The 576,716-nt window shown below is 41.7% G+C and overlaps 2 protein-coding genes and 1 long non-coding RNA gene across 11 annotated transcripts; 1 reads left to right on the top strand and 2 right to left on the bottom strand.

Moving 5' to 3' along the window:
- The first annotated feature begins 275,178 nt into the window (after positions 1-275,178).
- PIEZO2 (piezo type mechanosensitive ion channel component 2) lies at positions 275,179-516,488 on the top strand. Of its 9 annotated transcripts, XM_072152256.1 has the most exons (56): positions 275,179-275,575; positions 361,906-362,001; positions 385,115-385,240; positions 399,579-399,621; positions 410,470-410,632; positions 417,059-417,266; positions 418,265-418,478; positions 422,399-422,561; positions 428,249-428,377; positions 430,974-431,012; positions 431,488-431,626; positions 433,578-433,720; positions 434,685-434,918; positions 435,226-435,340; positions 438,102-438,307; positions 439,368-439,516; positions 442,481-442,654; positions 443,811-443,852; positions 445,920-445,952; positions 446,260-446,483; positions 447,810-447,970; positions 451,479-451,655; positions 452,397-452,525; positions 455,835-456,035; positions 456,696-456,900; positions 457,020-457,121; positions 457,929-458,094; positions 458,856-459,099; positions 461,198-461,294; positions 463,317-463,476; positions 465,060-465,149; positions 465,765-465,886; positions 467,731-467,802; positions 471,941-472,044; positions 473,111-473,209; positions 478,254-478,350; positions 479,352-479,417; positions 481,896-482,062; positions 482,869-483,062; positions 488,153-488,320; positions 490,567-490,950; positions 491,611-491,869; positions 494,784-494,966; positions 496,383-496,635; positions 497,159-497,291; positions 499,578-499,725; positions 501,494-501,708; positions 501,798-501,956; positions 504,648-504,795; positions 505,829-506,017; positions 508,373-508,465; positions 509,146-509,318; positions 510,225-510,341; positions 513,558-513,637; positions 513,751-513,928; positions 514,368-516,487. In XM_072152256.1, the coding sequence occupies exons 1-56, from the start codon at positions 275,512-275,514 to the stop codon at positions 514,618-514,620; spliced, it is 8,490 nt and encodes a 2,829-aa protein (XP_072008357.1). In that variant the 5' UTR covers positions 275,179-275,511; the 3' UTR covers positions 514,621-516,487. The 9 variants fall into 9 exon arrangements, with proteins under 9 accessions (XP_072008357.1, XP_072008351.1, XP_072008348.1 ...); XM_072152250.1 differs by lacking the exon at positions 445,920-445,952 and having other exon boundaries at positions 438,105-438,307; positions 514,368-516,488; XM_072152247.1 differs by lacking the exon at positions 445,920-445,952.
- LOC140134035 (uncharacterized) lies at positions 314,848-341,921 on the bottom strand. The gene is made up of 3 exons (XR_011856032.1): positions 341,788-341,921; positions 316,083-316,146; positions 314,848-314,976 (listed from the first exon to the last, which is right to left on the bottom strand). It is a non-coding gene; the product is annotated as an uncharacterized lncRNA (long non-coding RNA).
- Positions 516,489-534,320: 17,832 nt separating the features above from the next.
- Positions 534,321-550,515, bottom strand: NAPG (NSF attachment protein gamma). The gene is made up of 12 exons (XM_072152246.1): positions 550,363-550,515; positions 547,271-547,338; positions 545,128-545,212; positions 544,686-544,703; positions 543,224-543,254; positions 543,019-543,128; positions 542,860-542,926; positions 542,098-542,168; positions 540,305-540,383; positions 538,431-538,510; positions 536,547-536,676; positions 534,321-534,833 (listed from the first exon to the last, which is right to left on the bottom strand). Exons 1-12 carry the CDS (start codon positions 550,416-550,418, stop codon positions 534,684-534,686), a joined length of 945 nt encoding a protein of 314 aa, XP_072008347.1. The 5' UTR covers positions 550,419-550,515; the 3' UTR covers positions 534,321-534,683.
- Positions 550,516-576,716: the final 26,201 nt, after the last annotated feature.

Here is a 576,716-nt window from a genome sequence, read left to right as displayed (position 1 = left end):
TAAACAATACATTTTAGCACAATACAACATGAATATAAGTAGACGGTCATATGACTTAATTACGCGACAGCAAACAGTGGGACGTCTAGCAAAAACACAGACAAGAACATAGCAAATGCCTGATATAGTGGGGGTAAATCTCGTTATAGGAATACACTAAGGTCATTTCTGTCATTGAGTCCCATATTCCCCAATGCGTTATATCTCAGTATTAGTCTGGCTTCAAGACTTAACAAATTTTTTGATCGGTCTCCCCCACGGGGATCTGTTTCTACCTTAGCAAGACCAGCAAAGTACATTGACTGGCTTCTACGCCCTCTGTTAAAAGACATCCCTTCGTATTTGAAGGATACTAACACCTTCCTCACAGCTCTTGACACAGTCAGTTGGCAGGAAAATTACAGTTTAGCCTCGATTGATGTCGAGAGCCTATACACCCGCATTCCCCTACTACACGCAGTTTGTTTGTGAAGGTCTAGACCTAATTCTCAGACACAATGCCTTTATGTTCGACGGTCGATGGTTTGTGCAAAACACCGGAACAGCCATGGGCACACCAGTAGCCTGCACTTTCGCTAATATTTTTTTAGCCGTCTTTGAAAACAGATATATTTTTACCACGTAAACCCTTTTGTTAAACACATTCTCACACTTTTTCGCTATGTGGATGATATTTTTCTAGTTTGGGGAGGTACTGAAACAGAGTTCTTTAACTTTGTGTCTTTCCTGAATAGTAATACAATGAACATGCGTTTCACTGCTGTTTTCGGGGGTAAGAACCTCAAATTCTTGGATGTAAAAATAGAAGTTAGGGACAATCAACTCATCACCACTGCATACAGGAAACCCACGGCCACAAACACCCTTCTTCATTACCACAGTTTCCACCCCCATCACACAAAAGAAGGGTTACCCTTCAGTGAATTTCTTCGTTTGAAAAGACTTAATAGTAATGCAGATAACTTCAAAACTCAGGCAGCAGATCTAAAACAGAGGTTAATGCATCGGGGTTACCCCACCCCACTCTTAGACAAAGCTCTGACTAGAGCACGTAACACCCCTACAGATAGATACACATCAGGCCGTAGAAATAGACACAGCAGCAGACAGCAACAAGATAAGAGTGAGGAGCGCATGGCCTTCTCCTTTGGATTCAGCCCCCATGAGCGAGCCATCCGTAATGCTATCCATAAAAATTGGAAGATCTTAGAGCGAGATGAACAATTGACCGACATCACAAAACACAGACCACTTATTACTTTCAGACGCAGTCCATCTATCCGTACACACTTAGTTTCAAGTAGTTTTTCTACAACAAATCCCAATTGGATTCGGAAATGCATCCCCACAGGCAATTTTACATGTGGGTCCTGTAACTTTTGTCGGTTTAATTTACAAAAAGACATGATAAAACTGGGGGGAACAAATCATAAAATGAATTCATTCATTAACTGTCGGTCCTCATTCGTGGTGTATGTCATTCTTTGCCCTTGTGGTTTCTTCTACATTGGCAAGACCATTAGAACCTTGTTTACTAGGTTCCGTGAACACTATAATTCCATTAACACTGGTAAAGGGTGTCCCCGCCTCATCAATCACGTCAGAGAATACCACGGAGGCGATCCCGAAATGTTAAAATTCGCTGGTCTTGCTAAGGTAGAAACAGATCCCCGTGGGGGAGACCGATCAAAAAATTTGTTATGTCTTGAAGCCAGACTAATACTGAGATATAACGCATTGGGGAATATGGGACTCAATGACAGAAATGATCTTAGTGTATTCCTATAACGAGATTTACCCCCACTATATCAGGCATTTGCTATGTTCTTGTCTGTGTTTTTGCTAGACGTCCCACTGTTTGCTGTCGCGTAATTAAGTCATATGACCGTCTACTTATATTCATGTTGTATTGTGCTAAAATGTATTGTTTACCGCTGCCAAGGTAACGCGTGCTCAGAGCGGATATATGACGTCAGCTCTGAGCTCTCGCGTTGTCTGAGGCTTGAGAAAGCGCCCAGTGCGTGAAACGGCCCGTCGCCTAGCCGTGGCGTGCATCCCCCCTGTCCTGGATTTGTTTACACAATAAAGTACCCCGCTTTTACTCCGGTGAGTGCTACTTCGCTTTTCTAAAGTTTTAAACTATTACTGTGCCTGGACATCTTGTGTGCACCCCGGGAACGAGCGGTTCTATTAATCGGTGGATCGTGGAGCCGTGAGTGATCAAAAGAACGCTGGAAAAAGTGTTACACTATATGGCTGGTGCCGGTCATCTGTTTTCCCTTTTTATCTGAACATTTCCTTATAAATAGAGTTGGGACCATCAGTTGTGTTGTGCAGAAGTCAGTTGGATACACAGCTAATAGTCCTACTGAATAGACTTTTAGAATTTTTATTATGGCTAGAAAAAAGCAGCTAAGTAAAGAAAAACAAGTGGCCATGATTACTTTAAGAAATAATGTCCGTCAGTCTGAAAAATTGGGAAAAAATTGAAAGTGCCCCCAAGTGCAGTTGCAAAAAACATTAACGCTACAAAGAAACTGGCTTACATAAGGACCACCCCAGGAAAAGAAGACCAAGAGTCACCTGTGCTGCGGAGGATAAGTCTATCCAAGTCACCAGCCTCAGAAATTGCAGGTTAACAGCAGATCAGATTAGAGACCAAGTCAATGCCACACAGAATTATAGCAGCAGACACATCTCTACAACAACTAAGAGGAGACTGTGTGGAGTAGGCCTTCACAGTAAAATAGCTGCTAGGAAACCACTACTAAGGACAGGCAACAAGCAGAAGAGACTTGTTTGGGCTAAAGAACACAAGGAATCGTCATTAGACCAGTGGAAATCTGTGCTTTGGTCTGAAGAGTCCAAATTTGAGATCTTTGGTTCCAAAAAGGTAAAGAAATAGACTCTACATGCCTGGTTCCACAGCATCTTGCAGCGGCATACTATTCCATCCAGTTTGCATTTAGTTGGACCATCATTTATTTTTCATCAGGACAATGACACCTCCAGGCTGTGTAAGGGCTATTTGACCAAGAAGGAGAGTGATGGGGTGCTACGACAGATGGCCTGGGCTCCAAAGTCACCAGACCTGAACCCAATCAAGATGGTTTGGGGTGAGCTGGACCGCAAAGTGAAGGCAAAAGGCCCAACAAGTGCTAAGCATCTCTGGGAACTACTTCAATACTGTTGAAAGACTATTTCAGGTGACTACCTCTTGAAGCTCATCAAGAGAATGCCAAGAGTGTGCAAAGCAGTAATCAAAGCAAAAAGTGACTTTGAAGAACCTAGAATAAAAAACGTATTTTCAGTATTTTCACACCTTTCTTGTTAAGTATATAATTCCACATTTGTTAATTCGTATTTTTGATGTCTTTCGTGTGAATTTTACAATTTTTTAAATCATGAATTTACAGTTCATTGTACTGTAAGTAAATATTGGTTTTGCCTTCATACAGAAACCTAAATGCATTGTTTTGTTGCTAGGAGACTCTATCAGTTACCATATTTTTAGCTATTGTCACATCCATTCATAATATGTATTAGTTTGCCAGTGCAAATAGCCCTCTGTTTTACCTGACTAGAACAGGACTGGGAAGCTGGTCTGCAGAATGAAGTATCATTGTTAAAATCTTGCTTCCGGCAAAATACAAGAAACTAATTATAAAATTCTAACTGTAAGAATTATAAAATTCTTACAGGACTCCGGTCCGCCTACATATTATGTTCCCATCTGTATCACCAATATGCTGGCTGCCACTCTGCCCTGGGAACCATGCGCCACGTTTGGTGGGACTGTAAAGTTATAGCCTCCATCTGGTGGGCCATCTGGGACCTATGCAGGAGCATATGTGGACCCCCTGGCCTTCGTGCCATTAAGAAGGGCATCCTGAGACACTTGATGTGGGTTGAGGAGGTGGAGAAACTCAGACTTGCTCAATAACTGGTAACCCCTAATGCCCATCGTACTCTCTCTTTCCCGCTTGAACTAGACTTACCTTCACAACGACTCCGCAGAGCCACGACTCCTCATCAAAAACTGATATTCACCCGCGTTTAAATTTGTTGAACCAATATTTAACTGTGGTCATAGATGGCGAAGTGTCCCCATAAACAGCATCCAACTTTGCTTTTATCTCCTCGCATTTTTTCCCATCCAAAAACCAAAAGCGAATTACCGAACAATACTGCTCTTTTTCCATCTTAGCAAAAATCACGAAACACGTCTTACTCAAATGGCTGCCAAATCCAAACTAACCTATCAATCAGTCTACAATTTGTTTTGATAGATGGCAGCACACGATGATAACACCAACTTCCCTCAGGAACGCCCTCTGTCGTCAAACACGGGTACTTATTGAACCGCCCTCGTATAGGGGGATATTGATCAGGGCCTCTGCACCACGTCAGTGTCATAGAAGCCTTGAAATAATCCCAAATGCTACCTTATTGCTAGCACTTGCTATTATTTTCCACAATCTACCACCTTCACTCCAGTGGGGTGTGAAGGGGAGGGGCGAGCAGTTGAGCGGCGGGGAGTGGGTCAGCGCGGGCCATTACTGTCTGCGTGCCTGTGCACTCTCTGCAGACGGCGAATTTTCACATGTGAAAAGTCGCCGGTTGTGTTTGTATTTCTATGCTAGGCAAGGTGGTGCGCAGGACCCCGCCGGATAAAAGCCTCTTGATGTATCGGGCTGCGCCAGAGCAGCGGTGGGGCTATCATATATATCACACAATTGCCGGAGTATGATAAATAACCCCCATAGATTTCATGTAAAAATAAGGGCATTAAGGCTACCTGAACACACAGCTGATAGAGGCCTGAAAAATTAAAGTAGTAGTATATAGTAGTAAAATAGGTTAATTTATACACCACAGCATAGCATTAACATATAATTTTATTGGTACAGTGACGTTTTTGTTGCTACAATACTTTGATAAAGGTATTTTGGATGCTGAAATTAACAAACTTTAATATACATGTTCTAGTATCCAAAGTAAAGATCTACCCACCACTCTATTTAGAATTTGAAGAAAAAAGGAATTTGCATCTAGGTTGAAAGTCAAACCCTTGTATGGAATACACTAATTATAATGTATTAATAATATATGACTTGCATTAGAATGTTGTTGACAAAACTGCACAACTCGCACATTAAAACTGGAGTCATGCTGTCTTTAATGCAAATGCTGATATTACTTCACTGAAAACCAAGCATTGAGCTGTATGTGCATCTCACCGCAATATGCATTTTTTAATGAAAGTTTTTGGGAAAAATATGTCAAATGTTGTCTTTCTTTTCATGGAACAATCCTAATATGTCTCCTGGTTGCTACATTGTCCTTTCTGGTAGCAATAATATGTAGAATATCACTGTGAAGAGATAACACTCTGGATCAAAGAAGTTAACTCTTTAATTGACCACAGCATCTAAAGAGCTTTAAAACATTGTCATCTCCTGCCCCAAAAGAAATTTCTATCCTCAATGAGTGCTTGTTAAATCAAAACAGATTTTATAGTATTACTTATTTATCAATAAATCCAAAATAAATACCCTCAAAGTCCAGAATTCATTAAAATTAATAGTTTAAAAAAATTCCTCAAGATCAAAAATACCAATAAAGTAAATTAACAGTGAACCCACATCCTTCTGCATAATCCTGCTTCAGATGCTGCTTAATAAAGTGGACTTCAAGAAGAGAATATGAAGTTAAGCATTGGAGGAACAGACTTGATGCTTGTTTCACAATTACTTTCTCAGGACTGTCTGTAGAGTCAAAATGCTCACTTGCTCCTTGATTAATAACTTGGGTGTAGTTTTGAAAATGGGGTCACTTCTTACACATTTATATTCTTATTTCACTAAAGAGTCTCTGTAGTAGTCCGCACTTTCCAGACCTAGCTCCCGCTGCTGGGGAGCGCGCGCCGACTTCTCAGGATTTAAAGGGCCAGCGTCCTTCTAATTGGCGCAGGCTAATCTGGTTCCACCTTATAATCCAGCACCTCCACTCCCTTCTTCTCCTAGGATCTTCTATGGTTTCCATACCAGGCTTCCCTAAGCCATTCCTGAGGAACAGAAAGCCATCCTACGCTTCCTAGGTGTCTCCAGCGTTCGCATACGCTTCTGGTGTCTCCTGTGTCTCCAGCGTTCCCATACGCTCCTGGTGTTCCTGTCTCCAGCGCTTAACTAACTATATACAGTTCCCCTATTATAACTAATTACACAACACCTCCTATAATAACTAAGTATATAGCCCCCATAATAACTATATGCACCCCCCTATTATAACTATATACACAACAGCTCCAATAATAACTAACTATATACCCCACCAATAATAACTATATACAGTTATATACAGTTTATTTTATAAAGAAAATTGTACATCACCTTCCTCCGTTCCCCCGATGCGCGCCGTCCTTGTCTTCCCACCGCCCGGTTATCTTCGGAGGTGTACCAAGATGGCGGCGCCCAGCTAGCAGCCAGCGCATTGACATCACACACAGCGCTGGCGCCGTGACGTCTCACACGGCGTCGGCGCTGCGAACACAGGGTGCCGCCATCTTGGTTTCAATGGATCGTCAAATGGCAGAGCAGGGAACTTATTGTTCCCTGGCTCGGCCATAGCATTAAGCATTTCTGTGCCCCGTGTGCGCTAGTTACAGCGGTCAGCCTGGATCCAAATAAACAGCATGCGGATCGGGCAGTCATGCGACCGCTCGAGTCGCCCCCATATTGGGTGGGGGCCCCTTAAAGGGCAAAGTGGTGGGGGCCCCCCCTATGATCCGGCCCTGCTCCTCTGGTGTCTCCAGCGTCCCTATGCTTCTGTGTCGTGCATCCTACCTTGATTGCCACAGCAGGACTAGTCGCACGATCTGGTGGCCCCTGCCGCAGCACGTCAATCCCACTTTGTAGCGGGCTCTGGTGAAGACCAGGGTGCCACTTAGACACAGATTGTGTCTAGCATCAACTCCCGTGGGGGTCTAGGGGGTCCACAGACTCTTCCCAAAGAGACTTTTCCCTTACAAACTTGTCCCTACAAGTGAGCTCCCTGACATATAGAAACACAATATCATAGTACCATAATTTATATGGTTAAAAAAAGACACATGTCCATCAAGTTTAGCCAAGGAAGGGAAGGGATTGGATGGAAAGAATTCTATATAACATGGCCATCAATGTTATTTAGGTGTAATAAGGCATCTAGGCCCTTTGTGAAGGTCTCTGCTGTCCCTTCTGTGCGCAACGCCTGAGGCAGGCTATTCCAGAGATTGACAGTTCTCATAGTAAAAAAGCCCTGTCGCCTCTGGTGATTAAACCTTGTTTTCTCCAGTCAGAGACAGTGCCCCCTTGTCTTTTGATTTGATTTAATCAGGAACGGCTTTCCACCATATTTTTTGTATGGACCATTCATATATTTATATAAAATTAATCATGTCCCCTCTCAATCGTCTCTTTTCCAGGCTAAATAAATCTAGTTGTTTTTTCTTTCCTCATAACTGAGACCCTCCATACTCCTTATCATTTTTGCGGCTTTTAGTTGTCCCCTTTCCAGCTCCAGGGCATTCTTTTTATTGACTAGTGCACAGCATACTCCAGGTGAGGCCGGACCAATGCCTTGTACAGTGGTAATATTACATCCTTATCCCGAGAGTCCATTCGACTTTTGATGCATGACAAGATCTTGCTGGCTTTAGAGGCAGCTAATTGACATTGCACGCTATTATTTCATTTATGATATACTAGTACGCCCAGGTCCTTCTCAACAAGGGACTCTCCAAGATTTACTCCCCCTAGGACATATGTTCCCTTTGGATTACTTGCCCCCAGGTGCATAACCTTATATCTATCCACATTGAATCTCATTTGCCTAGTGGATGACCAAACTCTCAGTTAGTCCAAGTCACACTTCAGCCTATGGACATCCTCCATAGACTGTATTACACTACACAGCTTGGTGTCATCTGTAAAAATAAACACAGTGCTATTAATTCCTACCTTTATATCATTAATAAATATATTACATAATAGTGGGCCATAACATACATAATAAAAAATGTATCCACATTAATAGTTTCTGACCACATGTATCCAATAATTTCTGACCACGTTGCTATATTCAGAAAACAGTGCAATAAACTGGGCATTTTTTAAAAATTAACATGTCTGGGCTAAAGCCATCTTTTATTGGCAAATGGAATGCAAAAACTGCAGAATTCAAAGGCTCAAAAATGATGCTTCCAAAACAGGACCAGTCTTGGTAAACTTTCACTATTCTGGTATCTGAGGGGCTTTTCTCAAATTGAGAATATTACAGTAAAATCTCTATGGAAACTCAAAAACCCTTCTTTTATTCTATGCCCCATAAAACATTCACATGTGGGAATGTTTCTTACCCAATTTCTCCCGAGTATGCCAATACTCCATACTTGGTGATAAACTAGATAAACTATGGTACACACCATGGCATTGAATGGAAAGAGTGCCATTGTTTCTTTTTACTTGTAAATTTGACATATAAGGGCTTTATTTGCGGGATGAGATGTATTTTACAAATACATTATTTTAGGGCTTCTTTAGCCAATTGATGAGATTTTATTTAGTCTAGTGTTTGGAGGAAAAGAAAATCAATTTTCTGCATTTATCGGGAGGTTCACTGTACAAGCCGACATGATTTTAAGCCGAGACCCCTAATTTTACGACCAAAATCTGTGAATACAGCCAGCCAGCCCCCATTAGTATACAGCCAGCCAGCCCCATGTAATATACAGCCAGTCATCCCCAAGTGGTATACAGCCAGCCCGCAGTTTGCCAAGCACATTCTCAGTGGGTCCTATTCGGTCTTCTCTATGCTGTTTGGCTGGCGCACACTGTGATGTCATCAGCGGTGACAGATGAGACTTATAGAGCAAAAAGCAAAGTGGTGTGCCACTGTAGAATTGTTACAAAAACATAAATTTTATTAGAACACACAACCGATTCACAGACAATACCATAAAAACAATTAAAAATAGTACCAAAGTACGTACAATGTAATATCGTGTTATTAGTACTCTGATTTCTGATTTCTCATAAATGTAGCCATGTTGTCCCTTAGAAACTTCCTCAGATACGGCCACCTCTACTGGAGAGATTGCACAAAGAAACAAAAAGTTTTTGTATAGGAAATGTCCGGGAGTTACTGCATGTCCCGCAGCCGTCCTGTGGTAATGATTGCTGAATCCTGGTGGTCCGGCAGGACTCTATAGCGCAAGTCTGGCCACCGCTGCCAGAGAGTGACGTGGTCGTATCCGAGGAAGCTATCTGGTTTCTAAGGGATAACACGGCTGCATTTATAGGAAATTATATTCACACAGGAACATTTTTTTTATTAACATCCAATTGAAGAAATGTTTACATATGGCAAATGAATTTAATTAAAGGGAACCTACCACCCCGATTCTACCTATAAAGGTAGAAGGGGTGGTAGGTGGATGAATGGGACGTGAGGCTAGCCCTTTTTTGAGCTAATCCTCACGTCCCGGGTGTCTTTTAGAAAACTTTATTGGAGGCATATGTAAATTTTTTTATGCGGCGTGGAGTAGCCGGCCATGAGGCTACTAGTCGCGGCTACTCCACACCCCAGTAGCCACGTTACTCCGCCTATCATTTAATCTTCGGCGCGCAGCTACGAGCAGCTGCGCGCCGAAGATTAAATGATAGGCGGAGTAACGTCCTGGTCCCCTGCGTTCTGCGCATGTGCAGAATGCAGGCCTTCGGCTGCGCGGCTCCGGGGTGGGAGCTACTGCGCATGCGCAGAAGGCCGCAGATGTCGGGGGACGAGGATGAGGATCAGGGGTAAAGATCTTTACTTTTTTAATTATTTACATTTTTTTAAACTATTTTTCAGACCCCCGTGGGTACTTTAACCCTAGGTTGTCTGATTGATCTGCAGACTGCACTATGGCAGTATATGGGGATTTCGCACTTGATCTATTACAATGTGCAATCGGACATTGTAATTAATTAACATGGCAGCTTCAGGCCTTTGTGTGACCCAAGCCCGTCATAACAATGGATCGGCGCTCTCCGATGATGTCACGGGGAGCGACGATCCGAGCCAAGATGGTGGCGCCCTCGGGCAACCGGGTCGTTAATGCCGGCGGCAGCTTTGCCGGCGGCGATCAAAGGGCTGCGAGTGTTAGCGACGGGTGGTTGCTCATCCGTGAGCCTGCTTCATGCTCCCCCCTCCACTACTCTTGTCTTTAACCCCTATAAGCCATTACTTCTTTATTTTTCTGTGTACAGAGCTGTAAGAGGGCTTGTTGGACTGTTTTTACGGCCTTCACTGTGCGCTGCTACTGATACCAATCCTTTGTTCTCTTGGTCTGTATGATCACCGAGATACCAAATGTATATTTAGATTATTATTTTGGTAGATATTGGCCCACATTCTGCACTATGTGTAGTGTGTAGAGGGTGCCACATTAATGAACTTTGGCGTCCGTTCTTTATGAATTTGGCACTCCCTGCAATGCCCTGCCAGAGTGGATCATCTTTTTTGGGGGGTGTGGGACACACATCAGTTCGACTTTGCCTGTTAAACGTGACGCACAGTCCGACTGTGCGACGGAACACCCATTTCATTGATGAAATTTGTGTTGTGTGAAGAATACTGCAGTCCCGACGCCTATGTGGCCTGTGCACTTCTTGAATACATGTGCAAGCAGGTAGCACAAGAAAGAATGTGCAAAGTCCGACAGTTGACTGGCGCAAGGACCTTAGTAAATGTGCCCCATTATGTTTTGGTAGAATAAAAAAAAAATCTCTTTGCAAGTCACAGAATTATCATATTCAATATTACAGATGTGTATAGACTGAACTTCTGATCTCTCCATAGTTAGTTCAATATATTTCTCTGCTTGCTCTGCTATCAATCACATGATGTTTCTACTTCGTTGGGGCTCATTTACTAAGGGTCACGCTGCTCACTTTCATCAGACTGTGTACCTTTTTCGGAGATTACACGGCTTGCACAGGTATTTAACAAGTGTCTGCGCTGGGATTTTGTTGCACATGATCCTTTTTTGGCGCAGCTGCACTGGCTCCCATGCGACACAATTTAGGGGGCATGTTGTTGGATGATCCAACTGATTCGGACTGAGCGGTCCGCTAGTAGGCCCAAGCACTTACATGCACCACTAAAAAGATGGTGAACTCTGTCGGACCTGAGCAGGGAAGCGACACATGCAGGATATCGGGTGCACAATCTTAGTCTGAGCGGGAATGTAAATAAATCTGCCTCATTCATTATTATATAAGATAGTCCAAAGGCCAGGAGAATCCAGCTCTGACTTCAGTCCTGGAGCTTGTCTCTGAGAGAGCAGAGCCTCTGTTCTAGCTTTCCAAATGTGAGTATTAATGCAGGACCTCTAGTGATGACAGAAGCATAAATGGATATAGCAAAGCTGTGCATGACTAGGTGGATGTAGCAGGGCTGTGTGTATGAATGTAGCAGAGCTGCGTATTAGTGAATAGATGTGGCAGAGCTGTGTGTGCTGTGCTTCTATGAGACCAACAGGGATTATTTTAATTGGTGCCAAATATATTTTTTGGGGTGAATCTTAGAGTAAAATGGATGGATCTTAGACTGTATTCACACTGCCGTTGGCAGCACATGGGGAGAGGATAGGGATATACGGCACGTGTGTTGCACAATGCCGCTCCCGCAGGGCACCGTGCGCCCATTGCCGTCTATGGGGGACGTATATCGGCCGTTTATACGTCGGCCATATAAGAATACGTCGACTATGCGGCAGTGTGAATGTAGCCTTATGGTCATAAAAATACTGTATATTGGTGGGATATGGACAAGATAAAAGAAAAAAATCCAGCAGGTTTCTTTAAGTGATGCTTATCTATTCTATGCATTAAATGTTCTTCTAATCCATGTGGTTTTTCCTTCCTTTCCCATTGTTTTGGTTATATGGAGTTTACGGAAAGCTTCGTTTTATTTACATAACATTCAGTTGTGCTATTTATTTACTGTAAATTTGTTTCCTACAGAAAACTGATTATTAAAATGAGATGGCAATGGTGAAGTCAATTTAATATTCCCGAAAATGAAGCATGCAGCATGATGTTCGAGATATATTGTAAAGAAAGACAATATTGCATTGTGCTCCTCTGTGTGTTTAGGCTGCTACTTTCATCTAATTGTCTGTTATGTATAAATAGATGAGTAAGCATGCATGTTTTTAGTAGAAGTATATTCTTAACAACTTTTACACGTGTTATATATTTATAGTACATGAAGAATATAAAATAATCACAGAAAGATAATTCTAAACGTGTAGAAGAAAAGAAACAGATTGATGCGGGTAGGTATGAGATTATCCTACTCTTGTTTCTTATTTGCCTATTAAAGGGCATCTGCCATCAGGATGAAGGATTGAAAACCAAGCAGACTTGCATTTGTGTCCTGGTCAGGATCTACTCTTTATTAAACTTCTTATTTTCCTTGCTTATATGAAAAATTGGCTCAATTGCTTAAATTTTAAAGCTTTTTTTTTTCTAAAAACAAGGGCATAAGAAGCTAAAGGAAGTGGGAATCCTGTCATAGAGGGCAGACACCAGCATGTAAGTATGCTTGTTTTACAATCCTTTATCATGGTGGTAGGTTTCCTTTAATGAGAGCTGTGGGTTTTTATATACCGTATATACTCGAGTATAAGACGACCCAAATATAAGCCGAGGCCCCTTATTTTAACACAAAAACCTAGGAAAAACTATTGACTCCAGTATAAGCCGAGGGTGGCAAATGCATTGGTCACAGCCCCCCCAGTATATAGCCTGCAAGCTCATGCCCCCAGTATATAGCCAGCAGCCCCTGTCCCCCAGCTCCATCTTGGAAATTTTCTCCTCAATATATATGACCATATGCTTTAAGCGAAATCATTAATCTGAAATTTTTCAAATTACAATTGCCTAAATCGCGCAACCCATGCTCTTTGGTCCTCCAGTAAACTAACATAACTTTCCTCCTTAATTTTAACCTCCCACTCCTGTCTCCAGGACTTTGCCCAAGCTGCACCTATTCTCTGGAATGCAGTACCTCAGGCTAATACCTAATTACCAAACTTTCAAATGTGCCCCGAAAACCCATATTTTCAGGCAGGCCTATAACCTTCCAAAAGTACATGTAACTTTCACTTTTTTCTATAATCCTTCACTGTTTTCTCCACCTGTCTATGTAATCCCTTATTACTTGACACCATTAAAGTTTTTTTTTGCAGACTGATGCACCCTGGTTTCTGTAAATATATGGAAGTGGAATCCAGTAAGTCTATGTAATCCCTTATTACTTGACACCATTAAAGTTTTTTTTTGCAGACTGATGCACCCTGGTTTCTGTAAATATATGGAAGTGGAATCCAGTAAGTGCAATCTGTCTTTTTTTATTTTGAATGATGAGCTATATAGATAAAGCTTTGTTATTGTTAATTAGCTTCATATTCAAAATGTTTTCATGAGTCCTTCTGAAAAAGTACATCCTTCCTGTGCAGCCAGTGACTATGAGGTAGATCTAGTGAGGGTCCTCTGACCCCTCATAAAAGGGGAAGAGGGTACTATAACATCCAATTTTTACTTGATATTCCTAGTGTGAACTATGGTTTATGTTGATCCTAAATGAACCACTTCCACATCCTCTGCAACTCTGCTCCTGTCCATCAGTAGTTAATCTAGCTTTCATCCATTCATCTATTGCTATACCTCTGTACTTCTAATTTTCTGAGTTTTTGCTATTGATCTGTGACTATCCCTTGTGTATGCAATTCTGTACCTTATGTGTTTTATTAGTTGTGACTGATTGTTTACCACTTTTATTGTTTTTATCTGTTTGTTTGTATTATTTTGTGTCAGCACTTTGGCAAAGGGAGGGACTGTCTTTGTGGTTGCCCTGATATGGCTATTTTTTTAACTTTGAATCTTACAGTCGCATATTATATTATACTAGTGATTAAATTTGTCTAACCCTATGTGCAATAATGCTAATAATGGTGAGGGGTTGTTCTTCATGCCTATAACTGTAAAGATTCAATTGAAAATTTGTATCCAAAAATGTTGGAATTTGGGGCATCAAACTAAATACTTTCCCCCTCCAGCACGACCATTTTAAAATTAGTATGCTATCAATAACTTTTTTTCCTGACCTTTACCTTCTACAAATATCTCTAAAGTCCTTGATTGTCCCTTCCTTCTTTGTCTATCTTTAGTTTTCCCCAGAGTGCTTTGGATCTGTAGATATTGGAAAAAGTTTCCTTTGGTAAACCTTCTCTTTGCAACTCTAGAAAGGACTATATAGTTTGATCTTTCATTCTAGAGTCTAAGGGGTTATTTATCATTTACTTTTTTTGGGGTAAAAAAAGCGTAAAATTATTGCTAAGGGTTTTTTTTGTTTAGAGTAAAAAATTGCAAGGTTTTTTTCTCTTCCACTCCTGCCAGAAATAGTGGCTTAAGGGTAATTCCGGGAATAGGAACGTCTAATACAAAAACCCACAATGCTGTAAATAAATTAATATAACCAAACTCAATGTCATTAGTCACCAAATGACGCTTAAATAGTTTGACTTTATGATTCACAAAATATTATGGCCTCTCTAAGGTATACAGAGTTATCACCAAGATGGCCGCCAGTAGAAACTACAACTACAAGAAACTACAAGTCCTCCTACTTCTTATACTCTGTTCCCAGTGATGATCTAACAGACCTTCTTGCTCTGTTACCATAGTTATGATGTGTAACTGCCATCTCTGAACATTGCCCCCACTGAGATGACGTCTTACAACAACACTGGCCATATTGGATGCACTGCAACCAACCGACTACAGCCCAGGCAGGTGCAGGACACATGATATGGACATTTGACCAGCGGCCATCTTCTTTCTTGTGTCTGCTCCGCATAGAGAAAATCAATGGACTGATTGAAGGGCTAGTAGCATTTTAACCGCTTTGCGCTCTTCATCTGATATATCGGACGCTGAGCGCAGTGACTTAGCGCTCAGCATCCGATATATCGGACGCAGAGCCGATGGTGGCTCAGCTCAAGATCTGAGCCGAACCGGCATCGGGAAACATGGGGTGCTCGCTATAACTAATAGCCGACACCCAAGTGTAACACCTGCGGTCGGAGTGGGCTCCGATCGTGGGTGTTTAACCAGTTAAAAGCCGCGATCAGAGCGACCGCGGAATTTAACATGCCTATGGGGGGTCTTTCCCCCACGATCACTTCCCCCTCCGAGGCAACTCTGGGGTCCGATCTGGGGTCCGTTGCCTGTAAGAACTGCCTGTAAGATGGCGTCTCTGACATAATCTTACAGGCACAGTGTCAGCCTATGCATGTGGATAGGCTGACACTGCTAATACCCTGAAATACATGAGTATTGCAGGGTATTATCATGAACAAGCAATCAGATGAATAAAACGACGCAAGTGAGGATCCAAAAAATTGGGCTGAGCCTTAAAGGGGTATTCTCATTTGGGCATTCACATTCAGTTTCACTAATCTTCCTATGTGAAGATAATTTCTCATAAATGTAGTCATTCTGTCCCTTAGAAACGAGATAGCTTCCTCGGATACGACCACGTCACACTCTGGCAGCGGTGGCCAGACTTGGGCTATAGAGTCCTGCCTGACCTCCTGGATTTAGTGTTCATTACCACAGGATGGCTGTGAGATATGCAGTAAATCCCGGACATTTCTTATACAAAACCTTTTTGTTTATTTGTGCAATCTCTCAGGCAGAGGTGGCCGTATCCAGAGGAAGATTTCTCGTTTCTAAGGGACAAAATGACTACATTTATGAGAAATTATCTTCACACAGGAACATTTTTTTTAATAACATCTAATTGAAGAAATGTTTTTATATGGCAGATTCATCAAACTGAATGTGAATGCCCAGACGAGAATACCCCTTTAAGCTATAAAATGGCTCCGTCCTTAAAGGGTTAATTCTCCATTACAGTGTATGTCAACAACACTTCTCTGCTAAGGGGAGCCACATTTTAAACAACAACTAATTACATATTAGCTTATGTTTCAAGTACCCATTTGTATATGAATTATGCTGATTCCTGGAATACCCCTTCAAACATAGAACCACTGCTAATGCAACACCGAGTAAAGGCAAATTTCTGACTTGCAATTTTTTAAAAAAATAATTGGAAAATAAATGTTCAGGTCGCTCCACTTCCCTCCTGTCATATGTGATGCTTTTAAAAACTAAAATAAAAAATTGCAGACACATTAATCTGAAGGGCAGTCATAGAACTATCCCAAGGAGCCCGCATAATGATAAATAAACCCTTATATGTTTACCCTATAATCTTTGACTTCCCAGTTATCCAATTTTATAATGGGCGACTCAAAATCCAAGCTTTTTAAAGGGTTTTCCCACAAAAGAAAATTCTCACATTTCTATCCCCTAGTGATGTTAAAACAACTAAGATAATTTTAACCCTTTACTTTACAATTCTACTCAGTTTCATTGCTGTTTTAGCTCCTATCACTCTCAAAGCTGCTCAGTGTTAAATCCCAGGGTGTGGGTGAGGACTGTCTAAGCAGACACATAATAATCCATCTAGTTCTGTGGGGGACACTGTGGTTAGATTATCAGGGTACTAGGTGTATATGCACTTTAATCTGGCTTCTGACATTGTACTAACACACTGACACATAGAAAGAGAGATGAGACTGATCAGAGATGCATGAGATGATTACACAGAGGTTGATAGACCATTACACTGTTACACTGTGGGCTCTGTGTTACATCTCACAGATATGTGCCTGCCTCCCCCTTCCCCCGAATCACGTATCTCCCTGTAGCTTGTAGTTTGCAACCTCTCTCACTGCTCACCATGTGCTGACGGGATGTGATCAGTCAGTGTCTCTGAGCTCTGTGCAGGGGGCGTGGCTACAGCCACACAGCATAGACAGACAGAAATCTCTGCAGGATCTCATCCAAGATGGCAAATCCGACCCCAAATCAGAAGTTACTGTGTTGTGTCTAGGGGCAACTGAAATTTTGTACAGCAGGACTGTAGAGACAAGGTTGGACTTATATCTGTGAAATGCTGCATTTTTGTTAATAACAGTGAATTAGAGAATGTGTTATTTTGTTATCCGGAGTACATATAAGAAACTTGTCTTTGTGGGAATACTCCTTTAATGATATTAAGTTTAGAGGTACTCTAGTATTTTTTTTTTTCTCAATTCAATCGATATACTATAACAAATAGAAACCTTATTGAGATAAGATTTCTTTTAGCTGGGTAACATAGGTTTAAAGGGGTATTCCAGGAATAAGCATAATTCATATGCAAATGGGTACTCAAAATATAAGCTAATGTGTAACTAGTTGTTATTTAAAGTTTTGCTCCCCTTAGCAGAAAATGCTGCTGATATACAATGTAAGAATTAAAATGCTACTGGCGCTTTAATCAGTCCATTAATTTCCTCCGCGTGGTCCGTCTCAGAACAGAAGATGGCCGCTGGTCACATGTCCACATCACATGTCCTGCACCTGCCTGGGCAGGTCATGTGATCACCACTAAGTTTGGCTGTATGTTACCACAAAAAAATGGAGTTACAACGTTCTTATAAAATCAATACATATAAACCTTTGGCTGTAGTTGGTTGGTTGCAGTGCATCCAGTATGGCCGGTGTTTTAGTGATGCCAGTTACACATCATTACTATGGTAGCAGAGCAAGAAAACCTGTTACATCATCACTGGAAGCAGAGCATAAGAGGGAGGAGGAGTTACTGAGAACTAAAGGATCATGGGACTTGTATTTTCCAGTGGCGGCCATCTTGGTGATAACTCCACCTACTTTAGAGAGGCCATAAATTTTGTAAATCATAACATCAAACTATTTAAGCTCCATTTTGTGATTGATGACATTGAGTATTGTTGTATTCATTTATTGATATCATCATGGGTTTTTGTGTCAGACATTCATATTCCCGGAATACCCCTTTAATCTTTGTCCTTCTTGCAGTGATCTTCATTACAAGGTTTGTGTTCCAAATGCCATCTGCTGGTAAGGTACTAGAATGAAAATATATCTCTCCCCTACACTCAACTGCATGGACCTGTAAGAGGATTTTTTAACAAATTGTACTTCCTAGTGACAATATTATTCCATGCAATGTACAGGGAAGCTGTAAAAAAATTCGAAACATGGCAAAATTGACAAAAACGCATTTGTGACAAACTTTTTTGGGCCCTGTTTTTATGGCTTTCCAAGTGCCCTCCAATTAAGTTTTAATAGATATTAAAAAATTAAAAATGTTTGTTAAAAAAAAAAAAAATTCATTCTGCCATATTCTGATGCTAATAACTTTTTCATACTTTGGAGTACAGACCTGTGTAAGAAGTATTTTTTTTCCAAAGCAAGCGGACGTTTATTTGCTACCATTCTGGGGACTGTGCAACCATTTGCTAACTTTTTATTCCAATTTTTATCATTTGCAAAAAAGTGGTGATTTGGACATTTGGGCGTTATTTTCCTTTACATGCTTAGTAACTGTTTTTATATTTTTTTAGATCAGGACTTTTTGGGACGTGACAATACCTAACAACATGACCTGCTAGTGCCCAAACTGCTAAGCAAAACCTAATATCTATTGCAATGAAACAACACGGTAAGACCGCTTCTGTCCTCTACCAGACTCCTCTGTCCTCCGTCAGACCTCCTCTGTCCTCTTTAGGACCCTTCTGTCCTCCAAAAGACCCCCTCTGTCCTCCTACACACTCCCTCTGTTCTCCTCCAGACCTCCTCTGGCCTTCTATAGTCCTCTGTCTTCGGACAGTCCTCCCAAACACCCTTTTTTGCCTCTCTAGACTCTGACCTCGGTCAGGATGCTCTATCCTCCTCCAGACTGCTCTGTTCTCCTTCAGATTCCTCTGTCCTCCTCCTCCTCCAGACACCTTCTGTCCTTTAGAACACAAATGTACTCCTCCAGGCCCCTCTGTCCTCCATCTTCTTTGCCCTCCTCCAGACCCCTATTGTCCACCTTCAGATTTCCTATTTTCCTCTCCAGACCCCTCTGTCCTTCCCCTCAAGACTCCTTTGTCTTCCGGCCGTGTTGCCTAACAACTCAGATGCCATTGATAGCTGTCTCTTCAGTAATAGTACTCAAGCAGTCACTGCCAACGGTGGGCCTGGATAAACCTGGTCTGTAGGTTTCCATATGTACTAGTTCTTTTCTCCATCATCAAATCTGAACCCTACGCTTCCTAAACATCTTCTCCATAACCTCCAATACAGCCCAAATGGGAAGTCATCTGTCCCTGGGGATGCATCCCTTAAACAAGAACTCATTGTCAGGCTGTGTACCACATTTAACATGCAGAGTCCAACAAAAGTGTGTTGCATACCCCATGTTAAAGGTGCACCAAAAGAAAAGTTGGTGCTTTCTGTTGGGACAGTGACAGATTCATGCAGAATAGGCAGCACAATTCCTGAATCTGGCATACCCTGCATACTTCACAGGCAAACTGCACATAGTTTTTAGTAAATGTGGGCCACTGTCTCTTCCAATTCCATGAATATAACTAGTGCGTCAAGAATGTCTTTCTCTTCTTAGTGAGATCTGTGGAAAGTCAATCCTGCTTGAACCCATGAAAGAAAATTCTCAAATTTCATTTCCCTAGTGAAGTCTACAAAATAAAAAAACATTTTTAACCTTTTACTTACAATTTTACTCAGATTTATTGCTGTTTTAGCTCATGTCACACCCTAGACTGGTCAGTGTAAAATTCCAGAGAGTGGATGGGGACTCTCTAAGCAGACACTTCATAATACCTTTAGTATTAGTACAGCCCCCAGTAATCACTATATACTGTTGTGAGGGAATAGAATCCATTTTCTATTGTGTTCACATACCATGTGTTTTACTATACTCAAGTACCACCCCCCGTGTACACAGATCATTTTACACTGATACCTCCTTTTGATGGCTATTGGAATGTGGACATGCTCAGTAGGTTCCTTTGTCCCAAGAACCTATAAAAACTGTCTGCTACCTAAATAAATTGGAATTCTCTCAAACATGTGAAGGTCTGAGTGATTCGCCGAGCAGCTCATACTATACAATAATTTGGACCCACACATCACAGAGATGGGGATATTTCCCTAACAAAATTGACGCCTAAACAGGGACATGGGTTTGCGTGACGCCTATCGGACAACTTAGGGATCATCCTTTCAGGACAGACAAACCATGCAGCTGCACAAAAAGGTAAGAAGCTTTTTCTTACAATTTGCTCTGTCTCTCCTTGTTTGGATTATCCCACGTCCGGTGAGTTGCATGCCTTTATTGCCCAGTCCAAAGAATCTTGTTATTGTTATTTGAAAACTCCATGTGATGTGTGGTAGTGTATATGGGTATTGTGTGAGTTTGAACATGTGTGTTTGATAGCGCTTTGTTGTGATACTGTACTGTACTGGTTTTAAGAAAGTAACATCCTAGAATAGCCCCTACCTAAAGAGTCAGCCTTGAAGAGCAGTTGGTGGATCGTATTTCGCTTGAGACAAAGGAGACTGAGTTTGGACAGTCAGACTTTATAAATTTTTTTTGTGTGGTAGGATCCAAATCTGCTTGAAGGAAGGGGACTACAGTCATTTCTTGACAGGCAAACGGTTTAGGAAAAAATAAATATAAAATAAAAGTGGTTAAAACTGCCCTAGGGAAGAGTGACTGCGAGTGTGTGCCGGCACTAGAGATATATAGAAAATTATGGAAAAATTGCTAGGTAGGATGAGAGGCAATTCGGAGGGAAACCAGCAGTACAGATCGTGAAAGCGAGAGGGAAAATAGGCTGTAAAAGGATGTCAGGGAATGTTGGAAAAGGACAAGTATATCAAAAGATGGTAAATCTGCCCCAATATCTTTCATGGGCTATGCAAAAGAAAGCTGTGACAGTGTGTGCACTGTACTATGTCTAATAGCACTTAGGGGTTGGTAGGGTGACATGTATAAGGATATAGACCAATAGGATTTAGAGATTCTGCCCTTTACAATGGAATTACATGAATTGTGTTGTGATGTAATGTTCAGAATGCTCAGGAGGGAAGTAGGTGAAGTGTTAGATAAGTCCTGGATGTGTGATTAGCGCATGTCAATGTATCATCTGAGCAGTACCTGAAATGTTTCACAAAAGGGAGGAATTGTGAGGGAATAGAATCCATTTTCTATTGTGTTCACATACCATGTGTTTTACTATACTCAAGTACCATCCCCCCGTGTACACAGAGCATTTTACACTGATACCTCCTTTTGATGGCTATTGGAATGTGGACATGCTCAGTAGGTTCCTTTGTCCCAAGAACCTCAGTGATTCACCGAGCAGCTCGTACTATACAATAATTTGGACCGACACATCACAGAGATGGGGATATTTCCCTAACACTCTGCCCAGCAATCACTGTATACAGCTCCCCCAGCAATCACTGTGTACAGCCCCCCAGCAATCACTATATACAGCCCCCCAATCTCTATATTAAGCTTCCCCAGCAATGACTGTTGTAAGGCAGTCGCTGGAAAATTCATCAATGGCATCTATATTCCAGGTAGGTTTTTCACCTATGCTTGGTAAAGGGATGGCCTTTGATGATTAATCCAGGTTCTGGGGCAGCTCGTTAGCCCGCACCTGGACCAGGGCTTTATAAATTTTAGCTGCACCATGGGAGGGTGTCTCTGATCAGAGCTAGAGGTGATGCTGTGAGTGAAGCAAGCATGGAGGTAAAGACTACCATTGCGTTAGTTCTGTATCATTATCTAGAGAGGGAAAAACCAATTGGGGCTCATCAACACTCACATGCACCGGGAAGAAGCAGATGAACTCCAGCAGACCTCGGCGCAGCAGTGACACCTGGTGGCTATCGGGCATACGGACCTTAGTGAATCCCGGCAGACCCAAATCAGCGTTGGACAACGCGCTGCGAGATCACGACTGGACCGGGTAAGTAAATGAGCCCCATTGTGTTAGCTAGTGCACGGACGGGCAGGCTTTTTGTTTTTGTATTTTGTTTCAGATTGTTATGAGCTTGTACATGTTGGGCATGTAACCACAACTGATAATAAAGACTGGAAGTCAAATCAGTTTTTGGAACTAAAAGTCTGACTCAGTGTCTCTGTGAACTGTCTTGGCCCTCACTACTGAGCTAAACCCCTACACTATATACTGCTCCCCCAGCAATCACTGAATACAACTCCCCCCCCCCCAGCAATCACTGTATACAGCTCCCCTCCCAGCAATCACTGTATACAGCTCCCCCAGCAATCACTGTATACAGCTCCCCCAGCAATCACTGAATACAACTCCCCTCCCAGCAATCACTGTATACAGCTCCCCTCCCAGCAATCACTGTATACAGCTTCCCCAGCAATTACTATATACAGCCCCCCTAGAACTATATACACCCTCCTATAAAAACTGTATACACCCCCTATAATAAACAACTATATACAGACTATTATAAATATATACAGTCCTAGGTACAGTCCTAGGTAAAATAATAAAATTGTACTCACTTTCTATCGTTCCCCTGAGGCGCGCTGGCGTGGGGTGAGAGGCAAGGGTGAGCCCGCGACCCGAGATATGGGTCTCGGGACCACCCGTGACAGTACCCCCCCTGCAGCCTCCCCCTCTTGTGGGCTGAAGGAATTTCTGCAAGAGGTCCTGGTCCAGGATATTGTCCTCAGGTTCCCAAGATCTCTCCTCCGGCCTGAACCCCTTCCAGTCAACCAAGAAGAACCGCTTACCCCTCACTGTCTTCATATCCAGGATTTCCTTAACCTCATAGATGTCAGAGGAGTCGGCCACAGGAGCAGGAGGAGAAAGTTGTCGGGAGAAACGGTTCAAGATGACAGGCTTGAGAAGAGAGACATGAAAGGAGTTCGGGATTCGCATGGTGGGAGGAAGGCGCAACTTGTAGGAGACTGGATTGATGCGATTCAGCACCTCGAAGGGACCCAGAAAACGAGGACCAAGCTTGTAGCCAGGAATCTTAAGTTGGACATACTTAGAGGACAACCAGACTTTGTCACCAGGATTGAAGACAGGGGGAGGTCTGCGTCTTTTATCGGCCTGAGACTTGGTTCGGGCCGAAGCCTGACGTAATGAAAGACGAGTCTGTTTCCAAATGCTCTTAAAGTCCCGTACCAATTCCTCAACAGCAGGGACTTCCGATGGCACGGGCATAAGTAGAAGAGGGCGGTGATGCAATCCATAATTAACAAAAAATGGGGCGGACCCTGCGGATGTAGAGTCCAAGGAGTTATAAGAGAACTCTGCCCATGGTAACAGAGTGAACCAATCGTCTTGACGAGCAGAAACAAAATGGCGTAGATAACAGCCCAGCGTCTGATTAACACTTTCCATTAGACTGGGGGTGATAAGCGGAAGAGAAGTCCAATTTCACCTGAAGTTGTTTGCAGAGAGAACACCAGAATTTAGAAACAAACTTAACCCCACGGTCCGAGACGATGTGCTGGGGAAGTCCATGGAGGCTGAAGATGTGATGGAAGAACTGGCTGGCAAGACGTGGAGCAGATGGTAAACTTGGCAGAGGGACAAAATGGGACATCTTTGAAAAATGGTCAGTCACCACCCAGATGACGGTATTGCCTGATGAAGGGGGTAGGTCTGTAATAAAGTCCATGGCAATATGAGTCCAAAGACAGCTGGGTATTGGCAACGGCAGGAGAAGACCAGCAGGTTTGAGATGTGATGGCTTATTCCGGGCACAGGAAGCACAGGAACCCACAAAGTCCCGAACGTCCTTGGCCAGATCTGGCCACCAGTAGAACCGGGAAATGAGGGCGATAGAATGCTGCACCCCAGGATGCCCAGCCACACGTGAGCAATGTCTCCAAGACAGAATCCTCCTCCGTAGAGCAGGTTGTACGTATGTCTTGCCAGGAGGTAGTTGACGAAGATCTACAGGCGCAGCCAGTACCAGTCGGTCAGGAGGGATGACATACTGAGGAGCCGGTTCCTCCCCAATGACATCCGAGGCACGAGAGAGGGCGTCAGCCTTGATGTTCTTCTCGGCTGGGCGGAAATTAATAAGGAAATCGAACCGGGCAAAGAAGAGTGACCACCGGCTTGATGTGGATTGAGTCGATGAGCAGTTTGGAGGTAGAGGAGGTTCTTGTGGTCCGTATAGATGTTGACCGGAAACCAAGCTCCCTCCATGAGGTAACGCCACTCTTTTAAGGCGAGCTTAATTGCCAACAGTTCTCTGTCTCCTATAGAATAATTCCTCTCCGCGGAGGAGAAAGTCTTGGAGAAAAATCCACAGGTGACAGTTCGACCTTTGGAACCCTTCTGCATGAGCACAGCACCAGCCCCTACTGAGGAGGCACCTACTTCCAGATGGAAAGGACTCTCTGTGTGGGGACGTACTGGGGCTGAGGTGAACTTGGACTTTAAGTTCGTGAAGGCCTCCTCAGCTGACGAAGGCCAGAGTCGGAGGTTAGCACCCTTCTTGGTGAGCGCCACAATAGGAGACACCAGCGAGGAGAAGTGTGGGATGAACTGCCTGTAGTAATTCGCAAAGTCCAGAAACCGCTGTATAGCGTGTAGTCCTACTGGACGGGGCCACTGAAGAACCGCAGACAGCTTTGTAGGATCGATCTGGAGGCCTCGGTCACAGATGATATAACCAAGAAATGGAATACTCCGCTGATGGAATTGACACTTTTTAAGTTTGGCGTAGAGGCGATTGGCCCTTAAACGACTGAGGACTTGCCGTATGTGAACTTGGTGGGTCTCAAGGTCCGGAGAGAATACCAGTATATCGTCCAAATAGACCACAACACAAACATAAAGCAAGTCTCTAAAAATGTCGTTAACGAATTCCTGGAAGACGGCTGGTGCATTACAATGTCCAAACGACATTACCAGGTACTCAAAGTGTCCATCACGGGTATTAAAAGCGGTCTTCCACTCATCCCCCTGGCGAATGCGAATGAGATTGTGGGCCCCTCGAAGGTCCAATTTGGAGGAGATCTTGGCTCCATGAAGACTGTCAAACAACTCCGTGATCAGCGGTAATGGAGAGCGGTTCTTAACTGTGACCTTGTTAAGACGACGATAGTCTATGCAAGGACGGAGTGACCCGTCTTTCTTGGTCACGAAGAAAAAACCTGCACCAGCCGGAGAAGAGGACTTGCGTATGATTCCCTTTTGCAGGTTTTCCTTGATATAGTCAGACATGGCTACAGTTTCAGGTACTGAGAGCAGGTACACACGACCCCGCGGAGGAGATGTACCCGGCAGCAGATCCACGGGACAGTCGTAGGGACGGTGAGGTGGCAATGTCTCGGCTTGCTTCTTAGAAAGGACGTCAGAAAAGTCCTGATAGCAAGCAGGAAGGCCCTCCAGGGCCTTGGGAGCCACAGAAGAAACCAGGACTGGTACTGGAAGAGACTTCTTCATACAGCGAGACTGACAATCAGGTCCCCACCGAAGGATCTCCCCCGTCTTCCGGTGAAGAACAGGTGTGTGGAGCTGCAACCATGGTAGACCCAACAGGATGGAGGACGTGGACCGCGGAAGTACATAAAAATACAAACTTTTCCTGTGCAGCACACCGACTTGTATGCACAGAGGCTTGGTGCAGTACTGGACTGGGTCAGAGAGGATTTGGCCACTGACAGACGAGATTACCAAAGGCTTTTTAAGACAAACCACGAGGATGTGATGCCGGGAGACCAGGGCGGCATCCACGAAGTTCCCTGCAGAACCGGAGTCCAAGAAAGTTGAAACCTGGATCTGGGTGCGGGTACCAACACTGAGAAGAACGGGAATCATCAGACGTGGAGAAGCTTTGCTTACACCTAGGGACGCTTCTCCCAAGTAGCCTAGGTGCTGGTGTTTCCCGGACACTGGGGACGGATGGGACAAGCCCCAAGGAAGTGCTCAGGGCTGGTACAATACAGGCAAAGGTTACCCTGACATCTTCTAATACGTTCCTGAGAAGAGAGTCTGGCCCTGTCCACCTCCATAGGCTCCTCTGCAGAAAGTGCTACAGTTTGTGCATCTGATGTAAAGGTCATGTTGGTGGCTCTAGTGATCATGTGCTGTTTAGGATTTTGTAGCAGCATGTGAGGTGTGTGCCAGGACTAAGGTGCCCTGAAAGGTACCAGAGGGACTCCTGGACCCATATTTCAATGGATTCTCTGACTCTCACCAAATTCGCTTTAAACAACAGGATTAACATGTTTACTGAAATGTTTCTGTTCTTCTGTAATTATGGGTTTAACTCCAAATTCTCGTCTTGTAGGGACTTTGGCAAACCTGGCTAAAGCCCAAGACAGTCAATGATGTCAAGCCAAGAAAAGACGGACTCCTGGTCCTGAGTATGTTTTGGGGGAACGAGTGTGGTTATCTACCAAGAATCTGTGTCTTAAAGTTCTAAGAAATGTGCTCCTTGATAAACATTGGACAATTTGCTATTAGCAAAAATCATTAGAGGGGTATTTTCATCAGGGCATTCGCCTTTAAATTAATTAATCTACCATATACATACATTTTTTAAATTGGATGTCATAAAAAATGGACATGCTTCCATATAATTTCTCATAAATGTAGCCATTTTAATGACCGTATTGTGCAACGTATCGCATCTGTCCGTGGATAGAACCACCCCCGCAACCTGGCAGCGTTAGCCAGGCATCCATTATTGATTTCTGTCCAGCTTTCATTACTACAGGACGGCTGTGGGACATTTAGTAACTCCCATTTCCTATGTAAAAACAACTTTGTTTCTTTGTGCAATAACTCCAACAGAGGTAGTTGTATCCAAGGACAGTGTCCTCCTATTCTAATGGACAACTTAACTACATTTATGGGAAAACATTGTAATGAACCTATCGAGCAAGCAGCGTAACCATAACCAGACTTGGCGCAAGCTGTTAGACTGGATAAGTGGTGGCAAACTAACCCTGCGCGCTAAGGCCCTGCCCACAGCAGACAATACCGCTCTCCGGAATCTAACAGACCCTGAGTGACCCTGTGAGGTGACAGGAAAACCTTACTTTGTCTGGCAGCTGCTGGATGGTGGAGTTGACAGGTAGATAAGTCATAGATATGTCAGGCAATAACCAAACATAAGTATGAGTCAGGGAAAACAGGGTCACACCAGGAGAGACAAGACACAAAGGGACAATAACATAGGTAATAGCAAAGTCAGATAAAACCGGGTAAAATCCAAGATGGCAGCTAGGTACAGAATAGTTTAGTGATAGAATAGTGGATTAAATGTAGCTGAAGCCGGATACACAGAATAGCAAAGAAATCAATAGCACTAGATATAGCAAAGAGAAAACTGAAAATAACCAGAACTCTATGAAGGTACTGGGCAGAATATCCAGGAAGTAATGGGCACTGACTAGTCCAGCCGTCCATCACACAGCTGGGATGTGCTTTTAAATGTATGATCTTTTTTGTAACATTTGAATCTATTTAATAAAATTCATTTTTTGGTACAAATGGTCCTGTACTCATAGCCGTTTACATACCATTCCCCACTTTTTCTTTTCTCTTTATCTATTTACGTTTTGGGATTGGTGGCTAACAATAGTCCATGACTATTTCTAACAAGCCACAGCTGCACACTAAATTAGCTCAATCTCACATACAGCTTTCCCCAAGTGAAAAATCTTGAAAGGGAGTTGTCAATCACAGCTTTGGATGTGGTTTTCAGGCAAGAAGCCTGAAGCATGATCCAATTCAGAGCAATTCAGATACAAACATGCAATTAAAAAAGTGTGTGTATGGCAGATGAATTAAATGTGAATTCTGAGGAATACCCCTTTAAGCCTATGTATTTCTGCTTACACAACTATGTCTTTCAGGTTACATTAATACGTTTTGTATTCATAATGTTTTCCTCAAGTCTGAAAAAATATGTGCCTACTGTGCTACCTGTGACTAAATCTCTAGCTCTTGTCGGGGTCCAGAAGATGTCTACAAATCGCAATGCAGAAAGTCACTTAATGAATACTTGATACTTTTTATTGCTCTATCAGTAATAAAATACATGTTTCATTTTGTGGGTGTAACATTTATAAATTAGTAAATCTTCAAGGGACAAAATTACCTTGGCAACCCACAGTATATACAGTGTCACCAATATAATTTGTAATAATACAGTGCTAATAATACATGTGCTTCTCAAAAAATTACAATATTAGCAAAAACTTTTTCAGGTGTTATGGAAGCTCAGGTTACCTTGACAGTAGTCTTCAGCTCATCTGCATTGTTGGGTCTGTTGTCTCTCATCTTCCTCTTGACAATACCCCTTTGATTCCCATTGGGATTAAGGTCAGTTGAGTTTGCTGGCCAATCAAGTACAGCAATATTGTGGTTGTTATGCCAGGTATTAGTACTTTTGGCAGTGTGGATGCAAAACACAGGGGGACATTAATCATAGTGGGTCTCAGGTTCGCCTATTTTTGCGCCTGGTTTGTTCTCTTTTTTGGCTTGTGATCTATGATGGATCTAGTTCTGCCTTAGTAAATGTACTTTGGAATCGTCGCATGTCCGATTCATTTGCGCCTAAATTTGCGCCAAATTTGTCTCAAATTATTAGATCTCATTTGTGACCAATAATGAAGGAGACTGAGAAAATGTGAGAGAACGTTCAGGGCTTCATCAGCACAAAAAAACAACCATTGGGATGTAACTGCAGGGACTAAAAGTTAGAGCTATGTAAAAATAAAAAATTCTTGCTGAAATGAGTTTTTGCCTTTTTTATGAAAATGGAGTTTGATAATATTCTCAGATCTGTACAATAAGAAATTAATCACTCAAGTTGTTACTTGAGAAATTTTACATTTTAAAACTGAGCAGAAGTATTTTCCATGTTGCAAAGAGGTTATTCTTCATTTGGCAAACGAATATCTATGTTTTTAGTAATGAAAAGTGAATATTTTTGGAAGTGCACCTGCTCCGAGTAGTGATAGATGCCGTGCAAACATCTGTATAGGAGGCACTCACTATGTCAGATAAGGCGCAGGAAATCAAAACCACTAAATGCCAGACTTTGCTGTGCGCCAGATAATGGCGGAAAAATGTGCCAAATTAATGAGATGTGCCAGATTTTTGCGCAATAAAACGCTCAAGTCTAGCAGACTATGATTAATGTCCCCTAAGTGTTTCAAAAACACATCCTCCTTCACATCCTTTCTCTGAACCTGTTCAATTAAGGAGTCCTCCAGTGCCTGGAAATGGTAATGCAGCTGGTAAATATCTGCCTGAGAAGGACTGCCTAATTATGTAACTAATGAGATGCATATGTTATTATTATAATGTAAAGAAAGTGATGGTTGGATAATAAGCTTGCCACCTCAATGCGAGTTTATAAAACCCCTTGTCGCTATAAAGTTACAAGTCAGAGTAAGGTGGTCAGTCCAAGACATCTATTGAGAGACCTTTATGGAAGAAAAAGTGTCAGTGGCATGCTGCCCAGACACACTTGGCCTGTGTGAAGACTAGGCCCCAAGCAGACATCCACCTTCAGGAGTCTGCCTATCTTGCTGCTGAAGCAGCCAACTATCCTCTCCAGCCTGAAGCTACCTTTACCAGGCTGTGAGCATCTCCTGTAGAATTACATCCAACCAGTCTATTTTGCCACAGGTCATTAATATGAGCTCTGAACTTTGATTGGTTACTATAGAAAATTGTCACGGGTGGTCCCGCTACCCATATCGTGGGCCGCGGAGTCACCAGTGCCTCTCACCCCTTGCCAGCGCGCCGCCAGTGCGACTCACGGGTCCCGGCTCCTGCCCTTGCTCCTGCGCTCCTCGCCACGGCTGCTCCATCATCTTCGGCCGCGCGCGTCCCTGAATCCTAGGACGCGCACGCACTGACTTCTGCAGAGCGCGCCACTAATTAGAGCTGGCCATTCCGGGTAATCTATTTAATCCTGCCTCTTCCTTTGATCCCTGCCGGATCTTTGTGCTTAGTGCCCTAGAGAAAGCTTTGTTTATGCCGTGTGCTGTTTCTGTGTATTCCCGTTGTGACCCTGGTTCTGCCTTTGACTTCTCTCCTTTGCCACCTGCCTTGACATATTGCTACGTCTCTGACTCTGATCCTGTGCTGCCTGTCCTGACCTCCTGCCTGTCCCCGATTACGACATTGCCTGCCTTTTTTGTACCTTAACCTTGGCTGCCATTGCGGACAAGTTACGCCTGTGGAACGACCTGATGGTATCACGCTGCAACAAGACCTTCCTGCTTTGCGGCGGGCTCTGGTGAAAACCGGGTACCACTTAGACTCCGGTCGCAGATTGTGGCTTGTGTCATCATCCGCAGTGGTCCAGAGGATCCACAACCTCGAAGCCTGACAGTAAGATCCGGCCATGGTTCCAGACGAAGTTCCGCTTGCCACCCGGCCGACTCTGGCTACCATTGTAGTCCAGCAATCCTGGGAGATTGCCGCCCAACGCAAACAACTGGAACAGGCTACCATCATGCTGCAGCAGCTGCTAGCCAACCAGCAACAACAACAGGTTCCTGTGGCTGCTCCCGCTACCCCTGCTAGCCTTCCCGCTGTTGAACCCAGGCTAAAGTTGTCTATGCCCGGCGAGTATGATGGTGATCCTAAGATGTGCATGAGCTTTATAACCCAGTGCTCCCTGCAGATAGAATTCATGCCATCTCAATTCATCACGGAGCAATCCAAGGTGGCATTCTTCATCAGCCTCCTCTGTACTCCCTGGAGTAGTCCCTGGAAAGTCCTGGCCTGGGCTACTCCTCTTTGGGACAGAGACAACCCGGTCACAGCTGATCTGACAGCATTTCTGGCGGAGTTCCGGTTCGTCTTTGAAAAACCAGCATGGGCCTCTTCTGCTGAGATGGCACTGGGAGAATACGCTATCCAGTTCCGTACCCTGGCTTCAGAACTTTCCTGGAATGATGCAGCCCTGTCCGCAGCTTTTAAAAAGGGACTTTCCTCTCACGTTAAGGATGCTCTGGCCGCTCGAGATCTGCCGCTTACCCTGAGTGGTCTCATCACCTTGGCCACCCGAATTGATGTGCGATTTAGGGAGTGTGCCGAAGAGTTACGTTTTGAACAACCCCAACTCCGCCCACAATGTCTTCCCCGCCTGGCACCTACTTTCCACAGTCCGCTCCAATCTCCTGTAGCACCATCCGCAGAGGAGCCTATGGAGGTGGACAGGGCCAGACTCTCTTCTCAGGAACGTATTAGAAGACATCAGGGCAACCTCTGCCTGTATTGTGCCAGCCCTGAGCACTTCCTTGGGGCTTGTCCCATCCGTCCCCAGCGTCCGGGAAACGTCAGCACCTAGGGTTCTTGGGAGAAGTGTCCCTAGGTGTAAGCAAAGCTTCTCCACGGCTGATGATTCCCGTTCTTCTCAGTGTTGGTACCCGCACCCAGATCCAGTTTTCAGCTTTCTTGGACTCCGGTTCTGCAGGGAACTTCGTGGATACCGCCCTGGTCTCCCGGCATCACATCCCTGTGGTTCGTCTTGAAAAGCATTTGGCCAAATCCTCTCTGACTCGGTCCATTACTGCACCAAGCCTCTGTCCATACAAGTCGGTGTGCTGCACAAGGAAAATTTGTCTTTTTATGTGCTTCCACGGTCCACGTCCTCCATCCTGTTTCATCTACCATGGTTGCTGCTCCCCGCACCCGTTCTTGACTGGAAGACGGGGGAGATCCTTCGGTGGGGACCTGATTGCCAGTCTCGCTGTATGAAGAAGTCTCTTCCAGTACCAGTCCTGGTTTCTTCTGTGGCTCCCAAGGCCCTGGAGGGCCTTCCTGCTTGCTATCGGGACTTTTCTGACATCTTTTCAAGGAAGCAAGCCGAGACGTTGCCGCCTCACCATCCCTACGACTGTCCCGTGGATCTGCTGCCGGGTACGTCTCCTCGGCGGGGTCGTGTGTACCTGCTCTCAGTACCTGAAACTGTCTGACTTTATCAAGGAAAACCTGCAGAAGGGATTCATACGCAAGTCCTCTTCTCCGGCTGGTGCAGGTTTTTTCTTCGTGACCAAGAAAGACGGGTCACTCCGTCCATGCATACACTATTGCGGTCTTAACAAGGTCACAGTTAAGAACCGCTCTCCATTACCGCTGATCACGGAGTTGTTTGACCGTCTTCATGGAGCCAAGATCTCCTCCAAATTGGACCTACAAGGGGCTTAGAATCTCATTTGCATCCGCCAGGGGGATGAGTGGAAGACAGCTTTTAATACCTGTGATGGACACTTTGAGTACCTGGTGATGCAGTTTGGACTTTGTAACATACCGGCCGTCTTCCAGGAATTCATTAACAACATTTTTAGAGACTTGCTTTATGTCTGTGTTGTGGTCTATTTGGACGATATCCTGGTATTCTCTCCGGACCTTGAGACCCATCAAGTCCACGTACGGCAAGTCCTCAGTCGTTTAAGGGCCAATCGCCTCTACGCCAAACTTGAAAAGTGTCAATTCCATCAGCGGAGTATTCCATTTCTTGGTTATATCATCTGTGACCGAGGCCTCCAGATGGATCCTACAAAGCTGTCTGTGGTTCTTCATTGGCCCCGTCCAGAAACAGCGGTTTCTGGGCTTCGCGAACTATTACCGGCAGTTCATCCCACACTTCTCCTCGCTGGTGTCTCCTATTGTGGCGCTCACCAAGAAGGGTGGTAATCCCCGACTCTGGCCTTCATTAGCTGAGGAGGCCTTCATGAACTTAAAGTCCAAGTTCGCTTCAGCCCCAGTACTGGTACGTCCTGACACAGAGAGGCCTTTTCATCTGGAAGTAGATGCCTCCTCGGTAGGGGCCGGTGCTGTGCTCACGCAGAAGGGTTCCAAAAGTTTAACTGTAACCTGTGGATTTTTCTCCAGGACTTTCTCCTCGGCAGAGAGGAATTATTGTCAGGTTCGCTAGGGAGAATGCTGGGACTTCTGGTTCTTCTGGTGGTGCCAGCAGCGTTCTCCTAGCCCCGGCGCGTATCCGCGCAGACTCCATCTCTCATCCCGGGCAGCGGCTGCTAAGATCTCGTGCTGTCTAGGAGTTGTGTTCGGAACTGCTGGGACTTGTGGTACCTCTGCATGCTGCCTGGTTGTTCTGCACCATGAGGGGTTAATTCACAGAAGCTGTTCAGCTTCTATCAGGTTCTGGAGGTGGAGTTCTGGTTGCATAAATTGCAGCTTCACTAGTCACCTGTGCCAGTGTTTGAAATCCCTTCATCACTCGCTTGCTGCATTAGGTTGTCTTGCTCAGTATCTGTATCTGTATTGTTGTGACCTCGGCTAGTTTTTGACATTGACGTTTTGCCTTCTGACTTTGTTCTTTGTTGCCGCCTCACCGTCCCTACAACTGTCCCGTGGATCTGCTGCCGGGTATGTCTCCTCGGCGGGGTCGTGTGTACCTGCTCTCAGTACCCAAGTTCTTCGTGACCAAGAAAGACGGGTCACTCCGTCCATGCATACACTATCGCGGTCTTAACAAGGTCTGGAGGTGGAGTTCTGGTTGCATAAATTGCAGCTTCACTAGTCACCTGTGCCAGTGTTTGAAATCCCTTCATCACTCGCTTGCTGCATTAGGTTGTCTTGCTCAGTATCTGTATTGTTGTTACCTCGGCTAGTTTTTGACATTAACGTTTTGCCTTCTGACTTTGTTCTTGACGTACCCTCTCGTTGTGACCCTGGCTAGTTTACCATTCTTTTGTGTTTTATATTTGTCAGTCTGTTTGTGCTTCCCTTCCCACACTTATCCAGTGTATTTCGAGTCTTCAAGTAGTCGCCTCACGGTTTAGCGTGGGGGGGCTATAAGAAGGGACAGAGGTTGGGGCAAGCTCAGGACACACTATCCCCTGTCTTCTGTGTTACCCAACCCTAACAATTATTCTAAAGGAGACAAAGAACTGTTGGCGATTAAGCTCGCCTTAGAAGAGTGGCGCTACCTCCTGGAGGGAGCTCGGTTTCCGGTCAGCATTTATACGGACCACAAGAACCTTCTCTACCTCCAAACTGCTCAGCAACTCAAACCACGTCAAGCTCGCTGGTCACTCTTCATTGCCCGGTTCGATTTTCTCATTCATTTCTGCCCAGCCGAGAAGAACATCAAGGCTGACGCCCTTTCTCATGTCTCGGATGTCATTGAGGAGGAACCGGCTCCTCGGCATGTCATCCCTCCTGACCGACTGGTACTGGCTGCGCCTGTGGATCTTCGTCAACTACCTCCTGGCTAGACGTACGTACAACCTGCTCTACGGAGGAGGATTCTGTCTTGGGGACATTGCTCACGTGTGGCTGGGCATCCTGGGGTGCAGCGTTCTGTCGCCCTCATTCCCCGGTTCTACTGGTGGCCAGATCTGGCCGAGGATGTTCGGGACTTTGTGGGTTCCTGTGCTTCCTGTGCCCGGAATAAGCCGTCACGTCTCCAGCCTGCTGGTCTTCTTCTGCTGTTGCCGATACCCAGCTGTCCTTGGACTCATATTGCCATGGACTTCATTACAGACCTACTGCCTTCATCGGGCAATACCGTCATTTGGCTGGTGACTGACCGAAGATGTTCCATTTTGTCCCTCTGCCAGGTTTACATCTTCAGACTCCATGGACTTCCCCAGCACATCGTCTCGGACCGTGTGGTTCAGTTTGTCGCTAAATTCTGGCGTTCTCTCTGCAACCAACTTCAGCTGAAATTGGACTTCTCTTCTGCTTATCACCCCAAGTCTAATGGACAAGTGGAAAAAGTTAATCAGACCCTGGGCTGCTATCTACGCCATTTTGTTTTAGCCCGTCAAGATGATTGGTCCACTCTGTTACCATGGGCAGAGTTCTCATAACTCCTTGGACTCTACAACTGCGGGTTCCGCCCCATTTTTTGTTAATTATGGATCCCCGCACTCATTTACCCATGCCCGTGCCATCGGAAGTCCCTGCTGTGGAGGAATGGGTACTGGACTTTAAGACCATTTGGAAACAGACTCGTCTTTCCTTACTACAGGCTTCGGCTCGAACCAAGTCTCATGCTGATAAAAGACGCAGACCTCCCCCTGTCTTCAATCCTTAAGATTCCTGGCTACAAGCTTGGTCCTCATTTCCCGGGTCCCTTCGAGGTGCTGAATCGCATCAATCCAGTCTCCTACAAGCTGCGAACTCGTCCCACCATGCGCATCCCGAACTCCGGAGGAGAGATCTTGAGAACCCAAGGACTTGCTGCGGCGAGTAACCACCAGGTCGTTCCACAGGTGCGACTAGCCCACGGTGACTGCCAAGGTAGTAACACAGGAGACAGTCTGTACCCGGAGTGACGGCAGGAGAATAGCACAGGAAGGCACACAGGACTCACGTCAGGAATCGCAGGAGCTGGCACGGAGGTATGCAGGACCACTGGAACGGACTGGCACACAGGAACACAGAACCACAGGAACGGACTGGCACACAGGAACGCAGGACCACAGGAACGGACTGGCACACAGGAACGCAGGAACGGGCTGGCACACAGGAATGCAGGAAACACAGGAGCCTTCTCTTCAGGGAAGTTTGAAGATCTGGCAAGAACAATAGGAAGGGGCTGGAATTTAAATCAGACCAGCGCCAATTATAGGCGTGTTGGCCGTATAAATCTTAGCGAGCCTGCGCGCGCGCGCCCTAGGAGTCGGGGACACGCGCCGAGCCGCGGAAGCAGCGGAGGATGCCGCTGGAGCCGGGGAGGTGAGAGGAGCTGGGCACCAGACCCTGAGGCGGCACGGGTGCTACCGCGATCTGAGACAGGGATCGTGGGAGCACCCGTGACAGTATCCCTCCCCCCTTCGGCCTTCACCTCTTCTTCTTGGTCCCAAGAAATCTCTGGAGGAGAGTCATATCCAAAATGTTCTCTTCGGGCTCCCAAGAACTCTCCTCAGGCCCGAACCCCTTCCAGTCTACAAGAAAGAACCGCTTACCCGTTATGGTCTTCATGTCCAGATCCTCCTTGAATTCATAGACATCTGACGGGCTGAAACGAAGTGACGGAGGTAACAGCCTAAAGTCTGGCTCACCCTTTCCACTTGACCATTAGACTGCGGATGGTAGGCAGAGGAAAAATCAAGGTTGACCTGCAGTTGACTACATACGGAACGCCAGAATTTTGATACAAACTGTACTCCTCGATCAGACGCGATGTGTAGCGGAAGACCATGCAGTCGGAAGATGTGCTTGAAGAATAGACTGGCAAGCTGTGGAGAAAACGGAAGACCTGGAAGGGGAATAAAATGGGACATCTTTGAAAACCGGTCCTTCACCAACCAGATGACATTACTGCCCGAGGAGACAGGCAGATCGGTGACAAAGTCCATTGCCACATGGGACCATGGGCGACTGGGTATCGGTAACGGCAGTAACAGTCCAGCCGGTTTAAGACGGGAGGCTTTGTTACAGGCACAGGAGGAGCAGGATCCCACAAACTCCCGAACATCTTGGACCAGGTCTGGCCACCAGTAGTAGAGGGAGATGAGGGCCACGGTGTGTTGCACCCCAGGATGCCCAGCCACACGGGAAGAATGTCCCCAAGATAAAATCCTCTACCGGAGAGCGGGTTCAACATACATCTTGCCGGGAGGTAGCTGCCGAAGATCCACTGGAGCTGCAACAACAAGCTGGTCCGGAGAAATTATGTGTCGAGGAGCCGGTTCTTCTCCGACAACATCCGAAGCCCGGGACAGGGCATCAGCCTTGACATTCTTGTCCGCCGGACGAAAATGGATCAGTAGGTGGAAACGGGAAAAGAACAAAGACCACCGGGCTTGCCTGGGATTCAGGCGCTGGGCTGTCTGGAGGTATAACAAGTTTTTGTGATCAGTGTACACACTCACAGGATGGAGAGCACCTTCCAGAAGATAGCGCCATTCTTCTAGCACAAGCTTGATGGCTAACAGCTCCCTGTCTCCAATCGAATAATTTCTTTCAGCTGGGGAAAAGATCTTGGAAAAGAAGCCGCATGTAGAAGTTCAGCCCTTAGGCCCTTTCTGGGAGAGCACTGTTCCAGTTCCTATGGAGGATGCATCCACCTCAAGATAAAAAGGCTTGTTGGTATCAGGCCTAGAGAGGACTGGTGCCGAGGCAAATGCGGACTTCAACTTGGAGAAGGCCTCTTCAGCAGTAGGAGACCAGGCACGTGGATTGACACCCTTCTTAGTGAATGCTACGATGGGAGCCACGACAGTGGAGAAGTGGGGAATGAACTGTTGATAATAATTCGCAAACCCCAGGAATCTCTGTATGGCTCGGAGACCTTCTGGGCGTGGCCATTGAAGAACAGCAGACAGTTTTGCGGGATCCATCTGTAGGCCTCTATCGGAAATTATGTAACCCAGCAATGGAAGTCTTTGCTGGTGAAACTGGCATTTCTCCAGTTTGGCGTATAGATGGTTGGCACAAAGTCGACAGAGAACTTGACGTACGTGTCTCTGATGGGATTCAAGGTCTGGAGAGTATACCAAAATGTCATCCAGGTAGACCACGACACACATATAGAAAAGATCCCGGAAAATGTTGTTCACAAATTCTTGAAAAATGGCAGGGGCGTTACACAGTCCGAAGGGCATTACTAAGTATTCAAAATGCCTGTCACGGGTATTAAACACCGTCTTCCACTCTTCACCTTTGCGGATCCGTATGAGATTGTATGCACCCCGAAGATCTAGCTTGGAGAACACCTTGGAACCACGTAGGTGATCAAAAAGTTCTGCAATCAACAGCAGAGGGTAGCGATTTTTAACTGTAATCTTGTTAAGCCCTCGATAGTCTATACAGGGATGTAAGGAGCCGTCTTTCTTGGTGACAAAGAAAAAACCTGCACCAGCCGGAGAGGAGGACTTGCGTATGAATCCCCTTGGCAGGTTCTCCTTGATGTATTCAGACATGGCAGCCATCTCTGGAACCGAAAGTGTATAGACTCGACCTCTGGGAGGGGTAGTGCCAGGCAGGAGATCCACTGGGCAATCATAGGGACGATGTGGTGGCAAGGTCTATGCTTGCTTCTTAGAAAAAACGTCAGAAAAGTCCCTGGTAACAAGCTGGCAGTCTTCCAATTGAGAATCGGGGCATGTAGCTGGAGCCAGGGAAGACCCAGAAGAAGAGCTGATGTGGAGCGAGGCAAGACATAGAAGACCAAATCTTCTTGATGTAAGGCTCCAGCATGAAGTCGGATAGGTTCCGTGCGGTACTGGACGGGATCGGAAAGAAGATGTCCGCTTACAGAAGAAATTACGAGAAGAGACTTGAGAGGAACCACCGGAATGTGATGCCGGGAAACGAGAGCAACGGTGCCAATACTGAGAAGAACCGGAATAATCAGAGGTGGAGAAGCTGAATTTACACTTAGGGACGCCTCTCCCAATAGCCCTAAGTGCTGCTGTTTCCCTGATGTTGGGGACGCATTGGACAAGTCCCGATGAGGTGCTTGGGACTGGCACAGTATAGACAAAGGCGTTCTTGGAAACGTCTGGATCGTTCCCCAGGTGTAAGTCTAGCTCTATCAACCTGCATAGGTTCACCAGCAGACTGAGTAACGGGAGGCTGTAAGGGCTTCTGGAAAACCGAAGCCAACCGTGGCAGACATGGGAGCTGGACTAGAGTTCGCTCGTGCCGCAATTCTTCAGCTCTTTCCAGGAACAGCACATCAATCCGGGTGGCCAAGGTGATAAGACCACTCAGAGTAGTCGAAAGATCCCGAGCAGCCAAAGCATCCTTAACCCGTGAGGACAGGCCTTTCTTAAAGGTTGCACATAAGGCCGCCTCGTTCCAACTGAGTTCAGACGCCAAGGTGCGGAACTGGACAGCGTATTCACCCACGGTGGAGTCTCCTTGGCGTAGGTTCAGTAATGCTGTTTCCGCAGATGAGGATCGTTCTGGTCCTCAAACATGGACCAGAACTCTGCCAGGAAATTGGTAAGGGTGGCCGTAACTGGATCGTTCCTGTCCCACAGAGGAGTAGCCCAGGCCAAAGCCTTCCCGGTGAGGAGGCTTATGATGAAGGCCACCTTGGAATGTTCGCTGACCAACTGAGATGACATTAGTTCAATATGCAGCGAGCACAAGGTGATGAATCCTCTGCATTGTTTGGGATCGCCATCATATTTGTTAGGCATAGAGAGACTCATCCTAGGCTCTGGTGCCGGGGAACAAGCCGGGATGACAGGCGAAGTCGCAGGAGTAGTCGAAGAAACTGCTGCAGGAGTAATCACCGGAACTTGATGCTGAGGCCTGGAGTCAAGCAGCTGTTGTAGAGTGGAAGCGACTTGGCCTAAAAGTTCTCCTTGGGCAGCAATCTGCTGCAACTGCCGGGCGACAACACTGGAAAGTTCAGCCAGTATCTGACGTGGCTCCTTGGCAGGGTCCATGGCCGGATCTTACTGTCACAACTAGGAGTCTGTGGACCCTTTGGACCACCGTGGGAGGTGGTACTAGCCGACCTGGGACCGGAGCCTAAGTGGAACCCGGTGTTCGCCAGAGCCCGCCACAAAGCAGGATGGACTTGCTGCGGCGAGTAACCACCAGGTCGTTCTACAGGTGCGACTAGCCCACGGTGGCTGCCAAGGTAGTAACACAGGAGACAGTCTGTACCCGGAGTGACGGCAGGAGAATAGCACAGGAAGGCACACAGGACTCACGTCAGGAATCGCAGGAGCTGGCAGGGAGGTATGGAGGTCCTGGCACACAGGAACGCAGGACCACAGGAACGGACTGACACACAGGACCACAGGAACGGACTGGGACACAGGAACGCAGGACCACAGGAACGGACTGGGACACAGGAACGCAGGACCACAGGAACGGACTGGCACACAGGAATGCAGGACCACAGGAATGGACTGGCACACAGGAACGCAGGACCACAGGAACGGACTGGCACACAGGAACGCAGGAGCTTTCTCTTCAGGGAAGTTTGAAGATCAGGCAAGAACAATAGGAAGGGGCTGGAATTTAAATCAGACCAGCGCCCTAGGAGACGGGGACGCACGCGCCGAGCCGCGGAAGCTACGGAGGACTCCACTGGATCCGAGGGAGATGAGAGGAGCCGGGCACCGGACTCTGAGGCGGCACGGGTGCTACCGCGATCCGAGACAGGGATCGTGGGAGCACCCGTGACACTTATGTTGACTACATCTGGATGACCTCTCTCTCATTTTAGGGGCTAAGAAGAATTTCAGAAGAACACTCCAAAATCTATCTTGTCATTAAGACCCACAGGTCCCATAGCATTTGTACGGAGGATCCATTTACTTTCTGCCTGCATTAGCAGGCGTTGTCTGTCCCCTCCTTTTTTAGGAGGGACAATCTCTATGCCTGCAAATTTAAGGGCTTCTATATTGCCCCCATGGGCTTCCCTCACGTGCTCAATAAGTCTAGGTGCTCCTGTACTTGTCTTTATGGAACTAAGGTGTTCTCTTATTCTTATGTATAGGTTCCTAATTGTCTTCCCGATATAGAATCTGTTACAGGTGCAGATCAGAACATATACTACGAAAGTGGTCTTACAATTGATGAAGCTTTTCACCTCTATCTCTACACCACCAAGCCGTGTTCCCCCCTAAGTTGTGAGGGCAGCATCTGCAGCTGCCACACTTAAAGTTCCCTCGTAGGGGATTATTCTCAAGCCAGTTCTTATTTTTAGTGGACATAAAGGAGCTGTGTACTAATTCCGATCTCAGTGTTTTACCCCTCCTGAAGCTAATAAGGGGGCCTCCTTCCGCTATCTTTGACAGATCCCTGTCGCTCTCTATAATGTACCAATTATCCCTTATAGCTTTCTTTACCACTTCTGCCATTGGGGAGAAGTCGAAGGTGAATGAGAATCTCTCTTTTTCCCTTTTTCTGTCTCTGCCACTCAGGAGCTCCTTTTGGCTCTTAGTTCTTACCCTATCATAGGCCTGTGTTATTACTTCTGAAAAATAATAAAAATAAAAAAAGTAAAAAAAAAAATGATAAAAAAACATAAAAATTAAAATCAGCCCCCTTTCCCTAGAACTGATATAAATATAAATAAACAGTAAAAATCATAAACACATTGACGCATCCAAAAATACCTGATCTATAAATATAAAAAAATATATAAAAACCGCTTTTCACTGCGTGTAACCCTGTAATGGTCGAAAATTGAACTTTTTTGCCATTTTAAATAATACTATAAAAAATGATCAAAAGGTTGTACAGTCCTAAAAATGATAACATTGTAAACGTCATCATAAGTCACAAAAAACGACACCTCAATGCTCCGTATACCAAATTATAAAAAGTTATTAGCGCCAGAAGATGGCAAAATCCACAATTTTTTTTTGTACAGGAGGTTTTAATTTTTGTAAATATATGAAAACATTATAAAACATATACAAATGTGGTATCCCCGTAATCGTACTGATGCAGAGAATAAAGTAGACATGTCATTTGTGGCGTACAGTGAAATCCGTAAAATCCAAGCCCACAAGAATACGGCGCAAATGCATTTTTCACCAATTTCACTGCATTTGGAATTTTATTTCCCGTGTCCCAGTATATGGCATGGAATATTAAATACCACGATTTTGAAGTGTAATTTGTTACGCAGAAAATAAGCCATAACACAGCTCTGTACATGGAAAAATAAAAAAGTTATAGATTTTTGAAGGTAAGGAGTTAAATATGAAAACACAAAAATGAAAAAGGGAGGGTGTTCTTAAGCAGGTCACTGCCAGTATTGTGTTTTAAAATGCAATGTAAAAGCCGCCTGTGAATGCAATATTAGGTCTTCAATAATTCGTACCATGATCACCCATAAAGGTGGTTTCACATTGGTGTTGTTTTTCACATCAGTGATTTTTCACTGAACCCATTCTGCCTTATGGACACTTACAGATTGTTTTTTGCTTCCTGACTTCAGTGATTTTTCAGTGATGCCTTACTGAATCATTCTTTTCAATGGGCTTTTTCACACTTCAGTTTTTCAATAATAAAATGTTGTCAGTGAACACAAAAAGAATAGGTTCTAAACTGACCACTGATCAGTGAAAAAAAACTGTCCATTGAAAAGAATGTTTCAGTAAGGCATCACTGAAAAATCACTGAAGCCAGTAAGTGAAAACTTGAAAATTTGTCCATAAGCCATAATGGGGTCAGTGAAAAATCACTGCTGTGGAAAAAAAAATGCCAATGTGTGTCTAACCTGACGCAAATAACTGAAGACCTAACAGAGATATGAACTAGGCTTAAAGGAAATCTACCATTTGTTTTTGTGCATTGTGAACCAAACATACCTTGAGAATGCTGTAGCTACACTGATGCAGAAACATATCTTGTTTAATCCCTGAAGCAAGTGGTTTTACTCAAAAAACAATTATAAAATTCAGGACATGGGAAAGATGCGTGCAGACTGGTTGCCATACATAAAAGAGCTGCCTGAACTGTCCAGACAGGACCAATCATCCTGAGCTGGATACACAGCAGCTGGGGGAGGGTGTAGCGATTGATTACTTCTGCCTGTCAGGGACAATGCAGTGATTAAGTATTCCCGGCTTATGCTGGGCAGGACAAGGCTGGCACAGTGCATTATTAGGGTAGAGGAGAGCGTCGGGGCAGCCAGAGTAGCCTCAGAGCCTCATTATCATACTTTTATAATGGTCTTTTCAGAAAAACCACTCAGTTCAGGGATTAAACAAGATATGTTTCTGCAACAGTGTAGCTACAGCATCCTCAAGGTATGTTTTCATCATAATGCATAAAAACCAATGGTAGACTTCCTTCAAGATAGAAATAATATTTATCCTATCTGGAATGTGCCATACACAAACTGATCTCAAATTAATCTCCTATCCTATCCTGAATAATATAGTAGATCAATTAATAAAAAAAGGGAAACTGTTAACTATTGCATCTTATGAGATAAAGGATAGTTCCTGATTTATTTTTAGTGAAGACGGAACCTTGATTGTCCACAAGATGGAGCATGTGTCTTGTTTTTCTTAGGGAAATATGCAGGAATCTCTTTAGGGCAGTCACATGTACACATTTGCATTATTCTGCTACATTATCTATAAATAATGTAAATGCCATTAGATCATGGATAGAAACAGTGCCAGATGGACCCCATATACTTGAGTAGCATGCTTCAGTATTTTGTCAGTTTTTTTTAATATTCATATGCCCTTTTTAAACTTATCAATGTCCTAGAGCCCTGTTCAGTTCCGTTATTATCAGCCTGTAGCATCTGCTGGTGATAATAGCTGATCAGTGATGGATTTAGCTGCCAATCTATGCCAATTTAAAGGAAGTTTACAAGCAGTCTGAACCAATATACCTCAAAACTTTTGTGACTGATAAAGGGAGACATAGGATGTTGTGTTGCTATGCTCTATGCATCACCCAATATTCCGACACTGTATAATTCCTACCTTAATGGCCCCAACACTTTATTTTGCCCCTTCCTATGACCCACTCGTACTGTAAAATGCCCCTCACCATGTATAATGCCTCCTCTCCTGCAGCTATCTCTCCAAACTGTTTGCCCCTCCGTAGACCCCATATATCATTACCCTTAATGTAACCCAGTAACATATAATGTCCCCTTCTTGTAACATCTTCAAATTTAATTGTCCCTCTTTATTTTAGCCCTGTGACCCATCTCCCGGGTCGCAGGTGCACCTGTGCCCCTTTCGGCTGCTCCGGCCCCCCCCCCCGCGATTCACTCACTTCACCGCGATCCAGTGCTGACTCAATGGCATAGGCTCAAGGATCCAGCAGCGGACACAGGAAGGGGCTGGAAATTAACTGGCCATTCTAATTAAATTATAGCCCTTTCCTGTGTCCCCTGCTGGATTTTTGAGCCTTCTCCATTGAGAAAGCTCCCCTGCGATATTCTTGAGTGTTCCTGCATTCCTGTGATCTTGTTCCCATGTGTTATTGTTCCCATGTTCCTGCATTCCTGTTCCCGTACTCCTGTGTGTTCCTGTCCGATCCTGTGTTCCCGTGCACATCTGTCTGGACCTCCCGTTGCTGACCCCAGATTGCACTTGACCTTGCATCTCTGCCGCCTGACCTTGACCACGAGACTGTCTCCTGCAAAGGTACCTCGACCTTGGCTGCCACCGCGGGCTGCTCGCACCTATAGAACAACCTGGTGGTACCCCGCCACAGCAAAGCCATCCTTCTTTGTGGCGGGCTCTGGTGAAGACCAGGTGCCACTTAAATTCCAGTCCCAGGTGTCGGCTAGTATCACGTCCCGCGGTGGTCCAGAGGATCCACTGATCCCGAATCCTGTTCAGTGATGAATCCCGCCGAGGTTCCGCTACCTGAAATGGCTGACTTTATCACCATAGTGGTCCAGCAGTCGCAACAGATGGATGCGTAAGGACAGCAACTTGCACAACTCACCACCACATTGCAGCAATTGTTGGCCACCCAGCACTTGCGTACTGCAGTAACTCCTATTTCTACGGCTGCATCATCTACTGCTGAGCCCAGGCTGCGACTATCCATGCCCTCCAAATATGATGGTGAGGCTAAGTTATGCAGGGGCTTCTTTATTCTATGGTCCCTACATATCGAGCTGATGCCTTCACAGTTTGCCACAGAATGGGCTAAGGTGGCGTTCGTGATCAGCCTTCTCTCCGGGAAAGCCATGGCATGGGCTACTTCCCTCTGGGACAGAAAGGACCTGGTTACCGCTGACATCACCTCCTTCTTTGCTGAGTCCGGTCTGTCTTTGAGGAACCTGCAAAAGCGTCTTCAGCTGGGACTGTACTCCTAAACCTGCGTCAAGGAGACTCATCTGTTGGGGACTATGCAGTCAAGTTCCGTACCTTAGCCTCCAAGCTGGATTGGATTGAGGCAGCCTTGCTTGCGACTTTTAAAAAGGGACTGTTGGGTCAGATCAAAGACGCCCTGTCTGCGCGGGACCTTCCGTCTAAGCTGAGTAAACTAATCTCTCTAGCTATCTCTCAGACATCCGGTTTTCTGAGCAACGTCTGGAACCCGGAGCAAGTCAGGACCCGTCATCTGCCCTGTCTAGCTCCAGTCTTCCAAAGACCGCTTCAGCCACCTGCAGTGACAGTTCCAGAGGAAATAAGGCAGGTGGACAGAGCTCGGCTGTCTTCCCAGGAACGTTCCGTGCAACTTCAGGAGAACCTCTGTCTTTATTGTGCCAGCCCGGAACACTTCCTTCAGTCCTGTCCACTCTGTCCTCAGCGTCCGGGAAAACTCACACACCTAGGGTTCTTGGGAGAAGCGTCCCTAGGTGAGAACAAAGCTTCTCCATGTCTGAACATTCCTGTCTTACTCAGCTCCAGGATGGGTGAACCATTTCCAGCCTCTGCCTTCCTGGATTCCAGTTTGGAGGGAAACTTAGTGTATGCTGCCTTGGTCTCTCAGAACCGTCTTCCTGTTTTCCGCCTCGAGAAGCCGCTGGTTATCTCATCAGTCAGTGGACATATTTTACAAGAACCGATCCGATACTGCACTGAACCCCCTATGCCTACAAGTGGGGCTCTTGCACAAAGAGAGACTTTCCTTTTACGTGCTAACCCGATGCACATCTTCAGTTCTTCTGGGCCTTCTATGGTTGCAGCACCATGCACCAGTGCTTGACTGGCAGAGGGGTGAAGTTCTCCGCTGGGGACCAGAATGCCAATCACGTTGTTTGGAACTGCCTTGTCCCGTTTCCACCGTCTCGCTTTTGAAGTCCTCCAAGCCTCTGGTGGGTCTCCCTGCCCCATATGTGGACTTTGCTGATGTCTTTTCAGAGAAGCAAGCGGATACTCTGCCGCCACACCCACCCAAGTCTACTGACTGTCCATGGGGTCGAGTGTATGCCCTATCTGTTCCTGAAACTGCGGCCATGTCGGCATATGTGATGGAGTACCTTCAGAAGGGCTTTATACGAAAGTCCTCATCCCCTGCCGGTGCGGGATTCTTCTTCGTGGCCAAGAAGGAGGGTTCTCTCTGTCCGTGCATCGATTACCGCAGTCTCAATAAGGTCATGGTGAAAAACCACTACCCTGATCACAGAACTGTTTGATTGTCTACATGGTGCCAAAGTTTTCACCAAGTTGGACCTGCAGGGGGCATACAACCTCATCCGCATACAAGAAGGTGATGAATGGAAATACTCGAGATGGCCACTTCAAGTACCTTGTTATGCCCTTTGGACTCAGGAGTTTGTCAACAACATATTCAGGGACTTGCTTTATACCTGTATTGTGGTCTATCTAGACAATATCCTCGTGTTTTCCGCAGACATTCAGTCCCATTGAGTCCCATTGTACGGCAAGTTATCAGGCGGTTAAGGGCCAAGCTCGAGAAGTGCCAGTTCCATCAGAACCCCAGAAAGGGGGTAATGGGTCAAGTTAAGAAAAGTTGTCAGAGGCAGATTTAAAGTTTATAGCAGAACATAGTACTTAAAGCACAAAACTTACATCAGGATTGATGCAAGGTACAAGATGACCATAACGTTTAGGTAAATGTCCCTTTCTCCCTATTCTACCGTACCTTTTCTTAATACACATAAATATGTTTTTGGTGCATATTACCAGAAAGAAAAATCAATATCAAGGCATCCATTACCCATGCCCAGATATCTCCATACAAGGTAGCATCAGCCCGAGATGCTTGCTTCTGCTGTTAATCCAGTTTAAAATCATATTTTTTAATTGGAATGAAAGGTTTTAACTAATGGAAGCATATATAAATGGATGTTAGACCTACTTCTTGAAGTGCATTTAGTTCCCTACGTCCAACCATCCATGCTTCATTTGTATAACAATTTAAGGAATATTCCACAAATGTTTTTGCAACATCTGAAGCATCAATGTCAATGTAGTTATGAGTTGAGTTATGCCTAATAAAAAATGAATATTAAAAAAAACATCAATAGAGTTGTCTGTGCCGCTTGTTTGTGCTCAATTTTTTTACCTTGTTGACAGTTGTCTTCATTTTAGGTGCTCTAAAGTGCCATTTGTGTGTTGAAGCAGTTTGGCAATGGAGATTAAAAATGGCTTCCCCAGGAGAAAAGATTCAAGTTTGCTGCAACAAGAATAAAACGAGGCTAACTTGCATAATACAGAACACTGCATGTGTCATAGTTGAGCTCCTTGGAAACTGGGACCATGACATCATAAAGGGCCAGGTTCTGCTGGCAGCTGGGACAGTCTCACTGCTCATTCAAGCTTTGGAGCTCTTCAAAGAAGCATCAGGGGTTTGTGCTGCCCCTGTTATCTGAGGGTTCACGGAATCCACAGGAGAGGTAGTGGGTAAGGTCAAGAAAGGAAGCCAGAGGCAGATTTAGAGCTTATAGCAGAACATAGTACTAAAAGTACAAAACTTACATAAAGCTCAATGCAAAGTACAAGATGACCATAATGTTTAGGTAAATGTCGCTTTCCCTTTACCCTATCCCCTTTCATACTACACATACATATGTATTTGGTGCATATTACCAGAAGGACTAATTAATATCAAGACATCCATTACCCATGCCCAGATATCTACATACAAAGTAGCATCAGCCCGAGATGCTTGCTTCTGCTACTAAACACCGATCATTAGTAATCCAAATAAAAGTCATACTTTTTCAATGGAATGAAAGTCCTACATCTAATGGAAGCATATATACCTGGATTTAAGACTTCCTATATGAAATGCATTTTCTAACTGTGGGGAATTGCTCTGGTAGTTGACTGGTAGCAGTGCAGGAAGCAGTGACACACGCAGGTTTAAAAGTCCAACTTAAGTGTTTATTCACACTTGCAAAACAGAACACAAATTCAGCCTTGGCTTAGGCACATGCAAAAACATTATAAAAGTAATTCCTGCCCGGCTAGGCGCTGTCTAATACATTTGGGGGACCCTAGCTATCCGGGTACCAGGCTGCCTGGCACACGCTCTTGGCCAGCAGCAAGACAGGAGACCCTCAGTTACCTTTGCTGTGAGAATGCAATCTCACTTTCAGCTCTCCAGGTAGGGCCTCTCCTACTGCTTCTGGCCTGCAGACTAAATCAGGCCCTAACGAGGCCTGTGACCCGCACCTGTGGGCTATACAAAAGTCCAGGACCGAAGCCCGGGTGGAGTAGGAGTCCCACTACCAGCCTACCCCTACTCCATAATAAGCAGGCCCAGTACGGACATTACAAATGTGTCTGTGTTAGCTAGGCCAACACAGACAAAACAGACTATTCCTGCTTATCATGTCTGCATTAACTCTTGGGTTACTGCAAACAAACCCAGGGCTTTTACCACATGCATTTCATCTGCCTGTAGGACAGATAGCGGTTTTCCCACACAACACCTCTCACTTTCTCACATACCCTCCCCCTCAGTTCAGACCCACCGGGGCGAACTCCTGACATTAAGCAATGCGTTCGGGACAAGGCATCCGCATTGCCCTGTAGCTTCCCGGCTCTGTGCTCCACCATGAAACTGAAATTTTGGAGGGACAAGAACCACCTAGTGACCCTGGCATTCTTCTCCTTAGTTCTACTCATCCACGTGAGAGGAGAGTGGTCAGTTATGAGACGGAACTGTCGTCCCAGCAAGTAGTACCGTAGGGACTCTAATGCCCACTTTATCGCCAGACATTCCTTCTCTACGATACTGTAATTTTTTTCAGCTGGCGTGAGCTTCCTGCTCAGGTAAGTAATGGGGTGTTCCTCGCCATTCACCTCCTGAGACAGGACAGCTCCCAGTCCTACATCTGACGCATCCGTCTGCACAATAAACTCTTTCTTGAAGTTTGGCACAATGAGGATGGGAGATCCACACAACGCAGACTTCAATGCCTGAAAAGCACCTTCTGCTTGTTCATTCCACCGCACCATGACCGGCCTTTTACCCTTCAGCAGGTCTGTCAGGGGAGCGGACATGGTGGCAAAGTTTGGTATAAACCGTCTGTAGTACCCTACAATGCCCAGGAATGCCCTGACTTGCTTTGTGCTCACTGGTTGAGGCCAACCCTGTATAGCGTCAATCTTGTTGATCTGAGGTTTAATTATACCTCGACCGATCACATACCCCAAATAGTGTGTCTCCTCCATTCCTAGCGCACACTTCTTGGGGTTTGCGGTCAGGCCCGCTGCCCTTAGCGAGTTCACTACGGCCTGTACCTTGGCCAAGTGACTCGCCCAGTCTTGGCTGTAGATGATAATGTCATCTAGATAGGCGGAGGCGTATCTCCTATGTGGCTTTAACACTATGTCCATTAACCGTTGAAAGGTAGCGGGGGCCCCATGAAGCCCAAACGGTAATACAACATAGTGGAAAAGGCCCTCAGGGGTAACAAAGGCTGTCTTTTCTTTAGCCCTAGCTGTCAGGGGTACCTGCCAATATCCTTTAGTTAGATCCAGGGCGGTGAAGTACCGAGCACCCCCTAGTCTCTCAATAAGCTCGTCCACCCGGGGCATGGGATAGGCATCAAACTTAGACACCTCATTCAATTTTCTAAAATCGTTGCAAAATCGCAACGTCCCATCCGGTTTGGGAATTAGAACAATTGGACTGGCCCACTCACTTTTGGACTCCTCAATAACCCCTAGCTTCAGCATCTTCTGAACTTCTTCTGATATGGCTTGTCTACGAGCTTCAGGGACTCGGTACGGCCTTAATCTTACCTTTACCCCTGGCTCAGTGACAATATCATGTTTAATTACAGATGTGTAGCCTGGCAACTCTGAGAACACATCTGTATTTCTTGCTACAAACTCTCAAGCCTCTCGCTGTTGCTCTTTGGTAAGGGTATCGGCTATTCGCAGTTCTGCCTCCGGCACAGGCTTATCTGCAGCCTGTGAGGGTATCGCAGGAGGTGGACTAGCCAGGACCATCTCTGTATGCAGACTCTCTCTGTCTTTCCAGGCCTTCAACAGATTTACATGATAAGTCTGCTCGGGTTTTCTCCGTCCGGGCTGACGTATCCTGTAGTTCACCTCTCCTATTTTCTCTATAACCTCATACGATCCTTGCCATTTAGCGAGAAACTTACTTTCTACAGTGGGGACTAGCACCAACACACGATCACCGGGACTAAAGCTCCTTACTTTTGCTGACCTGTTATAAACCCGGCTTTGAGTCCTTTGTGCCTCCTCCATATGCTCTTTGACAATGGGCATGACGGCTGCCACCCAGTCCTGCATATCTGCGATATGGTCTATTACACTTTTGTGGGGGGTGGGCTCTTGTTCCCATGTCTCCTTGGCTATGTCCAGGAGACCCCTGGGATGTCTGCCATACACTAACTCAAACGGTGAGAACCCAGTAGAGGCTTGTGGGACCTCTCGGATGGCGAACATTAAATATGGCAATAGTACATCCCAGTCCTTCCCATCCTTGTTTACCACCTTTTTTAGCATACTCTTTAAAGTTTTGTTGAACCGTTCTACCAATCCATCCGTCTGAGGATGGTACACAGAGGTGCGTAACTGTTTAATATTAAAGAGCCGACATAGCTCCTTGGTGACTTTTGACATAAAAGGAGTCCCCTGATCTGTGAGGATCTCCTTGGGAAGTCCCACCCGGCAGAACATGGCAAACAACTCTTTAGCAATTAGTTTCGCAGAGGTGTGCCGCAGTGGGATGGCCTCAGGATATCGGGTAGCATAGTCCATGACTACCAGGATATGCTGATGCCCCCGAGCAGATTTAACTAAAGGACCGACCAAATCCATGGCGACCCTTTCAAAGGGTACCTCAATAATGGGCAGAGGTACCAACGGACTTCGAAAGTGTACCATGGGAGCATGCAATTGACAATCAGGGCAAGTTTCACAATACCTTTTAACCCTATCATATACTCCTGGCCAGTAAAAACGCTGCAAGATGCGTTCCAGAGTTTTTGTGGTACCTAGGTGCCCTCCCATCACATGCTTATGTGCAAGGTCTAACACCATCTGACGATATGGCTGAGGCACCATTAACTGCTCCCTGGTTTCACCGTGGACCTTATCAATGCGGTACAATAACTCCTGATTTACCACCACACAAGGGAACAACTTATCCGCACCTGGGTGCTGAGGTACGCCATTAATTTCTACCACATTTTCTCTGGCGCGGACCAGAGTGGGGTCCTGGAGTTGGGCAGTACCAAAGTTGTCACGGGATACCTCCAAATCAGACAACTGCGGTCCTGTCACTACCTCCTCAGTTTCGCCTGCCATAACATCTAGGGGAAACATTACACTTCCATCTTCTGTGGCGGTCACCCCTACGGCAGGAACTCCAGAGTCTGGGTCATCAGGCTCGGCTTCAGAGATCTGACCAGACAACACAGGAGAACAACCCCCCAACTCTTGGTTTCCCCGCCATAGAGTCCAGAACATGGGGAAGTCCCGTCCCAAGATAAGGTCATGGGGCAAGTTCTTGACAACCGCTGCCTCATGTAGTGTCTCTCCACAAGAGGTCTGGAAGTTAATAACTGTGGTGGGGTAGTCCTTTACGTCCCCATGGATGCACAGGACTCCAATTGTGCGCCCTGTGACCGCCTTGGGGTCTGTGAGGGACCCATTAATCAAGGTCACCCGACTGCCTGAGTCCAGCAGGGCCAACGCTGGATGCCCTGCCACAGTCACCCGGCACAGGTGGCGCTCATCAGCAGAGTCGGGGCTAGTAGCTGTGTAGACAGGGGCAGCATAGAGAGAAACCCTTCTGGCAGAACTGCAGTCCATGGGCTCTGAGGAATTGGGGCAATGGGCTGCAATATGACCTGGCTCATGGCAGGTCCAACAGGTGGGAGCCTCCCCCCTCCTCCTCCCCTGGGGTACTTCCCGGACATTGGGCGTTGTCCTGCCCCGGGAATTTGTGGGTGACAAGACCTTCCGTGCCTTAAGGCCTGTCTTGGTATAAGGGGCTTTCTTTGTTAGGGCCTGAGTGGCACAAAACCTCTCCACCAACCCCACCAGCGCATCGGCATCAGACGGGTCCCCGTGTCCCACCCATTGTTGGATCTCACCCGGCAAGGCCCTCAGGAAACGGTCCAAAACAACCTTCTCGTCCATCTGGGCTGGGGTTGATGTCTCCGGCTGAAGCCACTTGCGGACCAAGTGAACAAGTTGGTGCATCTGCCCCCTCGGTGGTAGCGCCTCCTGGTATCTCCAGCTATTCACTCTTTGAGCGCGTAGATGCTGATCCACTCCTAGTCGGGCCAAGATCTCTGCCTTTACCTTGGAGTAGTCCCGGGCATACTCCTCGCTCAGGTCGTAGTATGCCTGCTGGGGATCAGCGACGAGGAAGGGGGCCAACACCTCTGCCCAGTGTTGCTGTGGCAACCTCTCTCGGGTGGCCACCCTCTCAAAGCCTGTCAGATAGGCCTCCACATCATCCTCGGCGGTCATCTTGGTCATAGCTTTGCCGACCTCTTTCCTGGCGTCCTTCACCGTCATTGCTGGGACAGTCCTTTGCTGAGCAGCGGTCAGGGCTGTTATCTGCTGGAGCAGCAATCTGTTTGTCTCTTGCTGCTGCACGTTAGACTGGACAAGCTGCTTGATTAACTCCTCCATGGCTGTGGCTTGCAGCTTCAGTGCTGTCAACTTCCAGGACATGCACTAGTGTATACTTCACTGCACTTTGCCCGCATCCTCCACCATATGTGGGGAATTGCTCTGGTAGTTGACTGGTAGCAGTGCAGGAAGCAGTGACACACGCAGGTTTAAAAGTCCAACTTAAGTGTTTATTCACACTTGCAAAACAGAACACAAATTCAGCCTTGGCTTAGGCACATGCAAAAACATTATAAAAGTAATTCCTGCCCGGCTAGGCGCTGTCTAATACATTTGGGGGACCCTAGCTATCCGGGTACCAGGCTGCCTGGCACACGCTCTTGGCCAGCAGCAAGACAGGAGACCCTCAGTTACCTTTGCTGTGAGAATGCAATCTCACTTTCAGCTCTCCAGGTAGGGCCTCTCCTACTGCTTCTGGCCTGCAGACTAAATCAGGCCCTAACGAGGCCTGTGACCTGCACCTGTGGGCTATACAAAAGCCCAGGACCGAAGCCCGGGTGGAGTAGGAGTCCCACTACCAGCCTACCCCTACTCCATAATAAGCAGGCCCAGTACGGACATTACAAATGTGTCTGTGTTAGCTAGGCCAACACAGACAAAACAGACTATTCCTGCTTATCATGTCTGCATTAACTCTTGGGTTACTGCAAACAAACCCAGGGCTTTTACCACATGCATTTCATCTGCCTGTAGGACAGATAGCGGTTTTCCCACACAACACCTCTCACTTTCTCACATAACCTACAGCCAACCAATTGTGTCATTATCCTCTTTTGCTCTAAGTTAAATTAGGGTTTTCCATGCTTCATTTTTATAACATTTTAGGAAAATTCCGCAAGTTTTTTTGCAATATCTGAAGCATCAATTTCATTGTAGTTATGAGTTATGCAAACTGAAAAATGAGTACTAAAAAGCACTAATAGAGATATCCGTGCTCCTGGTTTGTGCTTAAAGGACACCTGTCATCAGGTCTGTGTCACTTGTCCTGTCACTACTACCTGTTGGAGCAGTTCACAAGGATCCCATCCCAGTCTTTATCTAGTTTTTTCATACATTATTCATTGTAAAATCATCTATTTTTTATCATGTAAATGAGGCTGGTCACATGGTCAGAGGCAGTGATGTCACCCCTGTTCCCCCTCTCCTCTCTCTGCTCATGTCTGTGTGTAATGCATAGTAAAGCATTGCTAGTGTGTGTGCTGCATCTTCTGACATGGTGCATCCTCCTAATACACATGTGAGAGACACAGACATCAGCTACACATGAATTTGACATGTTCTGCTGTAACATGGCTGCCTGGAGCTGCTGTATCTCTCCTAAACACACACACATGCACACACAGGCTGCAGGGGGTGTGGCCACCAGCACCAGGAAGCACATCATTATACAGCTTCACATCATTATACAGGCTGTCAGTCATGCACTGGGGGTGTGGCTGTGCCTCCCACTCATGAATAAGGTGGACAGCTTGAATATGCTAATGCTTCATTGGACATTTCACAGGTCATTTGCATACAGCTTTAGGACCTCATTGCTTAGGTTTACAGGCATGTAGAGGGACAATGAAGGGATAGAGGCAATGCTCTCTAATGGCAGTTTATGAAAATATATTTAATTTAGGGAGGTTATTTTGCATGACGGGTTCTCTTCAATCTTTTCACCTTGTAGGCAGTTGTCTTCATTTTAAATGCTTGCACGAGCGTTAGCGATGTTTGGCAATGGAGATTGAAAATTGGCTTCTCCAGAGGATATGATTCAAGTGGGCTGCCACAAGAAGAAACTGTGAGGCTAACTTGGATAAAACAGAACACTTTGGGGGTCATTTACTAAGGGCCCGATTCGCGTTTTCCTGACGTGTTACCCGAATATTTCCGATTTGCGGCGATTTCCCCTGAATAGCCCCGGGATTTTGGCACACGCGATCGGATTGTGGCGCATCGGCGCTGGCATGCACGCGATGGAAATCGGGAGGCGTGGCCGAACGAAAACCCGACAGATTCGGAAAAACCGCCGCATTTTTTAAAAAAAATGTGTCGCAGAGCTTGCACTTACTTTTACTAGGAATAGGCCGGTGAACTTGAGTGCGTTCCGATGCTCTTCAGCGGAGCAGCGCCACCTGGTGGACATCAGAGGAACTGCCTTAATGAATCCCGGCCGGACCCGAATCCACCGCAGAGAACACGCCGCTGGATCGCGAATGGACCGGGTAACTAAATCTGCCCCTTTGTGTGTCATAGGAACCTGTCACCAGGAGACCCATTTTAAGCACTCCCCCAGTCCCCACAGAGCATAGTACATATACTGCCAAAGTGTTTTTGTATAAAAAATAGGTTGTACAGAAAAAAAGATATGTTATATTGTACCTTTCATTAGCATCTGCTGTGTGACTAGGCAGTTGGGAAACATGTGACCTTTTCAAATATATGAATAACTCCCCTCACTCGGGATTGGCTGTAGAGGAGCAGGGGGCGTCGCTAAGCCAAGTGATGGGTGTATTCATATATTTGAAAAGGTCACATGGAGTAACTGTTCCCCAAGGGTGGGGGGAACTGCTCCTTTCCAGATGCTCTCACATTTGGCAACTGCCTAGTCACACAGCACATGCTAATGAAAGGTACAAAATAACATATCTTTTTTTCTGTAAAACCAATTTTTAATACAAAAACACTAAGCTCCTTGGAAACTGGGACCATAACATCATAAAGGGCCAGATTCTACCGGCAGCTGGGACAGTCTCACTGCTCATTCAGCTTTGGAGCTCTTCAAGGAAGCATCAGAAGATGCTTTGTGCTACTCCTGTTATCTGAGGGTTCATGGAACCCCCAGGAGGGGTAATGGGTCATGTCAAGAAAGGCAGTCAGAGGCAGATTTAAAGCTTATAGCAGAACATAGTACTAAATGCACAAAACTTACATCAAGCTTAATGCAAGGTACAAGATGACCATAAGGTAGAGGTAAGTAAGTGTCCCTTTCCGCCTAACCTATCCCCTTTCTTACTGCACATAAATATGTTTTTGACTAACCAAGACATGCACTCCCCATGCTCAGATATCCCAATGCAAAATAGTATCAGCCCAAGATGCTTGCTTCCGCTGCTAAACAATGATCTACACTCACCGGCCACTTTATTAGGTACACCATGCTAGTAACGGGTTGGACCCCCTTTTGCCTTCAGAACTGCCTCAATTCTTCGTGGCATAGATTCAACAAGGTGCTGGAAGCATTCCTCAGAGATTTTGGTCCATATTGACATGATGGCATCACACAGTTGCCGCAGATTTGTCGGCTGCACATCCATGATGCGAATCTCCCGTTCCACCACATCCCAAAGATGCTCTATTGGATTGAGATCTGGTGACTGTGGCGGCCATTTGAGTACAGTGAACTCATTGTCATGTTCAAGAAACCAGTCTGAGATGATTCCAGCTTTATGACATGGCGCATTATCCTGCTGAAAGTAGCCATCAGATGTTGGGTACATTATGGTCATAAAGGGATGGACATGGTCAGCAACAATACTCAGGTAGGCTGTGGCGTTGCAACGATGCTCAATTGATACCAAGGGGCCCAAAGAGTGCCAAGAAAATATTCCCCACACCATGACACCACCACCACCAGCCTGAACCAGCCTGAAATACTCAGACCAGCCCTTCTGGTACCAACAACCATGCCACGTTCATAGGCACTCAAATCACCTTTCTTCCCCATACTGATTCTTCGGTTTGAACTGCAGGAGATTGTCTTGACCATGTCTACATGCCTAAATGCACTGAGTTGCCGCCATGTGATTGGCTGATTAGAAATTAAGTGTTAACGAGCAGTTGGACAGGTGTACCTAATAAAGTGGCCGGTGAGTGTATATTAATCCAATTAAAAGTCATTCTTTTTCATTGGAATGAAAGCAGTACATCTAATGGAGGCATGTATACCTGAATGTTAGACCTCCTTCATGAAGTGCATTTACTTACCTACATCCAACAAACTGGGGGTCATTTACTAAGGGCCCGATTCACGTTTTCCCGACGTGTTACCCGAATATTTCCGATTTGCGCCGATTGTACCTGAATTGGGCCGGGATTTTGGTGCACGCGATCAGATTGTGGCGCATCGGCATGCACGCGACGGAAATCAGGGGGGGGGGGCGTGGCCAAACGATAACCCGACAGATTTGGAAAAACCGCTGCATTTAAAAAAGGAAATTGTGTCGCGGACCTTGCACTCACCTTCATCCAGGATAGGATTGTGAACTTCAGTGCATTTCAGAGAACTTCAGCGCAGCAGCGCCACCTGGTGGACGTCGGAGGAACTGTCTTGATGATTCCCGGCCACCGCAGAGCACGCGCCGCTAGATCGCGAACGGTAAGTAAATCTGCACCACTGTGTCATTTTGTTCTAAGTTTAATCCTTTTAATCAGGCTTATCCATGCTTCATTTTTAAAACATTTTAGGAAAATTCCACACAATTTTTGCAACATCTGAATCATCAATGTCAATGTAGTTATGAGTTATGCAAACTAAAAAATAATATTAAAAAAACATTAATACAGTTGCCTGTACTGCTGGTTTGTGCTTACAAAAGAAAAAGTGTTTTTGTGATGCACACTATCCCCTATAGGAGCTGCCAAACAGTCACAGATGGATCCCACATCTAGAAATTAGTAAAAAAAAACCAGTCTGACCGGAGCTCCTTGTATATCCTTTGATAAATCGACGATTTCACTCCTTTCCCAACTATGTTCCAAATTCTTCAGTACACTTCCACACAAACGGTATTTGGATGGGAATAGATCGCTATTCAGACAGTTTTAAGCTGCGTTTTCTTGCATTCTGTAGCCAAATAGTGTACAGCTACTATAGAGGAGATTAAGCAGCAGATAGGGTAGTATGTTCAAATATATGGAATTTATGTTCTTAAAACATACTCACAAAATAGAATAAAATCATGCGCATATAAAATCCACCATGTAGACGCCAGACTCGCTAGTTCGCCCCAACTTCAGTGCATTTCTGAGAACTTCAGCGCAGCAGCGCCACCTGGTGGACGTCGGAGGAACTGCCTTGATGAATCCCAGCCGGACCCGAATCCACCTCAGAGAACGCGCCGCTGGATCGCGAACGCACCGGGTAAGTAAATCTGCCCCACTGTGTCATTTTGTTCTAAGTTTAATCCTTTTAATCAGGCTTATCCATGCTTCATTTTTAAAACATTTTAGGAAAATTCCACACAATTTTTGCAACATCTGAATCATCAATGTCAATGTAGTTATGAGTTATGCAAACTAAAAAATAATATTAAAAAAACATTAATACAGTTGCCTGTACTGCTGGTTTGTGCTTAATCTCTTTACGTTGTAGACAGTTGTCTTCATTTTAGGTTTTTGCAAGTGCCATTTGAGTGTCAGAGAAGTTTGGCAATGGAAATTGAAAATGGCTTCCACAGAGGAAAAGATTCAAGTTGGGTGCCACAAGAAGAAACTGAGGCTAACTTGCATAAAACCTAACACTGCACGTGTCATAGTTAAGCTTCTTGGAAACTGAGACCATGACATCATAAAGAGCCAGGTTCTGCTGGCAGCTGGGATAGGCTCACTGCCCATTCAAGCTTTGGAGCTTTTCAAGGAACCATCAGAAGATGGTTTGCACTACTGTCATCTTAGGGTTCATGGAAACCCCAGAAAGGGGGGTAATGGGTCAGGTAAAGATGGAATGGAAGTCTCCCTTTCCTAGGATATATTATCTCGGACAAGGGACTATAGATTGATCCTGCAAAGTTGTCTGCAGTACTTCAGTGGCCGCGTCCAGTGGGGCTTCGAGCTATCCAGAGATTCCTGGGCTTCGACAATTATTACCAACAGTTTATCCCAAATTTCTTCTCTCTGGTATCTCCCATTGGGGATCTGACCAAGAAGAACACCAATCCTAAGCTCTGGCCTCAGGCGGCTGAAGAAGCTTTTACTAAGCTGAAGTCTGCCTTTTCATCTGCTCCCGTTCTCACCCGGCCTGATACTGAGAAACTGTTCCTGCTAGAGGTCGATGCCTCATCCGTTGGTGTTGGAGCCGTTCTTACCGAGAAGGGGCCCAAAGGCCTAACTCTCACATGTGGGTTCTTCTCCAAGACCATTTCTGCCTCAGAAAGGAACTATTCTATTGGTGATCAGGAGCTTCTGGCTATTAAGCTTGCTTTGGAAGAATGGCGTTATCTTCTGGAGGGATCTCATCATCCAGTCAGTTTCTATACTGACCACAAAGGCCTCCTGTACCTGCAGACTGCCTAACATCTCAATCTCAAAGACAGGCTCGTTGGTCTCTTTTCTTCTCCCAGTTCAATTTCCTAATACATTTCCATCCTGCAGAGAAGAATTTTAAGGCAGACGCTCTCTCTTGTGCCTCGGATGTTGTTGGGGAGGATCCTGCTCCTAGACATGTCGTTCCTCCTGAACAACTGCTTCTTACTGCTCCAGTGGACCTTCGGCAACTTCCTCCTGGTAAGACTTATGTCTGACCTGCCCTTCGGAAAAGGATACTAACTTGGGGAAATTGTTCTTGTGTGGCTGAGCACCTTGGGGTGCAATGCTCTGTCACCCTCATTTCCCGTTTCTACTGGTGGCCGGATCTGGTCAAGGAAGTATGGGATTTTGCGGGCTCCTGCACTTCCTGTGCCCGAAACAAGCCATCTCGTCTTAAACCTGCTGGCCTTCTTCTGTCATTACCATTACCCAGCTGCCTGTGGACTCATGTGGCAATGGACTTTATCACCGATCTTCCATCTTCCTCGGGTAATTCTGTAATCTGGGTGGTAACCAACCGGTTCTCAAAGTTGTCTCACTTTGTCTCTCTGCCAGGTCTGCCGTTAGCTCCACGCCTTGTTCTTCCTGCACATCTTCTGGCTTCATGGAGTTCCCTTGCACATTGTCTCGGACCGTGGGGTCCAGTTTGTTTCCCTTTTTTGACGATCCCTGTGAAGTCAAATGCAAGTGCAGCTTGACTTCTCATCTGCATATCATTCGCAGTCCAATGGACAAGCTGAGAGGGTTAATCAGACCCTGGGCTGCTATCTCCACCATTTTGTCTCCGCCCGACAGGACGACTGGTCCACCCTGCTACCTTTGGCGGATTCTCTTACAACTCACTGGACGCTGAATCAGCCGCCTCGCTCCATTTATTATTGTATATGGACTACATCCTCGTTATCCTCTTTCACTTGCTGAGAGGTCTGATGTTCCTACCGTGGAGTAATTGGTCCAAGATCTCAGATCCATCTGGGAGCAAACAAATCAATCTTTACTTTGGGCATCCACCCGCAAATGCAGGTGGACAAAATGCAGGTGGACAAGCAGCGCTGGCCGGCTGCTCTAGTTAAATTCCAGCCCCTTCCAGTGTCTCCTGCCAGATATTTGGGCCTATGCCATTGAGAAAGCTCCCCTGTGATATTCCTGAATGTTCCTGCGTTCCTTTGTCCCGTGTTCCTGTTCTTATGCTCCTGTGTGTTCTTGTCCGTTTCTGTGTTCCTGTTCCCATCTGCCTGGAGTTCCGTTGCTGACCCCGGATTGGACTTGACCTTGCATCTCTGCCGCCTGAACTTGACCACGAGACTGTCTCCTGCAAAGGTACCTCGACCTTGGCTACCACTGCGGGCTGGTCGCACGTGTGGAAAGACCTGGTGGTACCCTGCCACAGCAAGACTTAAGACCAGGTGCCACTTAGATTCCGCCCCCAGGTGTCGGCTAGTATCACCTCCCGCGCAGAGGATAAACTGATCCTTAACCCTGACAAGCCCCCACTTATAATGCCCCCCCTTTCTTTCCCCCCATGTCATATGTTCTGTAGCCCCCCCCTCTCCATAATATACCCTTTTTAGTTTACCCTGATAGGTAGCTCTTTTATTCCCCCCTTCTTCTTCTTCTTATAATGCCCATTCCCCTCATATTTTCCCCTTATTTTTCCCACTTATTATAGCCACCATCATATGTGCCCATTTCCCATCATTGGATTCAAAGATGTGTACACAGAAATCAGTGATGGGTCGGTATGTCTCGATCATCTTGCTAAGGTAATTAAAGGACAGCAAACTAGGAATATTATCAGGACAATAAGGGCTAGAAGAGGCAATTTAGTGTCCTCACAAGAAGAAATAAGAGAAGAGTTTAGGGCATATTTTGAGATGTTGTATATCTCTGAGGTCAAGGCGCATGCAAGTGATATAAAAACTGTTCTTTCTGCTATTAACATTCCAAATTCCAACCCCTAAATTTAGAAGAGCTATTAGACAGCAGAAAATATAGAGCAGCACCGTGCATCAAAGAAAAAACGGGTGCAGATCTAATGTAGCGCAGTCAACGATATTAGATATGATGTAATATTATAGGATCTCTAATGCACTTTGTACATATTAATTACAGTTTTTAAAATATTGCATCATTTAAATCTTTTGTATTGTGAAAAAAGTTAATAAAGACTTATAGATACCATATGTACTCATGTATAAGCTTGGCGCAGCTCCTCTTCTGTCTTCTCCGCAATGCTCTGCTCCCCGCAGCTCCTCTTCTGTCTGCTGTAACAGCCGGCAGAGACGGCCATGCATTCTGCCAGCCAGCACTTGCTATGACGTCATCAGTGGCAGCATCATAGTATGCGCCGACCGGCAGAGGGCATGGGGACAGCTCTGCTGGCTGTTACAGCAGACAGAAGAGTAGCCGCGGGACCGGAGCATCATGGAGAGGACATAAGAGGAGCCATGCCGAGCATCGGGGAGCGGTGTTGAACATCGGGACCACAGGAAGGTGAGTATGTTACTTTATTTTTTTTTTTAATGCTGAGCAAACTGGGGGCTGACTGTATACTTAAGGGGGCTGGATGGCTGTATACTACAGGAGGATGGCTGTATACCAAAGGGGGTTTGCTGGCTATATACTGAGAGGCTGTGACCAATGCATTCCCACCCTTGGCTTATACTCGGGTCAATAGGTTTTTCCAGTTTTTGGTGGTAAAATTAGGGGCCTCGGTTTATACTTGGGTCGGCTTTTCCTCTAGTATAAACAGTACTTGTTGCTGTTACTCACCTTTCCCTACTCTCCCACTGCATTCGTACTGCTACCTCTACCTTCTCTACTGAGTTTCAATGTTGCTTGGGGTAAATTTTAATCATTTTGTCCCTTTGTTACATTACAATGTTTATTCGTGACATGGCAATGCCCTTCTATGACATAACAGAGTCCCCTTATGATATCACCATGCCCCATTGTGACATCACAATACCAATTACGACATCTCAATACCCCACTGTGGCATCACATGCCCTCAATGTGACATCACATTGCCCCATTGAAACATTGCCCTGACCCTCACACCATCATCTCAATAAATTTGCCAGGCAACCCTTTATAATGCACCAGGAACTGAACCAAAAGTAATATCTAATAACAACTAATCACATTTGGAAGACAGTTTTCTCTTCCGGCCATAACTTATCAGTACAGAATTTTCCCTCAGATGTCTTTCTGCAACATATTTGCATATTACACTCCTCAAAAAAGACACAGTCTCTTACAGTTTAACGTAACCTTAATACCAATTATTTAGGACAACAAGAGTCAGGGCGAATCCCTATTCTATGGAGTAAACAAGGTGTCTTGTACACTCTATGCAGAAAGTGGACCTGGGATTACCGCTGGGCTTCTGACGGAGACAGCAACAGTATCCCTTCCAGGATAGCCTACCACTGGGAATCTGAAATTTCCCTTGACTCCGCTTCCATACAGGATGTATATGGTGACCAGCCTGGCAGCTTCCATCACATGGAGGAGCAGGGAACATATAATAAGTGTAGACATCATTAGTAAATGAAGTCTATGCCTGTGCCGTGTGAGCACTAATGGTTAAAAGCTCCTCTGCACAAAGCTGATACTGCTGATGACAAGGTGGGGAGGGGAGCAGCATAAGGTGCAAAGACATAGACAGCTACTTAGAATCACAGACTGGGATGGAGGGACTGATAGGGAACATGGGAGATCATGGGAGATCTTGTACCTCACTATTCTGTGCAGGAGACATTTGTATTCACTGTCTTGAACACATCTTGCTCTGCTACATACACTGTCACATGGCCTCCTCTTCTGTGAGCTGGGAGCAGCAGCTCTTCCCCTCCCATAAAACAAACTCAGAAAAAAAGGGTAAACAAAGTACGGACTCCAGGTCTTATCAGCACATGGAGAGGAAGCAGCTATTGCAGCACTGAGGTAATCTGAGGGCTGTAGCAAAGATACTACTGAATATAGGTAACAAAGATAATAGGCAAGTGGTTTTACATCCCAAGAGCTATTGATTTGTGGAAAAAAAAAACATTACACTTACTCTTTAAGATATAGTGGTTCAAAGTCTGAATGCCATAGAAATGCAAACATTTCTAAAACTGGTAAGTAGGCCGAAGGAAGGCCAAAGCTTTCCTGCAATTGAGCAAAAGACTTAAAACATGTCTCGTCCAGGCAGAGTTTTAGACACCTTTAAAGCAGGCTCCTTTAACGTGAAAGGCCTACATAGCCCTGAAAAGCTTTCTATCCTTTTTAACCTACTCAAGCGCAAGCAAATTCAAGTTGCCTTTGTTCGGGAAACGCATCTTACCACAACGAGACCATTTAATCTAAAAAACAGGGGGCTCCAACACTCCTACCACAGTCATACTGACGATCCTAGGTCTAGGGGCACTTCTATTCTAATAGCAAACACAATCCCATGGACCTTTGTGGACTCTCGCAGCGATGATGAGGGCCGTGTAATTATGGTAAAGGGTGAGATAGCCGGCAGTCTTTATACCTTTGCTTCAATATATCTTCCAAACACAAGACAGGCTTTGAGTAACTTCTTAGACTTGATAGATGAATTTGCCGAAGGCATAGTGGTAGTCGGTGGAGACTTCAATGTAGCAATGGATCCAGTGATGGACACATCCACAGGAGCGTCAGCACTAACGCATGCAAGCTTACGTAGAATGAGAAGTCTATTGCATGAACACCAACTGGTTGATACCTGGAGGTTAATTCACCCTTCAGATAAAGACTACACATTCTACTCAGCCACACATGACAATTACTCCAGGATAGACTTCTTATACTTACGTCATAGAGATCTAGGACTGCTCCATAGAGCAACTATAGACAACATCACCTTTTCTGACCATGCTCTAATCTCAATGACCATATCGCTACCAAACCCAGCAGCAATCCAGTGGCAGTGGAAGCTTAACGCTTCCCTCCTGGAAGACCCGTTAGTGTTGGAAGACATCAAACAGTCGATTTCAACCCATTTTGAGAGGACTATGGCAGAAAACATCGACCCTTGCATAGCATGGGAGGGACACAAATTTAATGTCAGAAGCATCCTCATATCGCATAGCAGTTGCCGTAAAAAAGAAAGAGCTCAAGCAGTCTCCAACCTTTTAGATTGGATCAAAACATTAGAGCTCACACATAAGAGAACACCTACCTCTGACGTTAGAACTTCCCTAATCTCAGCCAGAGAAGCCCTGCGTACTCTACTAATTGACAAAGCCAAAGGTACTTTAGCAAAGTGCAGGAGACACTTCTATGAGTATAGTAATAAATGCGGTAGGACTTTAGCTAGAGCACTGCGAAATCAGAGAGCACACACATATATCCCTAAAATCATATCTCCACAAGGTGAGACTCTACATCTCAATCAAGAGATAACAGCTACTTTTAGAGACTATTATCAGACTCTTTATAACCTGGAACAACAAACTTCCCCCCAAATTAGGACAGAATGTAGACGCAAGATCCAAGACTATATAGCTGATTCTGGATTGCCCACACTGACAGATGAGGAAGCAGAAGTGTTAGAATCCCCTATAACGAGTTTAGAATTTAAAGCTGCATTACAAGCGACACAAACAGGCAAAGCCCCGGGGCCGGGCGGCTTTTCCCTCCCTTATTATAAAACATTTGCAAATTTGCTTGAACCTCATTGGACGAAGGCCTATAATGCGGTGGCTGCCCGCTCACTTCTCCCGCAGGAGGCTCTACAAGCCACCATCACAGTTTTAGCTAAACCAGGGAAAGATGCAACTCAATGTGCTAGCTACAGACCAATTTCATTATTGAACCAGGATCTCAAGCTCTTCTCAAAGGTCTTAGCGATGAGACTGGCTCCCTTGCTAAAAAGATACATTCACCCAGACCAGGCGGGGTTTATATTAGGGAGAGAGGCCAGAGACAATACCACTAAAGCGATTAACCTTATTCACAAAGCGCGAATGGAAAAGATGCCTCTCATGCTTCTCTCTACGGATGCTGAGAAGGCATTTGATAGAGTCAGCTGGCCATTCATGTCTGAAACACTTAGACACTTTGGACTGCGTAACCGCATGTTGTGATGGGTGTTGTCTCTGTATTCCTCCCCCTCTGCCTCGGTTCGGGTGAATGGTTTATTGTCGGAAAGTTTCAACATTCGGAATGGCACGAGACAGGGCTGTCCTCTGTCTCCGTTACTTTTCGTACTTTCCCTGGAACCCTTTCTACGCAGAGTCCGAGCTAATCAAGATATCTCCGGCATTCCGACTCCAGGCTCCCCCCATAAAATAGCAGCATATGCTGATGACCTACTCTTCTTTGTGGGCAACCCACAGATTTCATTATTCAATCTCATGCAGGAACTACGTTTCTTCTCATCTTTATCCAATTTCCGGGTTAACTGGTCTAAGTCGGAAGCGTTAAACATATCTCTAGCTGAACCTCTAAAAGAGACGCTCCAAATATCCCTTAGATTCAAATGGGCTACAGCTTGTATTAAATACCTTGGAATATACCTCCCGGTAGACTTATCTAAACTATATGCGTTGAATTTCCCCCCGATTCTTCAAAACATTCAGAGAGACTGTGCTAAATGGTCCAAAGGACTCTTTTCATGGTTTGGGAAATGTGCCATTTTTAAAATAAATATCCTATCCCTTTTACTATACCTATTCCAAGCAATTCCCACTCGCATACCTGCAGCCTTTTTCCTATCATTGAATGCCAAACAACACAGCTTCGTATGGGCGGGGAAACCGGCTAGAATTAGCCGAAACACTCCAGGCCTAAAAGATCTGGAGGGATAGGTCTTGCCGATATCAAGACTTACTATAATGCAACACACATGGCCAGAGTCTTGGACTGGTGTTGCAACCAGAAAGAGATGCCATGGGTTCACCTCGAGCAATCTTTCACTCAAATACCATTACAGATCCTGCCTTGGTTGGAACCCTCCAAAATGGCTCCCTTAAAGAAACACCCAACAGTAGGCCCCACTTTGGCTATATGCCAATCTCAAATTGTTCGAATAAGACTCATCCCATTGGAATCTCCTCTCACTCCTATTCTTGGCAACCCGGATTTTGCCTCCTGGTTGTGAAGACCAGATTTTCAAGAAGTGGAGGGGAGCAGGTAAGTTTAGGGTGGAACATTTCATCAAAGACTCAAATTGGATGACGAGTCAGGAGATGACTCAGGGATGACTCAGGGATGACAGACCCCTGTCCTCTTGGGGTGTGGAGGGTCGGTCAGCTGCGGCATTATTTGGCCTCATTGTCCCATTGTCAGCAATTCAACAAAGAGAAAACCACTTTCGAATGCTTATGTGGTAACACAAATGGCTTGCGACACACCTTATCCCTAACATACTCATGTTTGCTATCTATTCCAAATGATCCGGGCCCCACTTACCTCAACCAGTGGGAAGAAGACCTACATATATCTCTGACCCCTGAACAAAAAGAGAGAATTTTTGAACCTTGCCACAGTGCGACAATCAGTTCACGCTATCAGGAAGCAAGCTACAAATTGTTAGCAAGATGGTACAGGGTCCCAACCAGACTTCATGCCATTTTCCCGCAAGTCTCGGACATGTGCTGGTCCTGCAATGTACTCATGCCATTTTGTCGAGAGCTGGGGAGAGTCATCTCCACATTGTGTGGAGGCTCATTTAATTTGGAACCTTCCCTGCTCCTCTTCCATCACTGTTATATGTCCACACGAGGCTATAAGAGATCTCTGTTGCATTTCCTGGTCATCGCTGCGAGATCCTGTATCCCTTTGCTGTGGAAACAAACTGCCCTCCGACAATGACAATGTGGGTCACAAGGGTCAATGACCTGATGCACATGGAGGACCTTACCTCCTCTGTTCATGGAACCCATGAAAAATTCTACAAAACGTGGCAACCCTGGATTCAGTTTAAACAGTCTCCTGAGTACGGAAGGCTGCTATAAAACCATAACAGTATCACAACAGTATCTCTCTGGACAAGACTCACGACCAGGATCCCCCTCCTATGTTACCCCACCCCATTTCTCCCTCTTATTTCTCTTTTTCTTCTCTAACTCAAATCTGTTATGTTTTGGGTTCAGCATGAGTGCTGTGGTACTTTTTTGAGGTCCATAGACCGGCTGAACGAGTTTTGTTATATATGTAAAACAGACAGACAAGTGAGTCAGGCGGGAATGTAGACTTTATTTTCTTACAATTAGATCACATGGACATAAAAGACAAAGGTTTTTTGACAATACTTTGTTATGTTGTAACACCCACAGAACTCGACCTTCATTGTATGTAAAGTCACGAAAGATGTTTTATAATTACTTGCTTTCCTGTACCTTGACCTATTGTTTGTCAACAATAAACGGAATTATAAAAAAAAAAGACTTAAAACCATAACCACCCAACAGTTGAGGGGGAATCCAAATACCCTTACTCTCCCCTGGTGAAAAGCCCTCCAATCTAAACATTTTTCGAAGCTATGGATTGTACCAGATGGGGAAAAACTCACTATAACCCTGAACACCCATTGGGCCCTGCAATTTAGACCAGACCTTTGCCATTAAGGATAACGTTGGACATCACACATTGCTAGACAACACTCTTCTACCTATTTCTACAGCGGTAATAGGTGGTCATTCCAGTCATTGAGGATAAAAATCAGAACCTGCTTGATTAGGACCTGATTCTCCGTTAGGACCTGATCCTCCAATGGAGCTAATCCTCCATTAATTTTGGCCCTTTGCAGTGTCTAAATTTTAATTATTGGATGCACCATCTTCCATAAGACTTTACAAAACATACTCTGTATACTATAAAACAAACGGAATGGTATCCGTATAGGTGAAAAATATATATTAACCCCTTCATCCATCAGCGAGCTATGAAGGATATATGAAGAGGGCTCAAGGGATGAACCATCTTCATACAGACATGGGGTTTAATGCATATTGCAGAAAACACTCATTGCTAACACCTGTGATTGGTGCGAGCACCGATCGCGGGTGTTAACCCCTTGATTTCTGCCAGCTGCATTTAAAAGACGCCAGTGCATGGGCGCCGCCATCTTTGCTGAGATTGACGCTCTCTGTGATGTCATCGAGGAATGGCAATCGGTTTCCATGAGAGACTGAGGTTTTCGTTAGACCCGAGGCTGCATGATATCTGAAGATTCGTTATAATGAAGCAATGGCTCATTGTAATGTATCTTAAGTAAAAACGCCAAATACTGCAATACAGTATTATTGCAGTACATGGTAGGAACCATCAGACCGTCGATATTTAAAGTGCCCTGGAAGGTCTAAAAAACTAGTAAAAAAAAAAGTAAAAAAAAAAAATAGTAATAAAATAAAATATTAAAAATTGTAATCACGCCTAGATATAAAACTAAATAAACACTAGAAATCCCAAACATGTTAGTTATTGCCGCATCCCAAAATGCTAGATCTACCAAAATATAAAACCGTTTATTGCCAGCGGTGAACAACATAATGGAAAATAGCGCCCAAATGTCCAAAACGCGACTTTTACATGATTATGAATACAGGTGGTCCTCTACTTAAGAACACCCGATTTACAGACAACCCCTAGTTACAAATGGACGCCTGGTAATTGGTAATTTACTGTACTTTAGTCCCAGGCTGAAATAAACAGCTATAACAGTTATTAAAGGTGTCTGTAATTAAGCTTTATTGTTCATTCTGGTTCTTATGACAATCCTACATTTTTAAAATCCAATTGTAATAGAGACCAAAAAAAATTTGTCTGGAGTTACAATTATAAAATATACAGTTCCGAACAACATACAAATTCAACTTAAGAACAAACCTACAGAACCTTATACTTATATGTAACCCGGGGACTGCCTGTATATTATATGACATGATAATATGTAATAATAGTAATAATAGTATTACAACCTTGTCTGAACAAAATGCAGTAACTAAAACATCGACTTTCTAAATCTAAAGGTATCTTAAAGTGTATGTTGAATGCCAAATGTAAAGATGCATTGTTTACTCACTCATACACACTGGAGGGCAGTCTACTCTCAGGGAATATATACTACACAAGCTATGTTATGTTGTCAGCTGCGACTGCCACTTCTATTATTTCTTGCTTTCAGAGCCAGTGACGTAACTAGAGTCCACTGGGCCCCAGGACAAAACCTGGAACGGGGCCCCCCTCCTATTATACCTGATATAAAAACAATTATTCCCAATGATAAAACCTGTAACAGAAAATAGTGCCCAAATAAATTGCACTTTTTTGCCATTTTGCTATTTAAATTTAAATTAAAGAAGTGATCAACATGGCATAAAGTCCGAAAAGGTTAAAAATAAAAATGTCACGTCCTGCAAAAATTACACACTATAAATAGGTCCACACGTCAAATTTTTACCGTACTTTTCGGACTATAAGACGCTTCTTACTATAGGAAGCACCCCAGATTTAGGCTTCCAAAAAAAGGAAAAACATATTTTACAACAATTAAAATATCCCTGTTGGTCGCACTAAAGCACAGCACTCACAGACATACATTTGCACACACAGCTCAGCTACACACACAGAACCACACACACAGCTCAGCTAAACACACAGAACCACACACACAGCTCAGCTACACACACAGAACCACACACACAGCTCAGCTACACACACAGCACCACACACACACAACCACAGATACACATCCCCCATTCCGTTTCTTTATACCCTGTCCCAACGCAGCATGACAGTATCAGACCTGTGGTGATGTAAGAAGCATGTGATCAGTCACATGATTCTGACATCACCGCAGGTCCTGTACCTGTAGGAAGAGAGCAGTATGGAGGCTCCTCTCTTGGAGATCGGGTGCAGCTCTATATTAGGGCATCACCCGATCTCCATTACAGGGTCAGGAGGGTCTGGCAGTGCTGTATCCTCCTGACCTTCAGTCTATAAGACGCAGGCTCTTTTTAGCAAGATTTTTTCTTGCTAAAAAGTGTGTCTTATAGTCCAAAAAATACGGTAATTTTTTAAAGATCTATTATAAATGAATAAAACCTATATACATTTTGTATACTTATGATGGTACCAACCAAGAGAATAAAGGAGCAGTGTCATTTAGAGTGCACATGGCAAGATGTAAAAACAGAGCCGTCAAATTCACTACATTTAAATTTTTTTTCCCATTTTCTTCTTTAACTATTTATATCTTTAGATCTCTGTGAGCTACGTATATGCTGATGCTAATCTCATTTTAAAAATGAGAATCTTCTCTTTAAAATGCAATCAAAACATTTGAAAATTTATGACCACATTCACAATAGATTCAGAGTGAAATACTGTTATACCTACTGTCTGGAGAGCAATTATGCAATTTCACACTGACAGGGCTCACAATAACAGCTTATAACTGGGGATCTCTTTGTGCAGGAAACCTGAATCAGATCTCATTTTAAAGAACAGATTCTCATCTTTAACATACCTCCCAACTTTTGGACGAAAGAAAGAGGGACAAAAGCCCCTCCCTCTTTTCTAAACCACGCCCATTGTTCCACCCACAAGCATAGTATAATATCGACCTTGACAGTCCCCACATAGTACAATGCCCCTTACTTTGGCCACCCCCCTATGGACCCGTTTAATACCCCCTAATGCAAATCTGCAACATATAAAACCCCTCTTTAATTTTATCCTCCCTTTACATTTGGTTTTCCACTGACTCGCGGAGAGGGCATGGCCAGCTGGGGGCGGAGCTACCTCCTCACATGACTTGGGCGGATATCAAGTGAGGAGGTAGCAGGGGCTGGTCCCGCCTCCTCCTGGCCCCCATATCTTGGCTGCTCTGCAGCCCTGTACTACGGCGTCTGAAGGAGGTGGGGCAAAGCGGGAAAAGTGGGCGGAGCCCAGAACATTCTCCCGGCCGCCCGTGGCAGCGTGACAGAGCCCAAAAAACGGGACTGTCATGCTAAAACTGGGACGGTTTGTAGGTATGTCTTTAAAATGAGCTCAAACATGTGCTCCTACAGCATATAGAACATGAGCTATTCCCCTCAATACTAAGGCCACTCTGCCAGGATATATGAGATAGGTCCTTGGCAGGGAATAGGTTAAGGGATGAAGATAAATTCTGCTGCCTCATAATCTCAGGGTGTGAGGCAGGGATCCCCCCCTGTGTTCTAATGCTAGTACAGTGCAGGAGGAAGAGAGGGGAGGGGCTACAAGAAGCCTCATGTTACTTGTAATGGTCAAAGGCCATTGACTTCTGCCGAGCTCCAGGAAGAGAGTGAGCATTAACCCCAGACTGCCCAGCACAGCGATCTCCAGCCCCAGCCAGTCTGCCCCTGCCCATCCCTATCGTTTGGACACAGATAGGAATGAGTGGGGAAAGCTCCCTGCACAGCAGGACCTGCTCATCTGGGGACATCCAGGACTTCCCTGCTTTTGGCTGTATCAGACAAGAGCTCCGATACAGCTGAAAGCTGAAATAGGTAGACACTGCCAGAGCGGTTGCACAGATTGCGATCTGTAACAGCTGCAGGTGGCGGGCTTTCCCCCAGTAGCATACTCCTGACCAGTGGCGTAACAACCACCGTAGCAGCCATAGCGCTTGCTACGGGGCCCGGGCGCAGGGGGCCCGTGATGTATGGGGAAAGTATACCTTTATTAAGTTGCTTCCCGCCCCTGGCAGGAAGCCAAAACGGTGATTTAATGAACGGTAGAATTATACTGTATTAATGACATGCCTCTGGGCCCATCCCATTACCGCCCCTGACTGCAGGCCTCATATGAGGTAGGCGGAGAGATAGTGGGATGGGCCCGGGGGCACATCATTAGCAAAGTATAATTCCCTGCTTGTCCCTGTACCTCCCCTGATTGTTGCTTCAGAAGATCGGCTGGCCGGCCCCGCCCACTTCACTTCCCGCGCACGCCTCACGTGCTGCCTAGTCCAGTCCAGCCCGCGCGCCTCACCCGCTGCCCTGTCTGGCCCAGCCCGCGCCTCACCCGCTGCCCTGTCTGGCCCAGCCCGCGCCTCACCCGCTGCCCTGTCTGGCCCGGCCCGGCCTGCACTTCAACCGCTGCCCTTTCTGGCCCGGCCCGCGCCTCGCCCGCTGCCCTGCCTGGCCCGGCCCACGCCTCGCCCGCTGCCTAGTCCGGTCCGGCCTGCGCCTCGCCCGCTGCCCTGTCTGGCCTGGCCCGCGCCTGGCCCGCTGCCTAGTCCGGTCCGGCCTGCGAATGCATCACCTTGCTGCCTGCTCCGGCCCACGCGTCTGACAGACCTGTCCATCCTTCCCGACTGAGTGACATCTGAGCTGAAGACGGGTGAGTAAACACATGTAATTGCATGCATATGTGTTTGTGTGTGTATATGTGTGTATGTTGTGTATATACTGGATGTGTGTGTATATATGTGTGTATGTTGTGTATATACTCAGTGGCGTAACTAGGAGAGTCAGGGCCCCATAGCAGATCTCTTCATGGGGCCCCCCTCCCCCTTAGAGTGCGGTCACACGTTGCAGTTCAAACTGCATCGCAATCAAATTTGAGGTGGTTTTAGGTGCAGTTTTGTTAATTTAACAGGTAAAAGACATGAACTGAATGATTTAATTTTAAATGGGAAAATTGTTTCACAAATGCTTTTCACTTGTTAAATTAACAAAACTGCACCTAAAACCACCTCAAAACTGACTGTGATGCAGTTTGAACTCACCGCACCGTGAAAAATATTCATACATACACACACGTTTATATAATCACACACATTTATACACTTAAATACACACACAGAAGATTCTACACTCACTTTTATATACTCGTACACACATACATACGCATACACATATGCACACATTTATGTACTCATACATACATTTATACACTAATACATACAGTATATACAAACTCATACTGTATATACATAAAGTATATATGCATCAAAGTTGTATATACAGTATACTGTTTATATACATACATATAGCATACAAACATATTCTTTTACATACGGTATACATCCAATGTGTATACACATGCATGCAGTATAAAAACACCATATACACACACACATACTGAATCTACATACAGCATATTCACACATACATACAGTATACACACATAATGCATATACATACAGCATATTCACATATATACAGTAAATACAGCAGATGCACATGGTATATACAACATTTACACACATACTGCGTATACATGCAGTATATACACACCTACATATGGTATATGGTATATACATACATACAGCAAATACACACACATACAGCATATACACATACATAAAGTATATACTGTACAGCAAATACACATACATACAGTATATACTGTACAGCATATACACACATACAGCACATACATACAGTATATACTGTACAGCATATACACATACATACAGCAAATGCACACATACAGTATATACTGTACAGCATATACAAACATACAGTATATACTGTACAGCATATACACACATACAGCACACACACACACATACATACAGTATATACACACATACATACAGTATATACTGTACAGCATATACACATACATACAGCAAATACACACATACAGCACATACACACATACATACAGTATATACTGTACAGCATATACACATACAGTATATACTGTACAGCATATACACACATACAGCACACACACACATACATACAGTATATACACACATACATACAGTATATACTGTACAGCATATACACATACATACAGCAAATACACACATACAGCACATACACACATACATACAGTATATACTGTACAGCAAATACACACAAGTACAGCAAATATACACATACAGCACATACACACATACAGCATACATTCATATAGATATACATACATATATAGGTACTTACATTTTTTGTAGACCGGCTGTTGTGGCATCATGCCAGCGGGTTTCTTCTGGCTGGTAGATGGCTGTAGCATCGCGCGGGCCTACGCGCCTGGGGAGTGACGGAAGTAGTAGGCGGCTGTGGATGGAGTGAGGTCGGACAGCCGCGGACGGAGTGGGCCGGCCGCGTACATACTGGGCTGGGCAGCCGTGGAACGGGCGCCCGCGGTTGGAGTAGGATGCCGAGTGGCCGCCGATGGAGAGTTGGTCGGCTGCCACGGACGGAGTGGGCTGGGCGGCCGCGGATGGCCTAGGCCCGGGGACGGCAGCAGTTGCAGTAGACCGAGTAGGCGGGCCCGGCAGCAGGCTCAGTTGAAATGGCCGGGCCATGCGCGCCGCTGTTGGAGCTGTCAGGGGCGGATTGGCCGCAAATGAAGAGGTGGAGTCGGGTGGCCACAGATGAGGTGGGCGGACAGGGGCGGCACAGGGGCCCGTATTCATGTCCCATTGCCCTAGTACGCAGGGAAGGATGGGCATGAGAAAATAGAGTTTAGAAATTTTGCCTTGGCTGTTCATCCCGGGCCCCTGTGCCGCCGGGCCCCGTAGCAACCGCTACGGCTGCTACGGCTATTGTTACGCCACTGTATATACTGGATGTGTGTGTATATATGTGTGTATGTTGTGTATATACTGGATGTGTGTGTGTATATACTGGATGTGTGTGTGTATATACTGGATGTGTGTATAGATGTGTGTGTGTGTGTATATATGTGTGTATATACTGGATGTGTGAGTGTATATATGTGTGTATGTTGTGTGTGTGTATATACTGGATGTGTGTGTATGTTGTGTGTGTGTGTGTATATACTGGGTGTGTGTGTTGTGTATATACTGGATGTGTGTGTGTGTTGTGTATATACTGGATGTGTGTGTATATATGTGTAGGTTGTGTATATACTGGATGTGTGTGTGTTGTGTATATACTGGATGCGTGAATATTTGCTGTATATCTGTGTATATGCTGTATATACTAGATGAGTGTGTATATATGCTGTATATGTTGTATATATGCTGTATTTCTGTGTATATGCTGTATATACTAGATGCGTGTGTGCATATATGCTGTATATATGTGTATGTGTTGTATATGCTGTATGTGTGTTTATGCTGTATATAATGTATGTGTGTATTAATGCATGAATGCGTAGACAGTTCTATGAGTGTAAAAATGATTGATTGTATAAATGTAGGGGAAGGGGGCCCCATTCAACGGTCTGCTATGGGGCCCAGCCTCTGCTAGTTACGCCCCTGCTCCTGACCCTAGGGCCCGGGCCGCAGCAGTCATAGTTTGCTATACTATCCCGTACACCCACTAGCCAGATACTGTGACAGCTGCGGCGGGCCCTTCTTTTCTGGCGGGCCAGGTCATGGTCACACCCCCTGCGACCGCGATGGTTACGCCTCTGTACAGAGCCATTCTATGTTGGAGGGTGCAACTCCTCATTTCTCATTTCCTATTCTATTAAAGTTTTTTCAAGACAACATTGAAAAATACTTTGTTTAGGGTGGTGTAATGCTGTACTCAATGTTCATCTATGGAACCTTGGGTCCAGGCATTATGTGTACATTTTTTCAGTAGGATAATACTGCATATTTGTTTGTTTTTTTCAAGAATGGTTGAGGGACATTACAAAGCATGTTGATGTGGCCACTAATTTCTAAAGTCTCTATCTGATTGTCTGTGTTATGTGCTGGAATAACATATACCATCATTGAAGGCTCCACCCTCTAATCTAAAAGACTTACAATGTTATTCACAGAATAGGGGGGAAAAGTCTGACATGTAGGTGTTTTATGAACTTTGAAGTCCTGTGGTCCCTTTGTGTGCAGAAATGAAACATACATGCACCACTTGTGTGCAGAAGTGAAACATGCATGCACCCATTTGAGAATAGGGGATAACATTCAGCTAAAATGATGCATAAAGGATCTCCTGCTAACATCTTGGTGCCAAATATCATAGGAAACTATCAGACTCTATTTCTCAGTAGATTGATGCTGCTCTGTAGAAAGTGATGCAACATATTAGGAAAGAAAGCTTTAAAAAGCAAGTTTTTCCATAGGAAATCATTGAAATGCAGAATATTCTTCCACTTCCCAAATGTATTTAGTCACGTGTAGTATGTCTAGTACATCTACATCTACTTCTTCAATATTGTGTTTAATTTAAGAGAGAGGGAAGCACAGCCCCTTAGGGGTGTGCATCATACATTATGATTGTATTATGAAATTTTGCATGAATAGCAAGTTAGTCCTCTTACACACACGCAAGTATGCAGCTATATGCTGCTCACCCATCTCCATTGAGAAGTGACTGGCTGGCGCTGTAATATGGCGAAACATAGGACGTGTCCTAAAAATTTACTGTGCATGAACGGTCCGGTGAGACAATGTGGGGAACAATATCCGGCCGCAAACTGTCCCCACTTTAATTTATATGGGGCCTTACTGTCAATGGCGGATCTTCATATAGGCGATATGGGTGAACCCAAGGGCCAACGTCTACCCATACCTGGGACCTTTTTGAAGATTTCCACGACTTTAGGTTAAAAAATGCTATACTCACCTCATTCTTCTCCTCTTCTGGCCCCTCCACATACACTATGATGTGGCTGGGTAATGGCCACGTGCTGTCATAGTGTTGCGTGTGGGCCGGGAGAGGAGAAGATGGAGCTGAAGGGAGAAGAAGCCAGAGGTGAGTAAAGAATTTTGTTTTTTCTGTAAAGCGAGGGGCCCTGCTGTGGCCATTTCATTAAAGGAGGGCTCTGATGTTGCCATTTCATTAAAAGGGGCTCTGCTGTGACCATTTTATTAAAGGGGTGCTCTTCAGTGGAATTTCACTAAAGGGGGGCCCTGCAGTGGCCATTTAATTAAAAGAGGCTCTACTGCGGACATTTGTATAAAAGGGGGCTCTGCTGTGGACATTTCTGCAAAGGGGGCTCTGTTTTTGACATTTCTGTAAAGTATGCATGTGCGGTGGATGCTGTGGGAGCCTATTCGCGTCAACAGCCCATGGACCATAGGACAATTAATCTGCCACTGCCTACTACTTTTGAGAATTCCAAACTTGTCTTGCAAAATGCTTGCAGACCAAGTTACTTTTAATCCAAGGTTCCACTGTACCTTACACATAACCTCTTGACATTCAGCAACGGATATATTTGTCACTGAGCTTGATTAATTAATGCTCAGTGACAGATATATCCGTCACTGAGCTGATTCAGGTTCAGCTCAACCCTGGAGCTGAGATTGCATCATGAAATACTGGATGTCAGCTGTAAATAACAGTCGGAGTGAGCTCTGTTTGTGGGTCTGGGATTCTCCCACCATGATGGCCCCCCCTGCACCGTTTTTGAAGGGTGACGATCATTGCAATGGCATCCCTGCGGTCCGATCAGGACCCCATAGCTGTCCGTAGTAAAACCCCGTTTGATCCTGAAGATCTCGAAGGGTTAACAATCTTCCCAAAAGCTGGTCGCGGGGTCACCAGTTCCCCTTCGTGTTCGCAGACGCGGCGCTCGTGCTGCTCAACCTCTCCGTGCTTCTGATTCACTCTCATGGGCCGTGTGTGTGCGTCCCCGTCTCCTAGGGCATGCACGCGCCGGCTTCAGGAAATTTAAAGGGCCAGCGCACCATTAATTGGCGCTGGCCATTCCCCAGAAGTCTATTTAAATCTGCCACTCCCATAACACCCTGACGGATCTTTGAGCCTATGCCATAGAGAAAGCTCCACTGCGTTATTCCTGAGTATTCCTGTGCTTCTGGTTGCTCCTGTTCCTACGTTACTGTGTGTTCCTGCTCCTAAGTTCACTTGTTCCTGCATTCCTGTTCCTGTGTTCCTGCGCTCCTGTTCCCCTGCTCTAGTGTGTTCCTGCATTCCTGTTCCTGTGTGTTCCAGTCCGTTCCTGTGTTCCCCTTCCCTTTTGCCTGGACCTCCCATTGCTGACCCTGGATTGGACTTTACCTTGCCTCTCTGCCGCCTGCTCTGACTTTGTGCCTAAACCTTACCACGAGACTGTCTCTTGCAAAGGTACATCGACCATGGCTGCCACACCGTGCTAGTCGCACTTCTGGAACGACCTGGTGGCACCCTGCCGGAGCAAGACCATCCAGCTTTGCGGCAGGCCAGGTGAAGACCAGGTGCCACTTAGATTCCGGTCCCAGGTGTCGGCTAGTACCACCTCCCATGGTGGTCCAGAGGATCCACAAATCCCAAACCCTGACATGTGGATTTGAAAATGTAGTGATATATATGAGGGGGTTCTAATATACTTTATATATACTTTAAATCTCATTTAAAACAATAATAATCCCCAAAAAAGTAAATTCTGAAATCTCCTTGAAAATACAGGAAGCTGTAAGCTGCCTGACGTTGTGATAAAATATAAAGACATTTTAAAAATTATGAAAACATAAAACAAATATATAGGTAATGTTTATTAGTAACTAATTTGGGAGGTCTGAGAGATAATTTAGATTTTTGAAAATGGCAAATTTTTCCAACTTTTTGACAAATTTTCATTTTTTAGATAAAAAAATGTGAAACACCTCAACCATCTCAAAATCACTTTGGTAAGTTAAAGTGTTCAAAAGTTCTAACCATTTAAAGCAACACATGTCAGATTACAAAAAAAAAGAGGCTGAGCCGTAACGTACAAAATGGCTGTACTAAGGGGTTAATGCATTTTGAAAGATAATAAGGAGATTCTGAGGCCAAAAGAAGAAGACCAAGTGGCTTTCAGTAGTAACGGTTGTCAACATTAGGTCATACATGTGGTAGATGATTAGTGATACTTAGTTGGAAAAAAGAACAGGTAATCAGCCTAGACAAGTTCACAAGAGGCAAAGCAATCAACAACTAATGACAGGAAGACTAGACCAAAAGGTTAACCGGCTAGACAGATGGCCTCAAGTTTCCCACACAGCAGAAGCCTTTTCACTTCAGTCTACCCTAGAAACTGAACATGTATAAAATCAGATACACCCTTGACTTGTCCTATTGTTGATATGCACTTCTTATGGGTAGATTATCTGTCCATGTAAAAGAATGTTTAGACCAGGAAGCAGGACCAGGACCAGTCAATAAGTTACTAAGAAAGCGTCACTAAGATTCACGTAGTTTGCCTTTGTATTCTCTGTACATAAAATGCCTTATTTGTCATTTTTACAATTAAAGTTTTTTTTGATAAGTAGTAACTTTTACCAAAATATGTAATAAATACATAAAGCATTATTTCATCTCCTTTTCCCAGGTTTAGCTACAGATGCAGAGAGTGCATGTACTTCTGCTAAGTGAAAGTCTCCTACAGCTTCTTCCATATACTGCCTTCAGCTGACAGGCTGGGGGGGGGGGGGCACACTTCAAACACCTATATCTCCTGAACACCTATATCTCTCTTGCACCGAGAAACACAATTATTGTGTCAACTGGAGAGTCTCCCCTTTAATATGATATATGGATTGTCTATGGATGCTTAACAGAACCGGAGATATCCACCCTTAAAGGAAACCTACCACTTGAAGTGGTAGGTGTAGGAAGGAAATACCGAGCTTATTTTTGTAAGTGTTTTAAACCGCTGTACGCGGCTACATAGGAAGTGAAGGAGATCCGCGTGCTTGGTTTGCCGAGCGCGTACCTCCGTGCGCCGAAGTAGCTTTGGCTATAAAGTTTAAAAAGTGTTTTAAACTGCGGTATGGTATTTCCTTCTTACACCTACCACTTCAAGTGGTAGGTTTCCTTTAAAGTTACAATCGGGAATAGAAAGCTGCACATAAAAATAATTTTTTGTGCAACTTTAAGGGTGAATATCTATGGGTCTGGTACATTATTAAAGGAGAGATTATGTTTCTAAGTGCCATGGTTCAGGAGATATGGCTGTTTGAAGTTGGTAACTCTCATGACGTTTATAAATGCATGGGGCATGTGCAAATAGAATGTACCAGGGGCGTAACTACAGTGGTAGCAGCCATAGCAACCGCTATGGGGCCCACAGTGTCAGGGGGCCCCGTCATCTGACCTGACACACTAAAGAGAGGAGGATGTGCATCATTATATCCATATTATGCTGCACATTGCACATCATAATACAGTATGTATATAACATATATGTGATGTATATATGCTGCATCTGTGTATACGGTGCATGGAGTCTGCATATACTGTATGTGTGTATTTATGCTGTTGGTTTGTATACGTCACTGTATGTGTGTGTTTATATGCTCCATATGAGTGTGCATAAGTGTATAAATGTGTGATTGTAACTTGCATGTGTGAGTTTACAAATGTATAATTTTTAAGTTGGAAGGGGGAATGCAAAAGCCTGCTATGGGGCCCTGCCTCTCCACTGGAACGTACATAGCCATATGGCAGTCGTAAAGGGGTAATCTTGGGGAGCGACCATTTGTATGATGGAGATACCTGGGATTCCATTGGACCGCTCGTTCTATTGATGTGTGAGGATCTCATCACTGAGACCACCATGATCAGCAAGATAGGCTTGTGGACTTTACATATCCTGTGTCGACTTCATTAAGGATAAACCATTTATGAGTTATTAGAGTGTGTGTGTGTGTGTATATAACAGCTATCTGATCCCCTGGGGGGGGGGGGGGGGATTATTACACAGGTTTAACGATACAAATACATAAATATTTTGAGAAGCGCGTTCTTATATAGCAATCCAGTACAATACAGGTTACACGAACACATTACATTAAGGTGCCTGGTTGTGGCTACCAGCAACTGGAGCAATGGGCAGCGTTCCTCCTGATTTGCAGTATGGCTCTGGTTCTGATCCCTTACATTTCATACATGTTTTCATACATTTACAAAAATTAAAACCTCCTGTACAAAAAATTTTTTGATGGTAATAACATGTGTGTGGTGTAATTTTTTGAGATGATGTTTTCAACGCTACCATTTTGAGGTCTATATGGCCTTTTCATCACTTTTTAATATATATTTTTTATTTGTTGCAAAATGGCTAAAAAATGGCATTTTTGACTTTGGGTGCTATTTTCTGCTACGTGGTAAAACTCATGGGATAACCGTCATTATATTTTGATATATTCTACATTTTGGGACGCAGAAATACCTAAGATGTTTATAATTTTTATTATTTATTTTCATATCGGTTCTAGGGAAAGGGGGAGTGATTTGTTTTATATGTTTTACTATTTTTCAGACCCCTTAGGGGACTCAAAGCTTAGGTTGTCTGATTGAACATGTAATATAATGCCACACTACAGTATGGCAGTATATGGAGATTTTACTGTCCATTTATGGCCAGAAAACAAATGGTCAAAAAACATACAGCCTCCGACCTGCATGAGGCTGTTATGGAGACAGATTGTCGCTCCCAGATTACGTCAAGAGGAGCAACAATCTCACCCAATATGGCCGCAACCATTTGCCACTGGCTTTCTACTGCCGCGATCGAAGGGTTAACACTCAACTTGTATAGAGAGGCCAAAGACAAGGGGATATTATAGGTGTGTGGAGCTATAAAAAAGGGGTAATATAGTGTTCCCTTTTTTTGTAGCCCCTTTCAGAAAAGAAAAAGTTCTGCAGCTTAAGCAGTTCAGATCTCCTACACCGGGCAATGGTTTCATGCAGTTAGGGAATGTGATTGGTTTTCCTAAATAGATGGGTTATAAGCACACTTTTGAAGTTCATCAGTAAATTATGTTTATGAACAGTACCAGGATATAGAGTATATAGAGGAGTAGGTAAGTCCAAGCAACCGGGCAAATGTTGATTTGGATGCAGGGGGACCCTAGTGGTGTAAACAGTCCAGGGCCATCACAAAGCGATCACCATCACAAAGTATGTGGTACTGTAAGTGCATATTGCAGGGAACTATATAAACCTGTAAGTATCCACTTCACAACATAACCAATGTTTTTAAATATTTGATAATTGTCAGGATTCGGGATGAGTGGATCATCTGGACCACCATGGGAGGTGGTACTAGCCGACACCTGGGACCAGAATCTAAGTGGCACCTGGTCTTCATCAGAGCCCGCCACACAGCGAGATGGTGTTGCTGCGGTGGAGTACCACCAGGTCGTTCCACGGGTGTGACTAGCACCCGGTGACAACTGAGGTCGACGTACCTTAGCAGGAGACAATCTCGTGGTCAGGTTCAGGCACAGGGTCGGGGAAGGTGGCAGAGATGCAAGGTCAAGTCCAATCCGGGGTCAGCAACAGGAACACAGGCACACGGGACACAGGAACACAGGAACGCAGGAATGCAGGAACACAGGAATGCAGGAACATAGTAACACACGGGAACACAGGAACGCAGAAACAAGGGAACATGTAAACACAGGAGCAGGAACACACAGGAACACAGAAATATCGCGGGGGAGCTTTCTCTAAGGCATAGGCACAAAGATCCGTCAGGGTTTGCAGGAAGAGGCAGGCTTATATGAAATTTTGTGAAAATGATCAGCGGCAATTAATGCCGCGCTGGCCCTATAAATCTAGAGAATCCAGCGCGTGCCCTAGGAGTCAGGGATGCACTTGAATGGTGGATGGAACCGCCGGGATGGGTAAGATGTGTGAGCGATGCGCTGGTGGGGGCATTGGGGCACGGATGAGCCCGTGTGATATGGGTCGCGGGACCAACCGTGACAGTTCCTCTCCCCTTTGGCCTCCCTCTCTTCTTGGGCTGGAGGAATCTCTGCAGGAAATCACGGTCCAGGATATTGTCCTCTGGCTCCCAAGACCTCTCTTCTGGCCCAAACCCCTTCCAGTGAACCAAGAAGAACAGCTTCTCCCTTACTGTGTTCATGTCATGGATCTCCTTTACCTCATAGGTGTTGGTGGAGTCAGCCACAGGAACGGGAGGAGGTACTTGCTGGGAGAACAGTTCGGGATGACAGGCTTGAGCAGGGAGACATGGAAGGAGTTCAGGATGTGCATGGTGGGAGGAAGACGCAGCTTGCAGGACACTGAATTGATGCGAGTAAGGAGCTAGAAAGGACCCAAGAATCGTGGACCAAGCTTGTACCCAGGAATCTTCAGCAGTCCAAAAGATGTGCGTGAAGGACAGGCTGGCAAGGCGAGTAGCAGACCTGACAGCTGGACAAAATGGGACATCTTTGAGAACCGGTCAGATAACAACCCAGATGACGGTATTCCCAGAGGAAGATGGAAGGTCCATGACAAAGTCCATGGCCACGTGAGCCCACGGGAAGCTGGGCATCCACGGCATTAGCAGACCAGCAGGTTTGAGGCGGGATGGCTTATTAAGAGCACAGGAAGTGCAGGAACCCACAAAATCCTGCACATCTTGGACCAGATCTGGCCACCAATAGTAACAGGAAGTGAGGGCTACCGACGCTGCACCTCAGGGTGCCCAGCCAAACGAGAACAATGTTTCCAAGCCAAAATCTTCTTCCGATGCGCAGGTCGGACATACGTCTTGCCCGGTGGGAGGAGTCGGAGGTCCACTGGATCGGCCACAACCAATCGTTCAGGAGGGATGAAATGCTGAGGAGTCGTTCTTTCCCACTAACATCAGAGGCACGAGAGAGAGCATCTGCCTTGATATTCTTCTCTGCAGGATGAAGGTGGATCAATGTATTGAAACATGAGAACAAGAGCGACCAATGGGCTTGCCTAGGGTTAAGACGTTGGGCTGTTTGGAGATACAAGAGATTCTTATGGTCTGTATGCATGTAGACCGGATGGCCAGCTCCACCCAAAAGGTATCTCCATTCTTCTAGGGCAAGCTTGATGGCCAGAAGTTCTCTATCTACAATAGAATAATTTCTCTCTGTGGAAGAAAAAGTCTTGGAAAAGAAGCCGCTGGTGAGTGTTCAGCCCTTAGGCCCTTGCTGGGTGAGCACCACCCCAGCTCCTACGGAAGATGCATCCACCTCTAGATGAAAGGGCTAGAGGAATATCGCTAGGGAGCTTTCTCTAAGGCGTAGGCACAAAGATCCAGCAGGGTTGGCAGGCTTATATAGAATTTGTGAAAATGACCAGCGCCAATTAATGGCACGCTGGGCCTTTAAATCTAGAGAAGCCGGCGCGCGTGTGCGTCCTAAGAGTCAGGGACGAGTGCGCATGGTGAATGGGACCGAGACAATTGCTGCCAAATCGCTGCCACAATAAAAGTCCATGGCTCGGGGTCACTGGCTGGTCGGTTGTCTGCCTATAGAGTTAAGAGGGGTGAGGAGCGCCCACCCCCCTCCTCCGGACCTTGTGCTCGCCGGAATTTGGTCCACACGGCCATCTGAATGTACCCTAAGAGAAAGAGTTGTATAAACTGGTTATTATACAGATGCATCAAACTACTTGTCCAACTACATTATAGTATCATCACAATATATAAGGTTGGAAAAAGGCAAAAGTCCATTATGTCCAACCTTTAAGAATTAAATGCAGAAAGCCTGCCCTGACCTTCTGTCTGGACTTCGACTACAAGATTGTCTGCCGACTCTGTACTTCAACCTTGGCTGCCACTGCAGACAAGTCACGCCTGAGGAACGACCTGGTGGTACCACGCCGCAGCTTGTCTAACCCGCCTTGGTACCACTTAGACTCCGGTCCCAGGTAGTGGCTTGAGTCATCGTCTGCAGTGGTCCAGAGGATCCACACCTGCAAGCCTGACAGTAAGATCCGGCCATGGATCCCGCCAAGGTTCAGTCTCCTAGCAAGCCAGATCTTGCCACTATTGTGATCCACCAATCCCGGCAGATTGCTGCTCAGGGAGATCAACTGGAGCAAGTCACCGCCATGTTATAACAACTGTTAGCTAACCAGCAACAGCAAGAGGTACCTGAGGCTGCTCTTGCGACTCCTGCTGCTCCGACTTGTCTCCCAGCTGTTGAACCTAGAATGCGGTTGTCTATGCCCAGCAAGTACGACGGTGAACCCAAGATGTGCAGGAGTTACTCAGTGCTCCCTGCACGTAGAACTTATGCCGACCCAATTCATCACTGAGCGATCCAAGGTGGCATTTATAGTCAGCCTTCTCTCTGGGAAAGCCTTGGCCTGGGCTACTCACCTTTGGGACAGGAACGACCCAGTTACGGCTTCTCTTGCAGCCTTTTTGTCCGAATTCCGGTCAGTATTTGAAGAACCGGCTCGGGCCTCCTCCGCTGAGTCAGCCTTATTGAATTTATGTCAGGGTAATCGCTCCCTGGGAGAGTATGCGGTCCGTGCAGTTCCGTACCTTAGCCTCAGAGCTTTCCTGGAATGACGCGTCCTTGTCTGCAGCCTTTAAGAAGGGTCTATCCTCTCAGGTTAAGGATGCTCTGGCTGCTCGTGATTTACCATCTTCTCTGAGTGGTCTCATCTCCCTTGCTACCTGGATCGATGTGCGCTTCAGGGAGCGTGCCGAAGAATCACATTTCAAGCAGACTCCAGTCTGTCCACGACGCCTTCCTCAACTAGCTCCTGTCTTCCAAAGACCGTTCCAGTCTCCTGTCGTACCACCTGCAGAGGAGCCTATGGAGGTGGATAGAGCCAAATTGTCTCCTCAGGAGCGTATCAGAAGACGCCAAGGAAATCTTTGCCTCTATTGCGGTAGTCCTGAGCATTTCCTAGCATCTTGTCCTATCCGACCCCAACGTCCGGGAAATACCAGCACCTAGGGTTCTTGGGAGAAGCGTCCCTAGGTGCGAACAGTGCCTCTCCACGTCTGTTGATTCCGATGCTTCTCAGTGTTGGTCCCGGCAATCAGACCCAGGTCTCTGCCTTCCTGGACTCTGGCTCCGCGGGGAATTTCATGGATGCTTCACTGTTTTCCCGGTATCGCATTCCAGTGGTCCTACTCGACAAGCCACTGGTTATTTCCTCGGTTAGTGGACAAGTTCTCTCTGATCCGGTACGATACCGCACTGGGCCCATAACTATGCAAGTCGGTGCTCTACACAAGGAGAATCTGTCCTTTCTGGTTCTGCCACGCTCTACTTCGTCCCTCCTGCTGGGTCTTCCATGGTTGCAGTGCCACTGGAAGACGGGAGAAGTTCTCCGTTGGGGTCCGGACTGTCAGACTCGTTGCCTAGAAGTTCCTCACCCAGTATCTGTCTTGCCAACTACCCGGGTTGACAAGCCTCTGAAGAATCTTCCTGCGTGCTACCGAGACTATGCCGATGTTTTTTCTGAAAAACAAGCGGAGGTTCTGCCTCCACACCGCCCCTATGACTGTCCCATTTACCTGCTGCTGGGCATGTCTCCTCCACGAGGACGAGTATACTGGCTGTCGGTGCCTGAGACCGAGGCTATGTCTGCCTACATTAAAGAGAATTTGCAAAAGGGTTTCATCCGGAAGTCTTCTTCTCCCACTGGTGCTGGCTTCTTCTTTGTATCCAAGAAGGATGGTTCCCTTCGTCCGTGCATAGATTACCGCAGTCTCAATAAAGTCACGGTAAAAAAACGCTACCCGTTACCTCTCATCACCGAACTCTTTGACCGACTACGGGGTGCCAAGGTTTTCACCAAGCTGGATCTGCGAGGGGCATACAACCTCATTCGTATTTGGGTAGGCGACGAGTGGAAGACAGCTTTTAATACCCGTGACGGGCATTTTGAGTATCTGGTAATGCCCTTTGGACTCTGCAATGCTCCAGCAGTTTTCCAAGAATTTGTTAATGACATCTTCAGAGACTTGCTCTATTCTTGTGTCATAGTCTACCTGGACGACATTTTGGTGTTTTCCCCAGACCTACAGTCTCACCAGATCCATGTCCGACAGGTCCTCAGGCACTTAAGGTCCAACCGCTTATATGCCAAACTTGAGAAATGCTTATTTCACCAGAGTAGTCTTCCGTTTCTGGGATATGTCATTTCTGATAAAGGCCTTCAAATGGATCCATCCAAGTTGGAAGCTGTACTTCAGTGGCCTCGCCCAGTGGGGTTACATGCCATACAGAGATTTTTGGGCTTTGCCAACTATTATCGACAATTCATTCCCCACTTCTCCTCCCTAGTGGCTCCTATTGTGGCATTGACTAAGAAGAATGCAAATCCGAGACAATGGCCTCCGGCTGCTGAAGATGCCTTCACTAGGTTGAAGTCTGCTTTTGCCTCTGCGCCTGTACTCTCAAGACACAGAAAAGCCTTTCCAGTTAGAAGTTGACGCTTCATCCGTTGGTGCCGGGGCTGTCCTTACCCAGAAGGGGCCCAAAGGTCGTACCTTCACCTGCGGTTTCTTCTCAAAGACGTTCACACCTGCCGAAAGGAATTATTCCATTGGAGATCGGGAACTCTTGGCCATAAAGCTAGCTTTGGAGGAATGGCGCTATCTTCTGGAAGGAGCTCGTCATCCGGTCCATATTTATACCGACCACAAGAATCTCCTGTATCTCTAGACTGCTCAGCGTCTTAATCCTCGTCAGGCTCGTTGGTCTCTTTTCTTCTCCTGATTTGATTTTCTCATGCATTTCCGCCCTGCAGAGAAGAACATTAAAGCCGACCTCCAGTGGACCTCCGGCAGCTTCCTCCAGGCAAGACGTATGTTCGACCTGCTCTACGTAGGAGAATTCTGACTTGGGATGCAACGCACTATGGCCTTCATCTCCCGCTCTACTGGTGGCCAGACTTGGTCAAAGATGTTCGGGAGTTCCTGTGTTACCTGACCTCCTCCGTGTTCCTGTGTACCAGTGTTCCTCCGTGCTGCTGTCCTGTGTGCTGTGTTCCCGTACCCTACTGCTTGGACATCCTGTTGCTGACTCTGGATCGGACTTTGACGTTGCACCTCTGCCACCTGCCCTGACCTTCTGCCTGGACTTCGACTACGAGATTGTCTGCCGACTCTGTACTTCAACCTTGGCCGCCACGGCAGACAAGTCACGCCTGAGGAACGACCTGGTGGTACCATGCCACAGCTTGTCTAACCCGCCTTGCGGCGGGCTCTCGTGAAAACCGGGTACCACTTAGACTCCGGTCCCAGGTAGTGGCTTGAGTCATCATCTGCAGTGGTCCAGAGGATCCACACCTGCAAGCCTGACACACTGCTTAGTATTAAATTTATAAACTTGACCGTGTAAAGACTCTATAAGGTCATTAATAACAATATTAAAAAGAAGGGGGTCCAATACCCCTGTGGCACTCCACTGGTATTTTCAACCTACATCCGTTGACAAAGACCTGCTGCGATTGAAACGCGCGTCGGGGTGCACGCCAGGTAATATCATGTCCTCTGTTTGGTCACATTAGCTTCCACTTAGTTTGTACTATTTATATGTGTTTATGATTTAGCTTCTTGGACCCCTGATATTTCTACAGGTTACTTGTCAGTTACATAAGGGCTCTACACCATTATTATTTGATAGCTACTTCTGTCTAGTACTGTTTACTACATTTCTGGGTCTCTTATACTGTATATTGGATATTTAGTTCATGTATCTTAGGACGTATTACCTGGCGTGCTTTCTTGTATCCACTCTGAGATGCTTCTCGGTCTATTTTATATATTTTTATTGTTGTTCACTAAATAAAGATTTTTACTTTTATGTTGTTGCATTGAAGCCTTGTCCTTTCCTCTTGTTTTCTCTTGTTTGGTATTTTATTTTCAACCTAATCTGAGAATGTGCCCATAACAATTATCTTCTGTTCTCTATCACTAAGAGAATTGCTTACTCAAATACACAGATTTTCCCTAGTCCCAGCAGGCTCATTTAATGTATCACCCTTTTATGTGTCACTGTATCAAATGCCTTGGAAAAGTCCAGATACACAACATTCACAGCCTATCTGATATCCAGACTAGAACTTACCTCTTCATAGAATCTGACAGGATCAGTCTCTCATAAAGGTTATGAGTTTACGTACGGTGAGATTATAAGGTTATGTACAGTGAGATACTCCAGGATAGCATCTCTAATAAACCCCTCAAATGCGGTCCGTGCAGTTCCGTACCTTAGCCTCAGAGCTTTCCTGGAATGACGCGTCCTTGTCTGCAGCCTTTAAGAAGGGTCTATCCTCTCAGGTTAAGGATGCTCTGGCTGCTCGTGATTTACCATCTTCTCTGAGTGGTCTCATCTCCCTTGCTACCTGGATCGATGTGCGCTTCAGGGAGCGTGCCGAAGAATCACATTTCAAGCAGACTCCAGTCTGTCCACGACGCCTTCCTCACCTAGCTCCTGTCTTCCAAAGACCGTTCCAGTCTCCTGTCGTACCACCTGCAGAGGAGCCTATGGAGGTGGATAGAGCCAAATTGTCTCCTCAGGAGCGTATCAGAAGACGCCAAGGAAATCTTTGCCTCTATTGCGGTAGTCCTGAGCATTTCCTAGCATCTTGTCCTATCCGACCCCAACGTCCGGGAAATACCAGCACCTAGGGTTCTTGGGAGAAGCGTCCCTAGGTGCGAACAGTGCCTCTCCACGTCTGTTGATTCCGGTGCTTCTCAGTGTTGGTCCCGGCAATCAGACCCAGGTCTCTGCCTTCCTGGACTCTGGCTCCGCGGGGAATTTCATGGATGCTTCACTGTTTTCCCGGTATCGCATTCCAGTGGTCCTACTCGACAAGCCACTGGTTATTTCCTCGGTTAGTGGACAAGTTCTCTCTGATCCGGTACGATACCGCACTGGGCCCATAACTATGCAAGTCGGTGCTCTACACAAGGAGAATCTGTCCTTTCTGGTTCTGCCACGCTCTACTTCGTCCCTCCTGCTGGGTCTTCCATGGTTGCAGTGCCACTGGAAGATGGGAGAAGTTCTCCGTTGGGGTCCGGACTGTCAGACTCGTTGCCTAGAAGTTCCTCACCCAGTATCTGTCTTGCCAACTACCCGGGTTGACAAGCCTCTGAAGAATCTTCCTGCGTGCTACCGAGACTATGCCGATGTTTTTTCTGAAAAACAAGCGGAGGTTCTGCCTCCACACCGCCCCTATGACTGTCCCATTTACCTGCTGCTGGGCATGTCTCCTCCACGAGGACGAGTATACTGGCTGTCGGTGCCTGAGACCGAGGCTATGTCTGCCTACATTAAAGAGAATTTGCAAAAGGGTTTCATCCGGAAGTTTTCTTCTCCCACTGGTGCTGGCTTCTTCTTTGTATCCAAGAAGGATGGTTCCCTTCGTCCGTGCATAGATTACCGCAGTCTCAATAAAGTCACGGTAAAAAAACGCTACCCGTTACCTCTCATCACCGAACTCTTTGACCGACTACGGGGTGCCAAGGTTTTCACCAAGCTGGATCTGCGAGGGGCATAAAACCTCATTCGTATTTGGGTAGGCGACGAGTGGAAGACAGCTTTTAATACCCGTGACGGGCATTTTGAGTATCTGGTAATGCCCTTTGGACTCTGCAATGCTCCAGCAGTTTTCCAAGAATTTGTTAATGACATCTTCAGAGACTTGCTCTATTCTTGTGTCATAGTCTACCTGGACGACATTTTGGTGTTTTCCCCAGACCTACAGTCTCACCAGATCCATGTCCGACAGGTCCTCAGGCGCTTAAGGTCCAACCGCTTATATGCCAAACTTGAGAAATGCTTATTTCACCAGAGTAGTCTTCCGTTTCTGGGATATGTCATTTCTGATAAAGGCCTTCAAATGGATCCATCCAAGTTGGAAGCTGTACTTCAGTGGCCTCGCCCAGTGGGGTTACATGCCATACAGAGATTTTTGGGCTTTGCCAACTATTATCGACAATTCATTCCCCACTTCTCCTCCCTAGTGGCTCCTTATTGTGGCATTGACTAAGAAGAATGCAAATCCGAGACAATGGCCTCCGGCTGCTGAAGATGCCTTCACTAGGTTGAAGTCTGCTTTTGCCTCTGCGCCTGTACTCTCAAGACACGGAAAAGCCTTTCCAGTTAGAAGTTGACGCTTCATCCGTTGGTGCCGGGGCTGTCCTTACCCAGAAGGGGCCCAAAGGTCGTACCTTCACCTGCGGTTTCTTCTCAAAGACGTTCACACCTGCCGAAAGGAATTATTCCATTGGAGATCGGGAACTCTTGGCCATAAAGCTAGCTTTGGAGGAATGGCGCTATCTTCTGGAAGGAGCTCATCATCCGGGCCATATTTATACCGACCACAAGAATCTCCTGTATCTCTAGACTGCTCAGCGTCTTAATCCTCGTCAGGCTCGTTGGTCTCTTTTCTTCTCCTGATTTGATTTTCTCATGCATTTCCGCCCTGCAGAGAAGAACATTAAAGCCGACCTCCAGTGGACCTCCGGCAGCTTCCTCCAGGCAAGACGTATGTTCGACCTGCTCTACGTAGGAGAATTCTGACTTGGGATGCAACGCACTATGGCCTTCATCTCCCGCTCTACTGGTGGCCAGACTTGGTCAAAGATGTTCGGGAGTTCCTGTGTTACCTGACCTCCTCCGTGTTCCTGTGTACCAGTGTTCCTCCGTGCTGCTGTCCTGTGTGCTGTGTTCCCGTACCCTACTGCTTGGACATCCTGTTGCTGACTCTGGATCGGACTTTGACGTTGCACCTCTGCCACCTGCCCTGACCTTCTGCCTGGACTTCGACTACGAGATTGTCTGCCGACTCTGTACTTCAACCTTGGCCGCCACGGCAGACAAGTCACGCCTGAGGAACGACCTGGTGGTACCATGCCACAGCTTGTCTAACCCGCCTTGCGGCGGGCTCTCGTGAAAACCGGGTACCACTTAGACTCCGGTCCCAGGTAGTGGCTTGAGTCATCATCTGCAGTGGTCCAGAGGATCCACACCTGCAAGCCTGACACACTGCTTAGTATTAAATTTATAAACTTGACCGTGTAAAGACTCTATAAGGTCATTAATAACAATATTAAAAAGAAGGGGGTCCAATACCCCTGTGGCACTCCACTGGTATTTTCAACCTACATCCGTTGACAAAGACCTGCTGCGATTGAAACGCGCGTCGGGGTGCACGCCAGGTAATATCATGTCCTCTGTTTGGTCACATTAGCTTCCACTTAGTTTGTACTATTTATATGTGTTTATGATTTAGCTTCTTGGACCCCTGATATTTCTACAGGTTACTTGTCAGTTACATAAGGGCTCTACACCATTATTATTTGATAGCTACTTCTGTCTAGTACTGTTTACTACATTTCTGGGTCTCTTATACTGTATATTGGATATTTAGTTCATGTATCTTAGGACGTATTACCTGGCGTGCTTTCTTGTATCCACTCTGAGATGCTTCTCGGTCTATTTTATATATTTTTATTGTTGTTCACTAAATAAAGATTTTTACTTTTATGTTGTTGCATTGAAGCCTTGTCCTTTCCTCTTGTTTTCTCTTGTTTGGTATTTTATTTTCAACCTAATCTGAGAATGTGCCCATAACAATTATCTTCTGTTCTCTATCACTAAGAGAATTGCTTACTCAAATACACAGATTTTCCCTAGTCCCAGCAGGCTCATTTTATGTATCAACCTTTTATGTGTCACTGTATCAAATGCCTTGGAAAAGTCCAGATACACAACATTCACAGCCTATCTGATATCCAGACTAGAACTTACCTCTTCATAGAATCTGACAGGATCAGTCTCTCATAAAGGTTATGAGTTTACGTACGGTGAGATTATAAGGTTATGTACAGTGAGATACTCCAGGATAGCATCTCTAATAAACCCCTCAAATATTCCCCCCCCCCCCCACAGAAGTTAATCTCACAGGTCTGTAGTTTCCAGGATTGCTTTTTGCTCCTTTATTGTATATTGGCACCAAATTTGCTATGTGTCTTTAAAGGGGTTTGCCCATGAAAGAAAGTTCTAAAGTGTGGGTGGGGACTCTAAGCAAACACTTCATGATCCCTCTAGTGCTGTGAGATGCTGTGTGCTGACAATGTGCATAGATCATCAGGGTACAAGTGTATCTGCACTTTCATTTAATTTCTGAACATTCACTAGTATACGACACAAAGAAAAAAAGAGATGAGACAGATCAGAAATGAGAGATGATGAGATCCATGAGATGGCTATAAAACACAATGACACACTCTAGCTCTGCTACATCTCAGTTGTAACACACACAGTCAGCTGTGTACAGCATTGTGCAACAGGAGAAGCTATTCATTAGAAGAATATGCTTTGCCCGACCATAATTGGCAGATTTACTGTCGGTTACCAGGGCAACCAAAATTGTGTACACCAGGACTGATAGAGACATGTTGGAATAATATCTGTGAAATGCTATATTTTTGTTAAAAACAGTGAATTAGAGAATGTGTTATTTTGTTATCCTGAGTACATTAAAAAATATTAAATATTAAAAATAATGGTCTGTCACAGTACATAGTTCATACAGTACCTAGGGGTGTATACTGGGCCATATCTCTTCCTGGGTTAAGCTGTTGACATTCAAAAGAGAATTTCCATTATTCCTCATTATGTCTTTCACCATGGGATTTTTCTTGAGTAAAGAGTTGAAAAAGCGATATTCAATATATAGCCCACCATCTCTACCAGGTTATTCCTCAGATGGCCCACACTTTACACTTTTATTTTTTATAAATTATATACTTATTATAATTTAGGATTATTTTTACTTTCCTTGGCAATATTTCTTTCATTCTCTAATTTTGCTGCCTTTATCTGTTTTTCTTTTACAGAATGTATTTTTCTCTTTATAATTCTTTAATGCCTCATCGCTACCTTGTTGTTTTAGAAACTTAAATCCCTTATCTTTATTGCTCACTTTATAGGTCTAATTAACCTCATTGGCTTTTTCTTGTTTCTCTTGTGCTTTTTCCCATATGGTATGTATTTTTCACAGAACGTTTTTGTAACGTTTGTGAATATGTTCCATTTTTGGGTGCTTTTGTTTTTGAGAACATTGTCACAATTATGCCTGTAAGGTCCTGAATTTGCTGCAAAAAATTTGCCCTCCTAAAGTTTAGATTGTTTGTTTCCCCTCTACTAACCATCTTAGTAAAGCATAATGTAAAATCAATGATATTGTGGTCAGTATTTCCCAGGTTCCCCTCTACCCTATCAGGTCTGTTGGTTAGGATAAGGTCCAGCACTGCTCCCTCTCTCACTGGCTCCAGGACTATTAGCGACAGGTAATTGTCTTTTGTTGTTGACAAAAACCGGCTACTTTTGAAGGACCTGCAGTTTTCTGTCCCCCCAGTCTATATCTGGGTAATTAAAGTCCCTCATGTGATATGCTATAGGAAACCGGCAGATTTTATGAAATATAGTTCCAATAGGTGAATAATATGAGATATATTGCCATGACATATATCATAAAATACATTTTCTGACAGTAGTCAAATAAGTACATTAAGTTATGCACTATATGTGAATAACCTGGAGGATTAATTCCTCCAGCAATAGAGTTGGACACATGTTTTTTGCATCCTAGAGAGACAGGATATAACTCTTCTATATAACTGTAAATTACCTTATATCTGCATTGAACATTTTTTTCAGCATTATAGCAGTTTTAAGTATAATTTTAATTTGGAGATGCTAATAACATACTTCATGTATTTCTATGCATGTCAGCAATTGTATGGCAAGTTATATCAAGTTATTATTATTATTATTTTTAGCGATTGTCTATTAATGATTAATATATTAATGAGTCAATTACTGTGGTTTTTGAATTAAACATAAGTCCCTATTTTTCTCTATGGGAGTACCCACTCTTTCTTACACATCTTACAACTTTGTGTATCCCAACTTTTTGTGTAAAGCTCCCCAAATTGACCCCGGGTGGGTGTTGAGCCCCTCTCATTGTGTTTACTCTTTCCAAAATCATGTACAATCAACATATGGGGGCAGATTTACTTACCTGGTCCATTCGCGATCCAACGGCGCGTTCTCTGCGCTGGATTCGGGTCCGGCCGGGATTCATTAAGGTAGTTCCTCCGCTGTCCACCAGGTGGCGCTGCTGCGCTGAAAAGAATCGGAACGCACTGGAGTTCACCGAGCCGGGCTGAATGAAGGTAAGTGCAAGCTGCGCGACAGATTTTTAAAAAAAAATGCTGCGTTTTTTTCCGAATCTGTCGGGTTTTTGTTCAGCTACGCCCCCCGATTTCCGTCGCATGCATGCCAGCGCCGAAGCGACACAATCCAATCTTGTGCGCCAAAATCCCGGGGCAATTCAGGGAAAATCCGCGCAAATCGGAAATATTCGGGTAACACGTTTGGAAAACGCAAATCGGGCCCTTAGTAAATGACCCCCATTGACTCAATTAAGGTGTAAAATCATCTTAAAGATGTTCAAGGGAAATGGGAGGATCCCAAGAGCATATTACTTTTTTTTTAAACAATAAACTTCTAGATACATTGCCACATCTTTGTTGTTCTTAAAGTCATGCCAAGTAAAGTAATGAAGTAAAATAATAAAGTAAATTGATTACTTATTATTTATGTTGAATAGATGAAATAAAGTGAATAAAAACTGTAGCAGAATTGCTTAGTTGTAAAATGATCTAATTATGTGGAGATAGGTTAAATGCAAATAAAAAAATGTGTCTTGTGCCTTTTTTCAACAGTATTAATTATGTTACTATATAACAATGACTTCTGAAATGCACAAAGGAAAAATAAATTAAACAAAAATTGTCCTAAACTCAGCAAATCTTTAAAGGTGTTTTCCCAATAAAGAAGCTAATTCCCTATCTATAGAAACAAGTGATTTATCATCAGAGGGCTGACCACTAGAAGCAATCTCAAGAATGGGAGACTGCAGTGTCCACCACTTCAATCACTTTTATGATAGGACAGTCATATAGGAGTCACACATGTGCAGAATTGCTCTATTTGCATTCGGCTTGGTAAACCCATCCAAGAAATCAAATTTTATTTGTTTTTCTTTCTAAAGATCCTTTATAGATTTACTTATCAATAACAGTCTATAATTTTATTTTCAAAAAATATTCTTTTTCTGCCTATTTATTTAGAAAACAAGTGGATGAGTTTGATTTGTTTGCATGTAGATGGCAAAAAATGTATTGATCTTGGGGGATGAGAATTCAGCCGATTGATATTTATTGACTGTTAATACAGAAGAATGTTTATGACTTGCACTGTGAATTGTGGCTGAAAAAAATTGAAATGTAAATAAGATTAATGTTAATGGCTGTAATGTATTTTAATGCCTGCAGAGATCCGGGATGCCTTTGTGAATTAGTAAAGCAGTTAACCATCTTTTACTGAATGCACCATAATGTTCCTTGGTAAAGGGAGTTTAAAAGGTTTTATGTGGTCTTCATGATTTCCAAAACATGTTGATATTTAATTGAAATTATAATTTATAATTGTGAACTAACATGAACCATTAGGAAACAATTTACATGGGCACCATAGAATATATCAGTATGCAAAAATGAGTGAACAGAACTACGGTAATAGTAGTATTAGCAAGCTACTACACACTTTTTTGTTTAATGTTTTGGCTCAGATTTTCCATCCATTTAACCCCTAACCCATTTTGCAAAATTTGGTATTTTTTTTCATTTCTTCATTTAAAATATAGAGCTTTTTAAAATTTGAAATGCCTGAACGAGGGCTTTTAGTTGTGGACAGATTGTAGTTTTAGATTAGATTAAACGTAACCCAGATAATATGTGTCTTTATTTATGAAGTATGCTTACAAAGCAGTTATTGCAATGTTAGAAACCATAATACCTCCTTAAACCATCCGCTAGCTCCTCAAGCCTACAGGCAAAAAGCCACTCCCAAGTTCCAGATCCAGCGATACCAACAAACAGTGCATGATCTAAAAAGGTGCTTGCCGGAAGTGGAATAGATGTGAACATGCGGTCATGTCCACTGCACTATGAAGTTAAGGCCGCCATCTTTTTATAGGCCAGTCATGTCCACAGCGCTGTGAAGTCATGGCGGCCATCTTTGAGTGGGACAAATAGCAACATTGAAGCTCTTATTTTATTATTTTGAAAAGGAATTGGAGACAGACTTCATGGGACAGGTTAGAGACATCAGTGACGTCAAAACTCAAAATTCCAATAGGCTATTTCAGACTACCAGGAAAATCAAGTCTATAGGTGGACACAGGGATACTCAAGAGATTATAGATCAAGATCGAGATCTAGATCAAGATATACATCTTCTGTCTCAGATGCGGAAAGTGATATGGGGCAGACGTCCTGTTCTAGACGAACCAGGTCCTTCCAAAACCAACAACTGCAAAGAAAATAGAAAGAATGCAATAATGAATCAATCTGCAGAGCAAAAATCCCAAGAAAAAATGAAGGTAATCAATTTATCTGATGTTGCCTTAACTAAAGCTCAAATATAAGTGTGGATGGGGTTATCTTTTGTTCCAGTGGCCAATTTTTATGTTTTTGGGGCGATTAAAGATGTGTATCTGTTTGGTCGCAAATTAATTCTAAAGAAATATTTTGCTGATCTTAAGTTATAAAGGTTCCCAAACAAAGAGAAGGAGGCACTCAGATGTTTGGAGGATCTTCTAACAAAACAATATATTTCAGAAATGCCAACATTTCCTCCTGATGTTAAGCGTAGGTCTATGGTAGAATAAAGGGGGGATCCTTTTCTATCTACCCTGCTGTTAAGGTTTTTGTGAAATCTGTGGTTGAAGTATACAAAATACTCAATACTGTTGCTCTACAGCAGTTGATGGGTATGAAGTTGGTTGTATTTAAACCGGCCGACAAGGGGGTAATATTGTTGGCATACTGATAAGTATGAGAGAGAGGCTTTTCGCCATTGTTTGATTGAATTAATTTTGATGTTTTTTCCGTTTAAGGATCGCTACATTTTAAAGATCCGTAGGGTGGTTATTGATTTTGGGAGCAACACCTGCCCTGCCAAGTGACGACAATGGTTGTGTCTTTTTGTTGATTTTTTTTAAATGATGACATCATGTTGATTTGGCAGGGCAAGGCGGAGAAGTTCTAATCTTTTATTTTTTCTTTGAACAATGAACAAATGAATAATCGGATTAATATCCAGATTCCACTCTCAATGGATTGATTTTTTTGGATTTGAAAATGAGGAGTTGATGGATGTGTCAATACTTAGTTTTACAAGAAGGAAATGGCTACGAATGCTCTGTTGAGTGCTAAATCATCTCATCCACCACAGGTGATTAAAGCGATACCGACTGGTCAATATTTAAGAACCAAAAGGATATACTCATCAATGGATGCATTTGAACGTCTACCCCAGGAATTAATGCAACGTTTCCAGGTTGGAGGGTATGAAAAGGAAGACATCAACTGTGGGTATATAAAAGCCAAAGAAACTGCAAGATCTAGGTTATTACCAATAAAACCGAAAAAGAAGAAAGATGATCAGGTAAGATTAATTACCAAATATCATGCAAAATGGCATGAGATGAGGGACATTTGCTGAGATTTTGGCCTTTATTACACACATACAAGGATATCGGTCACACAATTTCGAAAAATGGTGTCGTTACTCCATGCAGATCTTCCAATTTACCTAACCAATTGGTGAGAAACCAGCATGTAGAAAACACCTCAAAGTATATCTTCAACTCCAGAGTCCCCAAATGGAGTTCATGCATGTTGTCTTATGGAGAGGATTTCACAGATTCATCAGGAGATGTGGTGTACAAAATTGTCTATCATATCACATGTAGGACTTCTAATGTGATTTATTATGCTCAGTGCCCCTGTGGACCTAGAGGAAGTCAAGAAGTTGAAAACAATACCAAGACATCAGTATCCAGACAAAGTATCACAATGGTAATTGGAGACTCCAAAAATTTCAGGGCATTGATAAAATCACTTTGGGATGTCGTGGAGGGAATCTCAAAAGAGCTTTGGCTCAGCAAGAACTTAAAGGGGTTGTACAGTCAGAGACATTGCAAAGCACCTTTTAGATAATCAAGAATCACTCCCTTCACTGATGTAATGTTATTAGCAATTGTAGGGAGTTTTACAGATAATGTAATATAAAGTTATAAGGCACTAGGTGTTTATAGTCCTTCATCTCCAGAGAAACGACAGGTTCTTAGTCCCCAGCGCTGGCCACACATGCGTGGTAAACAGTCTAGGATCCACCACCACTTGCAGTCTTCACCCTCCTGCAGGGCCGCATCTACCATGAGGCGAGATGAAAATCTCGCTTCAGGCGGCAGAATGCGGGTCCCTGTAAAGGGCGGCGAAATTTGCCGCTCTAAAGTGGGCGATTCGGGCGTCCATTAACGCCCGAATCGCCCACCAGCTAAATAAATCGCGCCTGTCTCTTTAAAACACAGGCGCGATTTATATGCGGAGCAGCGGAGCGACGCAGCGCCTTTCCGGCAGCTGCGTCACTCCGTTCTAAGCAGTGACACAGGCGTCATGACGTCACGCCGCCTGTGTCACTTTGTGGAGCCGCGGCTCACAGAAGAGCCGCATGAAGACCGGAGCCGCGCGCTGAGGGAGCAGCCGCCTGCAGGTGAGTATATATTTTATTATTTTTCATGTACTTTAATTAAATGTGGGGAGGTTTCATGTTATACTGGGAGTGGGGGGGTACTATATGGTGGGGCTAGAATATTATTTGGGGCCATAATATATATATATATATATATACATCGTAGCATTGCCAGGCATCCAGGCATGCTACATTTTTGTGTGTAAGCAGGCTTTTTGTTTATTATGATTCATTTTAGGATTTTGTACTTATATTTGACAATATTTGGAGTTCTCTAGATTTTGAGTAATTAGATACCTGAGTGAAGTTGGCCCCCCCCACCTTGTTCAAATCAAACAAAATTGGTGTCAAACGTTTGTGCTTCGTTTGTGCTGCTATTGTTTCTAAGATATTAATGAGAGTTTCCAGAGGTCATCAGAGGTCAACCAGCCCCCCCACCTTGCCCAAACCAAACCAAACTGGTGCCGAACAATTCTGCTACGTTTGTGCTGGTTTGTGCTGCTCAATTTTTTTGTTTGTGCTGCTTTTGTTTTGAATAAATGAACAAAAAATTAAAGTTCAAGCAGCCCCCCCACATTACCCGAATCAAACAAAACTGGTGTCAAACGTTAGTGCTCCGTTTGTGCTGGTTTGTGCAGCAAAAATTTTCATTTGTGCCACTATCATTTTTACGGTATGTTAAGGTGTTTACATAGGTTAAAGGTGTTTAGGATGAACTGGTAAAAAACAAACTTAGTGACATTTCCCTAGTTTGATCACCAGGGGGAGCTAGCAAACACATTGTACTTTGGAAGAAATGAACTCTGATGACCTCTGGAAAAAAGTATGAATATATTAAAAATGATAGCAGCACAAACGAAAATTTTTGCTGCACAAACCAGCACAAATGGAGCACTAACGTTTGATTTGGTTAATGTGGGGGGGCTGCTTGAACTTTTGACCTTTCATTTTTTGTTCATATATTCAAAACAAAAGCAGCACAAACAAAAATTTGAGCAGCACAAACCAGCACAAACGTAGCACAAACGTTTGACACCAATTTTGTTTGATTTGAACAAGGTGGGGGGGCCAACTTCACTCAGGTAAGTTAGATTGGGTAATTTGTGAATACAATTCCTGCAGTTGTACGTCTTGGTTATTTAAAATATTAGAAACCACCCTAGATGCCACAAGTTCTATCAACTTTTGCATCTAAGGAGTTTATAAAAATTATATTAAAGGGGGTATTCTGGGAATATGAGCCTTTGATACAAAAAACAATGGGCAGCATTTATTAATGCCTTTGCGCCAGTTTTCTGTCTGACTTTGCAGTAGAAAGAACGTGCAAAGAGCTTGACAGGTATTTATAAAGTGTCCACAAAACATGCTGAATGTGACACAAATTTCTGCACATAAAGGGCGTTCTGCTGCCCAGTTGCACTATGCTCCATATTTATTACTGCAGCTCGACATTGTGTTGCACACTCATGTTAACGGTGCACCAAAAAAAGTTGGTGTACTCTGCCAGAGCATTGCAGGGGGGTGCCAGATTCATGAAGATTGTGCGCCACATTTCATGAATCTGATGCATCCTGCACTCTCCTCAGGCAGACTATACCTAGTCAAGCCTTCATCTGTGGGTTTTGCTGCGGATTGGTGATGTAACACTTTTTTGAACAAACTGATGTTTCTATGATCTTTAATCATTTAATACTATGTATGCTCACACCATATTGTGCCAGGCAAATTGTACCTGTGCTTTGGTTTCCAATGTATTTGTATTTTTTATATTCATAATACATATTGATTTTTTTTATTCTACATGATTGTTGGAGTGTGGAATTAATCTTCTTTGGTCTAAACAAATTATATTGCTGGTAGAGTAGAAAACTTTAGCATCCAGTTGCTTGGGGTTATTGGCACATAAGTCTCATTCACTGTTGACAACTCATAACCTGGTATCAAATGGATGAAGATGAGTCCCTTCTTTATGCTTTCAATCTGCAGTTTCAGGACTATTGGAGGACCACCAAAGGTCCTGAAATGGCTCTTGTGTATATGTGAATACAGAGCATGAACAGATGTACAAGGATTTCATGGGTTATGGCCCCTCTAAGTATAAAATTTGGAGGGTGGTTTGTGTGGCCATGGGCTCCATAGAAGCCTTGGGCCCAAGGTTACTGCCGAAACCACCTATATTATAATCTACTACTGGTTAGGGCTACAAAGGTAAGCTTCTGCCAATCACAGAAGCATTTAGAGATAAATGCTTGCTATACTGAATGAGCAACATGTGTTTTGCTTTTAAACAATGCAATACACACATTTCTCATTTCTAATCTAAATGCAAATGCGGGCAGGAAAAGCTCCTCCATGTTGTACTTGAATAGCATTTATAAAAGTAATTCAAACAACCTGTGAAAGCGGCCTTATGGACTCCTATAGGTCTTACTGTACAATGGCATTAGTGTTTACCTTAAGTTCTGCTATGTTGTACTGGGGGAACCCCTTTGATTTACCATGAGATATGTTAAAATAACATGTTTCAGAAATTCTGAATTTAAAAACTAAATTTAATGGGTTAGGGGTAATGGTTGGGTAGGGAGTGGGATCTCTGAATTTTGGATTTATATTTGGTAACCTGCCTTGCGAAAGTATTTAGCCCCCTTGAAGTTTTCTACCTTTTGTCACATTTCAGGCTTTAAAGCATAAAGATATAAAATTGTAAGAGTTTTAAGCTCTTTCCACAGATTCTCAATTAGATTCTGAACTAGGTCTGAACTTTGACTTGGCTTTTCTAACACCTGGATATAACCAACATTGGGAGAGAAAAGAATGGACCGCACATCCACGTACCATACAATAATCTATTGCCGCTTGCCCACTAACCACTTCACAGTGACCTCATTGTAGTGGGTCCCTGTGCTATTGTGTGCAGCATCACATGGCATCCACCACCGCTGCAACACAGCACCAGCAGTGACCAACAGGTTTTCTTCCAGAATGGCCCTGTATTTTGTTCCATCCATCTTTCCATCAATTTTAACCATCTTCCCTCTCACTACTGAAGAAAAGCACGCCCAAACCATGATGCTCCCATTACTATGTGTGACAGTGGGGACGTAGTGTTCAGGGGGATGAGTTGTGTTGCTTTTATGTCAAACATATCATTTGGCAATGTGGCCAAAAAGTTCAATTTTGGTTTCATCTGACCAGAGCACCTTCTTCCACATATTTTGTGTCTCCCAGGTGGTTCGTAGCAAACTTTAAACAAGACTTTTTATGGATTTCTTTGAAAATATCTCTTCCGAAAAGGCCAAATTTGTGCAGTACGTGACTGGTTGTTGTCCTATGGACAGACTCTCCCATCTCAGCTGTAGACTACTCTGCAGTTCATCCAAAGTAATCATGGGCTTCTTTACTGCATCTCTGATCAGTCTTCAGTGGTCTGATACTCCTTCTATTTCAATATGATCGCTTGCACAGTGCCCCTTGGGATGTTTAAAGTTTGTGAAATATTTTTATCGAACTGTGGCTTCAACCCCTTAACGACCACAACCTTTTTTGTTTTTTATTTCTATTTTTCACTCTCCACCTTCAAAAATCTATAACATTTTTACACGTAAAGATCTCTGTGAGGGCTTGTTTTCTGTGTTACAAATTTCACTTCATAGTGACGGTATTTAATATTCCATGCCATGCACTGGGAAGTGGGAAAAAAAATCCAAATGCAGTGAATATGGTGAAAAAACTTATTTGTGCCTTTTTCTTGTGAGCTTGGATTTTTTACGGCTTTCACTGTGCGCCCCAAATGACATGTCTACTTCATTTTTTAGGTCAGTGCGATCATATGCATTCCAAATTTTTATAGGTTTTATAATGTTTTCATACATTTACAAAAATTAAAACCTCCTGTACTAAAATTTGGGGGGGGGATTTTGCCTTCTAGTGCTAATAATTTTTTCATACTTTGGTGTACAGAGCTGTGGCTAGTGTAATTTTTTGTGACTTTTGATGATGTTTTCAATGCTACTATTTTTCGGATTGTACAACCATTTGATCACTTTTTATAAAATTTTTTAGATTTTTCAAAATGGCAAAAAAGTGCCATTTTCAACTTTGGGTGCTATTTTCCGTTACTGGGTTAAATGCAGTGAAAAACCGTTATTATTTTTTGATAGATAGATCATTTTCAGTCACGGCAATACCTAATGTGTTTATGATTTTTACTGTTTATATTTATATCAGTTCTAGGGAAAGGGGGATGATTTAAATTTTTAGGATTTTTTAATTATAATTTTTTTTTTAACTTTTTTTATTTTTACTTTTACTATTTTTCAGACCCCCTAGGGTTAAAGTACCTTAGGTACTACCATAGGATCCTACCAAATCACACAATGGTTAAAACGAGACAGCCTCGGATCTTCTGAAGACCCGAGGCTGTCATGGCGACCGATCGCCACTCCCTGATGACGTCACGGGGAGCGATGATCATCACCAAGATGGCGTGCTATCACTGATTGCGGATGTTAGCAGTAAATCTTACCGGCTATGGAGAGTGCGCAGCACGTGAGCCCTCTCTATGCACCCGCACCCGATGCGTGCCGTACTATTAAAGCCCATGTCGGCAAAGGGTTAAACTGCTCCACAACAGTATCAGGGAACTGCCTGATGTGTTCCTTGAATTTCATGAGGCTCTCTGAGCTTTAAACAGAACCCTGAAACGATCACAGAGCAGACTTGATATACACAGATGGATTATATTTCTCATCATCAGTCATTAAGGACAACATTACATCATTCAGAGATCCTCACTGAACTTCTGGAGTGAGTTTCCTGCACTGCAAGAATTGTGTCCCATTCATTGATTCTTCACCAAAAATTTTCTATGTTTATGTTTGAAGCCTGAAATGTGGCAAAAGGTAGAAAAGTTCTGCCAATATATGGCATAATATGTGTACATTCAGAGGTTAGAATAGGTTCTTATGGTATATTTGTAATATATCCTACTCCTTTTTATATTTGTAATATTTATTGTGTGGTATATATATATATATATTTCTAATAATGTAATTATGTGAAAAATTAATAAAGATTGATTATTAAAAAAAAATACATTTAAAGCTTCTACAAAGTTTAATATCATTAATGTGGTTAAAACATTTGTAAGTTCCCTGATGCCGCTTAAATTTCACTAGTGCAAATCCCAATAGGTTTTCTAATCCTGACACAGTTCTATTGTGAAATATTCATGCACTCAGCAAATGCATTAATGCTAGTGTGATAAATTTACAAGAGAAGTAGCTAGTTATCTCATACATTAACGTTAGACTGATGGCCTTTGGAGTATAAGGGACTGACCGTGCATCCATTATTTATACAGGCTGTTATACGTCAGCTTCAGACCCATTTTCCTTTTCATTTGAGCCAATGGGAATAGGTTAATATTGACCTTACAAAGTGAATTATTGATCTTGATGTTTTAGGTGAATTGGTCTCATAGAAATGTTCTGCAGATATACAGTAGTATGAGGATGTTTATTACTACATTGAATACCTTCTATATGCATTTTTCTCCATGAGTTTTTGCACAAATTCCTAGCTCCTACTGCTACTTTTAATATGCAATTTACCCAAACATCATTACCACATTGATGACCATAATGTCTAAGGGGTTTCCAATCCCGAGCATTAGCGTTGGTCTTCGGCTATGATAACAAAGCACCAGCTGCAGCAGGACCTCTATATCTGTCATCATTAAGAGGTGGCTTTTTAGAAGTACCCGCAACAACTGACATAAATATCAAAATCAAAGAGACTGGATGACTATTGTAATGTCTTTCCACGGGGGGCTGACCTTTGGTGGGGTGCAGCTGGATTCTCCTGGTACCTGAGTGTCTCACTTGATGCGCAGCTTAGCATTAGTGCTAGTTGTAGGTAGCTTGGTTCAAGTGAACAGGCCCGTTCCATTCTGGGCAGGGCCAGAAGAGGGGGTTGTCTCGTTGTAATGAAGGTTACTCCTGGAACAGTCCTGGTGTACATGTAATGAAGAGATCCACGGCTGGATGGTGAAGGGGAGGCTTATGATGTAAACGGGAGTCAGCTATCAAATGTGGAGACAGGGTTAATGAATATATAAATCGACATGTATAAAAATCCTTCCTGAGGGGTCCACAAGGTAGCTAATGGTTCAGTTGCAGTCTAGGTTCAGCTCACAGCCATGGTCCTGTAACTTGGGGATGGAGAATAGCTTGGGGTACTTGGGCACCAATTTAGTGCATGCTCTCTGGAGGGATGAACACAGAGCTCCTGGTCTGGAAGAGGGATAGCCCTCTTGAGGGAGACAGCAGCGGGCTGCTTGTTTCTGCAGACCTTCTCATGTATACTGGAACACAGGACTCTCCAGAACTTTTGCAGTACCTCATTGCAAGGTATGCTGGGTGACCAACCAATGGCTGACCTGCCATTGACATACCAAAAAAAAATGTATATATTTTATAAATATATATTTTATACTATGGCAGTGACAGATGGCCCAATAGAAATTATTTGTAGTTCTTTTGATCTAATTTTTTAAATATATTCAGGAGTGAGAAAATATTTTTACAATTTTTCTAGTTTACCTATTTTTCTTTTATATTTCTGACCAAATTTTTATTAATGCGGAACCAGTGTGACACTGATTAGTTAATTTTGTCATTTTGTCCTTGGAAACCAAAAAAGATAGAAGTTCAGAAGGCAGCAAGGCTAAAATGTTTCACCCTTCCTCTCATCTTAAACAGCAGGGGAAACATACAAACTCCATGTAAAAGAGGAGGCAAAATTTAAAGCAGATGAGAGTAGAGACAGGAGACACAGACAAGTCTGGAATCACTTCCGACATGGTACTAGAATAAAGCTTCTTGGGGAATGGAGAATGGCCCTTTTGCCTGCTTTCAATCTGGGGTTTCAGGACCTTTGTATAGTCTTCAATGGTCCTACAATGGCACTTGCATATTGAGAGCAGGAAGAGATGTATGAGGATTTCATGGGTGAACGTTCTTCTCAGTATAAAATATACTAAATATAAGATGTATGGTCGTTGGTTTGGGTGGCCACGGGCCCCCTTGAAGGCTGGGCTCCGAGCTACCATTTGGGCTGCATGGAGTTTGTGGGCCGCAGACTTTACAAATAGTTAAATCCATATACATAATGTAGGGGTCCGGTGCCCTGTCCTGCTTAGCATTTAATGGCTATCTCTTTATGCATGCTAACATCTTTTAATCACTGAGGAGTATCAGCTACTGGCTCTTGGGCATGTCAATTTACATAGACCCTCTTACTTTATAAAATCATTCCTTCAGATCAGATACCATGTTCAGCATAAAAAAGCTCCCACTAATTGTATAATAATTATTATAAATAGTGTCATATTGTCAGGATCTGGGTTTGCTGGGTGCTTGGCAATGACACAGTCTCAAAGGTTAGCAGTTTAAATTTTGAGGTTTATTCACTCCAACAGCAGTATGCAGCACACAAAGCATAAAATAAACACCTGCACTTCAGGGCACTAACTAAAACAGAAATTGGTTTCCTCACCTATAATAACAAACAGTTCAGACAGTCTCCAGCAGGAGCAAAGCCCTGCCGTTTTCTGCTCTAACAGCAGACTTTTTATAACTCCCTAATGAGGATAATCCCAGTTATCTGGGTTTCCTCAAGTGTGTCCACAAGGTGTGGACTGAAAGGGATGGGAAAGGAAAGTCCCACTACCGGCCTACCTGCCATTCCCTAAAAAATCCAGCCATACTCATTTGCTAAGAAACAAACAATCCGGGCTTTCTCATCTTACCCATTTGGGTGAGATATTCATCCCTTCCAGTACCTGACCGGCCGTATATTTATAATATATGTTTTTCTGCTTGACATATTGTTTTCTATATTTCACGATACTTCCACATACAAGAACAGACTATGGGGCAAATTTACTTACCTGGTCCAGTCGCGATCCCTGATTCCGACAGTCCGACGAGGATGAAGTCCGGCGCGATTCATGAAGATTGTGCGCCCGAGTTCCTGCAACCGTCACTTCCCCGCCGAGGTCCACCGGCGCATGAGCCCCTATTTCTCTTCATTCACTCTCATTCCCTCAAACTCATTTTAATGTGTGCCCCGTTGTGAAAGACAAAGATGGATCTTTTAAAGAATGTATTGGTTGAAATATACAAAATCTCATTAAAGTAATGAGGTTGCTATAAATGACTTTTTAAACACACAAAGTATCATTTTAATTTTTGAAATTTACATTTCAGTTTGAAGAATAGGAAGGAAATGCTATATTGTAGGCACGTCCAAATTGTTACACCCCTCACACTATTAAATAAATCTCACTCCCCAGAAATAGATGAAAATGTTAGCAATTTTGTAGGTAAATTGGTATACAAAAGAGGTTAGTTAGGGACATTAGCCTTTACCATTATGTATTTAGCGTAACCACTTGCCATACTATGCACAGCAAATCAGCAGCTGTTCAATGCTGCTTGCATATTTTATAAAATGCCAGTAATGTATGTCAAATTCTAATATCTGAAAAGATGAGAGTTCTCCGTTTGACTATACAAATGTACTACTTTGTATGAGGCAATGTACAGTAAGCAAAACCAATAAAATCTGATGACCGCACAGTCTTAAACTGTCACTCCGTCCTAGCCTTGTAAATCTCACAGACTACTTTGGTGGTTCATACTTGCCAAGAAGGTGGCATTCATTTCTTCCAAATAGATATTTGCATCTGATAAGTGCCAAGTCGACTGAACTACACACATTAAAACTTGATCATTTGCCAACTCTGAATAGCTTTTATCACTTTTTCTAGGGTAGTTATATTTATATACACTCTTTATCCAGTCTTTCCTTTCGCATACTTTCAAGTAAAAATTTACATAAAAAGCTAAATACTGGTTTATCAACATTTATCTCACTATAACTGCTTAGAAATTATGGAGTGGTCTTTAGGAACTCAATTCTCCAGCCTCTTTATGAAAGGTTTACCTACAGCATTAGATATTAAATATTTAATGTAAAAAGAAAAAGAAAAAGTCATTCAGGAATACTTGGAAACTGTCTGGTTTCTTATGGCAATTAAGATTTCCCTGAGCTCCCCTTAAACAAAGAGCTTTGTTCTTTTGAGGCAATTACCAGAAGTAAAAAAAAATGCCAGTAAAACTCTAAAAAGGCAGATAAAGGCAGAAGGAAATTTACGTGGATCCATAAGAAATAACTATCAGCCAGGTGTCTCTTGTGTGGAGTCTTTTCAGTATTTAATGCAAACATTTCAATTAATCTTACAAGAAGAACAGATCAAGCCACAAGAAAAGAAACCATCCATCATTGCTATGCAACAAAAAATAGAAGAAATTATGCAGTAAATGCAAGTCCATTTGTTATATACGGTAATACAATATCATCACATGTCCACGTACTTTTGACCCATAGTATATAATAGCATATCAATAATTAAAGTGGGTCTTTCCATCATGACATCTTCAGACAAATGTGAAAAAAATTAGTGTTCAGTTCCACTTGTTTGGAAGTTGGAAACCCCCTACGTATGTAATAGACACCACTGTAGTAGTCTGGTTGAAATTTTAGACAAGGTAGTCATTGGGAGTGACATTGGAAATCATCCCAAATAATTTGTCCTTGTAAGGGGGACTGTGACTCACAAAGACAAACATTTCAGTGAGCCCTAAACTAAGCCCCCAAAACTGACTCCTGCCTATCGCCTCAGCAAGTCCTAATGACCGGAAACAACTAGAAGATAATCCCTCCTTAAAGGGCACCTACCACCACAAATCTACCTATAAAGGTAGATTGGGTGGTAGGTGGATCAATGGGACGTGAGGATAGCCCTTTTAAGGGCTAATCCTCACGTCCCTGCACTTTTTTGATAACTTTTATTAGATATTTATTCAAATTTACTTATGCGGCTACTGGGGCGTGGAGTAGCCGCATATGAGATTACACGAGGCGGCTACTCCACACCCCGGTAGCCACTTTACCCCTCCTACTCACCCATCTTCGGCGCGCATGCGCAGAAGAGCAGGCCCGCGCCTGCGCGGTCACTGCTCCGAAACAGGCGCGGGCCTGCTCTTCTGCGCATGCGGAGACGGCAGGATCGCCGGACGAGGGAGCTGCACGGAGCTGCGTGGAGCTGCGCGCCAAAGATGGGTGAGTAGGAGGGGTAAAGTGGCTACCGGGGCGTGGAGTAGCCGCCTCGTGTAATCTCAGATGCGGCTACTCCATGCCCCAGTAGCCGCATAATTAAATTTGAATAAATATCTAATAAAAGTTATCAAAAAAGTGCAGGGACGTGAGGATTAGCCCTTAAAAGGGCTATCCTCACGTCCCATTGATCCACCTACCACCCAATCTACCTTTATAGGAAGATTTGTGGTGGTAGGTTCCCTTTAAGTCTCCCTACTTAGGAAAGAAGAGATAAATACAGTAATGTGCAGTAAACAAACCGGGTCAAAAACAAAAGACAAATCAGTAATACAGGCCAGAGGGGAGGTACCGAATGAAACTCAGAACAACAACTGCAAGTGTGAACAGTGCTAGACAGGGATTTGAACAGTGGTGTGTAAAGTGAGATGCAAATACTTATAGTCAGGAGAGGCTCTGCACTAGGTGCTGGGAGCAGGCAATCATAGTTACACGATATTTACTCTTGCAGAGTCAAAGGCAGAGTGAAAAGTGATGGGTGCCGGATGAGTGAATCACAGAAAAAGTCAATGGTCCACATATATCAAAAGTATGCAGTTTACCTCAACAATGTGTAGAGTGTGACATATTATTGAATACTGGAACATGGGCTTCATTAATCTGATGCACCCGGCAACACTCGGGAAGTGTGCACCATTTTTTTTGGTGCTCCTTTAACATAAAGCTTGATAAAAATTCTGTCAAGTGGCTATAATAGATGTGTGTGAATTGTCCCCTTTGGGTCCGGAAATTTGTGATGCTGTGGACAAAACTGACACAAAAACATCATAAATACCTGTGTAAGCAGTTTGTACATTCTTTTCAGTACAAAGTCAGACGGAAAACTGGTGCCAACACTTTAATACATGTGGACAATGTCTCCTCAACCTACAATCCCTGAAGACACTGACACAGACTTGACAGTACTTTTCATGTTATGCAAAGTCATTTGATAAGGGATTGAATATAATAAAAGATAAGCAACTGTAAGTGAGATTTATTAATCTTTTTGGCAGGAGACAGAGGCACAACTACTGTAGTGGCAGGAGATGGGTGGCGGGTTCAAAGTGTATCAGTACCCTTGTCAGATAAATGGGTATCTCTGATGAACTTTAAAGGACACTTGTCATCAGGACCCTGTCACTAGTCCTGTCACTACTACCTGTTGGAGCAGCTCACAAGGATTCCATCCCAGCCTTTATCTAGTCGATTCATACATTAATCGTTATAAAATCATCTTTTCTTTATTATGTAAATAAGGCTGGTCACATGGCGAGAGAAAGTGATGTCACCCCTGTTACCCCTCCCCTCTCCTACCCCTGCTCAGGTCTGTGTGTAATGTATAGTAAAGCATCTCCTATACACACCTATACACACACAGGCTGCAGGGGGTGCCAGCACCAGGAAGCTCTTGGAGGAGCCATTACATCATTTAACAGGCTGTCAGTCAAGCACTGGGGGTGTGGCTGGGCCTCCCACTCATGAATAAGCTGGATAGCTTGAATATGATAATGACTCATTGGACATCTCACAGGTCATTTGCATACAACTTTAGGACCTCAAGTTTACAGGTATGTAGAGAAACAATGAAGGGATAGGGGCAATGCTTTGTAATTGCAGTTTATGCAAATATATTTAGTTTAGGGGGTTATTTTACCTAACAGGTTCTCTTTAACCCCTTAATGCTCTGCGCCATAGCTCTACGGCGCAGAGGTACAGGAAATGTATGAAGAGGGCTCACGGGCTTAGCCCTCTTCATACAATGGTGGGGGTTGTTGCATATTGCAGCAAACCCCCACCGCTAATAACTGCGGTCGGTGCTTGTGATCAGTTGCCATGACATGGCTTCTGCAGATTCGTTACAATGAGCCAGTAGCTCATTGTAACAAATCACCTGCAAAAACGCCATATACTGCAACACAGAAGTATTGCAGTATATGGTAGGAATGATCTGACCATCTAGGGTTAATGTACCCTAGATGGTCTAAGAAATAGTGAAAAAAAAAAAAAGAAAAAAAAAAGTTTAATTAATTCATTAATTTTAATTAATTAATTAAATTAATTAAAAAATTTTATAAAATAGTAAAAATTCAAATCACCCCCTTTCTCTAGAACTGATATAAAACATAATAAACAGTAAAAATCACAAACATATTAGGTATCCTTGCGTCCCAAAATGCCCGATCTATCAAAATATAAAAACGGTTATAACCGGCGGTAACCTCCGAGACGGGAAATGGCGCCCAAATGTCCGGAATGCGACTTTTACACCATTTTACATCACATAAAAAATGGAATAAAAAGTGATTAAAATGTCGCACAGTCCTCAAAATTGACTTAGCCCACAAGAACATGACGCAGCTTCCAGCTTCCCAGTACACGGCATGTTAAAATAAATAACATTACGGGAATGTAAAATTTGTTACACACAAAATAAGCCCTCACACGGCTCTGTACACGTAAAAATGAAAAAGTTATGGATTTTTGAAGGTGAAGAGCGAGAAATGAATGAAAAAACCCTGCATCCTTAAGGGATTAAGGTAAGAGTCTGAATGTATTGTTCATGTAGCCGAGATGTGTACTGTGCACAATGAGTAACAATTAAGACTGTTGTTTTAGTAGATGTCTTTCGTACATGGTTTCGTACATCGCTTGAAATTCATTACATAAGCATATGTGTATGTAAATTAAACAAAATGTAATAACCGTTCACATAAATGTTGCTTATAAAAAGAAAAATTGAGATAAGTTGTTAAAGGGAACCTACCACCACAAATCTACCTATAAAGGTAGATTGGGTGGTAGGTGGATCAATGGGACGTGAGGATAGCCCTTTTAAGGGCTAATCCTCACGTCCCCACACTTTTTTGTTATTTTTTATTAGACTTTTATGCAAATTTACTGATGCGGCTACTGGGGCGTGGAGTAGCCGCATCTGAGGTTACACGAGGCAGCTACTCCACGCCCCGGTAGCCTCTTTTCCCCTCCTACTCACCATCTTCGGCGCAGCTCCGCGCCCTCGTCCGGCGATCCTGCCGTCTGCGCATGTGCAGAAGAGCAGGCCCGCGCCTGTTTCAGAGCAGTGACCGCGCAGGCGCGGGCCTGCTCTTCTGCGCATTTCTAGACTTGCACTTAGGTATATTTAAAGTTATGGTTACCAGGGCCGGATTAAGGATGGTGGGGGCCCCTGGGCGCAAAATCTGGTGGAGGCCCCCACTCAGTGCAGCGTGCATACACGTCCTCCTGCTCACTATCCACTATCCCCGCAGTAACACTGCTACATACAGCCGTCTCGGCCCCAGTAACACAGCTACATACAGCCGACTGGTCCCCTGTAACACAGCTACATACAGCCGCCTCACCCCCAGTAACACAGCTACATACAGCTGCCTCATCCCCAGTAACACAGCTACATACAGCAGCCTCACCCCCAGTAACACCGCTACATACAGCCGCCTCACCCCCAGTAACACCGCTACATACAGCAGCCTGGCCCCCAGTAACACAGCTACATACAGCCGCCTCATCCCCAGTAACACAGCTACATACAGCCGCTTCATCCCCAGTAACACAGCTACATACAGCCGCCTCATCCCCAGTAACACAGCTACATACAGCCGCCTCACCCCCAGTAACACAGCTACATACAGCCGCTTCATCCCCAGTAACACAGCTACATACAGCAGCCTCATCCCCAGTAACACAGCTACATACAGCCGCCTCATCCCCAGTAACACAGCTACACACAGCCGCCTGGCCCCCAGTAACACAGCTACACACAGCCGCCTGGCCCCCAGTAACACAGCTACATACAGCCGCCTCACCCCCAGTAACACCGCTACATACAGCCACCTCACACCCAGTAACACAGCTACATACAGCCACCTCACCCCCAGTAACACAGCTACATACAGCCGCCTCATCCCCAGTAACACAGCTACATACAGCCGCCTGGCCCCCAGTAACACAGCTACATACAGCCGCCTGGCCCCCAGTAACACAGCTACATACAGCCGCCTCTCCCAAAGTAACACATCTACATACAGCCGCCTCGCACCCAGTAACACAGCTACATACAGCCGCCTGGCCCCCAGTAACACAGCTACACACAGCCGCCTGGCCCCCAGTAACACAGCTACATACAGCCGCCTCATCCCCAGTAACACATCTACATACAGCCGCCTCACCCCCCGTAACACAGCTACACACAGCCGCCTCACCCCCAGTAACACAGCTATACACAGCCGCCTCACCCCCAGTAACACAGCTACATACAGCCGCCTCACCCCCAGTAACACATCTTTGTATCTACCTTCACCCCTACCAGATATGCAGTCCCATTTAACATATACCTCAGCTCGCACCAGACATGCAGCCCACAGTTTATACAATTACACACACCTTTATATACACACATAAAGTTCTACACTCGTATGCTTGCACCCATATATATACAAGTATACACACACATTTATGTACCCATATACATTTATACACTAATACACAGAGTATACACAAACTCATAAAGTATATACACACATACAGTATATATACATCACACATACGGCATACACATTATAAACAATATATATATATATATATACACACACATACAGTATACACTGACCATATATACATATACATGCAGTGTAAAAACACCATATACACACATGCTGCATATACATACAGAATATACACACATACAGCAAATACAGACACATTCAGTATATACAGCATTTTCACACACATACAGCGTATACAGACACATACGGGAAATACACACACACACACATTCAGTATACAGAGCATATACATACATACATACCATATACACAGCATATAAACATAAACATACATCATATATACATATATATATATATATGTGCATATATTTAAATGTGCACATATATATGCTTGTACAAATATATGCGTGTATAAATACAGTATATTCATCTATACACAGCATTTACATATATACACAGTAGATGCATATATACATAGTATATGCACATATACACATTAGATGCATGTATACACAGTATATACACATATACACAGTAGATGCATATATACACATATACACAGTGGGGCACATTTACTTACCCGGTCCAGTCGCGATCCAGCGGCGGGTTCTCCGCCACTGATTCGGGTTCTGCCAGGATTCACTAAGGTCCGTGCGCCGATATTCACCAGGTGTCGCTGCTGCGCCGAGGTCCGCTGAAGTTCACCTTCTTTTTTCTGGTGTATGTGAGTGCTTGATCTTGCGACACAAATGGCTTTTTAAATTCTACGGTTTGTCTGAATCCTTCGGGTTGTCCGGTGGCCACGCCCCCGATTTCTGTCGCACGAAAGTCGGCGTGATTGCGCCAAAAATCGATCGCGTGCGCCACAATCCCGTGAAATACAGCGCAAAGCAGAAATATTCGGGAAAAACCCGACGGATTTGCGGCTGTGGACCCTTAGTAAATGTGCCCCACTATATACAAATATACACTTATATACACAGTAGAATCATATATACACAGTATATACACATATAGACAGTAGATGCATATATACACAGTATATAAAAATATACAGTAGATGCATATATACACAGTATATACACATATAGACAGTAGATGCATATATACACAGTATATAAAAATATAGACAGTAGATGCATATATACACAGTATATAAAAATATAGACAGTAGATGCATATATACGCAGTATATAAAAATATACAGTAGATGCATATATACACATATAGACAGTAGATGCATATATACACAGTATATAAAAATATACAGTAGATGCATATATACACATATAGACAGTAGATGCATATATACACAGTATATACACATATAGACAGTAGATGCATATATACACAGTATATAAAAATATACAGTAGATGCATATATACACATATAGACAGTAGATGCATATATACACAGTATATAAAAATATAGACAGTAGATGCATATATACACAGTATATAAATATATACACAGTAGATGCATATATACACAGTATATAAATATATAGACAGTAGATGCATATATACACAAATACACAGTATATAAATATATACACAGTAGATGCATATATACACAGTATATAAATATATAGACAGTAGACGCATATATACACAAATACACAGTATATACATATATACACAGTATATACATATATACACACAATATACATCATATATACACACAGATAAATAAATATGTAATGTATACTTACCATTTTAGGGTGTTCGGCTGTCCCGTCAGGAGGGTGTTCGGGCGGAGGACGACTTCTTGCTCCGGCAGCGGGGGGGAGGGGGGTTGGGGCGTTCTGAGCGCCGGATGGCTGGATCTTCCAGCGGGGGAGCGTTCTGAGCGGAGGATGGCTGGATGTTCCGGCGGGGGGCGCGTGTAGCGGAGGACAGCTCGATGTTCCGGCGGGGGGGGGGGGCGTGTCGTTTTGAGCGGAGGATGGCTGGATGTTCCGTCGGGGGGGGGGGGGGGGACGGTTGGAGTCGGCGCGGGGAGCGGAGGTTGGCTTGATGTTCCATCGGGGGGGGGGGGGGGTGCATCTGAGCGGTGGATGGCTGGATCTTCCAGCGGGGGAACGTTCTGAGCGGAGGATGGCTGGATGTTCCGTCGGGGGGGGGGGGGGGGTTGGAGTCGGCGCGGGGAGCGGAGGTTGGCTTGATGTTCCATCGGGGGGGGGGGGAATGCATCTGAGCGGTGGATGGCTGGATCTTCCAGCGGGGGAACGTTCTGAGCGGAGGATGGCTGGATGTTCCGGTGGGGGGGGGGGGTGCGGCTGAATGTGGAGGATGGCTGTCTGTTCGGGCAGGAGGGGGGGTGGCGGCGTGGGGATGCAAGGTAAGGATGCTTGTTCCAGAGGGGGGGGAGCGCAAGCGGGATTCCGAGCGGGCGGGGATGCCTGGCAATGCAGCGGGGTGGGTGGGAACGTTGCGGACGGCTCGGCAATGCAGCTGAAGGGCGGGGAGGCGTAACTTGTGCCTGTGGGCGGGCAGGCCATGCAAGGGGATATGCGTGGAGGTGGTGACGGGCGGACGACTAAGGGAGGCGGCGGCTGAGGAGTCAGGGACCGGGGACGCGATCTGGTGGGGGCCCCCTGGGGGGTCAAAATGGTGGGGGCCCGCCTATAATCCGGCCCTGATGGTTACTATTAGAGATGAGCGAGCACTAAAATGCTCGGGTACTCGTTATTCGAGACGAACTTTTCCCGATGCTCGAGTGCTCGCCTCGAATATCGAGCCCCATTGAAGTCAATGGGAGACTCGAGCATTTTTCAAGGGGACCAAGGCTCTGCACAGGGAAGCTTGGCCAAACACCTGGGAACCTCAGAAAAGGATGGAAACACCACGGAAATGGACAGGAAACAGCAGGGGCAGCATGCATGGATACCTCTGAGGCTGCTTAATCGCACCATTATGCCAAAATTATGGGCAACAGCATGGCCATGACAGAGTGACCGAATGAGGCTGGATAGCATCTAAAACATACAATAATTGACCCTGACACTATAGGGGACGGCATGCAGAGGCAGCGGCAGCAGTGGCAGGCTAGAGAGTGTCATGGCGACATACCCTAAATGGACTCAGGTTTCACCAAAGGAGGTGAGCAAGAAGCGCTGAAATGATTTCCTATGTGAACAAAAGGTTGACGGTATATTTAGTCGATAACACAGCATGGTGGCGACATAATGACCAAGGCATGGCACATGTGTCAGTCTGCCGAGTTGCAGAGCCGCCACCAGGTTACGGCCGTTGTCACACACAACCATGCCTGGCTTCAGGGTCAGCGGTGCCAGCCACAGATCAATCTGCACCGTGATGCCCTGTAATAGCTCTTGGGCGGTGTGCCTTTTATCGCCTAGGCTCAGCAGTTTGACCACCGCCTGCTGTCGCTTAGCGATGGCACTGCTGCTGTGCCTAGAGCTACCGACTGATGGCGCCATGCCCACAAATGGTAATTCAGAGGAGGAGGTGGAGGAGGGGTGGGAGGAGGAGGAGGCATAGTAGGCCTTTGAGACCTGGACCGAGGTAGGCCCCGCAATCCTCGGCGTCGGCAGTATATGACCAGCCCAGGGTCAGACTCGGTCCCAGCCTCCACCAAGTTAACCCAATGTGCCGTCAGCGATATATAGTGGCCCTGCCCGGCAGCACTCGTCCACGTGTCCGTGGTCAGGTGGACCTTGTCAGAAACGGCGTTGGTCAGGGCACGGATGATGTTCTCTGATACGTGCTTGTGCAGGGCTGGGACGGCACATCAGGAAAAGTAGTGGCGGCTGGGGACCGAATACCGAGGGGCGGCCGCCACCATGAGGTTTCAAAAGGCCTCGGTCTCTACCAGCCTATAGGGCAGCATCTCCAGGCTAAGCAGTTTGGAGATGTGGACGTTGAGGGCTTGGGCGTGTGGGTGAGTTGCACTATACTTCCTTTTGCACTCCAGCGTCTGGGGTATGGAGAGCTGAACACTGGTGGATGCTGTGGAGGATCGTGGAGGCGAAGATGGGGTTTTCGCACGGGAGGTGTTTGGGCCGGGGGCCTGGGCAGGGGGCTGACTAGCAGATGACACAGGGGAAGGAGCAGTGGTGTGCCCGGCTGGAGGTGAACGGGCTTGGTGCCATTGAGTGGGGTGTTTAGCATTCATATGCCTGCGCATACTGGTGGTAGTTAAGCTAGTAGTGGTGGAACCTCTGTTGATCCTGGTTTGGCACAGGTTGCACACCACAGTCTGTCGGTCATCCGGTGTTTCTTTAAAGAACCTCCAGACTTCTGAAAATCTAGCCCTCGCCACGGGAGCTTGACTATGGAAAACATTTGGCGCTGATGCACCAGCTCTGGCCCTGCCTCTCTGTCTGGCCCCACCACTGCCTCTTCCAACCTGTTCTGCTATAGGACTCGCCTCCGTCTCAGAAGCACTGTGTTCGACCGGCCTATCAACCCAGCTTGGGTCTGTCACCTCATCATCCTCCGATCCCTCAGTCTTCTCCCCCCTCGGACTTCCTGCCCTGACAACAACTTCACCACTGTCTGACAACCGTGTCTCCTCATCCTCTGACACCTCTTTACACACTTCTTCCACTACGTCAATAATGTCATCATCACCCACAGACTGCGACTGGTGGAAAACCTGGGCATCGGAAAATAGCTCAGCAGCAACCGGACAAGTGGTTTGTGACTGTGGGAAGGGTCCAGAAAACAGTTCCTCAGAGTATGCCGGTTCAAATGCCAAATTTTGCTGGGAGGGGGCAGACTGGGGGGAAGGAGGCTGAGGTGGAGGAGCTGGAGGAGTGCTGATTTCGGTGACATGGGTGGACTGCGTGGAAGACTGACTGGTGGACAAATGGCTAGAAGCATTGTCCGCAATCCACGACATCACCTGTTTGCACTGCTCTGGCCTCAACAGTGCTCTACCACAAGTCCCAGTAACTTGAGACATGATGAACCTAGGGAGTGCAGCTCTGCGGCGTTCCCCTGCTCCCTCATCAGCAGGTGGTGTCTCACCCCGCCCAGGACCATGGCCTCTGACCCCTGCAGTAGTTGGACGCCCACGTTCACGCGCTCGTCCTCTACCCCTAGCCCTCGGGTTAAACATTTTCCAAATTAAAGTGTAAACTTTAAATTTTTTTTTTTTTGTGTTTATTTTATTTCATTTTATTTTTAAACAAAACGATGCTATCCTATTGCTATGGCTAGTTTCTAACCTACACTGACAGCACACAACTGGATTTTGTGCTGTGCCTGATGACTTTGAGTTATAAAATGAAATAAATAAAAAAAATAATAAATCAGCAGACTGTGCCTAATTCAAACCAAACCCCTAATAAATTGTCCCACTTCAGTGTTTGAGGTGGATATGTGTATCACTAAGAGCTAAACACAACGGTCGCAAGTCTCCCAGCAAATTCCTCACAATATGGTACTAGCTGCACTACTAGTGGCAGCAAGCCCAGCCACAAGCAAACAAAAAAAAAGTAAAATATAACACTATTGTAGGCCTAAGTAAGCTGTTGGGGTTCTCCTATGGCTATTTTCTAGCCTACACTGAAAGCACACTGCTTTGCCAGATTACTTTAAGTTATAAAATGAAATAAACGTAAAAAAAAAAAAATCAGCAGACTGTGCCTAATTCAAATCAAACCCCTAAAAAAGTGTCCCACTTCGGTGTTTGAGGTGGATATGTGTGTCACTAAGAACTAGACACAACGGTCGCAAGTCTCCCAGCAAATTCTTCACAATATGGTACTAGCTGCACTACTAATGCCAGCAAGCCCAGCCACAAGCAAACCAAAAAAAGTAAAATTTAACGCTATTGTAGGCCTAACTAAGCCGTTGGGGTTCTCCTATGGCTATTTTCTAGCCTACACTGAAAGCACACTGCTTTGCCAGATTACTTTGAGTTATAAAAAAAAATAAACGTAAAAAAAAATAAATCAGCAGACTGTGCCTAATTCAAATCAAACCCCTAATAAATTGTCCTACTTCGGTGTTTGAGGTGGATATGTGTATCACTAAGAGCTAAACACAACGGTCGCAAGTCTCCCAGCAAATTCCTCACAATATGGTACTAGCTGCACTTCTAGTGGCAGCAAGCCCAGCCACAAGCAAACAAAAAAAAAGGAAAATATAACGCTATTGTAGGCCTAAGTAAGCCGTCGGGGTTCTCCTATGGCTATTTTCTAGCCTACACTGAAAGCACACTGCTTTGCCAGATTACTTTGAGTTATAAAAAGAAATAAACGTAAAAAAAAATAAATCAGCAGACTATGCCTAATTCAAATCAAACCCCTAATAAATTGTCCCACTTCGGTGTTTAAGGTGGATATGTGTGTCACTAAGAGCTAAACACAACGGTAGCAAGTCTCCCTGCAAATTACTCACAATATGGTACTAGCTGCACTACTAATGGCAGCAAGCCCAGCCACAGACAAACCAAAAAAAAGTAAAATAAAACGTTATTGTAGCCCTAAGAAGGGCTGTTGGGTTCTTGTAGAATCACTCCTGCCTAACACTATTGTAATAGAACACCCTAGCGCTTTCCCTGACCAGCAGCAGCTCTCTCCCTAGCGGCATCCAGACAGAGAATGATACGAGCAGCGCGGGCAGGCACTAGTCTATTATAGGGTCACCTGATCAGGCCAGCCAACCACTGCTATCGACGTGTAAGGGTACCACGTCATGCTGGGTGGAGTGCAGAGTCTCCTGGCTTGTGATTGGCTCTGTTTCTGGCTGCCAAAAATCACAACGGCAAGAGATGCCATTTTCTCAAGCGGGCGAAGTATTCGTCCGAGCAACGAGCAGTTTCGAGTACGCTAATGCTCGGACGAGTATGTTCGCTCATCTCTAGTTACTATAATCCAGGAAGTATCTCATACATGCTTGGCCACCGAGGTGCCACCCTATGAGGGCAGGGGATACTTGCTTGGCTATTAAAGGGTTGAAATGGCACTGAGATAAGTAAAATCTGACTTCTGTGGATCTGCAGTTAGATTCCTTCCAATGCACCTTTCTACTACTTGATCCCAGGTATGCATCACTATTTATTACTATATTTGTGCATTATCACTGTTTCTGATACACTCTGATTATTTTGCACTTTATGCCTTGCACTGTGCGCTTTGTTAATAATGTATTATACGCTATTTGGTGTGTTGCCTGGCACTTATATGTTTTGCTATGAAATCACCCATGTCCGTGAATTCAATAAACAATTTACTTTTAACATCACTGATTGTCATGGCCGCACCTGCTATCCTTGGTACAGATCACGGGTACAGCCGTTTTTTTCCCGGTGGCATGGCAACCCTCCGGCTCCGACTCATCTCTCCAATGCTCCTGCTTCCCGGCTATGCCGCGCGCGTCCCCGTTCATTAGGGTGCGTGCACCGGCTCTCCTAGCCTTAAAGGGCCAGCCTCCCCCTGATTTGCGCTGGTTAATATGGCTCAGCCCTTGTAATCCGGCACCTTCCTTCTTGCCTCACCGGATCTTCAGCATTGTTTCCTGTAAGTGAACGCCCTATCTTCTGTGTCCATGGTTTCCATACCAATCTTCCCTACGCCGTGAGATAGTCTCCAGCATTCCCAGATGCTCTTGTGTCTCCAGCGTTTCCAGACGCTCCTGTGTCCTGTGTCTCCAGCGTTTCCAGATGCTCCTGTGTTCTGTGTTTCCAGCGTTTCCAGACGCTCCTGTGTCCTGTGTCTCCAGCATTTCCAGACACTCTTGTGTCCTGTGTGTCTCCAGCATTTCAGACACTCCTGGTGGCTCCTGTGTTCCCAGCATTTCCAAATGCCGCCAAGCCACCAGCTCCCCTCCGTGGGCCAGTCCATTCCTGTCTACCTGTTTGTCCTGTGCCAGCTCCTGCTTCCAAGCCATACTCCTGCTGTCACCCGCAGGGTTGGACTCTGGTCTGCATCTCCTCCTGTTCCCTGATACCTTGGCTGCCACCGCGGGCCTAGTCGGAACAACCTGGTGGCACCCTTACGCAGCAAGACCATCCCGCTTTGCAGCAGGTTCTGTCGAAGACCCGGTGCCGGTTGTCGGCTAGTACCATCATGATCTCCCATGGTGGTCCAGAGGGTCCACAGACTCTTCCCATAGAGACTCTGACAGTTCGTCCCTAAGCGAACTGCAACACAGATATTTTTCTAAATAGGTAGTATCTAAGGGGGCAGTCTGCCTGTATATATTATCTTAGGGGTATGGTCTGCCTGTATTTACTATCTATGGGTTTGGGGTGGGGCCTGCCTGTTTACACTATTTAAGGGGGTCTTCCTGTATATACTATCTATGTAGAAAGGGAGAGTTTTCCAGCATATAATCTCTAAGGAGTGTCTGTCTGTATATACTATCTATAGGGGGTCTTGAATATATATATTATTTATGGCAGGGAGGGTCCTGCCCATATATACTATCTATGGGGGCCCTGCATTTACATACTATCTATAGGACATTCAGCTTCACTCTATGGCCATCCGCTCTTCTCACAACTGCGTCCAGGACTTCTCCCATGCCTCTCCCATACTCTGGAACTCTCTACCAAAATGTGTCAGACTGCCTCAAATACCAAACCTTCAAATGTAAACTGAAAACCCACCTGTTCAGGTCCGCTAACAATCCACATTAACTGCTCTGCTCTCTCACCTTATGTCTCCATCTTACCCCCTTCATATAGATTGTGAGGCCTCACAGACAGGGTCCTCCTACTACTTTTCTCCTGGTCACTGTAGTTTTTTATTTTGTACCTAAATTTGTTCTTGTCTTAGAGTTATATATGCTAGCCCCTTGCTGATTGTACAGCACCATAGAATTAATAGTTCTCTATAAATAAATAATAATAAATAATAATATAAAGGGAGGGGGGTCCTGTCTGTAAATACTATCTGAGGGGGATGTCTGCCTGTATATACTATGTTGATGGGGATGGCCTAAATTTTTAGTTATATTGTCTGCTTTTTATAATTTTTCTTCAGGTTTATAGATTTTCCTGCAATTTTGGTGGGCCAAATATAGCAGTGGATCATGGGTGGGCTACTGTAGAAAGCTATTGTGAAGCTTTATTGACTCCAGCTCCCTACTGGACTCAATTCTTGTAAGAATTGATTTTGCCTTTTCATAAATTAGGCCCACACTGTGTGTGAAACATATTTGTTTTGATAAATGTCCTCCATGATCTTTTCATCCAAAATCAAATATAATAAACTTTCAGTGGCACATATTTACTAATGATGGTATACCAACCTCCTGGTACAATACAAAACATTTACATTACGTCTGAAGACAGGGTTAAGCCTGGTCAGAAAGTCAGCAGGCTGTACTGCAAAAGCCTCGAGAGGAAGAAAAGCCATTGCCTCTTCTCAAGGCTGCATCAAGTACTGACTAACATAGAGTGGATTCAAAATATACCTTATTTCCAAAGTACCAGAGAAACATCAGCTTTATTTTTTGAATTTTAAGCTTTAAAGGGAGTTTTGTAAATTGTCTCCTTCTGACCCTCAGAAAACCTAATTTGCTAATAATCCTATTTTACAGATAAATGCAATAAAACTCAGTAAGGTACATTTCATTACAGACATTGTCCCATTCCCTCCCAGCTATTGCCTTTTGAGAATGCTACAGACATTACACTTGCAGTGGCAGATAATCTTGCTTTGCAGTGGAGAATGGAGTCACCCTTAAATGTTTTGTAAACATCTATACCATTACAGCCATAAATCAAGATTGTAGAATATAATATAGAATGTTGACAAACCTTGATAAACCAATCACTTTTCCTTGTTTTGTTCTTCTTGTGTCATCTATTATTTAGTACCACTCATGTAACAGTACTAAAATACAATAGAGATTTTCCTTTATGATGGATTATGCATAGGTTGTTTAAATTATATATTACTTTGAAACACTAACGGATATTTAGTTTCCCTGCTACTTTCAGATATAGGAAGTGATTCTAATTCTTCTTTTCTTTTTTCACTACTTCATTTGGAGTTTTTTCAGCACCAAAATGCAATCCAAACTCATTATAGGGTCATGAAGCTGCCCTAAATAGGTTACCTTGGGTGACCCAAACCAAAGAAGCGATGAGGAGAAAGGGCTCCGGCCTTGAGCTCTTCCTTTTGCTCACAGCCAATACATGATGTACTATTACGTCACGTGTTGGTAAGGGGTTAATATAATTTTAATGTAAAAAAAATCAATTGAACAAAAACTTTAGAATACAAGAGTACAGGACTGCTCAAAAGAATCCCTTGCTGGGAACAATGATGCATATATCAGTCCAGTGACAGTCTTCCTATTAATCCAAGTTAAGGTTTCACTTGTAGCAAGAACTATCACACTTATTAGGAAAAGAAAGAAAATCTAAATAAAAATCAGGCACAATCCATGGTAAGATCACCCACGCCGGGGGTCTTGAGACAGCAGCACAATTTGCTGCATTTGTTTCCCACGCAGGGGATGGTCTTGAACATGATCTCACCTGCCCAAACATAACATCAAGGACAGGACATAAAAGAAGGGGGGTATACACATCACAGCCACATAAACAACAACACAAGATCACAAAGGGTAAGTATAAGGAAGGGACGGAAAGAAGTGAAGGGACTAATAACAAACCAGATCCTCCTATGAGTGTAAAGTGATTATTGCTGGAGCCTCATTCAGTTTGAGGCGATAGTAGAGTACAAGGGGACGGCAGCTGGACATAGTCTATCCAGGGATGCCACGTTTTATAGTAGCCTGTATGGGGGATTGTCAGGAAGGGCTTCACGTCACAAGGTTAGGTAAACGTTTATTTTTATATGTCGGGTCACAACGAGTCATAAAAACTCTTTTGTCAAGTGAAATGAGACTGCAGGGTGGGAGTTGAGAGCATGTCCCAAACGTTTTATAGTAGGACTCCCATATTGCCGAAATCTTTTCATATAGCAACATCTGTGAGACACTTGTCCTCATCTTATTTATCGACAGGGTTGATGATTTCCAGTGTGACGCAATACGGAACTAACACAGCTTATGAGTTTGGAATTTGAACTTCTGTGGTTTATCAGCCAGCAGCAGTACTTTGGGAGTGGGTTTTACAGTCACTTTCAGGGTCGTCGAAAATCAATTGTGCTATATGTTTCCAGAATACCGTCACCCTTGGACATGTCCACCAAACATGGGACATCATTCCCATTTGACCGCATCCTCTAAAGCAAAAGAGTGAGGCCTCTGGGAACAGTTTATGAATATGTTATGGAACCAAGTAGGACCTACGTAAAATCTTAATGGATGTTTCCGCTAATGTCACCTGGTGGCTTCTCCTCACAACCGCCTCACAACAATATTTCCACCTCTGTAATGACATTCAAATCCGAATTCCCCTTGCATCATGAATGTTTTTTTCTGGTCTTTAGTTGGTTGATTCCATATTGAATAGATAGAGGACGAAACACCTCTAGACATAGAGTCATTTTTACAAATGATCTCAAAGTACGTCATATTTGGAAGAGGAGTCTGGGACACAGAGAGCTAGTAAAATGAAGCAACTTCCCCAATTCAAACATGTAAGCTTGGGGATGGTCGTGATTCTCAACAAAAGTGGACATTGCAGACATCTTATACATCTAGAAAATTATGTCAAGCCCCTCTCTTTCCACCAATCAAAGGCTCATGGATAAGTCCCTATTTCAAACCCCTGGTGTGGTAGTATCAGGAACATTCTGGAGGGCTTGTTTGCGAGAGAGAAAGACCGGCACAGCCTATGCCACAATGTAAGTAAGTGAGAGGTAAAAGGTGCTACCGTGGATAGTTTAGGTGGCAGGGGCCCTGGATCTCAGAAGGTACTCAGTAGGGACAGAAGTTTCAGTAGAAAATATTCCAATGCAACCCACAAGGGAGTCTAAGGCAGCTTAGTAGTACATGACAATGTGGGCCACCAACACAAACCTGACTCCTAATTCTAAATACATCAGACGAATCTTAATCCTACCCCCCTACATGAAAGTAAAGAAAGCTTTCTGAAAATTTTGCAGGGCCTTATCAGGGACATGAATGGGGAGGCAGCAGAACAAGTACAAAAATTTAGGCAACCTATTCATCTTTGCAGAATTAATGCTCCCTACCCATGAAAGGGCAGGAGTATCTCAACTAGTGAGGTCAGATTGAAGCTGCCAAAACATAGGCTAGAAATTATCTGAGCACAGCGAATCCACTGAGGGTGTAATCTTAACTCCCAAGTATGTTATATACCTTATATACTCGAGTATAAGCCTAGTTTTTCAGCACAAAATTTGTGCTCAAAAACCCTAACTCGGCTTATAATAATCCTTGGCTTTAAAGCCAAAATTTAACCCTATAGCTTACCAGTATGGGAAGCAATATTGCAGAAGAGTGCATCAGTTTTATCAAAATTTACACATGGCCAGAGGCTCGTGCAAAGTTAGCCATCAATGCAATGAGGTTGGGCAATATTATCAATGATTTAGTTATAGTCAAAAGCAGATAATCTGCAAATTAATTAACCTTATAGTGGCTGTCTCAAAACTCAAGCCCCTCAACATTCAGGTTGGCCCTCATCAATCTAGCCAGGGACTCCATTACCAAGGCAAATAAAGCCCGACATAGGGGGCAGCCTTGTTTGGTTCCCCTTGCAATGTTAATTGAACACCTGGTAGTGGTCGGGAGCTTCAAAGCAGCTGAATGGGAGAAGTATAATCTTTCAATAAGGGAAATTAAAAGATCCTTTCTAACACAGAGAATAGATGTGGCAATGTGATGCCATTGAAGGTCTTTACAATGTCTAGGGCAAGAACAATCATAGGAGTTTTGGATACATTGAACTGGGGAATAAGGTTCAGCACCTTCCTGACATTATCCGGGGCCTGTCTGGATTGAACAAAGCCCACCTGGTCTTTGTCGATCAGGGTTGGGACAATACTGTTCAGCTTTTTAGCTAAAATACCTGTTAGCAGTTTATAATTGATATTCAATATGTATATGAGCCTGTAGTTCTAAGGGGACGTTTGGTCTTTCTGGGTTTTGGGGATTACGGAAATATGTGCTTCCTGGAAGGACTTTAGGGGGTTAGTGACCCTCAGTTAAAGCATGAAAGACTTTCTGCAAGGGCTTCAGGAGCAACTGGGGGAACTTTTTATAGTAGAGGGCTGTTCGCCCGTCCGGCCTGGAGCATTGCCTAACTTTAGTTGAGAGACAGCCAATTCTACTTCCTGTAAGGAGAAAGAGTGTTTCAATTATGGATGCCTGGGCCACGAAGGGAGAAATGGAGGAGACCGCAGCAACTGGAAACTTAGAATACAGTTTTGTGTAGTACTCAGCAAAAGTTTGTGTATTCTGGTGGGGTTCGAAGTAGTTGAGCCAGATACCGTGCCTTAAGCATGGACTGTATTAAAGGCTTGGGTATTATGCAATTTCTTGGCTAAAAATGTATCTGGTTTATTGGCTTGCTTAAATTAAAGAGCCTTTGTCCACTGGAGTGCCCGCTCTGTCCACTCTTTTAAGAGCAAGTCTAATGAAGCGTCTGCAATCAGTTTGGCTAGAGTACTAAACGGGGTGATCTGGCTAGCTATATTCAAGTTAAATAATCACTTCTCTAGTCATAACACCTGTGCTGAGTTTTTGTTGTGGTGGGCTTCAAGCTTGTTTGACCGATCCTTAATAAACATTTTATGTGTCATACAAACCCACACCGGATCTAAGTCCCGGTTGTGACGGGTGGTCCCGCGACCCATATCGTGGGTCATGGGCTCCACCGTGCTTCTCGCTCCCTGCAGGTGTAGCGCCAGCGCTTAATACATCTCCCCGCTCCCGAGTCCCGGCCTCGCTCCGTGTGCGCGTGTCCCCGTGTCTTAGGGTGCACGCGCCGTTAATTGGTGCTGGCCATTTCCCATGAGGCTATTTATATTTGCCTCTCCCATCTCACCCTGCCGGATCTTTGTGCCTCACAGCCTGAGAGAAAGCTATTCTGCGATTTGCCTACGATTCCTGTGTCTCCTGCGTTCCTGTGTCTCCTGCGTTCCTGTGTCTCCTGCGTTCCTGTGTCTCCTGCATTCCTGAGTCCCTCTGCGTTCCAGTGTTACCTGATTCTCTCCATGTTCCATGTACCAGTATTCCTCCATGCTGCTGTCCTGTGTGCTGTGTTCCCGCACCCTTCTGCTTGGACCTCCTGTTGCTGACCCCGGACCGGACTCTGATGTTGCATCTCTGCCGCCTGCCCTGACCTTGCGCCTGGACTTCGACCACGAGATTGTCTGGCGTTTCTTGGCCGCCACTGCAAACAAGTCACGCCTGAGGAACGACCTGCTGGTACCACGCCGCAGCTTGTCTAAGCCGCCCTGCGGCGGGCTCTGGTGAAAACCAGTTACCACTTAGACTCCGGTCCCAGGTAGTGGCTTGTGTCATCGTCTGCAGTGGTCCAGAGGATTCACACCTGCAAGCTTGACACTGGCGTTAGCTGCAAAGAAAGTGCTCAACTTTCCTGTTATTTGTGCCTCAACCACTGGATCTTTAAAAAAAAGTGTGGACCGGATTGTCCAGTGTGGCATAGGAATTGATCAAGACAATTTTAGAGCCTTGTAGTTCACCTGCATGGATTACAAATCTCCCATGTGGATCACTGATGACTGAGGACACTTGAAGTCATAGGGAGTTATGAAGGAGTAAAACTACTCCCTGATGATTCTAAGGGGCAGAAGAGAAGTAAAATCTTTTATATTGTGAGTGCAAGTACACTGGAGCAGAGGAGAGTGAAAATGGTATTCCTGGATACAGTGTAAAGACGGTTTGTGTTTGAAATATTGGAGAAAATCCTTCCTCCTTTTAGTGGGGTAATTAAAAGCCCTTTAATTGTGGGACAAGACTGTGAACATGGTACCTAGACTTTAATGTGAATTAAAATGGAATCATCCCTTCTGTTATAAGTAATGCTAATATCTTTTTTAAAAATGAGTACCTGAAATTGTACTCAATGCTTTAAAGAAAAAATGGTATAGAGTTTAACAGACTAGCATTGTATGCTTTAATTTAGTTTATTTTCCCAAATTATACCCATATCTTTGTCCATTATGGGCTTAAAGGATTTATATGTTGCTTCAAAATGTATATCCTTGCACTTATCAACATTAAGCCTGCCCACTTGCCTTTTATCCTGGTCATCCTGTAAGACTTCAAAATTATAGTGCGTTGTGTCCTCCTCATATATAGAAAATGTACTATTTATTCCATCTACTGTATAATTTATGAACAGTTTAAGTGATAATGGTCCACACACAGACCCCTGGGGTACTCCAATTATGACATGAATCCAGTGAGAAGGTCACCCATTAATGACTACTCTTTGCATATGGTCTTTCAGACTTTAGATTTTAGATCAAATTAGAAGTATTTCTATTTAAAACTATGAACATTGTGTAATAACTGAGGTTAATCACATTACTACTGCATATGAGGAACAGTTATTCAATGCCAATTTCTACTTCCTGCTTACTACTTCATAAAAGCTAGTAAATTTGTGTAGCATATCTAAAACAGTGGATCTCAACTTGTGGTAAATGTACCAGAGGAAGTACATCCCAGAAATGCTCAAAATAACCCAACAATGCTTCCCCTGTTCCCAATTCCCTTAGGATATCCAATACACATGTGTTTCCCCTACTATGGCTACCTACTATAGACAGCATGGCCAGCAATAAAAACATTTCAGCACTGACTCAATGTTGCCCATACCCCTACTTTTTCCAGCATAACTATCTGTAACATCCCCCACCGGGGCCTAGCTTTTCCTTGGGGCCTGGAGACAGCCGGGGCCCGCAGTACCTGAGTGGCTGGCAGTTGCAGCCTAGGCACGCTAGTGTCACGGTGCTTGGTATGGGGAACCAGAGGGCTGTCCTACAGCCTGGCAGGTCTCCAGCAGGGTAATGTTGGCAAGAAATGATGAGGGAGAGGCTGCTATAGCGGTTCTCCCTGGGGCAACCCTTTGGGGTCTGGAGTATGAGTCCCAGTGTAGTGGATAGGGTGCCCGTGATGACAGCCGTAGTAGCAGGGACCAGACGGAGGCAGACGTACAGTTCTTTATTGGAACCGACAGGAACATTAGCAACGTGCCTTGACAAAATGGTGGAATGCTGGAGATGCAGTTGGAGGGAGCCACAGGAGGTAGATCATCAGCCTGGATGCAATGGGCAGGCTGGAAGATAGCTGTGTCCTAGTAGGATGCTTCAGCTTGTCCTGGGTTGCTTCAGATATCACCCTTGAAGGTAGGGTAAATTCTTCTTTCTGTGCATATTTCTATTGTAATCTCCATTAGAACATTGGACTCCATAAGTGGCATTGCTACACAGTGTACATCCTGTGCCATGTATGCTTTCCTTGAACAGCTGTTCGAGGGGGAATACTGCTGTGTGGTATGTGTGAAAATTGCTCATCTGGAAGCCCAGATTCTGGATCTAAATTAGCAAGTTTCAAGGCTGCGGGCTATTGACAATATGGAGCGAAGTTTGCTGCTCCTGGAGCACAAACTCTCTGGAGAAGATGGGTGTGGGGAGGGAAGTATGGAGGTGCAGAATGAGGGGGCAGCTAGTTGGGTAACATGTAGAAGGCGGGGTAGAGGGAAGAGTTGTAGGGAGTCTAGTCCTGATCTGGTGCACCCCAATAAGTTTGCCAGGCTGGCGGATGAGGGGGATATCAGCTCTGGGGTAGCAATACTGCAGCAAGACATGGCCTCTAGCAACCAGGGGACTGTCTGCTCCAGTAAGAAGGGTAATGGGAGCACAGGCAAGGTCAGACAGGTGCTGGTAGTGGGAGATTCGATTATTAGGGGAACACACAGGGCAATCTGTCACAAAGACCGTGCATACCGAACAGTGTGTTGTTTGCCGGGTGCTCGGGTTCGGCATGTTGTGGATCGGGTTGACGGATTACTGGGAGGGGGTGGTGAGGAACCAGCGGTCATGGTCCACATTGGCACTAATGTCAAAGTAAGAGGTAGGTGGAAGGTCCTTAAAAATGATTTCAGGGATTTAGGCCATAAGCTCAGGGCAAGGACCTCAAAGGTAGTTTTCTCTGAAATACTGCCTGTACCACGTACCACACCAGAAAGGCAGCGGGAGATCAGGGAGGTAAATAAGTGGTTCAAAAGTTGGTGTTGGAAGGAGGGTTTTGGGTTCATGGAGAACTGGGCTGACTTTTCTGTCAGCTACAGGCTCTACAGTAGGGATGGGCTGCACCTCAATGGGGAGGGTGCAGCTGTTTTGGGGGAAAAAATGGCTAGAAGGTTGGAGGAGTGTTTAAACTAGAGATCTGGGGGGAGGGCAACTACACTTGTGCAGGGCAAATAGACAGTGTAGATAGAGAGCTGGGAAGAGTCATAGTCCATGGGGGAGGAAGGGGGGCTGGAATGAGATTGGGGAATGAGAACAAAAGGAATACGGACAGGGAAACCATATAAAGTGTATGTACACAAATGCCAGAAGCCTCACAAACAAAATGGAGGAATTGGAACTCTTGATGTTGGAGCGGAAATATGATATAGTGGGAATCACTATAGATGGTTATAGTCTTTTTTAGAAAGGATCGTATAAATAAAAAAGGGGGAGGGATTTGTTTATATGTGAATTCTTGCCTCAAGCCTGTCTTGCGAGATGACATCAGTAACGCAAATGCAAATGTGGAGTCCCTATGGGTGGAGATAAGGGGAGGGAAAAAGAATAATAAAATATTACTAGGGGTTTGTTATAAGGCTCCAAATATAATGGAGGCAGCAGAGGAAATGCTGATAAGTGAAATGGATGTGGCTTCAAAGCATGGTGAAGTACTTATCATGGGGGACTTCAATTACTCAGATATTGACTGGGGGGCAGAAACCTGCAGGTCCTTCAAAGGTAGCAGGTTCTTGTCAACAACAAAAGACAATTACCTGTCGCAGTTAGTCCTGGAGCCAACAAGAGGGGGGGCACTGCTGGACCTTATCCTAACCAACAGACCTGATAGGGTATCGAAACTACAGGTTGGGGGAACCTGGGGAATAGTGATCATAATATCATTGATTTTGTATTACGCTTTACTAAGAGCGTTAGTGAAGGGGCAACCAACACTCTAAACTTCAGGAGGGCAAATTTTCAGCAACTAAGGGAAGACCTTAAAGGCATAGACTGGGATAATGTTCTCAAAGACAAAAGCCCCCCCCCAAAAAATGGGACTTTTTCTCATATATTCTGAAAAAGTCCTGTGAGAAACACATACCTTATGGGAAAAAGCATAAAAGGAACAAGAAAAAGCCTATGTGGCTAACTAGTCTTGTAAGGAAAGCAATAAGCGAGAAAGATAAGGTGTTTAAGGTGCTAAAACGTGAAAGTAGCAATGAAGCATTACAGGATTATAGAGAGAAAAATAAATCCTGTAAAAAGCAAATAAAGGCCGCAAAAATAGAGACTGAGAGAAATATTGCTAGGTAGAGCAAAAATAATTCCAAATTATTTTTCAAGTATATAAATGAAAAGAAACTAAAAACAGAGAGTGTGGGTCCCCTTAGAAATAACATGGGGGTCATGGTGGAAAGAGATGAGGAAAGGGCCAATCTACTGAATGTCACCTTCTCAACTGTCTTTACCCAGGAAAATCCCCTGGTGGAAGACACAATGAGGAATAATGTAAATTCTTTTTGGAATGTCAACAGTTTAACCCAGGAAGAGGTACGGCACCGCCTCGCAACCACTAAGATAGTTAAATCACAGAGGGTGGTCATTAATGGCACATTCTCAGAATGGGTTGATGTTACCAGTGGAGTGCCACAGGGGTCAGTATTGGGGCCACTTCTTTTTGATATTTTTTATTAATGACCTTGTAGTGGGTTTACACAGTCAAGTTTCAATATTTGCAGATGATACTAAGCTGTGTAAGGTAATAAATACTGAGTTGATAGTTTAGCATTACAGAGGGATTTGTGGAAGCTTGAGAAGTGGGCAGAGAAATGGTTGATGAGGTTTAATGTAGATAAATGTAAAGTTATGCACTTGGGCCATGGAAACAAAAAGTATAATTATGTTCTAAACGGTCAATTACTTAGTAAAACTGGAGCTGAAAAGGGGGTATTGGTGGATGGTAAACTTAATTTTAGTGACTAGAGCCAGGCGGCTGCTGCTAAAGAAAATAAAATTATGGGATGTATCAAGAGAGGAATAGATTCTCATGATAAAGACATAGTTTTGCCCTTATACAAATCCCTGGTCAGACCACACATGGAATATTGTGTACAGTTTTGGGCACCAGTGTATAAAAAGGATATAGTAGAGCTGGAACGGGTGCAGAGGAGAGCAACCAGGATTATTAGGGGAATGGAGGGATTAGAATACACTGACAGATTACAAAATTTGGGATTATTCAGTTTAGAAAAAAGATGACTGAGGGGAGACCTCATTACAATGTACAAATACCTGAACGGACAGTACAAGGACCTCTCCAAAGATCTTTTTATACCTAGGCCTGTGACCAGGACAAGGGGGCATCCTCTACCATCAACATAGACAAAGATTCTTTACTGTACGAGCAGTGAGACTGTGGAACTCTCTGCCGCAGGAGGTTGTTATGGCAGACTCTAAGTACATGTTCAAGAGAGGCCTGGATGCCTTTCTAGAGAGAAAAAATATCACGGGTTATGGGGATAAAACATTTATTTAATTCTTAAAGGTTGGACTTGATGGACTTGCGTCTTTTTCCAGCCTTATATAATATGAAACTATACTATGATACTATTAGGGTGATATCCATTTCCTCTCACTGTCTAACTCACTACACTCAGACACGGAGCTGGGCTCACCTGCTTTGGTCTGTCTTCCTGTCTAACTAGACTAGACTGCTCTGTTCAGACTCCTGGGTCTGACTGACTTCTTCTTCTGAACTCTAGAGGTTTCCTGACAAGGGGTTTTGTTACTCCCACCGGTCAGGTGGTGGCTAATTCTCCAATTACATCTCAGCTCACCGACATACAGTATAACACATGTGATTGGTTGCCGGAATTACATCACAGAAAACAATTAACTCGTGCCTTACCAGGTAGATTCTACCACTGCAGTGCTCATCTGTGTTATCTAGTGACTATGTAGTGACATGCTGTGGGGGCTGATCAGACCCTACACAGGCTGCAAGCTACATGGTGGGACGTATTCGCAACAACCACTCTGCCTTGCATCGGCGAGGATGTTGCATATCCTTACTCCTCTATTTGTTACATCACCAGTTTTAATACTCATCCCCAGTTTCTGGTCAGTTCTACAGAACATTAGTTCAACAAAAGTGTCAAATACCACTATATAAATGATAAACATTGCAGTGCAGCATGAAACATCACCTCAAAAGCTATAAAAATATACAGCCTCTGGCCACATGTGCACAAATGCGGAGCTCACACTGCGGTGGGTGCTGGCTGTATACTTAAGGGGGCAGGCTGGGCTGGCTGTATCCTACTGGGTGCAGGCTGGGCTGGCTGTATACTACAGGGGGCAGGCTGAGCTGGCTGTTTACTACAGGGGGCAGACTGGGCTGGTTGTATACTACTGGGGGCAGGCTGGGCTGGCTGTATACTACTGGGGGCAGGCTGGGCTGGCTGTATACTACTGGGGGTAGGCTGGGCTGGCTGTATACTACTGGGGGCAAACTGGCTATATACTACTGGGGACTTGCTGGCAATATACTGGGGGGTCTGTGATCAATGCATTTCCCACCCTCGGCTTATACTCGAGTCAATAGGTTTTCCCAGTTTTTGGTGGTAAAATTAGGGGTCTCGGCTTATACTCTGGTCGGCTTATACTGGAGTATATACGGTATCTGGTCTGATGAGACAAAGATTGAATTTTTTTTAGCATCATGGTATGGGGGTGTTTTTTAGCTGCATGGCTAGGACGACTATTACAATTGGTAGGAAGACTGTTACAGTTGAAGGAAAGCATATAAAACAGTCCCTGAGCCCCATGTAAATACATCTCTCCTGTCCCTCCAGAATTTTTATCTTCCGTCCCATGTAAATCCTGACTACTAACATGCAGTTCCATTTAAATACATCCCTCCTGACTATTAACATGCAGTTCCATTTAAATACAACCCTCCTGACTACTGATGTGAACTGCCTCCCATCTCATAGATCTTTTCCGTCATGACATTCCGAAGGTTCCATTTAGGGTTAAGGTCAGGGGAAGATGGTGGCCACACCATGAGGTATTTTTGCAGCATTTGATGGTGCATTGACATGCATGAAGATGGAATTAGAAAACCTACGCCATAAAAATAAAAACAATATGGTAAACACAAAAAAACTGTGCAACCAAATATTCAGAACCAAAGACCTCCCTTTCTCAAGAAAACTGAGGTAGTTCCTAGAACAGAGAAACAACACTATACCTCCCATTCAAACAGAGGTCGTACTATTACAAATACTAAATACAGAAAACCTCTGATGAATGCTAAAAATAACCACCAAAGGATTAATCAAGACAGTAACCTCTCAAACAATAAACACCACTCAATAATACATGGTCATTCCAAACATCGACCGCAGAATCCAAATAGCGATATAACTAATACCATAGGGACAAATTTGAACACAAAAAAACAAAACCTCCACTATAACAGATAATGAGGTGAATCCCTCTATTAAACAACATATTGGAACAATACCCAAAAAAATCGCAACATTTCTGCAATGAACACTCCTTGGAACACTCTTTATTTATTCTTTCACCACAATTTCTGATCCTCATACCAAATATTACAACAGAGAGCTCCATATTAAATGTGTCCAATCTCACCATACATGTCCTATCCAATATAAGTTAAAATAGTTATTGCTAATCCACAATTCTCCATGACAGCACCAAAGGAAATATATCTTTAAACTCCTTCATTTTTGGCTAGTCAATCCCCCATTAGCACCACATCAAATGTTTATTTTTTAGAATTAGGGCCCATGAGACCATCTACACCTCTACTCAAGATCAGAGACCCGAGCCAAGACCCCCTGAACACCAGCCATAAATTCATGAATTATTTCTTCCCTCTTTTTACACCAAAACAATTGAAAATAAAAAATCCTACAGGGGAAGTAGAGTAGGTACTAGAAGATACAGAAAGAAAGAGAGAAAAAATGGAAAAAATGGAAAAACAAAATCAATAAAATTATTTAATCTCTCCTCACATAAATGGACTAAAACTGAGACCAACTTGCTATCTAAAGGACTAAATTTTTGTCCATCAAGCACAACGAACGATTTTGATCGTTTACATTGCAAAGATACTTTGCGATTAAAAACAACGGCAAAGTACCCAAAATGAATGAATAGACAGTAGAAAACAGGGACCCTGTTATATATCAAGCCGTAAGGAAGAAATCCACCTTTCATTTTTGGCTAGTCAATCCCCCATTAGCACCACATCAAATGTTTATTTTTTAGAATTAGGGCCCATGAGACCATCTACACCTCTACTCAAGATCAGAGACCCGAGCCAAGACCCCCTGAACACCAGCCATAAATTCATGAATTATTTCTTCCCTCTTTTTACACCAAAACAATTGAAAATAAAAAATCCTACAGGGGAAGTAGAGTAGGTACTAGAAGATACAGAAAGAAAGAGAGAAAAAATGGAAAAAATGGAAAAACAAAATCAATAAAATTATTTAATCTCTCCTCACATAAATGGACTAAAACTGAGACCAACTTGCTATCTAAAGGACTAAATTTTTGTCCATCAAGCACAACGAACGATTTTGATCGTTTACATTGCAAAGATACTTTGCGATTAAAAACAACGGCAAAGTACCCAAAATGAATGAATAGACAGTAGAAAACAGGGACCCTGTTATATATCAAGCCGTAAGGAAGAAATCCACCTTTAACCCAGTTGCTTATAAGGGTCCAAATATTGAAACATTTCACTACTATGATTAAAGAATTCCGGACTATAAACAGGCTAAGATTAAAAACTTAACATCTAATGAAATGACAGCACTAGGAGAGATAAAAAGAACTATAATATTATCAATTATTAAGGGAATTGGCTCCTTTACCAGAGCCCTTTTTCATTTTGTACCTGCAAGAGTTAGTCAAAAGTCTCCCCTTATACCTCTGAGACTCAAGTTCATTGATTCAGAAACTCCAAAATTTCGCTAGAGAACCAGTATACAATTTCATGACATTAGACATGTCTGCATTATACTCCAACATCACCCACTATCAAGAAATTAATGCCACAAAATGGTATCTTGAAAACCAAACCCATATGGAAACAGAACAAATAAAATTCAATTACTGATAGTCCCCTATTTATATTGGAGCATAATGTCTTTGAATTTCAGGGCCAACTGTACCAACAATTATGTGATACAGCTATGGGGACGACTCGAGCCGCCCCCACCTATGCTATCCTATTTATGGGGCGGTTCGAGTCCCTATACATTTATGACTCCGTTTTTTGGCCCAAAATATCATTATATTGCAGATTCATTGAAGATTTGATTTTCATTTGGCGTGAAAATGCTGACGAGGCTCGCACCTTTGTACAATTATCAATGTGTCAATTATCTTCCTAGATCTGGAAATTTTCAGAAAAGGGAAAAAAACGTATAAATACAAGGACACATTTTAAAAAAGTAGATGGAAATAATTATTTAAACTACAAAAACTATGCCTACTACAGAAAATGGGTTAAAAACATCCCCAACAGCCAATTCCTTAGTATTAGGAGGAATTGCACCTCTCTAACTGATTATAAAGACCAAGCCAAGACAATCCAGAAGAGATTCCTTGAGAAGGGCTATCCAAAAAGGTACTCTTAATAAAAAAAAATGGATCTACAGATTGCATACGTTGAATCTTGAAGGTCTCAATGAAACTATCAAAACTGCAGAAAACTAACTCCTGATTCTTACTTATAATAACACTTACCTGGATTCACCTGCAGCAAGATTAGGGCAGAGGAAATATAAACAAAATACCCATGCTGAAGATATTAAGGAACTAGGGAGCATCGATCCTTCGCTAGCTCCCCACAGCATTCTAGACATCCATACGAACTCAGGAGCCAATTTGAAGTACGTAACGGGTTCAATTTTCTCCCACGTCAGCTTCCGTACTCCGCTAAAACTTCTTTTGAGTATATCATAAATAGTGAATATCTCTCCTTAACATCATTAGGAGACTGCAAACTACGTTGTTCTACATGTATAAAGATTCGTTTTATTAACTTGAACAAATACTTTTAAACCTACACCGGGTTTTTTTTTTCTTCCCCTATTTCGTTCTTCCCCCATTTTTATAGATATGACCCTTATCTCCAGTTCAGGATACATTCTTTTATACATTGAGAACATATATATTCACCTACATTTGATAATCAAACTAGGAAGTCCATCCCCTTTAATACATGCAAAATGACTGACTCTTATCCATTGAGCCTTATTATTTATAATGTTTTACTCCTGTATCCTGTAATATATTTGTCACGTATTTATGCACACAAGTTTTGGAGCATTTTCTCCAACCTATGGTTGGCTATATATTTTGGGGCAGGCACAGGCTATATACTGGGGGCACTAGCTGGCTATATACTAGGGGGCACTAGCTGGCTATATACAAGGGTTGAGGGGGCTGCTGGCTATATACAAGGGGCAGGCACTGGCTATATACAAGGGGGTTACTGGCTTTATACTGGGGGACAGGGGCTGGCTATATAAAGGGGGGCTGCTGGCTATATACTGGGGCAGGCTGTGACCAATGCATTTCCCACCCTCAGCTTTTACTCTAGTCAATAGATTTTTCCAGTTTTTTGTGTTAAAATGAGGGGCCTCAGCTTATACTTGGGTTGACTTATACTGGAGTATATATGGTACTTATATACTTATTATATAATTATTATACTTCTAATATTTCTGATTTTAGGATCTTGTTTTTCACAATTCCTTTTAACTCTGATTTTGTGCCATATTTTCTATATTAGTTGTGACCTGCCACCCCCCTTTTCCCCGCTTTTGTGTTGTTTGTTTGTGACTCTTCTTTTATGTCTGCACTGTGACTTAGGGAGGGATTGCCTTCGTGGTTGTCCCGTATCACCTATGCTGAGGCAAGCAGGCAGTTGACAGTTTGGGGGGATTAGTTTAGGGCTCCCTGTCCTGTCTAAGAGTCCCCCTTAGAGTATTGCAACAAAATATTAGTGACACCAAATTATTTTTAGTTCTTTGTTTATTTGTTTATTTTTAGTTTCAATTTGTTTTCAATTTAAGTTTACATATCATAGGTGACATCTGAAATTATTCTTCTGGTCTGAATGTTTTCATGAAAAATACCTAGCAATTTATTATTTTTTTATTATTTATAACCACTGGACATTTTGAGATCTGTGGTCTTTTTATTAAGAAGTTGTGAAAGATCACACCTGGGTTTATTGCTATACAATATATTCTATACAATTTATCCTATACAAGAAAAATAATAATAATGAACAGTGCGTATTTAGATGACTGTATACACACCATAGACTTCGGGCTGCTCTTACTATTATATTGAGTGGTGATTTTAACCTATAGATCAGCTACCACAAGTGTTTAATTAACATACTTATCTTAAGCTGCATCACAAATCATTTAGAAAACAGTTCTAATTATGTGGAGGTTGATGCATCTATGACTAGGGAGTTATGAAACCTCTAACAATCTAATTGAAGTGTTATCACATTTGATGTATGTGGTTACATTAGCTCCAGCGGAGATAACTTGATTTGACCCGTCATATTTAAACTTAGAAATCTTTAAGTTGACTTTAACACAATAACCAACCTTCAAAAAATAGAAAAATTTTGCACAAACCGTTGCACAAACCATGACGTCAGCCATTTGCCGACATCATAGTTTGTGCGCCATCATCGGCACACACTATGATGTCAGCAAGTGATGGACATCATGATGTGTACGGCGGGATTGCGTGGGAGCCAAAGACGGAGCTGGAGCTGAAGACAGAAGAGGACCTGCGGGGGGCATTGGAAATGTGAGTACAGAGGCTTTTTTTTAGGCTTGGAAGAGGCCTGCTTGCTATATATATGGGGGCCGCAGGCACTACCTATATAGAGGGTAGGGTGTGCCACTGGCTTTATACCGGGGGGGGGGCAGTCACTGGCTATATAGGGGGCAGGGAGGTACCGGCTATATACTGTGAGGCAGGCACTGGCTATATACTGTGGGGCAGGCACTGGCGATATACTGTGGGGCTGCATTTTGAAAATGTTCCTGCTTCCCAGTAAAGTCATGAAAAAATAAAAACCATCATTATGGAGTGCAGTTTGTTACGCAGAAAACAAACCATCACATAGCTCTTTATTTGTAAAAAGAAAAGTTTGAGATTTTTGATTGTGGGGAGTGAAAACTTGAAATAAAAAAAACGAAAAAGGTCCGGATCCTTAAAGAGTTAAGGACGCAGAGAGTTTATGGCTTAAAGCTCAGCCCGTTTGTTGTAATATAACATTTGTCGATTTATATGGCTAGAACTTTTGAACACTTTCATTTACCAAAGGGATTTTGAGATAAAAAAATAATTTTTGTAAAAAATTATTTTTTGAGAAATTCACCTACTGTGATTTATTTATCATGTACATTTAGTTACTTGACCATTGCTGTACTTTTTCTGTGTATGTTGTCTTTTTAAATGGCTTTGTTTTAATTGATTAAATAAAGTGTTATATTATGCTTTCTACATTTTGGTTATTGTTTGCCTTTTTGTGTGGTGTTGCTGTACATAGAAGTAAACATCTACACATTTTCTTAGTTTCCATGTGCCCAGTGGGATTTTTGTCTCAACTATCAAAGTTATTGAGTAAAATTAATTCTTAGAAGTCATCTATCAATGGATAATCCATTGTTTTTAAAGCACCCACATTTTATTTATATTCATAATAATGAGCTAATTTCAATAACTTTATAGATTAGAGAAAAGCAATATGTAAAACCTGTCACTGCTTGTGTCTGGAAATGATGCATACTTTTGGCAAAGCTTGCAAACAGTGTACTGTAACAGAAACTTGTCAGATTACCAAAACCCACATAAGTAGAAGAAAATTGAATTATTGTATTTCTCTAGGGATAGAGACCATTTATCCCTTTTCACTTTACAAAATCAATAGTCTTGAATTTCAGATGGAGATTGATGTAAAAACGTACAAAATGGTGAAAGGCCTGGAATTACAACATAGCTCTAAGGCAGACAATCACCTTGTTACTCCCTGCAGTGGGTTCTCCTTCAGCGCATTTCTTAGGGTTGGTATCCCATCTAGTGCCAAACCAACTATGAGTTATTGCCATTCGAAGCCTCAATGGGTTGTACTTGTTAATGCTGATCTTTAGTTCCATAAGTTGACATACGCCTTCAGGGGCTCTCCATATTGCTTTATTATATATATACCTACCGTATATACGTGAGTATAAGCCGACCCAAGTTTAAGCCTAGGCCCCTAATTTTACCACAAAAACCCGGTAAAATCTATAATTTATTTTACTCGAATATAAGCCGAGTTTGGGGTTTCAGCGCATTTTTTTGTGCTGAAAAAACTCGGCTTATATTCGAGTATATATGATAATTCAAATAAGCGCAATGAAAGAATACATTTGCACAGATTTGAATTAGGCTCTTTAATCTATGTTCCTCTGCTATCTTTGCGATCATTTAAATTTGTGATGACAAAGCATGGAAGTCAATGTCAGATATCTCCTTGAGTTGTAACCACCGTGTTTTTAATCCTTTTAGGCCTATTTTGACCTCTAGGACTCAATTTTCAAATGTGCCCTGTGTAACTATAAGTGGTTACCTTGCCCGCATGAAAAATTTAACCCTAATTTAAACACATGAACCCCTTCAGACCTCACCCGTATTTGGCCTCAAGGACACAGACCCATTTTTCAAAACTGCCACGTGTCACTTAGACATAACCAGGGAATCTGGAGACTGTTTTCTCGTGACACATTGGGGCTCATTTACTAAGGGTCGCGGATCGCACTTTTGTCGGACTTTGCACCTTTTTCGGGGATTGCACGGCTTGGATAGGTATTTAACAGGTGTCCGCACTGGGATTATGTTGCATGCGATTGGTTTTTGTTGCAGCTGCGCTGGCTTCCATGCAACATAAGTTGGGGGGAGTGCTGTCGGACGGGCCGACTGATTCGGGTTGAAAGTTTGATTAAACTTTCAAATTGTGTTGCAAGACAATGCACTTACATGCACCAGGAAGAAAAATGTGAACTCTGTCGGACCTGAGCGGGGAAGCGACACATGCAAAACATGGGGTGCGCAATCTTAGTGAATTGCCACACAGTGCATTATCGTCAGACAATGCACTTTCTGTGAACGGGTAAGTAAATGAGCCCCATTGTGCTGCAAATTAGTTAGAAAATTAGGGTGAGATCTTTTGGTGTTTTGTTGTGGGAAAAACTGAAATTTGGCAAAATATTTTCTCAAGTTTTAAATTGTCTACTTCTCAGGAAGATAGTCATACCACCCTAATTAATTCATAACTTACATTTCTCAATTGTCTGCTTTATGTTGGCATGTTTTTTTAAGCATCCACTCATTTTTCTAGGATGTTATTAGGCTTAGAATTTGGGTGCAATTTTTCACATTTTTGGGAAAATCACCAAAACCTTTATTAAGAGGCACATGCTCTGCTTTCAAGCAACTTTGAGATGCCTAAATAATAGTAAAAGATTATGAATTACCTTTTCATATGAAAAAACACTTAAGAAGTTTGTTAATCCTTTAGGTGTTTGACAAGGGTTAAAACAAAATTGAGGTGCGATTGTTTTGGACGATACATTCATTTTGACCCAAAAATTTTATATTCACAATGGATTTAATGACAAAAATCTCAACAAAGTTTGATACCCAATCTCTCCCAAGTGTCCTGATATCCCATATGTGGTGGTAAACTGCTGTATGCGCACACGTCATACGACATCCATACGACACGGGCATAGAATGAAGGAGTGCAAATCAGAGGAGATTTGCATTGTCACATTGTACATGCTATACATTTTCTTTTTATTTTGATATACGGGGGCTTATCTTTTGTCAGATGAGAGGCAGTTTTCAGGTACAGGCAATCCCCGGGTTACATACAAGATAGGTTCTGTAGGTTTGTTCCTAAGTTGAGTTTGTATGTAAGTCGGAACTGTATATTTTATCACTGTAATCCCAGCCAGAACTTTTTTGGTCTCTGTGGCAATTGGATTTTAAAAATGTTGGGTTGTCATAAGAATCAATATTAACACTAAAGCTTCAATACAGACACATTTGATAACTGTTTTAGCTGATCATTGTAGCCTAGGACTAAAGCACAATAAATTACCAATATCCAGAGCTCTGTTTGTAACTATGGGTCGTATGTAAGTCGAGTGTTCTTAAGTAGGGGACCGCCTGTATATCATTTTGGGGTAATTAATGAGATTTGATTAACTCTTTCTGGGTGGAGGAAATGAAGATAATTTGGCCATTCACCATACCATAAAAATAATATGTGATTCCACTGGTCACCAAGTTTTCTGCAATACCTGCAGAAATTTGCAATATTAATTTATATAGCTTTTTATTTTTTCCCAATTTTACTGAATAAGAAATAATTTGGAGAAAAAAATTGAGCATTGCCATCCTTTAAGAGGCATAACCTTTTTATTTTTTGGTAGACAAATCTGGCTATTATTTTTGTGTGAAGAGTTGTTCTTTTTAGCTGTCTTTTGTTTTTTGATCACTTTTCAGAGCTATTTTTTTCATCTTTTTCAGAAAGTTTTTTTTAGTGGTGGTGGTTTACAGCGCTCACTGTGCAGGTGCAATAATGATTCTGCTTTATTATGCAGATGGTTATTGATGTGGTGATCCCATAAATGTTGTTTTTTGTGTGCTTTTCACTTTTGTTAGCTTTATTTTACTTTATTTAGACTTGGACTTGAACCAGTGACAGTTTAGAGTCATACCTGGATGTGGTCTTACTGAAGAATTAATCAGGCAGCTCTAGGGCATTTAGCAAAGGTCTGGACTGCCATGAATAGGATCAGATCCCCCAGATAAGTGCCACGGGGTTCAATCCCTAGGGGGAGGACCCTTACTTGCTGCAGTCATGTTAATACATCAGAGACATCTCCAACCATGACTGTTATAGCGGAGTGTCAGCTGTAACATACAGCTTTGCAGGAAATTCATTCCTGCATGGACATACTATTGCGTCAAGGTGCATAAGGGTTTTAAGTGATTAGTTGGTGCACACCAATTGTATAGTTGTCAAAGGTTTAGAATTTCTAAGTGGGGTACAAAGTGAAAGTCAGAGTATGTGGGAGCTAAAAATTATATTTTTGATGTAAGCTTCATTAAGCCTATGATATCCCAATCAATAGGACATTGGTTGTTTGTTTCAATTCTTTGTCCTAGTATAGAATAAATTTGAGCCAATCAGATACCTTGTTGATGCTATTGCCTAAATGTTTCAAAGGGATATGTGCTTCCTTAACTCTTTTCTTGGCTGTATAACGGTATGCTGCGTAATATATGTGTGAGATAGCAAGATTTTTTAAATAATAGTTTTGTGATATCTTATCACAAAATAATATATCAATGGGGAGTTATTACTCTTAGGCCAAAAATAACAGTGGCATGTGTGTAATTACGCCATGTATTATTTCTTTGCAGTTACTCAGTGGTTTTGTTTGGTTTTGCCAAGTAGCCAAAGATGTTGGATACCTGACCAGGATCGATGTTGGGCTACATGTGAGTATCCTACAAGAGCACTAATTTCATACAATCAAGCGCTTTTGGTATGAAAAGGGTGACATAGTGTTCCAGCAGGAAAACTAGTTGAAGTATTAATTGAGAGTGACAAAGAAATGGTTCAATGACAATGAAGTAGAGTTGCTGGATTTGCCCCCAATAGTTTCCAGACCTCAGCCCAATCAAAAACTTGTGGTCAGAGTTGAAAATAATTTTTTTTCATATCCATGTGGGTAAACCAGTATACAAAACTAAGCGCATGCTAGATAGATGGAAATCAAAAAGCCAAGATGATTGTCTATAAAATGTAGGTACACTTCACCAGCCATTGGAGACCTAATTTTCCATTTTTCCAGGTGCTTCCTAAAATAAACAAAACTGTACAGTGAAATCACCTCCTCGCACTACTTTGGCTCTTTAATTTCCATCACTTATAGTTAACGCTGTCTGTGTTTGGGAACACTCATTTGGTGTATACCACAAAATAGAAAGCTCACCAATGAGGCTGTTTTCTCAGAACAAGCTGCTGTTTTTCTTGAGCAGTATAAGAGGTTTCCACAAATTACTTATTTATGATGAGAAATTGTATATATTTAGACACATGGACTACTATTAGAGACACCACGGCTCCCCCTCTCCACCTCTGACATCCATTTACAGTTAGAACACTATTCACTCACTTCACTGTGGTGTTGGAGAAAGAGACATCAATGGAATTGAGCATAACTTAATAGGTTTGTAAACAAATGTACAGTATATATGCACATTAAGGTAATGTTATGTAACTATTTAAATATAATATAAGCAATAAAATGAAATTAAAATTTTCTGTGTATACTTATAGACTAACCTACTCCTAAATCATGTATTATAACAAGCTGTACACATATACAGCCTGTTGAAGTGGCTCATTAGCTTTTAAGTGTAGTTTATTTTTGAATGGTTTCCATTAATAATTACCATTTTTAATATCAATTGTGCCATAGTTGGCCACACATGCAAGCAGTTTTATTCCCAATATTTTCATGTTCATAGTGCATGTTTTCACAGATACTTCTAGCTTGAACCTACCTGTTCCCTCACCAACAAGTCCTCTCTATCATATCCTACACAATCTACCAGTTATAGTTTTGAAAGCAGGTTGATTGCATAACTCTTTTGTATTTTCAGACTGAATCTCAGTACTTTCTGTATTAAGTTTTGCTTGGGAAACATAATGGCCGAGCTCAGTGATAGATATAGTTGCTAGAAGATAAGTAGTTGTTCCAATGTTCCTGCAGTAAAACCCCTGCTGCCCATATCCATTTTTTCCTGTATACAGTTTATCACTTCCCTTATGAGATGGGTCTGGAGTCTCCCCTAGCACTTACAGGAGAGCTGTTGTGGAGCCTTGCATTTTCTTACGTTTTAGAATAGTTTAATCAATAGGAGAGTAAGGGAGTATATGCTAGGAAGTAGCTTAATGTATGTACACATAACCTGTCTACTTAAAAGTGCTGGTGTATAGAGGTTTAAATGACCTAACAGGGTACTGCAGAGAAGTGTTCAATCATTGAACTGATATAATTGATAAAAAAAATCAAGTAAAGTAGCTAATAAACAGTGTCATGTAAGAAGCAAAAGCAAATAATAGTAAAGTTTGAAAATGTATTAGATAAACACATAAATTATGTATTATTCATAGCAAAAAACCACTTACATGGCATAGTATGGACATTTTTATCTCCATAGAAGAAAAACATACATATTTACAGGAAATTGGAAATAGTGTTACCTTCATCTAAGAGGAATAGGGTACAGTTTAGGATATTATTGTTCAGTTAATTGTTGACCTCGGTACAATTCACATTTAGCTAAAGTGGCTCAAATTTAATGCTATTTTACTATTTGCAGAGTAGTGTTTAATGAAAATGGTATTCCCACAAAGACAAGTATCTTATATGTACTCAGCATAACAAAATAACTCATTCTCTAATTCAGTTATTAAAAAAAATACAGCATTTCACAGATATAAGTCCAACCTGTCTCTATCAGTCCTGGTGTACACAATTTCAGTTTCCCCTAGACACAACCCTGTAACTTCTGACTTAGCGTCGAGTTTATGGCATCTTGGATTGGGATCGTGCAGATGAGATTTCTGTCTGTCTCTTCTGTGTGGCTGTCATGCCCCATGCGCACAGCTCAGAGACTGAGACTGATTCACAGTATGTCACCACAGTATGTGACCAGAGAAAGAGGCTGCAAACTACAATCTACAAGGAGATAAGTGATCCAGGGAAATGGGGAGGCAGGCACATGTCTGAGATGTAGTAATGCTCACATTGTAACAGTGTAATGTTCTATCAGCCTCTGTGTAATCATCTCATGCATCTCTGATCTGTCTCCTCTCTCCTTCTATGTGTGTTAGTACAATGTCAGAAGCCAGATGAAAGTGCATATACACCTTGAACCCTGATAATCTCACCACATTGTCACCCCACAGACCTAGATGGATAATACAGGGATGTGTCTGCTTAAAGAGTCCCCGCCCACACCCTGGAATTTTACATTGAGCAGCATAGAGAGTGATAGGAGCTAAAATAGCAATAAAACTGAGTAAATTGTAAAGTAAGGGGTTAAAATGATCTTTATTGTGTTAACATCGCTAGGGGATTGAGATGTTAGAATTTTCTTTTGTGGGGAAACCCCTTCAAAGGAGTAGTACAAACTGAACATTTAATTTAATTCAACTGCTATAATAAATGTATTTCTTCAATTGGATGTTATGTAACTGTATAATGATAATTTCCCATAAATGTAGACATTGATTACTTAGAAATAAAGGAAAGCTGTCCTTGGATATAATCAAGGCTGCTGGAGTGATTGCATAAAGAAATAAATAGTTTTTACTTATAAAATGACTGGGAATAACTGAGTCTGCCACAGCCATCCTGTGGTAATGAACGCTGAATCCAAGTGTTTAGGCAGCACTTGTCACGGGTGACCCCGCGATCGATGTTGCGGATTGCAGGTACACCCGTGCTCCACCGTGTGCTGCTGCTGCCCAGCTCCCCCGGGTCAGTACTTACCTGTCCCAGCTCCTGATGGCTCCGGTCCTGCTCCTGCTCGCAGACTAGGCCCGCTCTCTAGGGTGTGCGCCCGACTCTTCAAGAATTTAAAGGGCCAGCGTATTCCTTATTGGCGCTGACATCCCCTGACGGATCTTCAGGTCATTCTGCTGAAGAGAAAGCCTCCTGAGCGTTTCCAGAAGCCTCCGTGATTCCTGAGCGTTTCGAGACGCCTCCGTGATTTTTGAGCATTTCCAGATGCCTCAGGTGTTCCTGTGGTTTTTTATTTTTTTAACTGAAAGTTTTTTTTATTTATTTTCATTTAGTACATTGTATAAATACATACAAACAGCTTTGCCATTTTAAAACAGTATAGGTTTTCAATATCAAATGACCCATCTAGTAAGCATTATATACTTGTAAGGCATAAGTAGTATTGGTACATTTTAGTATGTTATTACCATATAGAACTTATTCAAAAACCGAAAAGAAGAACAAAGACATTCCCTCCCCTTCCCACCCCTGTGCCTGTGTGCCAGATCCCCCGCCCGCCTCATTAGATCTTAAGTCCTCCCAGTCTGCCTCTGAGATCCTCTTGACAATACCATTGAGTATACTGGAAGGGAGTCATGAATTCCACTATATCCTGTCTACTACAATGATACAGTAAAAATATTTTCCATTTCCAGAAAAAAGCCTTTGTTCCCTTTTCCTTATGTCGTAAAGTATCTATCCTATCTATGTTAAACAAAAGTTTTAGTTGCTCTATCAACTCTAGGACTGTGGGAGATGAACTCTTCAACCAATGGGAGAGGATACAGTGTTTAGTTACTAGCAACACCACATGTGGAAATCGCAACTTATTCAGAACTCTTCCTTCTACTATTTTCCTTTCTCCCTCCCCTTCAACATCACTCTCCTCATTTTGATCACCAATGTCATGAAATAAACATTCTTCTGGACTCCCCGTGATGTTCGTGTCCCAATTTCTATTCATATAATCAACAACTTGGGACCAATATCCTTGAATATTTGCACATGTCCACATACCATGCCATAGATCTGGCAAAGTTGCTCCACATTTCTGGCAATCTGTAATACGATCAGGCCTGGAGGGTGAAGGAAGAATATTTAGGCCATATATCACTCCATGCATAAATTTAAAATAAGTCTCCCTCCATCTTTCGTTAACTATGACATGTCTGACTGTTGCCAAACCTTGCAAAATGAGCATGGTTGGGTCCGGCACATGCAATCTCTCCCCCCATTTTTTAAAAAGATCTGAGGTCGACTTTCCCCAAAGTTGTTGCCGCATTACTGCATATAAGAAAGATATTGTGTAATGCCCTCAAGCGATACTTAAAAGACCCTCAAAGACCTGATCAGAAAGTTCCTTTCTAATGTCTCTCACCCTTTCCCTACAGAAGGACAATATCTGAAAAATTTCAAGTTGTCGTTGAAATGACAAATTATATTTAGCTATTATATCCGAGGCCTTGAACCAGCTGTGTGTTTCTTCGTTCATCAACGCCTTTGCTTTTGCTTCAATTCCCTCCCCCCATTCCATTCGTTCCTGTGGTGTTCCTGTGGTGTTTCCGTGTTCCTATCCTGTGGCGGTCCTGTAATCCTGTGGCGGACCGGTTATCCTCTGGTGGTCCGGTATCATAGTAGTCATCCGAGGTCCTGCCAGCCGTCCATTCGAGGTCCTGCCTTTCCATGGTCCTGCCTCCCCTTGGTCCTGCCTGCCCTGTGTCCCTACCTTGGCTTCTACCGTGGGCCTAGTCACACTCGTGGAGCGACTAGGCCAAACTAAATGCAGTTTGCTTGTGTAGTGTGCAGGGTGTAGTGTACACGTTTTTTTTATGAATCTGGCACTCCATGCACTGCCCTGACAGAGCTCACCAACTTTTTTGGTGCACCTTTTGCGACACAATTCTGTTGGACTTTGCATGTTAAATCTGGCGCACAATCTGACTGAGCACTGGAACACCCCCTAAATTTTGTGTTTCATGATGCCTACTGCAGGTGCACCACAAAAGGGTCACGTACAACACAATTGTGGTAGGCACTTTTTAAATACCTGTGCAAGAAGTTTGTACCTAAAAGAGCATGCAAAGTCTGAGCATGCAAAGTCTGATGGAAAACTTTAGTAAATGTGCCCCAATGAGTTCAAACAGGTGCAATCAACACAGTTAATGAGCGCAGAGTAGGATGAGTTTCTTAAAGAAAAACAAAGTCTCAGAAAGTTAGAATTCTTGTTGGTTGGTTACTGATCAATAGTTAACTGATAACTGATCGTTATTTCATGCAATAAAATTCTATTTAATCATTTAAAAATCATAAAATGTGAATTTCTGGATTTTTTGATATTCTGTCTTTTATAGTTAAAGTAAACCTATGACAAAATTACTGACCATTCTTTGTAAGTGGGAAAACTTGCAAAATCAGTAGTGTATTACGGTCATATTTTCCCCACTGTAAGGGAATTACAGTGTCCAAAAAAATCTATCGATATACTCGAATATAAGCTTTTCAGCACAAAAAATATGCTGAAAAACCTCACCACGGGTTATACTCGAGTCAAGGAAAAAACAAACAGTGTACTCACCTACTGAAGCCCACCTTGGCAGGTCCTCTTCTATACAGCAATGCTCCGGCATTGGCTCCTTCATATAATATCAAAATATAAAAATGGTTAAACCAGGTGCACTTATTGATAGATCCAGGTGATCTTCTTACATTTGTTATCTATGGACCCCTTTACTTCTAAAATCAATTTTTAAAATTATGCTAATGTGCCAGAGGTGCGATAGTTATTTGAGCCCCTCCATGCTGTAACTGTATAGGCTGTTACATTCTGATGGAGCACTTCTCCATCCCACTGTGTGCTCACTGCTTACTGCTGTAGAGATACCAGAAAGTACTGATGGAAAGGAAGTGGGAGCTGGGCTAATATTGAGACATTCTGCTGCAGTGTAACAACAGCCTTTGAAGCCAGTGCACAAAAGACTTCTGAAACATAGCCATAGCCATCTTGGCTCATTAGCATTCTTTTAAAAGTTGACTTTAGAAGGAAGGAGGCCATGGAAAAAAAATAAGGTCACATGTCTGGATCTATTAGTAGCTATTAGTAGCTGGGGACCTGGGTTCAAGTCCCAGGGTCAACATCTGCAAAGAGTTTGCATGTTTGTATGGGTTTCCTCAGGGTCCTCTGGTTTCCTCCTACACTCAAAAGCATACTGGTAGGTTGATCAAATTGTGAGCTCCATTGGGGACAGGGACCGATTAGGCAAAATCTGCATAATATGTGTGCGCTATATAAATAAAGGAATTATTATTAACCCCTTAACACCGAAGCCACTTTTCACCTTCCTGACACGGCCCATTTTTTCAAATCTGCCCTCTGACACTATAAATGGTTATAACTTTGGAATGCTTTAACATATCCAAGTGATTTTGAAATTGTTTTCTCGTGACACTTTGTACTTCATGTTAGTTAAAAAATTTTGGTGGTATGTTTTGCATTTATCTATGAGAAAATCAGATATTTGGTGAAAATTTGGAAAAATTAGCAATTTTCGAAATTCTAAATTTTCTACTTTTTCCACACATGAGTCATAACACCTAAAAACGTAATAACTAACATTCACCGAATGTCTACTTTATACCTCCGTGGTTTTTTATGCATACTCTTATTTTTGTAAGCTGTTATGGGGCTTTGAACGTCACGTGCAAATTTTCACATTTTCATAAAAAAAGCAAAATCCTGCTATTGAGGGACCTGCTCAGGTTTCAAGTCACTATGAGAGGCCTAAATAAAGTAAAACCCCATAAATTACTCCATTATAGAAACTACACCCCTCAACGTACGTAAAACAACTTTTATGAAGTTTGTTAACCCTTTAATTGGTTTACAGGGGTTAAAACAAAATCGGATGCAATTTCAAAATTACATTTTATTTGGCTAAATGAATGTGTTTTTCATAAAATGTACAAATTCTCATTTGATAAAATTCCAAAACGCTCCTCAAAATTTGATCCCCAATCTCTCCTGCGTATAACAATACCCCATATGTGGTGGTAACCTGCTGTATGGGCACACGCCAGGGCATCGAAGGGAAGCTGCGCCATTCAGAGCAGATTATGCATTGTCACTTTTTATTGGCTATACAATCTTTATTTTTTGGCAATTTGGACATATAAGGGCTTATTTTTTGCGACATGAGATGCACTTTACAAATACTTCATTTAAGTGGGTCTGTAGCTTTTCGATGAGATTTTATTAACTCTTTAATGTATGGAGGAAAAGAAAATTGTCAATTTGGAGTTACTTTTTTTTGTATATTTTGGGGGTCGTACACCATACACTAAAAATACTATAATATGTTCATTCTATAGATCACTACGATTACGGTGATACCTCATTTATATAGTTTTTCATTTATTTTTACAATTTTACTGGAGAAAAACTAATATAGAGGAAATCTCATTTGTTTCTGCATCGCCATCTTTTCAGGAACTTAACCTTAATATTTTTTGGTTGACAGAGCTAGTTTAGGGCTTATTTTTTACGTGTTGAGTTGTTCTTTCAATTGGTACCATTTTGGGGCACATCACTTTTTTTGATCACTTTTTAGAACATTTTTGTGAAGGGATTTTATGAAAATTTATATTTTTGGCGAGTTTTTCGGGTTTTGTTTTTACGGCGTTCACCGTACGGGTCCAATAATGTGTCTGACTTATTGTACAGATTGTTACGGACGCGGCGATACCAAATATGTGGGGGGTTTTGGTGATTTTCAGGTATTTTTACTTTATTAGATGTGTATAGGGAATGTTTGTGTTTAGGGGACTTTAACTCTATTTAATTAATTATTTTTATTAAAAATTGTTTATTCAGTGTTTTTAACTATTTTTTCTTTACTTTTACAGGTTAGCTTGAACAAGTGATCCACTGATCACTTGTTCAAGCTATTCTTCACCTAATACAGTGTAATACAGATGTATTACACTGTATTATGTGACACACTGAGCATGTTGCGCATGCTCAGTGTGTCACAGCCGGGTCCTGCCAGAAGGCACGGACCCGGCAGTCCCGGAAGAAGATTGCGCAGCCCCGGGCACCGGCAGTCCCGGGGCTGCGATCAGAGCAGCGGGACCCCCCGGTAAGCGCCGCGGGGGGGTCCGAATCCAGTTAAATGCCCCTAGCACGCCGCGGTCAGCGCGACCGCGGTGTGTTAGGGGTTAACACCCGCGATCGGAGATTTCTCCGATCGCGGGTGTTAGAGGAGGGTGTCTGCTATAATATATAGCCGACACCCGCAGCTTCTGGCCCTGGCTCCATTCAGGAGCCGGGGCCAGAAGTTTGACGTACTATTACTGCATATTGCGGGAACGCACCTCCTGCCATGCAGTAATAGTACGTCAAATGTCGGGAAGGGGTTAAGTGCCCTTGGTTTATCTTGCTTGATTTTGATAGATTTCAAGTAAAGGTGGTCCCTAACTTCCCAACTTAAAGATAATGCCTAGTTACAGATGACCCTCTTGTCCAACTATGACCTCTGGTGAAGCTCTCTGGATGCTTTACTCTAGTCCCAGGCTCAAATGATCAGCTGTAAGATGTCTGTATTGAAATGTTATTGATAATATTTGGTCACATGACAGCACAGAATCTTGAAAATCTAATTGTCACTGGGACAAAATTTTGTCTGCAGTTACAATTATAAAATATATCAGTTCTGACTTACATACAAATTCAACTTAAAGGAAATCAACCACCGTAAAAACAAAAAAACCTACAAATACACAGCTCCGATCATCTTGATTCCCGCAATCTCGTGTGACATCAGCATGGGAGAGGGAGGTACAGGGGAGAGCATTATTAGCAACCAGGATTGCCGAAAATCTCGTAGCCACACTCCTGCTAATTATAAGTTTGTTTTCTACATGATCCAGGCATGTCAAGGTATGAAAGCGTAACAAAAACCATATAAATTTGGTATCTATGTCCTAGAGAAAAAAGTAAAGTAGAGTTGTCATTTGGACCACACAGTGAAAGCTACAAATACTAAACAATAAGAAAATGGCCCAATTGCATTTTATTTTCCCTCATACTGCATTTGATACGTAAAAATAAAGTTATGGCTTTTGGAAGATAACAAGTGCAAAATAGTAAATGCAAAAATGTAAAAGCACAATACATTAAAAAACATGTGGATAAACTGCTCAGTTTAACAACTTTAGTACATTTCCAAAATGATAAATATAAAACACTCACAAGAACATGCAGTATTGAGAAAAAGATGCTAAATGCTCTTCCACTGGTGGATGCCAACATGGGTCACCCAGTACATATGCTCAGCATCGGACTGGCCCACCGGAGTACCGGAGAAACCTCCGGTGGGCCCCGACGCCTGCTGTTCCCCGGCTGTTCCCCCGGGCCGGGCCTAGCTGATAGTGGGCCTGGCCTAGCTAATGCCGGCGCTGCTGCGCCTGACCAATGCTGCTGGGTCCCGATGTTCTGTGCTGCGGTGTGAGGAAATACCCCAGTCGGTGATGTGTTGGTAAGTGTAAGACCCTGTATGTGTCTGTCTATACTGGGGTATGGGGAGGCCCTGTCTCTACACTGGGGTGTGGGGGGCCCTGTCTCTATACTGGTGTGTGGGGGGCCCTGTCTCTATACTGGGGTGTGGGGGGCCCTGTCTCTATACTGGGGTGTGGGGGGGGGGTGTGTCTCTATACTGGGGTGTGGGGGGACCCTGTCTATATACTGGGTGTGGGGGGGGCCTGTCTCTATACTGGGGTGTGGGGGGGCCTGTCTCTATACTGGGGTGTGGGGGGGCCCTGTCTCTATACTGGGGTGTGTGGGGGCCCTGTCTCTATACTGGGGTGTGGGGGGCCCTGTCTCTATACTGGGGTGTGGGGCGCCCTGTCTCTATACTGGGGTGTGGGTGGAAGAAGGCCCTGTCTCTATACTGGGATGTGGGTGGGGGAAGGCCCTGTCTCTATATTGGGGTATGGGAAGGCCCTGTCTCTATACTGGGATGGGGGGGAGGCCCTGTCTCTATACACAGCCAAAATGATAAATATAAAACACTCACAAGAACATGCAGTATTGAGAAAAAGATGCTAAATGCTCTTCCACTGGTGGATGCCAACATGGGTCACCCAGTACATATGCCCAGCATCGGACTGGCCCACCGGAGTACCGGAGAAACCTCCGGTGGGCCCCGACGCCTGCTGTTCCCCGGCTGTTCCCCCGGGCCGGGCCTAGCTGATAGTGGGCCTGGCCTAGCTAATGCCGGCGCTGCTGCGCCTGACCAATGCTGCTGGGTCCCGATGTTCTGTGCTGCGGTGTGAGGAAATACCCCAGTCGGTGATGTGTTGGTAAGTGTAAGACCCTGTATGTGTCTGTCTATACTGGGGTATGGGGAGGCCCTGTCTCTACACTGGGGTGTGGGGGGCCCTGTCTCTATACTGGTGTGTGGGGGGCCCTGTCTCTATACTGGGGTGTGGGGGGCCCTGTCTCTATACTGGGGTGTGGGGGGGTGTGTCTCTATACTGGGGTGTGGGGGGACCCTGTCTATATACTGGGTGTGGGGGGGGCCTGTCTCTATACTGGGGTGTGGGGGGGCCTGTCTCTATACTGGGGTGTGGGGGGGCCCTGTCTCTATACTGGGGTGTGTGGGGGCCCTGTCTCTATACTGGGGTGTGGGGGGCCCTGTCTCTATACTGGGGTGTGGGGCGCCCTGTCTCTATACTGGGGTGTGGGTGGAAGAAGGCCCTGTCTCTATACTGGGATGTGGGTGGGGGAAGGCCCTGTCTCTATATTGGGGTATGGGAAGGCCCTGTCTCTATACTGGGATGGGGGGGAGGCCCTGTCTCTATACACAGCCATACATGGGGCTACAGACGCAGTTCACAGCCATACATTAGGCTACAGACGCAGTTCACAGCCATACATGGGGCTACAGACGCAGTACACAGCCGCACATGGGGCTACAGCCGCAGTACACAGCCGTACAAGGAGCTACAGCCACAGTACACAGCTGTACATGGAGCTACAGCCGTAGTACACAGCCGTACATGGAGCTACAGCCACAGTTCACAGCCATACATGGAGATACAACCCTTGTACACAGCCAAACATGGAGCTACAGCCCCAGTACACAGCCATACATGGAGCTACAGCCGCAGTAAACAGCCATACATGGAAGCTACAGCCGCAGTACACAGCCATACATGGAGCTACAGCCGCAGTACACAGCCATACATGGAGCTACAGCCGCAGTACACAGCCAAACATGGAACTACAGCTGCAGTACACAGCCATACATGGTGCTACAGACGCAGTACACAGCCGTACATGGGGCTACAGAGGCAGTACACAGACGTACATGGGGCTACAGAGGCAGTACACAGCCGTACATGGAGCTACAGCCGCAGTACACAGCCGTACATGGAGCTACAGCCGCAGTACACAGCCGTACATGGAGCTACAGCCACAGTACACAGCCGTACATGGAGATACAGCCCTTGTACACAGCCGTACATGGAGCTACAGCCCCAGTACACAGCCATACATGGAGCTACAGCCGCAGTACACAGCCATACATGGAGGCTACAGCTGCAGTACACAGCCATACATGGAGCTATAGCCGCAGTACACAGCCATACATGGAGCTACAGCCGCAGTACACAGCCATACATGGAGCTACAGCCGCAGTACACAGCCATACATGGAGCTACAGCTGCAGTACACAGCCATACACGGAGCTACAGCCACAGTACACAGCCATACATGGAGCTACAGCAGCAGTACACAGCCATACATGGAGCTACAGGAGCAGTACACAGCCATACATGGAGCAACAGCAGCAGTACACAGCCATACATGGAGCTACAGGAGCAGTACACAGCCATACATGGAGCTACAGCTGCAGTACACAGCCATACATGGAGCTACAGCCGCAGTACACAGCCATACATGGAGCTACAGCTGCAGTACACAGCCATACATGGAGCTACAGCCGCAGTACACAGCCGTACATGGAGCTACAGCTGCAGTACACAGCCATACACGGAGCTACAGCCACAGTACACAACCATACATGGAGCTACAGCCACAGTACACAGCCATACATGGAGCTACAGCCGCAGTACACAGCCATACATGGAGCTACAGCCGCAGTACACAGCCATACACGGAGCTACAGCCACAGTACACAACCATACATGGAGCTACAGCCACAGTACACAGCCATACATGGAGCTACAGGAGCAGTACACAGCCATACATGGAGCTACAGGAGCAGTACACAGCCATATATGGAGCTACAGCCCCAGTGCACAGCCCTACATGGAGCTACAGCCCCAGTACACAGCCCTACATGGAGCCACAGTACACAGTAATATAATGAGATGTTTTCCCAGCGATGATTAGACATAGTTAGGGTGTGAGCTTGGCCGAATGCAACAGTTATGTATGGACCTCGGTTCTGGCTCTGTATCTAATGTTTGATGCTTCTAATAAATCTGCCAGAATGTGTTTTACAATTCAGTTAGGAGAAGTCTGGTAGTATTTCTTGTTACATGAAGGGTGGGCCCCCCCAAAATTTTTCTCTGGTGGGCCAAAGTTATTCCAGTCCGACACTGCATATGCCTGCATCTGATCATCCAATCTGAACTTTAATGTGTCTGTCTAGTGTAGCACATTACAGAGGACTAGCTCAACTTGAAAAACCATTTGGAGACAGAGGCCCAGATATATTAATGTGCTTACTCCAGTTTTCTGTCTGATTATACACTTAAAACAATACACTTTTGACCTTGCACATATATTTATAAAGTGTTTGCGCCACTTTTGTGTTGCGTTTGCACTTTGTCCGAAAAGTGTGCACCAAAAAAGACACAGCCCATTTTTTCAAATCTGACGTGTCACTTTAAATGGTTCTTACTTTAGAATGCTTTAAAATATGCATGTGATTTGGGTGCTATATTTTGTTTCTATTTTTTAAAAAAAAACCCCGGCTATTTGGCAATTTTTCGAAACTAAGGATTTTCTACTTTTCTGACAAATTGCCATAAAACCAAAATAACTTTATAACTAACATTTACCGAATGTCTGCATTTTTGTAGAATGTTATGAGGCTTAGAACTTTAGGTACGATTTTTTACATTGTCATAAAAAAGGCAAAGTCGTACGCTTGAGGGACCTGCTTTCATGTCACTTTTATTTAGAGGCCTAAACCACTGAACAACTGAAAACAACTTTATTTAAACACTTTAAGTGAATAAAATACCAAAACGCTCCACAAAGTTTGAAAACCAATTTCTCCCGAGTATGCCATATGTGGTGGTAAACTACTATTGAAGGAAAGGAGTGCCATTTGTTTGCCAATTTGGACTTATGAGAGCTTATTTTCTGCAAGATTAGATGTACTTTAGCTTATTGAAGCGATTTTATTAACTCTTGAATGAAAAGAAAATCATCTATCATCAATCACTTTATTTAATCATTTATTATTTCATATTTTATTAAAAAACTGTATTCATTGTTTTTAAATTAAATCGCTTGTTCAAACATGCTTGATAAAGATTCATTGTGAATCGAAACGTCGCGCTCATCATGTTTGGATGCACTTATAAATAAACCCTTTTGAATTTTGACCTTTGGTGCTGTGGCTCCCTCCTTCAAGATAGTTAACCCCTGGTTTCCGGCATCAGAAACTTGGGCCGCGGGCACCACCACAAATTGATCCACTTCACAAGAAGGATTGCTGTCCTACCTCTCCATTGTTATCGCTTGTTCAAACTCACATTGAGCTAACACAGTGCAATATAAGTGCTCAATAAATTACATCCCTGTCCTGCGTGGAGGAAGGGCTGGCATTTAGAGGACATCGTACAGCCTGTGGCACTCGTCGGGCTTCTATTGGAAAATTGGAATTCCCTAGTAACCAGTGCAGGGGGGTCCAATCCACATCAGAAGCCCCCCATACTTGACCATGATGTCTAAGGAATTTCCTATCATGGGTGTTACAGGCAGGTGTCATCTGTATATTACAGTTGACATCCACAGCTTCTAATACAGGCTAGAGTTGGTGCCATAAGCGGTGTGTAATACTACGGCAAGAGTGGGGAAGTTGCCTCAGTCCGTGCAGTACTGTGACGTTCAGCGTCACGAAGGGGTTAAACATTGTGCACCACTATTAATTTATCTGGCACGCCCTGCACAATAGTAAGGCATACAACACTAAAGCAGTTTCCATCACTTTTTAGAAATCTGGGCCTGAGAGCACAGAACAGAGTTTTAGAAACTTTTACAGTTTGGTTTAGTGTTCCTTCAAGTTGCTTTGTAATTCTATTGATTACTTATGTTTGGTAAAATAGAACTAGATGGTATTTCTGAAATGTAAAATGAAATGTATTTCATTTTAAATAAGTAAAAGTATACACGCTGGACACTTTAAGATAAATTTTGCTTAGCTAGACAGAAAATTAGACTTTGTTGACAACACATCCACACTTTCTATATTTTGTATTATATTTATTTTTGAAATACAAGACTGCAGATGATGTGATTGTACAGAAGGAAGTGCATTATGTCCACCAACAAGGTGAATCAAACTTCATTAGTTTTGCATTAGTGTGTGGTGAGAGCTTCAGCATAGTGTAATGGTCTCTACAGGTAGACGTGATACAATGGGGCACTTTCTGCTGACTTCCCACTAATGCACTTGTTAGCTTTACATCTGTATTTGTCATGATTCTGAGGTTTCTGAAAGTGGTTATCAGAACCAGCCGGCGTGCATTAACATCACTCTAGGGTCATTGACAGTAATAACGGGAATGTTTTATAGTTTAACCTTCTGACAGTGAAAACCCCTAAAGATCAATGGAAATCCTTATGTGTTTGCAGCAAAGCATTCAATAGTACAGCTGAAGAGATTTTTTTGTGGGAATTCAATGGAAATATTTAACACTTTTAAAAAGCTTTAGGCAATTTACATTTATACGAAGGTCAAATCTGAAAATGTGTTTATGGAGAGAATCGAATCAATGTTAAAGTTGAATAACTATAAAAAAGTACAATAATAGTCACTTTTACAGAAATAATACCATTATAGTACAGTACTTATAATTTGGATAAAATACTTCCTTAGAGTTTATTCCTGTGCTGATTTGTATGCACTTGTGACTGACTCTACTGAACAGAAGAAAAGAAAAAAAAACTCTCTGTCACAACATTAAAGCCAAACATTTATACTTATCTGGAAAAGAGTCTAATTCCAAAACCTTTGCAGTGCTTCAGTGAATCAGAGAAATATTCACTGTGTATTAATATTAAGCTTAGATCTGTGTAGAAGATGGGATACATAGCACCCATTCCGCTCCATTTTATATGTGCAATATCCAAGGTTGTTGCACCCTAATTATTTAATCTTTCATTGGAAATGGGAAATGTACAGAAATCACTCATCTAGGGTACCACTGACATAGATATGGAACAATTAATGAAGTTACAGTTATAAATAGTTACAATGCATAAATAATAAAGGTAGGGTTTGTGTAGGGAGGGCCAACTATGAACGCATCTTTGTTAAGTACTTATCCAAATAACTGTTCCAACTGCTCCTTTTTAAAGTGATGTCTAAGGTAGCACATGAGTGAAATGGGGACACTTATCAGTAATTCTGTGACTGTTTATAAATTGTCTAAGGAGCTCTACTGCAGATTTATCATTGTGGCTTAGTCTGCTTGATCAATCTAGGGATTCAGGTTTGCAGTCCATCAAACCCACACTTCTGCTCATTTCTATTTGTATCTTTTTAAAAAGTTGGATATCATAAATTTAACATGGTGCTGTCTTATACTAGTTAACACATTAGTAACTATGTCTACATGGAGAAACATAGGCCAAAACCTGGTGCTATTGCTACAAATGACTCTATTTAAAATGCATTACACTGTTAGCTGGTGGATATTCTAGCAAAATTTGATATTACAGGCCTTTATCTGACCATTTGGCTTAACATCTTTCTCAATAACTACAAACATGGCAGACACAGACTGTATCAGATAGCTACATGTCTCCCCTATAACAAAAGGATGGGACAGTTGAAATCAAGCACAGGAATTTTTCTGCCATCTAGACCTATAAACACATCACATTGATGGATGGTTCCATTGAAATCAGCTTTATTTTGGGGATGAAGAAATATATTTTATGCGTACGGCCAGCTTCAATTAGTTAACCCCCTGTACTCAGAAACCTATCTAAATATGTTACCACTAGATATGAGCGAACACACTCGTCCGAGGTTGATGCTCGTTCGAGCATTAGCGTACTCGTAACTGCTCGTTGCTCGGACGAATACTTCGCCAGCTCGAGAAAATGGCATCTCCCGCCGTTTTGATTTTTGGCGGCCAGAAACAGAGCCAATCACAAGCCAGGAAACGCTCTACTCCACCCAGCATGATGTGGTACCCTTACACGTCGATAGCAGTGGTTGGCTGGCCTGATCAGGTGACCCTGGAATAGACTAGCCCCTGCCCGCGCTGCTTGCATCATTCTCTGTCTGGATGCCGTTAGGGAGAGAGCTGCTGCTGCTGCAGGGATAGCGTTGGGCTGTTATATTAGCTTACTGTTAGGCAGGAGTGAGTCTACAAGAACCCAACAGCCCTTGTTAGGGCTAGAATAGCGTTATATTTTATTTATTTTTTTGTTTACTTGTGGCTGGCCTTGCTGGCACTAGTAGTGCAGCTAGTACAATATTGTGACGAATTTGCAGGGAGACTTGCAAACGTTATATTTATGTTCAATCAACATTTATTGATGAATAACGAGTATAAACAGAATTTTCAAGACAAGAAGGGTGGTCTCGCAGGACCCCTGCAATAAGATACATATCACATCATGTCACAGAATGGCAAGGCAGCAGGCTGTACATTTATATTGGGATGGAGATCGTGAGATACCGGCTGTGGGGGTCTGCCCATCCTTTCCAGTGATAAGACGAGACAAAGATACGAACAGGGGGTAGACAGTACAAGACATAGACGAGAAGGGAATGACTGGGTGGGGAAAGGGGGAGGGGTCTGGGGATAGGGATGGCTTCCGTGTCATGTTTTGGCAGTGCACTACAGGCGTGTTGATTAATTGCAATGCAAGAGTTCTGAAAGGAACAGATTCGAGAAGAGACCGAGTTATTTTAGGCAAAAAGGTCCTGAAAGGCCGGGGTTGACTGGTAGTCTTCCCAAGGGGTCCACACAGTGGCTGTCTTACTCGGATCAGGCGTGTCCTCGGCCACCAACTCCTCCATCCTGCGTATGTAGCGAAGCTCCTGTATCCACTCCACAACCGTGGGTGGATGAGGGCTCTACCAGTGTCGAGGGATCACAGTCCTTGCCGCTGTGAGAAAGTGGCGAAGGAGTCCTTTTTTGATGGAGGAGATGGAGCCCGGTAGCACGGAAAGAAGGGCAACCTGTGGGCTGAATTGTATCGTCTTACCAGACACTCTGCTATAGGTGTCAAACACCATCCGCCAGAAGTCCTGTATGATCGAGCAACTCCACCAAATGTGAAGAATGGATCCCACCTCCACACCGCACCTCCAACAGAGCTCCGAGACTCCAGGATAGATCCTGTGGAGCGTGAGGGGGCACCTGTACCAGCGTGATAGAATCTTATAGCAAACGTTATATTTAGCTCTTAGTGACACACATATCCATCTCAAACACCGAAGTGGGACAATTTATTAGGGGTTTGATTGAATTAGGCACAGTCTGACGATTTTTTTTTTTTTTTCAAAACTTAAAGTGACTTAAAATCCAGTTGTGTGCTGTCAGTGTAGGTTAGAAACTAGCCATACAAGAATCCAAAAGGCCTTCTTAGGGCTACAATAGCGTTATATATATATATTTTTTTTAATTTGCTTGTGGCTGGCCTTGCTGGCACTGGTAGTGCAGCTAGTACCATATTGTGAGGAATTTGCAGGGAGACTTGGGAACGTTCTATTTAGCTCTTAGTGACACACATATCCATCTCAAACACCTAAGTGGGACAATTTATTAGGGGTTTCATTGAATTAGGCACAGTCTGCGAATTTTTTTTTTTACTTTAATTTTTTTTTCAAAACTAAAAGTCATCACAGGCAAAGCACAAAATCCAGTTGTGTGCTGTCAGTGTAGGTTAGAAACTAGCCATACAAGAATCCAACAGGCCTTCTTAGGGCTACAATAGCGTTATATATATATATATATTTTGTTTGCTTGTGGCTGGCCTTGCTGGCATTAGTAGTGCAGCTAGTACCATATTGTGACGAATTTGCAGGGAGACTTGGGAACGTTCTATTTAGCTCTTAGTGACACACATATCCATCTCAAACACCTAAGTGGGACAATTTATTAGGGGTTTGATTGAATTAGGCACAGTCTGACGATTATTTTTTTTTTTTTTCAAAACTTAAAGTGACTTAAAATCCAGTTGTGTGCTGTCAGTGTAGGTTAGAAACTAGCCATACAAGAATCCAAAAGGCCTTCTTAGGGCTACAATAGCGTTATATATTTTATTTATTTTTAATTTGCTTGTGGCTGGCCTTGCTGGCACTAGTAGTGCAGCTAGTACCATATTGTGAGGAATTTGCAGGGAGACTTGGGAACGTTCTATTTAGCTCTTAGTGACACACATATCCATCTCAAACACCTAAGTGGGACAATTTATTAGGGGTTTCATTGAATTAGGCACAGACTGCGAATTTTTTTTTTTACTTTAATTTTTTTTTCAAAACTAAAAGTCATCACAGGCAAAGCACAAAATCCAGTTGTGTGCTGTCAGTGTATGTTAGAAACTAGCCATACAAGAATCCAACAGGCCTTCTTAGGGTTACAATAGCGTTATATATTTTATTTTATTTTTGTTTGCTTGTGGCCGGCCTTGCTGGCACTAGTAGTGCAGCTAGTACCATATTGTGATGAATTTGCAGGAAGACTTGCGAACATTATATTTAGCTCTTAGTGACACACATATCCATCTCAAACACCTAAGTGGGACAATTTATTAGGGGTTTGATTGAATTAGGCACAGTCTGACGATTTTTTTTTTCTTTCAAAACTTAAAGTGACTTAAAATCCAGTTGTGTGCTGTCAGTGTAGGTTTGAAACTAGGCATACAAGAACCCAACAGCCCTTGTTAGGGCTAGAATAGCGTTATATTTTATTTTTTTTTTTGTTTAATTGTGGCTGGCTAGTGCAGCTAGTACCATATTGTGAGGAATTTGCAGGGAGACTTGCGAACGTTCTATTTAGCTCTTAGTGACACACATATCCATCTCAAACACCTAAGTGGGACAATTTATTAGGGGTTTCATTGAATTAGGCACAGTCTGACGATTTTTTTTTTTTCAGAACTTAAAGTGACTTAAAATCCAGTTGTGTGCTGTCAGTGTAGGTTAGAAACTAGCCATACAAGAATCCAAAAGGCCTTCTTAGGGCTACAATACCGTTATATATATATTTTTTTTTAATTTGCTTGTGGCTGGCCTTGCTGGCACTAGTAGTGCAGCTAGTACCATATTGTGAGGAATTTGCAGGGAGACTTGGGAACGTTCTATTTAGCTCTTAGTGACACACATATCCATCTCAAACACCTAAGTGGGACAATGAATTAGGCACAGTCTGACGATTTTTTTTTTTCAAAACTTAAAGTGACTTAAAATCCAGTTGTGTGCTGTCAGTGTAGGTTAGAAACTAGGCATACAAGAACCCAACCGGCTTTCTTAGGGCTACAATAGCGTTATATATATATTTTGTTGATTTGCTTGTGGCTGGCCTTGCTGGCACTAGTAGTGCAGCTAGTACCATAATGTGACGAATTTGCAGGGAGACTTGTGAACGTTATATTTAGCTCAAACACCTAAGTGGGACAATTTATTAGGGGTTTGATTGAATTAGGCACGGTCTGCTTTTTCTTTTTTTTTTTTTTACTTTTATTTTTTTTCTATAACTCAAAGTCATCAGGCACAGCACAAAATCCAGTTGTGTGCTGTCAGTGTAGGCTAGAAACTAGCCATAGCAACAGGATAGCATTGTTTTGTTAAAAAAACAAAAACACAAAAAAACACCAGAAAAACACAAAAAAAGCCACAAAAAAAAATTACAGTTTAAACTTTAATTTTGAAAATTTTGAACCCGAGGGCTAGGGGTAGAGGACGAGGGTGTGGGCGTGGGCGTCCAACTACTGCAGGGGTCAGAGGCCGTGGTCTGGGCAGGGTGAGACACCACCTGCTGATGAGGGAGCAGGGGGACGCCGCAGAGATACACTCCCTAGGTTCATGTCTCAAGTTAATGGGACTCGTGGTAGAGCACTGTTGAGGCCAGAACAGTGCGAACAGGTGATGTCGTGGATTGCCGACAATGCTTCTAGCCATTTGTCCACCAGTCAGTCTTCCACGCAGTCCACCCATGTCACCGAAATCAGCACTCCTTCAGCTCCTCCACCTCAGCCTCCTTCCCCCCAGTCTGCCATTTGGCATTTGAACCAGCATACTCTGAGGAACTGTTTTCTAGACCCTTCCCAGAGTCACAAACCACTTGTCTGGTTGCTGCTGAGCTCTTTTCCGATGCCCAGGTTTTCCACCAGTCGCAGTCTGTGGGTGATGATGACATTGTTGACATAGTGGAAGAAGTGTGTAAAGAAGTGTCGGACGATGAGGAGACACGGTTGTCAGACAGTGAGCAGACCGGGGGATCAGAGGATGATGAGGTGACAGACCCAAGCTGGGTTGATAGGCCGGGTGAACACAGTGCTTCTGAGACGGAGGCGAGTCCTCGACGAGAACAGGTTGGAAGAGGCAGTGGTGGGGCCAGACGGAGAGGCAGGGCCAGAGCTGGTGCATCAGCGCCAAATGTTTCACGTAGTGAAGCTCCCGTAGCGAGGGCTAGATTTTCGGAAGTCTGGAGGTTCTTTAAATAAACACCAGATGACCGACGGACTGTGGTGTGCAACCTGTGCCACACCAGGATCAGCAGGAGTTCCACCACTACCAGCTTAACCACCACCAGTATGCGCAGGCATATGAATGCTAAACACCCCACTCAATGGAACCAAGGCCTTTCACCTCTGGCCGGGCACACCACTGCTTCTTCCCCTGTGTCACCTGCTGCCTCTGCTAGTCAGCCCCCTGCCCAGGACCCCGGCCCAAACACCTCCATTGCGAAAACCACACCTTCACCTCCAGGATCATCCACAGCATCCACCAAGGTCTCCATGCGCAGCGTTCAGCTCTCCATACCCCAGACACTGGAGCGCAAGAGGATGTACAGTGCAACCCACCCGCACGCCCAAGCCCTCAACGTCCACATCTCCAAACTGCTTACCCTGGAGATGCTGCCCTATAGGCTGGTAGAGACCGAGGCTTTTTGCAACCTCATGGCGGCGGCCTCTACTTTTCCACTACTTTTCCCGGTGCGCCTTCCCAGCCCTGCACCAGCACGTGTCAGACAACATCCGTGCCCTGACCAACGCCATTTCTAACAAGGTCCACCTGACCACGGACACGTGGACGAGTGCTGCCGGGCAGGGCCACTATATATCGCTGACGGCACATTGGGTTAATTTGGTGGAAGCTGGGACCGAGTCTGACCCTGGGGCTGGTCATATACTGCCGACGCCGAGGATTGCAGGTCTGTCAGACCTACTATGCCTCCTCCTCCTCCCACCCCTCCTCCACCTCCGAATTACCATCCGTGGGCATGGCGCCATCAGTCGGTAGCTCTAGGCACAGCAGCAGTGCCGTCGCTAAGCGACAGCAGGCGGTGCTCAAACTGCTGAGCCTAGGCGATAAAAGGCACACCGCCCAAGATTAGAGATGAGCGAGCACTAAAATCCTCGAGTACTCGTTATTCGAGACGAACTTTTCCCGATGCTCGAGTGCTCGTCTCGAATAACGAGCCCCATTGAAGTCAATGGGAGACTCGAGCATTTTTCAAGGGGACCAAGGCTCTGCACAGGGAAGCTTGGCCAAACACCTGGAAACCTCAGAAAAGGATGGAAACACCACGGAAATGGACAGGAAACAGGAGGGGCAGCATGCATGGATGCCTCTGAGGCTGCTTAAACGCACCATTATGCCAAAATTATGGGCAACAGCATGGCCATGACAGAGTGACAGAATGAAGCTAGATAGCATCTAAAACATCCAATAATTGACCCTGACACTATAGGGGACGGCATGCAGAGGCAGCGGCAGCAGCGGCAGGCTAGAGAGTGGCATGGCGACATACCCTAAATGGACTCAGGCTTCAAACCAATGGGTGGCAGAGAGGAACCAAAGGAGGTGAGCAAGAAGCGCTCAAATAATATCGGTACATGATAAAAGTTTGTCAGTATATTTTGTGGATTACACAGCAGGGTGGCGACAAAGTTAACATGGAAGCCATGAAAACAATCCAAAATTCTGCCTGACACAGCTCGTTTGATAAGGGGACCATGTATGGAGGCAGTGAACTAGTAGTAGATTAAAGGTGCTGCAGTTAAAACTATGTTAGTTGGATCTTGGGATGGAGCTGGTGCTCCGCTGCCAGGCGAGCTTTCGCCAATCCAAGCCCCTGTCTCTAGGCTACTCCCCAAACAGCACTTCTAAGAACCTTCTGTATAAGATCAAGTGTAGTAGCGTTCTTATAAGTTTAGGATATGGCGGGTGAGGGGAATGTAAACAGATGCGCAAGAAGCGCTGAAATAATATCCGTAAATGGTAAAAGTTTGCCAGTATATTTTGTGGATTACACAGCAGGGTGGCGACAAAGTTAACATGGAAGCCATGAAAACAATCCAAAATTCTGCCTAGTACAGCTCGTTTGATAAGGGGACCATGTATGGAGGCAGTGAACTAGTAGTAGATTAAAGGTGCTGCAGTTAAAACTATGTTAGTTGGATCTTGGGATGGAGCCGGCGCTCCGCTTCCAGGCGAGCTTTCGCCAATCCAAGCCCCTGTCTCTAGGCTACTCCCCAAACAGCACTTCTAAGAACCTTTTGTATAAGATCAAGTGTAGTAGCGTTCTTATAAGTTTGGGATATGGCGGGTGAGGGGAATGTAAACAGATGCGCAAGAAGCGCTGAAATAATATCGGTAAATGATAAAAGTTTGCCAGTATATTTTGTGGATTACACAGCAGGGTGGCGACAAAGTTAACAAGTTTGATGTGGAATGCCCTGTAATAGCTCTTGGGCGGTGTGCCTTTTATCGCCTAGGCTCAGCAGTTTGAGCACCGCCTGCTGTCGCTTAGCGACGGCACTGCTGCTGTGCCTAGAGCTAGCGACTGATGGCGCCATGCCCACGGATGGTAGTTCGGAGGAGGAGGTGGAGGAGGGTTGGGAGGAGGAGGAGGCGTAGTAGGCCTGAAAGACCTGGACCGAGGTAGGCCCCGCAATCCTCGGCGTCGGCAGTATATGACCAGCCGCAGGGTCAGACTCGGTCCCAGCCTCCACCAAGTTAACCCAATGTGCCGTCAGCGATATATAGTGGCCCTGCCCGGCAGCACTCGTCCACGTGTCCGTGGTCAGGTGGACCTTGTCAGAAACGGCGTTGGTCAGGGCACGGATGATGTTGTCTGACACGTGCTGGTGCAGGGCTGGGACGGCACATCGGGAAAAGTAGTGGCGGCTGGGGACCGAATACCGAGGGGCGGCCGCCGCCATGAGGTTGCGAAAGGCCTCGGTCTCTACTAGCCTATAGGGCAGCATCTCCAGGCTAAGCAATCTGGAGATGTGGACATTAAGGGCTTGGGCGTGCGGGTGGGTTGCACTATATTTCCGTTTCCGCTCCAGCGTCTGGGGTATGGAGAGCTGAACGCTGGTGGATGCTGTGGAGGATCGTGGAGGCGACGATGGGGTTTTTGTGCCAGGGTCCTGGGCAGGGGGATGACTATCAGCTGACACAGGGGAAGGAGCAGTGGTGTGCACGGCCGGAGGTGAACGGGCTTGGTGCCACTGAGTGGGGTGTTTAGCATTCATATGCCTGCGCATACTGGTGGTAGTTAAGCTAGTAGTGGTGGAACCCCTGATGATCCTGGTTTGGCAAAGGTTGCACACCACAGTCCGTCGGTCATCCGGTGTTTCCTTAAAGAACCTCCAGACTTCTGAAAATCTAGCCCTCGCCGCAGGAGCCCTCGCCACGGGAGCTTCACTACGTGACACATTTGGCGCTGATGCACCTGCTCTGGCCCTGCCTCTCCGTCTGGCCCCACCACTGCCTCTTCCAACCTGTTCTGGTCGAGGACTCTCCTCCGTCTCAGAAGCACTGTGTTCACCCGGCCTCTCAACCCAGCTTGGGTCTGTCACCTCATCATCCTCCGATCCCTCAGTCTGCTCCCCCCTCGGACTTCCTGCCCTTACAACAACTTCACCACTGTCTGACAACCGTGTCTCCTCATCGTCGGACACCTCTTTACACACTTCTTCCACTACGTCAAGAAGGTCATCATCACCCACAGACTGCGACTGGTGGAAAACCTGGGCATCGGAAAATTGCTCAGCAGCAACCGGACAAGTGGTTTGTGACTGTGGGAAGGGTCCAGAAAACAGTTCCTCAGAGTATGCCGGTTCAAATGCCAAATTTTCCTGGGAGGGGGCAGACTGGGGGGGAGGAGGCTGAGGTGCAGGAGCTGGAGGAGTGCCGATTTCGGTGACATGGGTGGACTGCGTGGAAGACTGACTGGTGGACAAATTGCTCGAAGCATTGTCGGCAATCCACGACATCACCTGTTCGCACTGTTCTGGCCTCAACAGTGCTCTACCACGAGTCCCAGTAACTTCAGACATGAACCTAGGGAGTGTAGCTCTGCGGCGTTCCCCTGCTCCCTCATCAGCAGGTGGTGTCTCACCCTGCCCAGGACCACGGCCTCTGACCCCTGCAGTAGTTGGACGCCCACGTCCCCGCCCTCGTCCTCTACCCCTAGCCCTCGGGTTAAACATTTTGAAAATGAAAGTTATAACTTTAATTTTTTTTTAACTTTTTTTTTGTGTTTTTTTGTGTTTTTTTGTGTTTTTTAATTTTTAAAACCAAACGATGCTATCCTATTGCTATGGCTATTTTCTAGCCAAGTATGAAAGCACACTGCTATGCCAGATGAGATGACGCTGAGTTACGAAAAAATAAACGTAAAATAAAAAGTAAATGGCAGACTGTGCCTAATTGAAATCAAACCCCTAATAAATTTTCCCACTTCGGTCTTTGCGATGGATATGTGCGTCACTAAGCGCTAAACACAACGGTCGCAAGTCTCACTACAAATTCCTCACAATATGGTAGTAGATGCACTGCAGCAAGGACAGCCACCAGCAGATCAACCAGAAATAAAATATATAACGCTATTGTAGGCCTAAGTAAGCCGTTTGGATTCTCCTATGGCTATTTTCTAGCCAAGTATGAAAGCACACTGCTATGCCAGATGAGATGACGCTGAGTTATGAAAAAATAAACGTAAAATAAAAAGTAAATGGCAGACTGTGCCTAATTGAAATCAAACCCCTAATAAATTTTCCCACTTCGGTCTTTGCGATGGATATGTGCGTCACTAAGCGCTAAACACAACGGTTGCAAGTCTCACTACAAATTCCTCACAATATGGTAGTAGATGCACTGCAGCAAGGACAGCCACCAGCAGATCAACCAGAAATAAAATATATAACGCTATTGTAGGCCTAAGTAAGCCGTTTGGATTCTCCTATGGCTATTTTCTAGCCAAGTATGAAAGCACACTGCTATGCCAGATGAGATGACGCTGAGTTACGAAAAAATAAACGTAAAATAAAAAGTAAATGGCAGACTGTGCCTAATTGAAATCAAACCCCTAATAAATTTTCCCACTTCGGTCTTTGCGATGGATATGTGCGTCACTAAGCGCTAAACACAACGGTCGCAAGTCTCACTACAAATTCCTCACAATATGGTAGTAGATGCACTGCAGCAAGGACAGCCACCAGCAGATCAACCAGAAATAAAATATATAACGCTATTGTAGGCCTAAGTAAGCCGTTTGGATTCTCCTATGGCTATTTTCTAGCCAAGTATGAAAGCACACTGCTATGCCAGATGAGATGACGCTGAGTTACGAAAAAATAAACGTAAAATAAAAAGTAAATGGCAGACTGTGCCTAATTGAAATCAAACCCCTAATAAATTTTCCCACTTCGGTCTTTGCGATGGATATGTGCGTCACTAAGCGCTAAACACAACGGTCGCAAGTCTCACTACAAATTCCTCACAATATGGTAGTAGATGCACTGCAGCAAGGACAGCCACCAGCAGATCAACCAGAAATAAAATATATAACGCTATTGTAGGCCTAAGTAAGCCGTTTGGATTCTCCTATGGCTATTTTCTAGCCAAGTATGAAAGCACACTGCTATGTCAGATGAGATGACGCTGAGTTATGAAAAAATAAACGTAAAATAAAAAGTAAATGGCAGACTGTGCCTAATTGAAATCAAACCCCTAATAAATTTTCCCACTTCGGTCTTTGCGATGGATATGTGCGTCACTAAGCGCTAAACACAACGGTTGCAAGTCTCACTACAAATTCCTCACAATATGGTAGTAGATGCACTGCAGCAAGGACAGCCACCAGCAGATCAACCAGAAATAAAATATATAACGCTATTGTAGGCATAAGTAAGCCGTTTGGATTCTCCTATGGCTATTTTCTAGCCAAGTATGAAAGCACACTGCTATGCCAGATGAGATGACGCTGAGTTACGAAAAATAAACGTAAAATAAAAAGTAAATGGCAGACTGTGCCTAATTGAAATCAAACCCCTAATAAATTTTCCCACTTCGGTCTTTGCGATGGATATGTGCGTCACTAAGCGCTAAACACAGCGGTCGCAAGTCTCACTACAAATTCCTCACAATATGGTAGTAGATGCACTGCAGCAAGGACAGCCACCAGCAGATCAACCAGAAATAAAATATATAACGCTATTGTAGGCCTAAGTAAGCCGTTTGGATTCTCCTATGGCTATTTTCTAGCCAAGTATGAAAGCACACTGCTATGCCAGATGAGATGACGCTGAGTTACGAAAAAATAAACGTAAAATAAAAAGTAAATGGCAGACTGTGCCTAATTGAAATCAAACCCCTAATAAATTTTCCCACTTCGGTCTTTGCGATGGATATGTGCGTCACTAAGCGCTAAACACAACGGTCGCAAGTCTCACTACAAATTCCTCACAATATGGTAGTAGATGCACTGCAGCAAGGACAGCCACCAGCAGATCAACCAGAAATAAAATATATAACGTTATTGTAGGCCTAAGTAAGCCGTTTGGATTCTCCTATGGCTATTTTCTAGCCAAGTATGAAAGCACACTGCTATGCCAGATGAGATGACGCTGAGTTATGAAAAAATAAACGTAAAATAAAAAGTAAATGGCAGACTGTGCCTAATTGAAATCAAACCCCTAATAAATTTTCCCACTTTGGTGTTTGAGGTGGATATGTTTGTCACTAAGAGCTAAACACAACGGTAGCAAGTCCCCCTGCAAATTCCTCACAATATGGTACTAGCTGCAAAAAAAAAAAAAAAAAATGTATAACGTTATTGTAGCCCTAAGAAGGGCTGTTGGGTTCTTGTAGAATCACTCCTGCCTAACACTATTCTAATAGAACAGCCTAACGCTTTCCCTGACCAGCAGCAGCTCTCTCCCTAGCGGCATCCAGACACAGAATGATGCGAGCAGCGCAGGCAGGGGCTAGTCTATTCCAGGGTCACCTGATCTGGCCAGCCAACCACTGCTATCGACGTGTAAGGGTACCACGTCATGCTGGGTGGAGTGCAGAGTCTCCTGGCTTGTGATTAGCTCTGTTTCTGGCCGCCAAAAAGCAAAACGGCGGGAGCTGCCATTTTCTCAAACGGGCGAAGTATTCGTCCGAGCAACGAGCAGTTTCGAGTACGCTGATGCTCGAACGAGCATCAAGCTCGGACGAGTATGTTCGCTCATCTTTACCCAAGATCTATTACAGGGCATCACGGCGCAGACTGATCTGTGGCTGGCACCGCTGAACCTGAAGCCAGGCATGGTTGTGTGTGACAACGGCCGTAACCTGGTGGCGGCTCTGCAACTCGGCAGACTCAAGACATCGGCGGTTCCTCAAGACATACCCCAATCTGTCTGATTTGCTCACAAAGGTGCGCCGCATCTGTGCGCATTTCAGGAAGTCCAGCACAGATGCGTGCCACTCTCAGGGCAGTGCAGCGCCGCCTCCAAACTGCCCGCTCACCGACTGTTGTGCGACGTGCCCAAGAGGTGGAATGCAGTCCTTCACTGTTCAGCGTGTATGGGCAGAAGAAGAGGAGTTGGAGGAGGAGGAAATGGACAGTCAGACCAGTGAGGGGAGTGAATTCTTGCTCGTTGGGACTCTGGCGCATATGGCAGATTTTATGCAGGGCTGCCTATCCCGTGACCCTCGCATTCAAAGAATTTATTCCAGCACCGATTACTTGGTATTCACTCTCCTGGACCCACGGTACAAGCAAAATCTTTCCACTCTCATCCCTGGAGAGGAAAGGAGTGTGAGAATGCATGAATTCCAGCAGGCCCTGGTGCACAAGCTGAAACAGTATTTCCCTTCTGACAGCGCTAGCGGCAGAGGGCGTACTTCTGCGGGACAAGTAGCGAGGGAGAGTAGGCGAGCAGGCAGCTTGTCCAGCACTGGCAGGGGTACGCTTTACAAGGCCTTTGCCAGTTTTATGTCACCCCAGCAAGACACTGGCACCTGTCCCCAGTCTCGGCAGAGTATGGCTGATCTTTACAGAAAGATGATGAGGGAGTACGTAGCTGACCATACCATCGTCCTAAATGATCACACAGCTCCCTACAACTACTGGGTTTCAAAGCTGGACATGTGGCACGGACTGGCACTGTACGCCTTGGAGGTTCTTGCCTGCCCTGCCGCTAGCGTGTTGTCTGTGCGGGTTTTCAGTGCAGCTGGTGGCATCATCACCGATAAGCGTACACGCCTGTCGACTGACAGCGCTGACAGGCTGACGCTTATCAAGATGAATAAAGCCTGGATTTCTCAGGATTTCCATTCTCCACCAGGTGAAAGAAGCTCAACCTGAATAATGTATGCACTCCTCCTCCTCATTTTCCTCCTTCTCCTCCTCTTTGTACACTAAAGCAGAGGAAATTGGCTATTTTTTGGCAGGGCCAACTGGCTCTAGGTATAGTACTCTATGTATTTAATTTTTCTGGAGGGCCACCTACCTGGTCCTCTGTTTTAAACATTTTTGGGAGTGCCACATACTGGTACTCTATGTATTTAATTTTTCTGGAGGGCCACCTACCTGCTCCTCTGGTTTGAAAACTTTTCTGGACTGCCACATACAGGCACTATCCAAATTTAATTGTCTCCATAGCAGCCTCCACACGTCGTCTTTATAGCTGCCTCCACACGTCTCCATTGCTACCTCGAAACATCATCTCCATAGCTGCCTCCCAAAGTCGTCCATATAGCTGCCTCGATACATCGTCCCCTTAGCAAACGAGCTGTGTCAGGCAGAATTTTGGGTTGTTTTCATAGCTTCCACATCAAACTTGTTAACTTTGTCACCACCCTGCTGTGTTATCCACAAAATATACTGGCAAACTTTTATCATTTACCGATATTATTTCAGCGCTTCTTGCGCATCTGTTTACATTTCCCTCACCCGCCATAACCAAAACTTATAAGAACAGTACTACACTTGATCTTATCCAAAAGGTTCTTAGAAGCGCTGTTTGTAGCCCCCGCCTGCTTTGAAAATGATACTTTTTTCAAAGGAAACGCTTCTGGCCCCCAGGCCCATTTTGGGTGGGGAGGAGCCGAGAGACAGGGGCTTGGACACGCGAAAGCTCGCCTGGCAGCGGTCCGCCAGCTCCATCCCAAGATTAGGCAGCCTCAGAGACATCTATGCATACTGCCCCTGCTGTTTCCTGTCCATTTCGCCTCCACGATCCTCCACAGCATCCACCAATGTCTCCATTTGCAACTTTCAACTGTCTATACTTAAGACGCTGGAGCGCGAGAGGATATACAGCACATCATCCCCTTATCAAACGAGCTGTGTCAGGCAGAATTTTCAGGTGTTTCACCAGATACATAATGGAACTCGACCCATCTGTCGCCGCCATGCTGGAGACCTGAAGTTTCAATCATAGCAGCGTAATATGGATGCCCCATACTGTCACTCTTAATCATGGAAGTCGTCTCCATGGCTGCCTCCACATGTCGTCCCCTTATCAAACGAGCTGTGTCAGGTTCATTTTTCGGGTGTTTCACCAGATACGTTATGGAACTTGGTCACTATGTCGCCACTATGCTGTGTTATCAACTAAATATACCGTCAACATTTGTTCACATAGGAAATCCTTTCAGCGCTTCTTGCTCACCTCCTTTGGTTCCTCTCTGCCACCTTAACCAGGCGAAATACTGATACATACAGTGCTACACGTTATCCTCGCCAAAAGGAATATTTTAAATTGGTTTGAGTCCATTTGGGGTATGTCGCCATGCCACTCTCTAGCCTGCCGCTCCTGCCGCAGCATGCCGTCTTCTATAGTGTCAGGGTCAATTATTGGATGTTTTAGATGCTATCTCTCCTCACTCGGTCACTCTGTCATGGCCATGCTGTTGCCCATAATTTTGGCATAATGGTGCGATTAAGCAGCCTCAGAGGCATCCATGCATGCTGCCCCTGCTGTTTCCTGTCCATTTCCGTGGTGTTTCCATCATTTTCTGAGGTTTCAAGGTGTTCGGCCAAGTTTCCCTGTGCAGACCCTTGGTCCCCTTGAAAAATGCTTGAGTCTCCCATTGACTTCAGTGGGGTTCGTTATTCGAGACGACCACTTGAGCATCGGGAAAAGTTTGTCTCGAATAACGAGCACCCGAGCATTTTAGTGCTCGCTCATCTCTAGTTACCACTATACTAATTTATCGAACTCATATAAGTGATTAGCTTTATCTCTGCATTTTCCATGTTGTAAAAATCCAAGGAAGGTGTTTTCACTTTAAGTGAAGTTTAATTATAATATATGAAATGTGGCAACATTTTTCATTATGACAGTACTTGTATATTCTTCCATTTGAGATTTCTCAATTTTGGATAGATTTTTAAAAAGCCTGGCTTAGAATCAAGAAGCATGTGTACATTGTGAATGACAACCTGCAGGAAACTGAAATTAATGTTGGTGACCCTGAAATATTTTCCCATAACAATCTCATTACATTTTCATTTAATGGATTATTTCATTTCCATTCACAGACTACAGTCACACAGTATTGATAGTAAACAATTGTCTGGCCCAATAGTAAGTTTTCTTTTATTTATTTGAAAGGTTTATTTGCAGTGAAAGATTTAAATATTACAGAATTAAATAAATACTTCATAAAAAATATTATTAAAAAGTAAATGTAAATGTAAAATGTATCCTTTTTATGGCTGCAATGTTAAAAAACCAGCTCGTAAACTTATATGCATCTCTCCTGAGGTGAGTCCAATGAATGTTTGCTATGCCCGTGCTGGGACCCGTGTGTAGTGCACATTCGGTTGGAGAGGTGGGGGATGAGAGTTACTCACCCTTCCCCTCTCCATACGGATATATGGTTTCTAAATGCTGGCAGGAGGTGCTTCTGGAGAGATAGGGGCTTCTATTTCCTGCTCACTGTGGAAAGGTGGAGAGATAATAAAATAGATGCTTTCTACAAATCTTGCAGAAGATTGTCTCTGCAGTTTTGTGAATGCAGAAGTCACTTGCATAAAATAATGGGGCCAGAGGGTGTTTCTTGTTCTCTATCAATCAATAAAGTTTCTCTTTCTGTATCTCAAGATGTTCTTTGTCATAGCCTCTTCACTGCAGCCCATAGCCCCTGCCCTCCTGGACACTATTTGCACAGCAGGAAAGTTGCTAACTCTTAGTGCTCACACAGCACAGATCACTCTTCATGTAACTATTTCACTGCTGGTTTCTACTACTTATTCCTTTCGACATGAGATAAAAGGAGCCAAGTTAGTCACTATACGGATACATACCAACTAGTCATGCATACTTGTCTGTAATATACTATTACTGTCTATAATGTACTTACTTTGTTAAATCTCTTTGGATTTGCCTCTGAGCTCCTTTATGAGAAATTACAAGGCATCACAGGGAGTCTGAACACAATGCAATAAACTCAATTCTAGGGCAAATAGAGGAAAATGTTACTCCCTGCCCACTAATCTGCAAAGGAAACTCTGAACAGAAAAGGGTGACCAACAAAAGATTTGCATTGTTCTTTTTGTTATTTAAGGAGAAATCTGATTCTTAAAAATCATAAGGAAATTGAGTATACACTTTAAAGAATATTTCCCTTGTCTAGTGTGCCCCTAGTAAGGCTTCAGACACAACCATGCCCCTCATTGATTATTAATACTTTTATTGCCATGGTCCACACACCATGTTGTCTAAAGTGGGTTTAAGGTCAGCATAAAGGATTTTTAAGTACAGAATAATTACTGCAGAATAGCCACAATGTCAGTCTCATGAATTTGCCAAAAATTTCTTTAACATATACATACAGAATACTTACCTCAAATTTCTATAATCATAGAGGATAAAAAAAGAACGTAATATATGCAACGATTGCTAATTTTTGTTCACTATACTGTAAAAAGATGATGGACCTCAATCCCAACTTCATGGTTTACTAAACAGTTATTCATTATTTAAAAGATTTATAGATTTTGAACAGGAAATGTTAAAAGAAGAAGCAAATTAAGTAGTATAAATTATTTATGCCTTGCTGATACATACAAGCTTTGTTGTTTGTGAAAGCGATTCAAAGAAAGGGGATGAAAAAAAATGAAAAGAACACTCAAAATTCATATTTATTTTTGCTAAAAACTAAATTAAATTGAATCTTTTTCTCTTTGAATCTTTTACTCTCACACCCATATTATATATGTTTAGATATAGAGTTGGTGGCATATTGAATAACACTTTGTACATATATTATATGGTGTTCCATATATGTTAAACTACTACATTTGGTGTACAATCCCTATATACAGTAACAGTTAGTGCCAATATAGCCACAGTCGTACAACAACTAAATTAATTGCACTATTACAAATCACAAAAGTTATTACTGTCTTATCTAGTATACTATAATACTCATAGTTTTTAGTATAAATTTTCCCACTCCCTTTCCCTTGTACACACACTGTGAAGTCACCGTTAACTACATTTCTGTTCTGCCAGCTAAACAGTCCTACCTTAGTCACTTTATAAACATTGTTCTACATTTACCTAACATAAATGTAGGTTGGAGGCCACAATTACTGGCGGTTTGCAAGGGCTTGTACTCCACAAACTGGTGATTTTTCCTTCTTTTTGATCCATAAACCAGTTTTTTTGGCTTTTGGCACAATTTGGGAAGATTTCCATAGTGTTTGTACAGCTTTTGGAGACTCATAGTGAAGAATTCAGCAAAGATTTTACATATTTGAGTACTGCACGATGGCTCAGTGGTTAGCACTACAGCCTTGCAGCACTGGGTTCAAGTCCCATTGAGGTCAACAACTGCAAACAGTTTGTATGTTCTCTCCATGTTTGCATGGGGTTCCTCCGGGCCCTCCAGTTTTCTCCCACTCTCCAAAAAACATGCTGGTAAGTTGATTAGATTGTGAGCCCCATGAGGACAGTGACTGATTTTGGCAATTTGGCGCTGTGTAATCTATGTGCAATAAAAAAGAGAAAGAGAGCACTGCATGCCTGTAGGACTCATTTGTTTTCCAATGATTTTCGCAACTATCGCTTGTTCAATTCCCTCTGTACCTCTGATGCTGATATTGATAACACAGTAGTCACTGCTCTTTCTCTGTTAACCTCCAGCAACGAATTAGCTTCAGCATCACCCTCTAAATCATTACTTTCAGGTCCACTTTTACCCACTGTGTGTTAAATATTTATTAAAACCATAATATAACTTATATAAAACATATATAAAGAAGCAAAGAATGAAGGAGAGGTGTTAGTTGGGAAACATAATGAAGGCTGTAAAACAGAAACTACAAGAAAATGATGCAAATATGTCAATTTTAACCCCTAGGGGACTCAGCCTCTTTTGGCCTTAAGGACGCGGCCCTATTTTTCATATCTGGCCTGTGTCACTTTAAGTGCTTATAGCTTTGGGACGCTATAAGATATCCAGGGGATTTTGAGATAGTTTTCTCATGACACATTGTACTTCAAATTAGTTTAAAAATTTGGATGAAATCTTTTGTTTCTAATCTTTCGTTTAGTTATGAAAAAAAAACTAAATTTCTAAATTCTCTACTTTTGATGCAGATAGTCATAAATAAATTCATAACTTACATTTCCCAAATGTCTGCTTTATGTTGGCATGGTTTTTTAAGATTCCACATATTTTACTAGAATGTTATGAGGCTCAGAATTTAGGTATCATTTTTCACATTAGGTATCACCTGTATTCAGGATGAAACGGGTGAAATGGGCCCTGAAACAAGAGCCGATATTTTATCATATAAAAGCAAACTCAAATCGTTATCACACCGCAGATTGAAGCTATGGTGGAATCGGGCATTTCTAGAACAATACTTGACCAAAGGTCTAATACCGAGAGGCTTAAGAGTACAAGTCTTCCCATCCTTTGGGATAGAAGACGAGTCTATACGCACACAATGGGAAGTGGCGTGCGATCTGGCTTCAAAAAAATTCTTGGAACTTTTGATCACTCTTGGCACGCAAAACATCAATACAATGGACGCAGAGATCAATACCCAACAAGAACAGCTTAAGACACTGATATCTGGAGAGGAATTTAGAAAATTCTCAGAAGAGATGGAATCCGCTTTCAATAAATGGGAGAAAGATATTTATGATCTCAAAATACGCAAACTACATAGAGATCAAAAAGATCGGTCCGGCAATCAAATGTATAAATGGCAAAGGGGCACAGCCGGAGTTCGTTTGGAGCGATCCTCATCGATTTCTTCAATCTCTTCAATCTCATCAATGAGTAACAGGAGTGACATCTCTGGGCGATCCCAAGCTGATAAATTTAGACAGAAGCGCAAGAGAGATATGGGCATGACGAGGCAACCAAGAATGAAATACGATAGACCAAACGAACAGCATAACAGACTCAAGGTAATTAATCTTTCATCTCACAATTTGTCACCTGTTGATTTACAGGTATTATCAAAAGGCTTAACATTTGCCCCCTCTTCCCCTTTTAATTTGTTCACAGCAGTGAAGGATCTACACCTTTTCACCCGTAACCTCTTTTTCAAACGACTCTTTTTTAATCAGAGTGATGACACTCATACCACATCACAACTGACAGATACACAGGTCCAGATCTTGGATGAGCTCCTGCTAGAGCAAAATGATTCCGCACAGGTAATTTCTTCTTTCCCTGTAGAACAGCAAACTTTGACTACATCGAACATCAACAATGTCCCCACTAGCATTAGACCCAAATCAAAGAAATTCCCTTCATTTTCATCATGCCCAGTATTGGATGTTTTCGTGAATGCAGTAACACGTGAATTCGAAAACATACCACACTCAGTGTCTAACGACAATCTCTCCCCACAAGAAAGAAATAGCCTTAAAAGACTTAGATCACTGGAAGATATTCAAATTAAGCCAGCGGATAAAGGGGGAAATGTCGTATTATGGCCTACAGAGATGTATGTCAGGGAAGCTCAAAGACAACTGCGAGACACAACATGCTATAAAAAATTGACATTTAACCCCCTATCCTCTTTCAGATCCCAATTGATGAACATTCTGGAAAAAGCCATTGATGAGAACATAATTTCAAGATCTGTCGCTGAAGCTCTTTTCATGAAGGATCCGACCATTTCCACACTATATCTTCTCCCGAAGATCCATAAGAATGCCTCAAATCCTCCTGGAAGACCCATCATTTCAGGTAGAGGCAATCTTACTGATAATATATGCAAATATATTGATTCCATACTACAACCTTTGGTACTGAATCTTCCTTCCTATTTAAGAGATTCCACTGATCTCCTCCGGCGGTTAGATGGAATCCAGCTTGACCAAGATGACATCCTTGTGACATGCGACGTAGAATCGTTGTACACGTCAATTAGGCACCAGGATGGCATTGAAGCGATCGCTTACTTTCTGAGAATGACTGACTACACGGAATCTGAACAACAATTCATTCTGTCCTTACTGGACTTTGTCCTTGGTCACAACTTTTTCACATTTAATGGCTCCTTCTACCTGCAGCTCCAGGGAACAGCAATGGGGGCAGCTTGTGCCCCCTCTTATGCCAACTTGTTCCTGGGGCTGTGGGAGAGGGAGCTGTTTTTATCTGATGACGCGTCGATGTGCCGGATCCCCTTATGGATCCGGTACATCGACGACATATTATTTATATGGAGGGGCGATCAGTCAGGTTTGAAGGCTTTTATTGATGGACTAAACATCAATTCACGTAATATCAAGCTGACCTATGAGTGCAATACTGACTCAGTTAATTTTTTAGATGTATCAGTAACCAGAGATCATCACGGATTCATCCATACGAATATCTACAGAAAAGCGACTTCGGTGAATACCTACCTTCACTTCTCCTCATCCCACCCGAGACGTGTCCTCAACGCCATCCCGACCGGACAGTTCCTGAGGATCAGGAGGATCTGTTCCACAGACTCCCAATTTGAACAACAAGCATTGGACTTACAACGCAGATTTTTGGACCGAGGGTACAGTAAGCGTTCCATCAAAAGAGCCTACAGACGGGCAAGATATACTGATCGAGCAACCCTACTCCATCCACAATCATCCCAACATCAATCCGTTGTCCAACCACCACGATTCACAACCCCTTATCATGATCAATGGAAAATGATGATAAACGCCTTAGAGAAATTCTGGCCTGTCTTGAGATCTGATCCAATTCTCAGACAAATTGTTCCCAAATACCCAGCGACTGCTCCGAAAAGAGCTTCGAACCTCCGTGATCTGATGGTAAGGAGTTACCTGACCCCCACCCAGTCTCAACCACGGATCTTTGGGACTGCGCCGCCCAAATGGGGCAGCAAACCATGTGGGCGCTGTATAGCCTGCCCTAACATGGAAACAACAACGGTTTTTTCCGATCTGAAAGGTGGACGCGAGTACAAGATCAGGTGTAAAATCACATGCGATACAAGAGGTGTGATTTACTTTGCACATTGCCCATGCCCCCAGATCTACATTGGCATGACGACTCGGGAGTTAAAGACCATAATTAGGGAACATGTCAATGATATTTCCAAAGCAGCATTGGTAGATTCTTCTCAGATCGATAAATTGAAACCAGTCCCCCGCCATTTTAAAAAATATCACTCTTGCAACCCGAATCTTTTGCGGATCCGTGGTATTGACCACATCAACCTTGATATGCGTGGAGGGGCATTAAAACAGAAACTGCTACAGACAGAGTCTAGATGGATTTGGACTCTCAAGACGGTGCATCCATCAGGCTTAAACGAAAACTTTGGCTTTTCTGCGTTTTTATAATATACCAACACGATTTGCACTATATAATCGAATTTAGTATCGGCCCATTTCATTCCGCTCAGAATGTTCATGATTTCATCATGTTTCTTGTTTTTATCTCAATTTTAACTTTTTAATTTCATGTTTGATTCTGCATGATTCATGTGTGATTTGTATCACTTTGCATTGTTGACTTCCAGCCCAGGTTTTTCAAACCTTTGACTATAACCAGGTTTTGACACTTGTTAACCTTATTTTTTAGCTTTAATAGTTTTGGATACGCATATACGTCTTTGTGTTTAGACCATGTGTGGTCGTTACATGTATACAATGCTCATCCAGATATAGGTGGACCAATTCACTTTATGCAACAAAACACATGGAGCGTGTTGCTCACTCACGTGAACCTTGCTGAGCCGCAGGAAACACTAGTGTAGTCCGGTGCACGAATCCAAAGGACTTGTCGGAACGTCCCAACGTAGTAGAGAAAACGAAAATAAAGGTGAGGATCGGCACTCCAGGCTGTCTAAAACATGGTACTTCTTTATTCAAAATTCCTTAAAATCCATAAAGAGGTCATAGTGCATAGTCCATAGACCTACGCGTTTCGAACATTAACATTAGTTCTTACTCATGGTCTGAGAAACATTGGCAAGGACTTGCATTTAAAAAGAGGATACAACAGGTGGAACTAACTACGTTGATTAGCACATGCGCGAAGTGGAATAGCCGAGTGTGTTAACTCCCCGTGGAGTATTACGTCACCAGTCCCTCTCACCCTCACTTGTTCACCCTGAGCTTTGCACCGTTTTTGCACGTCATCTCACCTGTGTTTTCACACCTTCACCTCCCTTTTTATGGTCTCATCTACCAGCACTTTTCCCCTTGGTCCCTCTAACGCCCCGTGCACATCACCAGCTACACAGCTCTCAGTATCACAATCATGCATTCATTATCACATCCCCCTCTCTCACGTCTTCATATCACTGTATGCACACGCATTCACTTTTCACCATTCACCCACTTTAGCACCCACTTCACATCCCCCCCTTTACCCCCTTCCTCCCCCCCCCCCTTTCCCCAGTCACATCCACACGCCATTCCATCACACATCGTGTTCACTTCGGCATTTACCTTGCACATTCACCACACAGCACCATTCCAGGCCACCAATTTCAGGTGACCCATCATCACCAGCATCATTCCTCTCTTTCCAGCCTATTAGCCATCGGCATGCATCACCTCATACATCACACCATTCATTCACACCACAACTATGCACACCCTTTTCATCCCAAGCTACAACTAATATTCCTTCATATCACTCCTATTAATCTGACACATATTTAAGCAGCATTTAGTTACTTTTCGTCCATTATACATAACTATGACTCTCATTTTTTGGGTCATGACATGCCCACTCACATTATTTATACCATCCAGTTCTATGACTAATGTAAGCAAGCACGTAATCCCGATTTTGCTTTTCTTAACACAATTCTCAGGAATCAACGGCAATTTAATTGCTTATTTATTTTAGTGATGCCACATTTTCATATAGTGGTCCGTGTCCTAACTAAGTTTTTCTTGTATTCCTGTACCCTGGTTCCGATACTCACCTAGTGCGCATGTCCGCCGGCCGCTGGTCCGCGTCTTCCGTGCCAGGAGGTGTGTCGCTGAGGTCACATGACGCGGTCACATGATCCGCCTCGGTGACGTCGGCGCCCGATCCGGCCGGCGACGCGGATACATGCCGACAGCCATGCGCCGCTGCCACAGGTGATACTCACCTCACGGCCATATCATTGGTCAGTCAGCACTTAAATACTGGGTTGGTCTTATGCAACATCACCCCTTGAGAAAGACCGGCGGGTTGAAACGCGCGTTGGGGTATTTTTAGCGACCAGGTAACTATGAGTACAGTTTTGGTATCTACAGCAGTGCCTAATGCATAGGGATAATGACATCCTACCATTGTTAACTGTTTGGGCACACACACTGCTATTATGCATTTACTGAATTGTTGTGATTAGCTCACCTGATGATGCATATGCTATTAACATTCCACCATTGCTAACCTTTTGGGCATATATACTGCTATCATGCATTTATTGAATTTTGCCATTAGGATGCCCTTTACTCTGTAGTATTCATTGTCTGTATCTCTGGCTCCTGGTCTATATGAACTTCTGTCTCCTGCAGCCATGTTTCCTGTTGTTTTTAGATATATGGTTTTATCATACACAATGTAATTAAATAAAGGTGTGCACTTTTTTCATTACCTTTTATGGCATTTTAGTCTTTATTCGGTCCCCCTTTTTTCCTCTAGTTGGTTGATCTATAAGCGTATTTAGATGGACCTGCTCAACTTCTAATTGACACTCAGAGGCCTAAATAATAGCAAGACTCATAAATTACCCCATTATGGAAACTACACCCCTCAACGTATGAAAAACCACTTTTAAGAAGTTTGTTAAGGTTAAGTTTAGGTGTTTTAAAGGGGTTAAAACAAAATGGAGGTGCAGTCTGCAAATTGTAATATATTTTCACAATACACTAATTTTGGGTGGAAAATTAAACATTTACAATGGATAAAATGAAAAAAGGCTCCACAAAGTTTGATACCCAATTCCTCCTGAGTACACTGATACCCCATATGTGGTGGTAACCTGCTGTATGGGCGCACGGCCGGGCATAGAAGGGAAGGAGTCGCCATGCAGATCAGATTTGCTATGTCACATTGTACAGGCTATCATTTTTTTTCTTTTTTAATGTGGACCCATAGGGGCTTATTTAATATACAGATTGTTACGGACGCGGAAATAACAAATATGTGCGTTTTTTTTGTGTTTTTGTGTTTTTATACTTTATTAAGTGTTTTTATGGGAAAGTGACATTTTAGGGGCTTATATTTTAATGTATTTATTTTTTATTTATTCTAATGTGTAGTGTTCAGTGTTTTTCACTTTTTTTACTTATACATACTCTTCTCTGATAGCTGGTTCAAGTTCAATACACTGCTCTACAATACTATTTTGTTGTAGAGCAGTGTAATCTGTCTGGCATGCTCGCGCATGCTCAGACAGTTTGCAGTCAAACCCGGAAGGGGTCTGACTGCCAGGGAGACTGGGCAGCTCCGGGGCACATTCCAGTCCTCGGAGCTGCCAAGAAGTGGATCAGATCCCCCGGTAAATGGTGCGGGGGATCCGATCCATAGTGCAAACACCCTTACACGCCGTGGTCATGCTTGACCGCGGCGTGTAAGGGGTTAACACCCGCGATCGGAGTCGTATATACGGAGTAGTATAACGTCATGGTGCGCCTAGGGGTTAAGCAATTTGGAATATTTTTGCAACTTCCCAGTCCTCAGCATGGAATAATAAATGTTGCCACTAGGTACCAGTACAATTTGTTGTACAGAAAACAAGGCCTTGTATGTCTATGTTGACAGCAAATAAAAATGTTATGGGATTTGAAAAAAGAAAAAGCAAAAACCAAATGCAAGATGGAAAAAGGTCATCAATGGGAAGGGCCCAAGACCTCTTAAATGCCTTTCTCAATTTTTCTCATAATGAGGCCCCATGCACACGACCACATAAGGGCTGGTGATAAAACTACTCAATTTGCAAATTGTGTGGGCTGTATCACAGCCCCATAGAGGCACCCGGGGAGGGCGGCCACACGGCTTCCTATGGAGAGAGGAGAGGTGAAGAGTGATCATCCTTACAGCCCTACATCCAAACCGAGCATACAGTCATGTGCCAATGAATTGCCAGTGTGTCAGTGTGTTTCTGACAAGACCTATAGAAAAGTTAGCGGATGACCAGCCATTGCATTATTAAATGTAACATTGGATTTGTTTATAAGATTCTGCAAGGAAATCATAATTTCAAAATGGGTCATTATTCTTTTATACATTATTTTATTGATTTCTCTGGACTACTGAATTTTTAAACGGTTCTATCACTGCCTCGTTTTAAGCTTTTTTATGCACTATTCTGTATTGGGTAAGCAAAGCCTCCTGTGTATTTCTTCCTCTATTTAGCTTGTCTACTAAAGTAACATTATGCATATAAAAGCATGCACATCACCAGTAAAATGCTATATGCCTGCAAATGTATATTTATCGTTACACTGCTGGTAAATTAGATATCTACATTTCTGCTATAGCACATAACAATACTTTTGCTAAATTTCACAGCCCATTATAGGCCATTTTTTATAGTTCAATATTTTTTCTCTTATTATTTAAGTTGGTATGTAGGAAAAAGATTGTTCTTATTTGTACAACATTGTTTAGTTTTAGAGATGAGCGAACATACTCGTCCGAGCTTGATGCTCGATCGAGCATTAGCGTACTCGTAACTGCTCGTTCCTCGGACGAGTATTTCGCCCGCTCGAGAAAATGGCAGCTCCCGCCGTTTTGCTTTTTGGCGGCCAGAAACAGAGCCAATCACAAGCCAGGAGACTCTGCACTCCACCCAGCATGACGTGGTACCCTTACACGTCGATAGCAGTGGTTGGCTGGCCAGATCAGGTGACCCTGGGATAGACTAGCCGCTGCCCGCGCTGCTCGGATCATTCTCTGTCTGGATGCCGCTAGGGAGAGAGCTGCTGCTGGTCAGGGAAAGCGTTAGGGTGTTCTATTAGCTTACTGTTAGGCAGGAGTGATTCTACAACAAACCAACAGCCCTTCTTAGGGCTACAATAACGTTATACTTTTTTTTTTTTATTTGCTTGTGGCTGGGCCTGCTGGCACTAGTAGTGCAGCTAGTACCATATTGTGAGGAATTAGCAGGGGGACTTGCTACCGTTGTGTTTAGCTCTTAGTGACACACATATCCACCTCAAACACCAAAGTGGGAAAATTTATTAGAGGTTTGATTTCAATTAGGCACAGTCTGCCAGTTTCTTTTTATTTTACGTTTATTTTTTTAATAACTCAGTGTCATCTCATCTTGCATAGTAGTGTGCTTTAATACTTGGCTAGAAAATAGCCATAGGAGAATCCAAACGGCTTACTTACGCCTACAGTAGCGTTATATATATTTGATTTCTGGTTGATCTGCTGGTGGCTGTAGTTGCTGCAGTGCATCTACTAGCAAATTGTGAGCAATTTGGAGTGAGACTTGCGACCACTGTGTTTTGCGCTTAGTGACGCACATATCCATCGCAAAGACCGAAGTGGGAAAATTTATTAGGGCCCGGGGTTGTATTTCAATTAGGCACAGTCTGCCATTTCCTTTTTTATTTTACGTTTATTTTTTTCATAACTCAGCGTCATCTCATCTGGCATAGTAGTGTGCTTTAATACTTGGCTAGAAAATAGCCATAGGAGAATCCAAACGGCTTACTTACGCCTACAGTAGCGTTATATATATTTGATTTCTGGTTGATCTGCTGGTGGCTGTAGTTGCTGCAGTGCATCTACTAGCAAATTGTGAGCAATTTGGAGTGAGACTTGCGACCACTGTGTTTTGCGCTTAGTGACGCACATATCCATCGCAAAGACCGAAGTGGGAAAATTTATTAGGGCCCGGGGCTGGATTTCAATTAGGCACAGTCTGCCAATTCCTTTTTTATTTTACGTTTATTTTTTTCATAACTCAGCGTCATCTCATCTGGCATAGTAGTGTGCTTTAATACTTGGCTAGAAAATAGCCATAGGAGAATCCAAACGGCTTACTTACGCCTACAGTAGCGTTATATATATTTGATTTCTGGTTGATCTGCTGGTGGCTGTAGTTGCTGCAGTGCATCTACTAGCAAATTGTGAGCAATTTGGAGTGAGACTTGCGACCACTGTGTTTTGCGCTTAGTGACGCACATATCCATCGCAAAGACCGAAGTGGGAAAATTTATTAGGGCCCGGGGTTGTATTTCAATTAGGCACAGTCTGCCATTTCCTTTTTTATTTTACGTTTATTTTTTTCATAACTCAGCGTCATCTCATCTGGCATAGTAGTGTGCTTTAATACTTGGCTAGAAAATAGCCATAGGAGAATCCAAACGGCTTACTTACGCCTACTGTAGCGTTATATATATTTGATTTCTGGTTGATCTGCTGGTGGCTGTAGTTGCTGCAGTGCATCTACTAGCAAATTGTGAGCAATTTGGAGTGAGACTTGCGACCACTGTGTTTTGCGCTTAGTGACGCACATATCCATCGCAAAGACCGAAGTGGGAAAATTTATTAGGGCCCGGGGTTGTATTTCAATTAGGCACAGTCTGCCATTTCCTTTTTTATTTTACGTTTATTTTTTTCATATCTCAGCGTCATCTCATCTGGCATAGTAGTGTGCTTTAATACTTGGCTAGAAAATAGCCATAGGAGAATCCAAACGGCTTACTTACGCCTACAGTAGCGTTATATATATTTGATTTCTGGTTGATCTGCTGGTGGCTGTAGTTGCTGCAGTGCATCTACTAGCAAATTGTGAGCAATTTGGAGTGAGACTTGCGACCACTGTGTTTTGCGCTTAGTGACGCACATATCCATCGCAAAGACCGAAGTGGGAAAATTTATTAGGGCCCGGGGTTGTATTTCAATTAGGCACAGTCTGCCATTTCCTTTTTTATTTTACGTTTATTTTTTTCATAACTCAGCGTCATCTCATCTGGCATAGTAGTGTGCTTTAATACTTGGCTAGAAAATAGCCATAGGAGAATCCAAACGGCTTACTTACGCCTACAGTAGCGTTATATATATTTGATTTCTGGTTGATCTGCTGGTGGCTGTAGTTGCTGCAGTGCATCTACTAGCAAATTGTGAGCAATTTGGAGTGAGACTTGCGACCACTGTGTTTTGCGCTTAGTGACGCACATATCCATCGCAAAGACCGAAGTGGGAAAATTTATTAGGGCCCGGGGTTGGATTTCAATTAGGCACAGTCTGCCATTTCCTTTTTTATTTTACGTTTATTTTTTTAATAACTCAGTGTCATCTCATCTGGCATAGCAGTGTGCTTTCATACTTGGCTAGAAAATAGCCATAACAATAGGATAGCATCGTTTGGTTTTAAAAACTAAAAAACACACACAAAAAAAAAAAACACAAAAAAAAGTTAAAAAAAAAAGTTATAACTCTCATTTTCAAAATGTTTAACCCGAGGGCTAGGGGTAGAGGACGAGGGCGGGGACGTGGGCGTCCAACTACTGCAGGGGTCAGAGGCCGTGGTCCTGGGCGGGGTGAGACACCACCTGCTTATGAGGGAGCAGGGGAACGCCGCAGAGCTACACTCCCTAGGTTCATGTCTGAAGTTACTGGGACTCGTGGTAGAGCACTGTTGAGGCCAGAACAGTGCGAACAGGTGATGTCGTGGATTGCCGACAATGCTTCGAGCAATTTGTCCACCAGTCAGTCTTCCACGCAGTCCACCCATGTCACCGAAATCGGCACTCCTCCAGCTCCTGCACCTCAGCCTCCTCCCCCCCAGTCTGCCCCCTCCCAGCAAAATTTGCCATTTGAACCGGCATACTCTGAGGAACTGTTTTCTGGACCCTTCCCACAGTCACAAACCACTTGTCCGGTTGCTGATGAGCAATTTTCCGATGCCCAGGTTTTCCACCAGTCGCAGTCTGTGGGTGATGATGACCTTGTTGACGTACTGGAAGAAGTGTGTAAAGAGGTGTCCGACGATGAGGAGACACGGTTGTCAGACAGTGGGGAAGTTGTTGTCAGGGCAGGAAGTCCGAGGGGGGAGCAGACTGAGGGATCGGAGGATGATGAGGTGACAGACCCAAGCTGGGTTGAGAGGCCGGGTGAACACAGTGCTTCTGAGACGGAGGAGAGTCCTCGACCAGAACAGGTTGGAAGAGGCAGTGGTGGGGCCAGACGGAGAGGCAGGGCCAGAGCTGGTGCATCAGCGCCAAATGTGTCAACTAGTGAAGCTCCCGTGGCGAGGGCTCCTGCGGCGAGGGCTAGATTTTCAGAAGTCTGGAGGTTCTTTAAGGAAACACCGGATGACCGACGGACTGTGGTGTGCCACAATTGCCAAACCAGGATCAGCAGGGGTTCCACCACTAATAGCTTAACTACCACCAGTATGCGCAGGCATATGAATGCTAAACACCCCACTCAGTGGCAACAAGCGCGTTCACCTCCGGCCGTGCACACCACTGCTCCTTCCCCTGTGTCAGCTGATAGTCAGCCCCCTGCCCAGGACCCTGCCACAAAAACCCCATCGTCGCCTCCACGATCCTCCACAGCATCCACCAGCGTTCAGCTCTCCATACCCCAGACGCTGGAGCGGAAACGCAAATATAGTGCAACCCACCCGCACGCCCAAGCCCTTAATGTGCACATCTCCAGATTGCTAAGCCTGGAGATGCTGCCCTATAGGCTAGTAGAGACCGAGGCCTTTCGCAGCCTCATGGCGGCGGCCGCCCCTCGGTATTCGGTCCCCAGCCGCCACTACTTTTCCCGATGTGCCGTCCCAGCCCTGCACCAGCACGTGTCAGACAACATAATCCGTGCCCTGACCAACGCCGTTTCTGACAAGGTCCACCTGACCACGGACACGTGGACGAGTGCTGCCGGGCAGGGCCACTATATATCGCTGACGGCACATTGGGTTAACTTGGTGGAGGCTGGGACCGAGTCTGACCCTGCGGCTGGTCATATACTGCCGACGCCGAGGATTGCGGGGCCTACCTCGGTCCAGGTGTTTCAGGCCTACTATGCCTCCTCCTCCTCCCACCCCTCCTCCACCTCCTCCTCCGAACGACCATCCGTGGGCATGGCGCCATCAGTCGGTAGCTCTAGGCACAGCAGCAGTGCCGTCGCTAAGCGACAGCAGGCGGTGCTCAAACTGCTGAGCCTAGGCGATAAAAGGCACACCGCCCAAGAACTATTACAGGGCATCACGGCGCAGACTGATCTGTGGCTGGCACCGCTGAACCTGAAGCCAGGCATGGTTGTGTGTGACAACGGCCGTAACCTGGTGGCGGCTCTGCAACTCGGCAGACTGACACATGTGCCATGCCTGGCCCATATGTTAAATCTGATAGTTCAGCGTTTCCTCAAGACATACCCCAATCTGTCTGATTTGCTCACGAAGGTGCGCCGCATCTGTGCGCATTTCAGGAAGTCCAGCACAGATGCTGCCACTCTCAGGGCAGCGCAGCGCCGCCTCCAACTGCCCGCTCACCGACTGTTGTGCGACGTGCCCACGAGGTGGAATTCAACACTGACCATGTTATCCAGAGTTTACCAGCAGCGCCGAGCGATTGTAGACTGCCAGATGTCAACTTCCACCAGAACTGGTAGTCAGGTCAGTCAGCTTCCTCAAGTCTACAATGAGGAGTGGACGTGGATGTCTGATATCTGTCAGGTGCTGAGTAACTTTGAGGAGTCAACACAGATGGTCAGTGGCGATGCCGCCATCATCAGCCTCACCATCCCGCTGCTTGGCCTGTTGAAAAACTCTCTGGTCAGCATGAAGTCGGAAGCTTTGCGCTCCTCACAAGAGACGGGGGAAGAATATTCCCTTGTTGATAGCCAAAGCACCCTTAGGTCTGTTTCTCAGCGCATATCGGAGGAGGTGGAGGTGGAGGAGGATGAGGAGGAAGAGGAGGAGAATGTTGGCGAGACACAAGAGGGGACCATTGTTGAGTCCTTCACTGTTGAGCGTGTATGGGCAGAAGAAGAGGAGTTGGAGGAGGAGGAAATGGACAGTCAGGCCAGTGAGGGGAGTGAATTCTTACGCGTTGGTACTCTGGCGCATATGGCAGATTTCATGCTAGGCTGCATATCCCGTGACCCTCGCGTTCAAAGAATTTATTCCAGCACCGATTATTGGGTGTTCACTCTCCTGGACCCACGGTACAAGCAAAATCTTTCCACTCTCATCCCTGGAGAGGAAAGGAGTGTGAGAATGCATGAATACTAGCAGGCCCTGGTGCACAAGCTGAAACAGTATTTCCCTTCTGACAGCGCTAGCGGCAGAGTGCGTAGTTCTGCGGGACAAGTAGCGAGGGAGAGTAGGCGAGCAGGCAGCTTGTCCAGCACTGGCAGGGGTACGCTTTACAAGGCTTTTGCCAGCTTTATGTCACCCCAGCAAGACACTGTCACCTGTCCCCAGTCTCGGCAGAGTAGGGCTGATCTTTACAGAAAGATGGTGAGGGAGTACGTAGCTGACCATACCATCGTCCTAAATGATCACACAGCTCCCTACAACTACTGGGTTTCAAAGCTGGACATGTGGCACGAACTGGCGCTGTACGCCTTGGAGGTTCTTGCCTGCCCTGCGCTAGCGTCTTGTCCGAGCGGGTTTTCAGTGCAGCTGGTGGCATCATCACCGATAAGCGTACACGCCTGTCGACTGACAGCGCTGACAGGCTGACGATTATCAAGATGAATAAAGCCTGGATTTCTCCTAATTTCCAATCTCCACCAGGTGAAGGAAGCTCAACCTGAATAATTTATCCACTCCTCCTCCTCCTCATTTTCCTCCTTCTCCTCCTCTTTGTACAGTAAAGCAGAGGAAACTGGCTATTTTTTGACAGGGCCCACTGGCTCTAGCTATAGTACTTTATGCATTTAATTTTTATGGAGGGCCACCGACCCGGTCCTCTGTTTTAAACAATTTTTGGGAGTGCCACATACAGGCACTCAATCTATTCAATTTTTCTGGAGGGCCACCTACCTGCTCCTCTGGTTTGAAAACTTTTTTGGACTGCCACATACAGGCACTCAATCTATTCAATTTTTCTGGAGGGCCACCTACCTGCTCCTCTGGTTTGAAAACTTTTTTGGACTGCCACATACAGGCACTCAATCTATTCCATTTTTCTGGAGGGCCACCTACCTGCTCCTCTGGTTTGAAAACTTTTTTGGACTGCCACATACAGGCACTCAATCTATTCCATTTTTATGGAGGGCCACCTACCTGCTCCTCTGGTTTGAAAACTTTTTTGGACTGCCACATACAGGCACTATCCAAATTGAATTGTCTCCATAGCAGCCTCCACACGTTGTCTCCATTGCTACCTCCAAAAGTCGTCCATATAGCTGCCTCCATACATCGTCCCTTTATCAAACGAGGTGTGTCAGGCAGAAATTTGGGTTGTTTTCATGGATTCCACATCAAAGTTGTTAACTTTGTCGCCACCCTGCTGTGTTATCCACAAAATACACTGGCAAACTTTTACCATTTACGGATATTATTTCAGCGCTTCTTGCGCGTCTGTTTACATTCCCCTCACCCGCCATATCCTAAACTTATAAGAACGCTACTACACTTGATCTTATACAAAAGGTTCTTAGAAGTGCTGTTTGGGGAGTAGCCTAGAGACAGGGGCTTGGACTGGCGAAAGCTCGCCTGGCAGCGGAGCGCCAGCTCCATGCCAAGAACCAACTAACATAGTTTTAACTGCAGCACCTTTAATCTACTACTAGTTCACTGCCTCCATACATGGCCGCCTTATCAAACGTGCTGTGTCAGGCAGAATTTTGGGTTGTTTTCATGGCTTCCACAACAAACTTGTTAACTTTGTCGCCACCCTGCTGTGTAATCCTCAAAATATACTGGCAAACTTTTACCATTTACGGATATTATTTCAGCGCTTCTTGCGCATCTGTTTACATTCCCCTCACCCGCCATATTCCAAACTTATAAGAACGCTACTACACTTAACTTGGTGCAGGCTGGGACCGAGTCTGACCCTGGGGCTGGTCATATACTGCCGACGCAGAGGATTGCGGGGCCTACCTCGGTCCAGGTGTTTCAGGCCTACTATGCCTCCTCCTCCTCCCACCCCTCCTCCACCTCCTCCTCCTCCGAATTACCATCCGTGGGCATGGCGCCATCAGTCGGTAGCTCTAGGCACAGCAGCAGTGCCGTCGCTAAGCGACAGCAGGCGGTGCTCAAACTGCTGAGCCTAGGTGATAAAAGGCACACCGCCCAAGAGCTATTACAGGGCATTCCACATCAAACTTGTTAACTTTGTCGCCACCGTGCTGTGTAAGCCACAAAATATACTGGAAAACTTTTTTCATTTACGGATATTATTTCAGCGCTTCTTGCGCAGATGTTTACATTCCCCTCACCCGCCATATCCCAAACTTATAAGAACGCTACTACACTTGATCTTATACAAAAGGTTCTTAGAAGTGCTGTTTGGGGAGTAGCCTAGAGACAGGGGCTTGGATTGGCGAAAGCTCGCCTGGCAGCGGAGCGCCAGCTCCATGCCAAGATCCAACTAACATAGTTTTAACTGCAGCACCTTTAATCTACTACTAGTTCACTGCCTCCATACATGGTCCCCTTATCAAACGAGCTGTGTCAGGCAGAATTTTGGATTGTTTTCATGGCTTCCATGTTAACTTTGTCGCCACCCTGCTGTGTAATCCACAAAATATACTAGCAAACTTTTATCATGTACCGATATTATTTGAGCGCTTCTTGCTCACCTCCTTTGGTTCCTCTCTGCCACCCATTGGTTTGAAGCCTGAGTCCATTTAGGGTATGTTGCCATGACACTCTCTAGCCTGCCGCTGCTGCCGCTGCCGCTGCCTCTGCATGCCGTCCCCTATAGTGTCAGGGTCAATTATTGGATGTTTTAGATGCTATCTAGCCTCATTCGGTCACTCTGTCATGGCCATGCTGTTGCCCATAATTTTGGCATAATGGTGCGATTAAGCAGCCTCAGAGGCATCCATGCATGCTGCCCCTGCTGTTTCCTGTCCATTTCCGTGGTGTTTCCATCCTTTTCTGAGGTTCCCAGGTGTTTGGCCAAGCTTCCCTGTGCAGAGCCTTGGTCCCCTTGAAAAATGCTCGAGTCTCCCATTGACTTCAATGGGGCTCGTTACTCGAAACGAGCACTCGAGCATCGGGAAAAGTTCGTCTCGAATAACGAGTACCAGAGCATTTTAGTGCTCGCTCATCTCTAGTTAGTTTAGATGATCTGTAAATACTTAAAGGGGTTGCATCATTAATTATATACTTTGGATAGTGAATAAATGTATGATTGCTGTTGACTCTCTTCTTAATAAGCAGAATGGACAGTTTGCAATTTCTCTGCATTCTGCTCCGACTTCTGTACACATACACATACCTCCATATAATGCCTGATAAATAGTTTAAAGAGAACCCATCAGGCAAATTAACCCCCAAAACTAAATATATTTTATATATATATGCCATAAGAAAGCATTGCCCCTATTCCTACATTGTCCCTCTACATGCCTGTAAACTTAAACAATCAGGTACTAAAGCTGTATACAAATGACCTGAGAGAGGTCCAATGAATCCTTATCATATTCAGCTGTCAAGCTTATTCATGAGTGGGAGGCACAGCCACACCACCCAGTGCTTGACCGCCCCTTGCAGCCTATGTGTGTATTCAACTGCTCCAGGATGCAGCCATGTTACAGCAGAACATGTCGAGGACTTGTGTAGCTGATGTCTGTCTCACACATGTTTATAGCAGAACACAGTGGGGCACCCCCCTGATTTCTGTCGCATGAAATCCGGGGCCAAAAACCGATCGCACGCGGCACAATCCCCTTCTAATTCCCTGTCCCAGCGGCACAATCCCTAAAAATGCCAGAAAACCCGCCGGCAATGCGGCCATGGGACCCTTAGTAAATAAGAACCAGTGTATGCCAGCATATAAAGCACAGACACTAGCATTGCTTTACTATACATTACACACAGACATGAGCAGGGGGGAGAGGGGAGTTGTAACAGGGGTGACATCACTTTCTTTCTCCATGTGCCCAGCATCATTTACATAATAAAGAAAATATGGTTTTAGAATGATTAATGTATGAATTGACTAGATAAAGACTTGGGATGCAATCCTTGTGAGCTGCTCCAACAGGTAGTGGTGACAGAAATAGTTACAGAGACCTGATGACAGTTCCCCCTCATTGATATACTATTAGAGTGCGGAGATTGCAAGAACTCCATGTTGTAATAGTACATCATAGAATCGATGTTGCATCAACTCCACAACCCTGGGGTCGGAACTAAGACCACAGGGCTGTCCATAGTATAAGCCTTACAGGCACCATGTTCGCCTATGAGATTGCATAGGATGACAGTGATAATACCCTGTAATGCATCAGTACTACACGGTATTAAACTGAACAGCAATTGAATAATTGTATGTTTATGTCCCATAGTTGGACAAGTAAAAAAAAAGTTAAAATGAACTAATAAATTAATTAAAAAATCCCCCAAAGCCCTTATACATATAACATTTACACATGACATAAAAAATGGAAATCCCTGTACAAACCCTAAGAAAAGAGATAAAAAAGGAGAGAGGGCCAGGGGCGCTACATGTGTAGATTATCTTCCAGTGTTTTTTTTCTTTGTAAAAACACTGTAAAATCTTCCCCTGGGTTAGAGAAGGAAACCCGGCGCGGAATGTTCCAAACAGGTTTATTTATCCATAATATCAATAAAAACAAAACGTGTTTCGGACCCGGAAATACAAACCCTACATATGAGTTATTGACTTGCCTATGATGATCCTTATAATAAAACAAAAGCTTTATTGAGCCCACACAATTAAAAAAAAACACCAAAAATTATGATTTTTCCCTATCTTGTTCCACAAAAAATACAAAAAAAGTGATCAAAAGATTTATCTATATGAAAATGTTACTGTTTTAAAGTACAACACTGCATAAAACAATCTCTCAACTGGCTATATACAATAGACCAAAAATTAAAAGTGTTATGCCACTTGGAAAATGGTGATACAAAAGGTTTTGAATTACGGTAAGTTAACATTTAACTTAATATATACGGTAAACACCAAAATAACAAGGCAAAAATTTATTACAGAATTTATGTTTTTTTACAACCCCCCCCAGAAAAGAAGTCATGAAATTTTCATTAAAAATGCATAGCCACCCCAAAAATTGTATCACTGAAAAAATCTAATCCCAAAAAAATAAGCCCACACATCACAAAAAATGCACCCACACACTAATTAAAAACCTATAAATTCTGTAGGGCAAAAGTGGCTAAGGCACCCATACTGACAAAATGAGACCATTCTAAATTTTGCTTCCACTTTGTTTTATTTACTATGAAGATCTCAAAGGGTAAACAAACTTCCTAAAACCTGTTTCCAATTTGTGGGGTGCAGATTTGAAATTGGAGTAAAATATAAGGGGTTTCTAATATTATATATTTCAAGGCTCATTAAAAACAAAAATGATCCTCAAAAAAGTTAATTCTGAAAACTCCTTGAAAATACAGAAATACAGGGGCAGATTTACTTACCTGGCCCATTCACGATCCAGCGGCGCGTCCTGTGCGGTGGATTTGGGTCTTCCGGCGATTCACTAAGGCAGTTCCTCCGACGTCCACCAGATGTCGCTGCTGCGCTGAAGTTCCCCGAGTTCCGCCGGTGAAGGTAAGAGCGTGTCCCGCGACACTTTTTTTTAAAATGCGGCGTTTTTTCCGAATCCATCGGGTTATCGTTCGGCCACGCCCCGCGATTTCCGTCGCGTGCATGCCGGCGCCGATGCGCCACAATCCAATCGCATGTGCCAAAATACCGGGGCAATACAGGGAAAATCGTCGCAAATCGGAAGTATTCGGGTAACAAGTCGGGAAAACGTGAATCGGCCTTTAGTAAATGACCCCCACAATGTTCAATTTGGAAGCCACGTGACATTAAAATAAAATATCCAGACATTTAAAAAAATTATGAAAACATAAAACAGATGTCCGCAAAATGCAGTCCTCGGCCCCAGTCCGGACGTAAGGCACGGTTGCTCCCACAATCCATGTTGCGGATCGTGGGTGCAACCGTGCTCCGCTGTGTGCTGCCGCTGTGTGCTGCCGCTGCCCTGCTCCCCCAGGTCAGTACTTACCTGTCCCGGCTCCTGATGGCTCCATCGCGGTCCTGTCCAGGCTGCAGGTCTGTCTCCTGTCTAGGCCGCGCGCTCCCGCTGCTAGGGCATGCGTGCTCCTACTCTCTAAGAATTTAAAGGGCCAGCGTCCTCCTTATTGGCGCTGGCATTCCTGGCTCAGCTATATAGCCTGGTGACTTCCAGCATCCCCCGCCGGATCTTCAGGTCATTCTGCTGAAGACAAAGTCTCCTGAGCGTTTCCAGATGCATATGTGTTTCCTGAGCGTTTCCTGACGCCTCAGAGTTTCCGTGTTCCTGTGGGGTTCCCGTGTTCCTGTGGTGTTTCTGTGGTGTTCCCGTGTTGTTCCCATGTTCCTGTGGTGTGGTGACTCTGCTCCCGGGTTGTGGCTAGCATCGTTATTCCCCGCTGTGGTCCAGGGAGTCCACTGACTTTAGTCCCAAGGGACTACTCCCATTGACTGTGACAACAGACATATGGGAAATGTTTCTAAGTAGCTAATTTGGTGGCAAAAATATCTTTCTAAGAACAAGAAAATGTAAAATTTAGAAAATGGCAAATTTCTCAAATATTTCACCATTTAAATGTTTTTTTTATTTATAAATAAATGCAAAACTTATCAACCAGAGTTTACCACTAACAAGAAAACCCATCACAAACAATGGGTATCTGAACCTTAAAGGGGTATTCCAGGAATCAGCATAATTCATATGCAAATGCATACTCAAAATATAAGCTAATGTGTAATTAGTTGTTATTTAAAATGTTGCTCCCCTTAGCAGAAAAATGCTTATGACATGGACTGTAATGAAGAATTAAAATGCTACTGGCCCACTAATCAGTCCGTTAATTTCCTTGCGCGGTCCGTCGCAGAACAGAAGATGGCCGCTGGTCACATGTCCACATCACATGTCCTGCACCTGCCTGGGCAGGTCATGTGATCACCACTATGTTTGGCTGTAGTCAGTTGGTTGCAGCGCATCCAGTATGGTCAGTGTTTTGGTGATGGCAGTTACACATCATTACTATGGTAACAGAGCAAGAAAACCTGTTACATCATCACTGGGAGCAGAGTCTGAGAGGTAGGAGGAGTTACTGAGAACTAAAGGATCATGGGACTTGTATTTTCCAGTGGCGGCCATCTTGGTGATAACTCCACCTACTTTAGAGAGGACATAAAATGTTGTGAATCATAAAATCCAACTATTTATGCTCCATTTTGTGACTAATGACATTGAGTATTGTTGTATTCATTTATTTATATCATCACAGGTTTTTGTGTCAGACGTTCATATTCCCGGAATACCCCTTTAAGCTACAAAATGGTTGCGTGCTTAAAGGGGTTATGCCACGAAACAATTGACTACAAAAAGCTGTCAAAGAGGTTAAAATATTTCAAAAATCTATTGTAATGGTTACCTGGAATTAAAGATACCTTTCTATTTGTTATTATGATGCTTGTTCAGCCTCTATTCTGCTCCACACAGAAGCAGATGTGGGAGGGGCCTAGCCAGGCACATGCACAGCACTGACAGCGGCAGTTATTGCACACCTCAGTGCTATAGAGCGCTCAGCCTTCAGAGTCTCCTTCCACCTGCTGTGCTCAAATAGTCCCTGCATTTACTGATCCAATAGAAGTCCAATTGAAATGTGTCACACGCCCCATGTTAAAAGTGCACCAAAAAAAGTTGGTGCAGTCTGTCAAAGCAGTGCAGGGGGCACCATATTCATAAAGAACGTGCGCCAGAAATCCTGAATCTGGCGCCCCCTGCACACTACACAGGACACTGCACATAGTAAACATGTACTATGTATTCTCACAGCATCATGGTCGGTCAGGCTGACATGTATGGTGGAAGTCTAGGTGGGTGCAGGGGAAGCAAACCCCACGTGTATCGTCACTCCAAAGTGACACTTACATCTCACTTCGAAGTGGGGATGTGAATGGAGTTTGCCTTCCCTGCATTTTTCTAGACCTCCGACATATTTACACTTTACTGCCTGACCGACCATAATGCTGTGAGAATACATTGTTTTGCTCTTCTTGTATGCAATGATTGTACAAAATTAGGTGCATTAACATGGACCTTTTCAGTTGTTTTTATGACTTTTACTAATAAACTTTTGTATTTTTGTATGTTACCTTGGGCCGTTAATTGCATCTCTTTCTGTGTATTTTGTAAGGAATTGCAACTAAATCACTAGATAGATAGATATTAGAGATGAGCGAGCACTAAAATGCTCGGGTACTCGTTATTCGAGACGAACTTTTCCCGATGCTCGAGTGCTCGTCTCGAATAACGAGCCCCATTGAAGTCAATGGGAGACTCGAGCATTTTTCAAGGGGACCAAGGCTCTGCACAGGGAAGCTTGGCCAAACACCTGGGAACCTCAGAAAAGGATGGAAACACCACGGAAATGGACAGGAAACAGCAGGGGCAGCATGCATGGATGCCTCTGAGGCTGCTTAATCGCACCATTATGCCAAAATTATGGGCAACAGCATGGCCATGACAGAGTGACAGAATGAAGCTAGATAGCATCTAAAACATCCAATAATTGACCCTGACACTATAGGGGACGGCATGCAGAGGCAGCGGCAGCAGCGGCAGGCTAGAGAGTGGCATGGCGACATACCCTAAATGGACTCAGGCTTCAAACCAATGGGTGGCAGAGAGGAACCAAAGGAGGTGAGCAAGAAGCGCTCAAATAATATCGGTACATGATAAAAGTTTGCCAGTATATTTTGTGGATTACACAGCAGGGTGGCGACAAAGTTAACATGGAAGCCATGAAAACAACCCAAAATTCTGCCAGACACAGCTCGTTTGATAAGGGGACCATGTATGGAGGCAGTGAACTAGTAGTAGATTAAAGGTGCTGCAGTTAAAACTATGTTAGTTGGATCTTGGCATGGAGCTGGCGCTCCGCTGCCAGGCGAGCTTTCGCCAATCCAAGCCCCTGTCTCTAGGCTACTCCCCAAACAGCACTTCTAAGAACCTTTTGTATAAGATCAAGTGTAGTAGCGTTCTTATAAGTTTGGGATATGGCGGGTGAGGGGAATGTAAACATCTGCGCAAGAAGCGCTGAAATAATATCGGTAAATGATAAAAGTTTGCCAGTATATTTTGTGGATTAAAAAGCAGGGTGGCGACAAAGTTAACAAGTTTGAGGTGGAATGCCCTGCAATAGCTCTTGGGCGGTGTGCCTTTTATCGCCTAGGCTCAGCAGTTTGAGCACCGCCTGCTGTCGCTTAGCGATGGCACTGCTGCTGTGCCTAGAGCTACCGACTGATGGCGCCATGGCCACGGATGGTAATTCGGAGGAGGAGGAGGTGCAGGAGGGGTGGGAGGAGGAGGAGGTATACTAGGCCTTTGAGGCCTGGACCGAGGTAGGCCCCGCAATCCTCTGCGTCGGCAGTATATGACCAGCCCCAGGGTCAGACTCGGTCCCAGCCTGCACCAAGTTAAGTGTAGTAGCGTTCTTATAAGTTTGGGATATGGCGGGTGAGGGGAATGTAAACAGATGCGCAAGAAGCGCATGATGCGCATGGAGCTGCCGCTCCGCTGCCAGGCGAGCTTTCGCCAATCCAAGCCCCTGTCTCTAGGCTACTCCCCAAACAGCACTTCTAAGAACCTTTTGTATAAGATCAAGTGTAGTAGCGTTCTTATAAGTTTAGGATATGGCGGGTGAGGGGAATGTAAACAGATGCGCAAGAAGCGCTGAAATAATATTGGTAAATGATAAAAGTTTGCCAGTATATTTTGTGGATAACACAGCAGGGTGGCGACAAAGTTAACAACTTTGATGTGGAATCCATGAAAACAACCCAAATTTCTGCCTGACACACCTCGTTTGATAAGGGGACGATGTATGGAGGCAGCTATATGGACGACTTTTGGAGGTAGCAATGGAGACAACGTGTGGAGGCTGCTATGGAGACAATTTAATTTGGATAGTGCCTGTATGTGGCAGTCCAAAAAAGTTTTCAAACCAGAGGAGCAGGTAGGTGGCCCTCCAGAAAAATGAAATAGATTGAGTGCCTGTATGTGGCAGTCCAAAAAAGTTTTCAAACCAGAGGAGCAGGTAGGTGGCCCTCCAGAAAAATGAAATAGATTGAGTGCCTGTATGTGGCAGTCCAAAAAAGTTTTCAAACCAGAGGAGCAGGTAGGTGGCCCTCCAGAAAAATGAAATAGATTGAGTGCCTGTATGTGGCAGTCCAAAAAAGTTTTCAAACCAGAGGAGCAGGTAGGTGGCCCTCCAGAAAAATGAAATAGATTGAGTGCCTGTATGTGGCAGTCCAAAAAAGTTTTCAAACCAGAGGAGCAGGTAGGTGGCCCTCCAGAAAAATTGAATAGATTGAGTGCCTGTATGTGGCACTCCCAAAAATTGTTTAAAACAGAGGACCGGGTAGGTGGCCCTCCAGAAAAATTAAATGCATAAAGTACTATAGCTAGAGCCAGTGGGCCCTGTCAAAAAATAGCCAGTTTCCTCTGCTTTAGTGTACAAAGAGGAGGAGAAGGAGGAAAATGAGGAGGAGGAGGAGGAGTGCATAAATTATTCAGGTTGAGCTTCCTTCACCTGGTGGAGATTGGAAATTATGAGAAATCCAGGCTTTATTCATCTTAATAAGCGTCAGCCTGTCAGCGCTGTCAGTCGACAGGCGTGTACGCTTATCGGTGATGATGCCACCAGCTGCACTGAAAACCCGCTCGGACAACACGCTAGCGGCAGGGCAGGCAAGAACCTCCAAGGCGTACAGCGCCAGTTCGTGCCACATGTCCAGCTTTGAAACCCAGTAGTTGTAGGGAGCTGTGTGATCATTTAGGACAATGGTATGGTCAGCTACGTACTCCCTCACCATCTTTCTGTAAAGATCAGCCCTACTCTGCCGAGACTGGGGACAGGTGACAGTGTCTTGCTGGGGTGACATAAAGCTGGCAAAAGCCTTGTAAAGCGTACCCTTGCCAGTGCTGGACAAGCTGCCTGCTCGCCTACTCTCCCTCGCTACTTGTCCCGCAGAACTACGCACTCTGCCGCTAGCGCTGTCAGAAGGGAAATAGTGTTTCAGCTTGTGCACCAGGGCCTGCTGGTATTCATGCATTCTCACACTCCTTTCCTCTCCAGGGATGAGAGTGGAAAGATTTTGCTTGTACCGTGGGTCCAGGAGAGTGAATACCCAGTAATCGGTGCTGGAATAAATTCTTTGAACGCGAGGGTCACGGGATAGGCAGCCTAGCATGAAATCTGCCATATGCGCCAGAGTACCAACGCGTAAGAATTCACTCCCCTCACTGGCCTGACTGTCCATTTCCTCCTCCTCCAACTCCTCCAACTCCTCTTCTTCTGCCCATACACGCTCAACAGTGAAGGACTCAACAATGGTCCCCTCTTGTGTCTCGCCAACATTCTCCTCCTCTTCCTCCTCATCCTCCTCCACCTCCACCTCCTCCGATATGCGCTGAGAAACAGACCTAAGGGTGCTTTGGCTATCAACAAGGGAATCTTCTTCCCCCGTCTCTTGTGACGAGCGCAAAGCTTCCGACTTCATGCTGATCAGAGAGTTTTTCAACAGGCCAAGCAGCGGGATGGTGAGGCTGATGATGGCGGCATCACCACTGACCATCTGTGTTGACTCCTCAAAGTTACTCAGCACCTGACAGATATCAGACATCCACGTCCACTCCTCATTGTAGACTTGAGGAAGCTGACTGACCTGACTACCAGTTCTGGTGGAAGTTGACATCTGGCAGTCTACAATCGCTCTGCGCTGCTGGTAAACTCTGGATAACATGGTTAATGTTGAATTCCACCTCGTGGGCACGTCGCACAACAGTCGGTGAGCGGGCAGTTGGAGGCGGCGCTGCGCTGCTCTGAGAGTGGCAGCATCTGTGCTGGACTTCCTGAAATGCACACAGATGCGGCGCACCTTCGTGAGCAAATCAGACAGATTGGGGTATGTCTTGAGGAAACGCTGAACTATCAGATTTAACACATGGGCCAGGCATGGCACATGTGTCAGTCTGCCGAGTTGCAGAGCCGCCAACAGGTTACGGCCGTTGTCACACACAACCATGCCTGGCTTTAGGTTCAGCGGTGCCAGCCACAGATCAGTCTGCGCCGTGATGCCCTGTAATAGCTCTTGGGCGGTGTGCCTTTTATCGCCTAGGCTCAGCAGTTTGAGCACCGCCTGCTGTCGCTTAGCGATGGCACTGCTGCTGTGCCTAGAGCTAGCGACTGATGGCGCCATGCCCACGGATGGTAGTTCGGAGGAGGAGGTGGAGGAGGGGTGGGAGGAGGAGGAGGCATAGTAGGCCTGAAAGACCTGGACCGAGGTAGGCCCCGCAATCCTCGGCGTCGGCAGTATATGACCAGCCGCAGGTTCAGACTCGGTCCCAGCCTCCACCAAGTTAACCCAATGTGCCGTCAGCGACATATAGTGGCCCTGCCCGGCAGCACTCGTCCACGTGTCCGTGGTCAGGTGGACCTTGTCAGAAACGGCGTTGGTCAGGGCACGGATGATGTTGTCTGACACGTGCTGGTGCAGGGCTGGGACGGCACATCGGGAAAAGTAGTGGCGGCTGGGGACCGAATACCGAGGGGCGGCCGCCGCCATGAGGTTGCGAAAGGCCTCGGTCTCTACTAGCCTATAGGGCAGCATCTCCAGGCTAAGCAATCTGGAGATGTGGACATTAAGGGCTTGGGCGTGCGGGTGGGTTGCACTATATTTGCGTTTCCGCTCCAGCGTCTGGGGTATGGAGAGCTGAACGCTGGTAGATGCTGTGGAGGATCGTGGAGGCGACGATGGGGTTTTTGTGCCAGGGTCCTGGGCAGGGGGCTGACTATCAGCTGAAACAGGGGAAGGAGCAGTGGTGTGCACAGCCGGAGGTGAACGGGCTTGGTGCCACTGAGTGGGGTGTTTAGCATTCATATGCCTGCGCATACTGGTGGTAGTTAAGCTAGTAGTGGTGGAACCCCTGCTGATCCTGGTTTGGCAAAGGTTGCACACCACAGTCCGTCGGTCATCCGGTGTTTCCTTAAAGAACCTCCAGACTTCTGAAAATCTAGCCCTCGCCACGGGAGCCCTCGCCACGGGAGCTTCACTACGTGACACATTTGGCGCTGATGCACCTGCTCTGGCCCTGCCTCTCCGTCTGGCCCCACCACTGCCTCTTCCAACCTGTTCTGGTCGAGGACTCTCCTCCGTCTCAGAAGCACTGTGTTCACCCGGCCTCTCAACCCAGCTTGGGTCTGTCACCTCATCATCCTCCGATCCCTCAGTCTGCTCCCCCCTCGGACTTCCTGCCCTGACAAGAACTTCACCACTGTCTGACAACCGTGTCTCCTCATCGTCGGACACCTCTTTACACACTTCTTCCACTAACTACGTCAACAAGGTCATCATCACCCACAGACTGCGACTGGTGGAAAACCTGGGCATCGGAAAATTGCTCAGCAGCAACCGGACAAGTGGTTTGTGACTGTGGGAAGGGTCCAGAAAACAGTTCCTCAGAGTATGCCGGTTCAAGTGCCAAATTTTCCTGGGAGGGGGCAGACTGGGGGGGAGGAGGCTGAGGTGCAGGAGCTGGAGGAGTGCCGATTTCGGTGACATGGGTGGACTGCGTGGAAGACTGACTGGTGGACAAATTGCTCGAAGCATTGTCGGCAATCCACAACATCACCTGTTCGCACTGTTCTGGCCTCAACAGTGCTCTACCACGAGTCCCAGTAACTTCAGACATGAACCTAGGGAGTGTAGCTCTGCGGCGTTCCCCTGCTCCCTCATCAGCAGGTGGTGTCTCACCCCGCCCAGGACCACGGCCTCTGACCCCTGCAGTAGTTGGACGCCCACGTCCCCGCCCTCGTCCTCTACCCCTAGCCCTCGGGTTAAACATTTTGAAAATGAAAGTTATAACTTTAATTTTTTTTAACGTTTTTTTTGTGGTTTTTTGTGTTTTTTTTTTTTTTTTGCGTTTTTTAGTTTTTAAAACCAAACGATGCTATCCTATTGCTATGGCTATTTTCTAGCCAAGTATGAAAGATGAGATGACGCTGAGTTATGAAAAAATAAACGTAAAATAAAAAGAAACTGCCAGACTGTGCCTAATTGAAATCCAACCCCTAATAAATTTTCCCACTTCGGTCTTTGCGATGGATATGTGCGTCACTAAGCGCTAAACACAGCGGTCGCAAGTCTCACTACAAATTCCTCACAATTGGCTAGTAGATGCACTGCAGCAAGGACAGCCACCAGCAGATCAACCAGAAATAAAATATATATAACGCTATTGTAGGCGTAAGTAAGCCGTTTGGATTCTCCTTTGGCTATTTTCTAGCCAAGTATGAAAGCACACTGATGAGATGACGCTGAGTTATGAAAAAATAAACGTAAAATAAAAAGAAACTGCCAGACTGTGCCTAATTGAAATCCAACCCCTAATAAATTTTCCCACTTCGGTCTTTGCGATGGATATGTGCGTCACTAAGCGCTAAACACAGCGGTCGCAAGTCTCACTCCAAATTCCTCACAATTGGCTAGTAGATGCACTGCAGCAAGGACAGCCACCAGCAGATCAACCAGAAATAAAATATATATAACGCTACTGTAGGCGTAAGTAAGCCGTTTGGATTCTCCTATGGCTATTTTCTAGCCAAGTATGAAAGCACACTGCTATGCCAGATGAGATGACGCTGAGTTATGAAAAAATAAATGTAAAATAAAAAGTAAATGGCAGACTGTGTCTAATTGAAATCAAACCCCTAATAAATTTTCCCACTTTGGTGTTTGAGGTGGATATGTGTGTCACTAAGAGCTAAACACAACGGTAGCAAGTCCCCCTGCAAATTCCTCACAATATGGTACTAGCTGCACTACTAGTGCCAGCAAGCCCAGCCACAAGCAAACAAAAAAAAAAAAGTATAACGTTATTGTAGTCCTAAGAAGGGCTGTTGGGTTCTTGTTGAATCACTCCTGCCTAACACTATTCTAATAGAACACCCTAACGCTTTCCCTGACCAGCAGCAGCTCTCTCCCTAGCGGCATCCAGACACAGAATGATCCGAGCAGCGCGGGCAGCGGCTAGTCTATCCCAGGGTCACCTGATCTGGCCAGCCAACCACTGCTATCGACGTGTAAGGGTACCACGTCATGCTGGGTGGAGTGCAGAGTCTCCTGGCTTGTGATTGGCTCTGTTTCTGGCCGCCAAAAAGCAAAACGGCGGGAGCTGCCATTTTCTCGAGCGGGCGAAGTATTCGTCCGAGCAACGAGCAGTTTCGAGTACGCTAATGCTCGAACGAGCATCAAGCTCGGACGAGTATGTTCGCTCATCTCTAATAGATATGTATGAGATAGATAGATAGATAGATAGATATGTGATAGCTAGATAGATATGAGATGGATGGATGGATGGATGGATAGATAGATGATAGATGACAGGTGATAGATAATAGGACTTGGATAGATAAATAGGTGACAGCTTCTCACATGTTATTGATCTTTAGCTACTTCCCTGCTAGTCAGGCACAGGGCCCCTTTGCAGGAGAGCAGGGTATCATGGAGGGACAGTGCATGGAGGAGAGTACAGGAGGAGGACTGCAGGACAGCAGTGTAACATGGAGGGACAGTGAATGGTGGAGAGTACAGGAGGAGGACTGCAGGACAGCAGTGTAACATGTAGGGACTGTGAATGGTGGAGAGTACAGGAGGACTGCAGGACAGCAGTGTAACATGGAGGGACAGTGAATGGTGGAGAGTACAGGAGGATGACTGCATCAGTAGAGGTCAGAGCTCAGCCTGTTACTTGTGTGATCTCTGCAGCCTCCTGTGTGACCTGACTAATGGTGGAGGGAGGAGAGGGCTGCTATATTGCTATGATCCATGTTGGGGGAGGACTCCTCTGTGCAGCAGATAGTCATGTCTGGCTGCAGTTACCTTGTATCTGCTGCTGTAGGCTCCTGTGGAGCTGGTAAGCAGTGGCCATCACAGCACAATCTCGGCCCCTCCTCCTCTCTCACTTCCTATTGGCTGCAGTGTGTCAGCTGATCTCTCAGTGTGGAGAGGATCTGTGAGCCAGTGGAGTGATCTGTAGTGCAGAGCAGCTGCTGACTCCTTGTGCGCAAACTCGGCCAGATCAGCTGTTGCTCAGGACGGGATACAGCTACCAGCAGGGGGCGCCAGCAACCAGGACAAAAGGAGTTATCTCAGTAAGGCTGCATATTTTGTAATAATTGTAAATGGTGAAAGTACTTGTCGCAATGCATTGGACCCAATTACAGGTATTTGCTATGGTGACAAAACCCCTTTGAGGGGTTACCAAAATGCCCACACAATACTGTAAATACTGTAATAAAAAAAATAAAGTACACCCTCATTGAATTCTCTGGTGTTACGGATCAGTACATCATAAAATATCATCCTAGAAATAAAATACAGTAGGGAAAAAAATATTTAGTCTGGCCTGTAATTGACATCATAGGTAGACCTCAACTATGAAAAAAAAGGAAAAGTTTCGCTCATCACACAAGATCATGCAATCAGTCCATTTGCCAGACAATGGTGCTTAAAACATGTGGAACGCTGGTCCGGGTACAGGAAACAATGGATGGCTGGGAAATGAAAAGATATTTCCCAAAAATAGTTCCAGCACTTGAGTAAAAGTGTAAATGTCCAGAAAAATATTGGGGGAATAGGGGGCAAGACCCCTGCCCCCCAATTTATAGCTAGCCAGCCCCTGCCTCAGAGTATATAGCTAGCCACCCCCAAGCCTACCAGTATATAGTTAGCCAGCCTCATGTCCCTCAGTACATAGCTAGCCAGCTTACTGCCCCCAGTATGTAGCCAGCCAGTATATAGCCAGCCCATGCCCCCAGTACATATTCAACCAGCCAACCATCAGTAAATAGCCAGTCTATGCCCCCACTATATAGCCCTCCCCTGCTCCATTATATAGCCAGCAAACCCCCAGTATATAGCCATCCAAACCCTGTATATAGCCAACCATCTCCCAGTATATAGCCAGTCAGCCATTGCCCAGTATATAGCCATCCTCCATCAGATAAAAAAGTCAAAACTCACCTTTCTGATTCCCCCCGCAGGTCCTCTTACTTCCGGCAGAGGCAGGTAATCATAGAGTAGGACCTGTGCCCATCCAGCGTAGGACTTGTCATTGCACACACACTGGTATCAAAGTGAGATATGATGCAATATTGGAGTGATGTGAAATGATTTTATGTGGTAGTGTCAATGATTTAAAAAGAAATCTGATTTGTTGGTAGACCCCATATAAAGAAGTGGTATTTCATGAAAATTTTACCTTATATAAAAGTTAATTTACATTTAATCAGTAATCAGATCTTGAAATGCTGGTCTTTAGTATAGTATGATCTAGTAAATGATAAGCCCACAAGCAAAAAGTATTGATTGTTTTGATGCTGAAATGTAGTATCAGCAAATATTAAGTGTCAGGCACATAAAGATTAATGTGAACCTCGCCTTCAATAAAAGACACTTATATGTCAACAGAAGTAATGATGGTTTGTAAAAGGTATAACATAACTACCCGAGCCCAGTGCAATTTGTTGTGTAAAAAAAAAAGAATGGTGGTTTCCGGCATATGAACTGGCTAAATTATTCATTTGCTTTGTGTGGAATATATAAATGCATTTTTAATTTTGATTAGAGTAGGAAATAGTCATCATACTTTGTACATATGGTTTGCATTGACCCCTTCCCACACTGTACTTTCTCTTCACTTTCTATGCCTTAATGGAGGGAAAGATTGGTGGGTTTCAATAGTTAGACGTCTGCTGTGGTATTCTGAAGATATTTATCTTCAAGTGGAAATTGATTAGTAAGCTGTTGCCATTCTATATCATCCTGTTCCATTTTTATTATATTAACACCACTATCCACTATGTACTGTATATTATGAACAAGGAGGGAATTATTATCCCTTATTTAGCACATTACATTTCAACTGTTTTTGGTTTCTATCTATCTATCTATCTATCTAAATAAAGTAAAAAGGTGTTACACACCGAAACGTCGCCACTTGTTCAATAAAGTTCACCTTTTATTTTGAAATTTTGAACCATGGAGTGCTGCCCGCTTTTTACTTTATTTATCTACAAGAGGATCAAGCCAGAACCTTTGGGGGCGCTGCACCCCTCCTTATTAGGAGTCCATAAGATTGTGCTGACTTGGATTTTACTTCTTATCTATCTATCTATCTATCTATCTATCTATCTATCTATCTATCTATCTATCTATCTATGAAAATAGAAAAAGAATCCCTTGTTGCAGCCAAATTCTTATATTTTTTTGACCAACACGTTTCTAGTGCTCCTATCATCAGGGGTCACAATCATTCACTGTCATACACTGTGATTTTTAGACAAAGCGGCTGTCGCATTGATATCAGCAGCAGCGAGTAATGAAAGACACCGGGCTTTTAAAGTAGAGTCTTTTCCCCTAGGGAGTGCCTGAAATTTCTGTGTGCCCAATCGATTAGTGCCCCATCATAGAGATCCACTCCTCAGGCCGGGACCTATCACTCACCCCCGCTAAGGCAGCCGAAGGTCCGTCCTCAACGCCTATCATGTGACTCCGGTCACGTGTCCGGGCCAGAGTCCAAGCGTTGGTGCACAGGTATTCAAGGATGGCAGCGGCTGTCCCATAAACAAGAACAACTGGGTCCTGGGGAACCACCCACTGACAGGTAGGTAAGTAAGTAAGGGGAGACCACAGACTCAGAAGGGAGCCAGACATCAGCCCCCAGGGGAAGAGGAGCTAGACCAAAACAACAGAGAGGGGGACAGAGAGGCAGAGGGAGGGGATGAAGGGGGTCATAAAAATAACACTACTCCTTTATTAGACGGGACCCCCCCATTGGCAGATACCTCCTGAGAGGAAACAAAGATTAATACCCCATTCTGATGATCTTCAATTTATCTGACCACAAGCTTAGTGGTGCCAAAATGTGTCTGCTTAGCAAGGGACTTTCCTTTGTACCTACAGTCAAATTTGACCTCTTCTCCCGGGGGAAGGACATATACGTCTCTTCGCCCGTAAATTAAAATGGATTATATTTTTTAAACAGAATGATAGGAGAAGATGTTAGGAATTGGTCCTAGATCTCAGTGACATAGAGAGCTTTGATATACTGAGTGAACTGAGTGGGGTGGGGCAAACAGGACAGATGGGGGCCAGTCACAGACCTCAAGCTTAAGAGTACCCAAACACACCAGTAGTAGACACCATACAGATTGACCTTTTTCTTGAACTAGTCACGGCTGAACTAAAGGGCCTTGATGGCTCAGGGCAGAGGAGCTTAAAGAACCTATCCTCAGAGAAACGCCAATCACTACTTGACCTAGGGAAAAACAAAAATCTGATCATTAAGCCATCGGATAAGGGCAGTAACATTGTGGTACTAAATCAGAGTGATTATGTAAAAATGTGTGAACGCATATTACAGGACCCCCAATGTTACCTCCCTCTACGCTATAATCCGACAAATACTTTTAAGAAAGAACTGGAGGATCTAGTTCAGGGAGCCCTGAGTCACAGCTTGATTGATTCGGAAGAGAAAAATTTCTGGTACCCAAGTATCCAGTATTGGCAATGTTTTATTGGTTGCCAAAAATTCATAAGGGGTATCCTCCCCTTAAAGGCAGACCGATCGTCTCAGCATCAATAATCTGACCCAGAATACAAGTATATATCTGGATCAGATCCATTGTGATGGGCCTCATATACCCAGGACACAACAGGTGCAGGTGTTCCTTTATTTTGTGGAAGCCCTAAACGTGAACAATCTGGGGCTCCACTTTATGAGTGAGATAAGCCAGGCATCACTAACTTTTTTAGATCTGGCAATCTCCATTGAGGAAGATGGTTCACTCCGAACAAATGTCCATAGGAAGGCTACTTCCACTAACAGTCTGTTGAGTAGGGAGAGCTGCCACCCTCTGCCCCTCAAACGAGGCATACCACAAGGCCAATTCATGCGCCTATGCCGGAATTGTATTAGCAAAAGAGACAACTGGGGATACCCTTTTGGCTCCAAAACCTAAATCTACGGCACCAGGAATTACGAGACTAGTAGGTACTTTTGATGCACAGAATGGTGCGGTAAACTTCTCCTAGAAAAATGTTGGTGGTTCCTCAAACATGATGAGGATATTAGGGACCACATTTCATAAACTGCCACGGTTACCTTTAGAAGGGGAGAGAACTTGCCTGGTTCACAGTCATCTGGAACCAATCCCTCTGATCTGGCTAGGTAGGCCGCACCGGGTACCTTTAGGTGTGGCAGTTGTAAGGCATGATCCTATATCACCAGGGGATCAACCTTCCAGAGCGTAAGTATGGAAATTGAATATGACATCAGGGGCCACGTTACATGTGTAACACCTGGTGTGAAATACCTCCTGATGTGTGATTGTCCTATGAATTATGTTGCCAAAATTTTTTTGCCCAATCAAAAACCGCATTAGGAAGCACATTAGGGATATCAAGAATAACAAGGATACCCCAATCTCCAAACACTTCTAGGAGAGACATAATGGAAACTATAAATCAGTACGGTTTCAGGCGATTGAGTGGGCGAAACACCCCAGAAGGGGAGGGGACTGACTGGGCCAACCTGATCTTACGCAAAGAGGCACAATGGATCTTTAGGATGGACTGTGTGTCACCTAGAGGCCTCAATGATTTTTGTCATTTACTAGTTTCATCAATAGACTTATATCACTGTATGATGATAACTGTCTCTCTTCTGATTTTTGTATAGATGCCCCAAGGGATATAGACTCCTGTCTCTGTAGTATGTCCCCAGATCCTGTCTTTGTACTATGCTCTCATCAATCTGTCCAAGTTCTGGTACTCTGCCCCTTTTGGCACTTTGAGTCTGACTGTACATATCTTTGATACATGTTTACCTGTAAAGCACCATGGACAAGTGCCCCTTATCCTGTGTCTAACCATTTAGACTCTCTATATATCCCTAGATTACCTAGCCGCCCTCCCCTGCGGATTTCCCAGGAAACTTTTGAATATCCTGGGGTTAATCACGTGCTGACTGTGGACCATGTCTGGTGGCGATTTTTGGACCCTGCTTTCCACCAGGGTTTCATGTCCTATAGATCTCATCCACTCACCCCTCTCCAACATGGGAGACACACACCATTACAGTGGTAGGATGAGGGCCTTGGTTATAGGTTTTCCTATACTCATTACTCCGCCTGCCACCTTATAACTTCTACCCCACAACTGCTGTGGGGCTACTTACCTGACAGCGGGTGGTTCCCTGCGACCCAGGTCCTGGTCTATGGGACAGCCGCCGTCATCCTTGGGTACTTCCGCATCACTGTCTGGTGGCAGTGGGGGGTTACCATGGTGATGTGACACTTGGACTCCGGCCTGATCACGTGACCTGATATGGCGTGATAGGCATTGAGGGAGGACCTTCGGCTTCCATAGCAGGGGTGAGTGATAGGTCCCGGCCTGAGGGGTGGATCTCCATGATGGAGCACTGTTCGATTGGGCACACAGACAGTTCAGGCATTCTCTAGGGGAGGAGACTCTACTTTAAAAGCCCGGTGTCTTTCATTACTTGCTGCCGCTGATATCAATGAGACAGCGTGAGCACACGCCGCTCTGTCTAAAAATCACAGTGTATGACAGTGAATGATTGTGACCCCTGATGATAGGAGCTCTAGAAACGTGTTGGTCAAGAAATATATTTGCTGGTGTAGTTAATGAGAGCAGGGACGACTAGTACAATACACTTAGTTCAGCAAGCAGTCTACAACGTATTAGTAGTCAGTCTAGGGAACTTTAAAGTGTGGGACACTCTCCATCATTCTCTCTCAGGACACCCTAACACTATCTTATCCTAGGGTTTGGTAATGATTACCACACCAATCCTGGGTTAAACTGTTTTGTTTAAAATTTAGTTTTCCGCAGATTTGTGGGAAATGACACACCATATTTAGTGGGTTGGACCACCTTTTGGTCCTCAATTTAATGCAACTGTGAATAAAAACTATATTTTAATCGTTATCCACAGCTAGAATGTTGAACTTACCCGGCACAGTGCAGGTACAGGCGGTCCCCTACTTAAGGACACCCGACTTACAGACAACCCCTAGATAAGACGGACCCCTCTGCCCACTGTGACCTTTGGTGAAGTTCTCTGGATGCTTTACTGTAGTCTGCAATTATTAGCTGTAAATTGTCTGTAATGAAGCTTTGTTAATAATCCTTGGTCCCATTACAGCAGAAAATGTTGAAACTCCAATTGTCACGGGGCAAAAAAAGATTTACCTGGAAATGCAATGATAAAATATACAGTTTCGATTTACATACAAATTCACCTCAAGAACAAACCTTTGGAACCTATCTTGTACATAACCCGGGGACTGCCTGTACATAGATTGGTGGAAAATATTGATTACGTTGGTCAGGCATACCTGAAAATCATTATAATTTGTTGAATGTTTCAAGTACATTGTTAATAAGGCTCTCTATATAAACACATTGCAGAAATGATTGACTTTTAGAATTTAAATTTTGTTTGCATATGAGTGTAAATGTCAATAAGGTCAGGATTGCTCTAATAAGGTAATAACTCCTAAAATGAGAAATAGCAAACTATAATACACACCATGCTACTACAATCAGGTCAATAAGCAGTTTTGTTAAGGAACTCATATTTGGGAAATAGATGGAAGGTACAGTAAATTTATGTTTTTATAGCAGCATTTGCAAATGCTGCAAGAATGAGCTGTTATACCATCAATTCAGGAACAGTGGGGCAATTTTATCACTGATGTTCACATGCTCTAATAGGGCAAATGGACAGAAGTTGCCTTAGTGAACCAACCCTTTTTAGACTAAACATGCCATGTGATGAGCAGATCTGAACTGAACTGAAAATAATGCATTCGCTGTATTCCAAATGTAATGCTTCTTTTAACGCTATGAGGGAAGGTTTTGTGGTTTTACCATTACTTTCTTAACCCACTATGAGAATAACTGGGTCTGAACACCCAGACTGTCTGTAACCATAATTACATTAACAGCATTTTTTTCTTATTTCTTTATCTATTTAATTTTTTATGTTATGCTATTATTTTAAATTGAATGAAGATAGAATTGTTCCAATGCAGGACTTGAGGAAAAAAGTTAAAACTGAAAAACTTGAATCCATAATGTTGAAAATTCATGTCTATCACATCCCTAACAAGCATTGCTGCTTTAAATGTCTTTTTTGCATAAAAAATTTCTCCGCACTTGGTTGAGACACCTTTTACTACAGGCTTTTTCATCAGTGACATATTGATAAATCTGCTCCTCTATTACAAATCTTAGGCATATGTTGCAGCCATTTACTAAGATTATTATTATTTTTTTTATAATACTATACATAACTAGCAACTCATTCACCTATAGTTTACAAAGTGGTATTATATACATTACTGTAATCTGTTTGACAAATATAGTACAATTTTCTGAAGATTATGGGGGACATTGACTAAGGGTCCGCGGACCGCATTTTTGTCGGGTCTCCCGACTTTTTCCGTTTTGCGCCGCATTTAACTGTGGTTTTTGGTGCATGTGAGCAGATTTTGGCGCAATCGCGCCAACTTTCATGCGACACAAATTGGGGGGCTTGGCGGTCAGACAACCCGACTGATTCTGAATAACTGCGGGATTTAACATTCACAATTGTGTCTCAAGCCATGCACTTACATGCACCGGGAAGAAGATGGTGAACTCCGGCGGACCTGAGCGGGGAAGCGAAACATGCAGGAAATTGGGCGCACGATCTTAGAGGATCGCGGCAGCTCTGAATCCTCGTCGAACAACGCACCCCGGGGATCGCGACGGGACGGGTAAGTAAATGTGCCCCTATATGTTGTTTATTTGAATTACATGTTTTTAGCCAATGTTAAATGCTTTTCAATTAATGGCTATTAGTATTTTGCTTAGTTGTGATGATCATTGCGCTCACATTGCGCTTTCCATGTGTAGCATTTATAAATAAAAAGGAACATACTTATTTATTTAAAATTTCTCTGATTTTCCAAAATATAAATATATCTGGTAAAGAGCAAAAAAAATTAAATTTTTTACTCTGTACATGAAGTGAGTTTTTATTATCTGTAACATATTGCATCTTGCATTATCATGCATAATGGGACTTTGAGACAAAACTATAAAAATTATCAGGAATAACGGAATCAATGACAGCCTGAGACGATGAAGACAAATACTTTATATGAAGGAATAGCTAAAGCAAATGATTAAGATTCTTACCATTTTCCTTCCAGGAAATTCCTTCTGACCACATTGATGTCATCATTTTGACCTTTTTTCATACGATCAGACTTGCAGGAAGTGGCTTGCTTAAAGGGGTTTTCCAGTTTTTTTATATTGGTGACCTATATTTCACACATCAACATCGGATCTGTGGGAGTTGCACAACAGACTCAGTTGAGGATGTTTCATTGCAGTAGCATCCAAATATACCAAATGATACCAAATATGGATAATGTAAAAAACATTTTTAAAGAAATAATTTGATTTTGCATTGCTACTTTTTTTTTTTTTTTTCAAATTAACTCAAAATGAATATTATTAATGAATTCTCTATTTTATTTTGGTCGTTTTGATATATAATATGTATAGTCTTGGGAAACGGGTGACTATGGCAATGTTTTCTTGTAGTATAGTGTAGTGATTTTTTAAAATGATATTGGAAAATGTGAAATTATTTTTCCGAATATTTACTTATATTTTTTGTGCGTGTTTTTTTACTTTATTTTTTTTAATTTTTACAATTTTTTTCTTTTACAATTTTTCCCATGTAACTGGGGAAAAACTTCAGTTACTGCATGTGAGACACAAAGCATTATGGGAAGTGAGGGTATCTTATAACTGACTCTACGTTAAGGCAAACTCTCCATCCACTTCACTGCCGCAGAGGAAGATTTATGACAGAAAATGTCATAACTTTGGCAAAAAAAAGTGTAACCAGCAAAATTATGGGAATCATTCTGTTTGTTTTGAATGGGGAAATAACTTATGACAATTTGAGTTATACTTTAAAATCATGTGCCAAATGTGATGTTTAACATACAGGAATGTAAGAAAAATTGGAGTAAAGTGTCTGATAAAGTGAATGATAAATATGTCATTCCAGGGAATGAAGCTAGAAACAGACAATTTTTTGTGTAAAGGTCAAGATGAATAACAGCTACCTATCACTTAAATTAATATGAACAGTAACCCAACAGTTTCAGGTAGGAGCACTATAAATGTTCACTTGCCAGGAACAGACAGTTTGAACAAGTAGGATGAAATACAACTTTTGCATCTGAAATTAAAAAGAAAAGCTAAGACATCTAAATGAGTTATGCTATGATGCAAACCACAGACTTTAAAATAGAAGCAGAGTACTCCGACTTAAAATACATTCTGGATTAAAGGAACTTTTGCTGTGGAATCTTCTACGTGAAAGAATTAATATTTCATAAAACTGCAAATGGTAGCTTTAAGTTGTTTGTCAGAGCTTATATTATTTAAGTGTCTCTTATTTAAAAATGATGCTACAGTAAAATCAATGTATAACATTTTCCTTCTTATTGATTTTTTTTTTGCCAGTCGGATTTCCATAATGGCATTTTACCTCCATCATATCTGTTCATGTTTTACAAGGTCCTCTAAAGCAGTAATGATGAAATGCGAGATGCTGCTGACGAGATGTTCATTGTCTTTTTTAGCAAGAAAGCTCATCCATTAAACAATAGCTGTTACTCAATCACTAACAAAACAAATACCTGGTGATATATTTGAGGACTTGTGACTATTTTATTTACTGTATTCATGTTTAGTAATAGCTCAATTTGACTAAGGTGAAAAAACACAGTTGTAATTCCAGAAACTGATGTTAAAGCTGCTGGAACTAATGAGTTTTCATTGTCAATTCCAGAAAAGCTGTTAATTTCTGATGATCTAAAATATTGGCAATATTATGTTTTGAGCAAAAATCCTTATTACAGTATATATTCCTATTAGAGTTTAGTAGAAAAAAAATATAATTTTCAATTTTGTTTTGTATATTTTCACCTCTACTATTCAACCAATATGGTCCTGCTTACTGAGAAGTTCTATGGTCAAATAGCATTGTCAGGCTTCTGGGGTAGTGAACCCCCTAGACCACCACAGACGAGGACACAAGCTGACACCTGGGACCGGAATCTAAGTGGCATCCGGTTTTCACCAGAGCCCGCCTCAAAGCGGCTTGAACTTTCTGTGGCGTGGTTCCACCAGGTCATTCCACCGTGGCAGCCAAGGTCGAGGTACAAAGTCAGCAGGCAAGTTCGTTGTCGGGGACAGGCTAGAGGTCAAGACAGGCAGCAAAGGTTCAGGGTTAGAGATGGAGCAGAAGGTCAGGGGCGGCACCAGAAGAAAGTAAACAGGAACAGGTCCGGGGTCACAATGGTAGGTCAATACACAGGAGTAACGCACAGGTAGTCGAAGATCCAGCGGAGAATGCTGGGAGGGGCCGGCTTTTAATAGATTCCGGGAAGTTGCCAGTGCCAATTAGCAGTGCACGGGCCCTTTAAATTTACGAGCGCGCCTGCCAAAGGAGATGGGGACGCGCCCGCTGAGAAGCCAGAACGGGAACAGAAGTGTGGAGAGGTGATTGAGGCATGTAGGTGTGGCTGCAATGGAGAGGGGCATGGGTTTGCCTGCGAACTGAGATGTGGGTGGCGGGAGCACCCGTGACAAGCATTTATCTGAAGTGTACTAATTAACCTGTTAAAAAAAAAATTGTGTAAAGAAGTATGATTTTGATATTTTAATTATTGGAGTTACAACTATCTAAAACAGGGCAGATGAATCAATCATTGGATACCAGTTTTCTGGTGTAAAAGGCATGAATAAGTCATAATTTCTGGTGTGTGCAAGAAAAAGTAGCAGTGTCAGGCAACAGGGCTGTGGAAGGTGCATTGACCAGCCAAATGTATTATAAATGCACCCAAACCTGGCATTTATAGATTAATACTGAAATCTACGGCTTACAGGAAACTGTTGATAATTCTTGCTTGCCGTGTGATGCTGCACAGATCATGATTGGCATAGAAAGCTTTTTGGTACGCCTTTTATTGCACTAATCCTGACTAGCAACATTTTAAACAAAATCTTTAATTTTTCAGTACTGCTTGCTTTGTTCAATTTCTCATTCACAATGTAAAACATGCTCTATTTATACCAAACACCTCTCAAATTTAGTAAGTTTGATCTAACAAAGTAGCCACTACATAACTATAATTACCTGGTCTTGTGATAGAGGCAGGAATATGCATGTTGTGTAAACAGTAACTGAGCTATCCAACCTTACTTGATTTCTGTGGTTTTCACGGATGTACACCAAAATACTCCACTACACACCACTTTTCTCGCAAAATGCAAGCCCTCAACAAGCAGCAAAGATAAAAAAATGCAATGCTCAAAAATGGAAAAAAATTGCAATATCCTGAAAGTCAAATTTGTCTGTGTCCTGTAAGGGTCAAAAGAAACATAAATACATAGATACTTGTGCCAAACCATATTGATTGGTGACATAGTGGGGGTCATTTACTAAGGGCCCGATTCGCGTTTTCCCGACGTGTTACCCGAATATTTCCGATTTGCGCCGCTTGTACATGAATTGCCCCGGGTTTTTGGCGCACGCGATCGGATTGTGGCGCATCGGGGCCGGCATGCGCGCGACAGAAATCGGGGGGGGCGTGGCCGAACGAAAACCCGACTTATTCGGAAAAACCGCCGCATTTAAAAACCGAAAATGTGTCGCTTGGGGAGCGCTCACCTTCACCTTCTATGGGATGGTGCATTCCGGGGCGTTAAGATTATTTTCGGCGCTGCAGCGCAACCTGGTGGACGGCGGAGGAACTACCATCTTAAATCCCAGCCGGACCCGAATCCTGTGCAGAGAACGCGCCGCTGGATCACGAATGGGCCGGGTAAGTAAATGTGCCCCAGTGTCTTACTTGCATATAGTGATACCACTCGTTTCTAGGTAAATTTAGTTCATTTGTGAGGTAGTCGAACTTTCTCAACTCTAGGGTGAAAGGGTCAACCAAGTCTGCCAAGTGGATAAAAAAATCTTTTAACTTTACTTAAAGTCATATTAAATCCCAAATTTTCATTGTTAAATGTTAAATGAAATATTAAACATTTCAGGAAATACCCATCATGTGGATGTTATCTGGTTTAGGGGCACACAGTAGGGAAGAGAAGGGAAGGAGTGCTATTTTCTTTTTTAGAGGACAGATTTGGCTGAATTCATTTTAATCCTCTTTGGCAAGCCCCAGAAGCCCCAACAAGAACCTCCATTGTTGAAACACCCTGTATAGAATCTTTTACGCTTTGCCAAAAACTATCTGTAAGTCCTTCTCCCACATTGTAACAAATATAGGATTCAGCAATGCTATAGAATCTGGATGTTATATATAAGTGACAGTGAATGTACCGTCAACTCTCTACCCATACACAAGGATTCAAATAATGTCTTATCTCTGTGAAATAACTAGGCTTCTGGTAAACTCTAAATAACATGGTATAACTGAAAAGATTTTAAAAAATCAACCTGCATGGATCTCGCCTTTGTTGAATCTCAACCAATGATATCCAGTTCCCATCTTTCATGAAAACCGTTACTTGAAAATAATGTCCCTCATGCCATTGTCAAGCTCAGAGGTTGTGGATCCTCTGAACAACTGGACGATCACACAAGCCACTACCTGGGACCAGAGTGGCACCCGGTTTTCACCAGAGCCCGCCACAAAGCGAGTTGGACTTGCTTTAGCGTGGTACCACCAGGTCATTCCACAGGCGTGACTTGTCTGCAGTGGCAGCCAAGGTCAAGGTACAGGAATGGCAGGCATTCTCGTAGTCAGGGACAGGCAGGAGGTCAGGACGGGCCGCACAGGATCAGAGTCGGAGACCTAGCAACAGGTTAGGGCAGGCAGCAAAGGAGCGAAGTCAGAAATGAAACCAGGGTCACAAGGGAATTCTCAGAGACAGAACAAGGCATAAACACAGCTTTCTCTAGGGCTCTAGGCACAAAGATCCGGCAGGGGACACAGGAAGGGGCTGGAATTTATTAGGGAAGGCATCTGGCCAGATGCAAATTATTGGCTCGTGCGCTGCAAAGCCGTCATCACGGGGATCACAGATGGAGCCAGTACGGGTGAGTAAGCAGACGCTGGGGCACCTGCGACCCGAAATATGGGTTGCAGGAGTACCGTAACAGTCCCCCCCCTCTTTGGCCTCCCCCTCTTCTTGGACTGGAGAAACCTTTGCAGAAGAGCACGAAGTGATAAGTGTCTCTTATCAGCCTTCATCCTGGTGTGGGCTAAGGTCCGAAGTAGTGACTGCTGTGTTTGCACCCAGATGGACTTGAGATCTTGAACCACATCCTCCACGGCAGAAACATCAGAAGACACAGACAGAGGAAGAGGTGGACAAGGATGTCGCCCAAAGACAAAAAAAAATGGAGCTGAGCCAGCAGATTCAGAGTCCATAGAGTTATAAAAAAATTCCTCCCAAGGCAGCAGAGTGGACCAGTCGTCCCGTCGGCCGGAAACAAAACAGTGAAGATAGCAGCCCAGGGTCTGATTAACCCTCTCAACTTGTCCATTGGATTGTGGATGGTATGACGATGAGAAGTCCAAAAAGTTCAGTGATGAGAGGCAAAGGGTAGAGATTTTTCACCATGACTTTATTGAGGCCACGGTAATCAATGCACGGACGGAGGGAACCATCCTTCTTGGCCACAAAGAAGAATCCAGCACCAGGAGGGGAAGATGACTTGCGGATGAATCCCTTCTGCAAATTCTCCTTTATGTAGGCTTACATAGCCTTGGTCTAGGGTACAGATAATGGGTATACCCGTCCTCGTGGAGGAGATGCAGCAGGTCAATGGAACAGTCATAGGGGTGGTGCAGTGGCAGAATCTCTGCTTGCTTCTCAGAGAAGACATTAGCAAAGTCTCGGTAGCAGGCTGGAAGACCCTTCAGAGACTTGTCGACCACGGAAGTGAGCATGACAGACACAGTATGACGAATTTCCAAGCGACGAGAGGCAGTCAGGTCCCCAAAGGAGAATCTTCTCCGTCTTCCAATTAAGAACAGGTGTGTGGAGCCGCAACCACGGAAGACCCAGCAGGAGGGACGAGGTACAGCATAAAGAAGGTCAGACTCTCCTTATGCAAAGCAACGACTTACATGGATATCGGCTCAGTGCGGTATCGTACCAGATCAGAGAGGATTTGCCCACTGATCTAGGAGATAAACAGGGGCTTGTCGAGAAGGACCACTGGGATATGATACCGGGAAACCAGAGCAGCATCCATGAAGTTCCCTGCGGAGCCGGAGTCCAAGAAGGCAGAAACCTGGGTCTGGGTGCCGGTGCCAATGTGGAGAAGCAACGGGATTAACAGGTGCGGAGAAGCTTTGCTTACACCCAGGGATGCTTCTCCCAAGAACCCTAGGTGCTGGTGTTTCCCGGATGCTGGGGACGGAAAGGAAAAGACCCAAGTAAGTGCTCAGGACTGGCACAATAAAGGCAGAGGTTTTGCTGCTATCCTTTGTCTTACTCCTCCCCTCCTGTACTCCAATAGGGTTAGTCTGTTACACGTCCAAAATACAAGTTGACCCAGAAAAAAACAAAATCTAAAAATTACTCTTCTCTTTTTTTCTCAGGCTTTCACCAACTCCACAAGTATAGTCTGCTAGTAAATATATGGATTCCTGTCTCCCTAACCTTCTACTCTTCATTTACCCACTTTAAGGCTCTAAACTAGCTTCATTAGGCTATTTACCATTTATGTGGAATATCATGAAAATTCTCCTTACATTTCTCATAGTGCACATGCTGCTCATAAGGTAGAAGTTCAAAAGTACATTATATGCATACAATTAATATCAATAAGGCATTAAATAATAATAAATATTCAATATACTTTTGTGCATTAACAGTTATAAAGTAGGAGAAGAAGCTTAGTTAGAGGTATGGTAAATGCACTTAAAAATTTGTTTCTTCCAGGTACAATTGTAAACATCATATCATTCTCCATATAGTAAATGCTTCTTATATATTATGCAAAAATCTACTCTATGAGTGCCAACATACTATAGACTATTAGTAATAAAACAGGCCAAAGGACAAAAAAGGAAACAAAAAAAAGGAAATGTTTCTCTTTTTCCTTCCCTCTCTCCCTTCCTCTTAACTACTACTCCCTTCCATCCACCACCCCCTATTTTTTCTTTATAGCTTTTCCAATCACTTAACGCCCTCAGCCCCTCAAGCCACCCTCGTTAATTCTGGTGCAGACAATTAACTGAGAATCTATTTGCATTTGACTCTCAATAACATTGGGACAGATTTATCAAGCTGTCTGGAAGTCAGAATATTTATAGTTGCCCATGGCAACCAATCACAGCTCCCTTTTAAAATATGTGTGAGCAGTGCTAAAATGAAAGTTGAGCTGTGATAGGTTCCCATGGGCAACTAGAAATATTCTGACTTTCAGACAGCTTGATAAGTCTTTTCTGTCCTCATCTCATTGACGTCTCCATCCCACTGACAGAATTGATAAATTCAGTAATGTACAATCTTCAATAGGCATCTCAGATGTACCCAAAAACTGAAATGCTCCCTGAAAATCTCCCATGTTAAGGACTCTATACACTCACCGTCCACTTTATTAGGTACACCTGTCCAACTGCTCGTTAACACTTAATTTCTAATCAGCCAATCACATGGCGGCAACTCAGTGCATTTAGGCATATAGACTTGGTCAAGACAATCTCCTGCAGTTCAAACCGAGCATCAGTATGGGGAAGAAAGGTGATTTGAGTGCCTTTGAACGTGGCATGGTTGTTGGTGCCAGAAGGGCTGGTCCGAGTATTTTAGAAACTGCTGATCTACTGGGATTTTCACGCACAACCATCTCTAGGGTTTACAAAGAATGGTCCGAAAAAGAAAAAACATCCAGTGAGCGGCAGTTCTGTGGGCGGAAATGCCTTGTTGATGCCAGAGGTCAGAGGAGAATGGGCAGACTGGTTCGAGCTGATAGAAAGGCAACAGTGACTCAAATCGCCACAAGTTACAACCAAGGTAGGCAGAAAAGCATCTCTGAACGCACAGTACGTTGAACTTTGAGGCAGATGGGCTACAGCAGCAAAAGACCACACCGGGTGCCACTCCTTTCAGCTAAGAACAGGAAACTGAGGCTACAATTTGCACATGCTCATCGAAATTGGACAGTAGAAGATTGGAAAAACGTTGCCTGGTCTGATGAGTCTCGATTTCTGCTGCGACATTCGGATGGTAGGGTCAGAATTTGGCATCAACAACATGAAAGCATGGATCCATCCTGCCTTGTATCAATGCTTCAGGCTGGTGGTGGTGGTGTCATGGTGTGGGGAATATTTTCTTGGCACTCTTTGGGCCCCTTGGTACCAATTGAGCATCGTTGTAACGCCACAGCCTACCTGAGTTTTGTTGCTGACCATGTCCATCCCTTTATGACCACAATGTACCCAACATCTGATGGCTACTTTCAGCAGGATAATGCGCCATGTCATAAAGCTGGAATCATCTCAGACTGGTTTCTTGAACATGACAATGAGTTCACTGTACTCAAATGGCTTCCACAGTCACCAGATCTCAATTCAATAGAGCATCTTTGGGATGTGGTGGAACGGGAGATTCGCATCATGGATGTGCAGCCGACAAATCTGCGGCAACTGTGTGATGCCATCATGTCAATATGGACCAAAATCTCTGAGGAATGCTTCCAGCACCTTGTTGAATCTATGCCACAAAGAATTGAGGCAGTTCTAAAGGCAAAAGGGGGTCCAACCCGTTACTAGCATGGAGTACCTAATAAAGTGGCCGGTGAGTGTATATTCTTCCATTTTTACTCAAAATCAGGTGAATTGGATGTCTCCATCTATAAGTTGTATCTGCTTAATGGGCTTTCACTAAAAGGGGCTTTATAATGCATCTCAACAATATACAAAATCCCTCACATGTCAAATTTTCTATATCCCAGGCCTAATGTAGGTAGCATAAAATGTTTCTGGGGTCAGACACAGTCAGCGTTCTCCCTCTGGCGGTGGCCACTCTATGAAAACAATCTATCTTGATTTGTGTATCCCCTGGTCTTTCCAAGACCTTATTAAAGATTTTTATGATTTTTATTTTATCATTTCATCAAATGATATTTGTGTCAGCCTGAGTTTGAAGTCAAATTATTCTGTGGCCATAGCTGTTCGTCAAGCTGAGACTAAATAATGCATAAAGAGTCAGTATTCTTGCTTAAAGCGGCTCTTACCTCCTCCAGCTCTTTAGTGTGCCTTTCTCCCAGCTTAGCAATCTGGCATTCCAGGTGTTTTTTGTCGGTAGGGCAAACAGAAGGTCTCTCAGGCCCACCAGCGTCAGTTTACACCTTCTTTTTTTATTATTTTTTAATCTCATTCTAGTTGTGGCTTCAAATATGCATCAAAAAATACTGTCTCAAAAAGTATTTGTGAAAGTATCTCAGTAGTGTATACTTGAATTGTTCAAAAGTGCACTATGCTGCTTATTTTAATTCATAGTTATATTACTCATACTACGTAGCTTTATTATGGCCTGATTAATTACCCCCTTAAGGACACAGGGTTTTTCGGCTCATTTCTCGCTCTCCAACTTCAAAAATCCATAACTTTTTCATTTTTACGTGTACAGACCTGTGTGAGGGCTTATTTTGTGCGTAACAAATTTTACTTTCCCATAATGTTATTTATTTTAACATGCCGTGTACTGCGAAGCTGAAAAAAAATTCCAAATGTGGAAAATTTTTTTAAAAAACGCACGTCACGTTCTTGTGGGCTCAGTTTTTACGACTTTCATTCTTCGCTCCAAATAACACACCTACTTTATTCTTTGGTTCGGTTCGATCGCGGTGATACCAAATTTGTATAGGTTTTATTGTGTTTTAATACATTTTCAAAAATTAAACGAATGTGTACAAAAAAGAAAAACATTTTTTTGCCATCTTCTAACGCTAATAACTTTTTCATACTTTGGCGCACGGAGATGTGTGAGGGGTCATTTTTTGAGAAATGAGGTGACGTTTTCATTGCTACCATTTTGAGGTCTGTGCGACATTTTGATCATTTTTTATTTCATTTTTTATGTTATGTAACAAGGTGTAAAAGTCGCATTTTGGACATTTGGGCGCCATTTCCCGCCTCGGAGGTTACCGCCGCCCGTAACCGTTTTTATATTTTGATAGATCGGGCATTTTGAGACGTGGTGATACCTAATATGTTTGTGATTTTTACTGTTTATTATGTTTTATATCCGTTCTAGGGAAAGGGGGGTGATTTGAACTTTTAATATTTTTTTTCACTATTTTTTAGACCATCTAGGGTACATTAACCCTAGATAGTCAGATCGCTCCTACCATATACTGCAATACTTCTGTATTGCAATATATGGCATTTTTGCAGCACATTCATTACAATGAGCCACTGGCTCATTGTAACGAATCTGCAGATGCCGGATAGTCTCGGGTCAAACGAAGACCCGAGGCTACCATGGCAACCGATCGCCGCCCCCCGATGACGTTCGGGGGCGCGGCGATCGTAAAAAAGATGTCGGCGCCCGCGCGCCGCCGTCTTTTAAACGCCGCCGTCGACTTTGCGTTGAAAGGGTTAATAGCCGCGATCGGTGCAAGCACCGACCGCGGTTGTTAGCGGTGGGGGTTTGCTGCAATATGCAACAACCCCCACCTCTGTATGAAGAGGACTCAGCCCGTGAGCCCTCTTCATACATCCCTTATACCTCTGCGCCGTAGAGCTACGGCGCAGAGCGTTAAGGGGTTAAGCAAATATTTTAAAGGTTGCACATAAATAAATCATATGTAGAACATTTTTTTAAAATCAAAGTTCGATTTTAGTGTTTTTCCTTGTGCCAGTTTCAACAGTTGCAAACCATTCCTTATTTCAACACATATCAACCTATACAATGAATTCATAAAATTCAGCCAATACATTAAAATGTCTAAACCAAATGTAGCTGTTATTGAGACTGCTTTGAGTCAGCAATGTCTACCATAAAAAATAATGAAGGATAATGAGAATATTGTCTGCTCCAATCTTTAGATATCTGGCACATGCACCACTCAGAGAGTAGGTGTTCTGTGCATTAGTGAAATTCTCTGACTTGCTGCCACATATTATTTTAACAGTTTCTACAGTTTTATTGTTATCAGACCAGAAAGAAAGCTATTGAGATTTTTAATTTTTATCTTCCAGTATTTCTGCTTTAATTTTTTTCTTCTCTTTCTTCCCTTTGCACAACAAATACAAAAACAGAGACGTTAAGGTCTAGGGAAAGATTCACATTTTTAATATGAATTAGTATGTAGTAGATATACCAGTGTACTGGTAGCTATTTATTTTTATATTAAGGAACTTTCCTGGGACAGCTGTATTGGAGATGTTGGGTTATTAACTAATTTTAGTCATTGTTTCAGTAATCTTGATAGCTAATTTACATCTTAAACTCGTTTGTTCTACCTTAGTACAATTCACTGGTTCTTCAGCTCTCACACATCAGGTTGTTCTGTTGTTCTAATTACCGGACATCATTAGTAAAGCATTGTTGTATACCATACACACCTCTAGTTTGGGTAAGATAAAAATGCATTAATATAGGGCCGCAGTGATTTTCTAAATTTTCCCATATTTAAATAAATTAAGCTTTTATCCATTAAAGGGCATTCCCATGAAGATAAAATTATTAAATATACTCAGGAGGGCAAAATAACAAATTCTTTAATTCTATGTTATGAACAAAAAAATGTACAAATATAAAGCTAATCTATGGTATATCTATGTTATCTATCTGTTGTATATTTTGATTGGCATTGGTCAGACAGGTCTTCCTATCTGCTTAGATTTCTCTCATATGAACACAGAACTATTGTTCTGGGAGGGAGGGAGGGAAAAGGGGGAACTTCCTGTACAGGAGCTAGAGAAGACCTGTTCTAAAGACAAGATACATGTTTTAATCCAAGCAGAGCTGAGTATGTCATTGTGTCTTGAAGTGGGCATGGAAAGTATTCAGACACCTTTAAATTTTTCACTCTTTGTTTTATTGCAGTCAATTTGTAAGATTAAAAAAGTTATTTTTTCTGCCCATTAATGTACACTCTGTACCCCATCTTGACACAAAAAAACTGAAATGTAGATATTTTTATAGTTTGTTAAACAAGAAAAACTAAAATATCTCACATTGTCATAAGTATTTAGACCCTTTGCTCAATATTTAGTGGAAGCACTGTTTGAGCTACCACAGCCATGAGTCTTCTTGGGAATGATGCAACAGATTTTTCAGACCTGAATTTAGGGAGGAGCTGCCATTCTTTCTAATAGTTCTCTCAGGTTTGATGGAGAATGTTGGTGGAAGCCCTTTTCAAGTCTCTCCAGAGATGCTCAATTGGGTTTTGGTCAGGGCTTTTGCTGGACTAGTAAAAAGTGGCCATAAAGTTGTTTCTGAAGCCACTGCTTTGTTATTTTAACTGTGTGCTTAGGGTCATTGTCTTTTGGAAGGTGAAAGGGTCATCGTCTTTTGGAAGGTGGATGTTCGGTGCAGTCTGAGGTTCAGAGCACTCTGGAAGATGTTTTCATCATGGATATCTCTGTATTTGGCCGCATTCATCTTTCCTTCAATTGCAACCAATTGTTCTGTCCCTGCAGCTGAAAAACATCCCATAGCATGATGCTGCCACCACCATATTTCACTATTTGTATTTGGCTGACTGCTTTTCCCACACATACCGCTTAGAATTAACATTAAAAAGTTCAATCTTCCTCTCATCAGTACAGAGAATCTTATTTTTCATAGTCTGGGAGTCCTTTATGTGTTTTTTTTGCAAACTGTATAAGGGCTTCCATATGTCTTGCACTGAGGAGAGGCTTCCATTTTCACACTTTGCCATAAGGTCTCTACTTCGTGGGACATTCTCCCATCTTCCTTTTGCATCTCTAGAGCTCAGCCACAGTGATCTTGGGATTCTACTTTACCTCTTTCACCAAGGCTCTTCTTCCACAATTGGTTAGTTTGGCTGGATGGCCAGGTCAAATTAGGTCGTCCAAAACTTCTTACATTTAAGGATTATGGAGGACACTGTGCTCTTAGGTGGCTAATTGCTGCATAAATTCTTTTGTTATCTTGGCCAGATCTGTGCTGTGCCACAATTCTGTCTCTGAGCTCCTTTAGCAGTGCCTTGAACCTAATGACTCTCAAGTGCTCTGACCTGCACTGACATGTTAGTTGGGAGGTTTTATATAGACATTTGTGCATTTCCTAATCAAGGCAAATGAGCTTAATTAAACACAGCTGGAGTTCAATGAAGGAGTAGAACCATAGCAGACTTCTGAATAGGGCCCCCCTTTACACTTTCAAATATGCATATTACACTATATATTATAGTGTTAGGTTGGATGACGGGGCCCCCTAACACTGCGAGCCCCATAGGAGCTGCTATGGCTGCTACCACTGTAGTTACGCCCCTGCTTATAACCATGTGATATTTCAGTTTTTCTTGTCAAACAATTAGCAAAAAAATGGGGGTGCAGAGTGTACATTAATGAACAAAACAAGAACTTTTTGGACCGTACCAATTGGCTACAATGAAACAAAGAGTGAAAAATTTAAAGTGGTCTAAATATTTTCCATACCCACTGTATATCCACCTCATAACTTTTACTAATTAGTAGAATCTAGATATTAGTAGAATCTTCAGAAGCTAAATGAAAGTTTAGTGAATCTATGTACCCTGTGAATCCAAGCACATTGTCAGCACACAGTAAGGCACATTTACTTACTCGTCTGAGTCGCAAGCCCTGATCCGGATGATGATGCACTGTGCAGCGATCCACGTAGATCGTGCGCCCAATATCCTGCATGTGTCGCTTCCCTGCTCAGGTCCGCTGGTGTTCACCATCTTCTTCCTGGTGTATGTAAGTGCATTATCTTGCGACACAATATAAAAGTTAAATCCTGCGCTTAGTCCGAATCAGTCGGATCGTCCAACGGCCCGCCCCCACCGATTTGTGTCGCATGAAAGCTATCGCAGCTGCACCAAAATCCGATTGTGTGTGACACAAACCCTTTTTAAATGCTGCGCAAATCGGAAATCATCATAATACCCGATGAAAGTGCGATCCGCGGACCCTTAGTAAATGAGCCCCAGTATCTCATGCACAAGAGTAGCTCAGTGGAATCAGGAAGTGTCTGCTCAGTTAGTGCCTGCCACACTGAGCAGCTAATAGCTAATATAGTGATAGTAGCAAATCCTCAATAAAACTGAATGAAATTGTAAAGTAAGGGGTTAAAAGTTCTCAGGTTAGCATCACTAGGGATTTGGATTTGAGAACTTTCTTTCGTAGGCAAACCTTTTTATGTGACTGAAGCTATATAAAAGCACCGTGCACCATTTGTTGTTTGGTTTGTTTTTTAATTAGAAGCATGAATTACTGGAGAGTTACTTGCTTTAGTTAAGTTGTTTCCATCTGATAATATATTTGAATAGAAATGTGCTCTGAAGGCTGCAGTTTGCTTAAAAAGATAATTACATAGAATTTTTAGATTTTATGCTTGTTAAAATTGAAGCATATCCTCCTACACAGTATTCATTCAGAACAGCTTCAGTGTCAGTAACAGTATAATAGTAGAGTTGTGATAAAGTTGCTGTGTAAGTTGGATTCTTTTCTAAAGAGACTGTATTATCTACATTATGATCTGCAACTTCAATATTAAAATATAATTTGTCATATAATTCTAAAATATTTTCTTATAGCATGGTGTATTTAATTTACAGGGTATAAGATTCACATTACACTTCCCCTTGAACTTAAAATGACTGATTTGACCTCAAAAGAACCCAATTAAAGTCAATATGGACCAGAATTTTAACACTCCAAATGGCTGTTAAATGTGGCTAGTAAGGGTGCTGAAAAGTGTGGGAATAACAAGGTAGTTGCCATGCCCACAATTGGCTAAGAAAAGTACTTAAAATAATAACATTAAAACATAAAAAAAGAAATAAAGAGAAAATCATTTACAAAAATGAATTAAAAAAAAATTATGTCAAAGTGGTGAAAGATGCTCTGGGTGTTTAGACCCAGTTATTCTCTCTGCAGTAAAGTAAGCAATGGGAAAGCCAAAAACCTTCTGCTCACTTTGGTTAAATGTGCTCTGTTTGTACAAACCGAGTTATTCTCTCTACAGTAAAAAAAAAAACAATGATAAAACCATAGACCTACTGCAGTTAAAGGTGCTCTGGGTGTTCAGACCCAGTTATTTACATAGAGTATTTAAGTGGAAATGGAAAACAGGCACCCTTCCTCTTCCTGTGTTGAAATTTTTAGTAATGCAGAAGTTCAGGAATAAAGAAAGTAAAAATTTGATTTTCAAGTTCCTGGAATGAAGAATTGAAAAATTTTAAGTTGACGCTCTGGGAATGTGGGACTTATGCAAATCTAAGTTGCATTGAACTATGTCTGGTAAATCTTAATGAATGTTAGGATGTTTACATTGGCTGTAAAGAGGTGGATCCTCTTGTTATATGGTGATGACACCACCGGCGGTGCCAACCAGAAGACAGCACATGAAAGGCATGGGGGGGCAAGTTCAGGCCATGTGTCCAATTTTTCCACCAAGAAATTGAACAGGAAGGACCTATCCTTTAGTAACAGGACATGTGTGTACAGATAATTCACCATGTGAGTCAAATTCTTTCTCCTGGTGCATCGTGTCCCATCAAATGGTGGTGGAGATTAAGATGAAGTCAACATGCCATTCCACATTGTGACCATGGTGGTCTTCCTTCAGCATTGGTGAGTTCCTCCTCCTCCTTGTGCTGCCACTGAACTCTCAATGTGTGATGCTAACTCTACTAACTACCACTACTAACACCAGTAGTGGCTAAGCCAAAGTCTAATAAAAAAGAAATATGCTGGTGCTCACTCTTGTTGATGCATGTCCTGTAGTGAAAAAGCTGTGCTGGAAATATTCAAGCGCTTGGTCTGGTTCCAAGGTGTAAATGGTACAAGCAGGAGAGTATGATAAAAAGAGTACATCTGCACTGGCAGGCAAATAAAATCCCAAAAACTTTTATTTAATCCATGTTCGTTAAAATAATGACATCACTCAAAAGGAAAATGGAGTATGCAGCGACGCGTTTCTGACAAGAGCAAATCGTAGTCCTTAGTCATTCCATAATATACTAAACTCCTAGGCACATTTCAATAGAAATGGAGGAGAACTCCACAGAAACAATAATCACAGAACGGGCGTGTAAACACAGGTAACACCTGAGTGGTCATCAGAGGTGTGTACACCATTGAATCACATGATACCGTATAGCAGTGATGTAAAATTGTAATCACCATGGTAACTCAAAATACATCATAGAAAGAATCATGTGATTGAACAAGTAATAGAAAAGCCAAGCAGGCAAAAATAGAAATCACAAGATTAGAAAAATATGTTGAAGAATTATAAACATCATGTGGAAACAGTACAGAATGCAATGACATAGTATAGATAAATATAAATAAATAAGTATAAATAAATACAGCATGTGCTGTATCACAGGATGGACTTGTGGACACAGGTACCACCTATGTGGTTAACGGAGGTGTGTGGTAGATTAGTATCCAAAGCCAAAATCCAAAAGGCTTTACGCATATGAAGTCTTCTCATGCGGTCACCGCCACTTTTATTAAAGGGAACGTGTTCAATTGCAGTGAATGGCATGTGAAGCTTCGAGCTTCAATTGACCCAGTTTTCTCCTGGGCCATTCTTTAATGGTGTTATCATTGCACACATGTTATTTTGTATTGGCAACAACTTCAAATGGATATACAGACAAGATGTAACAAGTCCTCTTCAATTAATGTTTCATAAAATATAAAATAAATAAATGAATGGTCATGTCAATCATGAACAGGCCAAATCTAGCAGTATTGGATTTGTTCTATTATAAACCTATTATAACCTGTTCTATATTAGGATTATGCATGACCAAGACAAAAATAATAATTTATAACTATAGCAGTTTTATAACTGTTATAGTTACTGTCATATTACTACAGATACCTTACATACCCTAAGAGTTGGTTTTAGACAATCATCACAATAAAACACAATGCTTTCTATATATTATAATAGGGTAAATGTTATGTAAATAACATGTAACAAATTATAGGAAAGAGGTAGGTAAAGTATAATGATGTTATGTTTTATCATCCTCCTGTAATTTATCAGATTAGATTCTTTAGAATGTATGAATTTAAAGGGGTATTCTGGGAAATACATCTGATACAAAAACCCATGCTGCTATAAATAATTGAATATAACAAAATTCAATGTCATTATACACAAAATGGAGCTTCAATAGTTTGATGTTATGATTCACAAAATGTTATGGCCTCTCTAAAGTATGCAGAGTTATGAACAAGATGGCGCCAATGGATTCTACCAGTCCCATGATCCTTTAGCTCTCAGTAACTCCTCCTCCTGCTTATGCTCTGCGTCCAGTGATGATGTAACAGACTTTCTTGCTCTGTTAACATAGTAATGATGTGTAACTGCCTTCACCTCACAACAACACTGGCCATACTGGATGCACTGCAGCCAACCGACTACAGCCAAACTTAGTGGTGATCACATGACCTGCCCTGGCAGGTACAGGACATGTGATGTGGTCATCTACTGTCCTGTGTCTGCTCCACGTGGGGGAAATCAACGGACTGATTAAAGGGCCAGAATTCTTTATTACATTGTATGTCCACAGCCTTTTTCTGCTATGGGGAGTAAAATTTTAAATAACTAATTACATATTAGCTTATATTTTAAGGACCCATTTGTATATGAATTATTCTGATTCCTGAAATACCCCTTTAAATTTTTTGTAGCGAGACAAGAATTTCTATGTTACTCCCCAAGGGCTGACATAAAATGTAACCATAAAATGTAGAAATGAAAACAAAACATTGCTTTAGCTTTCTTGTCTATCAGGCAGACAGAGCATATAGTATTTTCCAGTTAATGCCCTCATAGCATATTTGCTTCTTAGTTCTAATCATGAACACCTCCTCATTATTTTGAAAATCTTCATTATTATTTATTTTTCAGAATTACTGACATACTTACAAAAACACAATTTGGCAGATGTATTATTGTATTTGCGCCATAAAAGTGTCACATTTTTATTGGCGCATAATTGTTGCGAATCATTTATAATTGGCGCCAGAAAGAATAGTTGTTTCTGAATATTCCGACTCCTCCTGCTTTTTTGGCGCAAGTAGGTGTGGCCTATATTTTCCACATTATCCGCCACATTTATGTGGAGTTTGTTGGCATTTTTAGGTGCAAATTTTGGCGCAAAACAGACCAGGAAAAAATCGTCTGAAATCAAAAAAGGTGCAGTCCATGTACGTAAGCTTTTGGTGCATATCTCATTTGTGTCAGCATTTTTATGGCGCCCGACTGATAAGTTCCGTCTGTGCATTAATTACTTACAGCCGTGCGCTACTTTAATACATCCGTCTATACTTTCCGCAGTCTGATTTCAGATGCCGACTGTCAAGGTTGTGACAGAATTAGCAAATCCCCCTTAATGAGGCACATTTACTTACCCATCCTGCGTTACCCGTCGGCATTCTGACCAAAATGCACATCTGCCTTGCTTCACTAAGATCGTGCGCCCGATATCCTGCCTGTGTCGCTTCCCCCGCTCAGGTCCGCCGGAGTTCACCTTCTTCTTCCTGGTGTATGTAAGTGCATTGTCTTGCGACACAAATTGAATACTAAACCCTGTGCTGAGTCTGAATCAATCGGATCCTCCAACGGCCCACCCCCCAATTTCTGTCGCATGAAAGCCCACAATTTGATCACGTGTGACACAATTCCCAGTTAAATACCTGTCACAGCGCGCAAATCCCGAAAACTTCAAAAATCCAACGAAAGTGTGATCTGCGGACCCTTAGTAAATAAGCCCCAATGTTTTCATTGCCAGCTACTATAATAATTCAGTTTTATGGCCGAACACAATGAAAGTCAGTGATAAAACCTTCAACCACATTTTTGGTCTTTAACTAATTTAAATGTCTGGAATTCCTAATATTTTCAACACAAGGTTATTGTGTTTGAATCAAATCTTAGTATATGATTTATTTTATATAAGGTCACCACAAGCAGAATGCATTAAACCCTTTCCATAAGCCACAAAGCTAAAACATTATTGTTGTGTCTCTGGCTCTATGTAACTTTAATGGAGTAAAATGGCTCCTTTGTTAAAGCAACTTTTCATAATCCTAAGGGTGGAGAGATTTGTATATTGTTTAATTCATGTATTTCACTACTGGAGATGGGCAGATGGTACTCATCGCGTAAACTGTCTTGTAGTCTGTGCAGGGAAACAAAAAGCAAACCTATTTCCTAATGGCTGTGGCTGGCACAAACTGTTATTGAGACACTTGAGGCTGGCATACACAGTTCTCAAGGCACCTGTATCTCTGGCTGGCACACACTCATAGGCACCACGCAGCAGACAGCACATTATAATGGGGCACCTGTAACTGACACATGCTGTTATGTGGCACCTGTGAATGGCAAGAAATCTTATGTTGGCTAGCATAAAATAATTTTAACACTAGTAGGTGGCACCTGCTGTAATGGGGTACCTGCTCTTCTCTTTAAGAACTTCAAATTGTTAAACAAAATTCACATTTTATCAATAATGCATTAATTCCACCTTACTATACATACATTTGCAAAGGAGAAAACACATCTTAAATTTTTTTCTATTCAATTGCTCCCAGGTATGGCAACACTCCATGTGGATGTTATCAGTTGCTTGGGCAAATGGCAGGGTTCAGATAGGAAGGAGGACCTTTTGAGCTTTTGGAAGGCAATTTTGGCACATTTTTATGTGCAATGTACATTTACAGAGCTCTTAAAATAACTAAACAGCAGAACCACCCAAAGAGTGACACTCGTTTAAAAACCAGGCTGCAAAGAATTTATTATGTAATATAGTGAGTATTTTAACTGGTGTCAAAATACAGTGCTACCGTGTTTCCCCGAAAAGAAGACAATCAGGCTTATTTACTAAGGGTCTTGCGGCCGCACTTCCGTTGGGTTTTCCTATGTTTTCGTGGATCATGCCGTTGGGATAGGGATTTAGAAGGGGATTATGTTGCACGCGATCGGAATTTGGCCCCTCGGCACTGGCTTTTGTGCGACAGAAATCGGGGGATGGGCTGTCGGATGATTGCTTCGAACAGAACGCAAGATTTAACTTAAAAACTGTGTAGCAAGCCATCCACTTACATTCACCGGGAAACAGATGGTGAACTCCGGCAGATGTGAAGATTCTTCACACTTATTGTTCTTCTACTATTGCAAAGAACACCGTTCTGCACTCGTGTGTTCAGTGAAGAACACATTGCAGATCTGCTAACTTATCAGAAGACATTAATTTTCAATAAAATGACACACTAAAAAATGCCGGAGTCTCCTTTTGACTTCAATGGGGCTCGTTATTTTAAACGAGCACTCGAGCATCGGCAAAAGTTCGTCTCGAATAACCATCAGAATTTCTCATCGTAGATGCCCAAACTTACTTGGCCAATGTATTTTGTAAGATTAGAAGCCAGTATTCGTAACTTCAGGAACTGCAGGATGCGCCTACTTTTTAAGTTGAGCCTGGTTCCGCCCATTGATCCAGAGTCAAATGGTGACATTCTGCCTGGTCCTGCCCGCTGGTGATGTCATTGGCTGTGTGAGCCAAGAGGCACTCCGGTTATGTAGGCTGGTGCACTTCCTGCTCATTAGCATATGTTTAAAAGTTCATTTAAAAGCACAATCATAACTTTTAAAAGTTCATTTAAAAGTTCGTTTAAAAGCACATCCTGAAGTTATTAAAACCTGTTCCAAATACTATAAAATGAATTGGCCAAGTAAGTTTGGGTATCTATCATCATAAATTCTAATGGTAGATGTCCGTTAAGTAGCAGGTATAGAATCTTGGGCAGAGCTTTCATTTTGACAGCAGCCGCTCTTCCCAGCCATGAAATGCCATGCATGGTTGGACATGTTTTTTTATTTAATTGATATAAGAAGAGGAGGGAATTAGATTGAAAAAATATGTTTGCAGTAAAGGTTAGTTTAATACCCAAGTAAGATAGTTTGACTTCATTGATCCAAATGAAATGATACTTATGTTGTTGTAATTCTAACTGTTGATATTATTAATTACCGTATTTACTCGAGTATAAGCCGACCCAAGTATAAGCCGAGGCCCCTAATTTTAGCACAAAAACCTGGTAAAACCTATATTTTTTAACTCGAGTATATATGGTAGCTATATTCAAACAATAAAACAATAAGACTATATTTCTTTGGTATTTCAGTATTTCATTATCATTAATATTCATAATATAATGATAATGAACAGAAAATATTGTGAAGTGTAAGTTAAAAAATATGCAAATAATACAGTAAATATAATAAAGATAAATCTTTATTATGTTGCTATTAAGTCATTAATGTATAAAGCTTTTATTGACCAGTATATCAAAGTTTTCCTCAACAGTTTGCTGAGATTGCTGGGTTCATTGGTTAACAAATTGGCATGGTATGAGAAAATCTCGTTATCAAGCAAAGATAACAGTATTTGATGTATTGTCATTTGAGCAACTCAATTTGCACAAGTATCAGAGATACCTTAGAACTGTGCTGGGAACATTAAAGCAGATTTTGTGGTTTTAAAGTTTTACAGCACAGACTGCATAATCTTTTTATAATTGGCAAATGCACAAACTTGTCGTATAATTATAAAGAATACCCTCAGGATGTTTGCAACCATTGTTAAACAATCATATTTGTATTGCAAAAGCACATTAATTCAGCTACTATACTTCTTTCCCTACTGCTGTTGCCATTGTTTTTTGAATGTCTTAACTCTATAAGCAAGATAATTGTAAGTGGAGTGTTAAGATACCCATGGATCACCAGCTGTTGTTCAACACAGATGGGCTGAAAATAAAAAGGAAACATATGGTAAAATGAAAATCACCAAATATGTTAAATTCCAGAATTCTAATACAGGGGCTAATTTTTGGACACTCTCAGCATGGTGTGAGACATTTAGGATGATGAAGAAAAAAAATCTGAATGTTTGCTTACATATGGCTGATGATGGAAGTAAAAGCTGTTTCAGAATTGGGTACATATTATATACTGTGTATAAGAAAAAAACATAAAGATCTAAATACCTGTATCATTATAGCCCCTAAATGACATGATTTTCCTAAATATGATTATGTGAGTGAAGTGCTTTTGCACATAAATGTTGCACAATGAAAGGCACAGTTGTGATTCTCTCTTTGTGCAAAAGCCATTACCACATTTCTAGATAAAACAGGGCTTTCTGAGGAAGAGAGAGCTTGACTTCAGTGTTAAAATATCTGCCTCCTTGACTTCATACAACCATTTTACATCGCATTTCAAAGCTAATTTCAGTCATGAAAGAAACATGATCTGGAAGGTGGTCAGCTGCTTAACAACCTACTGGGAGTGGTTTATTAGGTCCATTTCTACTAACAGGTTCTCTTTAACCTTATTCTGTGGGTCAGTATGATTAAGGATACACTAAATTTATACAATCAATTTACTTAAAAATGAAATTTCCTTAAGTTCTCAGAAAGCAATAACAATTGGTATATACATTTCCTAGATAATATCAGAAGAGACAGGTTAATTAGCATTAATTAAACCAATTAACAATAAAAGGCTGAGCAGACCACATTGTTTTGTATGTAGCAGTGAAAACTTTATCTTAGAAGAAGAAGAAAATTTTGGTTAGAAATGTTTTGTTTTCTTGTTCCCGCATAGGAATTACTGCATAACTGGATGAATAAGGATCAGATGCCTAGATAATTGAGAAATCTGGGGAGCATTATGCTTAGCTAGTATCGAAAGGGTCCCAAACTATATTGTTTTTGTGTTATGTTATTATCCTTTTATCAGGGAACTGTTGAAATGTCTACAAATGCAAGTTATTAAGCAATATATTTTTAAACTTGTTTGTTTTATCCTATTTTATAATAATAATAATTCCTTTATTTACCATATATACTCGTGTATAAGCTGAGTTTTTCAGCACAAAATTGTGCTGAAAAATGTCACCTCGGCTTATACACGAGTCAATAGGTTTTCACAGTTTTTTGGTGGTAATCCGCTTATACTCGGGTTTGCTTATACTTGTATATACGGTATATAGCACACACAGATTATGCAGCACTACACAGATCTTGCCAATCCAGTCCTTATGTAATGTTATTGTATGAGGTATGTTTTTATGTTTTTTAATCTGATTTTGTGTAAAAGCGATGTGATGCCTAAGATTTCCCATTGGATTCTAGATATAGGAACGAAGTGGAGAGACAAGAGGAGACAGAGAGCGCTCCTAAGGTGTATTACCCTTGATAATATGAATATCAGTGTTGTGGTATTCCACTCACACTCACTTTAGCACAGTAAAAAAACATAAATATGATTACTTATCCAGCATGATTAGATTAGAGTCCTAGGACTACAAAAATGAAGCTGCCCTTGGAACTACAACTACAGAGGCCCTGACGGACCAAGTATAGATCCACTGGCATGGCTATAGCTGTACAAGGGGAGTTGGGAACTACAAATATGGGGTAGTTCTTGAAACTACAAGTAAGGTGGCCTGTCGCGATCAAAATTAGATTGCTGGATAAGTAATCATATTTATGTTTTTTACTGTGATAAATGCCATGTATTTCACCTGCTAATATTTGATTTTATTTCTAACCTATTTTAACTTGTTGTAAGTAACGGTTTGATGTCGCCACTGGCCGCTTGTCCCCATGCGATTCTGGGCTGGAAGTCTCACTGCTGGACTTCCTGTTTGTTTGTTTGTTTGTTTGTTTGTTTGTTTGTTTGATTGCTCCCTGTCCCATCTATAAATGTCAAGCAGCTAATTGTATGTCAAGGAATCTGAGAAAGCGCTAAGTCCTAGCGCGAAACGCGTTATTCCAATTTTTTATTGTAAGAACCCTTTACTGTTTTATTGCCATTTATGGCTTAAATAAAAAAAGCTTTTTTTAAGGAAAAGCTTCCGAGTAAGTCAGCGCCTGTCTCATGTCCCAAAACTTGAGGAGAACATCAACGCACCCCATTCGGATGCTTTTGAATACTAAGATTTCCCACTGGGGATTAATAAATAATCTTGTCTAAATGTTTGAATACGATTACCAACTACCGTATATTCCGGCGTATAAGACGACCTGGTGTATAAGACGACCCCCCTACTTTCCTGTTAAAATATAGAGTTTAAGATTTAAGACTACCCCTTTTCCAACGCATACAAAACACCGGTAAAAATTTAAAAAAAAACAGATTTGAATTTAACATGGTCCTTTTTTAATTTAAATTCTTATGACATGCAGGTATATAGCAGGAAAACTGTCGCTCATAAACATAAGGCATACAACAACAACATTACCATCGTCCATTTTACTGTAAATGTCACCATACTGTACCTTAAATTTTTATTTTATTAAATATTCCATGCTATGTACTCAAAAGCGGGAAAAAAAATTCCAAATGCAATGAAAATAGTGAAAAAACGCATTCGTGCCATTTTCTTGTGGGCTTGGATATTACGTCTTTTACTGAGCGCCCCAAATGACATGTCTACTTTATTCTTTGGGTCAGTACGATTAAGGGGATACCAAATTTGTATAGGTTTTATAATGTTTTCATACATTTACAAAAATGAAAACCTCCTGTACAAAAATAATTTTTTTGATTTTGCCAACTTCTGGCGCTAATAACTTTTTTATACTTTGGTGTACGGAGCTGTAGGTGGTGTAATTTTTTGTGAAATTTGATAATATTTTCAATGATATAATTTTTAGGACTGTACGACCTTTTGATCACTTTTTATAGATTTTTTTAGATTTTTCAAAATGGCAAAAAAGTGCCATTTTCGACTTTGGGCGCTATTTTCCGTTACGGGGTTAAACGCATTGAAAAACTGTTATCATATTTTGATAGATCGGGCATTTTCGGACGCGTCGATACCTGATGTGTTTATGATTTTTACTGTTTATTTATATTTATGTCAGTTTGAGGGAAAGGGGGGTGATTTGAAATTTTAGGTTTTTTTATTATATATATTTTTTTAACTTTTTTTATTTTTATTTATACTATTTTTCAGACTCCCTAGGGTACTTTAACCCTAGGTTGTCTGATCGATACTACAGTATGGCAGTATATGGGGATTTTCCTCATTCATTACAATGTGCTATCAGCACATTGTAATGAAGGGGTTAAAACGAAATAGCCGGAAGACCCAAGGCTACCATGGAGACGGATTGCCGCCCCCGATGACGTCACGGGGAGCGGCGATCCCAGGTAAGATGGCGGCGCCCATGCGCCACTATCTTTTTGAGGCTGCCGGCAGCTTTGCTGTGAAACACCCGCTAGCACCGATCGCAGGTGTTACCGGTAAGCCTTTGCTGCAATATGCAGCAAAGACTTGCCGGCTATGGAGAGGGCTCAGCCCGTGAGCCCTCTCCATGCAGCGCGACCCGACCGTGGTCGCGATTGCCGGCGTATAAGACGACCCCAGACTAGACAGAAGATTTTTCTGTCTTCAAAAGTCATCTTATACGCCGGAATATACGGTAATTTATACTTGTTTTTGTGTTCTTTTTGATTTAAGATTGTAATAATTAAAATTAGTTAGTTGGTCTAGGACAGTGATGGCAAACCTTTTAGAGCCTCAGTGCCCGAACTTCAACCAAAAGCCATGTATTTATTGCAAAGTGCCAGCACAGCAATTTAAGCAGTGATTTATTTCTTTATTTCTCCTTGTTTATTGACAACTTTCAATCCTTCAGCCTCCTAAGGGCACCAATGCAGTTGAAAGGAGGAGGGCACATTCATCTATCATTGTAGGGAGATTCTGCAGGCAGATTCTTTGAGTCCTGTCAGGTGAACTTCATTCTGGGGTGATGGCCTGGGTGCCCACAGAAAGGGCTCTGAGTGCCACCTCTGGCACCCGTGCCATAGGTTTGCCACCACTGGTCTAGGATTAAGTCATTATATTTGTGGATGTCTTGGAAGGATTAATGATGACATTCCTGTTGATCAAGGACAATTAAGTGTGTAAAGTGTTTTTATGGTTTTAAATATCCACAATAATGTAGGTTTTATTGTTAACATCCACTTGAGGGTAGTGAAGGATTTCATGGGTAAATCCCTGATGGTTTAGGGAAGTGAATATGTAAATTATACATTTTCCGATGGTCTTAGGCAGTGAGTGAGATAATATATTATTTTAAAGTGGTGTATGCAATGATGAAGTCCCAGGTGACCAAGGATAGTGAATGTTTTTACTTGAGTCCCTTGTGGTCTGGGGTAATAAAGAGGTTAAAGGAATTAATATTGCTGGCCTACAGTTGCAGTTTCCATAGAAGTAAATGCAACTGTAGTTACTGCTTCTGATCACTGTGCAGACCATGGAGCAACTGCTTCCAACTCAGTGCTCTCTGCTTATGATGGGCTGAAAAGCTGATGCATGTTGAGGCCTGATGTAAGCCTTGGGAAATTATTTCTGGACAACCCCTATAAACTAGTAATAAAGAATCAGAAAAAAAGTATAGATTTTTTTTCTATAAGATATGTTTGGCATAGAAGCTCTTCCTCAGGCTTCAAGCACACATCCATATATAAGAGAAAACTATAAAAAGACAATATTTAATAGTGTGATAATGATGGAGGTATGGCTCAAAAGAAAGTCAAACCATCATAAAAACCATACAAAAGTCACGTGAATGCCAAGCTTCTACCCAGATTTCAAGGGATCCTGATTCTTCTCAGAGGTAAGTAGCCCAACAGTACCGTTAAGTTCTTCAAATAAACAATAAACAGCTTTTTGAAACTTGACTCCTTTTTCTTCTCTATTCGCCCCATTGGTCACTGTACACACCGTCTCAGAAAAACAGTCGCGGTTTCCTGGTTTCTGTTCTAGTTGAACAGTAAGTTTGCAATAGAAAGCGTGCAAGTCCCTCTAGCTTCACAGACGTGGCGCTGGTTAGCTGAACTTGAAAAGGACCATGGTAGTGAGGCTCCAGACTTTCTCTCTGGTGTGTCTCTTTACCACCACATAGTCTCTGGGCTTCAGGTTACAGCCAAAACATACCTCAAAAGGGGACAATCCAGTCTTTCTGTTCAGGGTGGTCCTGACTGAATAGAGGGCAGCAGGAGGGCACTCGGGCAATGGTTTCCCTGTTTCTTCCATGGCCTTCTTGATCTCTAACTTAAGAGTGCCTTTCAATCTCTCAACCCTACCACTAGCGTTGGAAGGGTAAGGGGTGTTTAGGGCCTGTTCCTCACCCAGGAGGGACAAGGTTTCAGTCTATACCTGTCCAGTGAAGTGGGTTCTGTGACCGGATTCTGGGAGTCCAAACCTGCTGAAAATGTCTTTCACCAACTTCTCGGCTGCAGCTCTGGCAGGAGCCTTGGTCATGGGAAAAGCTTCTGGCCACCCTGGAAAGAGAGCAATGCACACAAGCCCGTATTGCTATGTACCACTTTTTGGTAGTTGAATAAAATCCATCTGCAGTCTCTGAAAGGGATACAGCAGCTTGTGGGGTCTTTACCACCTTATCCTGGTTGTTGTGGGCACAGACTAAACAGTCTTTCACTAGTCTAGTGACAGGAGTGGTAATGAGCAGTTTATGAGTGCTAGCATGGCCATTTTGAATGTGTGTGTGTCCATGGGCTAATTGACTTACGGTTGGCTGCAGGGCTCTGGGCAGGCACACCCTCTCTCCCAGCATCCAGGTCCCATCGGCATCTGGGCTCTAGCTTTCCTCCACACTTTCTTCTCTTCTGATGACACTAGGGTCACCAGGGACTGGAACACCTGTGGATCAAACTTTTTAGCTCAGAACTCACCGTTGAGACCACCGGACAGTCTCTGGGTTCCATCTGTGCAGCTGCCTTCACCACCCTGTCAACCACATCATTGCCCTTGGCTTGTAGTGTTTACCCAATTGTGTGTGCTTTTACTTTTATTATCCCCACCTCTTGTGGAAGTAATAGAGCATCCAGGAGCTCTTTAATCAGTGTGCCATGCTTAAAGGGGGTCCCTGCAGAGGTGAGGAAATCTCTAGCCTTCTATGTGAGTTCATAGTCGTGTTTAGACCCCAGAACTATACCTTGAGTATAGATGTTTGCCCTTTTACCTCCCGCCAGCTGTAGCGCTTCCTTGAGTGCCATCAACTCCACCTCCTGCACTGACCTGTGTGAAGGGAGAGGTTCTGCTTTTACTACCTCATGTACGCCACTGACCAATGCATATTCAGTATAAAACCGTCTGTCTTCTCCCCCAGACCTGGAGCCATCTATCTGGGTTAAGCACCATCCCCCCTTCTGAATCATGTAAAACTGGCAACAGAAAGCAGGATTCAGATCTGTGCACATGTCAGTGTGACCTTCTGGAGCATCAGGAGTGCACACTAGAGTCTGAGCTGTCTGCCATGCTCAGATGCTTGGGCTGTACTTGGGTTCAACTCACTGGCTTTGCTGAGCAGATTGCTGGCTGCAGCTGCTGACACATGGGGGGCTCCCCTCACAAATGAGTCTAACCGGGCTTAATAGTGTACCACTGGGGAGGCCACCATGTTCCTGGGTTCGGGCACCTGTTGCATGGCCGAGATACTCAGTGCAAAATAAAGCAAAACGTATGGTCCGATGGGGTGTACCTAGGGCCAGGGCAGACAGGATTGCCAGCTTAAGGCTGTGGTATCCATCAATTTCCTCCTGACTAAGGGCAAAGGGGAAGAGGCAATGCAGTCATAAAGGGGCAGCATCAGACTGGAGGCAGCAGAGCTTATCCCAGGCCTGCATTAGTTAGAAACATGTGAAGTGCCTAGGGCCTTGGGATAGGGGCATATTCTGGACTGCCAGCTTTCTTTCATCTGTCAGGTGCCTGTCTGTGGCTGAGAAGCAGTGGCCTAGGAAGATCACCTTCTCCTGGCAATACTGGAGTTTGTTTCCAGAAACTTTGCAACCCTTCTGGAACAGAAAACACATAAGGTCAATAGATGCATCCTGGCAAACCTGCAAAATGGAGGTCATCATTCAGTGATGGGACAGTCTGCCAGTCCACTCTCTGTAGGACCGTGGAGTACTGGTTGGGGTAGTTTTAATCCCCCTTGTGGGAATCGGCACCAGGTGTACTGGAATATTAAGTTGGTAAAGGCAAATAGGTACTGGCAATCTCCATGTAGGGCCACAGAGAGGAAAACATTTGTTAAATCAATAACAGTGAAGAATGTGGCATTCTCTGGGACTGCTGCCAGTGAGGTGTGTGGGTTAGGGACCACTGGTAGTAGCTTCAGTACACTCATTGGCAGCACAGAGGTCCTGGACTTTCCTACATGTATCCAGCTGTCCTTTCTTGCCTGGGAACAGGTGAATCATCACTAGTCTAACAGGGGAGGAGTCCCACATCAGTTCTACAACATCAGGAACTAACTCTGTCTTGGGGAGGGTGTGCTTGCTGACTTCCTCATCTGTAACCACCCCCCCAGTTGGAGGCATCTTGGTTTCCTAGAGCGTGGGCACTCACTTCAGTCACTTTGGTAATGTCTCAACTCGCAACAGTGACAACAGAAACATGCCCCCTTGAGCTTGGCTCTAATGAGATCGGAACTTCTGTCAGTCTCACTTTGGCAGTGGTCCGTGAAACTGCCAATCTTGGCCTCTTTTCCCCCTTCTCTAACAGTCTTGTTGGTCCCTCTGTACACCAGTCTGGCAGAGATGTCTCTAGTCCGTTAATAAAACAGCTGGCAAGAGCCTAGATGTACACTACATTGTCAGGCCATATCCCATGTGTCCAAAAGCTGTAAACAGTCCCACGTGGAACTCTTCCACTAACTGTTGAGGTCTCTGCTTCAACTCATCTCTTTAACTATCTTTAGCCCAGCGTTCTGTACTATCTATAAAGTTCTGGCCAGACGTCTCAACAAAAGTCAGGTACCCTTAAATGAAGTGTTGGTGTTTTTCAAAAAGGAAAAATAAGTCATAGGCTCCGTCATAGAGTTGGGGGCTTGTCCTTGCTAAGTCTGTTCATGAAGGACAGGGGGACATCTGCACCGTCTTAGAGTGACATTACATGGCATAAGCAGGGCGCACTGTATTCTTACATCACAAGCAGAATCCATTAAAGGGGTTGTACGGTCCCTGAACCTCCAAAACAAACTCCTGGGTGTGATAAATACACCCACTACACAATCTATTACAACAACTTCCACTTAAATTTTGTGTTTTTAGCTATTTTTGCAAAGAATTACCTCTTTATTCCTGCAGTCAGGAACCGAGGAAACAAGATGGCCGCCGCACTCTGCATTGAGACTACAAGTCCCATGATGCTTCGCTCCCACCAAGCAGAGTGTGCTCATGCACAGAATACACAGCACAGCAGCGATTGGCTGCTGGTGCTGTGGGCTTGTGCTTGTAGAGGAGGCGGGGGCGGGACTGCTGTACTGCTGCACTGACTGTGCCGTGCACTGTATACTCAGTCGGCTGCTACAAACAAGCTTTACCTCCTGTGGTGCACAGATGCGCGCACACAGGAGGAGGGAGTGTGGAACTGGCTGCAGATCACAGGCAGCTGAACACGCATGCGCGGCCAGGGAGGGTACAGTCTACATGTCGTTTCCCAGGAGATCAGGTAGTATAAACAAAAGCTAACCTTATAAGTTCAGATTTCATTATGTCTAAAAGTACCTAAAATCGCTGATAACATTGTATTTATGTATTGAGCTACTTTTGTTTGTCTGTAACCTGCAGGGCAATGTCTGCCACCTTACAACCCCTTTAAGACTACAAGGCTGTCAGCTGAGAACCCGGAAGCAGCAAGGTTGCCAGCCTGTCAGCTCTTTGAGATGAGATAACAAAACTCTTCCTTTTGTTTATTCTACAAATTCCAAAAAGCAAGTACAGGTGATAAAGAAACTACCCACTCCAAGAATTTCTCAACAGAAATCTGGAATCAGTGAAAATAGTCACCTTTTCCGGCTTTTTTTCCAGACATCTGTCAAGATTCTTCAAGGGTTTTCAGCTGCTATTATGGCTGCCAACAGAGTAGATTCATGGGCAATTTACCTCAGGGACATGAGAAAATCACACTCTCCGTGTCCTTATCAGTTGTAAGGTGACTTTCAAATAAACCCTTTTTTGCCAAAAATGTCTACCGGTAACGGGTTTAGAGCAGACACTAAGACACACCAGTCTCTGAGAAAATGCAGACTCACAATCTTTATTAGCTCGCTGCCGCATATATAAAACACAGAAAATCATCTTCATAGGGACAATGCTATAGGCCGGCTTGAATATCTCTCCATAAATTCACTTTCACTTTCCCAAAACATGCAGAAGAACTTTACATGTTATTTTTCACACAGAGCACTGTCCCCAGGGAGACAGAGAGTTTTTACTAAAAGTCCTGAGAAGAAGACTCCGATGGCTCCTCGGTGAGGCCAAAACATAAGATAAGCAGGTGCCAAAGCAAAAATCTAGGACAAGAGTCAAGGACAGAATTGTCTCTCAGCAGATTCAAACAAAATGATGTTTGAATCATGAGATGAATAGACATTTTTACAATATGCTGACAGTGGTCAGCATAACCCCCAGGCTCTGACAAAATGGTGTCCACTTGGTCCAAAATTGTGTCTGTAGAGAAATATATCTCTTACAGAGCCCAGTCGAACTTTTTCAAAAGAAAAGAGAAATAACCAATGTTTGTCTTGCAAATTAACTATTTAAAGTTGACACCAATGTTACTAGCCAATAGTAATTATAGTAAATAATAGCCAATCTGCTATGGCTCCCTTATCCCCTTCCTGCACCTTGATGTAACTCTACATCATAGGATGCGAGTAGTTCCCCACCTTTGCATAAATTTACATCAGAACTTTAAAGTGTCACCATCGCAGATAATAGTGACACAAAGTTACCATCATGGTGCAGGCCGTGTCCGGTATCATAGCAACTGGCAAGGGACCTATCAGTACAGAATGGCTAATCGGACAGCGATTTGTCAAGAAAAGGGCAGAGGAGGGCTACAAGCTCTGTTCTCCCCAGACAGTGTTGTGAAAGTGAAGAGAATAGAGCCTGTGTCCTTCTACTGTCCCCTCAGAAAGTAATACCCCAATTTTTAACCCCTTGATCACAGCTGCCCTCTGTGATCAGTCCCCATAACTTCCATACTATAAGGGAACTTTCATTTTCTTTTTTTGTCAAAAAAGAGTCAGTGTTAGTGTTAGAAGCAATCAGTGTCGGTCTGTGTCAGTCAGTGTCCACCTCGCAGGGTTAGGAGGGCCGTAAATCCAGTTTTACCTCCACCTGATAATAACTGGTTTCCCAGAGCCTCCTATGTCAACCAAGTACTTGACTTAACAGCTGCTGTAGGAGCCCAAGTGCAAACAGCAGGGTTATATGAAATTGGCCATTTCAAATTATTTTTTCACATGACCTGCTGTACTTATTTATTGATCAAACCAACTTATATGCCCAGCAATTTTTAGAAACCAACCCCAATTCCTCTTAAGGCAGGCCATATAGATGGTATCTAACCAATAGAGTAGAAATTCAAAAATATTGGGTATTGGTCCTGAATATGGGCCTTACAAACTTTAAGTAGCTATTTTGGAGGCAACCGTTAGTTCTCTTTTCTTATGAAAAATTGAGAACGGCTCTTGAGTCAGGGTGCAAGTAATGGGCTCCTGCAATTTGTCTTTAATGAAAATGAGGTCCCTGGTGACAGGTTCCCTTTAAAATAAAAAACAAAATAAGAAAAAAGTGTTTTTAAGTTATTCTTAGAAAATAATTGTTACAATATATACATAAAAATATGAACATAAAATAAATGTATTTTTATTGAATGTATGAAGAATATAAATGTTGATGTGTAATCTAGCCAGGAACATTCCCAGAAAAAGCGAAACCCAGGGTCATGCAATGATGTTTGCTGGCTACCATATGAAATTATATTATATATGCAAAACAGGGGCGTAACTTGAGTGGGTGCAGAGAGTGCGATCGCAACCGGGCCCATTAGGTGTCAGTTTCCAATATGAGAAGACTAGTATTGTAAAACATACATTGTAGTTGGGGGGGCCTGGCATAGACTAGGGCCCTTCAGCTTCAAGTTACGCCACTGATGCAAAACACTGTTTATGAATCTTTGTGAGTAAAGTAAATAATTTTAACCTCTATTTGAACTCTGTTGATCTGCATTATACATCTGTTCTTCTCAGTACAGTCTCCGGAAAGGGCTTAACCAGAACAACAAACAAGGGAACTGTAACAGTTTTTCTTTATTGTTTATTTGATGCACTTAAAAGTACTGTTGATCTACTTATGTCAGTACCTGTCCAGCAACCGCGCAACCACAACCAGGCTTGGTGATAGCTGTCAGACTAGGTAAGTGGTGGCAAACTCACCCTACAATGTCCCTGCGGGCTAAGGCCCTACCTTCAGCAGATAAACCGCCCTGACAAGGGCGAACCTAACTGACAGTCCTTGAGTGACCCTACAAGATGACAGGGGAGACTTATTTTGTCTGACTGCTGGATGATGGAGCGAACAGGTAACATGAATACTGATATAGACTAGCGTTCACACTGATGTACAGAATTCTACACAGGAAAAGCGGAATAACACCGCTAGAGACAACAACACTGAGGGACAAATAACAGATACTGACAGACAAGCAGAATCAGAGCGAACCGGTTCAAAAACAAGATGGCAGCAAAGGTACAGAATCATATAGCAAAAAGAATGGTCGGTAGGCAAAGCAGAAGTCAATACACAGAATAGCAAACAAAGATAGCAAGAGCACAAGATACACAGATAAGACTGAATAGCCAGCACCCAATCAAGGGGCTGGGCAGAAAATAAGGCAGTAATGGGCACTACCTCCAGCACTGACTGGCTCAGCCGCCCATCACCCAAACCGAGATCAGAAAGGGAGCCGTCAATCACAGGCAGCTCTGGGTGTGGTTTTAGGGCAAGAAGCCTGAAACCTGATCCCATCAGAACAATTTATGTGTGATAACTTACCTCTAAGAAGGATCCCTTGAACTTTCCACAATTGTAGAAGCTTGGTATTTACGTCACTTTACAAGTCCATATATGGCAGCTGTGACCTAGTCACAAAAATGTCAGCTAGCTCACGGCCACCATAGAGGTGAACTATGCATTCTGTTGGTCATTTTTTTTACCAAGAAACAGTAGCACCCTCTGCACAATTGCAGTTTGCACTATTATCTTCCACTGCAAGATTATTATTTCTCTGGATAGCACTTTTGTACAGTTGTGATCATCCAATAAAGCTCTCTGGATGCAGCTACTGTAACTCACATTAGCACAGGGCAGCAGTGATCTATAGACCCCAGATGACATCATTGTGAGATGTGGTGCTGAACCCTATAGAACAGTGATGGCGAACCCTTTAGAGACCGAGTGCCCAAAATGCAAACCAGACCCACTTTTTTATTGCAAAGTGCCAACACAGCAATTCTAGCATTAAGTTATTAAAATCTTCTTGCTCTGCACTATTCCACAGCTTTCACCGGTCCTGAGGACACCAATATCCGTGACAGAAGGTAGGAAAATTCAGGTTGCCATTGGAACTTCCCTGAACAGGAAGAATTGTGGGGCCAAGAGGAGGAGCTCCAATGGCTCCAATAATAATCTGACCATGCCCACACCTTCTCTTCCTGCAGTCTCAGGTATAGACCCAGATGTCCTGGGCTACCTGGGCCTGCAGGAGGATCCCTCAAGTCCTGTCTGTTGAATTCTTTGCTGGGGCAACAGCTTGAGTGCCCACTGAGAGGGCCCAGAGTGCCACCTCTGGCACCCGTGCCATAGGTTTGCCACCACTGCTATAGAACATTTCAGCCTGGTCATTTTTTCTGTTGAGTAAAACCCTATGCAGCTCCGTACACTGAAGGTTTTTGAATGTTTTTAAAGTTATTAAGACATAACCAAACTATATAAATTTGATATCTCCACAATCGTACTGACCCAAAGAGTAAAGGAGACTTGTCATCTGGACCACACATTAAAAACCACCACATTTGGAATTCTATTCCAGTTTCCCAGTACATGGCACAGAAAACTAAAATGTACAATTTGTATCTGTGTAAAAAGAAAAATCTAAAAGATATGGCCTGTGGAAAGATAGCCGTGAAAAACTGAAATTCGGCAAAGGTTTTGCTTTTCCCACCCAGGAAAACTTATATGTTATTTTCTCAGAATTCTCAACAAAACGAGCATGACCATATGCCTGCAAAAGTACAAGGAGTTTAATTCCCTTCCTGGCGTAGGCTACAAAATTATCAACATCCTTGTTACTGCAAATTTAAAAAAAATTATTTTCAAGAGTTCATACTTTTTTACTACAGTGATAAAAAAAATGTATGTATCTTTTCCAGTGAGTGATAAACATGCAGGTATGTATATGTAGCTATCTTTTCATCATGTACTACTGTGTGCACTAACTTACTTTACAATGGTAAGTACATGTCTGTTTCATTTGTTCAACCCTCCATTGTATAACATTATGTAAGTCTTTAGGAATTATTATCTTTTCCAATCAGTTATGATTTGAAAGAGATTAATATGAAAAGTAGAACACAAAATTTTTTTCCATCTTTCCAGACAGTGAGAAAGAATTGCCTGCTGTGCTTCTCTTAAACCGTTCCTTTTAATAATTCAATCATGTGAATTTGTACAGTAAAACTACAAAGTAAATGTTTCCAAACTACAGACGTAGCTACTATAGTGTACATCTTAGAAAAGATTATAATCATGCTGATGGGCATACATACCTTAAATGCCTTCAGATAACTTAAGTGCACTGCCAAGAGACCACCCTGTGAGGCTGAAAATGTGTAGCCAATAGCTTGCAGTTGTTTTGTTACTAACTAATCTATAGGGGAAGTAAGAGTTTTCCTTATGGAGACTGCCTGTTAAGGCTACCATGTAGGCGTGTGGAGACTTATAGCCATGGATGCTCCACCAGGGGATTGTACACTTGGGGGGTCTGTTACTTCTGGAATAGATAAACTAGTTTGGTTTCAATTCTGCATCATGACATAAGGCTTCTTGCAGGTCATACTTGATGTCAAGGGGGCTGCCTTAAGAGCTAAAAGAGGTGTGGTTTTCCTTATCCGATTCTTCAAAATGTATTTATCTATATCTCTAATTCTGTGAGGAATAAAGTAGAAGATGCTGTCAATTGGGTCTATGAGATATATGATGTGATACAGCATTTTATTTATTGACTTCAAGTTTAGTTGAATGTGGCATAAGGAAATTTCTATTGTTTAGATCAAATTTAAATTATGTGTTGATGTTTATTTAAATTACTATATCATGAAAAACAACATTTTTAAACAAATAATTAAAAAATGTAGTCTTAATATTATGCTGATACTTTCTGTACTGTTGCATAGTATGTGTGACTGAAGGATACTGGAGCACATTGTCACGGGTGGTCCCGCGACCCATATCGCGGGTCGCAGGCTCATCCATGCCCCTTTGCCCCCGCTGGCACGACCCCTAGGGCGTGCGCGCTGCATTATTACATTTAAAGGGCCAGTGCGTCGTTAATTGGTACTGCCCATTTTTAGAAAATATATAAGCCTGCTTCTTCCTGCCCACCCTGATCTTTGAGCCTATGATATTGAGAAAGCTCCCCTGTGATATTCCTGCGTTCCTGTGTTTTCCTGCTCCTGAGTTCCCATGTTTCTGCGTTCCTGTGTGTTCCTGCTCCTGAGTTCCCATGTTCCTGTGTTCCTGTGTTTCTGCATTTCTGTGTTCCTGCATTTCTGTGTTCCTGTGTTCCCATTCCCAACTGCCTGGACCTCCCATTGCTGACCCTGGATTGGACTTGACCTTGCATCTCTGCCGCCTGCCCTGACCCTGTGCCTGAACCTGACCACAAGACTGTCTCCTGCTAAGGTACTTCGACCTCGGCTGCCACCGCTAGTGGCACCTGTGGAATGACCTGGTGGTACCCTGCTACAGCAAGACCATCCCGCTTTGCAGCGGGCTCTGGTAGGGACCAGGTGCCACTTAGATTTCGGTTCCAGGTGTCGGCTAGTACCACCTCCCATGGTTATACACACATTTACTTTCCAGGCCGCTGGAGTTCATCCAAAGTGCATTGTCCGAAGATCATGCGCTGTGCCTCGATTCACTAAGATCGTGCGCCTGATATCCTGAATGTGTCGCATTCTCGCTTAGGACCGCCTGAGTTCACCTTCTTCTTCCTGGTGCATGTAAGTGCATTGTCTTGTGACACAAATTGAAGGTTAAATCCTGCGCTCAGTCCGAATCCGTCAGATCTTCCGATGCCACGCCCCTCAATTTCTGCCACATGAAAGCCAGCGCAGCTGTGCCACAATCCAATCACGTTCAACACAATCTCCTGCTAAATACCTGTCCCAGCGTCGCAAAGCCTGAAAACCATGAACAGTCGAATGAAAGTGCAGCCGCGGACCCTTAGTAAATAAGCCTAAAATTAAACAAATCATTGTGAAATGGGTTCTGAATTATACAATATAATGAACATCTACAATGGATGAGCACTGCTGTAAAAAATATGATTAGAAGGGCTAGATTATCATTGTATATCTGCGATTCAAAGGGAAAACAGACGGGAGATGCAGCATCTTCAATGATGATCTTGTCATGGGTTTTAGTAAATAATCACTTGCATGCGTGTCTATAAGATGTTAAGATGTGCATTCAAGTGATTCTGCAGTGGGGCATATCCGCCTCTGATGAGTAGCTTCTATAAGACGCAGGAACACAGTGACGGCATTTGGTTCCCGTGTCATCCAATTGGAGCCATGCAGGGGAAGAGCTTCGGATGCTGGAAGATGCCAACGCCAGAGGTGAGTACTTAGTTTATTGTTTTATGCTGCCTCATTTTTGGAGCTAAAATTTTAATAAAGGGGATTATTAGATATAGATTTTTGTGGAAGGGGGCCCTGTCTAATGAATTACTGGGAAATGGGGCCCTGTCCAATGGATAACTGAGAGGAGGGCTGTCTAATGTTTTACTGAGATTGGAGGCATGACTAATGGGTTACTAATATTGTCTTACTGAGAGGGGGGCCTGTCTATTGGATTACTGAGAGGTGGGCCTTTCTAATGGATTACTGTGAGGGGGGCTGTCTTATGGATTACTAAGAGGGGGCTTGTCTAATGGATTACTAAGAAGAGGGTCTGTCTAATGGATTATTCAGAGGGGAATCTATTTTATGGATTTCTGAGTGGGGTTGTGTAATGAATTATAAATGGGGTGAGGGTCCACAGACTCCCAGTCCTGACAGTAAGATCCGGCAATGGACCCCGCCAAAGAGCCAAGTCAGATACTGGCTGAACTTTCCAGTGTTGTCGCCCAGAAGTCGCAGCAGATTGCTGCCCAAGGAGAACTTTTTGGCAAAGTTGCTTCCACTCTTCAACAGCTGCTTGACTCCCGGCCTCAGCATCAAGCCCCGATGACTACTCCTGCGACTCCGCCTGTCATCCCAGCTTGTTCAGCAATCCAAGAGCCTAGGCTGAGTCTGTCTATGCCTAACAAATACGATGGCGGGCGATCCCAAACAGTGCAGAGGATTCATCACCCTGTGCTCGCTGCATTTAGAATTAATGTAATTTCAGTTGGTCAGCGAGCGCTCCAAGGTGGCCTTCATCATCAGCCTCCTCACTGGGAAGGCCCTGGCCTGGGCCACTCCTCTGTGGGGCAGGAATGATCCAGTTACGACCCCCCTTACCAACTTCCTGGCAGAGTTCCGGTCCGTGTTTGAGGAACCAGCACGAGCCGCCTCTGCGGAAACAGCACTTCTGAACCTATGCCAAGGAGACTCATCTGCAGGTGAATACACTGTCCAGTTCCGCACCTTGGCGTCTGAACTCTGTTGGAACGGGGCGGCCTTATGTGCAACTTTTAAGAAAGGTCTGTCCTCACGGGTAAAAGATGCATTGGCTGCCCGTGATCTGCCGACAACTTTGAGTGGTCTTATCACCTTGGCCACCCGGATAGACGTGCGGTTCTTAGAACGAACTGAAGAGTTGCGGCACGAGCAACCTCTAGTCCAGCTTCCACTTCTGCCTTGGTTGGCTCCTGTTTTCCAGAAGCTATTCCAACCTCCCGTCACTCAGTCTGCTGGTGAGCCTATGCAGGTTGACAGAGCTCGACTTACGCCTGGGGAACGATCCAGACGTTTCCAAGAAAACCTCTGTCTGTACTGTGCCAGTCCCAAGCACCTCATCGGGACTTGTCCAGTGCATCCCCAACGTCTGGGAAACGACAGCACTTAGGGCTTCTGGGAGAGGTGTCCCTAAGTGTGAAATCAGCTTCTCCACGTCTGACTGTTCCGGTGCTCCTCAGTGTCGGCACTGGTGCTCCCTTGCAGGTCTCGACATTCCTGGATTCCAGTTCTGCGGGGAACTTTGTGGATGCTGCTCTTGTCTCTACGGCATCACATTCCAGTGGTCCCCCTTAAGTCGCCTCTCGTAATTTCCTCTGTAAGCAAACAGCTTCTTTCCAATCCGGTCCGAACGGAACCTATCCGACTTCAGGTTGGAGCCTTACATCAAGAAAACTTGGCCTTCTATGTCCTGCCTCGCTCCACATCAGCTCTTCTTCTGGGTCTTCCTTGGCTCCAGCTCCATGCCCCAGTTCTCAATTGGAACACTGGTGAGATCCTGCGTTGGAGTCCTGAATGCCAATCCCGATGTATGGTGGCACCACTTCCGGTCTTGTCCTCTACTGTGTCTTCCAAGTCTCTGGAGGGTCTGCCAGCTTGTTACCGGGACTTTTCTGATGTCTTTTCTAAGAAACAAGTGGAGACATTGCCACCACATCGTCACTATGATTGCCCTGTGAATCTCCTGCCGGGTACCACTCCTCCCAGGGGTCGTGTCTATCTGCTTTCAGTTCCAGTGATGACTGCATTGTCTGAATACATCAAGGAGAACCTGCAGAGGGGTTTCATATGCAAGTCCTCCTCTCCGGCCGGTGCAGGTTTTTTCTTTGTCACCAAGAAGTACGGCTCCTTACACCCCTGTATAGACTTTCAAGAGCTGAACAAGATCACGGTTAAAAAACGCTACCCTCTTCCGTCGATTACGGAACTTTTTGATCGTCTACGCGGTTCCAGGGTGTTCTCCAAGCTGGATCCTCAGGGTGCTTACAATCTCATCCGGATCTGCAAAGGTGATGAGTGGAAGACAGCGTTTAATACTCGTGACGGGCATTTTGAATATTAAGTAATGCCTTTCGGACTGTGTAACACCCCTGCCGTTTTTCAAGAATTTGTGAATGACATTTTCCGGGATCTTCTCTATACATGTGTCGGGGTCTACCTGGACGACATCTTGGTATACTCTCCAGACCTTGAATCCCACCAGACACACGTACATCAAGTTCTTAGTCGACTTAGTCGCCAAACTGGAGAAATGCCAGTTTCACCCCCACAGACTTCCATTCCTCGGTTACATAATTTCTGACAGAGGCCTTCAGATGGATCCCGTGAAACTGTCTGCTGTTCTTCAATGGCCACGCCCGGGAAGGTGTCCCAGCCATACAGAGATTCCTGGGGTTTGTGAATTATTATAAACAGTTCATTCTCCATTTCTCCACTGTCGTGTCTCCCATCGTGGCACTCACTAAGAAGGGTGCCAATCCACGTGCCTGGTCTCCTACTGCTGAAGAGGCCTTCTCCAAGTTGAAGTCCACGTTTGCCTCAGCATCAGTCCTCTCTAGGCCTGATACGAACAAGCCTTTTTATCTTGAGGTGGATGCATCCTCCGTAGGAGCTGGAGCGGTGCTCTCCCAGAGAGGGCCTAAGGGACGAATTTCCACATGCGACTTCTTTTCCAAGACCTTTTCCCCAGCTGAAAGAAATGATTCGATTGGAGACAGAGAGCTGTTGGCCATCAAGCTTGCGCTAGAAGAATGGCGGTATCTTTTTGAAGGTGCTCTACATCCTACATTGAGTGTGCACACTGACCACAAAAACTTGTTATATCTCAAGACAGCCCAGCGCCTGAATCCCAGGCAAGCCTGGTGGTCTTTGTTCTTGTCCCGTTTCGACCTGCTGATCCATTTTCATCCCGCTGACAAGAATGTCAAGGCTGATGCCCTGTCTTTGGATGTTGTCGGAGCAGTGCCAGCTGCTCGACACATAATCTCTCTGGACCAGCTTGTTGTTGCAGCTCCAGTGGATCTTCGGCAGCTACCTCCCGGCAAGACGTATGTCAGACCTGCTCTCCGGAGGAAGATTTTATCTTGGGGACATTCTTCTCATCTGGCTGGGCACCCCGGGCCGCAATGCACAGTGGCCCTCATCTACCGCTACTACTGGTGGCCAGACCTGGTCAAAGATGTTTGGGAGTTTGTGGGATCCTGCTCCTCCTGTGCTGGAACAAAGCCTCCCGTCTCAAACCGGATGGACTGTTACTGCTGTTGCCAATACCCAGTCGCCCGTGGTCCCACGTGGCTATGGACTTTGTCACCAATCTGCCTGGGTGGTGACCGACCGGTTTTCAAAGATGTCCCATTTTGTTCCCCTTCTGGTTTTCCGTCTTCTCCACAGCATGCCAGTCTATTCTTCAGACACATCCCTGTCTCGGATCACGGGCGCACCCGTGCCTCTCCGTGGTCCGTTAGCCGGCTTTACTTACCTCCCCCGGCTCCAGTGGCGTCCTCCGCAGCTCCCACGGCTCAACGCGTGTGTCCCCGTCTCCTAGGGCGCGCACGCACTGGCTCGCTAAGATTTAAAGGGCCAGCGCTGGCCTGATTTAAAATCCAGCCTCTTCCTATTACTCTTGCTGGATCTTCAAACTCCCCTGAAGCGAACGCTCCTGTGATTCCTGCGTTCCTGTGATTCCTGCGTGCCAGTCCTCTCCTGTGGTCCTGTGTTCCTGTGTGCCAGTCCTCTCCTGTGGTCCTGTGTTCCTGTGTGCCAGTCCATTCCTGTGGTCCTGCGTTCCTGTGTGTCAGTCCGTCCCTGTGGTCCTGCGTTTCTATGTGCCAGCTCCTGCGATTCCTGAAGTGAGTCCTAATGTGCCTTCCTGTGCTATTCTCTTGCTGTCACTCCGGGTACAGACTGTCTCCTGTATTACTACCTTGGCAGCCACCGCGGGCTAGTCGCACCTGTGGAACGACCTGGTGGTATCCCGCCGCAACAAGCCCATGCCACCTTGCGGCGGGCTCTGGTGAACACCGGGTGCCACTTAGACTCTGGTCCCAGGTCGGCAAGTACCACCTCCCGCGGTGGTCCAGAGGGTCCACAGACTCCCAGTCCTGACAGAGGGACTGTATATTACATGGATTACAGATGAGGGGGTCTGTATATTATAGGACTACTGACAGGAGGGCTGTATATCATGTGTATTAATAACTGGGGGCTGTAGTTTAGATGAAGTACTGACTGGAGGCTGTATAACGCATGGATTACTGACTACGGGGCTATATATTACATGGATTACTGACTGGGGGCTTTATATTACATGGATTACTGACTGGGGGGCTGTATATTACATGGATTACTGACTCGGGGCTGTATATTACATGGATTACTGAGGGGTCATGTATACTATATGTAGTAGTAAATGTGTGCTGTTTTGAGGGGGTGCTGGCATTTTTATGAATCAGAGAGTAGCATATATATTAATTCTCAAGTGGGGTTCGGTGTTATATATGAATGTGAAGGTTCTGGGGCTTTACATTAAATATGGAATATAAGGAAAATTACTGGGTGCTGTATACAATCAAGGGGCTACTATATATAAATAAATGGGGGAAATGTATATAATTAGGGGGACACTTATGTTATTTAAGGTTGCCTGTATGCATTTTATATTGGGGATTAATAATGAAATAAGAATTGCTATGCAATGATTTCATGGTAAAATATACATTTATTCAGGGAATACACAATACAGCCTGCATAGTGTGGTAGGTTGTGCTGTGAGAGGATATATGTGGGGGGCACAGTGTGGTAATTGTACAATGAGGGTTATATATATTACATAGAGGTGCACAGTGTGGTCAGTTTTTGGTTAGAGTGGTATATATGATATATATTGGGGGGGGTTTAGTTTTATAGGACTATAGGACCATTTCTGTTTTATTAACTCAGAGGTGAGTTGTGTCTGGAAGATCAGATCATAGGGACCATCAGGGACGTGATCTATAAATCATTGGATTATTTTGCAGCCTCTGTGCAGGAGTGGTATCTACTACTATATGGTCACTGTATAGGTTTTCATTTAGTATGTCAGTATTATTCAGTTATTATATAATGTTAATAGTTATTGTATAGTGGTATTATTTGGGCCTTGTACTTAAGTATCATTAGTCCTTTGCATGGTGGTGTTTGTATAGTAACACAATGGCAGTTAAGATCAATAAATGGAGGTTACACAGTATTTGGGAAATTATTGGCAATACTGGTATTGTATAGAGTCTTTTGCTCATTATCATGATGGTGTTATTCTGCGTTGTGTTGTAACGATGTGTGACAATGTTGTGGGTCACAGTTTTAAGATATCATTTGGGAATTGTAGTATTATTGTTTGGAATATTGGTCTTATGGTAGTTTTATATGGTAACAATATGGTGGTTTGGTTTGTCAAAATTCAAAGTGGTTTATTGAAGGGATTAATTTATTAACTAAAAACTAAAGATACCTCTGCCACTTGTGCTTATATTCTATAAAACAGCTTATGATAATTTGTAGCGTTTAGCTATATTGTGGTGGGAGGGTGCCCCGTCTTAAATGAGGTGTTCCATATTGCTGGGATCCTTAAGCAAGTGTGTGACATGTTTTATGCATACACTCGGTTTTTGGCTGGACAACCTTCTCAACACCCAATACTTAAAGTGTGCCGTACTCTTCTATACTTATACATTATTTATTTACTTTAGCAGTAATCTTATCACAAGCAAGAGTAACATGAAAAAAACACCTTGCTACAATTATATTGATTTTGACCGTATCATGGTTAAAGATGGTGATTACAATTTATAGTCTGGCCTAAAGCAGAAATAATTTAGAGTTTCACAGTAGGCATCACTATGGTTTGCAGAGATACATGTATTGAAAATGCAATTGGTGGATTCAAAAATCAGGGATGTTTGTTTGATTGGCTAAGTTATTCAGAGTGCATGATTGGATGAAAGTGATCATGTGACGTTTTAAATGCTTCAGGCAGGAGTTTTATGTTTCTTTAGTTAAATACTTGTATAGGTGAATGTTTTTTATATTGATACATGCCTGTTTGGACGTGCTTTTGACGCGCAGAACTTGCATTGCACTCTGACTCATTGTAACCAATGGGTCTTTTCAGACTTGCATTTTTTTTAACGCGTGTTTAAATCTTGACATGCTCTACTTTTGCAAGTCACGCGCGTGAAAAACTCACCATGCAAATCTATGGAGATGCATCAAAAACGCATTGCACTCTGGGACACTTGCAAGTGCAATGCAAGTGCAATGCGTTTTTCACGCATCAATTGCCATAGAAAAGATAGCAATAGCTCAGTCCTGAGTCCATTTCTGCGTGTGAAAAACGCATTGAAATTACATTGAAAACGCACGTGAAAAACTGAGACACTGAACAAACTCTGACTGAAAACTGATTGCACTCTGATGCAAAATGTGCGTTTTTCACTGACCAAACCTTGATCACACCCTGATCAGACTCTGACGTGATCTGCAACGCAAGTGTGGAAGGGGCCTGAAGCTGAGAGTTTGAGTTTATCTCATCAAAACATGTATCAATGCAACTTGTTTCATTGCGACTGTGGATGGTATTGCAGCATCAAGACATGTGACCAATGACTTTGTGATGTCACAGATCTGTAAATAGTGCCTCATTAAATAGCTGTTTAGCAGGGATAGTCGAGTCAGACCCTTAGAGATTTCATATTGATAATCTATCCTAAGGATTATTCATTCATATTTTAACCACCTGGAAATCAAAGCATTACAAACAAAAAAGTGATACTTATTTAGAAGGAAATACATTGACAGACATCTACTGTTATCCCTTGTGTACAATATGTTTACACCCCTTACTAAATACATTATTTAAAAAAACACGTTGAAAAGGAAGAGTCAAATGGCCTTGCATCATTGCACGACTGACTTCACATGGAAGATAATCCATACTACAGAGAGTAAATATGTTGATGGTATTGGAACTGTGTAAAAACATCAATAGAAAGCTTGCAGACACTTGACATGCAAATCAATAATGATTGCTGGGGAGTGCAGTTTACACATTTATCAGTTCTCTGTAGGTCAGAGCATCTCCATGCATTACACTGAAAATTTTCTTATCAATTCTCTGTGTATACATAAGGACAGCTGACATTGACTTTAAAACAAATGATAGATATTATTTTATATTATTTACTTATAATTGTACCTGCTATTCTTATGCAATAAAGTATCTATGCCATTAAAATGTGATCACTGAACATCAATGTGAAAATACTGCTGCAGAGGATGTTTACATAAAACTAATCCAGAATGTGTTTTATAGGTGGGATATACCGTTCCATTGAGTTCCCATACACTGATTTCTGTAGCGCCAGCTATATATTTTTGGGTTTCTCTTGACTCACTCCTCAAGGCAGATATTGCAGGAATGAGGGTTCTTTTTTTCTTGCAGGAGATAACGGGGAACATTTAATATTGGCTTTATGGCATTTTTTTGTCTGCTATTTCTTTATCTTGTTGTTGCGCCATATGTCGGTGTCACAATTCAGCCTCTTTTCCAACACTCACATCTTTTTTTTTTGATCGCACAATTTTGGTGCCACTTTTGAATTGTGACTCTTTTTCCTGCACTGCTAGTTTGCCAACACCTTTTTCTGCCATAATTTGTGTTGCACATGCAAGTATACCAAGTTCTCTTATACCTTCATGAATGTGGAGACTCATTTCAGACACTTTCTGACATGCACCAAATTATTAAACCCTTGCGACACATGTGCCTCAATGCATCTGGCAGTGATTTAAATAATGTGAAACTCTATACAAAAAGGAAAAATCTCAAGATTATTCTTAGTACCGTAGGTTGCTTGGGTGCACAAAATACATTTATTTTCATCATGTAATCAGATAATTGTCTACAACTACTGTGAAATTATTCTGCTTTAAAGATGATGTCTGTGTCTGAGACTATACCCAAAGATAGCATCTGAGATAAGACTGGAATGTGACCAACCTGGAATCTTGGTCATCTTGGATCTTGGAGAGACACACAACAAACACCTATTGTTGTTTCTATATGAATTTGTATACTTCCTTGGATAAAGCTGATCTACCTAGCTCTGGACGGTGCCAAATCCACACAGAGAGGACCATACTTCTATGTTATAACAAACATAATAGAAAAACGTTTCCAGCTCACCAAGTGATAGCAGATTTTGCTGTAGATATAGTCCTTGCAGGCACGGAATAATGGTTGGGCCATTCCAAGTGAGACAGCTGGGTTTAAAGCAATTGATTCCAGCGCAGGACTCCAGGAAAAAAGAGTTTAAAATCCAAAAACTTTAATCCATATACATATTCTTCATATGCACATGAAAAAAGAGAAATGGTACTACTACTTTTTACTGCTACTACTACTGCTACTTTCTACTATTTCTCTTTTTTTATGTGCCCACGAATTTTTAAGTTTTTGGATTTTGAACTCTTTTTTTTTTCCTGGACACCTGCGCTGGAATCAATTGCTTCCTACCCATACTTCTGTGTTGGTGTTATTTCTTTGAGTTTTCTCAGTCGATTATATTAACCATTGGAAGACCGGAGGTTGTGTAAACAGAGGCAGAACTCATCACAAATCTATACTAAAAATTAATGAATGCTCCTTTCAAACAAAAACCATAGCATGAGAATGGATGTTATTCGCTGATAACCTTGTTTTTCTCACGTGGCTAATCTTTTTGCTCTTGTAATTTTAACTCCACATGCACTGACTTCCCGGAAAACATGTGTTTATGCATTCCAAAACTTTATTCAACATAAGAACTGATTATACAGACATAAAATGGTGATAATTCCTTGCAATGCACTTGTAATATAAGCTCCACGTTATGCTACACTAGGGGACTGGAGTGGTCTTGAGCCTAACTTTGCAACTTTTAAAACAGTCGAACTTAATAGATCTGTCTATGACATTGGGATTCACACAAAATTGAAAGGAATTAAAAAAATGGGTTTAGAAGAAAAAAGAAAAAAACGGTAACAGCTCACCCCTTGGAGATGTTAAAGTCCATAACAGTCAGGCGGCCAGGTGCGCGGAAATCCCCAATAACTATTGGTCCGGAAATCCAGAGAGAAGCATACTTGTGAAAAAAAACTAAAAGATTGCAAAAGCCAGGGAATCCAGCATCCAGACGGATATTGAAAAAGAAAAACTGTTAAGACATGATCAAAAATGTAATGTTCCAAGTTAAAAAGATACATATAGTAAATGAAGCATGGACACAAAAAAAACAAAAAACACGAGACAAAAAAATGTTACAGCGGTGACGCGTTTCGGGCTATTACATTATTTTAGTCCTTAGCCATACCTAACTTGCTGCTTCCCGCTACTGAGATTAAATAGTAACAGACTTAGTGTCATGTAGCAGGTTTCCGGCGTGGGATAAACACGCCCATTGAAAGGTGTGTTCTGAGATTTCTGACGTTTGTATACCAGGTGTGAACATATGATAGGAAGAGAGATCAGTACTATAGGTTTAATAAAAATACAACAGATCTTGTTTAAAGTTTGGAAATCTTGCATCCAGACTTAGGATCCAAAAGGCTTCCCTAGATAATAATAGTTTTTCCAGTCCCCACCTCTGTTCGGGCGTGAGACATGTTCCACAGCTATGACCTGCATGCCACTCATAGAGCCAGCGTGTGTCTCTTTAAAATGCTTTGATATGCCCGATAAATTGTAGCACTACAGCCTTGCAGCCCTGGTCAAAATCTGTGTTTGTGTGGGTTTTCACCGGGTCCTCCGGTTTCCTCCCATACTCCAAAAACATACTGGTAGGTTGATTAGATTGTGAGCCCCATTGGGGACAGGAACTGATTTGGCAAAACTCTGTGCAGAGCTGCGGAATCTGTGTGCGCTATATAAATAAAGGAATTATTAATTATAATTATTATGATAGAAGATAAATATGAAAGGTGATACAGACTTATAGATGCAGAACTAGAAAGTAGACTATATATACAGTAAATAGATATGAGAGATAAATACAGTAGAAGAGAAATATAAGAAAAGAAAAATTGTAATTCAGCTCACCCTTTTGTGGCCATGCATCAGGTGGCGGTGCGCGGACAAACTGAGCCGGGTCACTGCATCGTGGAATAAAGGAGACAAGGATCCAGCAGCCAGGCATAAACGTAGGATTCAGTAGGATTCAGATTCAGTAGAATCTATGACTAAGAACTCCCCGAAGTTCGAAACACGTCAGATTTTGTATTATGGTACCTTTTTAATGCCTTTTTAATAAGATGAAATAAATAGAAGTTTTACTGAATCCTATGTTTATGCCTGGCTGAATAAATAAATATCTGCTTTTAGAAATTTTAAGACAGTCCCTAAAATGCTAAAACAAAAAAACGTGACATTATTGGTTGCTATCCACAAATGTGTTTAAAACTATATAACACACAAAATAAAAAGCTCCTATTCTGTGAAAATCATATTTTTCCAGAAATCACCATGTAAACAAGAATAACTTTTAAATTCATACACACTACCTCCTTCATGCAACTTTGCAGCAAACGGCAATAAAATATGTACAAATCCAGAATACCTATAGAAAGAAAAGATACTTTCCAGCAAGATGTGAGAAGTTCATACATACCCCACATGTGTATATTCACCAAAATATGCAGCAAAGGGAATGTAAAATATTAACTGTTACAAATGCCGCCGGGAGTGATTTTTATATATGAAAATCGCACCTGAAATTCTGACTTTAAACCTGAATATCTCTGGATTCATGGCACCTAAAAACACAATTCTAGATTCATTTGAAAGAACAGATTCTCCTCTTCCAGGAGGTCCTGGGCAAATGCCCACTTTGCCTACCCATAGAGCCGGCCCTGATCTGTGCTTTAGTAAGTCTTTGACAACCATTCTGTTCTTAGACTGATATAATTTAAGACTTCTTTGGATATTTGCATCTCCTTATCTGCAAAAATATAATAGGAAATTGTGAAAACAGAGAATTTTGTCATTTATAAAGATGTTATCTGACCACTTCTCTGACAAGTACTGATTTGTGTATTATTATTTAATAATAATAATTCCTTTATTTATATAATGCACGCAGATTACGCAGAGGTTGTCAAATCTCTAACCATAAAGCTAAATCAGTATGTTAATACACCCTGAAAAGATTTAGAATTTTGACTACAATAGTCTTTTATGTAGAGTGGTAAGTAAGTATGTGGATGATACATTCCCAAGATAATTAATTCCAGACAGGAAATACTTTGCATTCTTTTAATTATGTGTTAGGACTCTTCAATATAGTGCTAGGCAAACTAATTACTGTAACAGCTATGAAATCTTCTTCTTCAGTAGCACTTACATGTTACAATACATGGTAATGCTTCTTACTTTCAGAACATCATGATGCCAATTGCATTAGCAATTTTATAAATCATTTTATAAAAAGTGATCACTTTTTATACCAGTCAAAAAGCTATTGATGATTTGTAAATAATTACATTAACATAACAAAATTAATAAAAGGAAAACCCTATGGAGGTCAGGTTTTGTACAAATATATAAAATAACAATATTTTTGGGAGGGCCAAACCTGGTCTCTTACAGTGTCTGGTCCAGCTTTTTGCTTTGGCCCCTAACTGTATATAGTGTTTGCTGGGGGGTGTATATAGTGATAGTTGGGAAAGCTGTATACAGTGATTTCTAGGGGGCTGTATATAGTGATTGGTGGGAGGATGTATTTAGTGGTTGCTGGGGAAGCTATATACATAGTGATTGCTGGGAGGCCTGTATATAGTGATTGCTGGAGGAGATGTATATAGTGGTTGCTGGGGGGGCTGTATATAGTGATTGCTGGGGAGCTGTATATAGTGTTTGCTGGGGAAGTTGTATATAGTGATTACTGGGGGCTGTATATAGTGATTGTTGGGGGAGCTGTATATAGTGATTGCTGTTCCCTGTCTGGATTACATTCAATAGGGGCCCACCAACCTTAATCTGGCTCTGTCCCTATGTTGGTATCAGACACATTACCGTTTAACAGCACATAGAAATTCAATCAGTGAAATATAAGGAAAGATGTGATATGAATGTATTATGTGACTAAATCCAAACACAGATGGATATTTCTAACACTTTCATTCATTTATTCAGGGAAATTCAGGAAGTAGATGTATTTTAACCAGTATTTAGAATATTTAGAACCAGTATTTTTAACCAGAATAGTAAAGCTGAACTACGTCATTGGTACTGTGTTAAAAGTACAAATCCTAACAAGACTTGGACTATAACTGCAGCAAAGTAAACATTGTAACTGGGTCAAATATTGGGATTACAACAGTATTTCATTCAGGAAAATCCATATTGCAATTAAAGTTGTAGTTCTCCTATTCATTCAACAGGTGGCACTGCAACAGCATGCAAGACAGCAAAATGTTAATACAACTAAACGGGATGCATTAAAGCCCACACGATCAGTCTTAGCCATAGTTTAATAGACATTTAGCATGTAGTAGTTTGACAAAGAAAATAATTACAGACCATTGCCAAATAGAAATAGGCAAGTTATGAGCGGATTATTTTATGAAGATTATTAAAAGTAACATTGCATTGACGAATGGCAATTGTCTGGCAACTACAGCACACTAGTTACCTGACCAAAATACGGATACATTACCTACATGCACACGGTTGGGCCAACAGTTCTGAGAGATGCATAAAGTCACCAAAATTCCTAAATATTATAAACTCTTTACAACTGAAGATAACAATTCTGTTAACTATAGTATGTTCTTTTTTTATATTATCAATTCTCTTTTGGTCCATTGACTGAAATTGGAAAAATGTAACCTACTATGATTTTCAATACATTCAAAATTTACAACGCTGTATCCCATCTCTATGCAAAAGGACAGTTGTTTGGCTTGTGTCAGATTAATAAAGGAAATACTCCACATGCTACTGTTGATCTTTAAAGGGTCATTTCTCCCCTATGCATGAAATGACACAAAATTCTGCACTGAAAGGGGCATTCCGGTGCACAGTCGGACCGTGCACCACATTTATCATGCAGTGTCCAACAGAATTGTGTCACACGTTCTTTGTTAAAGGTGCACCAATAAAAAGTTGGCGAACTCTGTGGGGCACTACAATTCATGAATCTGGCGCCCCTTGTACACTCCACAGGCAAACTACATCTAGTGCAGTTTGCAATGTTTTTAATAAATTAGGGCCAAAGAGTCAGGCATGCTATTACAAGCAGAAGTGTAATGGAAGCTAACTTTCCATATATTCAAGTAAATGGAGAGAGTGAGGTGAACAGAAGACCTTCTAACAGGAAACCCTAGACAGTTGTGATTTTTTGAATTTAATCCTCTATTTTAAACATTCATAATCCAAATTTTTTGGTGCAGAGGTCACTAGTGAAAGCTGTATCCAAGCAGAAAAATCCAAATTCCAGCTTCTCCCCTGGCACTGAACATCTACTATCACTTATATCTTTGGTACCAACCTTTTCCTTCACCTCTGCTATGCAAGTCCATCAGCTTCAAGCATCTTAGCTATTTTATATGCATCTTGCATGATAATACACACTAAGTTTGTTTCTCAATCTATGTAAAAGAAAAGAACAAATGTTTTTGCATTACATTTCAAATTATATATGATAGTTTAAAAAAGAATTCTTTTGTTCATTTCCAATGAACTGTCCATGTAATTATAAGCAATTTCCAATAAAAATATCATCATTTAGATATGCACATAAAACACTAGTATGTAGCTTTGTTACTGATTTCACAGTAAAATCTGCAGCATGCAGCATCACCAAAGCATCTTTCTTTTCCTTTATATTAATAACATTTACAGAAGTTGGTAAAATTATTTTCCCAGAACATCGTAACAAGGCAGGTTGTAAGCTTCTCTATGATGTGATTTTATTCAATAACATATTCCAGGAAATGTGTAACATGTGATGGAGAGAATAGAGATTTCTATGTGTAAATTGTTTTATTAAATGATTTAATGAAATGAGACTTTGAATTTATCTACTAATCTGTACAGATTATGCCTGATGCACACAGGCAGCAAATAATGGAATGTGTTTGCAGCCAACTGTTATCGGTGAGTGAGTGACGCTCGAAAATGACTGCCCAGGCCGCAAAGATGGGCAGGAATAAGACCTGTTCTTACAATTGCGGCACTGGCAGCAGTGGCGGATTAAGTGTCCCATGGGCCCCGGGATGTTCATCCGACTAGGGCCCCCAGCGTCCAAACCAACATGTGCCCGGATGTTAGGACTTAAAGGGGTATTCCGGGAATATGAACGTCTGATGCAAAAACCCATGATGCTGTCAATAAATGAATATAACAAAATCATTAGTTACAAAATGGAGCTTAAATAGTTGGATTTTATGATTCACAAAATTTTTTGGCCTCTCTAAAGTAGGTGAAGTTATAACCAAGATGGCCGCCACTGGAAACTACAAATCCCTTGATCCTTTAGCTCTCAGTAACTCCTCCTCCCTCTTATTTTCTGCCACCAGTGATGATGTAACCATAGTAATGATGTGTAACTGCCATCATAGCACATCACCAAAACACCGGCCATACTGGATGCACTGCAACCAACCGACTACAGCCAAACATAGTGATGATCACATGACCTGCCCAGACAGGTGCAGGCCATGTGATGTGGACATGTGACCAGCGGCCATCTTCTGTCCTGTAGCGGCTCCGCGCGGAGAAAAGCAATGGACTGATTAAAGGGCCAGTAGCATTTTAATTCTTTATTACAGTCTATGTCACCAGCATTTTTCTGCTAAGGGGAGCAAAATTTTAAATAACAACTAATTACATATTAGATTATATTTTACTGACTCATTTGTATATGAATTATGCTGATTCCTGGAATACGCCTTTAAGTGCTACTCTATATGCTCTATATCCTTAATCTTATACTGTTCATGAAAGTGATTTCATGGTCAACTTCAATCATGTTCTTATAACTCATCTATTTAGGAAAGCTGATTACATTCCCTAACTGCATGAAACCATCCACCCGACTACTTTTCAGACCAGATCTCCAAGACAGTGTAAGAGATGTGGATGCTGCCCCTTGATGGCTTGGCCTCTGTTCTCTGCTGCTGAACTTCCCCTCACACTGTAAATACCTACGTATAAGCTGAGGCTCCTAATTTTAACACAAAAAAAATGCAAAAAGTTATTGAATGGAGTATAGTAGTAAATGCAGCCGCTACTCTAATAAAATGAGCAGCAGCGGCACCTCATTACTGAAAAGTTCACAGCAGAGCCCCCCTGTACAGAAATGTGCACTTTAATGAAATGTCCACAGCAGATGCTCCTTTAATTATATGTCCACCCCAGATGCCCCAATTCAATGAAATGACCACCCCAGATGCCCTCTTTACTGAAATGTCCACCCCAGATGCCACCTTTAATGAAACGTCTACAGCAGATGCCCCCCTTAAATGAAATGTTCACAGCAAATGCCCCCATTTAATGAAATGTCCACCCCAAATGGCCCCCTTTTAATGAAATGTCCACAGCAGATGCCCCCCTTAAATCAAATTCCCACAGCAAATGCCCCCTTTTAGTGAAATGTCCCCAGCAGATGCCCCCTTTAATGAAATGTCCACAGCAGATGCCCCCTTTACTGAAATATCCACCCTAGATGGCCCCTGTTGATAAAATGTCCACCCCAGATGGCCCCCTTTACTGAAATGAGCACAGCCGATGCCCCATTTAACTAAATGTCCATGAATGTCCCTCCAGATGGTCCTCTTTAATAAAATGTCCACCCCAGATGGCCCCCTTTAATAAAATGTCCACCCCAGATGCCCCCTTTTAATGTAGTGTCCACAGCAGGGCACACTTGAAAGAAAAAAAAAATTTATATTCACCGTCTGGCTTCCTCTCCCCTGGCCCTGCGGCTCAGTTTTCTCTTTGAGGCTCTGTCTTCTGCTTCCTGCCCCGGCCCCGGGTATGGGCCCCCCGTAAGCCAAAGGCCCCGGGCGCCCGCCCATACCGCCTATATGAAGATTCGCCATTGGCTGGCAGCTGTGGAAATGGACACATATCTTGGTCGATTCCCAGGGACTGAACACACTGCATAGAATGGGAGTTCTTGCACCATATAGTAATGCAAGGACTCCCTGTCTGGTGACTGAACTGCAACATTGCACTGTTACACTGCATTGCAGTTGAGCCAGCAGTCAGGAAATCCTTGCATCATGTGTTCGTGTCCAGTCAGCCTAATGAAGACTGAAGATGAAATGACCCATAGCTATTGAGCCTCTAAGCTCTCTTCTGGAGCTTGGCAGGCTGCTAGATTTCAACATGCCTGATCTATTCATTTCTGGGGGATGTCAACTATTGCCTCAACTGGTGTTATTGAAGGAAAGTAATAACATGGAGCCAGCTGCTCTACAGCTGGTCCTCTCCTTCCAGCAACAAAAACTTACATTTCTTACCAGACTTTGTATGCGGCTTTCACAAGTTTTTTACTTTGTAAATCAGATAACTGGCAGACTATAGCGCAAAGCCTTCTAAAGTGGTAGCCTGTAAAGGATGAATGCAGTCGCTAACCAGTGACTGTGGAGGTTTCTTTCACTAGATGAACTAAAACAACTTTTTTCACAATTCTCTTGGGTCCCAAGTGAACTGATTAATGGATCATTCGCCACAAACTATGGTTATCCTCCACAATTTCTCATGAAATGCTTATTACTTTCCTAAACCACTTATTATTATGTTTACGTCAATGCTCTGTTAATGATTGACAGGAATAGTACTCACTGATATAATTTCCACATGTACACATCTAAAAAAGGTCTCATAGTGGTCCCCAAAAATGAGGCAACTTCTGTTATACGAGTGTTTTGGATATTTTTATCAGATGCAGTACGTCGCTGATTTTTTTGTCTGTTACTGCTGCACAAATAACCTTTTTCTAGTGGTGATGACATCATAACAGATCATTATTGGCTTTATGTGTCATTTTCTGAGAAGCACTGTAATAGAAAAAGTGTTACTAGAACTATTATGGGGCAGAGTATTTTATACTCTTTCTGAGTTCAATATCAGTGTTGCAGGGGAGCAATTATGAGGAAATGGTAAAATTAATTGTGGGAAATAAATTTGATATTGCTATGAGGTATTGAGGCTACTGTAGAAATGGTATGGCTAGCTACCCCTTTATTGTTGTGATTCTTATGATTGGGCCTCAGACTACCCAGTCCTCACATCATTAAAGTAACTACTAGTTAGCTCTGTTATAGATGTGCTATGGATGACTGTTGGAGATACTGTCACAAACAGGTTCTTGATGCTGATATTGCTATTGGATTATGGGATGAATCTCTCATAAAGATACATTGCATATTCCAGTCTTGGGGTAATTTGACCAGTGGGGTAATTTATGACACATGTTATAAAGTGTGCCGCAATGTATTTTTCCCTAATGCAATTTCCTTAAATCTACTAAGTAAATATTTATAAAGCATACATATCACTGCCATTATGTAAAAGGTAGGATATTCTAATCTGGATGACTCAATAAACCTGCTACTGTACCTATTTAGTAAGTAGCTCTAACTAGTCCATTTCCTACATTCAGCCATAAATAATTTACCATTCCTTTTAACTTAAAATCTGTGCAGATTGTTCAAATGGTTCAAGATCTATGAAATTATGGTACTTAAGTAATCTACAAATTAATGCAGTTAAACATCTATTGCAAATGCATGTATGGATACACTAAACATAAGTCAGCAGAGAGTTTTGGTGCTGATGAACAATGGAAATTCTGTATGGCTATAAAGGTGGATAAGTGGCAGATGAGCAGCAGAACCAGATGTGGATCCAGGCAGTGGGGTATATTTATTTGTCTGTTTATCCTTCTGCACAGAACTATGTAGTAATTTGCATTACATGGCTATTTTTAAAATTATGCTAATGTGCCTGCTGAAGCTTTACAGGCTGTTAAACTGTGCAAGGAGACCTTCCCCTTCCTCTGGCGCTGCGATATTATATCAGGCAGAGGGAAAAGTGAAATGTATAAGAGGGGGAGGAGGAAACATTGTAATATCTTGTGAAGCTACAGCACGGGGGCTATGGTAACAACACCCTTCCCCCGGACCCGATCTGGCAGATTTTAGAAGGAAGGAGACTGTGGATAACAAATATAAAAAGATTACCACAGTCAAGGTGGCTGGATATATGGAGGTAGCCACAGCACATGCCCCCAGTAGATAGGCAGTCACAGCAACTGTCCCCCCAGTAGATAGGAAGCCTCAGCACATTCCTCCCCAGTAGATAGGAAGCCTCAGCACATTCCTCCCCAGTAGATAGGTAGCTACAGCACATGCCCTGTAGTAGATAGGTAGCCACAGCACATGCCCCCCCCAGTAAATAGGCAGTCCCCGCACATGCACCCACAGGACATTCCATCCCAGTACATGGGCAGTCCGCACACATGCCCCCCAGTAGATAGGTAGCCACAGCACATGCCTCCCAGTAGATAGGTAGCCACAGCACATCTCCCACACTAGATAGTTAGCCATAGCACATGTCCCGCAGTAGCTAGGTAGCCACAGCACATCTCCCCTACAAGATAATTAGCCACAACACATGCCCCCAGTAGATAGGTAGCTATAGTACATGTCCCACAGAAGATAGGTAGCCACAGGACATGCCCTTCCAGTACATAGGCAGTCCCCACACATGTCACACATGCAGCCATAGCAAATGCCCCCTGTAGATAGGTAGCCACAGCACATTCCTCCAGTTGAAAGGTAGCCACAGCACATACCCCCAGTATATAGGTAGCAACAGCAAAGCAAAAAAACCCAAACTCCTCTCTATGACCCCGGCGCCATTACCTAAGCAATTACTGCAGTGACGGTGCCTAGGTTGCACAAAGGACACAGGCAGCAGTAACATCACTGCCCACATCCAGTGATATCATAGATACACATATCAACAATCGCTATTGAGGGACGAGAGTCGACGGCAGCTCGGGTCCTATATAGTGTAAGTTAGTAAGTCTGGATAAAGCCTAGTAAAACTTATACCATGAGACATCATCTGTGTTAGAGGAAGCATCTTATAGTGATCTGTCAATTATGACACAAAGAAAGCTTTTAAGTTATATAAAGTGAAAAACTATAATTTCAGATAGAGGCTTCACAATCCTGGTCCTCAATTAAATACCAATGATTTATGGAGTGTAATAATTTGTTTGAAGAATTAAACTATTGGGTGTAAATTGGAGAGAATAAAGTTTACTTTGAACATTTGCAACATTTTATTTATTATGTTTCTCTCCTTGCAACATCATCATATTGCTGACAAGGCTGATACCAAACCTTCTCTTCCTGATTGGGTAGAAGGCCTGGGTCTAAAATTCCCATTGGTTGCTAGATGTGCTAGTACAAGGCAGGGTCAGCAAAGTTTCATTGAGGTGGTGATGTGTGACACAGAGAGGAGTCGGTAAGGCTTGACAGTGCAGTGTCTTGAGGAGTGGCTCTGGCAATCCAAAAACCCAGCACAGTTACACAGTGACATTGCAGCATCCCTCAGAGCTTCTGGACCACAATGATACACAACAGCATCTAGGATGAATTATCTGACCATTTTGCCACTTAGCAGCGGGTCCTCCTGGGGATAGAAGATGGTGAACATCTGATGTCTCTGTGACTGGGGCCCCATAGCTTTTCTGGAATATAAGAAGCGCTAATGTTGCATGGACACATATAACAATAGAAATATGAATAGAGAACTACTTCTGTTATTTTACTTTGTAATGGGAAAACATGATTCCTTCTTCCAATAAGAAGAGCAAGAAAACCTTGTCAAAGCAAGAAAGGCTACAGAGGAGTGAGATCAGAGACCTTCTGCCTGGGATTTAATGTCCTGGAGATGCAAGGACACTGCTTATAGCTGGCTCCCAAGCAATGCTTAAAGGCGTTAGCTGTGCCCTTGGATGGACATAAAGGTTATGGGTATTTAGCAGCTGGCGCAGTGCTTTTTGCTTTCATTTGATCTTGCCAATAGTTTTATAAAACATCCTTGAAGTGATGGCATCGCAAGTCATGTGTGGACTCATCTTCCGATTACTTCTCCCGCTTTGCCTTGTTGTAGGTGAGTAATATGCTCTGTACCCAGAACACAACATATCTCCATGTTCGCCCAGGTTCATGTAGTCTGGTTCTTCTGAATATGTGGACTGCCCGGTATAGATGCTGAAGTGAAGTTATACATTCTGTGTTCAGCAATACGTAACTTGACTTTAATATGTAAATATATTTATCTGAGCTGAAAGTGTGCTGCTCTTAGTATTTCTGGGGGGGGGGGGGGGGGTTCGGTTCCATGCTATTTTATAGAAAAATCAACCTCTTTTACAGAAAATCACAAAGAGGCAAACAAACTCAGCGCTAGTACATCTAATGATGATAGAAAATCATGTGTATTTATCCAAAAAATGTTTAACAATAAATACTCCTTTATAAAAAACTAATTCTTAGAATGTATAGACCTCAGTTAGAAGAGGCTTCTGAGGTAACATAAGCCCACAGTAGGCTGTGTAGAGGGAGCTTTTGTACTGCTGGGGTGTAAAGTGTTAAAGTTTGGAGGTGGGGACTCTATCCCCTGACAGACTGGGAGGATAGGGTCAGGACAGCAGAGGAGAGAGGCACGGTGCGCACTCCAGCTCCTAAATCTTCCTCACAGAGCTCCTCACTGCCAGGTCGCCTGTACCCATGCTGCATGTGGCCGGGGGAGTGAGGCTGCTGCCACCCAGTGCAGTCTCCTTACTTCCACAACGCACCCAGACTGCAGGATGCTGCTGCCGGAGTGAAGCTGAGTGTGAGGAGGAGTGCGGGGGGACATGCTCCTCACTTACCCGCTGCTGAATACCCCATATGCCTTGACCGGATTGAGGGAATTAGCTGGCGCCTAGTTGTACTTCTTGCGTTTTTTTCATCCTGGTCACCTGTATGAAAACGTCCCAAAAGCAATGGCATCAGAGACGGTGTGCGGGCTCATCTTCAGGCTGTTGCTGCCAGTCTGCCTGCTTGTGGGTGAGTACAGCTTCATTACTCCCGGGTCACATTAGATTAGAGATAAACACTGCGATATTCTGCTGCGTCTATGAGGCGAGACAGACGCACCAAAAAAGTAGTGTCTAAAGTTTTTACATATGTAGACCTTAAAAACTTTTTCAAGTTCAGTCAGTCAGTTTGCGACACCCTCATAAAACATTCTAGAACGTTTTCACATAAGCAAAAGTGTCCCAAACATGCGACAACAAAGAAATGTCATCCATTGGACATATTCCTCGCACTGAGGGACGTTTTATTGAACAAGTCAAAGAATAGTAACACAGTTGTATATACATATATTTCTGCCTTGTACATCCATCATGATTAGGCTCTGTATTGTATATAATGTAGCACCACATCATTGTGAGGTAAATCTTGTCACCTAGCAGATAATGTCACTTTATTTACATGGTGCTTGTCATTGAGGTCAGATATTGAGGTTATAAGGGGAAATGCAGTTTACCGTTTCCTTAGTAGTTATCTCTCCCAAATCATCGCCTCCATTCACTACTCAAGATAAATGACTTTAGTGTTAGGTACAGAAGATATGGCTCCAGGCTGTGTCCTCACACTGTGTACTACAGTATTTCCTGCAGCACCATTCCTAAGATGACATATCTACTATGTGTATATGTGCGTTTGCATATGATGTATTTATACATTGTATAGATAGCTTATCAGCTGCTTATTTACATTGGTTTTTTGATACTACTGTATACATTGTCAATGACGCTGCCCTCGTTAAAATAAAATCACATTTCAGGCATATTTAAACCTTTTGCAATCTACTTCACCGCCATTGTTCCTCATGCCCAGCTATAAGTGGGTTCAATGTCTTAGAGTCTGGCTATGACTTCTTCCCTAATCTTACAGACTTGCAGAGTTTTGCTATGAGTCATTATAAGCAATGTAACAACTTTTACCACACTTTCCAGCAAGTAAAAACTGAATAAATGGATCCAGACAAGTGATTAGCAGTTATTCTCAGGAACATTAATATTTCACTAATGCTCTCAATGGTTTGAGGATATGCACACAGTAATGTTTCTGCACCCGGCTACACAATGGAAAGCTATGGAATATTCAGGAGAGGCTTGTGTAATTGCTTCTCTTGTTTTATAGCGCAATACCACTCATAATAATGATATGCTCAGTCATTTCCTAAATTATACAATAATGAATGAACATGTGTATATGGGGGTTCCTGTTTAACACAATCAGCTGATGGCCTGTGTATAGGATATGACTTGTTTTAATATGATTTCTTTAGGAATAGAGCTAGAAATATAGCTGTATGATAAATCATTAATTTTTATGTCAGTCCAGTTCGTACTAATGTATTCTGGTTTTCATGATCCAGAGGAACACAAAAAATAACATTTAAGTAGATGTTATGTTCACATGCAATACCTTTTGTGCAAAAATGTTCATGTCCATGGATTTCTGTCTACTGTATTCAGAAAGAAAAGGAATCACAGAAATGTATGCAATAAATATACAGTCCCATATGCAACTTTTCCCTAAGGGTTGATTTATAGTAATCCCCCCTCATCTGCAATGATAGAAATCAGTAAGACCAAGGCCAAAGCAAATTAAGGTCACATTCACACCGCAGTATTCTGATCAGTATTTTGCATCAGTGTTTCTAAGCCAAATCCAGTTAAGTGGATCTTACATTGGAGAAATACATTGGTAATATACCTGTTCTGTGTTTTGGACCAATTTCCAAATTTGGCTTCCAAATTCTGATGTTTGAATACCACTACAAATTAAGGTCACATTCACACCCCAGTATTCTGATCACTATTTTGCATCAGTGTTTCTAAGCCAAATCCGGTTAAGTGGATCTTATAGTGGAGAAATATATTGGTAATATAACTCTTTTGTGTTTTGGATCCATTTCCAAATTTGGCTTCCAAATTCTGATTTTGAATACTGCAATTTAAAACTGACCTAACCCAGAAAACCATTGTAGTACCTTATATTCATTCACCTCACTGCTACGGTATATAGGTATATAGTGTACAAGTGCAGCATTTGTGGTATATGAAATCAAAGGTTAGATTTGCTGAATGAAGCGTCTGTATGAATCTGCTATCTGTAATCATGTTGCTATTCAGATTCTCAACAGTGAGGTCTTTTTTCACATGTCTACTTTCCCTGTCCATTAACTTTATCCTATATTACATTTTTCTGACACTAGATGTGTTAGTGATTTATGAGTAACATACAATAGAGTCATGAATTGTTAATGGAGAGTACGTTTTGGTACTGGGTGTGCTATTCTTCTGTTTGTTTGCCGAGATCAACATCTGTAATGTAGCTCCAGGCTATGTGTGGTCCGGAAGGTTCTGGTTTGCATGATGTCTACAAGTTTTCTAAATTGAAGATCATGTCTACTCCCTCCATTCTTTATTTATAGCTTTATTTTTCTTGATAGTTCTTTCATCAGTATTAGGAAAATAGGTCTTGATTCCTGCATATATCAAACTACTTGTCAGAACTATTAAGTAGTAAGTTGAACTACTATAGTTTTTGGATAGAAAACTTCATCCCATTCCTGTTTTGAGTTATGACCTATTTAATCCTTTACTAATTCTTGCAGCATTCTGTAGACTGACACCTATCTGTGAAGCTTCCTGCAATGCTTGTTGCTGTAACATGGTGACAATGTTATTTTACGTAAATACAATTACTGTAGTTACTGTAAGACAATGTGGTTTTGTATATTTATATGATTTATATAGTAGTAGTTTAAGTAGATTTGTATATTTCCATCTAGATGTTTAAATGGAACATTTAAACCCCATAAAATTGGTTACAATAAGCCAAACTGACACAGTCATACGTCTTAATCATTTGATACAGCATTAATCAGGTTTACTGAGATCTCCAGCTAGAACCTGAAAATGAAGTAACAGTATGACTCCCCATCATGCTTTACTAGGGATTTGAAGTATGCACCCTGGACCCCTGTAATTGTGACTTTGAGGGAAATGCCATACAATGAGTTGAATATTTGCCATACAATGCTGACTATTTACAATGCATACACTATATATGTGTACATGTAAAAATAAAAAGAAAAAAAATCTATATATGTGTGTAGAGCTGCAACATACATCACAATAATATCAATCCTTGATTTTGTAATGTGTCTTAAAACTTGTCTTTTAACATTTTATATTTCCATGATTCCGCTATAGTCAGTCTAAAGAACTTTACACAAGCCTGCCTTAGCAATCATGCCTTATTATCCTGTCAATGAATTGCCAGACTCATTTTCACCTATATAGAGGTGTGACACCAAATGCTTATTCCAGTATTGTAAGAAGAAGATACCAACTCCCTGAAGCATCAGCTCCATGGCCTGAAATATGTGTCTGGACAATGTGCTGTGTTGGTGCCTGCAGCTGATAGTAGTGTATTTACCCCTCCCTGAGAGCTGTCTCCTCCTTCTCATCAGTCAGGGTGTAGCTTCAAGATAAGACTGCAAAGGAGTTAACTGTATGGAGACTGTTACAGTAAACAAAATATATTGTACAAAGGCTTTGTGTCTACTGTGCATCTTATAGAATTTTCTAACACTCCCTAACAGTGTGTAAGACTTGAGTACTTAATAAACAAAAAAGCTAGCCATAGATGCAGTTTTATCTTTGGTACCAAATCAGGTCTTACTGTGGAAATCCCCACCCTTGGCCAGAACATGTATTGTCCATAGTAGAAAATGTTCCAGTCCATTATGTGGGCCTAGATACGTACCCCACCATGACAAGATCTGCATGGAGTTAATATATCATCTATGTTATTTCATAGATTTTTTTTTAAAACCCTGCTAATACTATAGGTTAATAATCTTCCTATGAAGTTGGCTTTAGTGTGTATTGGAAAATTGTTTTGTGTTCCCGATTGGAGACAGGGTAATTTACTATAGGTGTATGAAGCATGCGGCAGTCACCGCTTAATAAACAGCAGCTGATTAGGTGGAGTAGGAGCAGGGGGAATGCACCCACAGCAACAGCCTGTTTTAGGCCTCTTCCACACTAGCGTTGCGTTTCACGTCAGGGTGCAATGCGTGAAAAACTGACGTTTTTGGCTGCGTTTTTGTTCCATTTTTCCTTGGAGTAATTAGCGTTTTTGCGTTTTTCACGCGCGTGTTGTTAGCGTTTTTTTTGCGTTTTCGGCGCATTTTTCACGCGCGAGTCAATGGGAGAATCGAGCATTTTTCAAAGGGACCATGGTTTGGGATTAAAATGGGTTATTTAATTAAAAAATAATGTCTTCTGATAAGTTGCAAACATCTGCGATCTATTCTTCACTGTTCCCCGTGCATATTATCTCCCGACAAGTTAGCAGATGTGAAGAACAGTGAAGAATAGAATAAAAACAGTGAACACATTGAACACAGTGAACACAGGATCATTTAAGAGAAAAACACAGTGCAGAACACAGTGCAGAATAGATTACAGATGTTCGGCACATCTGCTTACTTGTCGGGAGATACGCGCGGCAAGGTGCGCCCAAAATAGCATGTGAAGAACAATATATATGTGTGTGAAGAACAAATTGCAGATGTTTAAATACATCTGCAATGTGTTCTTCACACATATATATTGTTCTTCACATGCTATTTTGGGCGCACCGTTCCGCGCGTATCTCCCGACAAGTAAGCAGATGTGCCGAACATCTGTAATCTATTCTGCACTGTGTTCTGCACTGTGTTTTTCTCTTAAATGATCCTGTGTTCACTGTGTTCACTGTTTTTATTCTATTCTTCACTGTTCTTCATTGTGTTTTTTTAATTAAATGATCGTTCGCGAGCAGGGGAAATACTGTTATTCTGGTCACCTAGCAACCCTTACGTTTAAAACGCATTGCACTCGCATTGCACTTGCAATGTTCGCGAGTGCAATGCGTTTTTGATACGTCCCCATAGACTTGAATGGGGCATGAAAAACGCGCGTGAAACGCAAAAATAGAGCATGCTGCGATTTTGACGCGCGTGCAAACGAACGCAAGCACGCGCGTGAAAAACAACGCTAATGAAGAAAGAGCCATTGAATACAATGGGACAGAGTGCAATGCAAGTTCTGCGCGTCAAATGCACGCGCAGAACTCGCGCGTGAAAAACGCCAGTGTAGAAGGGGCTTTACGCTATAAAAGTGCATTGTCTGGCTTCTAGATTATTTATTAAAGGATTTTGGCCACTGCACAATGTGCGCCTAATTTATTATCTGTCAGCACCACAAATTAGCTTCTTTTCTGACACTAATGGCGTTATACCAAGTACCAAGTTCTATTTCACCTTTATGAATGTGGAGTCATTTCAGACATTTTCGGCCGTGCGCCAATTTATTCAGCCAGTTTGACACAATAAAGAAGTCTATTACAGCACACAAAAAAAGGACCATGCAACACAAATAATAAATGACCCCCATAGACTGGTGTGACAGAAGGCAATTTCGGTTCTGCACAGAGGAATAGGGAATTAATAAATACACAAATAAATTAAAATGCAATATTTTAGTTTGTGTTTGGTGAACAAGTTCCTATAATATTTGCCCTGAGACCTATTTGTCTAAGACTGACTAATATTGCAAGATGTTGGGCCATTTAGAAAGGGGCTTATTTCTATTGAAAGTATAAAAAAAAGTCTTATCTGTTATTTGTGTTGTATTGTTGATAGGAAACAAATTGTATAGCTAAGTTTTCAGATGCTTTGATAATGTCTGCAGTATTTATTGATCCATAGGATGTATTTCTAGTTATTTTACATCATGAGCTTTTTGCTGCAGTTACTAATTTCACAAAGTTGAATGCTGTTTTTTTTATCTCTGTTCACATGCCTTGTGAACTTAGCATACGGGATGGAGAGATTTGGTGGTAATACATATATTTTGCAAGGTCAGCTCAGGTCATGTTGCTGTATAAGTGCTTTGAAGAATTTATGTAAGTGTTAGTGATGGAATGAAATCAAGCGCCATTTACATTGTGTATGTGTCACGGTTGTGTTTCCGTTGCGTCTGCATAACGTTTGTGTTTACCATTGCGTTTACATTTACATGGCGTTTACACTGCGATTCTGTTTCCATTGCGTGTACATCACATTCACATTACAATTTGTAATATTGCGTTTTTATAAACACTGTGTAAATGCAATGTTAACTGCATATTAGCAGAATGTTAACACAATGCCCCACCTTTATTAAAGCGTCACCTAAAGGGACGTGTTAGTGCTTAGGTGGAGTTTGCGGCAAATTTATTACTGATGTGCGCCACTGTATGAACACAGCATCTAGATGAGCACAGAGAGATCACTGCCACTGATTGGACGGTATTAGAGGAGATTAGCATAACACACGCCCCCAGCTCCAGGCCCTCCTTTGACAGAGGACAGATTAAAATGGTCAGATAAAGGAACCAATCTCTCCGCAACCGTGGGGCCTAGAAAGAAAATTTAAAGAGCCCCAGAATCTATGTAGCAGCCCCCACAGAATGTTTTGCTAATCTCTACATGTTTAAGTTGTTGAAAGGTCTTCTTTAAGTAATATGAAGCCAGGTGTGCTTATTTTACAGTCTATGAGCTTTCTAAGACCTAAGAAAGAAAATATAAATCATGTCACATGTTTCCCATTTTAGAATGACTTCTCACATCATTTATTTCAATTGTAAACTTGTTCATTTCATGTTTTTTGAAAGTCAAAAGTGTTTTCTCCAAGCTGAAAACATAATATGATTTATTGCGCAGTTCTTGGAAAACAGCCCCTGATGAACAGCTGATCTGTCATTCCGCATATTTTTGCCTTTGGCTAAGTTAATATCTATGCTAAAGGTTGTAGATAGATGCACTTTTCCTGGAGTTTCTGTTGTACCCACGGGAGAGTGTCATCATCACCTTTCCAGAAACTCCAGGAAAAGTGCATCTATCTACTATTTTTGGTCGGGGTCTACACCGAAGAATACACTCCCTAGTGGCAGCGCTACAACGTATATTCTTTCATGCATATATGAGTTGTGCCATCAGCACAACTCCACAAGGTGAGCATAATAGCCCACACTCCTTATATTTAAACAACTGTAAAAAGTTAATCTGCACATAGAGCGCCCCTTGGGAGAGATTGAAATCTTTTGGGTACCATTGGGAATCCATAATGCTTTCCTTTAGGGGGCTTCAATAATTTTATCTCTCCTGTAATGGAGGAGAGCATCTAAAACCTCCAACAATGTGAGTTTGGTTTAATGGTAATCGGCTATTTCACAGTTTTCCTGTATTCCAAGTATTCTTGTTTGGATTCTGCACCTGAATCTCAGATCCACATTGTGAATAAATGCGGTATATCTATCAATTTGTATTCCGGTTTTCAGGGTCCTATAATACTACTTTTGTTGGATGAAATGTTTTACTTTGTTACTGACATAAGGGATGTCCCTGCCAGTGACATGATTCTTATAGTCATTCATGTAAGAACTATTCCTAACATGTTTGTGAGCATATGTCATAGTCATATAATTGTACAAATATGAGGATTATTATCACCTGAAGAATGTCAAAATTGCTAAATGTATGTGCATTCTTCTGTGCTCTTATGTGTATAGGCATAAGAATGTATAAAAAAGCAGGGGTCGTTCATATGAAAATGCGGGAGGGACAAAATATACAACACTGCCCCCTATCTAACAAAAATAAGCTTTCTCCCCAGTGGAGAACTAATAATGTATTTGCTTGTAGCGGAGGTGTATGGTAGGAAGCTACTTAATAGGCTTGTATTCACTATGTACTATGAAATGTGGAACCATGAAATGCAGAAACATGTAATACCCATGTCCTGCGATATATTCAGTGGGGTCTTCCATTTACATAATTTGTTAGTTGTAGCAAGTTAAATAATTGGCTATTTTTACCAAACATTGTACATTACATATGTTTGGTAAAGTGTGTGATGAGATAACAAAACATTACAAAAACATTTCATGTATGGCAGATATTGCATAGTACAGAAAAAGGAAAGCAAAACTGCTGCTAATAGCTGCCCTAATGGAGCGAAACATTGCTGAAATATCAAAACAGTTATACTTAAAAGTATAATGTAACACTGCTTCCTTCACAATCCTTCCTTCAAACAGTAAGTGTTAAACATATGAAAATTCTGACCTAGACACCAGCCCATCCCTGGCCAAAGTTTCAAGCCCACGTCAGTTCTTTCCAAACCTTACCTACGGTATATCTTCCCACTCGGTATAAAAGGAAAAACCTTTTAATTTTGATAAGAACACGATTGGCAACAGAGCAAATAATATATTCTACTAAAATTCATCAAGCCACAATATAAGAAAAATTACTTATTCCAAGCTGCAGGATCCTTGTGATAAATGGACATGGGTTCTTAAACTTGATCTTAAACTTGTAGCAACTGTATATTAAGTGGAGAGTAGCAGTAGTTATGTAACATAACAGGCCACCTAAAAGTGAGACGGGATCAAAAGCATAGTTAGCAAAAGGAAAGCATGCAAAGTCACAAAGATCTATTCATCGGTGACGCACTTAACAGCACGTCAAGGAGTCTTTTTTTGTTTGATGAAAAGAAACATTTGCCTATTTTTTTATGACTACAGTTTTTTCAAACTCCAAAATTTTGACATCATTCTGCCATGCACATACCATGGATGCCATCTCCTTAAAAAAATCATGCTGCAAAGTAGCTGTCACTGAAAGCAATTCAAGGTTGACTTTGTGTTGGTTATTTCATTACAAAGTTTCATACATTAAACCTTCTTTTATCTATCAAATGCAGTGTATTTTCCATTTTTTACAGTATGCGGTCCTTTGTTACACTGTGACACTGTTTTCTGTTCACATGACTCAATGACTCAAATGAATCCTAGAAATTTTAAAATACAATTCTGTTATAAATTCTTTTAGAATGGTTTTCTTTTTAAACATTGCAGGGAAGGACTGATTTGTTAACTGTATGCCACAGAAGGAAAAAGTGCTTGTTGAATATTTCTTTAATATTTAATGTTATTGTGTCCTTTTAAAAGGCAATAATAACAGCAAGACTTCAATGTGTCTATGTTTGTGCAGAGATCAATGAAAATAGCTTGTTTTACATGAGATTAAAAATTTGAGTTCTCTCGAAATGTACCTGCAAGTTTGAACATACAAGCTTGTGTAGCAAATACTGTATACTTTCAAGGATCAACTATAATATACATTGAGTTCATAGAAAAGAATTATTCATGGACATCACTTCTGAATAACTTTGTAGATCCCAATTTGTGTCGGGTTATACTCGAGTATATACGGTACCCACAACAGTACAGTAACACAGTGGAGGGAGGACACTCACGTTTCTTACAGCTCCAATACTGATAGTATTTATACAGAAAGTATATTGGAAAATTGTATAACTTTTCATTATACAAACAACCATAGTTTTCATAGTCTGATAAAATACTACTGTGTAACATATTGTACTACACTTTATGCATACCTCCCAACATTTGTGAAAACGAAAGAGGGACAAAATGGCGGCACGCGGCGATCCCCCTAAGCCACACCCCCAATCACTCCCAGGCCACGCCCCAAATTTTAGCCATATTAAAATAATAAAAATCATCTCAATAAAAAAAAAAAAAAATTATCCTCATTGGGATTTGAACCCAGAACCTGCAGTGTCCATGTACAATAATAACACAGCGCCTCAACCAACTGAGCTATAGCCTCAGTGATTAACAAGGTGGAGAATTTTGGTAACTAAGAACTATGACTATATACTGCCTTGGTATATAGGGAGGGATCTTCTCAGATTATTGTAATTATTGAGACTATTATTATTATTATGGAGATTATTATTATTATTATTGAGATGATTATTATTATTTTTACCATTATTAATAATCATCTCCATAATAATAAAAATAATAAAATTTATAATAATAATAGTCTCAATAATTACAATAATAACCTCTGAGAAGATCCATCTCTATATATCAGTGCATTAGTCTGTGTCACAATGTAACACTGGCAGATAACACTTCTTAGTTACCAGAAATCCTCATCTCTGTATCACTGGGCTTATAGCTCAGTTAGTTAAGCTCCTGTCTATGGTGCAGAGGGTCCCAGGTTTGATTCTCAGCCTGGGCAAAACTTTATTTAATTTAATTATATGAAGAGCTTGTGTCTGGGGAAGACCTGGAGACCATATATGGACAGATGCTGATCTGACCTGATGACGTGGTCCCTGCTCTCCTAAGCCGACACTTCTCTGAAAAGGATTCCCTGCCCGATGTCTGCTCTGGGGAATCCTCGGAGATGCAGTGACCATATATGGACAGATGCTGATCTGACCTGATGACGTGGTCCCTGCTCTCTCCGCTAAGCCCGACACTTCTCTGAAAAGGATTCCCTCCCGATGTCTGTAGAAGCCATTCTGTACTGTGAGTTCAGGCTTTCAAAGTATTTACAATGGGGACACAGCGCCGGGACACAGCGGGACCTGGGGGGAGAATCCGTGACAATATCATAGCTGCCCGTGACGCGGGGCAGAGGTACGAAAAACGGGAAAGTCCCGTCAAAGTCGGGACGGTTGCGAGCTATGCTTTATGCAGTTCATTTCTCAGAGGAAATGTATTATTTACATAATGTTATCAATAGCTATCAAAGTGTGATATAGAAAACCTACATGAATCGCTCAGCTGGCACCTCTAATGCACATAAAAACCTTGGCACTAATTCCAGCTTGATTTTAGGTACTTATTCAGATTAAAGTACATTATACTCAGTTAAAGGGGTATTCCCATTTCAGCAAATTAATGTTATTGTTTGTATAATGAAAAATTATACAATTTTCCAATATACTTTCTGCATCAATTCCTCACTGTTTTCTAGATTTCTGCTTGCTGTCAGTCTATAGCAGTGGTGGCGAACCTATGGCACGGGTGCCAGAGGCGGCACTCAGAGCCCTTTCTGTGGGAACCTGGGCCATCATCCAAGCACACCAGACAGGACTCAAAGAATCTTCCTGCAGTTCCAAGCAACTTAAAAGATGCTGCTTTCAGTCATATTTTAATACTTACTAGGCTGCTTGGGACTGTAGGAAGAATAGACAGGGTCAAATTATTTTTGGAGGAGGTCCTGCTGGCCCCATGATTCTGTATGCACAGAGGGACACTGGAAAGAGCTAAAATTATGCAAATTTTTCATCTTTCTACTGTGTTGCTGTCCTCAGGAGGCCAATATAATTGAAAGTTGATGAACAGGGAGCAATAAGTTACTGCTTTAATTTTTGGTTGGCACCTTGCGAAAATAAAGGGGGTTTTGGGTTGCAGTTTGGGCACTCGGCCTCTAAAAGGTTCGCCATCACTGGTCTATAGAAAGCTTCTATGTTTCCTTCCTGTGGACAGAAATCTGACCATGGTCACACAGGTGCTCGGCTCGTTAGTATCATAGACTGTAATCAGAGCTGTGTGCTATAATGAGCTGTGCACCTGTGTAACCATGGTCAGATTTCTGTCCACTGGATATATACAATGAAGTTTTTTATAGAATCAGAAAGTGTATAGGAAAATTGTATAATTTTTCATCATAGAAATAATAACATTTATTTGCTGATGTGGGAATACCCCTTTAAGTGTATTTCCGAGCTATACAGAAGTGTGCATCCCTGTAACACAGAACACTTTAGGCACAGAACGTCATTAATGAGACAAGGATGATGGTTTTAGCAGGTGTACCCATTAACATGCAATACTTGCTTGGTTCTACAGAAGGTACAGATGCTTGTGCTGACATCCAGAACAGGGGATTGATCTTGCTGTACTCCTTTTTTATGTTGTTATATGCTAACAAGCATCAGACAAACGTTCAGTATATAAGATGTACGTGTACTCATAATTGAAGTTCAGGAAGACTGCAATGTACATGGCTATCTTCACATGTTGATTTTTATATCATTTTGACAAACACCTCAGTAGCTTTTCTTCTTCCTCCATGCCATATTACCTCTAGGAAAATCAGAAAACTAATTACAAGTGAAGTACTGAAATATGTTTACTCAATAGTAACCAACCTGTTACATACAGATGGCCTTTTTGGATCTAAACAAGGAGATACCCAGAATCTCCTCATACAACCCAAATGAAATAAAAGCTGTACACACGGTAACTTCTTCGAAATAATGCTTCGGTATTAAATCAAATTCATATCAACAAGTAAGTTTCATAAACAGTGTCCATATATTCACCATAGAACTTACAATCAGCAAGTAAAAATGTAGCAGACGTAACTTACGCCCACTCTCGTCTCTTGCTGTGTTTCTGCAATGGATGGCTCTCCTACTGACTGATTGTAACTTATATGGACATTATATAGACACTGAAGTTTTCTTCTTGTACTGAAATGTGTTGCCCAAAGGCAAGAAACACAGATAGCAGTTAATGGATTTATTGCCTTCTTGTTTACTGTAGGACAATTGCAGCACAATAAAATGCCATGAAAGTATGTTGGTTTTGCCAAATATTTTTACATACAGCCACCATTCATAATGATAATAATTGGCCCTAATAATATGAATTTTTTATGTATACAACAAAAGCAAACCACTCAAGTAAGCATGTATGTGCTTTCAATGGAAAGGAAAGGCATATCATCACCAAGTATAAAAGATTCAGACATATTTAAATACCTTTTTTCCAACATCTTTTCTCTTTATCTTAGAGGTCACACAAATTCCTCTCTCTTTTTATAATTCATATTTTTTGAAACCAATGACAGGTTTTGGCTTCAAAATATGCAAACAAAAATTGTAGATGTTTTGCCTGGGTTTCCAAGCCAAATTTTACATTTAATTGTGTTGTAATTACAATAAAACAAATGCAAAACTGAGATAAATATAGAGAAAATGCAACAAAATATGGTGAAGCTCAAACTAAGCTCCAAATAGCAAAGCGTGAAACACCCTACTTGAATCTTCACCAATAATTAGAAACGGGCGGATTTGACATCCAATTCGTCCACCTGTCCCAACCCTTAGGGTGCGTTCACACGTTCAGTTTTTCAGATGCAGTTTTTGATGCGCAAACCAGGAGAGGAGTAAAAATGGAGGAGAAGTAGGTTCTCCCAGTGATATGTTCTCAACCAATATCATCCACACCTGCTTTTTAGTATGATGGTAGACGTGCCGTCTTGGCTGCGTTTGCAAACGCAAATGCAGACCAAGCCGCAGCCACTGGGCCGGGCCGCGGCCCAATCGCACTGGCGTTTCTATGGAAATACCTGCGATCGAGAACGAGCCGCCGGTGTTTTGCGTTAATTTAATGCAAAACATCGGCGGCTCGTTCCTGATCGCAGGCGTTTCCATAGAAACGCTGATACGATCGGGCCGCGGGCCGCCCTGATTGGTTGCGGCTTGGTCTGCATTTGCGTTTGCAAACGCAGCCAAGACGGCACGTCTGCCATCACCCTAGAGGGATCCTGTCACCAGGGTTTACCCAATTAAACTAGCAGCACCTTCAGGTAGGTATGAAACATCCTTTCCTCCCTCTTTTGCGTGAAACCTAGGCCATTAACCTATAACAAATATCCATCAGTGTCATGAGAAAATGAGCAACGAAGAGTCATATTTGCCAGACTTGAGTTAAAGGGGTATTCTCATTTTGACAAATTACAGTAATTTTTTGCATGATGAAAAATTATAAATTTTTCCAATATAGTTTCTTTATCAAATCCTTATGGTTTTGTAGATCTCTAATTGCTGTAATTTTATAGAAATCTTCTATGTTTACTTCCAGTGGACAGAAATCTGACCTAGTTACACAGGTGCACAGCTTGTTAGTATCAGAGAGTAATCAGAGCTGTGATATAACGAGCCGTGCACCTGTGTGACCATGATCAGATTTCCACTGTAAATAAACAATGAAGTTTTCTATAGAATGACAGCAAGCAGAGATCTAGAAAACTGTCAGGAATCTATACAGAAAGTATATTGGAAAATAGTATAACTTTTCATTATACCAACAATAAGATTTATTTGTTGAAATGGGAATAACCCCTTTATGTCTAGAAGCTGGAGGCGGAGCATCCCTTCAGGTGCTACAGATGCTACAAAGAACTATGCATTTGGTATACAGGAGTAAAAGACATAGCTCAGAATGTGAGCTGTAGATAACAAATCAATTCCCACCTTTTTAGGTGCCTGTATTTCCAGTTCTATAGCGGACAAACCACAAGGCAAATACCAAAAGCATCTTTGTAGGTGCTGTAGAACCCAAGATATGGGCATCTGAAGGGACAACCCCGCTGCAGCCTCTATATTTGACTCTTTTCAGGCAAATATGGCTTTTCATTATTCATTTGAATATGGCTTTTGAGGAGAAGTTTTACAGTTAAAGAGGAGAGATTTCACATAAAGGATGTAATTCTAGAAAGGCTATTTCATATCCTACCTGAGGAGGCTAGGAGTTTAGCGGTGTAAAACCTGATGTCAGGTTCCCTTTATGACTATATAAATTTAACAGGTTAATACTTCCTGCACACTAATCTGTGCTTTGTTGCGCCGCAAACAATGTATCCGCTGACTGTTGTTTGCAGCCCCTGTATCAACCGAATGTGAAGAAGATTGTCTCAGCCTCAAAAATGGGCAGGAACAGGACCTTTTGCGTCTCAGACGGATGGCTTGCACACAGGTTGATGAAAACCATGAGCTTGAGTTCATAGAAATTAATTTATCTTTGTGCCATCCATTGAATCGATGATTTGCCCTATAAAATAAGGTGGACATCATGTGGAACTGCGGCAAAAACAAAATGCAAGTCCAGGGTGGAAATCTCATGGTCTTAGGCCCCTTCCACACTTGCGTTTTTCACACGCGTTTTCTGCGCATGCTTTTGACGTGCAGAACTTGACACTCTGACCCATTGTAATCAATGGATCTTTTCAGACTTGCATTTTTTTTCACGCACACACGCGTGATTTTTTTTAACGCGCGTTTAAATCTCGACATGCTCTACTTTTGCGTGAAAAACGCACCATACAAGTCTATGGAGACGCATCAAAAACGCATCGCACTCTGAGACACTTGCAAGTGCAATGCATTTTTCACGCATCAATTGCCATAGAAAAGATAGAGCTCAGTCCTGAGTCCATTTCACGCGCATTTTCTGCATGTGAAAAACGCATTGAAATTGCATTGAAATTGCATCAAAAACGCGCATGAAAAACTGAGACACTGAACAAACTCTGACTGAAAACTGATTGCACTCTGATGCAAAATGTGCGTTTTTCACTGACCAAACCCTGATCGCACCCTGATCACACTCTAACGTGATCTGTAACGCAAGTGTGAAAGGGGCCTAAGATTCAATACTGTGACCTGATGCAAGCTTGCTCCCAATATGAAGACAGTCAATATGTGTTTTAGTTTTCTTTTTTTCAAAGGAAAATTGTGCATTGTTTTATGTTTTTCTTTTGTCATCTACATTTGGCTTTTATTATAAAAGAGTATACCTTAACATATACTTTCTTGTGAAGTCCTGATATCTTAAAAAGTGATATAACTGAAATCTTTCTAGACCTGCCATATGTATGCTGCTGTTGACATATGTTTATTCATACTGTACAGTATACATTTCAACTTGGGTCCCAATGTAATTTCTGAAGAGTTGTGGCTGGCCTTGAGGGCGCAATGGACACCAGTTATTTTTGTGTTGATAAAATGTGTCCTAGCAACTACAAAAAGGAAAAGATGAATTACCAATAATGTTTATATCTTCTAGGTATTAAATACAACATTAAAGTGCATTGTCCACCTACTCATAAACATGACATGAATTAATTAATCACCTTCTGAGACTTGATTACCTGTCATTTACATGTGACATTTCTAGAGTAAGCTACTAAGGTACTCATATGCCATTCAGCTCGGGCACCACATTTTTGAAACCTTGCCATATTCCTTGTGTTGTGTTTGGCAAACTGACTTATACTATACGAGTCAAAATATTTAAGGTCACTTTTATGGCAATTTTCTTATGAATATTTTATTTGAGTAGTGAAATTGAAGACACATAAACGAATAGGATATGACTGGATGTGAAAGTTTGTTCCTGGAGTTTGCAATATTTATTTTAAACCAAACTGGCGTTTTTAAACAATCTGCTTTTATATTCTCCTATGTGAAATTCATGAATGAATGTCAGTTTTTCAATTTTTGTAATATGTGTCAGTATTGTCCCTTCAGCAGTGAGTAAGTGTGTAATTTAGACATGGTTGACTCTGTGGCAAATCCAATTAATCATGAATGTGTTAGTTATTTAGTGAATTGAATATGTTACACTATGCCGTCCACATCATTATTACACTTTATAAAGGAAAGGTTCATTACACGTCAAAACTTTAAAAGATTTGCTTGTTTGAAGCATTATAAGATAAGCCCTGCAAGACTTATCAATTCTTTTTTTTATCATCATACACCAAAAGCCTTTAGCAACTATTTTGAGGTTTGTCAGGATTTAGGATGCGTGGATCCACTGGACCACTGCGGGAGGTGGTACTAGCCGACACCTGGGACCGGAGTCTAAGTGGCACCTGGTCTTCACCAGAGTCCGCAAAGCGGGATGGACTTGCTGCGGCAGGGTACCACCTGGTCATTCCACAGGTGTGACTAGTCTGCAGTGGCAGCCGGGGTCCAGGTACCTTAGCAGGAGACAGTCTCGGGGTCAGGTTCAAGCACAGGGTCAGGGCAGGCGGCAGAGATACAACATCAAGTCCAACCCGGGGTCAGCAACGGGAGGTCCAGGCAGATGGGAATGGGAACACAGGCACACAGGAACGCAAGACACGGAAACTCAGGAGCAGGAACGCAGGATACACTGGAACACACAGGAACGCTGGATACACTGGAACGCAGGAATATCACTGGGGAGTCTTTACTAAGGCTGTGAGGCACAAAGATCCGGCAGGGGACACAGGAAGGAGCTGGAATTTAAGTAGAGAGGCTGGACGGCCAACGCCAATTATCGGCATGCTGGTCCTTTAAATTTCTTGAAGCTGCCGCATGTGCACCCTAGGAGGCGGGGACAGGCGCGCTGCGTTGCCTGTGTATTCACTGCAGCATGGCGAGGTGAGTGGATCACCACCACCTGTGACCCTGGAGATGGGTCGCATGAGCACCCATGACAGGGTGCATACAACTAATTGTTTATTAATTTTATGAAACCTGAAAAAAACAACACATCTAAAATTATATTTTTACAACAAAATTATAGAAAATTGGAATAAAATAAAGATTTATGTATAACAGCATTTATATAGGTGGCAATGGCTGAAAATCTATTGATAGCTCATTGTTATTTCATAATGGTACCTGATATATAAAATGAAAAATATACAGACTAGGTAACTGAACAGATTATCCAATACTAAGATCACAACTCTTCAACAGTTGAAAATACCATCTTACACATCACTGTCCCTTTCTTTGTCTTGATTAATGTCTTTGTGTATCTGTGACATAACTTCACTTAAATGATGAGACACTGTATGATGAGACAGATCTTTACCCTGTTCTGTGCTAAACTGTGAGCAATTCCAGCTGCAGTGTTGAAGCGATTACCCATGGAGATTTTCTGTATAATCCTGTCAACTCTTGTATTTGTCTTTCAAGGTTGACTAGCCTTCTTGTGATGTGGTAAAGATCTAATATTCTAGAAATCACAGACATGGAATGATAGTGTTCTCTCATTTTGAGTGCTTTTCTATATCATTTACATCTAAATTCTTAGCTTTAGAATAAATACAATTAAGAAAATAATAGACATAGGACTACAAAATGACCTTGACATTTGGGACATTGTGTGGTGTTCGCTAATGTTGATCTGCAGTGTAAATGTACATTATGTATACAAGTCTGTTGTTCACAGCTGGGAAAGTACCACACATGGCCATTTTCTTTGGGTCACCTGTGAACTCTTTCTCCTTCCTTTCCTTTAAAAGTACAGTCAAGGACTGTTTCGCTGACTTATTATACTCTTAGGCCCAGATCTATTAAAGTGGCTGCTCCAGTTTTCTGTCTGACTTTGCACTAGAAAAAACATATTCTGAGCTTGCACATGTATTTAAGAAGTGTTTGCGCCAGTTTTGTGTCACGGCTGCATTGAGCTGACAAGACACCTACAGGGGTGTGATAGTGCTTATTTAGAGTTTGCGACACATTTAACTGCTTAACACTTCATGACGTACCTATACGTCATGGAGCTGTAAAAGATGTACGAAGAGGGCTCACTGGATGAGTCCTCGTTATACAGACATGGGGTTTGCTGCATATTGCAGCAAAAAAAACCCTGCTATCACCCACGATCGGTGCCCAGTATTAAATAATCTGGGGAACACTCCACGCTTGAAAGACGAACATTATTTAGTGCAGTTTGCCTCACTATTGATAATTCTGGGCCTTCGTGTACAGTTATATTGCCATGGATTCTTGATTTGTCTTGTATACAAAGAGTATGTGCGGACAGATCCCTTTTAGGATCAATTTACAGTTCTGTCGAAACATATAATAATAACACAATTATTACTATAGTGCATGGAAAGTGCAGGTGACTCTCTGGAGGGCTTTTTACTCCAACTTTATGTTTTACATTTATGTTTTACATGTGTAATATACATTTTTCACTTCACCTGTATTGACAGCATAAATGGAGGTGGGATGAGCATTGAGTTCTCCACTATGGAATGCCGAAACCTCTATATAAATTTAAAAGATATCTAAAAATAACATGACAGGAGGGATAGAAAGCAATCCAAGTAAAATATACATTTTGGCTGATCTCAATTCAAGTCCATTGACTATTATCTAGTGTATTGCTTTTTTAACCTCAAAGCAAGAGTTGTCATGTTGGAAGGATGACATCATATACCTTGGAGCAGCCTGTGAGAAATCTGATGAGAAACAGTTTCCCCTTTTCTTTCAGTTGTCTTTTCTAATCCCTCATAAACCATTTGATTTGACAGATATAATAAGGAAAAAAGAAGCTTTGTTGTCAGGTTACTCGCCAACTTTGTTAGCGTCATGTTACAGACATTTAACAAATACTATATAGCAATGTCATAATATGCAGTGCTGTACAGATCATGGGATACATACTGTATACAAATAAAATAAAACATTACAGAGTAATAAAAATTGTTAGATGAAGCAATAGGAAAGAGGACCCTGCTTACAAGAGCTCAAAATATTGGTAAATGTTTAAATTCTAATAATTAAAGAAAAAAGCATACAGTTTATATTTTTCTGCCTCTTTCCTGTACTGGTGTCTTTCTTGTGTTCATTTGCTGCCCCCTCAGACATTAACATGTCGAACATCCTTGGATGCACTGAAACTTCTTGGCTGGCTTTCATAATAGCAATGGTAATTGTGTTAACTTGAGAGATTTCTTATTATTGCAGGACTTTGGGGCCTTACCTAATTACAACCCACTATTTTATGCAGGGTTGACTAGGCTTCCTCTGTCAGAAGTCTGTTCTCCCGATTGACCTCTCAGATGCTTTGGTTGCTATTGACCATATCATCTAAGGATATGAAATGACTATTATTGAAGTTTTCAATTATAACAAACATTCGCACCAAGTGTCAGCGATGTAAAAACAGCTTGTTCGCACAGGTTCTACTTCAGAGCCAACCTCTGCTGTTCACTTTAAATATATGACAGATTTTGGTAATGAGCTAAATATTACAGGGACAGATTCACTGGGGGGTTTTACTAATTGTGGAGCAAGCAGGACTGTCGGCATCAGAGATCAGTCTCCGGAAAGCACAGCCTGATGTATTAAAGTGGCGCACGGCTTTAAGTAATTAATGGGTAGACGGAAATAATCAGTCATGCGCCATAAAAATGCTGAGATGTGTGCCAAAATCTTACATGAACTGCGCCTTAATTTTGCTCTCTGACCATTTATTTGCTGGTCTATTGTGCGCTAAAATTTGCGCCTAAAAATGCTGACAAAATACACATAAATGTGACGGATAATGTGGAAAAGTTAAGCCATGCCCACTTGCCCCCAAAAAGATGGAGGAGTCGGGATAGTCGGAAACATCTGTTCTTTCTGGCGCAAACTCATTATAAATGATCCACAACAATTCTGCGCCAAAAATACCCCAAAGATCCCGGCATATTTTAGGCGCAGATACGGTAATACATCTGCCCCACTGTGTCATCAGTCCAAAAAATTATCAAAGCACAGAAGTCTTCATGAGAAGAAACTTCTCACCTTCAATATAATAAGACGAAGCAGATTGTTTAACTATATGATTTTCTTTAGAAGTGATGAAACTTGAAAATTGTGGCAGTAGGCCAAGAAAGAAACCATACTCCACATTCTCAACATTGCTTCTAATGACAATGTTATCCAGGAGCAAGAATAAATAAAACATTTTAACAAAGCAGGACTCAATAATTATATTCCCATATGTCCAAAATGATGCTAGATATTTCTGTTCCCAAAACAAGGAAGACTGTTTTGCAGTTTTTGAACTTTAAACAGTCTTGGACCAGTGCTTTTAATTTAATAATCACTGTTTTTAGCAAAATCAAAAGAAACAAATATGAGAATCTTTGTAATGCAGTTTATTAGCTAAAATGTTTTCCCCACATTCGTCTTTCTAAATTAACTGCTTATAGAAGCATTTATTATGTGACCAATTAGAAAGTATAATTTAAATTGTCTAAATCGAAGTCACTCATTTCTGGTCATTTATGAAGGCATTACAATTCCACAAAGAAGCATCAACCCAAACACCATATGATTTTATTCCACCAAGCAGCAGGAGCATTTTACCTTTTCAATAAAGGCATTTTAAACATTTATCAAGACTTTCAGGCAATTTTTCGACCACAGTAACTTAGATGGTAATAAGTATGATTTAACAGTCTTCCAGAGTTATCATCCAGCATCAGACACAGTTATAATTCTGGTCTTCTGTGCCATACTTTGATAAATCTCCCCCAATATCTTCTGTATGGACAGGAAGTAAGGGCGCATTTACACGAACGTATGTCCGCCGGGCTGTAGCCGGGTAATTTAAGTCCCGCGGCATGGAGAGGAGGGTTGACCCTTCCCCTCTCCAAAGAGATACACAGCTCCATAACACGGGGAAAGATAGGACATGTCCTATCTTTTCCCTGTGTATGGAGCGTTACAGTGGCGCATGTGTGCTGCACCATACCACTCCTTGGGCCCATTGTCGGCCTGTGGGGGATGTATATACGGCTGAAAGCTTGAGGCCCTATATACACCCCCCAACGGTCGTGTGAATGTAGCTGAGGAGCAGAAGGAAGCAAGTAAATCAATAAAAAGAAACTTTCCTTCACCTCAAAAGAGAGAATAAACTCAGCTTAAAAATAGATCAGGTTACATGCTGTCCATAGAAGTCTATGTAGATACAGGGACAGTAGAAGTGGGGAGCAGATACAGACAGAGATGGCAGCATTACCTAGCTCTGTAACTTACCACACTAGACAGTATTGTACATTTTTTGATTTTTAATGAATCAGCTATCCTGGAGGATTTTTTTCTGTTTCTAAACAGAATACCTGCAGCAATGAAAAATGCATGAAGTGCCAGGAATTGCTGCAAAGAACAATCTGTGGTAATGTTTCTGTACATTTAGTATTGGAATAGTTTACACATTATTCAGGCTCTAATCAAAAGCCAGTGTTTAATTGTTAATGATAAGGAATATACATTTCTACACCTCCCTGACCTAAAGCACTTATCAGACTAGAAATATACACAAACCACAAGCAAGTTGCATTTGTATCTATTGCTTTCACTGCAAATGATAGCGTATTTTATCCGTAAGCAGCAGACCTAAATTGAACCTTATAGTAGACCTCTGTTTTTTGGTAGAATCTTGAACATTGTATATCTGGCTCAATGAATTTACCTTGTACAAGAGATGGTTTCAGCTAAAATGTCTGTGATGTATGTATGTACACCCAAACTTCTCCCAATCACTTTTAGCTTATCAGTTACCTATAATTCTAAGGGCATACTACTGTAATAGGAAAAAAACATAAAGAGTTAATAAACTCTTTCATCTAACGTGACTGATGTCAGGCAAAACGTAGACTCATAATCTTGCATATTGGATTTTCATAAAATGACATCAGTATTTTTTTCACATGGAATATTTAATGCATGGCTGAGAGTGGAAGAGCCAGTGGTCCGATAAACTACTCTCTGGTGACTGTTATGTATTATGGATATAATTAAAAGGTCAAATCTGGATCAGGGCAAAGGGCATTTTCTGCAGACTACAGAACCTAAATGTCAATAAGAAGTTTTGAAACTACATGAATTGGTTGTGTTTAATCAATTGCTTAAGTCTTTACTTCATGTGAGTTGTTGTCATAAATGTCTGGGGATGTCCAGTGACGTCAACAAAGTAAAGTGAAATCGTAAATGTGCATATTTTGCTTAAAAAATGCATGAGTTGTATTCAGAAAAATTGGCAATTGATGGAATTGAGTTTTATCAGGTGTTTTAAAGCATTTGGAAAAAAGCAGGGAAATCCACTGACACCACAAATAGCTTAATAGGTCTATGTAATTGTAACCAGATGTGCCTTGGTAATATAATGCTTATATTATTCGGCTTCGGCTATTATTAAGCTTCATTCATAAAATTTGTATTATACAAAAAAATCCACTGTTAAGACAGTCAGTCAACATTTAATAAAGAGTGTAATTTTATGAATTAATGCTAAAAATATTTGGTACGCTAATGTACCTTGTGTTAGTATGGTGAAGCCTTAAAACTCAAAAGTATAATGAACTCGGTTGTTGATCCTTACTAAGTATGAGAGTAGCATATACAGATTTATACTTGTATAAATAGTATTATGATAAGCATTCACTATCTGAGGATATTTTGAAGTCAATATTTTGTGGGAGTTTCTTGAGATACTGTATTTACTGGTCAAACAAAGTTCATACACCTGTACAAAATCAAATAGATGACTGGAGCTCTACATCCATGGTTGTAGCCTCTTTTCAGAAGATGTTCAAATTGAATCCACCAGAAAGACATAAAAAATCCCGACGTTTAGCTCAAGAAAGAGACTCCTGTTCAGACCCTCACAACGGTTTTACCAAAGCAGCTTCTTTTATGGCATGCTGGAATAAAACGTGCACTTCAGGTTTTCAACGCAGAATATAGATTGGATTTTATATAACTCCTATCCCTCAGGCCTCATGCACATGAGAAAGCTAGCAACAGAGATAAAAACGTTGAGCCTAAGAATAAAGTGGGTGTTACTCTTCATGACAGAGGATCAGGAATGGTGCAACTCCGCCAGTCCAACCCGTGTGTTTTGGTTATATAACGGATGATAACAAATAATGCCCATATAATAATGACCATTATGCAATAAGAAAATCAAGGAAATTATATTTAGTGATGCTTTGATACACAGAGTTTTTACTTACTTAGAGAATAAGAGAAATTCATTAAAGGGAACGGTTCTTAGGGGGATATAAAGCAGGCAGACTTATGTCTAGTCTAATAAAAAAAGACCCTATATTATGGACCTAAGTAATAGAAAGTATAAGATTCTTGGTCCTGATAGGAATATAAATTGTTTTATTAGCCACTTATTAACAAAAAACTAATCAAATTATCTTTAGTGTAAAGAACATCACAATTTTTTAAATTTACCTTCTGAAAACGCTCCTGGACCTGAAAGTAGAATTTTTAATGATATGCAGTCAAAGAAACAGGTCAGACTGCCTGTAAAAATGAATACATGTAAAAATGAAATTTCTTTTAGATCCAGCTCTTATAACCCAATTCTTAACCGGTTAAGGACCGGGCCCTTTCCTGTTTTTTCATGTCCATTTTTCACTCCCCACCTTCAAAAATCTATAACTTTTTTATTTTTACACGTAAAGAGCTGTGTGACAGCTTGATTTCTGCGTAATAAATTGCACTTCGTAGTGATGGTATTAAATATTCCATGCCATGTACTCGGAAGCGGGAAAAAAATTCCAAATGCAGTGAAAATGGTGAAAAAACGCATTTGCACCATTTTCTTGTGGGCTTGGATATTACGTCTTTCACTGAGCGCCCCAAATGACATGTCTACTTTATTCTTTGGGTCGGTACGATTAAGGGGATACCAAATTTCTATAGGTTTTATAATGTTTTCATTATTTTTTTGATTTTGCCAACTTCTGGCACTAATAACTTTTTTATACTTTGGTGTACGGAGCTGTGGGTGGTGTCATTTTTTGCGAAATTTGATAATATTTTCAATGATATAATTTTTAGGACTGTGCGACCTTTTGATCACTTTTTATAGATTTTTTTATATTTTTCAAAATGGCAAAAAAGTGCCATTTTCGACTTTGGGCGCTATTTTCCGTTACGGGGTTAAACGCATTGAAAAACTGTTATCATATTTTGATAGATCTGGCATTTTCGGACGCGTCGATACCTGATTTGTTTATGATTTTTACTGTTTATTTATGTCAGTTCTAGGGAAAGGGGGGTGATTTGAAATTTTAGGTTTTTTAATTATTATTTTTTTTTTTATTTTTATTTTTACTATTTTTCAGACTCCCTGGGGTACTTTAACCCTAGATTGCCTGATCGATCCTATCATATACTGCCATACTACAGTATGGCAGTATATGGGGATTTTGCTCCTCATTCATTACAATGTGCTATCAGCACATTGTAATGAAGGGGTTAAAACAAAATAGCCTCGGGTCTACCCGAGGCTACCATGGAGATGCCGGCAGCCATCGCAGTGATAACACCTGTGATTGGTTAAATAATGAGGGCTTAAAATATTTTATATAATACTTGCTATGAGATTGGCTTTGGTTTTATTCCGTATTTTCCATGAAAATCGAAATAGTGTGAAATAGAGTGGATATTATAGATATTTGCAGAGGGCAATATTGGCAATTATTACACAAAGTTTAATCTTAAAGAGGTTTAAGTTTTTTACTGCTGTTGCATAATTTGGCAGATTAAGCAGTCCACATGTATGAAAGCTATAGAGAAACGAGGAAAGGAAATAAAGCTTTCCCTTTTTTGCAGAAGTTCTTTTGTTCATACGCTTTTTTAAAACTTTTAAGAAATGCAAATATTTTTTTTAAAATTTTTGATAAATAGTAAATACAAAGTTCCTATGCTGGATAGATGTCAATTTATGCCCCGGAAAAAGTGCTACTGTACCAGTTAAACATAGTTTCTTCCCATTTAAGTATTTTAGTTTCCATATTGTTTGATATAAAGTTTTTACATAGAAGGAATTAACAGAAAACAACTAAAAAAAAATAGCAATTTTTAAGTATACAATTTAAATGTTCTACCTCATCATGTAATAGCATTCTATAAACAATGTAAAATCATATAGACATATTTAATATCCTCATTTTCTTAGGAATTCCTTCATTAAATGTATTATGTCAGTTACAGTGAACAGTAAATACCGTAGTTGAAAAAACATTTGAAAAATGAAATATTATATGCATTCATTTAATAATATTGGAAGATTATGTAACAAATTCATTTAATAATATTGGACGATTATGTAACAAATTCCCAAGTTTATTTTTAAATCTGTAGATGTATCCCACCCAGGTCAACATCTGCAAAGAGTTTGTATGTTCTCTCCGTGTTTGCGTGGGTTTCCTCCGGGTACTCCGGTTTCCTCCCACACTCCAAAACATACTGTTAGGTTGTTTAGATTGTGAGCCCCATGGGGACAGGGACCAATTTGACATGCTTTGTGCAGCGCTGCATAATCTGTGTGCGCTATATAAAGGAAGAATTATTATTATTGTGGAACTGAGATGCCATCTATGAGCAGTGTCAAATCAACCATTATCCTTCCTCACCAGGCTCCATCTTCTTAATAGTGCTTTCCTTAAAAAACCTTGTTTCTGCTGGATGGGCATGTATTCCTAACTCAAAGAGCTTAGAGGCCCACGTTAAAAGCTGCAGGTTACTAGCAAGACCTCCAAGAAAAGAACAGTCTGAGGCAAGGACTAGGAAGGACTAAATGAAATTAGTGCCAGCTATGTCTTAGGACTTGGCTAAATTGTGTAAGGGGAACTTTTGCATGTAGCTTTATAGTGGTAGGCTCAAAAAAATATGATATGATAATAATAGTAAGCCCTAAACAGACAAGTCTGACACTGACCGTAGGCACTTTTTTAAATTTTACGCCTTTTATGAATAGAGGATGTGGCTTTATTAAATAACTTTAGTTACAACAACCTTTGCCAAATTTACAACATAACTTTTATGTTTAAGCAAAGCCAACTAAAGGGTGGTATAAAGTTAGACAAGACAATCTAACCATCGGACAGCATGGTCTAACTTGTAAACAGTATTAGTAAATCTATCCTGTTGCAGATAACAAAGCCCAGACGTTGGATCTAAATGTGGAGCTTGCACCATTTTGGAGCATTGTAAACCTGAACTAAGATTTAGAGCATTTGATACTGTATCATGCATCAGTTTTGTAATACAACTACAGTTGCATGGACTAGGGGCCTATATGTGTATATGGGTAAACAATTCTTGATGCAAAATAAAGTGTCATTAGAAAAGTCAGCTGACTTTATTGATGAACTAGTGGATGCAATTTGCTGTTACAAAATTTAGCAGAACACTTTTATCATGTTTAATTGTGCAATATTATTGTGCAGATTTTCAGCCAGTGCATAGTAATGTTTTGCCTGTTTTGATTGGTTAGTTGGGTAAGTCAATATCTTTCTTGTTCATTTCTGATTGTTAGTGATAACAACATTTTAAAAATGCTAAATGCAATTAAGACATGAAGTAAGAGCTCCATTGTCTCAAGTTGCAGTGTGTTTCCAGGTGCTGTGCCTTGCGTGCTTGGCTGCTGAGCAGATTAAGTAAAAGAAGAAAGGTTCCCTTGGGTGGGGAGTTGGGTATATTATTGTATTTTTAACAGTGTCTGGAATACATCTGCAGACATCAGGGTGGTTTCATTCACCTTAATAATTTGTTTACACTCAAGAGGTTGTGTTTTTTAATCAGGTAAAACATTTCTCAGAATGTCTCGCTTGTTTACGAGGTGTTTTATTGGTGCCCCTAGGGTTAGGAGGAGTTCCCTCGTTTTAATAATGTTTGCATTGTACCAATATTTACTGTAACAGCACGTTCATTTTCTTCATTGAGGCTGAGTGATTGCGTGAGAAGGTGGCAAGTAAGGCTTCTTTAGATTGTAAAAGTTGCAAGTCCTTAGAAAAGCGTATGGGAAAAACCCAGAACTTGCTGGGTTTTTAAGAAACACCACTGTTACCAAAATGTTGTGTAGACTAACTGCAGTTTAAAGTAGACTTTAAAGTGACATCTGCTCAACAAGATTTTTAACCTAAATGTAAATGTATGGCTTCCTTGTAGGAGAGTAGGTTAGACATTGAATAATTAGGTACCTTTCCTTTACTGTGATAAAGAATTATAGCAGAGGAGAGTCTGAACTGGGACACATCTAATCAAACCTTTTCACATTACACGCTAATTTGTAAAAAATTTGTAAAAATAGTCTTCTGCTTGGGTAGAAATTAAGGGGTTTTCCCATTTCAGCAATATGCATCAAGTTTAAATAAAAAAAATAAATGAATGATCTTTATTTTTCTTTCAAACGTAAGTGAAAAAATGTCACACATTTTTGAGCAGTTTGCCTTTTTGCACATTTTTCTGTGACTTCTCCATATTTGCATCACAACTCCTGGTGCACAGCTTTTGGATGAATTCACTTTATTTATGTAATGAATCCAGCTGTTTAGATGAAAGTTAGTTGTATTGGTCTTCTGCGACTTTTGAAAAAGTTCCTAAAAAAACTTCGCCTTGTCTCAAGTGCCAAACTTGGCGGAAAGAAGCAGGAAAACTAACTTTGCAACTTTTTGCGTAAAAATTTGCGACTCTTTTTCTGCACCAGTCAGCAATGTTAGATTAATAGGAACATGACTAATTTAACACAATGAAAATCCAACTAAGATAAATAAGACTAAGTAATAAGACAAAAAAAGGAACTAACTGACAGGAAAACTAGAAAGAGAAAAGATAAATCTCCCCCATTGACTTATGCCGTATACTTGGTCAAGGCACTACCAAAAGTTGCTACCTACACTGTTTCTGTAACACCCCTAGAGGTTCATTGGTGCTATAGAAACATGTGTTTTTTAATTTCTGTAACTACAGTTCACTTCAATAGAAATTTTGAAAACAGCATAGTACAGCCAAATTCATCTGCTTCTGCAACTTCCTCTGCTTCTACAACCACCTTTTTTATCTCAACCCTACATGACTGATAAGGGCCAGTTCTACATAACAGCAGATAAATGCTTGCAAACACTTATAAAACCACATGTAGCCTCTATACAGCAGTCCTGCCCAGAGTGCACTTAAATCAGCCTTTCAGTGTGGATCCCTTGCTCTTCCCCAAGAGAAGGGTTGTAGGTGTTGTCACAGGGTTTTACAGATCAGACCAACAGTAACAGGTAAAGTACAGACTAGATAGAAGTATACTGCAGGTGCCAACAATCACCGTTAGCTTTTAACCCTTCTACAGTACAAATATTTCCAGACATTAAAAAATACCGGACAACAAAAAATTATATATTTTTAGCAGCATCATGCAACATTTTTGATAAATTCACTGCACATAATGGCAAGGTTGCCTCTAGCAAGGTGGACTTAAAAAATAACACATTTGATAAATTTAAAGATCAGATTTTATGAGCAAATAGAAAAGAGAACTACTATTGTAAAACAACATTTAAATGTTCAGAATAACAGTTTTACTTTTATTATATTTGTACTTTTTTTTACTCTTAACTATTTTAAGTCACGGTATTGTAAGGGCCTTATAGAAATTTTTTTGTATATTAATTTTATGTGTGAAGCACATGTCTGCATATGGCCAAGAAATTAACTTCAAATAAAATCAACCGATGGTAGATAGATTCAGTGGTTTTAACCCAAGTATACTTGCTGTCATGTACCCCCTGAAGCAGGATCCATTCTTAATTTAGCAGCTAAAATTCTTAGAGGAAAGGGTCTACCAAAAAATATGCAAATGAGTCTTATTGTCACAGGTGCTCCCGCGATCCCTGTCTCAGATCGCGGTTGCACCCGTGTTCCTCCATGTGCCCTCGCCAGACTCTCCTGTCCCGGTTCCTGCTTGCCATCGTACTGCCATACTTGCGCGCCCCCGCTTCACAGGGCGTGCGTGCCACCTGTTGCGGATTTAAAGGGCCAGCGCACCGCTGATTGGTGCGCTGGCTGAACACCTCCACCTTATAATCCGGCCTTGACCTTGCATCTCTGCTGCCTCCCCTGACCCTGAGACTGTCTCCTGTTTAGGCACCTCCACCTCGACTGCCCCTCGCGGGCTATTGGCACTAGCAGCATGACCTGGTGGTACCCTGCCACAGCAAGTCCATCCAGCCTTGCGGCGGGCTCTGGTGAAGACCAGGTGCCACTTAGACTCCGGTCCCAGGTGTCGGCTAGTACCACCGCCTGCGGTGGTCCAGTGGATCCATGCATCCCGTATCCTGACATTTATGGGCTACTCGCCACTTATGCCTCTTACCTCCCCAGCCAGAAAGATTTCAGAGCTAGCGTACACAGGGGCCCCTGAGACTTATTTGCATATTTTAAAATTCCCTTTTCTTACAAAATAATTATGCATTACTAAAAACTGAAATATCAAATCGTCATAAGTATTTAGACCCTTTGCTGACCCTTTCCTTCTGATCCTCCTTCAGATGGTTCTAATCCTTAATTGGCATCCAGCTGTGTTTAATTAAACTAATTGAACTTGATTAGGAAAGGCACACACCTGTCTATATTAGACCTCACAGTGCATGTCAGAGCACATGAGGATCATGAAGTATAAGAAACTCAGAAACATAATTGTGGCAAGGCATAGATCTGGCCAGGGTTACAAAATAATTTCTGCAGCACTCAAGGTTCCTAAGAGCTCAGTGGTCTCCATAATCCATAAAGGGGTGTTCCCATTTCAGCAAATTAATGTTATTGTTTGCATTATAAAAAGGTATACAATGTTCCAATATACTTTCTGTATCATTTCCTTACAGTTTTCTAGATCTCTGCTTGCTGACATTCTATACAAAACTTCTAGGTTTACTTCCAGTGGACAGAAGTCTGACCATAGTCACACAGGTGAATGGCTCGGTATAGCACACAGCTCTGATTACTCTCTGTGATACTAATGAGCCGAGCACCTGTGTCACCATGGTCAGATTTCTGTCCACTGGAAGTAAGTTGTATGACTTTTAATAATATAAAGAATAACATTAATTTGCTGAAACGGGAATACCCCTTTAAGTGGAAGAAGTTTGGGATGACAACCAATCTTCCTTAACCTGGACATACAGCCAAACTTAGAAATCATGGGAGAGGAACCTTGGTGAGAGAGGTAAAGAAGAAGCCCTAAATCATTGTGACTGAGCTCCAGAGATGCTGTAGGGCAATGATGGCGAACCTTTTAGAGACAGAGTGCCCAAACTACAACCAAAACCTACTTTTATATCGCAAAGTGCCCACATGACAATTTAAGCAATAAGCTTTTGATCTCTGCTGTATCACAAGTTTCAATCATATCAATCAATATCAATCAATAGAAGAGGAAGAATAAGGGGAGCCAAAGCAGTAGGTCCAACGCTAACCCATCTCTGTCCACACCTTCTCTCTCCTACTGTAGTCCTGGCAGCCAAGTAGGTGTCACATTAAAATAGCACTGAGCGTAGCGTGTCCTGGGCTGTCTTGGACTGCAGGAGGAAGCTTTGAGTCCTATCTGGTAAATTCTGTGCTGGGTGCCCACAGAAAGGGCTCCGAGTGCCACCTCTGGTACCCGTGCCATAGGTTCGCCAACACTGCTGTAGGGAGATGGTAGAAAGTTCCACAAAGACAACTATTACTGCAGCCCTCCACCAGTCAAGGCTTTACAGTAGAGTGCGCCAACGGAAGCTTCTCCGCAGAAAGACCTAGTCTGCATGCAGTTTACAAAAAAAAATAATGTAAGACTCCTAAACGATGAGAAATAAGATTCTCTGGTCTGATGAGATGAAGAGTGAACTTTTTTGCGTCAATTCTAAGCGGTACAATCCCAACAGTGACACATGGTGGTGGAAAGATCAAGCTGCAGAAACAGGACGACTGGTTGCAATTAAAGGAAAGATGAATGCGGCCAAGTACAGATATATCCTGGATGAAAACCTATTCCACAGTGCTCTATACCTCAGTCTGAACTGAAGGTTAACCTTCCAACAAGTCAATGACGCTAAGCACACAACTAAATTAACAAAGTGGTGGGCTATTACTGAACTACTCTGTGACCATTTTTAACTGGTCCGGGCAGAGCCCTGACCTAAAGCCAATTGAGCATCTCTGGAGAGACTTAAAAATGATTGTTTACCAACGTGTCCACCAACCTGAAGAAACTGGAGAGGATCTGCAAGGAAGAATGGCAGAGGATCAGTTGTGAAAAACTTGTTGCACTATTCCCTAGTAGACTTGAGTAGAAGCACCTTTTGAGCTATACACAATACTGAGCAAATGGGCTGAATACTTATGACCATTTGATATTTAAGTTTTGCTTGATTAACCCCTTCACGCTCCGTGGCGGATATATCCGCCACGGAGCGCAGTGACTTAGCGCGACCGCGGCATCTAACCTGCATCTGGGGGGTCTTTCCCCCACGATCGGCCCCCCCGAACCGTTTTCGGGGGGCGCCGATCGTTGCTATAGCAACTCTGGGGTCCGATCTGGACCCCAGAGTTACTTGCAAGAATTGCCGGTAAGATGGCGTCTGTGACGTCATCTTACTGGCACAGTGCCAGCCTATGCAAGTGTATAGGCTGACATTGATAATACTCTGCAATACATCAGTATTGCAGAATATTATCATGAAGAAGCAATCAGATGATTGCTTGTTCAAGTCCCATGGTATAAAAGTGAAAAAGTAAAAAAAAAAAAGTTATTCAATAAAAAAATAAAATCATAAATCACTAAAAATGCCCCAAACCCCCAAAACATATAAAGAGACATATAACAAAAAAAAAAGTCTAAATCATAACAAAAACCCCACATATATAGTATCACCGCGTCCGTAACAACCCGTAGAATAAAAGTAAATCATTATTGAACCCCCACGATAAACGCCGTAAAAAAAACTGTTATAAACCCTCCAAAAATTATGATTTTTACCTTTTCAATCCCACAAAAAATGCTATAAAATGCGATCAAAAAACCATATGTACTCAGACATGATACTGGTGCAAAGTACAACATGTCCCGCAAAAAAAACACGCCATCAACCAGCTCCGTAGCCAAAAAAGTAACAATGTTATGCCACTTGGAAGACGGCAATACATAAATGATAGATTTTTCCCCAAATTAGGGTTTTGTTTGACAAATTTAGTAAAACGTAAGAAAATATATTCATGTCTGGTATCCCCGTAATCGTATCAACCCATAGAATAAAGATAACATGATTATTAGTCTATACGGTGAACACCAAAAAAAATAAAAATAAAAAATCCAGTACAGAATTGATGCTTTTCTACTCCTGCCCTCAAAAAAAGTTCCTAAATTTTCAACAATAGGTGATACCAACCCCAAAATGGTAACAATGGAAAAAGCATCTCATCCCGCAAAAAAAATGCCGTCACATGGCCCCAATAACGAAAAAGCGAAAATTTTATAGCCTTCAAAAGGGGCCAATGAGGAAACTAAAATCCTAGCAGCTGCAGCACCCTCCTTCCCTTCTGCGCCTCGCTGTGCCCCCATAAAACAAGTCACAGCCACATGTGGGGGGTCTTTGTACTCAGGAGAAATTGCAGAACAAATTGTATGGTGGGTTTTCTCTTTTTATATTTTGGAAATGTGTAAATTTTAGTGCTAAATGAACGTATAAGGGAACAATATGACCATTCTAAATTTCACCTCCATTTTGATTCAATTACTATGAAGATCTCAAGGGGTTAACAATCTTCGTAAATGCTGTTTCTGATAGCTTGCGGGGTGCAAATTTGAAAATGGGTAGATTATATAGGGGGGTTTGATGCTAAATATGTAAAATTTCATTCAAAACTGTATTTATCCCCAAAATAGTCAATTCTGAAAATCCGGAAAACCGATATTCTATTTGTAAGCCGCGTGACATCAAAATAAATTATCCAGACATTTCAGAAATTATGAAAATGTAAAGTAGACAAATGGGAAATGTTATTCAGCAACTTATTTAGGTGGTAAATCTATCTGCCTGAAAACGCAATGATTTAGAATTTCGAAAATGGCAAATTTTTCAAAAAATGTATCATATTTTCTTTTTTTTTTGTAAATAAACGCAAAACTTATCAGCCAAAATTTACCACTAAAATGAAGTACAACATGTGGGGAAAAAACAATCTCAGAATCGTTTTGATAAGTAACAGTGTTCAAAAGTTATAACCATATAAAGCGAAGCAAGTCAGAATCCAAAAAATCGGGCTGAGCCTTAAGCTACAAAATGGCTGTGTCCTTAAGGGGTTAATAAATTAGCAAAAATACCTACATTTCAGTTTTTTTCTGTCAAGATGAGTGCACCCTAATGAGCAAAAAAAAGAACTTTTTTGATGTTACCGATTGATTGCAATGAAGCAAAAACTGAAAAGAATACGTTTCGTACAAACTGTAAGTAAGATTGGGTTAAAACCACTGAATGCAGCAGGTTGATTCCCTTTAAAGGGGTGTGGCAGCCAAATGTCACCATTTCAGTATGGATGCCTTGCTCTCTCGTAAGAGCAGGTTGGAAGTGTTGTTACACAGTGTCACTAGCTAGAGGTGCAATACAGGTGTCAACAATCACTGTTAGGTGTCTTTTTGCAAAGCACAAAAGATACTTTACTTTAGTAATTTCCTTTCTCTGTCATTTCTGGGCCTATTCCTGCTTGCTTAGCAGGTCATGTAACCTCCCCTGGCCATAATTATGTCACTCACACATCCATAGCCTCTATACTGATATAGAGAGAAATGGTCAAGGGCGGTGAACTGACGACATGAGTCAAGTGCTGTGGTGATTCTGTGCTATCAGATAAGAAGGGTAAACTAGCTGGGAAACCACACAGGAAGCAAATATGGGTAGAAAATGCGGTAATATACTAAGATTTGTTGCCTAGGCTGCAGTGAAGGTAAACAAGTGACTTTACTTAGAGGTCCAAGAGGAGGTCGGAGGAGATGAATACACTTGGCCTGCTTCATGAGAATTGTATACAACTGCAAGAAATAAACAATAGCCCAGATGTATTAAACGGGCCGCACCAGTTTTCTGTCTTACTTTGCACAGAAGAGATCAACTTTGGAGCTTGTACATGTACATAAGAAATGTCTGCACCAGTTTTGTGTCACAGCTGCACTGTGTCCGACAAGTCAAAAAAATGTGCACCTAAAGGGCCATGTTAGTGCTTAGTCAGAGTTTGCGACACATTTAATAAAGCGATAAAATCTAAAATAATAAAAGATGGTGCACACTTCTTAAGAAGTGCAACTTGCCTCAATATTGATAAATCCAGGCCAATGTGTGGTAGAAACTTAGGAACAGGTATATTTTTTTTCTAGAATGGGCTAAACATGTGTGTTTTGGCATGGTTCTGTGATTTTACATTTTTTTTTAATGACTCAGAAAACCCTTTTAAAATCCTGTTTACATTTTTCTCATTGTTTTTGTAGTTTTCCTTTTCTTTGCGAAGTTTAAAGGTTGAAAACGAGAGCCAATTGAACTTCAAAGTCAAGTGTTTCTAGTTATGAATTTTGGCTGCCTAATACATTGGAACTGGTAGACGAACACAGAAAAGAATACAGTGTGTTTTCTACAGTAATTCACAAAGTATGCACATACCAGTTTATTTGAGAAGAGTAAATATTGCCTTTTAACCCTAAGCTGATCAAGTAAAACATAGAAAAGCCTTTTTGGCTACCTATACTGTATTATCATATGTTTAAATTTTAGAATAGTGCCCATACCTTGTGGGTGAGCCACAGAAAAATCACACATGGCTATCCTGACGTCTGTTCAACTCTTTTGGATAACTTAAGCTAGCTATGGATAGCATTTTACTCCTACTATGGACAAATGCAGTAATTGTTACTTTCTCATACGGTAAGGTCTTTGTTCTTTCGCTTCCATCTAACTTTTCTTGTATTACCTTCTACTGCTCTGTGTGGAATCATTTGGCTCAAAATGCGTCATTAAATCTAACTGAGAAGAATAATATATTTCACACGTGAAAAGCTCAAACATCTGGCTGTATATTTTCCTTCCCTCCAACATTGTTTTTTCACCTTTGGTGTATCAGAATACTTACTTACTTGTAATACTACAAATCATGCTGTGTACCCATTACATACCATTTAACTGGAAGTTTGAGTCATCTGAACTTTTATTACCAAAAGTCGCAAATTATTATTTTACTGACATAATTTGATCAGTACAGGCGATCCCCTACTTAAGAACACTCGACTTACATATGACCCCTAGTTACAAACGGACCTCTGGATATTGGTAATTTATTGTACTTTAGTCCTAGGCTACAATAAACAGCTGTAACAGTTATCACAGGTGTCTGTAATGAAGCTTTAGTGTTAATCCTGGTTCTTATGACAACCCAACATTTTTAAAATCCAATTGTCACAGAGATCTAAAAAGTTCTGGCTGGGATTACAATGATAAAATATACAGTTCCGACTTACATACAAATTCAACTTAAGAACAAACCTACAGACCCTATCTTGTATGTAACCCGGGGACTGCCTGTACATGTATTATTTTGCGTATTTGTTGGATTTATTTATGGACTCTTTCCCCACTAAAACTACATAATCATTGTATTACATTCATGCCCTGGCCAAGAATTTATATCCCTCCCCCCACACACACATATGTATTACACTGTCCTCTTTGTTGTTGTGAATTTCTTTTAGTGGGGTGTTTTTAATGTGCTTGTAAATATACAATTTATTGGGAAGATTCGGTTGTCATTTGAGGAGGATATAAAGGTTGTCCTGACCATAATGCAGTCATCCACCCACAAAATGGTTGCAACCACTACAGCTGCAATCACATTAAAGGTGTTTTCCTATGAAAGAAAATGGTCAAATTTCAATCCCCTAGTGATGTTAACACAATAAGGATAATTTTTAACCCTTTACTTCACAATTTTACTCAGTTTTATTGCTGTTTTAGCTCCTATCACTCTCTTGTGGTCAGTGTAAAATCCCAGAGTGTGGGCTTTTCTGACCCTAGGTCAGAAGTTACAGGGGCAACTTAAATTGTGTACACCAGGACTGATAGAGACAGGTTGGACTTATATCTGTGAAATGCTGTATTTTTGTTAATAACAGTGAATTAGAGAATGTAATTTTGTTATCCTGAGTATATTTGAGAAACTTGTCTTCATGGGAATACCCCTTTAAGGCAACACAATGCTTTCTTGTTACATTATTAACCCCTTAACGGGTGAGGGTACATGGACAGGGCTCACGAGTAACACCCGCAATCAGTGCTAGCATATTGGGCACCTCCATCTTGCCAAAGATCGTCGCTCCCCGTGATGTCATTGGGGAGCGGCAATCCGTTGCTATGACAGCCTCGGGTCTTCCAAACTTATTTTAACCCATTCATTACAATGTGCATTGTACATAGTAATGAATGAGGAAGAAAATCCCCATATATTGCCATACTGTAGTACTGTAGTTCCCTAGGGAGTCTGAAAAATGGTAAAAATACATATTCAAATCAAAAAGTCGTACAGTTCTAAAAATAATAGCATTGAAAATGTCATCAAAAGTCGCAAATAATGACATCACCCATAGCTCTATGCATAAAAGTATGAAAAAACGATTATCGCCAAAAGATTGCAAAATCCTCAAAAAATTTTTTTACAGGAGGTTTTCATTTTTGTAAATGTAAGAAAACATTATAAAACCTATACAAATTTGGTATCCCTGTGATCGTACCAACCCAAAGAATAAAGAAGACATGTCATCTGGGGCGCACAGTAAAAGCCGTAAAATCCACGCCCACAAGAATACGGCACAAATGCGTTTTTTCACCATTTTCACAGCATTTGGAATTTTTTTCCCGTTTCCCAGTACGGCATGGAGTATTCAATACCATCACTATGAAGTACAATTTGTTACACAGAAAACAAGCCATCGCAGAGCTCTTTACATGTAAAAATTAAAAAGTTATAGATTTTTGAATGTGGGGAGTGAAAAATGGAAATTAAAAAACAAAAAAGGGCCCGGTCCTTAAGGGGTTAATAAAGTTTAAACAGCACCCAACTGCATTTCTCACCTTCATATATTATGGAGTTCATGACAGGTCCTACATATATTTTTTTTTGTAACCTGAATTATAACCCCCTCCCCCCCCCCCAAAAAAAAATAGCCTTAATACCAAATGGTGGCAAACATTGTAGTGATCAAAATTCCTTCTGGATATTTGAGACGCAGATGCCCAGTTATTTCCACACATATGTTATATATGAATAGTATATTGTGTCTCTTTTGCAGTCAATGTCCAAAATGTGTCGATAATATAGGATCTTGTGTTTAGGTCAGTAAAGAGTTGCCACAATATATAATCTGCTGGGTAACAGAGGCTATATTCAGTATATCTGTCAGTAGTATGGTTTTGACTCCAAGCAAACTGTTTATTTTTTTGTAGCAACCTAACAGATCCTATTGTTCAGATGACATTGTGTCATTATTTCCCTGAGCAGAAGAACACAATGGATGAATCCAGCAGCTGCATATCCTCGTAGGCCAGGCGTTTACCTAGTCTATGGAAGTGTAGGAGGTGTTGACAGCTGCAATGTGAGAGGAGAAAATTACCTGTAAGCATTCACCTGGGTGTGCAGTCTACATGCATGGAGTCATGAGTCAGAGTTCTTTAGAGATACACTTCAAAAATCTTGATTAGATTTTTATCCTAACACTTATACTGAGGTAAAAGCCGGCATAGATCAGTTTACTGTGACTATTCTGCTCTTCAGAGCAAATATATGTTATGTGTTGGAAGAAGACCTTCTTATTTCAGAACTATTTATTCATACTTTAAAGGGGAAATATAGTTTAAAAAAAATGATTATAACAAGGTAGGTGATCAATTATGGATTGATCACCTACCTTACTCCATACATGATGATCAGCTGCCCATTGCAACAGAGTGGTCACTACAGCCTTTGGCGAGTGATGACACTTTCATCAGTCACATGTCCCGTGTGCGTCTCAGTTTCATTTTAAGTGAATATGACTGATCTGTAATATCAAGCACAATTACCATACAGTGTGCCTGCTCGTTAATTAAGAGACTCTGTTTAGTCACAGACAATCCCTCTAAGTTTATTTATTAGATATTATTTATAGCGATGAAATTGCAATGTTTTATACATTAATGATAGCCTTCGAACGACATCTGATATAAAATCACAGAAGATATTGATGAAAGTATTGCACTGAGCTGTTTCCGACAAGTCTTGTATGCTTTTAGTCTAAGAAAGCTTTACTTCAGCACTGTTGTTTATGGAGGGATAAAACCACTGATTAGCAAGAGAATATTAAAATAATGTACTCGTCTCCATTGCTTCCTTCACAATATGGACTAAGGAGCCAGAACAGATTGAATCCCCAGACTACGTAGGTATGAGCAGAAAGGACAGAAACCCAATAATCTATGTGTTTTCAGAAGAGAAATAGGAAGCAGACATTCCCAGAAGCTAGATCATAGTAAGAAATCAGAATACCAAATAAAATTTTTCACATTAACATAAATTACCTACTGAAAATGTTTTAACCATTACTCCCTAGTAAAATTTGGACTAAATGCTTACAAGGTATCTTATGACTGTCTGAAAAAAATGTAGAGCAGATTTTTATGTGCATTGGAAGTTACGAGGAAGTTATGAGGGGCCTCTACAGTAGCCCTGTATGCTGGTAATGGACCCAAGATCTGCTGTACACGTATATACTGTATGTACTTGTAGATTTATGTGTTTTTTATGTTGTTAGCCCAGCTATCAGAATAGCTACAGTTTATTGGGGAACAAGTAGTTGGGTACATATCTTACATTGTTGGGTACATATCTTATTAACTTTTATTAACTCTTTCTGTAAAGGAACAGAAAAACGTCCAAAACCTAATTATGATTTTAGACCTTGAAAGCGTAAATTGAAAAATGCCTCTGCATCCTGTTTTTGCTCTTCTTTTCCTTCAGTGAGCAGTGTTTCTGAAAGTCTTCTCATGTCTGTACACAGAAGATAGATAAGGACTGTAGGATAAAAATCAGCTAATCAGAATATTTTAGTTCTGTAAGGAGATATGTCTATCCATGTTTGTAAGACACTAAATCTCTAGAAAACTTATCAGATTATTCTTATTTATCAGCTGTCTGTGTAGGGGAACCTGATTAATACATAAAACTGCTAAAAACTAAAAGAGAGGTAAGAGAAAAAAAGGAGAAAATACAGATCATTGGAAGTATTTTAAAAGGTTTACTATTATGATCTTCTCCATTGATTTATGTACTATGGCTTAAAAGTTTAGTTATGGTTTTAAATGCTGTACTCTCCATAGCTAACAAACCATGATAATTTTTTTATGACAATTACCAGTACCAATTCTATATAATTTATTTAGGTTTAAATACTTTATTCAATAGATTTTTTAACATAAATGTATATTTTATTTAGCATATCTGCTTTACAAGAGCTGTAATCCTTTTGTGTATCTATCAATGTAGTGTGTGAGGGCTTTTTTCAGAAAGATTTTTAATTTATAGACATAAAACTGCAATTCTGGCATAGATGTATGTTCCATATAACTGTGATAACATGAAAGTTATATTTCATTATGGAAATTTCCTTTTTTGGTGGTTCTATTTTGTAACAGTAGAAGCCCTTTCCTTAGATTCTACGGTCTGGTCACTATAGACAACAGCATATAAGGGGTTAACTGCTCAGGAGTGAATATTACTCTCTTCTCAGAGGGGCAACAATATTCGCAAAATCAGTTTGTCACAAATGTTTCTCTAAATCTGCACATTATGAAGGTTAAATAACTGGACTATCCGGATGTATGAAGTCCAAAGGTTGTCTTTAAGAGGTTGAAGGTTTTTCCAAATCCAAAATATTAAAATGGCCTATACTTAAGATTGGTCTTTAATGTGCGTTTAGTAGGGTTGCAAGAACCTGGCAGCCCAACGATCAGCTGATAGCAGGACTACCTGCATAGCTGCTACACACTGGGCACAGACATGAGCATAAAGTTTCATCCCTTGCTCAATGGAAGCTCCGCTCCCATTTATTTCCATGGAAGCTAAGGCTTTAGTAACCTTAAAGGAAATTTACCATTTGATTTCATACATTATGTACATACCTTGAGAATGCTGTAGGTACACTGGTGCAGGCACATATCTTGTTTAACGTCTTGTGCTGTTTTGCTGAAAAAAAATAATAACATTCAGGACCATAGGAAAGCTGGGTTGCTTCAGCCTATCGTTGATAAACACATTACACAGAGTTTTCTGAACTGTCCAGACAGTACTAATGAACCTGAGCTGGATCACTAATACACAGCAGCTGGGGGATAGTGCAGCGATTGATTACTACTGCCTGTCATGCACAACACAGTGATTATATCATTCTTTATTATACCTTATCGGAACTGCGTAAAAGTTTTAATTAAAAAACGAGGCAAATTTGAATCATTATTATGTTATTATTAAAAAATAAAAAAGTTCTGTCTTTTATAAAACTATTTAAAAAAAATAGGCATGGTTGTTAAGAGTTAAAGTAAATGTTTGTCACTGACCACGCAGCATAGAACTAAATGTATCTCCAAGGAACCTTAGAGGAAAAGATCATATCTGCCAGTATACAGTGGGTACAGAAAGCATTCAGACCCCTTTTAAATGTTTTACTCTTTGTTTCATTGCAGCCAATTGGTATTGCTCTTTTAATGTACACTCTGAATCCCATCTTGACAGAAAAAAAACTGAACTGTAGATATTTTTGCTAATTTATTTAACAAGTAAAACATATATTTTACATGAGTATTCAGACACTTTGCTGTGGCATTCATATTTAACTCACATGCTGTCCATTCCCTTCTACTCCTTCTTGAGATGTTTCTACTCCTTTATTGGAGTCTATCTGTGTTTAATTAAACTGATTGAACTTGAGTTGGAAAGGCACACACCTGTCTATATAAGACTTCACAGCTCACAGTGCATGTCAGAGCACATGAAGGAACTAAGGAACTGCCCAAGGAGCTCAGAAACAAAATTGTGGCAAGTTACAGAAATGGCCAAGGTTACAAAAGAATCTCTGCATCCTTAAATGGAAGAAGTTTGGGATGACCACAACTCTTCCTCGACCTGGCCATCCAGCAAAACTAAGCAATAGTGGGAGAAGAGCCTTGGTGAGAGAGGTAAAGAAGAAACCCAAGATCACTGTAGCTGAGTTCCAGAGATGCAGAAGGGAGAGGGGAGAAAGTTCCACAAAGTCAAAAACAGAGTGTGCCACCGGAAGCTTCTCTGCAGTGGAAGACATATGAAAGCCTGCATGCAGTTTATAAAAAAGACAAATGAAGGACACCCAGACTATGAGAAATAAGATTCTCTGGTCTTAAGAGATGAAGATTGAACTTTGTGGTGTTAATTCTAAGTGGTATCTGGAGAAGACCAGGCTCTGCTCATCACCTGCCAAATACAATGACACATGGGGGTGGCAGTATCATGCCATGGGGATATTTTTCAGCTGCAGGGACAGTTGCTTGCATTTCAAGGAAAGACGAATGTGACCAAGTACAGAGATATCCTGGATGAAGACCTCTTCCAGAGTGCTCTGGACCTCAGACTGGGCCAAGGGTCACCTTCCAACAAGACAATGGGGCACATGTATCATAGTTTGGTCTCTCTGAGGTGAATTTGGCTGCTAGTTTTTGCGCCTTATGTATGATACTGTCTTTTTACTTGTAATACATGTTCCATTTTTCCTATCCTGGCAGGCGCAAATTTCGGCTTCTTTTTGAGACTTTTTGTTGCAAATGTCTCAAATCCACATGAACAAAAGCCACATAAGGGGGTTATATACAGGATTGGACACTACTGTTAATTTTGGATTTAACATGTTTCATTTTTAACCCCTACGGGACACAGCATCTTTTGGCCTAAAGGACGCGGCCCCATTTTTCAAATCTGGCCTGTGTCACTATAAGTGGTTATAGCTTTGGAACGCTATGAGAAATCCAGGGGATTTTGAGATTGTTTTCTCGTGACACGTTGTACTTCAAATTAGTTTAAAAATTTGGATGAAATCTTTTGCGTTTAGTTATGAAAAAAAACAAAATTTGGCAAAAATTTTGAAAAATTCTTTATTTTCAACGTTCTAAATTCTCTACTTTTGATTCAGAAAGTCATAGCACCCAAATAAATTCATAACTTACATTTCCCAAATGTCTGCTTTATGTTGGCATGGTTTTTTCAGATTCCACATATTTTACTAGAATGTTATGAGGCTCAGAATTTGGGTGCCATTTTTCACATTTTTTGTAAAATCGCCAAAACCTGTATTTAGATGGACCTGCACAGTTTCTAATTGACACTGAGAGGCCTAAATAATAGCGAGACTCGTAAATTACCCCATTGTGGAAACTACACCCCTCAACGTATGAAAAACCACTTTTAAGAAGTTTGTTAACCCTTTACGTGTTTTATAGGGGTTAAAACAAAATGGAGGTGGAGTCTGCAAATTGTAATATTTTTTCACAATACACTCATTTTGGGTGGAAAATTAAACATTTGTAATGGATAAAATGAAAAAAGGCTCCACAAAGTTTGATACCCAATCTCTCCCGAGTACACCGATACCCTACATGTGGTGGTAACCTGCTGTATGGGCGCACGGCCGGGCATAGAAGGGAAGGAGGCGCCATTCAAATCAGATTTGCCATGTCACATTGTACAGGCTATAATTTTTTTCTTTTTTTTATTGTGCACCTATAGGGGCTTATTTCTTTTGCCACATGAGATGCACTTTTCTAATACATAATTTTGGGGCATCTATAGCTAATTGGTGAGATTTAATTAACTCTTTGTTGGTGGAGGAAATGAAAATCATCAATTTTTAGGAAAATTTTTATGTGTTTTTTTTTTGGCCGTTAACCATACCATGAAAATAGTATATTATTTTTATTCTTTGGGTCGCCACGTTTATGAAAATACTTCATTTATATATATTTTTTTATTTTTTCCCATTTTTACTGAATAAAAAGTAATTTGGCAAAATTGTTGTTAATTTTAGCATCACCGTCTTTCATATGCATAACTTTTTTATTTTTCACCTCAAAAATCTGTTTAAGGGCTTATTTTTTGCAAGAATGATAGCTCTTTTTAGTGGTCTTATTTTAGATTGCCTAACTTTTTAAAATCACTTTTTTAGAGCATTTTTAAAGGGCATTAATAAAAAATCATCTTTATCAGAGAGAGTTTTTTTAGGTTGTTTTTTACGGGGTTCACTTTGCGGATCTAATAACGATTCTGTTTTATTATACAGATTGTTATGGACGCAGGGATACCAAATATGTGGGGGTTTTGTGTATTTTATTCAATTGTACTGAATAAAAACTAATTTGGAGAAAATCTTATTCATTTTAGCATCACCATCTTTTTATATGCATAACTTTTTTATTTTTTGGCAGATAAATCTTGTTAGGGGCTTATTTTTTGCGAGAACAGTTGTTCTTTTTAGTGGGCTTATTTTGGAGTGCATAACATTTTTTAAATCACTTTTTAGAGCATTTTTTATAGGGTATTAATTAAAAATTATCTTTTTTCGGAATGTTTTTTGCGTTTTTTTCCTCCGGCGTTTACCGTGCGGGTCCAGTAACAATTCTGTTTTATTATGCAGATTGTTACGGACGCGGCAATACCAAATATGCGGGGTTTTTTTGTGTTTTTATGTTTTTTATACTTTATTAAGTTTTTTTATGGGAAAGTGACATTTTAGGGGCTTATATTTTTATGTATTAATTTTTTATTTATTATAATGTGTAGTGTTAAGTGTTTTTACATATTTTTACTTATACATACTTGAACTTAAACCAGTGATGCTCTGATCACTGGTTTAAGTTCAATACACTGCTCTACAATACTATTTTATTGTAGAGCAGTGTAAACTGTCTGAGCAAGCTTGCGCATGCTCAGACAGTTTACAGCCAGACCCGGAAGGGGTCTGGCTGCCATGGAGACCGGGCAGCTCCGGGGCACATGCCAGTCCTCGGAGCTGCCCGGAAGAGGATCGGATCCCCCGGTAAGCGGCACGGGGGATCCGATCCACAGCGCTAACACCCTTACACGCCGCGGTCATGTTTGACCGCGGCGTGTAAGGGGTTAACACCCGCGATCGGAGCCGGCTCCGATCGCGGGTGTTAGCGCAGGCTGTCAGCTGTACTAGACAGCTGACAGCCGCTGCTTCTGGTACCGGCTCCGTTCGTGAGCCGGTGCCAGAAGCAGGACGTTATAGAACGTCCCCGTGCGCTAAGCATCTAGCCCCGGGGACGTACTATAACGTCCTGGTGCGCCTAGGGGTTAATGCATTTGAAACTAATTACAACAGCTGAGAAGAGGTAATTTGCCTTATTTCATTAATTGCCTTTTAACATTTGAAATTAACAAAACGCATAATAAATGCAATGTTAACACATGCGTTAACGCTGCGTTTATATTGCATTTTGTAAACACAAATGTTAACAGTAATGAAATAAGGCAAATCACCTCTCCTCAGCTGTTGCAATTAGTTTCAAAATGCATTAAAAATGCAATTAAACCGCTGCGTGTGACCTCACCCTTAGAAGTAACCAATTAAAAAAAAGAAAAAAATTTAAGAATTTTGACAAAAGATTTAAAGCATGTGAAATAATTCCAATTTACATGTTAAAATTGGGTCCATGAAAAAAAAAAACTTTCTTTGCACCTGCCCTGGACCAGGTCCAGATTTGCGCCTAAAAAGTCCCTAAAAACTGAAACCTAATTGAAAAGTCACACGGAACAAATGGAAAACAAAGATACATGAGGCACACTGCACAAAGGTGCAGACAAGGCGTTCTTGAAAAAGAACACAGTTAAAAGTTGCAAAAATGGCGCAAAAACGGCAAAAGACGCTAAAATTAGACAATTTGGCTAGCTGAAACTATGATACATGAGCCCCAATGACCCTAAGCACACAGCTAAAATAATAAAGCAGAGGCTTCAGAACTACTCTTTGACCGTTCTTGACTGGCCCACACAGAGCCCTGACTTTAACCCAATTGAGCATCTCTGGAGAGACTTGAAAATGACTGTCCACCAACATTAACTATACAACCTAAGGGAATTCTCAATTCTAAAGAAAGGGTCTGAATACTTATGACCATGTGACCATTTCAGTTTTTCTTGCTTAAATAAGAGAAAAAATATCTCCATTTGTGGAGGGGGGGTTCTGTCAAGATGGGGTGCAGAGTGTATATTAACCCCTTACCAACATGTGACGTAGTATTACATCACATGCCGGGTGCGGGTGCATGGAGAGGGCTCACCGCTGAGGCCTCTCCATAGCTGGTAAGTCTTTGCTGCATATTGCAACAAAGGCTTACCGGTAACACCCGCGATTGGTGCCAGCACCAATCACGGGTGTTTTCCTGCTGATCGCGGCCGGCAAAGCTACCGGCGGCTCCAAAAAGATTGCGGCGCATGGGCGCCACCATCTTTCCCAGGATTGGCCCTCCCCATGACGTCATCGGGGAGCGTCGATCCGTTGCCATGGTAGCATCGGGTCTTCCGAAGACCCGAGGCTACTTCGGCTTAACACATGCATTACAATGTGCTATCAGCACATTGTAATGTATAAGGAGTAAAATCTCCATATACTGCCATACTGTAGTATGGCAGCATATGATAGGATCCTACAGACAACCTAGGGTTTAAGTACTCTAGGGAGTCTGAAAAATAGTAAAAATAAAAATTGAAAAAAAGGAAAAAAAAAATTATAATAAAAAAACCTAAAAATTCAGATCACCCCCTTTCCCTAGAACTGATATATATAAATAAACAGTAAAAATCATAAACACATTAGGTATCACCGCGTCCAAAAATATCCGATCTATCAAAATATAATGGTTTTTCACTGCATTTAACCCCGTAACGGAAATGGCACTTTTTTTTGCCATTTTTAAAAAAATTTTAAATTCTATAAAAAGTGATCAAAAGGTTGTACAGTCATAAAAATGATAACACTATAAACGTCATCAAAATATGCAAAAAAAAAGTATAAAAAAGTAATTAGCGCCAGAAGATGGCAAAATCCCAAAAAAAATTTGTACAGGAGGTTTTAATTTTTTTAAATGTATGAAAACATTATAAAACCTATACAAATTTGGGGCTTACAGTGAGATCTGTAAAATCCGAGCCCACAAGAATACGCCACAAATGTGTTTTTTTTACCAATTTCACTGCATTTGGAATTTTTTTCCTGCTTCCCAGTACACGGCATGGAATATTAAATACCACCATTTTGAAGTGTAATTTGTTATGCAGAAAATAAGCCATCTGTACATAAAAAATAAAAAAGTTATAGATTTTTGAAGGTGGGGAGTGAAAAATGAAAAAGCAAAAACCAAAAAGGGCTGCGACGTTAAGGGGTTAATTAGCAAAAAAACAGAACTCTTTTGATCTTGCCAATTGGCTGCATGTAAAACTTCTTCTATCTGACCAAACCAAAATAATGCTTGGTTTCACAACGGTTAAAGTTATTACCAATAGTTAGTATTTTATCATAACCTCAAAAAGGCTAAGAAGGAAGTTGCTTTTGGATGGAATTAGAGTACAGGTGTAAAAGGATTTTATGTATTTTCAATCCTCTAGTTCTGAGGCTGTAATTGAGTCTTGAATTAGACATACTAATTTTCTCCGTAATCTGATTATGTTAGATCTTAGCAACAATTGCTATGTACGTAGTGTTTCAATAACCAGAATCAATCAGTATGTGGCTTGTAGGATCTGCTTTCATTATTGCTGGTAGGATGCAAAACACATTGGAAAGTAACTCTTTAGTATTAACTGCTTGCTACCACTGCATTGCCTAATCCCATTCTAATTATCTGGTCCTATTAGGACATGAATAGGTAGGGCTAAATTCACCCCTGATCCCAATCCCATCATGAATCCTCTCCTACCAGGATAGTTCTCTTAAAGAAGTGTATAGGGAGCCAGGTAGGAGAGCAGAGCTGGCTTTTAACCCTTTAGATGATGTGGTTGTAAAATTTTTTCAATATTTTCATTTTAATATTAACATTTCAGTTTTCACTTCGATTGCTGGAGACTCAAACTATGTTGGTATTTCCTGTTCTGTAAAACACACCCTTCAAGAAATTGTTGATTCCGGGCATGTCATCTTCCACAGATTTACAGGGAGTCACAATGTTTTGTCTAGCTCTTCCAAGGATGGGTGCAGAATACCAAGCTGAAATAATAATTGGGATAATACTCGAGCGCCAAGTGCCCTGTGTGACAAACACAGGAGCGCCAGACGATCATTAGCATAATTTAAAAAAAAGAGAAACACCTCCAATCCTGGCCAATACAAGACCTGCATCTGCATAATAACACCTGTCTAAAGGTATGGTTGCCTAATAATTGGGGTTTCTAAATGGTGGATTTCTAGATCTCTAATTCTATCTATCTCTATCTTTCTCTATTGCTTTCTATCTCTATATCTATCTATACATCTATATATATATCTCTGTCTCTCTCTACTCTTGTTTCTATATCTATTGATTTATCTATCTGTATCCATATTACCTCACACATAAGCTGTCTTATACTGGTAACCATGGTGGTTAGTGGTTAGTAAGTGTTAGTTAGTAAGTGTTAGTAGTGGTTAGTATGGTGGTTAGTAAGTGTAATCTGGACATACACACAACTATATATATATATATATATATATATATATATATATATAGCTGCCTCTGTAGCACTGTTTGAGGTCTGTCCTAAAATGACCCCTGATATCATCAGTGACAGTGAAACCAAGGCCATGGAGGAAGAAGGGAGTCTGTGACTTACAGGAAGGTTTCTTAAAGCTCAACATCAAATTGAGGACAAACTCGAAGCGAGCTAAAGGTACATGAAGTAAACCAAGTGCAAAAACGAGGGTACTAAGTAGGTCAAAAAGTTGGATATTACCTTCTAACCACAGGACGACATGAGAAATAAATGTAATGGTCTGTTTGATGGCCTGAATATATTTGTTTGGGATGGGACGTTACTGTAAGGGCATTATGGCATTTTATTTAAATCACATCAACAAAACTTTCTAACATTTTGGTCTAATCTATTGATCATGTATCGACTTTTGAAGAGTTCTCCAAGGTTGACATGTCTGTGAGTCCAACTGTGAGTAAAATTTTCTGTAGTGAAATGAAGAATTCCCAAATTTCTGTATTTTTCTGAAGCAGCAACTTGAGTTAGATGTACAGAAATTAGAAAACAAAGAAAAAGAAAATCTGTTTATATTTTTATTTATATTTAAACAATTGGGCAACACTAGAGATGAGCGAGCACTAAAATGCTCGGGTGCTCGTTACTCGAGCCGAACATTTCCCAATGCTCGGGTGCTCGTTTCGAGTAACGAGCCCCATTGAAATCAATGGGAGACCCGAGCATTTTTCAGTAAAATTACAAACTGAACGAGCACTGTTCAGTGCAGATGTTTTCACTGAAAGAACACAGTGAAAGAACACTGCAGAACAGATTGCAGATGTTCGCAAACATCTGCGATCTGTTCCGGAGACACGCGTGCAGAACAGTGTTCTCCGCAATAGTATTTGAAGAACAATATGAGTAGAGAACAACTTGCAGATGTTTCCAAACATCTGCAAGTTGTTCTTCACACATATTGTTCTTCAAATACGCGCCATGGTAGGCGGCTGCATGTAAACCTTGCTCTTAGTTTCCCTGTTCCCCCCTTCTTCCCTATCCCTCAAGCCGTTCTTTTCGGCAGTTTGCCACCCCATACACCGCACACCTCTCCCGGCGGAGGGCAGTTCCAGGATCCGAGGGTCCGCATTTAGCAGTGCACGCTGAGAGTGAGACCAGGAACCCAGCGGCCGTGTGGCAGGACCCGCACTGGAGCCGTCTCGGGTTCCACCCGGCGTGCCCCCGGAGAAGGCAGGCGCCGTGCCCCCGGAGATGGCAGACGATCAAGCCAGAGGGATCCTGTCAGCAATGTCTGGCCAGCTGCACCCATTTGTCCCCGGGGCTGGGGGACACAGCCCAGCCTGCATCGGACCGGTCGTGCCGGAACAGCACCTGATTGGACCAGCGAAGTTCCTACTGCTGCTCCCTTTGTGCTTGTGCCCAGGAATCCTAGGCTGTCTCTGTTGAGTGGACCACAGCGGGCCGGCCAGCTTGGACCTAGCATCTGAGGCTGCTCCCTCTTGACGGTGACAGTGCTCCCGGGGCATCTCTTCGGGACGTACACCTGATGATATCATGACAACCACCAGCCCACAATTAAGTCCACGAGCCCTTGGTGAATTCCCAGCACGATGCTGCCCTGCTTTGGAAGAGGTACTAGTACTCAAGCCGACGATATTGGATCGCGTCGAAGCGGTGGTTGGGTGTGATAGAGCTCCGGTACCTGGCTGCACACTGCACCTAAACCAGCTGCTGAGATGTAAGTTCCCAGTACTAGCAAAAGTCCTACAGCAATCCCCCCTTCCTTTACCCTCTTACCCTAATTCTTGAACATTGTACAAGTATCCAGGCGGTTGTCTCAAATGGCTGCTTAAAGCGCCGGCACCACGGATCCGCGGACAGTGATCATGAACAGTGTTATGTATGTGTATATGTATGTTTATAACCATGTAACCAGCAAGACTTATGTACAAAGTAATTTCCCCTCACGGGGATCAATAAAGTTATCGTTATCTTTAAATACTATTGTGGAGAACACCGTTCTGCACGCGTGTCTCCGGAACAGATCGCAGAACATCTGCAATCTATTCTGCACTGTGTTCTTTCACTGTGTTCTTCAATTAAATGATTAAATTAAATGTTTTAATTGTATTTTTTTCACTTATTTCTTTAAATTAAATGCTCGTTATCGAGCAGGGCAAATACTCGTCCGAGCAACGAGCCAGTCCGAGTATGCTAATACTCGACCGAGCATCAAGCTCGGACGAGTATACTCGCTCATCTCTAAGCAACACACTTTGTAGCAAAGTTCTGTTTTAAAAGCCAGTCTAGCCTGTATATTTAGTACTTCCTCAACCATCAGTCGTTATCTTTCTTTGTGGTTCATTTACAGGAAGGTTTGACTCAAAAAATACTTTGAATACTGGAAAAGTCTGGAAAAACTCTGCCTGCAAGACCAGCTGTTACTTTTAGAAAACATATCTTATCACTTTTTTTTTCTCCACTTGTACAGAAATTCTAAATTTATTTTGTCACTTTAGAAACTCAGGGGATTGGATATACACATGTGTTATTATGGCTGGTCATTCTTCAGATCTATGTAATTACACATACCTTCTTCTAATTGACAATTCTGCCCAGTGACACTTTAGAATAACTTTGCTTTTCAAGAAATAGAAACTTTGAAATGATTATTAAGCCCTAGAGATAACACAATGCAGCGCTAGTTGATTTAATTTAAGCAAGTGATGAAATATGCAGGGCATTTTATCTGTGGGAAAACGGGATAAGCAGAAGTGGGGTTGTTTCTGAAAAGAGATGGACCAAATTATCACCACATGTCCACATGTACAGTGTCAGGATTCAGGGGTAGTGGACCCACTGTACCACCGCTGGCAATGACATAAGCTGACACCTGGGAGCGGAGTCAAAGTGGCACCCTGTTTTTACCAGAGCCCGATGCAAAGCAGGTTGGACTCGCTTCACAGACGTGACTTTTTCTGTGGTGGTGGCCAAGGCGAGTTACAGAGTCGTGAGGCAGAATCGTAGTTGGGGACAGGCAGAAGGTCAAGACAGGCGGCACAGGATCAACGTCAGAGGAAAAGCAGGAGGTCAATGAGAGAGCAATTAGAGACTAGGGGGTGCCAAGCCCCTTTAAGCCCCCTTTATGCCCACATGGCGTGGAGGGCATTTATTTCTATTTTAAAAGCAAATTCTTGCACTGTGCAAGAATTTGCGATTATTTTACTGCTTCTACCACAGAAAACTGACGTAGAAGCAGTGATAAATGTCCCCTCCCTGTGTTTTCTTTGGTACTTGTTGAGAAGTGCATTTTAATTTTCATATCACATTATTTTGTGTTATTTTATACATTTTTGATAATTTGTTATATGTGTGTTTACAGTTATTGTATTTTGAATAGAAACCCTGTCAATATGCTGCATTTGGATATTATATAGAGGTATTCCTTCTTTTGACAAGTGTCTCTCTTGTGCACTTAATATAAATTACTTGCAATGTCCAAATCTGGTGGGGGAGAAGGTGGATGACATTCAAGCAATTCAATACTACATTCCTCCTCTAGTGGCCACTGTAGGAATAATTTAGAAACATTTCCAGCTAACTACTAATTTTTTTAATGAGAACGTACTGTGCCCTTTCACAAAATATACATGGTGAACTATATTCTGTTGTAGATTACAGGAAATTAATAGTTTTTTTGTTTTACTAATTTATGCATAATTCATAAGACTATTGCTAAATTGTTTTTCCAACTCTGAAAGGCCATAATGTTCCCCATATGTCTTTTATTAATTACCCTTAAAATGTTTCAAGGTGTTTATAGTGAAGAGTCGAAAGTACACGATGAGTAATTGCAGGGGGATCTATTGTAGTTGTTTTTGCAACTGCATTGTTTCCAAGTTTTATATTATTTAAAGTATTCACAGATGTGCTTTAGTACTTCTGTTTAAGCACATTAAAGGGGTTTTCATTAGTATTAGATGACTGGAGGTTCAACTCAAGGCATTCGTGACTTGTGTTAGTGCTGTGCCCTTGTCATCTTTTACCAGGTACAGTGCTGTCACATTTGGTATTAGCTGGTGGTGCAACTTGCAACAAGACATGTTCACTAAAGTATGGATGTTGCTGTGTCTTGCATTGGAAAAGTAACAAAACTGGCTAAAGTGTCCTTCAAACAGCCCATTGTGAATGTTTTACAACAATGGCCCAACCTTACAGTAGAACAAGAGTATTAAAGTTCTTGTAAAGACATTAAAGCAATAGAACTATCAAAAATAATATATGTGCAAGAAAATCTGGAACACAGTCAGGACAGTTTCATTATCTGGAATGATAAATCCTCAAAGCAATCATAATAATCTAGTCCAGAAGCTACTTGAGTCTGCAAGAATAATATTATACTTTCATATTCTAATATTTATGTTAAACAAAAAGCAATAAAACTATATCAAATTAAAATAGTGAGCATTTATAATTATCCAAAGTGAAAGCAGCCCACACACATACATACACACACACACGTACCGGTAGATAGTTTACAGCATAAGTGGGTGGCCATAACAAACAGATGGGATCATTCAGTGATTGGCATAAATTGTAATGTAATAGTTACCGATTACAAACCAACATTCTAGAATAAAATGGCAAACAAACATGTCAAGATGTTTTGAAGATATTCACTGGAAAGGTAATTAAAAAAAATAAGATACGTGTCACACTGTGCAAACACTATAAATAATTGTGCAAGTATAGAGGGATTGTGAATATACTGCCTGAACATCAATCCCTAACCATCTGCTGAGGTTACAAGCCTGAAGTGGACAAGCCACAAAACCATACAGAGGAGTGAATTCCCAGCTAGTACATGCTGACAGTCAGCTGATCACATGATCATAAATAATATACAATAATGTCTAGCAGCCAGGTGGTGACATTCATACTTTTTCGTATATGCCTGTCAGGCCTGAGGTGGTCATAAAGGATAAGTAATATTATTTATATTAAATAACATAGAGTATACTTCATTCCTGGACATAAACAAAATTCATATAAGCTTACCAGTACATTATAGAAAACAATATATACAAAAATATGTAAAAACAATAAAGTGATAAACATATATAAATATAATTTTTTAAAATCCTGTTTCGTTTTGAAGCCTTTTTTTAATTAATAATGAACCCGCCTCTTGATTTCTTTTCCCAAAATGAAACAAGATAATTTCTCTCCCACTGTAATGTGTAATGTAGTGATGAGGAGTAGAGTAAAAAGCAGCATGAATCCTTGCAGGACTCCTATGAGAGGCAGAGAGAATCCTTCTTTCTCTGGGTGACACGGCGTGTCAGAGGGGCTATCAGAACTCTTACTGTTGCTCCCAGCTCTATTTACCCAGAAATATTGCTCCAAATGATATAAACATTTATAACACAGTATAGCTTTTAACCATACAGAACTGCAGACAGTGTTAGGTAACATCTCCAGACAACTGTTTAAACATACCTTTGTGTTGTTAGTAACAGCAGGACTGTGATGCTGGTTCCATATTCCAGGATTGTCATCTGAATTGGAGCAGTCTCCAGCAAAACTGGTTTAAAAAAGCCACATGATATTTTTATCCCCCATAAGTACACAGCAAGCAATGGTCAGTGAGCATTTTATACTGACAGCTGATGATGTCATATTGGAATTGCATGGAAGAAGAATGGAGTCCAACATAGAAGGGATGGGACGGGGTTAGCCACTCTAGTGCAAAATGGCAGTTACATGATTAACATTACATTTCTATAAAACACAATTGCTTGTACTAAAGGTATGCTCTGGACCTACGTCAGTAGTTAAATAGTAATGCTGGTAGTTTTTTTTGTTTTATATTCAACATTTTGTGCAGCATATCATCTGACATTTTAGATAGAATACAAAAGAGTTTAGAAATAAAAACTAATCAATCTTCTTTAAAGTTTGTTCATGAAACCTTCATGTAGTCAGAGAGACATATACTGAGCACTGTAGAGCACTGAGTACTTCTGCTGCTTCACAGCTTTTGCATTACCTCATAACTCTATGACATAACATATATGACCCACAATTTGCATTAGTTATATTTCTCTACAATAAGGTGTTATTGTTACATATCCAGTAATCTGTATAGGTATCACGTGAATAAAAGATTAATATGTGATTGCCACAATTGGTATGACCGTTTTATGTGTCTAAAGTGTTGTCAAAGATAGAGAAGCTAACAGAAAAGCTTAAAATGAAATCAGGCTGTAAATGGTACAGTTACAATGGAGCATAAACATGTTGCTTGGGCACATGAGATTTTGCAAGTAGGGGCACCTGAGAATACCATCCAATGGTCAGGTGCCAAGCAATCGAACGCTAGATAAGCCTTCATATCAGAGGCCCAATATAGAGTCATATTGGTGGCAGGGAAGGGTTCTTTATCTCAGTCCTATTTAAAGGGAACCAATCATGACATTTTCTCAAATACAGACAGTGACAGGTTCCTATAGAGCCCTATTAACTGACACTTTTTAACTAAAAATTGTTTCTGTTACCTTCCTAAAATATCAACTTTTTCTTGTATTCACTGGTACCATAGGTGGATGTGTCCTGCTAGGCTGGCCCCTCCCATCGACTCCTCCCCACGCCTAATGCCTCCTTAGTATTCAGCATTTCATGTCATGTGACTAGGGTGAAGTCAGGGTGAAGTCCTATACCCTTTACATTTGGAAGATGTACCCATGTATGTAACTGATCACATGAAATTGCAGCAGCCTCCATGGACTTCTACTCCTCCCCATACTGTGATCAGATACATACATTGGGTACAGTGTAAAAAAATTGACCTCTGCCAGCTCTGAATTTAGCATTTTCTGTAATGTCACATCCATGGTCAGAGTTCTAGCACAGAATAAATCAATGGCTCACCCCCATGATGTATAGAAAAAGAGTCCCCTCATTGGATCATGTGTATGCAGAAATCACAGGCTGGGCTGGACTGGTGCTAAAGGCATATCAGTTCTGTCCCATGTCTTCTGCAATTATAAAGCACATTGGAGCACATTTACTAAGAATGGTTCAAACTACACTAAGTTTGACTTTCCTGTGTTTAATGCAGGTGATTTTCAACCTGTCAAACTGATCAATAACTCAGAAAACTACTTTAAGTGAACAAATATGATTTGTAGTATCGGAAGAAGGTACAGTGGCAATCACTTCACAATCATTGCATCTGCCCTGAATGGCGAAAACTCAGTTGAGTGCAGTTTAATCCCTTGTAATCATCCATAATGAAAGGGGTTACTTCTGTTGCCCTCTTGTTGCCTGATTATGGCCTGTGTCTCCTATCCATGAAACATATTGGACAAGCCTAAAAAGTATTGAATTGGAAAATAGAACTCTCACTGTAAAAATAAACCCTGATATGCCATGTAAGATAAAAAAAAAAATAATAAAAAAAGTTATGTCCTGTGAGAAAATGAAAATACATGCTTGGTCCTGAAAGTCCAAAATGGCCATGTCCTCATGGTGTAAATTCCATGGAATGTTTACAATATGTGGAAAAGGTCTAAATATAATTTGAAATTTTATTGAATTAGAAGTGAATTCAGTTGCTCCATGTCTCATTTTCTGATGAGATAACCAGGATTGGTCAATCACATGGAACATAGTGCTAATCTTTCCAATATACCTCATCTCTGTAAAGTCTCCACACCTGGTTTAGGTTTCATCAACTGCTAGTTTTTTCTTTGCAAAAGGGGACCATAGAAAATCATTACAAGGCTAGATCCTGCATCAGTGACGCTGCTTTATAAGGTATACATCAGACGGTGCATTTCCTTTAATGTACACACATTCTACAAAGGATTTCTGTATTGTATCACATTTTCAATACTTTTTAGAATGATATTGAAAACAAAGGTATCGTATGAAAATAAGATGTAGCAAGTTCAAAGAGTAGAGTAGATAATGGATCATTCAAATCCTTTTTAAAACATTACAGAATTTTCAGAAATCTATGCAAGTCAGCTGCTGGGTTTTGCTCTTCATATTTAACCTGCACAAAGCATCAAGTAGATTATTCTCAAGAGTTGTAAAGCACTTCACATTTTTTATGTATGACATAAAGCAGATCACATGAGAATACTCATTTCTGTAATATTGTATCTACAACTTTACTTATAGCTTGCTTGGATTAGCCTAATATGTGCAAGCAGTACTCTACCCACCAAGTTGAGATTTTAAACTGTTTTAACAAAGTTTAAAATTCTAACATTGCTAGTGCTGTAAACTGGAAACTTACTGCAGATGATGTGATGTATAAATGCCATGTTTTTTTGTAGTTAAAAGAGTATATGCCACCAAAGCAAATGGGTGGTAGAATGGGCGCCTGATATTTGGGACCCCCCACACACCCATCTTTTTTTTTGTATCAAGTGGCAAGTCTTACGTGCGCATTGCTGCTGTATTCATTAAAGGAGTACTCCCATCTGGGTATTTACATTTAATTAAATTAATCTGCCTTATGTAAACATTTCTTCAATTGGATGTTAATAAAAAAAATGTTCCTGTGTGAAGATAATTTCTCATAAATGTAGTCATGTTGTCCCTTAGAAATCAGATAGCTTCCCCGGATATGACCACGTCACACTCTGGCTGTGGTGGCCAGACTTGCGCTATAGAGTCATGCCAAACCACCAGGATTCAGCAATCATCACCATAGGGTGGCTGGGCGACATGTACTAACTCCCGGACATTTTTTTATAGAACTATAACCTTTTGTTTCTTTGTGCAATCCAGAAGAGGTGGCCGTGTCCGAAGAAGCTATCTTGTTTTTAAGGGACAACATGGCTACATTTATGAGAAATTATCTTCACACAGGAACATTTTTTTTAATAACATCTAATTGAAGAAATGTTTACATATGGCAGATTAATGAAACTGAATGTGAGTGCCCAGATGAGAATACCCCTTTAAATATGGCATGATTGGAGATTGCAGAAGTAACAAGCTTAATTCACTATTTATACAAGTATAAAAAAATAAATCATACCCTATATTTTTAATAGCTGTCTATAGTAGACAAATACTCCAAGCATTGAAACATATAAAATTTGCTTTGCCTTGACTCTGAAATACAACATACCCAAGGATCCTCTGCCCTCTGCCCTACGTACTGTCAGAAGTCAGGAGGTCTCACAAAGATTGACCATTAATACCAATATTCACAGGATAGGCTGGGTATCCACCGCTAGGGCCTGGTATCCAAGGCCAGGAACCCAGACCTTTATCGGGCATACAGTACAACATATCTATCTGTCAATGATATTTTCACCTCTTTGACTGGATTACTTCTTCTAAGCACAATATATACCGTATATACTCGTGTATAAGCCGAGTTTTTCAGCACAAAAAATGTGCTGAAAAACCTCGCCTCGGCTTATACACGAGTCAATGATAAAAATAAATAAATTAATACTCACCCTCCGGTGTCCCCGATGTTCCTCGCGGCTCCCGGCGGCTCCCGATCCCTGTCGCGGCTCCCCGCGGCTTCTTCACTCTTCACTGGCCGGGAGATCGCTCTGGCCGTCGCACACTGTGATGCGACGCTTTCGCCGTGGAAGACATCATCAGCGGCGACAGCGCGGCATCACAGTGTGTGACGGCCAGCGCGATCTCCCGGTCAGAGAAGAGTGAAGAGTGAAGAAGCCGCCGGGAGCCGCGATGGGGATCGGAAGCCGCCGGGAGCCGCGACGAACATCGGGACAACGGAGGGTGAGTATTAAGTTTATTTCTTTATCTGTATACTAATAGGGGCTGCTGTATACTACTGAGGGCAGACTGTATACTGATGGGGGCAGACTGTATACTGATGGGGGCAGGCTGTATACTACTGGGGGCTGTGCTGTGTACTACTGGGGGCTATGCTGTGTACTACTGGGGGCAAGCTGTATACTACTGGGGGCTGTGCTGTGTACTACTGGGGGCTGTGCTGTGTACTACTGGGGGCAGGCTGTATACTACTGGGGGCAAGCTGTATACTACTGGGGGCAAGCTGTATACTACTGGGGGCAGGCTGTATACTGCAAGGGGACAAGCTGTATACTACTGGGGGCAGGCTGTATACTACTGGGGGCAGGCTGTATACTACGGGGGGCAAGCTGTATACTACTGTGGGCAAGCTGTATACTACTGGGGGCAGGCTGTATACTGCAAGGGGACAAGCTGTATACTACTGGGGGCAGGCTGTATACTACTGGGGGGCAGGCTGTATACTACTGGGGGCAAGCTGTATACTACTGGGGGCAAGCTGTATACTACTGGGGGCTGGCTGTATACTACATGGGGGCTGGTTGGCTGTATACTACATGGGGGCTGGCTGTATACTACACCCTCGGCTTATACTCGAGTTGATAGGTTTTCCCAGTTTTCTGTGGTAAAATTAGGGGTCTCGGCTTATACTCGGGTCGGCTTATACTCGAGTATATACGGTAAGTGTAGAATCCTGTTGCTACACTGATGCAGAAACATATTGTTTAATCGCTGAACTGAGTGGTTTTGCAAAAAAAACACTAATAAAATTACCTAATTACCCTAATTAACCCTAATTACCCTTACCCTAATTATGCTCTCTTCCAGTGTACATAAGTTTGCCTCATTCCACCCCTCATAATCCTTTCCCATCATCCAGCTTTCCCAGTGAACTGCAAATCATTATGGGACTTGGGAAAGCTGGGTGCATGCTGGGTGCTGCACATAAACACATTAATTCCTCTTACACGGAGCTGCCTGCACTGTCCAGGCAGGACTAATCAACCTGAACTGGATGACTCATACACAGCAGCTGAGGGATGGTGCAGTGATTGAGTTCTTCTGCCTGTCAGGGACAACACAGTGAATACAGTGTTCAAGGCTTATGCTGGGCAGGACTGGCTGAAGAAGTGCAAAATTATGGCAATAAGAGAGCGCCTGGGGCCCTGTGTGATGGCCACAGGAGAGCCTCATTATCATAATTGTTTTTCAGTAAGACAGGGATTAGGTTCAGGGATTAAACAGGACATGTTTCAGTGTCGCTACAGCATTCTCAATGTATATTTAGTTTACAATGCATAAAAGCAAATAGTAGATTTCCTTTAAAGGTGACCTTTATTTTGCGCTGACTTTGAGAGCAGTTGCAGTCAACTTCCAGTGATTCTGCACATACATCACCACAGAGGTTACATATGTTTACATTCAAACTAGGACACTCCAGGTCATATTATTCTACATGCGGCCTGCATATATAAAGAAATGTGGAGCATTTCTAAAGGCATGTGTGCTTTCTCTGGTGTGCTTTCAATCTGTGCAGCACAGGACAGCTTTCAATGCATTCCTTTGTTATATGTTACCAAGTTTTATTTGTGTTGTTTTACAATGTATAGCAGATGTGTAACAGTACTCTTGGAGTTGAGACATATCTGTGGAAGGTTTACGTTTCCTTGGCTTTACCCAGCATTACACTGCATCTTTGTTTATAATAGCACAGTTTATAGGGATATAACAGTGACAGTGTGTCACTGCCGTACACTGTAAATAATAACTCTACTCTTAAAGAGACAAGGGGAAGAATAAAAAGAAAATACTAATAGAAAAAGTTTCATACATTTCACATAAAAGTAGCAGCAAAATTTTTAAAAAGGTAAAAGAGTTGACTTGTGTTTTGTTAAAAATTGTCTTCAAAAACAGATTTATAGGTGTACAATAGAGATGAGCGAGTATACTCGTCCGAGCTTGATGCTCGTTCGAGTATTAAGGTACTCGAAACGGCTCGTTGCTCGGACGAGTATTTCCCCTGCTCGAGATCGAGCATTTAATTTAAAAAACACAGTGAAGAGCAATGAAGAATAGAATAAAAACAGTGAACACAGGATTATTTAAGTGAAGAACACAGTGAAGAATAGATTACAGATGTTCGGCACATCTGCTTACTTGTCGGGAGATACGCGCGGAACAAAATACTATGTGAAGAACACATTGAAGAACACGGTGAGCAGGACGGAGAAACACAGAAACATCAGGGAACAGGACAGAGACACCGGGGAGCAGCAGCGCAGAGACGAGACACCGGGGAGCAGCAGCGCAGAGACGAGACACCGGGGAGCAGCAGCGCAGAGACGAGACACCGGGGAGCAGCAGCGCAGAGACGAGACAACGGGGAGCAGCAGCGCAGAGATCAGACACCGGGGAGCAGCAGCGCAGAGACGAGACACCGGGGAACAGCAGCGCAGAGACGAGACAACGGGGAGCAGCAGCGCAGAGATCAGACACCGGGGAGGAGTAGCGCAGAGATCAGACACCGGGGAGCAGTAGCGCAGAGACGAGACACCGGGGAGCAGCAGCGCAGAGACGAGACACCGGGGAGCAGCAGCGCAGAGACGAGACAACGGGGAGCAGCAGCGCAGAGATCAGACACCGGGGAGCAGCAGCGCAGAGACGAGACACCGGGGAGCAGCAGCGCAGAGACGAGACACCGGGGAGCAGCAGCGCAGAGACGAGACACCGGGGAGCAGCAGCGCAGAGACGAGACACCGGGGAGCAGCAGCGCAGAGACGAGACACCGGGGAGCAGCAGCGCAGAGACGAGACACCGGGGAGCAGCAGCGCAGAGACGAGACAACGGGGAGCAGCAGCGCAGAGATCAGACACCGGGGAACAGCAGCGCAGAGACGAGACAACGGGGAGCAGCAGCGCAGAGATCAGACACCGGGGAGCAGTAGCGCAGAGACGAGACACCGGGGAGCAGCAGCGCAGAGACGAGACACCGGGGAGCAGCAGCGCAGAGACGAGACAACGGGGAGCAGCAGCGCAGAGACGAGACACCGGGGAGCAGCAGCGCAGAGACGAGACACCGGGGAGCAGCAGCGCAGAGACGAGACACCGGGGAGCAGCAGCGCAGAGACGAGACACCGGGGAGCAGCAGCGCAGAGACATCGGGGAGCAGCACAGAGGCATCGGGAATCATTTAAGTGAAAAACACAGTGAAGAATAGATTGCAGATGTTCGGCACATCTGCTTACTTGTCGGGAGATACGCGCGGAACGGTGCAAACAAAATAGCATGTGAAGAACAATATATATGTGTGAAGAACACATTGCAGATGTATGGAAACATCAGCAATTTGTTCTTCACACACATATATAGTGTTCTTCACATGCTATTTGTTCGCACCGTTCCGCGCGTATCTCCCGACAAGTAAGCAGATGTGCCGAACATCTGCAATCTATTCTTCACTGTGTTTTTCACTGTGTTTTTCACTTAAATGATCCTGTGGTCACTCTTTTTATTCTATTCTTCACTGTTCTTCACATCTGCTAACTTGTCGGGAGATAATATACACGCGGAACAGTGAAGAATAGATTGCAGATGTTTGTATACATCTGCTAACTTATCAGAAGACATTCTTTTTCAATTAAATAACCCATTTTATTCCCGAACCATGGTCCCTTTGAAAAATGCTCGAGTCTCCCATTGACTTCAATGGGGCTCGTTATTCGAGACGAGCACTCGAGCATCAGGAAAAGTTCGTCTCGAATAACGAGCACTCGAGCATTTTAGTGCTCGCTCATCTCTAGTGTACAACCATAGATGAAATAATGGCACTCACCCGAAAATCTTCTTATTTCCCCGTTCATTTAAACATACTCACAACATAGAAGGTGGCAGGGAGGACAGTGTTGAAGTTGAAAACCCTGTAATGTCCTTCTTGTCATCTTCTATGTTGTAAGTCCATTTAACCACTTGAGGGCTTTTTATCTTTGGGACAAATTGCACTATTCCAAATGTGATGTAATTGTTGAAAAAACGATTTTCTACTGGGCTCAGTCTTTACAGATTTCACTTTGTGGGCCAAATGACACCCCCCCCCCACTTATTGGGGCACATTTACTAAGGGTCCCGCAGCCGCATTTCCGTCGGGTTTCGCAAATTTTTCCGATTTGCGCTGTGGCGCATTGTTGCCGGCTTGCATGTGACACAAATGGGGGGGTGTGGCCGTCAGACAACCCGACTGATTCAAACAAACTGCGGAATTTAACTTTCAAAATTGTGTTGCAAGATCAGCACTTACATGCACCGGGAAGAAGATGGTGAACTCCGGTGCACGACCTTAGTGAATTGCGGCAGCTATGAATCCTCGTTGGACATTCCGGATCGGCGGTGTCAACTGGACGGGTAAGTAAATGTGCCCCAATATGTGTACATTCCTTTGAGAAAACATTATAAAAGAAAAAAAAAATCTTTGCACTGCCATATTCTGAGACCTGTAACTTTTTGAGAATTTAGTCTATTTTTGTTGTACTGTCCTCTTTGAATGGAAAACAATCAACTTAATGGCCCCCTACGGTTCTATTACAAGTCAATGTAACACCATTGCTTAAATTTGAACCCTGTCCACAAACATGTGATGCCGTAGTACTACTACTTTCTATTAATAACTAATGGTTATCGTGTTTTACAAAAGCACTTAACCATCATCTTCAAAGCACTACCCCCGAAAAAACTCCCTATGGGCTCCACCAGAAATATGAGCACACACAGGGACTTTTCGGAGGCCCTGCCTCTTTCATAAGGAAGAAGGCTACGACTCCAAAACATTGCAGTGTGCACTCATGTTTCTTGTGGATCCTGTTAAGCATCTACTAGTATAACCTTGTGATACAGTGATGTAACCAGATTTCTTATTATATTTCTATTTGTGAAGAAAATGTTAAGTAAAGATGCTCTGTTGAGTAAAATTATCAAAGTGGCTTGCATAGAGTTTAATTAACAAAGTTGTGGTTAAGAGGTTGGGGATCTTCATTTGTGCAGCCAACTATGTCCTAGCTGTCTATTAGATGAAGCTATATTTTGCTTGTGTATGGATTGATCTTTCCTGAGGAGTACATATTTTTACCTTCAACTCTTGAGTTGGGCTTTAATATATAAGAAAAAACACATAGGGGCAAATCTACTAAGAACAGTGCTGCCTATGTATAGTGCAGTGTGTGGCAGATTCAGGACTTTTGGCACACATTTTGTATGAATCTGGCGCTCTCTGCACTGCCCCGACAGAGTAGACCACTTTTTTTGGTGCACCGTTAAGAAAGGGCGTGCGACACAATTTGTTGGACTTTGCATGTTAAATCTGGTGCATGGTCCGACTGAGCACCGGAACCCCCCTTCAGTGCTGAAATTTGTGTCACATGAAGTCTAGTGCAGCCGTGAAACAAAAGGGTCACATGCATCACAAATGGGGCGTGGACACTTATTAAACCTGTGTAAGCTGTTTGCACCTAAAAGAACATGCAAAGTCTGGTATATGGCCCTTAGTAAATGTGCCCCATACAATAGGAAAACAATGGGAGAAACTGCATTAAACATCACGGCTGTTCTTGTACTGAATCATCAGGATCCTCATATAAGAGATTATAGGACATGGTATCCTGCAGACGCTGCTGCTCAGCTTTGTTATCACAAAACTACTTAGACGCTGAAGGAAAATAATTGACCCACTAGCTGGAGGCTGGGCTTTCACTCAAAATGACATCATTAGCAGAGGTAAGCAGTTAACTTACCTCTACTAGCACCCCACATTGCAATTAAGGGGTGCCATTCATATGGAAGGAAGACTGGACAAGAGGTTTTTCCTTAGCATTTACCTATTAGACCCTCTGTAGGGCTACTACATTTTTTTCTACATTTTTACTGAACAGTAGAGGATAACAAATCAAAGATGCACATATAAAAGGATAGCCAATGGATCTTATTGAAATCTAATCAAATTACATCAGAGAAATATCTTAATAACAAGTGTCATTAATAATAAAAAGAAATCAAAAAAATTAGAAAAGTAGTTAAGACATTTGCCCGCAGTGCATGAATCTGCATGAATCTGGTTCTCCCTGCACTGCTCAGGCAGAATGTACCTTTAACATGAATGTACCAACACACTTCTGTCGGACTTTGCATTAGAAATGTGGCACACCGTACAACTGAGCACCAGGTCACCCATATGAGTGCAGAATTTTGTGCCGAGTCGGGTATAGTGCAGCGTGCACCACAAGCATAAAAGTGCTTGGATTTTTAGGAATAAAACAGGCGGGTTACTTAGGGGTTAACAATTGTGTATTTATACTAGCTACTAGCTTTTAAATGGATTTTATAGGCTTGACATGATCAGAATGTAAAAATAAAAGGGGCCAGACCACTTTTCCCTGTCTGTAGTTCCCAATGCATGGTTTTCTATGTTATGTATACACAGCTTTATATGTGAAACGTAATATCCTACTTTAAAAATCATAATAAAAAAAGTTAGAGAGATAGCGTGTTACTGGGTTGTGTTGACACAAGCCGGAATGGTGAATATTTGTGTGAAAGCAAATAAAATTTCATAACATGAAGAAATAAACCATCATTTAGTCATTTCTGAGAGACATAAAATTCCTTTACATGTTCTTAATAACTGGACATTTGTCTGTCAGACGTGTAGAAGCCTGTGACTGGAATGTTCACTCTAAGATATCTCTTCTTAACTACCATATCACACGTCTATCCACGGTCTATTCTGTATTTTTTGTCAGATTTTGTTAAGACAATCGAAAAACAATATATTATTAAGTACTTAAGTAGAATTCACAGCTTAAGTATCAGAAACAAATTAGTTCTCAAATTAGTTTTTTCAACCCTGTGGGTTTTTTCAACCATCTCTGTGGGTGCAGAAGTCTCTTGCAACTAGAATTAGCTACAGAGGGGCTCACCAGTTTCACATCAGTCCTATCCCAACCTGTGATCCTGCACAACTTTCAGGGTCTTGCTCTGCACCTCAGAGCACACCACAGACTCCTTCACTCACTTAAGCTCCCTCTCTGCCCCTACCCCTTTATTCTATGTTATTCTATGTTGTATGTTTTATTCTATGTATCTATTTTTCTAGGTTTACACTTCATTTACCTATTTCACTGCTGGTGTCTGCTCCTTTCTACATGCTGTGAAGCTTCTCCTGCATTCTCTACATTATGTCAGGAGTTAGGCTCGTTCACTATATAGATACAGACTATGCAGAGCTTACTGGATTTGCTCATTACAGAACACAATGCATCATGGGAAATGAGGGTGTATACAGTAAGTTCAGTTCTCGGTCATACATACGAAGACATGACTCCCTATCCGTTTCTCCATTGCTCAGAAAGATGATTGACATGTATTTTCAGAACAGAAATAGCTCTAGAATGAAAAAAGGTGAGCAAGACAATGTGGGCATTGAAAGGGGGAATCAGATATCACAATTTGTTTAAAATCTTCATAAAACCAGATATACACTTTAAATATAGATAAGGACTTGGAAAAATATTTTAGTGGTCAACTACAGTTTACAAAAAAATATGTAACAATAAAACTTGCATAACTGTGCAGCTATGATATCTTTACAGAAATATTTGGAAGAAAAAAAAGAAAACTTGTTAAAAAATGAAGTCATTTGCTGTTGACAACCTTACTTAAGAAACTTGGACATTGCCAGAAAAAGGATTTAATGATCAGGCATTTTTTGTTTAAGGGTCACAACTTTGAAATTTTTTGTGGGGTTTTTTTTTTGGTGACAAATAGCTACTCAAAAGTTAACAATTGTTAAAAGATTTTTTTCATTTTTAGTTTTTTTTGGGGTTAAAGTTACAAAAAGTGGGAAAAAAGCATTTTGTTTTGTAATGTATAAAATTGTTTATTTAAATTATTAATGAAATGAAAATGACAATTGTAAATTAATTCTTTAGTGTGTCATGGTCATTTTTAAATAAAATATGTATGGTCTTAGTTAAACATGGTGAAAATGCCAATGTTTTTATAGAGTAGTGGGGGATTTTTTACAATTATATTGGGAATAATTGAATGTATATTTATTTATACATATGTGATGTGTGTTTTTGTTTTTTTTACTTTATATGTCCCCTATACGGTCATAAAAGACCCCTGGGGGACATTTTCACTTTCCCTTTCAAGCTTTCCCCTGTAACCGGGGAAGACCTGGAGACCTGGTGATTATTTGACCACCGAGTCTATAGAGCTGGTGGCAGAAGCAGTAATAAACTAGATCTACCTTCTGTAATGTCAAAAAAGAGCATGGATGTAGACTCGAGCCAACACCAGCTGACTTCGGATGCCGGTATTGAGTTGTCCACTTTCAGCAAATAATTGATACTGTTTGTGTAAGGAAAAGTTATAGAATTTTCCAGCATATTTTCTGTAGCAATTCCTCACGGTTTTATAGAACAAGCCCTTATAATTAGAACTATGAGTTGTAACAAGCCCTGCTCCTTTGTGACATCACATGACCATAAACAGATTTATATCCACTGGAAGTAAATATAGAAGCTTTCCATAGACAGCAAGGGAGATTATTTGGATCTTATGGCATGGAAACATACAGACTTTGCACAGAACTGTACAGACTGTTAGACTCCATGTCCATTGAGGCATGTTCTCTTGAAAGCATTACTACTAGGGGAGAATATTTCAATATTGTATATATGGAATCTGAGACAGAAGAAGCCACAATTTTTTTGTTTGATCTTTGCTTAAATACTGTGGTAGATACTCATAGAGGTGCAGTAAAAATGGATTTAGCCACCAGAGCCCTTATGACTCATTAGCATAATTTTAGAAGTTGATTTTAGAAGGAAGGACCATTTTTTGATTTGATCTTAAATCCATTTTGATGGTAGATTTAAAATTAAATTCCTAGATTCCATATATGTACCAGAATATGGTGTATTAGACAGGTGGCTATTGTTCACGTTACCACTGAGCCAGTACGTGTGTAGTAGAGACCAGGGGAGAAGATAAGAGCTCACCAGCCTTCCTTGACTTGTTACAACATTAATATGGGATCTTCAGGGTATGAAAAGCCTTTTAAAACCTCTGATGTGTTGTCACAAGGTGAATCCTTGGAGATTGTAAGTAGGTGACTTTATTTTGTTTAACAAGCAGCTTTTGACAGAAGGTTCATCATATGAGTTCTTGATAGTTAGGAATGTCATCGCACCTTCTTATCTATCCCCTTTTATGTATGGTATGGTACCCTGCACCTTGTTGTAATGTTTATTATGTTACAGCTAAATAGTATAAAAATAAACACAATATAATAGAACAGTTTAAACAAGACTAAAACGTTATGTTACAAGCTATTGTAAGAAATTAGAGACACACATGGACTCATTTTCGTTGTGTAGGTTTGGTTAAAATCCAAGGCAAAGTTCCACACATTTAACAGGTTCCAGATGATTTCCTTTACAGAAAGTGAAGTAAATGTGTTTCCCCGAGAGCTATGATGAGAGCCCTGGAACCACAAATGCTGATTATTGCAAATCATGGTTGGCTGTGAAGGCCCAGTTTTCAAGTGCACCTTCTCCTAAATATGGGTGATTTTCTTGTGTTAAGCTACATGTAATTGCATGTTAACATTCAGAAGGTGGTCATTTTACACATAAACGATTCCTAACCTTAACTGTTTGTTCTAAGCTATTACTTCAAATAAAGATAAAAAGCTATGATCTAAAGACATTAACATTGTTTAGTCTATAGAACAGAATAATTTGTTTTTATTTCCATTCATGGACCTTCAGTAGCGGTATATTAACCATTAATAATATTTTTAAGTATTACTGTGATTATTTTTATTTCCACAAGATAAAGAACAACCCATCCGTTAAAGTGTCTGGGATATCTTGTATAGTGTCAGATCAGAGTATAGTTCACTAGGCGGCAGCAGACCCCATTAGTATAGATTTCCACAACAATGGTTTATGAATTAGGTCTCCCCTTGACTATATCTTATATACACTATGGCTGCTTATCAATAAGTGTAATTGTTAAAACAATTTTGCAATGAATTATAATACTGTGTGAATGAATACCACTGAAGAAAATCTGTTTACATGCTATTTCATATGTTAGCCGGGTTCTCTCAGTAACAGTTGGGATCGTGATCCCAGCTTTTTAGCCCTATAGATGTCACGGTCATAGTGACTGCAGTGTCTATAGGGTATAACTGAGACAATCGGGACCCTCTGTTTAGGACCCTAGAGCTGCCTTTAGTAGAAGCCTTCTAGATTGTGCTGAATGCATGATCTAACAGTGCTCCTGTCAGCCTATATAGAATGCATAGGCTGACTTTGTAATATACTGCAATATATTAGTATTGCAGCATATTACAATGAACAAGTGATCAAATGAGCACTTGTTCATGTCCCACTCTGGGACAAAATGAAAGTTTTTTTAAAAAAGTACAAAAAAAATATCAAAAAAAGGATAAAAGTTCCCTGATGTCCCATCCCATATAAAATCAAATACAACATAAAAAGGAAAGTTTCAAAAATAACATATTTTATAGGATTTTACTGTTATTTAGACCTCTCAAAGTCACTTAAACCTGAGCAGCTGCCGCTAAATATGGGTAAATCTTGATTTGTACCCAAGATTCTTAATCTCCTAACAACCTAGAAAAAATAGAAAATGCTTTAAAAGAGATGTTGTTATAAAGCAGACAATTTGAAAATGTTGGTTATGAAGTTGTTTGGGTGCCATGACTATCTGCCTGAAAAGTAGAAAATTTTGAATTTTGAATCTGCCCGAAAAGCAGAAAATTTTGAATTTTTGCCAAATTTCTGTAATTTGCAGATTTGTAATTTTGTAAATTTCTAGTAATTTGAAGTACAATGTGTGACGAGAAAACAAATCTCAAAATATCCTGGGTAGTTAGAGTGTTACTGAGGGTCTGTGTGTGGGACATTACTGTGGGCTGGGAGGACACATTTCTTACTGGGGGGCTGTGTGGGCACATTACTAACTTGGGGGCTGTGTGGGGGACATTACTGGGGGGATGTGTGAGGACATTACTGGGAGGATGTGTGAGGACATTACTGGTGGTAGATGTGTGGGGAACATTCCTGTGAGGGCTTTCTGGTGAACATTACTGGAAGGGCTGTGCGGGGACATTACTGGGGGGCTGTATGAGGACATTACTGGGGGGGCTGTGTGGGAGACATTCCTGGGGGGGCTGTGTGAGGATATTTCTGGGGGGGCTGTGTGGGGACATTACTGGGGGTAACTATGTGGGGCAAATTACTGGGGGTAACTGTGTGGGGCACGTTCACATGTGACACGCCTCAGTTTGATCTCATATGTTTTCCAGTGAAAAACACGTGATTGGTAATGAGCACCTGGTTTTGTTTAAATGTAAGACAAACATGTGAACCCAGCTTTGTGGTATTTGGGGGAGATTGTTAGGGGCAGCAGCAGGATAACGCTGTCAGGGAACCAAATGTAGGGACGATAAGGAACATAAGATGTGGTGATGCCTAATGGAGCAAATGTGAGTGCGATACACATGCATTGGGGCCGTGCCCAGGATCTTTTACCGCCCTAGCAACGCCCCTGCTGTCAACCAAGGACAGCACTTTATGCTGATTTTCTCACTTTTATGAACCACCATGTTTCAGGAAAGACCAGTAATTATCATGCAAGACATTTGTGGAGATGGACCATGAAATTGCTCCTAGGGTCATGAACTTATTTATGAGAGAAGCCATTTCTCCTGAAATGTGCTGTGCCTGGCATTTTTAGCATTGTGAATGACAGTCATTGTATCTTTGCACAAGTCACATGTACTTGGAAGCACTGAGTAAATCCATTTGTGTATATAACTGTTTTCATCAGCATCTTTCTGACATCACTCACAGTAAGCTCCATAACAAACTTTGCAATTGTGTTAAAATAAATAACCTTGGCTATAAGATGGTATATTTCAGGGATTTGCCTTTTGCATAAGGCTGTTCTTTTGCATATATATCATGGTTGTGAGCAGCCTATATGTGTGTGCCAGCAATGTGTCCTGGTAGATGACTTGGGTTTAAGGGCCAGCTGACATCATCCCGACTCTACTGGATCTGGTGTCAGCTTCGTGTAGAGCGTTGCTATTTATTCTGTTGCTTCAGAAGTAGTTCTAAGGGAGTACTTCTATTTAATTGTTTAAAGCATTTTTTTATGATCTGCAGCCAATACAGCTGACTGTGGCTTGGAGGTAAAAAGAAATGAATTACAATCACTGGACAGAGCAACTTTTTTTTTGGTAAACGTAATGTAATGTAAAAAATTGTTACGGTTATGGTTAGATTAAAGGGAACCTGTCAGCAGGATGTCATATATCAGGTTAATAGCATATTGCTGCAGGTCCCATTATACACAACATAAACATGTATTTGACCAAGATATCTGCTTGTTCATTTGTTAAAAAATCACATTAAGAAAAGGCATCTATCTTAACTTCTGGAGATGGAGTCATGTGGGTATGTTTTCAACAGTGACTGTATGACTTAAAGGGTATTCCCATTTCAGCAAATAAATGTTATTATTTGAATAATGAAAAGTTATACAATTTTCCAGTATGCTTTATGTATCAATTCCTTATGGTTTTCTAGATCTCTGTGTAGTGGAGTCTGGAATATTTGGTGCAGTAGATTGCTGTTGTATGCCAAGCATGGTTCCATTAAAACATGTAAAACTGCAGTTTGTTGTCAGTTATATTATTGTTTATTCCCCAAAAGAAAAAAATTCAGATATATTTTGTAATAAAAATCAGCTAAAAGAGTCTTTTTTTGAAGAATTTATGTCCTAAGATTCCCTTTGCTGCTTTTGTTTGTTGCGGTCATGACAGGATCAATAGTACATTTATGTAGCTACTTAAAAGGTGAGCAGCATGCCGGATTTAAATTGCAGAATATAGAAAGCTGTGGACATGCAGATCTCAAATCTGTCTGCCATATTTTCAGTGCGGGGAATTAAAATACACATTTCTTTATTTTTTATGTTGTGAAATCTATTGGAAAGGTCTTTGCTTAAAAACTAAAAACCATTAGGGTCATTGTCCAGGAACATTAATTTTTTTTAAGTAGCATCAAGATCTGCTGTAACAAAAAACAAAAGTTCTAATACTTATTTCAGCTCTGCCTTGAGACAATGTGGGAGGGGAAGTCGTCTGAGGACAAAGGTAAGTATAAGTACTTTTTTAAATGTAGCTTACTTAAAAAATAAAAAATCCCAGAAATCCCTTTTGAATATCCCATTGATATCTGATATATCTGATGAATAACATGATGAATGACACAATAGTAGTTATTTATACTACTATATGTAGTTGGATATACAGAAAACACTTTTGTACAGTTTTTGCTTGTTTTATTACCATTTTTAAATTCTACAGAAACCATAAGCAAAACTTAAAAAAAATGTAAAAGAAAAAGGTTAATTAAAAGTAAAAAGTTTACAAGAAAGATAAAAAATATATGGAAATGTAGATGTGTATTTATAGTTTGTAAGCAGAAATGCATATAAAAGATTTATAAAAAAATATCTGGACAGCTTTGTGCTAGTCACTTATATCCTAGTTCTATGGTTTAATTTTAATAATTTCTGCATGATGTGTAATTTCAATGGCACCATCGCAGGGTAACATTTCATTTCTGAGGCAGCATAAATCATACCCTGTCAGGAAGGACAGCTTTGGAGCTGTGTAAATTTTACACTTTATTTCTTTGATTGCCTGGACCAGCAGGAAGTATTTTAGTTGCTCAACCAGCTGTGAATAGCTTTATTGACTTGGATGGGATGAAAATCCCCATCTATTTACTTTGCAGTATTTCTTTAGCTGTTCCAGCACTTCCAGTCTTTAAAACTTCAGATTAACTTTTTCTTTAACTGCACTTTATTGTACTTTTTTAGAAAGGGGGGGATTCAATAAAGTAAATTTCCATTTACTTTAACCGTACAGGCGGTCCCCTACTTAAAGACACCCGACTTACAGACAACCCATAGTTACAGACAGACCCCTCTGACCTCTGGTGAAGCTCTCTGAATGCTTTACCCCTACTTAAAGACACCCGACTTACAGACAACCCATAGTTACAGACAGAACCGTCTGACCTCTGGTGAAGCTCTCTGAATGCTTTACTATAGTCCCAGATTGTAATAATCAGCTCTAATGTGTCTGTAATGAAGCTTTATTGATAATCCTTGGTCCCATTACAGCAAAAAATGTTTAAACTCCAATTGTCCCTGGGGCCAAACATTTTTTGTCTGGATCTACAATTATAAAATATACAGTTTTGACTTACACACAAATTCAACTTAAGAACAAACCTCCAGACCCTATCTTGTACGTAACCCGGGGACTGCCTGTATATAAATAGTGTGCATTGCATTCCAAATAAAATAAGCAAATTGTCATTTTTCATTCTGTGCAATGCTGTAGCTTGTTGAGTTAAAAACAAGTGGTTGATTGGACCTGGTGTCACCCCCCCCCCCCCAAAATCAAAAGTTTCAATCTTCTTTAACCATTTATCAATTACAAATATTAAAAAAGAGGCTTCATAGAAATGGACCATAGAATCAAATAAAAGTACCTAAACTATATTCAAATATATATATTCAGATAGGACCACCATCTGGGGTTTTGGACACCTACTGGGCTCCGGACAACTGCGGCCTACCACACGAGGAAGCCGGGGCCTCGATTACTGTACTCCCCACCACAGAATTCTTGCTTGTCCAGTCGAGATCGGGCCTCCTCTGGAATCTCAAAAAGCCAGCAGACTGCCTCGGGTCCCGGCCCAGGTCCCAGCCAGATGGGGCTCATCCTATCACCTGCAAAGGCTAAACCCATGGAGGCCTATTTGGGTACGTTGCAGCTGGAGGAAGCCAAGGCCTCGATGTACAGCTCCCTGCTGGTGAGCTACTCTCCTGGGCCAGAGTGACATCCACTCCCCTCTACACAAAGCGAGCAACCACTAGGAGACCACAAGGCCAGCGCCTCGAGGCTTCCCCAGAAAGCCTGGTAAGGTGACTAGCCCTTTCCTAAAGCCCACATCCAGAGGACTGCTAACTGAAGCCAACTGTAAGCCCTGCATAACCGGGCTGAAAGAGTCAGATACCCAGTGGGGGTAATCATAGGCCAGGGGATACACCATCTACTACCCCACATAGGTGGCTGGCCACCAGAGACCCCGTTGGAGACAGAGCTGGACTCTGAGACCTGGACCTCTCTAAGGAAACCCCCCTATATGCTCTGGTCACCCCTGACACCAAAGGCCAATCCTCAGAACCTCTGCATCACCTGTGGCATGTTGCCAATTAACCCTGGTGTGTAACTCCCTGCCGGCGGCACCGCTACCTGCTACACTCCCTCAGAGGACTATATTGAGTTATGCACCCACAATTTTCCCCCCAGTTCCCATTGTGGAACTGCTGCTGGACCTGTAGCTCTCTGCCTTGCATCGTTTGTCTACCGTCGCTTTGATGCTCTACTGCTAATTTGTGTGGATTGCTCCAGCGGGGACTCCCACATATGTTAATACCTTTTGGACTCCCACCTCACTCCCTGCTCATGGCGCGGTAAAATGGCTGAAGTTGCGGAGAAGCTGGAGCATTTCAAAAGGCCGGAAGCATCTGCCTCCCCCTCCTGTGACCCCGTGACCCCCGCCTACACAGCCCTCGGCTCCTAATTTAGAAACAAAAAGTCCTTTTGACAATTGAGCAGTGCCAAATCGCAAAGATTGATGAGGTTAAGGTGGACATTGCTCTGATTAGGCAAGATGGTCAACGTAGCAGGGAGTGTTACCGATGTTGAACTGCGAATGGGGGACCTGGAAGATCATCAAATCCCAATGGCCGATATCTTGCTGGAGACGACTGCTCGGCTGGAAAGACTGCATTAGTGCATCAAAGAGCAGGAAAATCGTCTACTTTCCTGGAAAACCTTCTGACATCTACCTAAGGGCATGATAGCTTCTTCACCTCCTTTGTGGTGGAATGGGCGCGCCGCATTATCCCCAAGCCTGTTCCACATGGTGCTCCACCATGCACGTTCATGGCTAAACTTTTCACCTACAAGGACCCGAAATGCCATTCTTTGCAGCCCTGTGTTCCTCTACATACACTGTGACTACTCGGGAGACTGCCCTGGTTTCACGCCAGGTAAATCTACTGCTCGTAATCTGCACAGACTGTTCCTGAATCTCCAGGCGGTCCATGATAATGCTGGGACGATGGTGTTGGTCTCGCTGGATGCAGCCAAGGCCTTTGACTCGGTAGATTGGCCTTACCTTTGGCTAGTTTTGGAACGGTTTGGCTTCCCTAGGGAGTTTGTGGCCTGGGTTCGCCTGTTGTATCACTCCCCCCTAGTCTCTTTTCTGGTAAATGGATCCCTCTCTAGGAAGAGTTTGCTGGCAAAAGGAACCCACCAGGGCTGTTCCCTATCCTCCCTCTGTGAAATTTTGGGGCTTGCCTGGTGTTAGAGGATTGACAATGGGTGGAGAGGGCAAGATGATTAGCCTATATGCTGATGACACCTTGCTTTATTTGTAAGACTTGGGATCCTCTATGATTATGGTGCTGGAGGTAATTAAGGAGTTTGGCACCCATTAGGGCCTTAGGATTAATTGGACTAAGTCATATATACTTTCTATTGACCAATTAGTTCCCACGGCTGAACATGCAGCTCAACCTATTCGTGTAACATCAGAGATCTCATACCTAGGAGTGCGGTTTAAATGCTCTGTTGTGGACTACTACACACTGAATGTACTCCCTCTACTGGCCTTCGTGCGTCGGCACACAGGGCATGGTTGAACCTTTTCCTATCCCTTTCAGCCCGTGTTAACTTAGTCAGAATGGTCCTCCGACCTAAAATCCTGTACATCCTGCTTCAGTCCCCAGTGTATATATTGTGCCAATTCTTTCAGAAGCTTCACAGTTGCATAGCCATATTTGTTTGGGGAGGGCGGAGGTCAAGGATAGCCACAAGCTTGATGTTTTGCCCCTTCAAGGAGGTGGGGTGGGTCTTCCCAATTTTAAGCTATATTATTCGTCCCACTTCCCTTGGGTGTTCCACCTTGAAAACCTTGCAGCATGGCACACCTACTCTAGTCAACACACGTCACCTAAACATCTCCTATTTGGGGGAGACATAAAGACTAAAGGGGCATCCCCCTTGCTGCGCCAACTTCTTTTGTTGTGGGTTTGACAAGTACACTTCCCTGTGGAACAACCCAGCTCTTTCTGAACCTACCCTTTGGGTGCTTTGTGGTGTTTGTGTTTCAAATTTGTCTATTGTTACAAAGTCATGTGCTACACTTTATTTGTACCCACTTTTGTATGGCACACTTTGCACATGTATGACTATAAACATGCACAATGTTTCTACATGTTAGCTCAATGTTTCTAGTCGATACGTCTATGTTAGCAGACCAAGTACCATATATACTTTAGTATAAGGCGACTTGAGTATAAGCCAAGGTACCTAATTTTAACACAAAAAGCTGGGAAAACCTATTGCCTCAAGTGTAAGTCTAGGATGGGAAAAGCATTGGTCACAGGCTCCACCCAGTATGTAGCTTGCCAACCCTCTGTCCCCCATAATAAAGCCTGCCAACCCCCTGACCCCAGTATATCTCCAGCCCACAGTATATAGCCTGTTCCTGCCGCTAGTATATAGCTAGTCAGCCAGCCCCAGTATATAGCATGCCTCCTGCCCTAATATATAGCTTACATCCTGCCAGTATACAGCCAGCCTCCTGCTCTCCAGTATATAGCCAGCCAGCCTTCTCCCACCCCAGTATATAGCCAGCCTGCTGCTGCTCCCCCCTCGGTATATAGCCAGCCTGCTGCTGCCCTCCCCCCGGTATATAGCCAGCCTGCTGACTATATAAAAATAAACTCTGTACTCACCATTCCGATGGCCCAAGCAGGTCCTCTTCTTGCCTCCTGTCGGCAGGCGGCGGCAGGTTCGCAGCGCAGGTCCGTGGCACATACACTGATGTCAGCCGCTTGCTGATATTACAGTGTGCACCGCCATCACACAGGGCCTGTCGTAAACCTACGCAAGGACCTTTCGACGGCCACCAACAGGAATCTAAAAGAGGACCTACAGGGGGCGCCGGAAAGGTGAGTATTGATTTTATTTATTTTTTTTTACTCAAGTATAAACCGAGTTTAGTTTTTCCAGCACAATTTTTGCTCTGAAAAACTCAGAGTATACAGTATATGGTATGCAAATTGTACGCTGTCCCCTGTTTTTTCTTCTTCTCCTTTATGTGGGGTCCTGTGAGACTACCATCAATGTGCTGTAATGTCACTGTGTGCATTGTATCTCCAAATGCCCTTTAATAATGTTTTATCATTGTTTTATAAAAAAAGACATTTCATAGAAATTGAGGGGACTGCATAAATATACCTACGTGGATATTCATGACATCATATGTTTTAAATGTATGATCTACTGGTCTCGGATAACAAATACTAACACCAAATACACAAGAATACTGCCCTTAGAAACTTGGTAATCCTAGACTTTGCCGTAAACTCTCCCCTCCTCCTCCTCTCTGCATTGTCTGCTACCAATTTCAAAATGCTAATGGACATACCATTTTTATTTCCAGTGTATCCCTGATAAATATGGTATTAGCTTTTTAAAAGAAATCCATCTGTTCAAAGATATGTCGGGCAGAAGTTTACATATAAATAAGCTTATGGGGGAAGCAACTTTTTATTTTCATACAGCACATAGAGACACAGCTTCAGAGAACAGAAATGGTTAGTTACAAGTATGAAATGACTCGCATATAAAATTCATATTTTTTCAATGGGTGGACAGATAAAAAAAAACAAGTAGCAAATTGATAAAGGGAACAATGGCACCAGGACTATTCTAGTGGGAAACTTAGTGGAAGGCTGTATCGAGGCAAAATCTTGGACTGCATTATGTATTCCATGATGGTTACAGATATTTTCTGTAATGTCCATTTAACCAAAATCTAGCAATGGAATTTAAAATAAATATATACATTTATTTATGAATTTGACAGTTTTTAAATATATTGACAAAGTCAAAAATATGCTGTAAGTCTTCTCTACGCACTTCAGTGCTCAGTGAACATTGCTGAATACTGTGGTTTCTGCTTTAGTCTAGCATATATTGTGATAGGATGTAAGGTTGATTGATGTATGTTAATCTCAAATTGTTAAGCTGTCATCTTGCCAGGTCGTTCTACCAATAGTTTTTAATGTCAATTTAATTTAGTTGAAGCAAAATGCTAGAAATGAACGTAGACAGTCCATAAATCATTATAGTCCTTTCTTATGTTTCTGGGTTTATTTTCTGTAAGGATATGAAAGATTTTACAAAGGGTCTTCAACTTTTTCACAGTTAAGTCAATTTTTGTTGAAACTTTAAGCTGTGAAAATATTGGTGTACTGTATGAAACCATGAAATCATTACATCAAGCACTAAACTTTTATTGCCTTCTTGATGAGCCTTTCTGTGCTGAAAACAGGCAAGTCAGTGAAACATCTGCATCCTTGCTACATCTGCTTACATGCTACAGTATATGCAAATAAAATCATGTGCCAGGCGCAATACTCAAAAGGCTGTAGAGTCTCTAGTGGTACCAGCTAAACTGCAGTTTAGGAGAACACAGGGGCCATTCATGTTCTTACCAGTCACAACCTTGGCCTGTTTTAGAAGATTTCAACTCAAGGTGCTAGAATGCCTGTTGTGTACAAAAGACCCTTACTCTTAAAATTTTAGTTAACGCCAAAATGAAAGAAGTATTTCATTAATACTTTTCACAAATTTAATATACTCTTAAAGTTAAATAGTACCAGGGATTTAGTAAACTTATCTTTTAATATACTTTGTTGACAGAAAGGCAAAGAGATCACAAATGAATAGTGAAGTTTTAGGTTGTATGTATCTAAGTGGAGTGAAAAATAACTTTCCAATGTTACTAATGAAACGTTAAGGGCTGATCTTGGAATATTTACATATCTCATAAATTTGTTTAGATTTGTCCAAACTGTTTTGATGTCTTCAGTGGAAATATTAAAGGGGATATCTATGGAGAGGAATGTGGCTGTTATCTTCCTCAAATGATACAGGTACAGATCATTAACCTTATAAATGGCATGCATGTCTTCAAATCTTACATTTGATTGCCACACAGTCAGTTTGATTGCCACACAGTCAGTATCCTCTCAGAGGAAAAAATAAAGAATTATCATAATCTCTCATCTCTTATTTCTCTTTTTCTAGTCTGATACTAGTGAATGTTTAGAAGACAAATGAAAGTGTAGATAAACCTGGAATCTGATAATGTAACCAGATTGTCAGCACACAGGGATCATAATGTGCCTCCTTCAGGAACTTTACTTTGACCATCAGTTATAGGAGCTAAAACACCAATACAACTGAATAAAATTGTAAACTAAGGGGTTAAAATGATGTTTATTGTGTAAGCATCACTAGGGGTTAAAATGTGAGAAATTTCTTTCATGGGTAAACCCCATTAATTTGCAGGAGAAAGAAGGAACAGAAAAAAGGAATAGAAAAGCTGGTTTACGTATTGAAGTGTATTACAAAGTTTACTATTATCCCTGCAATAAATGTTGTTTCACATGTCTATTTATGCTTTCAATGCTTCCACAGATAGAAATCCCACAGTCCTACAGATAGAAATCACTTTTATGGAAAACAAATTTTTAATCTTTTGCAAGGTGGGGAGTAAACAATTGCTTTAGCAGCCTAATGCTTATTTACATGCTTATTGTACTGTTATATAGGGATGTATTGGTGATTCATCCTTAGAGAAGGTCATAAATAACAGAATGTTGGGAGTCTGATCTGTTGGTACTAATGGGGATCCGTGAGATAGGTTTTCAAATGTTGTACTACCAGTGGTGCTGGAGCAAGGTTTTGCAGACTTGCTCCATGAAAATGAAAGGAGCAGTTTTCTTGTGCCACTATTACAAGTACAAACCAATCTGAAACGTGTGTAAACTTTGAAAGTTCTTCAGTCAATCCAAACAGAGAACATCAATTTTAAAGACAAGGCTTTTTGAAACACAAAAGTCCTGAATAAAGAATAATGACAAACTCTGATAATATAGATTTTTTCACAAATCAATAGCTCTTGTAATGCCTAATACTTCCATTGCTTATCCCAGCAGTTTCTCTGCTATCCTCCTCAGTTTGGCTATTGTAGCTGTCTTCCTTGGCTGTGCTGCTTATCTCTAGTATCATAGGATATATAATGCTGGAAAAACAAACAAGTCCTTCATGTCCAAACTTTAAAAACAAATGTTTTTTGCCCATAACCCGTGATATTTTGGCTCTCCAGAAAGTCATCCAGACCTCTCTTAAACATGTACATAGAGTTCACCATAACAATATATATATAAGCTGTGAGACACTGAAGGGGTTAACTGTGGATGGGCGGTATGTTTCCCCAAGGTTTTGCTTCTATGCAAGGCCTTAGTGCTGAAGTGGGTTTGTCCAGCACCTTGGACACAGGTGATGGGAACAGCCCAATTAGCTTGCATAAAATCACTTAGCAGAGCTGGAAATGTTGTCTCTCTGTGGAAGGAGGCTGAGAGGACACAGCTCTGACCTGTGTGTCTGGAGCAGCACGTGAATTTTTGTTTAGTGTGAGTTAGCGAACTCAGTGTATAGTTAGTACCCGGACGGGTAGGTTATTATTTTGTTTTGTGCCTGAATGTAAAGGCTGTTTATTTTCCTGCTGAAATAAACACAGGCGAGACCTGTTTGGACTATACTTTGGTGTCACTGTCGTGAACTGCATCACAGCACCCCGCTACCACGGTCTCTACTGGGCCAAACCCCCACATATGGTGCTGCGGATTGCGGGCAGTTCAAAAGACATACACCCGACAGGCTCGCTACATCCTGCAACAGTGCATGGCCTGGGTGAAAGCAGCAGGCAAAGTGCAGGATAAAGCCAAGATGGAGGACTTTATTAAAGCCATGCTCCAGCAGCAGGAGGAGAGATCCCGCCAGCAGCAGGAGGAGACCAGGGCTAATCGGCAGCTGCAGCAAGCCATGCTCCAGCAGCAGGAGGAGAGGTCCCGACAGCAGCAAGCCATGCTCCAGCAACAGCAGGAAGAATCCAGAGCCATGTTCCAGCTGATGATGGAGAAGTTTTCTGGCATGGTGGCAGCACCGCAGGCGACGACTGCTGAGGGGTCCCGTACTGGTCTGCAGGCGTACCCGGTGGTCCAGCATTCCGCACGGGCTGCGGTACAGAAGGCTTTGCAAAAAATGGCGACGACCGACGACGTGGAGGCGTATCTCACGGTGTTCGAACGAACAGCTGAGTGAGAGGAGTTACCGGCTGAGCAGTGGGCAGATGTCCTGGCACCGTTCCTGACCGGCGAGTCGCAGAAGGCTTACTACGACCTGAGTGAGACGGAGGCCCGTAAGTACCCCCAGCTAAAGGCGGAGATTCTGGCTCGTCTTGGGGTCACCGTTCAAGTCCGCTCCAGCCGAGTCCACCAGTGGGCTTACTCAGAAAAGTTACCCCCACGCTCCCAAATGCATGACCTGATCCATCTGGTCCGGAAGTGGCTGCAACCAGAGGACTGCACCCCCGCACAGATGGTAGAGAGAGTGGTCCTCGACAAATTCACCCGTTCTCTGCCCTCTCGGCTCCAGCGGTGGGTTGGACAGGCCGGCCCCACAAAAGCTGAGGATCTTGTGTCCCTTGTAGAGAGGTATCGGGCTACAGAGGACCTTCTACTTACCTCTCCCTCACGTAGCAGTGCCAGTGACAGGGTCACCAAACCAGCCGGTAAGACTGCTACTGCGGAAAAGGGGAGATATGCCAGGTTGGGAGGGGGTTCATTGGGGGGCGTGGATACCCAGAAACCCAGTGAGGCTCGTGACAGAGGTCATGGCCGTGTCCAGTGCTGGCGGTGTCATGAAATGGGCCATATTGCTGCCAACTGTCCACTGTCAGTGGAGCCAATGGACTGCAGCCAGGCCCGGCGAGTGTCGCTGTTTGCCCGACCGGTTCTGTCGGCGGAGTCAGTCACGGGTGCAGAACCCCAAGTATGCATGGTCACGATCGGTGGTCACACAGTGGAAGCCTTGCTAGACTCCGGGAGTCTGGTCACCCTGGTGCGGGGAACTTTGGTTGACCCAGGACTGTACAGCGGGCGGAAAGTGGGCGTGTTATGTATCCATGGGGACACTCGCGAATATCCCACTGCCGTCGTCAACCTACATACCCCTTGTGGTTCTGTTACCCATGAAGTGGGGGTGGTGGGGACCCTTTTTCATGAGGCTATTATCGGCAGAGACTTACCAGTGTTTTGGGATCTCTGGAGCCGAAGACCCACCACAGGAACTGTTGCAGATAATGGACATCAGGTATGTCCGGCCTTGGCCCCTGAACCCTTTGAGGCCGATGTACACACACCAGCAGTAGGGGTGACCCCATGTGATGAATTCTCTCCCCTAGAGGTCCTTGCTGGTGAGGTCGAGGGCCACGAGGAGGTGGCCGACATGCTGGACCTTGAGATTTCCCGGGACAATTTTGGGGCTGCACAGCTACAGGACCCTACCTTGGTTAAAGCACGGGAGAATGTCAAGGTGATAAATGGGGTACTCCAGATACCAGGGGCTGATAAAATATATCCCCGAATGGTGATTATTGGGGAACTGTTGTACAGGGTCGACCAGATACGGGGTGAGGAGGTTGAGCAACTTGTAGTACCCCAATCTCACCGTAGGCTGGTGCTAGAGTTGGCACACAAACATGTGCTGGGAGGGCACTTAGGTGCTGAGAAGACCCGAGAAAGGATCCTGCAGCGGTTTTTCTGGCCCGGGGTATGGGAGGAGGTAAACCGGTATTGTAGCTCCTGCCCTGAGTGTCAACTTACTGCCCCGGTCTCCCACTTCAGGAGTCCTTTGGTTCCCCTTCCGATCATAGAAGTGCCCTTTGAACGGATTGCAATGGATCTGGTTGGCCCCATAGTTAAGTCCTCCAGGGGGCACCAATACATCCTAGTTATCCTGGACTACGCTACGCGGTATCCCGAGGCGATTCCACTAAGGAACACCTCCTCCAAAACTATTGCTAGGGAGCTGTTCCAGGTGTTCTCACGCACAGGCCTCCCCAAGGAAATCTTGACTGACCAGGGTACCCCATTCATGTCTAGGGTGATGAAGGAGATGTGCAAGTTACTACAGGTAAAACAACTCCGCACCTCTGTGTATCATCCTCAGACAGATGGCCTGGTCGAGAGGTTTAATAAGACCTTGAAGGGGATGCTTAAGAGGGTGGTCAGCAAAGATGGGAAGGACTGGGATTGTTTGTTGCCCTATTTGATGTTTGCCATACGTGAAGTTCCCCAGTCCTCCACGGGTTTCTCACCCTTTGAGCTGTTATATGGCCGTTCCCCACGTGGGCTTTTGGATGTAGCCAAGGAGACCTGGGAACAGGAGAGGACCCCCCACCGTAGTGTGATAGAACACGTCTCCCTTATGCAGGACCGCATAGCGGCGGTAATGCCCCTTGTAAAGGAACACATGACAAGGGCACAAGAGGCCCAGTCTAGGGTCTACAATAGGACAGCCAGACTCAGGACCTTTAACCCAGGTGACAGAGTGCTAGTTCTAGTGCCCACCGTGGAGAGTAAATTCTTGGCCAAATGGCAAGGGCCATATGAGGTCATGGAGAGAGTGGGGAAGGTAACCTACAGGGTATCTCAGCCGGGGAGGAGGAAACCCGAACAGATATACCACGTGAACCTCCTAAAGCCATGGAGGGAAAGAGAGTCCCTGATGGCCGTGGGAGTAGAGAAGGCGTCTGTCTCCAAGAAGGGGACACCGGAGGTAGGTGTACCCGTTGCCAAGGTGCCTGAAGTACGGATCTCGGAGTCCCTCTCCAGGGCCCAGATTCAGGAAGCGAAGGAGTTTGTGCTCCGAAATACGGATGTGTTCTCTAAGTTACCGGGACGTACTTCAGTCATCAAGCATGACATCATAACCGAACCCCACGTCCGGGTACACCAAAAACCTTACCGGGTCCCTGAAGCGCGCCGGCTTGCCATAGCCGAAGAAGTCAGGCAGATGTTAGACCTGGGGGTTATCGAGGAGTCTAAAAGTGACTGGTCGAGTCCTATTGTGTTGATTCCCAAACCGGATGGTTCCCTACGGTTCTGCAATGATTTTAGGAAGTTGAACGAGGTGTCCAAATTTGATTCCTATCCCATGCCCAGGGTTGACGAGTTGATAGAACGACTTGGACAGGCTAGGTTCTTCTCCACCCTTGACCTGACGAAAGGGTATTGGCAGGTACCCCTGACTGACAGGGCTAAAGAGAAGACCGCTTTTGTTACCCCTGATGGGCTTTTTCAGTACGTGGTACTCCCCTTTGGGCTACATGGGGCTCCCGCCACTTTCCAGAGGTTAATGGATCTCGTGCTAAAACCTCACCGGAGTTATGCCTCGGCATACTTAGATGACATTATAGTCTATAGTAACGACTGGGAGAGTCATCTGGCCAAGGTGCAAGCAGTGGTGGACTCCCTGAGGGCAGCAGGGCTGACAGCGAACCCCCAAAAGTGTGCACTGGGTCTGGAAGAGGCCCGTTACCTGGGGTACCGTATTGGGCGAGGGGTCATCAAACCCCAAGTAAACAAAGTAGAGGCGATCCAGCAGTGGCCACGACCTTTGACCAAGAAGCAAGTGAGGGCTTTTTTGGGCATAGTGGGCTATTATCGCCGATTTATCCCCGACTTTGCGACAATAGCGGCACCTCTGACTGACCTGACTAAGGGTAGCAGGGCGGTGATGGTAAAGTGGAGTGAAGAGGCTGAGGGGGCGTTTCAGCGACTTAAGACGGTTTTGTGTGAGGGACCGGTACTGATCACCCCTAACTTCACCAAGACCTTTATTGTGCAGACTGACGCTTCTGACGTGGGCTTAGGGGCTGTCCTGTCCCAAGTAGTGGAGGGTGAGGAACATCCTGTAACATTCCTGAGCCGCAAGCTCACACCTCCTGAAAAGAACTATAGTATAGTTGAGAGGGAGTGCTTGGCGATCAAATGGGCTCTGGAGTCCCTAAGGTATTATTTGGTAGGGCGGCAGTTTACACTGGTGACCGATCACTCTCCTCTAACCTGGATGAGTCAGGCCAAGGAGAGGAACGCCAGGGTCACAAGGTGGTTCCTAATGCTCCAAAATTTTAAGTTCACGGTGGAACATCGAGCAGGAAAATTGCATGGGAATGCCGATGCCCTATCCCGTACCCACTGTCTGATGGCCAAAAGTGTTCGTCCCCACAGGGTCAAACAGAGGGGGAGGGTATGTGAGACACTGAAGGGGTTAACTGTGGATGGGCGGTATGTTTCCCCAAGGTTTTGCTTCTATGCAAGGCCTTAGTGCTGAAGTGGGTTTGTCCAGCACCTTGGACACAGGTGATGGGAACAGCCCAATTAGCTTGCATAAAATCACTTAGCAGAGCTGGAAATGTTGTCTCTCTGTGGAAGGAGGCTGAGAGGACACAGCTCTGACCTGTGTGTCTGGAGCAGCACGTGAATTTTTGTTTAGTGTGAGTTAGCGAACTCAGTGTATAGTTAGTACCCGGACGGGTAGGTTATTATTTTGTTTTGTGCCTGAATGTAAAGGCTGTTTATTTTCCTGCTGAAATAAACACAGGCGAGACCTGTTTGGACTATACTTTGGTGTCACTGTCGTGAACTGCATCACAGCACCCCGCTACCACGGTCTCTACTGGGCCAAACCCCCACAAAGCGTAGAAGATGCCCCCTTGTCCTGGTCACATGCCTAAGTTTGAAAAGATCTTTGGAGAGATCCTTGTACTGCCCATTCAGGTATTTGTACATTGTAATGAGGTCTCCCCTTAGTCATCTTTTTTCTAAGTTGAATAACCCCAAATTTTGTAACCTGTCACTATATTGTAATCCCCCCATTCCCCTAATAATCTTGGTTGCTCTTGTTCCAGTTCTACTATGTCCTTTTTATACACTGGTGCCCAGAACTGTACACAATATTCCATGTGTGGTCTGACCAGTGATTTGGATAAGGAAAAACTATGTTCTTATCATGAGAATCTATTCCTCTCTTGATACATCCATAATTTTATTTGCTGTAGCAGCAGATGCCTGGATTTGGTAACTAAAATGAAGTTTACCATTCACCAATACCCCCAAGTCTTTTTCAGCTCCAGTTTTACCAAGTAATTGACTGTTTAGGACATAATTATACTTTTTGTTTTCAATGCCCAAGTGCATAACTTTACATTTATCTACATTGAACCTCATCAACCATTTCTCCACCCATTCCTCCAGCAAATCCCTCTGTAATGTAATACTATCGGCCTCCGTATTAATTACACAGCTTACTATTATCTGCAAATATCGAAACTTGACTGTGGAAACCCTCTACTAGGTCATTTATAAAAATACTAAAAAATCACAAAGCCAATTGCTTACCCAAATGCACAGCTTTTCCTCTAGCCGTCTCTTTTTATATACCAACCTTTTATGCGGCACTGTCTTAAATGCCTTAGGAAAGTCCAGATATCCAACATCCACAGCCTCTCTGTCTGACCATGTCTTATTTACACAGGCAACAGATTCGAACTGCCGGAGTGGAGGGGCTGCTGCCCATTGGTCACTTTGAAAGGAGGGGGAAGTTATATGATGCTCTGTGTGTGTAGCTAGCAAGAGCCTTGTGTTTGCATCACAGACTATACACTTCATTTAACTATCTCACTGATGGTTTTTACTACTTATCCAATGCTCTCTGCTCCTCCATGTCACAAAAGCTGCCAGGCTACCCATTCTATAAGTCATGTACACACTATTCAGTGTTCAGTTGATTTACATCTTCTAACTAAGCTTATGGGCAAAGATAAAGACAGGAAGCCATAGGTCTCCACCCACTTTACTGACAAGAAGCTTCAGAACAGAAAATGTCATAACTGTGGAAAGAAAAGGACAATATGCACAAAAAAAAAATTTGGACAACATGTTGGTTACACTTTAATAATTACAAATCTTTACATGGGTTTCTACTGTGTGTAGATATTAGTATATGGATAAGGGAAAATAAGGGTATAAACAAATAACTATGGTATTCTAAAAAATTAACACATGGTTAAACATTGTAAATCTCATTGAACAGACACTACTTATTCATTTACTAAAAAAGGTGGAAAAAAATACACTTCAAGTCCACTCTTTGTTAAAATATTAAAAATATGCATCCAAGTAATTTTTGAACATGTTTAAAACAAAAGAAATGTAAATAATGTAAATGTAAATTGTCTTCTCTCTTTAACAGCATGCATGTTCCGGTACAATGGAATATCATTCGTCTACCTCATTTACCTCTTGCTTATTCCTTTATTTTCGGAACCGACCAAAATAACAATGCAAGGTAAGATAATTTGTCATTATTACATCATAATATGTATTTGTTGCATTGAGATTTATCTTGGATAATATGATTTATATGCAGTTTCCGTAGTAGTAAAACTTTTCCATTGTCAGGTACAGTTGTGCAATGTGTTCTATAAATAGGATAAGTACAGTGCATTCACATCTGCCAAGTATCTCTTGATCCATTTAGAACACTACCGCTCTTTTATGGAGACTGGATCCTGCAGGAAGTAAAGTAATAATCAGTCTTGAGATTTGATAGAGTTGAGTTTGTACTTAATGGAGTTAATTGGTTCCATTTCCAAGCAGAACCCACATGCAGTTAGATTACCTAAAGTTTGAGGTCATTCTCACGGTAGACTTAAAGGGGTATATAAAAGAATGGGGCTTGTGAAAAGTTGCTGGCTGTGTTTAATTTTTCACCAGGCCCCGTCTGGCATAGAATAAATGCTGTGCAGCCTGCCCCCGATACTCCAAATGAGTATCCCGCTACGAATATGCAGCGGCGGGGCAATCAGACGCTGACGCAGGAGCACTGGCATATGATAAATGTCCCCCAATGTTCTTGTGTGAAGATAATTTCCCATAAATATAGTCATATGCTGCCATCGAAACGAGATAGTCGTCTTTGGATATGACCACTTGTGCTGTAGTGATTGCTCATAGAAACAAATAGTTTTTGCACATGAAATCACTGGAAGTTACAACATGTCCCACAGCCATCAAGTGGTAATAAGTGTTGACTCCAAGTTGTCTGGCAAAGGTCTTAATAGTGCATGTGTGGCCAAACCTATATATTTTTGGTATCCACATGATTGTACCGACTCAGTGGCTAAAGGAGACATGTCATTTGGAGTGCACTGTGAAAGTTATAAAAATCGGAGCCCACAAGAAAATGTTGGAGATTTTTAAAGGTTGGGAGTAATAAATAGAAACAAAAACAAAAATGGGACCAAGTCATTAAGAGGTTAATATGCATGCCAAATACAGTTAGGGCTGAGGCTGGCTGCAGGAGTATACCATTGGATATACTTCTATATGTGATTCCTGATGGTAGATTTCCTTTAAGCCTCTAAAGAAGTGAGGATGGGTCTAACATATTAAGATAACACTTCTCTTTACCATTACTAACCGCAATACACTGAGATTAAAGATTACACATAAACGTTTTACAGGTCACTTATTTAAACCAACTTCACTGTTTTATAGGTCCTTAAGAAAACTCCACTAGAATATGTTGGGATTGTTTATAGAAAATGTTATTTGTTACTTGTGTTATGATGTGCAACCCAGTATTGTCTTAGGTATATTCTGTTTTCAGAGTTAATTGGTCTATGTAGTTTATGGTGATCGTACCATTAAAAAATGACCTGATATCTTTTTACCATATGAAAATGAAATGTCACATTAAGAGATATATAACATAGTATGTGCCATTCACAGTAGTTAGTTGTCATAGCTCTTCTGTCTTCTATCCTTCATAACATTTGCTGTCTGGCATAGGCAACTCCTGAAATCTGGGAAAGTTCCCATTTGGTGCATGGACAACATACCACAGCTGCGGTGTAGCTGCTGCTGACAGACTCCTGTATAAAATGTTGGTGTACAGAGATGTCCATGTGGAAACAATGGAACAAAAGATGAACACTCACCAAAATAACTTACAGAAAAAAGTATCAACAATCTACAAGAAAATAAAATGGATGAGAATATATATATATATATATATATATATATATACAGATATATATATATATATATATATATATACAGATATATATATATATATATATATATATATATATATATATACACCGTATATACTCGAGTATAAGCCGACCCAAGTATAAGCCAAGGCCCTTAATTTTACCATAAAAACCTGGGAAAACCTATTGACTCGAGTATAAGCCGAGGGTGGGAAATGCATTGGTCACAGCCTCCCCATTTATACAGACTGCCGGACCCTACCCCATAGTATATAGCCGCACGTGCCCCCAGTTTATAGCCTGCCAGCCCATATCCCCCATTATATAGCCAGCCACTGCCACAGTATATAGCCAGCAGCGGGGGAAGCAGGAAAGTTTTGATAATTTTTTTAACTCGAGTATAAGCCGAGTTTGGGTTTTCAGCACATTTTTTGTGCTGAAAAACTAGGCTTATACTCGAGTATATATGGTATATATATATATATATATATATATATATATATATATATATATATATATATATATATATATATATATATATATATATTACCACTATGTGGTTTTAAATAGTAAAAAAAAAATATAGGCTATGCTTTTCCTATAAAACATCACCTTATTCCAATCTACAGACTTGCACTGCATGATTGAAAAGCAAAGTGGTGTGCAATACTTTATTATTAATAATCATGCTTGTTGTTTTATTACATTCATGTGTATTCTAGTAATGTAAATACCACATTAGCAGCAACAGCTTGACTAAGAGAGAAGTGTGTTGTGCAAGTCATAAATAACAATGACAAAATGTTATCGAGCCTGATGTAGCTTTTATAGTGCTAATGTCTATCGTTCAGCCACATGTTATTCATTAAATATGTAGTGCCTACACCTTCAAAGAGCGTTAATGCCTGTTCAATATTGACTTAATATTTGGCTTGTGTACTATATGTAAATTGTACATGGTATGTATATTACACGTTAAAACTTCATTTTAGATGCAAAAATATTTGTATTTTCATATAATATGCATACAGCCCATTGTAAAATGGCTAGCAAAGATTTTGCCTGAAACCCCCTAAAATAGTTTTACCATTAGGGTATCCCACCTTTATAGACAGGTTCCAGAGTACAGATGAGCTGACCTGAACTTGCTGTTTGGCTTCAGGTGCGCACTGAGTGACCCAGGCATATTGCTGGATGGGCTGTCAAACAGCCAATACAGCATAATAATACCCCTAGCAACTATCCATGGCTTTCATTGGCCAGAGCTGTCCTCTTGCCCAATCACAGCCATGGGAGGTAGTTAGGGTTGTTAATTTGCCAGATTGGCTTTTCAACAGCCAATCTGACAATATGTCCAGGTTGAGCAGGGAACACTGAACCTGAACAGGAAGTTTGGGTCCACTCAACTTTAATCCAGAGCTTGGGACTCCCCTATATGAACTAGAATGTTGAGACATTTAGGCTAAGTTCACATCATGTTTTTTTAATACACTAATTGTATACATCGGAAAAGCACCCAACGTATATGCTTGACAAGTAGCGGCAGATGGAGGCATAGTTGGTCTGGCCACTATACCTCCTGTACATCAAGCTACTTCTTTCCATTCTGCAGCTTCTGCCTGAGCAACCTATGCACTCCTAGAATGCAATGAACGGATTATATCACTCGGCAAGTGGGAGGACCAGTGATGCTCCATATTAGGACAGTGACATCACTGGGGGAACACCACATTCATCGGCAGCAGTCGATCATTGGCTGTTGCCTATGTCCACTCCTCCCCTCGGGGGGTTCTCAGGGCAACTTATCCCATTGTGTAGGCATACAGTGGGACATGTCTGCGCCATACGTTGTAGGGATGTGTTGAAATCTTCCTAATGTGAACTTACAACCTATGGCAAATAACGTGGAGTGAACCCAGCCTAAGTTGAGTTCCTCCTGATTTAGTTTTCTAAGATGCATTAAAGCTTTGAACTTAAAATGTCCTGCATTATATTCTTATTAGTCCATATATGAATTTGCTGAGAGGAAACACAAGATGAGCTTTATCTCAGTTTCTTAAATCACATTCATAAATTCTTAGTTTTGATTGTTTCCTCTCCATTTAGTACACAGAATTTACCAAATGTAAGGTCTGCTTTTTAATTGATCTTTCTTGGTGGACTGTTATTAAATTCTGGGAAATGTCTAAATTGTGAGTCACATTAGAAAACTCAATTATTGGTTAGACAGTTTGTTTCTTTTTACCCTTCCAAGTTTCTGTACTACAGCAACAATCTATCCATCTATAGTTTATGCTTGGCAAAAGTTTTCAGTTTACTTGATGAAAAAATACAAATTACTTGTGGTTTACTTTCTGTGTTATTGTTATTTACCAAAACCACTAAATCATGTTTATTTCTGATGACAAAAATGCATACACATATAAATGTGTACAAACATAAGATAGAAGTTCTCTAAACATTTTGCAAGACACATTTAGCATTTCTATGATAACGCATGTAAATTATCTCAGTTTCTCACATATACAGTATTTATATGTATTTGTGCTGAAATATGAAAGTGCTATCTTACATGTCCCCAAATTTTTTGCCCTCCCAGGCTATGACCTGGTTATCTATCTATCTATCTATCTATCTATCTATCTATCCATCTATCTGCAAATATCCTCGACAGTTAGTGAAGTTAGATCTTTGTTTGTCTTAGGCTATATTCACACTGCCGTTGCCCGCCCATACCGTACCGTAGCGGGCAACGGCAGTGTACGGGGAGAGGAGGAGGAGGTGAGAGCAGCTCACCCCCGCCCCTCTCCATAGCAACCTATGGCGCACGGCGCCGTATTACGGGAAAAGATAGGACAGGTCCTATCTTTTTCCCGGGTACGGAACGGTACGTTGCCGCACGTGTGCTGCAGCGTACCGCTCCCGTAGGGTGCCGTGCGGCCATAGAAGTGTATGGGGGACGTATATACGTCGGCCGTATATACGTCCCCCATACGTTCGTGTGAATATAGCCTTACAGTTTCTTTCCGTGTCAGTATATTTGGCTCAAGTTAATATATTGGGTAATCTGGATGGTTCTTTTGTTTTTTGGGGAGAATATCTCCTTTACATATTGGACTTGGCAGTGTATGGCTCCATAGTATTAACCTGAATGTGTGTGATGCCATGAAGGCTCTCTGCCATCTGTATGAGGACTAACAGTAACATATTATTTTCAAGCTAAAGCCAAGCTTCAATACTGCTGAAGTTACAATTGAAGCACTTTTCCTAAGCCTCTGGCAAACCACGTGCTGATTATAGTTATATGACTGAGAGACCTTGAGCGAGTCTGGCTGTGACCGATGCCAAGACATTTGATATTTCTACTCTTAATTCTGACCAGGCATTGAGAAGGCCCAAAGAATGAGATAACATTCAAATGTCATAGGAAAAAAAAATAAAAAAATCAGTTTGGCCAAGTAAAGCAGATTAAACAACAAGGAGGCCTAACTTTTGTTTGGGTTTTGTGAAGAATATATTTTTAGCATACAGTATATGAAACTTTCCTCCTATTAAAAAAACATTTGTGCATAACCAGTAAGTGGAGCTTTTATTTGTATTTTTCTTCTACTGTATGCATAATCATCCATAAGAAAATCATGAGTTAGTATTTCTTACCTGGCAACTCGTAGCCAGTCTTTCATACGCCTTACTGCTCATTTTACTTTCAGATTAAGATTAAATAAACCAGAGTTATTGGAAGATGAGGCTCTGTTTGCTATTAATGTGTGGACTCTGATAGTCCTAAGCTGTAATAAACCTGAAATTGCATGGACTTCTGGCAAATTTAGAAATATTTGTTGCTTGGTCCCAAAATAAGAATTTACCTGTAAATGAAAGACTCACTTTCATCCAATTTCTTGCCCGTTGAGTATAAGACTGGACAATAAATACTGTTATTTCAATACCGTATACAGAAAGTGAGTGGACCTGCTGACACTGGTAAGTTCCACAGATATTTGCTGTAGCTACTTACTATGGTGAGAATGTATTGGCTTATCAGTTTGTAATTATCAACTTGTAATTCAACTTTATAATAAAATAATTAAAATAAAGCCACCTGTCCCCATTGTCCTAGTACAACTCCATACGACATGCCTTTCAGGACAGATCACCTATGAAGCCAATATGGAGAGTTGCTGCACCGTTATAAAAATGACAACTTACAAGGCTCCATACACCAAAGTATTAAAAGGTTACGTAACAGGTATTGAAAAAAAAAAAACAAAAGCCATGTTAATTTGGTATCTCAGTGACCCTAAGAATAAAATGGATCCATTATCTGAACCGCACAAAAAAAGCCATAAAAAAACGAACCTGTAATAGAACAGTGCAACTCTCTTACCTTAGTTGAATTATTTTCAGCTTTCCAGTATATCCAGCACATTCCATGGAATCGTTAATAATGTTACTAGGTAGTACAATTTGTTTGGCCTCATGCAGCTCTGTAAATGAAAAAATTAAAAGGTATGGGTCTTGGAAGGTTTGGAGTTTAAAAAAACAATGCAAAATGGTAAAGGCAAAAATGGAAATGGTTAAAATGCAGCAAGATGAAACTAGAATTCTGAACATACCCGGTAAGCACTGATTTTTGATAATCGTTATAGTTTTGTATCTTCTGCATATGGGGAAAGTAGGAACTCCATGCACCCTATTAGTAATGAGCATCTGGTATTGCATGTAAACAATGAAAAATAAGTACAGGGTGCTCGTGATTGCATGTTTTCACTGGAAAGACAAAATGTTGGTACAAAATGTTTAGATACATCTTTGGGGCTTGTTTTTGAGATTTCTTTAGTTTGATTCCTGATCCACACTGACACAGTAGAGGTTATGTATCATTAGGGCAGTTCTATGTCTGTCTTTGAAGCTCTGCTGCCGTCAGATTCATTAAAGTGAATTTCGCTCTTTAATAAATATTCTTACGCTCTACTTGCTGTCTGTTATTTTTTTTCAAATAGTCCCAAAAAAGTTGTAAAATACATAAATAAGACCCAGCGCAGGGGACTAGAGTGACTATGCAAATTTTTTTAAAAAAGCACCAAGTCATGAATCTGGCTTTGCGCAGCATTGCTCTAACAGTAGCTCTGTGTTTACACCAGAGTAGTGGAAAGGTGTGACTTTTTAGCAGTGAAAATTTGCAAAAAACCTCAATGCTACATTTTTACATCAAAAAAGACCAGCAAAAGTACCATATTTACTCGAGTATAAGCCTAGTTTTTCAGCACAAAAAATGTGCTGAAAAACCAAACTCGGCTTATATTCGAGTAAAAAATATAGATTTTTTCAGGTTTTTGTGGTAAAATTAGGGGCCTTGGCTTATACTTGGGTCGGCTTATGCTCGAGTATATACAGTAATTATAATCCCATTGTCATTATTTGAAAAAAAGGATTTAAATTATTAATCAAAGCATTGGCCAAAAGCCAAAAGGCCAAAATTGTGAATAAACCTCTCAACTATACTTGGTGAAGAGTTAAATTGTATCTGATAATTTTGCTCTTTTCTTAGACCAACCATATGTTTATTTGAGCATCTTATATCGAGTTAGGGTCAATTCAAATATTCAGTTTTTCAGATGCAGTTTTTGAAGCCAAAAGCAGCTGTGGATCATAATGGATCATAATGGGTGAGAACATGTTATTGAGAGCTGTTCCTACTCCCTTTTCACTTCACTCCTGGTTTGGACATCAAAAACTCCACCTGAAAAATTGAACGTGTGAACTCAGCCTCATGTATTGAAGGCTGAAATGGCATGAAGTAGCATTGCAAAAACTGGTCCCTAACATGATTGTAATAAATAGCATTATGATTTCCCATTGTCAGACAGAGCTATTCAGGAATGTTCCTTATACTAAGAAAAACATTTCTAATTTTAATCCTAAGCGATGCTTTGTAGGATGCTCATCAGAAATCATTCACCTAACCACTGAATGTTTTGATCTCAAAGGACATATCTGTAAGTGCTTTATAAGTACTTTTATTAAATTACATTAACTCAACCCAAATCATATTTATTTTTAGCTCAGATTATAGAAAATTTGTTTAGCAAATCACATATTTTCCTGAAATCTATTTCTAGATATTATGTTTCGCTGTATTTCTGAAGTTCAGTTATGTCTTCTGTACATAGATTTATGTTCATGTTTACACCATTAAGTAGCAAGATCATTCTAAGGCATTCTGGATTAGCCCTTAAAATGCTATGGGTTCCTAGAATGTGTGCACTTCTGTAAACCTGGACAAATTTGACACATGTAAAAGAAAAGTAAATTAAATTAAAACGCATAATGTCACAGCATTTTAAATTCCCTGATTTCTATGATTTATTCAATTTGCTTTCTACAGACATAAACTAAATTAAATACATGAATGTTCAAATTTGTGGCATAACTGTAGGTCAAGTTTTGCTTTACCTAAAAATGATGATCTTGTTTATTAAATATCATAAATTCAAATGCTTTCAGCTTTTTGATTGCTTATTCTATTAGTTTTTTTTCATTTGGAAATTTACAAAAACTGCGTACAACCCAGTTGAGGCTAAGAACGCTACATATGGCAATACATATAGAGGGTATGTATTAATGTGGGCCTGTTTTTTGGCACCCGACTTAAGAGGTGTTTTGGGATTGGTTATTAAATTGTGGCGCATGGTCTTAATAAATTTAGCACATTGCAAGAAGATAAAATGGACATCAGAAATGACACGTCACATTCAGGAAGGGGTTTAGAAGTTGAAAGGCTTGCTTTTTGTTGGTCTAAATTTGTGCCAAAAATAGGCGTTGGGAAACTAGAAGTGCAGGAAAAGTTTTGGAAACATTATCTGTGCCCAAATAAAAGACATATAGAGACAACTAAGCCAGATCTGGGTTAGGAAAATGAGTTTTTTGTGGTGCAGACACTCCATAAATCTGTCAGAATAGGCACAAAACTAAAATTGTCTTAAATTGCCCAACAAAAGGCAGGCGCAAAAGCATTAATACATTCTCCCCCATAGTGTCCTGGCTTCCCATAAAAATGAAACATGAGTTCTAAATACACTGCAACTGTAACTCAAATAGATAGCTGGGCACCTCTGTACAATGTCACCCTAAATATGAAGGATCACATGTATATCAGATGAACAGTAAATATAGATTAAAGAGCCAAACTCAGACCTGTGGGGAGCCCTTGGAGGCATATGTGAGCTTACCGAGTAGAAGATCAGCATTCATAATGGGAAGCCATTCAGCAAGAAAAGGGATCTTTCGAGGCTTCCAAATTAGAAGTATGGGTTTGAGAGCATAAAGCATAAGTAGGCATAAGAGCAGTCTCTCATATTTAGCGGGAACTAGATATGATATCAGCCCCAAGAGGCTAAAGGAAGAAGGACACAATGCAGAAAATCCCAATGATTGAACTGCAGACCAAAACTGGGCAATGATCAGGCAGTTCCAGACTATGTGAATAAAATCACTCCCATCTGTCCCACATCTCATACAAACAAAAGTAGGTATAGATGTTGCACTGAACAACATCACTGGCTTAACCCATTAACTATTAACATGACTGGTTTTACTCATAAACTAAATGGGGTACATTTACTTACCCGTCCGGAGGAGTACACAGAAAGTGCATTGTCGATCTGCCGTGATTCACTAAGATCGTGCTCCCAATATCCTGCATGTGTAGCTTCCCCGCTCAGGTCCTACGGGGTTCACCTTGTTCTTCCTGGTGCATGTAAGTGCTTGATCTTGCGAATCAGTCTGAATCAGGCGGTTTGCCCGACAGCCCACCCCCGATTACTGATGCATGAAAGCCGGCACAGCTGCGCTGAAATCCTATCGCATGCAACACAATTCCCTGTTAAATACCTGTCACAGCCGTGCAAATCCACAAACGTCGGGAAGTGCAACGAAAGTGTGTCCGCGGACCCTTAGTAAATAAGCCCCAATGAGTTAACTCCCTTGAAGTCATGTTAACCATTGCTGCATGTGTAGTTTCGTCATCTGCTCCAGTTGTACAGGGGTTAGGTAAATCCTATGCATTCATTTTGCCTGTATGAGCCAGCCAAGAGATCGCCATTTTATTATAGAAAGGAGAGAAAGCTAGATGAAAGGACAACATTATTGGAGCTCAGCAACAATGAATTGAAGGGAGCTCTCTGCATTACCCCTCACAACCTATGGAGAGGGACTGTATTTGGATGAAAGCCGCCACATTTTTGAAATCCTGAAATGTCCTGTTAACCCGTTTCCATCAGCTTACTTTAGACATCTGCTAATTGCGGGAGCAGGACGCCGTCTCCGGGTGTCAGAGGAAGTTCATTAGACTCGGCAGTTACTTGATCACGGATATATCGGACGCAAGCGCTACTTGCATTTTGGACGTCATCCAATCTGAATGGTCCTGTGACGTCAATCGTCGCCATTGGCTGGTCAATACAGACCGGCCAATGACCGCAATCTGTGATCTTACTAGCCCAATGCTCTCCAACATCGCTATTTTGTGATTGATGATGTTGAAGAGAGTTGTGCTAGTGATCTGTCCCTTTACTGTATCCCAAAACACACTATTACTCCCCCCATTGTCTTTTTTCCCTATCCCATAGCGTGGAGGAGTTTGCATAGCGTGGAGGAGCAGGCATTGCGTGGAGGTGTAGGCGTTGCGTGGAGGAGCAGGCATTGTTCTGTTGTCCAGAAGCCCCCAAGCCGAACTGTATTTTGAATTATAATAGGTTCGTGGGAGGGGTGGATTTGTCGACCAGGTACTTCAGCCATACAACGCCATGCGGAGGTCGATGGTGTGGTACAAGAAGCTTGCCATGCATATCATGCAGATGGCACTGTATAATGCTTATGTGTTACATCGATGTGCAGGCTGGAGGGGAACTTTTCTGGAATTTCAAGAAGTGGTAGTCAAGCAGTTGATTTTTAGAGACCAGAAAGGGGGGAGCGCTAGTACGTCTGGAAGCGAGGCCACATCCGCATTGTACCAGGGCACCACTTTCCAGCAAGGGAAGGACACAGAAGAGGTGCAGGGGTGCTCACTACACCCCTAGATTTATTCATGGAGGAATGTAGTTTTCAAATGGGGTCAGTTCTCATGGGTTTCTATTGTACTAATTCCTAAGGGCATCTGTTTTATGGTGTCAAAATATTTTTTTAAAATCTCAGTGCTCCAAATGCCATTCTCTTTTGAGCCGTGCCGTGCCTCTATCTTGTAGATTATTCCCATGTACCCAGGAGAACCTGCATGACAATTTTTGGGGTGTTTGTCTCCAGTGGCATGAATTGTGCTAAATACTTTTGACACTACAATGACAAATTTAGAGAAATTGCAAAGCAAATTTTACTTGACACCATTCAATTTGTGTTACATTTGAGCCAGGATCTTATGGGTTAAAATGCTCATACAACCCCAACTAAATTCTTTGAGGGTTGCCCTTTCCTAAAATGGGGTCACTACTCAGGGGTTTCTATTGTACTAGTACCTCAGGGGCACCCTAACACCAGCCCAGTGAAAGGGGCGCTCCAAAAGCTAAATTTTGCTTGTCCCTTCTCAGGCCTGGTGTGTCCCCAACCTATGGACTATTGCTACACATGGGGTATTGGCATACCCGTAATAACCCACAGAATGATTTTTGGGGTGTTTATCCACAATGGCATGAGTTGGGCTGAATACATTTGTCACTACAATGACACATTTGAGAAAACAATGCAATTTTTACACTGCCCTTCACTTTGTATTACATTTAGGCCAGCATCTCAGGGGTTAAAATTTTCATACAACCCTAGATGAATTCTTTGAGGGGTGCCTTTTCCTAAAATGGGGTCACTACTTGGGGGTTTCTATTGCACTGGTACCTCAGGGGCACACCTACACCAGTCTATTGACAAGGTGCTCCAAGAGTAAAATTTCGCTCCTTCCCTTCTCAGCCCTGCTGTGTGCCCAGCCTGTCAATTATTGGCACATGTGTGGTATTGCCATACTTGGAACAACCTGCAGAATAATTTTTGGGGTGTTTATATAAAGTGACATGAAATTATATTAGGCACTAAAATGAAATTTTTGAGATAAAAATGCAATTTTTGCTCTGTAACATTTACTTTGCATTAGATATTGACCAGCATGCTGGGGGTTAAAATGCTCACCACACCCCAGATAAATTCTTTGTGGGCTCTTGTTTCCAAAATGGTATCATTTATTGGGGCTTTTATTTCATGGGTACTGCGAATATGACATGGCACTCCAAATCCAAACGTGTGAAAACAGAGCTCCAAAAGCAAAATTTCGCTCCTTCCCTTCTCAGTCCTTCTGTGTGCCCAGCCTGTCAATTATTGGCACATGTGTGGTATTTCCATACTCTGGACAACCCGCAGAATGATTTTTGGGGTGTCTGTCTAAAGTGGCATGGGTTGGGCACAATATACCGTATTAGGCACTAAAATAACATTTTTGAGATAAAAACGCAATTTTTGCTATGCACCATTTACTTTGCATTAGAATTTCACCAGCATGTTGGGGGTTAAAATGCTCAATACAGCCCTAGATAAATTCTTTGAGGGGTCTAGTTTCCTAAATGGTGACATATTTGGGGGTTTTCTATTGTACTGTTACTTCAGGGGCTTTTCAAGTACACTGTGGCACCACAAAACATTTGTAACCAAATTGGCATGGCAAAAATCCAATAGCACTAATTCTGTGCAACAAAACAGCAGTTGACATCTACATGTCTGGTATTGCTGTACTCGGAAGAAGCAGGTAAAACATTTTAGGATGTATATTTACCTCAAATTCCTTCTGAATGTGTCTATTTTAGGGCTAAATGAGAATAATCTTATTCAAAAATTGAAATTTTCAAATTTTCAATCCATTTTTGTTTGCTTCCAGTGAAAGAATTGAAGGGTTAACAGATTTCTCAAATGCTGATTTGAATAGTTTGAGATGTTAGGTTCATAAAATGGTGCTACTTGTGGGGGTATTTAGTACATAAGCCTTTATAGGGCACTTCCAAGCTGAATTGATCACTGTGGAAAAGTTATTACCACAGGAAGATACACTGGTCAAATTTAAAACAAAAGGACTGAGCCTTAACTTACAAACAGGCTGTAGATATGGATATGTATGGATATGTAGAACAAACAAACAGTATTCACTAGCTACAGAAGGTCAATGGAGCAGGAAGGCAGGAATAGAAATTTCTACAAATGTACTGAAAACCCAAGAGATCTGTAATGAAACAGAGAAAAAGCACCAGTGGATTGTACTAGAGCTGGCTCTGTCTAGGAAGGCTGTGTCTCAAATGAATTGGTTTTGAACAGTAAGCTTACATTTCTAGACCATTAATTGCTTATCTGGCAGTGAAAACAGCGGTGAAATGCAGGTTTTTCTGCAGGGTCTGTAAAATGATAATGCTTGTGTTAATGCATTTTTGTGTTGTTGAAAGCTAATGGAGGATTTGTATAAAATGTATTGTTTATAGTACATTTTGTTAAAACACATGTGAACAGCCTCTGCTATGTGAGCTGTAATATGATGCGCATAGTAAAATTTTGTTTTAAAAAAGGCATTCTTTCAGGCTTGTTTAGTAATGGCTTATGTTTTGTTTGTGCTTTGTCAGATGGTTGTATGGCAAACTCTCAAAATTTGTCTGCACGATTCTCATTGGAGCACATGGCATATTTCAAATATTCTCTTGTAAAGACATTTAGGTACAGGGGCAGAAGATACCATACAAGCAGTGCTTATATTTAGTTACAAAAATGATGAATCACAAAGAACTCATTTAAGAGGCCACAAACACTGATGATAAAAAGACCCAAATAATTTTCTTTAACAAATGGGTCCTTCCCAGCTAAGCCTGGGTTCACATTCTTGTCCATGGACATGACTAATAGCCAAACAGTGTTTGTTTTCCTTTACATTATTTTTTTTTTGTTGAGAAAAATGTGGGCTGCTGCATTTTTCATGTCCTTTTGGAAAACATATGCCTACGTACAGTATGTTGCTTTTTAACATTGGTGTCTATAGACGACATATACATAAAGTGTTACAGCGTATGCATCAATCCATCACATCCGTTTTCATGCCCATATTTTAAATATCTTAAAATTCTCCATTTTGGTAAAAACACATAGGAATGGTGAAAATAATACATAAGTTTTCAAAGTTTAAAAACGAATGCCAACGTATGCGACGAATATGACGTATAGGTTAAAAAAAAGGTATGCTGGCTAAGCTCATTACCTGAGCTTAACTGGGATCGGGAAACATGGGGTGTCAGCGGTATATTACAGCTTGCATCCTTGCAACACCTGCGGTCAGAGTGAGCCCCTAATGCGGGTCTTAAATCGTTAAATGTCGCAGTCAATGAGAGCACAGCATTTAAATGCCTGTAGGGGTTCCCCCTGTGATCAGCACCCCCACTGCATTTACCATGGGAATTTCAGGGTCTGATCTAAGACCCTAGAGCTATCCATAGTAAATGCCTGAAAGGTCATTTCACATTGCAGTGTTTTGTAATGTATCAGCATATGCAATTGCATAGGCTGACAGTAATAGTACCCTGCAAAACATCAGTACTTATCTATACCAAAAATGTATCTATACCAAAATGGTATATTTATGCCACTTTTTTATTCTACAAAATTAGTAAAACATAAACAAAAATATAAAAAGAAAGTTATAATTTACAATAATTAGTTTTTTCTACAATCCCTCCCCCCAAAAGAAGTTAATACATTTTCATCAATATCACATAGCCATAGTATCACTAGAAAAATGCATCTCAACAATCAAAAAATTAATCCTAACATAGCAACATTATTGGAAAAAGAAATATTTTATAGCTCATAAAAGTGTGCCAATGAATCAACTGAAAACCATTGCATCCTACACTGCAAAACTGGCTTATGCACGGCCCTCCTTCGCTTCTGCGCCTCACTGTGCACCCATACAAGTGAGGGGTGTCTTCATACTTGAGAGAAATTGCGTGACAAGTTAACCCCTAACAGACATTTGACGTAATAGTACGTAATAGTAATGGAGCCGGCACCAGAAGCTGCGGGTGTCTGCTATATATTATAGCCGACACTCGCCTCTAACACCTGCGATCAAGATTTCTCCGATCGCGGGTGTTAACCCCTAACCCGAACGTGCAAGGGGCATTTGACAAGAATCGGAACCCCCCCCCTTCCCGTGGCGCTTACAAGGGGGTCCGCTGCTCCGATCACAGCTCCAGGACTGCCAGTGCCCGGGGCTGAGCGATCCTCTTCCGAGTGCCAAGGTAAAACCAATGTATGTATCATACATACATACATCATATCTCATACAAACATTGGTTTTACCTGATGAAGGCATTTGCTCAATGCCCAAACGTGTTGTTTGCAGACCTGTATTATGAACAAGAATAAAAATCCTTTATACTCTTGGAAAATACGCCTGTAGGGTGGTTTAACCCTTTCTTGCAAAAAATCTCTGATCTCCAAACGGGCTAAAGCTGTGGACTACTCCTTTCCCGTAACTCCAAATCCACTGTGAGCTGCACTTCCAACCGCAAAAAAAGATACGGTGAGCATTCTACTACTCCTTTACTAAATTGGTTGTACCTACTCCTGCACTTGAGTCTTTTCGCGCTGGTCTTTTCCTCCTTATACCCTTTAGTCCAAACATCTCCGAAAAGATGGCAATGCAAAAACAAATGCGATTTCCTCTATATTAGTTTTTTTCCAGTAAAATTGTAAAAATAAATGGAAAACTATATAATATATGAGGTATTACCGTAATGGTAGTGATCTGTAGAATAAAGATAATATAGTATTTTTAGTGTACGGTGTATGACCCCCAAAAAATACAAAAAGAAAGGAAACCAAAATTGAAAATTCACCCATACATTCAAGAGTTAATAAAATCTCATCAATAAGCTTATGACTCACAAAAATGAAATATTTGTAAAGTGCATCTCATGTCGCAAAAAATAAGCTGTTATATGTCCAAATTGCCAAAAAAATAAAGATTGTATAGCCAATAAAAAGTGACAATGCATAATCTGCTATAAATGGCGCAGTTTCCCTTCGATGGCCTGGCATGTGCCCATACAGCAGGTTACCACCACATATGGGGTATTGTTATATGCGGGAGAGATTGGGGATCAAATTTTGTGGAGCGTTTTCCAAATTTTCACCAAATATCTGATTTTCTCATAAATAAATGCAAAACATACCACCAAAATTTTTCAACTAACATGAAGTACAAAGTGTCAGGAGAAAACAATTTTAAAATCACTTGGATATGTTAAAGCGTTTCAAAGTTATAACCATTTATAGTGACACAGGGCAGATTTGAAAACAATGGGCCGTGGCAGGAAGGTGAAAAGTGGCTTCAGTGTTAAGGGGTTAAAAGGTGGGTTTCCTCTGTTTATCTTTTGTGAATGTGTAAGTTCTAGAGCGAAGTGAACAAATTACTGATAGAATTAAAAGAATATATAGGTTCTTTTATTCACTCATGATTGAAAGAAAAACGTTTCAAATGTAGGAGATTAAATGTTGTGTTTGCTACCATGGGTGATTAAAGGAACAAATGAATTCTTCAGGAGTGCTGCTTTCATTGACTCTTTTTCTCATTGGATTGCCCGATGGAGAATCAGGTTCCCAAGGGGATAGGACCCAACTGGTCTAGGTTAAGACCTTATCCACACAGTGCCGTTCCATAAACCCTTTTTTTTCCTATGTACCAGATATTATAAAGGAACAAAGTCCACATCATCTTGCATTGTGCTTTAGATTTACCCCACTTGACCAAATTCATGGTACGGCAGCTTACTGCCACCAGAGACCTTGTTGTTTTGTTTCTAGGTCGGTTCTCCATCTACAGTAGGTTAACTTTAGTGGTATTCTCAAATGCTGTTTATTTTGGAGTGGAATAACATCTAGTATGACAAATAAATAGACAGAGAAATAGCTGAATGTTTTTTTCTCAAGGTAATGATATATTGAGTTGAACTGGATTTGAACTAAAGAGGAACATTACCACAAGCTTTGCTCTGAAAACGGAAAGCTTTGGACGGGCTACCTTCTCACTATGTATATCCCAAATACTAACTTATCAATGCCTCATTTCCACATCAGTTACACCCCATGTATCACTGCTTAAAATGTCTCCTCTCTACTTGCAAATTACATACTATTTACTATGATTAGTTCGTCATCATTCATCATGTATCAAGCAATTTGTTAACATTTGTCCTATCTATACCCAAAACTCAAAGGGGCAGATTTACTTACCCGGCCCATTTGCGATCCACCGCGCGTTCTCCGCGGTGGATTCGGGTCCGGCCGGGATTCATTAAGGTAGTTCCTCCGACGTCCACCAGGTGGCGCTGCTGCGCTGAAGAGCATCGGAACGCACTGGAGTACACCGAGCCGGGCTGAGTGAAGGTAAGTGCGTGCCGAGCGACAAATATTTTTTTTTAAATGTGGCGGTTTTTCCGAATCCGTCGGGTTTTCGTTCGGCCACGCCCCCTGATTTCCGTCACGTGCATGCCAGCGCCGATGCGACAAAATCCGATCGCGTGCGCCAAAATCTCGGGGCAATTCAGGGGAAATCAGCGCAAATCGGAAATATTCGGGTAACACGTCGGGAAACCGCGAATCGGGCCCTTAGTAAATGACCCCCATAGTGTAATCTACTGAGAAACATCATGTAAGTCATGTAAGAAGATCACACCTTTCTTCAAATGTTGAAAACCTTGGTGCAAATCATACAGATGGCTGGAGATGAGCAGACCTGAGCTTTAAAGGAAATCTATGACTTAATGGACAGCTTTTTAAACCAAACATACCATAAGATTGATGTTGGTACGTTGACGCAGGATCTTATGTTGTTTAGGCTTGTAACATAGCATTTTAACCCAAAAAAATTATTTAAAAATGATGCTAATAAGGCACTGGCACTCCTCTAGCTGCCACATGGGCACTTGGCGCTCTCCTATTAACTTAATTATGCACGCCTCTATCAAATCCAGTTTCCGAAGTCTTTTTCTCGTAAATTCAGAGGTTTATGCCACAGAGCTGTCAATGTCTATTCATTCATGGCTTGGAAATATGTCAAACTTGATTTCTTGCGAGACTACAATCTGGCCTTCTACTTTATTCGATTACTCGCCAGTGTGATGACTACATCATGTTCCCATAGATATACTCATTTGTTCCATCCTCACTTCTTGTTCATGTCTTACATTGTAAGTGTCCTAGAATGGTACGGTGGCCGCCTTTCTGTCTGGTTTTCCGACTTTTCGGGGATTGTGCCGCCACGACAGCGATTTAGAAGCGCATCGTGTCACACGCGATTGGATTTTGGCACACTTGCGCCGGCTTCCATGCAACACAAATCGGGGGGCGGGCCGACGGGCGGGCCGACGGGCGGGCCGACGGACGATCCAACGGATTCGGACAAACCGTGGGATTTAACTTCAAAATTGTGTCGCAAGCCAAGCACTTACATCCATCGGGAAGAAGAAGGTGAACTCTGGGGGAGTAAAAGTTTTGTTTATCTTTTTTTGTGCATTTGTGTTTTAATCTTCTTTTTATCATACTTTATAGAACCACAAAAGATGATGCCACTAAACACACAAACAATAATGAAAATATCAAGTATCACATTAAAATAGATTTCCTAAGTAAAGTGGAAAATAATTGCAAATGTAATGGTTCCATTAAATTGTTTAGCTCAGCAGAGTAAAGTGAGTTTATTCATTTGGTATCGGTAGCTCAATTTTTTCCAGTTCTAAGGTCCATTCAACTTTACACATCCCAGGAATATCGCATGGCAAAATGCAATATTGATTGTTGTGAAAAATATTGCAAATAACTATTAAAAGTAACAAAAACTGATTGGTACAGATAAATTCCAGAATAAGGAGCTCAGGTTACGGTATGCTGTTCTCAATATTCCTTGAGCTTTAACAACTAAATTTATCAAAGCAATTAATCTGTATTAAAGTTTAAAAAGGTCTATTCAGTACATTGTAGACAAAGGAAAGGAGAATTATGGTGGAATTCTTACAAATATTTTTATGCATTGTAATTATGTGTTGTTTGGCAAGAAGTAACCTAACTTTAAGTAGGTGTGTCTATTGACATGAAGAATGTTCAGTTACAGCTTCAGTTACTTAGATGTGCCTCCGTTTATTTACTGTACCATTTCTCAAATGGACCATTATGTAGTTTTAAATAAAGGTTTCATAGCTTATTTCAGAGTTCTGTTGATCAAGAAACCACTTCTTACTTAAAGGGAACCTGTAACAAGGCACTATATTGCACTAATAACATGTGCCAAAAGCCCATCATATGGCAAATGCATTTGTTCTTTTGTCATTTTTGTGGCATGTGTACATAAGCTAATATCGTCAGGTCCCCCTGAAGTCCTGGGGGCTAGGATTCCAATTCAAACACTTCTCTGCTTCTCATCCTTTAGCGGTGCCCACACACTGATGTCACGGACGGGCGGCCACTAGGAACCATGGCAGGGACGCCTGATTGTTAGCTGCCCCCCCTCTGTGATGTTAGCTCACCATTGCAAGCGTTGCCGCCGCTTGCGCGGTGAGCTGTATCCTTCCGACTCTCACTACTTATGTCAGAGAGATACACCTCTACCCACACGTGCCGGCAATGCATGCAGCGGCTAGCTGACGTCACAGAGGGGCGGCAGCTAAGAATCAGGCGTCCCTCCTATGGTTCCTAGTGGCCACCCATCCGTGACTTCAATAGTATATCCTATGCCTCATTTCAGTACTTCATAAAACTTTATTTCACATTACCCGGCTCTCTGCCAGCAGTGTCATGTGCATTGAGCAGCAGGTGAGGGGTGTGAAGGGGGGAGGAAGCTGAATGAGTGTGGAGTATAGAAAGAATACATCAAGGAAACTGAGACAGTTGACCCTCTCCCCTGGGACTCATCACACTCTGCTGACAGGGAGCTGGGTAATGTGAAATAAAGCTTTATAATGTACTAAAATGACAAATGGAATGGATATACTATTGAAACCTGGAGAGACGCAGGCTGCACCTGGAATACTCCTGGATTAACCACATGCTGCTGGCAAGGAGCCAGGTAATGCAAAATAAAGTTTTATAAAGTACTTAAAATATTTAGAAGGATTCAGAAGACAATTAAAAATCAGCATAGACACTATTAAAAATATGAAAACTTAGGTTAATAAACTGCATCCAAATTCAAATCCTGCACTTCAAACACTAAGTCAAACACAAAGCAAGTCAGATAGCATAAATCTGCACAAATGGTGGAAGTTAATACCCAAACTCTAGGCAAACAATATCCAATATCTGTTTTATCCATTATTTTCGTCTAAATACACAAATATATTTATTATTGTTTGTTTCTGCCAGTCTCTCAGATTCTATTTTCAAAACCACAGAATATAAACTCGCTGAGGCTGGTCGGGCCAAGACCGAGTAAACAGTAGCCTGATTCACAGAAGCAAACATTCAGATGTTTCTCTTTGGTGGGGAAATTTTAGCTTTGTGAGACTACAAGAAACGCAATGATTCATAGTATATAAAATATAGAAGTGAACTGTGTTAAAAATGATTAATATTTAATTCACCACATTTTCATTTTTACCCATGACACTTTCACTGACCTCATAATACTTCAAAGTAGTTTATTGTTTTTAAAGTATGAATATTTAGCTTTTTGCAATGAATGTCTTTCAAGTTCTACACTCACCGGCCACTTTATTAGGTACACCATGCTAGTAACGGGTTGGACCCCCTTTTGCCTTCAGAACTGCCTCAATTCTTTGTGGCATAGATTTAACAAGGTGCTGGAAGCATTCCTCAGAGATTTTGGTCCATATTGACATGATGGCATCACACAGTTGCCGCAGATTTGTCGGCTGCACATCCATGATGCGAATCTCCCGTTCCACCACATCCCAAAGATGCTCTATTGGATTGAGATCTGGTGACTGTGGAGGCCATTTGAGTACAGTGAACTCATTGTCATGTTCAAGAAACCAGTCTGAGATGATTCCAGCTTTATGACATGGCGCATTATCCTGCTGAAAGTAGCCATCAGATGTTGGGTACATTGTGGTCATAAAGGGATGGACATGGTCAGCAACAATACTCAGGTAGGCTGTGAGGTTGCAACGATGCTCAATTGGTACCAAGGGGCCCAAAGAGTGCCAAGAAAATATTCCCCACACCATGACACCACCACCAGTCTGAACTGTTGATACAAGGCAGGATGGATACATGCTTTCATGTTGTTGACGCCAAATTCTGACCCTACCACCCGAATGTCGCAGCAGAAATCGAGACTCATCAGACCAGGCAACGTTTTTCCAATCTTCTACTGTCCAATTTCGATGAGCTTGTGCAAAGTGTAGCCTCAGTTTCCTGTTCTTAGCTGAAAGGAGTGGCACCCGGTGTGGTCTTCTGCTGCTGTAGCCCATCTGCCTCAAAGTTCGACATACTGTGCGTTCAGAGATGCTCTTCTGCCTACCTTGGTTGTAACGGGTGGCGATTTGAGTCACTGTTGCCTATCTATCAGCTCAAACCAGTCTGCCCATTCTCCTCTGACCTCTGGCATCAACAAGGCATTTCCGCCCACAGAACTGCCGCTCACTGGATGTTTTTTCTTTTTCGGACCATTCTCTGTAAACCCTAGAGATGGTTGTGCGTGAAAATCCCAGTAGCTCAGCAGTTTCTGAAATACTCAGACCAGCCTTTCTGGCACCAACAACCATGCCACGTTCAAAGGCACTCAAATCACCTTTCTTCCCCATACTGATGCTCGGTTTGAACTGCAGGAGATTGTCTTGACCATGTCTACATGCCTAAATGCACAGAGTTGCCGCCATGTGATTGGCTGATTAGAAATTAAGTGTTTACAAGCAGTTGGACAGGTGTACCTAATAAAGTGGCCGGTGATTGTATGTTACATATGATCACAATTAAACTCTGAAATTTCTGAAATATTGAATTGTCATTGTATTAATTAAATGTTACCTTGTGAAATGTGTATATTGTGTTTTTAAAAAGTTGTAGCTAGTTTTCCATTTTAAAAACTTTTAGGAGGCAGCCATATTGGAGACAAACCCTCCCTTACTGCAATGTCTGTATAGATTGTAAAGCAGAGTGTGAGCGTGTGCTTTATGACAACTGTAGTAAATGGGAGTTAGGCCTCATGCACACGGCAACCATATGGTCTTTTCTGTTATGTATATAACATACGGTTGCCTGGCAGATGATGGATGGCTGACTATTAGCTGGATGACAGAATGCACCTCCTACTGGTTCTAGATACTGCATGTACCGTATTTTCCGGACTATAAGGCACACTTAAAAGCCTTGGATTTCCTTGGAAATCCAAAGTGCGCCTTATAGTCCGGTGCGCCCTATGTATGGCACAGGGCAGCGGACCATACTTACATAGGTCCCCACTACCGGAGACCGGAGACAGCAGATCTCCAGCGGGAACTGCAGACCACGCGGCACGAACAACTTCTGCCGCGTGGGCTGCAGTTCCCGCTGGAGATCTGCTGTCTCCGGTAGCGGGGACCTATGTAAGTATGGTCCGCTGCCCTCCTCTACCTCCCCCTCACCTTCCCCACTCACCTTCCCCGCGTCGCCGCGTCTCGTCTTCGGGTCTCGTCTTCGGGTCGCGTCGCGTCTCGTCCCGTCGCGTCTCCGCTCCGCCCCCGGACCTCCGCCACGCCCCCGACCCTGCGCCTTATAGTCCGATGCGCCTTATATATGGAATTATTACATATATAAGGCGCATCGGACTAATGCGCCTTATATTCCGGTGCGCCTAATGGCCCGGAAAATACGGTATATACGGCAGAATATGGTGCACAGCCGTATGCAGCACGTATTTAGCCTGTATTTTATACATTCCCATTGACCTCTATGGGCTGTACGGAAATATGGAGGAAAATAGGACATGCTCTATTTTTTATATGCCTCGCTTACGGTACAGTATGGTATGTTGGACAATACGCCCATGTACATGGATGGCTGTATTCCACCCGTACATACGGCTGTTGTGTGCATAGAAATGTCCGATATTCTAACATTTTTTAAAAGTTGCATCCTCCACAACAAGCAGCAATGTTAGACTAACAGGCACTGGTGCAATTCAACACAAGGAAAATCCACCTAAAGCAACTTAGAAGAAGAATCAAGACAAAATGGAATTAACAGGAAAACTAGAAAGAGAAAAGATAAATCTCCCCCAAAGTCTACTACAGAGCTGCTGGACTTTACATTTGCTGACATCAATGTATACTTTGCATCTGTTATTTATGTGAAACTGATTGGTTTCATAAATATTTTTGACATTCTTCATTTTATATTTTACAGGACATACGGGAAGGTTATTAAAATCCTTATGTTTCACCAGTCTTTCCTTCCTGGTAATGCACATCATCTTTCAAATAACAATAAACAGCTTGGAGGCCAGAAAGACAATAAATCCGTATTTTAACTGTAAGTAGATATTTTATTGTTGTGTTTTATCATAAACCATTATAAGTAAATTTGTGTCCAGGTAAGAAAACGATTGCACACATCAGTGTTCCTGTTTTACTTTCCAATTAATTTCAGACAGAGGGTACATTATAGTGTCAAAATTTTGGCCACACAGGAATCAGTCGACATCAGAGTTTTGTAGTTGTAAATATGTTTTCATTCTTGTCAGTATTTTTTAGGTTAAGTAGTACTGTCAGTCTTTGCTCCTAAAGTCACTGTTACATATTTCAGTAGCGTTAGTTAGTTGTACTAAGATAAAGCAGTAATGTCCTGTCTTGTTTGTGGCTTTTCTTTAATCCTAGGTTTGTTTATATTTGAATTGAGTTGAATATTATTTTGTAGATATGCAGTTTCTCTGTAGTCATGTTGATATATTAAATAGACATATAGACGGAGATTCTCTATGATTCTAGGAAAAATCTCATACATATACAAATTTGTCCTGTTTCGACACCTCAAAATTCTTGAAAGATCTTTATATTGGAATGGAAGGGCATGATCGGACATATTGGAGAAATCTACTATTAAAGGGATTGAAAAACATGGATGTTTTCTTCCACAAAGAGCCCCTCTCACTACCATAGTAAGGGATATTGACAAAAAGCTTCATTCATTTCTATGTAGCTGAGCTGCAATACTGCCACAAACCAAGGTCAGATGTGGCACTGTTTTAAAAAGAAAGCAGCCATGTTTTTCAGTCTCCAGACAACCCCATTAATGCTAAGACTACAAGTATGCTGCATAATTCTCTGCACTGAATTCTCTGCCTCCTCACTTTTGATCTAAGTCGTTCTTGCATTATTTGAAGCTACAAATATAATAGTAAAGGCTTTAAATTTCTGCTTAGCAGCTACTCAGTACATTGTTTGAGAATATTAATTTCAGTAGTATTTATGGCTTTAGAAGGCCAAAGTCAAATTGTGAATTTCAACTGAAATGTAAAGAAAATGTCTACACAGCAAAGTTTCTATATTATTGGTTCATATTTACTGAAAGGAAATTAAACATACCAAAACTTAGTTGTAGCGAACTTTTATACTGTAAATATCCATAGTACATATATAAAAAATGAAGTGTGTCCTGAATGATGTTGGCAGAAACACTTTCCCACACCGTTAAAATGCATTTTCTATTGTAGAACATTGTAAAACACAGGGGTTAATAAATATCCTTATATCCCATCCTGATTGATGCCTTACAAAAAGGTTTCATGTGTTAGATGTTCAGGGTGTACAATTAGAAGAACGATATTCAATTTACCCTTACTCGCAAAAAAGAATGGAAAAAAACGGCGCAAGGAGGATACAGGTTAAAAAGATCCAAAAAAATAACCAGTAAATGTTAGTACAAAATTGATTAATCCTCCGCCTCTACGTTCATCCACTCCACATTTAGGAAAAAAAGATGCAGTACCTTTCCAACCAGAGATTTTTGGTACTCACGGGGACAGTCCTTAGTCCATACTAAGGGGTGTACAATTGGCTGCCACAAAGGGTGTACAATTGGCTGCCACACCAGATCATCCACCTATAGTATAATCATTGTTTACCCTTTATTAACTATTACTTATAAGTACGGTATATACTTGTCCTGAAAAACCCTAACTCGGCTTATACTCGAGCTCCGGCTCCGTCCTTGGGTCCCTGCATGCTGTGTGGCACACACCATACCATCAGCCGCTTGCCGACATCATAGTGTGTATGCCAGCATCAGCGCGCACTATGATGTCAGCGTGCGGGGACTTAGAGAAGAGAAGACAGAAGAGGACTTGCAGGGATCATTGGAAAAGTGAGTACAGAGGGTTTTTTTAATAGACTGGTCTTACTGTGAAAAGGGTCTGCTGGCTATATACTAGGGGTATGGGTTGGCTATTATAATAGGGGACAGGGGCTGGCTATTATACTAGGAGGCAAGAGCTAACTATTATACTAGGGCGCTGCTGGCTGTATACTAGGGCGTAGGCGGTGGCTATATACTAGGGGGCAGGCGCTGGCTATATACTAGGGGACAGGGGCTGGCTTTATACTACGGGGTAGGGGTTGGATATATACTTGGGGGCAGGGGCTGGCTATATACTAGGGGATAGGGGCTGGATATTATAATTGGGGGCAGGGGCTTGCTATTATACCAGGGGATTGCTAGCTATATACTAGGGGGCTGCTGAACATATATACTAGTGGGCAGGGGCTGTATATATACTAGTGGGCTGCTGGCTCTGTTGTCTTCTCAACAGAAAAGTACAGCATATTAAAACATGTAGGATACAGGCAGTTCCCGGGTTACATACAAAATAGGGTCTGTAGGTTTGTATATAGCTACTGCCTATATACTAGGAGGCAGCGGTTGGCTATATACTAGAGGTCTGCTGGCTATATACTAGGGGGCTACTGGCAATATACTAGGGGAAGCAGCATGCTCTATACTAGGGGCAGCAGCATGCTATATACTATGAGGCTGCTGGGTATATACTAGGCACTACTGGCTATATATTATGGGGAAGGGGCTGGCTATATACTAGGTGGCAGGGGCTGGCTATATACTAGAGGGCTGCTGGCTATATACTTGGGGACATGGGCTGCTAGCTATGTACTGGGGAACATGGGCTGCTGGCTATATACTTGGGGGCTACTAGCTATAAACTAGGGGGCATGGTCTGACTATATACTAGTGAGATGTGGGATGCTGGAAATATACTGGGGCTGTTGGCTATATACTATGGGGCAGGGGCTGGCTGGCTTGAGGCTTTGACCAATGCATTTCCCACCCTAGGCTTATGCTCGAGTCAATAGGTTTTGCCAGTTTTTTTTTGTTTAAATTAGGTATCTCAGCTTATACTCGGGTCGGCTTATTCGCAAGTATATACGGTAATATTGTTTATATATAAATATTTGTTTTAATATCGTTAATATTGTATACATTACTTAAATGAAAGGTCATTTCACGTCGGTGCTGTAAAACTTTGTAACAATTAAATTAATAATAATGACCAGAACATCCCAAAAAATGCTACAAACTATTTTTTTCTGGGAATACAGTCTGTAGTATGTGGTCAGTTTAAGAATGGACTGCATCCTCTGGGCTTTAAGATCTGAAATAGATTTGACATGTTTCTTTGTTTCCCACCACAACATTGTCACACAAATGGAAGTAATTAGTTCAAATAATTTGTTTCATAGCTCTTGGTAACATAGGAAGCGAGTCAATAAATCTGCACATATGTCCTCCAAGTGATGTGAACCTAAAGATAACGTAACAATTGCCATCTGCCTTTTGATGCATCCTGACAGCGAGTGGGAACGTCCATGTTACTATGTACTGATGTGTTTTATTTTCTGGAGAGATAAGGTCACTTCATTAGGACAAGCCATAGGCTGCTCCTGTGGAGGATTTAAATTGGATTGTTATCTTTATAGCATCAGCAATACTTTTTATTTTGCTGAAGTCTATTGTTTGTTTAAAATGCTCTGTTGTCTTCTCAACAGAAAAGTACAGCATATTAAAACATGTAGGATACAGGCAGTTCCCGGGTTACATACAAGATAGGGTCTGTAGGTTGGTTCTTAAGTTGAATTTGTATGTAAGTCAGAACGGTATATTTTATCATTGTAACCCCAACCAGAACTTTTTTGGTCTCTTTGACAATTGGATTTTAAAAATGTTGGGTTGTCATAAGAATCAATATTAACACTAAAGCTTCATTACAGACACCTGTGATAACTGTTACAGCTGATCATTGTAGCCTAGGACTAAAGTACAGAAAATTACCAATATCCAGAGGTCCGTTTGTAACTAGGGGTCGTATGTAAGTCGAGTGTTCTTAAGTAGGGGACCGCCTGTATATTGAAGTGTTAAAAAAGGTGAATGCTGATTTAATAGTATGGATCCAACATCATAAGAAAATTGACAATTTCGGGATTTTTAAATTTATGACCTATGCATTTAAAAGTGAATGGGAGCTAACCTGGCATTACTTATTACTTAAGGCCAATATGTATTGGAGGAAGCCTTCTTCTTGTGACTCTGAATATCGCTGAGGAGCAGCTAAGAACAGCAGATTAGTGATACATTTGTATCAATAATCTGATATTGATAACTTACTAAGAGCATCAATATCAAATGTTTTGGAAAAGTTGCAACTAGATTTTGAAATTCCAGTGAAATTGTTATGTAAATATGAAAAAATGTCCAACCGTGCTGAACTCATTTCTGGCGCCATTATTGCTTCAAATGCTGTATGTTTGTTTTTGTCATGATCATATTGATTTCAGGTTTAATTATTTTTAAACATTATACAACATAGATAATAATAGCTAAAATAGATATAAAAATATATAATAAAATCCAGTTTATTCATTGCCCTTCCTGTTTACATAAATGGGTGGAGAAAAAAAAGGTTTACCGTATTTGAAATCCTAATCTAATACTTTGGCTAAGGATTAAGTGACCTATGCATGTCACTGACTTTCTGAAAGTTCTGCTATATATTTAATGCTGGGATAAAAGCCAAACCAGAATATCTATTCAAAAAGAAACAGATTCCCAACTCTAGCCAGCACGGTTTCAACGTGGTTATGTCTCTACAGTACAACTGATTTGGCTATTGACTAGGGTCAGGAAGTAAGAGCTCTCCTTATGGTGACTACTGTTTCTGTAATTTTATGTGGAAAATTTTGTAGGTTGTATATCCTGCCTATTGCAGGATTTTACAGGAAACTGGGCCCCATTTTACAGAAACCTTTGTGAGCTCACATCAAAGCACTGCATCTAAATGTTGGAATTGTTTCCATTTTTCTCAGGTTGTATTACAATCCACCTATTTACCAAACTTAACTAGTGGAGCAGAAGATTCATACAAACAAGAGCCCTGAAATTATAAGCCTGCGATTACATCTCTCTCTTATGTGAATTAGCTGTAAAGCACATACTTTTATTTTAGGATCGTGTGTAGTATTGGTAGCATCAAGGGAAATGGTGCAATGAATGAATAACATCTGATTTCCTGGTCAGGTATTGATTTAAACATCTGTCAGGAACTGAGAGAGGTCTGCTTGTTATTTTGAATCCCTGTTCCAGTTTTGTTAAGTGGGTAAGAGCAATTTTCCTGGAAAATAGTTTGGCGACTAAGGTGACTGAGTCATCTATCTTCTGTGCTCACAAATAAAGTTTCTGGTGATTCATTTTACGTAAATAATTACAAAATCTGATCTTACAGTCCCTAGTCATTGTTGTATATGTCAACTTTCACAGCAGAGCAAAGCTAAACAAGAACAGTATGCAATGTATAGCTTGATATTGGGTCTCACTGTCACACGTTAAGGATGATTGTAATAATTGTGGCACTGTTGGACTAGGGTTCATTTGGCCCACCAGATTAAATTATACTGAAGGACCGTCCTTCAGCAACCCCTGGAATATAGACCCTAATAGCCTTCATATTTCTTCTGTACCCCTGGCATGCATTATTGATTTAGACCCTGGGCCTACTGGAGCATCCTCTGGCTCTGGTGGGTGAGTCCAACACTGAATTGTGGGGACCTAGTGCTAACCCTGGCACTGTAGTTACAATGATCACTTCACACTGGTCTTCCTCAACACCATAAGCTGTATAAAAGGATAAGGAAGCAGGTCTTTCTTACAAATTAGTAATAATCATGTATTTTCCGTAGTTTCACACTGCCATAGACTTGGCGATAATACATCAGTGTGCGGCAGAGGGCGCTGGTCACCCCTCCCCTCTCCATAGTGATGCATGTCACCTGGCATGCTCTATCTTATTCCTGTGCATGGTACAGTGCCACACTTGTGTCGTCGCAGGACTGGCACTGGGCGCCATAGTTGTCTATGTGGATGTACAACACAGGAAAAGGGGCCTTTATACGAGGCAAGTGTAGTGTATGTACATGATAGACTTCAGCCTAGTACAGTATACACTGGTTACGGAAAGTATTCAGACCCCTTTCAATTTTTCACTCTTTGTTTCATTGCATCCAATGAGCCATGAGTCTTCTTGGGAATGATGCAGCAAGTTTTTCTGACATTCTTTCTTGCAGATCCTTTCCAGTTCCCTCAGGTTTGAACGTGAACATTGTTGGACAGCCATTTTCAAGTCTCTCCAGAGATGCTCAGTTGGGTTTAACTCTGGGTCAGGCTGATCAAGAATGGTCAGAGAGTTCTGAAGACATTGCTTTGTTATTTTAGCTGTGTGCTTAGGGTCATTGTCTTGTTGGAAGGTGAACCTTCGGCCCAATCCGTAGTCCAGAGCACTGTGGAAGAGGTTTTTATCCAAGATATCTCTGTACTTGGCCACATTTCCTTCAATTGCAACCAGTCGTCCCCTTAGCATGATGCTGCCACCACCATATTTCACTGTTGGGATTGTACTTGGCAGGTGATGAACCGTGCAGGTTTCCACATATACTGCTTAAAATGAACACTGAAAAGTTCAATCTTTGTCTAATCAGACCAGAAAATCTTATTTGTAAAAAAATTAAGAAATCTGCTCCATTTACAATGCAGTGTGGATGGTGGTCTACAACTGAAGCCTTTCAATCTTCACTAAACTTTTATATCAATAATTGCGACCATCCAATAAATATTTGAAAAAACTTCATTTGTCTTCATATATACAACAGTAAAAGCAATAAAATGATGATACATCACCAATCTTCATTTAGTGGAAATGATACTCCATTTTCCATAGCCACGCTGCATTATCAGCATTAGCGAGACCGTGAACGCTCAAGCTGAACTGTGATGTGACGTTTTGGAGGTAACTCCTCCTTCTTCAGAAATGATTATTGTATGGTTGCAATTATTGAAGTAAAGCTCAGAAAATCTTATTTCTCATAATATGGGAGTCATTCATGCATTTTCTTTGCAAACTGTATGCAGACTTTCATTTGTCTTGCACTGAGGAGAGGCTTTCTTTGGCACACTCTACCATAAAGCCCTAACTGGTGGAGGGAGGCAGTGATAGTTTACTGCATCGTTGGAGGTAAGCCACAGTGATGTTAGGGTTCTTCTCTCTCACCAAGGCTCTTCTCCCATGATTGCTTAGTATGACCGGATGACCACGTCGTAGAAGAGTTGTAGTTGTCCCAAACTTCTTCCATTTAGGGATCATGGAGGCCACTGTCCTCTGCTGCAGAAATTCTTTTGTGACCTTGGTCTCTTTTGAGACCTGTGCTTTGCCAGAAGTCTCTTTGGACCTCATTTGCCCTGATATGCACTGTGAGCTGTGAGGTCTTATACAGACAGGTGTATCCTTTTCCTAATCAAGTCCAATCAGTTTAATCAAACACAGCTGGACCCCAATGAAGGAGTAGAGCCATCTCATGGAGGGTCACAAGAAAATGGACAGAATGTGAGATACATGAGTGTCACAGCAAAGGGTCTAAATACTTATGGCCATCTGATATTTCAGATTAACCTGTTTAAACTAGCAAAAATCTATACATTTTGGGTTTTTTTCTGTCAAGAAGGGGTGCAGAGTGTACATTAATGAGCACAATAGAACTTTTTTTAATTTAACAATTGACAATTAACCACTGTACAACGCATGTGTCCTAGTAATATTTTGGGACTGTTACTTGTAAACCTTGGCTTAAAAAGATCCTGCCATTAAAATTGACCCACCCAAAATAAACAAATTCATTAAAAACTTGATTAAAGAGTATTGCCCTATCCCTTAATGGTTCCTTTCCATGACTGCAATGTTAAAAAAGCAGTTTGTAAACTTATATGCAACTCACCTGATGTGAGTTCTATCACGCTAAGTGAGTCATTGAGAGAGAGCTCTGTTACATTATTGGGAACTTCATGCCATCTGAGCAGGGTGATGTCATCTAAGTTCCCTTTATTGTTACATTTGCAATGTGTACCCTGTGTATATATCTGATCACATGAAATCACAGCATGGAGGCATGGGGATGAGTAGAAGTCCATGGAGGCATGCTGTTATATTATGTGAGCAGATACATACATGGTGTAGACGTTACAAATGTAACAGGTTCTTAGATGATATCACCCGGACATTAATTTCTGAATGCTGAGAAGAGGTATGGGACATAGGGAGGAGAAGATGGGATGGGCCAGCCATGTAGGGCACACCCCTTATGATGCCAGGTAATATTACAAAGTTGATTTACGGGGATGTAAGGAAAACAATTTTTAGAAAAAAGAAGGGTGTCAGTTAGTTAATAGGGCTCTATGAGAACCTGTCACTAGCTGTATTTGTGCAAATGTGGTAAAAGGTACACCTTATTAAATAAATATTTACAATTCTAGCATAATGCACACCAAAATATGTCATGTACATGCTTTGCATCACATGAATTAGACAAGAGGGACAGTCTCAATAGAAAAAGGGAATGCCTCAAAAATGTAATATGAAGTAAGTCAACTAGTAAATCAGTAGGTATAAAGCGAAATAAGTTGTCTACAGATTCACCAAATTTAGTTTCCAGAACAAAGTGGATTTTTAGTTATTAAGTTGGCTTAATATTTTGCAATGTTCATAGGCAGAACAAACTTCACTTTATCACAAGTGTGAACATGGCCAAAGTAACAACAAATAACACACTGCACAAACATCTCTGTGCATATGCGATCTGTATAGCACATACACTGATTAATCCTGTAATGAAAGCACTTTTGCCTCTCACCCATCCACCATCCGTTTCAGTTTGAATGTCATGTAGCATTCAAAGCTTCTTTTCTGTTGTGCTGTAATGCTAGAGTGCTTCCAAGATGAGAGATATGGTGTTCTGAGATGCCCTGTGAAGTTGTCCCTTCTGTCAACAGGCAAGGCTTTCAACGGTTCCTCTCACTCTTCTCCAAAATTACCTTTCCTTACTCCTTCTTGTGTCACCGGCAGAAACTCACCTGAAGCTACGGGAAGATAAAGACAAGAAAACAATAGTGCACTCTGTGCAAATCCTATTTCACAGATCATATTATCCTTTCTTTTTATTTATTGTTTAATACAATGTATTTAAAAGTGCTTGTTTAAAACTGTGTGCTGTACCATTGTATTATGTAGGTGGCCTGACTAATGATGAGACAATATTTCTTTTCCAAGATGAGAAGTTTATATTATGAAAAGTGTTACTGCTATGTTAATAAATGTGTAATCAAAGTTGTTAATGTGCTTCCTTTTGTAAAACATATAGTGAAAATAATAAATTGACAATGTTTTAAGTGGCATGTTCTGCATTCAGTCAAAGTGTGACTTATATGCCCACCTTTGCTCTAACAGATGTAAACATTTACACTTATATTAACATTTTCATAAACTGTGTGACTAAAGTATATATAAAGACAGGCAGAGCACAGTAGTTTAGGGGCAAAGTTTGGCTAAGTGATTACAGTAGTGTTTCCTAAATGAAGACTCAGTACATATTCTTCACATAATAAATTTGTGTCTGGTGTCTGCACTAAAAATGGAAACCAAAATATTGTCCCCCTTGACAATGTGAAAAAGTTATCATGCAGTGTACTGCAAGCTATAGGTTTTGGTTAAATTAAAGTTAAATAGTTTTTACACTGAAAAGATCTACAGAAGTGTTAGCTTTTATTTTGCCCAGACATATTCTAAGATCTTAGTAACAAAATAGGCAACTTTTCATAATGTAATATTTCAGACTGGTATGTCAACACAAATTGATATAATGGGGCAGATTTATCAAGTGTCTGAAAGTCAGAATATGTCCAGTTGCCCATGGCAACCAATCACAGCTCATCTTTCATTTTACCAATGCTCATGAATATTTTAAAGGCGAGCTGTGATTGGTTGCCATGGGCAACTGGAAATATTCTGACTTTCAGACACTTGAAAAATCTGCCCCAATATCTCTCCTACATGTGTTTATATGTGGCCACCCTATTGACCTAAATTAAAGGTAGACAAATCTGCATATTTATTATTTGCATTTTTTGAGATGTGATTACATAAAGTTACCAGGTTTAGGCTGATCATGTTTTTATGTTACACATATTTTTTAAAATTGTTCATGAGTTTTTACAATTGATTAAATCTATATTTGACAAAAAAACTGAAATGACCTCACAGGCGAAGTAAATAAAGAAATTAAATGGGATAGGTTGGTAAGGAGTACCATCTTCTTTCTGCCATTTTGCCAAGGAGAAAGCACAAAGCTGTGAAGGGCAGAATCCTTTGTGAAAGGGGGCACAGTCAATATTGCATCGGAATTTGAAATTTATTTCTAAACTAATTTAATCATAGCCAAGTAACAGGAGGTGGAAAGTATGAATAAGACAGTCTTATTAAAAAAGGTTTATCAAACAGCATCAGTGCTGCAGTTAAGGACTATCTGTCTTGGGCCTCATGCACACAAAGGTATAATGTGTATTAGCCGTTTTTTTTCTGTGACCTGCACACTCTGTTTCTTAGAGCATTTATAGAACATGTCCCCCATTGTTTGAAACGCATACTTTGTGAGCAGGAGGGCTAAATTTTAGACACTTTTGATAAAATGTCTTTTTCCAGTTTTTAAATGGATTATATCTACTCTATATGGCATAATATAATATGCTCTTAACCACAAGTAGTCACTGTGTTTACAAACAAGTGGAATTTAATGTGAATGTCCTACTAGGCGTTCTAATAGAAAATAGCGAGCTGTACAATGTCTGGTAGAAAGATTACTAATTCTCCTACATAGAGTACTGTAACTTGTAAACAGTAGTTGCTAAGTGCATATTTCTTCATATAAGAGGCATCTTTGCTCCTGCTACAAATACAGGACTTATTAAATTAATATGAGCTGGACTATCCAGGAAAGTAATCTTCTTGTCTTCTAGACGTTTCAAGTAACAAATGTGCTATTGCCTCTGCAGTAGAAACATAAGTCCAACATTAACCGTCTTTAATGTGGAGTAAACATTTATGCATGGTAATCTAATGGGAGTGATTTAAGGAATAAAAATGGATTATACTCCACTGATTAAACGTTCTCAAGAACACTTTGGGAGATTCATACAGCACACAGCAGGATGGAGAAGGATGTTAATGGATAACTGAATCTTTGCTAGATAGAGTGGATAGCAGACAAGCAAGGGAATCACTCCTACATAGAACAAAATAATGCACGGATCACTCTGCACCATTACTAATATGTGGATGTGAAGCATTTGCAGCCATGTGGATCAGGTGTGACATACATGCTGCTTTTGTCTCTGTATTTTATATTTTATTATCTTCTTAACAACTAAAGGCTTTTTCCTATTGCCATATTACAGTTGTAATACAGCTGGAAATTGGCTGTCATAAAGGTCTATAAGAGTGTCTTGTTTTATACTTAGGTAAGCAGTGATTTCCCAGCCAAAAATGAATGGCAAAACAAAACACGCAACTTTGGGATTGATTCAGAAAAAGCTTTGCAAGCTGTACATGACCATCCCAAGCAGCAGTATAGACGTCATACATTGCCATAAGGCCCTAATACAAGTACAGGCTGTCCCCTACTTAAGAACACTCATACGACCCCTAGTTACAAACGGACCACTGGATATTGGTAATTTATTGTACTTTAGTCCCAGGCTACAATAAACAGCTATAACAGTTATCACAGGTGTCTGTAATTAAGCTTTAGTGTTAATATTGATTCTTATGACAACCCAACATTTTTAAAATCCAATTGTCACAGAGACCAAAAAAGTTCTGATTGGGATTACAATGATAAAATATACAGTTCTGACCTACATACAAACTCAACTTAAGAACAAACCTACAGACCCTATCTGGACTGCCTGTATATGGTCATCAGGGTAAAGGAAAAAATGTACTAAAAGGCGCCACATCCATATAAAACCATCAAATATTATTTACCTAAGGGAGTACATGTTTTTTGGGATTACATGTTTGCATATGGAATGTGCAAACGCGTATAAGCAAGTATATAGAAGAACATTTGTTATCAAATGTAATTGTGAAATGCATTCATTCATATTTCAGAAATGAAAATACAGAAGATTCAGCACTTTAAAAGAAACGTATGTTTCTTATGAAATATTAAAAATATTGCATGTTACTCTCTTAAATCGTCCAGGAAGTTTTCTATTCTAAATTCACACCCAGTAACCAATAAGTTGCAAAATAATTCATGTGGATGGCGTGCTAACGGAAAATTTTCCACCTGTTTAGTGTTAAACGCAGAGGTTGCAATAACGCCTCTACAAGGGTTATTGCATGTAGAGGCTAATTTACTCCCCCAAAAAATCACTAAGCGTATAAATAGGCTTGGTGATTTTCTTGTTTAGTCAGTGGCTGACGGCTCCGAGCTGTGGCAGCTCTTACTGCGATCAAGATTGCAGCGCGCGCAGTCACCAGCCATCCCCTTGGCTTTATGTGATCGTGCACACAGTGCCATGCCATCAGCAGGATTGAGCTTTCTACTGTGACAGGGAGCCAATTTTATCAGTCCCCTGTCACCCTACCCCTTTTTACAGTGAGTGTCTGCAGGGAGAATGCTATGTGCATCCACTCTGCATGTCTCTCTATACAGATCACTGATAACAGTGATCCAATGGGCTGTTACCATTAGATTACTGTTATCTGTGATCTATATAAAAGAAAAGCAGGGAACACATATATAATGTGTTCCTTGCTAAATTTGCCCCTGTAAAAAATAATAAAAATTAAAAAATTAAAATCACCCCCATCTATCTAGAACTTATATAAAACTTAATGCAAGTATTTTGTATATAAAATGTATTGTTATTTTGAAGTGTATGTTCAGTGACGTAGCAAGCATAATATTGTTTTCGGTTTATTTAAAACAGTGAAGTCTCTAACCATATGATAGCCATGATGAAAAGTGTCTGTATCTGTTTACTCGAAATGCGTAGCTGTTGTTTTATGGAGCTTCATTTGTATGCAGAAACTAAATAACATGATCATTTAACATCATTTTTCCTTCATATGGTGCTTTGAACCCGGAACCAGAGGGTGTATCCTTTGCACTATGGACTAATAAGGGAAAGATCGCTTAGCATGCCATCCACATGAATTATTTTAGAAATACCTTACTAAGAATACTGCATACTCCAGTTAAAGAGTGTCCACATGAAATTTGTATTAGTTTTTGATTAAACTGATTCTTTTTATTGAACTGAATAAACCCTGGATTTTTCACTGAGCATTTATTGTGCCTTGTTTACATTAGTGTTTATGGTTTGGGATTATTAGACACCCAGCTGTAGCCTTTAATGCTTGAATGTTTTAAGAAAACAGGAAGCAACAATTACAGAATGGTTCTTTTGCAAGGTATTGGCTCATAGCTTGCACCATATTTAGATATATCTTCTTACAGCAAAACATTTTCATTTGGTCATAAATGCTTAGGTCTCAAGATAACCACAAGTATTCCAAAAGTGTCTGTATCTGGAATATTAGTTAGCTGTTACACAGATAAATAACATTGTAAGATGATTTAAATTTGCATGGGCGCTCTATGGCATAACACGGTTTGACTATTTTATGTCTCTTAAAGGACACCTGTCATCAGGTCTGTGTCACTTGTTCTGTCACTACTACCTGTTGGAGCAGCTCACAAGCATCCCATCCCAGCCTTTATCTAGTTATTTCATACAGTAATCATTGTAAAATCATCTATTTTTTATCATGTAAATGAGGCTGGTCACATGGTAGAGGCAGTGATGTCACCCCTGTTACCCCTCCCCTCTCCTCCCCCTGCTCATGTCTGTGTGTAATGTATAGTAAAGCATTGCTAGTGTGTGTGCTGCATCTGCTGACATGCTGCATCCTCCTAATATACAGGTGAGAGACACAGACATCAGCTACACATGAATCTGACATGTTCTGCTGTAACATGGCTGCCTGGAGCTGTTGTATCTCTCCTATACACACACAGGCTGCAGGGGGTGTGGCCGCCAGCACCAGGAAGCACATCATTATACAACCTCACATCATTATACAGGCTGTCGGTCATGCACTGGGGGTGTGGCTGTGCCTCCCACTCATGAATAACGTGGACAGCTTGAATATGCTAATGCTTCATTGGACATTTCACAGGTCATTTGCATACAGCTTTAGGACCTCATTGCTTAGGTTTACAGGCATGTAGAGGGACAATGAAGGGATAGAGGCAATGCTCTCTAATGGCAGTTTATGAAAATATATTTAGTTTAGGGGGGTTATTTTGCATGTCGGGTACTCTTTAAGTCTGATTATCCCTTTGATGTTAATGTAACACCAGTTCAATACTTTTATCTTAATTGTTTAGAAAGGCAATCTCATTGATATTTTGTTTTACAGGTACAACATGGGAGAAAACACTTCGACAAATTGGTTTTGAAAGGTATGTAACATGTTTAATCACATGCATGCTTTGTGAGTGGATTTATTAATGCATTTCAATAAATAAACCCTGCACTATATTGCAAATTGTAAGGTAATGCCTTTTCAACAGCTTGAAGATCACTTTTAAAAAGTGTGTAAAGTTTTCAGTGATGGGACAATGTCCAAGTGTTTGTAAAGGAACAGTATAAAACAACTATCATTTCAACTAGTGATGAGCGGACCCGAACTGCAAAGGACCACGGACTAACAAACACTGCTGATGAGATCTGGGTCCATGTTCTGGAAAAGGCGCCAAGCTGCTTACTCAAGTGCTGAGCAGCCAGTCAAGCAGCTTTCTCCTTAGCAGCTTCTTAGCATTATCTTTGTAGGCATGCTTGTGTTTGACCAGGCTGGAGATGTGACTCTGTGGTATAACAGCTAGGGATAGCGTGCTGCCCATCATAGGGTCAGTCTGATAGCTAGAGACTTCTCAAAAAACAGCAGTTTCCCTTTTCAGGACACTTGGGAATAAAAAGGAATCTGCTGTTATTAGAGAAATCTTAACTTTTAAGGGCACACTGAAGAACTGCATAAGGATACTCATAGGCTGCTATAGTGCAGGGATATGCTCACAATAGAGGATTATACATCAATACATCAAGGTTGTAAAGGTGCTCCCGTCGTTTAAAAGAAAGCACTACTACCAAGATTTGGAAGGTTTTCCTGTCAGTGAATAGCATGCACTAATACATAGATTGTAAAGGTGCTCCTGTCAGTGAATATAATACATTAATAACTAGATTGTGAAGGTGCTCCTGACAGTGATAGCGTGCACTAAGACCTATTGTGAAGGTGCTATCACAGTAAAGTTTGGTACTGCAGGTCTTTTAAAATGAGAAAAGCAGGCATTAACACCTTCGTGATCGAGGACGAACTATATCCTCCTCGTGCTGCGAATGGTGTATGGAGAGAGTGCACGAGCTGAGCTCTCTCCATACACAGCATATGACGGCTGTATAACACAGCTGATGACCCCCTGTTACTGCCGTGGTTGGTGCTGGCACCGTTTGCGGCAGTTAACCAGAACACGAACGCGGCACCTAACTTACCTTTTCATGGGAGTCGCCATCTGTGATTTCAGATTGCCGCCCCCCTGTGACGTCATTGGAGGGCGGCGATCAGTTGGCATGGCAGCCTACAGTCTCATTGAGAATCGCAGGCTTGCCATGTGCAATCATCTCTAATAGCCAGCAGATGGCAGGCTATTAGAAATCATTGTAATATTGGTATATACTGCAATACAGTAGTCCTGCACTATATAGTATTAGCAATCGAGCCCTGCAGGGTGAAATTACCCTGGAGGATCTGAAATAATGGTTAAAAATTAAAAAAATTGAAAAAAAAGTAAAAGTTTAAATTCCCCCCCCCCCTTTCTTTAGATCACATATAAAAGCAAATAAACAGTAAGAATCAGAAACATGTTTGGTATCATCGCATCCCAAAATGTCCAATCTATCAAAATATAATAACAATTTTTCCTGGCGTTTAACCCCGTAACGGAAAATGGCGAAAGTCGAAAGTGACACATGCCGAAATGAAGAATTTTATTTTGTATGGAAGGTTTTAATTTTTTTTAAATGTATGAAAACATTATAAAACCTAGACTAATTTGGTATCCTCGTGATCGTACCGAACCAAAGAATAATGTAGACATGTGATTTGGGGGCGCTCGGTGAAAGCTGTAAAATCCAAGCCCACAAGAATATGGCGCAAATGCAGTTTTTCTTCATTTTCACTGCATTCAGAATTTTTTGCCCGCTTCCTAGTACATGGCATGAAATATTCAATACCATCACTATGAAGTGCAATTTGTTATGCGGAAAACAAGCCCAAACACAGCTCTTTACATGGAAAAATAAAAAAGTTACTGATTTTTGAAGGTGGGGAGTGAAAAATGAAAATGCAAAAACGAAAAAAAGGGCCACGTCCTTAAGGTGTTAAGGGACAGGGACGTGGCTGTGGTGCTATTGCTGGTGGTGGTGATGAAGCTGGTACTGCAGGAAGAAGACTTGTTTTGTCTCTGCCTGCTCAAAGTTCCTATGGTACACGTAGGCCTTTTACTGGAAGTAAAGCATTGGTCAATTACATGGCAGACGGCTCCAATTTTCATGTGATTATCTTGGCCACACTCATTCTTAGTTGGTAGTGCAGAGCCTTCCACCTCACATTCCTTCAAAGTAGCAAAGCCGTTTATTTTACTGCAGAGAGAATAACTGGGTCTAAACATCCAGAACACCTTTATCCCGCTGTGACATTAGTTTTTTTTAATTTATTTTTTTAATGATTTTCTCTTTGTTTGTTTATTATTTTATATTATTTTATATTTCCCTAGTCCTCGAGTATGCTGAGCAACCATTATTCCCATCATTTTTAGCCCTTGAAGGCTAGCCATCTGTTGTGCAACTTATTTGTAATAAGAATTTTAGAGTTCACTAATACACAGTATTTACAGATCTGGATATTAGAGCAGTGTTCTTTATATATACAGTGGTGACGTTTCAGCTCGGTATGAGCAGTTCTCAAGCTTGAGAAAGGCGCATACTGAGCCGAAATGTCGCCACTTATTACTATGGAATAAAGACACCACATTTTCACCTTACATCTACCTACGTTGGAGTGCTGCTTCTTTTCTTTGTTTATATATATAGAGAGAGTTTGTTTGTTTATATATATAGACATGTGTGTGTATATATATATATATATATATATATACATATATATATATATATATATATATATATATACATATATATATATATAAATAATGTGGTGCTTTGTTTCTCATGCCCATCGCAGCTTTAGTGTTCATAAGTTAATAAATAAGTGTTTTTATTCTGTCCTGCAACAGTTATTCAATTAACAATTCTGCCAAGTGAAATTGTCCTCACTAAAACTCAAACACATTCAGACAGAAGGATGTTATTGTGCTGCACCCTGTTTTTTGCACTTAGACAGTATATTTTCCTCCATAATTGCCAATATTTTCTAGCAAAAACAAGTGTAAGGGTATATAGGGGTCATTCATTGTGAACGTCCCATGTGACTTCTTTTCTAGTTCAATGATTTCATAGGCTAATAGTTGTGATCTATAATTGCATTAAACTGTGTAATGAAGATATTGATCCTGTATGTACCATTATCAGGAGATGCAGATGCTTAAAGACTATAAATATTGGGCCAGCTGGTTGATATTGAGCAGGATAATCCAGCTTTTGTGGCTTTCTGGATTCATATAGTGACTTTGTATAGCTTATTTTATAGGGTAGTTATAGAGGCTTGTTACACAATTGGCTCATTTATAAGGTATTTTACTAATCAAATGTTATTTGGGAAGTAGGAAAGATATCATAATATTGATTATGGTACATACACCACAGAAGTATTCACACTTGGTTTACATATTGTACAGCAATGATTTCAAAACACAATAGCCCACATTTTAGAGATGTTTTGTTATAATAGAGACATTTAATTAAATTTGGCGTGAGTTCATTCCTCTCAATAAGGGCCATTTTTCATATCAGTTTGCTAACTGTGATTTGCATCAATAGCATATTGACATAGTTGGACACATTTACTAAGGGTCCAAACACCGCATTTTCGTCGGGTTTCCCGACTTTTTACTGTTTTGTCCTGAATTGCCCCGTGTTTTTGGCGCATGCAATCCGATTGTGGCACATCCGCGCTGGCTTGCATGCGACACAAATTGTGGGCGTGGCCGTCGGACAACCCGACTGATTTGGACTAACCGCAGAATTTAAAAACCAAATTGTGTCGCAAGAACAGCACTCACATGCATCGGGAAGAAGAAGGTGAACTCCGGCGGACCTCAGCAGGGGAAGCGACACATGCAGGAAATTGGACGCACAATCTTAGTGAATCGCGGCAGACCCGAATCCTCCTTGGACATTCCAGATCAACAGCGTCAACGCGACGGGTAAGTAAATGTGCCCCATAATTTTCTCTATATGGACATCCGCATGTCCGTTTTCTTCCATGTAGTTCTTAGGAGAAAAATTGCAGCAATCAATGCCTGCGCAAAAGATAAATGGGAGTTGCATTATGTGCAGTAATTTTTTCCCAGATGATGCTGGGGAACCAGGTGCCATCTCATTTTTTTCAAAACATTTATTTTTTGAGGAAAATTGATGTGTGTTTTGCAGACATGTCATGGATTATAAGAACATGCAATGTAACTCTGAGAGTATTGCCCAGATAGGGGCGGAGGTTTGATTGGTTGTTGTGGCCACTGTCATAGAAAAGGTTTAATAATTGCTTTGAGAGAATTGCTACTTCAGGAGGCAGCAGTGACACAACTAAATGTGTAAAATACTACCTGACTCATTTCTTATATTTTAGTCCTGCAAATATTTGAGGGATAAAGTCTGCAACAAAAACATTTGGTTGTCAAATAAGCTTGTAAGGGAAACAAAAAGCATTCATGTTTAGTCTGAGAGGTACACAAAGTTCTTATTACTTAACCAGGCTAAAAGAAAGCACCAATGTCTGGAAGCTGAACTGAAAGGAGGCACTGATGGGAAGCTCTACTCCAGTTCTAGACATAGGCAGTAACTGCTAAGAAATTCTGTATCTCAGCGCCTTGTAGTCTGAAATGGAGGCTTGATTGACTGACCACTTGTCGGCGCATAGCAGGATGCTGTTTTTAATAAATATTCTCTAAATGTTTAACATTGCAAATATGTCCACTAATTAGGTTCATACATCTGCCAAGTGTTTGGAATTAAAATGGTTTGTCTTAACCTGACTAAATCTGCTTAAAGTATAGCTGATGCCTGGTGCAGGCTGATGGAATATATTTCTCATACTTTCATGAAAAGAACAATGCAAAGGTCACAAAGCAACTTAAGGTTTCTTGATCATCAGTTTGTATAATTGAAGCCCCACATCTTGGATTGGACATATATTCTTAAGAAATTGTATATGTGAAGTGTTTTAGGCGTAGACAAATAATGTGGGGGTGGGAAAGCTAGTCTTTGCAGACTCCTTTGCAGATAGTTCCATATCTGAACAACATCTCAAGTATGATGTGTCATGTACATTATAATTTGTGAAAGCACTTAACCCCTTAATGGGGTTTGCCCATAAAAGGAAGTTCTCAAATTTTAATTCCCTAGCTTTGTTTACACAATAAAGATAATTTTTAATCCCCTTACTTTACAATTTTACTCAGTTTTATTGCTGTTTTAGCTTCTATAACTCAGTAATGGCTTAGATTATCAGGGTACAGCGTTTATCTACACTTTTATTTAGCTTCTAAATATATAACTGGCATCTGGCACATCGAAAAATGAGATGATCATGAGATGGGTATAGGATACAATGAAAAAATATAATAAAGTTAATTATTGTGACCAGTGTGACTGGGAGTGCATTATATTCAATATTGAGGAAAGAAAAGAATATGTCCTATGGGGACATTATCACCCAGTTGTCACATAAAATTTCACTTTTATTTCTAAGTTTTAAAAGATGGATCGAAGATCATTAAACTATGAGTGAAATTTAAAACTCTCAGACAGTGGTGTGCAGCGAATTGGGCATCAGGAATTCAGGACAAATAGTGGTAGGTCCCATCAGGTGTGGGTCTATATGTGAACTGTCCGGACCACCAGTTTCCTCCTAGCTAACTAGCCTTACATCGCCTTACAGGGGCTACATCGTAGTAAGGCTACTTAGCTAGAAGGAAAACTGATGGTCCGGACAGTTCACATATAGACCCACACCTGATGGGACCTAACACTATTTGCCCTGTATTCCCGATGCCCAATTCGCTGCGCACCACTGTCTGAGAGTTTTAAATTTCACTCCTAGTTGAATGATCTTCGATCTATCTTTTAAAAGTTAAATTCTATGTGACAAATGGATGATAATGATCTCATGTCCTCATTTCTTTCCTGAATATAGGATACAATGACACACTCCAGCTCTGCTATCTCACCTATAAAGCACACAGTCATCTCTGCTATGCCCCCTCTCCCCTTGAAGTAAGACCATATCTGTCTGAAGCTTGTCAAGTAATTCTCTGCACACTGCTGCCTGCTGGCAGGAAGTGTATGTGCCTGAGCTGGTCCTGTAATTCAGGGGGAGGAACAGGAGGCAGAGAGCAGTATGAAGACAAGAGAAGCTATTCATGAAAAGAATCTGACCATAGCCAGAAGATTTATGGTTGGATCCAGGGACAACCAAAATTGTAAACACCAGGACTTATAGTAAGAGGTTGGAATTATGTCTGTGAAATGCTGTATTTTTGTTAATAACAGTGAATTAGAGAATGTGTTGTTTTGTTATCCTGAGTATATTTAAAAATACTGTCTTCGTGGGAATACCCCTTTAAAGCTAAATGACATACAGGTATGTCATGGTGCACTATAATGTACCCGATCACAGCTGTTAACCTGTTAAATGCCATGGTCAGCGTGTCTGTGGCATTTAAATGGCTGGATTACCCCCACGATTGACAAGCCCTGCAGCATTTTTTGGGTGTGGAGATTGTTGCAATGTCAGCCTCGGGGTCTGATCTAAGACCACAGGGCTGTCTGTAAATGCCTGTGATGTCCTGTCATAGGCAGCAAACATCCATCGGTAATACACGTGAGGAGTGATATTGCTGATCATGGGTGTTAACCCATTGACTGCTGTTGGCAAAACCCATGTGCCGTCATATTGGCTTTGATCATCACTCCCTGTGACGTCATCAGGGAGCGTAGATCAGTCGCAATGACAGCCTTGGCGTGAGGCTGTGTCAGTTATGCACATTTGTCCCCGTGTGACATTGTAACAAAATCGGCAAATGCATTTTTGTTCACCAGCTTTACCACATTTGCCATTTTTTCCCACTTCCTAGTACACAGCATGAAATACTAAATACCATCAATATGAAGTGAAATTTGTTGTGCAGAAAACAAGCCTACACAGCTCTGTAAATGGAAAAATAAAAAAGTTAAAGATTTTTGAAGGTGTGGAGTACATATTAGAAAAACAAAAACAAAATGGGTTGTAAGTTGTATGTTGCATGTTCTAACAAACTTTTCAATACACAAATGAGAATTATTCCAATCCAAAGCAAATGTGGCTTTTTTTGTGGGAGGAAATACATTTATAACGACAACAACTAAAGGTCAATACGTTTTTTTATTACATTTTATTAACGCTTTCTCATAGGGGAAACAAAAGAATATACATTTTGTCATTTATTTTTAGCTTTTGTTAACTTAACTGGTCACTCTAGCATAGGACTTGAGTTAGCGTTATTCTTTTGGTTAGTATTATTACAGTGAAACCCCATTTCCTGATGTAGCACAGGTTAATATGACTGGAAGTGAGTTAAAGGACATCATCCATCAGTTTACTTAGAGCGGCTTGTGTTATAATTTATTCACTCCCCTGTATGTTCACTCCCCAACCGGGGCCTAACCTTTTTCTGTGGCTGGAGAAAGTCTCGATGTGTGAATAGCGATCCCAATAGGGATCATTCAGAGGCACGTTGGTAAAGCATAATTTACAGTCCTTTATTGGAAACTTGACAATGGCCACAACAGCAGCAAACTTGAGCAGGGTAGAACTGGCAGTTTGGATCTTTGGTCTTGAGGAAGATATCCTCACAGCCTGGATAAACAGCTCCAGGCTGGGGTAGGACAGTTGGCTGATTTAGCAGCAGAGCTGGGGCAGAGTCCTGGTAGTGGACCCAGTGCTTTGGGCCTGGTCTCCTGACTGGCCAAGGTGTCAGGGCAGCATACCACAGACACCTCTGGTACCTGGAATCTTTGTCTCTAGAAGGTCTCTTGAGAAAGACTGACCTGGAACTTTCCAGCCACAAGGAGTTTTAAAACCTCCCCTGGTGAGGTGGGAGCATCCTTATCCAACCAGCTTGCTTCTACCATTACAATGATACAAAACAACTGATTGGTTAACGTACATCACAGTCAGAGACTGACAGCTGTGTTACCGCTGTCAAACACTGGAGGCCACAGTGAGTAGATCACTTTCACAGATTAACCTTTTGTATGGAGAGGGATTTAAGTTTCACAACACCTGTTTAACCCTTACCATGGCAGGGGTGTTGCACAAGTCCCGCTGGTCCTGCCTGTCCACAGTACTGACGGGCAGTCGCGTTGTAGGGTCTTGGTAGAGGGAAGTAAAGGAAAATTTATTAAGATGCTGGTATTGCTAAAGTTGAAAAGTTGCTGCCTGCTGCTGGTGGGAGCTGGGTAGGAGAAGGTTTACACTGCACTTTTCAAGTCCTAGAAGAAACTTTGCCAGGTAATTTGGGCATGAAAAGGGAGTACAGTGGCAGCAAGTGGTTAAAAAGAGATTGACATCATGAGTCCTGGATGTCAATATGTCAGTGTTTTGGTCAGTAATTTGCATCGATTATTGTGAATGAATCAAAAACACTAAACAGATGCAGGTTTTTCATTTATATCTTATTTTGCTATATTTTCCACTCTTGGTTTTGTGATGGCTACATGACATGGTCAGAAAATCTCTAAACAGCATCTGTTGTGATGTGTTCAAAAGTTATAGGAACAGCGCCAAAAGTGGTCTAAGGATAAATAATCTGTGAACCAATGACAAGGTTCATTTGTTAGCTTGTCTGGTTTTGCAGTAGAGTGACTGATCAGAAATAGCTGAAAAATGAATACCAGTGACAGGGCCACATCTTCCAGGAAGCAGAGTGAAATTGCTGACCCTCCTAGGGTCCGCAGATCGTTGCCAGTAGCAGAGAATCGGCAATGGCTGTCCATATAGCATAGAAAGAAGAAAACAGGTTCACCAGCAGGTATGACCTTGACCTTGGTTTCCTTAATATCCAAAAAAAATTGTATTTTCTCTAAAAGGATAGAATGTAGTGGAATACCATAAATGCTGGTATTACTTGTGGGTGAGTTGGTAGATTACCTTTAAGTTAAATAGTTTTTGCTTATTCACCAGTCCTGCTAAACTTTAATATTGCCTGCAGCCTCCACATATTTTTACTTTCAAACATTTTTGTAAAGGGATGGTATTAAATAATAATTTAATATATTCCAGTTGTATAAAACATGCCTAAATGAATGTTTTGACAGGGAAGATGTGTAATTTCCTCTGTTACTTTCCCTTTGCTGAGTGAGGATGTGCATTATCACTTAAGCACCTACACATATCCTGGTCTGCATTCCCACATGCAGTGCCAAATGAATTAGTTAGTGGATAGCGTCACAAACTTCACTCTACCAACTGTCTTATGTGGCCGTTATTTTAACTTGTATTCTTATTACTACAATGTAAAGCAATAATATATACCTGTAGTATATAGCCAGTCCCCTGTTGTATATAGCCAGCCCCCTGTAGTATATAGCCAGCCATTCCTGTGTAGTATATAGCTAGCCCCCTGTAGGATATAGCCAGCCCCTGTAGTACATAGCCAACTTGCCCAGTGTAATATATAGCCATCCAGGCCTGTGTAGTATATAGCCTTCCAGCCCCCAGTATGCACAGCACATAAAAAATATAAACCGAGTACTCACCTTTCCGACCGCCTGGGCAACTTCTTTATTTGCTGTATGTGCTTGATATACTTGCTAGCTTACACCATAGTCTTCAACATGAAGTAAGAAAAGGACCTGCCCGGTGCATCGGAAAAGTGAGTACTTTTTTGATATACCCGAGTCAAGCGGAGTGGGAATTTTTCAGCACAAAAATATTCTCGAGTATATATGGTAATACATTTTAGAGTATTACATTCTGTGTATTAGGAAAATGCGTTAATAGCGCCATTTGCACATCAGCCCTTTGCTAATACCAACTTGTATCAACTGTAGAGAAGGTTTAAAGAAAATCTACTATAAAGGTCCAGCATGATAAACCAGGGGCACTTATTTATAGATCCAGACACCATGAATATGGTAATCTTCTTATTTTTGTATTCCATATTCCTAAAAAAACTTTTAAAATTATGCTAATGGTAATATGTTCACTGGTTGTTGGGAGGAAGACAAGTTACATTCACTGTAACAGCCTGTAACGCAACAGCACTGAGGAGCTCTGAAAACACCAGATTTCATCAGGCTCATTAGCATAATTGTAAAAGTTTATTTTTTATAAGGAAGGAGGCCATGGATAACAAATATAAGATGATGACCACAGTCACAGTGCCTGGATCTATGAGTAAGTGTCCCTGCTTTATCCATTCTGGATTGTGATGGTAGATTTCCTTTAAACTTGATGGTAATGTGTATGTCTAGGTAAAAGGCATGATCTAAGATTCTTTCTCCTGTGAGATATTTCTATTTATAATGTGTTATGATATTTTAAGATGGCACTTATTCTTTCATTTTCATGTTTATTGTCCAATACATATTTCTATATATGAACATACACATATGTGATGATCCAATACAGATATCTTTACTGCGTCTGCTATGTACCTGTAAGAGTCTGCAAAATCAGGTACACTTTGATCTCCAGAATTCTTGCCACTCACTTGTGTCTTCTAGGTATTGGTAAAGACATAGTTTAGGACATAATATACCATCTTTAAAAATTGTTCCTGAGCTGCAGGAAAGGGGATAGGTTACAGATTTCTGGCTGTTCGACTTAGATATGAGGCCTAAGAGGGCCTGAAAGTACCTCTGCGAAAGGAGCATGCAGCTTATGCATGACCTCTGCGCTTTTCACTTCTGTGGCAGTGCATAAGAAAAGGACCCAGCAGTCAGACTCCCAGCTATCCTTAACCTATTCCCTAACATGTATTCTGGTTATTAAGTCCTACTTATAGCTAATAAAATATCAACTTTTGTTTTCACAGTGTAAAGGGAGCAGATGCTGGCAATGGAATCCGAGTCTTTGTACCAGACATTGGCATGTTTATTGCCAGTTTGGCCACTTGGCTGTTTTGCAAGAAACTTGTCCTTAAATCTGTGACCGAAGAAGATGCACAATACAACACACAATTTGTAAATGAAGAATTGGTAAGTAGACATCCATTTCTGACAATGATTTGTCTAATGACTAAAAACTCTAGATTAAACACCGACATTAACCAGTTATGATCTATGTAATATGTATTTACATTGTAAAATCTTTTAACTAGTATTTCCACTATGTTTTCACCTTTTTTAATGAATTAAATAACTGTACATTATGACACAACCTAAGATGATATATTGCTTTGATAATTCTTCATTTAAAGGAAGAGTGAGTTGATAGCTGCAGACTTCCCTTATAGTGTGCTAGTCACAGTGGGGAGAATATATATAGACTGGCTCCGGCCCTTAGAATATGCAGATGTAAGCACTCCTGGCAGGGGAAACCTGGCAGAGGTTTTAGCTGTAGTTTCTGTCAGTTTTCTGGCACAGACTATAGTAAATACGCCTGCTCCCTGTCATGCCCAAAGTGGGCAAAACTGGTAGAAATGGGGTTATATACATGTTTTTCCTCCAGAAGACTGATAGAGAAGGCATAATATATCTCCTCAGTGCGTTTCTTAGTGGCAAACAAAATATACAGTGCAACTAAAATATGCAGTGCCACACACACTGTTGCCCCTGGAATGTCTAAAGGCCTTAGGTCTTTTTCACCGGGGGCCACATCAGCCTCATGGTTGCATCAAAGGGGCCAAATGTAATTCTTTAAATGTAATTTATACAGAATTACCATTACAATCAGGCTTATGAAGGCTGAATGTGTTGTTAAATAACAATTACCTGAGGCTGTATTCACTCCTCCTGCATTTACTAAATGCGATGCAAATGCAATCTTATTTCAATAGGTAAAGAGTCTGTGAGTCATGAAAAGCAACCACAATGCAATAGCCATTTGCGGCCATAGATGTGTGTGTTCCCACAGCAACTAATAGCCAGAGTACCTCCACAGCAGCCAGAAGGCCCCACAAGCAGCCACAGTGCCCCATCCCCACCCCACATACCCCCTGCAGCAGCCACAGTGGCCCACACCTTTCACCCCCCCAGCAGCAGACACAGTGCCCATATGTTCCCCCCTCCAGTAGCAGCCACAGCTCCCATGTCACTCTCCCCCGGCAGAAGCCACAGTGCCCACATCTCTCCCACCTAGCAGCAGCCACATGACCACCTCCAGTAGCAGCCACAGTGCCCACACCTCTCCCCCCTATCAGCAGCCACAGTGGCCACACCTCTCCCCCTAGAAGCAGCCACAGTGCCCATACCTCCCCCCTATCAGCAGCTACAGTGCCCCCCCTAGCAGCAGCCACAGTGCTCACACCTCCCCCCAGCAGCAGCCACAGTGCCACACCTCCCCCAGCAGCAGCCACAGTGCCCACACCTTCCCCCACTAGTAGCAGCCATAGTGCCCACACTGCCCCTCCAGCAGTAGCCACATTGCCCACAACTCCCCTCCAGCAGCAGCCAGAGTGCACACACCTCCACCTCTAGAACCAGCAGCAGCCACCGTGCCCACACCACCACCCCTAGAACCAGCAGCAGCCATACTGCCCTCATGTCCCCCCCTCAAGTAGCAGACATAGTGCCCAAATTACACCTTCTCCAGCAACAGCCACAGCACCCAAATGCCCCCCCCAGCCAGAGCCACATTGTTTAAATTTACCACCACCCAAGCAACCCCTGCCCCATTGTGGAAACAAACTCACCTTTACCTGCTCTCCTGAAGTAGCCGCGTCCTCCTTGTCCTTGCTCTTGTGTGCGCCAGCTGTACACAGGACACTGAAGCCGGCACACGTGATGACGTCACATCACATGTACCGGCTTTGGAGCCCACGCGTACAACAGGCACACACAGGAGCAAAGATGCAGAGGATGCGGCTACTTCGGAGAGCAGGGAAAAGTGAGTATAGTAGTGACCCTGCCAGTATGGTGCACTCATGATGAGCACAGCATGGGGACAGGGAACCGGGCCAGATAACACAAAGCCGTGGGCCGGATTCAGCCCATGGGCCTTGTGTTTGACACCACTGCCCTAGGTGGAACCCACAGCATTTAGCATGTATAAACCAATATCCATACAGTAACAGTAATTACATTCCAGTTACTGCCCCATTCAGGCCCTGACCCGCTGCGTATATGTCACACCTTCTTCATGCGCACAGATGACCTGATCCTTACAGATCTCATCTACAGTCAGTCTATCCTTCACAGCATCTCTCTAAAATGATCAGAATGGCAGTACATGTCAGTTGTTTAAATACTGTTTACAGTAGACGAAGTGAAAATGTTCCCATTGACATGTGATATGAAAAGATAGTCTGACAGAATGACATTGGTATTTCTAGGTATATTTGAAGAATTGCTATATACCTTTCTATATGGAGTACTATACACATACTGTATCATAAATCACTGGTTTCTGAAGTTATGACTGCTTTATTTTCACTTGCAGCTGTGAAATGAACTTTCTCCACCTCTATATCTTAAGGCTTGTATTGCACTCATGGGCCTGGGATACTTTCCAGCTCAATTCACCTGCTTTACATTTCAGAATCCTAATAAAAGTGCCTGGAGGGAAGTTAGCTCCAAGTATGCAACCAATAGGGTGGTAATGACTTGGATAGAAGCCTTATATCTGGCAGAATGTTTCACTTCATGAAATACTTCATATTAAAAGTCTGTCTTGATGTAACACATAATTATCTGTGCTGATTAAATACATTGCTCTTCGGAACACATTCAGAAAAATGCATATGTCATACAGTAAAGTACTGATCCTTTATAACGCACTTCCCTATTTTTCTTCTGTCTGAATGTACAGTATCCTACATCTGCTTTGGAGGCTCCAGTTACAGTATGTCTGAAAACCTAAACCTAGAAATGTTTTAAAAAAATCCTAGAAATTATATACAACACTGTGGCTTGATCTAAGCGCTATGGAACATCACAATTGATATGCTAGCACTGTTCCTATAATGTATGGTTATCATTTGATTATGACATAAAAATAATTGTGAGAAGTATTTGTAACCTCAAAGAAAAAATAAAGAATAGTTTCCCCAGTGCCAAAGCATATTTACAGTTCTCTTTTCATTCCTGGTGGGTGGGTATGGATAGTCTATAGCTAAGAGAAACTGTGACGACTAAGTGGTTGATGACTGTTACGGCTCAACTCCAAACTACATCTATGCCATAACAAACTGCACTATATTAGTGTATTGTATATTGTAGTTTAGTTCTCTATTAGGTCTGTATAAAACAAGATGAAAAACAAGATGAAAGGCTGAAATAACAAAAAAATTATAAGTAAACAAAACAGAAAGTTAAAAAACTTGTGTCCATCGACTATATCCATATATGTCACAGTGCAGTGGTGAACATTCTTATACAGTGTATGTCAGGAAGTCTTCCCCTATGCAGTTGTCCAAACGATTAAGTTGACTAAATGTTGACTGTGGTTAGATTAAAAGTGAATGAAGTTTAGCCAGTCTGGTAAAGATCACCTGCATACTTCCCTCATATGTAGGCTACAATCCTAATTATATATCACAGAGTAGTTCATTCATTCAGATAATTGGAGAGGAAGAGGAAAGGTATGAAATATGAAATATAAGTTAAACTCTGAACATACTCAGTGTGCTGAGGCTTAAGAGAGGATGTGAAGCAATTTCTAATAGCTGCAATATCAGCTTATATTCAGGTCATTTTAAGATGGCATAGTTATCTATAATGTGCATTACTGAGGGTCTTGAATTTATGATCCTTTTATATTTAGTACGTATAAGTTATGTATTATGGATTGAAAACAGATTGACTTAGAACCATTCAGCTGTGCATTGTGTCTCAGAACACTGGGGCAGGAAAAACATCCTTCTGCAAAAAAAAAGCCAGTCTGCCCGACAGATCCTATCTCTTGTCACGTTATATCAAGACATGAAAAGACACATATTATGATACAAGCTGACTGTGGAGATAATTTTATTTAATGATATCCCATACCCTGTCATGCCCACATGGTGTGAGGATGGCATAGATGGGGAGAACGTTGCAATTTTTGGCCCTGCATCAGGAATTGCAACTTTTTCATGCCTTGTATGCCAGAAAACTTGCAGACAAGACATACTACATCCCACAGTATTTTATTCAAAATGTTCCAATAGAATCAACCTATTTTAATACGCTATCAAAAGGCAGTCAGTCACTCAGTCATAAAAAATAACCTGTAGATGAGTACATTCAGTCAGGTAGCACAGAACTGAACCCTTTAACTCTCTTCAGAAGTTACCGTAGCTAAGTTCTTACGGAATCTTAAGGGGGTGTAACTCTTTAGTGTTTCACCAAAACAATCCATTTCATGTTGAATAAGAAAGATACAAACAGCATTTAAATATATACAAAATGGAGGATAAGAGTAGAGTATTTATCTAGATTTTCTGTCTTCAACATTTTATTTAGCCCCCGGATTTCCACTACAATCAAATGAAACTTTGGTGCTGAGAATTTAGAAACTGGAGGCACATTCATAATACCGATGGGAAGCTTTCATAAAATGCATAAAAAGTGCCTCCCATCGACATCATTATGCATGTGCCTCCGATGATCTAGGGCAGTGGTGGCGAACTTATGGCACGGGTGCCAGAGGTGGCACTCGGAGCCCTCTCTTTGGGCACCCAGGCCGTCACCCAGCACAAAGGTCTCAATTCAGGACTTAAGACCTGAATCAAGTAGGTGTGGACAGAGCTTGATTATCATTGTAGCCCCTTCTCTGGACCTGTGATTCATCCTGTTAATGGGACTTTAGAGGGAATCTACAATAATAATACTAATTTCTTTTTGAAACCTGTTACTTTAAATTGGCATTTGGCCCTTTGTGAGGCTTTTGCTTGTAGTTTTGGCACTCAGTCCCTAAAAGGTTCGCCATCACTGATCTAGGGAGTCCAAAGTGTCCGACTTCCAATTTCCTGATATTGAAGACCTAGTCTAAAGAAAGTTCTTTAAGTTGGAAAACACCTCATTATTAATTTATATATTTATCATTTTATTTCTACTTTACCTCACACAACACCTTTTTGGTCAATATTTATAGTCATATTTGTAACTTAAATGAAGAATAGATTCTAGAGATAAGGATAAATGGAAACACTGTTAAAATACATTGTTAAAATAAAAAAAGCTTGGTATGCAGCTAGTACCAGGCACCACTTGATTTATCTACACCTGACAGCACTATGGATTGTCTTTGGAGTGCAGAGTAGATTTTTGTATGGAAAAATGATGACATTTCCTTGCTTTTGTGTTTATACATATCTGATGAGTTAAAAGCTGAATGTCAACAAAATTTCCCAGTGATGACTAATAAGAGTTTCTGGCCCCACATTTACAGTAGCAATAACAGCTGTAGTGCAGGCACCAGTGTATTTCTGCCTGGGATGTATCATTCTCTTCACATTTGCTTTTTTTCTATATCAAGTTCCCCATTTTTGTGTCAATGTTAAGAATTGTATAATCTTACAGTTTCATTTTGTTTGCTGCAAATGTGTTTTTGGTGGTGTATTATTGTTCAATAAATAAATACAGTTTAAGCAGTAAAGGAAATCTACCATCAAAATTAAGTATGTTAAACCAGGGACACCTACTAATAAAGCGCAGTAAATAGAAGCAAAAAGGAGAAACTTGGATTGGCTACTGCTTCAAATACTTGTGGGTCTCAGATTCCATATTAGTAGTATATGATTTTTGAATGATCAAGACAAATGGGAGCAAATAAATATTTTCAATATTTTCAAGTCTTTAGTGGTGCTTTATTCCTCATTGAAGTGAGACTTATAAACTTGCAGGCATATAAAAGAAGGAAAAGAAATGGCACTCACCACCTGGGAATATTAGATATTTATTAATACATGCTCACAGAAAACTTCATGGCAAACAAAGCCATTTAGTTTTTTCTTAATTTATATGCCTACACGTACTTATAAATCCAGGCACAGGGATTGTAGTAATATTCTTATATTTATTAAACATGGCCTCTTTCCTTCTAAAATCAACTTATACAATTATTCTAATGACTCTGAGGGGCTATCCTAGCTGTGATCTGGCTTTACAGACCTTTACAATGTCTCCCCCTCCCCCTTGTTCCCTCAGCAGACTGTTGTGTTCTTAAAAGGATTGTCCAGGGACAACTTGTTGCTAGGTGGGGTTTTCAGTTATAGGACCTTCACAGATCATGAGATCGCGGGTACAATGAACTCTATGACATCTCTATGAACTCTGTTTACTTCTTTTCTTCAGCACCATAGAGATAAAGTGCAACATAATAGCCTTCAGCCCACCACTGCAGTCCAATACTTTATCAACTCTCAACATACCATCCATTTCTAAGGTGGAACCAGCTTCAACCAAAACTATTACATAGGCAAATGAATTGTATTTAATTTATAAATAATGGTAAAATAAATATGTTTTATTTTTCATTCATAGACAGAAATGGGGAAAATGGAACTGGATGATGCATTAATGTATGAAGAAGACTTTGATGAAAATGATGGAATTGAAGAGGCAGAAGAAAGCACAAGGTTAAAACTTCTCCGCAAAGTTGCCTCAATTGCCTCAAAACTTAAAGAATTTATTGGCAACATGATAGCCACTGCTGGAAAAGTAGTTGTTACAATTTTACTTGGCATAACAGGTTGGTATTGGAATTCATAGGTTTTTTTTATTAAATGTATTGAATGCACACACAACTCGTTGTTGTGTTGAGATTGTGAAACACAATATTAATTATTACTTATTAAAGATTTGTCAATTTATTATTGAGTAAATAAAAGTAATATCAAATACCAGTTCATAGAACATTACTATCTAGAAAATTGTTCTCTGTATGATTAAGATTTGCGCAATATGGTTCCCACAATTTACAGCAATGCACCTGTTTAATACAGCGGTACATTTGTCAGAGATTGGAATATGTATATGTTATTAACTTGTTTCACTTCCAAATGAATTCATAAATGTAATGTGCATCTTGAACTAGCGGAGATGATGAAGTTGACATCATTTACAGGAGCAGGATGTGAGCTTGCTGATCTGTGATTATATTGGTGACGGAAAAATGTGCATTTGGCTGGGACTATGAAAAAAAAAGCAGACTTGCACCTGCACACTCATTTTACTTAGTTAGGAGGTATTGACTTGTAAATATAGTATAATATAGAGTATTAAATACAAATTTCCAAACAAAATTTTCATTTGCTAAAATTAACATAAATAATATGTGGCAACCCCCCCTCCCCCCGACCACTTCTGGGAGTAGGCTCTGTTGCTCCAGTGAGTGCCACTCTTGTTTTGTAAAGTTGCCCATCCATTTTCATGTGGCTTGTTAGTCCAGAGTGAGAGTGAGTGGTAATTTACCTGTTTTCAAAATCCAAATGTGGTTTCTTTGTCATGGCAACTGGGCTCAGATAATATTTAGTTATAGTAAATATAACTGTAATACAATTCAACATAATAAAATATTAAATGTTTACATGTATTCTGCATGGTGCTGTTCAGTCTTTGTGTGGATTTAAGCAATAAAATGAAAGTTGACTACTTTTTAACTATTAATTGTACATCATATGTTTACATAATATAAGTACACTTCCTAACAATAGTGCTTAACGTTTTTTTTTTTTTGTTTCTATATAGGCATGATGTTGCCTTCGTTGACCTCAGCTGTGTATTTCTTTGTATTTTTGGGGTTATGCACATGGTGGTCCTGTTGCCGAGTATTTGATCCGCTGATATTCAGCTGTCTATGTGTATTAATGGCCATATTTAGTGCAGGGCACTTGATTGGACTTTATCTGTACCAGTTTCAGTTTTTTCAAGAGATCATTCCACCCGGTGATTTTTATGCCAGGTAAGCGAATAATTAATTTTCTGTTCTTAGGGTTTAATCTGTAATTCCAATTATTAACATTATATTATATATTATTAAGCACTATTATTCTTCTTGTTGAATTCCTTTTGACCACCATTTTGTATTCAGTCCAAATCAATTTGTAATGGAATAAGAAATTGACGTTTCACTGATACCATCTTGGCAAAAATATAAGGTTTTGCACGCTTATCACCACATTTTACCTTCTTTTATACAGGTCTACCATATGGGTTAACTAGTGTGGTAACATTAAAACATTTCTGAAAAATCTAAAAACACTTTTCAGTCCCCCTCTGCTGCTTTTCACTGCAAGACATGGGTTGTTTAGAGGTCTATTAGACCTTACCCTTGGCCAATAGGTAGACCAATATGGCTTTGATGGGATCTCTTTCATGGTTTATGAACATTGCAATGTAGGTAATAACCAAGTCTTCTATAAAATCCAAAATTTCTTTGACACAAATAATGCATCGAAAAACTACATGTATGCATGCAGTCTTATTTTGCTAAGAAACATTAAATGGGTTGTCCACTTTCAGCAAATAATTGATCTTTTTTGTATAAGGAAAAGTAATATAATTTTCCAATATACTTTCTGTATGAATTCCTCATGGTTTTCTGTATCTCTGCTTGCTGTCCTTCTATAGCAAACTTTTATGGTTACTTCTTGTGGATAGAAATCTGTCCACGGTCACACAGGTGCACGGCTTGTTATAACACACAGCTCTAATAACTCTCTGTGATATAACGAGGCGTGCACCCGTGTGACCTTGGACAGATTTCTATCCACTATAAGTAATCATAGAAGCTTTCTATAGCAGGAAAGCAAGCAGAGATCTAGAAAGTATATTGAAAAATGGTATAACTTTTCCTTACACAAACCATATCAATTATTTGCTGAAAGTAGACACGCCCTTTAATTTGCCATTCCTCCCACTTTTAAAGCATTGTCTGAAATTAGCAATGTCTTCTGCCTACGGAGACTTGGCAGAGTCCTGGTCAGAACCCCATTCTGCTTCAGGAGATGGCTTGCTGATGAGGAGATGTTAATTAACGTGTGGTTTTGTTTAGTTTTTGCCAAATTGAGTAAGCAGGCTTCATTCATCCTGTGATTTCACTTTCCATCAGCCAGCAGTAATTTTAGAAGCTTATAACTTCCTGGCTTTTGCTACTGTAATTCTTTGAAGTAGGGATATTAATCACAAGAGAGCCTTTCATACACCAGAATTTTTGCATGAAATTTTCAAAATGCCAATATGACTGCTTGAAATGTACACACTGTAGCCCTTAAAACACATGCAGCTGACTGTTGGACTACTATTTTATTGATTTACAATAGAGACGGACAGCGCTCACCAGACAATCAATACATTACTCTTTTAAAGCAGGCGCATTAACTTGCATTCTGTAGTTTAAACGGGATGTAGCTTGTCTCGTTCCAGGCCTTGGCTTCTTTCCAAATGAGTTCTGAGCCATGTAGAAAAGCTCATTGCAATGTCACTGACCTTATGTGTGCCTTGTAACATTTGCAGGATGGCATGCGTTAAGGGTGTCCCCTACTGGGTCTGCTTTAAAAATACAAGGAGTTTATTATCTTACAGTTTTGTGAACAGTTACTTACATTATATTTGCAGTATGTTAAAGTACACATATTCTATATGAATTAAAATGTATAAATGGATTGTCTGTGACTTTTTTTAATGAGAGTTCAAATAACAAGACATGCATTAACATTTAAATTTTTATAAGCTGCTGCTATCAGTCTCCTTTTATTGATCAGTTGATGAAGTGCAGTACACATACATGCGATCACTGCATACAATCAATGGTCTCAGTAGTGATATACATGGTAAATCATCAATGCAAAACCAGTAAACAGAAGAAGACAGACATCACCAATAGAGAAAAGCTAAAAAGGGAAGAGACAATACATGTGCCCCATTATATGAAGTTGTTTAACCATGACCCTACTCAAATTTGCAGATTTACAGCTTAATGAACCAGAGAGGAAATCTGCAGGCCTTACTTTCATTGCATTAGGTTGATTAGGTTAGCAAATCGTCAGCCACAACTCACCTGAAGGGCAGTTATCAGCTCCTTGTACAAAAATAACAAAATACAATGTACAAAATGCACCTTTTAATGTGTACCATATGAAGTAAAATGATCTTAGGCATTATAACAACTGTGTAAATTGGAAAATGCAAATATGTTTCGTATTTTTGTCAAAATGTTAAAGTAAGGCTACATTCACTCAAATGTGTAATGTTCGCAGAGTCCGTGCTTCCTTATTTGTGTCATTGCGCCGCTATCATGGCAACGACAATAGAAGAAGACTGCACAAGTTGTAGTATAATGTAGTCGGCTCATAAACAGGAAGGTGGAATCCACAGTTGTGGGCATGAGTCCTTGGAAGTAAATTTGGCCCCCATTCTATGGTCGTATACATGAGGCCTTACTAGGTGTCATTCCAGAACATGAAATTGTTGAGTATTAACGCATCAGAAGACCTTGGCCTTAAAAGGGTCAAACATTGTTTAACTGAGTTTTGATCATTTAACTCATTTTTCTTAATGTTTTATTTACTTTATTATACTTTAATATGCTAAAAATCTAAAGTGCCAGATGCTGGTTGATGCTAGAGATTCTCCTACCACCACCTGAGAATCTCTAGCATCAACCAGCATCTGGATCCACATGTTTTTACCAACTCTGACAGGCACTATCCTACAGCTCACTTTCTCTTGTGGGTCTGACAAAGGGAGTGGTTTGCCCCCAGAAATGCGTTGTCCCTATCTTCAAAAATAGAAAATGCTTTTGTTACATCAACAGCTTTGAGCAGATTGCTATACCTTACCTTTCTCTAAACATTACAACTGCATCAATCTATCCCATTGTGTTGGAAATCAGGTACTGCTCCAGCTGAACTACCCTTAGGTGCGCTGTGTGAACTGCTTTGTACACAAACTCATTGGGGCAGATTAATAAAACTGTCTGAAAGTCAGAATATTCTTAGTTGCCCATGGCAACCAATCACAGCTCCCCTTTCTGTTAAGAGGCTGGTACATAGTAAAGTCACATTTTAGAGCAGATTTATTGAAATGCCAAATATAAGTTCAACATTCGCACTCACAATGTTGATTTCTGCTATTAAAATCAATAATTAACATGCTGTGGATTCTAAATTGTCTAACTAGACACACCCACAACCAAACCAATTTTAAACTATGAAAATTAGATGTTCACAGCCGATTTGCTACTTTCTAACTGCCAAAAAAACATTAAAACATTTTCAACCTCCAGACAACCCTTTTAAAGGGAACCTGTCATCAGGAGCCCTTTATCTGGCTCCCCCATGCCCCCATAGAAAATATAGTATACATTACAAAATAATTTGTATAGTAAAACTGGCTTTTTCCAGAAAAAAAGGGTTTCTGTTTGCAGAGCTGTGTCCATAGTTCCATATGAGTGGGCAGAGAGGAGTGGTTCCCCCTCCACCCTTAGAAAACTGCTCCGTCATTTCAAATTAAAAAAAACCTCCCATGTCCCCCATATGTCTCCCACCGTTGCTTCCCCCTCAGGACGGCATATATGTCTGGCCCACACCTCACTGGCCACTCCCAGGGGACTAGGGGCACAACTCTGCATACAGAAAGCTAAACTTTGATCTAACTTATCTTTATTTTGGAAAAAGCCACTTTAACTATAAAAACTCTAAAACTATAAAAAAAAAATTTCTGCTGCTACATTTATAATATATACATGTTCGATTTGATTTAAATTAAACTTTAGAACAAACCTAAAAAACCCACCTTGTACGTAACCCTGTGTAGAGTCAAGTTATAAATTTGAGCAAGAATATAATTACATAAAAATTATAAAATCTTTCTCTATTATAGGTTGTTTGGTGTCACTTCAATAGTTCAGACAAACTGTTCAACTACATGGAAATTCATTGCAAACCCAAGCCTAAGCTGGTATCACTACGCCAATCCCGTCATGCTGTTAGTACTGTATTACACACTGGCAACTTTGATACGTCTTTGGCTACAAGAACCTGTCGTAAGTGTAACATTTTATTAATTATTTATTTTTATTGATCCTTGGATTGGATGTTCTTGCTCTGAGGAAAACACATTAAAGAAACCACTTAAATACAACTGTATCAAACTCTTAATGGACCTATTTGTTTTCAGACTGATACAGTACTGTAAGTCAGTTAGCATTTTCACTGTGTTATTGATCTCTATTGATCATTGAGTTGTCCTGTCCTTGTGCAGTATAATTATCATTTCCTGTGCATTTCAGTGTCCATCAATGTGCTTAATACCTTAACAAACTAAATTCTGTCTATAAAGCGTAAGCAAATTAGTAGTTACTATCCATATTAACTAAATAACACTTAGAATTAAAAATTCGGCAGAACAGTAAAATGTGTTTGAAAAAAGCTCACCACAATGGGAATGGTTTTCTTACTCCCTGTGTTCTCCTTCAGTGTAAATGGTGCCCTGAGATCCAAGAATGGCCGTTCCAACTTCGGTATGGAAATAGTAGACAGTATACAATAAAGGATCCAGCACTCGTGATATATAAAAAAGTTAATTCCTTTATTTCATCCAAAAATTAAAAACATCAGTATGCCAGGTTAAAAAAACATAATGCCAATATGTATCCATGGAAGAAATATAAATGTAAAATGTGTTAGGTACGTTTGTTGAAATATGTATAATGGCTCCATTACATAGTAAGACCTGTGTACAGCCTGTTAAATGTTGTACTTATAAGACCAAGCTAAGAAAAATACTGATTCGCTATAAAGTTGAAAAATGATTTTCTAACCCCTTCTTGCAATCACAGTTTGGATCAACATATTACATGTCTACCAACACCCCTGTCTACAGGGCAGATGTCTAACCCTTTTTTTAAAGCTACCCTCCATTATCGTATTTTGAAATAGCAAGTTCCATCAACACTCTTACCGTATATGTTCCATTATTTTTATAGTTAAAGGAATTAGTCACTAATACAAAGTTTTAGCTGGGAACAGAAGTCACACTAACATTTTTCTTTCCCTTTTTGAGGAGTATTCTTAGCCGAATCGAAGTGTGAAATTACTAATTCACGAACACAAATAAACAACTCATAGGTGTATTTAATATACAGCTATTTATGCAAGAAAATAATTACTGGGCTTAAATAGCCAATTTAGGCAATTATTCTGTGGTAATCTTGTATTATACATTTAAAAAGGGGAGCACAACCTTTTCTCAACCAAGCATCACAGTCTCATTCCTTAAGGGGGTACGGAATTAAAAGCATCAATTACCACAGTGCAAGAACTTTGCAGAATCTACAAATACCACCCAAGACCAGGCAATAGCTCACGTTCAATGCCCTAGACTGCGGCAAGGCTCACGCAGCCCACCCCAGACTGTAGCATGACTAATGCACAGCATGGCGCCTGCTGCACACCCATATTCGTAGCATGGTTGGTTGCTGCATTGGTTTAATATTTCAGGTTGGTTTTTTTATGGGGTGGGGTGGGATTTTTAACTCTTATTTTTTATTTACTTATATTTTTTTGGCTTTTTATCTTTACCTGGGACAACAGTTAGCAGATAGCACATACAGTGCCATGCGAAAGTATTCGGCCCCCTTGAACTTTTTTACCTTTTGCCACATTTCATCCTTCTAACATAAAGAGATAAAATTATCACTTTTTGGTGAAGAATCAGAATCAAACAAGTGGGACAATGGTGAAATGGAAGTAAATTTATTGGATATTTTAAACTTCTCAAAAATAAGAAAAAAACGAATAGCAGGGTGTACAATAATATTGGCCCCCTTTACTTTCAGCGCAGCAAACTCACTCCAGAAATTCAGTGAGAATCTTTGAATGATCCAATGTTGATGTAAATGACTGATGATGGGAAATATAATCCATCTGTGTGTAATGAAGTCTCCACATAAATACTCGGAAGAAAAAAAGCGGTTTCCCAGCTCACCTCCCTGGTCACGTTGGAGTCGGCACGACACCCGCCTGGCTTGCACAGGCAATGTACTGAGGAAAAACAAATTTGATGGTCCAGCCGACAGCGGTGATCTTTTAGACTTTTATTTCGTCAAATTTTAAATATCCACAGTGTTAGTCCATAATTCCTACGCGTTTCAAGCGAACGAGTCGCTCTTAGTCATGGAATCCATGACTAAGAGCGACTCGTTCGCTTGAAACGCGTAGGAATTATGGACTAACACTGTGGATATTTAAAATTTGACGAAATAAAAGTCTAAAAGATCACCGCTGTCGGCTGGACCATCAAATTTGTTTTTCCTCTCCACATAAATACACCTGCTCTGTGCTTGTCTCAGGGTTCTGTTTAACCCCTTAACGACGCGCGCCATAATAGTACGGTGTGCATCGGGTGTGGGTACATGGAGAGGGCATATTGCAGCAAAGACTTACCGGTAATACCCGCGATCGCTGTTAACACTGATCGCGGGTGTTATCGAAGGTGGGGATTTTTGAAGGTGGGGAGAGAAAAATGGAAATGGAAAAACAAAAAAGGGCCAGGTCGTGAAGGGGTTAAAGCTCAGAGAGCATCAAGAAGACCAAGGAACACACCAGGCAGGTCCGTGATACTGCTGTGGAGAAGTTTAAAGTTGGATTTGGATACAAAATGATTTCACAAACTTTAAACATCCCAAGGAGCACTGTGCAAGTGATCAGACCACTGCACCAAGCCATCTGGGAGACACCAAACATGTGGAAGAAGGTGCTCTGGTCAGATGAAATCAAAATCAAACTTTTTGACCACAATGCCAAACATTGGGGCTAATTTACTAAGGGTCTGAATCGCTCACTTTTGTCGGTTTCCCAACCATTTCCGATTTGCAGCGAATTGCCCCGGGATTTTGGTGCACGTGATCGGATTTTGGTGCATCCACTAACCCGACGGATTTGGAAAAAATGCAGAATTTTCAAAAGAATTTGTGTCGCAAGATCAGCATGTACATGCACCAGGACAAAGAAGGTGAACTCCGGCAGACCTCGGCGCAGCAGCGACACCTGGTGGATATCGGGCACACGGACCTTAGTGAATCCCGGCAGACCCGAATCCACGTCCGAGAACGCGCCGCTGGATTGCGACTGGACCGGGTTAGTAGATGAGCCCCATTATGATTCAACAAATCAACCTAAACACAGTCTTCACTGTCAAACAAGGTGGTGTCAGTATCACTATTATGGTTTGGGAATTTTTTTCAGCAGGGACAGGGAAGATGTTGAAAATTGATGGAAAGATGGATGGAGCCAAATACGGCGCCATTCTGGGAGAAAACCTGTTGGAGTCTGCAAAAGACCTGAGACTGGCATGTCCAACAAGACAATGATCCCAAACATAAAACAAAATCTACAATGGAAGGGTTCACAAATAAACGTATCCAGGTGTTATGTACAGCTAGAGACAGGGACGGCTCCAGGTTTCAGTAGGCCCCTGGGCGACAGTGCCTCAGTGGGCCCCTTTGCAGTGAACTCATGTGCCAGCATTAAAAATTCAAAAACTAAAAAACTGTCTCCTGTTCCCTGAAATATTCCCCAGTTTATCATCCCAAACATCCGTGTCATGGTCAGGGAAGTTTTGAGGTCATTTAACCAACAGGGCGAACCTAAAAATGTGTGCCCCTCCACTCTGCCAAAAAAACCCTGAAACTTCAACTCAGCTGCTGCAGAAACTCATAATACATGCTGCAGCAGAACCTCATATACACACCTCAGCTGCTGCAGAACCTTATAATACACACCTCAGCTGCTGCAGAACCTCATAATACACACCTAAACTGCTGCGAAACCTCATAATACACACCTGAGCTGCTGCGGAACCTCATAATACACGCCTGAGCTGCTGTGTAACCTCATAATACACATCACTGCTTACACTGAACCCTCACTGCTTCTCATGTACATTTGTGATGATTAATATCACTCACACATGCACACATGCAGCAAGACATATATACAGGCAGACAGATACATGCAGACAGCTACAGGTACATGCATACAGCTACAGAGACATGCATAAAGATAGACAAGCATGGAGGCAAACACACACACACTGACAGACAGATACGTGCAAACAGATATAGATACACATGCAGGCAAACACATCATCACACATACCATACACTCACTATATACACATCCATACATGTCACATAAGATCACACACCCTGTGGTGTCTGCAGCAGCCCTGGTATCACACAGAGGAGTCTTCAGGCTTCTCCTCCTCCTCCACCTCTTCATCCCGATCTCTGAGCTGCTGGATTTCAGCATTACTGCAGCTTTGTGTGAAGAGGTGATAGGGGGGAGGGGTTAACCCATAATGTGCTCTGTTACCTGTGCTGTGTCTGTCCGAGTGGGGGAGGAACAGTGCAGGACACAGCTCCTCATCACAGGAAGTAAAGATGTGCACAGTGTGTGTGGGCCCCCGGCAGCTCTCTGGGCCCCGGCACTTGCCCAGGTATGTCAGGTGCTGGAGCCGGGCCTGCATAGAGACATACCCCAAGCGACTTGCAGCTGTAATCGCAACACAAGGTGGCGCTCCAAAATAATAACTTAAGGGGGCTGAATAATATTTCACGCTCTACTTATCAGTTTTTTTAAAAAGTTTTAAATATCCGATAAATTTTGTTCCACTTCACAATTGTGTCCCACTTGTTGTTGATTCTTCACCAAAATATGACAATTTGATATCTTTATGTTTGAAGCCTGGAGTGTAGCAAAAAGTAGAAAAGTTTAAGGTGGCCAAAATCTTTTGCAAGGCACTGTATGTGCTGTTCCTATATATAGATCACATATAATAATGATCTAATGCTAACAGTTAATAATTTGTATACACAGACATGCAGATAGAATACACTTCTCTGCATGCCTGTTAGTATGAGTGCCATTCTGCTCATGGCTACTGTGACAAGGGACTATATATCACAGTATAGGATTGTGCTGTCAGTATGACAGCACGATCCTGCCAATGTCTCTCTATCTATGAGCTGCAGCATTGAAGGGCCTGGAAGAAACTATTGGCTCTGGCACTCTGTATTGGCTTTTTTGGGAGTAAACTTACCAAATAAGTGTCCATGACACTTGTACAGGTGTTTATGCAACCTCTGCCAGGGAAAGTATAAGACCCTAATAGGGTCACCCATATTATATTTACCCTGATGGTTTCTGGGCCCTGGAAGCAGTGGGTTACCATAGCTAAATAACAAAGGTGTTTTCCTTCAGTTCCTCAGAACATTACATTTACAAAAGCTACATGAAGGTGGCCACCATGCAGTCATTACTGTATGAACCGGTCCACTGTGATAACCACTCCCATATAGGTGGTTGGCAACTTTTCTCCAAAATTGCATTGCAGTTAACTCTGACCTGAGCTATAATATATGTAATATATATAGCTACCATTGAGGGGCATTAGCCCTCTACTATATCTCTGCATGCCTTTCATTTTATATGAAAGCATAAATTGAGAATCTTTGTGTAGTACGGCATCAGGACGCATTGCTTATACAGTAGGGGAGAATAACTCTATGCACTTCCGTAAAAATACACTCTGGTCTATGCCAGTTTGCATGAGTCCCACAGTAAACTATAATCTTTCTTAATAGGATGTCTAGTGATCAAGAATCGGTTTATTGTTTTACTTGATTTTAAGAAATGAATTAGTTATCTCCATATTGTCTGAATGATCTAGGTAATCTATGAAGAAAATAAGGAAAATGAAGAAGGTGAGATAGAAGGAGACTGCAGTCCACCACCACTCACTGCGGAAAGAAGAAGAAGTCTGTGGTACGCTTCTCAGTATCCCACAGATGAAAGAAAAGTAAGCAAAATGTTGAAACATCTTGGCAATTGGTACTGGTTGATATATTTCAGTTGCCAACATATGGACTCAATGTTAGACATTGTTATTCTTGGGACTAAGTAACTAGACATTAAGTACTTGGCTTTACTGTTTCAAATGAATAGAGCAAAACCAATGCAGCAGCAATAATATATTCATCTATCAATCACTGTCTTTGACTTTAAAGAGAACTTGTCACCAGGTTTTACTCCACTAAACTACCAGCCCCTCATGTAATGTATTAGAATTCCCTCTTTTATGTTGGAAATACAATCTAAAGATCCAGTTCCCCCTAATTTTAACTACCTGTATGTGTCCAGTTCTGCATATCATAGAGCCACAAGGCTGATCCTTATCTTTAATTTGACACAAAAAGCATTTGTTTCTAAGTATTACAGTAACAAAGATAGAAGCTTACGATGTGAGACGCAAACTAAACTTGACTCGTATGACTTGAGTCATATTTGCCTAACTTTGGGGGATATTTTTTTAGAGGTAAATGTGTGAGTTTTCACATGAAAGAAATTTTAGGAATCTCAGGGTGTTAGTAGTTTAGTAGGGTAACACATGACAGGTTAGTTTTAAATGAAAAACAAATATATATATAAGAATGTATATATGTATATAAGTGGAAGTTTGTTCCCCAATCATCGTTTTTTACTATGATTTGGAGGTTATCCAATTTCTCTTCCCTGATTCTCTGAAGACAATTCATAAAAGTAAGTTCCCCATATTGCTATATGCACAAAATCTGTGCTTCTGTCATACTTCCTTTAATAATGGCAAAAATTCATAATAATTTGGGCTGCACGTACCAAAGTTATAATATTAAAGGAAACCTGTCATTCGGAGCCCCTTTTCTAGCTCCCCCATGTCCCCGTAGAGACAGTGTACACACTGCCAAAGAGTTTTATAGTAAAACTGCCCCTTCTTGGCTCTTTGCCATCATTTTAAAAGATGGTTTTAGAAGAAAGGAGGCAATGGATAACACATATAAAAAGATTTCCATACTGTTGCTGGATTTATGAGTAAGTGTTCCTAGTTTATCGTGCTGAATTTGATGTTAGATTTCCTGTAATTGCTATGCAACAATTGAAAATTAAGCAAACATTCTTTGGAATCTGGTCACACAAACAACCTCAATTCAGATATCAACTAAAGTGAAAAATCAAAGTGGTGTACTTCCATATAGTGAAAGATTCAGCATTGTGCTAAAAAGAACTTTGAACAATGGAGAGTATTTATCAATCTGTCAATGACTGAATTCTGTCGTGGTTTGCACTAAAAAAACTGTCTACACCACATTTATAAAGGGCTAGTTGTCTCTCCTACAACTAGCTCGACAAGAGGGGCATGGCCTGTGAAAAAGGGTCATGGCCTCACTCCAAAAAGATCAATGCACCAAAAACACAGCTGACCCGACAGAATTTTGTCCTAATCTGTGTACTAATTTCCCAAAAAATAGAAGGACATAATTGCAACTCTGGTGCTGTCCTGGGTGACAGGTTTGTGTTAGTTTTTGGGCTTTAATCCTCATGATAGGTTTCCTATAAATATTTTTCTTTGCATACAACCTCCCTAAACAGAGGCAATAACTAAATATTTGTACCCAAAATAATGCCAAATTAAAAGTATTAATATTATGCAGAAACATACCCTATGTTAAAGTTTTAGGGGGGGTTTAAAAGAAATCAATTTTTAAAATCAGCCCTTAGTTTGTTAACAGTTGTAGTATGTGTAGTACTGTGTAGTAGTGATTGATTGCTGTGAAGCATTAATTAGGACTGCCCACTTGAGAGTCATATATACATGTACATAAAGTTGTGTTACCTCTACAGGATATGTAATAAATGAAAGGGGCCTGATTGATCAATATAACTGTGTTTCCTTATAAAACCCTCTAAATTGAATAGGTTATAAATGGATCAGTGGTCCTGCGGAAAGGCAATAACTTGTCAAAACCCAATACCATAAACACATGATAGTTTACCACCAGAACTTTTTCTCAGCTCCTGATCTGACTGGTCCATCAATGTTTTTGCTGTCAGGATGATCAATTTTACGAATGTAACATTAATTGTACTACCACAGGAGTTTTATCACTTAAATAGATTTTCTATCTTTAGAACCATCTTTACTCTGCACAAAATTCTATAATTTTTATCCGAAATCCCTAGTTTATCAATATGTTATCCCTATTGTAACCTTTGACTACAGAAATCATGCCTGACATATTTCTGCCATTTTATGTTCCAGTAAATGATTCTCAAATTGTTGTAATGCAATTGCTTTGTTAAAGAATAAACTGTAGCTAAAATACAATATATTTTTAACATTAAGAACATGATGTATCTAACTGAAGCAGCTACAGAATATATCCATTAATGAATTCTTTATCATTTATCTGTCTTTCATTGTATTTTAGCAATTGTTTTACTTTAACGGAATATGTGTGTTGTATTTTGCTTTTATTTTGTTCCAGTGCTATGTATATGGTGTCTGTGTCTAGGTTGCGTTGCAGAGCATTGTAGTCATTGTGGCTACCAATAATTTTTCCCTGCTTTGCTTTTTGCAGCTTCTTTCCATGACTCAAGATGAATACAAGCCATCTGATGTTAGTATACAAGAAAGCATTCATTTCATAATTGTGCTTAACTAGTTTGGCATACACTTATTTCGAGATAACTTAATAACATTATATGCATGTCTAGTTTTAATGCTTAGCTGTCTATATATTAAAACATTTGCATTTAGGTAGAATATATTGGGAGATCAGTCTGCCCAATCATTGCTGCAGGTTAATGATCGATAAATCACATACAGTACATGCACAATGGAGCACTTAAGTCCACTAAATTTTTTAATCCATCAAATGTTTTAATTTTCTAAAATCATACAGATTCCTTATTGAATACAAGGAAGAGTAACTTGTGTTGGTGCCAGTATATTAGTATAATGTAAATGAAAGTAAAGCAGCAATAATAAACTGTATCAACAATGGGTGCTTGTAACAGGCAAATTTTCTCGCCATGTAATTTACCTTGAACTTTAAAATTTAGTTTACTATATTTAGTATTTTTTTTCAACAGGTACTGCTTGTAACAGTGAATGGGACACCAGTTGATTACCACACCCTAAATACATCACTTCCTATAGAAAATGGACCTACTAAAATTGATATGTATTCTACACCTCAATACAAATGGGAGCATACAGAGGAAATTTCAGGTAATAGCACAACCTTTGTAAAGTTATCAAACGCAATTCAATTTCACCATCTCTACTCTAGGTGTAAAGGATGTCCCTTGCATATGGCGATGATAGAGCCGCCTCTACTCTATGTGTTAAGGATTTCCCCTGGTCCTGTTCACAGGCATACTTATAAAAAGTTCATTGGAAAGATGAAGTTGAAAGATGAAGATGAAGTACTGTCTATGAAGTAATCTGTAATTGTATTTTAGTCCGCCAGTTCCCTTACTAATCTTGGTTGCTCTCCTCTGCACCCGTTCCAGATAAACTATTTCCTTTTTATACACTGGTGCCCAAAACTGTACACAATATTAATTATCAGGGTCCCTTCCTTATAATCAAAACTATGGAAGATATCTGAAAATCTTTTTTCAACAAACAACTATTCCCCTCAGAACATACTATTCTGGCACTTGAAGCAGCTATTCCTTACCTAAAGATTTCCTTATGCAATTCAAATAACATCATTCACTAGAGGATGTTCAGGAGAATTACTACATAAAAACATTTGATAATCTCAAGAATGAATTTCAACTGATAATGCATTTCTGAGATACTTTCGAATAAAGTCAATTAATATCTCAGCTATGAACAATACCAGCCCTTCAATAAAATTCTTTCTCAACTCAAAGATACAGGAAAAGGCCTATCAAACTTATATAAAATACTATTAGAACCCTAATGTAAATTTTTACATGAAAAAATGGAAACCCATTGATGCACTCCTGAAATTTGCAATTACTCTAAATTACTCTAAAAATCTATACTCAAATCCCAATTCCTAATCATTTTAGTTAGATAAGTATTTCCCCATAAACATCATAATGTAATTACTAATTTAATCACTACCAAACTTAAAATAGCCAAATAGGGCATCTACCAGGATGAAAGACTGTATGCAAATGAGTGCCTCCAGGCCCCCATTAACGCCTATGCAGCCTGGAGCCCCTCAGGCTCATTTGCATGCAGTCCTTCATTCTGGCATATTTGGTTATGCTCTTCATATAACAACTTAATTCTGTCCAATTAACTTTGACCCTTAAATTTATTTAACTAGATTTTGATATATATCCTGATGCTATGTTTTATCCCCTTGTTTTCTATGTTATCCAGGTTGCTCACTTTACCCCTATAAACAGGGTATTGCACATTCAATGTTTTGCACAAATAAGACATTGATTGTACCAAGACTGGCACCTCAGACCACATTATAACACATCGAGACAACTGAGCTCTGTAGCCTGCATGGTGCAAAAGCTTCCTAACTCTGCCGAGTTATTTTAGGGCCAATTGCACGCATATAGTTTATGTGGCCTGGAAAAGGTTGACTCATGCAGCTTCTGCAGGTCACAGCTTGTTAGGACCAAGTCTTGGTACCCCCAAAATTGATCAGAACAAAAATTAATGTAATCCAGTGCAACCTTGTTTTTTGTGCTGAACACAGTGATAGTTATGCCTCACTTTTCTCAACCCCATTGAAGTCAGAATGGAAGCAAGCTTATGGATCAGGAACAGCCCCCATGACTCATTGCTCACCTAAAGGAGTATTTCATCTAAGGCATTTACTGCATATGCTGGGCATAGTCCATAAATGTACAATAGATAAACGTCTAACCTCTGTAATGCTCACCAGTCTTGAGATCTGAGTTACCCTGACCCATGAATTTATGACAAACTATCCAGTCTTAACTTTAGCTACTTAATGGCTACCAATATGCTATTTTTCGGTGGTAATTAAATGCCACCATTTATGGCTGCAGCATAGGACTTTTCTTCTGCAGTAGCTGAGGTGCTGTGCATTGTTCTGAACATGGCTTCACTCGCTCTTTAACAACCTAAATTGGAGCAGTGTGGTTACCAACTATAAGAAAGAAAATCTAGTGTATATACATGTGGTATAATAGAGAATTACTAACATGTTTTCCATTAGAAAAGAAAGAAGAAGAAGAGGAGGAGGAAATGCTGGAGGAGGATGTTTCTGAGAAAAAAGAAAATGCCAAAGTTCATGCTATGGTAGTGGCACTGCAGTTCATAATGAAGCAGAGTTACATCTGTGCTCTTATTTCTATGATGGTAAGAGGATACTGCTAGTTTATTGGTTTTGTACACCCTTGCAGTTTATATATAAATTATGTAAACTTTATAAACAGAGAAAAGTATTGTACTCAAAGGGGTTTTTCCACTAAGAAAAGCTAGGCCCTATCCACGGGATAGTGCCCAACTTTCTGATCAGTGGGGGTCTGGTTGCTCCATCAGATGATTGGAGCAGACGGCCGCGCATGACCGTTGTGCACCATTAATATCTATGGAGCTGACAGAAATTGCTGAGTGCCGAGCGCCATATCAAACAGGGAATTCAGACAAACAGGACATTTCATACCCTACATGAGGGTGCTAGTGGGGGTAAAATGTGGGGACAGTTTCCCTTGGTTAAAAGGTGACTCCATGTTTAAAATTCCTGCTCAGCTTGGCCAAGTAGTCATGCTCATTTTAAAGGAGTTAGGTAAGTTCTTCTAGGCAGCAGATTCTCTCCTTTTATGTATGTTCATCTTTAGGCATGAATTGTTCAACAGTTTATGTATGAATTAAGGTTCATTCATATGGCCGGACAAGACCAGGGAGAGCACAGGGTTTAAAGGAGGAAAGAGAGGGGTGAGTGCTATTCACCCTTCCTTGCTCCATAGTCAGATGACTACCATGACCAGGACCAGGAGCCAAAGACTTCTATTTTGGCCATGATCTAGCCACAATTGGTGCAGCCAGGTCACTGCCACAATTCTTGTCATGTAAATGTATCCATACAAATATGACTTACAAACACTTACTTACACTGGTTGGCATAGAAAAGATGCTTGGCTGAAACTGTGCCTATATTCAGTTTCCTGTTTTAAAATTCAAAAAATGAAGCAGTTCTCCAAATCCAACAAGATTAAATTAGAGTTTATTTCAAAACCAGTGACGTTTCAGTGTGCTACCACCTTTCTCCAGTTTCCTGATGTATGTATTTCTTTTTTCCCCTTTTTTCATTCCTCACTAGGCTTGGAGTATCACATACCACAGCTGGTTAACCTTTGTATTGTTAATCTGGTCTTGTGCTCTCTGGATGATACGTGATAGAAGGAAATATGCCATGCTTAGTTCACCCTTTATGGTCATCTATGGCAATTTACTGGTGACATTACAATACATTTGGAGCATATATTTGCCTACAGAACTTAAAGATATTTCAGGTCTTCTTGAGCGGAAGAATCCAGAAGAACTTGCATCAAAGGTGAACTGTTTGCACAATTATTATGAGTAACTTGAGATGCACTTTTCAAATCAAAGTTGTCATATCTCTGCTGCAATTAAATATTTTCATTCTCAAGCTAGAGCTCCACAGCAACATATTGCATAAGATGTGTTGCAATTATATGCAATATAGTCATCATCATTGTATGTTCCCTTGATCTTCATTGATCCTCATACATCTGACTTATACCCACAACAATTGGCATTTTGGCATAGAGATGTTCTACAATCTACAATAAAAAAAAGGCAGATATTAAACATTTCTCTTTTCTATTTACTGGACATAGATCCTTTTCAATGTTACATTTTGGCTTTTGCTGAGACAACACCTTACAGAGCAAAAAATTTTAAAGGCACAAGAAGCAACATTGTCAGAAATTAAAGTTGGAAGCCAAGATAAAGGTAAGGAATGCATTGCTCTTATCAAGTACAGATCAATTCATTAAGTAATTTAGAAAGTATTATTATCTACGGTAAGTCATGTTTATCCTCTAGGGAACTGCCCATAGTACATGTATGTCCTCAAGAGGTTAAGGCTATACAAAGTAGATTCACAGACTGAGCCCTTTCCATCCAGGGCAGGTGTCTGCTTTATTATACAGCAGACAGGCCGGCTGTAATAAAAGTTTTATTGCACTACATTGGGAACCTAAAAAGTAGTAAATAAATAATAAAAAAGATTAAAAATATTAAAATAGGTATTGCTGCATCCCAAAAGTCAGATCTATTGGAAAATATAGAAACGGTTATTCCCGGCATTAAACACATTACAAAAATTAGCGCTGAAATATCGTAATTGCTTTTGTAGAACACATAAAATGTAGAATAAAAATTGAACAAAAAATCGCAGTCTCCAAAATGGTAGCAATAAAAAAATCAGCTCTTCACAGAAAAAAAATTATTCCTTACATAGCTTCGTATACTGAAGTATGAAAAAGTGTAAACCTCAGAATAGGGCAGAATATTCAGAATCTATTAAAACAGTTTTTATTTTTTTAAATCTATTAAAACGTAATAAAACTTTGGTATCCCTGTGATAATACCAACCCAAAGATTACACCAGAGTTGTCATTTGAAGAAGAAAATGGTGCAAATGCATTTTTTCTACAATTACATTGCACTTGGATTTTTTTTCCAGCTTCCCATTACATCAGGGACAGTTTTAAACATAGTGGCACCCTGGGAAAGACTTGAGATAGGGGTCCTTAAAGGGGTTTTCCCATGAAGAAAAGTTTGGCCCTTTCCACAGAATAGGGCCTAACTTGCTGATCAGTGAAGGTCTCAGTGCTGAGACCCCCACAGATCACGAAAACGAGAGGTCCAATGGGATCCCACTTAACTCCGTCGAACCCCTTGTCGCTCCGTCAGACTAATGGAGCAGACGGCCACCTTCACTATTGCTACTATACCTACCTACTGCAGCTTAATAATGACCTAAGATGACTCCTCTATTCTACTGTTAAAGTAATACAATGATAAAAACATTATAAAAAGAGCCACAGGCATAAATGAACCTGTCGCTCTATCAGGGTGCTCCAGCTGAATTATATATAACAGACTAAGGGTACATTCAGACGAACATATGCTCACCCCTCCTCTCTCCATAGAGAAGCGACCGTCTGGTGCTGTAACTTGGCAAAATATAGGACGTGTTCTACATTTCTCTGTGTGCGGTCACGGTGTGGAGAGAAGCGTGTGCTCACTACACCATGGCCAGGCGCCATAGGTGTCAATGGGGACCAATATCTGGCTGCATATTGGCTGAGCCCTCTCCATGCAAGGTGAGCATTTGCTGCATATTTCAGCAAATGCCCGTTGGTAACACCCGTAAACGGTGCTGGTAAATTGGCGGTGGCACATGGGCGTGATGTGATGATGGGGAGCGACGGTCTATCTCCACCTTTTGTGTTTGGAAGACCCGAGGCTGTATTTTTTCTGGCCAATTGTTACAATTGTTTTTTCTGGCCAATTGTTACAATACACTGGCACTGACTGTAGTATGGCAGTGTATGGTAGCATCAATCAGACAACCTAGGGGGTCTGAAAAATAGTAAAAACATTTTTTTAAAAAGCCTAATAAAGTACTACTGAGCACGAAACGGCCCCGTTGCCAAGGCTTGCTCCTCCCTGTATGTGTTTTTTCGCTTGAATAAAGGACTCTACACTTTTCTATCAAGTGGGTGAGTGCCGTTACTATTTTCTATGCTTTGCTTAAGGACTACTGTGTTTATTAATTGAGCACCACCGTATGGTCATCCACCGCGGTCTCCGGTTCCAGGATTGCTCTGTGGTTTAATGTGTGTCGAGTGGTGATATTGCTTCGATGGAAGATACATTTGAATTTTTTTACACGGCATGGAATATTAAATAACATCAAGCCCTCATACTGCTCTTTACATGGAAAAATAAAAAAGTTATAGATTTTTGATTGTGGAGAGTGAAAATGAAAATGCAAAATCGAAAAAGGGCCATGGTGGGAAGGGGTTAACACCTCTAATGTACTATGGTTTGGGTTTATTGTATATATATACCTACAGAGTGGTATACAGTTATTTACATCATGACAAGCTGCCTGTGTTATAATAATCCGTCTGACTTATATACTTTTGCTGACACTGAGATTATCATTACATAATTGTAAACCAGGCACACTGACATACTTGTGTGTGCCCCCTCTAGCAGGATCTGCTCTTCTTTAAGCTTCTTATTCCCTGGTTTGTAACAAAAAAAGGCTTTAAAAATGATGCAAATGAGCCTGAGGGGCTCCAGGCTGCATTAACATTTATGGAGCCTGGAACCCCTCAGGCTCATTTAAATAATGCCTTTTTTGTATAAACCAGGGCATAAGAAGCTAAAAGAAGAGCAGATACTGCCAGAGGGGGCACACACCAGAATGTCAGTGTACTCAGTTTACAATTCTTCATCCTCGTGGTGGATGTCCTTTAAGGCATTAAAGTATATTATATAATCAGTAAGAGGAATCCCCAGAAGACTTTTAACAAAGTTTATATATGATTTGCTATGATCATTGGGTTATGCAGGATACCCATAAACCTACCACCTTTAAAGTGCCAATAATTTGAGAATTAATAACTTAATGGCTTATTTTTGTGATTTTTAAGATGTTGTTGTATATTTATTTATTATAATTTGGATTTTCTAGAAGAAGATGTACAAAAACCAGAAGATGAAGAAGAAGATGAAAATGATATTATGAAGGTGCTAGGGAACATGGTGATGGCAATGTTTGTGAAATATTGGATCTACGTCTGTGGAGGAATGTTCTTCTTTGTCAGCTTTGAGGGGAAAATAGTCATGTACAAAATCATCTACATGATGCTGTTCCTGTTCTGTGTGGCTTTGTATCAGGTATTATACATGTTACACAAACCTGCTCCCATTCTTTAGAAATCAATCCCAAATGTACCAGATGCATGCTGATCTATGCGAATTATCGGGGCTCAATAGTGTCAGAAAGTTTTTCTTATGGGGGATTTGCCAATTAAGGCTTCCTTGCAGGCAGGTGGAAACTTATAGTCGTTGATTCTCCACTGGGGGATTCTGGGAAATATGCAGATATGTTTTTCAGGATGAGATAAGGAACACATTGCCTTTTTAGCTACCTTGTAAGACAGCCCCCTCTTAACATCAAGTATGACTTTAAATAAGCCTAATAACATGAGGCTGGATTACAGCCAAACCAGTATATCTATTCCAAAAGGAACAGATTCCCAATGCTAGAAAGAGTATTTATATGCCTTTTTAAAACATATTTATGTTTTTATTATGGATTTTTGCAATTCTTAGCAATACTTCTAGGAGAGAATATTTCTGTGCATCCTTACAGCAGTGAATAGAGGCCATGGGGTTCATTACTAGAAAGCCACAGAGCAGTGATGGCGAACCTTTTAGAGACCGGGTGCCCAAACTACAACCAAATCCTACTTATATACCACGAAATGCCAACATGAGAACTTAAACAGTAACTTATTGCTCATTGTTCTTCCACAACATTCAATCGTTCAGCCTGGGTGTAAACAGAAGGGGTTCAGAGTGCCACCTCTGGCACCCGTGCCATAGGTTCGCCATCACTGCCATAGAGTATTCCTGTATTGCTGCACAGTATCTCTCTCTGTGTGAGCCACACAGCCTTAGTTGCCCTGTACACAAACTTGCTTGGCCTGTGGAAACAGAACTGCATGCAAGTCATATCTATTCCATGGACAGTGCAGAGCACAATGGACGGGAGTCCACTTTGATGCAAGGAGTCCACAGCATTTTCCTCGGTCCATGGGATCTGACCTGCACACAGATCAGATTCCACCAGCTGAGCGTGCTCGTGTGCAGGGCACCATACGAAAAATTTAAGAAAATCCTCACTAAGACATCTATTAAAATCTACTTCATTTATTTTCTTTAACATTTTTAGGTACATTATGAATGGTGGCGGCGGATTTTAAAATATTTCTGGATGTCTGTGGTAGTTTACACCATGTTGGTGCTTATCTTAATTTATACTTACCAATTTAAATCTTTCCCACCTCTCTGGATGAACATGACCGGATTGGATAAAGATAAGTACGTTTGTACTTTTTACTATCACTATGTTATAGAGTACGAAAGAGAGGTGGAGTGGCATTTGCTCAGGGTGGTGTTTAAACTTCTGCTGAAGCAGTGAGAAAACTGGTGTGGGACAGAAGAATTTCCGAAGGGTTGTTCACTGTTCTATAGTAAGAACACTTACCCACTTCTGTTGTCCCCTATTGCGGTTTATTGAAAATACTGACAACATAGTGGGGGAAAGAGGATGCGTCGGGAGGTTCCAATGTTTAAAACAGCAGTTGCTGTGCTCATTCACTTGACCCTTGTTTAACTTTTACTTTCATTAAACTGTTAATAGCAGTTGACAGAAGTGGGTGAGTGCAGTACTTCAGTAAAATGCCTTAAACAGTTTCATATTATATGTATGTCAAGGGAATTGATAGTATTGAAGTTTTCTACAGTTTGTTGAGACATTCTAGCAGAAAGAACAAGAATTTTTGCCATGTTTTGGTACTGAGTTTGTTTTTTAAATCTAATATATAATATGTATGTATACTTTGGGAAAACTGCAGTGAAGAGCAGGCTAGTCTTCCAACCCAAACACAGTGGGGCACATTTATTCAGGTCCTTGTGCCAGTTTTCTGTCAGACTTTGCAAATTCTTTTCAGTGCAAACGGCTTACACATGTACTGTATTTAAGAAGTGCTTGCGCCACATATGTTTCGCACATGACCCTTTTGTGTTGCATCTGTACCATTCTTCAAGCGACACAAATTTTGTCACTGAAATGGGAGTTCCGATGCAAAGTATGATTGTGCGCCAAATTTAACATGCAAAGTCTGACAGAAGTGTGTCGCACGCCCAATGTTAAGAGACCACCAAAAAAGTGCAGTTTGCACAGTTTTTAGTAAATGTGCCCCAGTACTATAATGATGCTGCAGTACTGGGCATATTTAAAACATGAAGAGGCCACAGCAATTGCTGAGACACCTAATATGTTCATTATGATAAATGAGGTCCTAGGTATTGACATCCTGTTGATCATTGATTGTATACCTTACTGCTACTCTATTCCATAACCTAATGTTAGTACATCACTAATTAAGTCCACTAAAAACCCAAAATTATAAATACTATAAATAGGATAGGGCCTAACTTGCTGAGCGGTGGGGGTCTCAGTGATGAGACCCCAACAGATCACGAGAACGGGCGCTTGCCAATCTCCGCCAGCTCCATAGAGATGAATGGAGCAAAACAGACATGCGCGGCCGTCTGACAGAAATACCTTGGACCCCTTCTGACCCTTAGTTTTTGCTTTTTACTGAGACCTTCACCGGTTAGCAGGTTAGGTCCTAACATGTTTGGTGGGAAAACCCCTTTAAGTAAAAAAAATGTATGTAACTATATCACAGTCACAAATTTGTTTCAATTGAGAGGCAAAACCAAGCTGATATGTGGTCAGCTACATTTGCTTTGTATTACACATTTTAAGGAGGATTTCCTGGCTAAAATGATTAATTACATGTCCATAGAATAGGTTCTTAATGCCAGATTAGTGAGGGACCAAATCCACTAACACCCACAGAAAATAAACAGAGAATGGAAGAGAAAGCACACTGTTCCCGGTTTATTGGCCAGATGGGCAAAATCCCCCAAAAATCCTAGCAATTTAGTTTGCAGTGACACATTTCAGCCACTATACAGAGAGTGGAGCTGTCTGCTTACATTCCCTTTCTCTGTTTGTCAGCAGCTAGGAACCGTTAATCTTTGGGGGTTCTGGATGTTAGATGCTTATCAATTTGACATTAGGATTAGTCCCGAATATTACATTTGTGGAATTTTATTGTCTGGATCTCTGTTGGTTACCATGTTGAACTTTCATTCCCTCTGTTATTCTTGTTCTTATAATGCAGTAGAACAGATTAAATAAATAGTAGTATTGTTACTTTGTCTTTGTAAGTGAGTTCCAAATTTACAAAGACTAAGAAAATACATGGTGTTCTTGGGCTTTCAGATTTTTTTCCACTGATTCATTAAATTAAAAGGATAAGTCTAATGTCGAGAATTCAACCAAAGTCATATGTGGTCTAATATTTTGCATGGCATGTGTAAATTTCATGTGTCAGTGGATAGTGTTTATGCTGACCATTAAACACCAATAACAATCAATTCTTAATGGGCAATTAAAGGGGTATTCCCACGTAGACAAGATTCTTAAATATACTAAAGTTAACAAAATAACACATTCTCTAATTGAATGTTATTAACAAAAATACAACATTTCACAGATACATTTTCCATCCCTTCTCTATCAGCCCTGGTGTTTGCAGAAGAATTTTACAATCCTACCGTAAATCTTTGATCAGACAATTTCCTATTGCATATCTTGCATTGCAGGAGAGAGTGGTAATAGGAAGACAGCACAGTACAAACACAGACACTTCCTGGTTCAGCTGTGCTTCTAGCAGCATGGTGAGGACACAGGAGCAGCTTCTCTACAAACAAGATGAGCTCCGGATCCCAGGGGAGGGAGTGACATAGCAGTGCTGACTCTGCTTTATTGTTTAGATAAGGCAGCAGAGCTCATTGTGTTATTGTGTCTTATGTCAATCTCATATCTTATTTTCTATGTGTCAGATAACAATAGAATCTTCATAAGTTAAATAAAAGTGTAGCTAAACCTGTATCCTGATAATCTAAGCACATTGTCACCACACAGCATCTCATTGCACAGAGGAATCATGAAGTGTCTGCTTAGAGATCACTGAGCAGTAGTACCTAAAACAGCAATAAAACTGAGTAAAACTGTAAAGTAAGAGGGTCAAAATTATCTTTATTGTGTAAACATGACTTGGAGATTAAAATTTGAGAACTTTCTTTCGTGGGGAAACCCCATTAACTGATGTTTTACCCTGTCATTGTCTTGCAGAAATGTGATGTTTATTGCCAATTTAGGTCATCATTTTTTGGAGCTAACCTGACACCTTGCTTTTTTTTCAGGCTAGCAGATCTTGGTTTAGAAACCTTTACTCTGACTGACCTGTTCACGCGTATATTTATCCCAACTTCTTTTTTGTTGGTGTGTATATTACACCTTCATTACTTTCATGACCATTTTCTGCAGCTCACTGACCTAAAGGCTGTAACCAGCAAACAGGACAACACAATTTACAGGTTGGTAATAATGTACTGTACATACAGATACATACTGTAACATTTTCTTGACTAAACTCTTTACTGTTTAACTTTGCACTAAATAGTTTTACTCTTTTATCCTGTTGGGCAAAAGAGAAGTGGAATTAAAAATGGGTGCTCACCTTTCCCCATTCCTCCATTTCCAGATCTGGCCAGTCCTCAGTTTACTCTCCCCAGCTGAAGTGAGCAGCTCTGTTACATTTGCCACCAATCCACTACCACGGCAGTCACGAACCTCAGCAAAAACAGTATTCAACTGGCAGTAAAACGCTGTTTTCTCTAAGCGCTATGCAGAGGCCTTTGATTGGCTGCCGCAGTGACCTGACCTGATCTGATAAGACAACTGACATCACCTGGAAAAAAGCGGCCAGGAGGGGGGAAAAGTGTGCACCACTTCTTTATTCCCCCACACTTGTTTTATATTAATCAAATGTCATTGTTTCTGAAAATACAAAATACCCGAAACACATGAAATGTAAACTGTGTTGTGTTTTATCAATATTTTATACCTCTTTAGAGAATATCTTGTTTAATTCATAGTATGAAGTGTTTGATGCAAACAGATCATGAATACCATGTTGATGTTCTTATCGTCTAGTAGGATTCCGTAGAAGGGGTCCTTAGCCAATCCCTTTAGAGATCTGATGCGCAATAGGGGCCCTCACTCATTTGCCAAAACGTTTGGTATTTTGTTATGTGGGATCTGTGGATCCTTATATACAATAACTGAAAGTGAACAGTTCTCTTAACATCCTGTCTGAAGATAATTTTCTCACTGCTGTTTCCTAACAATAGCAGTACAAGACTAATTGTCAAATGACTGATGAGAATTATATTATATGGTTTAGCTAATTTACATTATCATTGATGCTAAGTGATGCACTTATTATATTTTGTGTTGACGCCTACTTGTGAGACTAACATATGGAGCCATCAATCTCTTTAGAATTTTTTTTATGTTTTGCTTTCATGTACATAGTCAGCCCCGAGTGTTATTTCATCTCTAATTTTTCTAACTACCATTGTACCATGCATCTTGTCCAGTTCTATTTCATCTTATTTAACAGCTTTCCTTCTCTCTCTCAACTCATATTTCCATTGCATGCTTTCTTATGCCTCCATCTCCAACTCGTAGCCATGCCAAAGTTAATGGTCGTGTTTACCTAATAATAAATAGGTAGGTACTTTAAAGCCAGCTGCAGTGGACAACTGCTACAAAGGAAAAAAAAAGCAAAAGTGCATGTTGTTGAAAATCTATTTCATGATTGACTTACATGATGAAATATATTAATAAAGTGAAATAATTTTGTGTGACCATGTCACTGTTAGCTGGGAACCAACTACAATTTTTACAATAAATTTTGAAGTCTAAGTCAATTCAGTTTCAACTTTTAAAGGCGCAGTTCAACCCACCCTCAGTTGTTTCTATTGGCTTAATTCTGTTATTTATAAAAGCAAAATTAACACATTGCTCTTCTTGCTGTTGTTAACAACAGATGAGTGACAGATAGGATACTTATATGCAAGTCAGTGGGAACAAAAGGTAAACAGAAGGGCTTCTGCTTAGCATAAGTTTTAGATCTATTTTTTCCTCTTCCAAAATGAGCAATGGACACCACTTGCAATGGTGTGACTTACAATACATGTGAAGCCTATGTAAATGTATTCTTCCTTTGAGATAACATTATATTTTGGCTACAGCCACAAAAAATGCTATTTTCTTCCATGTGCTATTGGTTTTTTTTTTGAGCGGAAGGTACAAAAAATTGTCTGACATATACATTTTAATGGACCCATGAACATGACAGTGTTTTTCACGGATTCATATGGAGGCTGTTGAAAATTCATAGCAGGTTATATTCCTATTTCTAGTGATGAGCAGACCCAAACTGAAAGTTCTGGTCCCGGGTTTAGGGACCAGTTTGTGCAGACATTACATTAAAATGTATACATGTAAAAACTAAAACACATTGGGGCAGATTCTGTCCTGTCGCGATCCAGCGGCGCCTTCTCTGTGGAGGATTCGGGTCTTCCGGCAATTCACTAAGGTAGTGCGCCCGATGTCCACCAGGTGTCGCTGCGCTGAAGTCCGTCGGAGTTCACTGGAGTTCACGCTCCATTGCTGGGTGCAGGTAAGCGTGTGTCGAGTGACACTCTTTTTTTCCGAATCTGCGCGGGTTTGCTGACGGCCACGCCCCCAATTTCCGTCATGTGCATGCCGGTGCCAATGCGCCACAATCCGATCGCGTGCACCAAAAACCCGGGGCAATTCAGGCAAAATCGTCGAAAAATGGTAATATTCGGGTAACACGACGGAAAAAACGCGATTCGGGCCCTTAGTAAATGACCCCCATTATATGATCTTAACAAATGGTAAGCAAGAGTAACTTTGTCCATTTTCTATATGTATTTGGCTAAACCAGGAGTGGATTCTCAAGGAAGATCAATTATAACGGAACTGTTTAAACTTAAGATTCTTAGCTACAAAGAGTTAAACACTGATAAAAGATAAAATGCCACAACACATAAATATGAGAAAAGATTTATGACACTTTAAACAAGAGATAAAAAAAGGTTTATTTATAAACTCTTTACCAACTCATGATGCACATATTGTTCTTTTCGGTTTTGATAACTCCCATTTTGCTTTTTCATGTTTTATTTTAATTGTCACCCAAGAAAATATATTTTCAAAGCATCAAATGATGAAAGCAGAAACTCTATATAAAACATATTTTTTAAATCAACTATTACATGTGCATTCTTAAAATCTCTGTGATATCAATTCAGTTGAACGAGGATGAATCTGTTTGCTATGCGGAGCTTATCAGATCAGTTGACTTTAAAATTCAGATATCAGAGAAAAGGGAAAAATACAAAAGGATTTATGTTTTGTCATTGTGCATGAAGTAGATACAATGAGGTATATAAACAATACTAGACGGTGCATACAGTTTAAAAATGTATTTGCTTATGAACATGTATAACTTAGAATGCCATGTGGAGAAATAAGGACACGTGTATAGGATGTGTTGCACAGTCATATTCCTGCATGTAACAGTATGCAAGCTCTTTAATCTGTTTAGTATATGATTCAATATGCATGTTCTAATTATAACTATTCTAATAGAATGCGTCACTCAATCTTGGCTTGCTGCATGCATTACCATTATAAGGAAGCAACCCTTTACCTTTCCAATTCTCATATTCGTTTTCTCTTTCTGTTTTAATTGCTCTTGAGCAGCATCAAGAAAAAAATTCCAATTCACCAAAATGAGTAAGTGCTGTGAAGCCATGAAATGCGCCAATACCACGCTGTCATTTCATGCTTCTGTCTCTTAAACTCTGACTATTTCTCCCATGGGGAAAATATCAAGTTTAAGTGTTACTACTACTCTGAGTACCACTTTGAAATTTAAAACCATCCATCAATGAGCCATACCATTCTTTGTTTTATTCCCTTATAGGACTGCCAACACAGAAATCTGTATACGTTGTTTTTTTTGTCACTTTTTGTTTGGCCAAGATTAAATCTCTCAGGATGCATGAAAAATGGCAAACTAACATACATTTTTAACACACAGATTGGTTCACCCAGAGGGAAGTTTACCCGATATAACCATGATGAACTTAACTACAGAGTCTGAAATGTTGTCAGAGAAGGAGGAAAAGCAGTTGGAGATGTATGGACAACAGAAAGGTCAGGATTCAGGAGATGAATGGGAGAAAAGAGATGACAAAAGTGGAGGAGGAACTGATAATGAAGAGGAAGAGGAAGATGAAGAATCAGAAGAGGAGGAAACAACAGGTATTTAATTAATAATTGAGAAATCTATTAGAAGCTGTTAAACATTTGTTTAATATCTTCCTAATAAATGCATGTAATTACTAGATTGGAAATAATGTAATTAAATACCTTTGAACAATTGGATTCCAGCTAAACCCATGGATAGCTAAAAAGTCCAGGAGTCAAACTGGCCAGTCCAGGTAGGATTGCTTTTACAGTACTGTGGGATGACATGGATATAATCAGACAGCACAGCTAACCGAGATCATGCAAAACAAATTATGCTGAACCTTGAAGTGGAGAATACATGAGAATAACGGGATCGCTGGGCCATTAGTTAAAGGGGTTGTCCAACTATTATAAAAATTTAGCAGCCGGGCTGGGTAGGGCTTTTTAACTAAATAAAACTTTATTCACCTGCTCCTGCACTCTGATCTGTCAGAGCAGTACCCCTAATTATTTGCAAGGGCATGGAAGCTCCACATTTGGTACATGGAAATAATTGCATATATAATGCTAGGCCCACACCATAAACTCAACTGAATATAAGCACAAAAGAGCTGGTGTGTAATCAAGAACCCAAGAAAAATATCAGAACATATTGGTAGAAAATGATCTTTATTAAGTCACATCTCTAAAAGCAATTAAAATAGCACTGCACAGTGTGCTCAAACATGGTTCTGGTAACAATACACTATTAAACCCAAAACCCTCCTCACCCACATTAAAAATAATAGTGGTGAGACTGACCAAAAGTAAATGACCATCTATCAACTTCTGGTTGGTCTGGCACGCCCATCCATCTTCTGTACCAGCCCTGTTTCAGGCGCTGGTACAGGAGATGGGTGGGCGTGCCAGGCTACCTGGAAGTTCTCGGAGAAGAGTTTCTGGGCCCCTGTAAACAAACAGGGGCATGGCTCTAACGGAGCATGGCAGGGGACAATGGAAGCACCAGAGCAGTAAGTAGGAGTAAAGTTTTTTTTTTCTTTAAGAACCCTCTCCAGCCAGGCTGCTAAATTTTTATAGTCAGACATCCCCTTTAAATCTGATTTAGCACACATAAAATAACAGCAGGGTAAAATCACCTAACCCTATTAGTGTGAAGATTCAGATAAGCCTTGAAAGTCTGATGTAACACAAGGGTCTGTTCACATCAGTTTTTTTCATTAGTTATTAGATGTGGAGCCTACACAGAGGTAAGGTGTAGTGAAAATATTTGAACCTGTTCTCTGTGTCCAATCACTCTTTGTTTTGACTTACAGTAAGTAATGCAAACAAATATTAAACTAACTAACTAAGTTGTGAATTGGTGAAAAATAATAACATTTTTTAATTCTTTTTATTTAGATTCCAGAAATAAATGGCATTTAGTCATTGACCGTTTAACAGTCCTTTTTCTAAAGTTTCTGGAATACTTCCATAAGTTGCAAGTATTTGCGTGGTGGTTTCTGGAACTTCACATAATAAAAATAGTCACCTCCTACATCATATGGGTGACATTAAGAGAGGTATATTTATTATGTCATTTATTTTACAAATATTCAGCACATATGAATTTTCTGTGTCTTGACTACTTTATTATTGAAATATTTTTCCTTCACCTTTACAAAGACAGGAATTCTCTTATTGGTCATTTCATTTTGAGCATGACCTCATTCTCAAGGAACATATTTTGAGCAACATATGAGCTTTTTGTTATTTGAAAAGTCATGCTTTTACCAGTAATAAGCCATAGTTAAATCTAAATGTCTCAGCAGGCATGGTAACATTGGCTGGCAGATGTATTACAGTACTGTGTGCCATTAATAATTCAGGCTTTTAATAAATTTGGCACATTTTGAAAATCCTCTTGGGCTACTTATTTTTCCACATTGTAAATTAAAAGTAAGTTTTTAAACACTTAATACATTTAATACATTAAACAACTATATGCATACAGCTAGAGATGGACGAATCGACTCTAACGATTCTAAATTCGTTTAGAATTTCAGGTAAAATTCGATTTGTCACGAATCCGAAGTTTACAGTGATTTGTGGGAACGAATTTCCAATTTAAAAAAAAAATATTTTTTTACCCCCTTTATTAGCAAAACGGCCGCGAGCAGAACGTGTTACGTGGGGCAGAGAACTCTGGGAAGAAGAAAGTAACATGGCAGTATTGTTCCTCACTGTATGGCGGTAGTGTTCCTCACTGTATGGAAGCAGTGTCCCTCACTGTATGGCTGTAGTGTTCCTCACGGTATGGCTGTAGTGTTCCTCACGGTATGGCAGCAGTGTTCCTCACTGTATGGAGGTAGTGTCCCTCACTGTATGACGGTAGTGTCCCTCCCTGTATGGAGGTAGTGTTCCTCTCTGTATGGAGGTAGTGTTCCTCACTGTATGAAGGTAGTGTCCCTCACTGTATGGCGGTTGTGTTCCACACTGTAAGGCGGTAGTGTTCCTCACTGTATGGAGGTAGTGTTCCTAACTGTATGGCGGTAGTGTTCCTCACTGTATGGCGGTAGTGTTCCTCACTGTATGGCTGTAGTGTTCCTCACGGTATGGCAGCAGTGTTCCTCTCAGTATGGCAGCAGTGTTCCTCACTGTATGGAAGTAGTGTCCCTCACTGTATGATGGTAGTGTCCCTCACTATATGGCGGTAGTGTTCCTCACTGTATGGAGGTAGTGTCCCTCACTGTATGGAGGTAGTGTCCCTCACTGTATGGAGGTAGTGTCACTCACTGTATGACGGTAGTGTTCCTCACTGTATGGCAGCATTGTCCCTCACTGTATGGGGGTAGTGTTCCTCACTCTATGGCGGTAGTATTCCTCACTGTATGACGGTAGTGTCCTTCATTGCATGGCGGTAGTGTCCTTCATTGCATGGCGGTAGTGTCCCTCATTGTATGGCGGTAGTGTCCCTCATTGTATGGCGGTAGTGTCCCTCACTGTATGGGGTTAGTGTCCCTCACTGTATGGCGGTAGTGTCCCTCACTGTATGGCGGTAGTGTTCCTCATTGCATGGCGGTAGTGTTCCTCACTGCATGGCGGTAGTATTCCTCACTGTATGGCGGTAGTGTCCCTTATTGTATGGGGGTAGTGTCCCTCACTCTATGGGGTTAGTGTTCCTCACTCTATGTGGTTAGTGTTCCTCACTGTATGAGGGTAGTGTTCCTCACTGTATGGCGGTACAGATACCAAATTTGTATAGGTTTTATAATGTTTTCATACATTTACAAAAATTAAAACCTCATGTACAATTTTTTTTTTTCATTTTGCCATATTCTGGTACTGATAACTACTTTGGTGTAAATAGCTGTGGGTGGTGTCATTTTTTGCGACTTTTGATGACGTTTTCATCACTATTATTTTAAAGACTGTACGACCTTTTGATCACTTTTTGTAGAATTTTTTATATTTTTCAAAATTGCAAAAAAGTGGCATTTTCGACTTTGGGCGCTATTTTCCATTACAGGGTGAAGCGCAGTTAAAAAACCGTTATGATATTGTTATAGATAGGACATTTTTGGATGCGGCGATAGCTAATCTGTTTATAATTTTTACTGTTTATTTATTTTTATATCAGTTCTAGGAAAAGGAGGGTGATTAGAATTTTTAGGGTTTTTTAATTATAATTTTTGTGCCGGATCGCCGCTCCCCGATGACGTCACAGGGTGCTAGCACCGACCACGGGTGTTACCAATAACACCCCAACCCATGAGCCCTCTCCATTCACCCTCACCCGGCATGTGACGTACCGTTAAGTCACATGCCGTTATTCGTTTAGATTCGGTTCGAAACGAATTTTCTCGGGAAATTTGTCGAACCGAATTGAATCGAATTTTCAATAATTCACCCATCTCTACATACAGCAGTTACAACATAATTGGAAATATGTCCTAAGTTATAATGAAACAATACTGTATAAAGATACTATAGAAATACTGTAATCATACAGATAAGATTGTGCAGTTACTCACTACAACTACCTGGCATATTCAGATGGCAGATTTATATGGTTACAATAGTTTTTATATAGACAGATACATTCATTAGAAAAATAAACTTAGGTTTTATCAAAAGTTCTTAACCCCTTAACTCAGAGGCCCTTTTTTGTATTTGTGTTTTCATTTTTCATTTCCCACCTTCAAAAAACTGCAACTTTTTTTATTTTTCCATGTAAAGAGCTGGGTGAGGGCTTGTTTTCTGCGTAACAAATTGCACTTTATAGAGACGGTATTTAATATGCCATGCTGTGGACTGGGAAGCGGGAAATAAATTCCAAATGCCGTTAACTTGGGGAAAAAAGCGCATTTGCGCCGTTTTCTCTTGGGCTTGAATTTTACGGCTTTTACTGTGCGCCCCAAATGACATATCGACTTTATTCTTTGGGTCGGTATGATCACGGGGATACAAAATTTGTATAGGTTTTATAATGTTTTCATACATTTTCAAAAATTAAAACCTCCTGTACAAAAAAAAAATATTTTGCCATCATCCCTGCATTTGGACTCCAAATTTTGGATTTCCAAAATGGCGCTGGCCCCATAAACCTCTTGAAGCTTGAGCGCGCGCGCCCTAGGAAGCAATATGGGTCGCCGGATCCCCTGTGACACTCACACAGCTCTCTACATGGAAAACTAAAAAAGTTATGGATTTTTAAAGGTGGGGAGTGAAAAATAAAAATGCAAAAGGGAAAAAGGGCCTGACTAAAATTTTCTTAATTACTATGAAAGCTGTAAGAGTATATTTAATTTTTAAAGGATATCTACCACCAGGATGATGTACTGTATGCAAATGAGCCTAAGAGGCTCTAAGCTCCATAGGTGTTAATAGGCTCATTTGCATACAGTCTTTCATCCTAGTGGTAGATGTCCATTAACACACTACTTTTATTTTTACACCTTGGAATTTGTCATGTGTTTTTGTTCATCTGAGGTTGTGATTTTGTTATACCTTCTAAGGAGAAGATTATGATTTTGTGTCCTGGTACATACCTGATATGTATTTTCTATTGTTCATCTTTTTTGCGCACAGGTATCTTTACTCAACTACGTTTTCTTGATTTCCTGGGCATTTGCCTTACCATATTCCCAGCTACGTCCATTGGCATCTAGTGTTTGCACTGTCTGGACTTGTGTAATCATTATATGTAAAATGTTGTATCAACTCGCAACTATTGAACCACTCAGTTTTTCTAGCAACTGTACCATGGTAAGTTTTATTATACTTTTTCTTTCTCTATAAACTGTATATTAACATTTATGATCTCATGTAGGCAGCTAGAGGGGAAATGCTTGGTAAAAATAAATGGCCTGCTAAAAAGTAAAACTTTTATACATAAACTTAGGAGACAAAGATGAATATGTTAACAATCACATTACAAAGTAGCGCAGATATATTATTGTCTCTGCACCAGTATTTTGCACCCAAAAAAAGTGTCTTTGGAGCTGGCACATGCATGTATTAAAGGAAACCAACCGTCTCGGATCTACCTATTCAGGTAGATCTGGTGGCAGGTTCCTCTTATAAATGCCATTGGAGCATTTTTTAGGGCTAATCCTAAGTTTGTAAATCTTTTATTGCCCTAATATCCTTTAAGTGTTTGTGCCACTATTGCCACTTTTAAAAACTATGCACCTAAAGGGCCATGCTGTGTGTTCCTAGTTTGCCCCACATTTATTACTGTGCTTGGCTACAATTGTGTCGCAAAGTGCTCCAAGAAAAAAAGGCGCAACTGTGTGCACATCTGGAAAACAGACTAGATTTACTAGGCGCATGTGCCACTATTAAATAAAATTAAATGTTGCGCAATCTGTACATTAGTGATGAAAACTGCATGAAGGCAGATTGCACCAGTTTTTATATATTTGGTCTATTGTGTAAATGTGTTATTGGTTTTCTACAATATTGGTCTGCTGTAAATAACTTAAGCCTTTTTTCCTTTTTATTTAGCCATTTCTCAATCAGACAAATATTGTCAACACAGAAGACCTTCGAAAATCTCTTCTCTACAGTGGTCCAATTGATCCTTCTGGATGGGTAGGACTGAAAAAGTCCATACCCCTTCTTTCATACTTACGGGTAATTTTCTTTTGAGATATAATCAAATTGTGAATATTTTTGTAATAATAATAATTTCTTTACTTACCGTATATTCCGGCGTATAAGACGACCTGGTGTATAAGACGACCCCCCTACTTTCCTGTTTAAAATATAGAGTTTAAGATATATTCGCCGTATAAGACTACCCCTTTTCCAACGCATACAAAACACCGGTAAAAATTAAAAAAAAAACAGATTTGAATTTAACATGGTCCTTTTTTTTATTTAAATTCTTATGACATGCAGGTATATAGCAGGAAAACTGTCGCTCATAAACATAAGGCATACAACAACAACATTACCATTACAGCACAGCCCCCAGTAGTATACAGCACTGCCCCCAGTAGTATACAGCACAGCCCCCAGTAGTATACAGCACAGCCCCCAGTAGTATACAGCACTGCCCCCAGTAGTATACAGCATAGCCCCCAGTAGTATACAGCACAGCCCCCAGTAGTATACAGCACTGCCCCCAGTAGTATACAGCACTGCCCCCAGTAGTATACAACACAGCCCCCAGTAGTATACAGCACAGCCCCCAGTAGTATACAGCACAGCCCCCAGTAGTATACAGCACTGCCCCCAGTAGTATACAGCACAGCCCCCAGTAGTATACAGCACAGCCCCCAGTAGTATACAGCCCAGCCCAGCATTAAAAAAAAAAAAACTTATATACTCACCCTCCGGTGGCCCCGATGTGCTGCGCTGCTCCCCCAATGTCCGCGCCGTCTTCTTTCTTCTGCTGGGCGCCGCCATTGATCTTCCCCGGCAGGCGCCTAGTATGACGCACCGCTGCTGACGTCATACTAGGCGCAGGCCCGGGGAAAGACATGGCGACGCCCAGCAGAAGAAAGAAGACGGCGCGGAAGACTGAAGACGAGCCGCACAGACATCGGGGCCAGAATCGAGGGTGAGTAGACATCGAGGGTGAGTATGCGCCGCTATCGCTGTGAAAACACATAGGTATATAGCAGGAAAACTGTCGCTCATAAACATAAGGCATACAACAACAACATTACCATTACAGCACAGCCCCCAGTAGTATACAGCACTGCCCCCAGTAGTATACAGCACAGCCCCCAGTAGTATACAGCACAGCCCCCAGTAGTATACAGCACTGCCCCCAGTAGTATACAGCCCAGCCCAGCCCAGCATTAAAAAAAAAAAAACTTATATACTCACCCTCCGGTGGCCCCGATGTGCTGCGCTGCTCCCCCAATGTCCGCGCCGTCTTCTTTCTTCTGCTGGGCGCCGCCATTGATCTTCCCCGGCAGGCGCCTAGTATGACGCACCGCTGCTGACGTCATACTAGGCGCAGGCCCGGGGAAAGACATGGCGGCGCCCAGCAGAAGAAAGAAGACGGCGCGGAAGACTGAAGACGAGCCGCACAGACATCGGGGCCAGAATCGAGGGTGAGTAGACATCGAGGGTGAGTATGCGCCGCTATCGCTGTGAAAACACATAGGTATATAGCAGGAAAACTGTCGCTCATAAACATAAGGCATACAACAACAACATTACCATTACAGCACAGCCCCCAGTAGTATACAGCACTGCCCCCAGTAGTATACAGCACAGCCCCCAGTAGTATACAGCACAGCCCCCAGTAGTATACAGCACTGCCCCCAGTAGTATACAGCCCAGCCCAGCCCAGCATTAAAAAAAAAAAAACTTATATACTCACCCTCCGGTGGCCCCGATGTGCTGCGCTGCTCCCCCAATGTCCGCGCCGTCTTCTTTCTTCTGCTGGGCGCCGCCATTGATCTTCCCCGGCAGGCGCCTAGTATGACGCACCGCTGCTGACGTCATACTAGGCGCAGGCCCGGGGAAAGACATGGCGGCGCCCAGCAGAAGAAAGAAGACGGCGCAGAAGACTGAAGACGAGCCGCACAGACATCGGGGCCAGAATCGAGGGTGAGTAGACATCGAGGGTGAGTATGCGCCGCTATCGCTGTGAAAACACCCGCGATCGGTGCTAGCACCGTTCGCGGGTGTTACCGGTAAGCCTTTGCTGCAATATGCAGCAAAGACTTACCGGCTATGGAGAGGGCTCAGCCCGTGAGCCCTCTCCATGCACCGGGACCCGACCGCCGCCGTGCATACACGGCGGGCGGGCGGGATTACCGGCGTATAAGACGACCCCAGACTAGACAGAAGATTTTTCTGTCTTCAAAAGTCGTCTTATACGCCGGTATATACGGTATATAGTGCTCACAGATTACACAGAGCTTGCCAGATCAGTAGGTTTTTCACAGAATAATCTGAATACCCATTATTTGTTTCAGTTTATGTAAACAATGGGGGTTATTTATCATGTAGAAATAAAAGCAGCTGGTGAATTTTCACAAATTTCACATTTCACACTCCGCTCGGCCAGCCGCGCCTCCCCCCTTCACGCCCCACTGGCGTGAAGGTGGCGGAGTGTGGTAAATAATCGCTAGTGCTAGCAATCAAGTAGCATTTGCAATTATTTCAGGGCTTCTACACCACCACCGTGGCGCAGAGGCCCTGATAACTATCCCCCAATGTGTTTCTACTTGTGTTTGAGGCACTTTTTGGCTCAATTCTCTTTTATTTGACTGCAAAAATAGAAAACAATGGACTACTTTACAGGTCAGTAGGGTTTTTTCAAGTGCCTTTGGGATGGATCCTTGATTTTGATGTTAGATTTCCTTTAAGAATACAGAATCCTTTTTCTATACAGAATAGACTTACCATATATACTCGAGTATAAGCCTAGTTTTTCAGCACAAAAAATTGTGCTGAAAACCCAAACTAGGCTTATACTCGAGTAAAGAATATAGGTTTTGTCAGGTTTTTGTGGTAAAATTAGGGGCTTTGGCTTATACTTGGGTCGGCTTATACTCGGGTATATATACGGTAAGTCAATGAAAGCTGCCAAGTTTGGCAATATCAGCTGTCAATCTAATAACTGTAACAGGAAGTATTCTCTTCCCCATTAAATAGCATGTATTCTTAGTGAACCAACAGTGCATGTCCCTGGAAGAGAAGGGAGAAATAAATGTCAACTTAAAGAGTTATGAAAGAGAGCTAATGTGTGTGACAGGCTTTAAGTGTGTTGTGGTACTCTTCCACTCTAGATCTGCTCTTTTCATTCATTTCATTTCTTTCTCATGCATATTTCAAAGAGTGTTCAAGTCATTTCATTTTCTGCTTGTTTAAGACCTGTGGATAGTATATTAGTGGTTGGAGATTCATTCAAAGTACAAAAAAACAGGTTTAGTCAGCTTGATGCTAGAAGAACTTATCCCTTTTTCTTCCTTACAGAATAATTTACTCATGTTGTTCATTTTGGCGTTTGAAGTGACCATCTACCGACATCAGGAATATTACAGGTGTAGAAACAATCTGACAGCACCAGTCACAAAAACAATATTTCATGATATAACAAGGCAGCACCTGGATGATGGGCTTATAAATTGTGCCAAGTATTTCATAAACTATTTTTTCTACAAATTTGGTATGGAGGTAAGTCTTCTAAGAAACTTTTACAGGCAGACTGTATTATTAAAGGAAAGGAACTAAAAGAGAAAATGTAATCTTTTTTTACCTCTCCGTATTTTTCTTGAATTAAGTAAAAAAAAACGGTTGTCTGCGTTTGGGCATATGTATATAAACACATGCTGCATATTTTTAATGAGAGCAAAAATAATGCTGCATAAATGACATGGGGTTGGATTTGAGGCAAATTTGCTGTGGACATTAGATCAGTTCCCCATGGCTAGAAAAAAAGTGCAACATTTTTAGCAAATACTGTACAGTGCCCCAATTTTCTGTGGAAATCCATCTCACTGCCCTATATTTAAGCCAACCCTTCTTTTTTCCATACCTGGACAAGCCTATATAACAACCCATATAAGTAGTAGTAAACCTGTCAAGAAAACACTTTTCAAACCAGTGTATCTGTAATGAATATAAAAATGCAAAATGCTTTTTAGTATTAGACAAATATTTTAAGTTTTCAAGAATAATGTTTGTGGTAGAAAAGTACAAGGGAAAGTAGAGGGAACAAAGACAAGGACTGAATCTGTTTTCCTGGCATCCAATAAAAACACCAAATGCTTCGCAAAATTGTAACTTTACACTAAATACCATATTATACAAAATTGTGTTCCATTTCTTGTGCAGACTTGCTTCTTACTGTCTGTTAATGTAATCGGACAGAGGATGGATTTCTTTGCCATGATCCATGCATTTTGGCTGTTTGCCGTACTGTACAGACGAAGGCGGAAAGCAATTGCAGAAATCTGGCATAAGTATTGCTGTTTTCTCGCTTGTATAATTACATTCCAGTACTTCATATGTATTGGCATTCCTCCTGCTCCATGTAAAGGTAAAATATCCTCTTTCTTCAATAAGTACTTATTAGTGCACATTTTGTTGTATTTTAGCCAAGTTTGTTCTTATGGCAAGAAATTATTGATTTAAAAAAAAATGCTACCTCTTTTATAGATTATCCTTGGAGACACCATGGAGCAAAATTTAATTCCAATATAATTAAATGGCTGTACTTTCCAGATTTCATTGTGAGACCTAACCCTCTATTTCTCATCTGTAAGTATCCAATATATATAATATAATTATGAGAATTTTGCACTTTCTTTACTGAAACACCCAACAAAATAGCTAGATGCTATTCACCATAACATGAATGTTATTACCCTCGATGTTCCTTGGTGTATTTCTTAAGGGATTGCCTTTCTTATATATTCAAAGATTTACTGTGACACACTGGACTACAATTAATATTGTTCTCTAAATTAAGTAGATTACACAGAAAAGCGGAAAACTGGGGGTGTTCAATATTCACATTTCTGTATAGCATTATTGTATATAGTTATATAAAGCACTTATGGCAGTTACCATGGCTTTTCTGTGAGTTAGTGCAAGACCTCATATTGACCTAGATGTTTGAGACATTTGACATTTTGTGACTATTCAGACAGTGTTGTGTAAGTGATGTAATAAAAAGGCAATCTGTAATTTTCTTATGCCTGGTTCTTAGTCTAGAATTGGTTCTTTGTGCTTATGATGAAACACCACAAGGAACACATTACAGTACATCTGTAAGAAATTTTAACTTTTTTGCCCTGCAACTTCATGAATTTATTAGTCAAAAAGTTTTTTAAGTACTTTGTAAAATTTTTAAAAATCATTTCTTACTACACTATTTTTATAATTTTCTTTAAATATCAACATACAATGTAAACATATTTGTCAAGATTCTTTCATATAGATATTATCCTATGAACTTTTCTGAATTTAAAACACTAATTTTACTTACGGTATTTTACTCAAATGTGTTTGCTCTTAAATGTATAATGTTATTTATTATATATATTTTTTTATCTTTCTATTTAGATGATTTCATGCTATTGCTTTGTGCATCCTTTCAAAAGCAAGTGTTTGATGATGAAAATAAGGCAGCAGTTCGGATCATGGCAGGGGATAACGTGGAAATATGTATGAATCTTGATGCTGCATCATTTAGTCAACATAATCCAGTCCCTGACTTTATCCATTGCAGGTATGAATAGTAGACAGTGTAGTCCATGCAGTATAAGCAAGAATGTTAACGGATATGCCTTTACATCTGAAAAAATACTTAATAGTGTTAATACTTAAAGTAAAACTACCATGAGGATTTACCATCTGAAGTAGAACTGATTGTAGATTCCTCTGCCATAATCTGTAATATAATAATCCTGGAACCTAACCTAATTTGTCAAAAATCTTTATTTTAGTGATACATAAATTAACTGCAGAGGCTACTGGGATGTGTAGTAGCATGGCCGGGCACTGGGAGCTAAGGCTAGTACACGCCCCAGTAGCCTCTACAGTTAATTTACATATTACTAAAATAGAGTTTTTTAACAAGTTTGATTTGGTTCCAGGATTATTTAATTACAGATTAGAGCATGGGCAGGCATAAAGAATCTACCATCAGATCTACTTCTGAAAGTAGATTACTCAGGTAGTTTTCCTTTAATAGACTTGAAGTGACTACTGAATCAAATGCGTATCATCTGCTGTCGGCCCAAAAAAGAGCATGCTTTTCTTTTTCGCCATATGTACGGCTTGGCAGCACACCTCCCTTAGAGAGGGAAGGGGATAAAAGCCCTCACCACTCCACCTCTCCAGTTGAATGTATGCTATATTTGTGTGAAGCCTAAAGAAATATAAAGTACTCAGGAGTATGCTGTGAATGCCAAATGTATTTTAATATAACACACCACTTGACCATAATAATTTAATTGAAATTAATATCCACCTGTTGTTCCTTTGCAGGTCATACCTGGACATGTGCAAAGTAATTATGTTTAGTTACCTCTTCTGGTTTGTCCTCACCATTATTTTCATTACGGGAACTACAAGAATCAGTATATTTTGCATGGGCTATTTGGTGGCCTGTTTCTACTTTCTGCTGTTTGGAGGAGATTTACTACTAAAGCCTATACGAAGTATCCTTCGCTACTGGGATTGGTTAATAGCATATAATGTCTTTGTAATAACCATGAAAAATATATTATCGGTAAGTATTTCCATACTTACAAACTAGTTGGTTTACTCATGTGGAAGCTACTAGTGAACCTATTACAATAGGTTATTTATGTTATGGGTGGTTTTGAATCTATATATATATATATAACTAAAATGAATGCCAGGGTGCGCTTGCTTTAAATGCAGGATCTTCCCAGCCATTCATCTGATTTGATAGCGTTAATTGCAGTAATCATCATCTAAAGCTGATGGCCCCTGTAACCCCTAGAGTGCAAGGACACTATAAATTGTCAATGGTGTCACTGTGTGCTATCTAAAGAGAAAATTGATAATAGCAGCAAATATCATGGTTGTGTAGGCAGCCTTATTACTACAAAGGTGTTAGTAATGCTGTGGTCTAATAGGTGGCATGAATTACAAGGTTTCATTTTAACTGTTAAAATAGCATTTACCCCCTGATACCCTGGTTTCGTGAAGAGCTAATGAGGTAGCCTTAAGTTAATTCTATTCTCCGAGCTGTGAAAGACCAAAAAATGGAGGCTCTCCCACCGAAATAATCCCAGTATGCTGCTACTTAATTGTACCTGGCTGGTTATAGAAAATTGGTTGGAACCCACATCATTTTTTTTAATCATTTTATTTTATTTAAAAAAAAACTGGCACAGGGTACCCTCATGTTTTATAAGCAACTGTGTAAAGCAGGCATTACTCAGATGGGAGAAACATTTTTTGTAGGGGAGGGATTAGTTTTGACCTTTTTACCAGCTAGCACATTACTAGGCAAAATTTAAATTTAAATAATAATTTCCCAAATCTAGAAAGTCCCCCAAAATGAATTAACTTCCACCATTCGGTTTTATCTGGGAACATGAATCCAGAAGAAGAAATCATCAATCCAGCTCAATCTTTTTATTAGTACATACATATTAGCACAACAGGTACAAAAGTGCAGTCCACCTAGTAGTTTCTGTCTTTTTACAATGCCCTTAATAATAGCTATCCATAATTATGTGTATCCATTAATTTCCCTAATAAAGACTTGAAACCAGGATCATTAAATCTAATTATATATTTCATACCACAAAAAAACACAAAGAGAAAAACAAGAAAGAAACTATCATTTTATTTAAGATGAAAAACTCTGCTCATCAACATAGTCCACTGAATCCAATGTAGTCCTCTGCATAATTTGAAAGAGAAAAAAGGAGACCAAAAGGTTCATTAAAAGAACTAATATTATAATAATATAAACCCCTCTCCTTCACTGTATGTAGTCATGGGGATGCAGAGAAACTACTCAGTAGGAAAAGTGTCTAAAGCGTTCTAAGGGTTAGTTATGGTCATCGAGTTGACATCACAATTTATCAAATTGCTTGTCAGTGACTACATCTGTATGAAGATAAGCATCCAGTGACGGGTGTGCGGTTCTGAGACTCCTTGCACAGAGCTCTAAATAATTTGAAAGCGCTTAGCATCGTGCACCATAGGAGATAAGCAATGACTAAACTTGATTTGTCATGTGAACTGCTTAATTTTTCTACGAATTTGCTGTCAATGGATCTTAAAACCTCTTAAATTCAAAAGACTAAAACAACACAAGTAGACATTGTCAAACAATAATGCTCTCTCTTAAAGGACTATAATTATCTCTGCCCTGTCATCTGTTAAAAACATGCACCTTCATACAATGGGGCACATTTATTTACACGTCCTGCACGATCCCCGAAAGTGCATTGTCCGACCGGAATGCACATCTGCCGTGATGCACTAAGATTGTGTGATATCCTGCATGTGTGGCTTCCCCACTCAGGTCCAACGAAGTTAACCTTCTTCTTCCTGGTGTATGTGAGTGCTTTATCTTGCGACACAAATTAAATGTTAAATCCGAGTCGGATCGTCCCACGATTTCTGTCGCATGAAAGTGAGCACAGCTGCGCCACAATCCGATCGCGTGCAACTCAATCCCCAGTTAAATACCTGTCAAAGCGGCGCATATCCCAAAAATTTTGAAAATCTGCAGACCCTTAGTAAACATGTAACATGTAAATATGTATACTGTGACTTCATACCATCTTTTTCCAAGCAAAAATTCTATCTATAAAATATATAAAATGTGTTTTATGTTGCAGATAGGGGCATGTGGCTACATAGACTCACTGATAGAAAACAGTTGCTGGTTAATCCAAGCATTCAGTCTGGCATGCACAGTAAAAGGTTATGATATTCGTAAGTATTAAAATGTAACTGTTTAGTTTACTTTATGCATTATTTTCTGAAAAATGAAAAGTAACATCCAACATGTTTATTTGTAATGACCTGTGTAAGAAACTTATTTAGCATATTACTTTAAAACATTTACCCACATGGGACATTTATAGCATACACACAAGCTGTGCTATTCATTTATGTCTCACTCACAGTTAGGCTGCATTTACATGAACGTGTAATTTCTCCAGTTCCGTATTTACATGCCATATGAGACCGTATAAACTGACTTTTTTCATCCGTATGCAGCACGTGTTTAACCTGTATTTTATGTCCCCATAGAATTCTAAGGGCTTATGGAACTGAAATATGGGAAATACGGTGTTAACAATGGCAATATAATTGGTCCATTGAAATGAATGTGGCCGTATGTAACCCATAAAAAAAAGGTACAGTACAGGTAGCATACGGCCATTTTCATGCGGTCGTGTGAATGCAGCCTTACAGTGAGCAGAGAGGTGGGCTCATATTTGTGGCTCTCTCTATTCCCTTTTATGGGAGTACAGGCGGTCCCCTACTTAAGGACACCCGACTTACAGATAACCCATAGTTAAAGATGGACCCCTCTGCCCATTGTGACCTCTGGTGAAGCTCTCTGAATGCTTTAGTATAGTCCCAGACTATAATAATCAGCTGTAAAGTGTCTGTAATGAAGCTTTATGGATAATCCTTGGTCCAATTACAACAAAAAAATTTGAATCTCCAATTGTCACTGGGGCAAAAAAATTTTTTGTCTGGATCTACCATTATAAAATATAGAGTTTCGACTTACATACAAATTCAACTTGAGAACAAACCTACGGACCCTATCTTGTATGTAACCCGGGGACTGCCTGTACCAAGAGGAAAGACTGAAGCATTCTTGGAAGTCACATAGAAGTAAAAAGAAGATTGGGTGACCCCTTTACTCATGATGGAAATGTTCTCATTAGAGATTATATAGGATTTTAGTAGGATCTAACATTGTAATTTAACTGACAATATATCTTACATTAAAAAAAACTATAGAAAACCATTCCAAACCACAGTGATCCTAGACAGTTTGTTTATTAGTGGCCAGCAAGTTACTGCTTCAGAAGTCAGTGGTTCAGCAATGTTATAATGAATGCCCCAATACACTTTTATCCAACATCTGCCGAAGAAATGTCAAACATTCAAAGGAAATATAGCTTGGGACACTTAAATACTCCTAGATTCAGTCACAGAGTGGTAATCTTCTTATAGTTATCATTGTCCTCCTTTCTTCTAAAAATCAACTTCTACAATTATGCTAAGGAGCCTGAAAGGCCACTGGGGCGGTTCCCAAAACCCATCCATGCCACTTCTCCCCTGCCACTGTATACTGGAACTTCTTGCACTACAAGGAGATTACATCTGCAGAGTCAGGGGTAGTGCCAAGCAGGATAAGAGGGCAGGGTGTAACAGGCTACCAGCCTGTGAATGTGCAGCACGGAGGAGTTCAGGGAACCATCCCATTAGCCGTATCATTAGCTCATTAGCATAATTTTTCAATTTGAGTTTTAGAAGGAAGGAAGCCAGTGTCATAACTAGAAGCTGATGGGCCCCAGTGCAAAGTCTGTGCTAGGCACCCAACTATAATGTATGGTTTATAGTAATAATCTTCTCATATGGGAAAGTGACACCATAAGGGCCCCCTAAACCTCTTGGGCCCAGGTGTGATCGCAACCTCTGCACCTGGTACGCCCCTGAAGGAAGCCATGGATAACAAATAAAAGATTACCACAGTCACAGTGCATGGATCTATGAGGAAGTGTCACTGGTTTATCCATGCTTGATTTTGATGGTAGGTTTCCTTCAATACAAAACATATGTCTGGCCCACTGAATTCAGCAGCTTTTTCTGCCCTCTGACCATTGCATCTGGTTACTGATTGTAAGATAATGTGGGATAGTGTAAGGTGATAAAATGAAATTCATTAACTGAAAAAAATGAAACGATAATTTTCTTTTTCGGCTTTCTTAGCAATGGACCAGAAAACGTGTCAGTTACCAAGTGGAGAGGCTGGTATAATCTGGGACAGTATATGTTTTGCATTTCTCTTATTACAAAGACGGGTATTCATGAGCTATTACTTCCTACATGTAGTTGCGGATATCAAATCTTCTCAGATTCTTGCTTCAAGGTATGTGACATGTGTTAATACTATGCAAATATAACAGTTAACCGTAGGATTAAATTATAACCTACCGTTTAGAAAGAGAGATACCTTTACAAATGAATGCCTGGAAAAAGAAGAAACAATAGGCAGATACTATTTATGTTTCACCATGTTTTAGGTTAAAGGGACGTGAGGATAGCTCTTTTTAGAACTAATCCTCACGTCCCCGCTAACTTTTGGTACACTTTATTGAGCTAATATGTAAATTTCGTTATGCGGCTACTGGGGCGTGGAGTAGCCGAGCACGAGGCTACACAGCGCGGCTACTCCATGCCCCAGTAGCCACATTACTCCTCCCACCCTGTTGCGTGCGGCGCGCAGCTCCTCGTAGCTGCGCGCCCTCGTCCGACAAGCCGGCTACTGCGCAGAACGCCATCATGACGGACGAGGGCGCGCAGCTACGAGGAGCTGCGTGCCGCACGCAACAGGGTAGGAGGAGTAATGTGGCTACTGGGGCGTGGAGTATCCGCGCTGTGTAGCCTCGTGCTCGGCTACTCCACGCCCCAGTAGCCGCATAACGAAATTTACATATTAGCTCAATAAAGTGTACCAAAAGTTAGCGGGGACGTGAGGATTAGCTCTAAAAAGAGCTATCCTCACGTCCCTTACATCCACCTACCACCCGATCTACCTTTATAGGTGGAATCGTGGTGATAGGTTCTCTTTAAGTGATTACTAGACCTAGTTCACACCTGCATCTGGACTTTCAATTACACTCTCCATTTAAAAAGAGTGTACTGGAAACTAAAAAGGTCTATGGTTCACTTTCTGTTCCCCATAGACTTAATTGACCCAACATCAGCTTCTAAATCACACATCATTTAATAAAAGAGTGGTATTTTTTTGTGAATCAGGGGGAGTGTAGATGTGAAACTCATTTTTCTAAAAATGAGTACAATGCACAATGGGGAAGGTGTACTTATAGGGAGGAATCATTAAGACTGTCTCCCCCCCTACCAGCACATGGTGAATATACTTTTTAGACTAGGTCTGACCTGGTAGAAAATTCAGCTATAGTCTTCCAGTTCTCTGAATAGGCTATAATAAATATGACAGGCCTGGGTATTCACACTCGCCCCCTGCCACCCCGCTCTCTCTGCACCATCACACCCAAGTGGTGTGTGGGGCCGAAAAGCTAAAAAACTGGTGGATATGGGGATTGTTGTATACATTCTCCGCCAAAGTGTCTAAAAGATACAAAGTACAGTTAGACTAGATTCTGTCTAATAGAAAGCTATAACTTAGTTATTCTATTAGTTTTATTACTCATTTACGCCAGAAAAAGCACTAAATGAAGGTACACCCATTTCTCATATATACTTGCTTTCCCAATAGGTCAAAACCTCTTTTTTATAAGTCATGAAAGCTTCTAAAACACTTGAAGTATGTAGAAGTACAAAAACACAGTTTTTTTGCAAATAACACAAGAATTCATTTTTCTTAGTTAATCTCCCTAAAACCTGATGCATAGTTTTGGATCTCAGCTCAAGAAAAGATGAATGTATCACATCAAATTGCAAACTCTTAACCCTTCCATCTTTCTTCAGGGGGGCTGAACTCTTCCAGGCTACTATTGTCAAAGCTGTAAAGGCAAGACTTGAAGAAGAGAAAAAATCTATGGATCAACTCAAGAGACAGTATGTAGATCTATTTTTTTATACTACATTATGAAAGAGCTATGTATAAATAGCATAATTCTAGGATGAAGAGTCTGAAAATATATCAGACTTTCTATGATGGAATCTGGCATCAATGGGGGTCATTTACTAAGGGCCCGATTCGCGTTTTCCCGACGTGTTACCCGAATATTTCCGATTTGCGCCGATTGTACCTGAATTGCCCCGGGTTTTTGGCGCACGCGATCGGATTGTGGCGCATCGGCGCCGGCATGCGCGCGACGGAAATCGGGGGGCGTGGCCGAACGAAAACCCGACGTATTCGGAAAAACCGCCGCATTTAAAAACCGAAAAAGTGTCGCTCGGGAAGCGCTTACCTTCACCTGGTCCGAGGTGGTGCATTCCGGCGCGTTGAGATGATTTTCAGCGCAGCAGCGCCACCTGGTGGACGGCGGAGGAACTACCTTCACAAATCCCGGCCGGACCCGAATCCTGTGCAGAGAACGCGCCGCTGGATCGCGAATGGGCCGGGTAAGTAAATCTGCCCCAATGTGTTTGATTCCGTTCATCTTCTAGAACACCAACTAAAAAGTTGTATGCATTGTGGCCATGTCATAACAATTTTTATTTTGCCAGGATGGATCGTATTAAGGCCAGGCAAGAAAAATATAAAAAAGGTAAAGAAAGAATGTTAAGTCTTGCTCAGGAGTCTGGAGAAGGCCAAGACATTCAGAAACATGATGAAGATGATGATGAAGGTATAGTACTTTTAGCAAGCAGAGTATCTTTATTTGCAATTGGAAATGAAAAATTGTGAAGTAACACTATAAATTTAGTAAATTAAATAACATAATGTGGCACATTTACTAAGAACAGGGTAAACTTCACTAAATGCAGTTTTAGTGCAGTGCACCAGATTTGTGATTTCTGGCGCCCGTTCTTCATGAATCTGGCACTTCTTGCACTGCCTTGACAGAGTGCACCACTTTCTGTCGGACTTTGCATGATAAATCTGGTGCAGGGTCCGACCAGAACCCCCCCTAATTTGTGTTGCATGAGGCCTAGTGCAGCTGCGCCACAAAAGGTTCGCTCACCACCCACATTTGTGGTTGCAGACACTTCTTAAATACCCATTCAGTATACTTAAAATACGAAAAAGGAGAGAAAAAAGACAACAGAGGACGGCGCCTCGGGTAATATCGTCTGGTCAGTCCAACACTAGTGTAAGAGAAGGCAGAGGTGCTCACCTGAAGGATTCTTGTAAAAGGCACGTAGATATAGTATATGAAGAGGTTCCTTCTTGATTCTTGTCAGGATCCAAGGAGAATTATTTGGGTATGTTCTAGGGTGTACACTGTCTGAGCAGCTCCCACAGTCAGGAAGGACCGGTAGCGCTTAAAGCGTCCGGTAATGCAATGGTCAAAAGGGAAAAAAAGTGGTACCAGACTCACGTAGGGCGCTGGCAGTGTACTTCCCAAAAATAAACAATACCCTCAATATAGGAAAATCAATGAAAATTTAATCTATTAAAATATATATATATATATATATATATATTTTAATAGATTAAAATATATATATATATATATTTTAATAGATTAAATTTTCATTGATTTTCCTATATTGAGGGTATTGTTTATTTTTGGGAAGTACACTGCCAGCGCCCTACGTGAGTCTGGTACCACTTTTTTTCCCTTTTGACTAAATACCCATTCAAGCAGTTTGCTCCTAAAAGAACGTGCAAAGTCCGACAGACAACTGGTGCAAGGCCCTTAGTAAATGTTCCCCATTATTCATATATTTGCACTATTGCATGCGGGGCCTTATACAGTGTATTGACCACAGATTAGTAGCAATGAATTTGCCAGGGGCTAACCAGAAAGGTCAGAAATGAAAGATTTTTCCCTGTGCAAAAGCAGAAATTTATGGGAAAACTGCAATTAAGCAGAGCCAAATGCCATGTGGTGCCACGTTTTAGCATTTCTGTGTGTGGCTATGGCTTAGATGTTTTATTAACAATAATTCAGTTTATTAGTTTATAGCAAAAAATGTGGACATATTTGCATTATTTCACAATGCTTTAAAATTAGTGCTGCTAAAATATAAATGATATTATCGACTAGCAGGACCAGCTCATGGTACAGAGTAAAAAATTAAAAATTATACCTGACGTATGCAAACTACAGTTTGGATAAAAAACTAATGTCATTTGAGATTTTCTGATCCTTTCTTTTAGTGTTACCAAAGCTATGCAGAAGAAGGCTTGCAGTATTTTTTCCAATATCTCTTTTGAAATGGGTGTTGTAATGTGTAACCCTCTACGTGCACGAAATTGATAATGTTCCATGCTCATTCATTAACTGTACTGATGTACCAAAAAACCCCAAAACTATTTCATTTCATTAAATGATATTGCAGTGCTACTCTGGTGTAGAATTTTTATGTAATACAACAAGGCAAACACCATCAGTTAGCTATATATAATTAAACTGTAATGTAATTCACATAAATGAATTATCCTCAATTTCTTATGTGTTTTGGAATGTTGTACACTATATTACAAATTAATATTTAATTAATGTATTAACATATTTCATTGTAGGAGAATCAGGAAAAGAGAAAGTCAAAGGCAAAAAAAAGCAGTGGTGGCGGCCTTGGGTTGATCATGCTTCCAGTAGGTTTTCTTGATCATTTACCAAGTACATGGAATTAGGCCTTATATCCTTGACCAGAATCGTCAGTTTCCCTTAATGCATGGTTTATTCTTTGTTTCTCCACAGAATATTGAGAAAATTATATCTATTGCAAGAAAGTGTCATATTTTAATACAGCTCTTCTTCGCTAGTGTATAACTTGCTATGCACACGCAATGGAGGGAGGCTTAAAGGGGTATACCTATTTCAGCAAATATATGTTACGGTTTGTATAATGAAAAGTTATGCAATTTTCCAATATACTTTCTGAATCAATTCCTCATGTTTTCCTGGATCTCTGCTTGCTGTCATTCTATAGAAAGCTCTATTGTTTACTTCCTATGTTTTCCTCTCTATCATATAATGAGCCCTGCACCTATGTGACTATGGTCAGATTTATGTCTATTGCAAGTTAACATAGAAGCTTTCTATAGAATGACAGCAAGCAGAGATCTAGAAAACCATTAGGAATTGATACAGAAAGTATATTGGAAAATTGTATAACTTTCCATTATACAAACATTAACATTTATTTGCTGAAATGGGAATACCCCTTTAAATCTAGCTTATACTTTTTAGTGAGGTTTGTAGAATACACTATTGTTACTTCACAAGTAACAATTTTCTATGTCCTTTTTAAGTCTTGCACTTTGTGCATCTATGTACACTATCGTTTCTCACTAAGAGAGTCAGGAATTAAAATTTAAAAATCTTAATATACTTACAGTATGTGGAGTCACAAACAAACTGTGCCATGTGATTATCTATTCTGATATACAATATATTGTTGATGAAGAGACACATCTTACTTGTAAATTGTGACTTTGGCCTATATTTTTCAATTATCCATAAAGGATTTATTGACCCTTTTTGTACATTTGAAGTAGAACTTTCCCTGCTGTCTGACTGTCACCCCTGTTGTTCTCTTGAGCGAGGGTACAGGACTACAATATTGATTGCCTATAGTATCTCATGACTCCTTCTAATCGGCTGAATGAAAGGGCATGACACTCCTACTATTTTTAATGACCCATTCAGCAAAATAGACACAGTAAACAGTGAAGTGAACCTTGCGTTTGCTGGATAATCTGCTGAAGAGGTTTTCGAATATTTCTATATTGATTAGCTGCCCATAAGATAGGCCATCAATATTAGCTTAGTATTTCACACATTGTACCCGGTATACAGTGGATTGCTGCTCAGTGCTCATTCGAGTGACATTTTGTTCTTGAAAGCACTACACGTCCTAATTTGAGTTGAGTTTTGAAGGCAGTGGCATAATAAGACTCCAGTGGGCCCTGGTTAAAACCTGGGGTCGAGGTCCTATATTTCTAAACCCTCACTGATGCCCCCTATCACATGTGTCAGAATACACTTATAACATATAAGTGGCGTGGCGTGATGTATTACCCCCACCGCCATAACATAGAGTGTACGCAGATAGACTGCACAGATGAATCTCTGTCTGCACGCTCTGTTAATTAATTATATGTATGTCTTAAAGACACTTATATAATTATCTCTCCCTTCTCCCCGAATAGAAGATTAATAGGTCTATCCATACCTGTGTTCAGTTGCTAGTCCGCCGGGAACCCATCAGAGTTAAAATCCTGGCAAACATTTTTATATTATCATTGTGCAAATAGCCTTTGTTTTACTACCAGCTAGCTAGACCACAGGGGTGTTTCTGACTATCGGGAGTTTTTCTTCATTGAGAAAAAATGTATCATTACTATTACTGGAGAAGTTGAAGAAATAAAGGCCAACGTATGAAATTGTCCTCCTTAACTGGCAATTGAAACAATGCAGAATATTTATATTGTTTCTTGGCAGCCAAAGGGTTTCCTATGGATTGTACTGTATAATTATGGCATAATATTTTAATGACATGTCTAGCAACATTGAAATGTGCTTTCTTATGAACACAATATAAACTGTATCTGAATTTATGGTATGTGAAGATATTATGTCATAATGATACGTCACACTGTTTAGCAAACCGAAGTCTCTTCAAAATTTATTTTTAAGAGCCGTATTCAATATGCTATAACTTTGTAATACTCTGAGATGAGGAATATGACTCTTATTAATATAAAATCATTTGTAGTAAGTAAATAGCCTCAACCTCTGTAATGGGTATGTGTTACTAGCACTTATATTTGGGTATGGACTGTTGGGTGCAGTTTATTTGGGCAGCAGTGATGTGGGCTTTGGATATTTGGACACTACTGCTTTAGGTTCATTGAACCTAGAGTACATAATATCTTCTCGGGTTCCTGTACCAGAATGCCTCCTTAAACCCAGAATTTAAATCTATTCTCTAGTGACCAAGTTTTAATACTAAAATTATTTATACTAGAACCTAAAAAGGCTGGTGCCCAAATGATCCTGTGCTTCAATGTCGTTGTCCAAACAAACTGCTTCCCTCTGCAACATCTCCCTCTCATTTTGCTCTAATTATTGCATATTAAATAATCTGAACAGAAAGCTGCAGCCTCGGTTGCTGTGTGACATGTAACCAGTCAAAAAACAACCCTACAGTCCCTTGTACATAAATAAACAGAAGAGATATTATAGTTTACTATGGTCAGTTTGTAGAAAGACATAGTAAGTAATATTTTCTAAAATAAGAATCATGACTAATATTTGTAGTAGACAAAAGGTAGTACTGTTAATAAATGCAGCACATGCACAGTAAGGACTGTATGCTGTATTTATTTTAGTACTTACCAGAAAATCTTACACATAGAAAATGCTTTATGTCACTAAAGCTGTGAAAGCACTACCCCAAAAAATCTGTTCTGTGATGTGTAAGAAATATACAACAGCGGTCCTCTCAGGCCCTGGAACACCAGCGTCGGCAGATACTTTTTCCCATTCTCCCAGATTAGTCCTCTACTTTGCCATATCTGTGTGTGACTGAAGCTGGCAGGCACAATGATATCATCACATCACACCTGCCAACTGTAGAGCCGTGCACAGCATTAGAGGACTGCTGGGGAGGAATAGGGATAAGTTAGTATCTAACTTACTATGTTTTATAGCAAAAATAAAGTAGGGTTGATGAGTGAAGGGGCATGACAGAAAAATGTGCATTATAGATGGGGTGTTAAAGGACAGGGGAAATAAGTCAGGGAACTATGGAGAGGGAACTTTATAAAGAGAAAACTACAGTAAAGGGAGTATTAGTAGTGGGGAGGTATCACAATTAGGCATTTCACTATGTGGGGGACCACTGAGGAGGACAATTTATAGTATTAGGCCAGTAGGAAGTAATATTATACTTTGTTGGTACACAAGGACATGGGATTATGTATGGGTTAATAGTTGAGCTTACAAACTGGAAAGTTTCAGCATCTCACACACCAGTCCCTTTTACATGTAACTGGACCCTGGTTCGAACAAAGTTGGAGACAAATGAAATCCAACATTATTTTTCTAATGTGTCTTTTTTTGTATAAATTTCCCAGTAGTTATTAAATCTTAACCTTACACACAACATGCTATGATTCCAAACCATGGGTCAGTTTCTGTTGGATTAATGGCAAATAATAAGGGCAAAATGTTCATTTCTCACAAGTTCCTTTCAATGATTGTGACCTGAGTGATAAGCTTGAAGCCACAAATTACTTTAGTAGTTGTAATGATACATCCAAAGTAATGAAGTGGCTGCTGTTGGATAATGCTCACCATCTTTCATTTTGCCATCTTTGTGTTTTCTTAGGCTTGTTGAACCAATAGTCAATGCAAAAAATAAAGGTTCTGCTCAAGGATATAAGACATAGGTTATTTAATATAATTTACTAACATGGAGGCGAAAGGTCTTTATTTATGGGCACTAATACGACTTTTAATTCTTTCATCTTAAAGGTGTATACTCTATTTCCGACGCTGTTCATATTCACCATTGACAAGTTAAGAATTTGTCTATGGTGAGGGCTTGGACTTGTGCACTTACATTTTTCACTGTAGTAAATGTAAATGTTGATATAGTTGTGAAAGTCGATGGTATTATGTACCTCTTGAGTGCACATATTAGTGGTAAGATCTCAGTAATTGACGATGGAAGTGAAAGTGAAATTTTGTTCTAGAAGTGAGTAACTGCTTTATTTTACTTAGTGGTCAGAAGCGGTGATTATTATTTATTTGAGACGGACAGTGAAGAGGAAGAAGAAGATGAAACTAAGGATGAGGATGAGCTCAGGAGAAAGTCCGCTTTCCAGGTAGGTTTGGAAGGGACAGAAGAATTTCTTGTGCACGGCAGACAATAGGTTTTGCTGTCAAGACAAGCTTTATCCAATCTACTGTATGTTTTCATTGTCTTCCATGTGTACTGCAATGAACATGTGGTTTCATTCAGTTTCAATGCTGCTTGCCTATAGCATTGACAAGACCTTTTCGGTCTGGGAAAGGTGTTTCCCATATATGTCTGTCTTCACTTTTGATGGGAGACCCCTGAAAAATAAAGTCAAACACTGAGCTTTATTTTTCAATAACACATAAAAGAAAAAAGTGAAGAAGCAAATTTTGGCATTGCTTACAGTTGCTTGACGTTTTCGTTTATTTACATGAATTGCTCTACTTACCTGTTTATAAATTATTTTACAGCTTTACATTGTACGTATTGTATGACAATGTTTTATCTAATAACAGAAAAAATAGATTTTTTATTAATGTGAGATGTACAGATTTTGACAACATATACCTTTATTGGATTCATTTATGCTACAGTATAAAGTTTGTGCCTTTTTTCTCATACTACTCAGTTATGATTAGTATTATTATAATTAATGTTAGGAAGAATAGAATAATGTCTTCAATGTGGTACATTGAGCTGCCATCTTGTATAATGGCTTCTTAAAGGAAGCAGAAAGGACGGCATGCTGAAATGGTTAGAGTGATGCATGCTACCCGTTTGTATTTCTACACAATAATATTAAACCTAACCTTATTAACATATGTACAATATTTAGAATACTTTCACTGTATCCTTCTTGCAAAATAATGTACATTGGGGGTAAGATATTGCAAATTCTAACTAGCCGTAATGTATTGGGGTTATTACTAACCAAGACCATGCTTGATGGTGTAAAGCACCGATCACTAGTTTTTCTTACTAACTTTTATGATAATTTGTCAGCGGTATTGCCTTGCCACTAACTAAGCATGAAGTTGTTATATTCAGGTGCCGTTTGTAACACTTTTAATATGCTTTAATGTATAATTACACAATGGTCATGACATATTCACTGTTTCATACTAATTCCTATTGCTTTGTCCTTCTTTTAGAGAGCTATTGGAAAGTTTGCTTCAGCCATTTTAGCCTTGCCAAAGTCTGTCATTAAACTGCCTAAAACAATTCTACAGTATTTAATCAGAGCTGCAAAGGTATTCATCAGGAACTTAAATAGTGTGTGTTGGTAGGGGGTAGTGCGTAGTGAACTGAGCCTTCCAAAATGCCTCCTCTGCATTTCCTCTCATTAAATGTTTGAATACATGTGTAATCAGTTTCCAGAATTAGAATATTGGCCATACAGTAAAAAAAGGCCCAAAACATTTGATTGGCTTTACTCAACACAAAATTTGATTCTGTCTTTATGGGAATGCAAATGCAGGCATTGTTATCTTTCCATGACATCCTGATACTGTTATTGAAAGGTAAAATCAAAGTGCATGTACCAATAATTATGGAAGTCAGAATAAAATGTTCTTCCTTTCGTTTTTATATTTTCTCAGGAAGCTGGTAAGAATTCTTATTAATCAGATTATATAAAATTTCTGAAAGGTTGTGTAGGAAGGAACATGCAACTTTCCTAGGTGGAAAGGAATCATGTCTATATGCCTCCCATTTGTTGGTCTTGGATAATATGTGTTATAATTCGCATCAAACAAACCTAAAATAGTTCCTAAAGTGGATAAACAGAAAGTATCATATGCATAAATATTTAAGTATCTTATCCATAATATATAAAGTCAGGTATTCCACAAGATGAGTCGCTGTTCGGGCTAAGTCGTCCTTCTCAGTAATCCCAATCCCTGCATGTCCTGAGGTCATATTTACATGCTTTGTGATGGGGGCAACCATTTTAAGTGCAAGGGATATTATTTCAGTCTGTTACCACCTATGGACAAATATTTTTTTCCACAATAATTTTTTTAACAATAATTTGTCTATGAAACCTCCTCTATTTCTAAGACACTTTTTATGTCTGGGACTTATAGTACAGTCCATAAAATTCAACACTTGATATTTCACCAAATCTGAGTATCTTTTTAGCCATTTACAAACTGTTCTACTATCCTTTAGATGATACAAGTTAACTTGAGAGAAGTCTTTCCTGGGGTACATCAATATCACATTAAAATATCATGTTCTATCCATGTTTGAGGACTAATAATGTTGACAATGCATTGTCAATGCCACACTTCTTTTAACTCTTACTTAAAAGAAGTATTGAGAAGAAATACTGATTTCTATACACTCTTCCCCAGCATACATGGCAGATTCACATTTGTTTTCCTTAAATATAAGATATGTACCACATGTGTCTCTGTGTATTTTAGTAGTGCAAATTTGTAAAAATACTATGAACTTCCATTTCGTCATCTGTGCAGTTTGGCAGAAGGGTCCCCTTTACGCTAGCAATCATAAACTCAGGTAGGCAAACGCCCACAAACTGGTGGGGGAGTGGACGGCTCATCTCTTGTCTTAACTCTTTTGCCTTCCACATTATAATATTAATAGTTATTGGCCATCTGAATATATGTTTCATAAAGGAAATCCACCATCTGACTCATACCTTATAAAGCAGCGTCACTGAGTGAATCCATTTTGCACCCTAATGCAGGATCGATCCTTAAAATAGTTTTTATGGTCTCCTTTCCTTGAAAAAAGATGTTTTAAAATATGCAATAAGCTGCAAGTGCTTTGGGGGCATCACCAAAGTCCCTTCAGGCTCCAACTACTCAGATAACACGTACCCTTAGCACTCATAAGAATATTTTAAAAACATCTTTTTGGAAAAGGAGACCATAAATTATTACAAGTTTAGATCCTGCATCAGAGTGCAAAGTGGATTCAATTATGAATTAGAAAGTATATTTCTTTAAAATGATATTTATGTGTAGGGAATGCTTCAGATGTTTTTGTTTGGTAACTGTTATTGTTTTTCAAAATCAGTTTTACATATTAACTCTATAAACTCCAGCTTCCCTGAGAACAAGGTGTGTTAATGTTGTCATATGCATGTTTATTAGGTGTTGCTTTAACCTTTGCATGACAGTATAATCTTACTTTTTATTACCATGCATGCTGCTTTAAACTATGCAATGCCATTTAAAATGATTTTCATTTGTTGAAACAAATGAAAATCTATGAATATGAATATTGATAATGATTACATTTTAAATTGCAGCAAATGTTTCAATGTCAATAAAACATAATGACAAGTTTAACTTGTTTTGTTTTATTGTATTCTTAATGCAACCTTTTTTATCCTAAAGGGACACTATTAGTTGTGTTCACGGAAGATGACTAGCACTGCTGAGTGTAACTGTACACTGTTAATGTGCTCATTGTTTAAGTGAAAGATAAACTAACCAATTGAAGAACACTTTTTATTTTAGAAATTAATAGAGCACATGATCATACTTAATTTTGTAATTTTACCACCGGAAAGGAAAAGAGCTCCTCTGTGCCTTTATTTTGCTCCTTCTTTCTCCTGAAGGGAGCAGTGTTCCTAAAAAACCTTATCAACTCTGTACACAGCGGAGAGTTAAGGACAGAACAGAGTAATTAATTTCATACCTAGAGAATATTTGACTTGATAATTCAGCTCTGAAATGAAATAAGTCTGTCAAGAGACTGAGTTAAGTCACCAGAAACTGTATCAGTGTTCTTTACATATCAACTGCTAATGTGAATATGAGAATAAGCAGATTTATACACACTGCTAAAGCCAGGAAGAAAATTAGCTCAAGAAAGACACAGGGACATTTTTTTATTTAATTAAGTTTATTATATAACGTTTTTATAACTTATATAATATAAATATTATATATTTTATATATATTATATATTATACTAAGTTTAATATTATCTGCAATAATGATTCATGCAATATAGTCAGAATTTTAGCTATATTTTAATGTTAGGGCTACATGGTAACACATATCATGCAATCAAGGATTGCACTTTCACTATGCTGGGGCTAAACTATTAAGGATCATGATTTGACTTTCAGGTAGCCACAAGCATAAGTCTGCAGCCTCACAACCAACCTTATTGGATATTTGGTGATTGTAATGTTTCAGGAAAACTGGTAGTTGCAACATGACACCACTTACTTTACTGTTATGAGGGGTAGCGAAAGTGCAGCTGTTGTTCTGATGGGAGTCTACAATTACTATATAGCACTAGCCAATGGCTACTGTCAAATAATGTGGCAATCACATGCAGCCATAGCCTTGCCCACCCACAACACCCAATGGCACTGTAATTTTGTATGTAATAATTAGTCTTACATGCAAAAGGCCATCTAGTAACCACTCAAATGGGGTTATTATTGAATGTACTTGCCACATCATCTGGCCATAGCCTAATAAGTTGTACAAAAATGGCAACACTGTAACATTCTGCCCCACGCCTGTCCATTGGGTGTTGCAGCTGAGCTCCACTTAGTGTAGTTGCCTATCACAACATTGAAGTTGAGAGACTAAATGCCCATACTATATATGACACATACAATATAAGCAATATACAAATGTGAGTAGAGTCCATTAGGGCAGCCAACTCTGAAAGGAAATAGTTCTGAAATAAACAATTTTGCCACCATTTTCAGAGATTACACATATTTTAAGGAATCAGTACCAAATGAAAGTGGACAGGTATATTAAATACTTCAAGGGGGATTCAAATTGACATGTACATTACATAGGCACATGTGACCTGTTAATCCATCAACTGTAGATCATAAAGGCCTTAAAGATGGATTTTATTTCATACTCCAAATAATGTAAAACAAATTCATTAAAATTATTTAAATTTAATACAAAGAGAACCTTTTAAATCTGCTCTTCTGATCTGTTGAAGCTTAGAGATAAATAATTGAAAAAATCTAAATAAAATAACTTGTAAATAAAGTTAAAAAAGCATTTCAGAGAATCTATTCTGAAAACTTTTGTCTTCTTCCTGTTCCCAGTTTTGAAAGCATATAAATAAAATTTACACTTTATTAACATTTTCTGTCACACTCCTTTAACAAAGGAAAGGAAATTTTCCAGCTGCCAAATAATTCATAAATTGCCACCTGGAATAAATGGAGTACCACAATGCAAAACTCTATAATGAGATGTCCCAGAATTATAATTTACCAAATAATATATACTTACCTAAACATTTTCAGCAGAGCTGATATGACTTCTACAGATTCCAAGGTAAACATATGAAAAGGTGGTTTAAAGTGTTTGTCTAGCCTATAATTCACTTTAGACCGATGACCTATTCTGCTAATAAGACTTCTGGACACAGTGGGGCAGATTTACTTACCTGGTCCATTCACGATCCAGCGGCGCGTTCTCTGCGCTGGATTCGGGTCCGGCCGGGATTTATTAAGGTAGTTCCTCCACCGTCCACCAGGTGGCGCTGCTGCGCTGAAAAGCATCGGAACGCGCTGGAGTTCACCGGCTCGGGCTGAGTGAAGGTAAGTGCAAGCTCCGCGACAGATTTTTTGTTTTAAAAGCGGCGGTTTTTCTGAATCTGTCGGGTTTTCGTTCGGCCACGCCAACCGACCCCCCCCCCCCCGGTTTCCGTCGCCGATGCGCCGCAATCCGATCACGTGCGCCAAAATCCTGGGGCAATTCAAGGGAAATCGGAGCAAATCGGAAATATTTGGGTAACACGTCGGGAAAGCGCGAATCGGGCCCTTAGTAAATGACCCCCAGTGTCTAGGATTCTTATCCGGCAGGGCTACTATACAATGGATGGAGCAGGTGGCTTCTGACTCTGTCCAGTGTATAGCATTCAAAGGGTGCCAAAATAGGTTATTAGTGTGGGGTATGGGTGTCGGACCCCCATCAGTCTGTATCAAAATTGGATATGAAAACAGACAACAGAAGCACATAACAAGGTCATAACAATGTATAGTTATAGATGACTAAGCTTTAGCACCAATTTAGATAGATGTATAAATAAATACATAAATAAGAAAGATATAGAACAAGCAGAATTTACAATAATTATGAAACATTTTTGACCTAAATAACTGATTTGGAAATTAACATGCCAAGTATTGCTATACTACAGTAAACATATGTCAGAAATCAATAAGGGCTACTAAGGAAATTAGTATTATTTAAACACTACCTCTATTGTTATATAGTAATTACATATTTTGCTGTTTTTAATTTAAATAAACCATTTTACTTTGTTTAGTTTATCTACCAAGCTTGGATCACTAATCCAAAAACTGCCTTGAGACAAAGACGCAAGGAAAACAAGGAAGAAAAGGAAAGGGGAATAAGAAGGAAAGGTAACTCAAAAGATACTGCTTTTAGCAACATATTCATAACAGTTATGATTTTTAATTGTTGTCTAGATTTTTAGTAAAGTTTCATTCACATATGTGTGCTTAAACTCTTTAGTCGTTTCATGTGAAAAAAGTCACAAAATCTGTTAATGTTCTTCTATAGCGATTATCTAACATCAGTATCAGTCTATAAAACATTGTATATTCACATGTCACATGATGGTGTTTGCTGTTCTAATACATAAGTGAAGCCTTAGAAAACGTAATATTTATTCATTAACGTATTTATCAAATGACTATTTTAATAATGGTCAATATTGCATCTATAACATAATGGAAAACGCCCATGAGAAAACTGGGGCAATGTATCATGGCTTGAATGCCAGGAAACTGGTGCAGGTTATAGCTAAAATCCATACCATACCAGGATTGGTGTAGATTTCAATTCAGTTGCACAAGTGCAGCCCTGGAATAATAATAATAAGAAATTGCAACTTAAGAACCAGTCATACATTTGCTTCACTGAGTTTTTATTACACTAGGTTTTTGTAAAATATTTTGCACCTGATAAACTATAAATCTGATTGGTCAGTAAAGCTCTCTTGATGTTTCCATTGTTGATAGAATTCTGCTGCTTGCTACCAGTGTATAGTTTATTGTTTTAACGTACAACATGCAAGCTCCGAAATGCTAATGTAAAATATATACCATTTATTAGAATCGCAGACACTTTGATGCATTTGGTGCAATGTATCATGCTTAGATGCTTTGAATCTGTGTACCGTAACTGTGCACATGTTTTCCCTAATGTATCTCTGTATTCTCAGGCTTGTTAACGTGTTAATATGTGCTTTGTGAAGTTGTTGTGCTCAGGATGTTCGTGGCATTCATAGTTTCTGAATGAATGGTTGGTGCCAATGTCCAAACAAGCAAATAATGCAAATAAAGATTTGTTGAGAAATGCAGAAATAAATAATAATCATGTTTAATGTCAATAAATCTAGGACAAGTGCTTATAGATTGTGATGAGAAGGAAGAAGAACAAGGAAAAAAGAAATCTGATGGTCCAGGTATTTATCACTATCTTCTGCTGTTTTCTCCTATTTCTCTTGTGTAACTGCCTATGGGGAATCCTTATATTGATAGATCTGCAAACACGTACAAGGCAGTTAAATGTTTTTAAAAAGAAAAATATACTACTTTATTTTTAAAAGTAGTATTTTCAATCAGCTTCCAATCAGCTGTTCTCTGCTGTCTTTAGAGTCAAAACTACACATTGGAGGGTGCCAAAAAAGATGTCTGTATAAAGGATAAGCCAGGCATCTGCAGCTCAACTCCCATTGTACCACTGTATAGTAGTTCTGGCTCCAGAGGTAGCTGAAAACAGCTGGTGGGAAGAGGGAGTTTTTGTGTGTTGGAGTCCCACCAAGCTGATATGGATGGGCTATCCTACGAATTCTCAATAGCAAAAGCTCACAGAGCCATAAGCAGGCCAGAAGACTAGCTTAAGACTATATCTAAGTGGCAAAATATGTAATGTAAAGACACCATCAATTTGGATTAACACAGAATTTAGATTTTTGGCACTTAGTCCCTTGATACATTTGCCTTTGTGACTACACTTTCTTCACATTTCTGTTCTTTTTGTAACTCTGACAGCCATAATAGTTTATCATGGACCATGTTTAAAATGGACCATAATGGGCCTCAAATAGGACAGTGAGATCCATTGGAAAATGCATCTGTTGTGTTTTTCATGATTCCCATGAAAAAAGAACCTATAAAGACTTGGTGAACTGAGTATTAACGTTGTTTAGCTACAGCCCAAATGAACCTTTCAGATGAAAGTAAAAATAGATGCAGGAAAACATGTGGTTAGAGATTTTTCCAATGTCACTATAAGTCTACAGTGTATAGAGCTCATGTGCTTAGTTCTTAAATAATAAAATGTGAGGATTTCTCAAATAAACATCCACTAATCTTAAGTAATACTAACACTGCACATCTATATATAGTTATGCTTAAGGGCTCATATATCTTATACATAGATATTTGTGCATCTCAATGTTAGAACCTTGGCAACTGTCCTAGAAAACAGCCAAGAACTTTATCCTTTCCAAGACTTTGGTTAGTACAAAGGTCAATACCCTAAAACTTATAGGAAAAATACTTAAATTCAGTGTATTTTGTGATACCGCAAAAGCCACATATTACAAAGTAGCAGGGAGTGACTGTATAAACAATAACACATACAGAAAAGCTATAAGGATTAAAAAGACTATTCAAAGCAACATCTAATGGAATTTTGTGCAAACGTGTGTAAGCCTTTCAATAATCGGCATTACTATGAACATTTAGAATATTTTTGTTCCAATAATGACCTGCTTTCACCATTTTAGCCATTAACATTTACTAAAATACATATTTTCTCATATGGAACATATTATAAGCTGTTTAAAGTATGATAGCATATAGATTATAAATGGTAGGTTTGTTCTAGAGAGCATTAAAGCTTATTTACACAGTCATGTCTATTGTACGTCCATTCAAAATGGATCAGTTTCCGTTTTGTATCCACATCCATTTTAATTTTCTTCTCACATCCGTATGTGACCAGGTCCACTCACCAGCAGGCAATGTTCACAGAGTGATTGTGCCACTCATCAATCGCCCTCATCAGTAGGGCATGAAGGGATGAATCTGTGATGGTCTAAGCACCCCATGTTCAGATTGCATGGACACAGTTGCAATTCTACTCTCATTGTTGTTATTAGATTTAGTGGTCTTTTATCATACCTCTAATGAGTCTTTGTAGGTGAAACATGTAGGGTACATATTGACCTCATGCTAACACTTTTGGCGATGTCTGACCCCGAATTTTAGAATCTCTGATCCCTACATGGGCATGTTATTATCTCTCTCTTGGTGCTATAGCATAGGTATAGTTTGCCCAATTCAAGGGACAGGTTGGGGTGGCAGCTGGTTAGGGCTGTGACTCTGAGGTTAGGACTTTTAGGGTGACCTAGGCCCCAGCCACTACTTTAGGATCTGTTTAGGTTTCCGCCCAACATTATCTGTTCCTATGCACCCCGGAGCTTACATGTTATGCACCCACCATCCTGTCTCAGCTACCCTCTTTTCACCTGATCTCGGTCTGCATCACACCTAAATCTAGAGTATTGTCATACACCTGCACTCTTGGCTTTCTGAACCTTCATGGGCAACATTGGACATAGCCCACCAGGTATGTGTTCTTACTGATGATTAACTGATGCAGAATCTGGTTGATTGTGTCGCTGGTCAGACAATTTTCTCTCTTGTTGACTGATTTTAGGAACTCTTTATTAAAAGTTATGTTTTATGAATTTTGAAGCACCGTTTGGTTTCTGCAATTCTGTGGAACTAGAAAACTATAATACCATGTACAGTGTGGATTAGCATCAGTGATGGAATATAGTTGGTTATAATGGATAAAATTGCCTATATGTTTGACAAACAGAATGTCTGAAATGCAAAATGAAAAACTTTTTCTGCATTGTATTTTACAGATAATGTCATCAAAAGGATATATAACATTTTGAAGTTTACATGGGTCCTATTCCTTGCATCTCTTGATAGTTTCACTGCCTGGCTTAATTCAATATCTCGGGAACACATTGATATATCCACAGTGCTAAGGATAGAACGCTGTATGCTGACCAGGGAAATTAAAAAGGTAAACCATTCAATATATATATATATATATATATATATATATATATATATATATATATATATTGGATCAGCTGCTCATTACTTAAACCACACCTGACAACCACCATCTCAGAAACAAAATACAACATACAGCACAGTAGAAGGTAAAGAGTGCCTTCTATCTAAGATACAGAAGAGCTACAAAGTGGAAATGTGTGTTGTTTTCAAACAGAGCAAATTACAACAGGCACAATGAAAGAACAGAAAATGGCATTCACCAAAAAACACTTCTTATTCTTGTTCCTTTAATCCAGACAGCCTTCATAAATAAATGGGAGGGAGGACAAGTTAGGATGTTCAAAAGAGAAGCTAAGGCCATTTCACACATCATCAGCACCAATGGATATTAATAAAACCTAATCAAAGTTCAAACACATAGGGCACATTGTATGCCTGAAACTTGTATGTTGATAGTTGTATTATGTTAAGTATCTGCACTAAATGTGCTACACTACCAGTGCTGCAGCTTTTTACCATTCATTTATATTTACATCTGCTGCAGGGGTAACATCATGAACACTTACATGACTGTTGTAGACAATCACAATGTTGTTTCTTTTTTCTTTTTGTTCATCAAGAAGATTTTATTGATGTTTACTAGTAATGGATTTCTTCTGTATGCTGTATAATTTGATGCCAGTCTTATCTGAAACGAATCTGAGGATTTAGTGTCTTTGGTTTCCACATAGTATGCTATGGCACTATTGTGAATGTTCCAGAAAGTAAATATTTAAAAAATGTAAGATTATATTTATTATCAACTTTTAGGGTAATGTTCCCACACGTGAAAGCATTCACATGTATTACCAAAATCACATCATGATGACAATGTCTAGAGAATCGGGACTAGACAGGATTGATGACCAGCCTGGTGCAGGTTCTAGTTATCAAAGCCATGGGAAAATTGCAAGTAAAAGAATGGACAGTGCAGACTCCGCTGCTTCTCATGACAGCATGTCAAGGTACAACAAATAGTCATAAGTAATACATGACAGCAGTACAGAATATTCATGAAATTTGGAAAGAATCAATTATAAAATTGTACTATCATGTTTGCTACCTGTATATATTGAGGGGTTGAGAATTATTTCTGCATGCCCATGCAGTACCTGTGTCTGGCAGCTTAAGAAGGTACAAAAATGTCAAATTTATAGTAAGACAATATTAGGTTTTTACCATTCTGTGCAGGAGTAAGGTCCAAACTGACTTGTGTGCTACTTGTGAACATATAAATATATCTCAATGGGGTTCTTACACTCAAGCTCCTAAATTAACCCTCAAGTAAAAACAGCATTGTTTAGAGTACTTCAGAAACTTTCTTGATATACTTTACTTGTATTTGGATGTATATGTTGATGTCACTCTTTGGGACATATTAATCGTTTGCTTGCATACTTATGATGTTGACACTGCTCCTGGCACCCACCAAATTAAACAGGAAGCTCCGCCCTTCTGACAAATCCAGTGAGCGTGCCAGTGGGGCAGTTGTATGCCAAGTCCGGCCTGGTGTGGAATTATACTCCAGCCTGGGCCCCAACAGGTGCAGGTTTTAGCTTGTGTGCAGGCATGAGACAGGAAAGCCCTGTGCTAGCCCACTTCATGTGCCATGAACTGCACTTGTTTTAGGGCTTGTTTCCTAGTTTTCAGGTGTACAATCAGTCCACCAGCAGGCATGGCCATGCAATTTGTTTAACCATGAAGCTCTTTTGTATAAAGACAAAGGATGTCATACCTTTTTCCAGGGAGACCCTAACCCCACAACTTAATTCACTTTGCAGATTTTTTACTCAGCATGTGGATGTGAGTATCAATTATATCCTGACCTTTCCCCAATGCTGTTGGGTGGTATCGTAGCTGGTAGATTCCCTTGAAGCCCTTGAAGATGCTGCCAATTATGGTCTTTCATCAATTTTGTTCACTTTCTTTTGGGTTGTGTGCTGAAACTTTATTTTATTAATTTAGCAGATTTTTAGCTGTTTGAGCACTGTTTTTGTAGTTGTAGATTTTAGTACTACTTTATGGGGGTGTCTAAAACATATTAAGAAAATGTATCTAAAAAAGCAACACATTTCTGAAAAATTTGTACAGGTCAATGAAATTACGATGATCCCAAACTTAAATAATTTCTGCATAATTTTACAAAATATTATTTTATTAAACATTTTATTGAATTAAATATATTTGTTTGCTGCCAGTAAATCCCTAACGGATACAATAAATTGCAGTACAGAAGTACTGAAATGTATTGTACGAGGGATTTATTAAACAAATAAAAATTTAAAAATAAAACCCAAAATCAACCATTCCCTATTTATAATTCAATTTTGCATTTAAAAACTAAAATCATAAATTCCACCCCAGAAATGTGGTACCATCACATCCGTAGCAACCTAGGCCAAACAGATATAACATTATTATACCCATATTGTGAAGGGTATAAAAAATACTACTAAAAATTTTTAATTTTAGTGCTTCCTACTTCTCCCCAAAAAATGTAATACAAAGCAATCAAAAATTCACATATGCTATATTACACTATAATAGTACCACTCTAACCGTTAACTTTTCCAGCAATAAACAAGCCCTAATAACCCTCTTTTGATTGAGGAATAAAAACATTAAAGCTCTCAGAATATGGCGACACATAGGAAAATGTGGTTTCCTTAAAAAAGTGTTTATTTGCTAATGTAGTAAAACATAAATCCTTCACATGATTGGTGCCTCCTTAATCGTACTAATCTATGGAATAATTGTATTGTGTTATACTTTACTGTGTAAAAGTTTTAATTAAAAAACAAGTTGCAAAACATCTGTTTTATTCTGTTCCGCTGCAGGAGAGAGTTTTGAATAATTATGAATCACCATGCTATTTTTGCCATAAAAATTAACCTACTGAAAAATACAGATCTTCACGCAAAAAACAAGCACTCATATGCCCATGTCATAAAAAAATAAAAAAGTTGAGAAGGAAAAAACTTAAAAAATGGTCTGTGTCCTGAAGGTCATTTTAGGCCGTGTCCTTAAAGGGGTTTTTCCCACCAAGCAAGTTAGGCCCTATCCACAGCCACACTCGGAAATCTCCATCAGCTCCATGGAGATGAAAAGAGCAGGACGGACATGTGCGGCCGTCTGCTCCATTCATCGCATCTGAGGTACCTGGGACCCGATTGGACCCCCAGTTCTCGTGATCAGTCATCACTGAGATCCCCACCAATCAGCAAGTTAGGCCCTATCCTATGAATAGAGCCTAACTTGTTTGGTGGGAAAAACTCTTTAAAGTGTTAAAGAGAGTGAGAGTTACATGTATTGAGGGAATGTGACTCTTGGAAACAGAAGTGAGAGGTTTGCATTAAAAAAAAGATTAATCTCACAATTTGGACTTTTTATTCAAGTTTTGGATCTGATATCAATACTGTGTTTGATAAATAATGAGTTTCTTAATACTTGTTGTTATTGTTATATCAATACAAAATATGGTATGTATACTTCTTGTATTCTTTAAATTAATCAACCATTTTTTTAGTTTTTTTTCATACTATTTTTTTCATCTCAAAAGCATACCTGGTCATGTGATTTTCTGACTGATAAATTATACATTGCAAAACTAATGTGTATAGTGTTGTATGACTGTCATCGTAACAGTGACATTTGGCCAGATGGACAAAGATGGCAGATGATATGTCAACACTTAAGCACCCCTGAATGCTTCACATAAATGTTGCAGTAAATAGATTCCATTGACATGAATTCTCATTAGTAACAACCTATCCAATCCACACTGACAAAGAGTTCAAACTAGATAGGTGTTCATAAATTATGTTTTGTGTAATAATAAGAAATAACACAATGAAAAATAACACATAAAGAAAGAGAGGTGCAAAAAGCCATGGAAAATCATAAAAGCAGCTGAAGTCTGTTAGGAATTAGAAAGCAATCCAGCGACTTAGTGAAAAATAGTTTGCTCTTACTGATTGGAATAATTACACAAGGCTTAGTAGTAATCTGTACCAATGGTGTTATGTAGTGTCAGGGAACGCAGCTACAAGGACAGTGGGCCCTTAGATTAAACCCTTTTCACATCAATCCCTGCCTAATAGCTCTACCTGCCCTAATCGGTAGGTGACAACTGTTCAATGTTCCCTTCCTGCACCAAAGTGAAAACAAAGAGACAAAGACTACACAATACAAACAGAGAAGGATATTTACTAAATATGGTTCAAAACCAAGAGGGCAATATAGTACAAAGGCACTAGGCCAGTCATGGCAAACCTATTAGATACCGAGTGCCCAAACTACAACAAAGGGCCGCTTATTTATCGCAAAGTGCCAACACAGAAATTTAATTTGTGATTTATACTCCCTTCTCTGTCACAGTTTTCATTGATACCAGCACCCAATAAAGCAGAAATAGTCCCAGGTAGAGCTGTCACTTTAAAATAGCTGTGTGCACAGCAAGTCCTGGGCTGTCTGGGACTGCAGGAAGATACCTGGAGTCATCTCTGGTGATGGCCTGAGTGCCCACAGAAAGGGCTCTGAGTGCCGCCTCTGGCACCAGTGCCATAGGTTAGCCATCACTGCACTAGGCAAACAGATACCAGAAGACAGAATGAACACAGCTAGCCAAGTACAAGATTATAGCAGGCAACGAGCACTAGCCTACAAAATCTTATATGAGGAGATTGAAAAGATGATTGAATCCATTCTCTGACATCTGGCATGGCAGCAATGAGTGTGGGGAGAGATTCTCTCAATTACAGCAGATTAACTGTTAGTGAACCAGAGCAAAGTTTCTGGGAGACAGATGGGTGTGGTGGAAATCCGTAAAGGCTGCTAGGAAAGGAATACACAAGTGTTCAGACTAGCAAAAACAAAATGACACTCATCAGCGCATCATATCAGATGTACCGAATGGACACACATATGCTGCATGCAGAATATTAACTGCATTGTAAGCAATATTATTTACAAAGTTATATTTCATTTTCTTTTACCGTATTTTCCGGACTATAAGGCGCACTTAAAAGCCTTGGATTTCCTTGGAAATCCAAAGTGCGCCTTATAGTCCGGTGCGCCCTATGTATGGCACAGGGCAGCGGACCATACTTACATAGGTCCCCGCTACCGGAGACCGGAGACAGCAGATCTCCAGCGGGAACTGCAGACCACGCGGCACGAACAACTTCTGCCGCGTGGTCTGCAGTTCCCGCTGGAGATCTGCTGTCTCCGGTAGCGGGGACCTATGTAAGTATGGTCCGCTGCCCTCCTCCACCTCCCCCTCACCTTCCCCGCTCACCTTCCCCGCGTTCCCCGTCGCGTCCCGTCGGTTCTCCGCTCCGCCCCTGGACCTCCGCCACGCCCCCGACCCTGCGCCTTATAGTCCGATGCGCCTTATATATGGAATTATTACATATATAAGGCGCATCGGACTAATGCGCTTTATATTCCGGTGCGCCTAATGGCCCGGAAAATACAGTAGATTTGAGAAATAAAATGCAAATTTGGACATTTTAATTGAGACAACTTTTTAAAATGTTTTAAAATGTATTTATTGGTTAGGTAATAGCAGAATACTTTGCCAATATTTATGTTATGATTGTATTTGGTAATTTTTCACTTATTTTACTTATTTTGGTACAGATTTTATTTTATTTCTTTAACAATAAAAACCCAAAATAAACCTCACTTATTAACAGTTTAATGCAGAAATTGGTTTTGTTCCTCATGGCTATTCAACTTTTATCTTGTGAATTGCTCTGGAAATAGAAAGTTGTTCCTATTTCAATAGAAGTAAATAATTATGTTAATAAATGAGGCTTCTTGTTTATCTGTAATTGAATATTGTTCATTTATACATTGATCATCTATATATTGTATTATGTATATGTGGCATCTCCAGTGCTTTCATATAATTCATGCATAATACATTTGTGTTCATAAATGCTTGTTGTGCTTTATGTTCAGTTGCAAAATATCACCCCAGAATGTTTATGTGTTAAACATTTTGCTTGCTTTTTTACTTATTGTTTGTCTCTGTGACTGTTTGCGCCGCTAGCTGCAACACTGAAGCAACCATGCTGTTCTCAAGGCAGTCCACACTTGATGATTTAGAAGGACCAGATGCTGTACCAAAAACAAGTGAGCGCGCCAGACCTAGGCTTCGTAAAATGTACAGCATGGACATGTCCTCTTCCTCTGCTGACAGTGGCAGTGTAGCATCAAGGTGCTTTATCCATGCATGCCTTATTCATTCATTCTTCAGTCTTTAGCCTTATTGTTGTCATATTGTTTTAGCACATATTTTAACAGTTAGAATTGCTGTTTGGTGCAAATCTTGTGCTTAAACACAGCAACCTGTTTTATCCATTTATGGAAGCAGTACATTTAGTGCACATGTGAGATTGATTGCTGTGTTTTTGCCATCATTGCACCTTATTGCATTATTGTTTTTGAGCAATGTATTAGTGAGTGTTTTGAAATAATGCTTGTTGTTGTTTATAAGATACTACCAGAATATATTTTGACATCTTTGATATATTTCTTGCACATTTTATAGTGGAAATTTAGAGACGTATTTACTTCAAAAGTGTAACAAGTTTATTTATGCCATTGACCAATTCTGCAAATTACATTTCCCAAGATAACCTGTCAGCAAGGCCTATTGCTCATGAGTGAGTTTGATGTGTGCAACCTGCATCAAACTTGCATTTTGTGCTTGCTGGAATGTCTGGCCCGAACGTTTAGGAACCAGAACTGTACTGACATGCTGAGTTCAGTTCCGGTTTATGAGCATTTGCGACAGACTTTCCAGCGAGCGCATGATGCGAGTCGCATGCATAAAAGTTGCTTGTAGACAATAGGCCCAAGAGATTGCTGGTGCTCCATGTTTTGGTTGCAGTTGACTGAAAGTGCAACATACCTTAAATGTTAATGGGGCAGAGTTGTAGTGAAATGCAATACAAGATAGAGCCGCTTTAAAAAGTATACATCTGTGTTTGAAAAGCAATAAAAGGAGCTTATTATCGTGTGAGTCTCCTGTCTACCACTGATCTAACAGCCCATCAATTGTGATACCCCCTCTATTTTAGACATACTTTTATGCTCCAATAGTCTTATAGGGTTATCTTATTCTATGTAAATATATGATGCAACATTATTTTCAGAAAATATAATAAATAAAACTTACTAACTTTTTGAGAGGGACCCTTATGGCACCAGTGGCAGCTCTCATTCACCACTGCCTCCAGTTCCCATCAGACCAGAATTACCACATATACTCGAGTATAACCCTAGTTTTTCAGCACAAAAAATGTGCTGAAAGCCCAACCGCGGCTTATTCTCGAGTAAAAAATGTATGTTTTACCAGGTTTTGTGGTAAAATTAGGGGCCTCGGCTTATACTTTGATTGGCTTATACTCAAGTATATACGGGTACATAACATATGTTCATTGTGGATGTGAACCCTGAACCACAGTGAGGCTTTTGCATTCTCACACGGTTCCGTTAGATGTGCTAGTAGATAAAGGAGATTGGAGCTGTGGGGGCCCTCTTGTGAAGTACTTTTGTATCTTTAGCTTTTTTTATATTTCATGAAGAATCCTCTAAAGGCTTTTCCAGAAATGATGCCAAAATTGTGCCAAAATGTCACAACTTAAGGCACTTCATTCCCTTCACGCCCATTTCTGCTAGGTCTTGCTTTAATGTTGGACTTTGTTGGAAAAGGATCTAAAAGAATTAGGAGGAATAAATTCAGCCACAATTCTGACACATTATCATAGTAAAGCTGCTACTGTGTATCTTCCCTCTGTATCTATTTGCCTTCATAATTCACAATGATTTTTGTCTCTAAAGCTGCTTTAGCAATGAATGTGGCTCTATAGTAGGCTCAGGATCTATATAGTTATTGTTAAGTTATTACTGGAAACACTGCTATTATCATTGGGGGAAATCTAAAAGAAGTAACATGTCTGTTGTGTAAAATTTACATTCCCTTTCACCAACCTCAGACTACTATTCTGAAGAGTGTATTATGCAGATGGGAGCCAGACTGCAAGCTCATACATTACAGTAGTCTTAAAAGGATTAAGGAGGGTTATTATAGGGAACTTCCTCAAGCAAGTGAGTAGGTGATCATCATTTTTTAGAATTAACAATTCCACTCGTAGCATTTTATCAAAACATTGTTATGTTGCATTCTAGGAAAGTAGTCAAGGAGTTAACGCTTCAAGTAATATGAAAATGCTAATAGCCGCGTTCTGAATAGAAACAGATGTCATGTTTTTTTATCATGTATCTGCTGCAATGTAAAGAAAAAACTAAATCATTTAAAGTAAGATAAATATTATTGATAATCCATATGCTATAAGAGCTGAGTTGTATTAGTTGTATATCTTTATGTCATTATATATGATAAACCACGTAGCATCAGTAAAGTTTTTTCAAAGTTAAAAGTTTGTCTCTTTTCACTAGTGAACCAACACAGTGCACTATGGTATACTCAAGGCAGGGGACTACTGAAACTATAGAAGAAGTGGAAGATGAGCAAGAAGAAGAAGGAAAAAGTCCAACCTCAAGATTAGGTGCATCAGATGACGAATATTGTGTTGACCTAGAGGGATCCAGCTTTACACCTGATACAGACTTGCCTCTGTACTCTACAGCTGATGGAGATCTTCCACCATCTTACAGCAAAGCTGTCAGCTTTGAGCAGTTGTCATTTGGTTCCCGTGATGAATCTGTTGATAACAATTTGATGGTATTGAGTCCAGATGACAGCCACATTGACAAGCTACATGATGCTATTCTGCCTTCTCTTACACATGAATTAACTGCAAGTGAACTTCTTCTAAATAAGTAAGCATTTTAATTTTACCATTTTTCATACCACTCATTAAAGGTAAATATGCACTGCTTCTTATGAAAACGTATTTAATGTGTGATTTATAGTTTATTTTATCATGATATTTTTAAGTCAGTATTGCTGAGGACTAGGTTCTAAATTTAGAACAGTTTGATAAATATGGCAGGGAATGGGGGGATGTATTAATGCACTTGCACCACAATTCTGGTGGTTTTGCGCCAAAAAACTGTGTGAAAAGCCTTACACCACATTTATCAAGGCTTTTGAGACCTGTTTTTAGCCATTTTCCGACTTGTCCTAATGAGGGGGTGTGGCCTTCGAAAAGGGGCGTGGCTTGGTCTAAACTGGAAACCAACAGTCTTATCCTGCACAAGATTCATTAACACCATGATAAATCTTGCGCAGAAAATGACTAGGGTTTTCCTCCACTAAACTGACGGAACTTAGGACACATTGATAAATCCCCCTCAATATGTCATCTGCTGTAATCTAGGTGGTTTATGGATCAAAAGAGGCTACATGTGCCAAAGCATGTCTTGCTTAATTAAGCAAGGCTACCTACGTTCTTTGGTTGCTGTTTTTAACTTTTAGTAAAGCATTATTTTGTGTCTTCAATTAAATGCTACAAATAAAAAAATTCTTGTACTTAACAGGATGTTTCAAGATGAAGAGCTGGATGATTCTGAAAAATTTTACGTTGGACAACCACGCTTACTGCAACTTATTTATGCACTTTATAATACCTTAGTGGCTAGATCTGAAATGGTCTGCTATTTTGTAATTATCTTGAACCATATGATTTCTGCTTCCATGATAACATTAATTCTCCCAATCCTAATATTTTTGTGGGCCATGCTGTCTGTTCCACGCCCAAGTAAACGGTTTTGGATGGCCGCCATTGTATACACAGAGGTACGTAAGAGTTCCACATCCTCATACATGCTATTCTTTATTTTTTTATTAGTTGAAGTACTTCCACAAATGGTATATCTCAAATTATGTGTAAAGATTATATTCAGGGAAGTTGGGTAAAATTATGACGAAAACTATAGCCCATTTTATAATCTGTATTATAGTTTAAGTAAACCATAGGATGTAGTGAATATCTTTATTTGTATAAAACACATGAAGAGATTCTTATGGCTCAAATACAGATAATATAATGCCGCAGCATTACAGGGATCTGAATGGGTCTTCTATATCTGTTTGCAAAATTTTATAAAAGTTTTTTCCACATCACTTTAAAATGGACCTGTCAGGGCGATTATATATTAGCGTTTAAGTGTCCCAAATCATCCTTTACCAAGTCTCTCCATAGCCACTATAAAAAAAAACCCAAACTTTATACTTGCCTAGAGATGAGTCAGATTAGGTTCATCAGACCCATCTCTTGTGCTCCCCTTGTCTGCGTAGTTCTTCAATGAAGCTGGAACACTATGTTCTTCAATTAAGCTGTTGCCGGCTTCACTGCACTGCAACGCAACACAGGCGCAGGGATCACTGGATCAAGGTAAATTTTTTTATTTATTTAGCACCCACATAGAGACTTGGTAACGGGTTATTTGGGATAGTAAACCACCACTCCCATAAGGGCCGGTTATAGTCAAAGTGAGCAAAATGAGCAAAACTAAAAGAGGCTGCCTATTATGGTAAAACTGTCTGTAATATGGGAGAATTTTATAGGAGATTTCTAGATGCAGAACTATAGATTGTATATATAGTAGATAGATATGAGAGATACAGTAGAAGAGATATAGAAGGTTGATTGATAAATAGAGAAAAATTGAGATATATAAATAGACAGATTACATATTTTCTGAAAGCAGACACTTGCCCCATTTTCAGAATCACATTAAAGAGTTTATAGACATAGGCGCCTTCATTGAATTTTGATTCAAACTGAAACATTTCATAAAAAATACTGAAAATTTGACTTTGATGGAAAAAAATGTGCTCCAAACAAAACATATTTACCTTCACATCTCCTAAATGTAATAGATGACACGTGTAGAGTTCACAAAGGCGTCATATTGATATGTTCACAAGAATAAATCATCATATTATCACTAAAACTGAAATAACTAAATATCTGCTTTTCAGCTAGAAATTTTAAGGTAGGCACCTTGCAAAACCTGCAAAATATAGCAATAAAACAGATTAAAAAGTAAATGTGCCCTTAAAACCTATATATTTTTGAAAGCAGACAACCTGGCGATGCATTTGCCTTAATTAACAATTGACAGTCCTGAACACCCTCATGTAACTTTGTGACAAACACAAATTATTAAACAAAAAGTGCATTGATAGTTTTTACATAAAACTCACATCGAAGTGGAAGTTTACGCACAAATAAGGATTTAAAAATAATAACACAAAGTGAGCAGATTTATATATACCACAATACACAACATCAAGAATATACACGCCCAAAGATCCTAAAACAAAAACCATGACATATTTTGTTGCTATCCACAAATGTGTTTAAAAATAATTAGCACACAAAATAAGAAGCTCCTATTCTATCAAAATCAAATTTTTTTCTCCAGTAAACACCATGTAAACAAGAATAACTTTTGTAATTCATACACAATACCTCCTTCATGCAACTTTGCAGCAAACAGCAATAAAATGCAAAAATTGCATGAAAATTCACAAATCCAGAATACTTATATAAAGAAAATGTACTTTCCTAAAAGAGTAAGACGTGGGGAGATCATACATTCCCCACATGTGTATATATTCACTAAAATATGCAGCAAAGGGAAAGTTAAATCAACAGGGCACACCAAACAATTTTTGCTGAAAACTGCACTGAGCTTCACACAGATCTATCGTTGTATGCTCCCTTACACAATGGTAACCCAAATAAATAACTATATATCCATAAACCAGGCTAATGAGATAACAAAAGTCACTTTTAGATGTGCGCCATTGTACTAGCCGCACAATAACAGGACCCTCTGTGATTCATAAGAATTTGAGTGAGAACATCATAACATAGCTGTAAATAAGATGGAAGATGGTGTGAAATAAAAACTTTATTTAGGAACATGTGTGTGTTTTTGGTGTTACATATAACTTTATGGGCATGTTCTGGGTCACAGTGTTAATATGTAGCCACATTAGGATCAAATGTTCATAGTATCACTAAATTTTTGGCAAAAAAAAAACGATCACAAAATAAAAGGCAATAAGAGAGCAAGTGTGTTCTTAGATAGTTCTGGATAGGAGAGGGTTAAAAACATGAACATTAGTTGATATTATTCCTTTATTTTAAAAATTTAGTAACATATAAAGTGAATATTTCCATTTCCTGTGAGGTGCAGCAGCTCCTGTGTGCAGCAAATTCTCCTTGTAGCTGCCGGCTAAGAATCTGGAGGTGGGGCACAATTCAGGGGGCTATATCTTTGGCTCTGTGATACTTAGAATCTCACTTCTTTTTTCCAATGAAATAGGAGAGTCTCCTCTTTTATATTAATCTAAATTTTTGTTTCTGTCAGGAAAACAGAGATATTAACTGTTAAATTGCCGTCGGAAGTGATTTTTATAAATAAAAATCGCACCTGAAATCCTCAATTTACAGCTGAATATCTCTGGTTCCTTGACACCTAGAAACACTATTTAGATTCATTTGTAAGAAGAGATTCTCCTGGCCCATAATGCCGACCATGGTCCTCTGGGTTGTTTAGTATCCTAAATTGAAAGGTTCTCTATAACTCTAAGTTCAAGATGAAATTGCTACATGAAAAAGTTATTTCTGTATTATATTTTGTATTATATTTCATATATTTGTTATTTAAAATTTTTCACTTTTGTTTCTGGGTAGGTAACAATTGTTATCAAGTATTTTTTCCAATTTGGATTTTTCCCATGGAACGTCAATTTGGAATTGAACAAAGACAAACCTTTCCATGTTCCTAATATAATAGGTGTGGAGAAGAAAGAGGGATATGTACACTATGACTTGGTTCAACTTCTTGCTTTATTTTTCCATAGATCTATTTTAAAGGTAGGCCACAATCACCATGTAGTAGCTATGAGGGCAATAGTTTAGCAGCATATAAAGTAATTATAATTGAGACTATGACACCCTTTTGGACAGTGTTTTGGGTATTAAAAAACTATATACATTTGTAATTTGCATTGATTACATTAATATTTTTGATTTTAACAAACAGGGCTTCTTTGGTCCAAGAAGGCTTTGCATCAGATATCTCACAGAATCTAGTAGCCATGGATTCTACGGGGGACATGTATCATAGTTTTGTCTTTCTGTGGTGAATTTTTGAGACATTTGGCAGCTAGTTTTTGAACCTTATGTATGATCATGTCTTTTTACTTGTGATACATGTTCAGTTTTTTCTATCCTGGCAGGTGCAAATTTTGGCTTCTTTTTGAGATATTGACACAAGCCACATGAGGGGATTATATACAGGAGAGGATAGAAGCCATGTGGGGGGATATAAACAGGAGTGGACACTACTGTTAATTTTGGATTTGAGGTCGTGTCCTGCATTTTTAAGCACCCTAGTCACACCCCAGGGAGATGATCACATAATATCAAAATATTTAAAGCATTTGAAATAATTCCAATTTACATGTTAAAATAAGGTCCATGAAAAAAATCCTTCCTTTACACCTGGATCATGTGCAGATTTGCGCCTAAAAAGTTGCAAAAATAAGCCCAAGAAGTGATACATAAGTGAAAAGTCGCATGGAACATCTGGGAAACAATGATACATAAGGCACACTGCACAAGGTACAGCCAAGGCATATTTGAAAAACGAGTAAAAAGTCGCAAAAACTACAAAAGTAAAAAAAAATGAGACAATTTGATGAGCAGAAATAATGAAACATGTCCCCCTACATGTCCATTCGGATTCACTTAGATTTGGAATTTTTCTCTAGCCCTGTGTAGTCCTAGACTTTTTTCACTATCTTGTATTTGTCCTATTGTCTCCTTTACTTCTTGCAGTTAGCAGTACTCTCCGTCTGTATTTACCCAGACAGCCGATAGATAGGAAGATGAAACATTTTGTACCCACTTTACTCCATAATAACAGTCAATGGATAAACTTATTTCCTTACAGGGCTGAATTACACAATCTGCATAATGTACTATTATCATTTGCACAATCATTTTTTCATCACACTTTAAGGACAAAGCAGTATTACATATTTGCTTTATTACATTCAAAGAACTGTAACTTTTTTTGTCAACTCAAGCCACATTGTTTTTTTGTGGGAAAGGGTCAGCGTCACACTGAAGTATGGTGTTCAGTATTTATTCAGTTATGCAAAGCCGAAATCAGTTAACACTTTGCAGCTAAAGCAATTTCTGATTTTGGAAGCTATTTTTGTCCTTGGATTACACCTGTATTTTTTTTGATTGTTTAAACATAACACAAGTTCCTTTATTTTAAAGTGTCACGGCCTTTGGGATGAGGATGATGTAAGTGATATTGCCACCCACAAAGAAGACACAGATGATGAATTTTCAGAAGGATCAGGAAGAAGAGATTCTGTAGGTTCATTAAAATCAGTTAACCTTGCGGCATCAGTAGAATCTATCCATGTCCATTTCCCGGAGGAGAAAGCAGCCATTAGAAGAAAGAGTTCTAGTAGTGGCTCCCAAATTTCACACAGGTCTAGTTACTCCTCGCACAGATCAAAAAGAGGTAATTGTTAACTGGTGAAATTCAGTATTTTACATATTTAGACACTATTAAAACGGCATGTATATTCCTAAATAGTCAAAGTGCCTTTGCACAAATCAGAAAGCTATGTATATAAAGTATATATAAAGGCATTCACTCAAAATAATGCAATAATGTTTTATCATTTGGGTGAGTGGAGCTGCAGTATTACAGTTTGGCCACTACACAGGCAGTGGAGAAGTTCTTTATCTATGTATCTGTACTCCTTCCAGCATCGGAGGCAAACAGTATCAGTTAATCAGTGAGGGTACGGACTTAACAGACTATAAAGCTGAGACCCTCATACATGGAAGACCAATTTTTTAGTTCATCCATGAATAAGTGAATGTTTCTGGTCATCTTTTAGCTTGTTAGAACTTCTTCGGGCTCTTTTCATTTTGGTAACGATTTGAACATTTAAACATGGTGACTTATTTTAAATGTATAGGCAAATAAACCAAAAACAGATAAAGTCGGACAGTCATACATTCTTTTTATATCACAGGTAGCACCAGCACAAGGAACAGCAGTCAGAAGGGCAGCAGTATATCAAGTGTAAAACAAAAATCTAGAAAGGAATTGCTGATGGAAAAACTTAGAGAGCAACTCATCAAAGCTAAAGCATTCACCATTAAAACGTAAGAAACCTTATATTTTTGCTTTGCATGTTTTTCAAGAAACTAAAAGGAAATCTACCATCAAAAACAAGCATAATAATAAACCTGGGACACTTACTCATAGATAGTGATGAGCGAACCTGGTAAAATTCGGGTTCAGCCGTTTTCTGCCAGTACCGATTGTGGATGTCAACTGTTTCACTGTTTGGCCCTGGTGGGATTTAGCCATTTAAATGCCACTGTTGACTTTGCCAGTGGCATTTGAAGAGTTAACTCACACTATCAGTGCAATCTTCGGTTCCAAACTTCCAATGAAGTTACAACACGGAGTACAAGAAGATTAGTACAATCACAGTGCCTGGATCTATGAATAAGTGCCCATGGCTTATCATTTTTGAGTTTGATTGCAGGTTCCTTTAAATCGCACCTCCATTTTTAAAACAAAGTTTCCCCAAATTGATAATACAATGAGGGCAGATTTATCAAGCTGTCTGAAAGTCAGAATATTTCTAACCATTATATGACTTGTAATCTTCAATCTGCATTTCCCAACAGTTTCCCCCACTATAGAATCCATCTTTAATTTGTAGCTCTGAGGAGAACATGCTGCTGTGACTGTGTCAGTCTCACTAGCAAAATGACATTTGGCAAATATTTCAGGTGGAATCTAATTTTATGAAAAAGGGGGGGATTTTAAGAGAAGCCATATATCGTATATTCTCGTGTATAAGCGGACTTTTTCAGCACAAAAAATGTGCTGAAAAAACTCACCTCGGCTTATACACGAGTCAATTAAAAAATAAAAAACTTAATACTCACCCTCCGGTGTCCTGATCGTGGCGGACACACCTGAGGGTGAGTATTAAGTTTTTTATTTTTTATGTGCTTGGCAGGGGGCTGGCTGTATACTACATGGGGCCTGGCTGTATACTACATGGGGCTGGCTGTATACTATATGGGGCTGGCTGTATACTATGTGGGGGCTAGCTGTATACTACATGGGGCTGGCTGTATACTATATGGGGCTGGCTGTATACTATATGGTGCTGGCTGTATACTACATGGGGCTGGCTGTATACTGCATGGGGGCTGGCTGTATACTGCATGGGGGCTGGCTTTATACTACATGGGGCTGGCTGTATGCTGCATGGGGGCTGGCTTTATACTATATGAGGCTGGCTATATACTACTTGGGCTGGCTGTATACTACCTGGGGCTGGCTGTATACTACATGGGGCTGGCTGTATACTATATGGGGATGGCTTTATACTATATGGGGCTGGCTTTATACTATATGGGGCTTGCTGTATACTACTTGGGCTGGCTGTATACTACATGGGGCTGGCTGTATACTGCATGGGGGGTGGCTTTATACTATATGGGGCTGGCTGTATACTACTTGGGCTGGCTTTATACTACATGGGGCTGGCTGTATACTACCTGGGGCTGGCTGTATACTACATGGAGCTGGCTGTATACTACATGGGGGCTGGCTGTATACTATATGGGGCTGGCTTTATACTATATGGGGCTTGCTGTATACTACTTGGGCTGGCTGTATACTACATGGGGTTGGCTGTATACTACTTGGGGCTGGCTGTATACTACTTGGGGCTGGCTGTATACTACATGGGGCTGGCTGTATTCTACATGGGGCTAGCTGTATACTACAGGGGGCTGGCTGTATACTACAGGGAGCTGGCTGTATACTACATGGGGGCTGGCTAGCTATATACTACACCCTCAGCTTATACTCGAGTCAATAGGTTTTCCCAGTTTTTGGTGGTAAAATTAGGGGTTTCGGGTCGGCTTATACTAGCGTATATACGGTAAGTAAAGAAATAAGCTTTTAGGATATAAGACAAAGCTTCTTCTTTTACTTATACTACTTATTTGCCCAATGTTTGTTGAAAAATTAAGATTCAAATTAGTATGTCTTTATTTGTAGTTTAAAAATTTATTATAGTAATTGTTCATTTAAAACACAGTTAACACAATATTTAGAGATTGAATTTTTTATTTGTCAAAAGATTCCAAGGCAAATTCCAGGAATTTCTTTCTTTACCAGATTAGAGTAATTAGCGTCTATTCAATACTTACAGTATATGCATACATTGTAGCTCAGATCACAGGGGAATTACAAAAACAAATGAAACCTCGCTGGCTTTTGCAAATGTTCATTAACATTTTTTCTTTCTGAAAATTTATTCTTGGTGAATATTTTTTTGTAACCTGCTGTTCTACCTATCAAAATCTCTATGATCTACTTAGTTTACTTATTGGTGTTCTTATCACTTTTTCTTCCAGAATCCTTCAGATATATTTGCCAATCAAACAGTTTTTTTACAACCTCATCCATCCTGACTACAGTGCTGTGACTGATGTCTACGTGTTAATGTTCCTGGCAGATACTGTAGACTTCATCATAATTGTATTTGGCTTCTGGGCATTTGGAGTAAGTCATCATACCAAAGAAATTGCCAAGTGTAGGGTACTTCTACAAGGGAAATTAATAGCTGTAGGACTGCTGCATATCAATTAATAAGTGGATGTTTGAGACTTCATAGAGGAGGAGAAAAGGCAAATGCGGGCTGCAAAAAACAAAAAGAAACTTATTATATGAACAGAAATATAAGTTGGCCTATAGCAGTGGTGGCGAACCTATGGCACGCGTGCCAGAGAGGGCACGCAGAGCCCTCTCTGTGGGCACGCGCGCCTATCCCTCAATTACTGCGGCAGGACTTACAGCAAATGTATCCCACCGACGGAGTGATGCTGGGAAACTGAGCTTCCTGCCCAGGTTATTCTGCAGGTTTCTGTATGCTAGCGCTGCTCTCTGCTCACAGCTTACATGAGCTTCAGCAGGCAGCAGCACGGAGCTGGCCACAGAGGTCAGAGGTTGTGTGTGGGAGGAGTTACTGACGCTGGACACTCACACAGCGTCTCCTGCCTTATCTCTGCTCTCTTCCCAAGTGCCATCAGCAAAGCACTGAAGATGTAGGACAGGAGTCTATGAGCTGATCTGAGCTGGTGGGTGAACTTTCCATTTAGCCTCCTGTATCACCCGACCCCATAAACAGCCCTGATGCTTATTTATTTATTGCTGGAGCCCAATCCGTAGCAGACAGTACATAGCCCTGAACTACTGTACTTACTGACAGAGGACTGTATTCTGCATGGTGGGAAAAGCAGCAGTTCTTTGTAATTTATATACATAGGACTGTTGTCTCTCTTAGGAGTCCTAAGTAAACTATGGAGCAATAGATTCCAGCAGGCCTGTGTAAAATACAGAGTTGCATGCTGCAAAAGCCATTTAGTAACAGACTGCTGCATCTTATTGCATCATATTTTACACAGAACTTCTGTTGCTAGACAGCTTTCTTTCCTTACATAGAACTGCTGCCTCTTCCTCAGTGTTAAGCAGTCATTTGTAAAATGACACTTAACACAGGACTTTCTGCTTGACAAAAAAAAAAGAATCAGTCCTATGTAAGGAAAGGAAGTACTCAGAATGTAGCAGTCCTGTGCATGGTAATAAATTCTGTCTGGTATCCCAGAATTTATGTAGTTATTTATTACTAGCAGGACTGCTGCAGATTTTCTAGCTATGTACTTTGACATAATTGGGGCACATTCACATGTGCCGTTTGAATTGCATTTCTGTTTTGGGAGCCCCAAAGTGAAGATCCAAAGATTGGTCATTGGCCAATTACTGCCATTATCCCGGTACTTTACTAGCAGTGATGTGCTGTGGTTAGCTGCAGCGGTAAACACTGTGGGGAAAAAGAGGATGCAATGCCAGATTATTTCCCTTTTATGGTACAAAAGCGTACAACCTTTTAAGCTGTGTTATTGTGTTTCTATACTTAAACCTATGTTTTCAGTATAAACTGCCTTATTGGCACTTTGCGATAAGTAGATAGGTTTTACGTTGCAGTTTGGGCACTCATTCTCAAAAAGGTTCGCCATCACTGGCCTATAGTTATCTATCTATAGTTATAGTTCCTCCTAATTTACCAGTTTAATTTATTAGTTCTTTTTGTCTTTATACTGTTTACTTAGCTTTTATTATGTTACCTATGTGATGATTAACTAATATAAGCTGTTTGATTAATGGGCTGTGGGAAAACAATCTTTAATATAGAGATCAAAGCAACTTCACTACCAAATACATGAAAATATAAATTTTTTAAAGTTTGCTAATGTCTGATCTGTATTTTTAGAAACACTCAGCTGCAGCAGATATTACCTCCTCTTTGTCAGAAGACCAGGTACCAGAAGCATTCTTGGTGATGGTTTTAATACAGTTTGGCACAATGGTGGTGGACCGTGCACTCTATCTCAGAAAAACTGTGATGGGCAAAGTCATATTTCAGGTTATACTGGTGTTTGGTATACATTTTTGGATGTTCTTCATTTTACCTGGAGTAACCGAAAGGTAAAGGACTATGAATATGTGTCGGTAACACATTATAACTTTCCCTCAATTGCTTCAGGATCATGTCCTTTTGTTTCTATTTTTATCAGGAAATTCAGTCAAAACACTGTAGCACAGCTATGGTATTTTGTGAAATGTATCTATTTTGGACTATCAGCTTATCAGATCCGCTGCGGATACCCAACACGTGTTCTTGGGAACTTCCTTACAAAAAGCTACAACTATGTCAATCTGTTCTTATTTCAAGGGTAGGTAGCAATATGGTAAATGTACTGTAAAGAAGGGTAAACCAAATATGTCAAATAAGTGAGTAACCCTCAGATTCCAATTCACCTAATGGAGATTCGAACAAAATGTTACACCTTTTCCCATACAGAGCACTGTAGCTAAACTCCATAATGGTAATGGTCTATTAGTCTTTCAGAACTGTTGATGTTGAGTTCACATAGATATATGGGGCTGCTAAAAAATATCATAATGTAAAGAAAAGTACTAAATGTGTGTAAAGCAGGGTCTAATAACAGATTGAAGACACAGACAGTGACAGTGAGCCCTTACACTAATCACCTTGCTGGCTGCCCCTACCTATTTGCCTCACTTACCCTAGGTGGTAAAGGACAAAATGAAGACATTCACTTCTTGTGCAAAAAACACAGACAAAGACAAGTACAACAGAATTATGTTGCAAGCCCTATGTTAAAGGTGCACCTAGAAAAAGGTGGTGAACCCTGTCGGGGAAGTGCAGAGGGCGCCAGATTCATGAAGAACGGGCGCTACAATTCTGGCGCACCCTGCACTATATACAGGCAAACTGCATTTAGTGCAGTTGACACTACTCTTAGTAAATGTGTCCCAATATCCTCATCAGAGCATTCTCTGCTGTACTCTACGGAGAGAGAATGACGCCAGCACAGATGTTACAATCTGCTTTCTTACTGGAATATGCTGTGAGTTTATGCAGTGGTGGCTGGGATTGTGGCCACTTTTTTTTTTGTCTCTCTGTATGGTTCTAGAGAGAGTTCTAGCTGTTTGCAAAATTGGAATTCAGATATCTGCAATAAAAAAAGATATACAGATCATGGTCAGTTGCTATTACAAATTTTTTTTAAACCAAAATCTCTTGGAGCCAACAACTTAAGTACAGTTAGAGATTGTGTGATTATTTTTAGTATTAAGTCAAATTTGAAATGTATATGATGTATATACCTATGGCTTTATATGCTGAAATAACAAGGTAAATTGCTAAGATACTGTATATACTCGAGTATAAGCCGAGTTTTTCAGCACAAAAAAATGTGCTGAAAAACCCTATCTTGGCATATATTCGAGTCTATGAAAAAAAACCTCTATACTCATCGTTCCGTTGCCCCCGGCAAGTCCTTTTCTGTTTTCCGAAGCTCAGGTTCCATCTTCGGGTTCCTGCTGCATCACACACACCATGACGAGGCTGCTGGCTATTTACTGGGGGCATGTGATACAATGGCAAGATACATTGACACAAGCATGGAGAAAAAATGCTACATTCTATCAGATATATTTTTCTTTACAATTTACCAATAGCCTTCCACATGAATCCAACCTAAAATTTGTGACAAATTTGAAAAACCTTTTATAAATAGTTAAGGTTATAATGGCTTATATCTGGCTCAAAGATGCATTACTATGAAGGTACAGTTAGGAAACCTGCACATGATGTAGATTTTCTTCCATGTAGAAAATCAGCAGCATAATACAGGAGCTGTAGAAAAAATCCACTCTGGAAACAGATTTCTGCTGCAGATCGAAGAATTAATGACATTTAATGCAATTTAATGCAGCAAACATGCTGCAGATCCCGGTGCGGAATCCAACCCTTCTAAAGGGAAATGCATCATAAAACTGTATCAGAAACCAGACTGGTTCAGTTGGTTTCTGTTGCTTGTGTTATGCCAGCAAAATAACCACCTCATAAATTCCACGGCCAATATGCAATGTGTGCACTTAGGCTTAGGCTATCTTAGGGAATTGCCACATAATTGCAGCAAAACCAATTAGGTTTAGTTATGATTTCACTGTCAAATCACAGGAAACTAAAACTAAACCATGTATTATTTTCAATTCAGGTTTGAGCTTCAAAAACTTCATGCTAAAGCCTAAACACATCTGAGTATGCGTGAAAAGCCAGAGCATCCTTTAGCTGGATTGCAAAATATAAATACAAATGCTCTGCAATAACTCAGTACTCATAGATATCAGATACTAGAGTAGATTGGTCATGATTGCAGTCATAGTGAGAGCAGCCTCAATTATTTTTACTGTTTCAAACTTGGTCATACAAAGAAGGTCTTTGTGTGTAGGTTATCATGTGTGTGTAGTTTAGCATCAGCATCTTCCCCAGCATTCCTCCTATCATAAATATAAGAGCGGGGAATCATAATTATTGCCAAGCACCACTTTGGATCAATGAGTTGCATTGGCATGTATTTCTATAAAACTGGACCCAGTGAATTTGTGTTTACATTGAATAGGCAACTTGTGACATCATATTGGATTAAACCGTATATCATCTTCTGAAATATATCTGGACCTGTCCAACCCAAATATATATATATATATATATATATATATATATATATATATATATATATATATAGCTAATCTCAAAAATCAGTTCCATTGTATCCACCACATCATTGCTTGGTCACGTCAGTAATGTAGTGTTGGACAAATTTCTCACAAATAATTATTTTAGAATGAAATTGGGATAAGCTGTTACATTTTGTCATATGATTTGATTAACATTTTTTCCTGTTATTTGACATTCCAAATAATAAGTAGATTGAACATGTTAGTGACATGAAACTCATGTCTGCCCAAAAAGAAATGTGTTCAGCAATGTGTTTGCAATCACTTAGTAATTCTTTCATACAGTCCTAATGATGTGTGATCTTTTTCCTCAGCTTTCGCCTGGTGCCATTTTTAACTGAGCTGAGAGCTGTCATGGATTGGGTATGGACTGACACTACACTCAGTCTTTCCAGCTGGATCTGTGTAGAGGATATTTATGCTCACATATTTATTTTAAAATGCTGGCGTGAGTCAGAAAAGGTAAGGAATGTACAGTCATTATGTTGGAATGTTAAAAGAAACATAAGTTTCAATTTTCGGCACAAAGAACAAAACATTTCTAATCAACAATATTGCAAAAAAAGATTTTATTAGCTCAAGACAACCTGTTGTTACATGCTCTGTTGAGCTAACAGTCCAGCAGCTGGAAACTCTTGTTTAGCTAAATCAGAGATACCGTATATAATCGAGTATAAGTCGACCCAAGTATAAGACAAGGTCCCTAATTTTACCACAAAAACCTATATTTTTTACTCGAGTATAAGCCGAGTTTGGGTTTTCAGCACAATTTTTTGTGCTGAAAAACTAGCCTTATACTCGAGTATATATGGTAAATTTATAACCAGCAAGGCTCTTCGATCTACATTATAATTCATTATTTTCTTTTGTAGCAATTTTGTATAGAAAGCATTAATGCAAACATTGTGGTTTCTCCTCTGATCACTCCATACTTTTTAAGACCCTATAATAAGCATGATTCAAGCACCATAAAACAGAGTCTTTTTCAATTTAAAAATAAATATGTATAACAAAATTTTGTACCGAAAGGGAACTTTGCACCACAAAAAAACCAAGACCAAATATCAAAGAAGACCGAATCCACCTATACCCAATATAGAATAATTTTTATCCTTTACAACTCAGAGTTAAATGTAATTTTTTTCTCTTGCACTTGCCAGCCTTGGGTATCTTAGGATAGCACTTGCTGCAGATTTTCTATATATCTTATATCTATTCATATTGGTCAAGCTCCCATTAGTCATCATCAGACACTTCATTTTTATTAAGGAGTAAAGTTCAAACATTCAAACAATTTTGTTGAATTAACATCATTTATTAAAAAAAACATGCTTGGTTTATAATTACGGCTTTTTAGCCAAGCACACTGAATAAATATGGGACCATCTCACAAAAACACCAAGACTCCAGTAAATGATAGTGACATGGTCTGATTCATCTACAGATGGACTACTTATGCTCTGCTTTTATTTCTGTATTTGTGTCTTGTCTGCAGAGATATCCACAGCCACGGGGTCAGAAGAAGAAGAAAGTAGTAAAGTATGGAATGGGTGGTATGATCGTTGTACTTCTGATATGCATTGTTTGGTTCCCATTACTTTTCATGTCTCTAATAAAATCAGTTGCTGGCGTGACAAACAAGCCACTGGATGTGTCCATTAAAATATCTTTGGGAGGTTTCCAGGTAAGGTGAAACAGTAATACATTTTGTTTATTTGTAATATTAGTGCTATATCACTAAAAGTCCAGGATTAGAAAATTAAAAATTACACACTTGACCATTGGATAAAAGTCACAGACTATAGGCAGAGCTACTATGGAAGGGCTCAAATGTTTAGTTTTCTAGTCATGAACAGTGCAATAAATCGTAGTATTTGTTTTAAATATTTGTATATTCTTCATAAATCTGTAATCAATTTTCTAACCCAACCATTAGGGCACCTTGCAAGCAAATCTTACATGATTTATCATCCATTTTCCAAAAGTATGGAGTCTATTCAGGTTCTAGAATGCAACATAACTGAAAAGTAGCAGTACGTAGTGCCCTGTGGACTGTAGACCCAGTGGCATTGTGGCTGATGCATTGGGGAGTGTGTATAAGTCCTTCCTCTATGATCATCCTCCTGAGGTGTCAGCCTAATTAACAGCTGAATAATCTTATCTAACATCTGCTTCTAATAGGACTTTGCCATGCTCATTATAAAAGTGTTACCAGTCACCTTTGCAAATTCATCCGGAAATTAGGTCTTTCTAGGTTCTAAAACCTAGGGGAAAAAAAGGATACAGCTTTTGTTGTGTGTTGTACAATTGTGTATAGTAGTATAGTTAACTATTGAAGACTACCCCTTACTGCACTAACAAATACTTTAAAATATATTGTGCAGATAACAGTAGCATAGAGTGTGCAAGTGTGCATGTTTCATATTCTCCAGGCATAGTAGAAACCTCAAAACCATATAAAGAGAACATAACAAAACTAAAAATTACCAACGACAGATGACAAGGTAGGGAAGATGGGGGTGAGGGTTGACAGTGGGGACAAGAAGAGCATAGAGTCACATTATGCACAGGGTAGAGACAAAATAATTAATGAACTCTAATGAAATGTTGCCAATGAGCACAAAGCCTTTCTGTGTGGAGCAAGAGTCAAATTACAATCTCCAGGTGATATTGAGTAGATATAAGGAGCTTAAAAATCACTGTAGTCACATGTTCCTGGTATAGAGAACATGTGATTTTGGTGACTGTGTTCAGTATAGAGTTTACATATTAAAATGTAAGGGGCAAGGAGGGAGTAGGGTAATGGCTCTACCATTACCTTGAGAATGACACCTACCATCCAGGAACACCTCTTTAGACCTCTGCTCAAGGTGATAAAAAATTAATTGTGACAAAAAAAATACCTGACATTTAGACTGCTTAGACATTCTTTCTCAAACACAAAGTGCCACTGGCTGCAAGAGAAATAGAAGGAACAAAGCCAGGCAAAGCTGGCACTGTGGAGGCATACACAGATATTTGATATGAATCTTAGCCTATTTAATTGGGGTGGCAAAGCCCCAGTTGGAACCTTTCTAAATGATGGCTTTTGAGTTATGTAGATTGATATTCAATGGCCCACATTTATTAAAACTAGTGCATTCTGTACATTGTGCAGTTTGCCTATGGATTGTGCAGGGTGCACCAGTTTCATCAAAAGAGAAAGTGTGCACCATTTATTTGGTGCACATTGTTCATGCAGACAGAATTGTGATTGTTATAAATTTGATGCAAACTCAGATTAAGCACTAACACGCCTCTTTAGATGCACATTTTTTCTGTTGAAGACACCTTATAAATACATGTGCAAGCAGTTTGCATGTTCTTTTCAGTGCAAAGTCAGACAGAAAACTGGCGCAAACAATTTATTAAAAATGTGCCAATGTGTTTGTTATACACAAGGGGGTGCATTTATTAATCTGGGCGCAGGGTGGCGCTATGTGCTATAATTTCCAGTGTGATTTATGGGCTCAAGAGAGTAATGATTTGGTGCGGGAACCAAAAGATTAAGAACTGTTTCCACATTCATGAAGGTGAATTTGACTTCCCTAGATCAGCTTTTAGCTGCTCTATTTGTGCGACAAAAATTGTACCACAAAACCAGTCAGAAAAATAGAAGTGCCAGAAAAGTAACGGATTTACAGACGGCAACACAGTTTTGTGCCCAAAAACAGAACAAGTCGATAGTGTAGGAAAACCACCAAAATTGTGGTGCCGACACTTTATAAATAAGGCGCAAAAGGGGAAAAAAATTCCTCCAGTTTTCCATTTGAAAGGCAATGATAAATGACCCCCAAGGATTCGAGAGGCTGCATTGGATTTGCAAACAAAATAAATATATATTTATAAATAGTAGTAAGAAAATTCAAATCAATAAGGGACAAAAATAACTCTGTTTTGTGTAATGAGCACTGTAGATCATTACTTGGATCAATGCTTCATATAATGCTTCCAGTGAAGCACAACTGACTTGAATTTAAGGACTCTGTTTGTCTTGCAGCCTATTTTTACTATGAGTGCACAACAGAACCAGCTAAAAGATATGGATTCAGCATTATATCGGGCATTTGAGAAGAGTTTGGATAAGGACACAGTAAGTAAAATTGTATAATATATATCCAGGGGCGTAACTTAAGGGGGTGCAGAGGTTGCGGTCGCACCCGGGCCCAAGAGGTTTAGGGGGCCCTTATGGTGTCACTTTCCCATATGAGAAGACTATTACTATAAACCATACATCGGGGGCCTAGCACAGACTTTGCACTGGGGCCCATAAGCTTCTAGTTATGCTGCTGTATATATCCTTACATTTTTAGGCACAACAATTACATTTTAACCTGCAGCACCATAAATGGAATATTGGGAGAACCAGCGCCAGTGAATTTTGTATTTTAAGATAATACATGTATATATAAATGCTATTGTTTGCTATAAAACTACTGTACATGATTTCCTTTCCTACATCTAATATATACAGAACCACTTGTGTGTTTTATTTTTCATATACATGTTAAATATTTTATTTTTAATTTATACAAATATGAAAAAATATATTTGGCACAGTGAACTTCCAAAGTTTCTCCTAGTGATGTCAGAAGCCAAAATTCTAGAAGATTACTACATTATTTATATGGTGCAGATAAAACACAAGTGAAAACCGATGACATATTTAGTATAACAAAGGTCCCTCTGCAATCTAAATATTCATATCCCTACCTGATGTAAAATTAGGGCTTCCTGTAGCATACAGTATATTAAAATATATGTTTTTTACAGTCAGCTCTCCAGTTTCTAGAAGGATATGGAAGGGAAGATATTACCATTGCAGAATTAGAGGGAAATTCTAATTCTTTATGGACTATTAGCCCTCCAAGTAGAAATTCCATGATACAAAGCCTTAATAACTTGGACCATGACTTCACACTTGTTGTCTCTTGGACCATTCAGCGGTAAGTAAAGCTGGCCTGTTGAAATGTATACATATGTAATCATTTATGTATATGTCTGTAGAGAATCACCTGTTCACTTCTAAACATTAAGTGTATACTAGATCTTTAGCATAAAACTGTGAATTTAAGTATCTTGTAGTTCTTCCTATGCAGATTTTAGCAATATTATTGTATAGTGGTAAGTTTTCACTATATAAACATCTGAAAATAGGTAAAACCATAATGAGATTGAGTACCGTATTTTTCGGCCAGTGCACCTTATATATGAACTTAGACAAGATGTACTGTACATTTACCAGTGTTTAATAGCTCCATCCCCAGAAATTTCCTGCACCTTCCCACACTGTACACAGGGTCCCTAGCTCCTGAAGTGCCCTGGCACCACAGCTAACATTGTGCCCATCCTGCCCTCCCCTAGCACGGAGAGACCGGAGCTGCCATAGTGCAGACCACGAGGCAATCATCATCATCAGTAAGAAATCCCCCATACCTGACAGCCCTGTAACAGGGGAAAGAGAAGGAGCCACAGGGAACCCCACAGGAATAACACCCTGGCTGAGGAGGGAAGGAGAAGGGGCAGAGGGAGACCGCTTAACCCCTGCTGCATCACCCTGCATTAACCCCCAGCAGCCCATACCTCTGAGATCGGAGCTCTCTGACACGCTGAAGACAAGTTTCCCGGGAAGTGTAGTTGGCTTGAACTGCTGGTCATTTTTAGGTACTGCATTTGATCCTGCGCCTTATACTCCAGTGCGCCTTATATATGAACCTAGATGTCTTATCAGGAATTTATCAGAGGTGCGCCTTATAGTCCGGTGCGCCTTATAGGCCGAAAAATACGGTACATTTCAACACTGAGACAGTCAGTACTAACACAGTTTATGTATCTTCTACACAACAATTTAGAAATATGAGTCTTGGAGCTAAAGCAGAAATCACTGGTGAGAAGCACACTGTTTCTTTATCCAATACTACACGGCAATTAATCGCAGACATGATGGAATCGGACAAAGAAAAGACAGTGTGAGTATTACATAAAAATAAAAAGCTTATTCTTATAGCTCACTCGGTATAAACATTTGTATCTATCAACGTATCAAGGGAGCCTTGGCAAAAGCTAGAAAGAGTGTGTGTAATTTGTACGTACTTGTCTTCTAAAGTATAACCACCTGCAGTTACAGACTGAGAGCTAAATAGAGAGCCTGATGAAATCATTCCTGTTAAGGTGTCTACACATGATGGGGCACATGCACTTACAGAAAGTGCATTGTCTGACTATAATGCACCGTGCGGCTATTCAATAAGATTGTGCACCCCAAGTCATGAATGTATCGCTTCCCCGCTCAGGTGCGACAGAGTTCAGCATCTTTTTAGTGGTGCATCTTAGGGCTAGGGCTTGCAACAGAATTTGAAAGTTAAGTCCCGCGCTCAGTAGAATCAGTCGGACTGTCCGACCGCATGCTCCCTAATTTGTGTCACATGGGAGACAGCACAGCTGTGCCACAAAAAGGGCCGCGTGCGCCACGAACCCAGTTCCCACACTTCTTAAATACCTGTGCAAGCTGTTTTAGCCCTGAAAATAGTGCAAAGTCCAACAAAAGTGTGTGCACGACCCTTAATAAATGAGCCCTTGATGTGTATTACGCATGGCTTATCCCTGTGGAAAATCCAAAGTTTAATACAGTAGCAGTGTAGGATATGGGATTTTTCATGGAAAAAACAAGCATCAGAAACAGCTTTCCATTGGTGGTTTATGATCAACAGCATGTTTTTTTATTTGCCGATACTGTGACATTCTACCTTTACGATTCAAAGATTGAGCCTCTTCCCCCTACCGCATCAAAATCGGGGCATAAAAAGAATTACCACTGGGTACACTCTGCAGCCATGCCGCTTTGTGTGCAGATAGCCTTAGGTGCAGGGCCGATTCTAGCATATTTGCTGCCTGAGGCGAATATTAAAATGCTGCCCCCCCCTCCGCTCCCTGTTAAGTAAATGCTGAAAACGTTACTAACAATTAACATCCCCACAGGCAGTTCCCTGACACTGTGTGACTGACTACAGGTTCTGGGAGTCATTAGTGGCATCTAGTACCTTATAGATGACAATCTCTTCCATCAGGAGGACTTTATTCCTGGTTCTCCAATCCATGAAGTATCACAGGTGAATTCACGGCCGGATATCTTCAGCTCCGTGCAGCATCTCCACCCGGCGTCCCTAAAAATACCACAATCACTTACGGTATAAAGCAGTGATGGCTAACCTATGGCACTGGTGCCAGAGGTGGCACTCAGAGCCCTTTCTGTGGGCACCCAAGCCATCACCAGAGATGACTCCAGGTATCTTCCTACAGTCCCAGACAACCCAGGACTTGCTGTGCACAGAGCTATATTAAAGTGACAGCTCTACCTGGGACTATTTTCTGCTTTATTGGTGTCCTCAGGGGCTGGTATCAATGAAAACTGTGACAGAGAAGGGAGTATAAATCACAAATTAAATTTCTGTGATGGCACTTTGCGATAAATAAGTGGGTCTTTGTTGTAGTTTTGGCACTCGGCCTCTAAAAGGTTTGCCATCACTGGTATAAAGTCTCCTGGATAACAACACTGTGCTCCTAAATAATATATACCGCTAACAACACAACTGACCGCACTCTCCCCACATATAAAACATCCCTTCATTATATATATATATATATATTTCTACTGGAATTATAGCCTGCACAGCTATATACACCCCCAATTTATTAATACAGACCCTTAACATTTGGTTTCCATGATGCAAAGTAATCTATGGTATCCTATAACTAATATATCCCACCCTGTTATTATGTTACATGATTTTACATAAAGTGCTCCCCTGACCAATGTGAATATATAGCACCGCCTAATATGCAGCCCCCCCCAATGCTTAGTAATATACTGTATCCCATATACAGCCCCCCCAGCTTAGTAATATACTGTATCCCATATACAGCCCCCCCCAGCTTAGTAATATACTGTATCCCATATACAGCCCCCCCCAGCTTAGTAATATACTGTATTTCATATACAGCTCCCCAGCTTAGTAATATACTGTATCCCATATACAGCTCCCCAGCTTAGTAATATACTGTATCCCATATACAGCCCCCAGCTTAGTAATATACTGTATCCCATATACAGCCCCCCAGCTTAGTAATATACTGTACCCCCCAGGAAAAGAAGAATCTGGCCTCATATAATATATACAGCCCCCACAGTATACAGTTATTCTGGCCTCATATAATATATAGAGCACCCCCGCCTCAGTATAAATTACTCTGGCCCCATATAATATATACTGCATCCCCCCCAGTATAAAACAATTCTGGCCCCATATAATATATACAGCACCCCCACCCCCCAGTATAAAACAATTCTGGCCCTTTATAATATATACAGTACCCCCCCCCCCATATAAAACAATTCTAGCCCCATATAATATATACAGCACCCCCTCCCCACACACACAGTATACAACAATTCTGGCCACATATAATATATACACCCCCCCCACCACCACCACAGTATAAAACAAGTATGGCCCCATATTATGCATACAGCACCCACCACAGTATAAAACAATTATGGCCCCATATAATATATACACCCCCCACAGTATAAAACAATTATGGCCCCATATAAAATAGACAGTACTTCCCCCCTCCCACGATAACATGACACCTCCCCACTCCCCCTTATTAACCACATAGAATAAATGAAAGTGCATTAAAAATAATAAAAATCATACTCACCTGCAGGCAGCTGCTCCCTCGGTGCGCGGGTCCCATCTTCGAGCCACGGCTCCGCACAGTGACACAGGCGGCGTGACGTCATGACGCCTGTGTCACTGATTAGAACGGAGCGACGCAGCTGCCGGAAAGGCACTCTGTCGCTCCACATATAAATCGCGCCTGTGTCTTAAAGAGACAGGAGCGATTTATTTAGCTGGTGGGCGATTCAGGCGGTAAATGGCGCCCAAATCGCCCACTTTAGAGCGTGAATTTCACCGCCCTTTACAGGTATCTGCATTCTGCCGCATGGCAGATGCGGCTCTGCTTAGGTGCAGTGTTGTAGTTAAGACCTTGTCTTGGGCTGAATACCAAATACATCAATATTAATGGTGTTAAATTTAGGGAGTAGTTAAGGACATCAAACGTAATATATAAAATGAAAGATATTAACATGTTTAACATGTAAATATCTGTGCTTTTTTCAGTACACTTGAACATATCTATCCATGGTACATCAAAGCTCCAAGCGATTCTACAGCAAAACCCATACTGCAACTTCTCAAGAGTAAGTTCTATCTTCCCTGAAATGTGCATTTTAGTTCAGAATCAATGGTAAGCATCATTTAGAAACCTAAACAACCAAATGCTTACATGTCTTATTATTCTCCTTTTCAACAGACCAAGAATTTGCAAATATTAGTGTAAGTCTCAAGAGAAATGGTACTGGTGAATTTGCCCGGGAGTGGTGGGTTCTTAATCAGGTTAAGAAACATTCTTCAAACAACGTTGGCTTAGAATTATTTGTCTTCAGTGATAAAGTCAGCCCACCTAGTCTTGGATTTTTAGCCGGTTACGGGTAAGCATATTGCAATGGAGCATGTTTCTTGTTCGATAAGTTCATGTTATATCTGCACAATTCAGACAACGATCCAAATCCTTTTTAGCAACAGTTAAATGATAAGATTCTGCCTGCATCCACTAAACTTTAAACTGTATTTAAAATTATTTCACTCTGTGCTGTTATTGCAAGATATCTTAAAATAATAACTGAATAGTAACCCTCACTCCTCTCTGCAACAAATGAGCACTCAATATGGCAGCAGTCACATGATTAACCACATGACTCTTTTGGACTGGACCCTTTTCTTCTCAGTTCAGAAATTTTGACCTATCCCTTTTAGAGCCAGAAATAACAAGCTAATATGTACTAAATGTAATTGACTACTAAAGATGACACTAATGAGTTAATATTTCTTTAACGTATATGTTTAATGAATTATACTTGTTATTTTCAGAATTATGGGATTGTATGCTTCTGTGGTACTCGTAATCGGAAAGTTTGTTCGAGAGTTCTTCAGCGGAATATCCCACTCCATCATGTTTGAGGAACTACCAAATGTGGACCGTATCCTAAAACTGTGCACAGACATTTTCCTAGTAAGAGAGACTGGGGAATTGGAACTGGAAGAAGATTTGTATGCCAAATTAATATTCTTATACCGTTCACCAGAAACTATGATCAAATGGACAAGAGAAAAAAATAAATAATATTAATGAACGCAGTGATTCAGTTGACTTCATTTGGATTATTATAAGCACAATATTGCCATAGCTCACTTATGAGCTTGGACTCTTGCAATGAAGAATCAGTTTCCATTACAGTGCAACAAAGCTACAGATGGTCAGGTATTTTTGGATCTGAAGCCACAGTAACTTTTATTGAGATACTTAAGTCGTCTGAGAAGGTATGACCAAAACAAAGCAAAAGTAGGAATACAGTTATACAACTGGGCTTCACCAAAGACATCTCCTGTAATGTGCAATATGTTGCTTTAGAGTCTTCTGATCCCTTGAAATGGCAATCAATTGATTTCTTTTTATCGTTCAGACTTAATGCAGCAAAGGTTAAGTATACGATTGCACAAAGAGATTTTTATGCAAAGAAGCCACACTCCACTCCATTTGTATGCAAGAATCCACACAAAATAACAATCTTGTTCACTGCCTTACTTTATTGGAATTTCCCAACAGAACATTTTTTATCAATGATTTTACTTTTTCTCAGGATAATTTAAAAAAATATACACTAAAATGAATAATATAGAGAAAGTGCAAGGCAATTTCAACAACTGTTCCGTGAAATGATATAATTCACTGTAAGGCTTTTGTTACAGGCTGAGATGCATGCCTCTAACCAAACCTATTGTACCTTACAAAGTATGGAGAAGGAAAATGATCATGTGGCATATTTACCTTTCGTTTTTTATTTAATGTCCGTAGTTTACAGTAAGTCATATCGGCCTTTATTTATTTCCAATCTTCACCTTGCACAGTCTTAATCAGGGTAATGTCACAATGTAAAGATAAGACTATAATTTGTCAGCAGCTAAGTAAGAACACATGGAGAAAGTCAGCGGCGCCTAGTGATAAAGTGCACACATCTTGTTTGATGATTCTTGCTTACAATAAGCATTAAGACTTACTTGAAAATCAGTCTTTATTTGCAGCCAAGGAAGGAGTAAAATACTGGAGTTTTTTCTTTTTTTAACCTGAACATTCCTTATGATTTTATTAAGGGCTACTAGTTAATAAACACTGTTTGTAAATTGTCATATACAGAAGGCATGCACAGTTCTGAATGTGGCCCATGTTATAGTGAATACTGCAAACAGTTTCCCATGGAGGAATTGTTACTAATCAATATGTCTTTTCATTCATACATTCTTTATTTATAGTATTTCTGTCATGTATTCACCATAGGGCAGCCATTTTGCAGACAGTATCAATAATAATACTGATAATACATTTCCCTTACCTAGATATTATTAGTACAGGTAGTACTGCTATAGTGATATACAGTGTTTGTTTTACCAAAATGGCTGCCTTTATGGTTTATAGGTAACTGGTACTCTCTAAGCAGCACCAGAATAGGGGAAATGAATGTGGTGCAGTTGCATCCACAGGAAATACCACCAGGAGGCCAATAACAAATAAAATAATTCATGCAGTTTGATAATCAACCTAATATACTGATCTTGTCCCAAGACACAAAGGGATGTTTAAGGAGAACCTCTTCTGTAGCCTGCTGCCATAAGTGGACCCTTTCATATACGTCATGAAAAAAGTCATTTACAGAGAATGTTTTAACCACTAAATTCTAGCCATGCAGTTATCATACTGTAAATGATGAACTGTTCCCTGGAAGTTAGAATGAAGTATTTATTTCTCTACGTTATTGATTGAAAAAGAAAACTGTTTTACTTCTGTGAATCTCACATTGCATGACGAAGCAGCAGGTGCTATGGTCATATAACTGCTGTAACATTTTACTGATAATGGATGACATTTGTAGAATACTGTTTGCGTGACATGGGACTTTTCCAATGGCTGCTTTTTTCTTACAAAGAAACATTTTAAAATAAATTTTTTTCACAATCTGTATGTTGTCATAAATCTTAAGGGAAAATTGGAAACCTACAATATCAGTATCTCAATATAAATGTATATGGATTGTAAAAATCTGAAGAGAAAATATTACAATGCAATTTGAATAACATTACTGTAGAATAATGAATGTCAAGGCGTACAAAAGTTATATGGGTATCAAATTATATACAACCTCATAGAGACGGCAACTTCCTGAAATAGAGAGGAAGGACAAAGTGAGAGATGAAGAGACAAGTGAAGTGGTGTCCTACAGCAGCCCATAGTAAGTGCTTTACTGTCACACACAGATGCTGGATTTTTAGCAGTACTGATCAGTACTTTTCAAGTGTAGTCATGTGAATGGCAGAGATATATAGTAAGTGCAGAGTATAGGAGACATCATGGCAGCTAGTCTACAGAGACTAGCTCAGGAAAAATGGAGAATAGGAGATAAATCATATAGAGGTCAAAACTACAAAAACGGTTGCATACAAGTTGGATAATATCCAAAAATAAACAGGATCTAAAAAAAACAGTGTAGGGGTGAAGCCTTTCCTACCCCATTTGTACCTAATGCTAACACCAATGGTAGGAGTAAGCAGTCAATGAATGTCAGTGGCTAACGCCTTAGATCAGTGATGGCGAACCTTTTGGAGACAGAGTGCCCAAGCTACAACCAAAACCCAATTATATGTCACAAAGTGCCAACATGAAATTTAAGCAGTAACCTATGGATCCCTGCTGTATCACAGGTTTTAATCGTATTGGTGTCCTGAGTTCACCAATATAATAGAAAGATGATGGAAAAATTTGGATTGTATCTTCCCTGAAGAGGAAGAATCAGGGGACACAGAGCAGGAGCTGCAATGACAATCCATCTCTATCCACACCTTCTTGCTCCTCATGTAGTCCTGGGAGCCAAATAGCTCTGAGAATGGCACATCCTGGGTTGTATTGGATCACAGCAGAAAGCCAGAGTCATAGCTGGCAAACTCTGTGTTGGAGGGAAGGCCTGAGTGCCCACAGAAAGGGCTCCGAGTGCCACCTCTGGCACCAGTGCCATAGGTTCGCCACCACTGCCTTAGATGCTGCAGTCATAGTGAATTTAAGTATTTTACTATCCTCTGCTGGCATCCTGCAATCAGATAACTTTTAAATAACATAATGTTATAGAGGCACATTTAACAAAGCTTGTACACCAGTTTTCTGACATGTAAGCCCTAAAATAGTCACAATTCCTGGCTCTTGGTGAGGAATTGTGACTATTTATTCCCTTATGCTAACTTCACACCAAGTGGACATGGAGGGGTGTGAAGGGGGCTGTGCCCAGAGCCCCCTTGATATACTGTATCTGACGGGTCCTGAAGGGCAAGGAGAACAGCAAGCGTATGATAAACCCCCCCTATGTATCTATATATTCGAACTCGGCATTTATATACTGTTTTTATATTCTCTAGTGGCGGAGTTTACATCACGCGCTGGAACACCATTGAGTTATTTATACCACACAGTGAACACTGTATATTTTAAATATAAAAAAGGCATTAGCTGTGAATTATTCCTATTTCTACCATAAGAGTTTATAGAGTCATTAAATTCTATATACACCCCCAAAATGGGGACAAACAAAAGCTCTTGTAAAACTATCATGGAAAGGTGAGTGCAAGCTCCGCGACACAATTTCCTTTTTTAAATGCAGCCATTTTTCCGAATCCATTGGGTTTTCGTTCGGCCACGCCCCCCGATTTCCGTCGCATGCATGCCGGTGCCGATGCGCCACAATCCGATCGCGTGCGCCAAAATCCCGGGGCAATTCAGGTACAATAGGCGCAAACCGGAAATATTCGGGTAACACGTCGGGAAAACGCGAATCGGGCCCTTAGTAAATGACCCCCATTACCTTTAATGGTGTTGTGCCAAAACAGACACTATGGACTGGGTATAAATTTCAGTTTCCTGTAAATGAGACCAAAAACAAGGAGCCAAAGATTATCTAAAGTACCCAATATAAAAAAAATGTCACCAGTGGACATGTTCAACATGTGCTTCATTTCCCTCTGTAAGAGTTTTAGGGCAACTCCATATGGGGAACTTCAGGGAACTTACAGTCAACCATTCTTATGAAAGATGGTCTCAGTGGCCTGACCCCTTGTGGATAAAGGTTTAATGTCTTTTGTGGCACAAAAGTTTAGGCAACATACAATGGAACTTGGCAGGAAAAGGAAAATAAAATTTTATAAAACACAAAAACATAATTGCAAAGGTCACTAGTAAAACATTTGGAAGTTACTTTATTTTGTAGTTATTGTAAAGTCAAAATCACACCACTAGTGTTGTCTGTTAGTCTATTCAGTTATGGGATAGAATAATTGACACCAAATATGGATGGTAAAAGGTAGTCCTTCCATTTACTATCCGTCCCCTGTTGACTTGGATGTGTGCATGTGTTCCTTTCCATCTCTTATTTATTATGGCAACAATAGTGCAGTTCACATGATATTTGGAAAAGTAGCAGGGGACCCCACTAACGGTGGTGGGAACTTAGCCTCAGAGCAGAAGATTGGACATTTTGGAGAGCAACATTTTTCATTACATGATCTGCCACTGAGGTACTGTACCTTCATTACAGCCATTTTTTTAATGTGCAAATGAGTAGACAAAGAGTCAAATTCTGAATAGAAGAGTCATGCTTTCTCTAGGGTGCCAGGTAACCACACCTCATTTTTTTGACAGACCTTTGTCTTTATAGCCTTTGTCTTTTCAGCCTGGGCAGACAGAAAGATATCTCCCTGTCCACTTGAAGTCCTTTCCAGAATGATGTCCCTCTCACTGCCCGCTGTATTTAGCAGTGAGCACTGTGTGAGAAACTGCAGATCCACCATGGGTGGAGCCAAGCGTTGATTAGTGGAGCCTACATAGATAAAGGCAGAAAAAGTTTGGGAAATGATATTACTGGTTGGAGGAGGCAGATTTAAGCTGGTATGCCTGCACTGCACTTTTCAACAAAGGCACAGTGGGGAAGGGGGGCAGGAGTTGGGTTTGTTGTGCCTGTTCTCCATGGCAGGTTCCCTTTAAGCATACAATACATTTTAAGATCCTTTAAGGATAAAATTGTACATTATTGTATAATCCAATTTTAGGAGATGATTGTTTATAAGAGACATGGGACAAAATACCAGCAGTGCTCTGACCTTAACAACCTATAGAACTGAATTTGTCTTGTTTACTTTTCATAAAACTGAAATGTGTGTTAATATTGTGACAGAAAATCTATAAATACACTATTGTGGGTAAAGGTTTATCCATAATAAGAGCTCACATCACTTTTTTGGAATGTGCCTGGCAGAAGTTTGACTTGTGCAATGTGCTGAATGTGTCTATGTTCCTTGCTATTGTATTCCACGTATTCCAGCTACATAGCGCCTTTGTTCTCTATCCACCTTCGACAAATCTAAACACTTGAGCCACTTTAAGAATGTGCTTAGACAAGTGTTGTGTGATGTTAATGAGTGAACAAATTCAAAATTACAAACAACTGCGGTTAGAACATCGCTGGCACTCACATTTATGAGGATACCATGCAGGCAGCGCTGTGATGATGTTATGGTGAAACCCTTTTGGCACTGGTAAAACTCCTTTTTATTTTAAAAAAAAAAAGGGAATCACCAAGTAAGTAGTTAATTTTAGGTGACATAAAACAAAATCTATTATAATTGTTGTGGTGACAGAGGAAGAACATGGTGATGGGCCATACCAGCTATTCACTAAAGATAACTTCAATAATTCTTCTTTAAACATACAATACGTTATTGTAATTTACTGTATACACTTGAGTATAAGCCGACCCGAGTATAAGCCGAGACCCCTAATTTTGACACAAAAAACTGGAAAAACCTATTGACTCGAGTATAAGCCGAGGGTGGGAAATGCATACCCCTGGAGTATATAGCCTGCCAATCCCCTGTAGTATATAGCCAGCCAGCCCCCTCAAGTATATAGCCTGCCAGCCCCCTGGAGTATATAGCCTGCCAGCCCCCTGGAGTATATAGCCTGCCTTCCCCCTCAAGTATATAGTCTGCCTGCCCCCTCGGGTATATAGCCTGCCAGCCCCTCCCGGTCTGTCGCAGGCACCATGTCGAAGACTGTGATGTCGGAGCCGCGATGGATGCCGGCGAGCATCAGAAGGTGAGTTGACTTTTTGTTTTTTTCCTTGACTCGAGTATAAGCCGAGTTTTTTTGTTTTTAAAAACTAGGCTTATACACAAGTATATATGGTATAATTAAATGTGTCACAAAGTGCTGACAGATAGTACAGATAGAAATTTTCTCTCTCACTCTTTTGCCTATCTCTTCTCTAATGTTTTTATAGCTAACAATAGTGTCCCGTTGAAGAAACTAAAAACCACTAAATGGTTTAGAGTAAAACTGTCCGCTGCATGGCCCTCCTTTCCTTAAGTGCCTCACTGTGCGCCCATAAAACAAGTAAAATCTCTGTTGTGTAAATTTTAGGGCAGAAAGAACGACTTGCTGTACAGAGTAGTGCAGTGCGGCATTTGTATGGCACCGTATCACTCCGTGCGGCCATGGGGGAACTTATGTACGGCCCCAAATTTTCGGCAAATTAAACATTTTTTAAATAAATAAATGCAGAATGTATCAACCAAAATGTACCACATAAATTTTATGTGTCATTATAAAACATTCCAAAATCAACTTGGTAAGTTAAAGGGGTTCTCTGGGCATTAACATCATTGCTCATATGTTTTACAATATAAAAACAAGAAATAAGATAGTATATCAAGATAGTATAAAACCTGTTTTACCTGGCCAGGTCTCCTCCATGTACCCAAACCCTGGGTAACGACCTGTAGTTCGATTCAGAACTTGTCGGTCATGTGCAATAGGGGCTATGGAGCTGCAAAGGCGTTTCAATTGTGAGCGCCTGTACGGCATGGCACATCGAGGAGAGAGCATAGGCGCTGCAAATACATGTGTTCATATCCCCACTTGGCAACGAGCATGGCCCCATATCACCCCCAGGGCAATGAGAAAGGCCTCATATCACCCACTGAGCAATAAGCATGGCCCCATATCACCCCTGGGCAACGAGAATGACCCCATATCACCACTGGGCAAAGCCTAAATGGGCATATACTCGAATCTATTAAAAAAATGAACTCCGTACTCACCTTTCTGATGCCCCCCGCAGGTCCTCTTCTTGCTTCTGGTGCACCAGCTCAGTCTTTGGGTCCCTCCGGGCTGCTGGCATACCCATTATGAAATCAGCCACTTGCCGACACAAGCGGTGGCGCCGGCGGCGCATACATAATGACATTGGCAAGCAGCTTAGTGTTTATGCTGGCAGCGCACAGGGAGCAGAAGATGGAACTGTATCTAGTAAATCCATAAGGTGAGGGGGGGGGTCATATAAAATGACCATGAGGGGGCTATTTGGTATAATAAACTAGGGAATATTTTACAGAACAGGAGACTGTTTTAGTTTCTGAATTTTTATGCCGCCACATAAGTTCACTGCAAAGTGGCCTACTGAGGCTCTGTCACACAGGGGCCTACAGAAACATGGGGGCATGGGCTGACTGGCTATATATTGGGGTTGTGGGTTGGCTGGCTTTATACTGGGGGGGCGAATGGGTTGGCTGCCTATATTCTGGGGGGTATTGGCTGCCTGTCTATATACTGGGGGGGGATAGGCTGGATGCTATATACTGGGGGCATGTGTTGGTTCTCTATATACTGGGGACAGAGGGCTGACTATATATTTGGAGATCTGGGCTGGCTGGAAGGCTGTATACTCGGGGGGGGCAGGGTCTGGCTATATACTGGGGTGTGTGGGCTGGCTGGCTATATACTGGGGGCATGTGCTGGCTGTCTATATACTGGGGGCAGAGGACTGACTATATATTGGGGGTATGGACTGGCTGGTAGGCTATATACTGGGGGGGGCAGGGGGGGCTGGCTATATACTAGGGAGCATGGGCTGACTAGCTATACACTGGGTGGAGGTTGTGACCAATGCATTTCCCACCATTGGCTTGTACTCAAGTTAATAGGTTTACCCAGTTTTTTGTGTTAAAGTTAGGTACCTCAGCTTATACGTGAGTACATACGTCATATAATATCAGAATCCCCAATGAATCCCTTTTTCAAATCTGCATCCCTCAAACGATTAAAAACAACTCTTTGGAAGATTGGTAACCCTTTAAGATCTTCATAGTAATTAAAACAATATAGTGATGATATTTACAATGCTCTAATTTAGTTAGAAATACGTTCAATTAGCCCTTAAATGTACTCATTCACCAAAGATAAAAAGGGAATAACTTTGTTATGCAATTTCTCCTGAGTATGTAGAGATCCTATATGGACGCATAGTAAGGCACAATAGGGAAAAGGCCCATTTTCGCCATACTGGATTAAGGGAAATCTACCATTTGTTTTTATGTATTATGAAGCAAACATACCTTGAGAATGCTGCAGCTACACTGATGCAAAAAATATCTTGTTTAATCCCTGAACTGAGTGGTTTTTCTGAAAAACAATTATAAAATTGAGCACCTTGAGAAAGCTGGGTGCAGAATGGCTTCTGTACATAAACACATTACTTCCACATACACAGGAGCTGCCTGAACTGTCCAGACAGGACAGTTGATTCAATGGCGCATTTTTGTGAGATATAAAATATTTGGTTTTCTGTTAATGTTGCCATGTGAAGGCTTATTTTTTTTTTTTTTGCTGGATGAAATGCATTTTTCATTGATACTATTTTGGGGTGGCTATGCCCTATGGAAGATAAATTTACTTTTTTGTTGGGGGAGTAAAAAAAACAGACACACCGGTCCATGCCTCTTGATGTATCTGCCGTGACAGGGGAGCATGGCCATTATCATATAATAAATTCCCCCCTATGTCTTTTTCTCCTTTATTCTCGCACCTGGCATTGCAGTTTTTGTCAGAAACAACTTGCTAGTGTTTTTCTTGTACTAATCTAGCAGATAGCTTCAGCATGTTAGAGTTGGTTTTTGAATACATATTTCTCACATTATTTCACATTATTTTGTACTATAATTTGGTACAATCTGATCGGCGAACAAGTTGTCTACAGAATCAAACAGGTTGCGTTTTTCCTGGTAAGTATAAACTCAAGGATTATCCAGTTTACATCTTCCAGGAGTTGGATGTAACAGGGAAGATCTTTCCACGATAGTCTTTTTAGAGTTTGGATGGGTACAAGAAGGGCTGTCAGGAATGGCGCACACAGGCGCAAAATGTTTTATTTGGTATCTCAGGAACACAACGCATTTCAGAGTCAACCGTGACTCCTTTATCAAGTGAAAAGAGACTATAGCGTGGGTAAAGGGTTAACTGCCCTAGGGTGTTTGATGCGTCACATTGGAGCTGAGGAAATTTCATGAAACACCAAGGGACACATTTATCAGGACTTGTATGCCTGAAAATCGGCACGGATGGAAATTGTGCCTATTTCCTGTATTACGCTACCTCAAAGTCAAATGGGCGTGGAGGAATGTGATGGGGGAACGGCTGGCATCAGGTCAGACCTGGCATAGAAGTGCCGCCACATTGCATCGCTGCTGCCCACTGAAATTTACCAGGAGGCTCTGGTCTCCTGATAGATTTGGTGGATGCCAGGGGGCGCCAGCATATGATAAATGTACTCTCATCTACTTAGATATTTAGACTGTCACTCCTGTATGTGTGTAGATTTTTGCACCTATCCCTTGATAGTCTGAACTAGAATTGAACTTACAAGAAAGTTTAATATCTTTGTTACTGCACATGTATAAATGTGCAGTAACAATGATATTAAAACTCCTTGTCAGTGCAGTTCTGGTCCCGATTAGCAAACCTAAAGACATACCGGAGTGACAGTTTAAATATCTGGGCTATAAGTCCTAGCTTTAGAATTTTGCTATCGATTTTGAAGAACATTTAAATCATACTGTATTTATTATTTATTTTTTTCTTGATGAAGTCCAATTGAAGTATGTGGTGCAGAGGATGAGTTTTTGTTCTGCACGTCATAGAATGCCTGAGGCTTCTGTTATGGCTCAAAGGACAAGCCGATGGCGGAAATCTGCAATAAAGGGCAGCTAAGATGGACCCACAATTCCTTGCCCTGCCGATCCTGTGGATAGTGGATAAATATGGATATCAAGCAGAGCAGACATTTAGGTTTTTATTGCAGAATGTGGATGGGATCTGTAACCTTCAGCAATCCCATCCCCTCACTCCCTTGCCCAAGGTAGAAATACATAATTCCACAGTTTAGAACAATGCTCTTTTTTCTAAGATCATCATGATATAAGATTATCATGGACACTGATATTCACCCATATTCATGTTTTACAAAACTCATTTGCCTCTTTGGAATTTTGTAAGACACATATGGACTAGGTTCAGCCATAGGAGTGTCAGCAGGCAAGGCATGGGAAATCATGTGCTTCCTGCACTTGCATATTTCTAGCACAAATACTGGCCAGGAGCTTTTCAATCACTATCCCAAGATCTCAATTGCTTCCAGATTTATGTTATCCTTGGTGGTTTTCCTTACTGTTAAATCAACAAGAAGCACAAGGAAGGCTGACTCACAAAAACAAAGAAATGAAGGGGCTAGTGATATAATATGCCTGACAGGGCCCAGCAGGATCTCCCATGTGATGTGGTCCCATCCAAGCCCACAGGCTAAATACACTTCTCATAAATATCCCCTCTCTGACAGGTTTGGACTTACAATATTGACTGTATAAACACTGCCAAAAGAACAGTCATAGTTTAGCCAATAAAATCTTAAAAATGGTTAATCATTTAAAAATCATTTTAAAATGTCAGTTCAAAGAAAATATTTTAGATTCCCATATACCTTTGTTATAAATTGTAGAATATTTACTTTTGTCCAATTTTTTATGTTGTTAAAATAAGTTTTTAAAGTTTTAAAACAATTCATTTAAAATGGGCAATTATGGACTGGTGGTTTAGTGCCCCAAATCGCCATTTAGTGCCTGCTATTAAAATAAAAAACATTAATACTTACCTGGTACCGCACTTGCGGAATAGATGCCTATTACACAGAGGCTGACAGACTTTTACACTGTCGGCCCTGCTACCTCTTTGTTCTCACAGATATGTGCCTGCCTCCTCCTTCCCCCAGATCACATATCTCCTTGTAGATTGCAGCTTCTCTCTGCTGGCAGGAAGTTAATCAGTGAGTGTCTGTGAGGGGGGTCATGCAGGGGGCGTGGCTACAGGTTCAGAGCAGAAAGACACAGACACTCAGCAGCACGGCCTCACACAGAAATCCAAGATGTCGGAAGTTATCGGGTCGTGTCTAGGGGCAACTAAAATTGTGTACACCAGGACTGGTACAGACATGGGAGGGGGGGGGATCATGCACCTTAGTTGTCAAGTAATGACACTGGTGCCCCACAATTACATTCGTAAAGTTCCAGTGTTTTACAGAAGACCTATAGCCGCATAACTTCTTTCAAATGCTTGGGTCACTATTGCCCATAGAAGAAGTTAACTGTACAGGATCTAGTGTGATCTTCAGGTGGAGCCCCATGGATACCCATGAATCCCTGCTCTCTGTAGAACTACTCCCCTAAATTTACAACATGCACAAGTATGTCCATTCAGAGTTAGCTCCAGGCTGCCTGGATATGTATCTATGGGTGGTCCAGAAGTGGTTAAAATTGCAACACTACCATTTATGTGCAGCAATCATCAGTATGTATATTGTATGCAAATAAACCCCTGCTAATTCATACAGTTTATATTATAGTTGGACCAGCACATTCCTTATTCACATATGGGAATTTTGTACGCCCCTATAAAAGATGTGCAGAACATGTTAATACGGAGCAATGATTAGTAGCAATCATTCCGCTCACCATCAGCCCAGGTATATAGGCCAGGACACAGTGATATTATTAGTATCAGAGCAGACGGACTACTTGTCATCTGGACTGGTCACTACACATTACTGCTCTCAGACATTTGTGATAAATTTCCAATACCGGCTGCCGGGGACAATGTATTAGGACTGAAAATTAAACACAATAAAGGAGCTCACAAAGAGGGGTTTTATTTTCTAAATAAGGTTTGCTGGTGATCTTGGGCAGTATTAGATGTCATTGGTCTGGAGGCTTGATTTTTGCAGGATGGCTGTAATGAATTGGGAGTGCAGATTCTTCCTGCTTTGTATATGAGGTCCCTTGGTCTTTCTGCTATATAAATCAAATAAAAAGTAATGTTAATGTCTGTGTCAGGATCAGTGATAGTGGATCCTCTGGACCACCGATGACGTAAGCCGACACCTGGGACTGGATCGTAAGGCAAACTTATGGTCGGGGACAGAAAGGAGGTCAAAAGCACAGGATCAGAGTCGGAGACGTTGTATCTCACCTCAGCAGTCAGCAACAACAGGGGTCATCAGCGCTGACGAATTTCTTGATGTATGGACTTGCCAAATGCTATGCAATCAGATAAATCAATTGCCTCTGTGTCTTTAAGACACATATTCAATTGACAGGCAGAGTGGCACAAGGCATCAGGATGCAGACCAGCGTAATGACTTCACGTGTACATGCGTCTCTACACTGAAGATGCTGTGCAGCTGCCAGTAGAAAAGCCAGATGAAGAGGAGAATGGGAGCTCAGGACCTGAGGAATTCTGGGACCTTCCAGCATCCGTTGTTTCAGATGCTGCACATCACATATCTTCACAGCATAGACAATGCCTTCAGAGTTCTGAGCATTCCTACATTACAGTTCCCTGGAAAGTGGATTTGTCATCATGGGTAAGTTCAATGGCCACCAAGGACTCCTGATCTGACCGCCTAAGACATTTATCTTTGGGGTCATCGGAAAGCAATTGTCTATGCTGTGAAGATATGAGATGTGCAGTATCTGAAACAATGGATACTGGAAGCTTGTGCTAGCATTTCTTCTGCATCCAACACAATGGGCAGAACTTTGAACACATTTTATAAGTGGTAATAACGTGGTCAATAACTCATGAAAGCATAAAGTTAAGTTAAAACCAAACACACCATTGTTTCTTTTGTGAAATTCTCAATAGGTTTGATGTGTTACATAACCCTCTACCCATTGGAAAAAAAAGTTGGATTCAACTTCAAAACGGCGGCCATGGTCAACACCCATCTTGAAAAGTTTCTCCACTGATTTGGTTTCTGACTAGCTGTCAGTAATGAGGTACATATTTTATTTTGTGGCACTTGGCAAATAATATTTTTGTCCCTGGTTCCATTTTCTGTCCCGGAGGCTTCAATTGTGTGCAGCAGTCGGAGAATTTGCTAAACAGGCCGCTGAAGAGCCACAACAATGGCAACTGTAATAATAGCCAGAGCGAACTTTGTCCACCGGATTATCAGCACCCGAACTTTAACAGGTGGAGAGCTGTGACTCTGCATACTTCCGAGTGAAGGTTTCTATTCTGTTGGACTAATTCTGCCACTTTCCAGCGCAAAAAAAATTGAAAAAGACACATATTAATTGTGTCAGAGTTTCCACAGCACAAAAACCATGTTTCACATACAGCTTTTTCAAGGGGATAAAAGGGGATGATCCCCTTGAAAAAGCTGTATGCGAAACACGCGTTGGGGTTGTGGGACTAAGCAGTGCAATTATGGGTAAGTGATGTGGTGAGACTCCAAGTGCTTCTTGCCTTTGAGATAAATTGTTTGTTTCTTTTGGGACTGAAAACGTTAGGTTTTTTTTGTTTTTTTAATTGAAATTTTTTATTAATACATTAACAGAGAGGGTTACCAAAGATTATAAAACATTATATAAATATTTATCTACAACACAAGAGAAAATACCACATTGTAACCCAAATAAATTCCATAAATAAACCTATTTCACCCCCCCCCCCCGCTCCATCAACCCACCCCCGCTGCCGTGGGAAAAAGAAAAAAAAAGGGACAAATTTAATATATTTCCTTCTTTTTCTCCCCTTCTTCCCCATCATTCAACTCTCATTCTCCATCTCTATACACCAGATCTTTTTCCATTTATCCATGTACCCTCCCCTGACCGCCATCCATTTCTCATACTTTTTACATTTCTCCGCCTCTCCCAAAAATTGGGCATCCCCACTTCCCTGCAATGACCAGTCTTGCTAACAGGAGAACCTTATTGACCACAAACTTTTTTCCCCTTTGTTTAATTGATAAAGACTGAGTAGGGCAACCTGATTAAAACAAGGGATCTTTACTTTAAATGTTTCTTCCAAATACAAAAAAACCCTTAGATCTGTAGAAATTAACTTTATTACAAACAAATGACACGTGAATAAAATCCACATTCTCCAGACCACACCGCAGACACTTGGAATTATCTTTCAGTTTCATCCTTAATAAACTGTAGGGGGAATAATACAGTAGGTGTACAAAATTAAATTGAACCATTCTAAGGGAAGACAGCCCAATACCCCTATAACATTTTTCCCAATGTACATCCGACAAGAACCCCACTTGATCGTGCCATTTTATCTTAGAAGGATGAGTAACTCCTTTTGCAAACCCGTGAATCAAATATCTATATACATGTGATACCACCTTATTAAGTGTCGAAGATCCCATTTAAAATTCTACCCCTGCATCTTTGCATAAGTTAAACCTACTTTTATCGTCTACCGAGTTATATGCGTGCTGAAGTTGAAAAAGTCTTAAAAAACGTGTCAAACCCTCTAAATCGAGTAATAAAATCTGAGCGATCCCATGAGTGATGATTACTTATAATCTGTGAAAAATAACAAAATGTTAGGTTTATTATAATGTGAATACACACTATATTGATGGGAAGTGTGCCGCTATTTATATGAGTAATTTTCTCATTGTAGCCCCATTTCTTTGCTCATGCATAGTATCCCGTCTGTTTTTGGAATCTCTCTTTTAGCTATTGTATACGATGTGCATATTTTTAATGATGATTAATAAAATTAATTTGTGATTTTTTATGATGTGGTCAATTCCGTGTGTCTTTGGTGGGGCACACAATTTAATTTCTGGGGACCATGGTAAGAGGGTTACCCGGCCTGGTCCCCAGATACATAAAGGTTTAGGAGCACTGCTGTAGGCAATATGTGCACTGAGCGGTATACTAACATGTGGCCATGATACAATGAGAATTATGGGATGGCTTGTCTGCACATTGAGGGTAGGTGTGGCCCGACGGGGGGCAGATGAATCCCCCGGTGGGCCCTGACTCCTGTGACTATGGCAAGGGCCTCCGATTGGATCCATGGGAGGCCCCTGTCAGTGGCTGCAATAGTACTCGATGCGGCCACGTCGAGTACAATCACTGATTGCAGCCGAAACAGTGAGTGCGACGACGGGTGCTTTCCGTCGCACACCACACTCAGACCCTAGATGTGCGTCCGCGTTGTGACGTCATCATGCGGCCGCGCATCTCTCCCAGAGGCACCAGCTAGAGGAGACACAGGATCAGGTGAGGTGATTTTTTTTGCTGTTGGCAAAAGGGAGGGGTGGGGGCCTTAATAAAATATGGAGGGGAGGGGGGGGGGCCTTAATAAAATATGGAGGGGATGGGGGCCTTAATAAAATATGGAGGGGAGGGGTGAGGCCTTAATAAAATATGGAGGGGGTAATGGCAGTGTGCATTGGGAGCCTTAATAAAATTTTAGGGGGGATGGCAGTGTACATGGGGCCTTAATACCTTAATAAAATCTGGAGTTCTTATAAATGTTTTCAGCATTTACTTATTGGAAGGTTGGTGAACAGTGCGAAAGCTTACAGGTTACCAGGGGTAACTCTTAGGCCCCCTCCACACTTGCGTTGCAGATCACGTCAGAGTTTGATCAGGGTGCGATTAGGGTTTGGTCAGTGAAAAACTGACATTTTCATCAGAGTGCAATAAGTTTTCAGTCAGAGTTTGTTCAGTGTCTCAGTGTCTGAAATGGACTCACGGCTGAGCTCTATCTTTTCTATGGCAACTGCTGCGTGAAAAACGCATTGCACTTGCGTGTGTCTCAGAGTGCGATGCGTTTTTGATGCGTCTCCATAGACTTGTATGGTGCGTTTTTCACGCGCGTGACTTACAAAAGTAGAGCATGCCGAGATTTCAACGTGCGTTAAAAAAAATGCGCGTGTAAAAAAATGTAAGTCTGAAAAGACCCATTGATTACCATGGGTCAGAGTGCAATGCAAGTTCTGCGCGTCAAAAGCACGCCCCGGAAACGCACTTGAAAAGCGCAAGTGTGAAAGGGGCCTTATACTATCCCTAACCACAGCCCAGCCACCAGCAGAAAGCCCGGGAAACCAGGGGTAACTCTTATACTATCCCTAACCACAGCCCAGCCACCAGCAGAAAGCCCGGGAAACCAGGGGTAACTCTTATACTATCCCTAACCACAGCCCAGCCACCAGCAGAAAGCCCGGGAAACCAGGGGTAACTCTTATACTATCCCTAACCACAGCCCAGCCACCAGCAGAAAGCCCGGGAAACCAGGGGTAACTCTTATACTATCCCTAACCACAGCCCAGTCACCAGCAGAAAGCCCGGGACACCAGGGGCAACTCTTATACTATCCCTAACATAAATGCCCTGAGATAACATCACCGCTGCAGCCCCTGTACACAAACCAAGAGCCGAGCACTAGCAGAGAGGGAGGGAGAAAGGGCTTAGTTTATCCTCTACCCCCACTTAGGGATCCCTCCTCCCAGAATATTTCTATGTAGTAGTAGTAGGTGGGCCCCAAGCACCGCAGTCCGATCCTGTGCACATTACTGGCCTTTAGCAAAGCTACCGTCTGCTGACTATCCTCCACTGTCTCTGAACCGAATGGTTAAAGCCTGGAGCAGAAGAGGTGAACTAGGTGCCAACTCCTGGCTGAAGCTGTGCCCTGCTTGATTCATAGTGAACATAAGGAAGTCCTCATGATGTTGTTGTGTAGAAAGCTCCTATTCATAATTAGAGCTGAATATTTTTCTGCAGTTTAATGTGAAAGCGGAAGCTGAAAAGCCACAGAAACTGCCATTTAATCATTTACCGCACAATTTACAGCTGAAACTTCCCATATATTAACATGTACAGAGGTAAAGGCTGGCAGTAGCAGAATTATCCAGCATTTATTCAAGGCGTTGTGGGACATTACAGAGAGGAACTTCAACTAATATTTCACCCCCTCTGTTCATTATATGATGGGTTAACCCTTGCTGAAATTACGTGCCTGAAAATACTTAATCACAACCAGAGAGGAGGATGAGCATGGATTGCCCCTCTCCCCAACCACACAGGGGCAGCTGTCAGGGTCTATACAAAGTATATGGTACAGAGTTCTCAGATGAAGGCCCCTTCCACACGAACGTTGTGAGGACCATAGTACGGTGAGCAAGTGTGTGTACTGTAGACAGAAAAAGATCACATGCTCCATCTTCTCCGGTATGTACGGCCACACACCTCCTCTCTCCAGCGCGTGGCTGTATTCTCGCCTGGCCCAGCAAGTTTGTGCAGAGGGACCAAAGAAATCTGAAAGTCTTATTTTCTTTATTTTAGTAGTAGAAATCTGGAGCGAGATTTGGGAAACGACACTGCATTTCCCTTTGTCCAGATCCAGCAGCAGATAACAGAACTATTGTGACCTTGGACATATGAATAGTCCCATATCCTGTGCTGGGCCTGTACATCGCAGTACTTGTATATTGCTACGGTTGAGGAATAGCTCCCCCTACTGTTTGATTTAAAGATTTATGTTTGCTATAGGACATTACAAAAATCCAGTTCCTTCAATTAGAGATGACAAATACAGAACAGACAAGCTCAGTGATCAAGAGTCCACAAAATGTATTAACATTCAAGTGAAGGAAATAATTATTGGATCCTTCGCTGATTTTGTAAGTTTTCCCCCTGACAAAAACATGAACAGTCTATAATTTTAGGGGTAGGTTAATTTTTACATTGAGAGAATTTAAAAGAAACTGAAAATTTTGTTACATAAATTCATTTGCATTTTGCCAAAATACGTTTTAGATCACCATCAAGAGTTCGGGCTCCTACAGATCAGTCGACTCATATTGGCGTAGTTTTTCAGTGATTATGGACATCAGCTTATGGACACTTACAGATTGGGTTTTTTTACACTAAAAGACTCTTGTCCACAGACTCAATCAGTCTGTCTCTAATCTATACAACACGGGTAAGACCAAAAAAGCTTTTGAGGGTGCGGTTACACGGTGCGTTCTTGGTGTGTTTTTAAACTGAAAATGCATGCGTCTTTGCATGTTTGGCTGGTTTGAATCAGGTTTTCTTAATTTGTGGAAGTGTAAGCAGCTGTATTAACATTTTTTACAGCTTCTTAGACTTCCACAAATTAAGAAAATAGGTTCCAACCAGCCAAGCACATGACGTTCGCAGAAAACCAGAGATACAGGTAGTTAACCCCCTTCCCGCCCCTTGACATGATTCTACGTCATAGGATGCGGGTCGTTCCCGCACCTTGACGTAGAATCATGTCATGGCGATCACCCAGGCCCAGAAGCTGAGCCCGTGCGTTTGCCGCGGGATACCACCAGTACTCTGTAGCCAGGATTGTGATCCTGCCTGTTTAAACCTACAGAGAGATTACTATGACCGCGATTTCTATAGTGCATTGCCGTGACAATTGGCCCCCTCCGTGCAGGGCCGTGGTCCGGCGTTTCTATTGTACAGCACGGCAGTGTCTGCTAACGTTATCGGAGGGTTCAGATAAGGCTAGCAGTGTAACACTGCTGCATTGGAGATAGCAGCTCCTAGTGATTTTTTTATGGGTGACAGGTCCTCTTTAAAGAAATAGGTGGTAACTAGATCCTCATCTACAGCTCAAATTTCTAATTACCGTATTTTCCGGACTATAAGGCGCACTTAAAAGCCTTGGATTTCCTTGGAAATCCAAAGTGCGCCTTATAGTCCGGTGCGCCCTATGTATGGCGCTGGGCAGCGGACCATACTTACATAGGTCCCTGCTACCGCAGACAGCAGATCTCCAGCGGGAACTGCAGACCACACGGCACGAACAACTTCTGCCGCGTGGTCTGCAGTTCCCGCTGGAGATCTGCTGTCTCCGGTAGCGGGGACCTATGTAAGTATGGTCCGCTGCCCTCCTCCACCTCCCCCACGTCGCCGCGTCTCTTTTCCGCGTCGCGTCCCGTCCCCGCTCCGCCCCCGGACCTCCGCCACGCCCCCGGACCCCGCGCCTTATAGTCCGATGCGCCTTATATATGGAATTATTACATATATAAGGCGCATCGGACTAATGCGCCTTATATTCCGGTGCGCCTAATGGCCCAGAAAATACGGTATGTGTTTAACTCCCTGTATGTCTGGTTCTGTAACTCACTGGACCACAAGCCTGATGTCATCTAAAATTGAAGATTCTTATCTTTATTAAGAATATAGGGGCATTTGAAATAATGCTTTCTCCAGTGTCTCATCTCGTACAAACATGACTCTTCTCTGCTCATTACCACATGGTTTTGGAGGAGGTTTTTTATAACAAGGCGAGATTTCACATAAGAGGGCATTCCATACCTACCCGAGGGGACTGGTGGTTTACTGGAGTAAAATCTGCTGAATTCTCTTTAAATATCTTTCTCTTATAAGATATCGCACTGCAGAAAGTTAAGAGCTTTAATATGGAGGTCCTTGGATTTCTCTGCATCAGCATGAATGACTATACTGTCACAAAGATGCTGTTGTCTACAAGGCGGCCCACGAATCTTGGCACCACGATCTGGATATCCATGAATATGTATGTAATAACATCCAGCATGAATTATAAATATTTAATAGCCATGTCACAATTACTTCCAGTAATTTACAGGAAAACACATTTGTACAAACATAATAATTAAACTCAACCAGTCGATGACAAAGTAAAGTTACATGCTACAATTATTATTTAGATACAAAGACTAAGAGTGCAGCATAGGGGAAGAATATTGATCCATATCCATTCTCTTACATATTCCCATCATTGTAGCTCTGGTACAGACAGAATGTGGAAGAAGTTACATTTTCACAATAATGTCATGAAACAAAGCAAATAGTCTGATATCATATAATATCTGCTGTGGTGCATGTAGTAGGTATATAGGGTGGACATGATGTGCAGCCATGATAAGGCAGATAATCCTAACAGAGGCCTCCGGCATATTCATCGTCCTCCTCTTCGGGCTGAGAGCCGCCCTGTGCTGGCTGAGATACACCGTTCTGTGAGCTTGCAGGAGATTTCTTTTTGATGCCACCTCCGGGAACAGCCAAGCTCAGCGCTAACTTGGCATACTGTCACAAGATACAATAAGTGTTAAATGTGGCAACATTGTCATTAGGTACATCCTAGTGTGAGGAATAGACAAGGTAAGTGCATATTTCATGGACATCTAGCTAATAGGACTATCCATGAGACTGGGATCTATCAACACTATTTTCACGACGGCTACAGATACTAAAACACCAAAGACACTTCTCACTTCTGCACAGATTCATTCAAGAGAACCGGTCATCAGTGTTACACTATTAAACCTAATGACAGGTTCCCACCAAAGTCTTCATACTCCGCTCATGCTTTTTGTTATATAAAAATTCATAGATCAGATCTAGCTAAAATAATTTGTAGTAATTTTTTAATCATTTTTAAGAGTTGCTGCCACTTTGAGTCGCAAGGGGTGGATTTTCTTTTCACTAGGCCAAGATTTCCCTCTCCCTCTGGAATGAGAGAGACGTTGGCGACTCGCTGTGACACGCTAAAGAGAATTCCTGAGGAAGGGGGAAATAAGGGTCTTGAGAGAGACATTGGGGGTCATTTATCTTTCTGGCTTTTTTCTGTCTTTTTCGAGACATTTTTTGGTGCATTGCAATTTTGCCTTCTAAGACATTTTTAAAAATATTTAAGGGGTGGGGTGGGGTGGGGGTGGGGGGTTAACTGCCAGAATCCCTTTAACTTCCCTTAATGTTATCAGTATTATGATTGATATCTAATAAATCTTCTATTTTATTTACAGAAGACTGTACATAACTGGAGTAAAGATTCTAACATATTCTTTATGTTACATCTTTACTTCTTGTTTACATCCAAACGGTAGGCGCATTGTATAGATATAGTCCTAGTCATGTGTCCAATGGCCCTTATATATAAGATGCACAATCTAATCTAGGACTAAAATTAAAGTAAAAAAAAAAAATTAACTAACATGCTTAAAGTTATTGTGCCAAGATTTTGGCATCTACCCTGCAGTTCTGTTCTATGGGAGTCTTAGAAGAAGTTGCTGTGCAATGTAGTGCTCCAACACCACTATGGAACCTTACTAGCAGAATGCATGCTTGAGCTGCCACGCCATCAATTACCAAGAACAAGACCCCATGTTCTCATGATGTGGGGGTCCAAGCAGCCGGACCCTCACTGAAGAGATGGTCATCTCCTAGACTGTTTATATGGGATATCTATAAAACTTGGCACATCCCCTTTAATTAGACAGTGTTCTAAACACAAGTCTTTGTCATATTTCTATGTACGGTTAACCAGTTGGTGGCAGGTGCTTATACACATTCTTAGGGTACCTGTAAACATTACCTGTTACATGTGGACTTTCCAATGCCGCACTCCTATGTAAACTAGCAGCGTAATGAAGTAGCAGTTCAGTGTAAGGGATGTCTGACAATCCCTTACACACATTACGGAAAACATTCTCAGTGGAAAAGCCTTTCCACTATCACTTATTGCTGTGGATCATGGTGTGGCTATCAACCTTTTCAATTAAATGGCTGCGCTCCGCAACCGCTAGAAGCAAAAATCGCAATGTTCTACACATAAGAAACTAGATAATTGTGGCCGATGTGTGCGGACTGGCTGCAGGATTACCACTGCTCCTGTAGCACCATGTGCAGATACTACAAGAACAGCACATTGTAAGGAAACCGCGCACGTGTAACTGTGCAGCATCTCCTCTATCACTATTTCTAACCTTACACGAGTACAATGTCACTTCTTGTACTTACATCATTATCCATGTATTTAAATAGGGGGGAATTGCAGACTTCATACACCTGGTCCTGGTCTTGCTGATCATAAGCTTCTAGTAGCTGTTCCAGCGCAGTACAGTCCTCGCTACCACTGAAACCTGGAATACTAACAAAAACAAGTTACATGTGTTGTCATAGGGTGTAAGTTATTGAGAAGGCATGATTCATGGTCCTACATGGTCAATGACTGAATCAGGATAGATCAATCCAAATCCCAAATATATAGTAACATTCATTACATATGCCAAGCACTGGCCTCCGCAGATGCCCAATCCCTGAGGGGAATGGATCAGAATGGCACGTCACATGTCAGATATTGGAACAAAACGTACAAATAAAAATACTAAATAAATAAATTTCATCAGCCAATGTGATATCATACAAGAAAATATTTAGACAAAAACATATGTAAAATACTGTAGTAACAATGTATATATAAAGTATATGAGCATCTAATACAGAGAAGTTTGGAAAGTCATTTAAAGGTTGTAGAATATTTTACACCTCACTGGAATTTTTCCTTGGAAAACATTGTAACTAACGATGTTATTATAGATGCAATTCACTGGTTTAGTAAATTGTTTTATTGTAGACAAGGTCACACAATTGAGTTTTTATTGATTTCTATACTAAACAATACACAGTAATTCAATGAAAAAGCTCTTTGCACGAGTATTCAGCACTTCCAGCACAGCAGAAGAGGAAGCATGAACCGCCGTGCTATTAGCTACATGCTTACTCTGCAAACCAACATTATCGACTATCATACACCCAACCTTACATCCTCCAAAATGTAAGAAATGCCATCACCGTACTATAAGGAAACAATGTATACAATTCTCAAACAAAAGAAGACAACACTTTAACAACACAATGTAACTCCAAGTCAATCACACTTCTGCAAAGTCCACACTGATTACAAATGATAGGCAATAATCAAGACAACCTCTACAAAAGGAGCGGTTCTGTAGCTGGTGACCACAGACCATTTCTGGGTTCTCATCTTTTTTGTTTGTTGTTTTGGTCACTTTTGCATTTTGTCATCACTCTCACCCCCGTGGTAACATGAGGCTGCTGCTGCAGAAGATGCTCAGGTAGTGCAGCTCATCCCGGATGGCACATCAATGTGAGCTGTGGCCAGAAAGGTTAGCTGTGCCTATTATCACAGTGTCTGGAGCATGGTGCAGATACCAGGACGCAGGCCAGTACACCAGGAGAATCCAGTAATAGGAACGCTATCTCTCCTAAATGCAAGGAGGAACAGGAGCTGCCAGGGCCCTGCAAAATGACCTCCAGCACCCACAAATGTGCAGGGGTCTGCTGAAGCGGTCAGAAACAGACTCCATGAGGGTGGTATAAGGGCCTGACAACCCCAGTTAAGCTTACAGCCCAACACTATGCAGTGCGATTTGCCAGTGAACATCAATGACAGATTAGACATTGGCGCACTGTGTACTTCATGGATGAGAGCTGGTTCATGCTGAATACAGAGTGTGGAGACTATGAAGAACTTTCTGATGCCTTTAACATCCTCCAGGATGATTGGTTTAACAGTGGGTCAGTAAAGGTGTGGGGTGGAATTTCTTTGGAGGGCCACACTGCCCTCCATGTGCTTGCCAGAGGCATCCCGACTGCCATTAGGTACCAGGACCTAATTGTGAGAGCATATGCAGTGGGTCCTCTGTTCCTTCTGATGCATCAGACGTTCTTACATGATGAAGGTATTGATGCTATACACTGGTCTGCCTGTTCTCCAGGCCCGAATCCAATGGAGCACATATGTGATATCATGTCTCTTTCCATCCACCAATGCCACATTGCAGTTGACCAATAGGCCCTCTTATAGATGGATCTGCTTACCTGTAACTTTCTCTGACACACTTCTCAGCTGCCACGTAGTCATTCCTATGAAGATGTACCAACACCTGGGCAATTGTTTTCTACAATGAAATGTATTTAACATTAGGAAAAACAACCATATATAATTCTCTACTATTTGACATTGTATGTAGAAAGCCATTTACATCATACACACAAACGTCTCTGTCCTGACCCTTTCCCTCCAACACACATGGGCCCAAATATTTGAAAACTGGTGTACTCTGCTTAGTGCAGTTTCCCTCACTCATGTGCACTTTGTGACAGATAATCCAATAGTGTTGCACGCTCTTAGTTAATTTGGTCTGTTTTCAGGATGTGACACAGTTGCACCTTTTTTTGGTGCACTTTGCTTCACGCTGCAGAGTTGTGGCACAGCTCAGTACTAAACGTGGCGCAAACTGCGGCTAAGCACTTCCTCACCCTTTTAGGTGCAGGTTTTAGTTTTCTAAAGTGTCGGACAAAGTGCAAGCGCAACACAAACGTGCCTCAAATACTTCATAAATACATGTGCAAGCCCCAAAGTCCCTTTTTGGTGCAAATTTAGACAAAAAAAAAAACTGGTGCAGACACAATGATATATCTGGGCCATTGTATACTGGCAAAAGTTTAACTCGCAAACGGGTTAGTAGTAAGATTTGCATCATGGTTTTTGTGACTTTTTGCCACTGAAAAGGCACAAGGAGCTTTTTATGCCAAAGAAACATAAGAAGACTAACAGACAGCTTTATCACTATTGCAAGGCAGGATTTATGAATTGCGACTTTTGAAAAAGTTGAATAAAAAGTAGCAAAGCCAATCCAGTTCCCCGTAGTGCAGATGCAGCCTATTCAACTTTTTAACAAAAACCCAGCATAAAACTCAGCTGCCAGATTATTTTAAGTGACAAAAACAACAATGATAATTCTGACAGTCCCCCATGTGTCAGATGCTGCCCGAGAGCCTCATTCACACTAGTAGATTTTGGTCATCATTTTGCATTTCTATTTTAAGCCAAAATAGAAGATGTTCATGACACCACTCAATTTCCATGGGGCCATTGATTTCCATGGTGCTGTGCTTTGGGAGTCTGTTCCCTCTGGAGTAGATATACTGGTTTGGTTTAATCCTGCATCATGTCATTAGGCTTCTTGTAGGTCATGCTTGATGTCAAGGAGGCTGCCTTACAAGGTAGCTAAAAGGTGTGGTTTTCCCCCTAGTGGAGTGTCCATGGCTATAAGTCTCCACACGCCTACATGACAGCTTTTACTTTTACTTCCTGACCCTAGTCACAAGCCTCTCACCCAGCCAAACCAGTTCTCTACACTGTACGAAGGAGATCCAATCAGGTTGAAACATTGCTGTCTACAGTTGGGAGTCTGTTCCTTCTGTAATAGATATACTGGTTTGGTTTCTTGTAGGCCATGCTTGATGTCAAGGGATCTTCCTTACAAGGTAGCTAAAAGAGCCGTGGATTTCCTCATCCCACCTTGGAAAACTTTGCATAATTTCCACAAACCAGATAACACATTCTTATCAATAGGAGGTGATCGATTTCTGGCTGCCGTGGTTCAGCACTGGGCAGATATTTGAAGAGTGCCATGGTTTCTTTAATGCCCACCAAGCATAGTGCTGTACGTTGAATAGTGGTTATGTTTGGTACTGCAGCTAAGCCACATTCACTTGAATGGGACCGCGCTGCAACCAGACCAAGTGACAGGTGCACAGGACACCCAGGCCTAGGAAGATGATGTGAACGTGAGCATCGGTGATTAATATCACATCATTGGGGTTCTTAGGACATGGAATCAGTAAATAAATCCCAGAATACCCCTTTAATACTAAAACGATAAAATTGAGACTAGATGATACCATACCTTGTAACAAGTAGGGTAATTTTCTATTTCTTTATACATATTCTTTTCTTTCAGAATGGATACTACAGCCTCATCTAGCCTGAAAGAAAAATAAAAAGTCTCGCTATAACACTTGTAGTGACAAATCATTACATGGGGATTGCATCGCACCTAACTGCATTATCTACTTTGTGAAGCAGGTCATTACATTACGGAGGCTCCATCACTGGCCGCGTCTGGATTGGTGCCGACAGAAAGTTATCAGTGACAAAACTAACAAAAGATAGGACTGACAACTTTATGCAATCACAGTAATAGGTTGTCTCAGCATTGACAATTATGACACATGGCTTCGTTCTAGCGACTGACAGGGTCACAAGAGCCTGACCTCTGCAAACTACTAGAACAGCAGCGGGGAAAGCTCCGAATGGTTGGCCATGTATACACCAGATCACAGCAATGTGCCACCAATGGTTATACAGGACTAAAGACAATATCAATATTTCACATTTATAAAAAATTTTAAAGTATGAAAAAGTCCTCATCTATCAAGCCTTATAGCGCTGTGTAAATCCTAGATAAGAACATGGTAAACTATTATCACTTATTATTATAAAGGAGCAAATACCCAGAGACTAAAACGCATTCCAGCTTTAGACAACACACTTCAGAAGAGCCACATTTCACACCCATTATAACTTCTCTGGTGGTCTAAGGAAGTGGTGGGGGGGGAATGTCACTAACTTTGAGAGGAGGCTACAATAATTTAGAGTGCCAGTCAGTCTTCCAATACAGGGAAAATTATATAAGAAATTATATGCAATAGAGAAAATCAAATGCCAAGACCAAAATACATAAAAAAAGGTCACAGAAGTAGAAAGTAATAATAAAGTTATGAAATTATTAGTCAAACATAACTCAACTTGGTGGACAGCAGATGGATGGGCTAGAGTGGCATCAGGACAACCCAAAAACACTCATCGTGGTAATCAGGGGTGAACCTACCCTCTCTGCTGCGTGAGGCGAATTATAGAAAGACGACCACCCCCACGGTCAAAGACTTATACACTAAGCTAAGTGGAAATAATCAATTGGGGTACCAACGTATCACAAACTTGATAGAGAAGCTGATCACCCATATCCCTGCCATATAATGCGGCATTTCCAGCAGCCCTTGGTCTAAAATGCCCATTTTCATGCAGCTGCCACCTTTTCTGTAGCCCCTCCTAATAGTGCTCCATTTTCTGTGGTCCGTCTTTATAAGAAGGGGGCTACAGAAAAGGGGACATTATAAAACATATTTTTCTATAGCCTCACATACACCTATAATGTGCCCTTGTATTTGGCCTTTTCACTATAAAGAAAAAAAAAAACTCTATATTTACCTCCAGAATAGAATATGGTGGCAAGTACATATAGGTTTTTTTCCCTAAAAAAAAAAAAAATTGCAATTTCTATAGCCGCATCCGTAGACCGTATGTTCCACGCTGCAGAACTTGGGCAGAGGCCGGCGGTATTTTAGTGGCAAGGGGAGGGGGGGGGAAGGTAAACAAGCTGCGGCCCCCTCGTCACCTTTCTCAAGCCGCCTCATGGGTGGTAATGTCACATGTTACAAGTACAAATAACCAGATGCAATGTTCACTAGCTAAAGATCTGTTTTAGAAGATGGAGAGTTGTTGTGGGCAAGAGATCAGGTACCAGGAAAGCGGCATCTAGTTCATACTTTTCAGCTACAATTTCTTTGGATAGTGCCATTTCTTCCTTTCATCAGCCCTGCTATCTCCATCTGAGATAATTATAAGAGGGTATCTTACCGGCGAGCTCTTACTAGAAGTCTTGACGCTTTCCCTAGTAGTTCCACTGCTTGACGTAAACGTTCTTCATTCTGCAGAGAGAGAAGTAATTATTTGGATATTGGGGCAGACTATGAAATCTTGGGCGATTGCAGAGTGAATCCATGGTGAAGCCAGTGCCTAATTTTATACATGATTGCTTTTACAAGCAAGGGTTAACTTGAAGGTCTACTGGCAACTATCTTACTACAGTACTATATGCACTAGATAAAAGTGTCCACCTTACACTGAGCAGCACTCCATGTTTAACCCTTCCCAGAGTGGTTATAAATCTGTAATGACTGGGCAGGCAGTAATACACATCTACGGAGTCTCTTCCCTACATTCTGCATTCCTTCCATGCTAGCACCTGAGATACTGACGCTAAGCAGCGCCACTGTGCACTACACAATATATAATGTAATATATCAAGGAGAACACATCCTGTTCTCCAGACTGATAATAAACTTCTGCATGGACCTATACTATATGTATTACTGGATAGATCATGTATCACAGCACATGCAATCTATAACCAGGGATCAGACATTATCTGGTGCAAAGAATGAGTATAGCTCCTGTATATAAAAATACATACATTGTTTTCCACCACACACTATATCAGTCAGTATTTGCTGTGACAGGTAATCATGACGCGTTCACCATCGCTCTCTATTATACATAAATAGACAAGTCTGCTGCCATTCATTGTTACAGGAAAAAGAGATAGAAATACAAGCATACCTCAAAGACAGAAGCGGACTGCTGATATAAATGGACGGCCTTCTCCATATTTACATGTTCTATGAGCCTGAAATCACATAATGCACACAGTCATACAGCAGTCATAGGACACATTGTCTTAGGATTGTGGAGCAGACACGCTATGCCCTACGGACTCACTTCCCGGCCCGCTCCAATGCCATGGCAGCAGTGTCCGGAGTTCCATTCTCCAGGTACATCATGCTGGCCTTCTCTATCAAATGGACGGCTTCAGGAAGTTTCTGCATCTCCTTAATTGTGAAGAAGAGAAAACATAATGAAATGTATTTCTACGGTAGTTCTGGGGGAAGAAGTGCAGTAGACATAGAAGATCAGAACATCTCACCTTCAGCATCATTCCTGCTTGTTCAAAGGCTCTGAAAATAAAATGATGTAGGTTTAATTATAATTGTTACAGTAGAATATGTATGACAAGTGTACACGGTGTATAACACCACAGACAGAACAGTATAGCGTGGGTACAGATTAGATTATCTACTGGATGGTTTGTGTGATCCCACGATCAGCCATGGCTTTGCTACACTAAACACAGTACATCACATAGAACTATAAAATGCAGCTAAACCTTCCACATCATATTACAGGGGGGATTTACCACCAGAGGGTTAGGGCCCAAAATCTCATAGTTTATTTATGCACCAAACAGAATATACTCCCTCCTTTATAGCCGAATGGCCAAGGGAACAAGAAATATTCCAGTAGAATGCTGGTGATCCAATTCGGATGAAGGCGATATATACCATATTTAGTGCACCTGGCCGAAAATTGTTCCACCATAGCAGAGATCAAGAGATTATGCAACACCAATATAGATCTTGACCATGCTACGATACCTATATGGAGACCCACCGGGCTGTTCTGCCCACGACAACACAACCTCCCCACAACTATAATCTCCTCAGCCAATCTACTGATTCCTAAAATGATGGCAGTCAGAACGTCCACCCACTTTGGCAATCTGGACTGAAAAAGCTAGGGAGACATACAGAATGGAGGAGCTAGCCCACTGGGATTCTGGAATCAGGGCAAAATTCACAGATTTATGAATTGCACAAGCACATTACCTGCCAACTCACAACCCCCCACTTAAAGGGGTTTTCCCATCAAGCAAATTAGGCCCTATCCACAAGATCCACCTGCAATCACTAAACTTAACCCATCTCATGTGAAAATAAGTTAAGAGTCATATTTGCCTGACTTTACAGAAGAATTTTATAGGTAAACGGTTCCATTTCACATGAAATATGGAGTTCTAGAAAAAAATTTTTTACCCGACCTGAGGGGACTAGAGGTTTAGTGGGCGACAGGTTTTCTTTAAGTCATAAAACACATTAGTGGTGGTACTCACATGGCAACCCCACCAATGGCTGTGAAGTCTAGGTAAGTGCTGCAGCCCCTTCATTATATATTTCCCATACAAGATGTGTCATAAACAGCTGGTAAGTGAGGCTCTTACATCTATATGGACTGTAAATATAGCGGTGCAGGCAGCCTCAAGATTAGCCTTCACTCAAACCAGAGAGTGTATGCTGGGAGACAAGGGTTAGGACACCCCTGTTCTGGAGATCTCAGGATCTCGGAGGTGGAACCTGCACCCACCAGTTATTGATGACATATCCTCTGAGTATGTCATACACTAGATGGGAAAACCCAAATTAAATTAGACTGAAAGTAACCCATGTGACTGATGCAGATTATGTCACATTCACAAAAGTAAAGGTGCAACAATGAGTTACATAAGGATGGGGGTAGAGAGACTGCATCGCACTCATATAGAGGATACTTACTTCGCCGCGTGGAAAAGACTAGTAGGAAGATTCGGTTAAGGTTTCAAAACAAGAAATCAATGAAGTTGTAAGAAGACTTATTATTAGCTACAAAACAGGAAGAAATCCAGACTGAGCGTGCGACATGATATACCAGGAGCGCTGCAGACGCTGCTCTGTACAAGCTCTTCCATTCCTACTCCAATATTTCCGCCTGCACAAGTCCCGCTGGTTAATAGTCCATAAAGTAGAGATGGAGATGGTAGTAATGTGTTTATAGGACATAACATCTTGTTAGGAGGGGGGTGGCGGTAGCTACAAAAAAAAAAAAAAGGGGATTGTCTAATAGTTAAAAAAAACTGCTTTGTTTCTAGAAATTGCGCCGCTCTGTGGCTGTGTCTGGTATTGCAGTGAACACAGCAGGGCAAGCACACAGAACAAGCAACATTTCAGGAAAGGATACGCTTTGTTGTTCTCATAGGCTTCAGCCTCTCTTAAAAAGGCGTCCTTCGCCTGGTCAAATTGTTTTGCATTTTTAAAAGCAACAGCTGAAAGAAACAAAGAAATAAATAAACTTATTCATTATTTGTATATTCCACAAACAGGTAACACATAAACCAATCCTAGCGTAAATCTGTACGGTAACGGCACGGCGTGCAATTTTATAGGCAAGACGAAGGCCTCATGCACACGACTTCGTCTTTGGGGCTGTGAGCGAGCTTTAAAAACGATGGCTAAGTCAGGGCCCCATTGACTTCAAATGTGTATGGTCAAAGTGTGGCGCCTGCGATTGTGGCCTGCCAAAAGCTCAGCATTGTGTGCATGAAGCATAAAGGTGCTGCCACACAGGGGGGTTCTTGGACCTGGAAAATGTAACATAGGTCTCCCTAAACAGCATAGACTCCCGGATAAACATTTACACCTATACATTGCAGTAGACTTTCAGAACTCAAGGAATCACCTACACTTATGCACAGCAGCAGCTAAACCTTAGAGTCAGGAAGCGTAGACGCAAAGGTGGTTTCCATATTAGATATTAAAATGATGAGGTATGGAAACACAAAGTACACCAGGATCTTTGTTGTCTGGGACATTAGGATACAACAATGGTGGATATGTATTATTTCACTCATTCTCACAACTAGCTTTTTAGTTTTTAACATACATGAATAATTGGCATTTATGACTAAACCCCTAATCTGAGAATAATCAGTCTTATTTTCAGCATCAATATCAGGGAGATTCCAGACTTCAAAACACAGATTCTGTCTTATCACTAGTGACTTATCCTCGAAAACCCATATACAGAATACTCTGACAACTGGCGCTACACAGATTAGTTTGGGGTTTTATTCCCCCCTGAAGCCAGAAATAGCTTGGAAAGGGATGGGACATATAAAAGAATGTTCCAGCCGGATCCACTTTTTTGGCTAAGCTTTAGGGTGGTCACACACGTGGCGTTTTGAACCCGTTTTTAAGCAGTCCTTAAAAAAAAACATCCGTTTTTGACCCGTTTTAATTAAGAGGCATGGTAAAACTTAAAAACGGGCCAAAAACTGGTTCAAAACGCCACGTATATGACCACCCTAAAGCTTAGCCAAAAACAAAGTGGATCCGGCTGGAACATTCTTTTATATGTCCCATTCCGCCGGCCTCAGGGTGAAGACGGCGTTTTTGGGCCGTTTTTGCGTTTTCAGATGGATGCGTTTTTTACGATCTGAAAACGCACTTAGTAAAAACGGCCCAAAAACGCCATGTGTGTCTTCACCCTCAGGGTTCTGCCACACGTCAAGTTCTTGAACAGTTTCTATGCGTACTGAAAATGCATGCGTTTTTAAACTGATGCGTTTTTGAATGTTTACCATGTGTTTGGATGGTTTTAATCTGTTTCTCAGCTGCCTACACTTCTAGAAATGAAGATAAACAAGTTCAAAGCAGCCAAACACAGCATGCATTTTTTTTTTACGAACTGAAAACGTGTGCTCTAAAATGGTCCAAAAACGCAACGTGTGGCATCATCTTTGACAGGTTTGAATTAAGATAATTGGTCAAACCTGTGAAAAACGGATGCGTTTTCAAATAATGCATGCGTTTTTTGACCGACTTTTTAAAAACAGGCCAAAAACGAGTTCAAAATGCCACTTGTTCTATCACCTTTAGTGAGAATATGATGATGTCGTCTCTCACTGATTAAGAAGTTTTTCCCTATCCTGTAGAGTAGATCTCAGTGATGACCTGCTCTAGTATCCTGACCCAGGCTATAGTAAATGTAGTGTACTGATGCATCCTTATTAGGGCTAATTATTAGAGAAAACCCCTTAACATTACAATTCCCTGCTGTCCCACTCGCTTTTGGATTCCAATCAAAAAGGGTTTGTAAAGGCCGGGTATTCTACACTTTTGTGTCCAGCCTCACACAAGTACACACAAGGAAAGCTGGAGACACATTTGGTCTCTGTTGGCCCTATTGAAGTTAGTGGACCCACTGTAGGACACTTTTATATATGCTATGGATAAGTTGTAAGCTGAGCTCTAAATGGCGATGACAAGGGGCTTTACTGTGTAACCTAGTGCTACATGGCATCTACCAGAATCCATTTACATACCTGCTTTGGAATATTCCGAGGCTGCGCTGTCATAGTCTGGTTTCCACTTTAAAAATCCAGTTTTTAAACTATAAAACAAAAGGGTAAATGAAAATACAAAATATTCACCAATACACAAAGGAAGAAATAACACACAAGACATTGTTGAAGCCAAATAAAACAATGCTATATATTATGATATAATTGTCAAACACAAAGCATGTGGGGTAAGCAAGAGGAGATGTCATGTAAAGATGTGTACAGATGTACATTAGGAACCTACACCGAGGCCTGCCAGAGGCATTTACAGGGTTAACACCCGCGATTGTTGCCAACACCGACCTCGGGTGTTACCCCTTTTATGGAGAGGGCTCAGCCCGTGAAACCTCTCCATACAGTGGGAGCCGACATGTGACGTACAGATACATCACACACTGGTGAGGGGTTAAAGAGGTTGGCCACTTTAACCCATGTTTCCCTGCAATGTGTGTAAGGGTTCTGTCACACGGTGCGTTCTTAGACCAATTTTAAACGGACTGAAAATGCATTCATTTTTAAACGTATGCATTTTTGAATGCTTACCATGCGTATGGCTGGTTTAAAACCCACCAAAAACACGTGCGTTTAAAAAGAATGCATTTTCAGTCCATTTAAAAATGGACCAAGGACGCCCAGTGTGACAACACCCTAAGTGAGGAAGACAGGACACCAGGCAATCTACCAACACATATCCACTAAAAGGTCTCCATCCCATCAGGCAGACAATCCCGTCCACAAAATGGCCACAGATGGAGGGTCATGGGATTCCTACAATCGCCCTGCCAGAACCTTGATATTACATTCATGAATATTAATCTATTGAACCTTTTCAGGTTTTGTTAAGGATCCGATAGTTAGGTGTGAGTATGGAGGCCTCATAGCGAGCAAACCAATCTGTGACGTGTGGCGGTTCCTTCAAACTTGGCACTTTATGGATGTGTTATTACATGTTACCATGTATATGGCTGGTATTTAATTCTGCTGCTTACACTTTCAGCAATAATGAAAAACACTTTAAGGCCACAGTCACACGTTCCCCCTAGAGCACAGGGGGTGGTCCTAGGGCCAAATCACACATGCGTTTCCAGGGAAATGCATGCAATCAGCTTGTCAATCGCATGCATTTCCCTGTAAACTCATGTGCGTTCGGGCCGAGGACCTCCCCCTGTGCACTAACGTCGCCTTATGAACGGGTGCCCAGTGTTACGTGTGACCGCAGCCTAAGGGTGCAGTCACACGTTTAAAAACGCATTGCAACAGCTGAAGAGAGATTTGCCTAATTACAAAGTTTAAAAAAAAAAAAAAAAAAAAAAAAAAAAAAAATTTCGCGATGTTAGCACAAGTGTTAACATTTGCGTTTTGTAAATGCAAGTGTTAACAGCTGTTTAATTAGGCAAATTTCTCTCTCCAGCTGTTTTAAACGCATGCGTTAAACGCGACGCTTGACTGCACTCTCAGGGCGCGTTCACACGTTCCGCTAGCGTCGCGTTCATAACGCTAGCGCACAGGGGGAGGAGTTTGGGGCGATCGCATATGTGTTTCCAGAGAAAGGCATGCGATCGGGTTATTAATCGCATGCGTTTCCCGGGAAACGCATATGCGATCGGCCCGAGGCCTCATTCCCAGCTGCACGCGTTTCAGAGTAAACACGTATGTCGCTAGCCAAGCCGCTCCTCGCTTCATTTACATTCCGTTTCGAAAACACAATTCATACACATGTGAACAGGGCCTAACAGGGCAGCAAGGACTACATGGCAAGGAGGTGAAATCCAGACTATGGAGTAGCGCGTACACCACGTGCCTACAGAGACGTGACACAAGCCATAGGTCACCACTAGGAGCACAGGGTGTAGCAGATCTGACACTACTGTAGATTACTGTACATGTCATGACACAAAACGTGCAGTGCGACCAGAGCGCTGTGCAGGATACCTGTAGATTACTGTACATCTCATGACATACATCGTACAGTGAGAATAGAGCGCTGTGCAGGATACCTGTAGATTACTGTACATGTCATGACATACAACGTACAGTGAGAACAGAGCGCTGTGCAGGATACCTGTAGATTACTGTACATCTCATGATATACAGCGTACAGTGAGAACAGAGCACTGTGCAGGATACCTGTAGATTACTGTACATGTCATGACATACAACGTGCAGTGAGAACAGAGCGCTGTGCAGGATACCTGTAGATTACTGTACATGTCATGACATACAACGTACAGTGAGAACAGAGTGCTGTGCAGGATACCTGTAGATTACTGTACATCTCATGACATACATCGTACAGTGAGAATAGAGCGCTGTGCAGGATACCTGTAGATTACTGTACATGTCATGACATACATCGTACAGTGAGAATAGAGCGCTGTGCAGGATACCTGTAGATTACTGTACATGTCATGACATACAACGTACAGTGAGAACAGAGCGCTGTGCAGGATACCTGTAGATTACTGTACATCTCATGATATACAGCGTACAGTGAGAACAGAGCGCTGTGCAGGATACCTGTAGATTACTGTACATCTCATGACATACAGCGTACAGTGAGAACAGAGTGCTGTGCAGGATACCTGTAGATTACTGTACATCTCATGACATACAGCGTACAGTGAGAACAGAGCGCTGTGCAGGATACCTGTAGATTACTGTACATCTCATGACATACAGCGTACAGTGAGAACAGAGCGCTGTGCAGGATACCTGTAGATTACTGTATATGTCATAACATACAACGTACAGTGAGAACAGAGCGCTGTGCTCTCAGAGGCTATAGTGTAGAATATGACAGGATCCTCCTGATTGCTGTTGGATTATGGGGGATTGTACTCCTGGTTGTAGGTGGTTCTACTACAGGTGGGAGAGATCCGGAGTACGTGGAGCTGGTGCACATGACGGTTATATAATATGACATGGCTGACATGTCACATACCGGCCCGGGGGTCTCCCAGCAGGAGGCGCGCCCTCCAGACCCCAGACAGGAACAAGCAGTGAGGAGACGAGGATGGCACCGGAGCTGTGCCAGGTGATGCCGCACCCGGCCCGCACACACCGCGGCCTCTTACCATTTCTCTGCTTTAGCCAGATGTTCCAGAGCTTCATTGATCTTCTGAGCCGCCATGACAGCTCCGGCAATAATATCCTACGTCACCAGGAGATGATCTCATGACCATGTGACCAGTCACATGTGTGGGAGGAGTCAGGCGCGGGCCTCCTCGTGAGGTGACAGGCAGGTTATGACATGATGAGGCCTCGGCGTGATCACCATAGAGCAGTGTGTACAGGCAGTACTACTAGGTGCAGAGCGGTGTATACAGGCAGTACTACTAGGTGCAGAGCAGTGTATACAGGCAGTACTGCTAGGTGCAGAGCGGTGTATACAGGCAGTACTACTAGGTGCAGAGCAGTGTATACAGGCAGTACTGCTAGGTGCAGAGCGGTGTATACAGGCAGTACTACTAGGTGCAGAGCGGTGTATACAGGCAGTACTACTAGGTGCAGAGCGGTGTATACAGGCAGTACTGCTAGGTGCAGAGCGGTGTATACAGGCAGTACTGCTAGGTGCAGAGCAGTGTGTACAGGCAGTACTACTAGGTGCAGAGCAGTGTATACAGGCAGTACTACTAGGTGCAGTGCAGTGTATACAGGCAGTACTACTAGGTGCAGTGCAGTGTATACAGGCAGTACTACTAGGTGCAGAGCGGTGTATACAGGCAGTACTACTAGGTGCAGAGCGGTGTATACAGGCAGTACTACTAGGTGCAGAGCGGTGTATACAGGCAGTACTGCTAGGTGCAGAGCGGTGTATACAGGCAGTACTGCTAGGTGCAGAGCGGTGTATACAGGCAGTACTACTAGGTGCAGAGCGGTGTATACAGGCAGTACTGCTAGGTGCAGAGCAGTGTATACAGGCAGTACTACCAGGTGCAGAGCGGTGTGTACAGGCAGTACTACTAGGTGCAGAGCAGTGTATACAGGCAGTACTACTAGGTGCAGAGCGGTGTATACAGGCAGTACTACTAGGTGCAGAGCGGTGTATACAGGCAGTACTACTAGGTGCAGAGCGGTGTATACAGGCAGTACTACTAGGTGCAGAGCGGTGTATACAGGCAGTACTACTAGGTGCAGAGCGTTGTATACAGGCAGTACTACTAGGTGCAGAGCGTTGTATACAGGCAGTACTACTAGGTGCAGAGCGGTGTATACAGGCAGTACTACTAGGTGCAGAGCAGTGTATACAGGCAGTACTACTAGGTGCAGAGCGGTATATACAGGCAGTATTACTATGTGCAGAGCGGTGTATACAGGCAGTACTGCTAGGTGCACAGCAGTGTATACAGGCAGTACTGCTAGGTGCAGAGCGATGTATACAGGCAGTATTATTAGGTGCAGAGCGATGTATACAGGCAGTACTACTAGGTGCAGAGCGGTGCATACAGGCAGTACTACTAGGTGCAGAGCAGTGTATACATGCAGTATTGCTAGGTGCAGAGCGGTGTATACAGGCAGTACTGCTAGGTGCAGAGCAGTGTATACAGGCAGTACTACTAGGTGCAGAGCGGTGTATACAGGCAGTACTACTAGGTGCAGAGCGGTGTATACAGGCAGTACTACTAGGTGCAGAGCGGTGTATACAGGCAGTACTACTAGGTGCGGAGCGGTGTATACAGGCAGTACTACTAGGTGCAGAGCGGTGTATACAGGCAGTACTACTAGGTGCAGAGCGGTGTATACAGGCAGTATTACTATGTGCAGAGTGGTGTATACAGGCAGTACTACTAGGTGCAGAGCGGTGTATACAGGCAGTACTACTAGGTGCAGAGCGGTGTATACACGCAGTACTACTAGGTGCAGAGCGGTGTATACAGGCAGTACTACTAGGTGCAGAGCGGTGTATACAGGCAGTACTGCTAGGTGCAGAGCGGTGTATACAGGCAGTATTGCTCTGTGCAGAGCAGTGTATACAGGCAGTACTACTAGGTGCAGAGCGGTGTATACACGCAGTACTACTAGGTGCAGAGCGGTGTATACAGGCAGTACTACTAGGTGCAGAGCGGTGTATACAGGCAGTACTACTAGGTGCAGAGCGGTGTATACAGGCAGTACTACTAGGTGCAGAGCGGTGTATACAGGCAGTACTACAAGGTGCAGAGCAGTGTATACAGGCAGTACTACTAGGTGCAGAGCGGTGTATACAGGCAGTACTACTAGGTGCAGAGCAGTGTATACAGGCAGTAGGTGTAGGTATAGGTGTAGGTATACTGCTAGGTGCACAGCTGTGTGTAGGTATACTGCTAGGTGTACAGCTGTGTGTAGGTATACTGCTAGGTGCAGAGCTGTGTGTAGGTATACTGCTAGGTGCAGAGCTGTGTGTAGGAATACTGCTAGGTGCAGAGCTGTGTGTAGGTATACTGCTAGGTGCAGAGCTGTGTGTAGGAATACTGCTAGGTGCACAGCTGTGTGTAGGAATACTGCTAGGTGCACAGCTGTGTGTAGGTATACTGCTAGGTGCACAGCTGTGTGTAGCTATACTGCTAGGTGCACAGCTGTGTGTAGCTATACTGCTAGGTGCACAGCTGTGTGTAGCTATACTGCTAGGTGCACAGCTGTGTGTAGCTATACTGCTAGGTGCACAGCTGTGTGTAGCTATACTGCTAGGTGCACAGCTGTGTGTAGCTATACTGCTAGGTGCACAGCTGTGTGTAGCTATACTGCTAGGTGCACAGCTGTGTGTAGCTATACTGCTAGGTGCACAGCTGTGTGTAGCTATACTGCTAGGTGCACAGCTGTGTGTAGCTATACTGCTAGGTGCACAGCTGTGTGTAGCTATACTGCTAGGTGCACAGCTGTGTGTAGCTATACTGCTAGGTGCACAGCTGTGTGTAGCTATACTGCTAGGTGCACAGCTGTGTGTAGCTATACTGCTAGGTGCACAGCTGTGTGTAGCTATACTGCTAGGTGCACAGCTGTGTGTAGCTATACTGCTAGGTGCACAGCTGTGTGTAGCTATACTGCTAGGTGCACAGCTGTGTGTAGCTATACTGCTAGGTGCACAGCTGTGTGTAGCTATACTGCTAGGTGCACAGCTGTGTGTAGCTATTCTGCTAGGTGCACAGCTGTGTGTATACTGCTTGGTGCACAGCTGTGTGTAGGTATACTGCTAGGTGCACTGCTGTGTGTAGGTATACTGCTAGGTGCACAGCTGTGTGTAGCTATACTGCTAGGTGCACAGCTGTGTGTAGCTATACTGCTAGGTGCACAGCTGTGTGTAGCTATACTGCTAGGTGCACAGCTGTGTGTAGCTATTCTGCTAGGTGCACAGCTGTGTGTATACTGCTTGGTGCACAGCTGTGTGTAGGTATACTGCTAGGTGCACAGCTGTGTGCATACTTCTAGGTGCACAGCTGTGTGTAGGTATTCTACTAGGTGCACAGCTGTGTGTAGGTATAGTACTAGGTGCACAGCTGTGTGTAGGTATACTGCTAGGTGCACAGCTGTGTGTAGCTATACTGCTAGGTGCACAGCTGTGTGTATACTTCTAGGTGCACAGCTGTGTGTAGGTATTCTACTAGGTGCACAGCTGTGTGTAGGTATAGTACTAGGTGCACAGCTGTGTGTAGGTATACTGCTAGGTGCACTGCTGTGTGTAGGTATACTGCTAGGTGCACAGCTGTGTGTAGCTATACTGCTAGGTGCACAGCTGTGTGTAGCTATACTGCTAGGTGCACAGCTGTGTGTAGCTATTCTGCTAGGTGCACAGCTGTGTGTATACTGCTTGGTGCACAGCTGTGTGTAGGTATACTGCTAGGTGCACAGCTGTGTGTATACTTCTAGGTGCACAGCTGTGTGTAGGTATTCTACTAGGTGCACAGCTGTGTGTAGGTATAGTACTAGGTGCACAGCTGTGTGTAGGTATACTGCTAGGCGCACAGCTGTGTGTAGGTATACTGCTAGGTGCACAGCTGTGTGTAGGTATACTGCTACGTGCACAGCTGTGTGTAGGTATAGTACTAGGTGCAGAGCTGTGTGTAGGTATAGTACTAGGTGCAGAGCTGTGTGTAGGTATACTGCTAGGTGCACAGTTGTGTGTAGCTATACTGCTAGGTGCACAGCTGTGTGTAGGTATACTGCTAGGTGCACAGTTGTGTGTAGCTATACTGCTAGGTGCACAGCTGTGTGTAGGTATACTGCTAGGTGCACAGCTGTGTGTAGGTATACTGCTAGGTGCACTGCTGTGTGTAGGTATACTGCTAGGTGCACTGCTGTGTGTAGGTATACTGCTAGGTGCACAGTTGTGTGTAGCTATACTGCTAGGTGCACAGCAGTGTGTAGGTATACTGCTAGGTGCACAGCTGTGTGTAGCTATACTGCTAGGTGCACAGCTGTGTGTAGGTATACTGCTAGGTGCACTGCTGTGTGTAGGTATACTGCTAGGTGCACAGCTGTGTGTAGGTATACTGCTAGGTGCACAGCTGTGTGTAGGTATACTGCTAGGTGCACAGCTGTGTGTAGGTATACTGCTAGGTGCACAGCTGTGTGTAGGTATACTGCTAGGTGCACAGCTGTGTGTAGGTATACTGCTAGGTGCACAGCTGTGTGTAGTTATACTGCTAGGTGCACAGCTGTGTGTAGGTATACTGCTAGGTGCACAGCTGTGTGTAGGTATACTGCTAGGTGCACAGCTGTGTGTAGGTATAGTACTAGGTGCACAGCTGTGTGTAGGTATAGTACTAGGTGCAGAGCTGTGTGTCGGTATAGTACTAGGTGCACAGTTGTGTGTAGCTATACTGCTAGGTGCACAGCTGTGTGTAGGTATACTGCTAGGTGCACAGCTGTGTGTAGGTATACTGCTAGGTGCACAGCTGTGTGTAGGTATACTGCTAGGTGCACAGCTGTGTGTAGGTATACTGCTAGGTGCACAGCTGTGTGTAGGTATACTGCTAGGCGCACAGCTGTGTGTAGGTATACTGCTAGGTGCACAGCTGTGTGTAGGTATACTGCTAGGTGCACAGCTGTGTGTAGGTATAGTACTAGGTGCAGAGCTGTGTGTAGGTATAGTACTAGGTGCAGAGCTGTGTGTAGGTATACTGCTAGGTGCACAGTTGTGTGTAGCTATACTGCTAGGTGCACAGCTGTGTGTAGGTATACTGCTAGGTGCACAGTTGTGTGTAGCTATACTGCTAGGTGCACAGCTGTGTGTAGGTATACTGCTAGGTGCACTGCTGTGTGTAGGTATACTGCTAGGTGCACTGCTGTGTGTAGGTATACTGCTAGGTGCACAGTTGTGTGTAGCTATACTGCTAGGTGCACAGCAGTGTGTAGGTATACTGCTAGGTGCACAGCAGTGTGTAGGTATACTGCTAGGTGCACAGCTGTGTGTAGCTATACTGCTAGGTGCACAGCTGTGTGTAGGTATACTGCTAGGTGCACTGCTGTGTGTAGGTATACTGCTAGGTGCACAGTTGTGTGTAGCTATACTGCTAGGTGCACTGCTGTGTGTAGGTATACTGCTAGGTGCACAGCTGTGTGTAGGTATACTGCTAGGTGCACAGCTGTGTGTAGGTATACTGCTAGGTGCACAGCTGTGTGTAGGTATACTGCTAGGTGCACAGTTGTGTGTCGCTATACTGCTAGGTGCACAGCTGTGTGTAGGTATACTGCTAGGTGCACAGCTGTGTGTAGGTGTACTGCTAGGTGCACAGCTGTGTGTAGGTATACTGCTAGGTGCACAGCTGTGTGTAGCTATACTGCTAGGTGCACAGCTGTGTGTAGCTATACTGCTAGGTGCACAGCTGTGTGTAGCTATACTGCTAGGTGCACAGCTGTGTGTAGCTATACTGCTAGGTGCAGAGCTGTGTGTAGGTATACTGCTAGGTGCACAGCTGTGTGTAGCTATACTGCTAGGTGCACAGCTGTGTGTAGCTATACTGCTAGGTGCACAGCTGTGTGTAGGTATACTGCTAGGTGCACAGCTGTGTGTAGGTATAGTACTAGGTGCACAGCTGTGTGTAGGTATAGTACTAGGTGAACAGCTGTGTGTCGGTATAGTACTAGGTGCACAGTTGTGTGTAGCTATACTGCTAGGTGCACAGCTGTGTGTAGGTATACTGCTAGGTGCACAGCTGTGTGTAGCTATACTGCTAGGTGCACAGCTGTGTGTAGCTATACTGCTAGGTGCACAGCTGTGTGTAGCTATACTGCTAGGTGCACAGCTGTGTGTAGCTATACTGCTAGGTGCACAGCTGTGTGTAGCTATACTGCTAGGTGCACAGCTGTGTGTAGCTATACTGCTAGGTGCACAGCTGTGTGTATACTGCTTGGTGCACAGCTGTGTGTAGGTATACTGCTAGGTGCACAGCTGTGTGTATACTTCTAGGTGCACAGCTGTGTGTATACTTCTAGGTGCACAGCTGTGTGTAGGTATTCTACTAGGTGCACAGCTGTGTGTAGGTATAGTACTAGGTGCACAGCTGTGTGTAGGTATAGTACTAGGTGCAGAGCTGTGTGTAGCTATACTGCTAGGTGCACAGCTGTGTGTAGGTATACTGCTAGGTGCACAGTTGTGTGTAGCTATACTGCTAGGTGCACAGCTGTGTGTAGGTATACTGCTAGGTGCACAGCTGTGTGTAGCTATACTGCTAGGTGCACAGCTGTGTGTAGGTATAGTACTAGGTGCACAGCTGTGTGTAGGTATAGTACTAGGTGCAGAGCTGTGTGTCGGTATAGTACTAGGTGCACAGCTGTGTGTAGCTATACTGCTAGGTGCACAGCTGTGTGTAGGTATACTGCTAGGTGCACAGTTGTGTGTAGCTATACTGCTAGGTGCACAGCTGTGTGTAGGTATACTGCTAGGTGCACAGCTGTGTGTAGCTATACTGCTAGGTGCACAGCTGTGTGTAGCTATACTGCTAGGTGCACAGCTGTGTGTAGGTATACTGCTAGGTGCACAGCTGTGTGTAGGTATACTGCTAGGTGCACTGCTGTGTGTAGGTATACTGCTAGGTGCACAGCTGTGTGTAGGTATACTGCTAGGTGCACAGTTGTGTGTAGCTATACTGCTAGGTGCACAGCTGTGTGTAGCTATACTGCTAGGTGTACAGCTGTGTGTAGGTATACTGCTAGGTGCACAGCTGTGTGTAGGTATACTGCTAGGTGCACAGCTGTGTGTAGGTATACTGCTAGGTGCACAGCTGTGTGTAGGTATACTGCTAGGTGCACAGTTGTGTGTAGCTATACTGCTAGGTGCACTGCTGTGTGTAGGTATACTGCTAGGTGCACTGCTGTGTGTAGGTATACTGCTAGGTGCACAGCTGTGTGTATACTGCTAGGTGCACAGCTGTGTGTAGGTATACTGCTAGGTGCACAGCTGTGTGTAGGTATACTGCTAGGTGCACAGCTGTGTGTAGGTATACTGCTAGGTGCACAGCTGTGTGTAGGTATAGTACTAGGTGCACAGCTGTGTGTAGGTATACTGCTAGGTGCACAGCTGTGTGTAGCTATACTGCTAGGTGCACAGCTGTGTGTAGGTATACTGCTAGGTGCACAGTTGTGTGTAGCTATACTGCTAGGTGCACTGCTGTGTGTAGGTATACTGCTAGGTGCACTGCTGTGTGTAGGTATACTGCTAGGTGCACAGCTGTGTGTATACTGCTAGGTGCACAGTTGTGTGTAGGTATACTGCTAGGTGCACAGCTGTGTGTAGGTATAGTACTAGGTGCACAGCTGTGTGTAGGTATAGTACTAGGTGCACAGCTGTGTGTATGTATAGTACTAGGTGCAGAGCTGTGTGTCGGTATAGTACTAGGTGCACAGCTGTGTGTAGCTATACTGCTAGGTGCACAGCTGTGTGTAGGTATACTGCTAGGTGCACAGTTGTGTGTAGCTATACTGCTAGGTGCACAGCTGTGTGTAGGTATACTGCTAGGTGCACAGCTGTGTGTAGCTATACTGCTAGGTGCACAGCTGTGTGTAGGTATACTGCTAGGTGCACTGCTGTGTGTAGGTATAGCTGTGTGTAGCTATACTGCTAGGTGTACAGCTGTGTGTAGGTATACTGCTAGGTGCACAGCTGTGTGTAGGTATACTGCTAGGTGCACAGCTGTGTGTAGGTATACTGCTAGGTGCACAGCTGTGTGTAGGTATACTGCTAGGTGCACAGCTGTGTGTAGGTATAGTACTAGGTGCACAGCTGTGTGTATGTATAGTACTAGGTGCAGAGCTGTGTGTCGGTATAGTACTAGGTGCACAGCTGTGTGTAGCTATACTGCTAGGTGCACAGCTGTGTGTAGGTATACTGCTAGGTGCACAGTTGTGTGTAGCTATACTGCTAGGTGCACAGCTGTGTGTAGGTATACTGCTAGGTGCACAGCTGTGTGTAGCTATACTGCTAGGTGCACAGCTGTGTGTAGGTATACTGCTAGGTGCACTGCTGTGTGTAGGTATACTGCTAGGTGCACAGCTGTGTGTAGGTATACTGCTAGGTGCACAGTTGTGTGTAGCTATTCTGCTAGGTGCACAGCTGTGTGTAGCTATACTGCTAGGTGTACAGCTGTGTGTAGGTATACTGCTAGGTGCACAGCTGTGTGTAGGTATACTGCTAGGTGCACAGCTCTGTGTAGGTATACTGCTAGGTGCACAGCTGTGTGTAGGTATACTGCTAGGTGCACAGCTGTGTGTAGGTATACTGCTAGGTGCACAGCTGTGTGTAGGTATACTGCTAGGTGCACAGCTGTGTGTAGGTATAGTACTAGGTGCACAGCTGTGTGTAGGTATACTGCTAGGTGCACAGCTGTGTGTAGGTATACTGCTAGGTGCACAGCTGTGTGTAGGTATACTGCTAGGTGCAGAGCTGTGTGTAGGAATACTGCTAGGTGCACAGCTGTGTGTAGCTATACTGCTAGGTGCACAGCTGTGTGTAGCTATACTGCTAGGTGCACAGCTGTGTGTAGCTATACTGCTAGGTGCACAGCTGTGTGTAGGTATACTGCTAGGTGCACAGCTGTGTGTAGGTATACTGCTAGGTGCACAGCTGTGTGTAGGTATAGTACTAGGTGCACAGCTGTGTGTAGGTATAGTACTAGGTGCAGAGCTGTGTGTCGGTATAGTACTAGGTGCACAGTTGTGTGTAGCTATACTGCTAGGTGCACAGCTGTGTGTAGGTATACTGCTAGGTGCACAGCTGTGTGTAGGTATACTGCTAGGTGCACAGCTGTGTGTAGGTATACTGCTAGGTGCACAGCTGTGTGTAGGTATACTGCTAGGTGCACAGCTGTGTGTAGGTATACTGCTAGGCGCACAGCTGTGTGTAGGTATACTGCTAGGTGCACAGCTGTGTGTAGGTATACTGCTAGGTGCACAGCTGTGTGTAGGTATAGTACTAGGTGCAGAGCTGTGTGTAGGTATAGTACTAGGTGCAGAGCTGTGTGTAGGTATACTGCTAGGTGCACAGTTGTGTGTAGCTATACTGCTAGGTGCACAGCTGTGTGTAGGTATACTGCTAGGTGCACAGTTGTGTGTAGCTATACTGCTAGGTGCACAGCTGTGTGTAGGTATACTGCTAGGTGCACTGCTGTGTGTAGGTATACTGCTAGGTGCACTGCTGTGTGTAGGTATACTGCTAGGTGCACAGTTGTGTGTAGCTATACTGCTAGGTGCACAGCAGTGTGTAGGTATACTGCTAGGTGCACAGCTGTGTGTAGCTATACTGCTAGGTGCACAGCTGTGTGTAGGTATACTGCTAGGTGCACTGCTGTGTGTAGGTATACTGCTAGGTGCACAGTTGTGTGTAGCTATACTGCTAGGTGCACTGCTGTGTGTAGGTATACTGCTAGGTGCACAGCTGTGTGTAGGTATACTGCTAGGTGCACAGCTGTGTGTAGGTATACTGCTAGGTGCACAGCTGTGTGTAGGTATACTGCTAGGTGCACAGTTGTGTGTCGCTATACTGCTAGGTGCACAGCTGTGTGTAGGTATACTGCTAGGTGCACAGCTGTGTGTAGGTGTACTGCTAGGTGCACAGCTGTGTGTAGGTATACTGCTAGGTGCACAGCTGTGTGTAGGTATACTGCTAGGTGCACAGCTGTGTGTAGCTATACTGCTAGGTGCACAGCTGTGTGTAGCTATACTGCTAGGTGCACAGCTGTGTGTAGCTATACTGCTAGGTGCAGAGCTGTGTGTAGGTATACTGCTAGGTGCACAGCTGTGTGTAGGTATACTGCTAGGTGCACAGCTGTGTGTATGTATACTGCTAGGTGCACAGCTGTGTGTAGCTATACTGCTAGGTGCACAGCTGTGTGTAGCTATACTGCTAGGTGCACAGCTGTGTGTAGCTATACTGCTAGGTGCACAGCTGTGTGTAGGTATAGTACTAGGTGCACAGCTGTGTGTAGGTATAGTACTAGGTGCACAGCTGTGTGTAGGTATAGTACTAGGTGAACAGCTGTGTGTCGGTATAGTACTAGGTGCACAGTTGTGTGTAGCTATACTGCTAGGTGCACAGCTGTGTGTAGGTATACTGCTAGGTGCACAGCTGTGTGTAGGTATACTGCTAGGTGCACAGCTGTGTGTAGCTATACTGCTAGGTGCACAGCTGTGTGTAGCTATACTGCTAGGTGCACAGCTGTGTGTAGCTATACTGCTAGGTGCACAGCTGTGTGTAGCTATACTGCTAGGTGCACAGCTGTGTGTAGCTATACTGCTAGGTGCACAGCTGTGTGTATACTGCTTGGTGCACAGCTGTGTGTAGGTATACTGCTAGGTGCACAGCTGTGTGTATACTTCTAGGTGCACAGCTGTGTGTATACTTCTAGGTGCACAGCTGTGTGTAGGTATTCTACTAGGTGCACAGCTGTGTGTAGGTATAGTACTAGGTGCACAGCTGTGTGTATGTATAGTACTAGGTGCAGAGCTGTGTGTAGCTATACTGCTAGGTGCACAGCTGTGTGTAGGTATACTGCTAGGTGCACAGTTGTGTGTAGCTATACTGCTAGGTGCACAGCTGTGTGTAGGTATACTGCTAGGTGCACAGCTGTGTGTAGCTATACTGCTAGGTGCACAGCTGTGTGTAGGTATAGTACTAGGTGCACAGCTGTGTGTAGGTATAGTACTAGGTGCAGAGCTGTGTGTCGGTATAGTACTAGGTGCACAGCTGTGTGTAGCTATACTGCTAGGTGCACAGCTGTGTGTAGGTATACTGCTAGGTGCACAGTTGTGTGTAGCTATACTGCTAGGTGCACAGCTGTGTGTAGGTATACTGCTAGGTGCACAGCTGTGTGTAGCTATACTGCTAGGTGCACAGCTGTGTGTAGCTATACTGCTAGGTGCACAGCTGTGTGTAGGTATACTGCTAGGTGCACAGCTGTGTGTAGGTATACTGCTAGGTGCACTGCTGTGTGTAGGTATACTGCTAGGTGCACAGCTGTGTGTAGGTATACTGCTAGGTGCACAGTTGTGTGTAGCTATACTGCTAGGTGCACAGCTGTGTGTAGCTATACTGCTAGGTGTACAGCTGTGTGTAGGTATACTGCTAGGTGCACAGCTGTGTGTAGGTATACTGCTAGGTGCACAGCTGTGTGTAGGTATACTGCTAGGTGCACAGCTGTGTGTAGGTATACTGCTAAGTGCACAGCTGTGTGTAGGTATACTGCTAGGTGCACAGCTGTGTGTAGGTATACTGCTAGGTGCACAGCTGTGTGTAGGTATACTGCTAGGTGCACAGCTGTGTGTAGGTATAGTACTAGGTGCACAGCTGTGTGTAGGTATACTGCTAGGTGCACAGCTGTGTGTAGCTATACTGCTAGGTGCACAGCTGTGTGTAGGTATACTGCTAGGTGCACAGTTGTGTGTAGCTATACTGCTAGGTGCACTGCTGTGTGTAGGTATACTGCTAGGTGCACTGCTGTGTGTAGGTATACTGCTAGGTGCACAGCTGTGTGTATACTGCTAGGTGCACAGTTGTGTGTAGCTATACTGCTAGGTGCACAGCTGTGTGTAGGTATACTGCTAGGTGCACAGCTGTGTGTAGGTATAGTACTAGGTGCACAGCTGTGTGTAGGTATAGTACTAGGTGCACAGCTGTGTGTATGTATAGTACTAGGTGCAGAGCTGTGTGTCGGTATAGTACTAGGTGCACAGCTGTGTGTAGCTATACTGCTAGGTGCACAGCTGTGTGTAGGTATACTGCTAGGTGCACAGTTGTGTGTAGCTATACTGCTAGGTGCACAGCTGTGTGTAGGTATACTGCTAGGTGCACAGCTGTGTGTAGGTATACTGCTAGGTGCACAGCTGTGTGTAGGTATACTGCTAGGTGCACTGCTGTGTGTAGGTATAGCTGTGTGTAGCTATACTGCTAGGTGTACAGCTGTGTGTAGGTATACTGCTAGGTGCACAGCTGTGTGTAGGTATACTGCTAGGTGCACAGCTGTGTGTAGGTATACTGCTAGGTGCACAGCTGTGTGTAGGTATAGTACTAGGTGCACAGCTGTGTGTATGTATAGTACTAGGTGCAGAGCTGTGTGTCGGTATAGTACTAGGTGCACAGCTGTGTGTAGCTATACTGCTAGGTGCACAGCTGTGTGTAGGTATACTGCTAGGTGCACAGTTGTGTGTAGATATACTGCTAGGTGCACAGCTGTGTGTAGGTATACTGCTAGGTGCACAGCTGTGTGTAGCTATACTGCTAGGTGCACAGCTGTGTGTAGGTATACTGCTAGGTGCACTGCTGTGTGTAGGTATACTGCTAGGTGCACAGCTGTGTGTAGGTATACTGCTAGGTGCACAGTTGTGTGTAGCTATTCTGCTAGGTGCACAGCTGTGTGTAGCTATACTGCTAGGTGTACAGCTGTGTGTAGGTATACTGCTAGGTGCACAGCTGTGTGTAGGTATACTGCTAGGTGCACAGCTCTGTGTAGGTATACTGCTAGGTGCACAGCTGTGTGTAGGTATACTGCTAGGTGCACAGCTGTGTGTAGGTATACTGCTAGGTGCACAGCTGTGTGTAGGTATACTGCTAGGTGCACAGCTGTGTGTAGGTATAGTACTAGGTGCACAGCTGTGTGTAGGTATAGTACTAGGTGCACAGCTGTGTGTAGGTATACTGCTAGGTGCACAGCTGTGTGTAGGTATACTGCTAGGTGCACAGCTGTGTGTAGGTATACTGCTAGGTGCAGAGCTGTGTGTAGGAATACTGCTAGGTGCACAGCTGTGTGTAGCTATACTGCTAGGTGCACAGCTGTGTGTAGCTATACTGCTAGGTGCACAGCTGTGTGTAGCTATACTGCTAGGTGCACAGCTGTGTGTAGCTATACTGCTAGGTGCACAGCTGTGTGTAGCTATACTGCTAGGTGCACAGCTGTGTGTAGCTATACTGCTAGGTGCACAGCTGTGTGTAGCTATACTGCTAGGTGCACAGCTGTGTGTAGCTATACTGCTAGGTGCACAGCTGTGTGTAGCTATACTGCTAGGTGCACAGCTGTGTGTAGCTATACTGCTAGGTGCACAGCTGTGTGTATACTGCTTGGTGCACAGCTGTGTGTAGGTATACTGCTAGGTGCACAGCTGTGTGTATACTTCTAGGTGCACAGCTGTGTGTAGGTATTCTACTAGGTGCACAGCTGTGTGTAGGTATAGTACTAGGTGCAGAGCTGTGTGTAGGTATAGTACTAGGTGCACAGCTGTGTGTAGGTATAGTACTAGGTGCACAGCTGTGTGTAGCTATACTGCTAGGTGCACAGCTGTGTGTAGGTATACTGCTAGGTGCACAGCTGTGTGTAGGTATAGTACTAGGTGCAGAGCTGTGTGTAGGTATAGTACTAGGTGCACAGCTGTGTGTAGGTATAGTACTAGGTGCAGAGCTGTGTGTCGGTATAGTACTAGGTGCACAGTTGTGTGTAGCTATACTGCTAGGTGCACAGCTGTGTGTAGGTATACTGCTAGGTGCACAGCTGTGTGTAGCTATACTGCTAGGTGCACAGCTGTGTGTAGGTATACTGCTAGGTGCACTGCTGTGTGTAGGTATACTGCTAGGTGCACAGCTGTGTGTAGGTATACTGCTAGGTGCACAGCTGTGTGTAGGTATACTGCTAGGTGCACAGCTGTGTGTAGGTATACTGCTAGGTGCACAGCTGTGTGTAGGTATACTGCTAGGTGCACAGCTGTGTGTAGGTATACTGCTAGCTGCACAGCTGTGTGTAGGTATACTGCTAGGTGCACAGCTGTGTGTAGGTATACTGCTAGGTGCACAGCTGTGTGTAGGTATACTGCTAGGTGCACAGCTGTGTGTAGGTATACTGCTAGGTGCACAGCTGTGTGTAGGTATACTGCTAGGTGCACAGCTGTGTGTAGGTATAGTACTAGGTGCACAGCTGTGTGTAGGTATAGTACTAGGTGCACAGCTGTGTGTAGGTATTCTACTATGTGCATGTGTGTAGGTATACTGTCAGGTGCAGAGCTGTGTGTACTGTGTGTGTACTGTTGGGTGTGTAGGTATACTGTGTGTAGGTATACTGTTGGGTGTGTAGGTATACTGTTGGGTGCAGAGCTGTGTGTAGGTATACTACTAGGTGCAGGGCCACATACTAGGTGCAGAGCTGTGGGTACGTGCACGGTAGTAGTTGCAGAGCTGTGGGTACGTGCACGGTACTAGGTGCAATGCTGTGGGTGGGTACATGCACGTATACTTCTAGGTGCAGAGCTGTGGGTACGTGCACGGTAGTAGTTGCAGAGCTGTGGGTACGTGCACGGTACTAGGTGCAATGCTGTGGGTGGGAACATGCACGTATACTTCTAGGTACAGAGCTGTGGGTATGTGCACATATACTACTGGGTGCATAGCTGTGGTTACGTGGACTTATACTTCTAGGTGCAGAGCTGTGGGTACGTTGACGTATACTTCTAAGTGCAGAGCTGTGGGTACGTGTATGTACACTACTAGGCGCCAAGCTGCGAGAATGCAGGGCTGGTTTAAGACAAAGTGGGACCAAAATAACACTATTTTTATAAACAAGGGGGGCAGGCTATGGACTACAGGGGGCTGGCAGGCTATGGACTACAGGGGGCTGGCAGGCTATGGTCTACAGGGGGCTGGCAGGCTATGGTCTACAGGGGGCTGGCAGGCTAAGCACTACAGGGGGCTGGTAGGCTAAGCGCTACAGGGGGCTGGCAGGCTAAGCACTACAGGGGGCTGGCAGGCTAAGCACTACAGGGGGCTGGCAGGCTAAGCACTACAGGGGGCTGGCAGGCTAAGCACTACAGGGGGCTGGCAGGCTAAGCACTACAGGGGGCTGGCAGGCTAAGCACTACAGGGGGCTGGCAGGCTAAGCACTACAGGGGGCTGGCAGGCTAAGCACTACAGGGGGCTGGCAGGCTAAGCACTACAGGGGGCTGGCAGGCTAAGCACTACAGGGGGCTGGCAGGCTAAGCACTACAGGGGGCTGGCAGGCTAAGCACTACAGGGGGCTGGCAGGCTAAGCACTACAGGGCGCTGGCAGGCTAAGCACTACAGGGGGCTGGCAGGCTAAGCACTACAGGGGGCTGGCAGGCTTAGCACTACAGGGGGCTGGCAGGCGAAAACACTACAGGGGGCTGGCAGGCGAAAACACTACAGGGGGCTGGCAGGCGAAAACACTACAGGGGGCTGGCAGGCGAAAACACTACAGGGGGCTGGCAGGCGAAAACACTACAGGGGGCTGGCAGGCGAAAACACTACAGGGGGCTGGCAGGCGAAAACACTACAGGGGGCTGGCAGGCGAAAGCACTACAGGGGGCTGGCAGGCGAAAGCACTACAGGGGGCTGGCAGGCGAAAGCACTACAGGGGGCTGGCAGGCGAAAGCACTACAGGGGGCTGGCAGGCGAAAGCACTACAGGGGGCTGGCAGGCGAAAGCACTACAGGGGGCTGGCAGGCGAAAGCACTACAGGGGGCTGGCAGGCTAAGCACTACAGGGGGCTGGCAGGCTAAGCACTACAGGGGGCTGGCAGGCTAAGCACTACAGGGGGCTGGCAGGCTTAGCACTACAGGGGGCTGGCAGGCTTAGCACTACAGGGGGCTGGCAGGCGAAAACACTACAGGGGGCTGGCAGGCGAAAACACTACAGGGGGCTGGCAGGCGAAAACACTACAGGGGGCTGGCAGGCGAAAACACTACAGGGGGCTGGCAGGCGAAAGCACTACAGGGGGCTGGCAGGCGAAAGCACTACAGGGGGCTGGCAGGCGAAAGCACTACAGGGGGCTGGCAGGCGAAAGCACTACAGGGGGCTGGCAGGCTTAGCACTACAGGGGGCTGGCAGGCTTAGCACTACAGGGGGCTGGCAGGCGAAAGCACTACAGGGGGCTGGCAAGCGAAAGCACTACAGGGGGCTGGCAGGCGAAAGCACTACAGGGGGCTGGCAGGCGAAAGCACTACAGGGGGCTGGCAGGCGAAAGCACTACAGGGGGCTGGCAGGCGAAAGCACTACAGGGGGCTGGCAGGCGAAAGCACTACAGGGGGCTGGCAGGCTAAGCACTACAGGGGGCTGGCAGGCTAAGCACTACAGGGGGCTGGCAAGCGAAAGCACTACAGGGGGCTGGCAGGCGAAAGCACTACAGGGGGCTGGCAGGCTAAGCACTACAGGGGGCTGGCAGGCTAAGCACTACAGGGGGCTGGCAGGCTAAGCACTACAGGGGGCTGGCAGGCGAAAGCACTACAGGGGGCTGGCAGGCGAAAGCACTACAGGGGGCTGGCAGGCGAAAGCACTACAGGGGGCTGGCAAGCGAAAGCACTACAGGGGGCTGGCAGGCGAAAGCACTACAGGGGGCTGGCAGGCGAAAGCACTACAGGGGGCTGGCAGGCGAAAGCACTACAGGGGGCTGGCAGGCGAAAGCACTACAGGGGGCTGGCAGGCTAACCACTACAGGGGGTTGTCTGGCTATATACTGGGAGGCTGTGACCAATGCATTTCCAACCTTTGGCTTATACTCGAGTCAATAGGTATTTCTAGTTTTTTGTGTTTAAATAAGGGGTCTTGACTTATACTCGAGTATATACTGTAAGCCCCCTGTGAAACAGGAATGATACACCTGGAAATTTTTAAAATCATCCGTTATGATGCAGCTTTTGTTATGGGGTGATTTTAGTGCTCATAGACTTCATTTAGAAAGTTGTGAAGAAGATCCCACTCAATTTTGCTGTCATTTACTAACACCAGTGCAAACTGCACTAAATGCATCTTACCTGTGTGTAGTGCAGGGTGCGCCAGAGTCAGGATTTCTGGCGCTCCCTGCACTGCCCGATAGAGTGCACCTTTAACATCGGGCATGCAACACAATTCTGTGTATGTTAAAGAGGACCTGTCACCAAGATATTCGGCACTAGGAGCTGTTTACTGAAGTAAGCAGCTCCTAGTGCTAAAACAAACGCCGAGGGTGTTAGAATGATTGCTTAATCGGAAACCTCTGGTAACGCTATCTAACACTGTGGTACAATAGAAACACGGACCGCTCTCAAAGCTGCCCGGTGTATTCTTGAGGGGGCGGTCCGAGACCGCCTCGCTTGCTCCATAGGCCGACGATGACTGACACCTGTCATGTGGCATTTACCGCCCACAAGCCCGCCCCCTCATGAATACACCAGACAGCTTTGAGAGCGGTCCGGTGTTAACATTGTACTCCGTTGCAGTGTTAGCGTTATCGCAGGTTTCCGGTAATGCTATCATTCTAACACTGAGGCGTTTGTTTTAGCTTACCTTAGTAAGCAGTTCCTAGTGCCAAATTTCTGGGTGACAGGTCCTCTTTAAATCTGGCACACAGGCATCGGAACGCCCCCTAATTTGTGTTGCATGATACCTAGCGCGGACAATTATTAAATACCTGTGCAAGCAGTTTGCACTAAAAAGAATGTCCAGCAGAAATGTGGCGCATGTCCCTTAGTAAATGTGCCCCAGTGTTTTCTACACCTTCATTTTTACATTTTATTAAGAAACTTGTTTTATGCTCTTTGTGATCCAGAAAATTAATGCCCTAATGTAAATTATGTGTAGTTCTGCAAAATGTGTTAAGACGGCATAAGTAATAAAACGGGTAAGACTGTAGGACTTGGAGTAATAATTTGTAAATAAATCTCCAGCCTTCACCACAAGATGGCAGTATAGATATTTTAATGCAGTTGCCTGATTACAGAGAAGAAAGAATATGCAGATTGATGGGAATGTTGCCTTTATTGTATCTTTATTGAGTCTTATATTTAGTAACAGGTCACGCACAGTGTAGAGATGTATCTTTTAAAGTTATGTCAGTTTTCAGTCTTCAAAATGGCTCTAAATTATCACATGCCAAATTTGCAATGTACCTTCTTAATCACACTGCACATACTCTGTTTTCACAGATGGACACACTGTACAGGCAGTCCCCGGGTTACATACAAGATAGGGACTGTAGGTTTGTTCTTAAGTTGAATTTGTATGTAAGTCGGAACGGTATATTTTATCATTGTTATCCCAGACATAACTTTTTTGGTCTCTTATGACAACCCAACATTTTTAAAATCCAATTGTGAAAGAATCAAGATTAACAATAAAGCTTCATTGCAGGCACCTTTGATAACTGTTATAGCTGTTTATTGTAGTCTAGGACTAAAGTACAACAAATTACCAATATCCAGTGGTCCGTTTGTAACTAAGGGTCGTATGTAAGTCGATTGTTCTTAAGTAGGGGACTGCCTGTACATTCTCTGCCAATGACAATCCTTTGAACGACTCCTAACATGGCCCCCTGTCAGTCCCGATTATGTTCTTCTCTTAGCTGAAGATCTACATACTAGCTCGCAGGTCTTTCATATATAAAAAAGCGACATTTTTTTGTTTATAGCTGTACCCTAAATACTGAATACATTGTGTTACAAAATACTTTTCTATGATTCTGTGTTACCATTCCCATATTCAGTGGAAAATGCTGATAATTATAGGTTTGAAGTGGTTTGGAGAGGCTTCCAAAGATTCATTTCAAAGTAGTGCCAAATTACAGTGCCTAAGAATAACCATAATTTGGTGAAGTATTTGAAGGAATCTATCACATTTTTTTGCCCCAATAGACTGTCACCAATATCCTGTAGATGAAAGCGTACACATGCCAGGAGTACCTTTGTATAGTGATTTACCACACTCCAATTAAAACTCTTTCTATATTTATGTAAATTAGCCAGAAGTTCTTTGTGGGGGGTGTCTGGCTTTACTGCCCCTCCCCCTTACCACTTCTACCACACCCTCAATCTTTGATTGAAGCATGCTTTGCTTGTTCCTGGTGTGTTCTGCCTTCTTCTTCTTTACTGTAGCTTACTTCACTAATTTCACTTCCTGGTTAGCTACCTATGTGTGAAAAAATTATTGGCCTCAGATTTTGGCAAAATTGCAAAAGAAAAATTTATGAATTTTCAAAACCTAAGAAAACCTATATAAATGTGGTATCCCTGTGAATGTACTGACTCGAAGAATAAAGGGGAAGTGTTATTTGTAGTGCAGAATGAAAGCCATAAAAACAGAGCCCCCAGAAAACGCAGCAAATCTTTCCAGCTTTCCAGTACATTGCATGGAATATTAAATGGCACCACTCAAAAGTAGAATTTGTCCCGTAGCCCATATGCATCTATCTTAACGGAAAAATAAAAAAGTCCCCCGAATGAGGGGAGTAAAAAACTAAAACTGTAAGTGTTAAAAATTCTCTCTCTCATTATTCTGGCATTGGGTAATTCTAATTAACCTAATCAACGTGAGTTTTTTAACAATTCTAAAACACGCAACCACTTCATTACCTTGTTCTATGTCTGTTATCAGTGTTTCCATGTACATTCAAAGATGCTAAAAGTAGGAATTGCATTAAATTGTTCAAAAACACCTTATTCAAATAAATTAATAACTAATAATTCCCATAACCTCAAATAATTATAGCCACAGTCCCTAGTTCACTTCACAGTTCTTAGAACATATAAGCCCCACCCCCTTGATGAATATGAAAATATTTTATCTTAATGAATACTGACAGGAGAGGAGAGAAAATTATACTATGATATAACACATCACAGAGCACGTATGTAGTTTGAGCAATAAAAATCCAGGATCAAATGGTAAGGATATTTTGAAACAATATGTAACCATGAATAATCAGAGGCAAGAGTCACACATACACAGTTTTTTGGACAGTAGTATATAATCTGGCACACTCAACGAAATACCTTTATGGTCTTTAAATGGAATAAGGATTCTTATTCCATAGTAAAATCCTATATAATTTCTCCAATTGGTTTGGATATCAGCTCAAGCGTTAGTCTTTCATATCCAGCGTCATATCATAACCTATACTTCGAAGTTCTTGATCCACATTTATCAAAAACAGTACACGTTTGCCTGTGAAGTGTGCAGAGTGCGCCTGATCCGTGAATTGTGGTCCTTGGTTTATTAATCTGGTGCACCCTGCACTGCTCTGGAAGTGTGCGCCATTTTTCTTTTGGTTCATGCTGCACACTTTTTCTGTTTTGTCGGACACAATGCAGCCACGACACAAAACTGATGCAGACATTTTATAGATACATGTGCAAGCAGTTTGCACGTTCTTTCTTGTCCAAACACATTAATGAATGTGAGCCATTGTATTATATTTCTAGATTCTCAAGGTCATAATGAAGCCACAATGGGATCCCAGAGTTTGAAATATCCAGCCAAAAGCATTTCCACAGTATTATTAAGGATTTCTCTGTTTTTTAAAAGATTGAGAGGTACCCCAGATACTATCAGTACCCAGAGTTTAGTATTTTACAATCTGAACTCACGTATACTACAAGCAAAGACAATGGGGGAGATTTATCAAAGGGGTTATCAGAGATTAATAAATAACTCGGGGCCGGGGCTGGGGTGGGCTTTATAAAAATAATAAACGTGTACTCCCCTCCGGCACTGCTGATGTCCCGCGCCGTGGTCCATCTGTTCTGTGCCCCTGTTTGTTTACAGGGGGACAGATGCCGCGCACAGGGAGCTTTTAGCTGGCGATGTGGCCGGCTACTCCCATCCTTCCCTATTTCTCAGCATTGTAAGCGCTGGGAGATGGTGTCGGATGGGAGCTTCCTGTGCACAGCTTCTTTGCACCTGTAAAACAAACGGGCACGGATCAGACGGACCGTGGCACGGAACATCAGCTGCGCCGGAGGAGGTGAGAACACGTTTATTATTTTTAAAAAGCCCAGCCCGGTCCTTATTTATTTATTAATCTCGCATAACCCCTTTAATCGCATAATCCCTTTAGTTCTGTCGTATTTTGCACTAAAATACTGTCTGCGCCACATTTATAAAGGGGTTTAGACAGTTTTCTGGGTCTCCTACAACTAGCAAAAGGGACATGGCCTGTTGAAAGGGAACGTGTTCTCGTCCCATAAGGCTCCATGCAGCAAAAATACTGCTGACCCGACAGAATTTTGTCCTAATCCTCTGCCCTAAAGTAAGCCAACTAATAGGAGGTGCAGAATAGGACTATAAAGTGTTATACTAGGACAGATTTATCACCCAGCACCAGACACATATGAATCTTGTGCAGAATAAGACAATCTAGTCTACCTCTGCAGTGTCTAACCTTAGGACACTTTTTATTAACCTGCCCCAATATATTAATATGAAGTTTTCAGCAATGCTTCAGCACTCACGGATCCAGTCAAAAAAAAAAAAAACTTTTTTCCATTAAAATCCATATTGGTATAAACATACAGAGGTGACAGTCATAGAGTCGGCACAGGTAATCGACCTACGCTTGGCTGGAGTTTCTCGGAGTTTGGCTTTCTTGCACCAGGACCAGGAGGGAGGTGAGCTGGACGATTTACTCTATACATTAATATGAAGTGTTAAACATCTTTCATACATTAGCCTCTGTGGGTTAGGAAGGTGATGCTCACACCACCTTTGATGTTATGGCTGATCAATGTATAGTATCATTATTATACAAACTCAAATACCCATGACTTCTAAACCAAAAATATCCCAACTACTCCTATTTAAGTAATAGGTCCCTACTGTACCTTAATACTTCCTATCAGTTTAACAAATAGCAATGTTTCAATCCAACAAAGAAATTGTGGCATACTTGACCGGATACCATCTATTACATTGCTTCATGCAGAATTAGCTCTGTTATTTGTACTGTACAAATGGAGTCCCAAAAACTCTGTAGTGCTTAGCCACATTTATACCGTGGGCTGTCGGCAGGAAATATTTGTAACAAAACAAAAAATATGGGATTTATTGTCCATCCTGTAACACATGCTTTGAACAATTTTTATTCAATTACGTTTTTATGCAGGAAATATGCTTTGCATTTGGATTTTTTTTTTATTTTAGCCCTTTTAAATCATGTATTTTTACCATGGGAATAAATTAATATGTAACATATCCTATGTGCAATTCTAATATTAAAGGTTTTATTGACTTGTATGTGTTTTGGACTTGGCTTTTATGAGTTTTTTTCCTGTTGGAATGCATTCCTATAAAGATCACAGAGTTTTCACTGAGACAGAATATAAATAAATTGTGTTTTTACTGATTCAGATAAGCAAAAAGTTACAATGTTGCTTTGAAGGCATGTAACATATGACCATAAATAAAACGGGGGAAATATAGCAGCACCAGTGGAGATAATTTGAAACGTTTGGCAGAGAGTCAACCTTAACAGGGCTTAATGGTGTCCCTTTGTGAACAAAGCGTTGCCTTTGTTGTTCGTCAATTGCAATCATTTTTGTTTCATCTTCAGAAGAGCCACAATTTTATGTCTTCCACCAGTTCTGAGGATTTTAGTGACACTGCAGCTTTGATGTGGAAGCATTTTGATTTCCTTTTAAACTGATAAAAATATCATATGCTTTCTTCTTTGAGAGTAGGTTAGTGAGAGATATGGGCATCAATTATTCTTAGTGTAGTGAATTTGTGTTTGAAAGGAAAGTAACAAAAGACCTTTTTAACAAGGTCACTTTCAATAGAGCTTTGAAGGTTTAATTGGTGTACTGCAACACTCAGCATATTTACTGACACAACGTGAGGTGAGACTGCTAAGTCAGTCCCATCATCAGTAGTATAAGCCAGATATGTTATTAAATGATTTTATTCATTTTATAATAGACCCCGTTTCTCTTGTCCTCCTATTTAATGAAACTTTGACATATTTATAATCTGCTCACTGAAAAAATAAATGACTTACCACTGAGCAATAGCCTCTCCGCTATCTTGAGAAAGTGTGTTTAATTCTTACTGCTGCCTTGAGAGTAGTGGTGTCAAGAATCTTTGATCTCAAGATCTTTGAGGTCCACTTAGAAGTAAACATAGTAACCTTAGGTGAGTGGCTGGTGATTTTCGAGGAAATGTGTTATCAGATTTGACTCCTCAAAACAGCAGACAGTGCTAGACAGGGGATGTGTTTAGATAAGCTTAAACACCTGGGTTAATAGTTGGATGTAACACCCATCCTAAAGAAGCCATCTCTGGACCAATCTAGTGCTGCATTCTCTCCTGCTGCAGACGATGTTCTCTTGGCATCACTGACCTTCTCCTGGATCTCCTCATACCTCAAAAGCAGTACGTTCATTGTCTATCACTCTCATACTACCTCTTCACCTCGCCCTCTCTGTTAGTGTCCCTCAAGGTTCTGTCCTGGGACCCCTTGTCAGGCTTCAGGGGTTTTGTAGCCACTGGACCACTGCGGACAATGACATAAGTTTACACCTGGGACTGAAATCGAAGTCGTACCCGGTTTTCAGCAGAGCCTGCCACAAAGCAGGTTGGAACTGCTGCAGCGTGGTACCACCAAGTCGTTCCACAGGTGGGAGGCCAGGTACACAGACGTTAGGCAGAATCATAGACTGGGACAGGCAGGAGGTCAGGATGGGCAGCACGGAATCAGAGTCGGGGGGGGGGGGGGGAAGCAACAGGACAGGGCAGGCGTTCTAAAACTTAACATGGACAAAACAGAACTCATAATCTTTACATCACCTAATGCATCTCTCCCACCAGACCTAACCATCACAATTCACGGCTCCACACTATCCCCAGTCCCTAAAGTCTGCTGCCTCACATTCAAGCCTTTACCACCACCTGCTGCCTTCATCTCAAGAACATCTCTTGCATCCGACCCTTCCTTAATCCAGAGTGTGATAAATATGGCCACTTTCTCTAGATCTATCTTGTATAATTAATGAGATCTTGGAAACATCCTACTACGAAGGCTGTAGTGAGACACTGGCTCCGTTGGGGGCAGCTATTAGCACCTTTTTAGCCATAACGACTCCGGAAAGGCTTCAGGAGCTCCACTCCATTTTTTGAAACAAGAGACAATTGGTCATAAATATCTTAAATCAATATGTTGGTATAACCAGGGGATCGTATAGATATGACGTTTAGGTTCTAGCATTTTTGGACACAGGAGCTGCGCGCCGCACACAACAGGGCAGGAGGAGTAATGTGGCTACTGGGGCGTGGAGTAGCCGCGCCGTGTAGCCTCGTGCCCGGCTACTCCACGCTCAGTAGCCGCATAACTAAATATACATATAAGTTCAATAAAGTTTCCCAAAAGTTAGCGGGGACGTGAGGATTAGCTCTAAAAAGAGCTATCCTCACGCCCCTTACATCCACCTACCACCCGATCTACCTTTAATTCTGGCCAAATACAAGGCTGGAAACAGTATGCTGTGGGAGCCAAAGCAAGGTAAGTACACAATATTTTTTTTTATTTTTGACATCCCTGCCCTGGCGCCCCTGGGTTTTCTTTTAAATACCGGAAAACCCCATTAAAGTGTTTAAAAGGAAGTACATATGTTCATATTGTAGGAATTTTCCAAGAAAATTACCTAATGCAAATGATTGATCTCAGGGCAGCGTAAGATTAGTTCCTGTTTGAAGATGAAATGTATAATACAGCACTTTTTAGAATAAAGCACACAAAATGTTTCCGTCACACACTTCTAAGAGTTTAGAAAGAGCGCAGAAAACAAAAGTGCCTTTATTTAAGTGCTCATTCATGAAATGTAGCCTAATGAAAGGAAATGTCATATAAGGTAAAGGGTAGATCTGTGTTTTTATCATAAATTGTGTAATGTACACAATTAACAATCACTGATCTCATGATCCTCAATGAACATCACAAGGGGAAGCAGCAAGTTAGCGCTCATTAGGTCAGTTACTGAATATCGTGCCAGCTTTGCTTATATCTCAGGCTTTTAATAACCAAGGTCTCAAGACAAAGTCATGATAAGATCAAATGACAGACACTTAATTTTCCGTTTCATACACATGATCCTACAACAAAGGTCTTCTACCACAGACCTCGCACTGAAACGATTAGACAATAATAAGGTAAGCATGTGATTTATGCAACTGGATCAATTTGGTAATATCATTTACAAATTACAAAATATAACAGATAAATGTAATTACCTTGATGAAAAACCTAATGCAATTCTGTGTGGATGGAATGAAATCTGTTTTGGGCTCTGTATTTGGAAGTCAGTTCCTTTTAGTATTTCTGGATTTGCTTAAGAGGAACAGTAATGGAGTTTTCCAGTAACAGTGCAACAGGGGGCTCTGGAAAAATGGTACAACTCTTCAATCCATCAGCAAAGTTAAAAAGTCATGGGACTATTTTGCATCCTATTATAAAACAGCTATTTGCGTCTCTATCTAGTGTAATGCATATGGTAAAATGCATGTATATTCAAAACCATGAAACCATGAAAACCATGTAAGATGCAAATGACACACCATGGGTGGTCTCTGGTACCTTACCAAAAATATATTGAAATCATGGAGGGGGAGGTCATTTACAGACTGATTTTAGGAACAAACCAAAGCAAAGCTGGATTGGTTTGTGTCTTCAAAATGTCTCAAAATTATCACATGTACTGATTTACACAAAATTTGTGACCCCTTGTATGACCCATTTTTGTTTGTAAGCACTGTCTTTTTTATATTAAATCTGCAATTTAATAAGAGCCTTCTTGTGTTCTAACTATTCAATAATTACGAAGAGATGTTACCTAAATTAATTGATCTATTAGCGAGTGTAATACTGTATTTGGACAAAGTCTATGCAGGTTGTCTCATCAGCCTTGTATATGACAAGTTAAAATCACTCTGGAGGGGGGAAAGCTGTCAGAGGGTAGTCCAGCATGACCCGATAGTTTCCCTTCCTGAACCTAAGTTAATTGTTGTGAACCCATTAGTGACGCATTCTGAACAGGCTCTAGTGATCAAGGCATTTTTAGCGAATTTTCATGCATAACTTTTTAAGGGCAATAACTTCTTTTTTTTTTTGCGTAGTACTTTAACATTTTTTGTGTCTTTTTTTGGGGACACAAAGGGCAAAATAAATGTTATAGAAGTGTGAACATTTTTTAAAATTTTTTGTTTTATTTGGGGTTAAAAGTGGAACAA

Source organism: Engystomops pustulosus, chromosome 5, assembly GCF_040894005.1.
Source record: "Engystomops pustulosus chromosome 5, aEngPut4.maternal, whole genome shotgun sequence".
NCBI lineage: Eukaryota > Metazoa > Chordata > Amphibia > Anura > Leptodactylidae > Engystomops > Engystomops pustulosus.
The sequence above is the reverse complement of the archived record's forward strand: the minus strand, read 5'-3'. Positions and strand labels throughout refer to the sequence as shown.

Coding starts and splice junctions, on each gene's coding strand:
- PIEZO2 (XM_072152256.1), top strand. CDS start 275,512: ATGGCATCAGAGACGGTGTGCGGGCTCATCTTCAGGCTGTTGCTGCCA. Junction 446,484..447,809: donor AGAAGAGGAGGAAACAACAG/GTATTTAATTAA, acceptor CTTTTTATTTAG/ATTCCAGAAATAAATGGCAT. Junction 509,319..510,224: donor GTCTCTTGGACCATTCAGCG/GTAAGTAAAGCT, acceptor ACAACAATTTAG/AAATATGAGTCTTGGAGCTA.
- NAPG (XM_072152246.1), bottom strand. CDS start 550,418: ATGGCGGCTCAGAAGATCAATGAAGCTCTGGAACATCTGGCTAAAGCA. Junction 543,129..543,223: donor AAGCAGGAATGATGCTGAAG/GTGAGATGTTCT, acceptor TTCACAATTAAG/GAGATGCAGAAACTTCCTGA. Junction 542,927..543,018: donor GCATTGGAGCGGGCCGGGAA/GTGAGTCCGTAG, acceptor ATGTGATTTCAG/GCTCATAGAACATGTAAATA.